Here is a 416,189-nt window from a genome sequence, read left to right as displayed (position 1 = left end):
CTGAGGGGGTTGAGCTGGAAGATATCAACCTAAATAGAACAACTGGCTGCTTCCAAAAACAAAGGTGTGTCTCTCACAGCTGGTCCCCTAAACCCACTACCCTCAAATCCAGCCCTTGGCTCATCCTCTTGAAAGCTGCCTAGTGGTGCAGAGGGGAAAGGACGTGGGTGGACGAGAATGCCCTCCCCCCGGGTCTAGACACACATGTGCTCCAAACCAGAAACCTGATCTCATCCTTCTCATTTTGTATGAGAAGCACCTTCTTGGAACCAAGTTCTCCAGCCCTCAGGATGCACTTCCCCTAGGTCCTGTCCTTCTGTCTCAGGGGTTATTTAATAGGTTGATTGCAAAACGTTTCTCATCCCAGCCTTACTGCCATCCAGTATAAAACCTCTGGTGTCAGTCAGATCACAAAATTCTACCTGAACCCTTTTAAAAAATGATTTTTCTGCTTCACCATTGGGTCTAGAAGGACAGAGGGAGGAAGGGAAGGAAGAGAAAGAGAGAAGTCCACAAACTTGTTCCATTTCAGTCTCTTATTTCAAAATCTATAAAATTAAGTATTAGTACACAGAAATATCATTTATTCAGCCAGCCCACCCACGTTTGTAGGATGAGCAAAAACACATTACTAGGCAAGTACACATCACAGGTAAGAGAGGGTTCAGGGATTGGAATGCAGATTTCATGACTTCCAGCCCCACCAGGCCTTTCTCCACAATGGAAGTCCCCCTCCCCCAGCAAGGGAAGCTGAAAGTTCAAAGTGTTCCTGGGTTTGTTCTTTGTGTGAGTCTCCATTGATCTGATTGGAATAAACTGGGATGTGCCCAGGTTCTTTTCTGCCATAAAGGTTCCTGCTGGTCTCCTTGGCCTTTGATGACAGCAAAGCTCCCACAATCCCTCATGCCCTTCCACCCCTCCTGTTGTTCCTCCAGCTAACTCTTGATTCCATGAGTTCATAAGTCACAAAGGCTTTCCCAAGAATTCTTTTAACCCCAAAACTAGGCTTGCCAGTGTCTTGGGAGATGAGTTTTCCTTCTACGAAATTCTGATCCTTCCCTTAATTCAAATTTCTCCTTCCTTTTTTCCAGTCTCCCACCCCAAATCTCTTGTCATAACCTCAAGTCTTTTATGCCAGTTCAGTCTTTCCTCCCTCTCATCTCCCTGGCCTTGCCCTCCTCCTCAAGTTACCTTTCTCTGTCCCTAATTTATTTTCCTTGGTCTTGCTATATTCTTCCAGTTGTAACACTTAGAGCTTTGAATGAAAACATTCAAAGAAAATGACATTCTTTAGGTCTTCTGTTTGCCTCATTGGTTTATCCTTCACCTCCTGCCCATAGGAGATGATATCAGAGTGGGGGACCACTCTGATCTCCTGGAGGGAAGAAAGAGAAGCTGCCCTGCCAGAGATATCACACTTCAAAGGTCAGCTTTGGTTCTTACAGCTGGCAATTCCCCAACCTCCTGCCCAGCCTGCCACTAGCCCAGAGGCTCCAACTCTGGCCAAAGATTCATATCATTGAGGGCTCTCGGCCACTGTTTGACCTCATACCTGTCCTGCTTGTGTGTGTCACAGATCTCCCTTTGTCCTAAAACACTGGATAGCCTCATGGCTCTCCAAGTGTGGAGAAATATCCATTCCAATAACCCTGCCACCAAACGATCCATTTTCTTCAGAGATACCTTGTCTGCCACCAGCCTTTCATCCTCAGATTCCACCCACAGGTAACTGTGGACTTGACCCAAGGAATTCTGAAAGGGCTGCTGATGACCTGGACCCTTGAAAGCACCTGCTCTGGGAAGCATTGACATGTTACCTCCCACATACATTCCTCCACCACATTCCCAAACCAGGAAAACATTGCTCTGAAGTATTTTCAAGGAAGCTTGTTGTGTTTTAATGAAGTATTTTTCAGGGTTCAAATGTTATTTTTTATAAATACAGCATTTTAATGACAGATTTGATGTGAAATATTGGTCTTCCTGAGCTCTAGATTTGGTTTCAGAAGGATGCACATGGAAGGAGGAAAAAGCAGAGGGTAAAGCTCTGAGATACACAAGTTTTGCCCTAGCTCTGTCTTCATCTCATCAGGGGACTGAGGATGAGTCACAGTCTCACTGAGTGCCTCCGTTTCCTGTAAAATGAGGGGCTTTGACTAGATGAGCTCTGAAGTATCATCTGGCTCTTACATGCTAGGGCTTTCATTAATCATTGGCCCCGCCTCCTTTCTTCACATTCCTTCCCCACTTTAACTGAGCTGCATGCCTCCCATTAAGGCTGCCCCATGGTAACATCCTTAGATGCCCTAGACAGCCACCAGACTCCTCGCCAGACCCCGGGATAGGCCCCATGGTCCTGGCCACCTAGGGATGCTCTTATATCTGAAGGTGTAAGAGCTTACTCATTACATAGGTTACCAACCACTCATCATGGAAGTCCTCACACACAGGCACACCTAAATCATTCAGGGTGTTGGGTCACTGGGAAATTCTGAATTTGAAGTTTTCATCTTATGTAGCCCTTAAAGCTAGAGGGAGGGAGTTCCGATTTCAGAGAGGGCATGGGCTGGAGGAGAAAGGTCCCGAGGTCAGCCTACGAAGGCATCAAGTTTGTATGTGAGAGCAGTTGGAAATACATTCCAAGCCACAGAGGAGAATTCATGGCAGAGGCTCTGTGGGGCAATGGATGTTGTATCCCACTCCAGAACCTGGGTCCTGAAGACTGAGTCTGGACACTGGGCTCCATTCCAGCTGGAGGAAGGGGAAGCATCACCCACTAAGCTGCCAGGAGTTGGGCCTTCACCCCATCCTAGTACATTTCTAGTCCCTCCCTGGGACACCATCGTCCTCCCAGTGAAAGCTTGTGAAGCAAGAAGTGAGAGTACAAGTCAGTATCATCAAACCCATCCTGTAAATCAGCAAACACATCAACCTGCATCAGTCAGAGAAATGACATTACATGTTTCCTTAATGCCCTCCTTGCTGAGGGAGAGGAAGACCCCCGCTCAACTGTGCTGCCCACTCATGCTGTGACTCTTGAATGCCACTCCATGGGAGGACTCATTCATTTGCTTCATAGTGGCAAATATTCCTCTAGTTCTATAACTCAACTAGAAATTTTGTAGTAAAGAATTCTCGAGATTCTCTAATAAAAAGCAATTCTTACTGTAATATTTTTAGTTGGGGGACACAATTTCCTAAGGGGGGGATCAATGAACATTTTTATGCATTAGCCCAATTTATGGATTCTGTGTTTATTATATGGTAGTACTGATGAGAAGTACCCTTCTATCTGTAACCTTTGCACAGTCTCTTCTCTCCCCACCAGTAAGCTTCATGATGGGCAGTGCTCTCATAACTGCTGCTTCTGTACAAATCTCATCATTCTACTTACCTGTCAAAGCACATTCTATATGTACTGTAAACAGATATCACTTTAGTAAGATTTAGTCTTAAGGACTTTTCCACTTTTGTCAGTAACATATATTTATGGATTAAAAAAATAAAGCTGTTTCAACATAATCTGTCTCTTTAAGTATCCGTGTGCTTAATTTTATAAACACAGAGCCAAAACTAAAGGGAATTAAAAATCGTGAAAGGACATAGAAGATCACTAGAGATGGGATTGATTGCAAATTGGAACATGGGAACTTTTCAAGTGACAGAAGAACTTTAACATTGGATCATGGTGGCGGCCACACAGTATAAATTTAGTAAAAAAATCATCAAACTGTATACTGACACGAATGAATTGTATAATATGCAAATTGGGCCTTAATAATGCTTTTAAAAGTGATGAACAGAAGATAGTTAGGAAGGTAGGTTTGAGGCAAGTGTTAATTAGTGAGGTATGCCAATTCAAAACATAATTAGAAGTTATAACTTTGTATCCATATGCATCTACACTAACACTATCATTTTTGAACAGTAGGTCTGAGTTTGGGTTTAGACATAATTCTTACAGTTGCCGTAGGTAATTAGAGTACAGGTGGTTAGAGTAAATATCAAGGCCATTTAAATGAAAGAATCAAGTTGCACTGTGAAACTTGGTTTAGATTTGGAGTCTTGCTCAAGACTATCTTTCTTTGGACTCATTTTTCACACTGTTTTCTTTGGCACATATTCATTCACTCATGCTGCTAAGATCATCTGCTACTCTGTGTTTCTGAGTTTTCACCACAACCTACATACTGGCAGGCTCAGGTTCAGCCAACAAAGTGTTGCCAAACAGGACATGCTCTTCAACCAGCTTCAGTGCCTCCATGGTTCCTAGAATCCGCAGTTGGTTATATATATCAGCTGCCCAACTTCATTTTAACTCAAACCCTTCTCATTGGATATATTGAGCTTCTGTTCAAAAATCCTTTTATTATCTCCTGCCAATGACATTCTTTACCTAGGACAAAGTTACAAGCTTATCTACTATTCTAATACATAAAACACATAACCACATATATTCTAAAGTGTGTCTTACTCACTACATCATTTGCTTACTAACAATCACTATTACAGTATGTTGCTTCTATATCATAGTGTCTCTCACCCATGATGACTCACAGTAAGTACACACACACACAGTACAAGTATAAAAAAGCTTCATTAATCTATGTTCATCATTAAAAGGAAAATCAAAGAGAAACAAAATTCTGAATTGGAGAAATCTTTTTTACAGAAGTGTAATTTAATTACAATGCTTACACAGATAAGGACTAAATTAGACTAGCAACATGTTCCCAAACAGAAAATCTCAGGAGACCTTCCTTAATGAACAGGTAAGAAAATGGGTAATTAATATAAAAATTGTTGAGCAGTATGGGTCAGAGTTCTGAATGTACTTTCAATAGTGTTTCAATAATACCTTCAAAGAGTGTTCTTACCTAAGCTAAATAGCCCCCTTTAAATAACTGCAACTCTGACAATTCGGTTATTTTTTTTCTTTGATTCTCAAAAGTAAACCTCAGTTTAACCCCCGTCACAGTTGTCACTAATTCCAAGTTGGTGTGCTGAATAAATGAGGTCTTAATAGACTGCCATTAATAAGCCAAAGCCAGCAAAACTCATGTTGGAAGCATCAAGGTGCAAGGAGTCTCAGACAGCTTTTTACCTTCAACTTCACTTTGGACACTGAACTTTTCCTCTCTGGTTGGGCATGATAAGGAAGCACAAAGCCTCTAGAAAGGAATAAAAAAATATTTTCTTTTACAATTTTAATAAGGAAACTAAAGACACTCAGTGTTTTGGCTCCAAATATGTCAGGGGTAGGGAAATCAGAGAGAGCAGAGGTTGAGAATGAGTGCTTTGGACGTTCCAAAATGAAGAAATCAGTAAGTCTTATACCAAGGATGTGTTAGTCAATTTCATCTCTGTTTTCCTCAGCTGTAAAAGCTGGGATGTTATATGCAAATGTTTTTCTCATGTCTGATATACATCATCCCTGAATTATCACAAACTATACTCAAATTATATCTGGGCTTCCAGGTAGGTGTATAAATTGTGGGCAACCTGCCCTGTTGTCTTCCTTGGTCCTGTCCACCTCACCTTTGCCATCCCATGAGAATAGGATGTCATCACAGAGAAATGGCCTGGCAGTCAGAAGACCTGTTCATTCTACTGGCTCTGCCAGCATTTTTCTGTAGAACATGGAAAGACTTTTCTTTTATTTAAATTATTTTATTGTTGTTCAATTACAGTTGTCTGTATTTTCTCCCCTCCCCTCCTCTCCACCTGCTCCAAGCCCACCTTCCTCCCTTGCTTCCACCCTCCCCCTTGGTTTTGTCCTTGTGTCCTTTAGAGTAGTTCCTGAAAACCCTTCTTCCTGCTGTCTCTTTCCCCCTCCCCTCTGGCTATTGTTAGATTGTTCTTAAATTCAATGACTCAACCTGGAAAGCCTTTTCTTCTTCAAATCTCAATTTTCTCATTTAAAACAAAAAGAATGGACCAGACCACTTGAAGTCTCTAAATCCATCTTCAGCTCCTTTAGTCTCTGCTCTGTGCTTTTGTCAAGATCTCACAGGGAGTTGGTGAGCTCAGCTGGTACCTCTGAAGGATAGAGTGATGGGAAGAAGCAGAAGAACCTTGGCTGGAGCCACTGCTTATGAGATAGCATCATCCCAGTTGCCAGCGTATCTACTCTGTATCAGTAAGATGGCTACAGAGGAAGAAAAGGTATTAAGCTAGAGGAAGAACAAAGTCCTTAGAAATTGCCTATTCTGTTTAACTTTTTGTGATTTCTCAAAGTCAACAACTTGTCTGTTTTTTAAAAAAATTTCCAAAGAATGCATTTTCACAGAAAGTTCTCAACAGTTCATTATTTTTAATGCTTTTGCCCATAAAAATAAAACTCAAATCTGTTTCAGGACCAGGGTTCTCTCTACAAAGAGAAGCTGTTTTGCTTCCAGCCTCATTCTCAATCCTAAATCCAAATTATAAAAATATGTGTCAAGTGTAGGATACCAGGACCATTGCCCTCATTCCCAATTTCATGCGCCTTAATGATTTTCTTGGACCCTTTATAAGACCTACTCCTGCTGGTTCATCAAAGCAACCATGGAGAAGACCCCCTCTGCCACCAAAGGGACATTGGTCCAGACATTAATCTTCACTTCAGACTTGGAGAAAACAAAAAACTGTCATCTAATCCAGTACTGTTCAATATGTGCCCACAGTGTAGCAACATCAGTGATCCCTGAGAGCTCACTGCAGTGCAGATTGTCAGTCTCCAACCTTGACTTACTCAGAATCTCTGGTGGTTGGATCCCCAAATCTATCTTTTGACGAGATACCTAGATGACTCTATGCATATTAAAGTTGGAATAGCACATCATTATGTTTTTTCTCTGTTTTGAAATTCTATAACTTTATGATAACAGTAAAGACTTGGAACTCAGGAATAGCTTTGATCCATATAGCCTAACAATTTTAAGCAACCAGCTTCAGTGAAGAGGTTACAACAAAAGTGAGTTTGCAGAGAATTAAGCATTTAGCAAATGAGGAGACAGTTCATTTACAGTATCTATAGGAAAGTTTAATAGAAGAGAATGTATGTGACTATGGGAAGGCATCACGAGGTTGAATCAGAACATTTAAAAACTGCACAAGCCTGAATGCATTAAAATTTGAAGAGAAAAGAGAATTGGGTAAGAACATGGACATGGAATGAGATCTCTTCCCTTGGGCACTGGAGCAGCACAGGAGGAGGAGCTTCTCCTTGGGAATTTTTTGGGAAGGCAAGATGGAAACTATCATGAGATCATCAAAAGGGGCTGCCAAGGGAGATTTTTCTGCAGGGTCTCAGTGTTCTCAGTAATGTATGATGCAGAGTCACTAAATCTGGCAGGACAGGCTGGATTATGCTATGGTGATAACCCCCAGGTCTCCTTAAAATAGCAAAGTAAACAACTACAATTATTTACTGTTGTAATCTCTCATGATTCAGAGGGTCGACTGGACTCAACCAGATTGTTCTCACTAAGTTCCCTCGTGTAGTTGCAGTCAGGTGGTAGCTGAAGCTGGAATCACCTCCAAGGCTTCCTCACTCACCCGTCTGGCTGCTAATGCTAGTAGGGATCTGACAGGGGCTATGAACTAGAACTCTCATGTGCATTCTCTCCATGTGGCCTGTGCTTCCTCAACACAAGGCAGCTGGGTTCCAAAAACAAGCATCTAGAGATCAGAAGAAAGAGAGGTAGTGGACAAAAAGGAAATATTAACAAGCAAGCCAGACAAAAGCCATATCATCTCATGTGATGTAGCCTCAGAAGTCACATAGTATACTCTCTGGGTCAGAGAGTTATGAAGTTCTGCCCAGGGTCAGGGGGAGAGGACACAGACTCCACTGTCTGAAGGGAGTAAACCAAGGTTATCTTGGAAGAAAAGGATGTTGATGGAAGATACTGCTATGGCTATCCTTGGAAAATGTAACCTGCCACACTTTGGGTCAAGTGTCCATCCCTGGTTCCATATGGTCAGGGAACCCTGAAACTCATAACTCCAAAATGGCTGCAATTGTCTACCCCAAAGTTATAGGCAGTTTTCAGACAACATTGAATAGGGTGAGCCCATACACTGACAGCCTTTGTATAGTGGGACATCCCCAAAGTGTTTGGAAAGCCTCCATGAACACAGCATGTGGACTCCAGGAATACAGTGAACAATACATGCTAACAATAATAGACTCTGTGAGATTTCACTAAAGTATTTCTCTAAAACAGGGTGATAGTCTTAAATTGTGGTTTCCTTTTACCCTTACTCTTTTCCCCACCAGTCCAAAAAAGCAACAGTAACCTCCATCTACCCCCTAGGGGAAAATGGCGGAAGCCAGAGGATGATATCTTTGTTACACTTTGAATTTCGAAATCAACTTTTGTCAAGCTCACAGTAGCAAAAATGCTCATATATTTGCAAGAGCCACATACTGGATTGTTAGGGACCGCATTGCCTGGTTTCAGGAATTGTAAACCGTCTCCCATGTCTAAGGCTGTGAGTGACCTCCAGAATGGGAGCCACTGAGGAGACAAGGCTTGTCTCTGGCAGCAGATACTGCCCCTGCTTCATCTCCCTGCCCCCAAAGTATGGTCGAATGGTCAGAGACAGGTGAGACCCCTCAGAGGAGGGGCAACCTAGGCCAGACACAATCACTTGGGAGGCCATTATGGAAGGACTCGGGGGACTGTGACAAAGAGGGAGTGATGGACCCTCTCCCCCTGGCTGTGACAAATCCCGAGTCCTCATGTCCTCTGGGAGAAGTACTTCCTGGCTCTAATCCACTTAAGCCTAAAAACCTATGATGGGGAAGGCAGTTCGAGCCTTGTGCTGGGAATGGCGGGCTCCCTGGTAATTAGGCCTGAGAAGGAATATGTGAAACCCTGTAAGACCTGCTTTGTTTAAGAATGCTTTTAGTTAGATGATAAGGGCCCAAGCAGAAAAAGAGTTTATGTTCTCAAAGTTCTGTAGCCTTTAGTTGACAGGCCCTGATTTAGAAGAAGCCCTAATGGTTCTTTGTATACTATTTACTATTTGCTGCTTGACAATGATTGATAAGCTGTACCTGAACTCCTGTGCAAAAATCCCAATAAAAGCCTGACTAGGCAAGGGTTAGCACACTGTCTCTCCCCTGGTGAGAGAGTTTCCCGGTGCTGAAGCACTCTCCCCTTGAGAGAGTTGCCGAGGCTGCTCCAAGCCACTCTCGGTGGCGAGGCTGTTCTGAGGCTCTCCCCCCTTGAGGGAGTAGCCTTGCTGGCCCTTTTCCTCCACAGGACTCAGTAGTCCGTGTGAATTTGTCTCATGTCTCATCCATGATGCCGCAGGCACTGCTTGTCAGTGCACATGTAACTGGATAGAGTGTCTTCACTGATAATGAAAGTGGATCTCTGGATATCAGTGAGCCAAGCTGGATAAGAAACCATAGAATGGATTGTATGTAGGATGCAGTGGAGGAGAACATCCCCACTATACTGGACAGAGAGAAATACCTTTCTCTACCAAGGGAAGAAATTCCAGGAGGATCAGAGAAGAGAGTATGATAGTAGTAAGTCTGTGTGCCTCTGAGAGAGCCTGGCCCAGATCACCACCATGGGGTGGGCCAGTGCAGACAGTGGAAGAGGGAGGTGGGCAACACAGTCCTCTAGATAGACCACACAGGCTTCCACTCAGCTTCCTGCCTAGAATTCTGAGAGGAAAATTCCTGATGAATGTTCCATGCCAATAGATGGCAGGTTTGGTAGCATGGAAAGAGTGGCAATACAGGTGTATATTAAGAAAGCACCCCCCCAACCTTGAACTCCAGGCCCTCACCCTCTAGGTGAGACTCACCAGAAGACAGTGAGTGTTCTGGCTAGGAATTTGAAAGATAGTTCTGAACATTGGGTTGTAGCATTTTATAGTAAAAGGTGTTGGCTATATAAAGGGTTATTGAGCAATATTAGCAGAGTATAATCTATGTAAACCTCTGACAAGGTTTACTTTGCTTACTTCTATGTGCCCTTCCTATAGGTCAGTGCAGCTTCTGAAGATGCTGAGCAGGACTGGTCTTGGTTTTCACTGTCACTCTGGGATGCCTGGGGAGCTGGGTCACCAAGAGAAAATCAGCATATCAGTAAATCAAAATCATGTCAAAATACAGCAGAAAGAGGAAGAGGAAATGTCAAATCCCAAACACCTAAATCTGTCCTTCAAACTGTCATTTCTCACCACAAAATCTTAGAAATATATGCAACAAGAAGCATTTAAGATTGCTGAGGGCCATGTAGAATATTGGTGAACCCAGCTAGAACTGATTAAAGGTTCCCTTTTCCTCTAGTCAACAGTTGGAGAAAGAATAGGAAGGAGGGAGAGACTCTACTGAAGTCCAGGGCACAGCTGGTTTAATTCAAGTGCCCAGGCTGCGTTAGACCTAGGCACGCTCCAGTTCAACTTACATTAACCATATGGGAGGAAGATCTCAAAGGACCAAGGGCTAATTAGAGAGGGAAAAAAAGAAAAAAGATGGCCTGCCTTTTAGGAAGAAAGCCCACCCCAGTGTTGCTCATCTAACTCTGTGAGTAAGCATGCCTCCCAGGTATGGATGTTGGGCAGCAGTGATGGAGGGAAGAGAGGACAATATATTGTAGACAGCCAAGAGGCTGTGGTTACCACTCTGCTCTGCCTGGCCCTTCTCTCCACTGAAGAAACACCCGCCCTGTAGACTTTGCTGGACGTGTGATGAAAGGGTTTCCCTGGGATTCACTTTGGACAGGAATTTAATCAATCCAGCTCAGAGGCCCTCCCCTTTGGATTTAGGGTGGGCAGAGTACAGAGAGGTAGTGTAGAGGCTTGCTGTGAGCTTCCACTCTCTTGGAGACCAGATATTCCCTTCTCTTCCCATAACTTAAGAGCTCATCTCAAGCCCATAGCCAACAAGGGGGCACTCATGTCCTTTTCCTGGGAGGGGAGCAATGAAGGGTTTGAGGATGCCCTCAGATTCTGTCCACGCATGTGTGGGCAGCATGGCCAGATCTTCTGATGCCCATGTGCACCAAAGACGGGAGCAGCTCACACCTCACAACAATGGAGAGTGTCTCTTTGATTTTGCTCTCAGAATCTGATGAAACAGGTCAAGCCAAGACAGTGAAAATTAGGTTTACCTCTGGGCCATACCAGGCCCATCAGCATTCTCTCTACTGTTCGCCACAGAAATTAAACTTAGCCCCTCCTCCAAATAAACTGATCCAGGCAGGGCCACACAATATCCACCAGATAATAATCTAGCCCAAATAAAGTAGCAACTTCAATTTGAAATGAACACATTTGTTGCTATCCTGTGAGGTTTCACATAATTAACCTTGTTGTTCCCACCAAAAAAGATAAAATCTTTCTGCTTTCACATTTCCCAGGGGCTGGTCCACGCGCATGGGTTACCTATGTGGTCTATCACTTTGAACATGAAAGAGCGGCAAGGGTATTAGCTCTGGAGCCAGGCCACTACTATCTAGACCTTCTATTTAAACTCTTCTAGACAGCTCATCTGTAAAATGAGGATTATACTTGTGCTTAAGTCATTGCATTTTCCTGAGGATGAAATACGTTAATACATGTAAAGCCCTTAAAATAGTGCTTAGCACAGACTAAGCTCTCAATAAACGTTAGAAGAGGTTGTGACTCACTTTCCATATACTGAGCATGTGTATGTGTTTGCAAGGGTGGGATTACTAAATATCTTCCTCTCAGAAAGTGGCTGACTCCCTTTTTGTAGCAAGTTCTGTATAAAGGGCCTCTGCTTTTTGCATTTGGATGGCCTTTGCTTATTTCCACGCAAGTCACTGAGACATGGGGTTTCTTTCAGCAGTTAGCATTATTTATTTAGAAAAATATAGTTCCCGAACCCATTGTGAGCTCAGAAAATTTGATTTCCTTTCTCCAAAGTAGAGGCCTGTGAAGAGTACAGCAGGGAGCATTTCTCCACAAAGCCTGGCTCTCGAATGTCAGCATGCATTGGAATTACCAGCAAGCCTTTTGAAAATACATATGCTGAGACCACTCCCAGAGTTTCTTTTGCAGTAGATCTTGTATTTCTAACTCATTCTCAGGTGCTAATGATGCTGCCTCCCCAGGATCACCCTTTGAGATCCACTGGCCAGCCCTACAGTGAAATGGGCCTATTCATTCCACTCCAGGCCTCCTATCTGGCTGGGTCAGCTTTCCACTGGGGAGCTATTGCACTTTCTCTTACTTCAATCATGACTCAGTATCTAAAGAGATGCTAAAGGAGCAAGAGGCAGTGGAAGTTTATTCTGTGCTTAAGGTCTCAGAGTTCTCCAGACTAATGTAAATAAGAATGTCTGAAGAACAATTGTAACAGCATAAACAATAAAATATAATTTAAAAATGCAAATAAAAAAGAATGTCTGAAAGAATAAAGAGAAAGTAGAAACAGAGAAACAGACGTGGATGGACGAAGTCTGAGAGAGAGAGAGAGAGAGAACAAAAGAAATGGAGATCGGAAAGAAAAATTATAAGGGGGAAAATAAAGTCAGCTCTCCCATTCCTTGGCCTTGTAGAAAGAAGAGCTTCCCAATAGCCCAGTGGTTCTTTACCCTGACAACACAATAGAATCATCTGCAGATATTTTACCATGTCCCAAGGCTTGAGCCCCACACCCAGATACTGCTTATGTTACAGGCCCCTGAGGTGGGCCAGGCTGTTGGTACCTTTAAGTATCCTTAGGTGATCAATGATCATAATGTGTGGTTGCAGCTGAGAACCCCAGGTACACTCATCTCTAACCCCTTGGACAGCTCCTCTTGGTGGACTATATGTCTACCATATCCTAGAAATGACTGGCCCACCTGGTTCTGTTTCTGATCAGAAAGAAGTCATGGCTAAAAGAAGAAAAAGAGAGTGAAAAGGAACTGAGATCTTTCTCTTTTCTGGAGGCAAACATGAAAAATCAGAAAGGTTATTTTTAAATATGAGAAAAAATAGCAAATAGAGAATTAAGGATTTTTCCTCTTTTCCATCCCAGGTACAATGTTCATCATTGCAACTCTTCTCTGCCCTAGCCCTCGCCCTACATTGACCCAAGTGACCAGCTCAAAGGTGGACATAACTATTCAGATTTTTTATAATACTTATATTACTTCATTCACTCATGCAACCATAACTGAATATACAGGGTCCAGCAGGAGTAACATCTGCTTGAGTGTGGTTAGTAGGGTAATAATATGGGTGTAACAATTTATGGTTTTAATTTGAACATTCCACCTAAAATGTCATATAGTGTGCTTGAGTGTGATATTGTTATGTTACAGAATTATATGCTTATGATTTTGTAATAAAAAAGGGTGTTATTTGTGACAGATGCTGTACATGTCACACACTTATAATCCCACTCTCACCAGAAGGCTTGGTCCGCCAGGCCTCTTAGATGAGTGATTTCCTCCTAAATCAAGAGAACCATACCTAAGAACTGAAGCTAACATCAAGCCCTAAGAATTCCCACAATCACACACACACACACACAAAAAAAAACAGCTATGAAGGTGTGTTGTCTGCAGGTTTCCTTGTTCTGCCCACCGGTATCCTGGGGTGGAAAATGTACAGTTATACCCCAAAGATTATTAAAATTAAGTAGTGTGCAGAATTCATTTTTCTAAAATAGCACCATTGACTCTTCACAGCATATTTTTATAAAACAAGTACACAGGAAAAGCAAGCGGGATTGGTATTATTTAGCACATTTAATTATTTCTTTCATCCTTCTGGGAATTAAACATTGAATGGTGAATAAGCACAAGGAAATATGCCAATATTAATTTCTGGTTTACTGCCTTACATCAAAAGCAGGATGAAAATCAAGAGCTAAGGCTGTGATCTGGAGTTGTTACATGATAAACAAAGTGACTGAAGGCTCATCCTTCACCTCTCCTACAGAAACTGCTGCAGGAAGTATCCCTTCTGAGTTTTCTCTCTCACCTGCTTCTTTGATGGGTTCCTTCCCTCTTACCAATAAACATCTTCACCTCTCCTTTTTCTTTACCTGCCACTTGCACCAGTGTGACTATTGTTTAACAGGGACAGAAAACACAGCTCTCACTGGCTCACTCAGGAGGGGGTATCTTTGCTCATGTAAAATAAATGAGAAGTCTGGTGTGAGGGCTGCACTCAAGCAGTTGGCAGGAACCATTTTCTTCCTCTCTTGACTCCACTTCCATCATCTCTACTCCATTTTCAGATAACCCTGCCCCTTTGTGGTGCCAAGGTGGCTGCATTAGCCCTTGAACCCCAGGTTCAAGTCCAAGAGAAAGTCAAAAGCCCTCATTTGCCCCAAACCAAACCAAAGCCTTGGGGCTGACTCTACTGTTCTGATGAGATCGGTTGCCCACTGCCACACTGGTGACTGCAGACAGGGGATGGATGATCTAGTCAGGTTAGGCCAAGTCACACAACTCAGTGCTAGCTTGGAACTTGAGCCTCACCTGAAGTGCCTGGACTGGGGGTAGGGTAGGAGGTGATTCAGGGGGTGGAAGTAGTTTCCCAAAGAAAAAGTTGTGAGCAATCACTACAAGGGTGAACAGATGCCAGAGTAAAAATACAAATAAACAAAATCAAGGGCTACCTTTCTGCTGATTTTTGAAAAACAGGGAAAGGACAGTATGGAAAGTGACTAGATGCAGAATGTAGACAGTGTTGGGTCTGATTCTAGCATTGTCCTTTTCCCATTTTATCATTGTTATTAATAACACATTTTGATTGTGAAGACATGGTTCCCTCTCACTAAGGACAGGGCTATATTCTATCCATCACTGCATCCCCAAGAAGTGATGGATGAGTGCATCCCTGCTCTCAGAAGTGGGAGATCATTACTTCTACAGCCCACAGGGCATGTTGGGTCATAAGGGAGAAAAGAAGGTAGTTAGTACCAGTAACAAACTATTAATGAGAAAGCACATTATGGCTCTGCTGTTTAAAATGATCTGGACTCAGGGACTCTCCCAACTTCTCATTAGAATAACTAAGAAAACACACAAAGGAATGTTCTTCACTTTCACAGATATGACTAATGGGTTATTTGACTTCAGAGTTTGCAAAGATGACCTTTTACCATAAAGAATATGGAAACCAAGATACATTCTGAATGCAACTTCATGAAACTGAGACTGCTTTATACTTCTGCTACCTTGAGTCCTTCACCAGCTAAAAGGTTTTATAGTATCTAATCTAAACTAGAAGTTGGCATATTTTTTTATGTAAAGAGAGAAATATTTCAGGCTTTGTGGATCATCCAGTCTCCGTATAGCTATGACTATTCAACTTTGCCCTTGTAGTGTGAAAAAAAGCCATAGACTTTAATAATTCATAATATAATTCGTAAATGAATACATACATAAATAGTCCATAAAATTTTATTTGCAAAAATAGGCGGTGGGTTGAATTTGGTCCACAGATTATAACTTGCTGGCCTATGATGTTAACCATAAAATGAGTATGTGAAATAATCAAAATCATATTCACCCATGCACACCCTCCACACTCTCCACTCTCATCATCTCTCTGCAGTCAGAAATAGAAACTCCCATAAAACAGTTCAGTGAGACTGGAAGTAGACTAATTCTGGGGGTGTGCAGTAGAGAGCAGTATTTGTATAAGATGAAGGTGCATTTTCCATGGTCATGAAACTATGACTTGCAAAATAGAGTTACATATTGAGACTGGGTATACAAATGGGAAATGGCCAACCATATATAAAAATGGAGCTCTGTTCCACAATCTGCAGCAACCTATCCAGAAAGCCAAACAATAATCCTAGTAGTAGTTGGCCCCAAATCTCCATGACCTGACTAATAACTGACAGCTTCCTTAGCTTTTATCCCCAGTTACAACATGGGAGCAAGCAGAGAAAGCCAAACACCTCTATCAATCACATAGGATGCACCACTTCTAGTTATCCTGCCTACAGCTTCTTCAGGACAGCAGCCTCCACTAGGCCATACCTGAGCCGTCTTCTATTGGGAGCTGCTCTGCCTGGTTTCAGGAGTTGTAACTGCCTCCCATGGCTAAGGCTGAGTGAGCAGCCTCAGGAATGTGAGCCACAAGGAGACAAAGCTTGTCTCTGGTAGCAAACACTGCCTCTGCTTCATTCCCCTCCTCCCAATGCATGGTCAGATAGTCAGAGACAGGTAAGACTCCTCAGAGGAGAGGCAACCTAAGCCAAACATGATCACTTGGGAGGCCATCGTGGAAGGACTCAGGGGGCTGCAACAAAGAGGGAGTGATGGACCCTTGCCCACCCCCCGGCTATTCTGACATAGCCAGAGTCCCCTGTCCTCTGGGAGAAGCGCTTCCTGGCTCTAATCCACTCAAGCCTGAAAACCTGTGATGGAGGAGGAGGTGCAGCCTCTTGCCAGCTAGAGCAGGATCCGGGGTGATCGGGCACAAGAAAGAGTTCCTAAAAGTCCTGTGAAGCTTGCTTTGCTAAGAGTGCTTTCATTCGTATGTTAAGGGTTCGAGCAGGAAATGAGTATGTCTCCCAAAGTTTTTGTAATCCCCTTTCCTGACAGACACTGACTCACTCCTCAGATTTCTTTGAAATGTTATCTACTGTTTGATCCTTACCGCCTGTATTCCTGTGTGTTACGACCCAATAAAAGCCCCTTGAGGAAGGGGCTCTGGGACCCTTTCCTCTGAGAAGTTGGCCACCTCTCCTCCCCAAGCAGATCATGTCTTAGTAGTGTTACTTTCAACTGTGGCAAATGGGGGGGCTTGCGGGCAAAGTCGCCCCCACAGTCTCCTTTTTCCATAATAAAGCTTTTCCACACCTATGCCTCTTTTTGTCTCTGTGAAAACACAAATGATGGTGGCCACTTCCCTTGCTATCAAAAGGTCTGAATAAATAGTCTCTCCTTGCTCTCACTTGAGTGGTCTTTCCAGTATGTTGTAGTTTTCCTATATCTAAATCAAAGTGGCCTCATGACATCCTATTCCATTTGTTACCAATCTGGCACCATCATCCCTTATAAGGGAGGAAATGCCATTTCTCAGAATCCCCTTTACTATAAGATTCTTTGTTAGCATTTGTAAAAGAGTGAAATACACATTATCTGGAAGGGGGAGGTGAAAGGGATGCTATTATTCACAGATTGAGTTACTAGATCTCACAAAAACAAGTACAGGACAACTAATTAAATTTTAATTTCATGTAAATAATGTTTTAGTATAGTACATCCCATCTTCCCATGTAGTCTTATGCACTATCTGGGACATCTTTATACTAAAAATATATTCTGAAATTCAGATTTAACTGACATCCTGTATTTTGTCTGGCCATCTCATTTATCCTGGAGGCCACGGCAGCAAGCCTGGGTGCCTCTGCAGATCTCACCAAGGACTCCTGCGTGCTTCTGCAGACATGTGCTTTTGGAGATCTCTCCTTGGGATCCTGCTTTATGGTCCTGATACAGGGATGCTATGGCTTCTCACCTCCTCCGTAGATTCAGTCTGTTTTACACACTCCAGGGCTGCAAGCTGATGCCAAGGACAATTTTTCTGATACTCTAGCTATAGCCTTTCATACTGTCCCTTCCCACCTCTTCCCATAGTCATGTGAGCTCTAATTTCTCTATTAAACCCCTTATTTCTATCATACTTGGAGTGGCTCTGATCAAGTCGAGCTTGATCACTCCTGTATCCAGTCACCAATAGAAATAGTCTTGCCAATTCAAGGTAATTCAAATACTTCTTTCTTTTAATCATTTTTTTATTTTTCAATGACAGTTGATATACATTATTATATTAGTTTCAGGTATGCACCCCAGTGATTAGACAGTATGTAAGTTACTGAGTGATCACCCTGATGAATCTCGTACCCATCTGACATCACACATAGATGTTAGGATATTATTGACTATATGCTCTAAAGAGCTTTCCAGACAAGAGGAAGCTCAAAGGAGTTCATTGCCACCAAACCAGTATTCCATGAAATATTAAAATGTTTTCCAGAAGAAGAAGAAGAAGGAGGAGGAGGAGGAGGAGGAGGAGGAGGAGGAGGAGGAGGAGGAGGAGGAGGAGGAAAAAGAAGACCAATCACTTCTGATGTCAGTGTAGGCTTCAAAATTCTTTCCTTTTCCTCTCTTTTCTGGAGAATTATCAAGTCCCTGGGGGCCTGTATATCTTCTTGTCATCAGGAGGAGGTCTACATCTGTACTTGTTCTCAGTGACATACAAACCACCTTGTAACCAAGCACTGTCATCCACCAATGCCTCTCAGCATTACAGGTGCCTATACTGTGTCTTTCTCAGCCTGGCACCAAACTGGCTCTCAAAGCCTTTCTCTTCTCCTCCTAATCATCCTACAAAGATCTTAAAAAGCATCAGCCTTATCTGGAACATGCCAGGGCAGATCAGCACTGAGAGGCTGCCTTCCTATTACTCTCCTTAAACCCCACCCTCGCCAGATGCTGCTCTGACACCAGGGACGAAGTTGGATAAGGGCTTTTCCACATGTTTGCAGTTTCCCGTGTTTTCCCTGGAAAGTCAGGCTCAAATGTCCCTTTCTCCTGGACACTCAAGCATTTCTGTAGTAGTTGTCATGCTGGCCCCTTCCATGGACTCTCCTAAAAGGATCAGGAATTCTACACCTATCCTCCAACAAGTCATCCTCCACTTTGCTTCTCAAGCCTCTCTTCCCATGCTAGAAAGAGTTGAGTCTCTTCCTAAGGAAATCTGCTTATCCTATAGCCGTGCACTCTTTCCTGGCTGCAGTTTAGCATATACATTCTGACCTCATGGTCCTCCAGACTGCCCTGCATATTCAAAGCCAAGCACTTGGAAATAAAATAAATGAGCAATACAACATAAACCCTTTCTCCTTTTGAAGTGTTTCACTCTTCCAATAAAAGAAAAGAAATAGCATGGCTTGCAAAACTATTGTCTCTGCTATGTGTTTAAAAACCATTCAGACATTCAATGGACTATTTTAGACTGCATCCACACTCCCCTAAGGCATTAAAATGTCACTAACTCACAGTGAAGAGCCACAGGACATCAAAACACATAGGAATAAAAAACCTCAATTAGTGTTCTAAAATGTATCCCCTACTTGTAATTGTTAGCACACTCTATCAGTTTGCATCACCAGAAACCCAGACCAGAGAGTGCAAATGGAAAGTAAGTAATAATCAAAGATTCCATAGAACAATCTTTCCTGCTGTGAAGAAATACATCGTTATGAGAACTGAAAGGGCTCTCATAATTTCAGGCAAAAATCAATTCAATGGGACTTTAGCTTTATTTTAAAACTTTTTTTGACTCTCAAAAAATAGAGAAAAAATTCTTAAACAATCATCTTGTTTTAAAATGTTACCTACAAAGGAACAAAAATCAAGCTGGCTTCAGACTTCTCTGCAACACTGTTTCAGAAAGCAGTGAGAAATTCCTATAGAGGTTTGAAGGGAAAACAGGTATTACCTGAAAATGTTATACCTGCCCAGTTCTGAGCTGGAGGTATGAATTTGGGGGCCATTAGCATAAAGGGAAGAATTGTTATCTTGAATGAGTAAGCTCATATAAGAAGAGATTTTAAAGTGAGAAGCCGGGGTGCTCTGAGAGATGTCTAAGCAATGCCAATACTGAAGGAACACACAGTCAAGAGAATGAGAGGGCGCTTGCCATGGAAGTCAAGAGAGTAGAGCAGGAGTGTTTCCCCACAAGGAACCTGAAATATCCTGGGTTGAACAGAGGCAAGAAGTAAAGTAAGACAGGGCTGAGCACTACCTGTCGAATGTGACGACAAGAAATCACCAGCAATAGACTTAATTATACAATTGGTAAAACTAGTCAATTAAAAATTTAAAGATATCTGATGTATAATTTTGTAAATCTAATAGATTATTACCATTTATTCCCAGTAACTGAAATGAATTGTCCCACAACATTCAGAGAACAAGAAATGCCACACACGTCCCTTTTATTTTTTTAAATTGTAACACTTTGTACATTGTACACACATACAATATTACGCATATAAAGAATAATATAATATGTATGTACAGTTTGAGAAAAATGATAAAGTTAAAACCCATAATCCAGGTTAAGAAAAACAAAACATTAACAAGAATATAAAAGTTCCCTGTGTGGATGGTACCATCCCATAGCCCTTTGTCCCCAGTAACCAAAATCTGAATTTTGAGCTACTTATTCCTTTTCTCTAGATTACTATATATGTGTGTGTATCCAGCAAAATATTGTTCATTTCACTTAATTTAAACCTCTAATAAATACACAGAATGTATTCAGCTGCAACTTGTCTCTTGTTTAACATTAGGCTTTGAGATTCTTTCACATTGATGCATAGAGTTACAGTGCATTCATTTTCAGTGCTGTATAGTATTGCATTCTATAAATGGTATACATCATAATTTATTTATCTGTTATATCATTGATGAACACTTGGTTCGTTTCTCATGACTGTGTTCTTGTGAACATTGTAACAAGCAATATCCTTACACATGTCTCCTGGATGGAGCCCCACACAGCCTAGACTCTCCTTCTGTACCTGTAGCCAATACATCTGCCCATTTGTGTCTGATGTCTCACTTACTGGCATCCAAGATGGCTGCTGGAAGACTACTATAACAATGCATGCAGATTCTTTAAATTAAAATTTCATCATTATTTTGAAATATTTTATATAAGATTGGCTTATATTCAATACCCATTAGCAGCATCACAGAAATTTCAACATAACATTTGTCAAGGGAGAAGAAGAGCTGTTAAATTCTATATATATACAATGTCAACTATTAATTTTTGAATGTTTGTAAAAGGTGTTAAGTTTTGCATTACTTGCTTGTGTGAATAAATTTCTTGTCAATGATGACCGTACATAATTTAAAGAGACCATTATTAAAAACTGTTGAATATAAAATATGCAAAGCCATTTCAAGCAAACAAAAGAATCTGATATGAAAAATGTTATGTTCTAGGAAATGAGTTAAAGTTCCTATTTTTTAAAAAGGAAATTTCATTTAACAATTGCAAAAATTCAGTATCTTCCTTAACACCTTTTGTAGTAAGTACCCAGCCTTTGAGGCGGCACCCAATGATTCTGGTTTCATGGTGCGCATGCCCTGGTGTAGTTTTCTTTCACAATGAAGAGGGTGGACCTCTGTAACTAACAGGATTATTATTAAATGACAGTGTGTGACTTCCAAAGCTAGGTCATAGAGATATTGTGGCTTCTGTCTTGCTCTCTGTTAAGTCGTTTGGTCTAGGGAAAGGAAGTCATAGTGTTATCTGAATGTTCAAGTAGCTGATGGAGAGCTCCACCTGCCGCCAATAGCCAGCACTGACTCATCCACCTTGGGAGCAAGCCATCCTGGAAGCACCTCCTCCAGCCTCAGTCAAGCCTTCAGATGATGTAGTCCCTGATGACACCCAGTCTGAAACATTATAAGAGATCCTGAGCCAGAATCACCTAGGTAAACTGCTCCTAAAGTTCTGACCCACTATAAACCATATGAGATGAATGTCTATTGCTATTTTAAGCTGCTAACTTTGGAAGTAATTTGTTACACAACAATAAATAACTAATACACATTTTTACTTTTGTTGCCATAATTATGCAATAATTATCATATAATAATTATTTATAATTATTATAAATAATTGTGTATAATAATTATTTGTAATGACTGTCAATTGTTTTCAATAAATCCCATATGGATGCCCCCATCCCACCCCTAGAAGTAGATTATGGTGTGATGTTGGAAGGAAAAATGCAAAAGGTAGGATTGGCAGTGTTCAGAAACTTTTACTCAGGCAGACATCTTTGTCATCTTCAAAGGCTCCGGTGCCTTTATTTTTATGTAAATTAGAGCAAAGGAACAAAGAAAATTAAGGGCAAAACAGGCCATTGTGCAGGTGGTAGAAACTTGATATGCAAGGTGTGCAGGAACTCAAAGGCCCTAAATTCACTCTATATATTGTCCAAAACATGAGTAGGGTCAATGTGTTTAGAGGTCCTAAGCATTAAAACAGCAACAATGCCTTCCCATGTGCAAAGAAAAAAATCACTTAAAAAGTGAATGTGTAAGAAGCAACCAACTTTTCTATTTTTCCAAGATGCTTTTGTTGATGTGCCAATGATCAAATCCCTTTTAAAAATTGTTTTAGTGCTTCTGCTTTGTTCCTTTACTTGTAGTTGATCTGCCTTCTGTTTAATCTAGCAATGATAAAGCAATTTACAAACATAAGAATTCATTTTCTAATGTGGACATTTTCATCATAGCCCCTCTCATTCCCCGGTTATTGTAAAATCAGTCATTTTTACATTCCAGCTACAAGTTTTTTTCTCAGTGGCTATTGTTAGCTGAGCTGCCTTTGACAAGTGCTTATGCTGTTAATATTGGTCTAAAGGCCATATTACATGTTATTTTTTACCCAGCAACTCTGAAGTCTCTGGTGGGTGACTAAAAGCCGGGTGATAGGGCAGAAGGGAGCTCCTTTCAGACCTGCAGCCCTCAGGCTGCTCAGGTTGTCCCTTTCCTTGTTCCATTCACACCTTACATGCATGTAAAGAAAGGGCCAAGCTATCTACACCCTCATCGTGGAGAAGGACTCGGTGGGTGACAAATGCTCATTTCTGAAGTCAGGAAAGGTGCTTCATTTTAGCCCTTTTTGAAGACAATGTCCAGACTTCTGGGCAGGATGGGAAGGCCCTGAATGTCCAACATGTTACTACTGCTTTGCTAAGAGCTGATGTGGCCATATTCATGGAACTCCAAGTGATCTCAGAGTTTGAATCCACACACTTGAGGCAAAGACAGAGGTAGAAACTAAGAATGTATTGTTTTTGTAATATATATTAAAATACTGAAGCGGAGCTGTTCAATATGATAGCTACTGATAGAAATTAAAATTAAATTTAAAGATCCAGTTCCTCAGTCATACCAGTACATTTCAAATGTTAAAAAGCCACATAAACATTGTTTTAGAGTATTTTTCATCAAGAAATAAAAACTTCGTCGTATTCCCTTATATCTATTATATGATTTCACATTGTTTTAAAGTTTGAATTACACATTTGGGAAATAGGTGGGAGAGCTATAATATTTTCAGTGCCTGGAAACCTCTAAAGAATGTAATCTGACCCTAGCCAAGAGGATCCTTAACAACATTTATATCCTTGACCTCCCTTCCATGCACCACATCAACAAACCATTGTCCAAGACAATAAACCTGAGTTTCTCCAGTCCTCAAGACCATTCACTAAACAGGCGCGTCCGCTGGTGCCTTAGCAACAGAGACGCTACACCACCCCTTCCCCTGCCGTCCCTCTCCTACCTTATTAGACCGCAAGGGGAGGGGCCAGGAGTCCTGTGCCCAATAGGAGGGGAGCACAGGAGGGAGTCCTGACCGCGTCCCCGTCGCTAGGGAAACCTCTGTAGCCAGAGTTTTCGCGGGATGCCGAGCGCTGAGGAACTGGTGGTGCTGGCGGGAGAGAACTTGGACCAGGAACCTGGTGGGGACTCGCGCCTGCGACTCCTGAGGGCCTACGTGACCCAGAGCCTGCAGCCGGCTGCGGGTGCCTGGGAGCGCTGCGCGGGCACAGCCGAAGCGGAGCAGCGGCTCCACGCCTTCTTGGGCCGGGATGCTGCGGAGGGGCCTCAGCCGCTGCTGGTGGTGTGGCCCGGGCCCGGGGGCCTGGCGTTGTGGCCTGGGCTGGACTGGGGTCCTGAGTTCAACCCCCCTCGCGCTAAGGGGCTTTTTTTCCTGCGCACCAGGTCCGAGGTGCCCGGGCCCAATAGCCTCCACGGTTCGGTGCTTTGCGGGGACGTGCCTGCAGCACCTCTGGAGCACCTGGCCACGCTGTTCTCTGAGGTGAGGGTGGGTAGGTGACCCTGCGCGGGCAGCCGTTCCGGAGGGGGAGGGGCGGGCCTACCAGGCGGAGACGGGGCCCTCGGGAAGGGGCGGAGCCATAGGAGAGCCCAGGCTCCTATCGGAGTTTGAAGCCGTAGGAAAAGGGGTAAGTGGAGGCGGAGCTGGACGGAGAACAGGACAGGAGTATGGACACCTGAGAGGCGAGCTGGGGAAATCTAACTAAGGGCCCGGTCAGAGTGGGACTGTGAGAGGTTTAGGACTTGGTAGGGTTCAAGCAAAAGTAAAGGGGAGGCCAGAGTCCTAAGAGTTCCTGGGGCCTGACCTCTTTTTAAGGCTATGTATCTCTTCCGAGCGGCACTAGGGAAGACCGGAAGTGGTGAGCAAAAGGGCATTTCTGTTGGGTCACTAAGGCTATAAACAGTGTTTGCTTCTGCGGAAGGGTTAAAAGGGGTAGATGATTTGGTTTTGATTTTCATCTCATTCATCCCACAACCATGAACCAAAGATCAGACCTGTGCCCATACCAAATTGAGGCATCCACTTGGAAATGTCCAACAGGCACTGGGAGGGGCCTGCTTGGCGCTCAGGGAGGAGGGTCTCCAGAGGTGTGGATTTTGGAATGCTTTGGTGGCCCCACAGCAGAGCCAAGAGAGCCAAGGGATTTCTGAGGGGGTACTCAGGAGGGATTGCTGAGATGTTTAGACCTTTCTGGAATGGGAGTACACTTCCCCGCAAATTGAATGTGTGTGCTTCTTGGAGCTTGGTGTCCTGGATCTTGCAGGTTATGCAATTTACAGAGTACTAGCTAAATGATGTTTCATGTGACAGGCGCTGTGGAGTATATCAAAGAAATAAATACAAGATCTCATCCATGAAATTAATCATAGACTTAAAAAACTTAAAACTAGTCTGACTGGCGTAGAGTCAAATTGGCCCCAGTGCTGGGCTTTGGTCCTGGAGGCTCTCCACTAAGTTGGGTGTTAGCCCCTTTGGTTGCTTTATTAGGAGGCAGGGGGAGGAGAAAATTTCTGGTAAGGGTCTGGAATGACACAAGGTCTCAGGGGGCCCATGAAAGCTTCTCAATAGATATGAAAGCAATCCAGTATTTTAACAACTGGAATGGTTTTGCTGCTCTGCACTGTCTGAACAACATCCCTGCAGAAGTCCAAGCTTGGATAAAATCCCCTTGTGAATGATGGGGAGATCACACAACTTGTGTGTTGTGAGATCCATGCTTATCCTCAAGTGTTGAACTTGAGAGTTTGGTGTCCTGAATCTCTGAAAAAAAAAAAAAAAGAGAAGAATTAGGAAAAATAGAGAGCAAGGTAACTTTCAGGAATGGGTAGCAGATGCAATACCTAACATTCAATTGTTAGGTATTGAATCTATACCTAACAATCTATTAGGTGTAGATTCTGAGATGGAACTATACCTAATGTATGTGGGAGACACCAGTTCCATCTCAGTTTTGTGTCATAGCCAAAGAAGTGTAGTCCAGCAAACAAGTAATTCTAAACTAATCCAAACCCTCAGATGTTCAAGAATTTTGACTGGTGCCTTAAAATCTCTCTTAAAAAGAGATTGGAAATAAACTAAACGTTCATCACTGGGCTTCTGGATGAATGAAGTAAGGTCCATCTATAATTAAAAGGAACGACTGATGTGAAACAGTCCTTAAGACAAACACATAAGAAAAAATTCGTTCTCCCAACATTTTCCAAGTGAAGAGTACAATACGAGGGAGGCCTCCCCAAAAGAGAATTATCTTCTGGAGGGCGAGCCCTTTGCAGTATAGGCTTCTCCTGCTAGACAAGTGTTCTAGGAACCCATCTGCATCAGTGCACCACCTGGCATTGTTGTGAGAGGCTGTTTGGCTTCAATGAATTTTTTTGAAAACTCAACGCATTTATCCATTTCACATGGGTGACTTATAAAGGCACCTGCTCACATTGGCCAAAAACAGCATGACCCCTGTGCCTCACCCTCCCTATTTACCTGATCTTGACCCAAGTGACTTTTTTTTTGTTTCCCTGTATGAAAAAAGTCTTCAATGTGAAATGTTTTGCCAATGTGGAAGAGGTGAAACAAAAAAATGGCAGAAACACTAAAAGGCATCACAATTGATGAGTTCAAAAACTGTTTTTTGAGCAGTGGAAAAAAATTTATTGATATGTATATTACAACAAATGGAGAGTACTTTGAATGTGACTGCAGTTTAAACATGTAAGAATAAGTACATGGTTTTTTATAAGTAAATTTCAGGTTTTGGGGGTTCCCTCCTCATATTGTCAATCCCATGCAGTAATTGTGCAACAGATCCTTGGACCCCACCCTCCTTTTGCATGAGTGAAACTCTATACCTACTAAACAACAATTATCTTGCCTCTTCCTCCCTCCTGCCCCTGGCAGCCACCATTGTAGTTTGTCTCATGAACTTGATCACTTCAGACATCTCATGTAATCAGAATCATGTAGTATTTGTCTTTCCGTGACCGGGTATTTTACTTCACATAATGTCCTCAAGGTTCATCCATATTGTAGCATATGACAGAATTTCCTCCCTTTTTAAGGCTGAAATATATACATGTGTATATATAAAGGTGGTATGTGTGTGTACCTACACACACACACCACATTTTCTTTTTCAATTCATACATGGGTGGACATTTAGGGTTTTTTTTTAACCTCTTGGCTATTGTGGATAATGCTGTAATTTAAGATAATTTTTTTAAGGTTCAGAATTTTGTGAATTGTATGTTACCATTTCTGATAAAAAGAAAGAAGAGAGGGAGATAAAAGAGTAGAAGAAGGAGAAGGGAGGTAAGGAGAATAAAGGAGAGAAGCAGGGGAGAAGGAGGAGGGAGGGAAGGAAGAAAGGAAGGGGGAAGGGAGGGAGGACATTCACTGATAGAGTGATCCACAAGGGGAGCTGGGTGTCTGAGGTACCAGGGTAGGAGTTCCCACTGTAAAAGCTTTTATTCTTCTAAAATTTACACCATGTCCTGGCTGGCATAGCTCAGTGGATTGAGCGCGGGCCTGCGAACCAGAGTATCACAGTTCGATTCCCAGTCAGGGCACATGCCTGGGTTGCAGGCCAGTTCCCAGCAGGGGACGCATGAAAGGCAACCATACATTGATATTTCTCTCCCACTCTTTCTCCTTCCCTTCCCCTCTCTCGAAAAATAAATAAATAAAATATTTTAAAAAATAAAATTTACACCATGTAAATGTGTTATCTATTGAAAAAACTAAATAAAATTATTTTTAAATATGTCCAGGCCTTTACTTTCATTTCCCAAAACCTCCAACAGTGATTCTTAAGCTCTTCAACCACCTTTCTCCCATCTTCTTTCATATACCCTGGAGGTGATTCAGTGCCCGCTGAGAACTCTGTTCATCTCCAGTGTCCAGATGCCCATCCCTCCCCTTCTGTCTTTTGTCCTCTCTGTACTGTGCAGATCAATCCCCTTGTCCTTCCACCTCTTCACTCAGCATCACTAAACCAAAAAATTCCCACCTGCCAGAGAAAAGTATTCTGCTTTATGTGGGGGTAGGTGGGGGAGGGTGCATAAAGTGTAATGTTCCTACCAAAGTAGGAAGTCCTCTCCCAGTCACTTTATTCACTGCCGCCAGCTTATCTGTCCTAGAGCTCTGAAACTTGAATGTTCTTTTGAAGTGCTGTGTTTTGTAGAGGGAGCCTGGGATTTGGGGTGTGATGGACCTGGGTTCAAACGTTGGTTCTGTCACAAGCAAAACTAAAACAGACTCATAGATACTGAGAACGGACTGATGGTTGCCAGAGGGGAGAAAAAGGTGAAGGGATTAAGAAGCACAAACTGGTGGTTACAAAACTGTGGTGGAGATGTACAGCATAGAGAATATAATCAGTAGTATTTTAATACTATGTATGGTGCCAAAGGGGGACCATAGATATCAGGGAAAATCACTTTGTAAAGTATAGGGTTGCCTAACCACTATGCCGTATGTACACCTGAAACTAATACAGTTATAGTGAATGTAAACTGTAAACTAAAAAAGAAGAGAGGACTAAGTTTACAAAATAGGGTAAATAGTATTGGGAATATGTTATAATAATATGCTCTATTATCCAGCTAAATGCTTTTTCTCTGAACATAATTTTCTGTTTGGGTGTTTCAGTCTGGAAGGATAAGCTAAATAGAAGGACTAAACATCAAAAATATTGATATATTAAAAAATAAACAACTGGTTCTATCAAATTCATCAGCATATTGTGAGCAAGTTAGCTCACCTCTGTCAGGGTCAAACTACCCAGTAGGGTTCTCACAAAACTGAGTAGTAATATGTTAGGAGAGCTGGAACGGAGTTACATTACAGGCAACCCATAAAGGACAGGAATTACTGTCACTCTTCATCCCACTTAAAAGCTTTCTCACTCTCCTAACCCATCCTTGTCTCCTTGCTCTGCCCAAATCCAGTTCTCCCTGGGGTGCTCAGCTGCATGGCCAAAATCTCTTCTCTCAACCTCACTCTGTGATGCTCTTGCTTCTTTCTTGGTTTAAAAAAAAACAGAGACAATGAAATTTCCACAAACTCTTATACCTACCCCATATGCCGCTATCTGTAGGCATGTCCACTACCATTCCTTCCATTGCTGAGATGGACTGTCTGCTGTCATCTGATGCCAACCTTAACACCAAAACTACTTGTGCTCTGAATCCTCTCATTCTCATCTTGAGGAGATAGGACTGGCAAGTCTCCCCTCTGTCTTACATGCTCATTTTTTCCCTCTCCACTAGATAAATCCCATCAAACAAAATTCTCATTCCTCCCACCATCTATCATCCCATCTCTACGGTCCCTTTACAGCAAAATGTCTAGCATATGTGTCTGTCCCTGCTAGGTCCCATTCTTTTCCTGTTTTATCTTATACTCATTTGTCAGGTGTTTACCCTCGTACTTCATGGGAGAGAACTTAGGGAACCTCTGCATGTCACTGCCCACCTTCACTTTCAGTGTTTTGCCTGCTTGACCTGTGAGTGAGCAGGATTTGGCCCAGCTCCTGACGAGCTTCTTCTTCTGGAAGAACTTTCTTCACTTGGGCTTCCAGGACACTAGTCTTCTGGTTTCCTCCTGTCCCCCTTGGCCATTCCTTCTTAGTTTTCATAGGAGATACCACCTATTCTTTCAGCTTCTTAAAATGGGAGGGCCCCAGAGCTCATTCCTTAGACATCTTTTCTGCTTTATTCCTTTGGGGTGCTCATTTAGAGTCTGTAAAACTCTAAAACCGTCTGTATCTAGCACCTCCCAACTTTGTCATCTCCAGCCTTCTCTGCTCCTCTGAACCCCTGATTGTCACAGGCAGCTGACTACTCAGTTTCCCTAGTTAGAAGTCCAATAGATATATAAAATTCTAATCTGTCTGAAAGCATACTCCTGAACATCCCTCGAGAATTGACTTCACTCTTATCTTCCCACATCAGTTAATGGCACCTCCATTCTTCCTGTCGCTCAAGTCTTGAAACTTGGAGTCATCCTGATGCCTGTTTTTCTTTTTCTCATAATCCCACAACTAATCATTAAGAAATCACATAAGCTGAGCCTTCCACATTTATGTAGAATCGGACCATTTCTTACTATCTCCCCTACTCCTTCCTGTGCCAAGCCACTGTCTTCTGTACAATAGTAATAACTTGCTATCTGATCTTTTTCCACTCCCCCCCCCATAGTCTGTGATCAATGCAGCAGCTGGAGTGATGCTACCATGTCACTTCCTTGCTCAAAACCCTTCAATGATTTCCATTTCTCTGAGAGTAAAAGTCAAAATTCTACAGGCAAGGCTGCATATAATTTGACCCCCTTTACTCACCCCTACTCTTGTTACTCACCCTGTTTCGGGTTTGCTGCCTTCTACACTGCTTCTTGCTCATACTAGGCATACTCCCACCTCAGGGCCTTTCCACTGTCTCTTCCTTCTAACCACAATGCATACACTTCCCTCAACAATATATACCAGTATATACAGCACTTTACCAGTGCTCCCCACTCTTTGTTCAAATGGTACCACAATGATGCCTGCACCAATAACTCCATTCATAATTGCAGCCCCTCCCCCCCACATTTCTGATTCTCCTCATCTGGTCTTCCCCCACCATGGCTCTTGTTCATTGACTCTTTCTCCACTAGAATATAAACTTTATGAGGTCATTAATCTGTATGTGTAGTTCACTGGTGTACCTTTCCAGCACCTAGAACAGTACTAGCACATAGTAGATGCTCCATAAATACCCACTGAATAAGGGAATGAGTGACTTTTAATTTCATAGAGTTCACATTAATTATGTTTCTATCACTGAAAGCCCTTCAAAGTCCAGCCCAAACCCATCTACCCTTTTTCTTCAGACAGCAAACAGTCTTCTATGAATGTCTACTGAGTTCTTCCAAATGCCAGATCCAAGGGAGGACTGCTCGTATGTAAACAACAATAAGATGCAGTACCTCCCTTTGAGATCTTAGCAAAATTATTTTTTATACTCTCTCCCCTCTCTTGTTTATCATTTCTGCCCTAGATCCAAAAGGCCCTTTCCTAACATGAATGTGAGTTGAGCTCAACTTGTGACATTTTATTTCTTGGAACTCTTGGTTCACCTGTAAGTCTAAGTTCTCAGTTCAGTGATTATTTTCAGACAGACCAGGCAGGGATCACCCTCTTGAATATCACATGTTAGATCTATTTTTTAGCCACATAGACTTATTAGTCATATATAGAGCTCAACAAACCATATAAGTGCATACTTCCTTTTCATTATTCATTTAACAGTCCCTTATCACATTACTGGATTTTCTCTTTTTCTTTATAGTGCTTCCTTTATGTTAGTTGTGAGCATTTAACAGGCAGTTTCCTAGTAAATTGTATTAATTACAACTTTTTAAGTTGCTAGTGATAAAAAACTCAATTTGAACTAGCTCAAAAAGTTCAAGAGCAAGAGCTCAAAGGATGTCATAGGCCTTGGCCTTGCCTCACCTGTAAGATCCCTCTTCTCTGTATTGGCTCCATGGGGGAGCAGGATAGCCACTAGTAGCTCCACACTCATAAGCAAGAGAATGCTTCTCCAGAAACTCAGATAAGAGACTTTGGTCTGACTCACTCATTCAGATTTATTCACAATGTTCACCTCTGGATCTGGAGATGGGTACTGAAGGAAGAGGAACTGTTAGGTGTCCAAAACTAACTAATGTTCACCCTACAGAGAGCTGCAAGATGCTCAAGTTTGCTTTACATTTTTTAGATGCTAGAGACAGAGGGTCATCTTCACCTTCACTTGTGCTGTGTTTTGTCTCTGGCCTTTGTGTATGTTTTAATCACCTCTTCTTACTCACCCTGTTGATTAGGGAGGGACTCCTGCCCTAGGGTTATGGAGATGGCTAACTATAGAACACAGGTCAAATGAGACTGACAGCAACTGAATAGTCACATACACTCACAGCCCAAAGGAGGGGGATACCATGCCACACAGGGCCACCTGGGGCTGCTGCCCTTGGGAACAGAGTGAAAAACTAGGGTCTGTGGGAGGTAAGCTTTGTAGTATCAAGTGTGTGTGGTCTTCACTGGATCTAGTGGGAGGATGAAATTGGCTTGTTTGAATAACTCCACTGGCTGTCAAGGACCTGAAGCCCACTCCTTTGGGATAAGCAGCAACTATGCCTGTTCTCCTTGATAAGGAGGATTGTTTGACCAATGGACCTTATGTGTAGGAGCTAAGAGGGACAGAAGCTTGTGATAGGCTCTCTGAGGCTCTCCTGATTCTATCAGATGTCAAGGCACAACGTAATGTTGCTTCACTGGGCCTTACAGCACAGTGACTTGCAAAAGGTTGTGCATAGTTTTCTGGGCCTTTCTCAGAGTAATCTTTCAGTAAGTTCTCAGAAGTAGAATGAATGTCTGCCTTTCTTTCCTGTGCACCTTTCTTCCAGGTTGTTATCCCCATCTTGGTCAATGAGAAGAATCACCTAGACTGGCCCCCTGTGGTATGTCAAGAGGTCCAGCAGCATGCCTACAGCCTCCACTGTGTCCTCATGGTTATCCTTGAGCACAGGAGGGGGAAGACTTTGTTGCCTCTTCCAGCAGGCTCAGAAAAAATGGCATTTTGGGATTCTGAAAGTGAGACCATGTAAGTACCATCAGCCTGGCCGTATGGGTCTCTGTGATATGGGAGACGTTGATTTAGCTGAATGTTTTCCTTATGACTTTTCTGTTCCTGACTTTGCATATGTCCTTGTGCTGCACACAAGCCCACTTCTGCTGTTTGCCAACATCCTCTGACTGTATGTTTTGTGCTGATTGCTACCCTTGTCCCAGTCCCCCTGCCTGAAGTCTTTTAAGGTTACCACGGCATCATGGCCTCTTTTCCACCCAGAATTATGTCAGGGCAGAGAGCAGCCACACTGATTTTAGTGTTTTGCTTATCAGGACAGTGTCTCATCGTTGGCAAAGGCCCAGGTCCAGTCTGGGAGACAGCCACGCCACTTCCCAGCATTTACCCAGCACATAATGCCACAGAACTCATTCTGGTGGCTCTTGTTACAGTTCCAGACCCTCCTCCCCCAGCAGCTGGAGATTTTTTTCAGGTCTTGGGGATTTTTTTCCAAATGGAAACAGATCTGGCTTTGTTAGAGCTTGAAGTCCACGCCTCCTGTGCCCAAGTAGGCATTAAAATCCGAGCCTCTTCTCCTTCAGGAATTATGTCTGCCATCAGCTTCTACTTACCATTCCAGCTACAAGCTATCTTTGTCTATGTCCCTCATGAAATGAGGTATTTTTATTTTCTTTCAAGCCAGGCTAAGTATCTAAATGATATAGTTTGTTGTATTCTACCCAGCATTTTTTTTGGAGCAGGGAGCTCCTAACAAGATGCTTAGGTATAGGGGATTACTCAAACACAGAAAAGAATTTTATCTGCTGGATCAACAAAATAAAAATACTGGCTTTATTTAAAACCATTGTTGGTAGCACTAAGAAAGCCATCTTTTTTGATGTTTTAGAGTCTAATATTAAAATGTTTTTTGGGGTCAACACAGCAACATGGATAGGTGGAGAACCATAGCAGAATCCACTATCTCTATCATTTCCTTGAGTGTCTGCAATAAAATGGAAAGGCTATGAGGCAAGATAACATAGAACCTAGCACAGAGCTCGGGATCCCAGCTTTTACTCCAGGCTCTGCCACGTGCTGACAGGTCATGTGTAAGCAGTCATTTAATCTCTCCCAGACTCTATTTTCTTCTTGCTTATAAAATGCAGGTGGCCTTAGCACCTGCCTCTCACTCAGGGTCCTTGCAAGATGGTATCTGCAAAGCTCTTAGGATAGCACATAGCATATGATGGTGCTTACTAAATGGTAGCTAACTATTATGACCAAGTTGGAGAGACTTGAGGTTGGGGATGGGCCAAAAGTCAAAATGCAAGGCCTGCTGATATCCAAGATGCACTAGACATGCACCTTTAAGAATAATCTGGGAGAAGGAGGTCAAAATGAAAGCTGAAGTGGCCGACTTCCAAATTGGATGACCTCCATTTGTGCATTTGCCCATGCTGGGGCAAATGCACAAATGCCAACTGGCCGCAGGTGCCTGAGACTACCCAGCATCTCTATGTGTTCGTAGCAACAGGCCATCTTCCTGCATGAGCTCAGACTGCCCTAATGCCAGGAGTTTCCCGATGCATTACTGTTATTGTATGTTCAGAGCCCATGATTTGATCTGAAGAATAAGTAATACGTGGGATGGCAATGTACTTTATAATGAATTTTTGCTACTGGAAGTAATTTGCTACATATATCAATATAATTTGAAGCAATTTCCCAGTTAAATGGAAAATTTATTTTAGTTTAATAAAATTTTTCAATTTCAAATAAATACAAATTACCATTTTCCTGTTCCTTTTATATTCTAACATAACATTCAGTGTCTGTGTATATAATCATTATTGAGTTTATCATCCTTTGTTTGAACTTGATAATTTCCCAAAAGGCTGGATCATATTTCAGGAAGGTGAGCATCTTCTCCCTTTAATACCTTCTGTAATTGCTTATGATTAAATTAAGCAAAGGTGGTTTCTTGGTATAAAAATGTGAATGATAAACTCCCTTTCTTTGTCATTTGTATCAAGTTCTTGGCATAAACAATTTTTATTTAGAACTTAATGAAAAGGCAAATCAAAATATATTTTTCATTTTCAAGTCCTTCTAAAATATTCCTGGTTTGTTTGTTTATTTAAAGGATAGATGAGGTAGAATGCTGGGGAATTCCATTCTTTCCCAGAAAAGCAAGGACAGAGTGAAGTTAACATTGGTGTTCAGACGGCTGATGATTTGTTTTGGGGAGAAGGAAGTAACCAATTTCCTCTTGATGCAGAGGCCAGAACTAAGACCAATGTGAGGAAATCACAGAAAGGTAGATGTGCCTCCATATAGAGATACATTTTCTCCCAGGGAGAGCCCATCTACTGAGGAATGCACTGCTTCGTCAAGCTGAGAGGCTACTGACATTATTGGGATTCGAGCAAGGTCTGGGTAGATGTGAAAATGTTTCCTGTCTAGTATATATCTGCATTGACAGAAAAACTTCACAGAATTTAAAATTCTTAAACTAGGCTTCAGAATATTGGTGAACACTGTCTTGAGTAATTGTGTATGCATTCATGCATAAGCATTTTGTCTGGGGAGGATCTATATTTTGAATTGACTACTCATCAGTCTACTGTCCAACAAAAGTTGGACAGGACTAGCTCTGTCCAACAAAAGAATGACAGGACTAGCTCTGGCCAGCATTGCTCAGTTGGTTGGAGTGTCATCCTATAACCAAAAGATTGTGGGTTCAGTTCCCAGTTAGGGAACATAGTTAGGTTATGGATTCAATCCCTGGTCCAGGTGTGTATGGGAAGAAACCAGTCAATGTTCCTCTCTCTTCCTTCCCCTCTCCCTTCCTCTCTCTCTAAACTAATGAAAAAATGCCCTCAGGTGGAGATTTAAAATCTTTTCTGCAAAGAATGCGTAGATTAGATGGAATTTCCCACCTATTTTTTTAAAATTTTGGGATTCAGTTTGGGGGCACCCAGATTTAAGTTATTTTCAATGTTTCAAGAGATTTGTTGGGCCTTTCACAGCTTGGATTCCACAGATAAGTCTCTCATCTATGCCATTGAGTCGGCAGTGATCCAGTGGAGCCACCAAGTACAGCTGGTCCTCAAGAAAGAATCTTCCCAGTCGCTTCTGCAAAGGGAAAATCCCACCCCTAAGGTGGAGTTGGAATTCTGGAAGAGCAGGTCAGTGCATGCTCATTCAGACCCTTGGCAGCTGTCTTACAGAGGGTCATGGCCTGGGGGAGCCAGCCATGAGTCTGGTCCCACCTCCAGGTGTTTCTCACATCCCCTAGAGCCCACAGCTCAGTGCCACTTGGGTCCATGCAGTTTTCCTACGCTCTGGGAGAGGCACCCTTTCCTAGGGTCCAGTGGTTGCCCCTCCTTCCTGGGCTACTACAGTCAGTATAACTTCTGACATTTCTTTAAAGGCTCTTTCAAGTACATGTAAAATTAATTAGTTCTCTTTTATATATTTTTATTACTTGCCTACTCCTTTCTCATTTGACAGTCAAGGCTACACACACACACACACACACACACACACACACACACACTTTTGGTAAGAAGCTGAAGAAAAAGAGTGTTCTGACAGCAGGCTGCAGAAAAGCCTCTCCTTGGTCCCAGCCAGTCATCAGCAGCACTTGAAAGCCCATCAGCCTCTGTCCCAGTGCCACAGACTTCCAGAAAGGCCTAATTATTGCTCCTGCTGATTCCACCTCTGGCTCCCCATTTCCTTGCTCCTGTTTATCATTTTGCTGATTAAGCTTTTACTCAAAAGGAGATAGATGTTTGAAGCAGATGTCCCTGTCCTTGCACTGAGTGGGGAGTGTCCATATCACATGACCAGGTGTTCCTGTAGGGTTTCATCACCCATTGGAGCTGTTATGCTTAGATGTCCCATCCTCTGCCTGGTTCTGACCATTCTGCTGACCTACTGCGGGGTGCTTCTCCAGCAGCCTCACTCCGACACCTCACTCGCCCACCCCAAACCTTCCTGCAAGAGCTAATGACCTCCAGCTGCCAAGCTTTTGAGCCACCAGATGTTCACAGTTTTCCTTCCTGTTACATCCTGGAGCTGCCCCTTTGAACCATGTCCCTGATGCAGGCTTTTGCCCTTCCTGTTCTGGGCACAGATGGCCTGGCTACTTGGGCTGGAGCCAGCCTGTATAGAAGACCCTGAGGCAGGCCTCCTCTCTGTCCATCTGAGAGGGGGTCATCGGCGTGTGACTGGTGTTCCCCAACGTTCACCTGGACTCACCTCCTCTGTGGTGTTACAGGTCTGAGGATCTGGAACACATTTACAATCAACTGAGAACAATAAAGGTGAGGGGCCTGGTGGGGCTCCTGGACAAGTTTCAGAGCAGCTACTTCCCAGCTTTCCAAGCCATGTTCAGAGATGTTGCAGCAGGTGAGGAGCAGCAGGTATTTTCATGAATACGTTTATCTCAAATTTGTAATTTAGGGTTGAATTATCTTCTCTCTCTGATTTCAGCAGCTCTAAGTCCTTATAACCCTCCGACCCCACACAATCTAGCATGACAAAAATACCAAATCTAGAAGCAGGAAGGCAGCTACTCTATGCTCTGTTTGCATTTCCACCACTTTGTGACCTAGGGAAAGTCCCCTAAGTCTCTGAGCTCCGGTGTATACCATGGTTATGATACACACACACTTCCCACCTACTTCCTTGGGCTGTTGTGATGTAATATAGGTGGAAGTGGTTTACTGACTGTACCACACCACACAAATGCATGTTTTTATCTCTCACTTCTGGAATTCAGGCCTCTTTGCCCCTGGCTCCTCCAGGTCTTTATTCCATTTCTAGCTCCATTCTGCTTTTTCCATTCCTACTGTAAGAAGGGACTACAATTTCCTGGCCATCTGAGCATCAGGCAAGATCAGCCTTGTCAAAATTGCAAAGCCAGCAGAGTCTATAATTAGAAGTAATTAAGTTATTCCAGGACTCCCTCTCCCCTCACCAGTGCACTTAGCTTCTTTCCTTTCTCTTTTCAGACCTCTTCTTACTCTTCAGGATTGTAGGTCAAAATGTGCTTTCAGAGGTATTTGTGATTTCATGTGATTTACACTCATCCCGGCAGTGATTTCCAAACATTTTTTTTGTCTATCAGTACTCTGTCTTCAAAGACAATTTCCTATGTCAGTCTCACTACTTGAAACTAATAACGATATATTTGTTCTGTCAAAGAGGGGAGTGTCCTGTGTCCCTAGCACATTGGTTGATTCTTTGTCCCACCTTTTTCTCCAAACGATTTGGGGCTTGAAAACCACTCAGCTACAGGAATGAAGTTGCAGTGGTGGAGTTTCTGACATGGGCTCCATAACAGCAAAGAACGTGCAAAAGTAGTTAGGCTTTGAGGTCCTTCTGGCCCTGAAGTCTTATCACAGAGTCTGCTCTACCAGCATAAAGCTGGCTTGGAACAAAGCATCCCTTGAGGCTTTGATTTATTGCTTCACTGAGAGATTTCATGTCCCAGAGGAATCGATTGTTGTTCCCAATTTGTAGTTCAATAAAAATGGTGGTATGTGTACCACTGTTGGTATGAGAGATTATTGTGGGGGATGTATAGACAAGCGTACTTAAAAATATGTGAAAGGGTAACCATTTTTGATAGAAGATGCCAGTTTTCCATTGATGTTAGTGATTTGAAGTTCTCATTTTATATGATTTTATTTGAGTTAAAATGAGGGTCAGTTCAGAGAAAATTTAATGATACTATAGGTTCTATGCAGACATGATAAATATCTTAAGGGAGGTATGCACATGACTAATTTGGGACTCTGAAATTAAAAAAATACATGTAGTAGAATTATATTTGTGAGTTGATTATTAATAAATAATAGACTATGATTATTTACACTATTACCTGTTTGGTTCCCTATGACAGCTTTAAAAAGCTATTTGTAGTGGAGTAGATAATGGCAATTATAAGAAATTTTTAAAAGCAGTTATAGTAATACCACATAAACACTACTGTAAAAATAAAAATCCTTGAAATATATAGCTCAATTTGGATAATAGAAGAAAATAATTTTGATTAGAGGAATTGAGTAGAGAACTTGTCAAAAATTTTGTTGGGATCTTTGAAAAGTAAAAATATTTTAGAGGCATTTTATGTGCATTACTCTTATTAGTCATAGGAGGGGTTTTCATTGGCTCGCTGATGGACTGAGGACAGGGAGAAGAAAATAAATATTTCTGGGTTAGTGGGCATGAATTGGAAAAGAGTGACAAATGAAGAAGGAGGTTTTAAAAAATGTAGTCAAATGTGTTGGAACAAGGTTGTCTGAAGTGGAATTGATTAGGAAATAAAGAACCTTGGAACAGGAAGCACAGTATCCTGGAGGGAGAGAACAGACTAATTAGGGAGTTCTCATCTCTGGCCACTAGGGGTAGGTTTGAAATAGTGCAGTGTAGTTGCTCGTCCAGGATTTTTGCAAGTGCAAGAGATGTCGAGGTCCAGTGGCGCTCTGGAACAGACTTGAACTGGCTTGCAGTTTCTCAGGAGAGCCCACTGTATGCAAATCTTTTCAAATCATCCCCCCCAACACTCACTAGAGTCAAGTTGGTAGCTTTAAACTAGACATGGTGGGGATGTTGGTAATAATTTATAGAACAGGAATTGGCAGATGCTGTGAATAAAGGATTTTGTCTCAGAAGAGCCTGTTGTTAAAGATTTCTCAGAAAACTACTGGGAAGCCTTGTGCAACTGGCCTTTTATATTTATAGTTGTTAAAAGTCGTGAGCCTAAGTCTGTTCATCCCTTTTTCTTTATTTGCCTTGAGAGCCAAGGTGATTGCACCCTGGACCAAATGAGGCAGTCCTCAAACATTGTGGTCTTAAAATCAGTAGAGTGATTACTTGATTATGATTAAAGAAAGATTTGCTTTAAAAAATACTATCATAAAGAGAAAGCTGCTCTGGCCTCTGGGCTCAGCTTCTTTTCTCACGACACCCATGAAAGCTAGAGCTCATGCTCATTAGAATGGCTGCTGAATTCTGATATGCCCCTGCCACACACGGTTTGCTGCTCCCACCTCTCTCATTTTAAGATTCACTGCTCTAATCAATTTATCATGACACTGACTTTCAAAAATTTGATTCACATTCCACTTTCCACAACTTCATTTGGGGTATAAAGTACAAATATTCACACCACAAACTCCTGCATATTGTGAGCCCCCAAATCACCAAGCCAGGGATTCAGCATAATAACTTGGGGTAATCTTGCTTTTGCTCAGCAAGGCAGAGCTGGCCAACAAACAGGAAGACCCTAGGCAAATTGCTTAGGTCTTAAGTTCCTCACTTAGAAAGTGGAAGTAATAAAGCTACTTTACAGGGTTTTCTATGAGAGGGTATATGTCTAATGGGTAGAACAATGCCTGGCATATTGAAACTGTTTTCTAAATAGTATATATTTTGAGCTTCCTTCAGGATGAACACAGAGCCTTATCCATATAATGTAATGAAGGCCATCTGCTCTCATATGATAGGGCCTGATGTTCTACCCGGGAAAGAACTCCTCTTTGTACACACTCCCTTGCTGTTTAGTTTACCAGTGGCCTTCTGCATTCCTTCTAATTTGCCCTGCAGAATTAGCACCCCATGCTACTGGTTTTTCTACTTTCCCCTCTCTGTCACCATAAGATGATCAGTGTAAGGCACTTCCCCTTCCTGGGCTGTGTCAAAGGAAATGGTAGATTTTCCTGGCTTTCCTCGTCATCCTCAGGCTGTGCTATTTCTCTGTTCTCTGTGACTTCTTCTCCATAAGAGCTCAATAAAATTTTTATTAGTAAATATTCATCAGAGACATTACTCTTTATGGAATGCCCACTTTGGTCCGGCACTGTTAGCTATGTATGAAGAGTCTATTTGTACTACCTTCAGACCTTCACAAGACTCCTTATTTTTAGAGAGAGGGGAAAGTAAGGAGAGAGGGAGTGAAACATCAATGTGTGGTTTTCTCACTAGTGCTTTTTACTGGGGGCCTGGCCCAAAACCCAGGCAATCAAACCAGCAACCCTTTGGTTCACAGGCCCTTGCTCAACCCACTGAGGTACTCCAGCCAGGGCAAGAACTCTTTAAATTAGTTACTGTCCAACCTATTTTTTGAAGTAAGTTCAGAGAGGTTAAATGTGCCCAAGGTCATACAACTGGTAAGTGTCTGGGTTGATGTTTAAAGACATCTTTTTTACTCTGAAATCTGTCCTCTGTCATCTATTTTGTGTTGCCTTGGAGATATCAGTGGCAAAAACATCAGCAAAAAATTACCAAGTATCTTCCCCACACAGAGCACCAGGCTGGAGCTGAGAGGGCCAAGAAGTTCAGATGTAGGAATGTTATAAGAAAGCCTCTTCAAACCATTATCTTAGCTGTCCAGGGCTCTTCAGATTTCAATATCTTATCTTAAGAGCTAAAAAGTTTGGGGGGACCAGCCTTCATTCTTCTCTCTCAGTTTGGGAAGTTCAGACTCATTATTTCCCAGGCCCCAGGGCTCCAACTTTGTGGGTCTGAGCTCCAGGCAGAGAAGGGTGACTGTCTTCAGTTTCTTCTAGCTCTGGTGGAAGCGAAGGACATCTACACACACCTGATGCCACTCTACCGCCACCTGGAAACCCTAGAGAGCATGGAGTTTCCAGAGGTGAAGTCACGGCTGCGACCTCTGCTCCATGTGGTCTGTCTGATTTGGGCCACGTGCAAGTCCTACTGCTCCCCAGGGCGGCTCACTGTGCTGCTGCAAGAGATCTGCAACCTTCTCATCCAGCAGGTTGGCCACCCCAGGACCCCTGGTGACCTCTCCCTTGGGGATGGTTGGCATTGAATCACAGAGGAGAATAAAGTGTAGGGCAGAGAAATAATTATAGTCCACAGAGTTCTCCTGCTTGCATTATTTTACTAATCAAGCCAATAACACACAAAGACATTTTCAGTAGTGCTGCAGTATAGTCTTCCTTTCCCCTCTACCCAAAACCTACGGTCTGATGAAGTATAGGAGTGGTGAATTTTAACCTCCTTAATGGTCTGTGCCTTCAGCCTGTTTTAAGTGAGCAGTGAAGCCTAATGGCTGAGAATGCTGTCTCTGGAGTCAGACATCTCTGTGCCAAATCCTGCATCACCACTTGTTAGCTGCGTGTGCCTGGTCAAGTTGCTTATCTGCTCTGTGTCTCACTTTCCTGTGTGCAGTGGTAAAAAGAAGAGGCCCATCTCAGAGGGCAGCGGGGTGATTGTGGGGCTCTGATGAAATCACACAGGGCAAGGCTCCATGTGCCCTGGACACACTGAGAACTCGGTGCCTGTCAGCTTCAGAAAAGCAGCCTCTTGGATCACATGCTTTATGCTCCCCCATCCTAAAGACTCTGGCAGCACCAACCAGGGCAGCATAAACCTCCAGGAGTGTGTCTGTGAATAGAACTGGAGGTCTTAAGAAGGTTTGGGTGGTCGCTACTTTTTTATCTAGGGAACTGAGATCCTGACTAAACAATGAACATGTTTAAAGAGGACCTAATCATAACTAACATCTATGAAGCACATTGCAGGCTCCAAATTGCTGTGACATTCATGATCCTGGACATTTTCAGATGAGCCCTATGAGGTAGGCAGGAGAGAGCCTTATGAAATTAGCATTACTATCTAAAGATGTGGACTAAGGCTCCAGGAGGCTAACAAAGTTGCCACAGGCACCCCCATCCATGACTGGAAGCCAGGTTGCTTGATTCGTAGACCATTGCCCTTCCATCACTCTATGTTTGTCAGCCAGGAATCTTTTGGTTGAGGGTGTAAGGAAACCCAACCAAAAAAGATAATTTATTGGCTCATGAACCTCAAAAGACCAAGGTCAGACTACCTTTAGCCATGGCTTACGTTAAGGCCTTAGATGGTGCCTTCGGGACCCAGTTTTTTCTGCCCCTCCCTGCGGTGGTGGAGGCAGCTGTCTAACAGATTCAGTTCCATGGGTTTCCAGGCTAAGTCTCTTAGAGGCAGGGAAATAATTATGGTTAGAGAATTCTTGCACCTAAATTATTTTACTACTGAAAGTCAGTAAGAACACCTAGGAAAGAACACTTGCCTCAGTCCCAGCTGGCCCAATAAAAGACTCATGATGTTTTCTTGTCTCTGATTGGCCATTTTCCCAGACCTAAGCCAATCACTGGCTATTTAGCCTAAACCCAGGTCCCAATCCACCTGTGGAACTGAGGATGGAGTTACATGTTTCTTTTATTATACTCCTAAAAATATTAACTTGGGCTATTATTCAGTTCAGAGCTGGAGTTGGCAAAGTTGTGGGATATCCTGCACTTGCAACCAGGCTTAGCGACATTAATGTGTTTGCATTTCAGGCCTCAGATTATCTCAGCCCAGAGGACCTCCTAAAAAGTGAGGTAGAAGAAAGTCAGAGAAAACTGCAAGTGGTCATGGACACCTTGAACTTCTTCAAGCAGGTGTTTCAGGACAGAAGGGAGAATCTGCACACTTACTTCAAAGAGAAACAAGAAGTTAGGGAGTGGGATTTCCAGTCTTCTTTGGTCTTTGTGCAATTGGACAGCTTCCTGAGACGACTGCATGTGGTGGAGGTGAGTGTGCTCCTGCACCCCAGACTCCCAGCTCCAGACAGGAGTGAACAATCCAGGGATCCAAAAAGCAAATAGGAAAATGGCCAGTGCAACATGGTGGCCAACCCTCCATTGGTTGGAAGAACCCACAGTAAGATTCAAATATTTGGATTTATCACTTGGATTGGTCATCATATAATGGTGATTCTATTAGAAGTTTTGGAAAGTCTGATTATAGACCTATTTAGGAAGAAGGCCCAAGGAATTGAAACTGGAAAAGATACTGGCATTCAGGATTTCTGAAACAAAAGCTTTAACATACACTTTACTTGCTAGATTTATAACTTTTACCATAAGCTAAAGTTTTCCAAGTCTTGAGTTCCCTATCAGAATCAGTCAACTAATTCAGTTGGTCTTCAAATTGCCCATAATCTTCAAACTTGGTTTCAAATACACCCTTGCTAAAAAGTTTGGTGTGCAAAATTCAAGTGAGCTGATCTGGATGCAGCTGCCCATACCCACAAAGCCACTACTTTGAACTTGTCCTCTTCCACTACCAGACCAGTGAATCCCAGTGCAAGATAAATGTGAGTTTTGTTTAAAGTTGTGTCTCTCTCCAATTATTTGAAAGTGAATGTGAATATTAGTTTAAGGACTAGGATGAGGAGACATGAAGCTTTTTCTTTTTATTGTTTTTTAGCCTCAGAATTTAATGTGGTTAACAGATCTTTTAACACTTCACCAATCAGTATTTGCTGATTGACCTTTGGGGGAAGGACAATGGACATAATAAAATGAATATGTACTTATTCTAAAATTTCTTTAGTATATTCAAGGTCAAGTTCAAGATTAAGACTATGGCCTAGAAAGACCAAGAAAGAATTGAAGTTACATCACTAGTTATGGTCACCAGAGACTGAGGGTGATAAGGAGGATATGTTGGGAAGAGGCTGGGATGAATGACACAAACTGTGAGATTATGAGGATAAGAATATGGGATTGAATCTGTTCATTTCCCTTCCCAAACTTTGATCCAGTGCTGCTATTCACCAGGCCTTGAGAAGGCACTAGGGATACAATGATGACTGAAATATAGTTTTACCTGTAAGAAGCCCTTGGACCAACAGCCATAGCACAGGACAACATAGACTAATGGAGGATATCTAAGGATGGAGAGACACAGAACCAGGAAACTTCAGTGAGTTGTATTAAATGACATGACATGAGGAAAAACCGATGTGTTATTAGGAGCAAGAAAGAGGAATCCCTAACTCACTGTGACTCTGAGAAAGTGGTAAGCACAAGAGGAAGTAAATTTTGAAAGTGAACTAGGAATTTGCTGGGGAAAGAAGATGAGGAAGATCATAGAGACAGAGAAAATGTATATGTGAGAAGCCTAAAGCTAGATTTTTTGAAAGGTGCACCTTAAATCCTGCGTCGGGATCATGGGAAGTATAAGTAATTGATATCCTAAATGCCTCTTCCCTGCTCCCCTCCCCCCCGCATCCTACCACATGTGCCCATGCAAGCAGTTCCATCTCAGCTTTTGATGTGCAGCCTTCCCCCCCTCCCCTTCCACTGTATTCCTTTCAACTCCTACATCAGTCCTTTTGCTGTTGTTTGGCTGAGGTAACCAGTTGGAGTGCCTGCTGTTATGGTACTCATCCTTGCAGGCTCTTCAGCCCTGCCTCGACCCTGGAGTGAAAGCGGAGCACAGCTGAGAAGTGACTGTGGGGCTGGGGCCCCAGTCCTATGCACAGGAGCTCCTGATGTGACTTTGCATATAGACAGCTACTCTAACACCAGGGCGCCTAATCTGCAGGGTATATCCAGTAAACACAGGAAGCCAGGGCCACCAGCCTCCCTGGAATCATTACCCTCACAAGAGTCTACTCTCAGGCTGCTTTTTCTTTCTGAATCAAGGGCACAGATGCAGGAAAAGCCGTTGCCTCTGTTTAATTAGAGGATAATTTGAATGTCACCATGTTCTCAGACTTCCTGCTTTGTCCAGTCTTTACATTTCTATCCTGTGCTCTGGTTTGCTTATTTGCTCTTAGGGCAAACTCTACTATTTCTTTTCTTTACTGCCTTTCCCTTTATTTTCTTTTTCCTCTTTTTTCTCTTCCTACTTGTCTCCCTTTCCCTTCTCTGTTTTCCAAGTTTTCTCTATTAGTTTCCCTTAGCTCTTTGTTCACCCTGAATTTCCATAATTTTCCTTTTTCCTGTGGCTTCTCCTTTACTCTGTCCTAGTATTTCCTCCCTCTTTCATTTTTCATCTTCAAATCATTTGCTCAGCCTCATACCCTTGGCCTCTAGTTCCCCCACCTCTTCCTACTCAGCTCAGTGCAGCGGGATGTGGGACTATCGATCACCTCCAAGCAGATTTCATGTAGCCCTTTAGTTAACATTCTGTGTATCTCTGTGATCAATGCCTGTTTAAGTGGGATTAATCTGCTTCTCTCCAGCAAGAATTAGCATGAACCTAGCCTTATTCATCTTGCTATTCTAATACAATATGTGGCCACTGAGACATGAGTAGCTGCAATTAGTAAATACACAAAGCTCAGTTAATAAAATGACATCAATGTGTCTACTACCCTAGTACATGCTCACATCCAGAGTTACACTGTGAAGAGCTGGTTTTTAATATCCATAGTTCTCTTTATTTCCCTCCCTCTGATTTGTGTTGCTTTCCTCTTCACAAGAAAGTTTCATTGTGTAGATCAACTCTTCCCCTCTGGATACCTGTTAAAATAAAGGTGGTGTGAGCTGGTGGCAGGGAGTAGAGGGTGTTGCACAGTATATTCCTGAGCAATTTTCAGCAGGTCTGCAGTATATGGAGTACCTGCATGCTCAGAAGGCCACTGTCCTCCTCCTCATCACAGTGACACAGCTTATCTCTTAGAGAGCTTAGCCTGAGCAGGGAAAAGAAGGAGACTAGAAAAGTTAAAAACTAACATGTTTCAAGAGCCCCCCCCCCAAGCCAGAGCTTGCAGCCTTTGAAGGGTCCCAAGAGCAAGGCTTTGAAACCAGAAAAGGCACCAGGGATTGTGCTGCCTGCCATGTGCCAAACCCAATAAGCAAAACAGGGATTCAATCTTTATGGACACTTTATTCAGATGGCTCGCTATCTAAGACAGCGGGTTCATACCCTAATGACCTTCTTATTACATTTTCTTTCCAAGTGAGACTTTTATAACAGGGAGTAAACAAGGTGTGGTGAGGGGTTTTAAAATTCAGGGAGGAAAGAAACTGCAGCATTCTCTTCCTGGGCCGTTAGCTGTTCCCAGGGGCTGGTGGTTATCTGTCTCTCCCTGGAACACGATGGCCCAGATGCCTCCACTTGTCCCCAGGAGATAATCCCTAGCTGTGCCCCAGGTTGGCTGTCTCTCCCAGGAGCTAGGATGGGCCTTATCTGTAGTTTCCGGAACAATAGCTTTAACATATGCATTAGTTATTAGGCTTATAACTATTTATCTTAAACTAAAATTTTCTAACTCTTGAGTCCGCTATCAGCTTGAATGCCCTTACTATAACCAATGAGCACAATGGAGCACAGCACATCTACTCCCTGGCCATTGTCATAGGGCTCAGGCAGGTTTAGCTGGGATTTGTACCCTGGGGGCATGTGGGTCCAAGCATCGTCTTTTCGTCAAACTTGGGTGTCTGCTAGGTGATTCTAAGAAGTCTGCTTTCTCCCCTCCCCCATTTTGAGGGCCCCAAAGTGGTTCTGTGTTTTTTTTCTGCCTTACACACTCCACTGCCTTTGCACATTGCTTTTACAACATGATTTCTAGGTCGTTTTTCTAAATAAGCCATTTGGGTAAAACTGTAATTCACATTCCACGAAAGGAGTGTATTAGACTTTACAACTTACTAAGGAAATACCAAACATGTATAAACTCTTTCCAATTTGAATAGTCAAGAATCTAAGGAGAATAGAGCCTTTCAGCTGCATCTTAATCCTTTCCCTCACCCTGTCTTTCTGCTGGATGCTACAGCTCCACACCACACACCACACCACACACATACAGTATGCACACTGAACACATGCCACACCAACATAATACACTGTGCACACAGCAAATACACATATCACACATGTATACACAGCACATACACATGACATATATGCACTGCACTCATACAGTATATGCACATCACAGATTCACACAGTTGACACTGCACAGATATAACACACATTGCACATACCACACACTGCACATGTATGCCCTGCACATAAACACCACATATGCACATACACAGTAAACACATTGCACAGGCACAATTCACACAAACACCACACATACAACACACACACACTACAAAACATACATACACTGCATATATTCATACTGCACACAAAATATAGTACACACAGTACAGGCATATACCATACACTGTACACACATATAGTATATACCGCACACACAGTACAGCCACTGTAAATATACTGCACAAATACCACACATGCAACATACACATATACACATCACAAAACATGTACACACTGTACATACACACACAACATTCACACACAATACAGATAACCCACACACCCCCTCACATCCCAAACAAACCATGTACCCCACATTCATACCCCACATCATACACATATGCACAAACCAGAGTTTTTTTTGTGCCATAATATTGTAGATGCTGCAGATCCCCCATTGATCTGTTGGCCTGCAGACTCTGCCCTTCAAACAATGCAGTATACAAGCAGCTTGGAGAGAGCCCTCACTGCTTTCATTATAAAATTTCTGTAAAGCTGTGACTCACTGGAGGCAGAATGATTTCCTGCTGAGGCTTTATGCAAGGTGATTAGCAGGAAGATAGGTAATAAGCTGACCTAATACAACTGTGTTTCCCTAGCTCTTTCTGCCACCTCCAGTCACTCTGCTGCCTCTTCTCATTCGGGCCTAATTGGGCTGGCGTCCCTTTCAGCCCTGCCTGAGTGTGTGGTCACGCAGGAGACCATTAGCAGCATAAGGTTGGCTGCTGTCCTAAGGTAAAGAAATAGTCTTTTTTCCCAATGACCTTTTGAGGTTTTCATCTATGAATGTCTGCTTTGTGCTCTTCCCTAATGAATTCCAAAGACATTTAAGACAGGCGGCATGACCTCCCCTTAAAGTATGGGCTGTGTTTGCAGGTCTTGCCATTATCCCTGAGTTTGATTCTCCACCTCGGGCCACAGTACGAATGGAAGCCTCTCCCACCACTCCGTTAAAAGTTGCACCAGTTTTCGTAAGAGTGGATCGCAATTGGCTCAGTCAGCTGTCTGGGACTCCATGCTCTTTGTGGTAACTGGAAAGGAGCACATGTATATCGGCCATTACCCATCTCTTATCCACCAGCCTTACCTAAGGACATCAGGGTGACAATAATTCATTACAGTGGCTCCTTTTTATTCAAGTACCACCATGGTATGTTCCACAGAATTCATTAACCCCCCAGCAGGTCAGGTATTAGCAAACTCACTTGCAGGTTAGGGAAGTGAGGCTTCAAAAATTTGTGTCTTGCTCTAAGCTACACAGCTAGTAAATGACAGGCCAGGGCTGTGTAAACCCAGGGTTTTCTGCTCTATCATAGGCTTTTCCTGTGGTGCTGCATAGCCTACCCTTCAAGTTGACATTTTCAGCCTGTATATGGCATAATGAATTTCACATGTTTACTACTATGATGAATAAAAATGGGCATTTAAAAGTATCATTTAAACCTCTTATTGGTTTAAATTGCCTTTCATCTGTTTTGTGGGACTTTTAAATAAGTGATAAAAGAGCTACATTAAGAATCAAAGATATAGTCACAGTCACTGTGATACATCTGCTTCTACTATTGCAAGACAATTTCCTATCAGATTCAGGAATCTTCTCTACCATACTTTTATTCTGCAGTCCACCCAGAAATGGAAAGCTCACCACCTCTCTTTGTGGCCCCACTGTAGCTGGACATTTCTAACATATGATGGTTTTGTTTTATTCAGTGGAACCATATAAAATTGCCATTTTTGTAGGTTAAATACAAGAAATTTTATAAGTTCCACCTATAAGATGAGGCCAAATCTGTTCTGTTTGCTCATTTGTCTTCACTCTGCCCTCAGAGAAAGGCCATGCAGGGTTCTGCATTGCACTTGACCAAGACCCTGCAAACATTTAAAGGCACAGTTCTGCCTTGCTTTGTAATTTTCCCCTTTTCTAATTTCTCAGTTCTTCCCGGACCCTTATTTTAGATTTTCTACCACCCTATCACCTTCTCCTGGATGTGCTGTAGATAAGTCAAAGGCCAAAGATCATATATTCATTAATTTAACAAATATTTCTCAGCATCTGGGCTTTTTCCAGAAACTGAAGATACAGTAGTACCTCTAGGGTATTTATAGTCTACTGAGAAAAATGCACAGAAATTTTAAAAATATAATATAATAACAAATAGAATATTATAATTCCAGAGGGGTAAAAGCACTGAAGAAAGCAGATAAGGGTAAGGGGAGAGAGAGTGCAGCAGAATGACAGAGTGGAAATTTGGGCCTTGTTAATAGAGAAGTAAGAATATGTCTAAGACTTTAAACTGAACCCCAAATAAATGTGTTGCCCATCCTGTGTTTTTTAATTAAATGAAGCAATGTATATATCCATTGTTTTTGGTGACCAGGTGTTTTCCAGAAAATAAAATGATTGAATAAATATTTATCTAATGCCTATGATTTACCTGTTAGATTGGAGATAAAACAACTTTGTGACTACCCAAGACCATGCTCCAAGTATTCTTGAGAAATAAAATAGTGTAACAAAATTATAATATAGTTTTCTAATGCAATCAAACACATCGAGATGCATCAGTCTCTCAAAATGGTTGGAGAGTATTTCCTAAGTATTGAAATTGACATCCGTGAAATTATGAAAAATAGGTACCCAGGTGACATTCCACAGCACAAATACATTTCTCCTTTAACATTGATTACAACTAAGCACTCTTTAAATGATTTGAATTACTACTTAAGTCCATTTCATTTAAGTTTAATTCATTCTGTTTTCCTCCCAGTTTATAAAGTTGAAGGTGTTTAAAATATAAACTGCCCCATTTTCCACCATCAGTGGCAAGACTTCCTGCTGCAGGTTTGTCTTTCTTTCCTTGGTTGGTCCTCTTCTCTTCCCTCCTCTCCCACTTCAGCTACTGGCTGACAGTCACACCTGAACATGGATGAACAAAGAAGGGCTGTTAGGTGGCTGCCATGGCTGCAACAGGTGTTGTCCTGGCAACGTGGAGACAGACGTCTTACCACTTCCCAATGCCTCTGTTAGTGCTGCTGGCCTTCCAAGGCCAGAGAAAGGAGTCAGGCAGCCTTCTGCTAGTCAGATGGGTTGATCTCTAGCAGTGGCCACTGGCAGAGGGAGTTGTCTAGAGTGGAACCAGGCAGGACCTGCTGGGTTTCCAGCATCATGACATCATGTTTCCTCTTCTTGCCTTTCAAACTTCCCCAGGGTAGAAGACCCCTCCCAGGGACTTGCACCAAATATTTGCCAACATCACACAAAGGTACTTCTCCCTCTTTCCTATTGAAGAGACATGCACATAGCCTGGAAGTTGTAATGGGAAGAAATATCTTGGTTTGGAGGTTTTGTGATTTCAGACCAGTTTTCATGAGAGATAAATGCTACCTCTGTCATGTTAGTTGTGTTCTGGAGACTCCTGTCCTATCAGAGGTAACATGGCTTCTATGGACTCAGGAGGGGCTCCTCCCCAAGGCTCTGGGTTGCGTTGTCCACCTGCCACTTAATTCTGAGCACAGTTGGGACACTGCCATACCAACAACAGTGACAATAATACGCACTTACTGTGTAGTCACTGTGTGCTGGCACTGGCCTAAATCCTAAGTCTGCATTCACTCACTTTCCTCTCACTATCATTATCCTGTCACAGATGAAGAAACCCACCACAGAGGTATCAAACAATTGCCCACTGACACCCAGCTGGCCGCATGGTGTGCTGTGTCACGTGTGCTTGGCAGAACTCTGCAGATTGGTTTTCTTGGCAGGAGTTGCTGAGGCTGTTGGTGTCCCCCACTGGGCTTGTCCTCAGGACTGTTTGGAGGACCTGCTCTCCTCTCAGTATCCCCATGAGATAGCTGTCATTCTAGAAGCGGATAGCATGGTCCATTTGAGATCTATTTTTTAAAAATTGGTAGTAAAACCACTAATTGTGTAAAAATGATATTATTATTGTATTATATTTTTTAATTAGAAAACACAGAAATGCTGAGGCATAAATGTGATCTTTGGTGTGAGTGTGAATTTTATTTTATTTGTAATTTCTCTTTGCTTTGTTATCAAGTTTAACCAAGAGTTATTTATACCACCCCAATCTATTAATTAGGTTACAACACAAATCAGGCTTCACATTTCCTAAGCAACCACCACCCCCATGTGGTTTCCAGTCCTTCTCATACTAATTTGAATATTAACTTGTTATCATTGTTGTCGTCGTCATCATCATCATCATCATTATTTTCACTCTTATGACTTGTCCCTATAGGATCTCCTGAAGACAACCTTGGATTTTCACAAACTGGAAAATCTCGAGTTCAGTGGCCTCAGAGGGAATGCCCTGAGTCAGCAGGTCCGGCAAATGTATGATGAATATCAAGAGCTGTGCAGGGTCTTCTCGGAGTCTTCTTATGACTGCCTGGACCCCCAGAGCATGGTAGGGCTTGCAGAGACTATCTCACAAGTTTGGTCTCTTTCTCAGATGTCTCCAGCCTGTAGGGTCTGGGTATTTACTTGCATTTCCCTGTTTCCTTTAGCTCTCTAGTCCTAGTGGTTTTATGAAGGAAGAAGGCCCATTCCTAATTACTCTTTATGTCAGAAGAAAGATCAGGGAAGGTCTTTCTGAACTGCTGACTGCTCCAGATTGATGATACCCAGGGTTTCAGAGATGTTGGTATGGATATGGGATGATGGTGGCAGCTATGGCCACCTGCAGATTCCAAAGCTCTAAGCTTTGAGCAGCAGCTGCTACATGAAAACCAGGCACATCTGGGAAGAATTTTATTCATCCCTTGGGATGAGGTGGGAAATAAATGAAGCCATAGCCTAGTTTTTCTGAACTGACTCTGGTTTCCAAAGGAGTACTCAGGAGTGAGGGAAAGGCCAGAGATGTACAAGTTCTGTACAGAAAAAGTCCAACTATTGTTAACATAATGAGAACAGTTTGTGAGGCACTGATGTAACCTGACAGCCAAGGAGAGTGGACTGGAGTGTGTATGTATGAACAATGACAACTTTACTATACTAGTCAGTGAGAGTGGTAGGTGCTGCTGACTGAGAATGTGTACTATGTGGCAGAAAATGACTAAGCAAGTAGAGCAATGAATCTGCATCAAATTTTGCATTAAGTTCGAATATTCTTTCTGGAAACTATTCAGATGATTCAGAAGGCTACAGCTACGGGCAACTGGTGATTGGCAGCTTCATCATGACAATGTGCCTGCTTATGTAACACATCTCGTGCAGAGTTTTTTGGCAAAACATCAAATTGCCCAGGTGACTCAGCCCCTCTACAGCCCGGATGTGGTGTCCTGTGACTTCTGCCTTTTCCCAAAACTTTGAATGGAAAATGATTTCAGACCATTGATGAGCTTCAGGAAAATATGACAGAGCAGCTACTGGTGACTGGGAGAATTATGTGAAATCCCAAGGTGCCTACTTTGAAGGAGATTGAGGCATCATTGTCCTATATACAGTGTTTTTTTATATCTTGTCCCTTCTTCAATAAATGTCTCTATTTTTCACATTACACGGCTGGATACCTCTGGACAGACCTTATATTTTTCATGACTGGAACATAAGAGCCCAGGAATGCTGAGAACTGTGAGTTCAAGCCCACAGGAGATAAAGAATAAGAAAGAAGAAGAAAGAGGAAGAGCCAGACAGAAATATGAAATGAAGTTCCCAAGAAGGAAATGGCTAATTATTAGAGAAGGAATTCTAAGAGTATATGAGGGAAAAAGAAAGAAATTGGAGCAGAAATCTTCTTTGAGCACCTTCAGATGTCTAAGGAGATCTTAGCAAACCCAGGGAGATATCACTTTATAAATATTCCATTAGTCAAAAGTAGGGGGAGAAATGTGTAATACAAAGCACAAAGTTGTTTTAACTCTTGTGAATTGTCTCTATAGAATATTCTGAAGACAACCATGTACTTTCTAAAACAAAATGAAACAAATGATAAAACAAAATTCTGTGCACAGGGAAACACTGTAATGTTAATATGGTTGGGTTTGGGGAGTAGAACTATACTATTTTGTCTTTTTATAAGAATATAAGTTACTATTGTACGGCAGTAATAACAAATAAAAATAATTCCATAAATTAGGGACTTAAGTTAACAAGTTTCTCTGTAAATTGCTACAGTCTAAGAGAAGAATGCACTTTGGGTTGCCAGATAAAATATAATAATTGGGACATATACTAAAAAGAAATTAATTTTATTTATCTGGCAGTTTATCTGAAGTTTAAATTATTTATTTATTTATTTATTTATTTATTTAAATTTCCAAAAATCTTTATTTTTTATTTTTTATTTTTTTAAATTATATTTAGTTATTTTTCAAGTACAGTTTTCTGTCTATTTCTCCCATCCCAGTTCAATCTGCCCTGTGCTCCCCAACTCCCTCCCATTTCCACCCCCTTAGTTCTTGTCCCTGTGTCCTTCATAGCCTATATTTTTATTTGCTAAATTTGGCAACCTTATGAAAAATGACTAGCTGTTTTCTTAACCAATTAAAGTATACCTAGAAGTAGTGTGTATTAGTTTGATTAGCTTACTTTTCTCCTAATGGCTAGATAGTTTGGTTACACTGAGAAAATAGGATTTAGATTTGGGAGCGGAAGGGAAGTAGGTGGTGTGTTGCAATAGTCCCATTGCTGGGACTGCTGCAGTTAAGGTGGCTTTGGTGGAGGGCATGAGCTGGCACTGTGGGTGATCCCCTGAGGAGGGACTTCAGAAGGTGGAGGGTGGCAGAGAGAGAGTAAAAGGGTGTCAACCTCACAGTTTGATTCACTCCATAATTTTGTCTAGGAAAGAGAATGCTGCAACAATGGGGTAACCATCTACATGGATAAAATCTAAGTCATGCCAAGGTGAATTTTGGAAAATGAAAATAAATACTTGGTATAACAGATTCAAGTGCAAAAATTAGTAAGAAAGAGTATCGGGGACTGGCTTTTGAAAAATTAGGTTTTTCTATGTCTCTCTGATGCCTCTTCAGGAATTTGAAAATGATGTCTCTAAGTTTAACCAGAGAGTAGAAGATCTTGATCGAAGACTGGGGACTATCTTTATTCAAGCCTTTGATGATACACATGATTTGGAGCATGCCTTTAAGGTTAGTACAAGTAGAGTAGGAGCTGACCCTGTGCTGATTGTGCCCCTGCTCTCACCAGAGGAGGGGAGGGATGCTCTTCCAACTGTTTTGTTCTTATGGCTATTAATCATTCTTATTAGTCTAATGGAGAGGTATTAAGAGTGTCCTAGAGCAAGAGAGTGTGAAGAATTGGGCTTTTCTGAAAACATGCTTACCTTGAATCTTATCAGTAGGGTACCTATTAAAAGTGAAGATGTCTACTGTGGTCACCATCCTAAATCCATGGTTCTGAAATACCATGGCTATTTGACCATGGTTATCAGGTTGGTTAAAGCTGAGGCAAACCACCTACCAGGTCATTGTTATAGCATTCAAGTACTAGTAACTAGAATAAGAAGATTCATGTCTTTTCCCTGTACTGCCCAGCTCAGAATGTGGAGAAGGTTTAGGATGATAAGGAACTACATGGCTTCACAACTGAGAATTCTAAGTTGTGAGACATGAAGACATAGTAGAACATGATATTTCTTCTACAAACTATGAAGAAACTTAATTTGTAAAGCCTTAAGGATTAGAACCAGAATTGATCAGTGGAAATTACAAGGAAGCAGATTTCAGAGGAAAGAGATTTCTGTCAAAGCTATTGAAAGACAGAATGGACTTTCTTGAGAAGTATTTAAGTTTCCAGCCACTGAAAACGTCTGAACATAGACTGGAAAACTGAGTGCTATTGTAGAAAACTGAGTAGCCCAAATTGCAGCCTTCCTCAGCCATTGAATATACACATATATAATATATGACCTCTGTTAAATACCTGGCCTTCCATAACTTGCAAAGGAGGATTATTGATTTCTCTCTCCAAGCATTCAAGCTAATTTCAGAAATTAATTCAAGAATTGGTTTTCTCTGAAACTTTTCTTTTGCTTCTACTCTCAGATTTTGGCCTTCCAAATTGTCCTTCACATCTATCCTACTTAGCTTATTTTTTTCTTTTCTATCTTACCCCTCCTCTCTGTCTTAGGTCTTTTTTATTAAAGGTCTTTTCAATATAGATCAGCTTAACCTTTCTAACAACTTTAAGTTTTCTCTTTGTTTTGTCCTTTATCCAGATTCTAATATCCCTTGAGGGTCTGAGAGGTAATTTAGCAGACAGGAATCCTCCCCCTTTAGAAGCAAAGGAGAGATGGGGCAGACTGTGAATAACCACTTATTAATAATTATTGATCCAGTTGCACATTAACAATTGTTTGACCTTCTTACATACATTGCTAGATACATAAAAGGAAAGCCAGGACACAAGATTTATGTAACCTTGGAAATATTGAATCTGTGACCTGTTCCTCTTATTTCTCTATCTCTTCTGCAGCTGCTGGACATAGCAGGCAATCTCCTAGAAAGACCACTGGTAGCACAAGATGCATCTGATAAGTACCTGATGCTCATTCAAATGTTCAACCAAGAGCTGGATACAGTGAGGATAATCTATGGTCAGCATGTCCAGGAGAAGGCAGAACTTGGTAGGCTGGTTTCCAGGGCATTTGGATGGGGGAGTTCTACTACTGGGAAGCCCAGCTAGGGGCAGTACTACACCACAGTGTTATACCTTTGTTTCTATTGCAATTCTCAGATGCCCTGTTTTATTTGTTTGAAAGTCAAACACAACTTCAATTCAGCATTACAAATATTTCTTGAGTCTTTACTTTATGCACAACACATTTCTGGGCATGATATGCAGAGACAGGCCAGGATCAGGGATACACTAATTAATACTACAAGGTGGTTCTTCAAGGAACACATCACCAGGTAGGAGCAGAGTTACACAGCAGAATGTATGTAGTCTCTGACTCAAGTTATAAGAACTGTAATAAAACAACATAAGCCATGGCTGGGATATTCTAGGGTTTGAGGAGAAGGTAGCCTTGAGCAGAACCCTAAAAGGTTGGGGAGATTGAAAGCTGGGGAGAAGAAGCAAAGACCTCCAAAGAAAAGAGAGCAGAGTGTGTGACCCACCAGTTGGGTCTGCCTGTAGCCAAACAAGGTGTGCATAAGGAGATCGGGTTAGCTACCCGACCATGAAGTGCTCTGAGTGCCATATTTTAAGGAATTTTGAATTCATTAGTCAGGTGATAGGAAATGTCCAAGATTTTGAAGTAACTGAACAGTGGGACCACCGTGTCTATAACCAGGTTTCATACTGAGGTCATTTAGGATTGTATCCACCTAGAAAGTGATTCCCAGAAAATCTGTTGGCCTCAACTTATGTGGGACCATCCTCATGACATCCAGTCAGGTACAGAATTTGAAAACTCAAATGTTTTCTGAGGCCCAGTTAGTTTTCCATTGCTGCATAGCAGATGGTTGCAGCCTTTACAGCTTCCACAGCACCCACCCTCCAGCTCCCAGATCGTAGGGCAGCAGCCCAGCATGGGGCACCTCAGTCCTCCATCCAGTGTCACAGGGCTGTAGGTGAAGCATCGGCTGGGCTGACTTCTCATCTGGAGGCACCAGGGGGGAAATCCACTTCTGAGCTCTTTTTTTGTTGGTAGAATGGTCTCTATTTCCTTGCTGGCTGTTAGCTGGGGGCCACTCCCATTCCCTGCCATATGGGAAGGCTATGCGGCTGCCCCCACCATCCAGCCAGAGATGATGGCACACTGAATCCTTCTACTTCTTCTACCACCCACCAGAGAAAATGCTCTGCTTTTACATGGCTTGCCTGATTAAGTCTGTCCCACCAAGGATTGTATCCTTGTTCCAGGTAACACAACATTATCACAGGAGTAACATGGTATTTTATTGCAGTTTCCCCCCAACTCTTACAGAGGACGGGATTATGCAAGAGTGCGGCTCATTTGGTGTTATCTTAGAATTCATTCACCATAGGGTGGGCCAAGTGGAAGCCATCAGAAAGCAGTAGAATCCATGACAAATTAAAGGAAGAGACCACAGTTCAGTTCCAGCTGCTGGTTAGAAGCGGTGGCTGATTTTTGCCACATAGTCCAATTTTACCAAGGAAGCTAGAAACTGATTTTTTCAAAATAAAATCACCTAATTGCTAAATCTTGACAACTCATTCTAAACAAACAAAAGTAGGAATATTCCGTCTTTGCTAAGTGTGGTCAAGCACTTTGTACTCTACATGGCCTGTCTCATTCATAAGCTTACTGAATTCTCACATAAACCATTTTCTAGATTAAAAAAAAACTGAGGCCCAGAGAAATGAAATTGTCTGTTAAGGCAGAGTTTCTCAACCCTGACTATGCAATTAGAATCCTCTTGAGAGCTTTCACAAAATACAAATGACTGAGCCCCCACCAGAACAATGAAATGAGATGAAGAAGACTGGGCCCAGGCATTAGCATTTTTAAAGAATCCCTCCTGCCCCACCCACCCACTAAGGGACATAGATGTGCAGCCAGGTTGAAAATCATGTGTGAAGTCAGAAAGCCAGTAAGCAGCAGAGCTGGGCTGGTACCCCTGTCCTCTGACCCTGTTTCATATTGTCCCCAAGATCACTCTATTTCTTAGCAGAACACGGTGGTTCCCCAGGAACTCCACAGCTCTGTGTGAGCAAGGGTGACTTTAGCACGTGAAGGCAGATAAGGCAAAAAATGGACTAGCTGGTGGCAGGTGATCCTGGGCAGAGTGGGGCTGGGAGTCTAGAACCTCACTTCATTCAGCCTGGCTGTGCTGTGCCTCCAGGGTTCTCCTCAGTGCACAAGAACATGCCCTCTGTGGCTGGGGGTCTTCGCTGGGCTCAGGAGCTGAGAGAGCGCATCCAGGGGCCCTTAGCCAGCTTCGGACGCATCACATATCCGTGAGTACCTTGTTCCTGAATGGCAGATTTGTTCTCAGCTCCTGATCTTGCTCTGGGTTTTGACTGTTGTAGAAATGCAACTCACTTACCAAAGGCATGAAAATCATCCTTATTTCTTTCCATTTTTGGCAACTGACTAGTGTCTTAGTCTACTTGGACTGCTATTATAGAATACCATAGACTAGATGACTCACAAACATTAAAATTTATTTCTCACAGTCTGGAGGCTGAGAAGTCCCAGATCAAGGTGCCGATAGATTCAGTGTCTAGTGAGAGTCCACCTCTTGCTCATAAATAGCCATCTTCTTGCTGTGTACCCCCTTGGCAGAGGGGATGAGGGAAGTAGTGTCTCTTCTTACAAGGGCACTAATCCCATTCATAAGGGCTGCACCCTCTCAACCTAATCACCCCAAGGTCAAACCTCCTAATACCACTACATTGGGGAATTAGGCTTCAACATAAGAATTTGGGGAAGGGAATGCAAACATTTGGTCCATAACAACCAGGCACCTATTGAGCTGATTATTGGGCCCCTTGGTGGTAAACAAAGCTTAATGGACAAGAGGCTGGTTGCTTTTGCTCCATAAGACTCCTTTCTGGAGGAAGATGAGTCAGAGTTTTCAAGCTATGTGGAGTTCTGCCACATGCCTCCCTCAGACACAAGGTCTCCTTGCTCCTGAGGCCACAGGAAAATAATGGAGTCCAGTGTTTTTTAGAGCATGGTGGGAGGGCCTCGTGTGTTAGAAGGCCCCAGGTGCTTGTTCAAATGCAGGTCCCTGGCCTCACCCCTCACCTACTGAATCTGAATCTTGGGACAGGGTAGTGTCTGTGGATCTGCTTCCTCTGCAAGCCCCTTCCCCTGTGATTCTGATAGTGATCAGCTTCGGGAACCACTGGCCTGCCTCACAGTTGATCCTGGAAGCTGAGCTAGTTGGAGGCATATTGGCTGCCAGAAGAGAGAGGGAAGAGCTGCTCATGAGACTGTATGCAGGCTGCTGCCTAGGGAAGGACGTTCTCCCTCTGGCCCCTCTTTCTCAAGACTGGGCTTGTTGAAAGCACTTGGCTTTGGCAAACACAACAGAAACAAAGGAATTGAAGTCTGGGCTCTGGCATCAGGTTTTTTTCAGCTATCAAGGGCTTGAGAGACCCTTGGCTTAGGTGGTAAGTTGGTTGCTTTCAGACCTGAAAAGGTGCTCAATGCCACTAATCCTCAGGGACATGCAAATCAAACCCCCCTGAGAAACCACCTCACGCCTGCCAGAACGGCTATCATCAGAAAGGCAAGAGACAGCAAGCGCTGGCGAGGACATGGACAACACGCAGCATCCTGTGCCTTGTTGGTAGGGTTACAACTTGGTGCAGCCACCATGGGAAACAGGGTGGCGTTCCTCAAAAGGTTAAAAATAAAACTACCATAGGATCTTAGCAATTCCGCTTCTGGGTATTTATCTAAAGGAAATAAAATCGTAATGTTGAAGAGATATCTACACCCCCACATTTATTGCAGTATTTTTTATAACAGCCAAGACATGGAAACAATCTAAGTGTTTTTTGGTGGAGGAACCAGTGAACAAAATGGGGCATATGTATATGTGTGTGTGTATGTGTGAGTGTGTATGTATATACATATTCAGCCATAAAGAAGGACATCCTGCCATTTGCAATGTGGATAAAACTTGGGGGCATTCTGCTAAGTGCAATAAGTCAGACAGAGAAAGACAAGTATTGGATGATCTCACTTGTAGTGGAATCTGAAAATAAAAAAGCCTCAGGACAAAGAGGTCATATTTGTGGTCATCTGGTTTTCTGAGGCAAGAGTGGAGTGTGGGAAAATGGACGAGGGTTTTCAAAAGGTATGAACTTGTAGGATAAACATATCTTGGGGATGTAACATACACCACGAAGGCTGCAGGTAACAGGGTTGTATGGAATATGTGAAAGTTGTTAGGGGTGTAGATGCTAAAAGTTCTCATTTTATTTGAGAATAAAAACAAATTTGGGGGGGTATCCATATAAGATGATAGACGTTAACTAAACCAATTGCAGTAACCACTTCACAATACATGTAAGTCATTATATGGTGCACTTTAGACTTGCACAGTGCTGTGTGTCAGCTGCATCTTAGTCAAACTGGGAGAAGTTTTAAAAGCCTAAACATTTTCAAAGGCAAAGATGATGCAAAACACCAGAGGCGAGACTGAAAGGTGCTTCCATGCCAACACCCAGTGTTGCCAAGCAGAAAATGTTAGAAATCTCTGACTGTTGTAGAGAAAACCTGAAAATGCAGGTTTTTATGTGAAACACCCAGCTTGAAATAAGCAGTACTCCAGTTTTCCTCAGACTCCTCACAGATCAAGCAGACATACCTGTGGTGTGGCCTGTCAGTGAGGTGGGCGATACCTGTGAGGCCTCTGCTCCCCTCTGAGAAGCTCTTTGTTTTGTAGATGAAAAAAACTGAGGCAAACAGAAGTGAGGTGACATGCCTGAAGCTCTACGGAGGCCTAAGGAAAGACCTGGAAGTCTGGGTCTCAGAGCTCCTAGCCCAGGCATTCCTCAGCCACAGGAGATTTGGCCTAGAGAACAGCCAAGCTCTCATCTTCTCGAGTGTGTTCCCCAAGGCAGGAGGGAGAAAACATGTAAATGGGGAGGGAAGGGGTTAGAAAGGCTGCTTCTAGGGCCATGGAATGTGGTGTCTGTCATAGGTCCTATTCCCTGGGAGCAAACTCGAGATGCACATGCAGGAACACACAGGGACACTCTTGGGAACAGCACCTTTGAGGGAGTGGAGGGATGACTGGGCAGAGGGAGAAGTGCACAGCAATATGGTTTCTAGGAGGCCTCCGCAGATCTCTGGGAACCCTGGCCCTGCAGTGTTACCCAGACTTTGTACCCCCATTTGAGCTAATTGGTAGATGGGGGCTGTCTGAGGGAGGTGCATGACCTTGGGCAAGATGGCTCTCATTGACTGAGGCCATTAACACAGAGAGGCAGCCTTGCTTTACCAGCAGCCAACACTCCTGGCCAGAAGCAGGTGAAGGAATGGGGTGGGTAGGCGTGCCTGCTCCTCAGAAGGGATCTCGGTAGCAACCCACCTATCCCCTGCAATTCCCATGGAGATTTACTTCCATTGTTCTAAAAATGAATTCAGAATTGCGCTGTGCCTGTAATATATGTTTATTGGTTATTAGAAATGTTTTGGATGCCTCCCCATGAAATGAAGTAGAATCTTCAGGGAGTTTCTTGGCACTTATTCCTATGACTTCTTGAACATTCCAGGCAACTGCCACAGGACCCAGTGCACAAAACTGCTCTCTCCTCTGTGTGTTACTTGCCCTTGAGTTGGATCTGACCCCGATGCCTGGCCACCCTATGGATTAGCAACACCCACAATGTCTGTTCTTACTAGTTCCACTTAGCTCCGTGAAACACTCTTTTTGTGGTGTCTGTCCATTTCATGTTTAGTATTCCCTTTTTCCTGCTGCCTTCTATTTTCCCCAGCATTATTGCCTTTTGCTCTTCCAGCCTCATTATTTTGCAGGTGTGAAACACAGGTCAGGGATTTGAGGCTTGCAGACACCCCACAGCTTCCTGAGGGGAAGGCTGAGCATGAGCCCACCCACCCGCCCTGAAGCTCTTTCCACTTCTCCTTGCTGTCTCCAAGAGGCAGCTGCTTATTCATCATGGAAGGGAACTAAGCAGCTGGAAACCTGAACTTTCTCTGCAGGCATGAGGGCTTACATTGAAAACTCAGGGTATCTTGCAAAGAAACTCTGTGTTGGTTTAAAGAGCAAATGAATTTTAAAGAATCTTTGCAAGATGCTACCTCATTTTGCTGGTAGAACAAACAAAAACATACCCACCAACACAATTAGTGTGAAGGTTTATGAAAATGACAGATACCTTGCCAATTTTCCCATCACCTGGACCCTCAGTTTGTGTCGCAGAAGAGAGTCAAACAGGAGCAAAGCCTTGGGCCAGACCCTGCTCATGTTCCTCTGTGGTCTTCACCACTCCTGTGGGGGCTTCTGGGAGGGTTCTGTGCATGTGAGCACGTTTGTATATGTGCATGTGTGGTACATGCATGTGTATTGTGTGTGTACACATTTAGGCGCTTGAGATATGGGAGGGGACCTCATGTAAACATGTCAATGGGTAGCAGAGCTTCTCATAACATGTCCTAGATGGATTTAAGAGAAGGCATAAAATATATATGTATGTATATTCATATGAAACAATGTCTATATGTGTATTTATATAAACATTGTTATGTAAATATATAAAACATTGTTTTATATATAATGTTGTATAATTTTTCTTATAATGTGTAATGTCATGTAGTTTTTCCCTTCTATACAGAAAACTATGGCCCCTAAATTTTTTTTCCAGGTCTCCATTCCCCTTTTATTGAGGTTTTCGAGGGACTGCATGACTAGCGGGGGCCAGGGTGAAGGGTTGGTGGAGCCACCAGGAAAAGGTGGGGCTGCCTGCTTTCAGGAAGTGCTGATGCCCTCTAGTGGCTCCTGGAGGATTTTCAGGAAGAATTCAGACTCCTTCAGGGACATTTAGAAGCCAGCCTAGGAAGCTAGCTATTCAATCTCTTCCTTAAAGACTGCAGTTTGTTAATCAGATCATTCTTTTTACTTCTTCTAATCTGATAGCACTTTTTTTCTCTTTTGTATGGATAGTTGCATGAAATCTGCCGAAGGAAAGCGAATGATTAAAAAATATGAAGCTATGCTTTCATTGCTGGAAAGGTAAGCATCATCTGGGATTGTACTGTTCTACAAGTTGCATAAGCCCCCCAGTGCCTCTTGCAGTTGTGTGTTTGAACAGATTCCTCAGTGGCTGGGAAGTGTTGCTGTGTATTCTGTTATAACCACATTATCTGTGAACACAGTGCTTCTGGGTTGCAAACACAGGTGTCTAGGGAATAAAAACAGACACTTCTCCCCAGTAGTTTTGTTGGGACCGGTTGAGCTGGAAGTGGAGCACTTCTTGTGGCTCTCCGAGATCAGTGTCAGGGAAAATCGCAGCAGCTGCTCACTAAGCAGAAAGCAACAGTTCATGCGGTACAAAGAAAAAAACAAGTTTTAAAAATATTTCCTGTATCTTTTCATGGACAAAGCATAAGAATGGAGATATTCAGTGGGTTCATAGTTGTTCCTGCTTTTAAGCTGAAGTAGATCTTGAGGGTACAGGGCCTAGTGCCCATACTGCCCACACTGTTACCAAAACCAACACTGTCACCACATCCCCTGGATGGGGAGCCTGTCTGTGCCTCCCATCATCCCCGGTTTCCTTAACGTGACATGAAAAGCCCTTCCTGGTCTTTTCTTCCCTCTCCAGTTTTGACCCTTGCCTCTTTAGCCTCACGTGTTTGCAGCACACAGTAATCTATTTCCCACCTCCACCCTTTGGCCATGCTGTTGTTTGCTGGGAGCACTTATTTTTCCATCACTGCCCAACCTCTACTCATCCTCTGAGACTCAGTCAAGCATCACTTCGGCCCCTCTTCCCCTTATCACCATCACCCCCGGCCCCTGACATTAAGTGCCCCACACCCTGTTCCTCTCTCTAGGACTGTGCTTGCTGCATTCTCTGTTTACCTGTGGTCCCACCATCAGCTGAACTCACCATGGGATGCTTAGTCATCCTTTTATCTCCTAAGCCCACCACATGGTAGGTACTCAGTCAGTGTGTGATGACTGATGACAGATTCTGTAAGTGATGTGAACAGTAGTATGGCCGCAAATCTTACCCAATAGCTTATTTCAGTGTTGACTGAGATAAGGGAAGTTGTCAACTTCCCTTATCAACCACAAAGATGACACAGAGCCTCTCTTTCTATTCTTCCCTGATTTAACCTACGCTGTTTTTATTTATTTTTTCAATATAGTTTATTGATTATGCTATTACAATGGTCCCATTTCCCCCCTTCACTCCCCTCCACCCTGTACACCCTCTCCCACCCATATTCCCCCACTTTAGTTCATGTCCATGTGTCATAATTATCAGTTCTTTAGCTTCTACATTTTCTATACTACTCTTACCCTCCCCCTGTCTATTTTCTACCTACCAATTATGCTTCTTATTCCCTGTATCTTTTTCCCCTCTCTCCCCCTTCCACTCCCCTGTTGATAACCCTTGATGTGATCTCCATTGCTGTGTTTCTGTTCCTGTTCTAGTTGTTTGCTTATTTGTTTTTGTTTTTGTTTTAGGTGTAGTTGTTAATAACTGTAAGTTTGCTGTCCTTTCACTGTTCATATTTTTTATCTTCTTTTTCTTAGATAAGTCCCTTTAACATTTCATATAAAAAGGGCTTGGTGATGATGAACTCCTTTAACTTGACCTTATCCGAGAAGCACTTTATCTGCCCTTCCATTCTAAGTGAAAGCTTTGCTGGATAGAGCAATCTTGGATGTAGGTCCTTGCCTTTCATGACTTGGAATACTTCTTCCCAGCCCTTTCTTGCCTGTAAGGTCCCTTTTGAGAAATCAGCTGACAGTCTATGGGAACTCCTTTGTAGGAAACTGTCTCCTTTTCTCTTGCTGCTTCTAGGATTCTCTTCATTTTAATCTTGGCTAATGTAATTATGATGTGCCTTGGTGTGTTCCTCTTTGGGTCCAACTTCTTTGGGACTCTCTGAGCTTCCTGGATTTCCTGGAACTCTATTTCCTTTGCCAGATTGGGGAAGTTTTCCGGTCAAATAACTTTTCCTCTTGATGCTCTTTCTCTTCTCCTTCTGATACCCCTATAATTCTGATGTTGGAGTGTTTGAAGATGTCCTGGAGGTTCCTAAGTCTCTCCTCATTTTTTTGAATTCTTGCTTCTTCATATTTTCCTGTTTGGTCATTTTTTTCCTTCCTTCTGGTCACTCCCTTGATTTGAGTCCCAGTTTCCTTTCCATTACTATTGGTTTCCTGTGCATTTCCATTCATTTCAATTAGCGTAGCCTTCATTTTTTCATCTAATTTGTGACCAAATTCAACTAATTCTGTGAGCATCCTGATTACCAGTGTTTTGAACTGTGCATCTGATAAGTTAGCTATCTGTTTGTCACTTAGCTGTATTTTTTCTGGAGCTTTCATCTGTTCTTTTGTTTGGGCCATTTTTTTTTGTCTTGACATGCCTGTTATACAGTGAGGGGCAGAGCCTTATGTGTTCACCAGGGCAGGGCAACCCAGTCCCTGGGTTGTGACGCTGTATGTTGGGGAGGGTTCCAAGAGGGAACAATGGCGCTTGCTCCACTCTCTGCTGGATTTCAATCACTTTCACGAACCCCCCCAAGCAAACTGGGCCCTTCTGGTGCTGATTCTCCTGTGAGCGGGTTTGTGTAAGTCCTGGGACCCTGTGGGTCTCACCAATGAACTCTCCTGTGAGACTGGGAGTCTCTCCCACTGCTTCAACCACCATAGGTGTTTTCAGCTGGTGTTTTGAGGCTTTATTTCCCTGCACTGGGACCCTGGGTTGCATGGTCTGACTTGCTCCCCAGTTTTGCCTGGTTTATCTGCATGTGAATGTGGGACCATCTGGTCCACCAGTCACCTTGTGAACCTTGCTGGGTCCGCCCACTGTCACCTTGGGAACCTGGGGTCTGCCAGCCTTTGCTTTCCCGAGAGTACTCTCCACCTGGCCACCCCACTTCGCCCCTCCTACCCGTCTGGATGAATGTTTCTTCTTTAACTCCTTGGTTGTCAGACTTCCATACAGTTCAATTTTCTGTCAGTCCTGGTTGTTTTATTTGTTTCTAAATTGTTGTTGTCCTTATTTTGGTTGTGCGAGGAGGCACAGTGTGTCTACCTACATCTCCATCTTGGCTGGAAGCCCTAACCTATGCTGGTTTTAAAAATAAGGGGTTACTTACAGGAGTTTCCATGCCTGCCTGTCAATGACTTTACCTTAAGTATGTATTCAGGTATTTTACTAGTAGTATCTTTAGTTCATAAAATAGATAGTTTAAATGAATAGATAAATAGGCTATGTAAACATGTATGTGTTTATATAGGTAAACATATCTTTATATGTAGAAATCTATGGTATCTGAATCTTTAGTTAATCATTGCTAGGTGTTGGGGTGCTGGTAGGTGCTTATGAAGTTGCTGTTGTTTCCCGTTCCCATAGGTATGAGACCAGGCTTTACAAGGACTGGTGTCAGACAGTATCAGAGAGGTCACAGTACAATCTCTCCCAGCCACTTCTGAAGCGTGACCCAGAGACGAAGCAGATTACTGTGAACTTTAACCCACAGGTAAGCCTGGCAACAGTAATTTCTTATTGGGTTCCTGAAGAGTTTCACTGAACTTTGCTGATTTCAAAGGCAAAAAGGCTTTTTTATCTGAATATGAGAAAGCTGCTCAAAAGAATTTGCACCCCAGATTTTCTTGTTGGGATAGATCCTGGGGTGTAGTGTTTTCTCAAGTTGCCCAAGGTTCACGTTTTCTCCAGGGTTAGCCAGCATATTTGTTTTGATTTTACACAACATAAAATATTGCAAAAATTTTTTTAACTTTTCATATAATAACAGCTTTATCATATACTTGACTTTACATACAAAGTTAGAATGGCAGTTACACTTAAGATTAACTTCAAAAAGTTTAACATGTTATAGAGATGCACTATCTGAAATTTCAGAAGGCATTAAACATTGCTGCCCATCTCTGGACAGACGGAATGATCACATTACCGACCCTTTAGTTCTGAACAGCTGACTGGCCTACCTTGAATGCCTGTTTCCCATGAAGGCTGTTGACTGACACTGGGAGGCCAAACAAGTGTAAGACCTGGTTCCTGTTCTCAAGGAGCCCATGAGCTAGTAGGGAGCTTTAATGCCAATAAGCAAAAATCTCTCTTAATTGGACAGCATATGATACATCTCGAAGGAGTATCTTCAGAAATAAGACTGTAGATGAGTGATTCTCAACTGAGGCAATTTTTTCCCCTGAAGACATTTTTGGTTGTCAAACATGCACTGAGTGCTGATAGCACCGAATGGATAGATACCAGGGTTACTGCTAAACTGTCTACAATGCATAGAACAAAGGGTTTTTGTCTAAAAATATTAATAGTTTCAAGGTTGAAAAACCCTGCTCTAGATGATGGGGAGGGTGGAAGACCAGTGTGGGTGTCACAGCCCTGGGATGCTTAATGTCAGAGAAGACAATCATCAAAATTAGCCCATGTCAGGAAGTACATCATTCAGGTACACAATAGAAGTAAAAAATGTTGGCCATGCTGAGGTGAAAGCAGTCACCTGCTTCTGTCTGGAAGGCAAGTTCTCCAGGAGTGTGGTATAGAGAGGGCTGAGCTGATGGTGTATTGGTGTCTTTGAGAAAACTGAAGGTTACGTAGAACATCCATTCTGACTGAAATAAAAGTCAACAAAGGAAGTAGGCAGGTCCATTTTTCACTTTGGTAAACTATGAGTTTGTTATTGAATTCATTTGAATAACTTTATCAGCATTTCTTGTCAACAGTATTGGATATTAAATGCCCAAAGAGATCGGTTTGTGGATTACCAACTATGCCAGAGTCTATATATGATGATTATAGTAATTATGTCCTCAGTATAAGACAGTATTAAGGATAAACCACTCCTTTATATACTCCAAAGGCAAGGGATCTATCTGCCCCAATGTACAACATATAGTAGGTGCTTTTTGGTGTCTATAGATGATAAAAGGGAAAGGAAGTAGGAGAAATACAGTGAGAGCAGAATTGGGGAGTGGAGATAAATATCTAAATTGTGATGTAAGTCAAGAGGAGACAAGTACAAACATAAGTCAGAGGAGAGCTGTGGTCCTTCCTTGACTTCCACTGGTACCGACGTGGCAATAGCTGTGGTGTCAAAAATGGTCAGCAGCACATACATCATTCTGGAGGGATGATCAGAGACTTGCCCCTTCAGGGCCAAGTATGGCCCCACTGTATGAGAGAAGTAATATATGTATGAAGTGTATTTAAATTATTTAAATGCCCTATTGTTAGGCATTTACATTATTTTCTAGTTTTAACAACTTGTATTTCATGGATCTAGGATGCGCTTTTTGAAAAAATTTTATCTTCAAAAATGGTATGTCTTTGTAGTTTTAAAAAACTACATTTTTTTCCCTTTCTTCCTTGGTTGTAAATAGAGTAATAGTGAATCTTACCACCATTGGCATCTAACAGTTGGATAAAATGTGGTAGAAATATTGCTACAATAAATATCTTTCATCATTGTTGCATCTATCCTTGATTATTTCCTTGGAATAAATGCCTAGAAATAGAACTGTGGGGTTAAATAAAGGGTGCTCACATTTTGAGACTTTTTTTGCATATTGTCAATTGGGTCTTCAGAGAGCTAGAATCCATCATAACCTGTCAGCAAGATATTTATGTCTCCCAATGACTTCCAGCTTGTTGGACTAGAAAAAATATAGTATCTCAGCACTGTTTTAAGATTGTTCATATGTTCATTTCTTCTATAAATTGCTTGTTCATGTCCTTCACCCACTTTTGAGTGAAAGTACCCTCTTTTCCTGTGAATTTGTTAGAATATCTGGTAAATACTTGTCAGACATTTAAAAATCTGCTGCAAGTATTTTTACCAGTTGAAGTATGTCATTTTATTGATTATACAATATTTTTATGCATATACATTTTATCTCTTGTGGTTGTGTGTTTGGAATGGCCTTCTCTACTTCATTGTTATATAAATAATAATTATATTAGCCAAGATTAAGGAGGAGAGAAAATGAAGGAGAGAATTCTAGAAGCAGCAAGAGATAAGAGGACAGTCACCTACAAAGGAGTTCCCATCAGACTGTCAGCTGATTTCTTAAAAGAGAGTTTACAGGCAAGAAGGGGCTGGAAAGAAGTATTCCAAGTCATGAAAGACAAGGACCTACATCCAAGATTGCTCTATCCAGCAAAGCTTTCATTTAGAATGGAAGGGCAGATAAAGTGCTTCTCAGATAAGGTCAAGTTAAAGGAATTCATCATCACTGAGCCCTTATTATATGAAATGTTAAAAGGATTTATCTAAGAAAAAGAAGATAAAAAGCACATACAGTAAAATGACAGCAAACTCACAATTATTAACAGCCACACCTTAAAAAAAAACAAAAAAACAAACTAAGCAAACAACTAGAACAGGAACAGAACCACAGAAATAGAGACCACATGGAGGATTATCAACAGGGGAGTGGGAGGAGGAGAAGGGGGGAGAAGGTACAGAGAATAAGTAGCATAGATGGTAGGTAGAAGATAGACAGGGGGAGGGCAAGAATAATATGGGAAATATAAAAGCTAAAGAACTTGCAACACATGGGCATGAACTAAAGGGGGGGATGAAGTGGAGGGGTGTGCAGGGTGGAGAGGAATAGAGAGGGGGAAATGGAACAACTGTAATGGCATAATCAATAAAATATATTTAAAAAATTAATAATCCCACATTTTATTCTGATTTTTGTTTTTATTTTTTAAACTTAAATGTGTAATACCTATTTTGAGCAAAATTAACTAGGAGGCCGAAGTTATTTCCCCACATTCTTGTTAGCATTTGCTGTAGCCCTAAGTAGGATTGGCTGATTGCCGATGAAAAGATGGTCCAGAGCCACTGGAAGCAGAGCCAGGAGCCCAGGTGTCTTGATATGGAAGTGGGGATTGGGAGTGGGGGGCAGGGAGAATCTGTAGCTTTGTCACACATTCCTGTGCACATTGGCTCTTGAAATAATAAGCAAGGAATGACAAGCTGTGCTCTTAGCAACCCTGCAGAGCCCTCCGTGTTTTCACTGGGCTACATCTGCTTGGTTTCTCACTTCTGCAGTTGCCTCTAAACTCAGCACCCCAGGGAAGTTCAGAGAGGCCTGGGTGACTTCTGTCCCCTGATCTCCAAGTACAGGAAGACACAAAGACATGCCAGCCCCAGGTTACAGAAGTTAAGGGCTATTTCAAATGATTATGTGTAACAACCTCCTCTTGTCCTGTCAGCATCTGTGGCCAAGGGTATGGCCTCATTTGCAGAGAATACTGAAAGTCTAAAGTTGAGGCTTCTCATGGATGTAGGTGGCCCTGACTTTCATACTTCCACCCCTTGATGGGAACTGGATCGTCATGCGCCTGTCATTTCATCAGCCACATGCCCCAAAGCATCCAGGCAAAGATCTCTCTCGGTGTCACAAGTGTCTCACTTCACAGGTTTTCCTCCTCTTGCTCTTCATGCTTTATAGATCCAGTGAACCCTGCTGCTTTCTGAATCCTTTTTCTTCTGAATAATACTCAGCTTCCTTCTCTAAAACTACATTAAAAGGACCAGAAATTAAGTGGGACCCTGAGGCTTCTGGGTCCCCTGGTGACCCAGTATGGGTCAATCTTTGACCCATATTGCTGTTATTCACTGCTGCTGAACCACAGCCATTTATGTGGACTCTTTCCTCCAGCTGATTTCTGTGCTGAAAGAAATGAGTTATCTTCAACTGAGGCAGATGAAGCACATCCCTGAGACAGCAGCAGCCATGTTCTCCTCCAGGGAGTTCTATCGGCAGCTCGTGGCACATTTGGAGTTGATGGCAAATTGGTACAACAAAGTGATGAAAACGCTGCTAGAGGTGGAATTTCCATTAGTGGAGAAGGAGCTGCAAAATATTGATCTTCGTCTGAGAGCCGCAGAGGAGACTCTGAACTGGAAAACAGACGGTAACTGGGCACCACCTGGGCTCTGGGGGAAAGGCTGAGAGTCAAGATTCCAATAAAAGTTGGCAGACATTCAAATGATTAGCTGGTAATCTGGGTTGTTTTTAAAATACAAATGTACCCTCTCAGACACAGGGCCAAGGTAGGGAAGGCAAGAAGTGTTGCTATTTTTCTTCTTCCTTTTCTTTGGATTTAATTAGTATATTTATAAACTTTGCTTCCACACAGTGGGGGAGGCTCAGAGGCTGCATGGGATCTCCCACAGTCTCCAGCACATACTGGGCACCCCATTAATAAGGACTTTCACTGTATTATCATTGTTACTTGGTTTTCTTAACTGAACTGTAAACATCTTATGAGGGAACTATGAATTTACTTCTTTTGTGTCCTCCAATTTGATTCAATGAACTTTCACTTGGCGGGAACTGTAGGGAGAATGTGACACATGAGGTATATGGGAATGGCCCCTTCCCAGAAGGAGCTCACATTTAGTAGGGACAACAGACATATATACAACATGAATTATACAAGACAAGCTATGATAAAAAGCCTTCAGAGAGGTAAAAATAGAGTGTAGTAAACCACAGAAAAGGGAGATTGATTTGCATTAGTGTCCTCAAAAGAGTTAAAGTTTGAAAAGAAGATCACAGTCAACTCACAGAAGTCTTGGAATGCCATATGAAAAAAAGTTAGAACTTTATTCCTTATAAAATAGGAAATGACATTTTCAACATTTAACACAGTGAAGGTGCTTAAACAGGAAGGTTCATTAATCTCTTTAAGGTCACCAAGTTGCACTGGCATGCACTAGCAAGTGTACCAACTTTTATGTGCTTGGTAGCTAAGGATCACCTGTTTATTTCTTTTCCTCCATAAGCAAGGTTTTGGTAAGAGTTGGCTTTTTAATACAACTAGAAAGAAAAAGGCTGATTATAATGAAGTAACCTGTGCATAAAAATCTTTTATAAAACCCATGAGTGTCGAATCCCTACCTTACACAGCAACTAGACATTCAGTTGTGCCACAGTCAGCTATTTCAATTAATTGTGTTTCTTTTGGGGAGCAGGCGTTTGGGATTATGTTGTTGAAATGACCGATAGTATTCATGATCTGGAACAAAGGATTCAGAAAACCAAAGGCAATGTGGAAGAGATCCAAAGCATCATGAAAACATGGGTGTCTCCAATGTTTAAGAGAAAAGATGGGAAAAAGGAATGCCTTCTTTCCGTGGATGACCAGCAAGATCGAATGGAAAAATACTACAGTTGCATCAGAGATTCTGGCATGAAGATCCACACTCTTGTTCAGGTAATAAAGAGCCTCCCAGACATGCCTAGCATGAACATCAGGCATCAAGAAGTGTGTTTGGGTGCCAGAAGTAATTTGGAAATTACAATAATAGGTACTGTGTCTTCTGCTGTCATGGATAGAAATTTATATGGATAGCATTGTGGTAGCAGGGTGTCAAAATTAATAATCCTCTCTTAATGGCAACACCACTTAGTCATCACATGGTTTAAGTCCCACACCAAACCCCAAGGGAACAAAAAGAGAATTCAGGGACAGAATTCTAAATTACCTATTGTACTAACTACCCCTAACTCACCATACAACTCAGTGTGGAACTCCAGCATCATCTTCATAACCTAGCTCTGTAGAGCTGAAAGAGATGGTATTTCTAACTGCATTTGATATAGAGAAACAAACAAATGCAGAGTGCAGCACTTAGTGCAGTAAGGCTTTGTCCTGTACTGTGACCAAGGCACCCTCCTATCCCATTCTCAGAGACTGAAGAGAACAGTGGAAGAAAGATGGAAGTGGTTGCCTGTGCTAACCCTGCTGAAGCAGCCACAGAGCAGTTCTGAGGGGCTGAGTTCAGGCACCAAGTCAGCGATGAATTACAGCTGCTCTTTTGGGTTATCGATGATTTGAAATACAATGGATCATGCTTTTGACTTTGTTAATTTTCTTGATTTTGTTTTCTGGTCATTAACTTCTGTTCTTCATTATTTCTTTCTAGTTAATTTGGGGGTAATTTACTGGTCTTGTTTTTCTAGCCTATGAGGGTAAATGTGTAGGACATTATTTTAAGGCTTTCTTTCTTTCTAATACAAGCATTCGATGACATAAATTTCCCTCTGAGCAGTGCTTTACTTGTATTCCACAAATTTGATCTGCCTCATTTTCATTTCATTCAGTTTTAATTTTTTTCTGGTGATTTCTTTAACTTAATGATCATTTAGAAGTATATTGTTTAATTCCTACATATTTGGGGCATCTCTGGTTATCTCAATGAAATTTACCTAATCTAGAATCTAATCTAATTCCCCTGTGTCTTAGAGAAAATACTGTGGAAGATTTCAATCAGTTGGAATTTAGTGAGACTTGTTCCATGACCTAGAATAGTGTTTATCTTATTGAATGTGCCTTGTGCACTTGACAACATGTTTATTCTTCTGTCGCTGGGTACAGCGTTCCATAATTATCAATTAGTTCAAAGTGGTTGGTATTATCATTCATATCTTCTGTATGATTTTTGATTTTTTGTCTACCAATTACTGAAGGTAGAGTGTTAAATCACGTATGATTTTTAATTTGTCTATTTAATTGCTTAGTTCTATCATATTTTCATCAAGTGTTTAAGCTCTATTAGTAGGTACAAATAAATCTGTAATTATAATTTCCTGGTAAATTGGTTGTTTTATCATGAAATTCCCTTTTTATTTCCAATAATACCCCCTTGCTTTGAAGTCTTTTTTTTTTTTTTTTTGGTAATACTGTACTCTTTCCTTCAGATTCACTATTTTTACTTTATTTTTACTTTTTGCATTGTCCATCTGTTTCTGCCCCTTTATATTCAAACTATGTGTTCTCTCAAGTTCAAATTCAGGTTCACACAGTAGAAAGTTACTCTTCTAAGTCTAATAACTCTGCCTATTAATTGGAGTGTTTAAACTTACACTTAACGTAGTTATTGGTATGGATGGATTTAGCTCTACCATTTGGCTATTTGTTTCCAAATTTGCTTCATCTCTTTTTTGTTTTTCTGCTATTTCTTACCCACCTTCTTGTTATCCATGATATATTTTTAGTACTCTATTTTAGTTTCTCAATTGGAATTTCAGATTTACCTTGTTGCATTACATTATCTAGGTTTCAGTATGTCTCTTGAACTAATCACAAGTGACTTAGAGTTTTTCCATGAAATATAGGAATGTGTGTGTATGTAAAACACACTTCACAAGAGAGTATTATAATTTTTGCTTTAAAACTCAGGAAAATAGATTTACCCACAAACTCACTATTTCCACACTTGTTTTTCCTTTTTTGTAGAATTGAGTTGCCATCTTGCTGTTTAGCTCTGCTAATGACGCATTCTCTCAGTTTCTGTTTATCTGAAAACGTTCTTATTTCATCTTTGTTTCTGAAGCATAGTTTCACTGGATATAGAATTCTGAGTAGACAATTTTGTTTTTCTTTCAGGAGTCATTGTATTATCTTCTCTTCCCCAATGTTTCTGATCAGAGGCCAGCTGTAATTTATATCTTTGTTCTTCTATATGTATTGTATTTTTTCCATCAGAAATTTTTCCTAGAGTCTTTTTAAATTTTTTAATTTTTCCCATTTGAATATGATGTGCCTAGATAGGTTTTTATATATTATATATTCATCTTACTTAGAGACTGTGAGCTTCTTGAATTTTTTACCAAATTTGGGGAGTTTTTAATTAAATTATGACATTGTTTGGTAATTCAAACATCTACTTTATTTTTCTGTTTTTCAAAAACTGCAACAGAAGTTTATTTTTCTTTCACATACAATAATTCTAAGAAGTAGGCATTCCAGGATAGGTGTGGCAGCTATTTTCTGAGTTTTCTCTTAGTGATTTTCTCTCTTGGTTAGATGTCACATTTTCCTGCTTTTGCATGTTTAGTAAATTTTTTATGTTCTAGTCATGTTGGGTACCACTTTAGAATCCAGGTGTTATTTCTCTTGAAGAGTCTGTTTCTCTTTGGGCAGGAAGTTAACTTACTGGTGGTTCATCTTGATCCTGCTGAAGCTCAAGTTTAAAGCTTTGTTAGGGAGGGTCTAAAGAAGACTTACTCTAGAACAGAGCAGCTCTAATCTTAAAGCACAGCATTTCTGAGGTCTTTTCATGATTTCTGATAGAATGCAAACATCTTCCAGTACTTTGTAACCAACACAATCTCCATTAAGCTTAGATCCCCAGTAACTGTTCTCTGCCAGGACTTGCAGAGTCTTGCCCTAAACATGCACAAGTTAATTCTCAAAGATTCAAGAGGACTTAGCAGTGTCAGTAGCCCCAAACCCCAGTTTATTTTTTCTGCCCAGCAGGAAGGACACTGTAGTTAAGATCCACGTTCCTCTGTCATGGGTTGGAAAGTACCTCTAGGTAAAGACAGGTGGGTTGTACAGCTTACCTTGCATATTTCCCTTTTCCCAAGGATCACATCCCTTTACTGCCTAATATCCACTTACCTAAAACAATTGTTTCTTGTATTGCATTCAGTTTGATAGCCGTTTGTAGCAGAAGGACAAGACCAATGTCATTTGTCTGTGTTGTCTACAATCAGAACTTGAGCTAGATCTTTTTAGTCTGTAGTAGATTCGAGATAGAGAGGTTAAAAGTACAGATAGCTATATTGATCGCATGACATGTGGAAGGAGAAAGAACAACTAAACAAAGCAGTCATAAAAACTAAACATTTGCTTCTATATTTAATGATATACACATCTTAATAATACCCAAAAGCAAAACTATATTGTCACTGTGTTATGATTTGTGTGCTGATGAACTTTAAGTCATTAGGAAAATCTTAAATGTACTTCGGAAGGAAAAGTGTAGGTAGTGCATGTTGGAAATTTTAGAGTTTTGTTACTTGAAGACAGGATCTTGAGTTTTTTTTTAATTCAGGGAGATTTACTACATGAAAATGTTTGTAAAGTGGTGTGAGTCAGCTAAAAAAATTATTTCTGCAAAGTAGTTGCAACTTTCATTGAAGATACAAGATAAATGGGAAGTTACTGTAAAAAGGCTTAATAATGAAAATGATGAAGAGCACTTGCCATACCAGCAGGAGAGAGAGAAAGAGAAAGAGGAGAGGACATGTGTATTTTTTTATGTGTAAGCATTTTCTAAATCACTCAGTATGAGGAAAGTTTTTAGTTGATATTAAATGCCAGTAGCATAACACTCCAGCTCATTTCTAAGGATTATCCGAGAAATGTTTCACTTGTTTGAACCCAAAATTTCTTATAATTCTTGAATCATAATGCTTTCTACCCTCAGTCTTCCAGCCTGACTTCTGCTTCGGTGTAGCTTTCTCCATAGCACATCAGTCAGCGTTTACAAAGCTCACACTGCATCCAGCAGCACACCTGCTGAGAAGGTGGCCTGAACCCACCCTCCTTCCCCAGAGACAGATGACACACCATCCTCCCTTTATGGGTTACCTTTCTGTTCTTTCCAATCAGTGGTGATTCCCATAAGATAGCATGGATTTGATAAGCATATAATAGCAATTCTTCACAGGAATGTTTTTTTCTCAACATGTTATTTATAGTGCCATTAATGATGATTAGAACTTCCTTATCATTAAACAGGGTTTACATCACTTCTTTATTTTTTAGGAAAACCTGGGTCTTTTTTCAGCAGATCCAGCCTCCAATATCTGGAAGACATACGTTAACTACATAGATGATATGCTGCTGGATGGATTCTTTCTTGCCATTGAGTGCTCCCTCCAGTACCTCCTGGAAAACACTGGTATTCACTGGCTTATGCATGTGGGTTATTAAAAGGATGATAACAGTAATGGCATCTGTTGAGTTACAGTGAAGTGCAATCTAGTGTTTGTGACTTTTCCCAAAAAAATGGTGAACATTTTGTGAATTATACACAATAATATAGTAAAGGTATCGAGTTTCTAAACTGTTCAAACAGAAGAGACTTGGGTTGTTCCAAAACTCAGATGATAGACCAGGCTCTAAGACAGTGAAGTTCAAAAGCAAAAACATAAAAGCTTATTCATTGTAAATCAAGCTTGAGTAAAGAGGAGTGACTAAGCTAGAATGCCCGGAAGCACAATTAGTAAAGGCAGCTTCAGCTGGACTTGACTTGTGGCGATGGGGGTGGGGCAGTCTCTGCCTTCAATCTCACTATACTCCATCTCTGTAGCTTTGAGAACTCAGAGAGGTTGTAGTAGCCAGGTTAACTGGAAGTTTTTCTCTGTGAAAAAGGATCAGAGAAGAGATCAGGAATGAGGTACCTTTCAGAATGAAAAGGAATGTTAAGAAAAAGGTAATGGCACTCTTTAAAGGTTAAATGATATCTAAGGGCTTTGGATTTATGGTAGCTACACTGGGTTAAGGTGCAGAGAATCAAATATATTACAGTAAGAGCTAACCTAAGCTAGTAAGGAGTGGGATAGAAAGGGCAGAAGAGGTCAGGAATACAGTTGAATTAAACCTCTCACATCTGGTAGATTCCGAGGAGCTCCTCAAAGATCATATGAAAGAATTCATCAATGGAAAGGCAGAGGTGAATATTTTGAAAGCAGAAGATGAAGGTGAGATGAGACTTTAAGATATCAAGTCCAACCCAAGGAAAGAAATCAAATGCAGAATTAAAATAGGCAGGCCAAGATCTGTGTCCAGGCATCCCACCCACGCAAAAGGGCACATGCAGACCCATAGGCTGAGCTGGAGAGGACTGAGGCTCAGTGCTGAGTGGAGCTCACACGGGCAACACCCCCATGGTGCAGACACTGAAGTCAAAGGCAAGGTGTTTGCTGGCAGGGTGCAGGGATTCCCCAAATCAACAAAGTGCAATAGCAGGAAACAGGGGCACCAGCACAGTCAGCCAGCAAGGTCACCTTCGAGCTCTTGGGGACAAGCCACTGTGAGGCAAAGGACACAGACACTGAGACTGGAGAGCTGGTTCCCAGGGGCCATGCCTCTCAACGCCCAACTAGATGAACAGACCAACCTCTTCTGATGTTGGAGGTTTGGAATTTCTGGTCTCTCATTCCTCCTTCAAGATCTAGGAAGATACCTCAGCCACACACATGTGCAGGCAGTGCTCAAGAGATGGTCCCTAAACACAGTGACTCACCTTTGACCAATCACATTCCTGACCTGCACTTTCTAATGTGGCAGGTTGTCTTCCTCTTGTGGGAAGGAGAGAGTGGTAATGAGAGGATGGAGAGAGGAGATGATAGTATTTTTCTGAGATCACTGAAGCTACCTTTTCTCCATGGAAATGTGAAGAAAGGGGTGCATGCTTCCTTCACACTGTAAGATGGGCAGGAGCTAGATTTAGCAGCTGCCTATACTGAGAAGCTACAGATAAAATGGAAAAGGCACTGGTGAAGGTGAAGGAGCCTAAAGAGAGTAGCCTCTAAAAAGAAGGAAATCATTGTGATCCTTTGCAGTAGCCAGCTGGGCAATTTTATTACTCTGATCCACCTTACCATTTCTATTTTCTTTAGTTTAGTCAAGCGAAAACCATTCCTATGCTTTGGTCTGGCCTCCCAGAAAATTCACTGAATGAGGCCAGATTCTACCCACTCTCCAGAAATCATCTTCCCCTTCTTAATTGCTAAAGTGATTTCCTTGCACCAAGGTTGTGGAGCCACCAGGACCACCTGGTTTGTGTGGTCATTATGCTGGCATTGCATCTAAGGTAGGGATTGGGTTCTCATGACAGTATATAGGGCAAAACCCTCATAGAGTCAAAATAGCCTTTAAAGTCTTGTAAATCCTTTAAATTATGTGCAACCTGGCCTACTAAATTAGAAGCATCTAATACATGCAGGAATACAGAATATATCATGAGTACATAGGCAAAGCATAATCTTAAAAGTTTTTTTTAAAACCACTGTCCTACAATAGTAGTATAGTTACTATGATATTGGTAAACTTACATTCCCTAAGTTAAATATGCATTTTATGGCACACTCCTGAGTCCAATCATGCAAATTTATTATTCTGAAGTTTTGAGGGCCAGAGTCTAGTTTTACTTATCTCTGAGGAGCCCTCAGGTTTTGTTGTTGTTGTTGTTAGAAAGAATGATAACAAAACTCCATCAATACTGCAGCTTGAAGCACAAACAAGTTTATGCCCCACGCACTGGCCCAAAGCAAGTGCTCCAGGTTAGTGGGCAGGTCCCTTCCATCCCATGGTTCTGCCACCCACCAGGGCTTGGTGTTTATTCTCTGCTTTTAGCTGGGTCACCAGCCCTGGGGAGGGGAGAGAAGGCTCACCTGCTGTCTCCAAGGCCCTGGCCCTGGAGTGGCACCATCACTTCTCCCCACAGCCTGCTGGTGAGGGAACCATGCAGCCACACCTTGCTGCAAGCTGGGAAATGTGGAGTGCACACTTACAGCTCTAGTTCTGGTAAAGGGGCCAATAAATTCCAATAAGTAGTCTCTGCCACCCACAGTATCCAGCACATAACAGTCTCCTAAATACAACTACCACCAAAAACATATAGTAAAATAAGTGATTATTGATAAAAGCTTTGGCATTTATCTTGTACTTGGAATATCTTACTCCATTTTATATTTTTATTTAAATTTAGCAAGACGAGTTGTCTAGCAAGTTATGAGGAATTTTTAAATTACTTATACTGTTTTAAAATTTTTTATCACTATGGGACTACAGAATTAAAATAAGTTCTGTTCTTATAGACAGGAAGTAGAATAGGCAGAACTGTAGTGTCTCTTTGCTTTTCATACCTGTGCAACCAGTGACAGAACCCCCCCGGCCCCCTAGTGGCTGCCAGTGGTATTGTCTAGTCTGTGCCTAGGAAGAAATGAGCTGCTTCCAAAAAATTGGCTTTGCAAAATCTACCCCTTCTCAACCAGTCTCTACTGCCTCCCAGGAGGCATTTGGGAACATGGAAGGAGACAGGCTTCGGTTGCTCAGTCACTGGATATGCTCTCTGAAGACAAGCAGAGGAATTGTTCTGCAGTGCCCAGGACAGCCCCGCATCAAATTTATACTTGGCAAGTTCAAAATGTCAGTACTTCCCCTGCTGATAAATACTGCAAGACTGAGACCCTCCCCTTTTCTGGGTGTTAGTAAAGTTTACCTTTCCATTTTCTATACTGTGCAGCTCATTTAAAGGAAAGAAATGCTCTGAGCATTTTTAAAATGGTACTTCTCTTTGCCCATTTTACCTATTTCCCTTTTTTTTTCTTGTTTTTCAGAATGTAAGCCAGGACTCAACCCAATATTTGAAGCACAGCTGAGTTTAGCAATCCCAGAATTAGTTTTCTCTCCATCTCTGGAGTCTGGAGTGGAGGGCAACTTCTATGACATGGTTGAGGGTCTTGTCACCAGCATTTTTAGAATAGCATCTTTGGTGCCACGGCTTTCCCCACAAAAGAGCGCTCCTCACTATCAGGTACTGGATCTGCAGCCACCTTGCCTTCCAGCCAGACCTGGGACTTGCTGCAGAGTACTGGTATGATCTTCCTGCTCTTGTCTTGCTCCCCAGGTTGACATGGAGGCTGTGGCCCACTTGGCAAGGATGCGGAACACCCTCATGGACAGAGTTCAGGGCATGATGGCCCTCTGCTGCAGCTACCGAAACACCTTCAGCCAGTACTCTTACCTCTATGTGGAGGACCGTAAGGAGATTTTGGCCCAGTTTCTATTGTATGGGCACATCCTCACACCTGAAGAGATTGAAGCCCATGCAGATGATGGCATCCCAGAGAACCCACCCCTCCTTCACCAGTTTAAAGCACAGATTGACTCCTACGAAAAGCTCTATGAAGATGTGTGTAGGCTGGAGCCCATGAAGGTGTTTGACCACTGGATGAGGATTGACGTGCGACCCTTTAAAGCATCTCTGCTGAATCTAATTAAGAGGTGGAGCCTCCTGTTCAAACAGCACCTTGTTGACTATGTCACCAACAGGTAATACAGGGGTTTCCTTGGCTTTCATCCAGCATCCCAGTCTGTCTGGAGTGTTATGTTTTTAACTTGCCTTCATGTATTTGCCCATGGGCTCATTGGTTAAGTGAATTGAAACAGCCAGTTGGAGGTTCTAGGCTTTTGGACACCCGTGGTAACGTTAATCCTGCCCTTTCCTTTGTTCACTAGATGTGGCCTGTTTTTGTTTTATTTTCCATTTGGTGCCCAGTGTGCGAAAGGCACTCCGTAAGTGGTAAATAATGTTCAGTACAACAATAGCAGGTCCAACCTTCCTTCCCAACTCTGGCTGTTAAATCTCTAAGTCCGAGAGGCAAAGGTGGAAGCGGGGAGTGTCTTTCAGATTCCTTTTCTACCACTTACTCCTGGGGTCACATCATCCAGCTGTGCAACATGGGTGCCACTGAACTGACACATTCTGGGTGTCTATCTGGGCCACTCTAGCCTTGTGACAGATTGGACCTGAAATTTTGTCTATTCCATCGGGACCCAGACCTCTCAGCCTGGTACCAGGCCCTGTATGTGAGTGATCACATTGGAGAGCAGTCTCCCAGTCACTTCGCAATAGCCTCATCCCCACAGATCCACCACAGTCAGGGTCTTGACTCCCACCCCCTTTTCATAGAATTCTGCTGGGTGCCACAATCCCCTTTTCAGCAGTCAGCCTTTGGGGCCAGCTGATGCTATTGAGCACCTGACCTGCCCCCTCCCTGAAGTTTGGTATTGGTCTTGCTGAGTGCTGCAGCTGGCCTGCTTGGTGACCTAGAATGGAAACAGCCAAGTTGAAGATGTGTCTGTCTACAAACAGATTCAGAGACTTTGCAAGGGTGATGGTCCACCCGTGAAAACCACAGGAAAGCAGTGTGGGATGTTTCATATAGGCCTTTGTAGGTGTTCTTTAAGAAGAGTCCAGTTTTCCATGTTCAGAGAGGCAAGAAGGGGAAGCTGTGGTGGGGGTGGAGGAGGGGATTCTGATGGCCCCGAAGGGATTAATGTTTGAGGGACAGATGCCCTGTGATCCATCTCCAGTAGTAAGTCTGGTGACCCAAGATCATAGGGACGTTTTTAAAAATTTGGGTTTTATAATTATTTAGGTATGGTAAGACCAACAGGTAGGGACATCAGCATTGAGAAGACAATTTGTTAGGCTCGTAGACCCCATAGACACCCAGGACAGGGGTGCCCCACACTGAGCGGGGCACACAGGAGCGCTCCCCATGCAGTCAGGAGGAACAGGGGCAAGGGGGTGCCATGGGGAAGAGCCCTTATTGAGGCTCCCGTGGAAAAGAATGGGTGATCCAGGGTAAGCAGGTTTAGGATTGGCTAGTTTGAGTAATTTCAACAGGCTCTGGTCTGTCCTTAACTGCCTGGCATCTGGCCCTGGGGTAGTCAGGGCAGGGTGGAGGGGACAGTGGCATGGCATGTGAGAGACAGTAAGAGGAAGTGGCTGAGGATATAGATCCTGGATTGATTGACTTGCACCTGCAAACCGTGATCAAAGATGAGTCCTTTACAATTTCCAAAAATTGTCTCACCTGGGAGGGGCAGTTCCTCCAGGGTCGGCCAGGACCCACCTGTCATACCATTAGGAACACATGGTTGATGCAGGGCATGGTGATAGCAGCTGCCACAAGTTTCATCAGGCCAGGCTTTGCAGCATCTAATGATTGGTTTCACAGGATAAACACATGGGGGAGCAGTTTGGAGACCTTACTTGATGTCCGTGAACCGCTCACCTCTGAAAGAAGATAGTATGGATTTCTGTAAGGCGCCTTCCAGTTTATTAGTTGATGATTTCATAAACTACTTTGCTGCACTTTAGGAGAGTGAGTTGTTGTATTCTCAAGGATTAGGTAAAATAGACATAATTGGAACAATAGAAACCATTCATCACTAAGTGTCTGCCATGTGCCATGTAACTTTGTGATTTCCCTGTTTCCCCGTAGTGGGTGTCAGATTCACCCAACCTTGCCTCACAGCTTATGTACACTTCATTTGCTGTCATAAGTCCAACCTGTTTTTATCATTTGCCTTCTTTAGCTGGGGCTGCTCTAATACTGTGATTTATAATAACAGGTATGTATTTGGTCATTGTCCTCTTTTCTGGCCCAGAGCTCTTAAGACCCTTCGAATTGCCAAAGTGATGAGACTGATAAAGGTGCTTTTTGTTCTGTTAATGAAGTGACTTTTGGACCCCACCTGAGGAAGGGGTCTGGTTGCCAGGAGAGCCAACTATGTGATTAGAGAGTTGGAACTTTCAGATGCACCCCCGACCTCTGAAGACGGGAAGGGGCTGGAGATCGAATCAATCACCAATGCCCAAAGATCGAATCAATTATGCCTCTATAACAAAACCTTCATCAAAACCAATGCAACAGGGATTGGAGAGCTTGCAAGTCGATGAACATGTAGTGATTTGGGGAAAGCGGTGGGCTGAGCAGGTGTGGAGCTCCATGTCCTTTCTTCATGCCTTGCCCTGTGCATCTCTTTTGTCTGTCTGTTCCTGAGTTACATTCTTCTATAATAAAACAGTAACCTAGTAAGCGCACAGGCTCTCTGAGTTTTGGGAACTGCTCTCACTTATTAATTGAACCCAAGGAGGAGGTTGTTAAAATTTCTGATCTATTACTGGTCAGTCAGAGGTACAAGTGGTAAGTAGAATTATGATTGGTGTTTGAAGGGAGTGGGGCAGTCGTATAGGACTGAGCCCTCCACCTGTGGAATCAATGCTGTCTCCAGGGACATAGTCTCAGAGTTGATTTGAATTATGGGACAAATGACTGGTGTCGGTGATATGAGAAACCTGCCCCCACCCTCACCCCGCACATATACATTGGAGTATTCTAATAGCTGCCATAAAAAGTAACATAACTGGCCTAAACTACAGAAATTTATTTCTCACAATTTTGAAGGCTAGGGAGTTCATAATCAATTTGTCAGCCCATATGATTCCTGGTGCAAGCCATCTTTCGGCTTGCAGGCAGCTGCCTTCTCACTGTGTCCTCACATGGCCCTTCTTCAGTGTCTGGGGGTGGGAAGGAGAGAGAGAGAGATACACACACACATACACACAGAGACAGAAAGAGAGAGAGAGAGAGTCTTCCTCCTTTTATAAGGCCTCTAGATCCTTATGAGGGCCCCATCTGCACTTCTTGGCCTCATTCAACCATAATTCCCTCCCAAAGGGCCCACCTCCAAATCTCATCACATTGGAGGCTGGGGCTTCAATGTACAAATGTGTGGGGGATACAAACATTCCATCCATAACATCATGTAAACTCAACTCTTATTTGTCCCTTCATGTCCTCATCTACCCCAACCCCACCCTGGCCCTTGCAGAGCTTTCCACTGTGTCCTTCCTATAGACCTCAGGATCTTCTATCAGCAAATTGCTCACTGTTCTCTTCACCTTCTCTTATCCTCTTTTTACACTAACTGAAGCCCAGCCCTCTCCTAAAGACACTGCTTCCTTTGTATCCCTCCCAGGTAGGGGCTGGCTTTTTCCCTATTCCCCTTACCACTGGTCTTGGACATAGGTAATATATTCTTGCTCTTCAGTATTTCTTCCAACTCATTTCACTATCTCTTCTTTCAAAACCCTCAGCTCCACTGGAGCAAATTCTGTCAGACAGTATGAACTGCCACTAGTCTGCATACAGTCATCCTGCCCCATCACTGCAGATCTTACCATCTGGCTCAGTCCCTTTTCCCACCCTTCAGCTGATAATCATCCTCAGTGATGCAACCTCCACATAGTCTCCATCACACCTTCCTTTTATTTTGTTGATTTCTCTCTCCAATGCACTTTCCCTCCATCATAATTCTGTTACCTAATTCCACCTTGCACTCTTGGTGGGGCAGGAGGAAAGATTTGGAAGTAATTGTTCTCCCTTCAAAATCTCAGGTTTGACCATTCCATTCTCTACCACCAGCTGGTATTGTTCCAGCTGACTTACTTGGCAATGCTGCCATGAAAAGTTCTTCAGACCCATCAGGATTTTCAACTCATTGGCCCCTATACTTTCTCAGTGTTTATTATCCTTGCTCACCATTCCCACTCCCACTTTATAAAACCCTTACTCTGTCTAAATTCAGGGTTACATACCTGCTGCACCTGGGTGATTCATACTTGATGAAAAAAATGAACAAATCATTCTTCTGCCAAGTCTCATATATAAACATAACATTCAAGTAGATCCTGCACATTTTCAGATATTTACCAATTCTCTCAGACTTCCTTTTTCTCTTTCTCCTTAAACCTCAAACATCCTCTTTGTCCTTATAACTTTGTCTCTCATTCACTGAAAAATTAGAAGCAATCATGAGAAAACTAATTCCCCTTTTCAACCCCCAATTAACCATCCTACTTGCATTTACAGCTTTACTTTCAATGACCTCAGCTATTCCAGTGGATAAACTCTCCCCACTTTTCTAAGTCCGACCTCTTCCGTCTCATCTACTCAAAGACCTACCTCATTAAACATTCCCTATCAATTCTCAACAGTGTGCAAATGTATTGTCAAGCTGCCACCTTTAAAAAGAAAGGGAGAAAGAACATCGCCCCACAAGTCTTTCTGGCTACAACACAATGTAGATACTCTATATTTGATTCTTTTACTTCTTCATCCATTGTCTCTGTGAACAGTTTTATCATGAACTATAGCATGCATACAATTTAGAAAAAAATATTATAATGAATACTTGTATTTGCCTTATCCAGCTAAGAAACAGAATATTGGCTGTATTTTTAAATTTCCTTATGTACTTCTCCTTGATCAAATCCCCTTCCTCCCTAATAGATGTTACCCCTACCCTAAATGAGAAATAATCCTTCTCATGCTTTTCTTCATGGCTTAAATATACATATTATATACACATACGTGTGTATATGTATATATATACAGGCATTTACACACAGATACTTATTCATTGCTTGTATATATCATTTACATATATGCACATACATATACACACATGTGGCTATATATACACATGTACATATTCATGGGTTGATATATATTATACACATGCATGTGTATATGCATATACGTGTATGTATGTGTGTAAATCTACGTTTATATATTTGCATTTACAATATGAAAATAAAACAATATCACGTTTTAAATTTTTCTGTTTTATTTCTTTTACTCAGCACTATATTTGAGATACATTCATGTTAGAAATGTAACAGTGGTTCATTCATTTTCACTGCTAAGTACTCCATCATAAGAGTATATCACTGCTTACATATCCTTTCTGTGGTTGGTGAACGTGGGAGCTGTTTGAACAGACTTTGCTAGTGTCAACAGTGTTACTATGAGTGCTTTCATACATATGTCATGGTGTGCATGGGCAAACATTCCTCTCAGGCATGTATATTAGAGCAGAATTGCCGACTTAATGAGAATACATATGATCCCAACTCCCTCCAAGGTAGAGCAGCCAGGTAAGAAAATTCCTGTAGCCTCACATCCTCAACACTTGTTGCTATTAACAGACTGTTTAATGCTGGGCTTTGTTTTAGCCCTATCTTATTGTGGTAAATATTCTGCATTATTCTGATTATGAGTAAAGCGGCTCACCTTTTTATGTTGAGTGAGTCATTATATTTCTTCTACTGTACCTGTTCATAACTCTTGCCCATTTCTTTTCTTTTTTTAATTGAATTTATTGTGGATGACATTGGTTCACAAAACCATACAGGTTTCTAGTGCACAGCTCAACAAAACATTTTCTGCACACTGCATTGTGCAAGCAAAGTCTCTCTTTGTCTCCACCCCCCTGCTTTTGCCTACCTCCACCTACCTCCCATCCCCCTTTGCCCATGGCTAACACCACACTGCTGTCTGTGTCTTTATATTTACCTCTGTTTTTTTTGCTTAATCCCTTCACATTCTTTTATCCATCACCCTCCCCTCCCCTCCTCTCTGATGGCTGTCAGTCTGTATCCATGTATCCATGTTTCTGTTTCTATTTTGTTCATCAATTTTGCTTTGTTGATTGGATTCCACATATAAGTAAGGTCATGTGGTATTTGTCTTTCTCTAACTGGCTTATTTCATTCAGCATAACAATATCCAGGTCCATCCATTCTGTTGCAAAAGATAAAAGTTTCTTCTTTTTTATGGCCAAGTAGTATTCCATTATGTAAATGCACCACATTTTTTTTTTTTTTATCCACTCATCTACTGATGGGCACTGGGGCTGTTTCTAGATCTCGGCTATTGTAAGTAACTTTGCAATGAATTTAGAGTTAGTATATATTCATTCCAATCAGTGTTTCAGGTTTCATTGAATATATTCCCAGAAATGGGATCACTGGGTCAAGAGGTAGTTCTATTTTTTATTTTTTTGAGGAAATTTCATACTGTTTTCCACATTGGTTGCACCAGTCTGCATTCCCACCAACAGTACACAGGCTTCCATTTTCTCCACATCCTTCACAGCACTTCTTATTGGTTGATTTATTAATGATGGCCTTTCTGACATGGGTGAGATGATATCTCATTGTGGTTTTAATTTGCATTTCTCTGATGCAAATTGAGCATCCTTTTGTATGTCTATTGGCTATTTGTATATTCTCTTTGGAGAAGTGTCTATTCAGGTCCTATACCCATTTTTTTTATATACCCATTTTTTTAAATTGGGTTATTTGTGTTCTAGGTGTTTAGTAATATAAATTCTTTACATATTTTAGAAATTAACCCCTTATGAGATGTATCATTGGCAAATATATTCTCCCACTCACTGGGTTCCCTTTTCATTTAGTTAATGGTTAGTTTTGCTGTACAAAAGTTTTTTTTAACTTTGACATAGTCCCATTTGTTCAGTTTTTTTTCCTGAGATGATATGTTTGCAAAAATATGAGAGATATCTGAAATTTTACTGGTTATATTTTACTCTAGAATTTTAATGGTTTTGTAACTTACATATAAGTCTTCAATTCATTTTGAGTTTATTCCCATGTAAGGTATAAGTTGGTAGTCTGGTTTCATTTTTTTTGCACATATCTGTGCAATTTTCTCAACACTATTTGTTGAATAGACTATCTTTATGTCATTGGATGTTCTTGCCTCCTTTGTCAAATATTAATTAACCATAAAGTCATGGGTTTATTTCTTGGCTTTCTATTCTGTTCCATTGATCTACATATCTGTTTTTATGCCAGTACCATGCTGTTTTGATTACTATGATCTTGTAGGATAGTTTGGTATCAGGTGGTATGATACTTCCAACTCGGTTCTTCTTTCTCAAGATTACTATTCAGCATCTTTTTTGGTTCCATGTAAAGTTTTAGAATATTTTTCTAGATCTGTGAGATATGCTATTGATATTTTAATAGGAATTGTGTTGAATCTATAGATTGCTTTGGGTAGTATGGACATTTTAATGATGTTAATTCTTCCTATCCATGAACACAGTATATGCTTCCACTTATTTGTATCTTTCTCAATTTCTTTCTTCGGTATTTTATAATTTTCTGAGTATAGGTCTATTACCTTCTTAGTTAAATTTATTCCTAGGTACCTCATTTTGTTATTGTTGTTGTGTGCCACAATAGTAAATGGGATATTTCTTTTATTTCTCTTTCTGATAGTTCTTTATTTGTCTATAAAAATGCCATATATTTCTGAGTATTGATTTTGTATCCCACTGCTTTGCCAAATTAATTTGCTAGATCCACTAGTTTTTTTGGTGGAAACTTGGGAATTTTTTTATATACAACATCATGTCATCTGCAAATAATAACCATTTTACATCCTCCTTTACAATTTGGATGCCTTTTATTTCTTCTTCTCTGATTGATGTGGCTAGTACTTCTAATACTATGTTGAATAAGAATGATAAAAGTCGACATTCCTGTCTTGTTCTTGATTTTAAGGGAAACACTTAGTTTTTGCCTATTCAGTATGATGTTGGCTGTGGGTTGTCATATGTGGCCTTTATTGGACTTTATTTTTTTTCCTCTTTGGTATTTAGAAGTTGTTTACATACATCATATCTAATTCTTTGCTCATTGTATAGTTTGCAAATATAGTCTCCCATTTTGTGGCTTGTCTTCCCACTGTATTTATGGTATGTTTTGACAAGCAGTTCTTAATTTTAACATAGCCAAATATGTCCATCTTTTCTTTTATGTTGTCCTCTTTTGCCTTGTGAAATAAATTCTTTTTTTTTCCTGAGAAGCTGAAGATACTCTCCTTTATTTTCTCCTAAAAGTTTTGTAATTTTATCTTTCACATTGAGTAGCCCCTTTTCTGCTGCTGCATTAATATCACACATCCTATACTACAGCTCTATAATAAATTTTTATATCTGGCCACACAAGTCCCCATTTTGCTCACTTTTATTAAGACTGTCTCAACAATTTTTTGTCCTTTACTATTTTATACAAATTTTAAAAGTAGTTGTAAAAGAAAAAAATCTATAAGGATTTTATTACACTTACAGTGACTATAGATCCACTTGAGAACTGTCATTTTTATAGTATTGAGTATTTGTGTTCAAGAGCACGTTCTCTCTCCTTTTACCTATGTCTTTTTAAACATTCCTCAGTGACACTTAGCAATCATTACTTTTCAAATATTTTTGCATGTTTGCCAACATTTATTCCTTGACACTTTTTTTCATTCCTAGTATAAAAAATACTTTAAAATAGTATTTTCTGTGGAACTGGAATTGATTTTTGTATATTGATTTTGTGTCAAACAAGTTTCCTAAATTAACTTGTAAATCCTCATAATTTATGCACCCATTTGGGTATGCTATATACTTAGTCATCTTCTATAAATTTACAACAATTTTATATATTCCTTTCCAGTTTTTTAAAAAATGTATTTTATCTCTATTTCTTATCTTAACACACTGGCTAGGACTTCCAGCCAAAGTTGCATAAAGTGGCGACAACAAGAACCCTTGCCTTATTCCTGATCTTAAAAGGGATACTTCCAACATTTCACCACTGAGCATAACATTTGCTGTGAGTTTTTGTGAATTTCCTTATCTGATCAAAGAAGTTCCCTTCTGTTGTCAATTTGTTAAGAGGATTTACATAAATAGATATAACATCTTATCAAGTACTATTTCTAATTTCAATAAGATAATTATATTTTTCCCTCAAAATGTTAAAGTGGTGAATATATTACTTGCTTTCTAATCTTAAACCAACTTAACATTACTGAGATAAGCCCAACCCAAAGTATTACCCTTTTCCAATATATTCACTGGTTGATTTTGTTTGCAAATATTTTGTTTAGCATTGATGCATCTATGTTTGCAATTGAGATTGGCCTTCAATTTTGCTTTCTTATACTGGCTTTGATCTTGCCCTATGGTTTTGCTAGCTTAATAAAATGAATGAGGAAGGAATCCTTGTTTATTCTCTGTAAGAGTTGGTGTAAGGTTGAGGTTCTCTGATCTTTGAAAGTTTGATTTAAATTTCCTCCTAAGCCATCTTAGCTTGGTATTTTCTTTCTGGCAAGATTTTTACCCATAGTATCTCTACTGGGTATAGGGATGGTAAGGAATACCAAGGAATATAGTAAGCTATATTTGTCTAGAAATGTATGTATTTAATGTAAATCTTCAATTTATTGTCATAAAATGTATATGTTCTTACCTACTTAATTGATATAGAATCTATGTTTATGTTCCTCTTCTCCTTTCTACTCAATTTCATTTGTGCTTTTTGGCTTCTTTCCTTGATTAACTTGCTACACATTTACAAAGAACTAAATTATGAACCCATTGATTCTCTTCATTATAATTTGATTTCTATTGCAATAATTTATTCTTCTATGTTTACTATTTCCTTCCATTTGGGGGATTTATTTTCTATTTCTTGAGCTGACTTAAGATGGATTCTTTGTTTATTCCTGTTGAACTTTCTTTTTTTTTTTTTTTTTAATGTAACACTTAAAGCTATAAATTCCATTCTCGGTGCAATTTTACTGGCATGTTACAAGTCTTATTATGCAATATTTCATTATAACTTACGTATTTTTCTTTTTGTTGAATTTATTGGGGTGACCTTGGTTAATAAAATTATACAAGTTTCAGGTATACAATTCTATAATACATCAGCTGTATGTTCACCACCCCCAGTCAAGTGTCCTTCTAAAACTTTTAATATCCATTACAATGTATTTACATATTTTTAACTTTCTGAACCTGGAGTTCTTCTAGTTATATTTCTGTCACTAATTTCTAATAATTGCACATAGTCAAAGACTATGATATATGTAATAATAAGCTTCTGAAATTTCTTGAAGCTTGTTGCACACACTACATTATGGTCAGTTTTTAAAAGTGTTCTCCATCCCTATTTGAAAAGAATGTGTATTCTGTTACTGCTGGGTGTGAAGTTCTGTACGTGCTTATTTGATCAAACTTATTCATTCTTTTACTGAAATCCACTGTGTCTTCACTCAGTGCCTTTTTTGTCTGCTTAATTTATCAATTACAGAGATAGTTGTGTCAAAAATCTTCCACTTTGATGGCAGATTATGAATTTCTCCTAGCAATTCTGTGACTTTTTTCATGTATTTTAATATTATGTTGCATGAGCATACAGTATCTCCCTGGAAAATTGAAACTTTTAGCGATATATTAAAGATCTTCTTTACCACCAGCTATATTTCTTGTGTAGCCCATTCTTTCTTACACTAATATAACTAAACTATTTTCCTTTTGGGGATATTTTCCTGGCACCACTCATTTTATCCTTTGTTTCTGAGTCTCTCGGTACCTTTATTTTAGGAGAGATTTTTATACTTGGCACAGAATTGTGTGTTTTATCTACCTTACTATTTATCTTATAAATGAAGAGTTTTGCTTGTTAACATCTGTTCTGTTACATTTGGAATAATTTCTACCATTTTGTAATGTACTTTCTATTTCTTTTCTGCTTTTGGGTTGAATGTGTTTTATTAATGTTTTATTTTCCTTTTTCTTATTCCATTTTTTCCCTTCTGCTAGTTTGAGTGTTGTACTAGCCAGGTCTGTGGTTCTAATGGATACCATATCTATTTTAATCATCATTCTTAAAAGGAATAAATGTATCATTTTTGTTACTCTCCTCAAAACCAATACAAAGACTTCAGAATAGTTGATCTCAACTGTTCATCAAATTACATTCTATCATTCCCAGTAATTTCAATTGTCCACTATTATTTATTTAAAGTCCACAAATTATAATTTATTTTTTATATTTAATGTTTGTTTAAATTTACCCATATATTTACTTATATCTTTACTCATTACATCTTTCTACATTACAGAGGTATATCATTAAAAGTTCCTTTAATGAGGGTCTATCTGTGGAGCTCTCTCATTCTTTCTTTGTCTGAAAATGCATGCGTTTTGCCCATGTTCCTGAAAAAAGGGTTTTGTGGAAGAGAGAATTCTGGGATGACAGGTATTTATCCGGTGTCTATTGAAAACATCATTCCCTGTATCCGGCCCCCCACCACTGCTACTGAGTCGTCAGCCATCATTTTAGTGCTTTTTGTCTGTTTCTTCATTTGTTTTTCAGTGGTGGTTTTGTTGTTGTTGTTGTTGTTTCTATACAGAAATCTGTCTTTGCTGTGAACCTACTTTTAAGATTTTTTTGTTTGTCCCTTTCAGTAATCTTCAGTTTCACATTGAAGTGCCTATGTGAGAGTTTCTTTATATATATATATATTTTTTTTCTTATACTCTGTAACTTTATTTTTAATTCAAGGTTATCCCTCCGGTATCAACATCAGCATCTAATTTATATATTTTTACAGTTAAATACTTTTTTCATGGTTTAACCATCATTATAAACATTTCAGTTATTTCTGTGACAAATGATGCTGCGGCGAACACCTTCACACAAAGAGCAGCACTGCTGGTTCAGAGGTGTGCATGCTCTGCATCGGAGCACATGCTCCCAGGCAGTTTCCTCTGCTGTGCAGCGACTCTCCTCGAACGGCAAGGTCTGACTGGGGCCTGTCCTCATCGGCTATGAATACTGCCTTTTAAACTTTGTATAACATTGTATTTCTTCTCTTAAAATATATATGATATAAAGTCTACCTTAAAAAACAAAAACTAAACATTAAGAAATAGTAGTGAATGCAAATTAAGGGGAAAATAATAACCTATTTTTTTTAGCTGTTAGATTATACAAAGTTTGAGAGTTTCTTTATATTAATTCCACCTGAGTTTTGTTGGGCTTTACATTTGGTGTCTTTCAACAATTAAGGAAAATTCTCAGCCAGGATCGCCTCCAAGATGGCTTCTTGCTCATTCTCTCTGTCTCCTGAAGCTCTTACAGCTACCTGAGGTCTTTTTCACTGCCCTCCATGTCTTTTAACAATGCCCATGTTTTTCAGTGTTTTTACTCATTGCACTGCAGTTTGGCTAACTTCTCTGTTATCATACAGTGGTTGATTCTCTTTCAGCTGTCTCTAAATTTCCTGTTTAACCCATTCAACAACCTTTAAATTTTAACTATACTCTCCATTTTGGGATCTTCTATTTGGCTATTTTATAATTTTGCTTGCTCATCTTTATACCTTCTTTTTCTTTGCTCAAGTTTTAAAGCTTCTCTTTTATTTAACCGTTTTTGTAAGTTTTATAATACATTTATTAGAGGATATTCTAAAGACAACATTTGATTTGTCAGCTTAAAAATGGCTGTTTCTTCATGCCATAGATTAATGTTAACATAAAGGCCCACAGAAAATTGCTAGCTTCTTTATCCTGGAATTGCCCATTATTGTAGCATAATATGATCATTTCTCACTGTGGTAAAACACATATTAAAAGCTTTTCCCGTGCTTCTCTTTACAAAATAATGCCACCACAGGCCATCAGTTTTATGTTATTTACATCAATAAATGTTGTCATTTCTTAGAATTCATCATTCAATATTAAAGTCCTTATACTATCACAGATTTGGGGCATATTTGAAGAACCTCTGAGATTGCCTCCATTTCTAACTGTGAAACAATGCTGAATTTATCCTTGAACTTAAAGCTGGGTCAGAGCAGGAGCTGTCACCTACTGAGACCATAGGAGGTTGCCTAGGCTTCTGGAAGGTGATTCCTAAGGAAGCATTTCTGTCTGGGCTGATACTTCACTCTTAAAGGGTGAAGTAAGTGACTCGTTTTGGTCTGTGCTGAACTGATGTCCAGAAACTGCAGAGAAGGCTCTTCCCCCTGCTATGTGGGGCAGGAACCATGAAGCAAGGTGCTTAAGCAAGAATTCTTTCTTTGTCCTTTAAATATACTGAATATTGTTATTTTATGTTCTACATCTGAATTCCCATATCTGAAATCTTAACAGGTTTAATTTTGCTTTTTCTGCTGGCTTCTACTCATGGTGACTTCCTTTCTTGTATATTTTGTGACTTTTGATTATAAAAATAATGTCTCTCAGAATCTTACCTGTGGAACTCCTCTGAGGATTGTATTCTACTTGCATTTCTCCAGAAAGGATGTGTATTTGTTTCTGCCAGTCACCATGGGACACTCCTAACCCCAGACCAATTATACTTTAACTTGCCCAGTAGTCCACCTAGTGCCCAGATGAAGGCAGGCAAGTTTCCAGACTGTCCCTTTTTGTGCAAGCACATTTATTTCTTGTTCACCTTATGGTGTTGCAACTTCATGTTCAGCTTTCTGTTAGCCTTCTCATCTCATGTGGGTACAAGGCTTAAACATACCTGTTCATCACATACCATAAAGCAATCAAAATAGAAGTTCAGGATCTCCAAAGTTCTGTAGATACTATTACATGAAAGCCAGCTTTGAGTGTTGCTTAGTTCTTGCCTTGAACACATCTTCAGTCTCTTGGGATTCCTTACTTTCATGCCACCTTAGTGAAGCATTATTAAATGATTTGGAAATATTTGCTTAAGGATTTTAGATGCTTTAGCAGAAGGTGTTTCTCATACCATCATGTATACCAGACAGCTAGATGCAGAAGCGGACGATTCTCTGCCTTACTCTGCAGTCAGGCATTTTACTAGACCATTCCACTGACATCACTCTTGTCAGGACCACTGACACCTTTCATGTAGCTGAGTCCTGTGGTGACTATCAGGCATCATCCTACCTGTACCTCTCTGCTGGATTTGGCACAACTGATCACTGCTTCCTTCCCAAACGAGTTCTTTCCCTGGCTCTCAAGATAACTTACCGTTCTGGTTTTCCTTCTAGCTCACTGGCTATGCCTTCCTGGTCAAATTCATCCCCTTTTCTAGACCTCAAGATATTAAAATTTCCAAAAACCCCAGACCTGAACTTTCTTCTTTATCTACATTCTATCCTAGGTGATATCCAACCCAATGTTTTAAATCCATCTGTGTGCTGATAACTACCAAATTTATATTTTCACCCTACCTCTTAGGAACTCTAGAATTATATTCAACTGCATAATAGGTATCTCCCTGAGGTGTCCAGTGTCTGTGAAGCATCTCAAGCCTACCATGTGTAAAACTTATCCCCTCCCTCCAAAAAACTAGTCTTCCCCAATTCTTCCCTATACCTTTAAATGGCATCAGCATTTACCCCACTGCCAGGAGTTTATTAATTTTTCTCATTCCCTCACACCTGTTCCCCAATTCATCAGTGGGTCCCCTTGACTCTCTATACAAAATTATCTTGACTCTGACTATTGACATCCACCCCAGGTCAAAATCAGCATCTCTTGTCATCTGGACACTGATTACAGTCCCTGAGAATGCCCCCTGTTCTTGTATTCCCCTCACCAAGGCCACTGTCACCATCACCACTATCACCTCCCCCCCATAAAACCTGTTCTCCTATAGCTACTCTTAGAAAATATAAACCAAGTCATATCACTCTCCTCCTCAGAATCTTCATGCTTAGATTGGTGTCCTTCCTCATGTGACCCCCTCTATCTGGAAAGTGCTTCCATCCCTTCTGTGGCTCACTCTGTCACCTCATTGACATTTTTGTTCAAATATCCCCTTACTTAGGGAAGAAGCCTTCACTGACCCTCGCATGGAAGGCAGTCCTATTCTTAGTTTCTACCTCCTTACCTCATAGCACTCATCAGTATGTGAACGTACACAATTTATTCTATCTAGGTTTCCTCTTTACTTTTCACCCTAGAATATAAACTTCATCAAGGCAAAGCCCTTGTTTATCTTATTTATTGTTCTACCCTCAGAACCTGGAAGCATGCCAGGGCTCATAATAAATGCTCACTAAACAGTTTTGAATTAAAGAATAAATTTGACTTAATTTTCACATAACCAATGAGATAGAAATGCTCTTTCCAATCTTATAGACGAGGAAACCGAGGCTCAGAATTGCTAAATGACTTGATCATCAGTTACACATCTTGTGCCAAAATCAAACCCAAATGTGTATGATTTTAGAGGTCACAGTATTTTTTTGTTTTCCATAATTTTAACTTTTCACTTGGAAATAATTTCAGAGTTACAAAAATAATACAAAGAGTGCTCTTTTACCTTCATTCAGCTTCCCCAAATGATAACATTTCATGTAACCAATGGTTTTAGTTACATAACCATTTGGATATCCAAACCAGGAAGTTACTATCCAAACCAGGAAGTTAATATTTATGTAGAATAGTAACCATTCACATTTCAGCAATTGTCCCATGAATGTGTCATGCCTCCCAAGTCTCCTCCAGCATGGAGGTCTCAGCTTTGTCTTTCATGACCGACACTTCAGGAGAGGGCTGTATTCCCATTGTCATGATATAGTCGGTACAGAATGCTGGACACAAGGAAAGTTTTCTACTTTATAGCAACAAAGCTATACTTGTCAGAGAAATAAATAAATATTCCTTTTGAGAAGTAGAAGGAAAATGTCTCCTGCTGTTCTGTTTTGCTTAGTTTGGCAGACCTTGAAGTGTTTATAAAAAACAGTGAGAGCGGCTTGCTCAAGAAAGTAAAAAAAGGAGACTTCAAAGGACTGGTTGAGATTATGGAACACCTTATGGCTCTTAGAGAACGGCAGAGCAGCACTGATGCGATGTTTGAGCCCTTGAAGCAGACCATTGAATTGCTGAAGACCTATGGACAAGAATTGCCGGAAACAGTGTTTAAGCACCTGGAGGTCAGTGAAAAGTTTGTTCTCTTAGTAAAAGAAGTAGTGGGAAAGTTTCACGCTTCCAGAGTGGAGCGAGGTGGGTTCAAGCAAGTGAAAAACAGGGTGTGGCGATGACCCGAGGGCCACGTTCTGGAACTGTATGTGTAGTGTACGTGTAGCAGCGAGCACGTGCTTGAAACACAATAAATATGAAACAGTGTAATGCTGGAGACACGTAGGAGAATTAATGTATATAAGATAAGGGTTTGGGGTGTTTTGCTTTTCAGAATTAGGGATGAGCCAACTTTTTGATGCAGAGATAACAAGCAGGTCTGAGAAATGTTAAGATATAGTAAGAGGAAACGTAGGACACGAAAAAATCCCAGCCCTCTTGAAAGAGCAGAAAAGGGCGAGGACCACTAACTGAGAGGTTAGGTCAAGGAGAATGGTACTGAGTGAGGAGCAGGAGATGGTCAGAAGAGCAGGCCACCAGGGAGGTAAATCAAGGCAGTGGAAGTGAGAGTGGCCCGATGACCCCAGGACATTGTCCCATGGCACCTTAGCAGGGACGAAGACACTAGGGTGCTGTCCAGCCTCAGGATGGTGGGGGTATGGGAACACAATTTGGGTCTGACCACAGTGAGTCTCCCTTGCAGGAGCTGCCTGAGAAATGGAGCAACATGAAAAAGTTGGCCATTACTGTGAGGCAGCATGTGGCCCCCCTGCAGGCGAACGAAGTGACCCTCCTCCGCCAGAGGTGCACAGCCTTTGAGGTGGAACAGCAGCAGTTCTGGGAGCGATTCCACACAGAGGCGCCCTTCAGGTAAGGACGCAAGTTCCTGCCGCTGCCTTTTTTCCTGTGCACTTGTCAATCTTTGAGTCACTGGCGCTCTCTCCAGGGTATGAGCACTATTCAACAGTCTTCCCTGCCATTTAGGTCCATAGGTTAGAACATGGTGTGGAAGTGGGCAGAGTCCTGTCACATCCTGTGTGAGTTGACCAAAGGCTAGACAGATACTATGCCTTGAAAAAGTCTGGAATCCTCTCTTCCTCCAGGTCTAGAAAGGGATTTAATGTGGTAAAATTACTAGAGGGTTTTTTTTTTTAATGAACTTGACATGTAACATTGGGTAAGTTTAGGGGCACAGTGCGTTACTTTGACACATTTATACATTGTAACATGATTGCTGAGGTAGTGATATTTATCACACTACATAATCATAGTGCAATATTGTCTATGTTCATTATACTGTGCATCAGCTTCAATGGCTTATTGACTACTCATTACGAGTGTGTTCCCTCAGACAGTCATCACTCTTGTCTCCACTCCCTCTGCCTGTAACCACAGTGCACTCTGTTTTTTACGAGTTTAACTTTTTAAGAATCCTCTTATAAGTGATATTACACAGTGCTTGTCTTTCTCTGACTTATCCCACTTGGTGTAATGTGTGAAAGGTCTACCCATGTAGTTGCAAATGGGAGGATATCCCTCTGTCTCATGGCTGAATAATATCTTGTTAAGTATGTGTTTCACATCTTGTTATTCTTTCCTTCACTGCTGGGCATTTGGGTTGTTCCCTTGTCTTGGCTGCTGTGAACAATGCTGCAACAAACAAGGGAGTGTGTGTACTGCGTGGAGTCCCATTTTCCTTTTTTCTGGTTGTGTTCCCAGAAGTGGAGCTGCTGGATTGCACGGTAGATCTACTTTGACTCTTTCTGAAGAAACTCCGTGTTGCTTTTTATAGTGCTTGGAACTAAAATTACTAAGTTTTTACTAAACCATTAGTATTCAAAGTGCTTACAGACTCCTTTTGGTTTAAATAAATGGCTGGCAGAATTTTAAATAATTTTGAATGGCATTTTGGTAACCTGAAAGAAGGATTTGAGGTGAAAGATATACTTCAGGGTGTGCTCTTTCTATTTGGCCAGGCCCAGACACCTCCCTACATGAAAGGGCTCTTTCCATAAACAGAACATTGGCAGGATGGGCAACCCCACCCCCATGCACACACAGGCTCCCTCCCTTGGAGAGGCAGTATACCTGGGGCCGCTCCACATCCACTGCACAGCACCAGGGGCTCCACCAGGAGAACACACTGGTTCTCACTGGTTCTGTGTCTGCTGAGAAAGCGGGTGCCTCTCCCCTCATTTGAGCTCCAGGATTTGCTTTCTGTTTTTCTCTGGCTGAGCTTCTTTCTGGCTCTCCTCTATAGGATTGGATAGAGAGATGACCTTGGAAGTTCCCAAACCTGAAAATGCCCTATGTAAGGAGGAAGGAACTTTTTACATTTGCAAGGGTTACTTACCCACAGAAATATAACATTGAGAGATTCAGGTTAGCATAACAAAGGAAACCAAAAACCCCACAACTTTATTGGAAGGAAATAGAGCACAGTGATTAAGTCCATGGACTTTGGATTCAGGCTGTTTAGTGTCTAATCTCAGCTCAGCAACTCACTGTGTATGTTAGGGAAATGACATCACATCTCTGTGCTTCAGTTTCCTCATCTGGTAAATGGGGTTAACAATAACACTCACCTCAGGAGGTTGCTGATAGGATTACAGAGACAATGTTTGCAAGTATTTGACACCTGATACTAGGGGGACCAATCCTCCTAGTTTTCCTGGGGCTCTGTTGGGTTGAGCACTGACAGCCACACATCTGGGAGAAGCCCCTCTCTTCCAGGACTGTTGATTACCCTGGCATGCAGTAAGGGCCTACCTATCCTTATCATTTATTCATCAAACATTTATTAGGCAACTACTACCTCCCAAACATTATACTTGCAGCTATGGAGAACAGGATGAGTACATTAAGAGTCAGGGAGGGACACACATGTAAACCATGCTTAAGATATGTACACAACCTTTGGACTCTAAGCAGCATGCTGACATTTTAGCTGCATGTTAGAATCAACCGGGGAGCACCGAAGACTTCCAGTGTCCGACCCTGGCCCGGTGGCTCAATTGTTTGGGGCATCATCCCGTACACCAGAAAGGTGGGTTTGACTCCCACGCAGAGCGTATTCCTGGGTTGTGGGTTGGATCCCCAGTGGGGGCATGTATAGGAGGCAACCGATGTTTGTCTCTCACATTGATGCTTCTTTCTCTCTCTCAAATCAATAGACATACCCTTGAGTGAGAATTTAAAAGAAAAAACTTCCAACATCCAGCCTTTCTATAACCCAACTAAATAAATCAGAGTTTCTGTAGGTGATGCCTGAGCATCAGTATTTTGTGAAGCCCCCCAAGTGATTCCCATGTGCAGCTGAATTGTAGACTGCTGCCTAGAGGGGAGTAACTGGTTTCTCTTTAGGCGATTATGCCAGGGCCTGTGACTCTGAATGAGTATGCAGCCTTTAGAGTAATTGCCTCAGGAGCCATGCCCCTGTTCCAAAGAAGGAGCAATTGCTCAAAACATCTGTGAAACTCCATCAGGGACTTTTCTTTCAGAGTCTGAGGCACATTCCTTCGGCTATCCTTTGGCATGCAATAGAACTTTCGAAATTCAGCACCGATTGTGCAGAGCTGAAGCTGATGCCAGAGCTGGGTTATCAAGCTGGGTATTTCTACCTACTTCGTGTTAACAACAATCACAGCCATAAAAATAAGGACGTTAATATTTTCGCATCAGCTGTCTCTTAAGAAAAGTTCAAGAAAGGAATTCCAAAGATGTTAGTGAAATATGTTTCCAAACAGGCTTCTGAGACCGCTTGAAAGGAAACAGCAACACATTTCCCGGTGTGTTTTTGTGTGTCTGTTGGAAATCTGGCGTCTCTCCCTCATTCGTAGTTACATCGTGTATGTGTATCGATCAGCTGGTGTTGTTTCTTCATTTGATAGCTGCATTGTGTTTTCTTTCTTAGCACTTGTATCTGCTGCCTATGAGGACACTCTACTCTTTGCTGGGTTTTACAAATTCACATCTGTTAATTTGACATGCAGATGAATCTTTGCAAAAGAATACTTTGAAAAGAACTGCTCACAGCAGTGTGGAAAACCAAACGTTGCTGCAATTTTTATGTATTTCTTTCTTGTCAAGAAAACCGTCAGGACTAGAGCAGAATTGGATATGCTGCTGGAGGGAATCTTCGTGGGTGTCAGCTCATGTTTTGCTTTGTTTCTTAGCTTGGTGTTTGTGAGAGTATGTGTTTAAAAGTTTTAGGCACTCTGTGTGGCAAATGAGTGTAATTCTGGTTCCTTCACTTTTCAAGCCTTTATGAATTTCTGAAATGCAGGCTGTAGTACATTCCTCTATGCATACCAGTTTCTGGTTTTGATTAGACAGAGGTTAAGCTCGCACCAATCTTGTCTTTGAGGAGAAAAAGGAAAGTGAGTGTCTCATTAGGCTCTTGCAGTCTGACAGTTTCTGGGTGAAGTCAGGTTGCTTAGGTCGAGGTTCTTCATGTCCAAGTCAAGTTTTCCTTCCTCCTTTAGTTCTTAACTCTAAGCTGTATCAGCATCTTCTTAGCTGAGCTCTCTCACTTCACAGCAGTTGGCTAAATCATCATGCTCAGATTCAAGAACTTTTCACAAATTTTAAAATTGGAGACTAACTCTTCCCTTTTAGGGAAAGGAATGCTTCATTTGTTCTTCTAGCTTCATTCTCTACCTCAGCCTTCCTGACCTTGAGCAAGGCCTCTCTGACCTTCAGGAATGATGCTGTGACATACAGTCTTCTTTCCACATCAACACCAAGGTAATCCAGGGGGTTCTGAGCCCAAGCACTTGATCCCTGTGAGCTCCACTCAGTGGAGGCCATTAGTATTCTCAGCTAGCTGCCTGGCAGTCAGATTCCATGAATGGTTGGGAGAGCATTCTTGGAGACATTCTCACATTGGGTGTTGTCCTGCATGATAACTAGAGAAAGTGAGGCTTTCCAAACTGCCCCATGCAGCAGGCAGAGGAAAAGGGGCTCTGTCTCACCTGCACAATGTCTGTTGTCTCTTTGATAGCTGGAAGAAAGAGCTATATTACTCATTAAATCTCCCAGGAAGGGACATGTTACCTCCTAAGACAGGCCATTAGTTCAGCTTGACCCTGTTCTTCCAGTGAATCTGACTCGGTCATCTGATTCAGGCTTCTGTGAAGCAGAAGAGGCTCCGGTCCTAATAGTGGGATTAGCCAAAAATGATGCAAGTGCTAGGATTTTAAAATAATACATATTCCCCAACCTCAAAGATTTATAGCCTTGGGGACAATTTAGAAAATGAGTAATTAGATGTGTTCATTGGGTGTCAGCTTTAACCTGCACAAAAGAGGCAATCCACACCTCCTGCTGAAGATGTTGCTTGATCCAACGGACAAATGAAAATTAGCCATTTTGAGAAAAGAGGTGTGGAAAGTGAGAATATTCTGGGTAAGGGAAGCAGAATATACAGAGGCACAGAAGAATGAAACTACTAGAAATAGCTGGAGACCTGCCTGCGTGCATGCTGGAATGCAGGAGGCAGGAGATGAGAATGGCAGAGGGGGAGGCGGTGCACTTGCCCAGGTTTGGTCCATGTGCCCAGGTCCATGAGGTCCATGAGGAGTCTAAATACCATGTGCTTGTGGCCATGGAGAACAGAATGGGAGGAAATGGACTTGTACTCAAGCCCATGTGCTCCATGGAAGAATGGATTTGAGAGATTTGGAAAGGACAATCAGCAGAATTGATGGAGTATGGGAAATGAATAGGGGGGAGAGTTAAGCATAATGACCATCTTCCATTCTGGGCAAGTAGGTGGAAGGTATTATTTCACTTCTCAATGGGGTTGGAGGCCACTGAATGAGAAGCACTAGAAGATCACAAGTGCAGATCAGACATGTTGTTTTATGGTGCTTGTGAGGTATCAAGTAGAGGTGTGTTATCATTCATTGTGGAGGCCGGCATGGCATACAAAGTAACATTTACCAGCTGCTAGCTTCCCAAGAATTAAGTCACTTATTCCACTCTCTCTCTCCCTGCTCTCACATCTAGGTGAGACCTGCGTCAATCATTTTTCTAAGATCGCATCACATAAATGAGCACCACATTTCCATTTCTCTTAATTATAGTTTTATTCATCCAGACTTTCCAGGCATTTCTCTTTTGGATTAAAATACTTTTGCATTATTATTTTAGTTTCAAAGACTTACTACACCCTTTTACCTTCTATTACTTTCTTGTTCTTATACTCTATTGCTCCCTCAGGGTTTGGAGAGCTGCTTCGTGTTTATTAGGTACATTAATCAGGACTGTGAATATCCTGACAATTTGCACTAGAGTTTTGAAATGGGAAGAGGTTACCTGCCCTCATGTCTAGAGGTTTCTTTCACTCCTTAAGCCAAGTGAACTTTTATGGGTGCTCAGCTATAGGAAATGACTGTCCACAAATTTAAACTATAAACAAAAATTATGCCACAGGATAGATAAAATTTTGAATAGGTTTGACAAATTATCACCTTTTACAGATCTTTGAGGAACCAGTATTGATTAAGAATGTTCATATGTACTGCAGAAGGCATGGTTAGAAAGATTATTCTTATCTTACCCAATTAATTATTCCTGAGTTATAGTCCATCAATAAATTAAACAAAATATGAGCTTTTAGAATTTTGTCTGATAGACTTTGCACTAACACCAAGAGGTTAAGTTCACTTTTCATGTTCACTCTAGTCAAGGTAAAAAGTAGAGTATACACATGCCAGCAATTAATTTTTGCAAATGAAGCATAAGCAGAAGGGCATTTATGCAGTAACCTTTCCTGCTGGACAGCTTGCCATGAGGATGTTACATTTCTTTCCTTCTAGATCTTTCCCCCCTGCTCTTACAGAGGAGAAAGCCCCTTGCCTACAATGACAGAGGGCCCTCTTCAGCTCTAGTAACTCCAGCCTCATGTTTTGTTCTGAAACAAAAATTAGCCATTTGGACAAAAGAGGCACGGGGAATAGCAAAGGTGTGCAATGATGTTTAATCTCATTCTTGTAAGATACAAACCCACGATCATAGCACATAGGCCAAAAACTATTTAGATTGAACAAGGGGCGATCAAACATAGCAAACAACAAAGCTAATCTGACACTAATTTAATGGTATGCATAACTGTTGTTTTGTTGCCTGGTAATTAGGCTTAAGTGGTGAGTCATTCAGGTAAATAGCTGTAATTAGGATTACTTTCCATCCAGTCAAATATTTCCAAAGAAAACTAAGAGAGGATGCAGTTTAAGAGGAAGAGTTTATATGTCATTTTCTTCCCGCCTACCTCCTCTCCATACTCCACCAGTTAACACATGTGTGCATGCATACATACACATGCACTTCCACATGTGTGCACTCACACATATTAGATCGGTGAAATGACCATCCTACAGTTACTCATTTCCTCTCATCTGTCACCTTGATGCTGTAACCTATGATGTCCTGTTCTGATTTTAGAGGGACATAGCATCCACCCTAAGTCATAGTCTCCTCGATATCTAGCCCTCCAAGCACACAGAAAAAAGAAAGCCTGAGATCATTGATGGAGAGAGAGGGTTTATCAGAGGTTAGGAGAGAAAAATGAAAGGCTCCATGAGCACACAGGTTCCAGGCTCTGCTGACCAAAGAGATGCTATTTGCCCATGTGGGTTCCTTTGCATGTGAATTTCTTATGTTTGAGTGGGGCCTACACAGGAGATGCTGGTCTGGAGGGGTAGCAGCAGGTTCACCCAGCTGAGGATTGGGAGTGGTGGGTATGTGCCACAAGCATTGGAGAAAAGAGGATGAGGAAACATGAACTAAAAGTGTAAAGCTAGGACATAGTTCTTATGGGAGTTACATGTGGAATTGGATTCTGCCCCTAAATGCAGGAGGGAACAGCCAGAGAAGGGTGAAGGAGCAGATCACAGGTAGCTCGGCAAGGGGACTGCAGAAGGTAAAAGCCTGCCTGAGGTGCAGAGTGACTGTCTGGGGCCTTGGCAAGGGCTCTGTTTTCAGTATTCAAGTGGTTCCCAAACTTGGAGACACCGCTGCCTGAAACTTGTCTGACGCAGGCTGTCAGACAAGGACACCAACCTGGTACATTGGAACCAGCAGGAAGTTCGAAAAATGCCCTTCCTCGAGACCCACCCCCAAAGATTCTGATGTAATTGCACTGTGGGCAGCCTGAGCATGGTGATCACCCACAGTTTCTAACGCACCTAGACTGGGAGCCACTGCCCTAGGGGAGCAGTGTCAGGTTGGGTCAGTGTTGAACTGAGCGCCAGCTCTCTCACTTAACAACTTCCTACCACTTGCAGCTCCTGGGAGGAGCTGGGCTTTACAGCATCTACAGAAACAAGATGATGCTCTTTGTGTCATGTGGTGTGGAAGCCGATGAGTGGGAAGTATGAAGGGGGCTTGAACAAAGGATGTTCCCTTCTATACCTGGGTGGGGAAGGTGGGGAACGTGAAGGGTGAGAGAATTTTTATTTTCTCACGTGTGAAGAACGGATCCAAGCATGATATTTCTCTAGCACTGCCTTTCATCCAACTGGTTATACGCACCCTATTCCAACCTACCCTGAATGTCTTTTTCTCCGAGGCATTGGTGGGAGTCACTGCTCTTTGCTGACATACTAAGCACTGAAAGATCTGAGCTGGTGTTACTTTGGTGATTCTAAGAAATGAGTGCTTGTCTGCTATACTAAAAATGAACACACTGTATTTTATAGGTTCAATAGCACTGACCCTCATCGAATGCTGGATGCCAGGCACAGTGAGATCCAGCAAATGGAATCCACCATGGCTTCCATCAATGACACCGCCAGCTTGTTTGAGGTCAACATTCCCGACTATAAGCAGCTGAGGCAGTGCAGGAGGGAGGTCTTCCAGCTGAAGGAGCTGTGGGACATAATTGGCATGGTAACCTCCACTATCCATGCCTGGGAGGCCACTCTGTGGAGGAATATCAATGTGGAGGCCATGGACTTGGAGTGCAAAAGATTTGCTAGGTATCTCCGGAACCTTGACAAGGAGGTCCGGGCCTGGGAGGCATTCACAGGCCTGGAAAGCACTGTGCTGAACACCCTGACCTCACTGAAGGCAGTGGCTGAGCTACAGAATCCGGCTATCCAGGAGCGGCACTGGAGACAGCTGGTGCAGGCTATGGGCGTGAGCTTCGTCATGGATGAGGGCACCACCCTAGCGCACCTGCTGCAGCTCCAGTTGCACTGCTTTGAGGATGAGGTCCGGGGCATTGTGGACAAAGCTGTGAAGGAGATGGGTATGGAGAAGATCTTAAAGGAGCTGCAGGCCACCTGGGCCAGCATGGAATTCCAGTATGAGCCCCACCCACGGACCCACATCCCTCTGCTGCATTTGGATGAGGACCTCATTGAGGTTTTAGAAGATAACCAAGTCCAGCTGCAGAACCTGATGACATCCAAGCACGTCACTTTTTTTCTGGAGGAAGTGTCAGGCTGGCAGAAGAAGCTGTCCACAGCAGATGTTGTTATTTCTATGTGGTTTGATGTGCAGCAGACATGGTCTCATCTGGAAAGTATATTCATTGGCTCTGAAGATATCCGGGCCCAGCTTCCCCAGGTACCTGCCAAGGAAATCCTGCTTCTCTGTTTCCTTACCTGAGTCAAGGGAAGAGCACCCAGTTGCTGCTCTGCCTGCTTGCCTTGGCCTCACGTAAGGCACCTCCAACAAACAGGACCTTACAAGCCACCAAAAGTCAGGCAGGGGAAAAGAGAATGTGAAATGCACACCAATCACTTTGTTCATAGATGGGTGGGGGGAAAAGGAGAAGCTGTTTTTAAAAAGTAAATATAAGAAAGGAGATGAAAGATATTACTAATGCCTTCGGGGATGAGCTTCTCATGGGTTGCTCTGCAGATAAATTATGGTGCAGGTTTAGGCTTGAAGGGAATATTCTTTTCAGGAAAATTCAAGTCCCTTTTCAGCAGTGAGCCTTTCTGTAAACCTCTGGCCTGTGCCAGATGCTAAATACCTGTCTTTAGCTAAATAGTGAACAATGAATTTCTCTAAAATACGTATTCTCATTACTTCCTTCCCTGTGGTTGATTGCCTCTTGTCCTAATTATTGTGCCATTAACTTGCCTCCCTCTCAGTGGACTCTAATTCATTTAAAAAACAATTTTTTGTAGGCTTTTCCTGTATCTCTTCAGCACAGCAAGTTCTTTGCTTACAAATCAGCTTGATTCCAAAATGTAACATGTTGTTCAGGCTTTGCTTAAAGGTTAAAGCACATTTCATTAAAACATTATATTTCCCAACTCATCTTACAAAAGCATATGTAATGTAATAATGCAGATTAAAGGTTGTAAATTTGGAATGAAAACAACAGAAAACAATTCTGTTTTATCTGTTGTAATTAAGCCAAACTGAAGAAGCCAGATTTTATTTATCTCCAATGGTAGTGAGTGAGGAAGAGCAGGTTTAATTAGAAGGAGGTGAGGAGCCAGGTGGAGACTTTTGTAGAAACTTTATGAGAAAGATTTGAGAACTTTCAATTAAACATAATAAAGAGTTAGTATCATTACCTTTTTGACACAGGCTTGTGTTAAAATATGTAAGTATACATTAATTCCCTTTGTATTAGCAAAGCAATAACAGAAACAAAACAATAAAATCAATCATAACCTTACATTCTAACTAGTAACTACTTACATTCATTATGAATATTTCCCAATTTTTGTTCATGTATATATATACATTTAGATAATTCTTAGTATAACTATAGTTTTTATCAGCTCTTTTTATTCAGACATGTGTGGTAGATATTTCTGATACTTCTATAACCTTGAATGTTTTCGTCTTTAATTGGAGGAAAATATCTCATTGAGGAACCATAGTTTACTTTAGCCTGTCCTCTTGTTTTTAAACCTTCTTATGAGAGAGGTATGGATTGCAGAGGCCTGGGCAGTCTGGGGCCATTGGTGGGCTTGAGTCCTAACTCTCCTACTTGCAGCTGTACAAGTTAACCTTGTGCAAGTTAACCTCTCTCTGGCCTGGTTTCCTCCTATCAGGACCAACACTAATACCCACTTCAGGAAGTTGATTAAAACAGCATGTGTAGCACACACCCTTATGATTGTTGCTATGTGGTAATAGTACCACAGTCTTTAGCAGGTGCCAGGCATTGGGCTAAAGTGCTCTGCAATCATATATTATTGTCTCAGACATTTGAACAGCACTGTGAGACTGTATGTGTTTGGGGGAAACAATGATACTTCATTCATTTTGGCATCACATTTGCTGGGGAGAAATGTACCTTGGTTACATTCTGCATGGCCCCAGGAAAAAATATTGGATCCAGTGTGTTTAATGCCAATCACTCTCAAAGTGTGGGCCGGTGACCCCTGAGTGACCCCTGAGACCTTTTCAGGGGATCCTCAAGAACAAGCCTATCTCAATAAAAATCTGAAATGTTACTTGCCTTTTCATGCTCATTCTTCCACGAGCACCCAGTGGAGTTGTCCAGAGGCTACATGACAGGTGATATCACAACAGACTGAACACAGAAGCAGAGAAGAGAAACTGGCCATCTTCTAAGTCAGACATGACATGACAAAGATTTGAAAACAAAAGTAAAACAATGCTACTTTTTTCTCTGAGTTATTTGGTTTTGAAAAATATAATTATTTTGGATAAATGCATACCACTCTCTTAATTAGCAAATGTTGTTACTTTTAAATGAATTAACAAATATTTTTATAATTTCTCAACTTTGAAGTTTTTATAGCTTCTAATGTAGGAGATATACTGACAGGTATAATATTACCTACTTACAAAAAGCTTTAGCTCTTTGTGCTCCAACAATTCTTTTTTATGTTAAGAGGGTTTTAAGACAAAAGTTTAAGAACTGCTGTTTTAAGCTAAAGATATTTCGTTTTTGGAGCCTTAGGACAACCTAAAAACAGGGTTTTGTTCTGACTTGCTATGCAAGGGGAACTTCTTAGAATTGAGGGGAGTGGTAGTTAATTTTTTTCCACATTTTTATTTCCAGGATTCTGAAAGATTTGAAGGAATTGACATTGACTTTAAGGAGCTAGCTTATGATGCTCAGAAAACTCCAAATGTAGTGGAAGCCACCAACAAGTCAGGTCTTTATGAAAAACTGGAAGATATTCAGAGCAGGTGATGCCCTGCTTGCCATTCCCGAGACCCTTCCTTTGTTTCACTGCCCAAGGGGGTGAGGGTGTGTGTCTGTGTGGTAATTTGCATGTTTGCAAATACCCCTGCTCTGATTTCTGCATGTAGTCTATATATTGCATGTTTTTGCATGCAGGTAATGCGTATGTACCTAGGAGTGTCGGCAAACTTAGGAAGTTCTGTGTTTGTGCTCTTAGGTTGCACCTGTGTGAGAAAGCCCTGGCGGAGTACCTGGATATCAAAAGGCTTGCCTTCCCTCGGTTTTACTTCCTCTCCTCTTCTGATCTGCTAGATATCCTTTCCAATGGCACAGCTCCACTACAGGTAAGCCAAGGGAAGGCTTGTAGAAACGTCCAGGAGGTGTGAGGAGCTCCCAGCAGGAGAGTTTTGACTCCCCGCTATGCTTCCTCGCTCAGGTAGTATGCACACTTCGGTCCTGTGTTCCCCCAGCATCATCCCTAGCCTCAAAGCTTCTTTGTTCTCACCATCACTGCTTCTCAGGATGCCCTCCAACCCATCAATACTGTCAGTGGCTCTTACTCCCTAGAGTAGAACTGGAGAAGCTTTGAAGATGGTGAAATGGAAGGGACTAGGCCTTTACAGGGGACAGCTGTGATCTGATTCTGAAGGGTGATGCAGTCAGTCAAAAGTTATAGCTAAAAACTTCCGTGGGTAGGAGCTCCTTCTTTCCTTCTGCTGTGTGGTATTCCATTGTGTAAATGTACCATAGTTTTTTGATCCACTCATTTACTAATGGGCACTTAAGTTGCTTCCAACAAAACAAATAAGCAAGCAAAATATAACCAGAGACATCAAAATAAAAAACAAACTGACACTAACCAGAGAGGAGAGGGTAGGGGATAACAGGGCCCGGTGTGTGTGTGTGGGGGGGGGGGGGGGATGGAGACAACTGTACTTGAACAACAATGAAAATTTTAAATTTAAAATAAAAACAAAAAAATGCCTGCAAAGGAACTTCCTTGGAGAAAGAAGACGGAAGTTGTATTTATTAACTCAACATTGGGGTGGTTTAGTGGAAAGGTTGCATATAAGAAGCCCAAACTTTGGCTTCTATTGCCTGTCCTAGCCCCTTATTAGCCATATAGTTTGTGCATATTGCTCCTTTGAAACAAACTTATCCATCTGTAAAATAGAAGAAGCCAACCATGTTACAAGATTTTTAAATATTAAAGTAACTAATTGAAGTACTGTTGGTATTCAGAGCTAATTCAGAGCCATAGTAAATGGGTCTCAGACTTGAGAGTGTCAAAATCGCCTGGGGGGCCTTCCTTTCCCAGGAAGCTAGGAAAATAGCTTCCTAGGTAGGCCTCACCCGCAGTGCATCTGGATCAGTAGGTTTAAATTTGCATTTCTAAGGATTTCCCAAATGAGGCTGCTGGTCGAGGACTGCACTTTGAGAACTACTGTTCTGGATCAGAGTCTGAGTCTAAGTGACTGAGAGGAGAGAGGGATGTTATCTCTATTGTGTGTTCCATTGGCTTTGCTCCCTTCTCTCCCAAGGGAGGGTTCAAGGTTTATAGCTGTTTTATTTTCCTTTAGACTGAGGATATATACAGTGAAATACTTTGTTCAGAAGTTACTCTGATGAGTTATCCTTCTCCTTCAGTGTGATTTTGTTCATTCAAAGTTTGGTTAGGTTCTATTTACTTTTAGTTTTCAGGTTCTCTCATTCTTGTTTATTTGACTTTTTGAACATGTCAAATTCTAAAAGTCAAACTACTGTACAAAGATGAGAGGTGTCACTCCTTCCCCTGTCCTTCCACGTCATCCCCACCTCCCCTTCACCCCCTTGACACAACTGTTACGGAACAAGAGGAGGTGGTCCGAGGGAGGGGCAATACAATATTTGGCCCACCTAGGGATGCCTAAAACTGCTATACAACAGGGGCCCCTCCCAAAAACAAAATACTGATATTTACTGGGCCCTTCTGTCCGCCGCCAATTGGAAAGACATCTCTTAATGCCAGAGATTTGTGAAAAGGAAACAAAATGTTTATTTAATGCTATTCAGGCCTAATGCCACCACTAAAATATCAAAGTCCTTTATGTATACACCTACACCCACCCAGCGCTCCCTTCTCCCACTGTCCCAACTCCGGGTACCGTAAATCAGGAAAAGAGCACACCTCTGTGTTGTAGACCGCTGGCACCATCAGCTGTGTCACTGTGCAGGATCTCGAGTTAATCCAAAGTACTGTGGTACCCTCTCATGGTCCACTGGCAAGAGTCCTTTGTACCCAGTTCCAGTCAAAGTCTCTCTTGCTTTTTCAGGCCCCGTGGCCAAAGGGGGCACCCCAAAGCCGCGTGGGCCTCTTCTACCAAAGCTGCAGGAGTCCACACTCCACCAAAAGCATGTGGCTTTCTTCTTCACCTGGCTGCAGGGATCTCCATTCTGGCAAAGCTGCATGGTTCTTCCCTTTCACCTGGGAAAGAGGGGGTCCGCACCCTGCCAAAACCATGTGGCTCCCTCTTTCACCTCACCAAGAGGGGGTCCTCACTCTGCTGAAACCACGTGGCTCTCTCCCCATCTGGCCAAGCGGGGACCCTTCATGTCCTGGAGCCAGTCTTTTCCAAGCTCTCATCTAGGCGCTCTCACTCCGGAGCGCAGCCCCTAGTTCCATCCTGAGTCCAAACCCTTCTCACTCAGGAGTGCAGCCCCTAGTTCCCATCCTGAGTCCTCTTGTTCCATCCTCAGTCCCTGCTAGTTCCATCTTGAGTCCCCTGCTCACTACCTTCTCCCTTCTCAGGAGCGCCGACCCTAGTTACATTCTCCTGAGTCCCAGTCTTTCTCACTCCGGAGAGCAGCCCCTAGTTCCCATCCTGAGTCCCCCTAGTTCCATTCTCCCTTCTTGGCCACTGCTATTTAACATATCTATGAAACCAGTTAAAGGTTATAGATATGTTAAATAACCATTCCTCCAGAGGTTAGCTCCAAAACTGTTGCTATGCAAAATAGCTCTCAATGGCCTGGCTCCATTCTTTCTTCCCCCTGGGGGGGGGGGGTGAGGACATCTTATATGTCTCTCCAATATTCCTATACACTTTGAATTCTGGACACCATTCCAAATCTTTTTTTGGGGGCCCCCCTGGCTGCACCCTGTATCACAACCAATTCCATTCATTTTGGGTTTATTTTCTATGTTTATATTTGCTAAAATAAGCAATGTAATTTACACTTGTACATGTACATTTTCTTATGTCCCTTTCTTTCCTACACCAAAGGTAGCATGCTTTAAAAAAAAACTTAGTTATATATCCTGGAAATCACTTCATATTTATTTAAAGATATCGTCCTCTCAATGTTTATATCTGCATCATACTCCATGGACCAATACACCATATTTTGGTTATAAGTTGTTTGTACTATTTTGCAATCACACATAATGCAGCATTGAGTAACTCTGGGCCTTGTATTATTAGACATTTATCTTCTAGGTAAATTCCTAGAAGATCACTGGGTCCAAAAGTAAATGATAAGTGGTCTTGGTAGGTTTGCTCCATTCTCCTTTGTAGCAGTCATATTCTTCCACATGCCCAGCAGAGTGGATGAGCAGAGCCAGAACATGGCGCCCATGCCTGGGTTTCTGTCTTTGTCACTGATTTACAACTTAGTGAAATTTGTTGATAAGAAGAGGTACTAAAGAAAGATTAATCCTGATAGTTATAGACCTTCTCTTCTTTTCCTATAGGTTAAAATACTTCCAAAGTGGCCCAGGGACAGTGGAGCTTAAATATTTAATCATATTAACATTCTGTTTTGTAACTATATGCTCATTAAATCTATGCATAGTAGGGAATCAAAAATCATTGCCAGAACTTTTGTAACTTTTATAAACAATATACTCATTATTAAATTTTTGGCTTGAGTAAACCTGTGTTTCTCCACACTTCCCACCCAAGAGATAAAGCATAATAGAACAATCCCCAATTCCTTCTACATCTGCGACTCAGTCTAGTTTTCACATGTGACTGATTGAATGGTTGGGTTGGAATTCATGAGCAACAGCAAATTCCCCCAAGACCCTGCAGGCTCAGCTCTGCTGTTTCTTTTTTTATTTTTATTTTTTATTTTTTATTTTTTTAAAATATTTTCTTTATTTATTTTTCGAGAGAGAGGAAGGAAAGGAGAAAGAGTGGGAGAGAAACATCAATGTGTGGTTGCCTCTCATGCGTCCCCTGCTGGGAACTGGCCTGCAACCCAGGCATGTGCCCTGACTGGGAATCGAACTGCGATACTCTGGTTCACAGGCCCGCGCTCAATCCACTGAGCTACGCCAGCCAGGGCTGCTGTTTCTTATTACAGCAAAATCATCTGAGGTCAGCCTGCCTGCTACTTTTTTTTAAAATCTCTTTTGGCAGCCATATTTCTTTCTATTGAATCTCTAAGAGATCAAAATTTAAATTACATTTTAACTTTAGAAAATGTGTATATGTTTAGATACTTTATCTTATTAATTTTCAACACATAATGAGGGGGTTTTTTTCTACCTTAAAACCAAGACGTTCATTATCTTGAAAAAGTTTTCTTTAGTATTTAATATTTCTATTGCATTTATCTGGATAAATTTTCCCCTTGGGTTCATCATACTTTTGTAGCTGAGATTCTCTTTTCTCTGTTCTATATACATTACCTTTACGTATTCATGCATATTTTCAAATATTTATACATTTCATACATATTTTTATCTCTTAGTCCTCTTCCTTGGCATTCTGCAATAGTTTCTCAAGTTTATCCACCCTATTTAATTAGCTTGTGTTAATCAGACCTTCAGTATTGCTAATGATGTTACAAACTGTGCTGTCATTTGTTGGTTGCCTTACTTTACTTTTCTACCTCTACCATCTCATCTTATCTTCCATCTCATATTTTGTAGAGCTCCTGTGTCTTTCATTTGACTGAAAACAGTACAAGGTAATTTTTTTATTTTAGAATATTTTCCTTTTCCTTTTTTATTTTTTTACATTTAAAAAATTTTTTATTTAGTTATTTTTCAAGCAGTTTTTTGTCTATTTCTCCCATCCGAGCCCCACCCCGCCCCTTGCCCCCCACCTCCCTCCCATTTCCTCCCCCCCCTAGTCCTCATTCCTGTGTCTTTCATACTTGTTCCTCAAAATCCCTCCCCTTTTTCCCCCTTAAATTCCCTTTCCTCTCCCCCCTGGTCACTGCCCACTTGTTCTCTATTTCAGTGTCTTTGTTTTTATTCTGCTTGCTTGTTTGTTTTGTTGTTTAGCTTCCTGTTAAAGGTGAGATCATATGGTATTTGTCCTTCAATGCCTGGACTATTTCACTCAGCATAATGCTTTCCAGTTCCATCCATGTTGTTGCAAAGGGTAGTAGCTCCTTCTTTCTCTCTGCAGCATAGAATTCCATTGTGTATATGTACCACAATTTTTTGATCCATTCATTTACTGATGGGCACCTAGGTTGCTTCCAACTGTTGGCTATTGTAAATTGTGCCCCTATGAACATTGTGGTGCATAGGTTCTTTGATATTGATGTTTTAGGATTCTTAGGATATAATCCTAGCAGTGGAATTGCTGGGTCAAACGGCAGGTCGATTTTTATTTTTCTGAGAAAATTCCATACTGTTTTCCATAATGGTTGTACCACTCTGCAATCCCACCAACAGTGAACTAAGGACCCCTTTTCCCCACACCCTCTCCAACATTTGTTGTTTGTTGCTTTGTTTATGATAGCCATCCTGACTGGTGTAAAGTGCTATCTCATTGTGGTTTTAATTTGCATCTCTCTGATAGCTAACGATATTGAACATTTCTTCCTGTGTCTCTGGATATTCTGTATGCCCTCTTTGGAGAAGTGTCTGTTCAAGTCCTTTTTCCATTTTTTAACTGGGTTAGATGTCTTCTTAGACTGGAGCTGTGTAAGTTCTTTGTATATTTTGGAGATTAAACCTTTGTCTGAGGTATCATTGGCAAATATGTTTTCCCATACAGTTGGTTGTCTTTTTAATTTAATACTGTTTTTTTAGCCACACAGAAGCTTTTTATTTTGATGAGATCCCATTTATTTATTCTTTCCTTGCTCTAGGAGACATATTGGTAAAAATGTTGCTGCGTGGAATATCTGAGATTTTCTTGCCAATGTTCTCCTCAAGGACTTTAATGGTGTCACGGCTTATACTTAAGTCTTTTATCCACCTTGAATTTATTTTGGTTTGTGGTGTAAGTTGGTGCTCAAGTTTCATTTTTTTGCACGTAGCTGTCCAGTTCTCCCAACACCATTTGTTGAAGAGGCTATCTTTACTCCATTTTATGTTACTGCCCCCTTTGTCGAATATTAATTGACTGTAGAGAGTTGGGTTGATTTCTGGGCTCTCTGTTCTGTTCCACTGGTCTATGTGCCTGTTTTTATGGCAGTACCAGGCTGTTTTGATTACAGTGGCTTTGTAATCAAAGTTTGATATCAGGTATTGTGATCCCTCCTACTTTGTTCTTCTTTCTCAAAAGAGCAGCTGCTATTCAGGGTCATTTATGGTTCCATATAAATTTTTGAAGTGTTTGTTCTATGTCTGTGAAATATGCTATTAGTACTTTAATAGGTATTGCATTGAATCTGTATATTGCTTTGGGTAGTATGGACATTTTGATGATGTTAATTCTTCCAATCCATGAACAAGGTATATGTTTTCATTTGTCTGTGTCTTCCTTGATTTCTTTCTTCAGTGCTGTGTAGTTTTCTGCATACAGGTCTTTTACCTCCTTGGTTAGGTTTATTCCCAGATATTTTATTTTTCTTTTTGCTATATCAAATGGGATTTTTTCCTTGATTTCTGCTTCTGCTGATTCATTATTAGTATACAAAAATGTCTTTGATTTCTGGATATTAACTCTGTATCCTGCTATTTTGCCAAATTCATTAATTAGTTTGAGCAGTTTTTTGGTAGAGTCTATAGGATTTTCCATGTATACTATCATGTCATCTACAAACACTGACAGTTTTGTTTCCTCCTTTCCTATTTGGATGCCATTTATTTCCTTTTCCTGCCTGATCGCTGTGGCCAAAACTTCCAAAATTATATTGAATAGAAGTGGTGAAAGTGGACATCCTTGTCTTGTTCCTGATCTTAGTGGAAAAGCTTTTAGTTTTTTCCCATTGAGTATGATATTGGCTGTAGGTCTCTCATATATGGCCTTTATTATATTGAGGAATGCTCCCTGTATTCCCACTTTACTGAGTGTTTTTATCATAAATGGGTGTTGTACCTTATCAAAAGCTTTTTCCGCATCTATTGATATGATCATGTGGTTTTTGTCTTTGCTTTTGTTTATGTGACGAATTACATTCACTGATTTGCGAATGTTGAACCATCCTTGCATCCCTGGGATGAATCCCACTTGGTCATGGTGTATAATCTTTTAAATATATTGTTGGATGCAATTTGCCAATATTTTGTTGAGGATTTTAGTGTCTATATTCATCAGTGATATTGGCCTGAAGTGTTCTTTCTTTGCTGTATCTGTATCTGGTTTTGGAATTAGGATGATGCTGGCTTCATAAAAGGAGTTTGGGAGTTTTCCATCCTTGTGGATTTTTTTGGAATAGTCTGTGAATAGGGGTTAGCTCTTCCTTAAATGCTTTGTAGAATTCTCCTGTGAACCCATCTGGTCCGGGGCTTTTGTGTGATGGGAGTTTTTTGATTACTGCTTCAATTTCATCTGCTGTTATTGGTCTATTCAGGTTTTCTACTTCTCTTTCATTGAGTTTTGGGAGATTATATTTTTCTAGAAATGTGTCCATTTCCCCTAGGTTCTCAAATTTCTTGGCATACAGTTCTTCATAGTAATTTCTTACAATCCTTTCTATTTCTGTGGTATCAGTTGTAATCTCTCCTCTTTCATTTCTGATTGTATTTATTTGTGTCCGTTCCCTTCTTTTCTTGATGAGCCTACTTAAAGGCTTGTCTATTTTATTTATCTTTTCAAAGAACCAACTCCTGGATTCATTGATCCTTAGAATTGTGCTTTTAGTCTCTATGTCATTTAGTTCTGCTCTGATCTTTGTTATTTCCTTCCTTCTACTTGCTTTGGGCTGTTTTTGTTGTTGTTCCTTGAGTTCTTGCAGGCGTAGAGTAAGGTTGTTTTTTTGAAATGTTTCTGTCTTCTTTAGGTAGGCCTGTATTGCTATAAACTTCCCTCTCAGGACTGCCTTCGCTGTGTCCCATAAGTTTTGGGTTGTTGTGAGATCGTTGTCATTTGTTTCCAGAAACTTTCTGATTTCTTCCCTAATTTCATTCTTGACCCATTCGTTGTTTAATAGCATACCATTCAGTCTCCATGATTTCGGGTGTTTGGGATTTTTTCCTTTGGGGTTGGTTTCCAGTTTCAGTCCCTTGTGGTCAGAGAAAATGCTTGGTATGATTTCAATATTCTTGAATTTGTTGAGGCTTGTTTTGTGTCCTCCTATCATGTGGTCTATCTTTGAGAATGTTCCATGTGCATTTGAAAAGAATGTGTATTTAGCTTCTTTGGGGTGAAGAGCTCTGTATATATCAGTTAGGTCCATTTCATCAAGGGTGTTGTTTAATGCCGCAATGTCTTTGTTGATATTTTGTTTGGAAGATCTGTCCATTTTTGACAGTGAGGTTTTAAAACCCCCTACTATAATTGTGTTGCTGTCAATATCTTTCTTCAAGTTCTCTAAGAGTTTATATATTTGGGTGCTCCTATGTTGGGTGCATATATATTTACGATGTTAATGTCTTCTTGGTGGATTGTTCCCTTGAGTATTATGAAGTGACCTTCTGGGTCTCTCTTTATGGCCCTTTTTTTGAAGTCTATTTTGTCTGATATGAGTATTGCTACCCTGGCTTTTTTTTTTTTGTCTATTTGCTTGGAAAATTTGTTTTCAGCTCTTCGCTTTTAGTCTGCGTAGGTCTTTGTCCTGAGGTGGGTCTCTTGTAGGCAGCATATGTGTGGGTCATGCTTTCTTATCCATTCGGCTAGTCTATGTCTTTTGATTGGAGCATTTAATTCATTTACATTTTATGTTATTATTGATAGGTACTTATTCATTGCCATTTTTGTACCTGTGTTCCTCTCTGTCTCTCTCTTTCCTTTCCTTAAAGCAGTCCTTTTAGCATCTCTTGCAGAGCTGGTTTGGTGGAAGCATATTCTGTTAGACTTATTTTGTCTTGGAAGCTCTTTATTTGGTCTTCTATCTTGATTGAGAGCCTTTCTGGGTAAAGTATTCTTGATTGCAGGCCTCTGGTTCTCATTACTTGGAATATTTCTTGCCATTCTCTTGTTGCTTGGAGTATTTCCATTGAGAAGTAAGCAGGTAAGTTTATTGGGGCTCCCTTGTGTATTTGTTTCTCCCTTGCTGCTTATAAGATTCTCTCTTTGTCTTGCAATTTTGCCATTTTAATAATGATGTGTCTTGAAGTGAGCCTCCTTAGGTTCCTCTTGAATGGGACTCTGTGTGATTCCTGGATTTGTGTGACTTTTTCTTTCATCAAATTAGGGAAATTTTCTCTCGTTATGCTTTCAAATCTGTTTGCTATCCCTTGTTCTTCTTCTTCTCCTTCTCGTGTTCCTATTATTCGTATATTATTACGTTTCATATTGTCTTGCATTTCTCTTAATCACTCTTCCTTCTTTCTGAGCCTCTTTTTCCTTTCCTGTTCTTTCTGTGAGATGCTTTCTACTTTGTCCTCCAACTCACTAATCTGATCTTCTGTCTCATCTACCCTATTTTTAATGCTTTCCACTGTGTTTTTCAATTCAGAAATTGTATTCTTCATTTCCTCTTGGCCCTTGCTAATAGTTTCCATTTCCTTTTTCATGTTGGTATAGTTCGTGGTGAGATTATTATAGCTCCCCTGTAGTTTCTGGTAGCTGATTGTGAGCTCTTTGAACTTCCTGATAACCAGTGCTATGATTCAGTATCTGATAGTTGACTTGCCTCTATTTCATCTAACATTCTTTCTGAGGGTTCCTCCTTTCCTTTCATTTGGGGATTGTTTCTTTGTCTTCTCATTGTTTGTGAGACTCTTCTTGTTAGCCTCAACTTCTTGGATTAATCTATTTTGACACCCTGGGTTTATGGTGTCAATTTCTGTGATGGAATGCCTGTGAATTTCAGTGGTGCAGTCTCTTTTGGTTATCCTGTCATTCTCTGCTTCCACCTACTCAAATATGCAGCAACTTTTGGCTTCTCTCCTACAGCAAAGTGCAATTTGTCTCTCTGATTGTACTATTGGGAGGACTCTTCTATGGGTTCAGCTCTGGTCTTTTCGTATTTTCAAGTTGATTGTGATTCGTCTCGTTCCTTCATGACTGTCAACGTTTCTGGTCCCTTATTTTCATATATGCTTGGCAACTGCTGGCTTGCTGGCTTCTCCTCCTCCGATCGGACACATTTCTCTTTAAGGTAATTTTTTTCACAATTATTTTTTCATTCATTAAATCTTCACACACACACACACACACACACACACACAACCTTAAACTCTGTATTTTGAGTTCTGTTTTCTCCTTCTAAGTTGCAAGTTAATTTGATAGGTCCTATGTTATTTGTTTGTTTGCTTGTTTAATCTGTTATTTATTCTTGGATTAAGAAACGTTTGTTTCATCAAGATATTTGTCCAAAGTCACTGTGATCTTGAAAACCTTCAGTTTACCTAAATACTTGGAAGTTTTAGTTTTTGTCTCATCTCATACACTAGAGAGCTGGGTATTGTAAATTTAAAACTATACTCAGGGTACCAGCAGCCTGAAGGACACTACCCTTCAAAAATCTCTATCAGAGAACAGTTTTCTGTTTATTGTTTCATCTTTAGCCTGCTGTTTCCTCCAGCACAGGACCACAGTGTGGCTCTTTCTAACATCCCTTCTGGAAAATAGGCCCGAGTCATTCTTTCGAAGGACCTTTGTATCATGAGATACATGCTAAGGAGAAGCCTGGCACAACCAGGCTTTCTGCTTGTAATGAGCATGCCTGCCCTGCTTTAAACCCTGCAGATGTTGGTCTGCTACACCAAAGCACTTCCAACAAGTGGGTGACTTCTTCCACAGCACCAGATTATCGCGAGTTAGCATTGTTCTGCAAACTAGGCTGGGCCTATGTCATGCTGCACAGAAATATTTTCTTAGGGAGAGGGTTTATGAATTAATCATCTTTTCTTCTCTAATCTGTTCTCATGTGTAGTAGCTCATGCAGAGATTAACCAAACTTTGGTGTCTTCACTGGTTTGTAGCTAATGTATACTTCCCACTAGTCTTATGTTCTTTTGACCGCTTCTACCCAATTTAGTATGTTCCTATCCTCACATCACCATTGTTCCCACAAGCTTCCTTCAAATGTTTGGTACCCAACACTCTAATAATCATCACATGCTAGACCTTTAACCATACTAATACTTACTCCAGCACACACTCAACAGTCTTTGGCATGGTTTCCCTTCCCAGGTTCAACGCCATCTTTCCAAACTCTTTGACAATATGGCGAAGATGCAGTTCCATCTAGATACCAGTGAGCAGCCAACCAAGATAAGTGTTGGCATGTACAGCAAGGAAAATGAGTATGTGGCCTTCAGCAAGCCCTGTGACTGCAGTGGCCAGGTAGTGTCGAGTCCTTTTTCCTCCTTATGCCTTTCTCTCTCAAGTATCCTTATTCAGGGAGTCTGCATTCAGAGAGTCAGCATCAGCCCTCAGGGTGGCCTTTTTGACCCTGGGCTAGAACTGCTATCTGTGCCCTGGGTCTCCCAGCTCCCATTGACTTCATCTGACTTTGGAACAGCTTCTAGTGCCTGCTTCCTTCTCTCTGGGAAGGACATTTGTCAATATTCATATACCTTCCTCAACTAAGGGCCTGTGCATAGAGGAATCAAATGCACACAAACAACTCCCTGAGTCAATTAGAGAAGGAGTTTAAGTGATTAGCAGTGTCAGGAAACTTAACATGGCAGCCCTGGAGAACCCCACAGGGGACTCAGGAACATCTTCTCCAGGAGAAAATACCCTTTAAAATCAACTATTTCCCTGAGATGTCACTTCTCTATACACACCTCCCCTGTGGAGTCATTTCTTCTCACAGCCCTACCCCTTGGTGAGCCAACTACCATCTGTTTCCAAGAACCACTCCCTTCAAATCTCCTGTGTATAATTCAACAAACACAAAACATAGACAACTCTCTCCTTCCCATTCTTCACCACTATCACTAAGATATAAGCCCTTTTTTGTACATTATCCTCAATGATCCAACAAAGCATTGTTCCTAGGGGTTCTCATCTAGTCCAAAGTAACACCAGGAGAAAATATCCTTTGTAAAGTCCCACCTTCATCCACATGTATCTTGGAAAGCAATTCTAGTACTGAAAAGAATCAGATATTCTCAGTTTCATGAGAAGAACCCAGGGTTTGGTTCAGACTGTGTTCTTTCTATAGACCTACAGAGCATGTAGTTGGAGAACATAATTCTGGCTTACATGTTCGTCCTCAGCATGGACAAGGTCATGAGAACCCACCGACTTACTTATACCTACCTCTCCCCAAATTAGGATTTCCTTTGATGAACTCTGGATGATAGCCCCCCTGCCACCACTGCCCAATCCCCTTAACCTGCTGCTCAGTCCTGTGTATTCCAAATGATGCACCTACCTGTTGGTAGTTAAGCCTGGTTCTCATCTATTACTATCCTGGGTTATACAAATAAAATGTCTCCTGTGACTCTGGCTGCCCTTTGGGCTGTACATCAAGCCTGGGCTCTACTTTATTATCTCCCTCATGGTGAGTAGAAGAAAGCATGTACTGCAGATCATATCTTCTTAGGAACCCAAGGTCTAATCAGGAGTTCTTTTTCTAGGTAGAAATATGGTTGAACCATGTGCTTGTCCATATGAAGGCCACCATAAGGTATGAGATGACAGAAGGTGTGACTGCCTATGAAGAAAAGCCAAGGGAACAATGGCTCTTTGACTACCCAGCTCAGGTAATTCTCCTATCCAGGACCTTTGCAGCCCCCATCCTTCACCAGGCTTTCTCAGGGACCCTATTCAGCCTTCATGGTTACCAGACATCAAACTCACTACTTGTTTCACAGTCAGGAGAAGTGAGTCTGCAAGGCATCAGCAAGAGGGAGTAAGAGAATTGTCAGCCATGACTTAATTCAACCAAAACCTTTGGAAATGAAGCATTGTATATTTTCACCCTCATTGGCTATAGTAGAGAGAAAATGTATTAACCAGTTCAACTCATTGACCCTGACTACTTTGTGCCAAGCTCTATGCTGAGTACAGGAGACACCAGAAGTGAACAAGACAGTAAACCTGCCCTGCTGAACTTTACAGACTGGTGTTTCTTACACCAGTGTGATAATAAAGGACTCAGGGTACTCTGGGGACACATGGCTAGATAGCGGGTATAGGGACCACCTCTCTGAGGATATGATATTTAAATTGAGATTTGAAATAGTTTACAAGTTAACCATGGAAGGAAAAAACAACCACATGTGAAGAAAAGCATGGACAAAGCCTCAGCAGCGAGGGAGAGCACTGAGAGCACTTAAGAAGTTGAGAGGAACTGAGTGTGGCTGAAGCTAGAGTAATGGGTGGAGGCAACAAAAGTCAGCACATGGATTCTTAAGAGGAAACTAGAAGCCAGTTCTTATAAAACATGTTAGGGAGTCTGACTTGATCCTAAGACATGTCTGAATCTGTTAGAGTGTCCTCAAGGGTGCAATAAGAGAGGAGAACCAATCTGAATGTTCAAAAATTACTCTGGCTGCAATATACCCCTCCTCCCTTCCCCTGTTGGTGGCATAGTACTAGTGGTATATTTGGGGGTTGCAGATGTTTGGTGCTAATTGCAGTTATAGGAGTAGGTAAGGTTGCTCTTGGAAGATATGTAGACTGGGATGAAAGTGTAGAACAAACTCTTGAGCATCATTCAGAGGCTGAGTAGGCAAGGAGGAGGCAGTGAAACAAAATGAGAAATGGTACCTTTTTAGATAGGAGGAAAGCCCAGAAACAGTATCATGGAAACCAAAATAGAAACTGCTGATAGCAGGTGAGAAGTTAATTATGTCATGCCCTTCTAAGAGATCAAGCAAAATAAAAAGGCTGAGGAATGTCCATGAACTTGGCAAGACCATTTCAGTGGAGTGGTAGGGAAGAGGCCACATTGCAGGAGGTTGGAAAGTGAGAAAAAGTTGGGAAAGTGTTGACAGCAATTAGAAGAGAGATAACTCAGCACAGCATGAAGGGAGTGGTATTTTTCCACAGTATCACATTCACATCCCATCAAGATCCCAGTGCAAATAACCATCTACATAATATTTTGACCAAAGGAAAAATAAAGCCTCCATATAATGAAAAAAAAATAGATCCCAGTGCAGGAAGAACTTTAACAAAATCCAGTATATCTAAATCCAAAGGCAAGAACAGATGACTCAGGGAATGGTACCTTTGACTGTAGCAGGATCTGCTATTTCACAAAGGGAACAATTCCCATCAGGATTCTTTATTTATCTGAATCAGAATTTTGAGGCAAGAAAATTGGTTTTCTCCTACTATTGTAACAGGTATTGTCTGGAGCAGTGTCTCTCAGACCAAATGACCCAATAAGTGATCAGTGAATCTAAATTCATCACAAATAACCAAACGTGCATTTTTTTCATTTAAGTTTCTGAGTAAATAGAAGAAATACTCTTTGGATTGATTTCCCCATTTGTTTATTTTGAATTTCTGAAAAATGCAAATCATACTACCACATTGAATTTTGGTATAATTCACTTTGACCTTTAAGAGTAGGCCTTTCAATGTTATAGGTTTTTAAAAATTTTTAAATGTAGTGAAAATATTAAGGATAAGCAAAAATAGGCCACAAATGACCAGCAGTAGCTCACTAAACAAGAATACTCAGACCACATGAGGTTCCAGAATAACAGAGCAGACTGAATGCACTTGAGATGTTCAATCAACATATTGTTATCCCCCCAAGCTCAGGGAAGATGCTACAAAATGGAATGGTCAGTGTAGCAATTTCTAGAAGCCACTGGCATTGAGCAGAGGAAGTCTTTCATTGTTCTCAACCAAATGTTACATTGATCAAAAGCAGAAAGTACTTTCTCCACTGTGCTGTCACCATGTTTCAGCTCCAAGGACTTATAGGTGGGTGATTGATTTAATCCATGCTGCTGGGAGAAGGCAGGACAGCAGCACAATTCCCTCCCACATTTCCGTTCTGAGTCCTTGCAGTGTGATGAGTGGACTGGCTTTGGAGACAGTCCTGGTAATAGCTTTCCTAAGTGACTCTTGGTGCCCCAGGTGGCCCTGACCTGCACTCAGATCTGGTGGACCACAGAGGTGGGCATGGCCTTCGCCAAGCTGGAGGAAGGCTATGAGAGTGCCATGAAAGATTATCACAAGAAGCAAGTGGCCCAGCTCAAAACCCTCATCGGCATGCTGATTGGCCCACTCTCCAAGGGGGACCGGCAGAAGATCATGACCATATGCACCATTGATGTGCATGCCCGGGATGTGGTGGCCAAGATTATTGCTCAGAAGGTGAGTCCCAACCACTCAGGAGTGTCCCTCTTTGTGGTTATACAGATATTGGGGTTAGGAAGAAGCTCATATATGGTCAAAACTGGCCAGAGAACTGGGAAAGGGTCATGGTACCTGCTCGAACCTTTTAAAATCCCCATAAAAGCAGTGCAATCCCAGTAGCTTGTGCTTTCTTGGGCTTAGGAAGGCACTGTGTGCTGTACTCTTAACTGGGAGGCAACACCCGTCATTCAGAACCCTGTATGTCATGGGGCTAGGAGCCACCTGCTACCTGTCGAACAGTGTTTTACCCACCTGTTCTGCCACTCTGTCTTTAGGTAGACAATGCCCAGGCCTTTCTCTGGCTGTCCCAGCTACGGCATCGTTGGGATGATGAGGCCAAACACTGCTTTGCCAACATCTGTGATGCCCAATTTCTGTATTCCTATGAGTACCTGGGAAATACACCTCGCCTTGTCATCACACCTCTGACAGACAGGTGAGTGCTGGCATCAGTCATTGACAGAAAGCTGCTGTCTGGCTCAGGTCATCTAGTGACCATCCAGGACCAAGACCACTGTCACTGAGTATTTGCTCACAGAGTTGCAAGGGGAGGGCTTGACTTAGCACAGGAGATGTAAAATAAAACTGAGAGAACAAACCACAGAGCAAATCAATGAGCTGTGATTTTTTGAGGCATTACTAAGCAGTCATACACATCCACATTCTAACACTAGTTCTAATGCATGCCAGCTGTTCAACCATGAAAAACTTGACCTTATTTTTGGTTTCCTCACCTGTGAAATGGAGGTAGAGACACACATCACCTGAGTTTTGAAAGGACAAAAACACAGCAATACTTATAAGAAGCTTAGTGTGTATAAGTGCTCCAGCCAGTGACCCTTATTACTATTTTCTTATCAACTAATTGGCACATTTATTCAGTACCTTCCACTCTGGGAATATGAAGATAAAAGCAATGTACTTCCTACAATTAGGAGCTTACAATTTTTTTAGGGAATATACTCTCTGCCATTCATATTAATTCATTTGTGAGTGAATTCATGTCAGACACTGAGTTAGTGACTGGAAATGACTAAAACATTTCTTGCTCTTAAATTCCAATTCTAGTGAGGGAAATAAGACATATGTAGATAACAATTTAAATAGCACAAGAGGGAAACACGCAAGTTCTTAGTATCAAATGGGCTGAAAGCTGTGTGCTACATATTTCCAAGCCAGTGACTTTCCAAACCAGCAGAAGCCATCTGAGTATAAAGGGTCTCACCCACCATGGGAAGAAGAGGACTGGTAGCTTCAGGACGAGCTGCTATCTGATATGGACCTTGAAGGATGTGGAGGATTTCAGTCAGATTTCAGTAGGTTGTAGAACGGCTGTTAGGGTATCGCAAAATTGTACAGAAGTGTGTGTGTGCCACTTTTTCTGTTGAGAGGATCTCAACAGCATTCCACAATTGTTCAAGTGGTCTGGGATCCCCCAAAGGTAAAAGCATTCTGGAACATAAAATTTTGTGGACAAAATCATGGAAATGGGAAAACTGTAGACATCTTCCTGGAAGAGAAAGCAGACTCTTGATAGTTGCTCATAAGGCTAGGGAAAAGGGTAAGAGTCAGACTATAAAGTGGAAGAACACATTTTTAATCCAGTAAGTAGTAATAAACTATTGAAAATTTTTCATGAGAGTGAAATGATGAAAACTGTATTTTATGAATATTTATTCAACAGTAAAACATGGCAAAGGAGAGAGAGGATAGGGGAATAAAGTCATGGCCCATGTGAAAAATGATACTTTAATTTTGCTGAGATATCTGTAAATTCTGCTAATAGCTAGGGCCCTTTCCACCTACAATTCCATTGAACATCAAATCTCTTCTCCAAAGAATTGTATGTCTAAATGACTGGTCACCCTGAGTAAGTGACTTGTAGGTATTGAAGAGATTGTCTGAAGTTTTGAAGGATAAAATGGCCAAATAGAATATGTGCCATCTTTTACTTTTCTCTCTGCCTATTTTGTCATAATTGCATGTATTCTGGTTAAGTTCTCAGGTGTAGTTCCAAATAATGTTTAGTTAAATTGTAATCACTGTGCTCATGCAGTGACTAAGATGTGGGAAATCCAGAGTAGTGGGAAATCCAAACATTATCTAAACAGTAGGACCTCGCGGTTTTTCTCTCTCCATGCTTTTCACTTTTTAAGTTAATTTTCCTACCTATTCTAGTAAGATCCCACCCAGAGTCCCACCAAAACCACACCCCATTTACTCTTTTGGGGAGAACCCTGTAGAGGTCATATCACTGTCTGTTATCACTCCCCTGTACACTGAGACTGAAGTCTGAATTCCTCATGGGACCTAGTAATTCCTTTCACCCACTCCAGCCATAGCAACCTCCCTTCTGTTCCTGATTTGTTTAAGTTCATTCCAACCTGGAGCCTTTTGCATGAGCCGTTCCCACTGCCTGGAATGTCCTTCTCCACACTCTCTGTTCCACTGTTACCCTTTCACCATTTAGATCTATGCTCAGTTCTGAGGAGACCTTCCCATGACCACTGTGTATAAAAGACAGTCTCTCACCCCTCCCACACAAACACACACATGCACACACAGCAGTCACCCCCACCTACCATTCTGCTAGCTTTTCGTCACATTCTGAGATGACCTTGCTCGCTCACTGGCTGCACTCCCTTCTGGAATGTAAACTCTGTCATCAGAGACCTTTGTGTGTTTTGTTTGTTGCTATGTCCCCAATACCTAGAAGATGTTGAATTAATATCTGTCAGATAAATGAATGGTGGTTGAATGCTGAAGACTAAGAACAGATAGAATCAAGGAGGGGAGGCTGACTCAGAAGAGCGATCTATGCAGGACCTGTCTATGCCTTGGCTCCCGAAGAAGGCGACAGGGCCAGAAAGTCATGTGACGAGGGATATTTCTCTGTCTTCTGCTCTTAGCTGGGGACCGCCCCTCCTCCCTACCCCTGCTTAGGGTCTGAGGCAGACTAGTCTGTGCCCAGGAGCGCAGATTCCTTTGTAGCAGCAGCAGCTCTGGGGCTCTTGGGCTCAAGGTTTGACTTGGGCTTGACATGGGCTCCATCAGAAGGAGGGAATTATTCAGTGAGGCTTCAAGGAAAAGTTTTCCCACTTCCAGCTTTATTCAGAGTGGGCCCTCTCATGTTTCTCCATCTTTATGGTGATCCTCAGCAAGACACCTACCCTCCACAGGGAGCAAGTCTGGTACAGTGTTCTCTTTTTCAGTGACATTTTTGCCTGCTCTGGAATATAATTTAACAGTTTAGGAATTTATATCACTTGAAACAGAATAATGAAGCTATTCTACACTTGAGCAATTTAATGAATGTCTGTCTTTCACTCTAGAGTATATATATGTTCTATGATAACATTGACTTTGATTTGCCCACTCCTCTACACCCAGGATCATCACTGTGTCTGGCAACTAACAGCGTTTAAGAAATTCTCCTTGACTGAATGCAGTGAGATGGTTTCTGAGACTTTGGATTTCCCTCCTTTCCATGACTTAGCAGGCATTGTCATTCCCAGTGATATAAAGTACATGACTTTTCCCTGGGGCTTCACACCTGCCAAGGAGTTAAAGAAGATAATTACCTCTTTTACACTTACAAGTCTCTAGCACGCTAAAGCTAAATGCCCTATAGAGGGAAACGGTGAGGCTTTGACAATGAATTATTTCTAAAATCGGCATTTATCACCTCTTCTATGAAATAATAAGGACTTGAAAGGAAGGTTTGCTGTAAATAATGGTGCATACTATATAGACCTTGACCTTGTTTTGCACATTAGATGCTTTCTGACAAAGTACGGTGTTGTGAATATTTATGTGGCAAATTCCATTTTCTCACTGACTTACATTATTATCTCAAGAAATGTTTTGCACAGAAAAAAACTGGCCTTACCACAGAAAATCACATTTTAAAGAGCATTCAGCTTTTGCTTGTGCATAGCTTAAGTACATTTAATTCTCTCCTGCCAGAGAAATTAACCAAATGGACAATTGATCCATACAACCTTTGCACATTCATTAAAAGCACACCTGCATTACAGTGCATCCTACTGATTATGTCTATCTCTTTGGAGTGTCCCACTGCCTGGATGGGACTTGAATATATAAGTGGGTACAATGGCTCAGCCATTGTCGCAGGACTTTGGCACAATGCTAAGTTGAAGAACTAAATGGAAATGCTTTTTCAGGCTGAACAAAGCAATTCTCCTAAGTTGTTGCTTCACCTTTGCATGGTCTCTCCTTTTATGACCCATCCTTCACCTTCACATACAAATGCCCCCTCCAGCCCCGTTAAGTAACATTTCAATCAACCACTTACTCATTTTGAGTACCTCCTAATTTCTCAGGAACTACTGCAGGTAAGGGAGGTGTAATTGATGCAAGAGCGTTTGAAGGTGATTTGCTGAAAAGGACACAACTAGCAAATATCTTACACTTTAAAAAAAGTTTTATCTGATATTTTTACTGAAACAGTCATCTGCACACAAAGAAAATAAGTCATCTAGGGATAATCATTGTTGATATGTGCTCTGTTTACTTCTACATGTAGATTTTGAAAAATTGAAATTGCAATCACAGGCTGTGTATAAATTATCATAGATTGCTTTTTTATATAACATTATGTTGTGAGCTTATTCTCTAAGTATTCTTCTAAAACATTCTAATAGCTGAATTACCTTCTATTTATAAGTATCTTATAATTTCTGTTACATAAAATGAAATTTTAATTGTATTTAAACTTTTACTATTAAAGCTGTCATGAACACTCTTATATATAAAATGTTTACTATATTTTTCATTATTTCCCCATGAAAGATTCCAAGAAAGCAGGATAATTAGATGACACAAACTTTTAAATTATTCTTGAAAAAAAAATCTCACTCTTGCTAGCAGTTTATGAGAGTGTTCCAGTTTATGAGAGTGTTTATTTCACAATATCCTCATCAGCATTAAGTATTATTGTTAAAATATTATTAATTTTATGTCAGAATGGTATCTCATTTTAATTTAGATGCCCTTGATTACTCACAGGCCTGACCATTCTTATGTATTTATTGGCTATTATATTTTTCTCTTGTGTGAATTATTTGTCACTGTCATTGCCCATTTTAGTACTTATATACTTAAAGTCCCTGTCCATTTCAAGATCAGTTTAATATTCACCTTATTTTATGGAAGTTATTTTATTTTACTTTTTTCATTAACCTTTTTCAATTCTTTGGTAAACCTTTTCACTGTTGGGTAAGGTGAGTATTTTTTTTTTTTAGATGTAAGTGATAGAAATCAAGCTTAAACTCATTTGAACAGAAAGAAGCCTTTTAGCTCACATGCCTGGGAAATGAGTCCTGCTTGCTGCCGCGAAACCTGCTCCTGGTCTCAACAGGGAGACACCAGGGTGTGAACTCTCAGATCTGCCTTCGCTTTTTACAGAGTCCTGACTTCTTCCTCCTGTAAATTTTCTTCATGTGGTTGAAAAGACTTTCTCCATGTCTACACCTTTATGACTTCTGATTCAGATCCTCTCTTTCCCAGCACTGTATATCTGATTCCTTAAAGGGACTCTGATTGGCTCTGTTTGGATCATGTGCTCACCTCTAAGCTAATCACTGTAACCAATGAAATCAGTATTTTATCCAACCTGAGCCTTGTGCCTCCCCCAGGGAGGGTAGGAAAGGCTTTGACTGACAGCCCCATCGGAATTCCCTGTGTGGAGGAGAGATGACTTTCCAAAGTGTGGAATTCTAGGCAAGGAAAACCCACCAAAACTGTCTCAGGGAGCATATAATTTGATTTTTTTAAATTTGTTTTTAAGTACCAGTGGGCCCAAAATTTTTTAAATGAGTAATGCGTCCTTTTCCTTTTTGGTTTGTGATGTTTCCTCTACCATATTCAAAGTTCTGAATCTATCAAACTACTTCAAAGTATCTGTTCTGATTCATCAGTATGTTAATTTACCTATAAGCCAGCCATATTACCTAAGGCTTGTAACTTACCATGAATTATAATATATTTTTAAAAGACTGCACTTATTTATTTCTAGAGAGAGTGGAAGGGAGGAAGAGAGGGACAGAAATATCAATGTGAGAAACATTAATCATTTGCCTCTTGTATGTGCCCAAGTGGACACCAAACCTGCAACCCAGGCATGTGCCCTGACCAGGAATTGAACCAGTGACCTTTCACTTTGCAGAACAATGCCCAACCCACTGAGCCACACTGGTTAGGGCATGAATTGTAATATATTTATAGTGAAGTTCTACATCATCTATCATCATTAACTATTTTTTGTTTATCTTTTTTGTTTCCTCTTTCAAATGACCTTCGATTATTTTACCAAGTTACAAAATATAAATGATTAGAGTTTTAATTAGTGAAACTTACCTTCCAGTTATTATTGAAAGAATAGCCATCTTTATAAAATGTGACTTGTTTCTGCTGATTTATATCTTCCATTATGTTTATCAAAAAAGTTTATAAGTATCTTTATATAGTTTTCGAGTATTTCTTATTCTTATATCTAGGCCTTTGAAATTTTTTGTTATTAAGATTGTTTCTATGTGGGCCTGTGAACCAAAAGATCACAGTTCGATTCCCCGTCAGGGCACATGACTGGGTTGCAGGCCAGTTCCCAGCAGGGACCAGTTCCCAGCAGGGGATGCACCAGAAGCAACCATACGTTGATATTTCTCTCCTTCTCTCCTTCCCTTCCCTTCTAAAGATAAATAAATAAAATAAAATAAAAGATTGTTTCTATATACATATATTTCTGAGCAACTTTATAGAGGGTTATTTTACATATCAAAAACTTCATCCATTCCAAGTGTACAACTCAATGACTTTTAGTCATTGCGGCCTCGGTAGTTACACCACTTTATCAAGTGGTGTAACCATCACCATGAATCAATTTCACAACATTTCCATCCCTCCCAGTAAGACCTCTCATGCCTGTTCACAGTTAATCCTCACTCCCAACACAGCCCCAGGCAACTACTACTATATTTTCTGTTCTCTATAGATTTGCCTATCCTGAACATGTTTTATAAATAGAACCATACAACATGTGATCCCTTGTGTCTGCCTTCTTTCATTTTGTACAATGTGTTGGGGGTTCATCTGTGATAGAGCATGTGTCAGTAGTTTGTTCCTTTTCACTTCTGAACAATAATGCATTTCAGAGATATGCCACACTTTGTCTATTTACTTACCAGTTTATGAACATGTAGGCCCGGGTCATCCAACCTTTAGGCATCTCTGGGCCACACTGGAAAAAGAAGAGTTGTCTTGGGCCAAACAGTAAATACATTGCAATGTGTAACCACAAAAAATCTCATAATGTTTTAAGTAAATTTAAGAGTTTGTGTTCGACTGCATTCACAGCCATCCTGGGCTGCATGGGTCATGGGTTGGACACCCTGGAGTCTTAGGCTACTCCAGTCTGAGGCTATTATAAATAATGCTACTGTGAAATTTGTGTGTCTTTCTGTGGATATATGTTTTCATTTCTAGTGGGTGGATACCTAGTAGGGGAATAGCTGCATAGAGTGGCAGTTTTATGGTTAAGTTTGTAAGAAACTGTTAAATTATTTTCTAAAGTGGCTGGATCATTTTACATCCCTACCAGCAATGTAAAAGAATTCCTGTTTCTCCACACCCTTAACATATTCTTATTGTCTGTCTGGTTTATTTTAGCTATTCTACTGAATGTGAAGTAGTATCTCATTTGAGTTTTAACTTGCACTTCCCTAATAAGGATATTGAGTATCCATTCATGTGCTTATTTGCATTACTATATCTTCTTTGTCATACTCTCATCATATATTTTGCCTATTGTTTAATTTGTCTGTCTTCTTATTGAGTTGTAAGAATTCTTTGATATTTTCTTAGCATATATTTTTGCATGTATTCTATTGTGTATATATTTGTAAATATTTTGTCCCAGTTTGTTGGTTATCTTTTCATTTTCTTTTTTTAAAATTATTGTCCAAGTACAGTTTTCTGTCTTTTACTTCCATCCCAGCCCACCCACCCAGTGCTCCCCACCTCCCTCCCATTTCCACCCCTGTTAGTTTTTGTCCATGTGTCCTCCATACTCGTTCCTGTGAATCCCTCCCCTTTTTCCCCTGAAATTCCCTCCCCTCTCCCCTCTGGTCACTGTCAGACTGTTCTCTATTTCAGTGTCTTTGGTTATATTTTGCTTGCTTGTTTGTTTTGTTTAGCTTCCTGTTAAAGGTGAGGTCATATGCTATTTGTCTTTCACCACCTGGCTTATTTCACTAAGCATAATGCTTTCCAGTTCCATCCATACTGTTGCAAAGGGTAGGAGTTCCTCCTTCTTTCTTTCTGCTGCATAGAATTCCATTGCGTAAATGTACCATACTTTTTTGATCCATTCATTCACTGACAGGCACCTAGGTTGCTTTCAACTCGTGGCTATTGTAAATTGCGCTGCTATGAACATTGGGGTGCATAGGTTATTTTGGATTGGTGTTTCAGGTTCTTAGGATATAATTCTAGCAGTGAAATTGCTGGGTCAAAAGGCATGTTCATTTTTAGTTTTCTTAGAAAATTCCATAATGTTTACCATAGTGGTTGTACCAGTCTGCAATCCCACCAACAGTGAACTAGGGTCCCCTTTTCTCCACAATCTCTCCAACATTTGTTGTTTGTTGCTTTGTTTATGATGGCCATTCTGACCAGTGTAAAGCCACAATGGTATCTCATTGTGTCTTTAATTTGCATCTCTCTGGTAGCTAGCAATATTGAGCATCTTTTCATGTGTCTCTGGATCCTCTGTATGTCCTCCTTGGAAAAGTATCTATTTAAGTCCTTTGCCCACTTTTTATTGGGTTGCTTGTCTTCTTAGAATGGAGTCATGTAAATTCTTTGTATATTTTGGAGATTAAACCTTTGTCTGAGGTATCATTGGCAAATATGTTTTCCCATACAGTTGGTTCTCTTTTTAATACTGTTTTCTTTAGCCATGCAGAAGCTTTTTATTTTGATGAAATCTCATTTGTTTATTCTTTCCTTTATGTCCCTTGCTCTAGGGGACATATCAGAAAAATGTTGCTGTGTGAAGTATCTGAGATTTTCCTGCCAATGTTCTTCTCTAGGACTTTAATGGTGTCATAGCTTATATTTAAGTCTTTTATCCACCTTGAATTTATTTTTGTGTATGGTATAAGTTGTTGCTTGAGTTTCATTTTTTGCACATAGCTGTCCAGTTCTCCCAACACCATTTGTTGAAGAGGCTATTTTTACTCCATTTTATGTTACTGCCCCCTTTGTCAAATATTAATTGCCTGTAGAGACTTGGGTTTATTTCTGGGTTCTCTGTTCTGTTTCATTGGTCTATGCACCTATTTTTATGCCAGTACCATGCTGTTTTGATTACAGTGGCCTTGTAATACAGTTTGGTATCAGGTATTGTGATTCCTCCTACTTTGTTCTTCCTCAAAATTGCAGCAGCTATTCGGGTTCATTTATGGTTCCATATAAATTTTTGAAGTGTTTGTTCTATGTCCGTGAAATATGCTATTGGTACTTTAATATGTATTGCGTTGAATCTGTAAATTGCTTTGGGTAATATGGACATTGTGATGATATTAATTCTTCCAATCCGTGAACATGGTATATGTTTCCATTTGTTTGTGTCTTCCTTGATTTCTTTCTTCAGTGTTGTGTAGTTTTCTGTATACAGGTCTTTTACCTCCTTGGTTAGGTTTATTCCCAGATATTTTATTTTTCTTTTTGCTATTTCAAATGGGATTTTTTTTCTTGATTTATGCTTCTACTGTTTTATTGTTAGTATACAAAAATGCTTTTGATTTCTGGGTATTGATTTCTGGATATTGACTTTGTATCCCACTGTTTTGCCAAATTCATTTGTTAGGTGGAACAGTTTTTTGGTAGAGTCTATAGGATTTTCCATGTACACTATCACGTCATCTGCAAACAGTGACAGTTTTATTTCCCCCTTTCCAATTTGGATGCCTTTTATTTCCTTCTTGTCTGATCTCTGTGGCTAAAACTTTCAATACTATATTAAATAGAAGTGGTGAAAGTGAACAATCTTTCTTGTTCCTCCTGATCTTAGTGGAAAAGCTTTTAGTTTTTGCCCATTGAGTAAGATTTTAGTTTTTGCCCATTGAGTATGATGTTGGCTGTAGGTCTCTCACATATGCTCTTTATTATATTGAGGAATGCTCCCTCTATTCCCACTTTGCTGAGTGTTTATCATAAATGGGTATTGTACCTTATCAAAAGCTTTTTCCGTATCTATTGATATAATCATGTGATTTTCATCTTTGCTTTTGTTTATGTGATGTATTACATTTACTGACTTGTGAATATTGAACCATCCTTGCATCCCTGGGATGAATACCACTTGGTCATTTTCTTAATAGTGCCTTTTGGTGAGGTCTAATTTCTCAGGTTTTTTTCTTTTATGGACTGTGCTTTTGGTGTTGGAGCTAAGAAATAATTGCTTAAGTTCATTAAAGCTTTAACTTTATTTTCACTGTGTATATGGGAGAAAATTGATTTTTTGTAAATGTATGTTTTATTCTGCTACCTACAGCCCTGTATTAATAATTCTAAGAATTTCATACTTGATTCTCTTGAGTTTGCTAAGTCACCTGTAGAATTTCTAATTATATTTGAGACATAGACAATATGAAGCACAACTATAGCTACTCAAGGTTAGTGACTAGTGTGGCATTACTTCTGCTAGGGAGACCATGTGTCAGCCCTTGTCCTCAGTTCTTTCTGTCATGTTTGGAGAAAGACATTTACCAACTGGGGTGGAAAAAGGGAAAGATGAGCACTTAATGACAAAGGATCTCACAACCAAATGGCATAAGGAATAGATTCTAGAACTGGGGCATTTATGCTGAGGATGGACAACTTTCAAAATTTTGAAATTAAAGTGTTATAATAGGGACAGATTTGTTTTAAATTGATGCTGAGGATGTTCTTTGGTGAATGCTGTTTCCCATGTTGAGCTTGAAACCTATTAAAAACCCTGTGTCTTTTTCCTGTGAACTGCCATCTAACCATATTTCCTCCTTCTGCATATATTCAAAGCTTGGAAGATTAATTTTCATTCATCTTTCTTAAATTTTACTTTGTTGGGTCCACCCCATCATTTTCGATTACTACAATTGTTTGGAATTTTGGTCTATCTTCCATCTAATCAATTATTTCTTAGTTCAAGTTATTGATAAAGAGTGAACATCAGGGCCCTGAGCCCTGCTGATGCCACTGGTGGCCTCTCTGTAGACATGCTGCCACATCCATGTCCTTCCTCAGCTGTGATTGTTGAACTGTGTGTTGGCTGTAGTTCTAACAATGATCCACAGTGGCCCTTTTCCTTGTATGATCTCCTCTCCTTTGACTATGGGTGAAAACTTTAAATATGATGATATCATTCTTGTGATTATGTTTTGCTTTATGGCAAAAGGAAAATTATTTAGGTGGACCCAAGATAATCATTCTGTCTGAGAGCAGAAGGGGAAGACAGAGAGGTGTGAAGAGAAGAATTTGACAGACAATGGCTGACTTTGAAGATGGAGGGAACCATATACAAGGATGGTAGAATGGCCTCTAGGAGCTGCCCATAGCAAGCAGTGAGGATCTCAGTCAACAACTGGTAGGGGCTTAAATGGACCAAAATCACAAATGAGCTTGGAAGTAGATTCTTTCCCAGAGTGTCCAGATAGGAGTTCCACCAAGTGGTACCTAGATTTTGGCCTCCTGACACCTTCAGTAGAGGCCACCTGGACTTTTGACCTACAGAGGTGAGAATATGAATGAGTGTTGTTTTAAGCCACCTAGTGTGTGGTAATTTTTTACACAGCAATAGAAAATGAATACAAACCAATTATGATTCCACCAACTCTACAATTAGCAAGACTTCTTCTTTGGGATAACCAGAAGCTATTCATAACTGAAATCAAGGTACAGTATCTTTGATATTTTCTTTAATCTATCAATTGAATAAATGTATCAAAAAAAGAAAAGCTATGTTTTATATATTTATTATCTTAAAAATTAATACCTTGAAAGTGAATCAGCTACTTTTCAAGAATTTTTCTTACCTCTTGTCTCATCTTTTTCTCACAAGAGCCTGGTAGAGCAGATAAGAACAAAGCCTATAGAAATCACTTGCCCAAAGAAAACAAAAGAGACTTCAGCTCAATATGTGTAAAGCTTTTCAAACAATAAAAAGTGGCCCACTGTGGAAGGGGCTGCCTTCAAAATGATAAACCACACATTGCTGGAAGAAAAGGCCACATGATCGTATTTGAAGGATTTGGGGGAGGGAGCCTGGTGTGGCGAAAGAGCCAGACCTCTGAGCTCCCTTTCCACACTTGAACAACTAAACTAAACTGATCCATGTCCACGTTAGGGTTAGCTGGCTAGACAAGTGCTCTTCTTAAAGGATTCCTCGATATTCTCACAATTGCTATTGTTTGTGTTACAGTGTATTTATCTAAATTCCTACATATGAAGAAAATACTGTGTAATTGTCCTCAATAACACACTTTTTAAAGATTTTCTTTATTTCTTTTAGACAGAGGGAAAGGGAGGGAGAGAAACATTAATGTGTGGTTGCCTCTTGAGCTCTTTCTACTGGTGACCTGGCCTGCAACCCAGGCATGTGTCCTGACTGGGAATCATACTGGCAACCCTTTGGTTGAGCAGGCATTGCTCATTCCACTGAGCCACACCAGCCAGGGCTCATTTTTAAAGCACTAAGTTTTAATAAGTGGGGCAGGCTTCACAGACACTTTAAGGTAGATGCAAGATTTGAATGTTGTCTGATTCCAGAGAGTCCTTGCCTTGAACAGGAGCACACTGAAGCAGTTGGCTTAGAGGATTGAAGAGGTGGACAAGCTAACACGACCACAGATGGAGTCTTATGGCAGGAGCGTGTGTTCCCAAGGAATAGGACATTATTCTGGCTCAGTGGCCTGAGCATAGTGGTGACCCATTATGCTGGAGGAAAATAGTTTCTTTTCTTGGTGTTTTTCTCATAGCCAAAGCTAAAGCCCCACCATCCCTGCCTTAGTTATTAGAACTCAAACAGCCCACTTTCTTTTCCTGAACCTCAGTCTACCTATCTGCAAAATAAAGGATTGAATTAGTTAATCTCAAAAATCACTTTCAGTTCTCAAGTTCTATTGTTGTGGGAAAAACAGATTTTAGTACCTTCACCCAAGGGCTTCTGGAGACCATCAGAAGCTTGGTAGATGCTCGAGACTGATCTCCAGTTCTGAGGACTTCTATGGAGAGATCCTTGAGTTTTCTATGAGAATTCAACCTTTGTGTAACCTTGACCTTCTGAACTCCCTGATTCCCTGAACTTGCAGAGAGAAGAGACCTGAGTGGCACAGCCCTCTGGGTGGCAGAGCAGGCAGCCTTGGGGCAGAGAGGGCAGTCAGGAAAGCTGCTGGGGGCCAGGATCCCAGAAGTCCAGGCAGCCGGCTCTCCTCCAGGAAGGTCCAGAGCTCTGGCAGTCCCCCCATCATTCTAGAAGAAACTGAGGCTGGAACAGGCAACAGGCTCAGAGGCCAATCTGAAGCCGGAACTCAGCTCAGGAGGGCAGGTGTGGTGAAGGCCACACACAGGACTTTGTGATGATCTAGTACAAATGTTTGAGACAGGAGAGAAGCATTGAAAGATGGTAGCAATTGCTGAGCAAGGTGAGATGAGATGCAGCTTTCACCTTAACCCTTACCTCACCTTGGGGCCCACATGACTGACCCACAACTCCAATGGGTGCTTAGTCACAGACAGAAAAATGAGGCTGCTGTTTGAGCCAAGTCATGAGGGGTTAAATGCAGCCCATGCCCCCAGACCAGCTGAGTCAACATATCCCATTAAACAGGAAAAGTTCAGGTAGAACAGTAACTCTGCACACCTCTCCTCCCTGCCTGAGGATACTGAATTCCTGGGTTTCACTTTCAAAAGCTGAAGTAATGTGGAAATTGTGCACTCAACCAAAGGAAAATACAGGAACTCCAAGTCTTTTCAAAATCACTTTGGTTCTAGTGGAGACCCAGTCACCACCTGGCATGAGAGAGTAACACAGCGTTTCTGGTCAACTCTAGGCATCAGATTCAGAAACAAGTAGAATAAATTTTAGAGACCCCCTGCTGGATAACTCCTGTCACCCAACCTGCAGGTTGGTAGCCTGTGTATTGATTTGCTAGATATAAAAATGTTAGGCCAATGGCACATTTTTAACAGCTTTATTGAAGTATCAGTCACATGCCCTAAAGTTTATCCTTCGGTGTATAATTCAATAACTTTTAATAAATTCATGGTCATACAATCATTATTACAGTCTCGTTTTAAAACATCGCCAACACCTTACTTGCAATTGGTCCTCATCTTCACCCCCACCTCCCTTTCAGGTAGCAACTGGCCTGATGTCTGTCTCTGCGTTTTCTGGACATTTCACAAATGAAATGACATAATATGGAATCTTTTGCATCTGACTTCTTTCATGTAGCAGAATGCTTTCAGAGTTCATCCATGTTGTAACATGTATCAATCAGTACTTCATTTCTTTATATTCTTTAAGGTTCGTCCACATTGCACCATGTATCAGTAATTCATTTCTCTATATTCCATTGTGTGGCTCTATCACATTTTGTTTTTAATTCACTACTGGTAAACAATTGGGTTGTTTTTAGTTTCTTAGTGTACAAATACTGCAGCTATGAACCTTCCCTGCCTAAGTTTGTTTGTATGCACACAAATTCTCCTTTCCCTTGGGTAAATTCCTAGGACAAGATGATAGTTTTTACTTTTTAGGAATCTGCCACATCTGTCTTCTGAAGTATTTGTACCACTTCACATTTCCACCAGTAATGTGTGAGGTTTCCAGTTTTTCCACATCCTTGACAACATTTGTTATGGTCTGTCTTTCTGATTATAGCCATCCTAGTGGGTGTGTTGTGGTATTTCATTGTGGATTTAATTTGCATTTTCTTAATGACCGATGATTTTGAGCATCTTTTCATGTGCTCATTACCCAAAGGCACATTTCAATCTAAATGGAAATATAAGTCCTTTTCCTTAAGTGTCAAAGACAAGCTTAAAGCTGGGCTTATTTTATTGTCAGTAGTAAAAATAGTCACGGGAGGATTAAAGAGATTGAATGATTGACCCATTCATTCATGAATATGTTTGTTTGCTCTGTCAATAGCTTTGATAAGTTATGAGGGTCTCTGTGTGCCTAGAGGTGTGCTATTTCCTGAAGGTGAAACAATAAGTAAGACATAACCCTACCTTTCTGTATCTTATTAAGATACATATAAAAGATGGGCATTAACTATATGCGATTTTATGTTTAAATGGTGTAGGAGCTCTGCTGAGGTATGTCTGCTCACCCACCCCAGTGTTGAGAGTTCTAAGAATATTCAGTGGGTGACGTAAAGGCAAATATGAGCTCCAAGGGGTGGGTAGCCATTAGTGAGGCAAAGACTGAGACCAGGTAGACTGGAAAGGTTGGGGATGGATGGCAGAAGGAGGGAGGGATGAGCACAGCCCTAGTGTGTCTGGGTATCTGAATCCACTCAGGCTGCTAGAGCAAAACCCCACAGACTGGGCACCTTATAAACACAGACAGTTCTGGAGGTTGGGAGGTCCAAGATCAGCATGCCAATGTGGTCACATTCTTGCGAGGGCTCTCTTGGCCTTGTAGGAGGTTCCTGCTAGCTTTGTCCTCACAGGGTGGTGGGGTGGGGGTCCCTCTACAGCCTCTTGGAGTCTCTGTATTCAGGAGGGCTCCCCCTTCATGACCTATTCTCACCTCCCAGTGGCCCACCTCCTAATATCATTGTCTTCAGGTGTTAGGATTTGAATTTGTGAGTTTGTGGGGGGGCACACAAACATTCAGACCATAGCACTGAGCAAGTGAAAGGAGCTCCACATGAACGGACTCTGGAGTACTGGGCTGGGGAGAAGGGAGCACTGAGAAGTGAGCTGAGAGGGAGGCAGAGCCATGATCAGGAAGGGCTAAGCAGACAGCCCCCAGCCCCCTTCAGGGAGGGACTGTCATCATCAGATGACCCTTTAGAAAGTTCTCCCACAGCACTGTGAGGACCAGAGGGTAGTGGGGTGGGGTGGGGTGGGGGGCTCTAGGATTTCCTTTACAGAAGTGGTGTCAGGTTTCCCAGGGCCTCCCAGAGCTGTCTCACAAGCCCCTGGCAGGGCCGGAGGTCATCGCTGGCCACCCGGCCACCTGGCCACCCGTGGCACTGACGGCCCCCTCTGCCCTCCCCAGGTGCTACATCACCCTGACCCAGTCTCTGCACCTGACCATGAGTGGTGCTCCCTCGGGGCCTGCAGGCACAGGCAAGACAGAGACCACCAAGGACCTGGGCCGAGCACTGGGCATCATGGTCTACGTGTTCAACTGTTCGGAGCAGATGGACTACAAGGTACTGGCCCAGCCCAAGGCGAGGCGGGGGCGGGGGGGGGGGGGACTTGGAACTTGGCAGTGGCCCTGACTAGGGACCAGGTTCATCCTTGCCACCCTGGCCTAGTGCAAAGGCCCAGGTGGGGAGATCCCAGCTTCTGCCTTCAGGGGAGACGCAGGACCCTTGATTCCTGGAGCTTATTCACCTCCTTGTAAACCTCAGCACTGTGGAATCTGCTTCCATGGATGAGATTTGCAGCCAGATACTGTTCTTTTTTGATTCACCTTTGGCATCTTCCTCTCATCATCTGTAAAATGAAGAAGCTGAATATATGTCCAAAGGTCTAAATTCCTTATTTGATCTAGAACCAAAGAAAGGCTTGGGAGTGGTTAATATAACATCTTATTAAAATAAAGATAACATGAAAATCATATTTGTGCTCTTCTGTAAAAATGGTCATTTCTCCCAGAATGTCCACAAGGGCAAAATGTCCCATAAGGGCAGGTGAGCCTTCTGAAGACCCCTACTCCTAGCAAGAGATGCCCATACAAGACAATGCAAGGCTCATGATCTTCATTCAGGCCGCTCCTCATCCCAGGTCTGTGTCACAGAGATAAGTGAAAGAAACAAGAGACCAGTAGTTAGCTAGCCACATCCCATTCAGGGCTCATCCTTATGTACATTCTTCTTTAAAAAGTGTAATAACAGGCTGCCTTGCTGACTCATTGCTTTTATTTTGTTTTACTGTATGTATTTTTGTAAACTGTCCTAAGTCCTTATGAAAACAGGATGGCATGTAAATAAATTTAGAGTAAAAAAATAAATAAAACAAATGCTTAAGATGGGTTAAATATTTATGTGTATAACTCATGTGTATTGATTGCAAAATAAATTTAATTTAAAAATAATTTTAGAGGCTGCACAGTAGCACTTGCTGTTAGCACTTTTAGAATGCTTTAAATGAGACTCACCTCCCATAACTTTAATTTCTCTTGTGTATAAAGTTTTTCTGTGCAGAGTGTTGCAGAATCTATAGCACCATGTTTTCTCATAGCAAGCAAACAAAATGAGGATTCAGACCTAAAATAACTGTCTTTCATTGGTCCACACACTCTAAATTTTAACATGGCTGCTTTTACTGATAAACACATTAAGATAATGTTGGGTTTTTTTTTTAAGTCAGGCTGAAGACAGATTTTTCCCCTTTATGAAATAATCCCAGCCTTAAAGATTATTTTAAGTTTCTAGATTCTTCCAAAGTTTAGCAATGACCAACACTGCTGATATAAATAGAGTTCCCTAAGAGGAATATTTTTGAGGGCATACTCATTTAGATGTAGAAGACCTGGCATGTCGACTGAAGAAAATCAGCCAATTTCCTTTCTTATGCCTGGCATAGGAAACAGGAAAAGCAAACTGGCCCCAAAGCCAGGGGTCACAAAGGCATTTTACCCAATTCTTTTAAAACTTTTTACTGATTCCCACTCCCTCCAATTCCTCTAAGAGTACAGGGTGAGAGGAGGAGTATCTCTTAGTTTGTCTGAATAATGACCAGAGCTCAGTCACATTAGTCTAGGCAAGCCCCAGATCAGAGTGCCAGTGGCAGGAATAGGCTTGGCAAGGCCCACCACAAGGAGAATGTCCCTGCCAGGACATTCAACATCCTTAATGACCAAACAGCCTCACTAGGCTGTTCTCAAAGCTCCTCTTGCCTTTTTTGTCCACTATTCAGAATTGTCTTTGGCACAAAGCATACTCCAGCAATCAAGTTAATCTGAATATCACTATTGCTCAGTTTGCATCAGCCATGATCAGAGTAGATAGATAGATAGATAGATAGATAGATAGACAAACAGATGAAGTATGACCTAGTCCATTTGGAGAGACGAAAAAGGTGTGTGAAATAATTAGGGTGATAACCAGACAACAGCATGCTGAGGGCTAACGTGTGTTCTGTAAACACTGAGCTCTGGAGTCCTGCAGAGCAGACAGAGAGCCACAGAGCACACCTGTCAGGAGAGCTATTGTGGAAGGTGTGAGACCTGAGGCTGCTTAAGGTTTGGTGAGTGCCACACAGCCATGTGACATTTTAACACAACCAAACCTATTAAAATGTCTGCTTTAAAAGCATGACCAAGTTCTCCATGCTTCCAATGTCCTTCCCCTGCCTCTCATCTGAGTTCCCCTGAACTCTTGTCCCCAGGCACAGCAAGGATGAGGAGAGGAAAGAGTGAGCATCAGGGAGAGTGGTCACACAATCACCAGGCATCACTCTGTTGTCATTCATGACACTCACAGCAACATATTCTGTTTCTGTATCTCTAGAGAACAAATTAGAAATAGACATGGGTCCATGGTCAAGTGCATTAGAATGGATTGGGACCAAGAGGAGACATAAGATGGGGTTGAATAAGGAGAGGAGGGACCCAAAGCCACTGGGATAATCTGACCTGTGGGCTACAGACAGGCCCCACAGGCTTCAGAACAGAAGCAGGAGCATGAAGAAAACAAGCAGTGTTGAAGGAAGACTTCTTGGGCAGCCAGATCAGTGAAGACAGGCAGAGATTGGGAGGAAAGAGCATTATAGTCATTCCAGACAGAGAGGGTGTCCTCACCAGATGGTTGGGTAGTAAAAATGGAAGAGGAAGAATGAGAGGCTTAAAAAAATTAAATAACACCTAGTGAACATGGGGAGGAATGGGCAGTGAAACAGGGAACAATTAGAGTGTGGGCCATAGCCAGGGCTCCTCACAATCCTCTTTGCCTCAGGAATTCCAGTAGGATGCATCAGCTAATGGAGTAGACACAGAAGAGTGCAAAGACCTGAGGAAAAGGAAATGTTATTGCTTTCCTCTATTAGTGCTTATTGAAAAACATATAAAACTAGCCACTTTCTCTGGAAATGGTTGCAGTTTTAGTGTTCATGTTGTCTTTATATTATAGCAGCAATACTTTCCCCTTGACCTCAATTTGGAGAGGCTATTGCTAAAAGATCAAATGGTTTTGAACCTACACTATCTGGATTCTTTTTGACCTCTCTGTAGCATCAACCCTATACAGTACCCAGTCTTGATTTCTGAAACATTCTACTTCCACAGTTCTTCTAATTCTGTTCTCTCCTCAACTTCATTGTCTGATTGATTCTCTTCCATGTTTTTCAGTTTCACATGGGCACCGATGGATGCACACCTAAGCTTCACCGAGGTTCTAGTCGTCTCTTTGCCTGGGCAGTAGGGCCTCCATTGAATGCCCTGCTCTCATACTTGGTTAGCACTCTTTCTCAAGTCATTTCTTCTGACTCCTGTCTTCTGCTCAGCCAGATTCCACATCCTATTAATATGAATCATCTCATTTTTCTTTGTGGTCCATTCTGATGGTTTCATGTCCTTCCTTTTGCAGTTCCAATCAGTCACTGATGTTGATTCTTCCTTCAGCAGTCCTCTGGCCTCCAGGGCTTCAACCCTATTCTTCTTGCTCTTATTCTAGCCCAGAAACTAGCCATTTTATAGGAAAGCAACACTATAGCTGAGCCATTGTACTATAGCAGTGGGATAAAAAATAGGGCAAGGTATGGTCCCAGCATGTCTGTTCCAGCTCTCAGGGGAAAAACTGGGAAGGGGACTAACAGGTATCCACGTATGGAAACTCTACTTTTCTTCTGTTTTTGTATTGTATATCCATTTGATGAAATGGATCCACAGCTTGAAAAAGTTTTTGAAACCTTTGCTAATGTGGAAGAGCATAGATTTTGAATCCTAAACTTCCACTTAAGTATTTGTGATATTTGACAGTTTGCTATTATCTCAAATATAATAGATATTACTATATATATCTCAGATATTATGTATATGTAGTCATGAATGTAACAATAGCAACATCCAGCAGTAGTGTTGTTTTGAGCACACAAGCACACTGCCTGAAACCTAGGTTGGCCCTCAGAGACTGCCTGTGACTACTCAATCTGAAATGACCTCATCACAGCCTCCTGGGGGACTTCTCCCTCTCCAACACTGTCTTATTTTTGTGTCGTTACCTTTTACATTAGGCTGTAAGCAACCCCCAACCCCAAATAGGGCTTTGTCTCCCTGTTCACTATTGATTCCTGATGATATAGGATAATTCCTGGCGCGTTGTACATACTCAATAAGTATTTGTTGCATGAACACAGGAATCATTTAATTTAAGGAGCTTAAAAAAGGTAGGGTTTATTCTTCTTGCTCTTTGCAAAGTCTGCCCACATCCAACTTAGCTTGTATAATGTTAGACTAGCTCTCCTAAAAATGTTGATTTAATGATGTTTTTCTCTGCTTCAAACCTCCAAAGATCCCTTATAACAATTCTAATATTTTCATAATCATGACCCCCTTTAGTAATTCAATTTTGTAGCTAAAATTCACCTTTATTTTGCCCTGGAAACATGATGCTTTTGCTCATCCTTTGTCCATAATCTTTCATCCTCCTACAAAACCCTTACCCCTCCATTCTGCCTACATGGATACTATTATCCCATTAATCCAGCATTCCCAATATATGTTTGGAAGATACCATAGAGTTCTATGCAATACCACTAATGTTGGCCAGAGTGCATTCTGAGAAAACCAGGGATTACATGAGTGGAAAAAATCTTAGCCATATTATATTACAACAGAGTTGAATGCACTAATTGTGCAGGACTTCTCAGGGCTCTTAAAAAGCTAATACGTGTTGTGAACTGGCAAAAGTAGGCTATAGAATGCAGCATTTCCCAAATTTGCTTGACCAAAGAAACTCGTCTGCCAGGAGTATCTTCCAGACTTGGCATTCTATGAAATAAGCTTTGGAAAGTGCTGCTGTAATACTATCTGAAATTCACCTCTGGCAAAACTGATCCTTCTAGAGCACTGTGACCCCCTCCTCTCTGAATTCTATCACATTTGTGGTTTACATTGACCATCAGAACCACTGCTTGTGTAGCAATTTACCTGTTTCATTTGTGTGCCTAACTAGACAGAAGTTCTTAAGGGAACTGAACATGGCACATGAACTATGCACAGAGCCAATGGTCAAGTAATGCCCTCTCAGGGAACAGATAGGACTTCACTACTATTTCCGTGTTTCTTGCACTTTAATGGTATCTCCTTGCCAGTGACCTTGAGAGCATCTCCCAGTAACCTCTCCTTTCATATTGCTCCATGGTTTACCATTTCATGTTGAGTGCTCAGAATGGCTTTTATTTTTAGGACAGAGATACCATCTTCCCTCTGAAATTCTCTCCTTGCTCTCTTTTGAAAGACTTGCCTGCAGTTTATTTTCTGTTGGTGTTATTACTTCCCACCCCATCACCAGCTTCCTATCACTTTGGGGAATCTGGGTATTTGGGCATGGGTTTAAAGATACAGACATAAACTTTTTCATCAGCACATGCCAAGGCTGAGTGGAAGGCTTTTTGTCTGTATTGCACAGGAAAAATAATATTTTATTCATTTCATGGGATTTTGAAAGCTACAGAATCCACAGTATTGCAAGCCGGATGACATTTTAAAGGGATTTCATTCTAAGTGTCTTGAAAAGGTTCTGTTTGATCCTGTGACTTACACTAGCACCCGCAGCCATCAAAATTTTAATTGTTCTTGAAATTTTAATACAAGTTTCTAACCAGTGGTCTGTAGGGGTCTGGAAGTATCGATAATATAGAGGGTAAAAATGACTCAGATGTGCATTTATAAGCCAGGCACTGATAGTAATTTAAGTTCTGTACATTTCATTGCAGTCTTGTGGCAACATCTACAAGGGCCTCGCTCAGACTGGTGCCTGGGGCTGTTTTGATGAATTCAATCGAATCTCCATGGAGGTCCTGTCAGTGGTGGCCATGCAGGTATGGGGCCAGAAGTTGGTGGGAGCCCTGTGGCCTTCTTGCCGAGCACTGCAGAAGTCTAGGTCCTCTTGTTTTCAACCTCTGCTCATCCATTTTCCCTTCTCCCTCCACCTTTGCATTTCATGCCCCTTTCTCCACCCTCTAAAATCAGGCCTGAGTGCAGGGCGTAGGTAACCTGCAGGTCCCTACCAAGGTGGATCCATTTACTGGCTGTGGGACTCCATTTTCTCCTCTGTAAAGTGGGACTGAAGAACAGCCAGCTGGCCTGTGTCACAGGGAAGGAATGGGTCAAACCAGATGGTGGAGCCCAGCTTTTTGGAAAGGGCATTGACTTTGGAAACTGTCAGACCAGGGCTTAAAATCTAGCTCTGCCATTTCCTCACTGAGAGCCTGGCAAGTTGCTCCACCTCTGTCAGCCCAATTCACTTCATTGTATATAAAGTGAGAATTACAGTATGAATATAATTAAACGAAGAAAGTCTGACCAAAGTTTTTTGGTCAGATATTATGTAAACATGCCACTTGTCTTTTAAGTCATCCAGAAAGTTCTTACTGAACACCTACAACATAGTAGGTACTGTGCTCAAGCCTAGGGTGCAGGGTCCCCAGTTGAATAGGACACAATCGCTAGCTGCAAGCACTTGAGTTCTTGACACAGATACGAGCACTCAGCAATGTTCAGAAATGATTTGAATCCTCACTCTCACTCTGGGGCAAGATGCTGGACATGTCATCTTAAAGTCAGGCCTGCCAAGTATGGAAAGGATTTAAATTTGGGAGCATTGGAGGAGAGAGGGGTAGCCAAAGTGAACAAACCTTTGTTGAAAGTTTGTTCTGTACTGGATACTTGTCCTATATCATCTCTTAATATCTCTTACATTCCCACAACAGCCCTATGAGTCACTATTATCCCCCATATATATATATATATATATATGTGTGTGTATATATACACATGTGTGTGCATATATGACTTAAGCTCACCTACACTGACCAGGGGCAGGTCCAGGCATAGATCTGGTGTATGGGAGGTAAAATAAGAAAATAAGTGTAGATAGGCAGGCTTGAACCAAGTAGTAAGCAGACTTTAATGGCATGATGTGTATTATACTTTCTTTAGTAGGCAGCCAGGAACCCTGAAGACTTCTGAAAGGGAAATTGCCCCTCTACTTGGCAGTGGTTTAGGGAGGGGCTGGGCAGGGGACAATCAGTGGCTACAGTCAGTCAGAGCTCTCTAATTGCAGCTGTAAAGGCCTAAGCTGGTCCCTGACAACTTCTAGAATGGCCTCCGGTCACCATGAACAGGTATATTCTTTGGCAACACCAATTCCCAGGCTCCTCCCTACAGCTGTGTCCCCCCATTGCCCACTAGGAGGAGTTGTGGGCCCCCCATTCCTATTGCTTCAACAAGACAAAGCAGATGTAGGGGTGCCCTGTGATGGTAGGGTCTCAGGAGCAACTGGATGACTGGTGCTTCTGTTTGTGCCCACACACCATGCTGTCAAAGATGATTTAATTTTCTTTTTATTGTTCATTTTTTTATCTCTAAAGCAATATGTATACATACAGCATGGAAATAGAAAATGGGGACTCTTTGGTTCCTTTTGTGTAATTTTTTCAGGTCCAGACAGAAAACAATGAAAAAAGTTTAGCTTCACTGACATTTTTCTTAGGTAGGCATGCAGGGTTGAGCAGCAAAAGAGGTGGTGGGGGGACTTCAGAGACAGGCAGCATCCTCCCCCTCCAACTGGCCTGTCTGCCCTGGCAGATGCATCTCCACCCACTTTCCCCCACATGCTGGCACCCTCTTGTCCAGACATGATGTCCGAGCTGCAGGTAGGCTATCTAGCCCCATGTGGGGGCAACTTTCCTTGCAAGATGAGAGTAATCATGACTGAGACATGATGTGATCTGCTTGGGGAGGAGAAGTGGCCAGTTTCTGAGGGAAAAAAGGCATTGAGCTCCTTCCTCCAGAGCCTTTTGCTGGATTGTAATACATAGAAATACAGGGTGGCAAGGATCAAACAGTAGATAACATTTCAAAGAAATCTGAGAGCTTAGTCTGAGTCAGAGTCTGTCAGGAACAGAGTTTTAGGGTTTCCTGCTTGAACCCTTAACATATGAATGAATGCACTCTTAGCCGAGCAGATTTCACAGGTTTATCAGGAAGTCTTTGTGGTGCCAGATTTTTCTCCAGGACACGCTCTAGCAAGGCAAGGAGCTGCACTTCTTCCCAACAGGTATTCAGGCTTAAGGGGATTAGAGCCAGGAAGCACTTCTCCCAGAGGACACGGGGACTCGGGCTTTGTCAAAGCCGAAAAGCGAGAGTCCATTGCTCCCTCTTTGTTGCAGCCCCTTGAGTCCTTCCATGAAGGCCTCCCAAGTGATCGAGTCTGGCTTAGTTTGCCCCCCACTGTGAGGGGTCTTACCCATCATTGACTTCTGACCAAGCTTGGGGGGCAAGGAGAGGAAACTGAGGCAGCATTTGCTACCAGAGACAAGCTTTGTCTCCTGCAGCTGGCATTCCAAAGGTTGTCTCTCGCCCTAAGCCACAAGGGGTCAAGATACAATTCCTAGAATCAGGCAGAGTGGTCTACAACAGATGCGGACCTATAGATAGGTATGGAAGATACCGCAGGCTGAATAGCAGCAGAACTCACACCACTAGCTAATTGCCTCAGCCACCCCCATCTTCAGTTGCCACTGGGAGCCACAGGTGGCCAGGGACCTCTGTAGGGCTCCTTCACTTCCCTCTCCTTGCCAAGTGGTTAGTCTCCCTACCTCTTGCATTTGGCAGCCAGTTGGTGATCCCATTCACTGATTCTTTCCAGATTGTTTCTTGGTGAAGTTCCTGAAAGGTAAAAAATGTTGGGCTCTTCCCTTATACCCAGTGGTGATATATGATTTTCCCTTTCCTTAGATTTGTTTAGTTCACTAGGGGTTAGTAAAAGAAGGAGGTCAAATCCCTGACCTGAACACTACACCTGAAAGCCCTTTAGTCTTCTGGTTTGCTGGCTGACTGTGCATTTCTGTGCTGTTAAGTCAGAACCTAAAACTGGCTCTGAGGGTACTATTTCCACTTTGGAAATTGGCAAATCCTCCAGTTCAGGGCATTTTTGCTTTCTTGGAGAGCAAGTTGTTAAATATTTACCATCACGCCTCTTCCTTGCAGGAATATAAGGTCAGTGTTGCCAGATCTTTTAAACTTTATATAGAAGCTAAATGTCTATATTTTTATTTTTTAATTAAAAAAGATTATTTTTATTTATTTTTAGAGATGGGAAGGGAGGGAGAAAGAGAGGGAGAGAAACATCAATGTGTGAGAGGTACATCACCCAGTTGCCACTCTCGCGCCCCCTACTGGGGACCTTGCCCATAACCCAGGCATATGTCCTGACTGGGAACCCAACAAATGCCCTTTCAGTTCTCAAGCCAGCATTCAACCCACTGAGCCACACCAGGCAGGGCATATATATATATATATTTTTTTTTAATTATAGATTTAAATAAGTTGGCAACTTACTTGTTTAAAACAAACAAAAAAAAAACCAGAAGAAAGTCCCTGAACCTGACAAACAAAACACATTAGCTGGCTGCATTCACCTCTGCATGGTGACTTCACAACTTAAAATGAGGAATGACACCCCCATAGGGTCTTTTTTTCTTGTATCTTTTTTTATAATGCATTTTATTGATTATGCCATTACAGTTGTCCCCTTCCCCCCTTCATTTCTCTCCATGCTGCACACCCCCTCCCGCCCACATTCCCCCCTCTTTAGTTCATGTCCATGTGTAATAAGTTCTTTAGTTTCTACATTCCCCACACTACTCTTGCCCTCGCCCTGTCTATTTTCTTCCCACCATCTATGCTATTTATTCTCTGCACCTTCTCCCCCTTCTCCTCCTCCCACTCCCGTTGATAACCCTCCTTGTGATCTCCATTTCTATGGTTCCACTCCTGATCTAGCTGTCTGCTTAGTCTGCTTTTGTCTTAGGTGTGGTTGTTAATAAGTGTGAGTTTGCTGTCCTTTCACTGTTCATATTTTTTATCTTCTTTTTCTTAGATAAGTCCCTTTAACATTGCATATAATAAGGGCTTGGTGATGATGAACTTCTTTAACTTGATCTTATCTGAAAAGCACTTTATCTGTCCTTCCATTTTAAATGAAAGCTTTGCTGGATAGAGCAATCTTGGATGTAGGTCCTTGCATTTCAGGACTTGTAATACTTCTTTCCAGCCCCTTCTTGCCTGTAAGGTCTCTTGAGAAATCAGCTCACAGTCTGATGGGAACTCCTTTGTTGGTGACTGTCCCTTTATCTCTTGCTGCTTCTAGAATTCTCTCCATTTTAATCTTGGGTAATGTAATGATGATGTGCCTTGGTGTGTTCCTCCTTGGGTCCACCTTCTTTGGGACTATCTGAGCTTCCTGGACTTCCTAGAAGTCTATTACCTTTGCTGGATTGGGGAAGTTCTTTATTATTTGTTCAAATAAGTTTTCCACTTGTTGCTCTTCCTTTTCCCCTTCTGGTACCCCTGTAATTTGGATGTTGGAAAATTTAAAGATGTCCTGGAGGTTCCTAAGCCTCTCCTCAGTTTTTCTTTTTTTTTAATTCTTGTTTCTTAATTCTTTTTTGTTTGGTTGTTTCTTTCTTCCTTCTGGTCCACTCCATTGATTTGAATCCCAGTTTTGTTTCTGTCGCTATTGGTTCCCTGTGCATTTTCCTTTATTTCACTTAGTTTAGCCTTCATTTTGTCATGTAATTTGTGACCAAATTTAACCAGTTCTATGAGCATCCTGATCAGCAGTGTTTTGACTGTGCATCTAATAGGTTGGCTATCTTTTGGTCATTAAAAGTATTGGCTCTGGGGTTTTGATTTGTTCTTCTGTTTGGGCCATAATTTTTTGGTCAGGTCACACCTGTTATGTATTAAGGAGCAGAACCTTAGGTGTTCACCAGGGCAGGGCAACCCCTGTGGCTGGGTTGTGATGCTGTATGTGGGGACTGGGTCAGAGAGGAAACAATGACACTTGTTCTGCTCTCTCTTGGATTTCAGTTCCCCCAAGCAAATTGGGCCCTTCTGATGCTGGTTCCCAGGTGTGTTGGCTTGTGTACATTCTAGGACCCTGTGGATCTCTTCAACGAATTCTCCTGTGAGGCTAGGAGTCTCTCCCGGCACCTTTTCAATAGGTGCTTTTAGTCTTTATTTCCCGGCCGGCACTGGAGCCCTGGGTTGTGGGGTCTGTCTCATTGCCTGTTTTTGCCTAGTTTATCTGCATGCAATTTTGTGACCGAGGTCAGCCCTGTGTTGCCTGCACTCCTGGGTCTGGCAGCCACTGCCTTTTCTTGCCGTGACCCCTCTCTACCAGCCGCCTACTCCACCCCTCTTACCAGTGTGGTTGAATGGTTGTTGGACTTTGGTACAGTTCAATTTTCTGTCTGTTCTGGTTGTGTTTTTGTTTCTAAATATTTGTTGTCCTTAATTTTGGTTGTGGGAGGAGGCACATTATTTCCACCTACACCTCTATCTTGGCCAGAAGTTAGGTCTTCTTTAATTTGGGGTATAGTCCTTTTAAGAGTATAAGTGGAGTAAAACGAGTAAAATAAATCTTCGTCAGACTACTAATTCTAGGCCCAGAATGGTTCTGAAAATCAGGAGATAAACAAACACTTTTCACTCCTGTGGATATTGGAATTGAGGACCCATAACTATACGTGTACCTGCAGTTTTTCTCCTTTCTTCCATTGTACTTCTCACGTGGCTGAGGTCTTACTCCATTCATTTATTCCTTTCCCACTCTCCTCTGCTGTTTCTGCCCACCTTTATGTGAACCTCTTTCCTTTTCGATTTTATGATGATCTGATCCCTCCCTCCTGTCAACTTGCTGCAGACTTCAGAAGGCCTTTTTTATTCTCATCTGCCAGGTCACACTGCTGTGACTGCCCTCATTAAATCTGGGATGATTCAGCAGTACATGCTGTCCCTGTGTGTCCCAGGGCAGCTCTCATGCTGGAAGGATGTATGCCAAAGGGCTATCTCAGGGTGTCCCTGCTGGGCAGGTGCTGTGAGTCAGTCCAGGATCAGCTTAGAGCCCATCTTGGGCTCCAGAGATTGTATAAGCAAGTTCTACATACAAATGGGACTTTAAGAAACAGCTTATTGCAGAGTCGGGTTAGCAAGGCAAGGGGGTGGGGAAGCGGACTGCCAGGGCTCAATTCTTGCTCTGCCACTTACTGTGTCACCTTAGGTAGGTACGTGCCTCAAGTTCCACATCTGCAAAGGGGTTAATAACTGCAGATATAATAATTATTATATCTTTGCACTTATAATAATTATTACATGATTTCTATGTGTAAAGCACTTAAAGCAGAGCACTACTGACAGTAGGCACTCAATAAATGTTAGTCTCCCTTATGATGATGAGGAGGAGGGGGAGGGGGAAGTTCTTGTTGGTGGTGATGGTGGTGGTGGTGATGTTAGTGGTGATGATGATGGTGGTGGTGCTGGTGGTGGTTGATAAAGATTATGTCATTATTACCTGAACTCTGTAGTAAATGGGTTGAAAGAAAGCAGAAGGCTGGGCCACATCAGCAAAGGGACAGAAGGTCCACACTCTGGTCCACCCTGTATTCCCTACACTTTTCATTCCTTATCAACTGTCCCAGCCTTGGCTATCTTACCAAACTTAACAATTCTCCAACTGGTGAGGCAATGAGGCCCAGCAATCATTGTCCCTAACGGATAATAGATACTGTGAATTTGCTTTATTTTGAAATTTTCCGACATGAGATCAATAATGGATTCTCCAAGATCCATTCCCTTTTGCTTCTGTAATTAAATGAAATAAGGTCAACCTGGAGTTGCATGATGCTCTCACATTCCAGTCTGGGAGCACACCCATAGGACACCCTCTCCAGAAAGTAGTCTGACAACAGCCCAGGAAAAATCGGAGGTGTTAACATTTAAAATCCCATGCCCCCCCAAAGGGAAAATTGCTTTTAATTATTCACCGTGATCCAGGCTGGCATATTGGTTCAGAAGCCGCACCAGCTGTGACATTTCTCCTTTGCCTTCCTTCTGCTTGTCTGCCTTTCTCCTCCCTGCTCCTCACCCATATAGGCTCCTTTACCCACTCACTCCTACAAACATGCGTGTGCTTCATTGTCCTTGTAGGCGGGTGTTTTCATGTGTCTGTCAGATTGGTCAAGCAGGACTGCATATCCAATTAGGACATGTGTGGCAATTCCAAGAGCAACTACTCTGCTATTTTTAAAATGTGTATAACATGTTATAGTACTTTCTTTCAGAGTTTTGCCATCACTGTTGCAATCAGCTCACTAGGCCTTACACTATCTGAGCCCCAGGGACACTCAGTGCCTCCAGCTCCTAGTCCATTCCACATTCTTTGGCAAGGCATCCCTGCCACCCTATCCCTTCCAAGGCAGGAAGTAGCTTGAAGCAGCAAATAACCACAGCAGTGCTCCAAGTACTCAAGGTGCTGAACAAACCCTACAGTCTCAGAACCAAGGGAGCTTCCCATGTAACACCCTTCACTGAGGAGCTTGAGGTCTAAGAGAAAAACACAGAAGTATAAAAAAAATACAAAAAGTGGCCCTGCCTGATGTGGCTTAGTAAATTGAGTACTGGCCTGTGAACCAAAGGGTCAATGGTTCGATTCCCAGTCAGGGCACATGCCTGTTTAGGGTGCCAGGTCTGCAGTAGGGGGTGTGAGAGAGGCAGCCACACGTTGATGTTTCTCTTCCTGTCTTTCTCCCTCCCTTACCCTCTCTCTAAAAATAAATAAATAAAATATGTCTAAAAATGTAAGAAGTGATGAGTGGGTTGCACTTCCTGAAGGCAGCAGACTCCAATCTGCCATCGGAGAGAGAAGTGTGGAGTGAGCCAAACAGGATTTTAATAACACATGACTTTTTAGAGGAAAGTCTGGAAAAGAGAATGACCATAGGGGATCACAGAATGGCTCATCTTCCTGGAACAAAAGGGGCAAAGTAGATGGGTGTGAAGGAAAAGCTGAGGGAATTCATAAAGCAGAGCTAGCTGATAGCCTTCTTAAAATGTATCACCTGCAGAGAGCTAGTGTGACTTTAATACTTTGTGAGCCTGTCTGATGCAAGCCTTCACCTGGGGCAAGGGGATATGGGGGTGGGACCCTTCAAGTCCCCAGACTCAGACAAGTACACACAGCTTGTACAAACAACAGGCCACTGAAATCAGAGCTGGCCTGCAATAGAGAGGAGTATGAACCTATTTATCTATTTAAAATATAAGGCAGAACACAAGGCCTACTAGAGAGGTGCAGTTAAAGGCCACAGAGACTGGAAAGAGAAAGTGAACCCATCTGGTTGAGGGGCAGTTATGGGTCATGAAATGGGTAGGGGCAATGTGGGAAGGACGGTTATTTGGCCACCAGATGTTCTCAGAGTAGACAGTCAAATGGCATCATCTAGCTCCATGCTACTGCAGCTGTGGACCAATAGTGTCAGCATCTCCTGGGAACTTGTTAGCAATGCACATTCTCAAAACCACTGGAGCTGCTGAAATAGAGCCTGCATTTTCACAAGGTCCCAGGGATTCATACACACAACAGAGTTGGGGACATGCTGCTTTGGCACAGCAATCTCAACCCTGGATGCACAGAGCTGCCTGGGTGCATCTGATAACCATGATGGCTAAACACAGTCTCAACCCACTGAGATCTGACTTTATTGGCCTGGAGCAGGGCCTGGGCATCCAATTTTATTTTTAAAAAGCTCCATACATGGTTCTCACATTTGGGAAACTTTGAGAACCAGAGTGGAGAGAGAGACTGGCAAGCAAGGAAAACACCCGGAGGATTGTGGGGCTGGGTTCACATCAAGGCCCACAGGATGGAGCCTTGGCTGGTCCAGATCAGGGGTGCAGGGACAGATCCTCTCTATGGCAGATGGGCAGAAGGGAATGGAAGAGTCAGTCTCATTGGTGGGGGGTGGTCAGTCTGCGGCTGTGAGTGGGAACAGCGAGAAGCAGAGACTGTGAGTAGAAATTCAAGAATTGACGGGGCTGCAGTGGTTCTTGAACTTCGCTTGGATCCAGATCACCTGGTGGGCTTGTTAAAACACGCCCTGTTGGATATCTCCCCCAAAATTTCTGATTTGGTCAGCCTTGGGTAGGGCCAAAAATTTCCACAGGAACTTGGCAGGACCTAGGGATACCAGCCGTGGAGTGGTGGACAAGCACCTGCATCGTCTTGGTCTCAGTTTCCCCTTTGTTACAATGTTTGGTGTAGATTGGGGTTTCTCAGCATGGGCACTGTTAATGTCTTGTGCCTAACAATTCTCTGCTGTGAGGATCTGTCCTGTGCTTTCTATGATGTTTACCAGCATCCCTAGTGTCTCCCCACTAGGTGTGACTACGAAAGTATCTTGAGACTTGGCCAAGTGTTCCCCAGGGTGGGCAGGTACAAAATCACCGCAGCTGAGAACACCAGTTTCTGCCCAGCTTCCCGTTTCTGTGTGTTTCTTTTCTTTCTTTCTTTTAAAATATATTTTATTGATTATGCTATTACAGTAGTCTCATTTTCCTCCCTTCACTCCCTTCCACCATGCACACCCTCTCCCATCCACATTCCCCCGCTTTAGGTCAAATGACCTAAAATCTTTTAGGTCATTTAGGTTATGTCTTTGGGTCATACATGTAAGTTCTTTGGCTTCTACATTTCCTATACTATTTTTACCCTCCCTCTGTCTATTTTCTACCACCAATTATGCTTCTTATGCCCTGTACATTTTTCCCCTCTCTCCCCCCTCACACTCCCCTGTTGATAACCCTCTTTGTGATCTCCATTGCTGTGTTTCTGTTCCTGTTTTAGTTGTTTGCTTAGTTTGTTTTTGGTTTTGTTTTAGATGTGGTGGTTAATGATTGTGAGTTTGCTGTCATTTTACTGTCCATATTTTTTCTTCTTTTTCTTAGATAAATCCCTTTAACATTTCATATAATAAGGGCTTGGTGATGATGAACTTCTTTAACTTGATCTTATCTGAGAAGCACTTTATCTGCCTTTCCATTCTAAATGAAAACTTTGCTGGATAGAGCAATCTTGAATGTATTGTAGGTCCTTGCATTTCATGACTTGGAATACTTCTTTCCAGCCCCTTCTTGCCTGTAAAGTCTCTTTTGAGAAATCAGCTGACAGTCTGATGGGAACTCCTTTGTTGGTGACTGTCCCCTTATCTCTTGCTGCTCCTAGAATTCTCTCCTTCATTTTAATCTTGGGTAATGTAATGATGGTGTGCCTTGGTGTGTTCCTCCTTGGGTCCAACTCCTTTGGGACTCTCTGAGCTTCCTGGGCTTTCTGGAAGTCTATTTCCTTTGCTCAAATAAGTTTTCTACTTGTTGCTCTTCCTCTTCCCCTTCTGGTACCCCCATAATTTGGATGATGGAAAATTTAAAGATGTGCTGGAGGTTCCTAAGCCTCTCCTTAGTTTTTTTTAATTCTTGTTTCTTCATTCTTTTCTGTTTGGTTGTTTCTTTCTTCCTTCTAGTCCACTCCATTGATTTGAGTCCCAGTTTTGTTTCCATCACTATTGTTTTCCTGTACATTTTCCTTTATTTCACTTAATTTAGACTTCATTTTGTCATGTAATTTGTGACCAAATTTAACCAGTTCTATGAGCATCCTGATCACCAGTGTTTTGAACTGTCCATCTGATAGGTTGGACAGTCTCCATCTGATAGGTTGACTATCTCTTCATCACTTAGTTGTACTTTTCACTTAGTTGTATTTTTTCTGAAGCTTTGATCTGTTCTTTTATTTAAGCACGCCTGTTATGTAGTAAGTGGCGGAGCCTTAGATATTCACCAGAGCAGGTAACCCACATTGCTGGATTGTGATGCTGTATGTGGGGGAGGGGTCCAAGAGGGAAAAGTGGTGCTTGCTCTACTCTCTGCCAGATTCCAGTCACTTCCCCTACTTCCCATAAGCCAATTGGGCCCTTCTGGTGCTGATTCCTGTGTGGGTGGGTTTGTGTACTTTCTAGGACCCTGTGAGGGTCCTCCAACAAACTCTCCTGTGAGGCTGGGAGTTTCTCCCACTGCTGCCTCAACCCCCACCATCGGGTATTTTCAATCAGTGGTTTCAGGCTTTATTTCCCTGCACTGGGGCCCTGGGTTGTGCAGTCCATCCTGTTTCCCAGTTGTTTCTCCCAGTTTATCTGTGCACAAATGTGGGACTGCCAAGTCTGCCAGCCACCTTGGGCTCCATGCCCCGTTCCACAATCTGCTGCCTCACTGGGTCTGACAGCCGCCCTGAGTCCTCTCTGCCCAATTGCCCAACTCCTCCCCTCCTATCAGTGTAGATGAGTGTTTCTTCTTTAACTCCTTGGTCGTCAGACTTCCATACCATTTGATTTTCTGTCAGTTCTGGTTGTTTTCTGTTTCTAAATTGTTGTTGTTCTTTTGGTTGTGCAAGGAGGCATAGTGTGTCTATCTACACCTCCATCTTGGCCAGAAGTCTCCCATTTCTGTGTGTTTCATTTCATGGGTGCCGAAAGTACCTCTTCTTACTTTGTGGAAGTTGACACCTCTAAATTTTAACAAACTCAATTATTTTCAGAGCAAAACAAATTCCTCTGAAAATGTACGTAGAGGGGTGGGCCAACACAGGTTCACAGTTGCTTGTATGGAAAAAGACATGCAGATTATGATTGGTGCAGTAGCTTTACTAACTCTGTGTTTAGAGTACTCACAACTGTATCCTCGGTTCTGCCCACCCCTGTGCCCCTTGTGGGGAAGGCATTGGGGGAAGTATCTGAAAATGGTGCTTTGGCACCAGATTGCTTTTTTTAAACTCAGGTCACCCTGCTTACCGACTGTGCAGATTTCTTTTAACTTTTTATTTTGAACAAATTTTAAAATTATTAAAAAGTTGCAAAAATAATAGAGTTTCTACATATCCTTCCCTTAGCCTTCTCTATGTCAACATCTTAGATAATATAATACAATTTCTTAACTGCCTTCTGCCTCAGTTTTCTCATCTATAAAACTAGGACCTGCCCACCTCCTATAGCTGTTAAGAGGACTGAATGGGATAATTCAGGTAAAATGCTCAAAATAGCACCTGGCGCATATCAAGTGCTCAGCAAATGTCAGTGATTTATTGTTATTCCCTGTGACTTTAAAATCTCCAAAAACAATGAGTGTTTAGTGGAAAAAGAGACCCTGTGAGTAAGGAGTATATTTTGCATCCTTACATATCAGTCAGTGCCTTCCTGTGTGTGCACCTCCACCTGGCTGAGCTCACAGTTTAACCCACACAATCCTGTCTACCTGCTTCTCCCCTGACATCCTGAAGGGCATCCTGGATCCCAACCACTTTTATTTTTCAGGGGCTTATTCCAGGGTCTCAGCTGCTGTGAATGCAGTGAAGAAATGCCAGGAGAGCCCTCCTGTTTTATAGCATCCAGGCTAGCAGAACCTATTATTAGTGCCAGTGCTTCAGCGTTACCTGCATCCTTGAGTCTGCTCAACACTCTCCCTCAGGGCCCCCTACAGAATTTACACAAAAGCACACATGTGGCCAATCGACAGTGCAGCATCAATTCTCACTGAGCTTGAGGTTTTTGGGCCCCGGTGTTGCCAGAGGGAATGTTGAATCAGAGGAAACAGCAAAAAATGTCCTGGGATCTTGCTTCTGCCTCTTCACAGAGGTGTCAGAGAAATTCGTAAATGGTGATTAAGCTCACACTCCCCACTCCATAACAAGGTGAGTGCTCAGTATATCATATAGACAGAAGGACTGGGGCCTAAGCAGAGAACCCGACCTTTACACTCCCACAGCTTGCAGGGTGGTGAGAGGCTACTTGGCAGCACTGTACGGTGAGTGCCTGAGAACCAGCAGAGCTTGATCTGTTCGCCTGCCTGCTGGGAGTTGGCGGTTCAGTCTAAACTAATTGCTGCGAGCTCAAATGCATTCAGTCATTAGAACTTCACTTTGGGAAAGGAGCTGAATCCTAATCGTAGAACTGTCATGCATTCTGGCAAACGCTGCCTTCCAGGCACTGGAGAGAGCCTTGACCAGTCTTCTCTCTCTCTCTCTCTCTCTCATACACATACACACACACACTTCTGCAGCCCCAGCTCCGCTGACACCTTCCTTGGCTATCTAAACTCCCTGAACATAGCTGTCATGCTTGGGGCTCATTCAGAAACCCTGGCACTGGGACTAGCTTTCAAGTGTGGCTTTCAAAACCCTGAGAGGCTGGGACTATTTACTCAGAGACATTCCAGGGCCTGAATGAACAAGTGTGCCCCTTTTGTCTTCCATCCTTTTGTTGCATGTCATGTTTGTACACTTTTTTTTCAAAGCACCAGGTATGAAAATAAATCACTGAATTTCATTTCTGTCTCTTCCACCTCTGCTAGTAAGAGTTTACAATGGAGACATGACCAGGCCAGGCTTCAGCTCAAATCCCCTGTGGCTCCATACCACAATTAAGAAAAAGTCCAATCTCTGTAGAAAGGCACCAATACCACATGGGGACTTGGGCATGGCCCAATTGTCCTGCTGTGGCTCTTTCCTCTCCTTATCAGACAGGACCCTCCATGCATGCAGGAGTTGCCCAGGTTTATTTAGTGCAGTCTGTTCTGGAGATGCAGGGTAGTGAGGGGCTCTGAGGAGTTAAAAGAAATGAGGAACACAGCCATGGTGGTGATAGGCATACTCGTATTAACCATTCCCGTGTCAGCTGCTGTTTGTGAGCATTTTCTGTATGCTAAACTCTGTATGACTCTTTTTAATTTAATCCTGAGAACAAGCCTGGGAGGTTGGTACTAGTGTTCTTTCCATCACACAGAGGCTAAGAGCCAGGCTCCAGACAGAGTTCAGTTGCCTGATTCAAGTCAAGATGTCACCACTGAGCCACTGTGTGAGGTTGGGCAAATGACTCCTCTTATCAATGCTTCCATTTCATCCCAGACAAATGAGGATGATGGCATTAAAGTGCATCCCTCGAAGGGTGGTGGTGAGGAGCAAATCAGTTAATATAGAAAAAGTGCTCAGAACAGTCTCCAGTGTGTGGTGAGTTCTATTACACTGGGTGACTGCAGAGGGAACCAATGCTCAGAGAGGAAACTCCTGTTTGTGGTCCCTCCCAGCCTCCTGCCACTGTGTTGTAAATATGCTTATGTGCGGCCAGGTTTCTCTTAGACACACACCCAGTGCCCATCAGTCAAGGGCCCAGGCCACAGCCATTGTGCCTGTCCCTCAGTGAAAGGGGCCACAGAGCAACCGTCTGTGTAGTGTGTGCTTTCCCAGCTCTCGCTATCACCAACACTGAAACTCAGCAGAGGCATTTTTCCAATGACTTGTTCACCAGGTAAAAAGCATTCAAGATGCAATTCGAGATAAGAAGCAGCAATTCAACTTCCTTGGGCAGGAGATTAGCCTGAATCCTTCTGTGGGCATCTTCATCACCATGAACCCTGGCTACGCTGGCCGCACGGAGCTGCCAGAGAACCTGAAGGCTCTCTTCAGGTAAGAATTGGCCCTGCCCCCATGTGAGTGCCCCAGAGGGAAGCTTCTTTTATTTTTTTTCTGCTGGAAAGGTGTGACCTATGAATTAGAGGAAATTTTGAACATATAGAAAAGTAGATTTTTTAAGAACCACTTTTAATGCCATCACCAGTAAGATGGTTTTTTGCTTAATTGTTGTCTGTTTTTCTTTATGTGCATGTTTTAAAGACATATATTTGTGATCTTCATTTGTTGTCTATACAGAGTTTGGTATTGTTTTGTTTTTCATTTCATGGTCTATCATAACCATATCACAGTTTCCTGTTAGATATTCTTAATAAATCTCATTTCATGACTGCATTTTATTCTGTCAAGTACATGGTCCATGTGAAATTCACTTCTCCCCATAGTTAAATATTAAGACTATTTCTATCATTTAAAATGTTTATGTATAATGTTATAATACACATCTTTGTAAATGTCTTTTTTTCTGTATGCATGATTATTTTCTTTGGCTAGCTTCCCAGAAGTGGAATCACTGAGTTAAGAGGGAGGAATATTTTTAAGGCTTTTGAGACACATTGCTAAACTGCTTTCTAAAAAGACATGCCAAGTTACATTCCTAATAGCAATGCATGAGAATGCTTATTTTTACCTTTGCCAGTGATGGATAGGAACATGTTTTAAAATCTTTATTTTGACAAGAAAACACAAATGCCTATCCTAGCAGGAGCTGGAATCTCTACTCTTTTTTCAGAGAAGAGCCCAACAAAGAACCTGAAAAATGTGTCATGGCATCTCACGGTCCTCCCACTGGATGGTTACCCAGGAGCAAGGCTGGGGGAGCTGTGATGAATTTGTCTGTCTTGGCTCTGGATGTGAGGGCCTAAGCAGCCACAGGGAAGCTCCCTGGGTATCCAAGACCCTCATGTCTAAACTGCTCCCAGGGTGGCAAATTCCTGTCTCATGAGAATAGGAGTGGGTGGCTATCTCCTTCTTCAGCCAGGTCTCCACTTCAGCCAAGAGCTTGTGAAAATTTCAGCAGGCTGTCTAAACTGGTGCCATCAAATGCCCTGCTGTTTCCTAGTTGTTCACACAGAGTACTTAATAAACAAGCTTGTGTCACAAATGATAATGGAGCTGGGTCATCCCCATGATAAGAATTAGTCCTCATATTTCCCCCTGTATTTAAACGGAACATATATCCATAGAAAACAGGAGAGGGGGGGAGACTAAAGAATATTGGTAAGAGCAATAAATACAAACATGATTTACATTTAATTCTCACAAAAAAAAACATGTGTGTGGGGAATATATTAGTACAATAAGAAAACAGATGGATTCAGCAAACTGCTCAGGGTAGTAACCCTAGTTACTAGGGTTAGGTAGTGACCCAGCTGGTAAGCAGCAGAACTGCAGTTTGAACCCAGGCCTTCTGGCTCCAGACTCTCTGCCCATCGCCAGAGCAGTCCTCCCATCCAGAGATAATCAGTGTAACCGCTTATCATTCTTCTTCCCAGTGTTTTTTGTGTGAATGTGTATTCTTTTTCAAACTTGGGATCAGACTTACATAGTTTAGTATCCTGCCTTTATTCGTTAATGTCTCCCCGGGTCGTTAACTAGTTTTTTCTTTTATACATTATTTACTACAGTCACATCACATTCCATAGTGTGGATATATATTTAACTTTATTTCATATTGCAAAATGGTTTTGAGTTTCTAAGCATTTTGTTGCTCCTTTGATTTTGAATGCCATGTACAATAATTTGAAGGAAAAATGTGCTTGAATGAAATGTTTTTGAAAATTTTGTATCAGTGTAGGAAAAATGCAGTTAAAGACTGTAACAACCCTAGGCTCCTATTACATGCCTAATAAATTAATATAAAAATAAGTAATTTTAAAATAAAATGTTTCTAGAGCCAGAGGGGGAAAAAAGCAAAGTAAATTCTCCTACAGAGACAAAAAGCACTTCTGCATTCTCATGTATGCCATTTTGGGACAAGGTGAGGTTAATAAGTACTTACTTTAACTCTCAGCATTAAGTACAAGCACTTATATTTCTATGCAGGTAAGTGCAAAATAAGCCCTTAGTGTCTAGGCTTAGAAGAGACATACGTGCTCAGGATGAGAAATAGAGAGATCCTCGGTTTCCTATAGACACCAAGAGGGACTCAGTTCCTCAACCTCAGCCCCTCACCTGTTCTACACAACTTGCTTTACTAATCTGTGTCTTGTGTAAAGGCACTAGACTCAAGTTACAAGACTTGAGTTGTAGCCTCAAACTCTGCCCGGGTCTACTAACATCATCTATCAACTTGGGGAAGAAGGTTCACTTCCTTTATCCTTAGTTCACCCAACTTTCAGTTAAAGGTCTTAGAGGAAACCACTGCAGGGGTCTAGGATTTTACATGCACAAGTGCCTCCATCTGTGATCTCAGCTGGTGCCTCCTGCCTTAGACACTCCTCTTTAACTGTGCAGTAAGGAACTGTCTCACCCTTTGTCTCCCTGGGCACAGGCCCTGCGCGATGGTGGTTCCAGACTTTGAATTGATCTGTGAGATCATGCTGGTGGCGGAAGGATTCATTGAAGCCCGATCATTAGCCAGGAAGTTCATCACCCTTTACCAATTGTGCAAAGAGCTTCTCTCCAAACAGGTACACTCAACTCCCTAGTTACACCAGAAATTCAGTCATGTGACTGCTGAAGTTCTAGACGTACTCCAGGGCCAGTGTGTTAGGGAAGTTATTAGAGACTTCTAGGGTCGCTGTGCCCATAAGCTTATTAAAAGTTCTGAAAACTTCTATAATTAAGATCTGTGTTAGTTTTCTTAGCCCAGCATTTTTTAAATTTGATCACAGAGCTCCCATTTTTTATTATGTGGTGACACCTCATAGATCAGCAGTGTCCTATGAGACACATGGTAGCAACTGAGAAAAACCTTAGAGGGAACTGTCTTCTGCTGAAGGGATTTGAGAGGGACAGGGTTGAGGAGAGAAAGCTGGGCACTAAGGAGCCCCTGGCTTCTCACTGATGTTTGGCCTTAAATGTGAGTCCTGCCTAGGGAAGATCCCTTCACAGAAATAACTCCTTAAAACAGGACCAAGAGCCTCCAAAGTTGGTGTCTTGGATAGAGAATTTCTTAGTGGCCATCAACGCTTCCATTTGGGGAATCTCTTACTTGGATCACCTTTGTTGACAAAACATGAGCTCTCTCAGCCCTGAGAAATTTGTCCAAGATGGGTTAAAAAGCCTCTCCTAATTTCCTCACCCTTCCTGGGCCCCTTGCTCATCACATTCTCTCTCCAGATTCTCTGCCTCCAGTGACTTCCAGCCAGTGACCTACTTTCATAACCACAACCCTAACCTCTCTTTTGCATGCTGAACCTGTATATTCAATGGTCTATACCAAGGTTCCCCTGAATGTCTAAAAAGCACCTCCAGGTCAGCATCTAAAGCTGATCTTCCTATCAGCCTCCCCCTACTTTGGCATTTCTCCCTTCAGTAGTCACCATTTACCCACTTGCTAATTCTGGAACCTTGGGAGTTATCCTTGATAACCTTCCTCTACCTCAGCCTTCTGGCTCATCATGAGTGAACTATTGCTCATTCTACCCTCTGCATCTCTGTCAAACATGTTATTTTCTTTGTAAGACTTTAGTTCCAATCACAGGTCTCTTGCTTAAACTTTTAGAACTAGTTTTTCCACCTCTATTCTAGTCCCTTGAGTTCATTCTTTAGCCAATAGCTAGAGTGATTCACTTAAAAATGCTCCTCAGTGTTAGAATGAAGACCAATATACTTATCACTCTCCCCAGGAGACTTGCATGGAGCTCTGTCTCTTGCTAACTTCCACAGCTTCACTCCATGGCCTTCTCCATATTGTACTTGCTGTACCTACACTGGTTTTTTTAAGTTTGGTGTGCAGTGAAGACAAAGAAGATAGTGGCAGAACTTTGGCTTAGGATCACACTGCCCTGAAGAAACAATAATAAAAAAGACCCAAGGAAGTAGAATTCAGTCAAGCACAGATGAGAGAGAAATACAGTCAAGGCCAGAAGGAACTCCTGTTCCACAGGCTCAAGGGAGGGAAGACAGACAGTTTCAAGTATAGTCACCATGTCCATTGTCTTCATGGCACACTGAATTGTCCTTCACAGCACATATCACAAAACAATCTGCTATGAAGCAAGTAGCAGAGCTGGGATTTGAACCTAGGTCTGTCTCAGTTCAGACTCTGTGCTGCACACCCACCACTCCCTGCCCAATACTGCTCTGAGGCCTGATGTCAGCAGTATGGTCCACTCTTCTCAGAATCCAGCATAGTGACCCGTGGGTTCCATGTTTGAGAAATATTTTTAACATTAAATTTTATATTAGTTTCAGGTGTACGGAATATTGTTGGACATTTATAACTTGGAGAATGACCTCCCAATAAATCTTACGCTCACCCTACACCATGTATGGTTATTACAATATAATTGACTATATTCCATAAGCTTTACTTTATATCCCCACAACTAATTTGTAATTGTAACTGTGGATTTGCACCTCTTAAGCCTTCTACCTTTTTAACCCAGCCCTTAATTCCTCTCGCCTCCCAATCTGGCAACCCTCAGTTTGTTCTCTGTATCTAGGAGGTTGTTTCTGTCTTGCTTGTTTATTTTGTTTTTTTGATTTCATGTATAAGTGAAATCATATGCTATTTGCCTTTCTCTGACTTATTTTACAAAGTATAATACTCTCTAGATCCATCTGTGTTGTTGCAAATGATAAGATTTAATTCTTTTTTATGGCTAGGGAATATTTCATTATATATACATACCACTTCTCTACACATCTGTCTCTTGATTGGATTATTTAATCCATTTACGTTTAAAATTATTTTGATAGGTATGTAGTTATTGCCATTTTATTAATTGCTTTCTGATTTTTTGTTCTGTTCTTTTCCTATTTTCTTACTCTCTTTTGTTCTATGTTGATGACTTTCTGTAGTGTTGTGTTTGGACTCCTTTCTCTTTATTTCTTGTGCATTTCTTGTAGATTTTTGTTATATAGTTACTATGTGCTTCACATATAGCAAGCTATGTGTATAAAAAGTCTATTTTAAGTTGATGGTCAATTAAGTTTCAATACATTCTAAAGTCGGTCATTATTACTCACCCACTCCACATTTGTGTTTTTGTTATTAATTTTTATGTATTTTATGTGTATGCTTATGTGTATCCTTTAGTTTACTGTTATCATTACACATGATCTTCCTACTTTTTTGTCTTTTAATCTTTGTACTACCTTTTAGTGTTGTTTGATCCACTGCTTTTATTATGTGTTTGCCTTTCTTGGTGAGATTTTTTTCTCTGTGATATTTTTTAATTCATGTTTTTTATTTCTTTTCTTAAAGAAAACATTTCTTATAATAATGATTTCAGGGGGTGAACTCCTTCAGCTTTTTCTTATCTGGGAAAACTCTTTACCTCTTCTTCAAATTTAAATGATGACCTTGCTGAGTACAGTAATTTTGGTTGTAAGTCTTATTTGTCATTACTTTGAATATTTCACACCAATCTGTCCTAGCCTGCAAAGCTTCTGTTGAGAAATCAACTGACAATCTATAGGAACTGCTTGTAGGTAGCTAACTGCTTTTCTCTTGCTGCTTTTAAGAGTCTGTCTTTGGCCCTGGCAAGGTGGCTCAGTTGGTTGTCCCATACACCAAAAAGTTGCAGGTTCAATTCTCAGTCAAGACACATACCTAGGTTGTAGGTTTGATCTCCTCTTGGAGTGGAGAGGCAACCAATCAATGCTTCTATCTCACATCAGTCTATTCATTAGATTCCACATGTGAGTGAAATCATATGGTAATTGTCTTTTTCTGACTGGCTTATTTCACTTAGTATAATGTTGTCCAGGTTCATCCATCCTGTCACAAATGGTAAAATTTTCTTCTGCTTCTTCTTTTTTATAGCCAAACGGTATCCATTATGTAAGTGTATTATAGCTTTTTTTTATCCATTTGTCTACTGATGGACACTTGGGCTGCTTCCATGGGTGTGGGACTAGTCCATTTCTCATCTCCATCCCTCCTATCTGTCAGGAACTGGCTTCTTTATACCCTTAGTTATGACATCTGTTCAGTGGTTAAAGTGGTTATTGAGGGTGTCTATTCTATAATTTAGTTGTAATTTTGATGTTGTCATGAGGGGAGGCAAGCACAGGGTTTACCTACTCTACCATCTTAACCAGAAGTGACCAAATTTTTAAGAAACTATTTTAACTCCTTTTCTCAAAGAGTTTGAAGGCCTCCCAGGTAGAGCATGTAAGGTCAGTCTCAGCAGTTTCTAAGAGCTACCATTGATGTAGAAGAGGTAGCTGGATAGGTTTGGAAGTGGTTCTGCTTAATCTCCCTGACACCAGTTCCCTATATGTTCTGTGTCTGCTGTTGTCATTACAACTAGAAAACTCACTGATGCCAGGCCAGAAACCAGGATCCTGAAATCACTATCTCCTACCTCATTCTTTGCAGTGCTTCTGCCTTGGCCTCAAAATGACCTAGTCCTGATGTACTCTATATAATTTTGCAGATGTTAGCCTGAGTATATGGTGCTCTGCTTCCCAGCTGCTCCAGTCTAACCCTTGCTGCCCTCCCTCAGGATCACTATGACTGGGGCCTGCGGGCCATCAAGTCTGTGCTGGTGGTGGCCGGATCTCTAAAGCGAGGAGACCCTGACAGGCCTGAGGATCAAGTCCTAATGCGCTCCCTGCGAGATTTCAACATCCCCAAGATAGTGACTGATGACATGCCAGTGTTCATGGGCCTGATTGGAGACCTCTTCCCCACCCTGGATGTTCCTCGGAGGAGAGACCTCAACTTCGAAGCTTTGGTTAGAAAGGCAGTGGTGGAGCTGAAGCTCCAGGCTGAGGACAACTTTGTGCTGAAGGTACATTTTCCTCGCAAAATTTGTCTCCTAATCCTTTATTTAGACAATGGGTTATACTTCCTCCTTAATCCAAAGGGTTGCTTTAGTGGTACAGATATTTGTCTACTTTGTAATAAGTAAACAAATATCTTCATTTCAACAATTCTTTACTGTGGCAGCCACTGCATGGAATGAATGATGAGGGATACAAAAGAGAGACAGGGCCCTGGCCACCAGGGAGTTCATGTTCAAATGGGAAAAATAAGACACAGTCTGCTCTGCCATGTGTTCCTTTCATGTGAATCACTTCAGACATGATTATAGAGGAATGTATTGGTATAATGTGGAAGCCATATGGGTTCACATACACTTTTTTGTTCTTGTGAATATCTTGATGTAATCAGGAGCAAGGTTTTTACAATGAAAGAAAAATATCTTGGAGTGGTAGGCAGAATAATTCTAATCCACAGAATTTGTGACTATGTTACATTATATGGCAAAGGGGGATTGAAGTTACAGGTAGAACTAGGTCACTAATCATCTGACCTTTAGATGGGGAGATGATCCTGATTTGTCGGGTGGCCCAATATAATCACAATGACCTTTATAAGTGAAATACTGAGGTAAGACCATGAGTTCCTGAGTGATGCCATGGAAGAAAGACTTAGCCAACCACTGAAGATGGAGGAGGGGACCATGAGCCAGGTGACCACGTGACCACCTCTAGAAGTTAGAAAAGGAGGGAAAATAGGTTCTACCCAGAGCTTTTGGAAGGAACCAGCCCAGTCAATGCCTTGATTTATTCCCACTGAGACTCACGTTGGACTTCTGACCACCAAACCAGTAAAATATTAAATTTGTGTTGTTTAAGTCCTCAGGTTTGCTGTATTTTGCTTTGGCAATAATAGAAAATGAATACATTTAGCCATAGATACAGACTTTAAGAAAAAGACCCTAAAACCTTAGTGCTAGTATAACTAGTTTTATGGCCATAGGAACTATGGTGGCTTGTACTATTTTCTAGGAAGGCTCCAGGCAGGTGAAGACATTTCCCCATCTGTGAAAGCAGTAGATTAATGAAGAGGGCTCCATCTATATCACATCCTTAGTTGATTAGAATGGTCTTATTAGAAGTGAATCCACTGGCTGGTGTGGCTCGTGGATTGAGTGCCAGACTGCAAACCAAAGGGTCACAGATTCAATTCCCAGTCAGGAGCACGTACCAGGGTTGTAGTCCAGGTTCCCCAGTGTGGGGCATACCAGAGGCAACCAAACGTTGATGTTTCTCTCTCCCTTTCTCTCCCTACCTTTCCCCTCTGTCTAAAAATAAATAAATAAAATCTATTTTAAAAAAAAGAAGTGAATCCAATTGCAAAAGAGCACAGGCCCCCAAATTTAAGGCTTCAGAGAATTAAGGGACATGAGATAGGATAAAAACTCTCTAGTAATTTAATTGTGCTAGCATTTACATTGGAATTAGGAGGCCCTGTTGAATTTTCAAGAATTGGAATACAAAATTCTGTACATTCTGAGTGGTGTCCCCTAATCCTGCTTTTCCATAAGCCCGTCATTTTTGCTGTGCTGTTTTACAGAAAGTAACATGTTCAGGATGCATAAATGTCATTATAGCAGAGTACCTGCACACAAATAACTATGCCTTGGAGCTGATATGACAAGTGCCACAAAAGAGGGTTCTGGGGTACAGATGCATGCATGGAAATTTTTCTTCCTGTACAATAACATGTTGAAGAATCACATGAATATCACTTTAGAGTTCACAGAGTTTTTATATTCTATAGTACATTAGGTTTCCCCAAACCCTCAAGGCAGGTGACCAATGAGAAATTTTACAGTAACCAGGATGGTGTTACTTTACCAGGATATTTCATTAGGCTGTTTCACAAGAGAGAAAGAAGAATGTAGGCTTGCAGGCAGGTCACTCCTGCTCCACTCCCAGAAGCACTTCTGGCATACAATACTTTCAACAGTAGAAATTAAGCCCTGGATATATATAAATAGAATTGCAAATTGGTGTTGGATTTCATTTCTGGGATTACATTTTACACAAGAAAGTATTACCTGATCCTTTGCAGCAGAAATTATTTGTGAGTTGGTCCCTTCCTACTACCGAACTCTCACTTTTTAAGTTAAAAAATTAAGTATCTGAACTTAATTTTTGATATTTTTTTTAAAATTTATTTATTTTTTGAATTGATTATGCTGTTACAGTTGTTCTATTCCCCCCTTCATTCCCCTCCACCCTGCCCCCCCCAACCCCACCATTACCCCCCTTTAGTTTATGTCCATGTGTCTCAAGTCCTTTAGGTTCTATATTTCCCATACTATTCTTGCCCCCCCCATCTATTTTCTATCTACTGTCTATGCTACTTGTTTTCTATACCTTCTCCCCCCATCTCCTCCTCCCACTCCCCTGTTGCTAACCCTCCTTGAGATCTTCATTTCTATGTTTACACTCCTGATCTAGCTGTCCTTTTAGTTTGCTTTCATTTTAGGTGTGGTTCTTAATAACTGTGAGTTTGTTGTCCTTTCACTGTTCATGTTTCTTTAACTTCTTTTTCTTAGATAAGTCCCTTTAACATTTCATATAATAAGGGCTTGGTGATGATGAACTCCTTGAATTTGGTCTTATCTGAGAAGCACCTTATCTGTCCTTCCGTTCTAAATGAGAGTTTTGCTGGGTAGAGCAATCTTGGTTGTAGGTCTTTAGATTTCATGACTTGGAATATTTCTTTCCAGCCCCTTCTTGCCTGTAAGGTCTCTTTTGAGAAATCTGCTGACAGCCTGATGGGGACTCCTTTGTAGGTGATTGTCCCCTTAGCTCTTGCTGCTTCCAGGATTCTTTCCTTCATTTTAATTTTGGCTAATGTAATTATGATATGCCTTGGTGTGTTTCTTCTTGAGTCCAACTTTTTTGGTACTCTCTTGGCTTCTTGGATTTCTTGGAAGTCTATTTCCTTTGCCAGATTGGGGAAATTTTCTTTTATTATTTGTTCAAATAGTTTTTCCACTGGTGGTGTGTCTTTCCCCCTTCTGGTACCCCTATAATTCGGATATTGGAGCGTTTAAAGATGTCCTGGAGGTTCCTAAGCTTCTCCTCATTTTTCTGAATTCTTATTTCTTCATTCCTTTCTGTTTGATCATTTTTTTCTTCTTTCTAGTCCACTTCATTGATTTGAGTCCCAGTTTCCTTTTCATCTCTATGGGTTTCCTGTGGAATTCCATTCATTTCCCTTAATTTAGCCTTCATATGTTTCTCTAATTTGTGGCTATAATCCACCAGATCTGTGAGGAAGGTGATGACCAGTGTTTTAAACTGTGCGTCTGAGAGTTTTGCTATTTCTTCGTCATTTAGATTTATCTCTGGGGCTTTGAGTTCTCCCTGCGACATTTTTGGTCTGTTCTGGCCCTTTAAGTGGGAAAAGCGGCGCCTTGGAGTCCCAGGTCGCTGGGTTGTGACCTGTATGTGGGGGCGTGGTCAGAGTGGGGAAATGGCACTCCGCAGCAGCCGCCGCCGGCCGGTCCAACCGCTCACTCCCTCACTCGCGCGCAACCAGGCAACCACAGTCAACTCGCTGCCACCGCCTCCCCACTGTGTCCTCTGTAGTCGCTCACCGGGTGGGCTGCTCAGTCGCTCACTAGGTCCAATCCTGGGTTTGGAACCCGCGCGACTGGATTCGCGCGTCTGGATTCCGCGCCCGGTCCGACCGAGCCCTCCTTTGTAAGTCCTCACCCAACGCCGGTTTCGCCCCTTACCGGTCGGGCTGAAGAATTTGTTGTTAGCGGACTTCCGAAAAGTTCAGTTTTCCGTGTTCTGGTTGTGTTTTCTGATGCTAATATTTAGTTGTCCCTAAACTTGGTTGTGTGAGGAGGCACGGCACATCCAGCTAAACCTCCATCTTGGCGGAAGTCCATTTTTGATATTTTTAAAATTATTGTTTATTCTATTACAGTTGTCCCAATTTTTCCCCTTTTGCCCTCCTCTGTCCACCCCACACCCCCTCTCCAGCTCCCACAGTCCATCCCCATACTGTGATCTATGTTGATGAATCATTCATACATGTGACTACTCGCTTCCCTTTTTTTACACCATCCCCCTTTTCCTCTGGTAGCTGTCAGTCATGTTCCATGTTTCCATGTCTCTCATTCGTTTTACTGGTTAGTTCATTTTGTTCATTAGATTCATCTTATAACTGAGATCATATGATATTTGTTTCACTAACTGGCTTATTTCACTTACCATAATAGTCTCCAGTTCCATCCATGCTATCACAAAGGGTAAAAGTAGAAATCAACAAAAAGGCCTTCCAGGTAGAGGGAAAAGTGTCAGCAAAGGGGTATATGGGGAAACAAAGATTGCACTAGCAAAGATTGCAGCAGCAAAAAGTCCAGTGTTGCTAGAGAAAAATGTATTGGAGGGGGTGGTGGTGGGGAGTAGGCAACAGGACTCCAAAGGTAATATGGAACCATGATACAAAGGGCTTGAATGCCAGGCTGAGGGTTTTCCTTTCAAAGGGTCTGATCCCAAGAGGCACCCTCACCCCAGAGATGAGTTAAATTTGAGGCAGTGCACTGGGGCTAGTGTCTTAAATTGGAAGAATTCACATCTTTCCAGACTCTGGCAGTCTGCTGAGGCACTGTGACCTTCCCTCCCCATTTTCTGCATTTTTTCCTACTCAGAGTCTTAGTCTTCCTTTCTCTTTATTTGCCAGTTGGCCCACATTCTGCGTCCTCCCCTTCTTTTTCATAACCACTTTCTGCTCCTTGGATAAGAGAGATGCTTTCTATTAAAGGCTCTTGGAAAATATTATGTTTTCTACCAAGTTTTTATTAGCACTGTCCACTGAAACTTCTGAAGGTTAACCCATCAAAACCCCTAGTGAGTCTTTGGTTTGAGATGACACCCTGTGATCCCTTAAAAGTGATCATATAAATACAGTGGGTTTTTTTTAAAGAAAGAGAAATAAGCCCATTAAAGTATGAAAACTAAAAAAGGGATAGTACAATAAATTTCTTGAAAAAATGGAAAAAGGACGAAAGCAGGGTGACAGATCAAGCAGACCAGGAAGGGAATGCAGAATACACTTGGAAAGGGCTTCAGAGGAAGAGGGGCAGGAAGTGGCCATAACCTAGGAGAAACTCCAAACTTAGAGTTGGTAGTGAAGGAGGAGGTCAGGGGTAAGAAAAAGAACTGAAAACAGCCAGAGGTGATCATTAAATCTGTTTACCCTATAATTTGCCACTTGGCTTCCCACACTTTTCTTCCAGCTCCCTGCACTAGTCCCTGCTTCCCAAGAACTCATACTATGTGCAGCCAGGCATTTAACTCACAGCCAAACAGAAAAGTCAGGGGGAATTTAATAGCTCTTTGGGGAAACCAAAGACTACTACTCTTGGGGTACTAGTGCCCTCTTTAAAGTACTTTTCTTTTGTTTGGAGGCCCTTGGCCTGAAAGCCAGCCACCTGCTCACTCACCAAGTGAAAGGACAAAGACAAAGCCCAAGATCTGACTTTGTGCACAGAGCTTCCTCTCAGACTTCCCACCCTGTTGAGAGACCTGTAAGTCAGCAGCAGACAACACCCCTCCCAGCTCCTAGGAAACACAGTACAGCTCTTCATTTAACCTTGAGGCTCATCAGATACTGGGGAAAACTAGTAACATGAGAAACTCAGACCAACAGACAGACAAGACAGGTAGATACACACCCAGTAACTGATCGCAGTGGAAATAAGGAAGAGCACATTTTGAAAGTTTTAATCCATGTCCTTGAAGAAAATTAAGAAAAATATACCCATAAAACCAGAATGGAATGCTATAGAAGAAAAAGAATTCTTGGAGAACTGTAAAGAGCTCCTTTGAAATGAATTGTATCACTGATGACACACGGAATTCAGTGGGAGGACTGAGTAAACAAGAAAATCTCATAGGATGAAACCATGTATGTATGTATGTATGTATGTATGTATGTATATGGGTATAATAAATATATATAATGAGTATATAATAAATATAACAAATTATGTACATATAATACATTATAACATATAATACACAAAAGGGACAGAAAGTACAAGAGGCAAGATAACATACAGAGCGTAAATCGAGGTTGAGCAATGTATTACCAATGGGAATTCCAGAAAAACAGCGAGAACTTGCTAAACCTGGAGAGACATGTACCCATACTTCATGGCCTCAGTCAGTAGTAAACAGAGTGGATGTAAATGGACTCACACAGAGGCATGCCCTAATGAAATTCAGAGGTCAAAGATCAAAAACAAAAGATAACTTTCCTTTTCAGTGAAGGAGTGGTAGCACAGGTGACTCAGGAAGGAGTGAGATTCAGAATGACAGCATAAACTCTCGTATCCTCAAGGAAAAGGATGCCATTCCTTCAAGGTGCTGAAGGGAAATTATCTCAAGACTGCCATTCAAGTTATTTTCAAAGAGTCATACATTTTACTTTTCACACACCTTTTTTGAATGGATTACTTGTGGACATACTACAGCAAAATAAGGATTAAAAACAGGAAAAAATGTCAGGGGACTTAAAAAACAAGATCAAAATAAATTTGGAATGATAACTATTAGAAGACTTAGAAAGCAGTAAATCAAGATGGGGCGGGGGGCTGGAATGGGAGAAATAGACAAAAAAATGTACTTGAAAAATAATTAAATAAAAAAAGAAAAGAATATAGAACTAAAAAAAAAAGGAAAGCAATAAATCAAAATTAGAGCAGGAAGACAGTGGTCTTCGAAAAAAATACCTCAAAAATGGATATAGTCAAACAAGGATAGACTAACAAGATGAATGTTCTTATATATTTTATTTAACTTCTAAGTCATGGGAAATAAGGCATGTGTCATTTTTTTTAACAAAGGGAAAAGAAAGCAATTAAAAACTCCAAGAGAAAAGTCATGGGCTAAATTTTATTTTTAAAAGTACCATATTTTGCCATGTATAATGCATACTTTTTGCCCCAATTTTTATACCATAATATGCTAAAAAGTAAATGATAAAATTTATTTATAATACAAAAAACAAGTATCTAAATATAAACAAATTAAAATTGAATTAAAAATTAAAACAAAAGATTTTTTTGAAAGTTTCAGCCAAAAGTGTAGGTGCACATTGTACATGGTAAAATATGATAAATGTGGAACTTTCAGTCCTGGTGCCAGAGGAGTTTATGCTGTGCTCACCTTCCACAACCACATCAAAATTATAACTAACTAAAGAACACCATCCTTGGAAATGCCTGAAGTCTAGCTAAACAGAAGTTTTATAACTAAGAATATACATAAGAAGCCACGTGGAGACTAACAGGAGGGGTATAGACACAGAACAAGCCATATATGGCAGTTAAGAAAAAGGAGGGATATCTCAGCAGTTCCCCCTGAGAGCAACAGATCCCATCCCTATAACCAGGCCCCCAGCCCAGGGTTCCAGAGTCAGGAAGAAAAGTCCCTGTAATTTCTAGCCATGGTAGCCAGTGGAGATTGTAGTTCAGTGCAATGGAAGATCTCTCCAGTCCCAGCTATTCCTCTTAAAGGGCTCATCATGGACTTACTTGTTGATGAATTCACTTTGAGCTCCAGCATTGAGACAGCAGCTTGAAAAGCACCATGAACATACCGAGAGGAACTGAATTGTCTGGCTTTAGGGTGAGGGCTGGTGGAGCAGCTTTGACTCAGAAAGTACTGCTGGCAGAAGCCATTGTTCCTTTTTTAAGCCCTCCCTCTACCTGGCCTGCAGGACAGGTGGGCTCCAAGTCTGAGTTTCCACCAACCTGGCCAACACTGTTTGCCCCATCCTAAATCACCCTGGTGATTCTCTGTGGCCCCCGCCCCACCCGACTTGCTAGCTGACTCAAGCCACTTCCAGTGGCTTTTACATACAAACAGCTTATCTTACCTCCTCCTGCAGACTTTCCTACAATCTCTCTAAGGTTCACAAAACCCAAACAAGCAGTGTCTGACCTTGGCATGCCCCATACATCTTGCTAAGTGGCCCAAGCCCAGCACTGGTGACATCTAGCCTTAGTTCACAGTTTAGTCTGTTTTAGACACCCCCAAGCCAAGCACAAATGGCAACCATTTGCAGATTACTTTGTAGCTCATACCAGGTGGCTTCAGAAGGGTACAGACAACAGCTGACCTTGGCTATTACAAGAACTTCCACCCAAAGGCCCCAGAACCAACACACCAGTGACATGCTTCAGATCATATCTTAGCACCACCATAACACAACCACATTCACAAATGACGCACCCAAAGGGCAGACTAGCAGGCACCAGAGCCTAACTAAAACAGTCCTGCTCTGTGGTGACAACCCCTGCACAATAGCTTCTAGCCAGCAGTCACAGCCAGTCCTCACAGTCAATCAGCCTGAAGGTCAGTCCTTCCCACTGATGTGCCAACAACAATCAAGGCTCAACTAAAATGAGAAGGTACACAACACCCACACAAGGGCTATTCATAGAGGACCCAGCTCAGGTGACCAAGCAGTCTGTGCCACTGGGCCCCACAGGACACCTACTGTGTAAGCCCACTCTCCCAAGATGGGGAGATGTAGCAGTTCTACCTGATACATAGAAACAAACACAGGGAGACACCAAAAATTAAAAGACAAAAAAATGTTCCAAATGAAAGAATGGGACAAAACTCCAGAATAAAAAAACTAAACAAAATGGGGATAAGTGCTCAATGAAATGCAGAGTTCAAAACACTGTTTATGCAGATGCTCAGCAATCGCAGGGGAAGACTAGATGGACTCAGTCAGAACTTTAACAAAGAGATAAGAAACATATAAAAGATAAACACCATTAAAACACTAGTCAGAAATGAAGAATACAATAACTCAAATAAGAATACATTAAAGAGAATCAACAGTAGATTAGATGAAGCAGAGAATCAAATTGGCAATTTGGAAGACAAGATACCATAAAACACCCAATTGGAACAGCAGGAAAAAAAAGAATAAAAAAAAATGAGAATTGTTTAATGGACTTCTGAGACAACACCAAGTGTAACAACACCCACATCACAGGGGTACCAGAAGAAGAGGGAGAGCAAGGGCGTGAAAACCTATTTCAAGAAATACTGACTGAAAACTTCCCTACCCTAGTGAAGGAAATAGACACACAGTGAGAAAGTTCAGAGAATCCCAAGCAACATGAACCTAAAGAGGCTCATATCAAGACACATCATAATTAAAAAGCCGCAGGTGAAAAACAAAGAGAGATCTTAAAAGCAGCAAGAGAAAAGTAGTCAGTTACCTACAAGGGAGCTCCCAAAGACTGTCAGCTGATTTCTCAACAGGAATTTTGCAGGCCAGAAGAGATTGGTGTAAAATATTCAAAATGATTAAAAATTAGAGTTACAACCAAGATTACTCTACCCAGCAAGGCTATCATTTACATTTGAAGGTGAGATAAAGAGCTTCCCATTGTCTTATCAACAAGCTGAAAGAGTTCATCCCATCAAACCAGTATTACAACTAGTGTTAGAGACTTTTTAAAAAGAAGCAATAAATATAAAAATATGAATAATAAAATTGCAATAACTATATACCTATCCTCAATTACTTTAAATGAACATAGATTAAATACTTTAGCAAATGATATAGAGTGATTGAATGGATAAGAAAACAAGACCCATACATATGCTGTCTACAAGAGACTTCAGATCAAAAGAGATACACAGTCTGAAAGTAAGGGGATGGAAAAAGATATTTTATTCTAATGGAAATAAAGAAAAAAGCTGGGGTAGCAATACCTATCTCTGACAAAATAGACATTAAAACAAAGACTATAGCAAGACTATAACAAAATAGACTTTAAAACAAAGACTAAACCAAAGACTATACCAATTCTACCTCTGGGTATTTATTTGAAAAAGTCCAGTGCTTGCTTCGGCAGCACATATACTAAAATTGGAACAATACAGAGAAGATTAGCATGGCCCCTGCGTAAGGATGACACACAAATTCATGAAGTGTTCCATATTTTTAATTTCAGGGGGAAAGGGGAAGGATTCACAGGAACAAATATAAAGAACACATGAACAAAAACTAACAGGTGTGGATAGGTGAGAGAGCTGGGGAGCACGGGGGGGGGGGGGGGGGCTGGGATAGGAGTAAAAGACAGAAAACTGTACTTGAAAATAAATTAAATAAAAAAAAATGCAAAAAAAGTCCAAAACACTAATTTAAAAAGAGAGGTGTTTAATTCCTCTTTTTTAAACAGAGGAGGTAATTTCTGCATTTATTGCAGTATTATCTACAATAGCCAAGATGCAGAAGCAACCTAAGTGCCTATCAATAGACAAGTGGATAAAAAAGTGGTGGTCCATATTTATACAATGGAGTATGACTCAGCCATGAAAAAATGAAATCTTGCCATCTGCAACAGCATGGATTAACCTAGAGAGTATTACACTGAGTGAAATAAGTGAGACACAGAAACACAAAGATATGATTTTACTTATATTAGAATCTGAAAAACAAAATAGAAACAAACACATAGATACAAAGAACAGTTTGAAGGTTGCCAGATGGGAAGGAGTTTGGAGGGTAGGTGAAAGGGGAAGGGATTAAGATGTACAAATTGCCAGTTATAAAAACAGTCACAGGGATGTAAAGTACAGCATAAGGAATATAGTCAATAATATAGTAACAACTATATAAGGTGTCAGGTGGGTATTAAATTCATTGGGATGACCACTTCATAAGTTATATTATATAAATATCTAATTGCTATGTCATTAGTGATTAGTACCCAAAACTAATATAATATTGTACATAAACTGTAATCAAATAATAAAACATTATTTAAATAAAATTTTAAAAACTTTAAAAAGTAAAAGTGACCTGATAGGGATCAATATATGTAATGTGAAGGAAGAGTATCCATTTGACCTTGGATTGATGCCTAGCATATCCTCTGGTAAGTTACGACACCAGTTCTACAGAGAATATAGTATATTTCTGGTAACTACTCTCTTCTGTAGTGAAAAATATCTATAATCATAAAAACATAAGTGACTGTCTTCAACTCTTAGAATTATGAAAAATATAAAGTGTCTAAATATAAGTACAGAATGTAATGTAAATATTATCACACATGGCAGTGTAAAAGTATAGTGTGTGTGAAAAAAGATAGGAGATAGAAGGAAAAATAGAAGGAAGTGCAGAGATATTTATGAATTTATCTACAGAAGATACTGTGCAAAGTTGATGGATTTGTAACAGTCGCAGAGGAGAAATAACCCATTTGTTAGCTGATAAACGAATAACAAAATGTGGCATGCTTACACAATGGGATGTTGTCCAGCTACCAAGAGGAGTGAAGTACAGGTACACGCTACAGTCTGGAGGAGCCTTGAAAGCACCACAAGTGAAATGAGTGGTTCACAAAATACCACACATTTTACAAATATGTTCACAGTAAATGTCCAAAATAGGCAAATCAATAGAGCCAAAATGTATATCAGAGGTTGCATAGGGTTGAGGTAGGGATGGGGGGATGGGGAGGGACTGCTAATGATAATTGGGACTGATAATGAAATGTCCCAAAATTAAATAGTAGCGATACTTGTACAATTCTGTGAATATGCTATCATTGGATTGTACACTTCAAAAATATTAATTTATAGCATGTAAATTATATTTCAATAAAGATGTTGAAAAGAACATAAAGAATTGATAGAACTAGAAAGTGATTTTAAGTCTTTCCAGTATCCAGGAATTAGTCGTTCATGAGAAAAACAAATCCAGGAATAAGTCTTCATTCAACAGCCAGAGCACCACCCCCACCACCTCTCTGACTCTCTCTCTCCCCTCCCCACCCCTCCTCCTCCAAATTTTTAATGCAATGACCTCAGGTTAGTTTCATGCTTAAAATTCTCTATTTGGGTCTGAATAAAATTTCAACTACTAATTCCTGCATACCTGGCCCCTGCATACCTCTTTTATTTCATTTGATACCCTTCTTTTTTTTCTTCTGGTATTTGAGCTCTCCAAGTTTGCTGCTGAACTTCAGGCCTTTGCACTTGCTGTCACTCTACCTGGAATGCTCTTCCCACTGGTCTTCAACCTGACTGTTTTCATCTATATATTAGATTAGATGTCTGCTCCTTAGAGACTCCTCCTGACCAGTCTCCTCATCCTTCCCTGGGAAGATCTTGCATTAAGTCCCTGAAGTATGAAAACCAGAGCCAAGATTGGGTCTTTCCTGGGGGTGCTTCAGGAAAGACCATTAGAATGGTCTTTCTAATGGGCCCTGAACCAGAGGAACAGTGATGGCTTCAGACAGAGAAAAGACAAATATTGATGACATGAGAAACATAACTCAAATTAATGTCTCAATAAATTATCCAACCACAAGCTAATCACCCCAAATAACCATTTATCTGCTATCTTCAAATTGAGCTTAGAAGTACCACTTTCCTTCTGATTCCCTGGTTGAATAATTTTGCAACTTTTAACACCTGTATCACTTACATTTAAAAAATAATAGCTATTGCTTATCATTTTTTTAAATATAGTATAAGTCAAATGTATGGGAAAATTTTTTTATTGTTCTGTTACCCTATCAGTATTTAGTACATTTCCATTTTAGTTTACTTCTCACTGCTATTAAGGATCTTATAGTGCAAATTCAAGAAACCTGATCTGCAATAAAGTTCAAATATTTTAGCTCATGACACACAAGACCTTTCATGATAGGCCCATCCAACATTTCCAGCTCTCCTTTATATTTTCAGCAAATATTTTTTCTTAGCACTTGGTATGTGCCAGATTCTCTGCTAGACATTGCAACAGAGAGATAAGAAGCCCAGTCCTGCCTGCTCTCTAGAAGCTGGTTCTCTAATAGGGAGGCAGAAAAGTAACCATTGCAATATTGACAAGTATTAAAATAAAGGATGTAGGTATGGGGCACCTACCCCAAACTAAGGGATGTGTAGGGTCTGGTCAGAGAAAGATGGTTAAAAGGATAACTTCTGAATGGAGGGCACCATATGTTAAGAGGCATAGACACAGGAAAGAGCATCAGTAAAGAACTGCAAAATGTATCTACCTGGAGTTTGCATGTTGGAGGATGAAACACAAAACTGAAGGCTGATTTGGTCAGACAGCAAAAAGGTCTTGTAAGTTGAGAATTTGGGATTTCATCACCAAAGCTATGGAGATCCACATAAAGAACAGAGTGATGGCAGTGATGTGATCAGATTTTCATTTCAGTAAGTGCGTGCAAAAGTGTGCACAAAAGAGCATGGAGGCAAGCGAGAATGAGAGCAAAGGCACCATCAGTGCTACCACTGTCTCCAGGAACTTGTGACTCCAGCTTCCTCAGGTGGTTTGGCCAGCCACAGCATGCTCTGTCACTCCACAAACCTTTGTGCCATTCCCTCTGCTTAGAGTATCCTCCCTGTTCATTGTTTTGGGAAACTCCTACTCACCCCCTGAAGGCTCAGTTCAAATGCCTGCTCCTCTGTGAAGACTGTTTTGTTCCCTTTATCCTTATGAAATCCATTGTCCCCTCCTCTCTGTCCCCATAGCATTTATAAACACCTCTACTGTACTGCTTGCACTATAATAATTTATCAACATGACTTGCTTCTCCATCACACTATGAGATCATAGAGGGCAGAAGGGTCATCTCTGAATCTCCTTTAACTGGTATACTCTCTAGTGCTTAGTTGCTGGCTAATAATTAAATAGCTGAATAGTAAATACATGAATAAATGAATCATGTTGCCCCTTCATTTAGAACCCCATGATATCTTGAGATGAATAACCCTTCCTCTGTTGATGTGAGGTGTCATTTCAGATGCCAGCCTGGTGTGCAGAAGAGCAGTTGGGACGTAGGGAAGAGATGAAGTGGTCTCTAGCTGAATTTCCTGTCTCTCCAGGTGGTCCAGCTTGAGGAGCTTCTGGCAGTTCGGCACTCTGTGTTTGTGGTGGGCAGTGCTGGTACTGGCAAGTCTCAGGTTCTGAGGTCTTTGCACAAGACCTATCAGATCATGAAACACCGCCCCGTCTGGACTGACCTCAATCCCAAAGCAGTCACAAACAATGAGCTCTTTGGCATCATCAACCCAGCCACACGAGAATGGAAGGATGGTAAGAGAGGGCTAGTCCTAAAAGTTCCTGCTGTCCTCAGAGACCCCTGTGCAGGCTTGGATCTATCTAGTGGGGTGAACCGCAGAGGAGAGAACATGGGACTGATCTGTTTGGGATGGGAGAAGGAGGTGAAATCATAGCCCTTCAGCTGTTCTCTCTCTTGGGAGACTCTCAGCTGTCCCTTGACGGAGGACACTGAGAGAGAATCAAGCAGGGCAGACGTTCAGCTGTAGTTGAGGCTGGAGCGTGAGTCATGGGGTCCCTACACAGCCTGGCAGTGGTTTAAGGCATGACTAATGTGGGAAGTGCATGCTCATTCCCAGATGAGCAGCACAGTCTAGCATCGCATGGAGGGCAACCTCCCTGTGAGCACTGCCCAGGACTGATGTGGGAGCTGCTGCAGAAGTCTGCCTGGGCCAGGGCCAGTGTTGTTCCCATCACTCATCCTGTGATGGGTTGAAGGGCCCTATAACCACGGTCCCTTCAACAGCCATTCTGAGGGTCCCAAACTCATGTTCACTTGGTGCTGACCTAGCATCATCTTCAAAGAAGTAAAAATCATAGGTACATCCCCGGCTAGTGTGGCTCAGTTGGTTGGAACATGGTTCCATAAATCAAAAGATCATGAGTTCAATTCCGAGTTGGGTCATAGGCCTGGGTTGCAGATTTGGTGCCCCATTGAGGTGCATATGAGAGGCAACGGATCGATGTTTCTCTCCCACATCAATGTTTCTCTCCATCTCTGTCCCTCTTCTCCTCTTTCTAAAATCAATAAGCATGTCCACTGTGAGTATTAAAAAAAAACAGGTAAATGTTGGAAAGGGTCTCCTGTCACTGGGAGAGAGCAGAAAAAAATGGAGAAAACTCCCTATGAACCAATAGGGACCTGGCCTCTTTTAAAAACTGATGTAGCTCTGGGAAAGAGGAAATCTCACCTCCTTCCATATTAGCTACACCAGGGTCAAACTGTCTGGATTCCTCTAATTTAGGACCTTCAATCAGAAGTCAAAAATAAGGTGATTTAATGAGCTGCCTCTCTAATTGTTATTTCACTGATTATTAATGAAATTTAGCTTCTTTTCCTTCTTATTGGTGTGAGCAATTAGCTCTTTTATTATTTTATTTCCCCTTGTTATTTTTTGCAAGAGTTCTTTATGCATCTGTTCTATGCATTGCTATTGGTTTTTCCCTGTCTACCATTTGTTTATAAACACCTCATGGCACATTTGCCACATGCTTTTTATTTTTATTTATTTTTAGCTTCAGGTACAGACAATTTCTCACAATTCTGGAAGCCACACCCAGAACTGATGTGTATGCAGAGCTGCACTCTCACTGAAGGCTCTCGAACCCTTCCTACCCGGACCCAGGCAGTACTTGACATTCTTTAACTTGTCAATGCCTCACTCCAATGTCTGCCTCCATGTGTACATGGCCTTTCCCCCTGGACTATGCACCTTTTAAAAAAGGAAATTATGTCGTTCTAGTCCTTTCAGCACCTGGGGTTCCTGTTTAGTTTATAACTTTCTAACTTTTACCTGTAGATATAGCATCATAAACTTGTTCCAAAAGATTTTTTACATTAATGGTTGTTATCCCTCTGGAATTGACTTTGGGACTTAGAATGAGGTAAGGTAGAGAATCAACTGTTATGTCCTCCTGGTTGGATAATGGAATGCACAGCACTGTTTATTAAGGAACCCATCCTTTCCCTCTCAATGTAAACCCCAGCTGTCATGTGTACTGAGGTCTGATTATCAGGTTTTGTTCTGTTCCACTCACCTATTTATCTAATTCTGTACTAATGTAATTCCATTTTGCTTACAATTATTTTATAATGTTTTAGTATCTATTGAGGGAGGTTCCTCCTCAATGTATTTTCATACTTTGCCTGGCCATTTTCAGGGATTTCTTATTCTATATTAAATCTGAGCTTACATAAAATAATTAAAATTTAAATGGTTTTGGAATTTTAATTAAAGTTTTATTAAACACATACATTGAATATGGAGCAATTGAGAAAGAAGACTTGTAATAATCACAATATGTGTTTAAATGGAATATATACCCTTTTAAATTTTTTAGAAACCTTGTTAAAAATAAAGTATGTTATATCAATACACTTAAAAAATTAGATTCAGTAAATGGAAAATTAGTATAAACATAGAAGAATTGGAAAATACACCATCAAACTCAATATAACACATAATTATAAAATTTTATATCTTATAGATAGAAAATATTCCTTTTTTGGTTGAGTAATAGAGCATTTTTAAAAATTAAAATTTAGATGGCCAAAGAAGAAGCCATAATGAATTCAAAAGTATCAATTTTCAGGCTACATTCTCTGATAATAATGTATTAGAACTGGAAAAAATAGCATGAGGGTTATTAAAAATAATTTTACTATTTTCAAATTACCAAATGCTCACTTAACCCTTGGACTAAATAGAAAATTAAATCACAATCCTTCTAGGAAGCACTAAAGAGAAGAACATGTCATAGCAGCCTCTGGGACACACCTGAGGTCCATGAGGTAAACCTCTAAGCACTGTTATCACAGAAGGTGGGCTGGAAATGAATTGGTATCCATGCCATTTCCACAATTCTTGAAATTGTTCCAAGAATGATAAACTAAACCTGAAGAAAACTGAGGACAAAAAATGAGTTGGTATCCATGAGTTGGTACCAACCAATGAGTTGGTATCCATGCCATTTCCACAATTCTTGAAATTGTTCCAAGAATGATAAACTAAACCTGAAGAAAACTGAGGACAAAAAAAATAATAAAGATAAAAGATGAAAATTAGTAGGAAGGAATCAAAACAATAAATCATAGTAAGGATAAATGATTATAAATATTTGTTCTTTGTAAAGACAAATAAGTCCATTGTAAGCATGATTAATGGGAAAAAAGAGTAAAATTATTAAGATTAGGAATTACATAGAAAGATATAACAGTAGATACAGAAAAGGTTAAAATAGAAGAGGACATTTAATTAAATGATGCATTTGAAAAACTAGAAGAAAAAGATTATCTCCTAGCAAAATACAAATTAAGAAAATTTACTTAATAAGAAGTAGACACAAGTAAACTGATAAAAAGAGAATTTAAAAATTCTAAATAATTTTTTAAATTATGTCTTAATTTATTCTATGGAGTCAGAAAATCTTGATATCAACCTTTCTGTAGAACCAAAAACAATAGCCCAATTTCACTTATTAATGTAGACTCAGAAATTCTTAATAAAATATCAGTAAATAAAATCCAGCAATATCTAAAAACAATAATACATTTTGACCAAGTAGAATCTACTCCAGGAATGTGAGGATAGATCAGTTAATTTTTAAGTATTAATATAAAGAATTGACAAATTAAAAGAGAAAATTATTCGATTAGTCAATAGATGCTAAAAATTCAGTAGCTATTCCTAATGTTTTAAATTCTAAGTAAAATAAGACTAAAAGGAAACACCTTAAATATTAATAATACTCTTTACCTAAAGTCAAAAGGAAAAAAAAGCATTCTTAGTGGTGAGAAATTAAAGCCATTTCTATTAAAATTAAGTGTAAGTCAGGAAGACCTATTATCAAAATTATTATTCAGCATTGCTTGGTGTATTTCTGGAAAATACAGCAGACAAGAAAATGAAATTCCTGGTATAAATTGGTGGAAAGGAGAAAAATTATCTTTTATTGGTTGCATAACTTTATACCTAAGAAACTCAAGAGGCATTACTGAAAAATCACTGAAATTAACAAGAAAATGTATTAAATGTAACTAATTATAAAATAAATACATGAAATTTGGTAATTTTTCTTTATACTAACTGTAGCCAGTTAAATATGGAAATATAGAAAAAAATCTCATGCCTAGTAGGAGTAACAACTCTATGCTTAGAAGTAGATTTGGCCAAAGAGATATATTGAAAACACTATAAAAATTTATTAGGGAACATAAAATAATATATGAACAAATGAAAAGACAAATTGTATTATTCATTGGGAAAGCTTAGTTTCATAAAAATCAGTTCTATCCACAAAGGAGATAAATCTCACATAATACTGATTAGAATTGCACTGAGCCTTCTCTCAACGCCTGTATTTGAAAGATTCTTCTGGAAAAGGGGAAGGATTTACAGGAACTGGTATAAAGGACACATGGACAACAAATAAGGGGGGTGGAAATGGGAGGGAGGTGGGGAGTACTGGGGGGTCGGCTGGGGTGAGAGTAAAAAACAGAAAACTGTACTTGAACAATAATTAAATAAATTTAAAAAATAAAAAATAAGAAAGATTCTTCTGGGCTGCAATTACAAAGCATGGAAACATACCTAAAACGGTGTTATGTAATTCCATCATGTTATAGTTGCCTGTTGAAATGACTGACTGGGTCCCTTATCCCTTAAAGAACCAGTTCCTTCTTATTATTTTGCACTTGTTTTTCTTACAAAAAGTCACCCTGGAACACAGAATAGCACCTTGGGCACTGTCAAAGGTTTGGTAGAACAGAATGCAAAACCAACTCTGATCTGTGTTGTTATTTACACCTCCTCTGAGTGTTATAGCCAATAGGGACAGGATGTGTCAAGGGAAAACAAAAGAGTTACAGTGACATGGAAAATAAGATGCCTGTGGTTCCTTCCAGGACTGTTCTCTTCCATCATGCGGGAGCTTGCCAACATCACCCATGATGGACCCAAGTGGATTTTACTGGATGGTGACATAGATCCGATGTGGATCGAGTCTCTGAACACTGTCATGGATGACAACAAGGTAGCAAAAGGGAGAAAGGGAATCCCTAGTTCATCCCTAATCATCTATGAACCCAGTCCACCCCCCCTCACCCCGGCACATTTGGAAGTCTTGATTCCACACAAGGGCTGATCCTGAGTAAGGACTTATTACTGCCATCTTTATTTTTTAAATTTCCCCAGCTTTATTGAGATGTAATTGACATATAATGTTGTATAAGTTTGAGGTGTACAACATGGTGATTTGAAATACCTGTGTACTGCAAAATAATTACCATAATAAGGTTAGTAAACACTTTCATCACCTCACCCAATTACCTGTGTATGTGGGTGTGTGTGTTGAGAGCTTTTAAGATCTACTCTCTTAGCAACTTCCAAGTATACAATACAATATTGTTAACAATAGTCACCATGCTATACATTACATCCTCAGGATTATTCATTTTACAACTAAGAGTTTGCACCCTTTGACCCCAACAACCATTTCCTCTACCTGCCCCACCCTACCCAACCATACAAGCACAAATCTATTTTCTTTCTATCAGTTCTTCTTCTTTTTTTAATATTAAATTTTATTTAGTTACTTTTCAAGTACTTTTTTTTTTCATCTATTTCTCCCATCCCACCCCCCCCGCCCGGTCTCCCCCCTCTCTCCCATTCCCCCCCCCACCCAGTCCTCATCTCTGTGTCTTTCATACTTGTTCCTCAAAATCCCTCCCCCTTTTTCCCCTTAAGTTCCCTTCCCTCTCCCCTCTGGTCGCTGCCCACTTGTTCTCTATTTCAGCGTCTTTGTTTTTATTCTGTTTGCTTGTTTGTTTTATTCTTTAGCTTCCTGTCAAAGGTGAGATCATATGGTATTTGTCCTTCAATGCCTGGCCTATTTCACTCAGCATAATGCTTTCCAGTTCTTCTTTATTCCACATATAAGTGAAGTCATATGGCATTTGCATTTCTCTGACTTATTTCACTTAACAAAATGCTCCCCAAGTCCATCCATGTTGACACAAATGGCAGGGTTTCATTCTTTTTATGGCTGAATACTAGTTCATTTTATATATATGCAGTCCACATCTTCTTACCATGTACCCATCAATGGACACTTGGGTCATTGCCATGACTTGGCTGTTGTAACTGATGACCCATGTGGACATGAAAGTGCAGACACCTCTGCAAGACCCTGATCTCATTTATTTGTGTCTTTAAAAGACATCTAAGAATGAATTCGTCCAAATGAGCAACTTTCACTTACTTAAATGGCACTGCCATTGCTCCCACCATTTTCATCATGGCTATCATTTCCTTCAGGGTCTTCTGCACATAGATTGTTAGAGTTTGAAGGAGTCTTAACTCATCTATTAAATCCTTTTTACTTTTCTCCTTTTTTTTAAATAAGGTACCTAAAGATCAGAAACTAAGCCTGTCAAACACCCTCAGCAGTGACAAATCTTGATTCATGAAGAATATATAAATAAATAAATACATTTGTAATAGGGAATCCAAATGTACATGAAACTAAAAATGTCTGCTCTTAAAAAAGAACGAAACTAACTGAATGCCAATAAAGTGGCTCTTAAGCTGGTAGCTGCTTCTAAACTTGTTCAGAAAGCACATCCAGATTATAAGTGTTATGATGGCTTCAATATTTACAGATTCATAAAAATAAATGTATACTCTCCAGAAGGACTACTTTAAAAACAACAGTAGTGATATAAGCCTAAGCTTTGTCCTTTAATAATATTATTCCAATATGGTTTAGTTCATTTCAATCATTGACATCAATTTAAACTCTTTAGATAACTGTTTTCCTGGTTCAATACACAGACACACCCACAGAGATGGGTGTAGAGGGGATACAGGAGAAGAGAAAGAGTATTATTGCAGAAAATAGTTATATACTTGATTCTTTTTTATTTTAATTGTTCAAGTACAGTTTTCTGTCTTTTACTCCCATCCCAGCCCACCCCTCCAGTGCTCCCCACCTCCCTCCCATTTCCATGCCCTGTACTTTTTGTCCATGTGTCCTCTATACTCGTTCCTGTAAACCCTTCCCCTTTACCCCTGAAATTCCCTCCCCTCTCCCCTCTGGTCACTGTCAGCCTGTTCTCTATTTAAGTGTCTTTGGTAATATTTTGCTTGCTTGCTTGTTTTGTTGTTTAGCTTCCTGTTAAACGTGAGATCATTTGGTATTTGTCTTTCACTGCCTGGCTTATTTCATTCAGCATAATGCTTTCCAGTTCCATCCATACTGTTGCAAAGGGTAGGAGCTCCTCCTTCTTTCTTTCTGCTGCATAGAATTCCCTTGTGTAAACATACCATAGCTTTTTGATTCATTCATTTACTGATGGGCACCTAGGTTGCTTCCAGCATTTGGCTATTGCAAATTGTGCTGCTATGAACATTGGAGTACACAGGTTCTTTTGGATTGGTGTTTCAGGTTTTGGGATATAATCCTAGCAGTGGAATTGCTGGGTCAAAAGGCAGATCCATTTTTATTCTCTTAGAAAATTTCATACTGTTTTCCATAGTGGTTGTACCAGTCTGCAAGCCCACCAACACCAACAGTGAACTAGGGTCCCCTTTTCTCCACAACCTCTCCAACATTTGTTGTTTGTTGCTTTGTTTATGATGGCCATTCTGACCGGTGTAAAGTGGTATCTCATTGTAGTTTTAACTTACATCTCTCTGACAGCTAGTGATATTGAGCATCTTTTCATGTGTCTCTAGATCCTCTGTATGTCCTCCTTGGAGAAGTATCTGTTCAAGTCTTTTGCCCACTTTTTAATTGGGTTGCTTGTCTTCTTAGAGTGGAGTCATATAAGTTCTTTGTATATTTTGGAGATTAAACCCTTGTCTGAGGTATCATTGGCAAATATGTTTTCCCATATAGTTGGTTCTCTTTTTAATACTGTTTTCTTTAGCCATGCAGAAGCTTTTTATTTTGATGAGATCCCATTTGTTTATTCTTTCCTTTATGTCCTTTGCTCTAGAAGACATATCAGAAAAATGTTGCTGTGTGAAGTATCTGAGATTTTCCTGCCAATATTCTTCTCCAGGACTTCAATGGTGTCATAGCTTATATTTAAGTCTCTTATCCACCTTGAATTTATTTTTGCGCATGGTATAAGTTGTTGCTTGAGTTTCATTTTGTGTACGTAGCTGTCCAGTTCTCCCAACACCATTTGTTGAAGAGGCTATTTTTACTTCATTTTATGTTACTGCCTCCTTTGTCAAATATTAATTGCCTGTAAAGACTTGGGTTTATTTTTGGGCTCTCTGTTCTGTTCCATTGGTCTATGCACCTGTTTGTATGGGTGTACCAGGCTGTTTTGATTACAGCGGCCTTGTAATACAGTTTGGTATCAGCTATTGTGATCCCTGCTACTTTGCTTTTCTTTCTCAAAATTGCAGCAGCTATTTGGGGTCATTTATGATTCCATATACATTTTTGAAGTGTTTGTTCTATTTCTGTGAAATATGCCATTGGTACTTTAATAGGTATTGCATTGAATCTGTAAATTGCTTTGGGTAGTATGGATATTTTGATGATGTTAATTCTTCCGATGCATGAAAACAGTATATGTTTCCACTTGTTTGTGTCTTCCTTGATTTCTTTCTTCAATGTTGTGTAGTTTTCTGCATACTACAGAGGTCTTTTATTTCTTCAGTTAGGTTTATTCCTAGGTATTTTATTTATTTATTTATTTATTTGGTATATCAAATAGAACATTTTTTCTTGATTTCTGCTTCTGATGTTTCATTGTTGGTATACAAAAATACCTTCGATTTCTGGATATTGACTTTGTATCGTGCTGTTTTGCCAAATTCATTTATTAGGTCGAGCAGTTTTTTGATGGAGTTTATAGGATTTTCTATGTACACTATCACGTCATCTGCAAACAGTGACAGTTTTGTTTCCTCTTTTCTGATTTGGATTTCTTTTATTTTCTATTCTTCTCTGATCATTGTGGCTAAAACTTCCAGTACTATATTGAATAGAAGTGGTGAAAGTGGACAATGTTGTCTTGTTCCTGATCTTATTGGAAAAGATTTTAGTTTTTGCCAATTGAGTATGACATTGGCTGTAGGTCTCATATATGGCCTTTATCATGTTGAGGAATATTCTCTCTATTCCCACTTTGCTGAGTGTTTTTTATCATAAATGAGTGCTGTACCTTATCAAGTGCTTTTTCCATAGCTATTGATATGATCCTATGATTTTTTTCTTTGCTTTTGTTTATGTGATGTATTACATTCACTGATTTGCAAATATTGAACCATCCTTGCATCCCTGGAATCAATCCTACTTGGTCATGGTGTATGATCTTTTTAATGTGTTGTTGGGTGTGATTTGCCAATATTTTGTTGAGGATTTTAGCATCTATGTTCATCAGCGATATTGGCCTGAAGTTTTTTTTCTTTGTTGTGTCTTTATCTGGTTTTGGCATTAGGATGATGCTGGCTTCATAAAAAGAGTTTGGGGGCCCTGGCTGGTGTAGCTCAGTGGATTGAGCGCGGGCCTGCGAACGAGACAATCGCGGTTCGATTCCCAGTCAGGGCACATACCAGGGTTGCAGGCCGGTTCCCTGCAGGCCAGTTCCCAGCAGGGGAAGCACAAAAGGCAACCATACATTGATGTTTCTCTCCCTCTCTCCTTCCCTTCCTCTCTAAAGATAAATAAATAAAATCTTTAAAAAAAAAGAGTTTGGGGGTCTTCCATCATTTTGGATTTTTGGAATAGTCTGTGAAGAATAGGGGTTAGCTCTTCCTTAAATGCTTTGTAGAATTCTCCTGTGAAACCATCTGGTCCAGGGCTTTTGTGTGTTGGGAGTTTTTTGATTACTGCTTCAATTTCATCAGCTGTTATTGGTCTATTCAGGCTTTCTGCTTCTTTTTCATTGAGTTTTGGAAGGTTATATTTTTCTAGAAATTTGTCCATTTCCCCTAGGTTCTCAAATTTCTTGGCATACAGTTCTTCATAGTAGTTTCTTACAATACTTCGTATTTCTGTGGTGTCAGTTGTAATCTCTCCTCTCTCATTTCTGATTGTGTTTATTTTGGTCCTCTCTCTTCTTTTCTTGATGAACCTGCTTAAAGGCTTGTTGATTTTGTTTATCTTTTCAAAAAAAAACCAGCTCCTTGATTCATTGATACTTAGAATTGTGCTTTTATTCTCTATGTCATTTAATTTTGCTCTGATCTATTTTTTTCCTTCTACTTACTCTTGGCTGTCTTTGTTGTTGTTGCTCAAGTTCTTATAGGTGTAGGGTTAGACTGGTTTTTTGAAATGTTTCTATCTTTTTTAAATAGGCCTGTATTGCTATGAACTTCCCTCTCAGGACTGCCTTTGCTGTGTCGCATAAGTTTTGGGTTGTTGTGAGTTCATTTTCGTTTGTTTCTAGAAACTTTTTGATTTCTCCCCTAATTTCATTCTTGACCCATTCATTGTTTAATAGCATGCTATTCGATCTCCATGATTTTGAGTGTTTGAGTTTTTTTTCCCTTGGGGCTGGTTTCTAGTTTCAGTCCCTTCTGGTCAGAGAAAATGCTTGGTATGAGTTCAGTTTTCTTGAATTTGTTGAGGCTCATTTTGTGTTGTATCATATGATCTATCTTTGAAAATGTTCCATGTGCACTAGAAAAGAATGTGTATTTAGCTTCTTTGGGATGAAGGGCTCTATAGATATCAGTTAAGCCCATTTTATCTAGGGCATTGTTCAATGCCACAATATCTTTGTTGATATTTTGTATGCCATTTTTGACAGTGGGATGTTAAAATCCCCTACTATAATTGTGTTGCTGTCAATACCTTCCTTGAAGTTTACTAAGACTTTCTTTGTATGTTTGGGTGCTCTTATGTTGGGTGTATAGCATATATATTTACAATGTTTATGTCTTCTTGGAGGATTCTTCCCTCGAGTATGATGAAGTGACCTTCTGGGTCTCCTTTTGTGGCCCTTTTTTTTTTTTTAAGTCTATTTTGTCTGATAAGTATTGCTACTCCGGCTTTTTTTTTTTCCCTGTTTGCTTGAAAAATTTATTTCCAGCCCTTCACTTTCAGTCTGTGTAGGTCTTTTGTCCTGAGGTGGGTCTCTTGTAGGCAGCATATGTGTGGGTCATGCTCTCTTATCTATTCAGCTATTCTATAAGTTTTGATTGGAGCATTTAATCCATTTACATTTAAGGTTATTATTGATAGATACTTATTCATTGTCATTTTTGTGCCTGTGTTAGTCTCTGTCTCTCTCTCTTTTTCTTCCTTTCCTTAGAGCAGTCCCTTTAGCATCTCTCGCAGAGCTGGTTTGGTGGAGGTATATTCTTTTTTACTTCTTTTGTCTTGGAAGCTCCTTGTTTGGCCTTCTATTGTGATTGAGAGCCTTGTTGGGTAAAGTAGCCTTGGTTGCAGGACTCTGGTGCTCATTTCTTGGAATATTTCTTGCCATTCTCTTCTTGCTTGGAGCGTTTCCATTGAGAATTCAGCAGCTTACCTTATTGGGGCTCCCTTGTATGTTACTTCCTTTTTTTCCCTTGCTGCCTTTAAGATTCTCTCTTTGTCTCGGAATTTCGCCATTTTAATTATGATGTGTCTTGAAGTGGGCCTCTTTGGGTTCCTCTTGATTCAGACTCTCTGTGATTCCTGGATTTGTGTGACTTTTTCTCTCATCAAATTAAGGAAGTTTTCCATCATTACCTTTTTAAATAGGTTTTCTATCCCTTGCTCTTTTTCTCTTTTTGGTATCCCTATCATATGGATATTATTACATTTCATATTGTCTTGTATTTCTCTTAATCCCTCTTCATTCTTTCTGAGCCTCTTTTCCTTTTTTTGCTTTTTCTGGGTGTTTTTTTTCTACTTTGTCCTCCAACTCACTGATTCAATCTTGTGCTTCATCTATCCTGCTTTTGATTCCTTCCACTATGTTTTTTAGTTCAGAAATTGTGTTCTTCATTTCCTCTTGGCCCTTGTGGATAGTTTCTATTTCTTTTTTCATGTTGATATAGTTTGCAGGGAGTTCATTGTAATTTCCCTGTCATTTCTGGTAGCTCATTTTAAGCTCATTGACCTTTCTGATAACCAGTGCTTTGAATTCAATATCTGATAGCTGACTTGCCTCTATTTCATCTAACATTCTTTCTGAGGCTTCCCCCTTTCCTTTCATTTGGGGATTGTTTCTTTGTCTTCCCATTGTTTGTGAGATTCTTCTTGTTATCTTCAGCTTCTTAAATTTATCTGTTCTGGTTCCCTGAGTTTATGGTGTGAACTACTGTGGTAGAATACCTGTGAGATTCAGTGGTGTAGTCTCCTTGATCTCTTGAGCTCACTGGTCTTGAGCTTTTGTTTAAGTTGGCTCTGTCTTTGTCTTTGGGTTTTGATTGTTGTTGGGTCTTTCTTTGGTGGGTTCTTCCCACTAGTTGGTTAGCTGAGGGTCACTCTGTCCACTACCTCTTGTATTTTGTTGTGCTGGTGAGGGCAGGTTGTGTTGAAGCTGCTTCTTTCATGTGTACAAGATTTTGATTATTCTCTTTTGCTCTTGTTCAGTTGTTTATACTGGGTAGTTTCTCCACTGTTTAGTTGTATTTTCATATAGGTTCTGGATTGAGGTTTGTGTGGTTTCCACTCCCTACTTCACCTTCTTCTGTTGTTATCTGTTGGTAGTTCCTTTGTTGTTGGGTTTCCTCTTCCAGTGGGTATGCTGGTGTTCGACACTTCTACTTTTGTTTGTTTCAAACTGGCCAAACTGGTTTTTCTGGTCTTTCTGGCTGCAGCAGGCTGAGGGGTGATTGTTATGGCTTTTCTCCCTTCCTGAAGTATACTCAGCCAGTCTTTCATACACTCTCTCTAGAGCTTGACTTGTACCTCTCCTCATCATCTCTGGTGTGGGATCCAGGTCTTTCTCAGAGGCTCTTTCCTCACAATTACCTCTGTGGGCAGGGGTGTGGGCACGCGCATGCACCCTTGGCCTGGCTGTCTCTATCCCTTCCCAGTGCTATGGGGGTACGCAGGGCCTTTCCCACAGCTTCCTGCAACCACCTGTGCACAATCTTCCTTGCAACCCTGGGGTTGCTGCCCCTACACTTGATTCTTAAACTTCAGGTTCAAACTGTAGTGGTCTATCTATATGTAGATTTTTCAATTGACCAGCTCAATTCAAACCCTCATTGTTCAAAGGTTTACTGGTGGTTAGGAATCTGCATCTATGGAATGCTGGCTTAAGTTATATGCAGATTTTCAGCACCCTTAACCACTATGTTGTTCAACAGTCAACTGTAATCACAAAGAGGAAAATAATCATACATAGTCCCCACCAGGAGAAGTCAGCCAAATCTCTAGCATGCGGCTATGCATCCTCCTTCCCCACCTGACATGGCCCTTCCTGTTGTCTCCAGGTGTTGACCCTGGCAAGCAATGAAAGGATCCCTCTGAATTCCACAATGAGGCTCCTCTTTGAGATCAGCCATCTACGCACAGCCACACCAGCCACTGTCTCTAGAGCAGGTATGGCCTAAGAGTAAAAAAACAAAAACAAAATTTTAAAAAAACTGAAAATAGGTACCTCTGTGTTACATATGACATTGCTGTCCCTGCAGGAGGCTCCAAGCAGGAGCCAGACATCCATCATCCAAAAGTCTGGCCTAATTTGCAGTCTTAGTGCACATCCACAAGGGTGTCAAGTGTCCCAAGGCCAGACCTATGTGACTTTCTTCATTCAGAAATGTCATGGGACTAGGAAGGAAAATGACCCGAGCTGGATACTGTCCTCTGATGTAAACACCTCAAATTAGACAACTTTTAGCTTCCATGTCGATGGAGATCCCCAAGCACTGTCATTCTCACTACATCCTAGTGAACAAGCAACTTCTACCTTAACCAAAATTTCAGCAGAGATCAGAGAATAAAGAGAGCTTGTTTTATCTAGCATAACATTAGATTCTCTTTCAAGGGCCTGTGCTGATGTGGGAAAACACAGGCCCAGAAAATTTTCTCTCATACTCTGCATTTGTCCCTTAGTGCTGCCTTAACAAATTATCATAAACCCAGTGGCTTTTGAAACAACAGAAATTTATTCTCTCACAGCTTAGAAAGTCAGACACTTTAAATCAAAGTGACAGCCTTCTAGGGAAGAACCCTCCTTGCATCCCCCAGCCTAGGGGGTTCCTTGGGTTACAGCCCCATGACTCCAACCCCCACCTCCATCTGCACAAGGCCTTCTCCTCTGTGTGTTCTTCCTCCTCCATCCTTGTAAGTGGCCCGCTCAGATAATCTGGGGTGATCTCATCTCAAGATCCTTAATTTAGTAACATCTGCAAAGGCCTTTTTTCCAAATAGTCACATTCACAAGTTCTAGGGATTAGAGTGTGGACACACCCTCTTGGACCATAATTCAATCCACTATACATGTCTACTCCATGACACCTATTTCCATCAGTCCCAGCCCTCTTGTCTCCTTTTCTTAGACTTGGCCTTAGGGTCCTTCCCAACACTTCTTTCCCTTACTTGATGCCAGCCCATCAGGGTTGATCCCAAGAGAAAACCGATTTGACTTCACAGACCTTGGCCAGGTCTCTGTTATTTTTAAGTCCAATCATTTGTATTTTTCTAAACAGATAAAATAAGTCTCTGGGATGGAGAATATACTGACACTTGTGGAAAATTCATTGAACAATATTCCTTGTGCTCCCAGGGATCCTGTACATCAATCCTGCAGACCTGGGATGGGGCCCTCCTGTCAGCAGCTGGATTGACAGGAGAGAAATTCAGACAGAGAGAGCCAACCTTGCCATTCTGTTTGACAAGTACCTTCCAACCTGCTTAGACACACTGCGAACCAGGTGGGCCAAGGGATGTGGAGGGTGGCAAGTTAAAGCAGCAATAAAATGGCTGTTGGCTCCCACCTTATGTCCCACCGATGTTCTTTCTGTCCTGTCCCTGAAGTCAGATGTCCCTAGAGCATCCCCCTCCCAGCATCATAGATGGCAAAGGGAAACACACATTAGATTGATCATGGATGCCCATCATTCATTCTGGCAGGAAGAGAGATGAGTGAGGAGGAAAAAGATATAAAGTGCCATTTGTGAGCACCACGTGGGTATATTTGAAGGAGGCTATAAGCTGCAATATTAGATAACAATTCTGAGATCCTTCCATTTTCAGGGTACACAGTTGGCCCCCCTTCAGGCCAGATCGACAAATGTAGAGGTGAAGATGACACCTGTCAGTGACTTGTGAGTCTCACTTCCTACTTCTGGCTGTATGTTCATGGCCCCAATAATGCAGAATCAGGTATAGTTCATCATTTGGCCAGTCCTGCTCCTCTGGACACTGAGTTCACTCTTCCCCTTATGGGTTTACAAAAATAAGAGACAAGCCCTGCCTACTTATCACCTAAACAAGAGATTAATTACTTTTAATCAGAAGGATATTTATGATAGCAAGAATATTAGGTGTCCACAGAGACAGGTCCCAATGTTTGAAACCTGTATTTGTCACACATTCTCTTTTCTTGGCAGTTGATGCATCATCCTATGAGTCAGGCACCCAACCCTGTAGTTCAGCCAACCTAAACCATCAGGGGCTGGCACTGTAAGGCAATATGACTCAGAGATCCATAGCTCCTCATCACTGAACAACTTAGGGTCAGGGTTATTTTTCCCAGAAATTAAGTCCATCGCTCAAAGTGAACCTTGGCTCCTTATTCATTGGTCTAGCAAACATAGGATGGAGAGTTGTTCATCAGTGTGGAGGAAGAACGTTCTGGTGTCAGGGCCTCAGGCACTCTCATTTCACGTGCCCTGTACCTCACCCTATCAAAGTCCACCACAATGACCATCAATTTTATGTAACTAAAGACTGTGTTGAAATTGAGTAGTTTACATAGTGGTATATTTTTAGGTGTTTAAACGTTTCTTAATTTTGGTTTTATAACTTTTATATTTTGGCATCAATAATTATTTTTCCAAACTTTAACATTTTCATAAATCTTTGAAAAGCCTTTACCCTCCTTGTGGCCTGTGGGCTTTATGGCCTTGGGATCTTAATTAGATAAAGCAGCCTTAGCATCAGGCAGTGTCTGGAAGGACAATAGTGGTGAGTGTCACAAATGGGTGGGGGCCACAAAGAGTTAAAATAGCACAGTAGAGGAAGTATTACACCCCTATTTCTTACCTTCTGCTGAGCCCCTTGTCCAATGTATCCTCCAACTAAAGGTTATGCTGTCTCCCATTCTGGGCATTCAGCAGAAGAAAAGCCAAACTTTTGTATATCTGTGTGTGAGTGTGTGAGTATACACATGTGTGCTCCTGAGCATGCACATGTCTCTGAAACAGGCTTTGAAGGCTCTATATTATATCTACACAGAAAGAACTCTTGCCTAATCTCTGAACCCTATGGTTATCAAGAAACATGCATAGCTGTCACTTACAGTACCTGCTCTGTGTGTTATTTCATTTAATTCTCACATTTCTAAGGGGACTAACTATCCTATAGATATGAGAGCTGAGGTGCCATGATGGTCTCCCAGTGTCACAACTAGTTAGTAACCAGCACTTAATTCCAAGTCTTCTATTTGACTCATCACAGTATTGTAAGACTAGTATTAGGTGGCCCTGGGACTAGAAACAATGTCAACACATTGTAATTTTTCTACTGAATGAACCATCCTCACAATGGGTCATTAGAAAGTGTTGACAAGGTTGGCACCAATTCAATGCCAAGAGGAATCCCCAATTTGAGGTACAGTGAAGGAAACTTTATTCAATGCAAACAGCTGATCTGTGAAACAGCACAACTGTGGAAACAGCATGGCTATGAGGCCCCTCTCTGGCTGGACAGCCCTGCTCCTCTCCTTGCCAGTCTGCTTTGCCTTGCCCTGGTCTGCACTGGTCTGCTCTGGCTTGTGCTGGTTTACTCTACTCTGGTGAAACATCCTTGGCATTTCATCTCAACTGGAGGAAAGTGAGCTCTCAGAGCCAGAGGGGAGTTGACATATAGATAGAAGTCAGATCCCTGGGTCCCTGATTGGTTTGTCCTCAAGCAAATGAGGACTCCAAATCCTTGCAGTTTTGTTGATCCAAAAGGTGCTGTCCTGATTGGCCAAATTGGGGCCACTGTAACTGGATGGTGAAAAAGCTGATAGAAATCTAGCTGTGCAGTTCTGATTGGACAAGGAAAGCCTCAGCCTATTGGTTGAAATAAGGTTCCAGGAAACCCTAATAAGGGCTGGTTCAGCAGGCAGGACACAATGCAGGCAGGTAGTTCAGTGAAGGTTTCTCCTTGAGGGACTGTTTGCATGAGAGGCCCCTGTATAGAAATGGCTTCTAGGCTCTGTTTTTAAAGTTTGAGGCCAGTTAACCACCAGGAGCCTTCCGTGGTAGGTATCCTCTTTCCTAGGATCCATAAAAACAACTTTATTTCCCACTGTTTCTTCAAAATTCTTTTATGTGGCTGGTGCTCCTCCTGGCCCTGGAAGAGATCTGGGTGACTTCTGGTCACTTTTCAGTAACAAAGGCATCTGATCCCTTCAAGTCACACAATGTCTCTCTCTCTCTCTCTCTCTCTCTCTCTCTCTGTCATACACACATACACACACACACATACATACATGCTAATTTTTTAAAATTCTACTTAAAACAAAAGCTTCTCCCAGGTCCCTGCAGCTCAGGCTGCTTCCAGTGTTCCACCTGCAATGGGAAAGGGGACTGTCCTGGACTCCTCTTCTTACTATAATGATTTCCCATCCCCAGCAGTAACTTCTGACCCCTCAGGATGGAAGAGGGAACAGAGAAGAGAGTAAGGGTCAGGAAAGGTCTCATTGAGTGAAGCTACTGTCAGGGCCTTAGTTCCCCTAGCTGTGGCAGATTTGAACACCTGACTCCTTCTCTTTAGAAGCTTTTGTAAGTTCCTTGGCCCTTTCTCATTATTGGGGAGCTCCCTTTCCTTAAAGCCATGCCTCTTCATCATCTCCTCACATCATCTCCCCACCCCGGGTGGTCCCCCTAGCCAGCATCTAACACAACCCCACATGCTATAGCCCACACTCAGATTGCAGGCAGTACTCACCTCTCCTTTGTCTTGACAAACTGGTACACACGCTGCCCCAGCAAGCAACCTCTCTACACCCAGCGGTGATGAGCAAGCCTCCTCTGAGTTTTCCAGGCTTGGGTCACCTCAGAGTAGTCCTGTCAAAGCCTCAATCTCCAGCTCCCACTTTGGGCAAGCCCTGCCTCCCTGTGGGAGAGGGATCACTCATTCCATGCCAAGAGCTCTCTCCAAAATCCTACATGCTAATTTCTAGCCCTCTGGTGTCTCCTACTCTGATCCTCGCTACCCTTGAGGAGATGAGAGGCGGGGCTGCAAATGGGTTGTCTGGAATCTCAGTTTGAAACATGAAAGTAGTTGGCCCGGTATTGCCTTGGTGCCTCATCCAAAACAGAGCCTGAGATGGCTCCACTTTGGCATTCTGTTAAAAATATGTGTCAAAGAAATGAAGGAAAGCCTATCAAGTGCTCAGTTCTCTCATTACTCCTGAAAGTAGTGCCTAGACTGGTCATTTCAACCCTTTTCATCTCACAGCACACATAAACTACTAAAATTCTGCAGCACACCAAAAATATATATATTTTTGCTGGTCTGACCAAAATATAGGTATAATTTTTATTTATTCACACCAGACAGCTATTGTTGTGTGGCTGTTGTCATTTTTTAACTTGGCAATCTAACAAAAAAAGAGGTCAGTGCCCCCTGATTAAATAACCAGGTACTGCATGTTTTAAAAATTCTTGTGGCACACTGGTTAAAAGTTGCTGGCCTAGACTATTAGACCACTTTGTAGCATTGTTGTAAAGGTTGCACCAGATGAAAAAACATCATAAACATAAAACACTAGAGAATGGAAGGCTGTGAAACTCTGGGACCCGGGAAATGACTTCTAAGATGTCAGTTGATGGCACTGCTCATCTTGTCATAGTGACCCCTGTGTCTGGCTGGCCCTAGGCGTGGCCAGGTGGGGGGGCACACGGAGGAGTTGAGGGTGTGAGTACTTGGTGCACTCTGTGTGAACATGAGGTGGGATTAACATCGGTGTGTGGATGTGTGTTTGTGCACACATGTGCTTCCACTCCCTTGGGCATAGATGCACCTTTGCACAACTCTTGAGAGCTGCTTTTCATTCAAGAGCTCTGAAGCCAAGATTAAAAGTACAAAGCCAGGCCAGGACGAAAGTCACAGAGGTACATTTTTGGAAGAGGCACTCTAACCAGTCAATCATGATTGTATAAAATAGCCATGGACCCTGGCCCACTCTGCCTGGCAGCTAAGACTTGGGCCCCAGAGAAAATGTTTCCAATGTATGTAACTGACAGAACTCCTCTGAGCTGAAGATGTGCAACCTCACAGTTATACCCACCTCGACTTTCCTGCTTTGACAATTGGAGAGACTGTAAAAGGGGGGAAGTTACTGAGATATTTAATCCTTTGGTTGCAGCTGCCTACATTCCCAAGGAGTAAGAAGAGATCATCAATGTTCAGAGAAAGGAGGAGGGGAGGGGATGGTATTGCAGGAATAGAAGCTTCCCAGGAGCACTCTAGGCCCTTATATCTTTCCAAAGGGCACTGACCCATAACAGCTGATGACAATAAATGTTTAAGTAGCACCATTGTCCTCTGGATTCCCAAAGAAATTGACAGATCCTGAGAGCATCAAACCCAGATGGGGCCCCCAGCTATCCAGCAGTGCCTCTAGGATGGAAACCCCAGTGTTTCATTACATGTCTGGTGTCTCTCAGCAGATTTAAGAGGATAATTCCAGTCCCAGAGCAGAGCATGGTTCAGACACTGTGCCACCTTCTCGAGTGTCTCCTGACCAAGAAGAACATCCCCGCAGACTGCCCCAAGGAAACCTATGAGCTTTATTTTGTGTTTGCTGCCATCTGGACTTTTGGCGGAGCGATGATCCAAGATCAGGTAAGAGGATATGTTGAGGTTAACACAACATTCAAGTCCATAGTGGCAAAAAGTGTTCTTTCAGCAAAGAGGTGAGAGGACAGCTAAATGGCAGAATTAACATGAAAGCCTCAAACTATAGATATCTACCCATTGCTCTGTTAAAAACATCAGTTCCCACAGAAGGGCCCTGTGATGTGAGACATGAGATTGGAATGTATTTGGAGCAGTTGCTTTTTGAGTTAGTGGCTGTGTTCCCAATTGCATGGAGAGCAGCAGTGTTTGAGTTTCAATAACTGCAGGTATATGTACAGTCCTTTTCACAGTGTGCTTTATAGGCAAAATGATATTGTGCTGTAGAAGTTCCAGTAGGAAGAATCTCTTTAGCCTTCTAAATATCACCTAGAACAAGCATGTACCAGTCTTCTTTACCAGGCCAGTTTAGCCACTTTGCCCCCATACCCTGAAAGGCAGAGCTGTTCCTAGAAGGCTGGACTGAACCAGGGCAGCATCTAACACACAGTATTGGCCTCTGTAGCTTCATGCTCTTTATTGGAAGGAATGTTGGCTTGGAGTATCTCGGCATCCTAGTCCCTAAAACTTCCTGCATTTCCAGCCTTGCTCTTTACTCAGTTTATTCCAAATAAAAGGTAGTTGATCTAGAAACAACATGTTAAAATTATGCAGATCACTTTTTTACAACTGACTGTAGCTGTCAGGAATGTCAGTGGAGGTTAAGAACACAGACTCTAAATTTGAACTGCAGCTCTGCTACTTCTTATCCAGAGGACACTGGAAAGTAGCTCAGCTCTCCCTATCTTATTCTGCCCATGTGTACAAAGGAGATGAGTGTGGCAATAGTGAGGATGGTTGTAAGAATTAAGTATTAATTGCCAACATAAATACGGGCAAAACACTTAGAATGGAGTTGGCCCACAGGTGTGCTTATTATTAATATTCTCCTAAATACTCAGATTTTGAATATTTAGAAACTGAATATAACTATTCAATTTCATTTTAAGTATCTAGTGCGTCTCTCACAACAGGGCATTAAACCAAGCTACGGATGCTACAGAGCTGTGATTTACTCTTTCTGATCTGAATTGATTGTGGGCTCTTCTGAGGAGAGAGGTAAAACATCTCAACCTCCCGGGCCAGAGCCATGTTCTAAGAATGCCAAATGGAGGTGACCTATAAGAATAAAGAATTAATTTACTTTCTGTTTTCACAGGCTCTGGTTGTAACGTCCACCCTACCTCTCAGCACCTCCTAACATGATCCTTAGTGCTCAAAATTCAGAAAGCAATTCTCACAAGCTGTGGACACTGTGCCTTTCTCCCTCTTCCTCTCCACAGCTCAGTGCGGATAGGAAAGGGGAGATGTCCGGGGGGGGGGAGGGGGGGGGAATGCCTAGACTGGGAGTTTGATGGGGAGAATTTTATCCTGTCTGATCCACAGCCCTTGTATCTTTGACATCTTGACATTTCCCCTTTGTGGCAAGGATGCAGTGAGCCCAGCAGGATGGATGAGACCTCTCTGGAATGCACAGAGACCCAGAATGTACAGGTTGCTGCTTTCCGTCAAATACTGTGCCCGTCCTGTGGCTGCTGAACTGTCAGGCAGCAGCCACTGCTGGGCTTCTCTCCCATGCTGGTGCAGAGAAGCAGTGGGACATCAAGAGAAAGATACCGGTCAATTTTTTCTTTCTCTCTATAGAAAAATTTAAATCTACTCAGCTCTTTAAAAGCCCAAGAGAAAGCCTCCATCCAAGCACTCAGGCTCCGGGCCGCTGGGAGCCACAGGCAGCCCTGCTGGCACATGGAGAAAGGACAAGGGAAAAAGCTTTTAGCAGCAGGGAACACCCAAACCCCTACCCCTGCATCCAAAAACGTGCTCCAAATGGAAAAGTAAGAAGTTGGCCAAGATACTGACATCACAAACACCAATGGGGACTACATTTAAAAAGCAAAGCAGAAACACAAAATACAGCCCATACAGAGTAGAAAGCCCAATAATGGCGTAGGGGACAGGAGGGAGTGCTGGTTAAATACTTCACAGAAATTGCAGGAAATGATCTCTCAGAAGCAACAATGTCTCCAAGAGCACTGGATTGGGAAACTAAAGTCCTGTATTGAACTCCTGCTTCTGCCATATGCCTCTAGCGCTTTTGTATAACCTTTTGAGCTTTTGTCTTTTCAGGTATAAAATAGGAATGATTTTCACCAGCCAGGATAAGCTAGAGCATTTTGAAGATTAAGTGAGGTGATGTTCTGTTCAAAACTCTGCTCCATGATGACAGTATAGCCTCAGTGTCCTCAAGTCCAAAGGGCAGGAAGGGGACCAGACAATTTTCAAAACTGGAAAGACATGGGGATTTTAGAAGGGGCCTCTTCACTGAGGCCACTGCTGAGGAGATGCCCACTTGTTAAATGGAACAAAGGCTGTGGGATGATTCAACAGAGGAAGCCTTGTCTTCACAGTGTCCAATTATAGGAGAAAGGGGCCTACCCCAAAGGCCACTTATAGCTTTCTCTCTGCTGCTCCCTGATTTTAAAATTTCAGAAGGTACCTTAGGAATTTTCTTCGCTAGGATCCTCATTTCACAGATGAGGAAATGAAAGCACAGAAAGCAGGAACTTCCCTGTGATTATGTACCTGACTCCCCTCTGAGTCTTCTCACTCAACCCTCCCCTGCCCACCGTGCTCCCAGGTGTCCCAGCCACACCACCTCATTCATTCAGTCACAGGTGGCCACCCTAGGCATGGTCAGTTTCGGGAATCAGTCTGTCTCTGCGAACACTCTTGGCCCATCTGTGGTCCTGTATTCGCTCCTCTGTGTTCTTGTACTTCCCTCCCTACCCTCTCCACCCGTGACAGCCCTGCAATGAGCCAGTGCCATGGTTAGAGGGGCATTTACACATGTTTAAGGGAGACCCTGCTAGCTGGTCTGCCGCAGACAGCATCTGTCCTTGAAGAGCTGGTCCCTCAGGCAAACCCGCACAAGCAGGAGCACTGTGTCTCCTGCCCCAACCTTCTGCCTGACACCAGGACAGCCTGTCCAGGCTTCTCAGCCTCTGAGAACCTTGACATCCCCCTGCTTTGTTTTGGCAGCTTATGGACCACCAGGCAGAGTTTAGCAAATGGTGGCTGACTGAGTTCAAGACAATCAAGTTTCCTTCCCAGGGAACCATCTTCGACTATTACATAGACCCAGAGACCAAGAAATTTGAGCCATGGTCCAAACTCATCCCCCAGTTTGAATTTGACCCTGAGATGCCTCTGCAGGTGAGTGTGGCTGAGTGATCAAGGAAGTATAGTCACCCCAAGGGTCTGCAGTGACTCCAGAAACAGCCCCTTCTCATTATCCAAGAGTTTTTACCTTGTTGGGAACTGGTCAGCTCCAGCTACTAGCATTTCCAGAGGAAACTGTAGGTGCATGAAGTCACGAGTTCCCCTGCAAAGGTCAGATACTTAATTACTGGACCCGTTGGCAACCTGGAGGGGGAGTGGGGGAGATGGCAGGGGCAGAAGGTTCTGAATATAATAGAGAGGCCCCAGAGAGGCAGCCAGAGCTGGTAGAGGAGGGAGGAGGTGCTCTCTACTCAGAGAATGTGCTGGTAGAGTGGTCTTACTGTAAATGTTAAGGAAGACCCTCCTGCCCATAAAAGCAACATCCACCATGGCAGCAGAATTCCCTCTTCTGAAATGCTCCAGAATATTCTGCGCTGCACCTGTTTCTCCCACAAGCTCCTGGAATGCTCACTGTGTTCCTGTTCCAGGCTTGTCTGGTGCACACGAGTGAGACCATCCGAGTGTGCTACTTCATGGAGCGGCTCATGGAGCAGCGGCGACCACTCATGTTGGTGGGGACTGCAGGCACAGGCAAGTCAGTGCTGGTGGGAGCCAAGCTAGCCAGCCTCGATGCAGAGGACTACCTGGTGAAGAACATACCACTCAACTACTACACCACATCAGCAATGCTGCAGGGTAAGGGGGTCAGAGGGCATGGCAGGGGGGGGGGGGGGGGGGGGCTGAGTAGCCCTGTCACCTGACACAGAGCTGGAGCAAAGTGGCAGGCACCTGCTTGGCTGGGCGATGCATTTCTTCTCACAATACCCTTCTCAGCCCTTCCCTCCTTTCTCTCCCATAACACCTCTGTCCCACTTCTCCTGCATACCTTAGTGCAGCCTCCCTCCACCAATCCTTTCTCTCCACACTCTTCCCTAACCCACTAAATTTCTCCAGGGCAGGAGTTCAGCATAGAGCAGTTCAGCACATTGGTGACAGAAAACAACAACAACAAAAAACCTGAAAACCCTTTGAGAGATTTGCATGGGTTTCTGTCACCTGACATGTCTCTCAAGATCATTTTATTTATCTCTCACATTTTATAGATGGGAAAACTGAGGCACAGGTAAAAATACATGATGGGAAGGCCAAGGTCACCACCAAGCAGCAAGGCTGTCATGGCACTTCAGTCTTTTGCCCACACTGAACCTGCTTTTCACTGGAAGGTTATACACTGGCCTTCCTAGGGACCCAGGGCCCTCCAGGGCATGGCTTCAGGCTCAGAGGGTTAGTAAGGCATTTCCCCTCACTGGAGTCACTTTCTCTCTGGCCCTCACTCACAGTAGGGTCTCCTGTTTTATAGAAATGTTCAATACACCAACCCTGGAAACAGCTTCCTTTTGAAGAACCACCCATGCCAGCCTCCCCAAAAGAGGAGGAAGTAGCAGGGTGAGGGACAAACCCTGCTCTTATGCCTTGTACAGTAACAGGCTTGCCCCACTCCTTGTATCCCAGCCCCACCACTAGAATGTAAAATCCACTGAAAGTGAGGAATTCAGTGTGCATGCTGCTTGCAGATTGGTAAATTATCTTAATATAAGCCATAGCTATAACATAAAAAATGAACATGGCATCATCAGGCCTTAGGCTGGCAGACTTGCAAAAGAGGCTTCACTTTGACCCCCACCTGCTCAGCCTGGACCATTTTTACTTATCTGGTCCTTCCGTGGCCCATGTCCAGTGTCAACCCCAGAGGCAACCCCAGTGTTGCCAGTGTTCTGCTCTTCCCAAGCCCATGTGAGATACCAGCTCACTTCCTGCCTTCTTTCTGCACCGTTTGCCACCTCTTTCAGGGTGAGGGTACAGCCAGCCCTGCATGCTGGTAGGGTTGGTGCTGTGTCTGCTCTCTACATGTCACAGCAGCTAAGTGGCTGCAGCTTATTGGTAGAAGTTCAAGTTGTCTCCTCTCTCCCCCTCAATAACAGAGAGACCTCTCCATGGGCTTCATCCACTGCCGGGGTAGTAAAGGTTTTACACCTTCAGCCCTAACCCAGGAATCCTCTGTGGTTCCTGCATTAGTGTTAACAAGTAAGGCAAATTGAAATGATGAAGGCTTATGTTGAAACTTCACTAGTTTATCCAAGATGTGAGCATCTTCTATTTGGCTACTGAAAGAATACTTCTGCAATTTTTTTGTGCTGTTTGCAATGTAAACAGCTACAAGCAAATACATTTTTAAGTTGAAGTTGCATGAACATTTTCCTTCCCTTTTTGCTAAATCTATAAATCAACAAAACAAATCAAGCCCTGGTATGCATGCTTGCCTATTTACTCAGTGTAAATGCTCCCACGATGACCAGTTTCCAGTGGAGAAGTGATGCACAGTAACACGCCACCTGCAGTACTTCTGTGTTACAGATAAAATCAACCAAAATAACTTCAAGAGTACAGATAATGGCAAAGTGTAGCAAAATTATTTGGATCTGATGAATTTTGAATATTTATTATCTTTGTTTTAATATAATTTACTTAATTGAAAACATCTAATTTTTTAAAATAATGGCTATGTTTAACCATTGCAAAATTCCCTCAGTCTTAATAGCTCCAGGGACCACTAGCTTCCGCTTCACCCGGAGAGAGCAGCTGCCAGCATGCTGTGCTGGGCCACAGCCTGTCTTGGGCCGGCACCACCTCATTAGCGCCCACCCGTGGTCATGAGCAGACTTCCCATGCCTGGCTGGTTCACGTCTTTTTTGTTCCCTTGAATTAAAAGAGGGAATTTGTTATTGAGAGCAAGAGAATACAAGCAATATAAAAATTAAAAGTTTATCTGACTTTGACGTTTTTCCTCTTGTCAAATGAGGGTGGAATTTCATTTGCATATTTTCTAAGGGTCTCAATCTGCTCATGAAATCCTCATATGGACCAAGCTTTGGGGCAGAGATTCCTTAAGTGACCACCGGGGTGGGAGTAACTGCTCAGTGCTACCCACTTCTTCCCTTCTGCCCCACGTGCACTACAAAATAGTCACACCTGTGATGGGGAGACCAGCAGCTAGTGAACGGAAACTCCGAAAGCCCACTCTGCCTTCTCGGCACTGGTCCAGGTAACTTCATTATTTTGTCCACAGCCACAGAGTCTTTTTGACTTTCCAAAAATCCAGGGAACTTCTTTTCCAGGAACACTCTCAGGTCTTCCCTTGCTAAGTAGCTTCATCCTCAGCAAGTTTGTGAAACATGAAAATTGTGGTGCTCACTGCGTGTTCCATTTGAGACAGCATTTTGGGGAGGTCTGGACCACAGGCATGGCAGGATTGCCTGGCTGGCCAGGATGTCTGGTTTGCATCTTAATACTGTTTGGTCCACCTAACATAATTTCTCTTCCTTGTTCCTGGAAAGATACACCTCTACACTCAGTGCAGGGCTTAAATCCAATGACTGATCAGATGACCAGCTCTGTCCATTTGCACCAATTCTTGCTATTACTTATAACTACACTGATGATGATGGTGATGATGATAATGATGATGATAACCAATTTATCAAACATCTGCCATGTATGTGTTAGGCATAATCTTAAGATTAGGCTTTTACACATTTACAAATCATTTAATCTTATACAGCCCTGTGAGGTATTCATATCCTTGTGTTACATGTGAGAAAACCAAGGCACAGAGAAGTTAAACAAGCTACCCTGAGCCACACAGCAGGTGGTGAGCCAGGGTTTATACCCAGGCAGTCAGATCTCTGTGTCTGTGCTCTAACCACTAGACTATACTGTATCCCTAGTAGAAAATACTTCAGAAACTGCAATAAATATTTGATATTATTACTATCATTCTTAGTAGGACTACTGGAATCTTCCAGAGGAGTATTCTAGAATCCTGTTATAATTTTATAATGTAAAAAAAAACACCTTAAATAGAGAGTAAATATTTATAGTCAGGAAAGAGGAGCTGAGCTTCTTGTACTGTCCAGATCCCTTGCTCCCTACTCTGGGTCTCTTGCCTAGGAGACCTACTTCTTCCCTTCTGTTGGAAAGCAGAGAATTATTTTAAAAGTCACAGCATGCTGTCCAATAGAGCCAGGCTGAACACTGGCTTCACTGCTGCTGAAATACACCAAAATGCAACACGTCTCCTGTTCACTCTCTGGTGGCCTCTGTCCTCATCCCTCCTTTTACACGAGGTGGTGGATGAAGTGCTTGCCCTGTCACCTCTCCTCTCTGGGAGTGACTAGGACCTGAGAGAAACCCCAAGCCCCAGAGCAGCCACATGTAGGCAACAAAGTCCATGCAACAAAGCTTATACCCCTGACCCTGAACAATGCTGATCTCCCTTTCCTGGGACCTCCTCCCTTTTTCCTTAGTCTCAATTCAAACAACTTTGATTATTTGACTTCTTAGCCTAAAACAATTTATAAAGAAGCAATAAAATGGCTCCTAAAATGAAGGAAGTATTAATATGCTACCAACATCTAGAAATGCGGGAGCCAGAATCCCAGTAGATATGCAAGAGGAAATAGGAAACTTACAAAAGGAAATACAGGGATTTAAAAGGTAGCTACTGCTTTAGACCAGAGGCACACTGCCACATCACCCTCAGCAGCCCATGACTTTTTGCAGGCCAGTGTTCCCATGGCTGTTGTACTGAAGCCCTGTGTAACTGAGAAATGCCTGGGTGTGATGTGGTATAGTCTGTACAGATGTACAAAATGTGTTGCTAGTGGCAAAATAGCCTAATTGTCTACATGATGGAATGCTAAATGCTATTACAAAGAATGAGGAAATTCTGTATGAATTGAGCTGCAACTATTTCCAAAGCTTTGTTAAGAAAAGAAAGATGCAAAACAGTATACACAGCATGCTCCAAATTCTGTTTAAAAAAAGATATATAAAAATTTACACATAAATGTTTTCTCATACATCTAGGCATGTATAAGTACACACACACACACACACACACACACACACACATACACATGCACACAAGAAACTGTAAGAATTGCCCCTGGCAAAGGAAACTGGTTGTTGAATATGGGATGGACTTTGAAAAAATTATGAAATATTTCAATCATGCAGAAATATACAGAAAATAATATAATGGATGGTCATGTGCCCACTACCTAGAGTTCACAGATGGTAGCATTTTGTCATTTTTCTCTGCATCTTACCATCGTAGATACAACCAACACACCACCCCCATCCTTTCCTCCTTCATGTCCCTCATTAACTGGGCCACTAAAGTTAATGGGCATCACTCCAAACTTACACTTTTGGTACATATGTGTACCCATAAACACCCACCATGTTGTATACATTTAAATGTTAAATATATAACATAATGGAATCTCCTTTGGCAATTTGCTTTTTACACCATTGTCTGTTTTAGATACATGGAGATCTATTTCACTGATTTTCACTACTGCATAGAATTCCATTGTGTAAATAAATCCAGCATATTATTCATTTTCCTACTAAAAAGCATTATAGTTTTCCAGCATGTTTCCTCTAAAAAGCATTTTTGAGTTTTAACTGACATGTAGTACATGGCACATATTAAAGTATACAATTCAGTAAGTTTTGAAAAATGTGCTCACAAAACTATCACTGCACTTAGAATAAGGAACATATCCATCACCTTTGAAAGTTCCTATGTCCCTCGGTAATCCCTCCTTCTCATGCAGCTCCCACCCTCCCATCCCAGTGCCTAGGCAACCACCCGTTTCTCTCACAAGATGTGAGGTTGCATTTTCTAGAATTTTACATAATGGAATCATTCAATGTGTACTTGTTTCTGTGTGGCTTCTTTTACTCAGCACAATTTTCAGACTTACTCATGTTGCTGAGTGTATCAATAGTTCATTCTTTCCAGTCCTAAATGGCAAGATAAAATATATAAAACACTCAGAATGATTCCTAGCATGCACTAAGTGCTTAGTAAATGAAAGCTGTTATAATAATATTAAAATTCTTTTCAAATTTAAGAACCTGTATATATCATAAAATAATTTTCTAAGTGCCAAGTGGGAAAACAAAAGGAATACAAGCAAACCCCATTTTTTGTTGAAAAAGTTTAACATAAACTATGCTAAAACAAAAACTGTTATTTTTGAAAGAAACGTTCCAACTTTCAAATGGGCAACGAGCAGATCAATTCATCAAGGTCTCCTGAGGGATATTCTGCAGCTCACTCAGTTTTCTCAAAATCAGATATTTTTCCAATAGAGAAGGCAGCTGCTTGACAATCCCTGTGTCTCTCCTCTCATTACATCCAGCTCCCGGGCCTCCGGTGAGTACTTTCCTAAGCACAGACTCAGAACTCCTTTAAATACAAATGGGGGTGGGTTTCCTGGCATTCCCACTGCTCACCACGTGGGCAGCACATGCTGTATTTAATGTTTATAATATGCCCAACCATGTGCAATCATTCATGTAATCCTCCCCACTCAATGACACACTGTATCCATAATGCTTTTGACTGCAAGCAGCAGGAAATCTGATGAGAGTGAAATAAACAAATTCTTTTCACACTACAAGAAGTATTGAGGCAGGCAGTTGCTAACGCTGAATCAGTGGTTTAGTGATATCAGGGCTGTAATATCTATTGTTCTTTTAGCTTCTCCCTCAGGGTAGCAGAATGGCTGCTACTTCAGCCTTCACATCTGCATTCTAAAATGGAAAGAAATAAAATGAAGGGGAGAGTTAGTGCCCATATCAGGAAATTAGATCTCTCCAAGAGCATAGACTCATGTCTGTGGCTTACTGTTCAGAACTGTGTCATATGGCCACCCAACTGGAAAGTGACTAATGAGAAGGAAGTTGTAGATGGTGTCCATCAGAATGATGACAGGCTCTGCTTTTATAAGATGAGCAAATGAAGCTTAGAAGTGTTAAGTGACTCCTCTCAAAGTCACACCATGAGTCTTATTTCAAGCTGTCTTATTTCATCAAGCTGTAATGGCCTTCCACATTGATAAAACTGAAAGTCATACATCTGGACCCGTAGAATGCCAACTTGCTTCAGCTTATCTGATATCTAGAGCACATGGACAGCTTCCCTTTGATAATAAGTAAAATAGGCCCTTCAGTCAGTTACTGGACACTCAAACTTCAAGTGATTCGTTGTAACAGCTGTACAAGGCACAGATTAATAACAGTGAGTAACGCGGCATCTCAGCTTGTGAGAGGCACAGATCTGCACTCATCCTCCGTGCCGCCCACCTCTCTAAACTCCACATACCCAGCTGCACTGCTGCCATTCCCTCCACTGAGGCACAATTTCAGGGGCCTTCCTTGGGTTTTGTGGAGGGTTAAGATGATAAAAGATTATTTTAAGCTATTTTTATATCATCTGTAAAATCTCAGTAGAAGGTAATACCTATTTTTTAGCCTGACAAACCTTTTATATGTATTCATGATATATATGGCTTTTGGAATTTAGTAGTTGATTTTTTTCATACAGGAAGAGAGATGGATTTGGCCAGGATGGTTACTGTAATTAAACACAGGTTTAGTTCTGAACTTACTGGGCAGCAGTTCATAGAGGGCAGTGTGAGACACATTTTTATTTGGTTGCAGTAATTCCACCATCTTTGATCACTGGTGCCATTTAGTATCATCTCCTACATTGTTTTAGAATCCATTTTACTCTTTATTTGAGTTGGTCTGTTTTATGTCTTTTAAAATACTTTCAACTCAGCCTCGTCTCACTCATTTTGAAAATACAATTGTTTAAAATAGAAGAATTTGCAATGACCCACAGACAGGATAGTTTGGAAAGAGAAAAGGAGACACAAAGAATTCAGTCAGGGCAACATGGGCTTGTGTCTGCAGTGTTGAGAGAATGGGCCAGAAATTATGCTCTCAACTGTTCCGGAATTCTCTCATCACCCAACTGCGGTTTGAATTATTAGTTCAACAAATATAGGAGTGCTTAATTATACTAATTAGAGAGGAGCTCAAGTGTCTGTGTCTTTGCATAAAACAAATATTTGTAACCTGTTCATTGAAAGTTCACTGTCGGAAAGGATCATAAAAGATATGATCAAACTCTAGACCTCCAAGGAGCACTGACTTACATTATCACAGATAGACAACACTTGTCTGCTTGCCCAATGTCTTCAAAGAAGATGATGTAAAATTAAATTTTTAAAGCTGTCTCTCCAGTGAGCAAGATGCTCTGCTTGGAAGAGGAGAAGGAAGTTTCAAATATAAGAAAATTGAAAACAATGTATTTTTAGATAATAGAGAAACCATTCCCTAAATTTTAGTACTTCTGAATTATGGAACACAATGCAACAATTAAAATCAGGCTTTGGGGCCTCTTTCCAGGCAGCTGCTCCCCAAGGAGAAGGCTATATTCAGTTGGAGTATGAAGATCATGAAGACCAGTGGTGAGAAGTCAGACAAGTTCATCTCCTAGGCCAAAGGATCTCCTTGAGCTGAAGATGAACTTGGACCTCAAGGTCTAGCTATGGGAGCAGAATATGACAGCAGCCAAACCCATCACTGAAACTTCAGAATATTTTTTGTTTAAAAAAAAATGTTCCGAAATCCAGGAAGCTCAGAGAGTCCCAAAGAAGTTGGACCCAAGAAGGAACACACCAAGGCACATCATAATTACATTAGCCAAAATTAAAATGAAGGAGAGAATCCTAGAAGCAGCAAGAGCTAAGGGGACAGTCACCTATAAAGGAGTCCCCATCAGACTGTCAGCGGATTTCTCAAAAGAGACCTTACAGGCAAGAAGGGGCTGGAAAGAGGTCATGAAATCTAAAGACCTACATCCAAGATTGCTCTATCCAGCAAAACTTTCATTTAAAATGGAAGGACAGATAAAGTGCTTCTCAGATAAGATCAAATTTAAGGAGTTCATCATCACCAAGCCCTTATTATATGAAATGTTAAAGGGACTTATCTAAGAAAAAGAAGTTAAAGAAACATGAACAGTGAAAGGACAACAAACTCACAGTTATTAACAACCACACCTAAAACGAAAGCAAACTAAAAGGACAGCTAGATCAGGAGTGGAAACATAGAAATGAAGATCTCAAGGAGGGTTAGCAACAGGGGAGTGGGAGGAGGAGAAGGGGGGAGAAGGTACAGAAAATAAGTAGCATAGACAGTAGATAGAAAATAGATGGGGGGGGCAAGAATAGCATGGGAAATATAGAATCTAAAGGACTTGAGACACATGGTCATAAACTAAAGGGGGGGTAATGGTGTGGATGGGGGGGTAGGGTGGAGGGGAATAAAGGGGGAATAGAAGAACTGTAACAGCATAATCAATAAAAAAGTTAAGAAAGAAAGAAAGAAAGAAAGAAAGAAAGAAAGAAAGAAAGAAAGAAAGAAAGAAAGAAAGAAAGAAAGAAAGAAGGAAAAAATTAATAACAAAAAAAATGTTCCCAACACCAACAGTTACTGGGGCCAAAGTCCCCCACAAAAACTCAGTTGGATCCACCCGCTCTGCCTGGTCACCATGGAGTTGTGGCTAGGGAGAGACCTACATTCCACATTCCACGTTCGGTGTGGTAAAAGAAAGAACAGTCTCCAATTGATTCTAACAGGCTGTAGAGGGGAGTCAAGAGATGCCTAAGCATCTTTTTGTGCCCACCTGGCCCAGGAGTTGACCTCAGTTGATGATGGGATGCTGGCCTGACTGCAAGCAGGGCTGCCCGTGGCCAGAGGAGAGCAAGCTCACTGTGGTGGAGACAGGCCTGGCAACACAGGGACTGCAGTTCCCAGAGGAGTCAGATGACTTTAAGAGATCTGGGGCCAGGTTCCTGCTGCTGTTCACTTTTTCTACTCCCACAGAGTGTAGACTAGGGAAGCCAGGGACCAGAGTGCCAGGGCTGTCCATTCTAGGACAATGGCACTGCTGAGGACTGGAGCACCATCCAGGACCATAGTGCCCCTCTGGGATCTGACCAGCAGGTGGACATTGGGGTGCTGCTCAAGGCTGCCCTGGTCAGGACCAGGCTGAGCTGTGATTTGCATCATTACAGGATGGTCTGGCCTCCTGCTGAGCTCAGATCCCAGAAATGAAGAGCACCTGCAGCAAGGGACTGCTGCCTGTGCACCTGGCAGGCCCTGACCCCACCTCCTGGTCATCTGTCCTCCGTCACTCACAGTGACCTGTGGAATGAAGGCTGGACTCTGGGAGCAAGTTTTCTGAGGCCTCCAGTATTTTTCCTACATTATATTTTCCTTTTACTATTAAGTTTTTGAAACCAGAGAGGCCAACAAAGGCCACCATAGAGCTTACAGAAAAGACAGTGGAGGTGATGAAGCTTGACCAGCAAATAAAAGAAGTTCAAATCTAGCAAAAGTGGTCACGAAGAAAACTAGGCTGCTTGCTAACGAGCAGTGCCTTGTCCAGACTGCCACTAAATCCATACTGGGAAAGCTAACCAACAAAACTAACGAGTATTGGGGAGAAACTGAAAGTCAATAGAACTATGCACAAGAAAGTGGTAAGATCCTGTGAATGAGAAAAGAATTAGCCTCCTAACATGCCAAAAGTACTTTGGAGCTCGAGATACATCTCTTGGTAAAGGAAAAGCTAGAATCTGATTTGAAGCAGCAGTGGCAGGCAGTGAGGGAGAAACAGTACAGAGAACCACAGACATTACAGGAGGAGCTCAAGGAAGCCCACGCCAAGGCAGCTGCAACGGCCCCACCCACTAACTCCAGGAAAAACCATCACTGCAGAAGCAACTGAGTGAGGTCCCTGTGATCATGCTGGGAAGGAGAGAAAGTGGGGAGCTGAAGAGGAAGACCCAGGCCTGGGAGGCAGTAGCAGGGAGGCATGTTTCTCAGTTGTGCCACGACCACCACACAGAGAACCAGTGGTCACACAAAGAGTTAGTGCAGCAGGCCCAGCAGAGCCAGTTGGTGCAGGCCACCCAAAGCCACTTGCACAATCAGAAACAGCAGCTGCAGCAGGAACAGTGGTCTACAGAGCACTTCATCTGAGGCAGGCAGCAATGCAGCAACAAGGTCATGCAGAGACCGAGAGACCCCTCCCCTTGGCACTATAGCAAGGATAAATCCATAGAAATTCCTAAACTGTCCTGGTTCAATTAGGACCGGAGCACGTATTCTTAGGTGCTGCACAACGCTGGTTAGGAAGGCTGTGGATCTCATTGCTCCTGTAAAATGCCCATCCTGAGGTGTTTGTGTGTAGTGTTGGGTGCTTTTCTCTAGCCCTAATGCTAGGTATTTGTGTGACCAGCTTCTCTTAATTAGGTTTTTCTTTAATTAGTTGTTGTTAATCAACAGGATGTCCCTCAAACCTCCAGATAACTTAACACCATTGGCCAAGCACTTACATAAAACCAGGTCCAGAAAACCACCTTGAGAAAGTGAAAGGGAAACAGTCATGTAACTTACTTCAGCTCCTTGCATCAGATTTCTTTAAAGAAAAAGCACCCATAAGAATAGCATCTCAGATTGACTTTACATAGCACTTTCTGCTCTGTAAACAACCAACATTAGTTTATCCTCATGCCTTTTGGCCAACTCAAGATAAAGCAAATGTTTTTCAGCCTTTTTTAAAGTCCCTGCCACTGACCAGGTAGCTCCCTCTATAGTTTTCTCAGGAGTGAGAAGGGGCTTTAATAACAGCAAAGCCAACAATCACTGGGCAGACTCTGATGCAGCCCTTACGGTTTCGGCTTTCGGTGAACTGAGCAGTGAAGGGATAATAAGGGGACATATATCATGTCAAATCTTTTAAAAACGTTGTGAAGAGATACCTCTAGAATTAGTGAGGTAGCTGAATACCTCTGTGAAAATGTATCAAAAATGTTTTTAAATATCTGGACAACTTTTTAAAGATTCTGTGCCTTCTATTTCTCTAGCAACACCCTAAATTCTAAGACGACAAGATTACTTAATGTTAAATATAATGAGTACTTCAGTTTTAGGTCCCTATTACATTTTCTTCCTGTGTGGGCACTTAATAGCACATGGAATGCCTTTTGTAATTAATATGTGCCCTGTATTTATGCCTTTTTAATGGAACTGGGAATAGTATTTTAAATTAGTAAAGACTTTTTAGACTTTTAGGGTATTTTTTTCCATTTATGACATACTAATGTCTAGAACAATGATTTATTTGAATGCTGAATCCTGGTACAGGAATATAACCTCATATTTTAACATTGCTCCTCCGTGGGGAAACTATAATGAACTTTACTTTCCAAAAATTGTCAGTAAAGAAAAACTTCAAAAAAATTTTCTTGAATTTTGTTTTAGTGATAAGTGAAATTAATCCCTTCCAATTGTATTTTAAAAAGCACTCTCAATGTGCCTTTAAGCTTTACCAATTTTTCTGTTAAATATATACTTTCTTTATTAAACAGACTTTTTATTATTAAAAAAATAAAAGCCTGCTTGGATTAATAAAAATAATCAAGTTTTAGGGAGATATGTATTTATCATATAAAGATGTTTATAATATGTGAATTTTTTAAAAGTAGAATATGCAGTATAATTCTGACCTTGTAGAGGGAAAATCTAGCAGAGCAAATTGACTAGGATGAAATACACCAAAATGCTGAAAGTAATGCTTATTGCTAGGTGAAGAACTATAGGTAATTTTCATTTTCATCCTTATGATTTGTTATGCTTTTTATCCCTATATAATGAATATGCTTTGTTTTTATAATCATGCAAAGCATAATATATTTGAAAGAATAAACACAAAGCCCTTACAATATATCTAAATCTTAATGTGAAAATTAGATAATGTGAAAAGAATAGTTCAAACACAGGTATACAAATCATGCTGATGCAAAGTAAGATGTGAACAATTACTAATGCTCCCTGTCCAAATGTGCTCAGGCAAGGAGTCAACTAAGCTGGGGATTCCTCGAGGGCAGAAGCCATGCTGCCATGATGTTTAAGAAGGAGTTTACAGAAGTGGTTACATGAGATAACCCAGGTTGGAATCCTGACGTTGTTCCCAGTAGCTGTATGACTGGATAAAGTCCCTTAATGTCTCTAAGCCTCAGTTTTCTCATTTGTTAAAAGACTTTTTAAAAACTGGTTATAATATATAATGGGGCAGCTCTTCAGGGTCAGTGATATAATGTATGTTAAATTCTCGGTATAAAGCAGGGTCCTGGTAATGTTCCATGGATGCATGAATGAACTGCTCTAGGTTCTGAGACTGGGGGACTCGGTGGGACTGGAATGGCCAGGGATGTCCCTAGAGATGGTTCGGAAGTGATGGCTTTCAAGGTCTTTCTCCCTAGGACATGAAAGAAGCAGTAACATCAGCATCCACAGACCAGAATTCTCATTCCAGCAAAGTGTTCAACCTGCCTTAGCCTCTATTACCTTAGTTACAAAGTGGGGATGACGGGTCTTTCTTTGGCTACTCATGAAGTTCCTTACAATAATAAGCTTCATTCATTTATTCCTTAATGTAATAAATGCTTTTCAAACATCCTGCTTTATGCTAGATAATATTCTATGTGCTGGGGCCACAACAATGAGAAAAACAGAGATTGCTGTCCCAGTGGTGTTCGGAATGCAGGGGGTGTGACAATAAACAAGATAAATAAAGGAAATATGCAGGATATTAAGTGATAATAAGTGTTACGGAGAACAGTGAAGCAGGGACAGGGACTAGGATAGGGTGGTAATTTTAGATAGAGTGCCAGGGAAGGGCTTACTGAGAAAGAGTCATTTGAGTGAGTACCTGAGGTAAGTAAGAAGCACTGTGTGAGCATTTCGGAGAAAGAGATTCCAGGCAGAGGAAAGTCCAGAGCAAAGGGCCTGAGGCAGAATGGAGGGAGTGAGGAGAGGAGCAGTAGCAGAGAAAAAGAGCTGCAAGGTCTGCAGATGGAACCAGACTGCCTTTTTGCCCCAAGTGAGATGGGCTGCCAGCCCAGAGCTTTAAGAGGGGACTGGCCATCCCGATTTATATCTTACAAGGCTACCTAGTATACTGTTTTGAGAATACGGTGAAGGGGACTAGGGTGAGAGTCGGAAGGCCATTTGGGAAGATTTTGTAGTTACTGAGAGCTGATAGAGAAGGATGGTAGCAGTGGAGACAGCAAAATGAGATAACAAATACGAACTCACTTTGAAGATTAAATGGCTCCTTAAACGTATGATCTGGTCAAACAGCGCTGGAGGGCAGCTGGTGCTGCTTCACAGGACCCCCTGCTAGATGCTGAGCACCCCACCCAGAGAAAGTCAGTAAGGTGATGCGGAGGAATTCCTGCCTAGGTGTGGATCGACCCTCAGCACTTGTTTATCACAATGCAGAGCCCATTTCTTTATATGTCTCATGTGTTTGGCACCTTCAACATCAATGTGTTTGCTGACACTTAATTCCACTCTGCTCCTCCAGTTCTGGCTGGAAACAGAATAACCTGCTACAGTTCTGACAGAGGGACTCAGAATGGGACTTGGCCAAGAAGGGACCAAAGTGTGCGTGCCTTTCCCTAGGGGGCTTCTCTTTCTCTGGGGCACTTAGCATGTCCTTTTGAGATAATCCGCTGCCTTCCAGGGCCACTTGTCACTAACTGACAGGCTTTTCTTGTCAACAATCTTTTAGAAGCACAAAGAGCTTAATCAACCCAAATTACGGGTTCTAATTATTTTCAGGGGTTGATTTGAATATCACTGCTTTGGGAGGAGGAGAAACAAGTCTAAGGGTAGAATTTCTTCTTGAAAGGACTGTTCTCAAAAATACATCCTTGGCAGCCCATTAATTATATTTCATTTTGACAGATCTCTTACATAGTTGTTATATCTTTAGGGGGAAAGAAGGTGTTGGGTGATTAATTGGTTGATAGTGTATGTTAATTGGATGCTAATTAAATTTAAATTTAATTCATATTTTAAACACTTAATTTAACTCAGGACCAGAAAATTAGAATATTCAAGCTTCTTGAAGGAACTTGTCTTTCTATCTGTCACCTTCTATGTCTATTGGCACTTTCTCCTTATTTACAAACTTGTTTTTCAAGAGAAAGAATCAGAGGGTTCTTAGAACTTCCAGCTATAATAGGAAATGTTGGTTCTTGCAATATATAAATATTTAGTTGCCTGATTGAAAAAAATACATATACCTCCACCCTATTACTTAAATTTGTTCTGAACAAGTCCTGTCAGGTAGGGAAATGATCCTGTTGGATTCTGTTCCCCTAGCTGGATAATTGAAGAGAGACCTCCTGCAGAGTTTGCTCTGAGCCTCCAGAAAGACCCTGAGATGCTGTGGGAGAAGCCAGACAGCCTGGAGGTGTTGGGGAGAAGGGGAGTTCATGATAATGGAAACTTCTCAGAAATTTTCTGAGACCTTGGAACAATCAAAGTATCTTTTGTTTCGGGTCTGGTCTACAAACAAAGAAAACTGTGACCACAAGTATGCTAGGAGGAGCAAGGGTTTCATCATTTGCCCTGCATTTGTATACTGTCTCCATCTTAGAAAAGTTGTTTTGTTCTTCTGAGCCTCAGTTCCCTCATCTCTAAAATGAGATAGTAGTGCTAGTCTTACAATGACATGATAAGGGTAAAGTAAGATCATTAGTGCTCTTGAAAGCCTAACACACTGCACAGAGTAAGAAGTTCAATGCCTGTAGGGAATTTTGGGGGGCACTGCCAGGCCGTTCCAATGTCACCTGGTCCTGTGGAACACTTGCATTTAGGACTGACTACTGCTGCTGTTAGCATGCATATATATGCTGTACCCCAGCCTGTCCTTGACCTCTGTTCTGTCTTGGTCCCGACACCTGAGGTTTGAATATCCTTTTCTCACTAACTGGCTTTCTTGTCAGCTTTCCTGGAGAAGCCTCTAGAAAAGAAGGCTGGGAGAAACTATGGCCCCCCAGGGAACAAGAAGCTCATCTATTTCATTGATGACATGAACATGCCCGAGGTGGATGCCTATGGGACTGTGCAGCCCCACACCATTATCAGGCAGCACCTGGACTATGGGCACTGGTAAGAGCCCACACTGGGCACAGGGGCTGGTGGGGAGAGGACCAAGGCAAGACTGTGGGCCCGTCGCCATTCCCTGGGGGCTGCACACCTCAGCCTGGCTCTGGTGCCAGAGGAGATTCCCCCTGAAACTCCATTCCTCATGGAGTCTCTGCTCTCTGGAGGGCGTTTTCAGGCAGTGGCTTTGCTCCCCAAGTGAAAAGAAGGTACTGGGCTCGCATCTAAGGGAAAAAGCCTACTTTTTATTCAATATTCTTCTCAAAAGTTACCTTCTCCAGATCCCCAGAGGAGAATGAACCACTCCCCTTCCCCTCCTAGTGGTCCCATAGCACCGAGTAGGCACCTCAATAACCACACCTAACATCCTGCATAGTGCTGAGTGTCTGCGGGTCTTAACGACCCTGGTCTCTTTATAGCAACTCATAGGTTCAATATTATCTCTTGTAACAGTATAGTTTTTAATGGCAAAAAGCCTGAACTTGCCAAAAAAAAAAAAAACAAGTCAGTGATTTGAGATCACTTGGCTCACCTTCATACCTCACATGGAATCAGTGGATGAAAAACAGTGGAGAGTATGAAGAGGGAATTCAGAGACAACTAGAGTTGGGGTGGTAACCTGAGTCACCTTTCATTCATTCCCAAGTCTCTGTTGAATGCCTGCCATCTACAACCACCCACAATCTCCACACCAGCATCTGAGCAGCAGAATTAAACTGGAAGGAATCAGAGTTAGACTTCCCAGTTTTACTTTGGATTCATTCATGGTCACAAGTCTTAAATGAGAAGCAGAAATTTCTTGGAAACTCTACCATATTGCTTCTGTATGTTTACATTTCCACGCTCAGAAATGTCCACAAGCTTCCCACCCAACTCAGCTGATAACCACGGGCCATCTGCCATCTTGCTTACACATCTATACAACTTAGTTGCACCCTCAAGTACTCTCTGTCCCTGCTCCTGTTACATCTTCCCTGAGGCATAACCACCCACCAGCATCTGGATTCTACTTTCTTCCACCTCCTAAAATCCTCATTTCATCAACTAGTCCCCTGTCTCCTTCATACATATATTTAAACTTGCATACATATCTATTGTTTTAAAAAATCATTCTCTATTTACTGCTCTTTCCCTGCATAATCAAGTTTCTCACTCTGTCTTCACTCCCTCATCTCCTGCTCATCTTCAGTCCAGTATTATTTAGTTTCTATTTCCCCCATTTTAGTAAACTGTTCTTGTTCAACTACTAACTATATCTTTATTATGAAATCCAACAGATCCAGCTGAGTCGCCATCTTTTTTCTTCTCTCGGCAGCACTTGATGTGGTTGACTATTTTCTCTTTTTGGAAATACTGACTTTCTTGGCCTTCTGGGATGCCATGCCCCCCTGATTTTCCTCCTACCTCTTAGTCAATCTGCATAGCTATTTCCATAAATATTGGATCCTTCAAGATTTTATCCTGGGCTCATGTCTTTTCTCAGTCTCTGTGAATGGATCTGGATATTTTTTAACCACCCAAACACGTGAACGATAGGGCCCATTGTACAAGGCACATATCTGTCTGGCCCCTCACACAATGCTTACCTGTGGTTTCTGACTGTTCCAGGTATGATCGGAACAAGCTGTCTCTAAAGGAGATCATGAATGTACAGTATGTTTCCTGTATGAACCCCACCTCAGGCAGCTTCACCATCAACCCACGTCTGCAGGTAAGGGAGGGGCTACGGCCCTGGGATCCTAAATGCTGCCTTACCAGGGCTGATGTCACTTGATCATAAGTAATTATTGTCCCTACCCCACTCCAGCCTTTAAAACTGGTAAATCATAACGGTTATTAACTTTCTAGGAAGAGAAACTCCTTGACCTAGGGTCATGTAGCTGTTTAGAAATGAAAGGGGTCATAGAGATGAAATGACTCTCTCAAGGTCATGTGGATATTTGGGGTCAAATTTAGATTTGGAATCCAGTTTCCTAAGTCCAAGTTCAATTCACTTCCTACTACCCCATATTGATATCTTTGACTCAAGATTCAAAGCTCATTCTTCCTCTAGTCATTTTAGGCTCAACCTAAATTTAGATTTAGTATTAAAAAATGTGACCAGAATATAGAACCCAAAGCCCTTAGGTGGATTCTTCACTGTTATATCTAAATTCAGAAAAGGTGATTTTTAATCTGTGATAACAGGTGTCTAACTCAGGCCTCCACACATGCCTCTGTTTCCTCACAGCGTCACTTCAGTGTTTTCGTCCTTTCCTTTCCGGGAGCAGATGCCCTGTCCTCCATCTATAGCACCATCCTGACTCAGCACCTGAAGCTTGGGAACTTCCCAGCATCTCTGCAGAAATCCACCCCCCAGCTAATCAATCTAGCCCTCACCTTCCATCAGAAAATTGCCACCACATTCCTACCCACAGCTGTCAAATTCCACTACATCTTCAATCTCAGAGACATGGCCAATATTTTCCAGGTAAGTCCCTCTACTCTGAGACATCAAAGAAGGCTCAGTGATGATTCAGTCCCTCACATTCTTAGTAAAATAATAGTTAACACCAAACTCTTGGCAGAGGCCCAGTTCCTATGGAGTCAAGAACATAAGCTGGTACTAGAGTCCCAGGGGCTCTGGGAGTGAGGACCTCAAAAAACAGAGTTCTGTTTGTCTGCCAGCTCAATTACTTCCCAATAAACAGAATTCATTTTTGAGTTGGTTCCTTTGGACTGGAGAAGGCTCAGCATCTTGGAGATAATGTTACATAATCATTTCAGCATGCCTGGGGAAAAAAACAGCACAGAATGAAAGAGAAAACTATTTTGCAGGCCCTGGTGATACATCCATTGTGCTTGGATGAAAATGAATGTCCTAACCATGCAGGATGGCTCTGCCTCCTGAAGAAGCCATGTCATAATATTCCTGAGCCACCACCTTCTGGCCTCTGGGATCCTCAGTTCCAAATATTCCAGGTTCTTCTCCAGGCCAAAGCCATTTCAGACCCCTTCAGCTGCTCATCTGAATTCTGATGGGCTATCTCTGCCCATGGCTTCCAGTTGCTTGACCCTTCACTCAGAGAGCACAGTACAGCAAACCTGGTGCTCTCTTCCCCTCAGTCCAGTGTAGCATCCTCACATGGTGACGTCCACAACTCTCCCATCCTAGACAAGAATCTGCACAGACTACAGTTCAGAGAGACCCCACCCTGAGATAGCCCTGGACCATTATTGGGAGAAAATGCCCTTCACACTAAGCAGAGGCCACACCTGTAAGGAAGTGTCAGCCAGGTCAGGCAGGACCCTCCATGGGCAGCACATGTGTTTGTAATTAATTACTCAGCACACTGCCTGTGTAGATCAGACTTTGGGGAACCCAAGACTAGCCAAGGGCCACATCCTGAGGGCATAGGGCACAGATGGCAAACACAAGGCCCATGGGCCAAATCCAGCCCTCCACTTTGTTTCATCTGGCCCAGCACTTTGTTTCTATCCAGTGGCAGCATCGAGCTCTTGCTTAACAGTTAAGGAGTACTTACTTTTATACAGTCCTAAAATTACATTCAGCCCTTTGAAGGCAACCATGAGGCTGATGTGGCCCCCAGTGAAAATGAGTTTGACACCCCTGACATAGGCCTGCATGTTCCACCCAGGACTCTTGGTTATAAAGAGCAGAAACCCACTAAACATTTGTTCAAATATCCAAGAGCTATGCCCCCAGAGGCTTAACCTGAAGGTGGCATCACTGAGCCCCGCAGCAAGGTCCAGTCTCTGAGAATATCTGTAAACTGGCACTGGAGAGCCCTCCTGGAAAGACCACAGACCTCCCAAGCATTACCTCCTTAAAAATGAGGGAACAGAGACATGCTAAGATCATATGGGTTTCCCCGAAAGCACACAGCCAGCCAATGAAGAAACTGGAACTAGAATCTTTGGGTCTTTGGGTTTCTGGCCTAGACCCCTTTCCATCACCACATCATTCAGTGCTTCTCATCTGTACTTCCAATGAGGCAAACAAGCCTAGGGGGATTAAGGTAGCAAGAAGGACTCAGCTCCAAGTCTGAGTCTTTAGGTCCATAGCCATCAGGCCTGGGTGATGGCCAGATTTGTGTGTACCCACGCTTATCATCCTTTTATTGAGTATTAATTTCAAAGGACATTTTTATCACATGATACCTCTCTTAAATCTCACTGCAGCATGATGAGGTGGGGATGTTACCATCTATATTTTCCAAGTTAATAAAAAAAGAAGTTTAAGTCATTTGATGAAATTCACATTGCTCATAGTGGCAGAACTCAAGAGAAAAGAGGCATGAAGTCTCTTCCAGAAGCACCCAGACCTAGCTCCTATCTGGATGGGCACTTTGTCACCTGTACAACCTAAACCTTATATTCATGACAACCCTTTGGGATACACATTCTTACCCCAGTTCAACAGAGACTCAGGGAAGTTACCTGTTAGGAGATGCCAGGATGAACAGTCTAAGAGGTAGAAAAGTGTAAAACAATGTTAGTGAAGTAACAAGCAGTCTGTTCTGGTGGGGACAGCAAGCAATAGGGAGGGGCTGGCAAGAGTGGAAAGATCATCTGAGCCTGGAGTGAGCCCTCATAAAAAGCCTTACTTTAATCTGTGACAGTAACTGATGGTTACTGAGCACAGTTCTAAGCCTGATGATTTAATACTCACAACAACCATACGAGGTAAAATACTGTTTCAGTTTAGAAATAACAAAGCTGTGCCACTGACAAATCGAGTACCATGAGCATGATCACAGAGCTGGTGAGCATCAGCAATGATGCTAGTCACCCAAAGCTAGAATATTCAGCTCCACCATGCATGTAATTGGGGCAAGTGAGGCTTACTGAGGAAAGTTCTACTGTAGCCTTGTTTTAGGGGTGAGAGTGGAGAGGGGGTGAGTCTCTTGTTCCCCAGTCTGTTTATTTGCCAGATGCAGGTGGCTTCAGTAGCCACCCCTGGGCTCTGTGTCCCAGCCAGGCCTGTCTGCAGCTTGCCAGCTGTCAGCCACTTGCTGTAAGGGTAGGAGAGTACAGCCCCCTTGAAGTGCCTGCCTCCCCCAAAGAACACAGCCCCAGGCTTTCCTCCAGAGGTGAGCTGCTAGCTCAAAGCTTGACCACATGCTTCCCCTACATCCTCCCACCTGCCTGCCTGTCTGGAGGCCTGCTGGACAACAACCCTGCATAGGGAGTCCAATGTTTTCCTCCATCCAGCTGGAGTGGAGGTCCTACCATTGATACCAGCTCTGCACTTCCTCCCTCTGTCCCATTCAGGACAGAATTTGATAGTTCTCTGAATAGCAGAAATAACTATCCTTTCCCATCTCAGTGTGACACATCACTATGTAGAAGGCTCCAAGTTTGCGCTTGCCATGCTCATGCTGACTCTGCACTTCACTGTCAGTCAGCCCAAGTGTTTGGCTATAATAGGGCTGAGAGTCCTCAACAGCAACCCTCACTGCCAAACACAGCCCTTGGAATTAGAATTCCTGGTGGGTGCTTCTTCCTGCCCTCCACAGTTCATGCATGGCTGTGGACCTAATGGAATGCCTTTTTTTTTTAAAGAAAAAAAGGCACTTTTTTTTTACTAAGTGTAGCATAAAAGTAGAAAAGCACATAAGTCCTAAGTATAGAGCTTGGTTAATTGTCATGAAGTTGTCACACCTGTGTAACCACAACTCAAAATCACAGCTCAAAGAGAACATTCCCTAGTTCCTGAAGTTCCCCTTCATCTGCCTTCAAGCACTCTTTCCTCCTCTGTGTTTGATATTATGATGGTACCAGTACATAGAATCAGGCTGTTGGTAAAAATAAGAACAATTTCTTTTTTCCAGTCTTTAAATCTTCTATTTCTTTTCCCTGTCCTATTGTTATGGCTACAACTGCTAGTACAATGGTGAAAAGAGGTGGTGAGTGTGGTCTTGTTGCATTCATAATTATAGGGGGAAAGCTTTCAGTAGTTGACCATGAAGTATGATGCTTACTTACTACAGGTTTATGTGGATGCTCTTTATCAGATTAAGATTAATTTCTTCTTTTTCATACTTTCACTAAGAGTTTTAATCATGAATCTGTGTTGAAACTTAAATTATTTCTCTGTATCTATTGAAATAATTATGTTTTTCTCCTTTTTACTGGAAATGTGATAAATCACATTATTTTTTAATGTAAGATTAATCTTGCACTTAGGTAATCAATCCAACTTAGTTGTTACATGTTAAGCTTTTAATATTTTGCTGGATTCCACTTACTATTTTTTGTATAATTTTTGCATCTATATTGAATGTCCTATAATTTGTCTGTTTTCTTTTATTCCAAGGTTATGAAGCTCTACTAAGAAATAGTGGGAAGTGTTTCATCTTTTTTTCCCTCTCTGGAAGATTTTGTAAAATGTGTTATGCCTTCCTTAAATGTCAGAAGAATTTACTGATGAAATCATTAGGAGTTTTCTTTGTAGAAGATTTTAAATTATAAATTTAATTTATTTAATACATATTAGACATTTCAGATTTTCTGTTTCTTGATGTATCAGTTCTGGCAAGGTGTTGATGTCAACAATTTGTAGTTGGTTGACATAACACTTTATTATCCTGTTATTATCTTTCAAATATCTGCTATAACAGACATCATGCCCTCTTTCTTATCCCGAAGATTGATTATGTATGCCTTTTCTCTTTTTTCTTTTTATTTTCTACTAGTCTTACTAGAGAGTTATCAATTCTGCTAGTGTTTTCAAAGAAACTAAAGTTAACAATATTATGCTTTTTACTTTATTGATTGTCTCTATTTGATATCTGTTTTTATTATTAATATTTACTCTTAGCATCTCTTTCTTCCTACTCACTTTGGGTTTGGGGTTAGTTTGTTCTTCTTATTTCTAACTTCTTGACAGAGCTCCCGAGGTCGTTATTTGTCAGCCTTCCTAGCTGACTGGCCCTTTTCTTATTACTGAGCACACTTTATATCTAACCATGGCTCTCGCTTTAAAGTCAACTTTGTATGATATTAGTATGGTTACTGCATATTCTTTTAGTATGTTTATGCTGTATTGTTTTCCAGCTTTTCATCCAGTTCTTTTGTACTTTTATACTCAAGATATATTTTCTGTAGGCAGCATACAGTTAGATTTTTTAAATCTAGTCTGATAATCATTGCCTTTTAATTAAAATGTTTAGTTCATTTATATTTGATGTTATAATAAATATTTAAGATCAAATCAGCTATATGCTATTTGTTTTCAGTATATCCTGTCTAGTCTATGTTTCCTTTTCTTTAATTTCTTGAACTTTATTGAACTAATTATATTTTTATTCTTTATGATTTTTCTTTTAGTGTGCTATTCATCCTTTTACTATTCATCTAATGATTACCAAATGCATTATTTTATCCTTTTTCCTTTATAAATAAGTACTTTTATCAATTACCATACAATGCAGGGACCTTACAACAATTTGCCTGTCTTCAATTTTTATGCTAGTTATTTATTTTAATTTAATGTGCATTGAAAACCCATAATACACTAATATTTTTGTCTTAGTAAATCAATATTTATTTAGATTTCCTCATGTTACCCTTTTCATTGATTTTATTCTTGCTGCATTTCAGTTTTATTAGATTAAAAATGCATTTATTTCTTATTTTTGAAGAATTTTGGAAGGGGATTTCCTTCCAACCAATTCTCAGTTAGCAGCAGTTTTTTCCCTCCAGCACTTGGAAGGTGTTATTCCATTGTCTTCTGGTTTCCATTGTTTCTATTGAGAAATTATCTCTGTCTTACTGTTCCTTTGAGAGTGTATGAGTCTATGGGGGAAAAAAAGTTTCTTTCTTCACTTGTCCACTTCTAAAATTTTTTTTCTGTCTTTGATTTTCAAAAAGTTCATGATTATGCCTAAGGTGTCCAGGAGGTATTTTTTATATTTATCCTGCTTAGTGTTTGTAGCATTTTTGAATCTGGTTTAGTGTCATTTTCTCAGTTTTGGAGATTTTAGAGCTACAATTTCTTTTTCTTTTTCTTTTTAATTCTTTACTCCATGGAAATTTAATTTTTTAAATTTTTTTATTGTTCGAGTACAATTTTCTGCCTTTTTCCCCACCCCTTCCGATCATCCCAGCCATCCCCACCTCCCTCCCCCATTTCTTTTTTTCTCAAATATATTTTATTGATTATGTTATTACAATTATCCCATTTCCCCCCTTCATTCCCCTCCACCCTGCACACCCTCTCCCTCCCACATTCCGCCCCTTTAGTTCATGTCCATATGTCTTAAGTTCTTTAGCTTTTACATTTCCCATACTATTCTTGCCCTCCCCCTGTCTATTTTCTGCCTGCCATCTATGCTACTTATTCTCTGTACCTTTACCCCCTCTCCCCCCACTCCCCTATTGCTAACCCTCCATGTGATCTCCATTTCTGTGGTTCTGTTCCTGTTCTAGTTGTTTCCTTAGTTGTTTTTGTTTTAGGTGTGGTTGTTAGTAATTGTAAGTTTGCTGTCATTTTACTGTACATGTTTTTTATCTTCTTTTTCTTAGATAAGTCCCTTTAACATTTCATATAATAAGGGCTTGGTGATGATGAACTCCTTAACTTGACCTTATCTGAGAAGCACTTTATTTGTCCTTCCATTCTAAATGAAAGCTTTGCTGGATAGAGCAATCTTGGATGGAGGTCCTTGCCTTTCATGACTTGGAATATGTCTTTCTAGCCCCTTCTTGCCTGCAAGGCCCCTTTTGAGAAATCAGCTGACAGTCTGATAGGAACTCCTTTGTAGGTTACTATCTCCTTATCTCTTGCTGCTTCTAGGATTCTCTCCTTCATTTTAATCTTGGCTAATGTAATTATAATGTGCCTTGGTGTGTTCCTCTTTGGGTCCACCTTCTTTGGGACTCTCTGAGCTTCCTGGACTTCCTGGAAGTCTATTTCCTTTGCCAGATTGGGGAATTTCTCCTTTATTATTTGTTCAGATAAGTTTTCCACTTGTTACCCTTCCTCTCCCCTTCTGGTTCCCCTATAATTCGGATGTTGGAACGTTTAAAGATGTCCTGGAGGTTCCTAAGCCTCTCCTCATTTTTTCGAATTCCTGTTTCTTCCTCCTTTTCTGTTTGGTTGTTTCTTTCTTCCTTCTGGTCCACTCCATTGATTTGAGACCCAGTTTCCTTCCCATCACTATTGGTTCCCTGTACATTCCCCTTCATTTCCCTTAGTTTAGCCTTCATTTGTTCCTCTAATTTGCGACCAAAATCAACCAGTTCTGTGAGCATCCTGATCACCAGTGTTTTGAACTGTGCATCTGATAGATTGGCTGTCTCTTGGTTGCTTAGAAGTATTGGCTCTGGGTATTTGAGCTGTTTTTCTGCTTGAACCATAATGTTTTGGTTTGTTCACACCTGTTACATATGAGGGGCGGAGCCTTAGATGTTCACCAGGGTGGGGCAAACCAAGTTGCTGGGTTTTGATGCTGTATGTGGGGGTGGGGTCAGAGAGGGAAAAAAATGGTGCTTTGCTCTGCTCTCAATTGCACCTCAGCCTCTTCCACCACTTCCCCCAAGCAAACCAGAATTTTCCGAGGCTGATTCCTGTGTGGGTGGGCTTGTGTGCATTCTAGGACCCTGTGGGTTTCTCCAACAAACTTTCCAAGAGGGTGGGAGTCTCTCCCTGAGGCTCAACCCCCACAAGTGTTTTCAACTGGTGTTTTGAGGCTTTATTTCCTGGCGCTAGGACCCTGGGTTGTACGATCTGTCTCGCTCCCCAGTTATCTGCGCAAATGTGGGGCCGCTGCACAGTCAGCCAGCCACTTTGCACACAGTGCCCCATTTCTCAATTGCCGCCTCACTGGGTCTGCCCGTTGCCACCCCATGCCCTGGGTCTGCCAGTCACCGCTTGGGTGCCCAGGGTCTGCCCATTGCTGCCTTGCATGCCTGGGGTTCCTTGCATGCCCAGTGTCACCGCTTCCTGTGCCACCACCCCTCTCTCTTAGGCCATCCAACTCGCCCTGCCTACTGGTCTGGATGAATGTGCCTATTTTAATTCCTTGGTTGTTAGACTTCCATACAGTTTAATTTTCTTTCAGTTTTGGTTGTTACTTTGTTTCTGAATTGTTGTTGTCCTTATTTTGGTTGTTTGAGGAGGCATAGTGTGTCTACCTATGCCTCCATCTTGGCCAGAAGTCGACCTTCCCCCATTTTCTTAAACATTGTTTCCGCTTCTCCCTTTCTTCTACTTTTGGTATTCCAGTGCATGTATAGACCTTTTCACTGTGTCTCATGTGCTTCATATGCTATGCATTTTGGGGGGGTAATTTTTCTTATTTTTCCCTGTTTGTGATTGAGTGTGAATATTTTGTGCTGATCTCTGTTCACCAATTCCCTTTTCAGCTGTGTCTTTTCCTTGTCAACCCCATTTGATAATCTCTCAATTTCTATAACTATAATATGGGGATAATTTTTGATTTGACAATTTCCGTTTGACTTATTTTTAAAGATTTCAGTACTATGCTGAGAGTCTTTACCTGGTAATCTAATTTCTTGGTCATATTAGTTATAGTTTTGATAAGGTTTGTGAATGGTAATTACAATACCTAGATCTTCTGTAGGTCAGTTTTTTCTTGGTTTTGGTCATACCTCCTGGTATTCCCAGTAATTTATTTGATTGCCAGACTTATAAGTTCTAAAGTGTGCAGATAATTTGAGGGTTTAGATGGTGTTATTTTCCTTCAGAAATTATATACTTATGCTTCTGGCAAGCAGTTACCAGGGATTGAGGAGGCTGAAGTTGGGCTTGAGTTTCTGTGAGGCCTGAATTACTTGTTCACACACACTCCTAGCATATAACCATTTGACAGAGTCCCTGGGAGCTTTTAGCTATAACCTCTTTCTTGATAATCCCTGACCTCCAGTTTCCATCCTTCCTACCCCATGAGATGAGAAAGCTTTTCAGCATCCTAACCTCTCTCTCTGTCTCCATAGTTTCTGAACCTATAAGTCATTGCTTGTGAAATGGCAAATGCCTGAAGGAGATAAATGGCACCAAAGTCAGGGTCAATCTCACTTCCTCCTCTTCTCTCTAGTGTCCAATCCCCTTAAGTCCTTGCTCACTTGATTACTTTCTGTGGTGGACTCCAGCCAGCAGAGTCTGCCTGTTGTGGCTGACAACGAGAATAAATGCACAGGTGACAGCAATACTGTGGAGAAAAAGGGAAGGGCCTGGCTACTCTCTCCAGGGGAGAGTGCCTATGGATGCGTCCGCCACTCCCTCAAGAGGGGAGAGCCCTTGTGACTATTAAATGCTCGACCTGTGCCCACGGGGGGCGGAGATCGCCAGAGAGAGCGAGCAAGGCTTCTGCTTACTAAAGAGAGTGTAGTTGCAAGAGAGGATGACCTTGGAAAGATGTCCTTTTCCCCTTAAATACAACACACCCTATGCCCTTTGAAAAGTGCTCCGGTTCATCGGCCTTTACCAGGGCTGTTGCGTGCATCCCACCCACGTTGGGAGTCAGCCACATCTGGTGCCCAGGAACAGGAATGCAAAGGCTGTCAGCCAAGGCTATCAGCCGTTGTGGTCAACACACCAACATGGATGGAATGTGCACAACAGCCCAGGTAAGAGATTATGACCCCGAGTGCTTTTCGAAGAGCGTAGGCTGTGTTGTATTTTAGGGAAAAGGGGTATCTTTCTAAGGTCATCCACTCTTGCAACTACACTCTCTTTAGTAAGCAGAAGCCTTGCTCACTCTCTCTGGTGATCTCCGCACCCCACGGGCACAGGTCGAGCATTTAACAGCCACAAGGGCTCTCCCCTCTTGAGGGAGTGGCCAAGGCATCCATAGGGGCTCTCCTCTTGAGGGAGTGGTCATGCTGTTCACTTTTTCTCCACAGGATTGTTGTCACCTGTTCATTTATTCTCGTCATCAGCCACAACAGGCAGACTCTGCTGGCGGGAGTCCTCCACAACTTTCTGATGCCTCTAAAAAGATAATCTTAAAAATAATTTTTCTATTTTTTGTAGTTGATCTCAGTAGGTTGGTCTGTGATCAGCTATTCTTCCATTACCAAAAGCAAAAATACTGATGGAGGTTCTTGCAATGTTCTAGTAATCAATGGATTCAATGATAGTTAATTCAGTCCTTCAACAAGCATCCACTGAGAATCTAGAATATGCCAGGCACTATGCTAGGTGCTAGTAATAAAATTATTAAAACAAACCATATCCAAAATGAAATCTCTCCATTTCTATTCCTTTGAGACACTTGCCATGACCTGGAAGAGGCAAACCTCTTAACAAAGAAAAATAATTTTAGAACCTAATAATTCTCTTATAAATAGATATTTATACATAAAAGGTTATGTGGGCCACATCAGGGAAGTGATGTTGGACAGGGAAGACAAGGATGCCAATTTATCTAGAGCTTGAAATATGAGCAGAGCAAACAAAGAAAAAGAAGTGAAGCACAGAAAGTAATCTGTGCTTTATGAAACTGAAATCTAGATTTTATGGGTTGTTTTGATCAGAATGATCTTGAGAAAGCAGAATGGTAATTATATTATAACCAGACCTTTATGCCATGCTATTGAATCTGAGCATTATCCTCCTGGGAATGACAAGCAATTAAATGACCGCTTTTTCTCTAAGACAAGAAGGAAAGCAATGAAGGCAAACACAGGAATGAATGAGTTTTAAGTTATAAGACTTATTGAAGTTGTTGAGGGGCTCCAGTCTTGGTGGTCTTTATTTTTCAGTGAAAAAGAAAGCTAAGACATTAGCTAATAGGAACAGAGATGTGACAGAAATTTGAAAAAAAACAGTAAACATGTGGAATAATCTCTGTGTTAGACAGGAAGGAGGACCTCCTAGAGATAAACAGATGTACTAGTGACCTGCAAAGTTTAGCTATGTGCATTCCAGCCCTTAGTCCTCATTTGGATTTCACATAAGCACTTGTAGCTTAGACTAGTTTTCAAAATGGCTCTTAAGGAGTTGGAATACAGCAGAGAAGCCACATCTTTTCTCAGTGTGGTGATTTGGAAAGTAACAGTTAAAATTCCAGGATCTAAGTAAGGTCAGGCAAACTGATCTGAATACCTTTTGGTTCAGAACTAAGGCCATGCACTATGTGATTGGGCATGCTTCCTGTCTTTCTGAATTCCAATTTCCAAATTATACAAAGTGGATATAATAAAAATGACTTTGTGGGATGGTCATGATGGTTAAATGAGCTTTGTCTGGCAAAACATCTAATCCAGTACCTGTCATATAACTGGCCTCAATACATGGTACCTGTCATAGTTTTAAGTTGTTATTCGTATTACTTTTTTATCTGTTCTCCTTGAAGGGCATTCTCTTCTCCTCAGTGGAATGTATAAAGTCCACACAGGACCTAGTAAAGCTCTATCTGCATGAAGCAAATCGTGTTTATCGGGATAAGCTGGTGGAAGAAAAGGACTTTGATCTTTTTGATAAAATCCAGATAGAAGTGGTCAAGAAAATTTTTGATGTGAGTATTGCCCTGAGAATTTTTTTTACATTTGAAAAATAGTGTTATGTGGATGATAACCAAAATGATCACTATCTAGCCCATAAATTGGAGAAAATCAGAGATTACATAAGGAAAGAAAACTCTATCATTATTTTGCCAAGGTAAAACATGCTGGGGCAAGAAGAGGCGAATCAATCACAGAATCTCAGTGTTGAAAAGAGCCGTAGACATCAGCCAATCCAAGTTTACACTGACTCCCCTCAGTGGCCTTTCCTGGGTCAGTCATCCCAGTTGAGTCACCAGCATCCTTGGAAAGGCCCAATCTCATCTTCCCCAAAGCAGTTTCAGTCTTACTGCAAATACAGGGTCACAATTATGAACAACCACTGTCACGGCATAAACTTGGTGAAGAAATCTTGCTCTGTTACCTAACAATGGAATTTTTGGAAGTTGAACTCTAATATTTGGCTTTACTGAAAAATATAGTGATTTCATTCTTGATTTTTATTACTGTAAAAGCAAAACTCTTGATCCTTTTCTTCTTCTAGGGAATGGGGATAGAATGACTCACTCTCATTACTGTACCATGGGTAAGACATCACTACCCCATCCACTGCTGGAGCCCCCATGCCTAGGAAGGCATGCCCTGAGGCTGCTCCTTGTCTGTGGCTGAGGCAGCTCTAAACAGAGCTCGTGCTGGGGGACAATAACATACAAACTTTTTGGCCTTGTCCAGCCATCCTGATTGTGTGAAACTTCTCTTACAACCATCTTTTTGGCAAAATATATATACGCATGTGTTGAGGGAAACCTGTACTGTGTGTGAGCAGTGTTGAGCCAAAATTAAAATTCCACAGGTATTCCTTTCAACCTTTCAACCAGTTATGTGAAAAGCACACATAAACTTATCACTAAAATTCTCTGGCACACCAAAAGTATATTATATTTTTTGCCAATCTGGCCATGAGGTATAATTTTGATGCATTCACACTGGATAGCTATGGTTGTATGCTGTCCAGTTTTTTATTTGACAATCTAAGGGAAAAGAGTCACTATTAAGAAATCTTTGATTCTGATCACAAAAGTGTGATCACAAAACCAGAGACGTGGTCTGTCCATCAAAGTGTCTTTGTATTCCAGGCTTTTCAGCCTGGATTTTGGCTGTTCCTCTGCTAGATTGTTTGTGTAAATTGACTGCCATCAGTACTCATCCCCAGCGTATTAGCTCATTTTCAAACTGGGCAAATGGATTCCTACCTCACTTTCCCACATGTTCTCCTCAAGTAGCAAGAATGGCTCTCCTGCCTTGCATTAAATCTTACCCAAACGTCTGGTCATTTATTGTTACAGTCTAGCAAAACCAGAATAGTTTAAGGGTTTTCTATGGCCCTGAAACTACCTTTGAAATATAATAAGTCTTTGCTATTTAACTCTTTCTACTCCTTTCTTCTTACAACCAGGCAACATTCTTGGCTTTTCTTTTTTTTTCTTTTTTTTATTGATTATGCCATTACATTTGTTCTATTCCCCCCTCCGTTCCCCTCCACCCTGCACACTCCCTCCCCCACCACTACCCCTCTTTAGTTCATGAACACATGTCTCAAGTTCTTTAGATTCTGTATTTCCCCTACTATTCTTACCCTCCCCCCATCTATTTTCTATCTTCTGTCTATGCTACTTATTTTCTGTACCTTCTCCCCCCTTCTCCTCCTCCCACTCCCCTGCTGCTAACCCTCCATGAGATCTTCATTTCTATGGATCACTCCTGATCTAGCTGTCCTCTTAATTTGCTTTTGTTTTAGGTGTGGTTGTTAATAACTGTGAGTTTACTGTTCTTTCACTGTCCATCTTTTTTATCTTCTTTTACTTAGGTAAGTCCCTTTAACATTTCATATAATAAGGGCTTGGTGATGATGAACTCCTTGAATTTGGTCTTATCTGAGAAGCACTTTATCTGTCCTTCCATTCTAAATGAAAACTTTGCTGGATAGAGCAATCTTGGTTGTAGGTCTTTGGTTTTCATGACTTGGAATACCTCTTTCCAGCCCCTTCTTGCCTGTAAGGTCTCTTTTGAGAAATCAGCTGACAATCTGATGGGAATTCCTTTGTAGGTGACTGTCCCCTTATCTCTTGCTGATTCTAGGATTCTCTCCTTCATTTTAATCTTGGCTAATGTAATTATAATGTGCCTTTTAAACATTGGCATAATGTGCCTTTGGTGTTCCTTCTTGGGTCCAACTTCTTTGGGACTCTGAGCTTCCTGGATTTCCTGGAAGTTTATTTCCTTTGTCAGATTGGGGAAATTCTCTTTTATTATTTGTTCAAATAAGGTTTCCACTCGTGGCTGTTCCTCTTCCCCTTCTGGTATCCCTATAATTCGGATGTTGGAACATTTAAAGATGTCCTGGAGGTTCCTAAGCCTCTCCTCATTTTTTTGAATTCTTGTTTCTTCATTCTTTTCTGTTTGGTCATTTTTTCCTTCCTTCTGGTTCACTCCCTTGATTTGAGTCCCAGTCTCCTTTCCATTACTATTGGTTTCCTGTGCATTTCCATTCATTTCAATTAGTTTAGCCTTCATATGTTCCTCTAATTTGTGACTAAAATCAACCAGTTCTGTGAGCATCCTGATCACCAGTGTTTTGAACTGTGCATCTGAAAGTTTGGCTATTTCTTGGTCACTTAGATTTATTGGCTCTGGGGCTCTGAGTTGTTCTTGAGCCATGTTTTTATCTGTTTGTGCCTGTTAGGTATGAGGAGCGGAGCCTTAGTTGTTTACCAGGGCAGGGCCACCCAGGTCACTGCTTTGTGATGCTGTATGTGGGGGTGGGGTCAGAGAGGGAGAAATGGCAGTCCTTTCTGCTCGCCCAGTCTGTCCCACCACTTGCCCCAGCCTGTTTATCTGAGCGGAAATGTGCGAGCCCACCGCCCTGGGCTGTGCGGTCTCAATGCTCGCCTCTTCACTGGTTTATCTGCACGCAAATGCTCAACCAACTGCAGACAGTCAGCCACGCCTCTTCCCTGTGTCCTCCCGCAGCTAGCCCACACCTGGGATCTGCACCTTCGACTGCTTGCGCACCTCCCTGGTCAGGGGTCTTTTTAGCCAAACCGCTCCACTGCTGGCTTCCCCCCTCTTACTGGTTTAGCTGAGCATTTCATTGTTTTCAGACTCCCTATTGTCGATTTTCTGTGTGGTTTGATTGCGTTTATTGTTGTTAAAACTTTGTTGTTTTTAGATTTGGTTGTGCGAGGACACAAGGTGTTTCCACCTACACACGCCTCCACCTTGGCGGAAGTTGTTGGCTTTTCTATTGATGTCACTGTCATCCTCACTTCCCCTCCATTAGGTTTAATGAATCTTGCCTCATGAGCTTATATGTGAGGTACCACATTGAAGGCTCACCCTACAGTGATTCTGTGTCCTGGGCAATGCCCTTGCTCATGACCAGAATGCTGGTTACCTGTTTTCCAGGTAGACCTCCCAGTCTGAACTTTAGGAGAAAAGAATGGCAGTTGGGGACTATTGCTTGTGCTGGTATAAATTTTACTTAAGTATTAGAAAACCTATTTTTTCTTGGACTTACTTCCTCTACAATTCTTCTTACTCTTAAAATATCAAGGATATTGTGGACTGCTCTGCCTGGTTTCAGGAATTGTAACTCTATTCCCTGTGGATAAGGATGAGTCTGGAATGTGAGCCACAGGAGACAAAGCTTGATTCTGGTAGCAAATGCTGCCTCAGTTTTTTCCCTGCCCCCAAAGCATGGTCAGAAGGTCCTTGTCGGATATGACCCCTCAGAGGAGGGGCAACCTAGGCCAGACTCAATCACGTGGGAGGCCATCATGGAAGGACTGGGGGCAGGGGGTGCTGAGATGAAGAGGGAGCAATGGACTCTTGCCCCGTTTTTGACAAAGCCCAAGTCCCCATGACCTCTGGGGGAAACACTTCCTGGCTCTAATGCCCTTAAGCCTGAATACCTGATGGGGAAGGGTGCAGCTCCTTGCCTTACTAGAGCGTGTCCTGGGGAAAAATCTGGCACCACAAACACTTCCTGATAAACCTGTGAAATCTGCTCTGCTAAGAGTGCTTTTATTCATATGTTAAGGGTTCAAACAGGAAACCCTAAAACTTTTCCTGACAGACTCTGACTCAGACTAAGCTCTCAGATTTCTTTGAAATGTTATCTACTATTTGATCCTTGCCACCCTGTATCCCTGTGTATTACAACCCAATAAAAGTCCTTGGACAATCCAAGGGATAAGAACAGAATGTAGCTTAAGTGTACTCAATATAGTCATGAGGAAGATTAGGAGGGGAAGTGAGGATGACATGGGAAGAAGGGGCTCAATGCCTTTTTCCCCTGAGAAACTGGCCACTGCTCAAGGCCTTTTTCCTCTGGGAAACTGGCCACCTCTCCTCCCCCAAGCAGATCACATCATGTCTCAGTCATGATTACTCTCATCCATGGCACACGGGGGGACTTGTGAGGAAAGTGCCCCCACAGTGTATTTTGATAAGTAAGTAATTCCTTTATGAATCAAAAAAATATTAGCCATGTCTTCAATACTTAGAGACTGGGTTGGCAGTGAAGAGACACAGACTCCATATCTTTTAAGCTGAGTTGTGCTAGGTAGTTATTAAACATGGTAAGGTTTGTCCTGGGGACAAGAGTTGACACACAAGAAGCCCAAATCTCTGTGGAAGTTTCATAAATAGGAGTTCTACTGCAAATGCTTTAGGATTATCAATGTCCTTTTAAACAAACAAGTCACCTAAGGATAGCTGGTGCTATATTCTTCAGAAACTAATCCCTCTGTGCTGAGCTTATGAAACTGTGGCTTGCTTCCTCTAGTGTGCATTATCACTGAAAATAGCAAGGATGTTTTATGACATTGCTGTGGATTGCAGAGCAAGGCACATCAGAACAAATGTTGGGGGGATGAGGCCACTGTCATGATCTCCTTCCCTCAACACTGGTGAAAGACACCGTACTTAGAAAAATGCCCACCATGTCCCCACCTACTCTGCTCAGAGATGGAACCCATTTTTGATGGTACTTGTGAGAAGGGTACCTGCCACCTTCCACTACCCATCCTCAACCCAAAATGAGTTAACAGACACCATCCGTGACTTGTACATACGATAAACAAGTGTTAAATGCTCACCTCAGTGGGCTTGTTAAGAGGGACAGTGTTGGAATCAGCACTGATTTCATTTTGGGGGAGTGTGTAGAGAGAAATGGGAACTCAGGTTTCTCTACTCTGTGTGGAACCAGAACTGAGATTCTATAAGGAGGGTGCTTGTCCCTGTATTTCCTCACCAGGATATTGAAGAGACTGTGGAGCAGACTCAAAGTCTGAACATGTATTGCCACTTTGCAAATGGCATCGGTGAGCCCAAGTACATGCCTGTGCAGTCATGGGAACTGTTGACCCAGACACTGGTGGATGCCTTGGAGAGTCACAATGAAGTCAATACAGTGATGGACCTGGTTCTCTTTGAGGATGCCATTCGGCATATGTAAGTACACTTCTCTTTTTTTTTTTTCTCAGCTGCCTCCTCTCCCCACTGTCTGGGGCCTCACTCAGGCATTTGAGGACATTTAAACAAAACTGGGAAACCAGCTACTGCTTCTTCTGTGGAGGTCAAGGTGATAGCTGGGAGAACAGAAGCTGCTGCTCCTGCCACTGGCCCTAAGAGGCACCATAGAGCTGAATGCAGGCAAGACAGGATTTATTTCCTTGTCTGTCACTTACTGTCCCTGGGCTGGACCACAGTGACACCATGGGAAGATGTGCGATAACAAATGGAGCACCAGACAGCTCCAAACCTGCATCCCCACCCCATACTAGTTCATGGCCAATTTTATAATAATGAGATTGGAGGTTTTTTGTTTAAGTGCAGATATATTTCCAAAGTTAAACATCCTCACAGTTGTCATTGCTATCAAATGAATTGCTGACATAGTCACCAAGCCTCCCAGATACTTTACACTCATGCTCCAATGCTACCCTATCCTGCTCTTTACATCCCTCATTCTGTGTCCCCTTCACCACCCCTCCCTGCCCACCCATGTTCTTCCTCCCTGTCTCCTAATACTCACAGTCTTCAGCAGGAAAATCTACTCCACTTTCAACTCATCTGAACTGTTCCTGCATTGACAAAGTCTTCCTGAAACCTGACTGGCCCCCTAGTTGAGGAAGGCTGCTTTTTCTTCCCCATTCTATGTACCTGGGGGCCTAGAGAGAAGTAGGTAACCCCCTTACCCCCACCTCATCCCGTATTTAAACCATTTCTCCTTTCATCCTTTACAAAGTCAGGGTTTTTTTTTTTAAGCACAGGTAATTGGACTTTCACTCTCATTTCCTCTTCTTGTTACTATCACCTGCTAGCATCCAGTTCCACCCATTTATCAGTGACCTTAGTGTGAGGACTGTCTTTCTGTCTTGGGTCATACCTTTCTTCTCTCCTGGCACCTGTGCAACACCTTGTTTTTTTTGTCCTCAGCCTCCATCGCTCCTGTGCTCTTCCCTGCATCCCACCTCAGCTAGTCATTCACATGTGCTGTCCTAGAACTTCCATCATCAGTAATGAGCCCACCTCCAAATCCTCCATGTCAAGCATTTCACTCTCTGACTAATACTTCCTCCCCTTTCATTCACCCATCTAGTTTTTATTCCAGATGTTCCTAAACTTTATCAAAACTTTATTCCATGAAGAGAAATGAACTGCTTTCTTGAACTCTTTTACCCCTTAGTCTTTTTTTCCTTAAAGATTTTATTTATTCATTTTTAGAGAGAAGGAAAGGGAGGCAGAAAGAGAGGGAGAGAAACATCAATGTCTGTTTGCCTCTCATGCATCCCCTACTGGGGACCTGGCCTGCAACCCAGGCATGTGCCCTAATTAGGAATCAAACTGGCGACCCTTTGGTTTGCAGGCCTATGCTCCACCAGCCTGGCTGAGCTACACCAGCCAGGGCTTTACACTTTAATCTTTGCACTTTAATCTTTACTTCCCTGAATCACCACAGACTCAATCATCCCAGTGCAAGCTCCTGAACTTTCCTGTCATTGATTGCACCCATGTGAAAAAACCCCACTGTCGTCATTAAATCACAGTGTCTTGTTGATCCACACCTGCCCCTAAGCATCTGAAGATTGTTGAAGAACAATCCCCCACCATGTTAATTTGGTTTGCTTCAGATTTTCAGACACAAATATCAAAGGGGCCGTCAACTTTGGTAGAAATCCTCCTCCACCACCCTTGCTGACTTCCCTACCCTCTAGTGGCTGCATCACAGTTTTCTTTTCCAGCTTTTAACACCCCTCCACTCTCTTCACTCACAGCTAATGAACACAGCTCTTACTTCACTGAGATAAGGAAAGCAACCAGAAGAGAATTTTCTCATCTCCTGGCCATCAAATTTAACAGCCTATCTGTATCCCACCTGCATCCCACACACAAATACTGACTTTCCTAACAGTTCAGTGACTGTTCATACCTAAGGTCAGTTCTTCCAGCTGTGCCCTAGATCCCATCTCCTCTCATTTTCTTGGTGACTCTGCTCCTCCCTGCAATTTCCTCTCCTCTCCCATTCTATCTCGTCCTCTCTCTCTCTTTCTCCCTTCTTACCTCATCATCATTAGTTCATTAATTTCCTGATCATATGCGTTAATGTAAACATGCCATATTATCATTCATCCAAAAAGAATAGGCTATTCTTTTTTTAATTTATTTATTTTTAGAGGGGAAAGGATGGAGAGAGGGAGAGAAATATTAATGTATGGTTGCCTCTTGTGCATCCCTTGCTGGGAATTGGCCTGCAACCCAGACATGTGCCCTGACTGGGAATCGAACTGAGATCCTCTAGTTTGCAGGCCCACGCTCAATCCACTGAGCTACACCAGCCAGGGCAAGAATAGGCTATTCTTAATTCTACCATCCCTTTTCATCCACTTCACCATTTCTCTCCTATTTACAACCAAACTCATTAAAAGAGTTTTCTTGTCACACCTTCCCATTTTTCATCCTCTTTTCCATCTACTTATTACCACTCAAACAAGGAAGCTCTCATGGATGCCACCAAAGACCTATACCTCCTGCTAAATTCAGTTGTCATTGGTGGGTCCTACCTTTATATTACATGACTGCTCTGCTGCATTTGCCATGATTAACCACTCTGTTTGTTTATTTCCATCCATTCATCTGATGGATGTCTTAGAATGAGTTCAGGGATCTTTGTTTTATTCACTGCTAGATCTCCAATACCTAGGACAGTTTCCAGAACATAGCAGGTACTCAACACAAATTCTTAGCACATCACGTGAGAATAAATGTTGAGGACAGAGTGCTGAGGGGTGGCTGTGACTTGAAATGAGGTGGTCAGAAAGGCCTCACTGAGAAAGCACCATGTGGGGTGGCATGTAAGGGCTCCACTCACTAGACAAGTCACTACAGGCCTGGTGCCTGTGCTTTGTGTACATCAGTTCATTTACTTTTCACCAAAACCCTGAAGAAAGCAAAGTTGAATGTCACACACCCCAGAAATAAGCAGCCAGAGTTAACACTCATGACACCAGGCTTTGGGGTGTTTGCTCTCAGCCAACACACTGTGGTGCTTCCTCCTGTTCTTTTTGTCTTTCCTCTGGTCCAGTGTAAGCTCCTTGAGCACAGATCTTGTCTCACTGGCCAGCAAATCCCTGGGACCTTGGACAGTGTCTGGTGCAGTTGGTAGTCAGTGAATAATGGTTTTAAGGTGTCTGTTTACTAATGTTTAAGAGCTACCTGAGCCTGTGTCAGTCAATATGATTTCCAAAATGGGTGATCAGAGGGCTGATGCTGTTTTAGCAATGGAAAAACAACAGAAATAACTGTCTGGAGGGACAGTTCTGAAGAATAAAGTGTATTTGGATGGAATACTTAAAAGTATCAGTGTCCCATGACTTCATTCTCACACCACCCTTCCCTCCCCTCCCTGAGCCCCCTCAACCCAAATCTTTGCAGCTTCTACCAGCCAGAAAGAGCAGAAAACAGAACACTGAACCATACAGTGAGAGATACAGATAACCTAATAATTTTGGAAGATTCCATGACCTCTCATCACGGCACCCAGTGCCCAAGGTAGAGGGGTTTGGACTCACTGCAAGGACCCCAGGTGGGACTAGGCAGGACAGAAAGGATGCCCCAGTATGCATTTCCCAGGAATTCACAGGGCCGGCCAGGGCCTGAGGGGCCAGCCAAGGTGAGGGCCTACGTTTATAGGTACAATAAGTAAGGCCCATGCTCATATTGATGAGCGTATTATCAAAATATTATCTGGATATTCTCACCACATGGGTCCTTAACATTTTTTGTTTAATTCTCCTACACCTTTCCTAAGCTTTGCTCCTTTTGCCCTGTACTTATTAATGGAGCTCTGTGAAGTAGTTAGTTACAGGTACTGTGGACTATTATAGAGCCAGACCCAGATTTCTGTCCTGATTCTGTCACTTTTGGGCTGTGCCCCTTTATGAAAAACACTGAACTTTCTCAAGCCCAAGTCCCAATTTCCTCCTCTGCAAAATAAGGATAATAACAATACTATGTTGTAGGGTCATTGCTCTGTGTGAAGTGCAATTAAGAAGCAGTCCATAAATGTTTGTCTTTTCTCTTTGTGCTGTTGTTTTCTTGCCTTCACAGTACTGTTTGGTTTCCTTTGGCCTTCCTTCACAACCTCCACACATTCTTGTTCTGCTCTTTGTCAAAGCCTCATGCTGGATCTTTCCCCCTGCTTTTGGCATATTCTTAATCTGTCTTTTTTTCTCTTCATTCCCATATATTCTTTCTGCCTCTTCTTCTTTTCTCTTAGAAAAAAATTCAGATGTATTGCTCTTGCTCTCCTTCTTTTGTGTTTCTTCCCAGTTCTCGCATGCACGTTCACTCTTCAATGTGCCAGCTTCCTCCAGCTGTGCTACGGTGCAACTTCAGCTTTTGTTTGTGATCACCCAAAAATTCAGTAATGAATTAACTTAGACTGCCTTGCTTTTCTGGCCCAGCAGCCCTCTAGAATATTGATCTTCTTTTTAAATTTTGTAATTTAAATGCAGAGTCCTTTGCCCTAGTCAGAGGTTGTTAATGAATCCCCAGCTGGAGTCCAATGCTGACAGTTGCAGACTGAACCATTCTTCTTTGGAAATGTCACCAACTAATTTTCCGTTTAGATATTCAATCACATGGACCATGCTAAGCTGAGTCGAGGCCTTCTAGAATGGAGCTGGTGTTAGGCAGCCCGGGGCACCCAGTTGGACTTCTCCTCTTCATCCTCCATGCTTGCCTCTCTCCTCTAGTAATCCATTTCTGCCCCCTCCTTTTTTAATTAGAAAAGAGGACTTGTATATCTTAGTACCATGGTTTCTCCTTTTTTCATTGTAGTCAGACACCATCCAATACAGACAGAAAGCACATGATTCCTTGCCCCTGGCATCATGAATGATTGTGTATATCACCCCAGATGTGATGCTGAGTATAAGATACATATTGTCCTCTTAAGAGAACTGTATGGAACACTTCTAGTGTGCTAGGACTATACAGAACACATGATGTCATAGACACTCTTCCAATGTCTAGAAAGTGTGGCTTAATAAGGGAGCAAGAGAACAGTAAATCTGACACAAGACAGAGTACTAATATTATAATAAAAATTATAAAGTAAAATCATAAAAGAACTAAATGTAGATCAATTAATAACTCCTAATTATTTGGGGGAATAAATTTAACTACATAAGTTTAGTGACATACAGTTTAAGTAAGTCCAAAAACCTAAAAATTTTTGTACATCTGAAACATTAAAACTAAAAAATGTAAGTGCCCAAGTGGGGGGATATTTTGAAACATGCATAAAAGGGCCTTACAAATTTAGAAGAATACTTCAATTGAGAAGTGGTCAATGGACAAGAAAAGAAAATTTATAAAAGAAGAAATAATAATAAGAAAAATATTCAATTCTCTAGAGAACATTTGAACCAAATGTTAAAATGTTAATTGAACCAAAAATTAAAGCCATAGTTGTTTCAACCATTAAATAGGCAAAGATTAAAAAATAAGACCCAGCCCTGGCAGGTGTGGCTCAGTGGACTGAGCGCCAGCCTGTAAACCAAAAGGTCACTGGTTTGATTCCCAGTCATGGTGCATGCTTGGGTTGCAGGCCAGGTCCCCAGTAGCAAGTACACAAGAGGCAACCACACACTGATGTTTCTCTTCTTCTCTTTCTCTCTCCTTTCCCTTCTTGGTAAAAATAAAAATAAATTTAAAATCTTTTTAAAAAGTATTGCTTCTCTTAAAAAAAAAATAAGACCCAATGTCAACAAGGGTGGAGGCAAATCTCTCCAATATGCTGGAGGTGCGAGTTGTTGACTAACACTTCTTCTAGCATCCCCTTTCAAAAAATAAATGTGTCTCATAGGAGAGATGAGGCAATAAGGATCCACAGACATTAAGTTTATTGATGCTAATTCTATGACTAAGTCTTCAGTATATGCAAGAAATTTGCAGTAAGGAAATTCAAACCACTGAAGCTTAACATGAGCCCTTTAACCTCACACATGCATTTTGCTGATGCATCAAACTCCACCCCCAAAACTTTCCTCAAGCCCTCCTCCAAATTAGGGTTAGCTACACCCTAAGCTGCTCTACCTCTAATTACTATTATTTAATTTGAATATGGAATTTTTCATTATAATATCATTAACACAAGACAGGAACACAGAACAGAAGCCTGTGCAATGCAGTCTCAGATTTACCCCCTGCTCTCTGTGGTTGGACTTGACCTGAGTTCTTGTTTTGCACATTCTTCTGACCCCAAGGCCACCAACACTGCTGTCTCTTTCTCTTTATCTTACCCACTTCTCCACAGTGGCTTTGCTACTGTGATATGTATCCCCAAATTCACTGACTTAATACATTTTCATTCAACTAGCCTAATCTTACATATTCTCAGCCTCCAATATAATGGATTCACCCTTTGATCAATCCTACTTAAAAAGTGTATAAATTGGTACCAACATTCTGGGGGTCAGTTTTTCAAAATAACATAAAATTGCTTTACTGTTTGATTTGGCAGCTTTACTACCAGGAACTTATCCCATGGACATAGACATATAAATGGAAAGTATTCACATGGCATTATTTAAAACTGGACAATGTTAAAAACAAACTAAAAATCCAACAGTAGGCTATTGTAGACAAGGGAGTTATTCTATACAATGGAATCTTGTTCCACAATCAAAGCATGGTTTAGCAGATTACTCAGTGGCACAGGGAAGTAATCACAGTATATTGCTAAATGAAAAAATGATCTCAAAACTCTATGTTTGGTATAAATGTAAACACAACTTTGGAAATATATAGAATAAAAATACTGAAATAGAGAACAAGCTGACAGTGACCAGAGGGGAGAGGGAATTTCAGTGGAAAAGGGGAAGGATTTACAGGAACTAGTATAAAGAACACATGGACAAAAACTAAGCTGGGGGTGGAAATGGGAGGGAGGTGGGAAGGATTGGGAGGGTGAGCTGAGATGGGAGTAAAAGGCAGAAAACTGTACTTGAACAACAATTAAAATAAAATAAAAAGAAACTATATGGAATAAAAATATATTGAGGTTTCAGATGTAATAAATATATATACACATAATATACTTATAAACATATAGACACTAGGGAAAATTTCAGAAGAACATATAATTAATGTTAGTAGTGTATATGAAATATAGAAGTGTATATGAAATATAGAATTGTAGTTTTTCTGTTTTATGCATTTTTACAACAAATAGTTATTGTTTTTAAGATGATAAAAGAAAAGGGCATAGAAGTTATTCTTATAAGAATGTAGATACCTTACAGAGGTATGTACATAGTGCCGAAGGGAATTTTTTTAAAGGCTACTGGTGTGTCCTGGAGGGCATGCTGTGAACAGCTCAGTGGAAGAGTAGCATTTGAGGAGGGGTAGGAGGAGTGGGCTCCTCGGGGGTGAGGGGTGGTCTAAGCCCAGGGCCTGGGAACATCGCCCCACTGCTGGGGTGAGTATACTCACTGACAGTGGTAAATATAGCTGCAAAGGAAAAAGTCCAGAAGCCAGGGAAGTGGTTCCTTGTATAAGCATTTATAAACACTTATTACAAGGGCATCGACATCCAGGAAAAATAGAAGAGAGAGCTAAGAGCCACGGCAGAGCTCTCTGTCATTAGCTGGCTTTAATTTTACTGCTTCTCTCTTAAGAGAAACAAACTGTTCTATGCTTGTCCTCCAGACTTCCCCTGATTTTTTTCTAGCTGTACACTTTCTACCTTTCTCTTTTTCCTGCCCCCTTCCTCTTTCCTAAAAAAGCACAGGTAGATGAAGCAAAATGAAGTGGGGAGGTGTGGCAGAGTCAGGTGTGGCTGGGAGGGGCTGGAGGGGAAGGCTTGGTCCACTCCCCTGACCATCACATCCCTGCCCCCTGCGCTCTACTCCTGCCTGGCAGCCCTGAGCTGTTCCTCCACTGCTCTAGTTCACCAGTGGAGACTTCATTCCACTTGGTCAAGAAGGCAAGGCCATGTCTGGGGACAACTGAACTCAAGTTTTCCACACTGGGCCATGCTCAGCTTCCAAGAAGGGTCCGGGTTCTCACTCTTCGCACATGCTCCTCACAGGGGAGAGTGACTGGAGCCATGTGCCCCTGCCTCCTTCCCTGCAGCTGCCGCATCAATCGCATCCTGGAGGCCCCTCGGGGAAATGCACTGCTGGTGGGCGTTGGGGGCAGTGGCAAGCAGAGTCTGACCAGGCTGGCGGCCTTCATCAGCTCCATGGATGTGTTCCAGATCACGCTGCGGAAAGGCTACCAGATTTCAGACTTCAAGGTGAGAAGGCCCGGCAGCTGCCAGGAGGATACTCAGCCTTCCTCCTGCTACTCACAGCTCCCTCTCATCAGCCCTTCACTTCCCTCGCCCAGAACCTCCACTTAATTGCCTGCCCATTTTCTTCTTAGACTCTGGGCTGATGACTGAGGCGCTTCTTCCTCATCAGTCTCAGCCTGAGGACACTGGCTTTCCCACAGCTGGGGTGTGAGGCCTCAGGGCTTTTGTCTGACCTGTGCAGCTTCAGCTCCTGCCCCAATCTGGAGCACATCTGTTGGGAGCACACCAAAGGCTTCAGCTGGTCTATCCTACTACAGAGTATCCTCCAGCTAGAAATCTCCAGCACAAAACTCCGAAAAGCACTTTTGACACATTCAGTCAGTCACAACACCTCCTCCATGCACTGCACAAAACTTTTTTAATGTTTCAGTTGTGTTTTTACCTTTCTTGAAATGATAAAGCATAATATGCTGAAAATGTTGCATATTTCTTGCATCTTCAGTATTAAAATGGCTACACAAAAAAATTCACAATTTTGATGTTTTTTAATGCACACTGATATGACAACTGTCACAATACAATCTAACAAAATTATTTTGGATGAACTTAAAGACAACTAAGCACCACTAAAGCCATCTTATGGGAAAAAAACAAACAAACTTTTTGGCCAACCTAATATATCAAATTCAGCACTCAACTCTCCAGCAGCTCTAGTAGACTTAGAAGGAACTCTAACAGTCTGTCCAAGTTTTATAAGAAATTTATTTTGAAAGATGTATTAGGTAACCCTCAGCTGCTGGGACCTTTAGTGACATTTCCTGGTTTCAGACATCAGGCACTTTAGGAGCCACAATGTACATGCTGGAAAGTGAAGAAAAGCTGTATATAAAGATTTCAAAGGTCACTTCATCCAGCCCCCCCCCTTTATTTCTGGCCACAATAGAGGCACAGTAGGGAGTCATGATGGGGTTTCCAGCAGGATGCTGCTCTCACTGACCCTGGGAGAATTCTAGCCAGCCCTGAGCCAGACCTACCCACCTTCACAGTCTCCAACCTAATGATGCTCACTGCAGCTGTGAAACAAAGCTGAGCCTCCCAGTGACTGGCTGAATCTAAGGTCTTTCACTCACCAGGGTCACATCAGGTCAATCTTTACTGCTTCCAAAAAAGAGGAGACAGCATAGTGCCTATGAGAACTATGCATTTATAGGATAACCTAAGACTGTGGTTCTCACCCTTGGCTATATACAGAAATACCCTTCAAATAATGCTGATGCCAGCATCCCACCCTCCAGAAATTCTGACTTAACTAGTCTGGGGAGTTGCCTGGGCACCAGGAATTTTCAAAGCATCACCCAGAGTATGCCAATGAAAGCCGAGAAACATTCATTGTCTTTGGTAATTCTGCAAATACATAAGGTTGAGAACCATTGATCTAAAAGGAAGTGTATTAACTTTAAAGGGGAATTTATTTGAACATGAAGGAAGGACTTCTCTACGGAAATGTATGAGGCTATTAGAGAAGGAGCTTAGAGTTGTGCAAGAGGCAGAAGACCAAGGTTAGGGAGTAATGGCTGAGATTTGTGAGAGAGATCAGCAAAGGAACTGAGACTGACTAAGCTGGAAAACTTCAGGGCTCAGCATCCTAGCCCCACACTCTATCTACCTGCAGTTTTGAATGGATGTAATTTGCTACCAGGTGAGTATGTGTGTGTGTGTCCCGATACGTTTTTTTCTAACACAAGTCCTTGGCTGAAGCTAGTCATAAGAAAACAAAATGTTGCTAGAATACAATATATTCATCCCCAGGCAAGTTCCCCAGGTACATGACTCTTCTCTCAAGACCAAGAGTAATCCCTTGCTTCCGGGACAGTTTACTTACTTGCATGATAAGTCTTCTCTGTTCTTTGGAAAGCTCTTACCTCTGTACAAAGCAGGCACTCTAGAAGATAATACAAAAGCCACAAAACTAGCCCTGGATGGTGTAGCTCAGTGGATTGAGTGTGGGCTGTGAACCAAGGTTTTGCTGGTTCAATTCTGTCATGGCATATGCCTGGGTTGCAGGCCAAGTCCCCACTTGGGGGCACATAAGAGGCAACCATACACTGATATTTCTCTCCTTCCCTTCTTCTCTCTCTAAATAAAAATAAAATTTACATTGTTTTTTTAAAAAGCCACAAAACTAAAGATCACCACTGCTTAATTTTACTTGCCCTTCACGATTGGGATCAAGGCCTGGGGATGAGCATATTTTCCAGACTGTCAGTACAACATAAAGCTCATCTCTTATTGCCATTTTGCTTTATTTCCCATGAAAGAAGACAAAGAAGTTACCCCATTCCTAAAGAGTAAACAGGGATCTCCTGCAAGAAATCCTTCTCAGATCTTCCTGATAGTGATTGTTTTTGCAGATGGACCTGGCCAGCCTGTGCCTGAAAGCCGGGGTAAAGAATCTCAATATGGTGTTTCTCATGACTGATGCCCAAGTGGCTCATGAGAAGTTCCTTGTGCTCATCAATGATCTCTTGGCATCTGGTAAGAGATTCTTTGCATTTGCATGTCTAATACATTTCCCCCTGGAGTTGGAGTCATTTGGTCCAAGGTCAGAAGAGCTGGGTTATAGATATGAGGGGAAAAACTGATACAGTGGAGAACGGCTTCATCAAGGTTGGTCTAGGGTTGGTGCTGGACCAGCTGTTATGGCTCTTTCATTTACCTTTTACTGCAAAACAGACAATAATTTGGAGATATCTTAGTGGGACTGCACCTGATCATCGGGAGATGAGCAGGTTAAAGGCCTGCTATTTGCTCCCCAAATCCAAGACAGAGAGAAACTAGAATTCAAGTAGGTTAGACATAAGTGGGAAGATACTCACACAGAGAACATGCACATAAAACACTTAGACAATAAAGTACGATTTGGTTGTCAGTTTAATCAGTCAAGGATTTGGGCCTTTTGGAAGCAAAGTGCAAGCAAGAACAGTATCTCTTCATGGTTTTTCTTGTTTTTCAATGAACTCGACAGGGGATGGCAACTGTTCTATGACACAATCAATGAAAGCTAGGACTTCAGCCAAAGTTCAGATCTTGACTCTTTGCTGTTCTTATTTATCCTTATTTATTTAGGAATTCAGGACTTATGACTATCATTCTAGAAAAATATATAGAAGAAAATTCATTCAATATATAAAAATATATATACCCAGACCTGGCTGGTATGGCTCAGTGGATTGAGTGCTAGCCTGTGAACCAAAGGGTAGTTGGTTTGATTCTTAATCAGGGCACATGCCTGGGCTGTGGAACAGGTCCCCATTATAGGAAGTGCAAGAGGCAACCACACATTGATGTTTCTCTCCCTCTCTTTCTCCCTTCATTCCCCTCTGTCTAAAAACAAATAAAGTCTTAAATATATACATATATACAAAGAAGACAATATAATACATAAATTATGCATTTTCAGAAATGCAAGGTATGTATATATTTTTAGTGACACTAACTTTTTATTTTTTAATTTATATTAATTAAAAGAAGAATAGAGCTTTTCTGGCTCTTAATCCAGAGTCAACATCTGCAAAACCACCTCTTCTTCTGGATTAAGAATATTTCTCTCTGTTACCGCATCTCTTTAATGGAATACTCTTTAGTTTATAAAGCCCAAGGACCATGATCACAATATACTTTCCTAAGTCTGTCTTCTGTCATGTGTTCAGGACAGCTCCTGCCATGCAGTCCCTGGGAACCTGACTGCTTCAGAACTGTTGTCTGCTTCAGAGCTTATGCCCTTGTACCTCAGGCCACTTCACTATTACATCCATGAAGAGCAAGGGGTCCCTGGCCCACATCACTCAGTAGCAGGCTCTGTGAGCACTGTGTGGCTTGTTCTGATACAGACCACAGCTCTGTGGTATGCTGGCTGTGAATGTCACACCGATCCCACACTCTGGTACCTTTTCCAACCTGCCCTGATTAAGTCAGTTTAGATCCAGGAGTTTGCCCACTAACTGTTACAACTTTTCTCCTCCAGTCCAATCCATTTTTCCTTTACTAAATACTATCTTTTTTAACATACCACTACCTCTACACCCATATATCACCTACAACAGTGCCTCACCTTTTATTATTTCATTAAATAATGAGAGAAGGCTCCAATTATCCTCCTTCCCTCAAGCTTTGCCCTAAAGTCTAATTTCTAAAATAATCCAAAAGGGTAGAGTTGTGCTTCCAAAGACTTACAGCTTTGGAGATGCCAGGCATGTTGCCAGCCTCACTCCACATCTCAATTGGCTTCAACCCAGCCAGGTCACCTTGTCCTAAAATAACATCTGAGACACAGAAGATGTTATACTTTTACCAAATTAAATTTAACTCCTCACTTAAATATTTTTAATTTTGTATGTAGGAAAAAACTTTTTTTCCAGATCAAATGAATTTCTGAAACCCCACCCAGTGAAAACAATGAGTTCAGACTGCTTCAAAGTCATGGAGTTTCAAGCTCATATTTTTTTAAGGCTTCCACATAGAAAAACAAAACTTATAAACACATGAAAATGGAGATAAAATGAAAAGTAACACTTTTCTAATCTCTCTTTCTTCTGAACTACTTTGACAAGGGGAGTATAGACCATATCTTTGTTCTAATTTTCCCTGTCAGATGAATAATTTCTGTCTAAAGATTAACTGACTGCCAATCCAAGCAGAGCTATAGATATTCTTCAGAACCTCCCCATCCCATTAGTTTGTTGGTGTCATGGTCTTATGCAATCATTTTATTCTTGTATAACACAGCAGAGACTAGGAAACTACACATTGGGCTACCTTGCCATTAACTCATCCCTCTCTAGTTATCTACAAGTCCTGTTATGCTGAAGATAAAGCTACAGGGAGTGAACTCCACTGATTCAACTCTCCTCCAAGAACATTTTCCTCAGTGACCCAATGATCTCACATTGTAGGCTCACTGGCTTCCTCCCATACTTCTTCAGATCACTGTTTCATCTGTTGACTTCCTAGCACCATCTCCAGAATCAAATACTGATGGTAATTCATCTGATTAATCCCACTTCTGACACCAACCAAACATTTCAGAACCCATCATGTCGGTTGCATCTCAGGTGAGTTACAGATAGACAGGAAGAAATCCTACAAAGTCATTAAACTTCTAGTTTAATTAGGAAAGGATACATAGTTGAGTATGAAGCAGGGTGACCAACCAGATCTGAGCAAATGAAGCATATCTTTGATCACTTCCCTTGGCTTACCAGAGTCCTTAATGGGGTCCATGCAGCTTCTGCTGAGACTAAGGATGAAATGTTCACCCTTGCTGAATCTGAAACATTTAATTCTTGCTCTGTCCTTATTATCCTATATAATAATCCCTGCAGAGTGTACTCTAGCCATCAAACCCAGGCATTTAAAAAATTCTTACAAAATTTGTTGTCTCTTGTTTCTTGAATCAAACTCAGCACCAGAAAGGCTCCTTTCTAATCTAGAGGGGGGAAATAGAATTATTTCCTGGCTTTCTGGGGCAGCACCTACACCTCCAGCTTTTCAGCATTTCTGGAAGCCCACTGTACTACAGTCCCAGCTAAGAAGATTAAGTCTGCTCTAGGTGTGGTATCTTTTCCTCTGCTAATTCTGCCAGATTTCATATTTCATTTCAGTTTGGGATTTTATGTTGGGACTTTCCTTTTGCTTTTCAAAATGCATAATTGTTCACTCCAAAATTAAGGTTTCTTTTCCCTGGCCCAATTAGACCACTTTCTATCTATTCATATATTCAAAACTGTTTACTAAGCTCCCATGGTCCAGTCAGGATAAATAAGTATCATCAGCCTCTTTGCAGTCTATTGGATTAGTTCATATCCAGTTGTGTCTCTTCTCTTATAAAGTCATATGTCTCTTTATCTCTGAACTAAACTGTTTTTAATATTTGGGCCAAATCTCCTTTTGGTATATAGAACATGAAAAGATCACCTCATCTTGAAGGTGCTTAAGATTAGATCCAAGATTGACAGGTTAGTAGTCCGCACACATCCCATGAAAATGTGGACTATGGAAGTACTTGTAACAGATGTGGGCAGATTGGATTGTTCTTCTCCCATGTGTACCTAGAAACTGGATTTCCTGATGGGCCATCTATGCTTTACATAAGCTAAATTCTGACCTGACCCAATGTCCCTAAAAGGAAAAAATACAAAGCATGGGGCAAAAGAGAAGCTGTCAAGCATGCAGCAGACCTCGGATACATGACTGTAGTCTCACTGGATCTGTTCACTAGAGTCATCCTCACACCACAGACAGTGAAAATTTACACCAGCACTTTCTTGGGTTTCCAGCTGCCAAACAGAAAATACTGAAGGGGTAATGCAAAAAAGATGCTTGAATGACCAGCCTTTTCTTTTCTTCATGTGATACTAAATTCTCATCCAAGTTATCTGAGACTATGTCTCTGTGCATTCTACTACATTGCTAACCTCTCCATCACCACCTACATCTGAGAGCAAATAAAATGCCACCAGTTTTACCCCTTTGCCATTTCTGAGTCCATATCTTTTCTATCATGGCTACCACTGATTACTTCATCTTTTGCTTCAACAAATGCTGGTACTTCTTAATTCATCTCCCTAACATCTATTTCCTCCAATTTATTCTCCTCACTACTTCCACAAGTGTCTATCTAAACTATAATTTGTTCATTAGTTGCTCTAAATGCAGGATAAAATTCTTTTGTACAGAAAAACAACTGCCTTTGACCTCTTTCTTCTGCCCTCACTAGCCTGACCTCCCCTATTTTGATGTAATAGCTTCTCACTTCTTGGGGTGTTATACTGGCTGTTCCCTGACATCCTTCCTTACTCGCAGGGCCTCCTCCTTCTTTGTCTGGATCAACTTCTTCCCATATTACAAGATAGATCTTGGGTGTTATCTCTGTAGGGAATCGTCACTGATCCACTGTCCCCCCAAAAACTGGGAAACCTCCCTCCATGTTTCTATAGCACTCAGGGGTTGCACACACCACCATTGTATGAAAACAGCATCATAAATTTATAACATACAGAGACCATATTGTCTGCTGTTGGTTAAATTTTTGTTATTAAATAATCCAGAGATATAAAATATGAAGATTAAATAACTACCATCGAGTTCAGGAAATTAAACAAGACTGATATAATTAAAACCCTCTGTAGAGACCATGTTGTTTTCATCATTTATGCTGTCAGCAGTCAGTGCATCTCCTGGCCCGTAATTAGTGCTCAGGAGGTGTTTGTTGAACCAGGGTGCACAGAGCATGAGAATGATGTGCTGTCTTACTATTAGGTATTGCTATTGGACCTGTGCTTTGAGAAGGTTTCCAGTCATTTGTAGAAAGGGGTACTAAGTCACTATACTCCCTTGCTTTTTCTCCCTTGAGATCAGGGAAATGTCTCTGAAAAATGTTAGGCCTAGAGGGAGTCAAAACCTTTAAGCCAGTGTGAACCTGATTCATAGATAACCTGACTTGTCTGTACCTTTGCCTTTTTTATCGCCAAGCTCCAATTAACTGAACCATTTTACACTCTCAGGATCTGCTCCCCCAAAGTAGTTGTAGCCTCTGAAAGCCCCAGACTAACACCGAGAATATGATGATTACTCTGACTTACCACATGGAGTCTGCAAGCATTTGGAAGCAGAAATAGGGCTTCCCAACTTCAGGTCTCAGGAGGAAACATTTCCAATATTTATTTATTTTTTTAAATATATTTTATTAATTATGCTATTACAGTGGTCCCATTTTCCCCCTTCACTCCTCTCTGCCCTGCACACCCCCTCCCACCCACATTCACCCCCTTTAGTTCATGTCCATGTGTCTTAAGTTCTTTAGCTTCTACATTTCCCACACTACTCTTACCCTCTCGCTATTTTCTGCCTACCATCTATGCTATGCTATTCTCTGTACCTTTTCCCCCTCTCTTTTACTCCCACTTCACTGTTGCTAATCCTCCATGTGATCTCCATTTCTATTTTTCTGTTCCTGTTCTATTGTTTGCTTAGTTTTTTTTAGGTGTGTTTGTTAATAATTGTGAGTTTGCTGTGATTTTACTGTTCATGTTTTTTATTTTATTTTTCTTAAATAAGTTCCTTTAACATTGCATATAATAAGGGCTTGGTGTTGATGAACTCCTTTAACTTGACCTTATCTGAGAAGCACTTTATCTGTCCTTCCATTCTAAATGAAAGCTATGCTGGATAGAGCAATCTTGGATGGAGGTCCTTGCCTTTCATGACTTGGAATACTTCTTTCCAGCCCCTTCTTGCCTGTAAGGTCTCTTTTGAGAAATCAGCTGACAGTCTGATGGGAACTTCTTTGTAGGTAACTATCTCCTTTTCTCTTGCTGCTTCTAGGATTCTCTTCATTTTAATCTTGGCTAATATAATTATGATGTGCCTTGGTGTATTCCTCTTTGGGTCCACCTTCTTTGGGACTCTCTGAGCTTCCTGGACTTCCTGAAAGTCTATTTCCTTTGCCAGATTGGGGAAGTTCTCCTTCATTATTTGTTCAAATAACTTTTCCTCTTGATGCTCTTTCTCTTCTCCTTCTGATACCCCTATAATTTGGATGTTGGAATGTTTAAAGATGTCCTGGAGGTTCTTAAGCCTCTCCTCATTTTTTTGAAATCTTGTTTCTTCATTCTTTTCTGGTTGGATGTTTCTTTCTTCCTTCTGGGCCACTCCATTTATTTGAGTCCCAGTTTCCTTCCCATCACTATTGTTTCCCTGTGCATTTTCCTTCATTTCATTTAGTGTAGCCTTCATTTTTTAATCTAATTTGTGACCAAATTCAACCAATTCTGTGAACATCCTGATTACCAGTGTTTTGAACTGTGCATCTGATAAGTTAGCCGTCTGTTTGTCACTTAGCTGTATTTTTTCTGGAGCTTTGATCTGTTCTTTTGTTTGGGCCATTTATTTTGTCTTGACATGCCTTGTTATACAGTGAGGGGCAGAGCCTTAGATGTTCACCAGGGTGGGGTAACTCATGTCACTGTGTTGTGTGGTGAAGGGGTCCAAGAGGGAACAATGGTGCTTGCTCTGCTATCCACCGGATTTCAGTCACTTCCCCCATTCCCACGAACAAATCAGGCTCTTCTGGTGCTGATTCCCAGGTGGGTTGGCCTGTGTATGTTCTAGGACCCTGCGGGTCTCTCCAACAATCTCTCCTGTTAAGCTGGAGCCTCTCCTGCTGCCTCAACCCCCACAGGTGTTTGCAATCAGTGGTTTGAGGTTTTATTTCCCCACGCTGGGGCCCTGGGTTGCATAGTCCATCCCACTCCCCAGCTGTTTCTCCCAGTTTGTCTGCACAGGGATGTGGCACTGCCCTGTCTGCAATCCACCTCCTCTCTGGTTCTGCCCACTGCTGTCTTGCCAGCCAGCTGCAGCCTTGCGCGCACTGCTCCACAATCCACGGCCTCATTGAGTCCGCCAGCTGCCTGGAGTCCTCTCCACCCTGGCTGCCTGTCTCCGCCCCTCCTACTGGTCTGGATGAGTGTGTCTTTAACTCCTTGGTTGTCAACTTCCATACAGTTCGACTTTCTGTCAGTCCTGGTTGTTTTTTGTTTTTAAATCGTTGCTGTCCTTCTGGTTGTGCGAAGAGGCACATTGTGTCTGCCTACACCTCCATCCTTGCTGGAAGTCATTTCCAATATTTAAATAGTCTCTGCCTGTGTCACCACAAAATCCTCTTCAGATTCTCGCTTCCAGCATGACTGCCTACATCACAGAATAAGTGACAGGAATATTATCAGGAGACATTGGGGAACAAATCTGAAAATACAAACTTGGCTCCCAATCCAGAGGTGTTTATCTCCAGATATTCCATCTGGCAGTCTTCATAAGGGTTCTTGGGATCCTGTACCAAACACCACCATTGTAAGAATGCAGAAAAAATTTCTAAATGGCCCGGAGGCTTCAACATCTCAGCACTGAGGGCTTCACATAGACCAGGTTAAGCAAACTTTTCCTGTAAAGGAGTGGAATGTAAATACTCTCAGCTTTGCAGACCAAACAATTTGTGCCATAATTACTTAACTCTGTAGCGAGAAACTAGCCAGATAATCCTTAAATGAATGAAGGTGGCTGTGGCCAATTAAATTATTTATGGACAATAAAATTTAAACTCTGTAATTTTCACATGCCATTGAATAGTATTTTTTCCCAACCATTAAAAATGGCAAAAACCATGCTTAGCTTGCAGGTTATACAAAAAGAGCAAGGCCAGATTGTCCTGTAGACTGTAGTTTTGCTTCCTCAACATCCATGATCTGATTCATAAAACACCAGAAAGACATAAAACCTACATATTTTAAATAAGAGGAAGGTGCAGAATGCAGACATATTATTACAGATGATAAGACCAAAGGGGGTCCAATTTCTCACTGGAGGGCTCAGAGATATTAACAGATAAGGAAATGCAAGTTATAAGAGAGGTGAAGGAAAAAAGAATACTGGTATAGACCAGCTCCTTAAGCTGGATGAGGCTGTCTCATGCCAGTTCTGTAGCAGGGTTTCTCTTTTTAAGGTTCCTTGCCCTAGCTGGTGTGGCTCAGTGGATTGAGCACCAGCCTGTGAACCAAAGGGTCACTGGTTCAATTCCCATCAGGGCACATGCCTGGGTTGCAGGCCAGGTCCCTAGTAGGGGCATGTAAGAGGCAACCATACATTAACGTTTCTCTCCCTCTCTTTCTCCCTCCCTTCCTCTCTGTCTAAATATAAATAAATAAAATCTTTGAAAACAAAAATGTTGCCTGGAACTTTCTGAATCCCAACACATGCTAAATATTATTTCCTTTCCTTAGCAGTTCTCTCTGACCTCTGTTTAGCAAATGAGTGTGACAAGGGTTATTCTATTAATATTTATTTTGACAAGTTATAGCACAGGTTGTTTTCTATTCATGCTATGAAATATTTTAATGAGTGGAAATTAAATCAAGTTCACCCAAGGAAAAAAAGTAAATGATTATTTCCGTGATAATCTTTTTTTTTAAATTTAGACCTTAATTTTAAGTGATTAAGTTTAGTTAGTATAAAGCTCATAGTAAATGCCTGGCTACACTGGTGTTGTCAAAGTATGTAGGCCAGATGTTGGAAAGTAAGCATGAGTTCCTTCCACATAGAGTTCAAGGGCGTGCAGCAGCCTCAGTGATGAATAGAATCATCATTCCTAATCACTTGGATACTGATCATTTGCCAAACCACCCAACTTAGAGGACCTCCCTCAAGTCCTCATATAAGGAAGCAGCATGGAGGACTTCCGCCAAGATGGAGGCGTAGGTGGAAGCACTGTGCCTCCTCCCACAACCAAATTTAAAAACAACAAAGTTTTAGCAACAAAAATACAGCCAAAAACACAGAAAATTGAACTTCACAGAAGTCTGACAACAACGAACCCTTCAGCCAAACTGGTAAGAGGGGCAGAGCCAGCAGCTGAGCGGGGTTGGGCAGGAAAGATCCACCGGACCAACCCGAGCATGCAACCCAGGTGCGCGGGCTGCTGTAGGTAGATCCCAGGTGTGGAAAAGTGGGCAGACCCACTGAGGACACAAGGCGGTGGACTCACTGAAGGCTGACGATAGTCACACATATGCACGCAGATAAACCAGTGAAGGAGGGAGCGGTGAGACCGACCGTGCAGGCCCCAGTGACAGGAAGCGTCAGAGGGGACCGCCATTGTCCCTCTCTGACCCGCCCCCACATACAGCATCACAAACCAGTGACCTGGGTGGCCCCGCCCTGGTGAACAACTGAGGCTCCGCTCCTCATATCTGATAGGCACAAACAAATAAAAACTTGGCTCAAGAACAACTCAGAGCCCCAGAGCCAAAAAATCTAAGTGACCAAGAAATAGCCAAACTTTCAGATGCACAGTTCAAAACACTGGTGATCAGGATGCTCACAGAACTGGTTGATTTTAGTCACAAATTAGAGGAACATATGAAGGCTAAATTAATTGAAATGAATGGAAATGCACAGGAAACCAATAGTAATGGAAAGGAAACTGGGACTCAAAGCAAGGGAGTGGACCAGAAAGAGGAAAAAAAATGACCAAACAGAAAAAGATGTAGAAACAAGAATTCAAAAAAATGAGGAGAGGCTTAGGAACCTCCAGGACATCTTTAAATGTTCCAACATCCGAATTATAGGGGTGCCAGAAGGGGTAGAGGAACAGCCATGAGTGGAAAACTTATTTGAATAAATAATAAAAGAGAATTTCCCTAATCTGGCAAAGGAAATAGACTTCCAGGAAATCCAGGAAGCTCAGAGAGTCCCAAAGAAGTTGGACCCAAGAAGGAACACACCAAGGCACATCCTAATTACATTAGCCGACATTAAAATGAAGGAGAGAATCCTAGAATCAGCAAGAGATAAGGGGACAGTCACCTACAAAGGAATTCCCATCAGATTGTCAGCTGATTTCTCAAAAGAGACCTTACAGGCAAGAAGGGGCTGGAATCCAAAGACCTACATCCAAGATTGATCTATCCAGCAAAGCTTTCATTTAGAATGGAAGGACAGATAAAGTGCTTCTCAGATAAGATCAAATTCAAGGAGTTCATCATCACCAAGCCCTTATTATATGAAATGTTAAGGGGACTTACCTAAGAAAAAGAAGATAAAAAAGATGAACAGTGAAAGGACAGCAAACTCACAGTTATTAACGACCACACCTAAAACAAAAGCAAACTAAGAGGATAGCTAGATCAGGAGCAGAACCATAGAAATGAACATCACATGGAGGGTTAGCAGCAGGGGAGTGGGAGGAGGAGAAGGGGGGAGAAGGTACAGAGAATAAATAGCATAGACGGTAGGTAGAAAATAGATAGGGGGAGGGCAAGAATAGTAGGGGAGATATAGAATCTAAAGAACTTGAAACACATGGTCATAAACTAAAGGGGGGAATGGTGGGGGAGGGGTGTGCAGGGTGGAGGGGAATGAAGGGGGGAATAGAACAACTGTAATGGCATAATCAATAAAATATATTTTTTAAAAAAGGAAGCAGCATAGGTAGCATGGCCCCAGAGGCTTCTGCTGTCCCTAATATCTCTGTGAGGCTAACATTTCTGTATTGGTTGTGGAGGAAGGAGGAAATATGTGAACATGAGAACTGTAAAGAGAAGCTTGTATGTGGTTCTAGGTCCACCTGAAGCCTTGTGCTGGAAACGTGAAAGGGCTTTTCTAATGCTCACAGAATAATTCATAGCAAACCCCATTCACCTTCCCAGCACAGCCAGGTTTCTCAGACCGCAGTGCTAGCACTCACACCTCCCTCAAGTTCATCTGCTCTAGAGCACTTATGCCATTTAGGATCAGCCATGAAGTATCTTTGTACCTCCCAGTCTGTGTCCATTTCTTCAGTTTTCACCTCTCCTCCCACATTACCATTCCTCCTTTCTGAGGCCAACTCTTCCTCCTGAGCTAGGAGACCAACCCCTGGATTCTAATTCAGAAATGTGTTGTGTTCTATCTTGTCTTTCAATTCCTGACTCTCCCTCACAGTTTTCACGTTCTCACCACCCACATTTATTTATGTTTTTCTATATTTCTTAACAAAATTATTTGAATATATACAAAGTAATAAATCAATCACCCATGCAATTTTTGAAAATGTTTCAAAGAAGAAACTTCTGGTATGCGTGTACAAGAGTTCCTTTACAATAAGTGCCCAAAACTTAGATTACTAAATTGTCTGGTTTGTGCATTTCAACTTGACTATGAAGTGCCAAGTTGCTATCCAGAGTAGTTGTACAAATTTACTCTCTGACCAATACCACCTGTTCTTCCTAACCTCCCTAATATTTCATTTATCTAACATTAATTTTTGCCAATTGGTGTGAAGTGAAATATTATTATTATCCTTTCCCTTATTATTTGTTACCTTGGAGCTTCTTCTCAAGTGTTTATTGGCCATCCTCTGATGTGGACTCCCACCAGTAGTGTCTGTGGAATTGTGGATGCAACAAACAAATTCACATGGATTACAGAAGTCCTGTGGAGAAAAAGGGATGGCATGGCCATTCTCTGAGTGAGAGAGAGCACCCCAACCCCTGCCTGGATAGGCTTTTATTGTTTTTCTGGGAGGACTACATCAAGGAAGGTCCTCATTCATTATGCACAGGTTTGCTTTAGGTGATTACGTTTTACAGATAACAAAGAAAAAGATGTTGCAAATTCAAGGGGAAAAGTGGTTGAACTGCTTCCCCTCTGTCCTTGGGAGGTTTAGCACAGACTTTAGGAAGTTACTTCAAGGATATGCATTAAATGTTTTCTGCCTTAACTCAGGGTGAGGGAGTTTTAGCAAAAGCAAGCCTCAAAGCAGCCTAGGTACAATGCAGGCCTGGTTCCCCATGGGAAAGCAGATCTGTGGTCCTGGCTCCTGTGTGCCACTTTGCACCTGTCAGTTTTCCAAACCAGAGCTGAGCTACACTCGTCACTGCTATGCAGACGGTTCCTTATATTCCTCCTCTATGAGTTGCCTTCTTCAATATTTTTTCTTTAGCTCTTGGGTTCTTTATTTTTTTTCTTATGGATTTGTAAGTATTCTTTATATATTCTGGATACTGACACTTTGTTCATTATACAGGTTGTAAATAACTTTTTGAAGTTCATATCTGACTTCTGTCATGCTGATTTAGTTTATATGCTGTCAAACTTGCTTTCATATGCTTTATGTGCTGTTTCAGAAAGCTTATCCTATCCAAAACCAAAAGATAATCTCATGTATTGTATTTTTAAATTATTACTGTTTTACTTTTTGTGTTACTGGTAATGTCTTTTAATTCACCTGGAATACATGTTTGTATGGTGTTCTAATTTTATTTTTTTAATAATAATATTGAATTAACCTTAACATCACTTATCAATTAGTATATCCCTTGTTTGCACACTGATTTTTAATATCAATTTTCTATTTGTATTTGGGTCTGTTTCTAGGGGTTTCACTCACTGTTCTATTTATTTACTCCAGGACCAGTATAACTAACATAGCACTACAAGGAGACTTGATTCCTGGAAGAGCAAATCCCTCCTGGTTCTTGTTCACAAATATCATAGCCATTTTTACCCTTTGCTCTTCCATATATGTTATAAAATAGGCTTGTCAGGATCAAAACAGAAACCTATTTGATCTTCTTATTGGAATTGTGCCTTCATCATACCGGTAATGCCAAATCATCCACACATGAACACAGCAATATTCCTCTCAGTTTGTTTAGGGTTTCACTTATTCCCCTCAACAGTCTCTTATACTTTTTCCATCAAGATCTTTGAACATTTTTTGTATATTTATGACTGCCTGCCTTATTTGTTTGGTTTTGTTTTTTTGGGTTTTTTTTTTTTTTGGTATTTTAAGTAATTTAAAAAAATTTTTTTTGGTTTAAGTACAGAATGCCATTTTATTTCCAATGTTAATTTTATATCCAGCAGGCTTGTTGTTGAACATGTTTAGGAGTTCTGATTATTTATGCGTATATTCTCTTAGATTTTCTATGTAGAAAAATAGAAAAATAGATTTTGAACAATAATACCTTCATTATTTTTAACTACCCTTATACATTTAATTTCTTTTTCTCAACATTTTGCATAGCCCAGGACTCCATATAATGTTGAATAGAAAACATATAACAGTCATGCTTTTCTTAGTTCCTGATTTTAGTTTTTCACTATTAGGTATGATGTTTGCTTTGGGTCTGGCTAGGATAAATATTTATTATGATAAATCTCACTTATTCCTGGTTTGCTAACAGTGTTTAGAAATTTTATGACATCTGTTTTAATTGTCATGTTGTTTTTTTTAAAATCTACTAATACAGTGAATTCTTTTTATATATTTTTTGGATATTTAACAATCCTGGGATTTCTAGGTTAAACCCTACTTGATCATCATGTATTTATTGTTATATATTTTGTTAAGATATTTACAAACTTCACCACATACTGCCTCATTTACACAGTATGTTATCTAACTTTTAAATTTCACCAATCTATAAAAAATAATAATTATGAGTAATTAAAAATATATTTTATTATTATGAGTGAAGTTAAATGTCTGTTCACTTGTTTGCCAATTTGATTTGTACAAATGAAAAGTAACTAAGCATAATTTCAGTGTGCATTTGTTATAACAAGTGAGGTAAAGCATTTGACATATGTTTAAAAAACATTTGTACTTTCTGTGCTGTAAACTCCCTTTTTGTATCCTTTACCCCATCTTTCTGTTGGATTATTGATCTTTCTCTTTATTTGTAAAGATATATGTGTGTGTATATATATATCTATATATATACACACACATATATAGACAGAGAGGGAGAGATGTGTGTGTGTATGTGTGTGTATAAAGAGAGAGTGTTTCTTCACATTTGAAGGTTAGCTATTTAATTGTAACTTTAATTAAACACATATTTTTTGTTTTTTCCTTTTTTGGTGAGAACGTTTTAGTTCTACTCTCTTAGCGAATTTCAATTATACTATATAGTGTGGTCAACTATAATCACCATGTTACACATTAGCTCTTCAAATCTTGCTCATCTTTTTTCTTCTCTACTGCATTTTTTATTTCTTTATTTTTTTAATTAAATTTGTTGGGATAGCATCAGTTAATAAAGTTATACAGGTTTTATGTGTATAATTCTATGATACATCATCTGTGTGCCCACCACACAAAGTCAAATCATCTTTCATCATTATATATCTTACCCCCTTTGCCCTTTACTACCCCCTTGCATCCTTCCCTCTGGTAACCACCCTGCTGTTGTCTGTGTCTATGAGTTTCTGTTGGTTTGCTTGTTTGCTCATTTGTTGCTTCAGTTTTATATCTCACATGGAATACTACTCAACCATAAGAAAAGATGAAATACTGCCATTTGCAACAACGTGGATGGATCTTGACAACATCATGCTGAGAAATCAGTCAGACAGGAAAAGTCAAAAATCATATGATTTCACTTACTCATCTTATAAAAGTTTGAATGCTTTTACTAACCTCTCCCTATTTTCCTCACCCTTCAGCTCCTGGTAACCACTTTTCTACTCTGTTTCGATGAGTTCAACCTTTTTATTTTTTAAGATTCCACATGTAAGTGATACCATGCAATATTGGTTTCTCTGTGTTGGGCTTAATTCACCTAACATAATATACTCTAGGTTCATTCATGTTGTTGCAAATAATAGGATTTTCTTCTCTCTTAAGGCTGAATACTATTCCTATGGATATATATACACAGCATATTTTCTTGATTCATTCATCCATTAATAGACAATTGGGCTGTTTGCAAACCTTGGCTACAGTGAATAGTACAGCAATGAACATAGAAGTACAGATACCTTTTCAAGATAATGGCTTAGTTTCCTTTGGGTAGGTACCCCTAAGTGGGATTGCTGGATCATATGGTAGTTCTATTTTCAATTTCTTGAGGAATCATGCTCTTTTCCATAGTGCCCACATCAGTTTACAATCTCACTAACAGTGTACAAGGGTTACCTTTTCTCTGCATTCTCACCAACACTTGTTATTTCTTGTTTTTTTTCTTATATATAACAGCCATTCTAACAGATGTCAGGTGATATCTTCTTATGGTTTTGACTTGCATTTTTCTGATGATTAGTGATGTTAAGGATCTTTTAATGTACCTGTTAGCCATTTGTATGTCTTCTTTGGAAAACATACGTTACCTTAATTGGTTTTAGGGGTTATGTTTTGTTGGTTTTACACTTTGCTTGCAGTGTTTCATTATGTAATTTTTATATTTATATAAAATTTATCAATTTATATGTGTCAAATTTATCTTCAATTCATAAAAATATCAATGTTGAGTTACCATTATCTTCCCCACTCAGAGATTATAAAATATTCCCTCACTTTTCTATCATTTTATGATTTTATATTTTATAGTTAAATCATTATTCTATTTGGAATTTATCCTAGTGTACAGTGTAATATAAAGTTCCAACCATAATTTTTTAAATACCATATTTCCTAATACTACATATTTGTTGTGGACCTCTCTGCCTGGTTTCAGGGGTTGTAACCCTAACCCTCTGCCCCCCCACCCCCCCCACTCCACCTCCACTACCACCCCCGTGGCTAAGGCTGTGAGTGACCTCTGGAATGCAAGTCACAGGAGACAAGCTTGTCTCTGGTAGCAAATGCTACCTATTTCCTCCCTGCCCCAAAGCTTGGTCAAAAGTCCTTGACAGGTAGGTCTCCTCACAGCAAGAAGCAACCTAAACTAGACTTGACTACTTGGGAGGCCATAATGGAAGGACTGGGGGCTGCAACAAAGAGTGAGCAATGGACTCATGCCTCCCAGCTATGTGAAATAACTTGAGTCCACATGTCCTCTGGGAGAAGCGCTTCCTGGCTCTAATCCCCTTAAGCCTGAATACCTGATCGGGAGGGGTGCAGCTCCTTGCCTTGCCAGAGGATGTCTGGGGAGAAAAATCTGGCATCACAAAGACTTCCTGATAAACCGGTGAAATCTGCTCTGCTAAGAGTGCTTTCATTCATATGTTAAGGGTCTGAGAGGAAATGAGTGTCTCTCAAAGTTTCTGTAACTCCCTTCCTGACAGACACTGACTCTAACTAAGCCCTCAGATTTCTTTGAAATTTATCTACTATTTGATCCTTGCCACCCTGTATTCCTGTGTATTACAATCCAATAAAAGCTCTTGGAGGAAGGGGCTCAATGCCTTTTCCCCCTGAGAAACTGGCCACTGCTCAAGGCCTTTTTCCTCTGGGAAACTGGCCACCTCTCCTCCCCAAACAGATCACATCATATCTCTATCATGTTTACTCTCATCTGTGGCAGACTGGGGGATGTGTGGGAAAAGTCGCCCCCACACATATTGAATGTTCATCATTTCCCCACTGAGTTAAGATGTCATACTTATACTAAATTTCATGAAGCTACCCCTGTTCTCTTCTCTTTTTCACTAAAAAAAAAAAAGGCAGCTAATTCTTTTATTTTTAATTACAGTTTATGGTCAATATTATTTTGTATTAGTTTCAGGTATACAGCATACTGTGATAGCTCATTCTTCTTAAATGTATGGATATATCTATATATTTCTCATGACCCTTTCACCAGGTCTTATGGCTACTTTACCATCTGTTTTATTTATCCTGCTAAATATTAAGCTGAGCACGGTTTCTAGAACAGTAGTTAGTAAATACATGCTTTAAGCAAAAGAGGAAAAGACTATTGAAATCTGTTGGGCTACCGGCTATTGACCCAGAACAAGAGGGTTCCATATACCCTCCCCCATCCTTTAATGTATTATTTTCCTGTCATGATTTGGAGTAGATAGGGTATCTGTCCAGTTTCACCAGCAAAAGTGGTGGAGCGTGACCTGAAATCCAAAGGACCTGTGTCCCAAGGTTGAATAACATTATGTACAGTTGCATCATGAAGACAAATGCCAAAGCTGTCCATCTGTGCTCCATTTCTTCCCAGGAGAGGTCCCAGATCTCTACTCTGATGATGAAGTTGAAAACATCACAAACAACATGAGGAATGAAGTTAAGAGCCAAGGTTTGGTTGACAACAGAGAGAACTGCTGGAAATTATTTATAGATCGGGTCCGACGACAACTGAAGGTATACAAGGATTTACTGCCCAGGGTATACGGACCAGAGACCATTCATAAAAGCCTCTACTAATGTTTTGGACACAGCTGTCCTAACCGATTATCTTGGGAGTGGGAGGTGAGAGTGCAGTGCCCTTCTCAGCCTCTGCAAGAGTACCCTTCTCATCTGCTTCATGGGCAGTGGCCTCCCTCTTGCCTCATAGTTTTAAGTTTTCCACTTTCTTGGCTAGAAAGGCTGGCTAGCAATTACAGATTTTTGTCTCTGTTGGATGTGTTTCTCAGTTTCCTGGGAAATTAAGAATCCAAGGTTGGCCCTGGCCAAGTGGCTAAGTTGGTTGGAGTATCATCCTATACTCCAAAAGTTTGCAGGTTAGATCCTTGGTCAGGCCACATACCTAAGTGACAGTGTTTATCCTCATTTTGGGCACATATGGGAGGCAACTGATCAGTGTTTCTCTCTCTCCCTTCCTCTCTCTCTGAAATAAATAAACATATCCTTGGGTGAGGATTAAAATTAAAAAATCCAAGGTTGTATCTGTCCATCTGTGAGTACTTCCTTGATATGTTTTTGGTTCTTCCACCCTTCTGACTTCTCAGGTGACTCTCTGTTTCTCCCCTGTGGGGAACAAGCTGAGGGTCCGCAGCAGGAAGTTCCCAGCTATTGTGAACTGCACAGCCATTGACTGGTTTCACGAGTGGCCTCAGCAGGCATTGGAGTCTGTCAGCCTCCGCTTCTTGCAGAACACTGAGAATATCGAGGTGAGAGGGAAAAGGAGATATGCCTCAAGATTCTTTCCACCTCAGGGTACAAGGAATTCCATGTCCAGAATTTCAGGGTTCAAGTTCAGGCTTGGATAGAGGTGTTGAAACAATTTCCATGTGATGAAGCAGCAGGGGTCAGGAGCAGTTACCTCCAGTCTTCATGGTGATACTATCTCTTTATTTCCTGCTCTTTGATTTTAGCCCACAGTCAAGCAGTCGATTAGCAAGTTCATGGCTTTTGTCCACACAAGTGTCAACCAAACATCCCAGTCCTATCTGAACAATGAGCAGCGCCACAACTACACAACCCCCAAATCATTTCTGGAGTTCATCAGACTCTACCAGAGCTTGCTGCGCAGAAATGGAAAAGAGCTCAAGTCCAAGATGGAGCGGCTTGAGAATGGGCTGCTGAAGCTCCACAGCACCTCTGCCCAGGTAGTGACATCCTTTTCCATCTCTCCTGCCTGGGGTGCAGAGAGGAGGTGGGAGCAGCCCCTTCTTAGAGAACTGGATGAGTCACACTAAAGGTCTAAAAATCATTTATGGTGTTCCAGAGGCACCAGGATTATCAGACACAGTGTTAAGAGTTAAGGCTGAACCCATCCTCAACTTCAGGTCTTGTCTGCTCACTCCCACTGATGCCGGAATCCCTGAGAGCACCTCTTCTCTCTTCCTCTTTATCATCTCCTCCTTTTGCATTACTTTCCTCTCCAGTCCACTTTCCCTCCATCTCATAAAACCCCACTTCCCTTCCATCTCATGAAACCCAAAAAGATAAATGGTTGAAAGAAATGGTTGCAGGGTTCTCCAATTTTCTTTTGTGTCTTACCATATTCTGTCAGCCATTGGAACCTAATTTCTTAAACAAATCTTGTCTCATTTCATGCATTTCCTCACACATTTCTATGGGTCAGCCATCAAAAGAAGGCCCCTGTTGTCCTGTCCTTGATCTAATTTTCTACTTACTTTTCCAAATGGTGCAAGTTTATTTCAGTCAACATACTATTCTTGCCTTGAGAACCAGGGACAACTCTAGTACCTTCTCTGCCCCTGCTCATGCCGATCAAACATTGCTGGTCCTTGCTGGCCTTTCTATGCTCTATTTACCCACAGCATAGCCAGCCTCTCACAAGGTGATGAAATTTCATTCATTTGTACACTACATGTTCCTGACAGGACAGGCCTTGCATGCCTCTACTGTCATTTTCTCAGAGCTTTGCTTTTGGATTGGTTGTATTGAACATCCTTCTTCTGATGTGTGCCTTCTCCCCACTCCAATGTTCTTGATTCACAGAAATATATCTAAAAAATTTCATCTCATTTAGTGGGATGCAGTGAGCCTTGCAATCCATATTCAGCTTCTTTCTTCTGCTTTAGGAAATTTTTATTCTATTATGTGGTTTTGTTTATCTGCTCTGGCCTCTCTTCCAAGAGCAATGATTAGCTGGATGGGTTCCCTGTGCCCCATTTCTATTATGTCCTCCCTCATTGTTTTCATCCCTTTGGCCTTTTACTCTACATTCTAGGGAAGCTTTTTGAGTTTATTCTCAACAATACTAACTTAATAATGTGTAATATTGCTTCTGCCTCCTATGCTTCCAGTGACAACTTTAATTATGCTGTTACATTTTTAATATCCTACCAGCCCTTCCTCACCTCATCCTTTTTCCTTCCCTATGGCTTTTTTAGCCTATTTTTCTGAAACTATATTGCAGAAACTGCTCTACTGATGATGCCAAACACCTGCCTCAAATGGTTTTTCTAGATCCAGTCATAGGTCATTTTAGAGTTGTGTTCTTCTTCCTAGTCTTTTAGATGCTATCTTTTTTCTTGTTTTGTATTTATATAAAAACCTTTTTTTAACTTATCTTCAGACATGGTGAGACCTCTGTTCAAACAGTGTTTGGCAACAAATGGCATGCAACAACAATCTATGACGCTAGTCTCTTTCCATTCGTGTCATGATCAAAACCCTTTTTTAGAGCTACTGTTTAGGGAAGGTTGAAATACACAAACCCCAGTCAAGGTCCAAGCAGTTTACCTGGGGTGCCCCTCTGTCATAGAATGGTGGCATCTTCTCTCCATGTCACCTTCTGCTTCTGTCCATCTCTAAATATGTAGAAAACAGCATGAGAAAGAATTGCAAAATGTAGTACAACCAGATTTTTTAAACATCTCCCACATTTTCTTCTTTCTATCTCTGCCCCCCCCACCTACCATACCCTTAGAACATTCTGCATCCCCACCAGCACCCTCCTACCTTCTACCCACTTATCCCCTGGGAACTGCTGATCAGTCTGCGTAGAGGATTTTGCTGAGGGTGAGGAGTAGCTAAGTTGCTCTCATACTCTCACAGAACAGCACCCAGTGTTCTATTTTATACCAACCCTGAGTCTTTGAGCACACAGTGAAGAAAGCATGAATTGCTGTCTTCCTGTTTCAGGTGCTCCCTATTTAACAAGGAGAAACCCGGTTATATTACTAAGTGTGTCCAGCTCTATCTATATACAGTTAGTGGAGAATCCTCCCAAGTCCTGGCACTGTTTCCAGTTTCTTCTCTTTCTGTCTTCTGTTCTTGAAATAATACTTCTGCCTACTCAGTTACCTAGGCCAGAAACTGGGGATTTTATTTTTGACTCCTCCCCCTCCCTCGATTCCCACATTTAAGCATTAACAAATTCCGTGGGTTTTGCAAATATCTGTCAAAAGTACCCCTCTTACTGTATTCACCATTTTCAAAGTCTTGATTTAAGACACTTTTTATCTGGATTTGTAATAAATCGAACTCTCAGCTCTCTCCCCAACCCAAACCTGCTTCACCCACAACCTCCTGCATCACCCGTTGGGCTGAAATCCTGGTAGCCATCTTCAACTCTTCTCACCCCTCTACCCCTCTGTCTACACCAGTGAAATCACTGTTGGCTGTAACCTCAACTATGCTCAGAGTTCCACCCCCTATCACCTCCTACATGGTTATTACCCAAATCTGAGCCACTATCATCCTACCTGGAGGCTACGATAACTTCTAACTCATTTGCCTGCTTCTACTTTTGTCCCTCTGAAGTCTATCACCAACAGAACAGCCAGAGTGATCAATTTAAAACAAATTGAATCATGCCACTTTTCTACTCAAAACCCCGACATAGGGGTGGACCTTAGTTCCCTTATTACAGTAGCTTCCAAAGCTCCTCCCCAACCCTGCCCTCTTACCTCCCAGACCTCATCTCCCACTACCCCATCCCAGTGATATTCTTTTCCAGTCACATGGCTTCTTTGCTTTCTCCTCAGACATACCGGGCCTTTACATTGTCTGTTCCCTCTACCTGAATGTTTTTCCCTCTCAAATCCCCATGGCTCATTTCCTCATCTCCTTCAAATGCTACCTTCCCAATGAATCTCACCCTGATGATCCCATTTTAAATCGTAACCCCATGCCTCTCCTGATTTCCTTACTTGACCTTTTCCCCACAGTCCTAACCCCTATCTAACATATTATATCATTTACTTATTGGTTATTTTTTGTTGCCTATCTCCATTTGTTGTATATAAGCTCTATAAGGACTGGAATCTTCTCTATTTTATTCACTGACATATTCCAAGTGCCTAAAGCTGCGCTTAGTCAGAGTGGACACTCATTAAATACTTATTGAATAAACAGATTAACTAATGAACAGCATTCTACTTTATCTCCCTGACTGTATTCTGGCAGCACTCCAGACCAGTACTACCCAATAGAACTATTCTGTAAATAATGTATGCAAATTTAAATTTTCTAGTAGCTATATCAAATAATGTAAAATGAGCCCTGGCTGGTGTGGCTCAGTTGGTTGGAGCATCGTACCATAAACTGAAAGGTTGCTGGTTCAATTCCCAGTTAGGCACATACCTAGGTTGCATATTTGGTTCCTGGTCAGGGCACATATAGGAGGCAACCAAAGGATATTTCTCTCTTCTTCCCTCCCTCCGTCTCTCTCTAAAATCAATAAATATATCCTTGGGTGAAGATTTTTTTTAATGTAAAGGAAAACAAGGAATTTTATTTTAATAGAATAATGATTATCTATAATTTTATAACATTCTTTAATAATATATTTTATTTAACCCAAAATATCAAAAACCTTTTAACATGTAATATTGTAAATAAGTTATTAATGAATTACTTTCCCTTTTTTTACATAATTTCAAAAACTAGTGTATATGATGATACTTACAGCACATCTTAAGTGGGACAAGGCACATTTTAAGTGCTCATTAACCACACATGGCTAGTGAGCACCAACTTAGATGGCACACCACTAGACCAGTCTCTGTTCTGCTCTTAGATTGACCTTTGCTCAAGCCATTAGCCTGAGTGTTCTCTCTTGTAGGTCTTAATGATGTAGATATTACAGTTCAGATTCTCTGATCCTTTTTAGAACTTTTAAAATTGTATCTTTGCATATTGCCCCACTATTTTCTTCCTCCATTCTACCACGTTGTACCTGAGCTACTACAGTACTGTTTGTAGTCTGCACAGTGTTCCACAAGTAGCTCACATTGCTGTGTCTTTCCATGGGCCCAAGCCTCATCAGTTTGTCACTGTTAAGACTGAAACAGTCTGCTATCCCACTGCCCAAAGCCCTTGCTAAGTTTTGAATAGTCACACACCATTCCCTTCTCTGTGGTTCCATTCTTGAATTATGTTTCTTCTCTTGCATGCTTTATGTTGTACTGTTATCATTCTTTTGGGGGCAGAAACCAAGACTCATTGGCACATACAAGGCATTCTATAAAGGCACAGATGGGTATATGATAGATATATAGGCAAATAACCATGAACAAGTTCTAAATCACCTACAAGCTCAGAGTGGGGATGGAGGATGGATCTTGGCAATGCTGTGTATATGGTATATATTTCATACTTACTGATCATTATAATGTTAATTCTTCATATATAAATGGGATCGAGGGTTTCTAACTCTGGTATAAATGCTTCATCTGGAATTGTTCCTTTGGAAGAAGGAACAAAATGCATTATCATAAACTGATATAAAGATATCAGCTCAAATTATATTGTGTCAGTATCCTCCTACTCAATTATGACTGTTTTTGGTGTTCATAATCTGGTGGAAGTAAACTGAATTAATCTCATAGCTCTAGCCGAGATAGACTCTAAATGTATTTGGCAATAATAGTTGTATTAGGAGTAGTAATAATAATGGTAATGATTACAATAATAATTACATAGTAATCTATAGTTTATAAACTTTAGATATAATTTCATGCTTAGCCTCAGCTGGTCATAAATATAACTTCATTTTTCTATAACTAAACTTAGCTCTGGATCCATCTTTGTTGTTTAAGAAGAGAAACCTCTCGATATTGCATTTCAGGCTGATTTGGTAACTTCAGGTTAAAAACTCGGTCTTTGGAGGGCAGCCACTCAGAGTTCTAACTCTACCCCTGGGCTGTTTTCCTCTGCAGGGTCTTTTCCTCCCCCTTTCTGTGTCAGGCTCCTGGAGGCAGCTGATGAAACACTTTGGTGTGGCTCTCCAGTTCTTGTTGGCTCTGATGATGGATGGCTGGGCCCTCTGGGTTTTCACTTGGCATCTCTGTCTCTGCTTCAGCTTCAGCTGAAGTCTTCACAGTTGATATAACTTGGTTTCTCTGTCTTGACACAGTCAGAGCCCCCAACCCTGATTTGGGTCTCAATTCACCCCTCACTGACATCCTCAGAACCTGCTCTCATCCTCAATTCTCTATTCAATGTGGGCATATTCATGAGGAAGTGAGGCTGTTGGAATCAAGAAATATTCACAAAAGGCCTACAGCTACTACATGTAGGATTTAATCCACAAGTCTGTCAATTTGAGAACATTTAAATTCAGTTTATCTATGGTTTCAAATTATCTCAGGCCACCTAATTTACCTGAAGTTGACAGTTAATAATTTACAATGATGTATTCTTCAGGACTCTTGTTGCAAGTGGGGAAAAAAAGCTAAGTTAAATTTACTTAGCAAACAGGAAAAAAATAAAAAGCATGAAATGACAGGAGAGGAAAGAAGGGCAGGAAGGAGAGTGAAGGGGGTGAGAGGAGAAGAGAGAGCAGAGGAAAGGAGGAGAGAAGGAGAGAGAAAACTTTTAGATCACATGATATATTTATTAGGGCCCTTTTGATGGCAGCTAACTAAAATTCAGCCAAATCTTGTTTAAGCAAGACTGACAGTAACCAGAAGGGAGGGGGAGAGGGATAATGGAGGGAGGGCCATCAAGGAACACATATAATGGACATATAGACAAAGTCAAAGGGAGTAGGTTCAAGGGTGGGAGGTGGGGATGGGTGAGAAGGCAGGATGTGGTGAGGTGAAAATGGAGACATCTTCTATACTTGAACAGCAATAAGAAAAATAAAAAAATAAAAAAGACATGCATTGATTCATATAACTGAGAAGTATGGAATAGAGCTTAATTTGGACAAGGCTAGAACTGGATACTCAGTGGATGTCCCTCTTCAGGCAGGCAATTCCCATGGCTTGTATTATGTCTGCTTTGTAGCCCAGTATAAAAAGGGAGGCCTCTTGCCTGATATTTTCAGCCAGGTTCCTGAGTTAATGATCAGTAGTTCCAATTGGCCTCCATGGGTCTTTGGTTTACCCCTGGTTGAACCAACCTCTGTGACTTGAATGCTTTCATTGGCCACCCCAGGATCAAATGACACCTCTCCTTAAGTCAATACCACCCAAATTGTAGGATTTGGGGAAGGGGAGTTCTGCAAAGAAAAATCAAACCATGTTATCAGAACAGGGATGAAAATTTTTTATTAGGCAGGTGAGTATAGCAAATATCTAGTATAGATGGAAACATCTATTTCTAAGAGGAAAACATGCTTGAAGTCTAAGTTCATATCAGCAAGTGTTGGGTAACTATATGAACTCAGAGCTTGGAAAAAAGACACCTTCTAGGCCTCCAACCCTCAGAGGAATGTTTACTACTGTTGATTATCCCGGGTTCCCTCTCCTTTGTTTAGAGTTCTGAGGAGAAGGTCCTGGGAAGCTGGACCTCTCCTTTTGGTGTAACATACCTGATCCTTGAAGAAGGGAGGGTTTCCAACCACGATCTTGTCATGACCCACTCAGACAACATTGTCACAAGCATACGTTCAGGATATAGTCTTCCCTATAAGTCAGCAGGCAACTGCTCAGCTTGCTGCCTGCTGAGCAGCCTGGCTCCAAGGAATAGAAAAGAGTCACACCCAGTAACTATGCTACTCATTCAGCTTTTATTGAATGCAGATTCACTCAAAGTAGAACGTCAGCATACATTAATATCCTACTCAACAATCTAACAATCTAAGAGAAATATAACACACACACACACAGCAATCAGTGGGGAATAATGAACCCCAGTCCCAGAGCCTCAGTCTGCAGGTCCAGGAGACAGCATGATGGGCAAGAAAGTTGTCAGCATCTTGCAAGGGAGGATCTCCAGAGCCATGTGGGCAGCAGGGTAGGCAAAGTCCTCAGTCCAGCAGGGCAGAGCCTCTGGCAACTGATGCTCAGGGAGATCAGTGTGATGTGGAGCAGCACTCTGCTGTGTAGAGCTTGGCTGTCACAGCAGTGGTTGGAACCTGCCTCAGATATACCTTGAAAGTGGTATACTCCACCCTTCTGGGTATTTTCAATAAATGTCTTGGCACCCTTGATGTCAAGTGTGGCATTTTCCCAGGAGCCAATGAGTGGTACATCGCTGTTCTGCTTGGCACCCCTGATGGCAGGTGTGAAAATTCCCCATGAGCCTATCCATGGGTGGTACCACTCTGCAGATACGGTTGTTATGATCATGTGTGCAGATATCTTGAGTGTGTCTCCTTGCCAGATGTGTCTAGCATGACTTAGGTAGTTTCCCTCTTAAACCAAAGTGTCATGGCTGACTTGCAGCCATCTTGGTTGACATGAGTAACTCCACTTGATTTTATATACTTTATGCTACTTGATTGGACCAAGGCCATTTTATTGGCTCTGCTCTCCACAGACATCCCCCACTTGCTGCACATGGTATTCATGGAGCTGGTAGGACTTAGAGAGAGGGTCTCTTCCATGTCTATGGCCCTCTTGCTACCCAGGGTAGGAGTGTCTAAATAACAAGAGATCCAGAGGAAGGCTCAAATGCTCTGAATAAGAAAGAAAAAATTTGAAGTAACCTATTTTAATGTCCTCATCTATTGCAGAAGAGCCATGAAATGCAGCTAAGTTACACCCTCTCTGCAGCCTTGTGGGGAATGGCCTCATTCTAACTGGCGGGACCTTCATGTCACTGGGTGCCACAGCTTAAGAGCTATAAAGCTCCCATTCACAGTGCAGGTCATTATTTACCTTGGGCCTGAGGTCATAAGCCATATCTGCAATCAATAAAACAAACAAAGAAGAAAACACTGCTTCAATTTTCTCAAGTCTCCCAAGATTTAAAAAGGAATGAAAAGTTACTGATGTGTTTGTTGACTGGAGTGATTATATGGTTCAATCATTTTGATTTACAATTGCATCTTTGTCCTTTTCGAAATAACTCTCTGCCACTGAACAAGGGGAGATGGAAATATATTAACCTTCCAACATGGGGATATAAGATGTGTTCTAGGGAGCAGGCCTCCATCTGAGGTTAATGCAAAGGCTCCAGTTTCCATGAATACACAAAATTAAAGGGCATTCTTTTTCTTCTGCTTTCTTTTCTTTTGATCTGCCATAAAGAAGGAATTATCAGCAGCTTCTAAGCCTCTGCTTTATACTTCCCCTTATGTATTTTGCATCATAAAGCATTTGAATCTGTTTGGCGTGCTCCAGGAGTGCTGAAGTAATCTCTGGTTGTTGCATGAAATAGACTGCAGAAAAATGAGAGACAAGAGGCCATTCTGGAATGTAAAGTTTGCGGGCCATATTGCAAATACAAATGGCTTTTTTTTACTTTCCAGAAATAAACAAATCTGAGTCTTCTATTTGCATGTGAAATGTCCACAACTCTAGGCCAGTGAGTCTCAAACCACCATGAGCCTCTGAATCACACAGAGGGTCTGTAAAAACACAGGTTGCCAGGCCCCACCTCCAGCCTTTCTGATTCAGTAGGTCTGGAGTGGGCCAGGGAATTTGTATTTCTAACCAGTACCCACACGATGCCGATGCTGGTGGTCTGGGGACCACACTCTGAGAACCACCACATTCCCCTGAACTGAACCTACATAGGAAGCCATTCATCTCTGTCCAGCTGATCAGAGAAATAGACAGTTCCCTAGATATGCCCACTCCTTCATTAGTGCCCCCAAAATGGATATAAATAGGAAGGCTGGATGGGGAACCTGGCTGATCAGGACCACTGAGATTCTAGCTGCCCTGTTTCAACTTGGTCAACCTGGATTATAGGAATAAATGAAGACCAACCAAAGGAGAAAAAGCAAAAGCTCTTTGTTCAGAGCTGATTCCATCAAGAGAGTCTGCCACCTGCACTTGCATTTTGGCTGAGACACAAAGGCAGGAGGAAGAGGAGGAGAGCTTTCTAGTGGGAAGAGGAAGGGCCTGAGCCATGCCCTGAGGGAGGCTTCTGGCCTGGGGAAGATGTAGGGGGGCTGACTAGATGATGGGGTGCCCTGTGTGATCAGTCAGGGGTGCATGTTTGACTTTTTCTGGTTGGTCCTAAATTGGAAACAGATAAAAATTAAGGAAGTTGTCAGTGATGAATCAAGTCTTGGCCATTTGGGCTCAATTGTTACAGAGGGTATTGTTTCTCCTTTTGGATTGTTACCCAGATGGTAATCTGCCTTTTACAAGTCTGACTGACAGCAGGCTGGTATCCTGAGCTGTTTAGTGTAGGTAGTGGGTTGGTTTCCTGGGCAGGTAGCTACAGTTGTGGGTCAGAGTTCTACTTGATATATGGTCTGGCCACTGTCCTTTCATGTGTTCAGTATCTCAGGATATACAATAGACACACTCTTTATTGCTTGCTAAATTCTTGTTATACTCCATTATGGCCAATTTCAACTAAAACAATAACATCTTTATTAAGGGCTTACTATTTGAAAAGTATTATGTTTGGCACATGGATTTTCATAAGACACAGGCACCAAGGTCAGTGAGAAGCTGCCTGAGTCATTTGGGCATCAAGGAGAAAGTCAGGTGAGGAGAGCATGTGTTGCTTAAAATCTTTCACCTGGCAGACTGTAGCAGGAGAGTCCAGAGTTCCTCTCCTTTCCCAGGCCAGGGAGCTCTGTCTCAGCTAAGAGCTCTGCTCTGCAGGGTCAGATCCCCAGGGCCATGTCTGAATTCCCTCCATTCCCAATAAGCCCAGTGTGTCTCTGCTGCAGGTGGATGACCTGAAAGCCAAGCTGGCCATCCAGGAGGTGGAACTGAAGCAGAAGAATGAAGATTCGGACAAGCTGATTCAGGAGGTGGGCATAGAGACTGACAAGGTGAGCAGAGAGAAGGCCCTGGCAGACAAGGAGGAGCAGAAGGTGGCTCTCATCATGCTGGAGGTGGAGCAGAAGCAGAAGGACTGTGAAGAAGACCTGGCCAAAGCAGAGCCAGCACTAGCGGCAGCACAGGCTGCTCTCAACACTCTGAATAAGGTAGGAGGTCTGTGGGCCTGCTCGCCCTCAGGGGCAGGGGCAGAGTCCTCCTCTGACCCGCAGATGGCTTCATATCCTGGAGTTCCAAATAGACAAGAGCAAAGTTGGGAGATCTTTGAGGGGAATCCAGCTGTCACTAGATTATTCACTAAGCAAACAAGCATTTATTTATTTTATTTTATTTTTAATTTCACTTGATTTTATTGATTATGCCATTATAGTTGTTCTATTCCCCCTTCATTCTCCTCCACCCTGCACACCCCCACCCCACCATTCCCCTCCTTTAGTTTATGACCACATGTCTCAAATTCTTTAGATTCTATATTTCCCCTACTATTCTTGACCCCCCTATCTATTTTCTACCTACCGTCTATGCTACTTATCCTCTGTACCTTGTCCCCCCTTCTCCTCCTCCCACTCTCCTGTTGCTAACCCTTCATGAGATCTTCATTTCTGTGTTTCCACTCCTGATCTAGCTGTCCTTTTAGTTTGCTTTTGTTTTAGGTGTGGTTGTTAATAACTGTGAGTTTGCTGTCCTTTCATTGTTCATCTTTTTATCTTCTTTTTCTTAGATAAGTCCCTTTAACGTTTCATATAAGAGCTTGGTGATGATGAACTCCTTGAATTTGATCTTATCTGAGAAGCACTTTATCTGTCCTTCCATTCTAAATGAATGTTTTGCTGGATAGAGTAATCTTGGATGTAGGTCTTTGGATTTCATGACTTGGGATACTTCTTTCCAGCCCCTTCTTGCCTGTAAGGTCTCTTTTGAGAAATCAGCTGACAATCTGATGGGAATTCCTTTGTAGGTGACTGTCCCCTTATCTCTTGCTGCTTCTAGGATTCTCTCCTTCATTTGAATCTTGGCTAATGTAATTATGATGTGCCTTGGTGTGTTCCTTCTTGGGTCCAACTTCTTTGGGACTCTCTGAGCTTCCTGGATTTCCTGGAAGTCTATTTCCTTTGCCAGATTGGGGAAATTCTTCCTTATTATTTGTTCAAATAAGTTTTCCACTTGTGACTGTTCCTCTTCCCCTTCTGGTACCCCTATAATTCTGATGTTGGAACGTTTATAGATGTCCCAGAGGTTCCTAAGTCTCTCCTCATTTTTTTGAATTCTTGTTTCTTCATATTTTCCTGTTTGGTCATTTTTTCCTTTCTTCTGGTCACTCCCTTGCTTTGAGTCCCAGTTTCCTTTCCATTACTATTGGTTTCCTGTGCATTTCCTTTTATTTCAATTAGTTTAGCCTTCATATGTTCCTCTAATTTGTGACTAAAATCAACCAGTTCTGTGAGCATCCTGATCACCAGTGTTTTGAACTGTGCATCTGAAAGTTTTGCTATTTCTTCGTCACTTAGAGTTATGGGCTCTGGGGCTTTGAGATCTTCTTGAGCCATTTTTGGTCTGTTTGCGCCCGTTAAGTATGAGGAGCGGAGCCTTAGGTATTCACCAGGGTGGGGCTGCCAAGTCGCTGGTTTGTGACACTATGTGTGGGGGTGGGGTCAGAGCAGGGAAATGGCGGCCCTCTCTGCTGCTTCTTGCTGCTGGGTGAGGAGCAAAGCCTTAGGTGTTCACTAGGGCAGGGCCTTTCAGGTAACTAGATTGTGATGCAGTATGTGGAGGTGGGGTCAGAGCGGGGAAATGGCGGCCCCCTGTACTGCTTCCTGCTGCTGGGGCCTGCTCAGTCCCCTTTCACCGCTCACTCCTTTGCCGGTCTCTTGGTCAGGCTGAAAGAGTTCGTTGTTATCAGACTTCTGAAAAGTTCAATTTTCTGTGTTCTGGCTGTGTTTTCTGTTGTTAATATTTTGTTGTCTCTAAACTTGGTTGTGTGAGAAAGCACGGCGTCTCCACCTATGCCTCCATCTTGGTGGAAGTCCAAACAAGCATTTATTTAAATGAACTATATGTTAGGCTCCACAAGATACCAATGAAATCCTAGAGATGTGAGTCTTAGAGCCAATCAGGACAGGAGGAACCAACTGGTGCAGGGCTCAGAGACAAGAACTGATTTGCCTGGAGTCACAAACCTCAATGTTAGATCCACACCTTTGAATCTAAGCCCAGAGATCTTCCAGCCATTTTACCCAGTATGTGCTATAGGATACACAAGACTTCTAAGACCATATGAAAATGTTTAAAGCATGAGAGTAAAATAAGGTGCCATCTCCACAATGTTAAAGAAAATCTATACAATCAAAATTAGCAAGTATTCCCTTGTCAACAACATATAACTAGGTGTCAACTAACTAACTCATATGCATAGCCATTTGGTAGGACAAGCATGATTCTTGAGATCTATTCATAAGGCAGTTTTATTCTGGATCCTTTGAAATGTATTGCATGTATTGGGGAAGCATGTGGTTAGCTACTTCCTTTTATCACTTTCACAATTAAGCTTCTTTCCCCCTTGGATAACCATGGCAGAGGGGCAAAGGGAGCCAAGATAAAAAGGGCAGACAGGTTCATATCATTGGGAGTTGGCACCAGAGTTGGCATCTGGAGTCAGACATTCTCAGTTCAGATGTCTTTCTCCTGCAGATTGCTTTCTCCTTATCCTGAGAGTCTAGCAGTTCACTTGACCCTTCATATGACTGCGTGGTCAAAGTCTAAGACAGCTCTGCCAGGTGTGCCATGCACACATCTTGCCTTGGTTCATGGGAGACAGCTGTGCCTTCCTCCTCTAACCACACTCTGAGGGCACTGCCCCCCCCCCCGCCCCTGTGCAGCTTACTGTCTCCATTCCACTGTCCAGAGTCAAGCCAACTATTGTGCACCCTAGATTTCTGGGGAGTCCATTAGATGCCAGGCCACTGTGTTGCTCAGACTATGGGGAAAACAATTAAGCTTTCCGAGTGGTCTTCTTAAAGCACCCCACTCTAGACCTGAGGTGAAAGGAAGGGGCAGATGCCCCACATCTTCCCTTAAAGGCAGAATGGGTGGGACTCACCAACAGTTCTTACTAAAAAACTCCTTTATTCTTAAAATTCCTGACTCAGTTGTACCCTTGGTGTGAGTGAAGGGTTAAAGAGTCAAAACACTAGTTCTCTGAAACCTTCTTTGATTAGTTCTGCACAGCCTCCCCTCACTTTGGAAGGTAGTTTCTATTGCCTTAGGGTCTCAGGAAATCTGAGACTAAACATGGCACATTGTAAAATCCTGTTGAGTATAGTCATATTTAAACTGTACTTAATTTGAGACATGAGTGCATTTTAGTATTTTTATGTGGGGTGGGGCTCTCTCTCTTAAAGTAAGTGTATGTAGGGGCCCATAATGGCCTTAAGTTGACCTCTACCCTACTTCAACAGAAAACACAGGATCTCTCCACTAGGAACTTCTGGGCATCATTGGGTAGACCAGGAAATGGAGTAGTAGGCCAATTATGCTACCACTTCTCAGCCGGAAATTTTCAATACAGCCAGGCCAGGCTTCTCCTTGGCCCTTGACTGTGGCACTCATATCCGGCTCTAGGCTTTCAAGGAGGCTCTGGTACTCTTCCCGTCCCTGGCACTTAGGGCTCCCTCCTCCTTTCATCTCATTCTGAATCTGACTCACAGTTCAAAATCAAACACATTCTGGATTTAGAGCACAAAAGATGGACCACTTCATTGATGCACTCTTGTGTAGTGTCCACCAGTCAGAGCATAAGCTTTTTTGATACTGGCATTATATGTTCTAAAATAAGCTGAGTTTAATTACTGGCTGAACTATTTGCCATGTGTGGCCCTGGGAATGATTCCATCTTCTCTGAGCCTTCATTTCCTTCTCTGTAAAGTGGAGGTGATAGTAATATGGTTCCAAACAGGTGTTATGAGGCTTAACTGAGATAACATGTGAAGAGTAGCTGAGAGATGGCAGCCGCTCAGTAAATATTTGTTGTGGATGATGTCATAACCAGCATTAGTTTTGCTGTTTCCACAAAACTGGAAACAAATGGAATGCCCATAAACAGTTTTGGTCAATTTTTTGGCTGGTTAGTTAGTTGACTGATTATAAGTAAACATAAGTGTCTACTATGTGTCAGGCCATGTGATGGGTACTGTCTTCTAATCAGCTGTGTAATCTGGCACAAGTCACTGAAGTCCTTGATCCCTCAGTTTCTTCTCTTTACCACAGAAAAAGGGGCAAATAGGAATTAATGGGCTTTTATCTCACATTCCCATCCAATCTATTAGCAAATTCTACCAATTCTACCTCCAAAATATACCCAGAATTCAAATGATCTATCCTACTGCTACCGGTCTGGTCCATTCCACCATCACCTCTCCCCTGGACTAGGGAAGTGGCCTCTCTGTTGGCCTCTCTGCTACACTTCTATTACAATGATGCCTTGGCCCACCACAGCAGTCTGTGTGATCTTTATAAGACAGCAGTTTGTTCATGTCATCCCTGTGTTCAGAATCTTCCACTGGCTTCCCATCATATTCAGAATAAAATCCAAGGTTATCACCATGGCCTTCAGTGGCCCTAGGGATTTTGCTTGGTCCACGATTTCCGCTGCATCAGTTCCAACACTTCCTCTTATCACTGGACTCCACCCACGCTGGCCTTGGGCTGTGTCTCAAACACTCCCAGCACATCCGCACTCAGGGCCTTTGTGCAAGAAATTGACTGTATGGAATGCTCTTCTCCAAAGTATCCCCTTGGGTCCCTCCTCTTCTTCTTTCTGGCATTTGCCTAAAAGATACCTTGTCTGAAAACAAGTAATAAAGGTATTTATTAATTTCAGAAAGAATTTAAGGCACACAAGAATAAAATATTACACAAGGTAAACAATATTAATCATCATAATCATGTACATACTGAATGTTACTTTAACTAAAAAAAATGTATGTAAACATAATGGGGAGAGGACCTACGACGGGGAAAGAAATTCAGTAAAAATAGCTAAATATTCACCCTCCACCATAGGAACTCACTTGATAGCATATAAAATACAGAAAACATACAACATAAGTATGTCTTTTGTGGACAAGGGGTAAAATGTGGAGGTAACGATGGAAGGAATTCTAAGTAGTGGCTTTGAGAAAGCTGGAGTTGGAGTATGTTACATCCCGTCGTCGCGAGCAAGAAGAGTCGGAGACTACCGGGGTGGTTAGAGAAGTTTTATTGGCCAAAGCTTCAAAGTTTTACCTGCGCAGGGGCGAACTCTCGGGGTGCCTCCAGAGACACACGAGTGCCAAAATGGCTGCAAATGAGAGTCGCGCCTAATGCTTACAGGCTAGGGTTCTTATAGAGGCAAGCAAGCAAGCAACTTCCAGAAGCAGAAGGTGGCAGTTAGCTATTGGCTCAGGGGCTATACTAAGGTGCGTGATCTGAGTTACTAGAGCTTGTGGACAGCTCATGATAGTATGGCTGATTGGCTCTTAAACCTCATGCTGTGGTTGTGGTCTTTTTACCCACCCCCCTGCTTGGCGTTCCAGGAGCTGACTTTATACAATCAGCTCTGTACCTCCTTTAAGTGCACCCTGTCCTTATGGTCGAGCAAGCAGCTAAAATTGAGAACAATCACTTCCTCATTTCCCTGGCTCCTTCATTCCCCCCTTCTGTTTGGAGCAGATCAAACCCTTGATTCTGTTTCATCAGAAGGGAGAATAGTATAGGGTTGTGATAAGACCATTAATTTCACTTATAACAACAGGTCCTATAGTTAATGCTAATAGAAGAATCAAAACAGGGCCAGCTATAGCGGCTATTAGGGTAGTTAGCCAAGGGGAGGTTTGGAATATAGAAGCATACCAGCTGGAGTTCTCTTCTTCTAATTTCCTATCTTTTAATCATTTGGCGAGAACTTTGATGTTCTCTCGAATTACTCCAGAGTGGTTGGCATAAAAACAACACTCCTCTCCTAGGGCTGCACACAGTCCGCCCTGCTGCAGAAGCAAAAGGTCAAGTCCTCTTCTATTCTGTAGTGCTACCTCTGCCAGAGAGTCTATCTGGCGTTCAAGATAGATTACTTGATCTTGCAATAGGGCAATGTCCTTCGAAAAGGATTGTGACAATTGCTTCAGACTCCATTCCCCATGGACTATGGCCCCGGCCCCTACTGCTGCAGACCCCAAGACCCTGATAGTGGCCAGTATAGGTATTAATAATGGTGCTCTCTTGGTTCGCCCCCAGGGCTGTACTAGTGAGGTAGGGTCGCCTCCATATAGGTACACTTGGGGAACAATATATGCACTGATACACAGTTCTGGGCAGCGGGTTGGCACCAAACACTTGAATATTCCTTGAGTGCAAATAAACCATAACCCCTCAGCAGCTCGGGTCACTTGTGGTGTATTGATGGTTTCAGGGACCCTCCTTTGGTTCAGGCAATAATCGCTATAATCTGGAAAGGATAAATTATAGTCACCAAGGAGGTAGCAGGTTCCATTCCCATGGAATTCCGCAAGAGTTAATGCACTGTCGGTCAGACAGTCTCCTATCTCCTGGTGGTTCGTTAGGCCTTTGGGAGCGTTTATGCTGCCTGCAGAGGTGTTGGCCCCTATCCCTATATAGAATGGTGGCCTTGGGCTTAAGCATAACCAACATGATTCAGTGAGGCCCGGCTGGGTACTGTTGAAAAAAGGGAAAATCTTATCTAATAAGTTTAGGGCACCAGTCATCTGATGATGGGGCTGTCCTTCTAGGTGTGGGCCTTTTTCATTTATGAAATCTGGACGAGCCACCTCTGGTGTATCCTGTGGAGGCGGTTCCTTTGGCCTGCTGGGAGTGTCGTGCGGACTTATGAGAGGGCGCACCGCCTTGGGTGGCAGCCCATTTCCTAATCCCTTCATGGCTGGCCCTTCTACTTGGGGAACCTGCCTGATGGTAAACAGGACCCCTGGGTCATAACCTATTGCATAGAGGTGTAGACCCCAGGTGCATCCTGTATCCCATGTAGGGTCCTTTGGGTCTAAGATAGTTATAGTTATAGGGTTACACTTATCTTGGGCACAACGGGGATTTTCTCTGTTAGTTGGTGGTTGGGACTTATTTCTTGCAATACTAATGTAGGCATCCCTCATTGATGGTTCCCATGATGGGGGTGATACAATTGTCTCGCATCCCCAACTTTTACGGTAATAATCCTTTACCCCTCCACAGAGGTCTTGAAAATATTTCATGTCATTCCCGACCCAATGCGGACACACATAAAGGTCGGTATGGAAAAGGTCTCAGTTCAGATTTTCATTTCTGTTATAGTCAGATCCTTCTATCCCTGGAGTTCCTCTTAAGGTCAATGCCCTATTTGGGTTAATAGAGGTGAGTCCATTCCCTTCACATAGCCTATGTCCGAACTATTGAGAGAGGTCAGCTTGCAGGGTTACTCTGTTGTCCTTCCCTATGCCGCTGCTGGCAATTACTTCACTATCAGCGAACCTAATTATAACCTACTGGTGGGCCAGTCCTCCCATGGGGGTGGCCCAACAGGCAAGCCATATTCCTATGAGCGGGAGAAAGTAAGCTTTAGGGGTCTGTCTGGATCCTTTCGAACCCGCCATTCTCGAGAGTCTTCTCCTGGTGCTTGGGCTACCTTGGTGTGGGAGAGGTGTATCCAATATGGCTTCTCAGCTACTCAAACTGCAGTGGGGGTACTTAGCAGTACCTGGAAGGGCCCAGTCCTTCGAGGCTCTAAGTTCCCCTTTCTGTGGTTGAGGATCCACACCCACTGTCCAGGCTCCAACGGCTCAAGCGCTGTGCCTCCTCCCTCCAGGTGGCGGGCTTGCTGCAGGGCGTGCACCTCGCTCCGGATCTTCTGCAGCGTCTGCAATGGCCTAAGGAAGTTGTGATTAGAGACTTCTATCTCTTCCTTAGTTAGGCGGGGAACCAGGGGTATAGGTTGACCAAATAGTATTTCAAAAGGGGCCCAAGTCTTAATATATGGGGTACATCTCACACGGAAAAGGGCGAAAGGGAGTAGCGCCACCCAATTTTCGCCGGTCTCTTTCTTTAGCTTTACTAGAGTTTCTTTGAGGGTTCTATTCATCCTCTCTACCTGCCCTGAACTCTGGGGTCTATAAATGCAATGAAGTTTCCAATTAATCCCTAGCCTGGCCGCTAATTCTTGTGAAACCTTGGAAACAAATGCAGGTCCGTTATCAGATCCTATGGCTAGGGGTACCCTATATCTAGGTATAATTTCTCTTATTAGAATCTTACAGACTATGGAGGCCGTCTCTCCTCTTGTGGGGAAAGCCTCGACCCACCCTGAATAAGTGTCAACTAGGACTAGTAAATACTTGTAGCCCGACTTCCCTCTAGCCATTTCAGTGAAGTCAGCTTCCCAGAGTTCTCCTGGGGTATTCCCTCGATATCTCACGCAGCAGGGCAACTTCCTGTTTTGTGCATTTACCTGAGCACATGCCCTACACCGTGAGGTGATGGAGTGAATTACTGCTCTGAGGTGTGGCCCTAGGTAGTACTTTCTAATCAGTTGCTCTAACTTATTCTGACCTAAATGGGTGCTGGTATGGATATCTTGCACTACTTGCCTTACTACTCCTTGGGGCAAGTAAATCCTAGTATCGGGGAGTACTATCTATCTATACTTATCTTTTCTTCTACCTAATTTGGTTCCCTCTTGCTCCTCCTCGGTGGCGTATTTGGGATCCGGAGGCAATTCTGGCTGGGGAACTAGGGAGAGCAAATTGTCACCTTGGCTTGTTGCAGTCTCCTTGGCGGCAGTATCAGCTAAAGTATTTCCTCTTATAACTGGGGAATCTCCCTTCTGGTGGCCCCTGCAATGTATGATAGCAACTTTCTTGGGTAGCCATATGGCCTCTAGGAGGGTGAGGATCTCCTTACGATTTTTAATGTCCTTGCCTCCTGCGGTCAGGAGGCCCCTTTCCTTGTAGATAGCTCCATGGACGTGGGCGGTGGCGAAGGCATAGCGGCTATCAGTATAGATATTGACGACCTTTCCTTCGGCTAGCCTTAGGGCCTGGGTCAGTCCTATTAACTCCGCTCTTTGTGCAGATGTTCCTTTGGGCAATGCCTTTTGCCATAGCACCTTATCCTCTGTGGTCACTGCTGCTCCTGCATACCGCTGTCCATTTTTGATAAAGCTACTCCCATAAGTAAATAGAGTCAGATCTGCCTTTTCATAGGCTTGGTCTCGCAAGTCTGGGCGGGCCCCGGTCACTGTGTCCAGGACCTGGGTGCAGTTATGAACAATCTCAGCATCTGGAATCGGTAGCAAGGTGGCTGGATTCAAGGCAGTTGTCTTAAGGAACTGCACTGCTGGAAGATTCAATAGTTGGGCCTGATACTGCGTCAGCCACGCATTTGACAACCACCTGTCTGGGGGTGACCACAGGACTTGTTCTATATAATGTTCACCAATAACTTGTATATCCTGTCCCAGAGTTAGCTTGCTCACTTCCTTGACTAACAATGAGGTGGCTTCAATGGCCCTCAGGCAGGCCGGCCACCCGGAAGCAACCGGGTCAAATTTCTTGGATAAATAGGCTACGGGTCTCTTCCATGGCCCTAGTGTCTGACTCAATACACCTAGGGCTACTCCTTCTTTTTCTGCTACAAACAATTGGAAAGGCTTAGCCAAATCTGGCAGGGCCAGAGCTGGGGCAGCTACTAATGCTTCTTTCAAGGCCTGAAAGGCTTGTCTCTCTTTTTCAGTCCATGCGAATAAGTCCTCTTTGCCCCTGGTTAGCTCATGCAAGGGCCTCGCTAGTTCTGCAAAGCCTAATATCCACAGCCTGCAGTATCCTATGGCCCCCAGAAATTCACGTACCTGCCTTTTGGTGGCCGGCTCTGGAATTTGCAGAACCGCCTGGATCCATTGACTGGACAGAGTCCTCTGTCCCCCCTGCAAGTTGTACCCCAGGTAACTTACAGCTTGAGTCACGATTTGGGCTTTCTTGGCAGAGACCCGGTATCCCATCCTCTCAAGGTCCCGCAGCAGGTCTAGGGTGGCCATTTCACATTCCTCTTGTTCTTGAGCTGCTATTAGAATGTCATCTACATACTGGAGGAGAACTATGGTGGGGTGAGATTTCCGAAACTCCTGGAGGTCTTTGCTGAGGGCCTCATTAAAAATTGTAGGTGAGTTTTTATACCCCTGGGGCAGTCTGGTCCATGTGAACTGCCCTACTAGTCCATTTTCGGGGTCGTTCCATTCAAAGGCAAAAATCTCCTGGCTCTGAGGAGCCAGGGGTATACAAAAGAAGGCATCCTTCAAATCTAAAACAGAGTAATAAGTATGCGTTGGGGGCAACGAGCTTAACAGCGTATACGGATTGGGGACAGTGGGGTGTATTGTCTCGACTCGGGCATTCACCTCCTGAAAGTCCTGCACCGGACAGTAATCCTGGGTTCCAGGTTTCTGGACAGGCAACAAAGGGGTATTCCATGCGGACCGACACTCTCTTAGAATGCCTGCCTCTAGCAGGCGCCGCAAGTGTCTCGCAATCCCTTGCCTGGCCCGCGCTGGTACAGGGTACTGTCTTATTCTGACTGGGCTTGCTGTACTGGACAGCTGAACCAGCACTGGTGGCTGGTGGACGGCCAGCCCAGGCGGGTTAGTTTCTGCCCACACCCCTGGTACCTTTGACTGCAGCGCTTCGGAGACTCTAGCGTCCCCTCACCTCTCTTCCTGGAGTGCAGCCAGCAAGTACTCCTCAGAGAGGGGAACTGTTACCTCCACGCTGGCTCCTGCCGCGGGGTCTTCTTGTTGCTTGAAGGTTATAGTAGCTTGGAGCTTCTGCAACAGGTCCCTCCCCAGCAGCGGGTATGGACAGTCTGGGATAACTAAGAAGGAATGAGTGATCGTGCCCCGACCCAAGTCCGTAATTCTGGCAGTTGTCCATGGGTAAGCTTCTGCTTCACCCGTTGCCCCTACCTGAATTTGCCCTCGGGGCTGCTTTAGGACGGAATAAGTGGCTCCCGTGTCGACCAGGAAGTCTATTTGCTTGCCCTCGACAGTTAAGGTGACCATGGGCTCCTGGGAGCCAACAGGTATGGAGCCCTGGCCCCGTCAATCCAGAGTCTGGAGGAGGACGTCCGGGCCATGCTTCGGGCCCTTACTTGCGCCTCCTATCTTTGGGCAATCCCGTTTCCAGTGTCCTTTCTCCTTACAGTGGGCACACTGGTCTTTGTCTAAACGCTGTCTCTGACCTTTCTGCTGCTTTCCACTTCCTTTTCCTTTCAGAGGTGCCTTCTGTGCCACGAGCAGGATTTTGGCCACTTCTTTCGCTCTCCCTACTTCTAGGTCATTCCTGTTTATATATACTTTCTGTGCTATTTCTAGGAGCTTGCTTATATTTTCTCCCTCAAACCCTTCGAGCTTCTGTAACTTCTTTCTGGTATCTGAGGCTGCCTGCGTCACAAAGGCTATATTGACTAATCTCTTATTTTCAGGTGCCTCTGGATCTAGTGGGGTATACACTCTGTAAGCCTCCCTCAAGCGCTCTAAGAAAGCCCCGGGCGACTCATCTCGTCCTTGCACAACTTCACTGACTTTACTAAAATTAGTGGGCTTCCTAGCTGCTGCCTTGAGACCCCGCAACAGAGCCCGGCGATATTGGAGGAGCGCTTCCCTCCCACCACTTGAATTTGGGTCCCAGTTAGGAGGTTGGGAGGGCAGGATATCCTCTAGCTCTAGCCTTCCTCCCACAGTGGCCCCCTCCTCCCCCATAATGGCTTTTGCGGCTTCTCCCATAATTCTATCCCTTTCCTCTGAGGTGAACAAGGTGTGCAGAATCTGTTGGCAGTCATCCCAAGTGGCTGGTGTGTCCTAAAAATAGTTTCTAAAAGGGAAATTAACCCCTGTGGCTTCTCTGAGAAAGGGGGGGTCTGGTGCTTCCAGTTGTATAAATCACTGGTGGAGAAGGGTACATAGATCAAGAGCGGGGGAGCCCGCGGCGCATCTGGCGCTGTGGGGGCCTCTCGCAAGGGTAAAATGGCCCCTCCTGCCTGAGGAGGTAAAACAGTGGTCACTGTATCTGCCCTGTCCAGGGGGCCCATACCTTTACTATACTGAGTGCCGCCGCGAGTATGAGGCGGGCTCTGGACCCTTCTACCCTCCTCGGAGGAGTCTGGCAGGTGCTGGGTTAGATACGGGGGTGGAGCAAGGGCTGGATCCAGAGGATCCTCAGGCTGACCGGGCAGTATGGGGTATAGCCTGGGTCGGGCTGTAATTACAGTACATGACCCCCCCGCATCTGGTTCTTCTTTCACCCCTGTGTCACCTTTCTGCCCTGTGGTTACACAGATTGCCCTCTTCCCCCCCTTATTAGCCTGTATACATTTCCGAATGTATCCAGGACGTTCAGTGGCTATATCTACCCAGACATCAATATAGACAAACTGATCAGGATGGGGCACCCGATATACTGTGGCCCGGACAGCAAACAAGAGGGGGAGATCAAAAGTCCCTTCGGTGGGCCACCCCACATCAAAAGTTGGCCACTCAATCTGGCTGAGGGTTCACAGGAACTCCGGGTCGGGTGGAGGCCCACCGTATCCACTAGCCCGCCTCTGAAAATCAGAAAAGTTGTTCAATAGACAATCGAGGGGCGATCTAGGCACTGATCCATTCTGGCCCATCCTGAAGTAGGAGGCACAAATAGACTTCCAAACCAAATGTAAAAAAAGGATCCTTGTTACTTACGTTCGCTCGAGCAGCTCACCCAGTCTCCGAATTTAGATTTTATATCTTGCTGGGGCCTCCAAATGTTACATCCCGTCGTCTCAAGCAAGAAGAGTCGGAGACTGCCGGGGTGGTTAGAGAAGTTTTATTGGCCAAAGCTTCAAAGTTTTACCTGCGCAGGGGCGAACTCTCGGGGTGCCTCTGGAGACACACGGGTGCCAAAATGGCTGCAAATGAGAGTCGTGCCAAACGCTTACAGGCTAGGATTCTTATAGAGGCAAGCAAGCAAGCAACTTCCAGAAGCAGAAGGTGGCAGTTAGCTATTGGCTCAGGGGCTATACTAAGGTGCATGATCTGACCAAGGACTGGTTACTAGAGCTTGTGGACAGCTCGTGATAGTATGGCTGATTAGCTCTTAAACCTCATGCTGTGGTTGTGGTCTTTTTACCCCGCCCCCCCTTGGCGTTCCAGGAGCTGACTTTACACAATCAGCTCTGTACCTCCTTTAAGTGCACCCTGTCCTTATGGTTGAGCAAGCAGCTAAAATTGAGAACAATCACTTCCTCATTTCCCTGGCTCCTTCAGAGTACAGTGGGCATGTGTTCTGTCTGAAACCTGTAGCTGCATTAGTTTGTAAACCCTGTGCATGTATTACATTAACAACAATAAAACTGTTTAATAGTCAATGGCTAGAGAGCCAGAGGAGAGCACAGCTACCTACCTGGCCAGGTAGAACTAGGGAAGAGAAAGCCCTTCCTGGACTACAGAGTGATTATTTCACTTGACAGAGAAGGAAGTAGAAAAGACTAGCCAGAGAGGAGTCATGTTGCAAAGACATGGGCACATGAAAGGTGTGGCGTGTCTGAGCCAGGGGGATGCAATGGGCACCTCAGAAGCTGAGGTAGAGATGAGTCTCCACAGGTGGGCTGAGAAAGATCACTAACTGCCCCACACATCACTGAGAAGCTCAACTGTGGGCCAGAGTTTACAATCCATAGGTTGCAACCCATGTTTTAAGTTGAGGTATAATTGACATATAATATAATATTAGTTTCAGCTGTACAACATAATAATTCAATATTTGTATATATTACATAATAATCACTGTGGTAAGGCTAGCTAACTCATCCACCACACAATTTTTTTTCTTGCAATAAGAAGTTTTAAGATCTGCTCTCTTAGCAACTTTCAAAATACGACATATTATTGTTAACTGTAGTCATCATGCTGCAAATTACATCCCAAGACTTATATTATAACTGCAAGTTTATACCTTCTGACCCCTTCACCCATTTTGCCCACTCCCCACCTCCTCCTGATGAGGCCAACTGAACCAATGGTACCACGAGTAATAAGGGGAGTGTTACTTCATGAACCTGAGGACCTCTGGATACCCTCAAACCCTCTGCATTCATAGGACTCTGGTAGTTCAGAACCCCTTCCATGCCCTGGCTGCTGTGGTTCAGTGGACTCAGTGCCATTCTACAAACCAGAGGGTCACAAGCTCAATTCCCAGTCAGGGCACATGCCTGGGTTTCTGGCCAGTCCCCCAGTAGGAGGCATGTGAGAGGCAACCACACATTAATGTTTCTCTCCCTCTCTTTCTCCCTCCCTTCCCCCTCTCTAAAAATAAATAAATAAATAATATATTTTTAAAAGAACCACTTGCCTGTTTTCTCTTCATTTTCAAAGTTAACAATGAATCTTTAGTTCATACAAAAAAAAAAAAACCCTGTAAATCAGAGCTTGGTAGTAAATCTTATACATTTTAAATTTCCAGCTCTGGCAGCTTCATTTCACTTTTATAGCTAAACTGAAATAAAGCCAATAAAACTTTTTCTACCTTGTTGAGGAATGGTTTTGCCTGCAATTTTGGGGTCCCTTTTCTTTCCTACAAGGTTATTAAGAATTTTCTACTTATTTCCTTTCTACTTTTTACAGTGAACTTATTTTTATTTTATAAATAACATAATGGCATTTACATTGTTAAAAATAATTCAAACAGTATAAAATATATAGGGTAAAATATAAAGTTACCCTCCTTCTCTCTCCAGTTCCAGTTCTCTCCAAAGAAAGGACTCCTGCCCTGCATATTTATACCTGTACAAATGCATATATATATGTGTATATATATATTATCATATTTTAAGTATAAATGTACAGGGTGAGGCAAAAGTAGGTTTACAGTTGTTTGTATGAAAAAATACAATAATTGATCAATAATAATATAAGAGTAAACTCTGTTTCACATATTCACAGGTGTAAACCTACTCTACCCCACCCTGCATAATTCGACCTGACTTTTCCCCATGAAACAAGACTACTTCATACCAGTACATACATTGAAACATTACTGAATGCTTCACACTACTCTATGCTATAATTGTACTCTGTTATTTAGCTATTGTTGAGAGTTTAATTAGTTTCCTTGTCTCTCCAGTACAAATATCCTGGTGCATACACCTTCACTGCATACATTCAAATATTTCTCTTAGCCAAAAAGAAGTTTGCTTGTTTGGCAGGCTGAATAAAGCCTCCTCCTCCCTCAGAGATATTCACACCCTGACCTCTGGAACCTGAGAACTTTAACTCATATGGCAAAAGTGACTTTGTAAGTGTGATGACATTAAGGATCTTGAGGAGATTGTCCTGGATTATCCAGATGGACCCCACTGCATCAGGAGGAGCCTTGGAAGAGGGAGACAAGGTCAGAGGGAGAAGGTAACTCGCTGACTGAAGCACGAAGGCGGGCAGAGGGGAAGCTGATCCTGCTGATCTTACATATTTACAATTACTTTGTTCTCAATAAGAGCAAAAGAATTTTCATTTTAAAAATATGTAAATTTTCTCATTTTAATAAGGCTCAGCATCTTTTCAAATATTTAGATTTCTTTTGTTCATTATTTGTTCAGGTTCTTTGTCCATCTTCTTATAAGATAGTTTACTATTTCTTATTGATTTACTTTTTTTCCATTATAAATTCTTACTGTTAATCCCCTGGTGTATATGTTATAAATATATTCTCCTATCATTTGACTCTTTACTTAATATCTACAAGTAATATAAAAACAGATTTTATAATCAAATAATTTTGAAAATTCTAGGATTACAGAATTGAACAGATTTTTTTCCTACAGGACTTCTTAAGGCTTTTCTTATGTGATAAGCTTGGTCCTAAAAGTTATAGAGAAAATAAAACCTCAAGTTAATCTACTTATGAATAGTGATGTAAGACATTTCTATAAAATACCAGTAAATCAAATTACCAAGCCACCAACTGATAAGTTTTGTGCATATAAGAGATTCCTATAGTAATAATATGTCACCAACTAATAAGTTTTCTATATTTGAGAATAGTCATATAACCATACCCAACCACAGACCAAAGAAAAAACCTCGACCACCATTTTGAGAGATGTCAAAATGATACCTAAGACAAGTTAACATCCATTCTTTATTAAACTCTTAGGAAAGTAGGATTAAATGGATATTTGGGTCTTTCACTCAAGATGGCAACCAATTGCCATGTGAGAGCACAGCATTCTGTCCCATGGAGGAGGCACTGCCACTAACAAAAGCACAGGCATGATTGCTGCTGCCCTACAAGAGTATCCTGGGGTTTCCTGCCTATGCACTGATCGATGAAAAGCAGCATTCTTTCCATGTTACAAAACACCAGACAAATATATCATTATTCATAGATGCTATAAAAATATAATAAGACAACTAAAAGGGAAGTGCTAAGTGCCCATCAGAAAGCAATTTACAAAATTTAATAGCTTTCTCAATATCAGCAGTACCCAGTTAGAAATATATTTTGAAAATAACAAACCAAAACATAAGGTACAAATAAGCATGGATAAATTTGTTGAAACCATCTGAAATAAACTATACATCTTTGTTGAGAGATATAAAACAAGAGAGGAATAGAAATATATATATATAGGGTTTAACACAAATAATGCCTCTTTTTAATTACAAAATTATAAGCATGTAATTCTGTAATATAACAATATCACACTCAAGCATACCACATTTAGGTGAAATGTTCAAATTAAAACTATAAATTACTACACCCATATTTTTACCCGACCAGCCACACTCAGGGAGGCCTTACTTCTGCTGGACCCTGTATGTACCAAGTTTGTATATGGGAATATTCAATATTATGAGGATGTCACTATTCCTCAAATAATTTAAAAGTTAATTGTAAATCTAATATAACTCCAATTCGATTTTATTTAGTTGTTTCTAATGTCATTAAAAATTCATGTCATTTAGCCCTGGCTGGTGTAGCTCAGTGGACTGAGTGCAGGCCTGCTGACCAAACAACTGCGGTTCGATTCCCAGTCAGGGCACATGCCTGGGTTGCAGGCCAGTTCCCAGCGAGGGACACACAAGAGGCAACCATACATTGATATTTCCCTCCCCCTCTCTTTCCCTTCCCCTCTAAAGATAAATAAATAAAATTTTAAAAATTCATGTCATCATTTAGACAGCTATTAGAGATTTAACATAAATGTTCAAAAATAGACTTCCAGCCAAGATGGAGGCATAGGTAGACACGCTGCCTCCTAGCACAACCAAAATAAGTACAACAACAATTTAGAAACAAAAAATAACCAGTACTGACAGAAAATTTAACTCTATGGAAATCCTACAACCAAGAAGTTAAAGTAGACACATTCATCCAGACCTGTAGGAGGGGCAGAGTTGAGGAGCCAGGCAGAGAGGGGTTGCGACAAAGCGGCAGCTGGCAGACCCCAGGCACACAAGGCAACAGTGGGTGGATCCAGCCAGGCTGTGGATTGTGGAGGGGAATGGTGCACAAGGTGGCTGGCGGACCAGGCAGTCCCACATTCATGCACAGATAAACCAGCCGAAACTGGGGAGCGAGACAGACTGTGCAATCCAGGGTCTCAGCACAGGGAAATAAAGCCTCAAAACACCAATTTAAAACGCCCGTGGGGGTTAACATGCCAGGAGAAACTCCCAGCCTCACAAGAGAGTTTTTTGGAGAGACCCACAGGGTCCTAGAATGTACACAAACCCACCCTCACAGGAATCAGCACCAGGAGAGCCCAGTTTGCTTGTGGGAAGTGGGGGAAGTGACTGAAATCTGGCAGAGAGTGAAGCAAGCACAGTTGTTCCCTCTTGAGGCCCCTCCCCCCATACAGCTTCACAACCCAGAGACTGGGTTTCCCCAGCCAGGTGAACACCTAAGGCTCTGCCCCTCACTACGTAACAGGCGTGTCTAGACAAAAAATATGACCCAAATGAAAGAACAGATCAAAGCTCAAAAAAAAAAATACAGCTAAATGACAAACAGATAGCCAATTTATCAGATGCATAGTTCAAAACACTGGTAGACAGGATGCTCAAAGAATTGGTTGAATTTGGTCACAAATTAGGTAAAGAAAATGAAGGCTACACTAAGTGAAATAAAGTAAAATGTACAGGGAACCAATAGTGAAGGGAAGGAAGCTGGGACTCAAATCAATGGAGTGGACCAGAAGGAAGGAAGAAAGAAAACATCCAATCAGAAAAGAATGAAGAAACAAGAATTCGAAAGAATAAGGAGAGCCTTAGAAACCCCCAGGACATCTTTAAACATTCCAATGTCCAAATAATAGGGGTACCGAATTATAAGGAAAAGAGGAAGAGCAACAAAAGGAAAAATTATTTGAACAAATAATGAAGGAGAACTTCCCCAATCTGGCAAAGGAAATAGACTTCCAGGAAGTCCAGGAAGCTCAGAGAGCCCCAAAGAAGTTCAACCCAAGGAGGAACACACCAAGGCACATCATAATTACATTACCCAAGATTCAAATGAAGGAGCAGCAAGAGATAAGGAGGCAGTTACCTACAAAGGAGTTCCCATCATACCGTCAGCTGATTTCTTAAAAGGGACCTTACCGGCACAGAGGGGCTGGAAAGAAGAATTCCAAGTCATGAAAACCAAAGACCTACATCCAAGATTACTCTATCCAGCAAAGCTTTCATTAGAATGGAAGGACAGATAAAGTTCTACTCGGATAAGGTCAAGTTAAAGGTGTTCATTATCACCAAGCCCTTATTATATGCAATGTTAAATGGACTTGTCTAAGAAAAAGAAAATAAAAAACATGAACATTAAAATGACAGCAAACTCACAATTATTAACAAACACACCTAAAACAAAAAAAACTAAGCAAACAATAGAACAGGAACAGAACCACAGAGATCACATGGAGGGTTATCAACAGGGGAATGAGAGGGAGAAAAGGTACAGAGAATAAGTAGCATAGATGGTAGAAAACAGACAGGGGGAGGGTAAGAATAGTATGGGAAATGTAAAGCTAAAGGACTTACAAGTGTGACACATGGACATGAACTAAAGGTGGGAATGTGGGTGGGAGGGACTGTGCTGGGTGGAGGGAGTAAAGTGGGAGGAAATGGAACAATAAAATATATATATATTTGTAAATGGCCAAAAATATGGAGTTGGCTAAATAAAGTGTGGCTCATCGAAATGAGAGAAAACATTGAAAATCTTGTTTTATAAAAATAATATTTAAAAGTCTAAGATATAATTTTCAGTGAAAATGAGGTTCAAAAATATTACAAATAGAAATTGAGGTATATGTATATATATATGTGTATATATATATATATATACACACACATACATATGTACTATATGTAGAATAAGCCAGATATATGTTTGTTCACATATATTTATATTTGTATATATTCATTCATTACTTTGTTTTGACGCACATACTGTTTTTTTCTATACATACATACTTATGAAACAGTTCACTTTGTAAATTAGGCATAGGAAGAGATTTATAACAGTAACTAATAAGAAATTAGAATGGTTAGAACAATACACTGTAATAAAATTTATGTCAACATAGGCTCTCTCAAAATATCTTACAGCACTCACCTCTCTTCTTGCAATAACATAAGATAATAAAATTCCTTATTAAGTTCAGACTCACCTTTTCACTTAAAACAAGCACTTTGTGACTTCTCACTGGCACATCCCAATGGCCCACATCACTGGTCTTGCACTTCGGGCCCTTCACTAAGTAAAATGAGGGTGACTGGAACACAAACACTGTGACACTGTGACAGCCAATCTGACAACTGAGAGAGCTAAGGGAGTAATGGTTGTTAGTTTCTACAGCATGAAGATGCTAGACAGAGGATGATTCACGTCCCCAGAGGATGGGGTGGCACCAGCTTTTGTCATGCTACTCAGATCCATGCACAACTTACAAGCTGTGAATTGTTTACTTCAGGGATTTTTCACTAATATTTCATACAGCTGTTGACATTGTGTAACTGGAAGCAAAACCACAGATAAGGGGGGCTACTGTTATTGTTTCCTTGGCCCAATCAGTCCTCCACCAAAGATTACAGCTTCTGTCAGTTTGCTTCTCCAAAGGGCTTACTCTTGCTCTCTCTCTCTCTCTGTCTCCCCCCCCTCTCTCTCTCCACACCCCCTACTCCAAGTTCTGCTAGCCATGACTTCCCCTGTGCCCTCGGGTTCAGGGATGGAAATGGAGCCACTCCAGCTCCACCCAAACCTAATTACTAGCCCAGGGTAACCACTATCTCTTAGGTTTCTTCAATCTACACTTTCATAAATAGTTTCTTTAGTTAGCTCTCCTCAAATTAGCCAGTGTGTTGGATCATCTTTTTGCCTGCAATCACCTTGATTAAAACAGCAGTCAAAAAGAAAAAAACAGCCCAGTAGAAATGCAAAGGTACAATACCAAATAATTCATAAAACAGAAAATTCAAAGTTTAAAAACATGAAAAGAAGTTTAGCATTACTAGTAAATATATATATGTGAACATATATGAATTAAACCAATATTATTATACCATTTTCAACTTATCAAATTGATTTAAAAGTTAAATAATGTTACAAGGGGTTGAAGAGGATGAGATTATACAGAGACTTTCTCAAACACTCATGAATGAAGTTGGAATATCTGGGAAATAATCTAATAATATATACAAAGAACACTAAATATGTTACCACCCTTGAACCCAGCAAATCCACTTCTGGGAATAGTATCCTAAAGAACTAACCTAAGATTTTCACAAAGATTTATATAGAAGAATGCCTAGTGAAGCATTATCCATGTGGTAAATTTATGGAAATGACCTAGGTTTCCAGTAATTGAGTATGTTCTATATATCATATTTTGCCTTGTATAATATGCATTTTCTGTCCAAATTTTTTAGGGAAAAATAAGGTTGCACATCATACATGCGAATCAGCACTAAAGTATGGATGCACGTTATACTTGGCAAAACAGACATTGTGGTCCATCCATCTGATGGGATACCAACTTTAAAAATTCTGTTGGAGAAAAATAACTAATGGCTTTCTCTTATACCTCTTTTTAAAATGATCAGTAAGTTTTGCCTGTACTATCTCCAAAATATGTCCCAAATCCAACTACTTCTTACAATGCCCGCTTCAAGAGTGGCCTGAGTCTCCACCTGGACAACTGACTACACAGCCTCTCTGATTTGTCCTCCTCGCCCCCTCCTGCCCTCTACAGCAAGCCTGCACTGCCACAGCCCCTCAAAGCAAACCTGGACCATCTCACTCCTTGCCTAAAGCCCTCCAATGGCTTCCCATGGAAATTAGAATGAAATCTAACTCCTCCCACTGCCCTGGGTCCACTCACGGTCTGGCCTGTCTGCCTCTCCTCTCTCATCTCCAAGGACCTGGTGACCTCCAAGCTTATGCTTGGAGCAGCCCCTTGCTGACCTCTACAGCTGCCATTTTCCCAACATTTGCATCCCAGCTGAAATGTCAGGTTCTTAAAGTGACCTTCCCAGACCTCCCTTCCTAGCTAAAGTGCAATCATCACTCCTCAAGAATCCTCTAGGCTGTTAGCCATTTTTTTTCCAAATCACTCATTAGCTTCCAAAATATCAAAGGTTGGCCTCTTTGTTGCCTATTACCCCACCTGAATAAGCAAAAGGACTTTGTTGTTCTGTGTACCACTGTATCCCTACTTGCTAATGAATGACTGCATGCACATTTATTTACTCAGCAAAGGCTACTGACTGCCCTCTCTGTGCCAGACACTGTTCTGGGTGCACACGATGCATCTCTGCTTCTACAAACTTCAATTTTAACACAGATGAGGGGTGAGAGACAAGCATATTGAAAAGGTAATTTATTCAGTGCATGAGAACATGACAAATGCTATGGGGAAAAGAACCACGTAGAGCAGAGGAAGGAGGAGAGCTGAGACAGCTAGGGAGCAGGATGGTAGTAGACTGTGGTACTAAAGAAGGTGATAAGAGTGAGCCTCCTGGAGAAGAAGAAGTCTGAGTAAAAAACCTGGAAAAGAGCAAATTCATCAGGCGTGTGCCTGGGGCAGGTAGTCAAGGCCAAGGCAGCAGCTAGACCAAGAGCCTGAAGGCAGGTGTGGAGTGGAGAGAGGGGAGTGTGACTGATGTTGCACTGGCAACATCACATCTTCCTTCTCCTGAGAAGTGTTTTTGAACCCCTGTGTTCCTGTTGGAAGTACTATATCCCCTGCTCCATGGTGACTGGCTACAGGGCCCCACCTAACTCAACAAGATCACTTCCCAGGACCTTTGAATTTTGAGCTACATTGAAGAAAATATCTTCTTTCCTTCTGGTTGCAAATTGAATGGTATGAGCCTGGAGCTGCCGGCACCCATTCACTCCATGTATCGTACAGCACACATGCTGTGTGTCAGTTTCTGTTCTAGGCACTGAGGATACAGAGGTTCACAAGAGAGATGGGATTCCTATGCTCATGAAGAAGAGGAAATAATAACTCGACAAGGGAAAAGTGGTAACTCTCTGATTGCTGTGAGCTCTATAAAGATCAATCACCAAGGTGTTCATATAGGAAATGTCTAGAAAGGGGAAGTTGACAGTGAGATCTTGATGGATGAGGAGGGTCAGACATGTGTATGGCTTGGGAAGAAGTGCTCCAGGCAGAGGTCCTGAGGTGGGAATGAGTGTGGCAGTCAGTACCCTGGGGGAGGCGACTTTGTCGAGAGCTTAGGGAGAGGTGGAGAATGTGACCCACATTGAGATTAGAGACGCAGGTCACATGCCTTAGAATCTGACAAAACTGGTATGCAAAGAGGACACCCACACACACAGAGATGCAGAAACAAGAAAAGATTCAGGGAGCCCCATAAACATTCAAAACATAGTTTTACTCGGCCTTACAGTTAGCTCCAAGCCTGTTCTCTCCCGATACATGAGCAAGAAAATCCCCCTTTGTGTTGTACTTCAGCTAGGTTTTCTGTCACTAAAACCAAAAGACTTGTGATTGATTTATAGATACGTATGAATATAAAAAGTTTTGGAAGGGATTACTTTGAAATATTAACAATGATGTATCAATAATTTTACATTTCCTTAAATTAGTACATTAAACATAGTTAACCTAAAGTCTTTCAAAATGGTAGATTTTTTGTTTCTGGTTGGATCTTCTCACTTTGCCCTCTGTCATCCAGTGGAGGCCACTACAATCCGTGTGCCGGCACACCCCCGACATCTGTGCTGTCCTTCCCTCCTGCCCCTGACAAGTTCGTCATGACCAAATGTGAAAAAGCCTTTGCAAAAGCAAAAGGAATGTCTTCCCAGGCATTTCCCTTAAGCACTAGGAAAAAAACTGCCCCCGCTTATAGATTCCCAGGCTCAGGAGCACCCCCAGTCCCTGTGGCACAAGGATCTAATCTCTGAATCAAATTTTACCTCCACTCACAAAAAAATCAGCCCCCAAAAAAGTGCTTTTGAGTTTGTGCTTCTCCCTGAGGGTCACAAGCAACCTTAAATCTACTTGATATGCATTGATGGCACAATTTCACTTACTGATTAATGGTGCCCTGTTCCCAATTTACAGATGAAAACATTGAGGCCCGGGAAGTTGAAGTGACTTGCTAAGATCAATGCTTTCTGTCATTTCCTTCCCAAGCAAGTGAAACTTAGCAAAGGACAAACCCCCATCAAGGCAGAAGCAGCAACTGCATAGGCCAGGCCTAACCTCTGTCTATATTATCTTGGCAGAAAATTCCACTTTGCTATTGGGACAGTTGGTGTAGTTAGAGCAAGCTCATGGAACATAGCAGCTTAATTAAAGAAAAAGTAATAATTGGGTTGCAGTGCTATTCTCTTCAATCCAGGATTGAAATTAATTTGAAATAACCTTATCTCTTATTCACGGCAAGCTACATATTTCAGTGTGTTAGCATCCTTACATTTTCCAGTTGAGTGTGAAATAACTGTGTCCCCTTAATGGGCGGGTGGCGAATCAGTTGAAATGCTGAAAGAATGTAGCTGAGTCTCTGCTAACCATTCAGAGGAGCTTGAGGCAGCTGGGGACAAGCTTTGGTTTCCTTCTGATGAGTCATGATGTTTAAAATTCAGAGGGCTGCTGCAGGCTTCAAAGCAGCCCTTTCAGACTGATCACCATAGGGCCTAAATCCCTTAGCTGCTAGGACAGAGAAGACCCATTCAGCCCATTCGTTTTCCTCTAACAACCCCCTTCTTTTTTCTCAGACCAACCTGACAGAGCTGAAGTCTTTTGGGTCCCCACCTCAGGCTGTGAGCAATGTCAGTGCTGCTGTGATGGCCCTTGTGGCCCCTGAGGGAAAGGTGCCCAAGGACAGGAGCTGGAAGGCTGCTAAAGTCGCCATGGCCAGAGTGGATGCCTTCCTGGACTCCCTGATCAACTTCGACAAAGAAAACATTCACAAGAACTGCCTCAAAGCCATCAGACCATATCTGCAGGACCCTGAGTTCAATCCTGAGTTTGTGGCCACCAAGTCTTACGCAGCTGCAGGCCTCTGTTCTTGGGTCATAAACATTGTGAAGTTCTATGAGGTATTCTGTGATGTGGAGCCCAAGCGCCAAGCTTTGAGCCGAGCCACCTTGGACCTCACAGCCGCCCAGGAGAAGCTGGCAGCCATTAAAGCCAAGATCTCTGTAAGTGAGCTGGGCCCTGTGGCCCTGCTGGGCAGCCTCTGGTGCAAATAGCACTCTCTGCCCTTCCCCAGGGCCTATAGGCAGGGAAAACCAGCTTGTTAGGCAAAGTCTCCTGATTTTTCAGTAAAGGCAACTTTTTAAATTCTTTTCTCAAACATGTATAGTCCAAACAAGACAAATTCACTGGACTATTGGTTTACACTTTGCCCCTGAATTATTTTCCTTTTCTTTTGAAGAGAGAAAAATGGCATAGATATGTACAAGTGGCAGTGGGGCAGGTCACAAAAAACCCAAAATTGTCTCCTGGACAGCAGGCCTCTAATAGGCTTCCCTCACTAGGTGAGTGTTCTAGGAACCCATCTGTATCAGTGTACCAGTTGGTGGTGTTGTGAGAAGCTGCGTACAGCCTCAGTGAATTTTTTTTCAAGACTCTCAACACACTTGATCATTTTATGAAGGATGATTTATGAGCACATGAGCTGAGTGTTCAGCAGTTTTGACCAAAGATGTCATGCCCACCCTCCCTATTCACTCCATCTTGCCCTGAGCCATTTTTTGTTTCCCCCACTGAAAAAAGTCCTCAAAGGGAAATGTTTTGCCCATGTGGAAGAAGTGAAACAAAAACCAGCAGAAGTACTAAAAGGCATCAAAATCCATGAGTTCAAAAACTGTCTTGAGCAGTGGGAAAAACATCTTGATGGGTATATTGCATCAAATAGAAAATACTTTGGAGGAGACTGAAATTTAAACATGTAAGAATAAATACACAATTTTACAAGTATTTTAATAATTTTTTAGAAGGGAGGGAGAAAGAGAGGGAGAGAAATATCCATGTGTTGTTGCCTCTCATGTGCCCGCTACTAGGGACCTGGCCTGCAACTCAGGCATGTGCCCTGACTGGGAATTGAAATGGCGACCCTTTGGTTTACAAGTTGGCACTCAATCCACTGAGCCACACCAGCTAGGGCTAAATACACAATTTTTAAATAAATTCTGTGGGTTTTCTGGCCCCTCCATTCATATTTGATTATATCTGCCTCACCCAGGACTGAAGTTAGGGGCCAATCTTGAATTCACACCTTCTCACACCAAAGTGAGAAGTAGAAGTCAGAGTCCTGTATGACCACTGCACAGCTAAAAACCCATCAACAGATCTCACTACAAATGTCTTTAAAATGCCCACCATTAGGGCCCCACACTGTCCTCCTGCTCCTGCTCCTCCTTCCTGGTCTCCATGTGCTCTCAGGTGCCTGTGACAGCCTAGTAATCAGGCATGACTGTGACCAAGCCCAACCCAAAACATTTCCTGGGTCTTTCATTTCCACAAGTGCATGCCAGGCAAATAAGAGTCTTGCTGCAAATTTCTCATGCTGATAAAAAAGGGTTTTTACAAATTGTGAAAGTAAGATTGAAGACAAGCTGCACACTTCATGTCATGGGCTTATTGACTGTTAGATTAAATTCTATAGCTAGAGGCTAGTTCAAAGATCATCACAGCTGATCTCTCCATAAAGAAAAGTTACTTTTTAAACAACTAATCCCCTCAACATGTTTGCTTTCTAAATCCAGATGTTCATAGGCCAGTTTACTTAAAACAGGTTTCTATTGCCAAAACAATGGCTCTCTTCAAAGAATTCCAGATGCAGAATACTGCAACATCCCCAGGAATGCTTCTGGAGGGAAAATACCTCTCAATGACTTTCATATCCCTCAGTCTCTCCCAGAACAGTGTTATAAGAACTACATTTTTGAAGATCTCTTTACTTAAATATTTAAAAGAACATTTGGTGCAAAAGGAATGTTTTCTAAATGTTTATCCCTTTTCAGTAGCCAACGTTCACACTATAGGCCTACTCAGCCTGTGAAAGCAATAAGAATAATTTAAAATACTTGGCTACCTCATGAAGACACTTCTTTTCTGCCAAATTATTTTTTGATTTGTATTTTCACTTTTAACAACCTCCTCTCCATCCTTTGCTTATCCACATGCCTATCAACATCCCAAGAGTTTGAACGCTTCCTGCATTAGTAACAGAGGAGATTCGAGGAAACAACCTGTGATAGGAGGCCCCTCCCTACCCCGTGCCCGAGGCCACCACCAGCCGCCTCCACGTGCATTCCACCCCAAGTTTTATTTTTAGAATTTTCGAGTAATTCCAAGTAAATTTTATGTTTAAGATGCTTAAAGTGAAAAAAAGTGTATTTCAAAAAAATTATACAATATAATTATACATATAACTATAATACATAAAAATGCAAATAGTGGTGGCTAGCTCTGAGTGGTAGATTTTAGATGGTGTTTGTTTATCTATATTTTCTTTTCTCTATAATGAGCACACTGTATATTATTACAATTTATAAAAGTAATGGTAATAAAAACAAGGCATTTTCATGGAGATTATAGTCACCATAAGTCAAATATCAAACAGTAGAGAAGGGCTTCTAATGAGACAAAACAGTCTTCTGCCTGTTAATTATTTTTGTCTGTTTCAACTAATTGTTCATATCACTCAGAGCTTGCTATCTAGAGGCTTACATGTGTTGTATTTGGCCCACATATAGTGTCTGGAATGATTTAATTCATTGCTAACATTTACAACAATGGGAGCTTCTTGTAGAAATCTGACTCTTGGCTCCTCTTAAAATAATAAGATTCCCAAATATCATTAGCTGACCCTGGAGTTAAGCAGTGGCTTCCATTCAAGTAGACCGTTTTGCCATAAGCCCCACATTCCTATTTTTCTCAGCACCAGATTCATCTGACCAGTTTACATGGTCTTCCTCACCTCTGCTCATTGGAATTTCTGACTTCTGTCCATGTACTGTGCTGGCATCCTTATTTCTTGCTGCATCTTATTCAGGTACTTAACTTTCTGCTAGATGAGACTCTAAGATACTCATCTCCATGTCTTCCCAGTATCGTCATAGCAACCGTTTTAAGTGGATATAAACTTTATTTCTTTTTTTTTAATAATTTTTTTTAGATTTTATTTATTTATCTTTAGAGGGGAAGGAGAGAGGGAGAGAAACATCAATGTATGGTTGCCTCTAGTGCATCCCCTGCAGGGAACTGGCCTGCAGGGAACCTGCCTGCAACCCAGGCATGTGCCCTGACTGGGAATCGAACTGTGATCCTCTGGTTCACAGGCCCGTGCTCAATCCACTGAGCTACACCAGCCAGGGCTTAAACTTTATTTCTTGTTCCATCACATAGAAGTAGCTTCCTTGGAGCCCTCAGCTTTAAAGATGAAGTTACTACTCTTTCTTTCAGCTTCCTCCCTACCTTCCAGCTTCCAACTTCTATTATCATTACTTACCATCACTATTGCTTTTTAGTCACGAAGATTGAAAATAACTGCATTCCATTTTATAACCAAAATTAAGTGACCCATGCTCTGTCCCCTGACCGACTCAAAAAGGTAGAAAATCAGTAAATCTCATCCATATTCTGTGAACATGTTTATATTGTTCATATAAGAGATAAGTGGTATAACATCATTATACTGCCTTTCTTATACAACCATTTTTTCTAGCCCGGAGTTCCTACTTTCCTTTATCTTTTCTTTCTCTTCCAGTAGTTCCTTTTGCATAGCCTCAATGACTTTTAAACTCTCCATCTAATCCAGTCTTCTCTCCATCTAATTCGGTCTCCACCTTGGCCTCCAAGACTTTTCTCCCTTATGCCCAACTGAGAGCTCCAGTGTTAACACATTTCACTCCTTTCTTGGGTTGGTTCCAATGGCTCCTGGACCCCATGCCTTCTCCTCTCTATTTCTTCTCTTGTTTTGCTATGACCCTTAAGTAACTTTCGCAGAAATGTGAAGTAAGCAGTAAATTCTTGTCTGGAAATGTCTTTATTTTTAAACTGAACTATTTTGCTGAGTATTACATTCTGATTTGCTATTTTTTTCCTCTTCCACACTGAATGCTTTATCCTCTTCTGGTGAGAAGTCTGATGAACAGCAAGGGTCCCACTCCCTTATTGATGCACTGTGTTTCTCTCTTGCTGGAAGTTTTTCAATTTTTTCTTTATTCTTGGTGTCTTAAGCTTTACATTGACATTCTTAGCTACCATCCTTTTTTTATTCATTGCGCATGGCATGTGGAGACTTTTCTTCAGCTCTAAAAAATTATTTTGTATTATTTCTTGGATAATAGCCCTTCGGTTTTCTTTTAAATTTTATTTTCTGAAACACATATTGGTTGGATGTTAGACCTGATGGGTTCTCTACTCTCTCTAATCTTTTTGTTACTGTATGTTTTCTTATACTTTCTAGATTTCCTCCAATTCACCTTTAGCACTTGCTTTAAATTCACTACTTTCTACATTAGTAATAATAATTTCCACAACAGTGTTGAGTTTGCTATTCCTTTTACTAGCACTCTTTTCTTGTTTTATGAGTAAACATTGTGAATCTCTCTGATAAACTAATTATTAAGAGTTTTATATTTTGTTGTTGTTTTCATGCTTGAAATTATCTCCATTTCCCAGGTCACAGGTTTGTTTGTTTGTTTGTTTGTTTGTTTAACTTAATCTAGGTTTTCATCAAATACCTTCTTGTTCTTTCTTTTATAAGAGCAATGATCAAAAGCTGATTATAACTGTGCAGGCAAAGGCAGAGCTGGCTGACTGACAGAATTTGCTTTCAAGATCAGATGAGTTAGGCTGGATGCATCTTAAACACCAGAATATGTTGCCTTTTCCCTGCCACTATTGACTTTCCTGCCTGGTGACATAGATCCCTGGTGGCATTGCATGATGAACATGGAAACAGAGATATGGAGTGAGAAATTAATAGGCTTATAACTAACCCTCGTATTTTCAGCATTCCTTTGACACGGCCCTGACATTTCCAAGTCCCCAGGGGCATGGGGCTCTGCAGGGCTGATGAGCTTCCCCTTTGGTGGACTGAGGCCATCTCTAGGTTGCAGCTTCCTCTGTCCTGCTCTGGCAGTTTCCAATCCTCTGCCAGTGTGGTCTTCCATAAATCTACTGCAATCCCTCACCCTTCAATGGCCCTTGACATTTGCTTGGTGTTATGGGCTTATGATGTTTTTAATTGCTTCAAAACCATTTTAGAAAAGCAGTCTGGGCTGGTTTGGCTCCTTGTAGCATTATCCCATAACTGCAAAGGGCATATACCTGGGTTATGGGTTCTATCCCCAGTCTGGGCATGTATGGGAAGCAACCAATTGATGCTTATCATTAACATTGATGTTTCTCTCTCTCCCTCCCCCTCTTCCTTCCTCCTTCTCTAAAAGCAATGAAAAAATGTCCTTGGGCAAGGCTAAAAAAAATTTTTAAATCATTTTAGAGAAGTCTCAGGAAGAAGAAAAAAATTAATGAGCATGGCCAGTCTGCCATCATTAATTGGATGCCTTGCCACCTGCTTTTCAAACTGCTTGGCCTTTAATTTATTTCTCTTGTAAGTTGGCAATGACCAACATGGCAGCCTAAACCATGCCAGTGAACAGACATAAGACACATTTAGAGGTATATCTGCCATGTGACCATGTGTCTTTGTGCATGAACATACATATATGCTCTGGGGGCAACAAAAGCTATGTGCTTCAAGTCTAAGTTTTACATAAATTTAGAAAAAAATGAAAACCATGGATTTTTAAATGCCTCCATAATAGAAGATAATGGATGAGGTTAATGCAAGGGGAAGACTTAGGTTGTTGATATCCCCACCCCAAACTAAGGACCTGCCAGAGCAGGCACAGTATGGGGCCCCCCAGGCCTCCCTGGGGTCTTTCTGACCACCTGAGGGCCTCTGGCCTTCAGCAGGCTGTGCTTCTAAAGCAGCACCTGCAGCTTGGGGCGGGCTATCAGAACCCATTTTTCCCCAAACACCAGGAGAAACAGAATACACACACCCTCCTCCATGCCCAGCACCCTGTCACTGTCCTGGCCCTGAGCCCTCAAATGAGGTCCTAGAGGAAAACTCAGCTCTCTCACTTGGGTGAAATGCTCTGGACTTCCACTCCAACCTCCTCCCTCTGGGGTCTGACTGAAGTCCTCACTGGGACTCTGCCTGACAGCGTCCCTAATTTGCCTTCCTTTTCTTCCCTGCCCTCCTGCCTCCTCCATGTCCCTACAGCTCCCCCCAGGGGGAGAATTGCCTACACATGAATCCTAGCTCGGAGGCACTGAAATGACTGGGGCCAGAATTACTGACAGACTTGTGTTCCTTTCTGAATAGCACCTTAATGACAACCTGGCCAAACTCACTGCCAAGTTTGAGAAAGCCACAGCAGACAAACTCAAATGTCAGCAAGAAGCTGAAATGACCGCCGGCACCATCTCCCTTGCAAATCGCCTGGTGAGTGTGAGGCTCTGCAGCCGCAGCTTTAATTATATTAGCAGAGCTTGTCAAGTGCCTCTGAGATGCAAAATGGATGAGCACAGCTCAGCACTGCTTTGGCTTGCGGGGAAATATTAAAATGTTCTGGGATGCAGGGACGAATCTGAAAAATGTGTGAACGCACACCCTGGTCTGGTCAAAGTTGTCCTACTGAGATGATTGGGAGGATGAGAATGCTGCATGTATCAGGCAGCCCATGTGGTATGCGACATGCTTACATATGTGTGTATCACCCAGAGGAAGCAGAGAAGAACAAAGCTGGCATTTGACAGACAAACTCTGAATCTCTTACCTGTGGGATGTTTGATGATACAGGTGTGGCCAGGATCAGGAGCTGAGGCAGAAGCAGAAAGAGACGTTTTGGCCTTCAGCATTTCTGAGCATGACCTGATCTGTATGCACATCTCACACACACACACACAAACATAGCTCTGGCCACCCTGAAAAACATTACCCGGAGGGTCAGAGCAGGGTACTTGTGCTATGGGTGCCTGTTGCTTTCTACCAAGGCACTCCAAAACTTAGAGATTTGACAAAAGAGCATTTCGTTAAATCTCAGGAGTTTGTGAGTTAGGAGTTTGGGCGGGACTCAGCTAGCAGGTTATGCTTCTCCAGTGGTGCCAGCTGGGGCCACTTGGTATTACTGAGCTGGTGGCCAAGCTGGTTTGGAGGGTATAAAATGACTTCTGTCACACATGTCTTGAGGGACACGTTGTAGGAATGACTTCAAGAGTGGGCTCTGCAGGGCCCCTCTCCCTTCCCCATGCAGTTTCAGGTCTCTCCAACCTGGGTAATCAGACATCTCACATGGTTACCCAGGGCTCCAAGAGACAGGAAGTGGAAGGTCTCCAGCCCTAAGGCCAGAAGCCAGCACAGTGGCATGTCCACTGGGTTCTACTGGTCAAAGCAGTCTGGGGTTCAAGGACAGAGCAGAGACACCAGCCCTTAAAGAGAGGACAGTCAAAGAATGCATGGGCTTTTAAAATTCATAGCCTTATGACTTATATTTTTCACCATAAATCAGTTCACATCTTTCAAAGCAATGTCCACTGGTTGTGATTTCTCTTTAATCAAGAGCCTTTACAGAATCTTTCTCACCAATGAGAGGAGGCGGAATCCATACATTTTCATATTTATTGCAGCCAGTCTATACACACAAGAAAGCCAAGTCATCTAGTTCAGGGAGAAATGAATCATAAGAATCACTGAACTGAGCAGTGTGTTAGTGAAGAGAGGCTATACCACAAGCATGTGTCTGTACAGTTGTTTGCTGACCCACTGCTGCAGAGCTTTGGATGAACCTGTTCCATTCAGAGACCGCTCCTCTGCAAACATGGAAGAAGGGGTCTCGCCCTCCTAGCCAGCCTGTATTTTCTCTAGTTCCAGCCTTCATTGCCCAGCTGGAGCATTTTCTGGTCTGGGCCTCGAGGTGGTGTGCTACTCTCCTCCAGGAGCATGCCTCTACCAACCAAGAGGTTCTGCCAAGTTACTTCATCTTTCTGGTCTTTATCTATATAATTTAAAAATGACCATGGCAGTAGTTGGGCTGGAAAATCCCTAAGATCACCCCCAGCTCTGGCATTCTCTGATGCCCTCTTTCAAGGAAGAAAAAAGAATAAACTTAACACAGAAGCTAAGCTCCGCCATCCACCTAAGGGTTCTCTGTAGAAAGGATGTCTCTACTCCCCAGAGAAGTTGTGCCCCCAGAACAGGATGCTATGCCAAAGTGGGTCAGGCAACATCAGGACAAGTACAACAATCTTGCTACTTTGTACACACCCATGTGTACATGAATGTGTACACACCCATGGCTCTGTGTCTTAATTACCATGTTTACCTCCCTGCCCATTGTGAATTATTTATAGTGCATGAAATTAATTTTATGCACTATATTTATTTATTTGGAGGGAAATTATTTATTTTCATCTCCTAGCACTTGGAGGGATGGGAGAGGAACATAATTTTCTAATATGTTTTGTGGACCAGGCACTGTACTAAGTGGTTAACATATATGGTCATATGTAATCCTTTCAACTGCCCTTTGAGGTGGGTAGTATCCATCTCAGTACCTATAACAAGCAGAGCCTGGAAGCCTGCATCCACAACCTTTCATCTGTCCACAGCCCACATATACATAACACCAAACAGGGGCTCACTAACCAAAATGTTCACTGCAGCCAGCACAGATCCTCAGTGATCAGAGGGACCACACAAGGACATTCTGAGTCTTCTGCTGTTACACATGTGCTGTGTGCTCTCAGTGACTGAATCCATGTCTCTTCATAGCCAGCAGTATAACAAGTTTCCTTTCCCTTTTGGTCTTTGAAATGGCAGGTGGGAGGACTTGCTTCTGAAAACGTGAGGTGGGCAGAAGCCGTGCAGAACTTCAAGCAACAGGAGAGGAAATTATGTGGAGACATTTTACTTACTACAGCTTTCATTTCGTACCTCGGTTTCTTCACAAAGAAATACCGGCAGAGCCTTGTGGATGGCACCTGGAGGCCCTACCTGAGCCAATTGCAAGTATGTACCACCAGAATTTTTCCTGCCCACATCAGCCGTGGGTACCAATGAGCTCATATGCCAAGAATAACCCAAAACTCCCCATCCCTTCTTGCATATGTTCTCCTACCACCTCCTGCACATCCTCTAAGGATCTCTGGGATACAAGAGTGAGACACAGGCACCCATGTTCTTCCGCATTGCCCTGCATTATCACCCGCCGCCATGAGGCAGGGTTCCACTAGCAGGTCATTCTGGGCACCTCTCTTCTCATGGGCCTCCGCAGGAACTCTGACCCACTGCCCAGCCACCCGTCTCCTGGCACTCCTCAAAATGATAAACCTGAGCAGTGCCAAGCCCCCCTGTGTTTCCCTCTAATCTCACTGCTCTTGAGCCAAACATCACAGTAGCAGCTAAGACAAGGTCCCTTTCCCAGACTCTGCACTGCACATTGTTACCAAGCCCCAAAGCTGCATGGCCTGTGACCATGGCCCCCCAGACCCTGTGTGAGAACAGCTTTCACTACTCCTGTCACATGCACTCAGCTTGTCCTTTTAGCATAAGTTGATAGACTTTACACCCACCTCCTCCCTCCACACCTAGATGGTGAAGTAGGAAATGCCAGTTCCTGGCAGGCGGGCCAGGGTGTTGTCTGGAGCCATCAGTTGGAATAATACCCAATATTGCCTGACACTTCCAGGTCACTCGATCCACAAATCCTCCCTGAGTATTCAGCGTGTCCACCGGGCAGGGGATGCAGGAGACGTCCCAGCAGGCAGCTTGCCATCCAGTGCAGGAGATTAGGGTCATGGCAAGCAGCTGCATCAAGAGTCAGCTCAGACAGTTCTTGACCTACGGGAAGGACAGTACGCAGAGCTCATCTGCAGGGTCTCCTCTGAACACAGAACCCATGCTGGCTAGTGATGATTGGCTTCACAGATCAGTACATAAAACCTTACTCACCTGAGAATTTGTTGAATAGGGAAATAAACAAAAAAAAAAAAAAAAAAAAAAAAAAAAAGAAAGGGGGGGAGGGGGGGGGGGGGGGGGGGGAAAAATGTAAAGCTACTTATTTATCTTGAACACCTGCAGAAAAGGAAACTAGAGAAAGGATGATAATTGAGTGAATCAAGATGGCAGCAGCTTAGTAAGGGTTTTTCTGGTTTTGTTTGGGGTTCTTAGGCACTTTTGCACCATGGACCCTTTTTAGCAGTCTGGTGAAATCTACAGGTTCCTCCTCACAGTAATAGTTTTTAGTGCATAAAATAGAATGCATAAGGCTACCAAGGAAACCAATTCTATGTAAATGCATTTCTGATCCCAGGATAAGAACCTCCACTGGCAGGCTTCCCTTTTGAGATTTGCTTGGTGGTTCAGCACTAGCCATTCACGAACTTAGCAGGTATGATTAAAGAAACAGGAGATGGTTTGGAGAGGTCTTCCTGAGGTAACCGAGAAAACAAATTGCAGAGAAGAGTGAGATGGGGCAGTTGAAAGGGTATCTGTGTGAACCTTGAAAACATTCTGCTAAGGAGAGTAGCCAGACACAAAAGATCACATATTGTATGATTCCTTTTAAGTGAAATACCCAGACTAGGTAAACCCTTAGAGACAAAAAGCAGACTAGCAGTTGCTAAGAGCTGGGAGTAGGAGAGAATGGGAATGGCTACTAATGGGTATGGGGCTTCCTCTAGGGTGATGGAAATGTTCCAGAACTAGATAGAGCTGATGGTTGCACAATGCTATGAATATTACTTCAATTTTTTAAGTATATATTCCCAATGGAACCTATTACTTGTACAGAATTAAACAAGCTAAGAGAGGTCAGCAGAGACCTGAGAGGAGGGCCTGGTGCACACATGGACTGTTAAGGGAAACAGGCTGTGCAGAGCACTCACAGGCTGGAGGCTTGCTCCCCAGTTTCCAGGGGGTGATGGCAAGGAGTTTGCAGGGAAGTCACACAGTCAGCCCAGGTGTGCGGTGTTCCAAGCAGGGAGAAGGGAAATATCTCCAGCTCTTTGCAAGCTGGGCCTCTGGCAGAAAGTGGTGAAGTGGCTAAGAGGAGAGAGTGTTCAGTACAGGCTGGCACTGACAGAAGAGAGAATGGTAGGTGTGGGCACATGCACATAAATGCAGAAATGTAGTGGAGGGGTGACCCTGTTAACATGTGGTAGGGTGTAGAGGAGACTACTGATCAAGATATGAATAATCTATGGTAGAAATCTGACTTCGATGAATATTTTGAAGAGTAAAGGGTCACACGGGCTGAATTCCTGCTGTTGTCCATCAGAGAAAAATTACTACCAGGAGTTTTTTTTTTTAATCTGCTTCCCAAAATAATTAATTAATTAGTTAAAGACCTGCTTCCAGAAATAATTATACATCCAGGAAAGCACTCTTGGGTGGGATTCTGATATTGTTTCTCAAAGACCTTGTCATTTTAGGAACTACCATGCATTCCACCGCCAGCTGAGAAAGCACTCTTCCATTCTGAGTGTGTGGCATTTTCTCATCATCAGGTTCCCATCCCAGTCACTCCCTCCCTGGACCCCCTGAAGATGCTGACTGACGATGCGGACCTAGCTGCCTGGCAAAATGAGGGCCTCCCAGCAGACCGCATGTCCGCAGAGAACGCGGCCATCCTTGTCAACTGTGAACGCTGGCCGCTCATGGTTGACCCTCAGTTACAAGGCATCAAATGGGTCAAGAACAAATATGGTGAAGACCTCCAGGTCACCCAGATTGGTCGGAAGGGGTAAGTGGCAGAGCACAAAAGGTCCCACCTCGTGGAGAGAAAAGCATACCTTAAGCCCCTGTGAATTATTTCTACTCTCCTGGTCCCTCCATGAGGTCTCTCCTGCTCCTCTTCCCGTTTCAGGAAACATCCTAATGCAAGATGTTTAGGGACCGAGTCTCTGATTTTCTTTCTTGTTAGAAACCATGCGTGTCAGCCTCTCAGCCCATTCAGGAGCCCTTGATCCCCTGTCCCTGCCATTCATTCCCACCTCCCTGTGAACACTTCCTGACTCCCCAAACATCACATTTCATCGTCAGGTTCTGTTTTACAAAGCCCTCCTCACATCGAGCCAAAACCTGCCTACCCTAGGCCTCATCTACCCACCTACTTACCTCTGCCCCTGAGCCACATTGAACAAACCTAAACTTTTTTCCCCAAGAAACAATTATACATTTGCAGTTGGATGCATAGCAGCCATGTTAGTTATGAAAACTTCAGAGCCATTTGTACCTGCCATACAGCTTTGAACATATGAGATTGGGGAGTTACTACACAAAAGGGTATGAGTACCAAAGAGAATGTCTGTCCAGTACTCCCCACACTTCACAGACCTGAGCATCCCTCACCCCATTGCTTTGTTAACCCTGTTATATCTTAGCCCTGTAGTCTCAGTATTCAACTCCTATTCTGTGCATTAGGATACATGAGAAAGATAGGATGGGGCAATGAGGGAGAGGGACAGAGCATCTACTAGGTGGTTGATATACAGTTTTAAAAGTGATGGATATTTGTACATTCAGGGTCATAACAGGATTACTTACAAGAGCCAAAAGGTGGAAGCAATCTATGTGTCCATCAACAGATAAATGGATAAACAAAGTACAATTATATGCATACAGTGGAATATCATCCAGCCTTCAAAAGGAAGAAAATTCTAACACATGCTACAACATAGATGAATCTTGAGGACATCATGTTAAGTGAAATAAGCCAGTCACAAAAGAACAAATACTGCATAATTCCACTTATATTTAGAGTGGTCTGATCCATAGAGACGCAGTCTGTCCCCCAGAGGATGGGGGAGGGGGAGATGAGGATTATTGTTTAAAGGGGTGCAGGGATTCAGTTTTGCAAGAAGAGTTTGAAGTAGAATGATGGTGATGGGAACAATAATGTGAATTGACTTAATGCCACTGGAATTCACACTTGAAAATGGTTAATATGGTAGATTTTATGTATATTTTACCACAATTAAAAGTTAATTTTGTAATTTTTAAAAAAAATGGATGGAGGCAGTATTTGAACTAAGGTGATCCTCACCTAGAAATCCAAGGTTTATGCCCTCGAACCCACAGCCACCAAAAGAAGGTTTGCTGCCCTGGTCACATGTCCCAAAGTTGCCTGTCTGGGGGTCCAGCTCACCCACAGTGGTTTAATCACACATGCAATGTAACAAAGATAGCTAAACAAAGCAAATACTGAATACCAGAATGGATCCTTTCTTATAGAACACACTTTGGTGAGAAAAGATAAGATGCATTTAATTAAAGTATTCTTTCTTATCTAACCAACAACTGCATTTTAAGAAAAAGTGTTCATTCTTGCTGCTCATCCTATATTTCTAATACCAAAACAGCACTTGACATGTAGGAGGCCCTCAGCAAATTTCTGTTCAGTTACATCTTGGTTCACATCCATTGACTACTTTTCTGTTACATGGTCTTCTAGATTTGGTATCTACTACTTAAAAACAAATATTACATCATATATAATATGTGCTAAGACTATTCAGTGCAGTCCCCCTTCATCCAAGTGAAAATTTGTTTGAGTGTCATTTTTCTCTTAATTTCATTTGCAGTGTTTGACATCCTACAGTTTACTCACATTGTCACTCATTTCTTCTGTAGACCTCGCTTAGAAAAGTCATCTTCTGTCCAGAAATTATGTAAATATTCATGTAGGTTTTTTTAGATTTCTAAAGATGTTCTTTTTACAATGAAATGCAATCATCTGAAAAATAGTTTAGGGTATTCTAAAAAGTACAGACCTAATTTTAATTCTTTAATTCGTTAGCCATCTTCCAATACCATTTATTAAATTATCCATCCTTTCCCCAATTAATTACTGGTAATTTTTTAACTCTACATTAAATTATCTTATTAAATAGAGTCTTTAATCCTTTGTACTTATATATTATACCAGTCTTTAACTATGTAGTTTTATATTTAGTAACATTTATTGTGGTATTTCTCATCACAAAAATAATATAGCATTATAGAAAAAAAGAAAAAAATCACCAAAAAAAGTTTTAACTCTTATAATTTATTATTTATGGAAAAAGAATGCTAATGTTTTGGTTATGACATCCTTTAAGACTTTTTTCTATACATATGTATTGTTGTAACTATGTAAAATATTTTAGTGTTATATGAGTTTTCTTCATTATCACTTTTTATTATCTTATTTATTTTTTTAGGTTAACTTTAAAACTTTGGTCAAGATCTATAAAATTATTTTTAGTTACTGTTGGAATGGAATTATATCAAACTCATAAATCTATTTACAGAAAATCAAACCTTTAATATGCCCATTATACTCTACATAACATTAAATATTTTTAAATAATGTAGATTTTGGTAATTGGTTACAAATAAATTAAGATGTAGCAACACAATCTAACATCCAGTTGTATAAAAATTGTTATAGAAGACTATCTAATGACACGGGAAAATGTTCATGATGCATTTTATGTACAAAAACTGGGTTATGAAACAAATATGCTGTGTAAATCCAATACTAAATAAATATAAATGCAAATATAAATTATTATATAAATATTATAATATAAAATACAGTCATACCTCAGTACTCATCAGCTTCAGAACTTGTCAAACCCTGTACTCATTGCATTTTGATGAAGAAAACATGCTGCAGCTCTCAGTGCCTGATTGGGACTTGCTGCATTTGCTAGAACTTGTATGAGCCACGACACTGCCGGGAAAGGGCAAATGCTTCCTCATTCAGTGCTCGTTGGTTTCAGCACTCATCATGAGTTCCAGAACAAATTAACAAGTATCAGCATACCACTGTAAATAGAAATATTGATAATAAACTGGAAAATATGCTACATCCAAACATATAGACACCAAATGTAAATGATAGATGGAAAGATTACAGTTAATTTTTATTTTTTGTAATTTTTCCCTATTTCTAAAACTACATAAGATTGTGTAGTCAATGTCATTTTAATAGACAATAAAAATGTGGCCACTGAAACCATCCCAGGTAAGTGTGCCTCCAAGCATATCACTGTGCTTTGGAGGTCTTGTTAAATTGCCTTGGCATCCACACGTGGCCACAGGCTTACACTGCTTGCCTTTCCCCAGCTACCTTCAAACCATAGAGCGTGCCTTGGAAGCGGGGGGTATGGTGCTCATTGAAAACCTGGAAGAGTTCATTGATCCTATTCTGGGACCACTGCTTGGGAGAGAAGTCATTAAAAAAGGACGGTAAGGTCCAGCTGCGTTGTCTACCCTTTGTGAAGAGTTGGTTCACCACCCTAGTGGAACTGTGGACAGATCTGCTCTTCTCAAAACATCCTCCCCTCGAGTCATGTCAAGAGTCCACCCATGGCAGACACTCTTCTCTTTCTTCCAGGAGAGGCATGATTTAGCTGCCCTCACAGCCTGGAGAAAGTTGCCTAAAATAACTTTGCTTCCATCAGTCAATGTCCTCTGTGACTCCCTTCTAAATGGCCAAAGGGCATTAGTTTGGAGGAACTTTAGAAGGCAAGTGGCCAAAGAACAGGCTGACTTTTAAGCTTGAGCATTTTATTCAAGCCAGACTCCTGAGAATTCATCTCCTTGTCAATCTGATGAGTCATACCTATGGCTTTGGGTGCTGGTAAGTGATCAGTGTATGGCAGAAGGAGGAAGAAAGGGGGGAAGAGAAGGGCAACAGGTGCACAGAAGAGGGAGGGATGATCATCATGAAGGCCTGCGGGACTCAGAAGCCTCTCCCAGTGCTCAGGCCATAACTCACCTTTACGTGTCCTCAGGATGTGCTCCTTTACTTAATTAACCATTTTTACCCATAGAAGTCATTTATTTCACCATCAGCCATGAAAAATTTGAGCCCTACTGCCAGGCTGTGAGACACATTTTTGCCAACTAAAAAAGTGCCCCTTCCTGCACATACTTTATTGCCATCTGTTGGAAATGCTTTCTAATGTGTAAATGGCTCTCCAAACAGCTGTGCCTGAAAAATCAAACATGGTGGCCAAGGGAAAAAGTCCCTCACCCTCCACCCCTGTGCCCCACATTAATGCAAACCAAGGTCCTAGCACTTATACTAGACATACTTAGGAGGAATCCACCTGAAATGGCAATATAATTTACTATGATCTTGGAAAAATAACTCTAGAATTCTGTCTGACTGGATCTCATGGAAAGGTACCCCAGTTCACATGAGCCTCTACGTTCTAGGTTCATTAAAATCGGAGACAAAGAGTGTGAATACAACCCCAAGTTCCGGCTCATACTCCACACCAAGCTGGCCAATCCTCACTACCAGCCCGAGCTGCAGGCTCAGGCTACCCTGATCAACTTCACCGTGACCAGGGATGGCCTGGAGGATCAGCTGCTGGCCTCTGTGGTCAGCATGGAGAGACCAGATCTGGAGAAGCTGAAGGTGCGTCCAATTCCCAGCAATCCCACAGTGCTCCCTACTCTGGGAGAGGTATGGGAGGTATTCTCTCTGGAGCTGAGCTGTAGGGGCTCTGCTAGACTTTGGAAGAGCACCAACACCATCTAGCCACCTGGAACACCAAGTTGGGAAAACAGAGGATAAAGGGAACTAAAGAACAGACAGTCAGAGAAAGAGGCTAATTGCCAAGAGCAGAGCCTCATAGAGGCTGTGAACATGCTGGGGCCAGTACAAGAGGGCCTCCTCTCACACATGGTCACATGCCTTGGACAGGACTAAGTAGGATTCAGCTTTGCAAGGGCACTGAAAACAGACTCAGCCACCTTAGGATAGTGTCTTGGCTCAGGCTGCTATAATGGAACACCATAGACTGAGTGGCTTAAACACAGAAGTTTATTTTCTCTCAGTTAAGTCCAAGACAGGGGACCAGCATGTTTGGTTTCTGTGAGACTGTCCTTCCTGGCTGGTAGATGACCATGTCACTGTGTACTCACAGACCTCTTCTGTGTGTGCAGAGAAAGAAAGCAACTACTCCTGTGTCTCTGTTTATAAGGACACTACTCCCATCAGACCCCAGCCCCACTACATTGACCTCATTTAACCATATTCAACCCCTTAAAGGCCCATTTCCAACACAGTCACATGGGAGTGAAGGCTTCAACCTACAACTTGGTGGGGACACAATTCAGTCCAGAGCAAGTAATCCCTGTTGTACTCTCTTTAGCCCTGATTAGATTGGAAAATACAAGTCCAGAATTACAATTTATGTGAGACTGACATTAGGGATTCCTGGACCTTGCTTCCTGCAAGTATCCCATTATCCAACAGCTACCTTTGGAGCACCAACTCTGTAGCAGGTGCTAAGGAGTCAGCAGCCTCCAAGGAAAACCATGTCTCTGCCTTCACAGGCTTACCATCTCTTGGAGGGACACAAAATAAAAATGTAAACAAACAAATGAAATATATCATTCAGGTGGTGATAAGAATTTTGAAAAAAATAAGAAGGGTGATATTAGAGAGCTCAGGGACTAGTTTAAACTGGGAAAGTCAGGAAAAGATTCTGTGAAAGGTTGGCATTTGAGCTAATTCCTGAATAATTTCAAAGCCCCTGCACAGCTTTCCCAGCAAACAGCAGCAAACCCTGGCCATGAAGCAGGATTCAAGAATGCATCATTAAAAAAAAGAAAATGACTGGGGCAGCCATGGCTGGAGCCTCTAACAGAAAGATTGTTCTTTAGTGGATGCAAAAGCAATCACCCCATGTTGTACAAGGACAAAGAAATGGCAGCTGCCTGCCTTTCTGCCCCTGCCCCAACAAGGAGTGTGCCAGTGCCTCAGGGTATGTATGCACTCTAATCCTCAGAGAGGAAGGCCAGGTGAGCTCAGCTTGGCCACCAGTACCTACTCCAGCCCAGAGCAGAGTCCTGCAAGGATCTTGTCTAAACTGTATGAGACAGTTTGGATTGCTTTTGTTTAATAACAAAACAAAACAAAAAACCTCTTTTCCATCGGAGAGCTATTTGTCTGTGAAGAGTAAAGTGGTGATACAGAGGACCCTCTGGAGAACTCACACTTGACCCTACCCTCTAACTTTTCACAAAAAGTAGGTTCCATTTAATGAACGGACTATATATCATCGTTGTGTGAAGCTTTGCACAGCACTCCTAGAGGTGGGGACTGAGATGAACCCAGCTGAGGTTACAAAGGTCCAAAGATAGTAAATTAGCCTAAGGTCACATAATCTGGAAATGGTGCAGTAGGGATTAAACTCATTTGCATCTTATCTGCTTATGGACTTGATCATTCTACTATTTTGTCTTCAGTTTGCTATCTCTAAGAGGAGGGAGTATGGGCCTATAAAGCTTTATTTATCCAGACCTATCTTGAGAGTAGGATGCTCTGGGCTTCTATATGTGACTCCCCCTTACTTGATGTTTGCAGTCAGAGCTCACGAAGCAGCAGAATGGGTTCAAAATCACCCTGAAAACATTGGAAGACAACCTGCTCTCTCACCTCTCCTCAGCATCCAGGAACTTCCTGGGAGACATGACCCTGGTGGAGAACCTTGAGGTCACCAAGCAGACTGCTGCAGAAGTTGAGAAAAAGGTAAAACTGTTCTGGCAGCCTAAGCTTGGAGGCAATGGCCCTCCTGCTAAACCCTGAGTTCAACTTTCAGAAAAAAGAAAAAAAAAGAAGCCAGAGTAACAGATGGTTTCTGTTACTCAGTTTCTTCTAGAAAATCAAGCTAAGAGAGATTCATGAAATGACTGCCTCACACTCTGGGTTGTGGAGTTTTCACCTTCAGGGGAATGCTTTTGACAATGCAACTCCACAAAATTTTGATGGGCCCTTCAGTCTGTGAGGGCCTTGTATTCTGTGCAGGGTATGGAAGCTCCAACTTCATTCTTCACTGAGTTGGTGTTATGGCCTTGAAGCTCAGGGATCACATTGTTGTAAGAGTCAGCTGGTTCAAGCATGACTGCACCCTGAGAAAACCTCAGCCTGCAAACCTATTACACAACTGATTTTAATGAGAGAGCTTTGATGACTTCCCAGGAAATTTGGCTCTCAAAAACAGTGCCATCCTGTAAACAATTTCATACATAACTTTATTTCACAACATGTGGAAGGCTTTTGTTTTCTTTTATGGGGGACTGAAAGACACAACTTCCTATGGCAAACCCCCTCACCCCTTCCCAGCAGGGTGCTGAACCTGCACAGGGCTTTTCTCTTTTTCAGCCCTATTCTTGGATCAGAAGAGTATTTAAGGTACTGGCTCTATGTAGGTGTATGTCTGAGAACAATACAACTTTGAGGGAATACATTTATTGTCAGATTACTGGGATTTCTCCAAATATAAAAGACTCTATTCTGGGCAGGGACAAGGTAGAAAAAGTGAAGAATAGTGATGGTCAGGGCCAATAAACCAGTTCGTATCCACTCTGGGATAACAGATACCTGAGGGTGGAGCAAGAGATTGAGAGCAGGAAGGGCCAGCCTCGCAGTCTCTGTGGCTGTGGTGTGACCACAGTCTCACCAGTGGTTCTCTGTGGACTCCACATCTATAGGTAGGAGCATGCAAAGTTTGTAAAATTATTTCAGCAGTAGTTCCACCCTTCCACCCCTTGGGCAGAAGAGATGGGGGACACAACCCAATCCACTAAGGGCAAAGGTAGAACTGACCATGTTGATCTCTTCTTCCCCACTGCCTCTTTCCTACTCTCTCAAACCTTCTCTTTAAAGCCAGTGATCATTTACTGAATGCCTGGCATGCACCAAGTGTTTTCTAGAACTCTTTTTTCTCTTGCTGTTTCATTTCATTTTGTCTTCTGTCTCTTTCTCATTTGTTCATCCAATAAATACTTACTTGAAGGCTGTTATATTTCAAGTTCCATGACAGAAGTTGAGGGTACAGCAATGAAATGCCAGAATCTCAGGTTCCCAAGACCTGGTTCTCCAAAGGAGAAAGATGATAAGCAGGCAGCAACAAAGTGGTGGTGAGGGTTGTTTTAGAGGCAGCACGAGAAGCCATGAGCACACCAAGGAAAAGCACTCAGCCAGAGGGAGAGGGACATTTCTCTTCAGTGTAACTAGAACATCAAGAGACTGTATATGAGGGTGGAAATGTTCACTGCAGATGAGGCATGAAGTGGAAATGGTCACTGCAGATGTAGGAATACATCTGCAAGGGACTTAGTAGACCATGCTAAGAGGTTTGCACTTCAGATGGGAGTCAGGTCTCACAAAAGAGTTGTTTCCCTTTTAAAATAAGAGAAATATAATCAACATTGTGCTTTAGAGAAAGATCCCTCTGGCTACAATCCAGACCACAGCTTGGGGATGTGGAAGCAGAGAAAATAGTAGAGGGTACAGTAATTCTGATGAGAGGGGATGTTACCCTGAATTAAGGTTGGCAGTTATGGTGCAAAGAAGTGGGCAAATTCAAAAGCTATGTGCAAATTCAAAGAGATGGAGTTGGAAAACTTGCTAGTTGATTGAATATGATTATACAGGGTGGGCAAAAGAAGGTTTACATTTGTTTATATGGAAAATAGTACAATAATTAATAAATAATCCAAGAATATACTCTGTTTCACTTACTCACAACTATAAACCTACTTTTGCTCACCCCTGTATGTGGATGAAGATGTAGTCAAGGAAATGGCTCAGGTTCCAAGAATAAACATCTGGAAAAGTATTGCTGTCAACAACTGAAAGAAGAGATTAGAAGTGGAATAGGGAATAAGAAAAAATGATGGTTTTAGTTTGTGTTGTGTTGAGTTTGAAATGCCTTTGGGCTATTCACATGGCAATGTGCCATGGGTTTTTGGATATGTGATTCTGAGCTACTGATAGAATGCTGAGAATCATCATTGAAATAGTACTTGATCATTGAAATTTTAGAAGTGGATGAAGTTACCTAGAAGATGTGTGTGCTACTGAAATAGGCAGGCTACTCCTACAGGCCAGCGGGCAGGAAGTAAAAATCTCATTAACCTTCCCTTATATCTTCCCTTCACCTTACAACCAATTAGCAGCTAGACTGAAGGACACTGCTGTCTGCAAGCTTTGCTCCAATGGGTTTATATTGCGTTCCCTCCACTCACGCATGTGTACTAGCGAGAAAGACTGCCCTTTCAGCAACCCACTCATTTAAATGCTTAAAAAAACCCACCCCTCCATTAAGATTTAACATGCTAATGAGACATATGACACATGAAGAAGAATGCTCCACTGCACAGGCACCAGGTTCCCACATCTACATATTTAGGCATCACCCCAACTCCTTCTCCTTTAAAACTGTTCCCTGGCTTTTGTTTGGGAAGCAACAACATTTTTCTTTTCCCCTTTAATTGCTGTTTCCCTCAGTACGCAAGTTTTTTATGAACCTCTTGCCTGAGAACTACTCTTGTGGTGAATTCTTGATTTCCGTCTCAGGATTTCCCAAGAACCCAGGAGGGTTCAGTGGTAAACTTCTTGCCTGCTATGTGGAAGACCTGGGTTTGGCTCCAGGCCAATGCACCAGGGTCTCTAGAGGTTTTTGGTGATCCCTCTTGACTTCTATCCTGGGAGATCACAAGAACCCAGGGGACCGGTAACACAATAAGATTGGGAGTAGAGCATTGAAGAATACTAATACATTTTAAGAGAAGTAAAGATGTGAAGAATGGAATAGAGCAGAGAGATGGAAGGAAAAGCAAGTAAATAAGGTATTACGAAAAAAAGTATTTCAAGAGGAAAGGATGTCAACAGTGTTGTGTGATGCTGAGAATTCAAAATATGGCTGAAATGTGTCCACTGCATTTTGCAAAATGGAATTACGAGTGATCTTGGAAAGAATAGTTTCAGTGAAGCAGGAGAAACAGAGCCTGCATTAGTCTGCATTAGCCTGGGAGATGGGAAAGGAGAAGTGAGTAGAGGCAACTCTTTAAAGTAGCCAAACTTGTAATAATAAAGACAGAAATGACAGCCACTTAGAGTACACCAATTCTTCAAGGCTCTTCCCCCTCAGATGGATGAGGCTGAGCATTTAAGGTCTCACTTAGCTGGGGGTGGGAGGGTTGCATGGATTGTAAGGCAAAAGGAACAGTTGCCAAGAAGAGTTGAATTTTACTTCCGCCAAGATGGAGGCATAGGTGGAGACATCTTGCTTTCTCACACAACCAGGTTTAGAGACAACAAAATATTAGCAACAGAAAACACAGCCAGAACACAGAAAATTGAACTTTTTGGAAGTCTGATAACAACAAATTCTTCAGCCTGACCAGTAAGAGGGGTGAAGCCAGCAGCTGGGGGAGGTGGGTTGCATGTGGAAACTCCGTCAGACAGACTCAGGAGTGCAGATCCCAGGTATGGGGTTGCAATGGGCGGACCCAGTGAGCGACCCAGTGAGCAACCCAGTGACCGACCAGCAGACCCAGTGAGGGTGGGTTGACTGTGGTGGCGCATTCCTGCGCAGATAGACTGGCGAGGGAGTGGGCAGTGAGATAGGACCGAATGGGCCCCAGCAGCAAGAGGCAGCAGAGGGGGCCGCCATTTCCCTGCTCTGACCCCGCCCCCACATACAGTGTCACAACCTAGTGACCTGGGTGGCCCCTCCCTGGTGAACACTTAAGGCTCCGCTCCTCATAGTTAATGGGCAAGAACAGACCCAAAATGGCTCAAGAAGATCTCAAAGCCCCAGAGCCCATAACTCTAAGCAATGAAAAAATAGCAAAACTTTCAGATGCGCAGTTCAAAACACTGGTGATCAGGATGCTCACAGAACTTGTTGATTTTAGTCACAAATTAGAGGAACAAATGAAGGCTAAACTAATTGAAATGAAGGGAATTGCACAGGAAACCAATAGTGATGAAAAGGAAACTGGGACTCAAATCAAGGGAGTGAACCAGAAGGTATAAAAAAATGGCCAAACAGAAAAATATGAAGAAACAAGAATTCAAAAAAAGGAGGAGAGGCTTAGGAACCTCCAGGACATCTTTAAACATACCAACATCTGAATTATAGGGGTACCAGAAGGGGAAGAGGAACAGTCACAAGTGGAAAACTTATTTGAACAAATAATAAGGAAGAATTTCCCCAATCTGGCAAAGGAAATAGACTTCCAGGAAATCCAGGAAGCTCAGAGAGTCCCAAAGAAGTTGGACCCAAGAAGGAACACACCAAGGCACATCATCATTACATTAGCCAAGATTCAAATGAAGGAGAGAATCCTAGAAGCAGCAAGAGATAAGGGGACAGTCACCTACAAAGAAGTTCCCATCAGACTGTCAGCTGATTTCTCAAAAGACACCTTACAGGCAAGAAGGAGCTGGAAAGAGGTATTCCAAGTCATGAAATCCAAAGACCTACAACCAAGATTACTCTATCCAGCAAAACTTTCATTTAGAATGGAAGGACAGATAAAGTGCTTCTCAGATAAGATCAAATTCAAGGAGTTCATCATCACCAAGCCCTTATTATATGAAATGTTAAAGGGACTTATCTAAGAAAAAGAAGATAAAAATACAAACAGTGAAAGGACAGCAAACTCACAGTTATTAACAACCACACCTAAAAACAAAAGCAAACTAAAAGGACAGCTACATCAAGAGCAGAAACATAGAAATGAAGATCTCATAGAGGGTTAACAACAGTAGAGTGGGAGGAGGAGAAGGGGGGAGAAGGTAAAAAAAGTAAGTAGCACAGACGGTAGGTAGAAAATAGAAAATAGATAGGGGGAGGGCACAAATAGTATGGGAAATATAGAATCTAAAGAACTTGAGACACATGGTCATAAACTAAAGGGGGGAATGGTGAGGGTGGGGGGTGCAGGGTGGAGGGGAATGAAGGGGGAAATAGAACAACTGTAATGGCATAATCAAGAAAAAAAGAGTTGAATTTATAGGAATGACAAGGAATGGTTAATACAGTGGGGTAGGTAAGAAACTCAGGAGAAATATAATTCAGGTCATCACTAAAGAGCTTATCTTTATTTTTAATTTATGAATAATTTGTATACAGTCTTATATCACTTACATTAGTTTCATGTGTATATGCAGTAATTCAACATTTTCATACCTTACAATATGATCACTTCACTAACTCTAGTAGTCATCAATCATTGTACAAGAACTTTTTTTCTTTGATTTTAAAGAGAGAGGGGCAGAAAGAAAGAGGTAAAAATCAGTTTGCTGTTCCACTTATTTATGCATTCATCAGTAGATTCCTATATGTGCCCTGACCAAGGAGCAAACCTGCAATTCTAGCATATTGGGGTGATGCTCTAACCAACTGAGCACCTGGCCAAGACACAGAGCTGATCTTTAGAAAGATGGAGAGTTTGTTCCAATGTGATAGGGTAGGGGGAAAACATGAATCTAGAAATGGTTCGTGGGCATATGAACAACTCAGGTAGGGGGACAGAAAATCAAGAAAAGAGAAGGGAAGGCAAAAATTAAGGAAATCTCTTCCTTATGGCCTTTATATAATCTGTGAAAGCATGGGTGAAGTTATCTGCCAATAGAGGGAATGATGCTGAAATAGAAGGCTTGGGGAGAAGAGTGAAGGTTTACAATAGTTGTTGCAAGAAATGGAAATGAAAGTTGACAGAGATGCAGAGATTAATGGACAGCATTATGGACCCACATGAGAATATGGGACTTAAGGAATATGGGATTGTGATAATACCAATATGCACAATTGTGTGATTCCTGTTCATGTCCACTCCCTTCTGAGCACCTTTGTCTTTTAACTACTGAATATAACCAATTTACATTTATTAACATTACAGATGTAGTTAAATTCCTTTCTACTATATTAACTTGTGTTTTCTACTAACCATGACTTTCATTTTTTTCTCCTTTCTTGATTTTTCTTTATCCTCCTCTTTTATCCTTTGCTGATTTTAAAGTTATTCATTCTATTTTGATTAATTGCATTTCGTGTATATAATAAAAATATATTTCATTTAATATGTGACTTAACAGTAGAGACATTAATTTGACAGTCTAAAACTCAGCAATATATCTAGCCCCTTCCAGAATAATGTAAGGATTTCAGAACGCTTTGATCATGCTCTTTCATCTGCTGTTACTGTTTTATATTTTAGTTCAACCTTGCTTTTACCTACTACTTCCAAACTGGTTGTGGTTTTTAGAAAAGTCTTTGCTATTTACACTAGCCTTATATTTAAGAAATTCTTCATTTCTTTCTTTGGGTTCAGTTTTCTTCTAATTGAAGCAAATAATTATTTCTTCAATGGCCTGTGGAGAGTAGCCTTTCTTTAACCTTTCTGTTTTAAAGAAAGAGCTCTGGTCTTTCATCACTTTTGGAAAAGTCTTCACTATCGTAGTTTCAAATGTTGCCTCTCCCTCATTCTCTATTCTCTACTTATTTCTGTTAGATGTATTTTGAATCTTCATATTCTATCTGCCAAGTCTCATTGCCTCTTTTACATATTTCCCATCTTCATTTCTCTCTGCATTGCTTTTGTAAGAATTTCCTCATGGACAGAAATAAGAATTTCCTCATGGACAGAAATAATTTCCTCATATCTATCTTCTAGTTTGCTTATTCTCTTCACAACTTGAGTGAATTATTTAATCTATGTGATGAGTTTTTCATTTAAATAGCTGTATTTTTATTTTTAGGAGTTCTATTTAGTGCTTTTTCAGATAATGCCTGTGTTTTTTTTATATGTAGTTCTGATTTTATACTTTATTTACCTCTACTGCTTTTAAGGTTAATTAGTTACTGATGAGCTTTAGATTGTTTGATCATCTTCAGCTCTTGGGATGGTAGTCCTGGGATTTTGAGTTGTGTGGCAGGGTCTTCCAATTGCCCCCTTTGGTAACACTTTCTCCTGAAGTTTTAATTCCTTACCGCAAGCTCATCTTCCATAAAAATCATTGGGGTTTTTTGTTGTTGTTTTTTTTCCTGTGAGGCTTTCATGAATTAACAGCAGTTTCACTCTATTCTGGAGCATGAGGCAGGTCAGACTGAGGTTTGTATTTAGTGGTGTGTTTTTACAGAATCCCTCTTTATGATGCTTAGTTCTCTTATTTTTACCTCTAATAAGTTATTTGCTAAGAATAGAATATTCCATTGAGAGACATTTTCTTTGTGAATTAGTATATTAACTTTTTCATAAAAATTAAGAAAAGAGAAAATTAGATTTTGCTTCTTTTACTGGATTTCCCCCACCTAGAATTCTGGTTGACTTTCAATATATATATTTGTGATTCTATGAACTCTTTCTTGTTAGACCTGGAGCATGGAGGCATGTGTAGCCCATGTTACCCTACTGGAAGAGCTGACACCCCACTCTTGGGGAAGACTGAAGTGTATCATCTTTTTCATCCAAGCTCTGTTGCAGAATGCCACAGTGGCTTTCTTAACCCTCCAGCCACGACCGCCATCCCAATCTATCCCTTCCCACACACAGATGCATATGTACTTACGCAGAGAGACCAAGTTGACTCTCAGGTTGGTTTGAACACTGGACCACTATTGCTTTTTCTGACAGTTCCAGGAGGCCAATGTGACTGAAGCGAAAATCAACGAGGCCCGAGAGCACTATCGACCAGCTGCTGCCCGAGCCTCTCTGCTCTACTTCATCATGAATGACCTCAGCAAGATCCACCCCATGTACCAGTTTTCTCTCAAGGTGACTCCCACCTGGGGCTTTTTGCATAATCATCATAAAGCAGTATCATAGAGCCAGCGCAAGTCTCCATGGGAGATTATCCATGTGCTTTCATTAGCTATGGCAGCTCTTTAAGCTCAAATGCAGAAGAGCAGCTTCAAACCTGTATTACCTTCCTCATCTCTTTAACTGGGGCTCTCACAACTCATTGGTTATCTGGATGGAACAGAGGAGATGCTATACCACATCTCAACCTCACTCATTCAGTAAGCACCATAATGTGGCCGGTGCTGTGTTCACTGAGTGTGTGGAAGAGGGTGCCTAGAAATATTAGAAGTAATCCCTGCCCCCAAAGAGCTTAAAATATATAGCGACAATCAAATGTGTGTGTCATTTATATCCATTAAAACCAAAGCAGGCAATGATGATAGGCCAACTTCAAATTATTTATACTTTTCTTATTACTTTCATATCCCCAAACTACTGTTTTATAGTTGTTAAAATATTTCTAAAACCAAAGACATCAGCAACTAACTAAAGTGCTAACTTAGTAGCACTAAGTGCTAACTAAAATTATCTTACTCACAAAAAAGACATAAATTTTAAGTGCATTCCTGCAAATATTATATATCTTTCTCCCCTAGAGCACCAAAAAAACAACAATTGAAGAGGCATTAGTGGGTGGTAGAGCACTTCTGAACAACATATTTGGTTTAACCCAACAAATAGAGGACACACAGACACACTCCAGAGCTTCACACCTCCCTCTGTGAAACTCAACTGCCACATGGAGACCAAGGTGTGCAGCTGAGTAATCAGGGACCCTAGAACCTGGACTCATTTAGCTGGAGATGCCATGTCACCATTTCCCAGCCCCTGTCCCTCAGCTCACAGTTGCTATAGATTCACTGAATTGTGTTGGTAATATTTTATGTTTTTAAAAGAAATTCAACAGTTGGTTTTATATTCAAATCAAAATCTCATGTAAAAGAATTATAAATTATTTAAAAACTGTATAGAAGTTAGCATGATAAGCCTCGCAACTACAGGATCACTGCCCAGTTCCAAGAGTAGTTACAGCTGAGCTCCATGACTTCCTAGGAAAAAGAAGTTAGACAAAGCCCATGAAAACGTGTGTTCAAAAACACATTATGAGCTGTTTTTCAGCAACAGCACCATGACATATACTTGTTTTGTCACTGAAAGCTCTAATTATAAGGAAGTAGGATTTGGGGTCCCCATATTGTTATTAAGAATGGGAAAAAACTGCTCACTGATCAGCTTGATCTTTGAAAGTAGGTTTAAATGCTTAATGATAAGGGACTAAAGTAAGTGTCTTCAGAAAATACCAAAACAACAATAACTCAGAAGCTCTCTGTGATTTGAAGCAAAAATAGTCTTGGCTTTAGCCTGAGGTTGGGTTTTACAGTTCCTATTCCTGGCAGAGAAGAGAGAGGCTTTCTCAAAGTGTAAGAACCACAGATAGGCCACAGTCTCACATCCAGGTTTTCCAAAGTGTTTGGAGAAGGAGTATATTAAAATGTACATATTTGCTTATAGACATGCAAAAACTCTTCAAAAGTCAGATTTAGTATGAACTTGGAAGCTCATGACATGGTTAAGGTGGAACTTAATTATAGAGTCATTTTTCTTCAAAACTTGGCCAAACTCTAGAAGAGGGTAAATGGGATGTACTTGCAGGGTGCCAGGGTGTCCCCAGTGAGCAGATACCTCCCCAGGCTTTCCTGCAGATGGACAGATGTATGGATGTATGGATGTATGGATATATGGATGGGTGGATGGATGGATGAATGGATGGATGGATGGATGGAAGCTCCCTTGCTTCCCTTGCAGCTCCCTTGCTGCTCCACAGCAGCTCCCTTGCTGTGTGACTGGGGGGTAGGGGTGTGGGCAGGGGCACAGCCAGAGGGCTAATCTTTCTGGAAGAACTTGGAAAAGGAAGAATCTGATAGGCAGAAGCAAATAGAACACAGGGCACAGGAGGCCCAGGGGTCTGCTAACCTGTTTTCCTTGGCCCTCAGAGGACTTCTGCAATACTTTCATTGGTTACAAAGATTTTAAAAGAAGGAGATGCATACAAATCTTAATTTCTGGCTTCTCATGAAAGTCTGGGAGATTTGGCAGTCTGAGCACACACTCCACATGGCATAAAGCCACTAGAGCTAATGGGTGGCTGCTTCCTAGGCAGGCATGTTCCTCCCTCTAGGTTGCCATAGTCCCTACCCCCACTGGACCTTCACACCTGGCCCCTGAGGGCATTTGAGTTTCAGACCCTTGGTCCAGGGCAGCCTCACACTTTACCTAAGCTTTTTAGGGTACCATCAGGACAGTTATTCCTGTAACGAATCTTTTCAGTGCCTTTTATATGCGAAGAGCTGGGCTGGATTCTGGGAATGACAAGAGTCAGTAAGGCCTGGCCCCCACCTCGGTATGCTCACAATCTGGTATAAATGAAAAAAAAAAATCTAACATACAAAGGTAATGGATAAGGGCCCTAAGAGAGCAACAAGTGTAGTTAGAGCCAAAATAAGATCTTGTGGGCAGGAGAGACCTTCTGGTGGAAGCCACAGAAGGCAAGATCAGGCCCAGCACCTGGTTTCAAAAGCCAGAAACAAGAGGAAAAGGGGGCTTCTTTTTAGAATAGAAAGGAAAAGAGAGGCAAAAGTACTCTAGTGGAAAGAAGAGGCTAAATGTACCTACGTTTTTAAAATGTATTTAGATCTTCTCCAGAATTGCGAATCACCTTGTTGAAACTTAGTAACTAGAGATTCTTTACTGGTTACTGTCATTCTGACTTTTAGAGAAAAGCCATAGTAACCACCTGAGGAAAACTATCTACTCAGTCTTTGTGGACTAAGAAGCTTCCCAAACTGTCTCTGTGGTGCTGGGTAACATTATCCGCTTGCAACAAGCTGTTACTCCAATTGGAAGCCTACCAAATGAGGGTGAATATCATAATGGATTGGGCTGAAGGTAGGCAGAAGATTTTGCTCAGCTCATCAAAACTGAACGAAGAAAATTTGCAAGGGCTTCATTAATAAGAAGCACCATGGCACTATGGACTAGACAAAGGAATTCATGTTTTCCCCCATTTTGCAAATGAGGATAGACTGAGGCACAAATCTTTTATGTTTTCCACTGTGTTTCAAGGCCTGGTGTTAGAAAGCCCCAAGATTATTTTTCTTCTTAAAGCAATGAAATACGCCCTGGCTGGTGTAGCTCACTGTATTGAGCACAGGCCTGCAAATCAAAAGATTGCAGCTTTGATTCCCAGTCAGGGCACATGCCTGGGTTGTGGACCAGGTCCCCAGTAGGAGGCATGCAAGAGGTAACTACACATTGATGTTTCTCTCCCTCTCTCCTTCCCTTCCCCTCTCTCTTAAAATAAATAAATAAAATCTTTTGTTAAAAAAAGCAACAAAACAAAAATAGAAAAGAAAAATCTGCATAGCCAAAAATGTAAAAGACCCAATTATATTTTGATCTTTTAATGATTCATTCTAATCATATAACATTCAAAATGCAGCATTCTTAAATGTATTGTTAAAGCCTGTATCTAAGTCTAAAACAATGAAAAGTTGACTCATATGAGTTTTATTTATATTATGCCTATAACAGCTAGTTCAGAGGAAGCCCCCAAAGCAACCTGTGTTCCCAGGTTTGCAGGGAGGGTCCATGAGGAAAAGAGACATGTACAGGGACCCATCAAATGACTGCAGAGTGAACAGAGAGAAAATAGCGCCTAGTATTCTGATTGTTACCGCAGGAAAAGTAACCAATTAAAAATATTCCGAGGGCCTGTCAGGTACAAGGGTCTCTTTAAGACAACAAAGTTGTACAAAACATTGGTTCTGCCATCAAGAGTTTTATAATCTGGCCCTGGCTGGTGTGGCTCAGTGTATTGAGCACTGACTGGATTGTGGATTGTGGATTGTGAAGCAAGAGGTCGCTGGTTTGATTCCCAGTCAGGGCAGATGCCTGGGTTATGGACCAGGTCCCCAGTAGGAGGCATGTGAGAGGCAACCACACATTGATGTTTCTCTCCCTTTCTCCTTCCATTCCCCTCTCTCTAAGAATAAATAAATAAAATCCTTAAAGAAATATTTTTTTAAAGTTTAAAATCTAATGGGTGGAATAATAGTCCCCTCTGGTTATTGTTGACTGTATTTACTTTTTATTTGGTTAGTTATGCAACAAAACTTATTTGATTTAATTATTTTGGCCACTGGAGATTTATTTTTCACTGATCAAAACATAGGCTCTTCTCTTCATGTCTTGTAGCTTTTCCTGCATTGTGACAACATAATAATTCATATGAGCGAACTAAGAAAACAATAAACAAAGACAAAAGTTTTCTTGTTGCCACTGTCCCTTCTTAGCAGGATATGCTGGGAAAATGTTTCTGTGACTCAGAAATTATAATGTTTTCACAGGTAGGGCTACTCACTGTAAACAAAGACAGCTGTGTAAATCACCTATGTCCTGCCTGCCCCCCCGACCCTCAGGCCTTCAGCACCGTCTTCCAGAAGGCTGTACAGAAGGCTAGCCCTGCTGAGAGCCTCCAGGAGCGAGTGACCAACCTGATAGACAGCATCACCTTCTCCGTATACCAGTACACCACCCGTGGGCTCTTTGAGTGTGACAAGCTGACCTACCTTGCCCAGCTCACCTTTCAGGTAAAAATGAGTTGAGGAAATTTCCAGAAAAAAAGTCACTTTCTAGTGCCCAATCAACAAGTGTAAAAAATAAATAAGTAACTTCTTTTAACATCAATTCCTATAGCATGTGAAGACTATTGGAGCTCTAAGCAGAGAGGTCAGACAAGAAGGTCCTGTTAGGTATATGCATGCTCCCCATACTGTCCCACTCATGGCAGAGCTGCTTAATCAGTCACTGCATGTTTTCTTGCTGATCCTGGATAATCTAAGATCCTCCTCAACATACCCCTCCAGCAGCCACTACCAATCTATCCAAGCCAGCCCCGAGATAAAATTGGTTGGCCATAGTATAAACTAGGCACTTTCTGAGATGCAGTAAGAACTTTCTTAGAGACTCCTTCATTAATCATTTAATTTTAGGGTTGCAAGTTTAATGTCCCAACATCCCCCTGGAAAATGAATTTGCAAATGTCTTTCTGCAGTTATAGTAGTCTTGACCTTAAAAATATCTTTTACAACTATGATGCTCAAGGGTTTAGGAGTGCTAGAGTCTTCCAATGTTAATTAGAAATGCTTGTCTTTTATTTCTGTTAACATAAAAAAACACAAAAATTTATCCCCTCGTACTTATCCTTTTGCATTGGAATTTTTTTCCATATATAAATTAGGAGCACAAACCAGACTATCTGAGGCCTCTTCCAATTCTCAAAGTCAGATATTCCCAGGTCAATTCTGTGCTGACTCCATGTTTCCAGGGCCGGATTCCTGGGGAGTGTTAGTGTGGCTTGTCTCTACCCTGCATGTTCCCCACACTGACAGAGATGGCAACTTAGCCCTCACAGAAGGAACTGGAGCCCCAGGATAGACTCATTTCCCTCCTGCTGCTTATTTCCCAGGCCCCAAGGAGCTCCCCACCCACTCCCACTTCCCCACCCCTGCTCAACCCAGCTTGTACTCTTCCCCTTGTGAATATTTCAACCTCATCTTACAAGGGCTTCTCCACCTCATCTATCATTTCTAGCCAATTATCTCCTTAGAGACTTTTTATCAAACTGACAAAATTATTTTTACTTTGTGAACATTTCTGTCTGTTACTCCTCAGCAGAGAATAACATGTGAAGAGGGGAAAGCAATTTCCTAGGCACCTCTTAGCATGAGTTAGTGCAAACAAGATGATGCCTTACCTGCACACACCTGACTGATTCCCTCTGTCTCTGCACTTCCCATCACCTCCTCCCTGGAGAGCCTCCCCTTCCTGTCTAAACAGTCCCGTTTCTTAGCATCTCCAAGACCCAATTCAAAACCATTACAGAAAGTTCAGTCAAATGAATTCCCCTACCCCTGCTCACTGGCGACTCCCTTATTCTAGAAACTCTTTAGCATTGTTGATTCATATATGCACTTGTACTTCGCATATATTCATATATTACTTTGACATTGTCCTCAAATCATGTCATTTGTGTGTGTCATCTTCTCAATGGATGGAAGAAATGTATTCCATAGCATTTATGATTGACACATAAACCATAAACCATTTACGCAGTCATTCACTATGTGCAATTATGCCACACTGATATGAAAACAGAAGCATGCAGAAGTGATACGCAGAGATATATCCTTCCTTTTTAAAAAATTGTTTATTTCTTTTTTTTAGAAAGAGGGGAAGGGAAGGAGAAAGGGAGAGAGAGAGATCAATGTGTGATTGCCTCTCATACACCCCACACTGGGGACCTGGCCCTCAACCCAGTCATGTGCCTTGACTGGGAATCAAACTGTCTACCCTTTGGTTCACAGTCTGCCCTCGGTCCACTGAGCTATACCAGCCAGGGCAGATTTACCCTTTATTCACTCCACCTTTTATCAATCAAAATCGATGGACAAGTTCTATTGCTAGAGTAACAGTGGTCACACTGAGTGGCAACCTCGTGACTACCACCAGCTAAGGAAGTGTGGTATCTCTCAACAACTTACAGGTTCTCCTCCTGAACCAGGAGGCAGGTGCCGCAGAGCTGGATTTCCTGCTTCGAGCTCCAGTGCAGACCAGCTCCCCCAGTCCAGTGGACTTCCTCTCCCACCAGGCCTGGGGTGCCATCAAGGTCAGTACCAGTCTCTGGAAAGGTGAAGTTCTCATCTCCTGGGGTTTCTCTGATACTTGTCCCCAGGAATTCAGCAGAGCTCTCTTTTGGGGTTTATCATGGAGCTATTAGAACACAGGTGAGGTGCACCCACAGCAAAGCTGGGAAGGTTGAGGGGAGGACCGAGGACAGGGGACAGAGGACTGGCAGGTACTGGCTGGTGTGAGATCCTGTGCACTGTTCTGCCACATCTAGGCTGCCTTTTATCCTCCAGTGTCTAAGGCTGCAACAGGCTTGGGCTCCTCTGTGAGGTCCTCGGGCTGGGGTGGAGACAGCACTTCCATGAAACAGAAGCCGGACTCTGTTCTTCCTGTGAATCCTAACTCAGCCTCAAAGCAGCCTGGGATTTTCCATGGTCAATCATAGTTCACAATTATTGAGCACCTTAGAAATGTATTACTTTATTTTAGTTTCACATTCACCTGGGCAATAGGGATTGTCTGTTCCATTGAAAGTATGAAAAAAGCAAGGTCCTACATATTATAAGTAGCAAATCCAGGACTCAAATTCTGGTTTTCCTGAGGGCAAATCCCATTTTCTGTCCGTGTTACTCTGCTTGGTGGAGATGGGATTCTATGAACACTGAAAAGATCAGTAGGAACAGTGCCTGTACTCACAGGTCCCCCATGATGATGAGCAGTAACGATTGACTGAATTATCCAGGCTCAGCCCACCCAGGCCTGCCCTCCTTGGGGGTAGCCAACTCGTCCCACCTAACTGAGCAGCGAGGCTGGAACCAGTGCTGTGGGGTGACTGGCCCCTGCACACAGAGCGGACTGGGCTATGATCTTCCACATTTGTTGCATTTTTTATGTTTCACAGCACAAAGAGGTATGAGTCTGAAGGAATGTGATTGGCTCTTTCTCTTTATATATTCTACTCAACTTTGAAGACAACATAGATTCACATGCCAATTATAAGAAATAATAGGTATATTCCTTGTACCCTATTTCCGCTAATGGTAACATCCTGCATTTCTGTAGTACGGTGTCACAACCAGGAAGCTGATGTTGATATAATCCACTCAACCTGTTTTGATTTCATCAGTTTCTTGTGCACTTTTGTATGTGTGTGTGTCACATGTGAAGATTCATGTAATCACCATCACAGTCAAGATATAGAAAATTTCATTACTACTGAAATCCCTCATGTCACCCTTTAGCATCATATCGGCCTCCTCCCTCCCCCATCCCTAATACCTGGCTGCCACTTAATCTGTTCCCCATTTGTCTAATTTTGTCATCTCAAGAATGTCATGTAAGTGGAAATATTCAGTATGTAATCTTTTCAGATTGTCTGGGTTACTCAGCATCATCCCCTTGAGATCCATCTGAGTTTCATTTACTTTATTACTGAGCCCCACACTTAATCACTTATATTGCATGCTTTCCCTTCAAAGGGTTCATGTTTGGAGATTCAAGGCTCATTCTGCTCATGTTCCTACTGCCCAAAATATTTCTTTAACTTTTTTTAATGAGTGTGTGGCTACTTTTAAAATATTCTTGGGGCTGCCTGGAAATTAGGGGTCACCAAAATTTTTCTGTACAGGGCCACATCATCAATATTTAGACTTTAAGGGTCAGACCCTGTCATAACTACTCAACCCTGCCAAAGTAACACACAATAGGTAAGCAAGTGGGAATAGCTGAGTTCCAATAAAACTTTATTTACATACATGGATGGTGAGCCAGATTGGCCCTGCAGGTTGCAGTTTGCTGATCCCTGATCTAAATAATAAAGGTGTGATTGATTTTTATTTATTAACTTAATTTTTCATGCTGGACCCAATCTGGCAAATAAGAAGGGGAATAATATATGAGAAAGAAACAGGGGAGAACTCCATTTCCAACAGAAACAAAATCAAATGTCACAAAATGCCTAAGAATAATTATAATAAATGCAGAACATATGTGTGGAAAACCATCAACTCTTCTAGGCTACATAAGTTATGAATGAATGGACACTGCAAGGTAGCACTGTCCAAAAAACATATAATGTATGTCACACATGTAATTTAAAATATTCTAGTAGCCATATATTAAAAAAGTAATAAGAAATCAGTGAGGACCTGGCTGGGTAGCTCCGTTGATTGGAGCATCAGCCCAATGCACCTGGGCTGTGGGTTTGATCCTCTGTCAGGGAACAATCAAGAGTCAACCAGTGGATGTATGCGTGGGTGGAACAACAAATCCATAATTCTTTCTCATTCCTCTCTCTCTCTAAAAAAAAGTGATTTTAAAAAATTTGTAAAAATAAATGAAATTAATTTTAATAATATATTTTCTTTAACCCAATAAGCCCAAGTATTATCGTTTTAATATATAATTGTTATAAATGTCACTAATAAAATATTAAATGTTTTATATTTTTGTGTTAAGTCAGAATTCAGCTGTGCATTTTTTACACTTATAGTACTTCTCAATTAGATGCTGTTTGTCAAAAATATTTGATTTGAATTTATCTTTCATAAAATTTTAGGATTAAAATGGTTGATTCATATACCCAAGTTGTTCCAAACATACTTAAAAGCTTTGCAATTACTAAAGCAAGTTCCAATTTCTAAACTTAAATTTAAATAATTAAAATCAAATACAATTAGGGACTTCCGCCAAGATGGAGGTGTAGGTGGAAACACTGTGCCTTCCTACACAACCAAGTTTAAAGACAACAAAGTTTTAGTAACAAAAAATGCAGCCAAAACACAGAAAATTAACCTATATGGAAGTCCAACAACAACGAACCCTTCAGCTAGACCAGTAAGAGGGGCGAAGCGAGCAGCAGAGTGGGGTCGGGCAAGAAAGATCCCCCCAACCCAGGTACGCAGGCAGCCGTGGGTGGATCCCAGGTGTGGAGCTGCAACATGCAGACCCAGTAAGGGCACAAGGCGGCAGGCTGACCGCGGTCACACATTCGCGCGCAGATAAACCAGGGAAGGAGCAAGCAGTGAGACAGACCACGCAGGCCCCAGCAGCAGGAAGCAGCAGAGGGGACTGCTATTGCACCTCTTTGACTCCACTCCCACATACAGCATCACAAACCAGTGACCTGGGTTGCCCCACCCTGGTGAACACCTAAGGCTCTGCTCCTCATATATAACAGGCACAAACAGAGCAAAACATGGCTCAAGAACTCAAAGCCCCAGAACCCATAATTCTAAGTGACCAAGAAATAGCCAAACTTTCAGATGCACAGTTCAAAGCACTGGTGATTAGGATGCTCACAGAACTGGTTGATTTTAGTCACAAATTAGAGGAACAAATGAAGGCTAACCTAATTGAAATGAAGGGAAATGCACAGGAAACCAATAGTGATGAAGAGGAAACTGGGACTCAAATCAAGAGAGTGGACCAGAAGGTATAAAAAAATGACCAAACAGAAAAATATGAAGAAACAAGAATTCAAAAAAAGGAGGACAGGCTTAGGAACCTCCAGGACATCTTTAAACGCTCCAACATCTAAATTATAGGGGTACCAGAAGGGGAAGAGGAGCAGCCACGAGTGGAAAACTTATTTGAAAATAATAAAAGAGAACTTCCCCAATCTGGCAAAGGAAATAGACTTCCAGGAAATCCAGGAAGGTCAGAGAGTCCCAAAGAAGTTGGACCCAAGAAGGAACACACCAAGTCACATCATCATATTAGCCAAGATTCAAATGAAGGAGAGAATCCTAGAAGCAGCAAGAGATAAGGGGACAGTCACCTACGAAGGAGTTCCCATCACACTGTCAGCTGATTTCTCAAAAGAGACCTTACAGGCAAGAAGGAGCTGGAAAGAAGTATCCCAAGTCATGAAATCCAAAGACCTACAATCAAGATTGCTCTATGCAGCAAAGCTTTCATTTAGAATGGAAGGACAGATAAAGTGCTTCTCAGATAAGATCAAATTCAAGGAGTTCATCATCACCGAGCCCTTATTATATGAAATGTTAAAGGGACTTACCTAAGAAAAAGAAGATAAAAAAGATGAACAGTGAAAGGACAGCCAACTCACAGTTATTAACAACCACACCTAAAACAAAAGCAAACTAAGAGGACAGCTAGACCAGGAGCAGAACCACAGAAATGAAGATCTCATAGAGGGTTAGCAACAGGGGAGTAGGAGAGGGAGAAGGAGAAGGGGGGAGAAGGTACAGAAAATAAGCAGCATAGACGGTAGGTAGAAAATAGATAGGGGGAGGGCAAGAATAGTATGGGAAATATAGAATCTAAAGAACTTGAGACACGTGTTCATAAACTAAAGGGGGGAATAGTGAGGGAGGGGAGTGGAGGGTGGAAGGAAATGAAGGGGGGAGTAGAACAACTGTAATGGCATAATTAATCAAATATATTTTTAAAATTTAAAAAAATAAAATGTAATTAAAATGTGTTTCTTTAGTCACCCTGGCCACATTGTATGTGCTTTATACTCACATATGGCCAGTGGCTCCCTTGCTAAACAGCACTGCCCCAGACCTTGAGAACAATGACATAGTTTGATGCCCTTGTGGAAGATAAATCTTGGAAAGCAGTTCTGAATGAGTTTCTCTGCAGAATGGGATCAGTGATGGGGATCAACCAGATAACACAGGCTCTGGGGTCAGACATTTCTGGGTTCAAGTTCAAGTTCCAGTGTGTATGACCTCTGACATGTTTCTTATCTCCAAGACTTTCTTTTCTTGTCTTCAAAGTGATCATTATAATACCTACCTCAAAGGATTATGTCAGACATATAAATGTTCAGTAAATAGAAGCTGGTTATGGTTATAGCTACTATATTTTATTCCCAGGGCTGCCATAACAAAGTACCACAAGCTAGGTGGCTCAAAACAACAGAGAGTGATCATCTCAGACTTCTGGAACCTGGAAGTCTGAAATCAAAGTTCTGGCAAGCCATGATCCCTCCAAAAGGACTCCAGGGGAAGATACTTCCTTGCTTCTTCTGGTGCCTGGTCACCCCAAGTGTTCCTTGGTTTGTTGCAACATCACTTCTATCTCTGCCTCCATCCTCTGTGTGTCTTTGGGTCTCTTCTCTTGTGAGAACATCAATCATACTAGATTATGGCCCACCCTACTGACCTCATTCTAACTTGGTTACACCTTCAAAGACCCTATTTTAAAATAAGGTCTCACTTACAAATCTGGGAGGTTAGTTTTTCAACATACCTTTTGGGGAAACACAATTAACTGCATTGCAGTTACAATTATTAATTACCCATCTTTAAGGTGCATACATGCTGTGGTTGATATGGATTGTGCCTTATAAAATTTGCCCATAGAAGGAAAAACTTTGAGGAATTGCAAGTTGCCCAATTGGACTAAGTCCAGTAGCCTTTCCCTCTATTATCCCACAAAGCCCTCTACAGCAGAAATCACAAAGAATGAATGATTCAAAAGCACTCTTCACAACTCTAAAGCTACTGTGCAATTTAGTTTCATCCTCTTTTAACAAAAAGCGTTGTTTAGTTTCTGTTCTTCCCTTCACTTTTTTTGTTTGGTTTTGTGGGCTAAGCTCATTTTGCTGTTCAAACGCTTTTTTGCAAGTGAGTGAAGTTTTATCTCTGTCTATGTGTGTGTGTGCATCTGAGTTTGTTTTGTGGAGCAGCCAAGTTCAGCCCCATCAAACTGAATCACAGTACAGGATGTGAGCAGGTGAAAATACAATGCAATGTGTATGCCCATCATTGAAGCCTTTGATAAATGCTCTTTTTAAGTGTTCAGTTGGATTTTAGCCTAAGGAAACAAAATAATTGAATAGGACATGATAAAAACAAAATTCTTTAACTGTTCTATCTTATGAGGAAGATGGTTTGCCTTGTTTCCCAGCAGAACTCATAGGTGGGTAATGAATGAAATCTTTGTGATGAACTATTGCTTTTATTAGTATCCTTGGTAAGAATTTAAGTTTCATCAATGCTGAACCCTAAGGTACCAGGCATGTTCTGCTCTTCATTAGAAAATCTCATCTGTAATACATGCCTTTGTTAGCCTTTGAAAGGCCCCTCACTACCACTCTGGATGCCCATTTAGCACAGTGGTATTTTGCTGCACAGTCCAATGTAATTAAGTTAATTAGTCATTTCCATTTAACTTATTAGAAATGCCTTTACCTCATTTGGAAGATTAAATGTTGCAATTGTGCTCCATCCAGAGCTCTGAGAAAGCATGTTTCCACCCCACCAAAGCAGCTGGGAGCACTAAAGACAGTGTCATTTGCTCAGTGTCATGGTGATGCCAGAGGGGGCAATGGGACCAAAGATGGGGTAATGGTGATACAAGCTGGGAAGAGGGCTGATGTGCTGCCTGAGTGAAGATGAACATGAGTTCCACCGTGCAGAGAGAAATAATTACAGCAGCTGCAGCTTTCCTCAGCCTGTCAAGAGCCTTCCTGATGGCCGCCCAGATGTCAAACTGCATTCATTGAGTGCTTCCTAAGTTCCAGGCAGCCTCCTGTGCCCAAGGCATACAAAGATAGCTAAGAAAGTTCTTGCCCACAGGCAACTCACCATCTTGTGGGAGAAACAGACAAGCAAATCAGCGATCACCATTCAATAACTATAGAAGCCCCAAGAAAGCACAAGAACAGACTTTAGAGTTTTCAGAGCACTGCATCTATATTAGAGTATGAGTTGTGCAAGCAATTACTTAACTTCATTTTCCAAATGAGAAAAATCAAACCTACAAAAGTTAAAAGCCAGTCCAAGTCATAAAAGGCTCATAAGAGATGTCCCTGGGACCAGAACTCTTGTTTCCTGGCACTTCCTCCAGCATCCCACACATAACTCCACACCACTTCCTAGGACACATGAAGATGTGTTCCCTGCTCTCAGTGGTTGCAATGAAGCTGAGAAACCCAGAGCCCATGGGAAATGGCACAAAAGACAGGACAGGGAGGGGTTCACCAAAATGGGCAAAGAGCTAGGCAAGCCCAGGTCAAATGTGTCTGTCCCTCTACAGCCTTACCTTCCTCTTGTCACCTATAAGACTCACAGTCACATTTCTTGCTGTCATGCCCCACACTTCCCTCTGCAGATTTTGGCTCTAGTTGATCCTTCTCCATATAATGCCCTTCCCTTCTCTCTGCCTCTCTTTCTGCTCAATGGGATTTTACATACTTCCTAAGGCCTCCCTCATATTCTCTTATTCTTGAGCTGAGTATTGCAAGCTCCTTTGGAAGGCATGTGTCTTTTATTTCCCTTTGTATTCCCAAGTACCTGGCATGTAGTAGGCATTCAATAAATAACAGATGAATGAGTGAATAATTCAAATAACAGGGATGCGTGGGTTCCCTAAAATTCATGGCATTGTGGTGGGTGCTTTGGACAAAGTCTACTTTTTGCTCTCATTGGGGGGAACCAAACGTACAAGCAGAGTTGAGTGATAGCAGAAAGGCTGCAGGTAACTTGGTGTCTAAGTGAGTGTGTGGGGTGTATGTAGGCACTCTGGAAAAACGGGTTGGACCCACCCTCAAATTTGGTTCCAGCATCAACAGATGATGGCCACACACATACATGAGAAGGTATGGGAAAGTTTATTACTCATATGATAAGACTTTGGGGGGAAATAAGGGCACCCCCAGCAGTCTATAAGTGGATTGAGAGAGTTGGGAAAGGAGGCTGCCTTAGGGTTCTTAAGGAAATTATGAGGTGAGACTCCTAGGCACAGGCAGGTGCTTGTGGGGTGTGCCTTTCATCCAGCACCAGAAGGGGTGCCCAGGCCTATGTATCAGCTTGCCTAGATGTGGAGCCAAAGAGGAAGAGAGAGGGGTAAGGCTGAAAAGCTATCAGCGGTCAAATATCCAAAAACTAAGTCTGTCTCCTTATAAAAGCTATGACCTCTGTGGTCACAAAAGATGGGTGGGGGAGTATGTGTTCTAAGTTAGAGGGAGGGTGGTGGCTGACTTTGAACTGTACTTTAACAACTTGTAGAACATTAAAAACTAATAATCAGTCATGACCGTCACAAGATAGGAGAGAAGACCAGGACCTCTGGTGTGGTAGAAGCAGTGTGACCAAGAAATGGAGGTGGGGATGGGTCTGGCAGGGGTTCAAGGTTGGGGTCAGACATGACTGGACAGTGTAGGAAAGCAGGAGACCCCCTGGTTAACTGGGTGAATTGGTACAAAGAACTAAAGGAAGAGGTTTGATTGACAAGTTTTTTATTTGGACTCAATTTCTATGGAAGCAGGCAATTCATGGAAGTTTTCAAGTCGACGTTGATACATAATCAATGATTCTAAAGACATTTTGAGAGAGGAATTGATGGGAGTGGCTGGTGTAGTGAATAGGGGTTTGAAAGGGAGGAATCGGACATGTAATGTCCAGACTCTATGACATCCCTTCCTGTCCCTTTTTCCATGTAATACCCTGCAGGCAGGTGCTACTTAGTCTCTGCTGCTAATATTCCAAATGCTTCGTTTGCTAACCCTTGTGTATTATTGGGGCAGTTTGCTAAAGGTGAGCTGATCAAAATCCTTCCTCTTCCTTGAGTTTACCTGGAGGAAGATTCAGGGGTCCAGAATGTAGTATAAATGAGACAGAAATATGTCTATAATACCACCTTGCTCCTTAACCTCCAACACAGTGCAAATTATAGCTCTGAGAAACTGCATTTTAGAGCAAGATTCTCTAAAATTTCCTAGGCACTTTCATCCATGGAGGAATTCTATAATCTGGATCGGGACATTGAGGGGTCGGCCAAGAGCTGGAAGAAGTTTGTGGAATCAGAATGTCCTGAGAAGGAGAAGTTCCCACAGGAGTGGAAGAACAAAACTGCCCTGCAGCAGCTCTGCATGATGAGAGCCATGCGGCCCGACCGGCTAACTTACGCCATGCGGTAGGGGACAGGGGGTTGTGGAGGGGAGGCATGGGCAGTCTCACTATGGGCAAACTAACAGGGATGAGCACAAAAGCTAGGTGTTTATAGTAATGGGAGGCTTTGTACCAACATCCAAAGTCTCCCAAGGCCTGTGTTTGCCATGTATTTTCCTGATATGTGGGTGGACAGTGTAGAAAGAGGTACTCATCAGTATCAGCACTGAGAAGGATGCTTGTCATAGAGAATGAATGTGGCAGGAGATGATGGGATCCAGAGCACAAATGGAAGGGCCATCCTTAGCAGGAATAATATCTCTTTTATCACAGAGAGAAAGAGATGGATGTGGATGTTGTTAAGCTGGTAGAAGGATGGTAGAAACTTGAGAATGGTTTTATATGATGACTTCTGTTTTCTCTGAAAAGCAGGGAGCAAGATCTTCAACTGAGTTTGTGTGAAAGGGGAGGTAACAGGGCTGTAGATTTGAGGAGAGTACAGAAGGTTTAAACAGGGTCTGTGGGGAAAAAATGAAATAAGGCTGACCTGGGAAATGCAATGAGTTTCAAATAGCACTGAGGGTCTACCTAGTGAAAGTATGCGTCATGGCTCCATTACTCACAATTAGATTACTTTGCATGCATACAACAGCAAGGCGTAGATTCCAAATTAAGTTGATCCAGAGCACCAGCCATTCTAAGTTGGTGTGCTGGAATAAGAGTTAGACAGGGGAAGTGAGTTTTTGGCAAGAGAGTGATTAGATGTCATAGGCCAAGCACTCTATAGAGACAGAAAGCAAATTAGTAATTGAAGAAGGGAATAGCAATTATTGAAATAGGCATGAAAGCCTTATTGGCAGGATGAAATGTTCTAAAACTGGTATATGGTGAGATTGTACCATTTAGTGATTTATTAAAAATTATTGAATAATATGCTTAAAATGGGTGAACTTTCTTATATGTCAGTTATACCTCAAGAAAGTTGTTTTAAAAGAAAAAAGTTATAGGTCATGGACTCTTCACTGGATAAGAAAGAAGTAAAGAGAATGAGGGGATGATTAGGAAAAAAAAAAAACACTAAGGCCCTGGCTGGTATAGCTCACTGGATTGAGCGTGGGCCTGTGAAGCAAAGGGTTGTTGGTTTGATTCCCAGTCAGGGCACATGGCCTGAATTGTAGGCCAGGTCTCCAGTAGGGGAAGCATGAGAGGTAAACACACATTGATGTTTCTCTCCCACTCTTTCTCCTTCCCTTCCCCTCTGTCTAAAAATAAATAAATAAAATATTTTTTAAAAACCACTAAGGAGGCCCAGATACAGCATTTGTAGTGGCACCAACAAGGGCAAAGAAGAAGTGAAGGAAGGTAAATCACTAAGAGAAGTGTAAGGAAGAGAAGTCTGGTCAGAGAGCGAGGTGTTTCCATTTGTGGTTTCCAACATAGAAGTTCCCTGGTAATAATGAGGATGAGGGTGTGGCCATGGGCTTGGATGGCTGAATTGGGGAGGAAATGAAGATGGTTGAGAATTTGGAGGATTGTCCACATGGATGGTGATGTTATTCCAGCTGGTGCAAGTCCTTGAACCAAGTGTCCAAGTGTTCCATGAATGGGTACAGTGACCAGAGGATGAGCAGGTGTGGTGGTAACACAGTCAGGGGAAATGAGCTGCAATGGAGCCACATGAGTAGAGAAATAATGGCTTACAAACAATAGTCATCAGTTAGCAGGGTCATGGTCCCACCTCCCAATCCTGAGATAGAACAGATGTAGGCGAATGAGCCCAGCTGAAAGACTACAGGAAAAATTGTGTCCTCAGGGGAGAGCTAATGCCAGGAGCTGGACCAGATGGTCAGGAAGTGGTTGCAGCTTCAAAGTTTTATTTAGTATACAATTGGACAGTTTGGAAAGGAACATTGGTAAGTGGAGTAGGATGAAAGAAAACACAGATAATGGCAGAACATGAGGGAATAGAGGGCATTAAACTATAAGTGGAAGATCACAGGATAAGAAGTATGGAGGATTTAGTTGCCTGGAAGCTTTCAGAAGGTGTTGGTTCTAGTGGTCTTCTGGTAGATGGTGGTAATATGACAGGACACCAGGCTTCACAGAGGAGTAGTGGCCTGGGTAGATAGAAATTTAGAAGGAGCCTTGATCTAGGTGAGCAGACTGGCAACCAGCAACACAGGTTTTAAGTGTTAACCTAATAAGTAGTTCTTGGAGTTGGTCCTAGCTCTATAAGTACCAACCCCATAACCTTGAGCACATCCTTCCATTGCTATAGACTTGTTTCTCAAGTGTTATTATTTGGGACTGATAAACATATATGTGCTTTTTTTTCCTTGGAAGACATTTTGTTGAAGAGACTTTAGGAAGCAAATATGTGGTGGTAAGAGCATTAGATTTTGCAGCCTCCTTTGAAGAATCAGGACCAGCCACTCCCATATTTTTCATCCTGTCTCCAGGGGTGGACCCACTAAAAGATGTGGAAAATCAAGGTGAGAAAACTTTGCCTGGGAGCCAAGGCTGCACCATCCCATGCACTTTTACTCTTGGCATATGTCAGTTTCTCTATTCCAGATGTAAGGCTCATTACACAATACTCAGTATTTACTAATCATACAGAAATCAGGATCATTGCCAAACCCACACCAGGGAACTGTTGCTCTGGGCTCTGTCAGGTAGAATCCACAGTGGCAGGTTTCTGAGGAGACTTTGTCCCACCCATTACCCTTACTGTGGCTGGAGCAACCATTCTGAAGATACAAGCACACTGCTTGCACAGGCACACCCTCAGGATGCAGTCCAGGCTCCTTAAGGGGCTTACAGGAGCTTTATCCCCAAGCTCCTCTCTATTTATCCAGCCTATTTTATATCATTAGTTTCCTAATGCTGCTGTAACAAATTACCATAAACTTAGAGGCTTAAAATAACACTAATTTATTATTTTACAGTTCTAGAGGTTGGAAGCATAAACAGGGCTCCCTCTTTTCCTCTTAGGGACCATGACGACTATATTGGGACTACTCAGATCATCAAGATTATCTCCCCAACTCAAAGTCTTTGATTTAATCACACCCACAGGGTCCCTATATACAGGTTCTGGGGACCAGGACATGGACACCTTTGGGGGCTCATTATCCTGCCTACATTTCCCTGACCAACACACAAAATCTCATTCACACTCATCCTGGGACATGGCAGACAGAGGAAAGCTCAAAGCAGACTAGGGTTGTGCGAGAAGAGTGTGGGTTCTGTGGCTCTGGAGGGAGAGCTGTAGAGACAGCCTCCAGGGTCACTGTGCAGAGTCCCTCTCCCACCCTGCCCACAGACACCATCTTTCTTGGGTAGAGCACTCCCTTCCATATGGCATCAGGCTAGGATAATGCAATAGCCCCACCCTCCTGACCTTCTGTCACCCTGCTCTGCTGAGCTCGTACCCTGTGGGTGAGTCACCCTGGACCAGGGTGTAGAGGTCCAGATGGACTCGGGATGTCAGAGACTGAGTTGTGTTGCTCTGGATAGGGGCCATTTACCCCACCTTTTTGTGAGCCTGACCAGTGCAACCCCCACCCCCAGGAGATCCATTAGCCCCAAGTTCCCAACTCCTGGCAGCCCCACCTGCCAAGCTCAGGCTCTCCAGGGGGGTTGGGCAGAATCTGGGACAGACTAAGTTGTGTGGCTCTAAAACAGGACCATTTTTCCCTCTCACACCTGATCAGTACAGAGCCTTCCCTTTGCACCACCAAATCTTGGTTTCTTTTGGCCTAATAAACTCTGCTGGCCTCCCCCTCGTGAGTCCCTAAGATCCTGCCCCACCACAAAGGTCTGCAGACACCTGGCAGGTGGCAGCTGGCATTAGTGTACCTTGGGACTTCTGCTGAGTAGCCTAAAACACTACACTGGCACCAAGGTTGATCTGTATCAGTCTAGTAAACACTACTCCCTTCTACCTAGCACCTCATTGAGAGCCTACCTTATGCAACTCACACACCACCAGATGCTCTTTCAGTGACTGAACTTAACAAGCAACCAGCAGGCAGAGGCCCACAGAGGCCTATCTCAAGCTGCCTTAGGCCTTTTACTGACATGCCCCCAGGCTCAGTACTGGTGAAAGCAGGCTTAGGTGTGCAATTTGGCCCTTCTCATGCACACCCAGGCCTAAAAGGGCAACCACAAACTATGGATCACTTTATAGCTCCAAACAAGTTGCCAAGGGCCAAGAACAGGCAGAGTCTCACACCGACCTGCATTGGAGTCCCTCCCAAGAGGCCCATACCAACAAACACAGTTGTGGACTTCAGACAACATCAGAGCAGGAACCAATTAGTTCCACAAGTGGCATATCCAAAAGAAGATCTTGGCAGGCATTAGACCCTGCTGAGGAGAATTCTGCTTTATGTGGTCAGTACCCACATACCAGCTCATACGCTGTGGTCAGGGTCAATCCTCACAGTCAAGCAGCCTGAAAGTCAACCCCGCACACGGACAGAGCAATAGCATTCAGGACTCACCTACAATAGGAGGGCTCAATGACCCATGCGGGAGACATTACTGGGACACTCAGCTAAGATGATCAGGTAGACTGCACCACTGGGTCCTACAGGACACCTACTACACAAGACCACTGTACCAAGACTGAGAGACAACATATCTGCCTAATACACAGAAACAAATACAGAGAGGCAGCCAAAATGAGGAGACAAATAAACATACCTCAAATAAAAGAACAGGAGAAATCTCCAGAAAAAAACTAAATGAAATGGACACAAGCAATCTACCAGATACAGAGTTCAAAACAGCGGTTATAAGGATGTTCAAGGAAGTAAGTGAGAACTTCAAGAGCATAAAAAGGGGACTTCCAGCCAAGATGGAGGTGTAGATAGACACACTGTGCCTCCTTGCACAATCAAAATAAGGACAACAACAATTTAAAAACATAAAACAACCAGTACTGACAGAAAATTGAACTGTATGGAAGTCTGACAACCAAGAGGTTAAAGTAGACACATTCATCCAGACTGGTAGGAGGGGCAGAGTTGTGTAGCCAGGACGGAAAGGGCCATGACAAAGCAGCAGGTGGTGGACCCCAGGCGCAAAAGGCAGCAGCTGGCAGACCCAGCAAGGCAGCGGGTTGTGGAGGGGCACGGCACACAAGGCAGCTGGCAGACCAGGCAGTCCCACATTCATGCACAGATAAATTAAATGAAACTTGGGAGCAAAACGGACTTCGAGACCGAGGGTCTTAGTGCAGGAAAATAAAGCCTTAAACCACTGATTGAAAATACTTGTGGGGGCTGAGGTGCCAGGAGAAACTCCCAGCCCCACAGGAGAGTTCATTGGAGAGACCCACAGGGTCCTAAAATGTACACAAACCCACCCACTCAGGAATCAGCACCAGAAGGGCCCAATTTGCTTGTGGGAAGTGGGGGAAGTGACTGAAATCTGGAGCAAGCACCATTGTTCCCTCTTGGACCCCTACCCCACATACTGCATCACAACCCAGCGACCAGGTTGCCCCACACATGGGAATACTTAAGGCTCTGCCCCTCATATGTAACAGGAATGTCAAGACAAAAAAATGGCCCAAACCAAAGAACAGATCAAAGCTCCAGAAAAAAATACAACTAAATGATGAAGAGATAGCTAACCTATCAGATGCACAGTTCGAAACACTGGTAATTCAGCATGTTCACAGAATTGGTTGAATTTGTTCGCAAATTAGATTTAAAAAATGAAGGCTACGCTAAGTGAAATAAAGGAAAATGAACAGGGAACCAACAGTGACAGGAAGGAAACCAGTACTCAAATCAATGATTTGGAACAAAAGGAAGGAAGAAACATTCAACCACAACCGAATGAAGAAACAAGAATTCAGAAAAATGAAGAGAGGCTTAGGAACCTCTGGGACATTTTTAAACATTCCAACATCCAAATAATAGGGCTACCAGAAGGAGAAGAGGATGAGCAAGAAATTGAAAACTTATTTGAAGAAATAATGAAGGAGAACTCCCCAATATGGCAAAGGAAATAGACTTTCAGAAAGTCTAGGAAGCTCAGAGACTCCCAAACAAATTGGACCCAAGGAGGAACACATCAAGGCACATCACAATTACACTAGTCAAGATTACAGGTAAGGAGAGGATCTTAAAAGCAGCAGAAAAAGAGACAGTTACCTACAAAGGAGGGTCCATAAGACTGTCAGCTGATTTCTCAAAAGAAACTTTGCAGGCCAGAGGGGCTGAAAAGAAGTATTCCGAGTCATAAAAGGCAAGAACCTACATCCCAGATACTCTATCCAGCAAAGCTATCACTTAGAATGGAAGGGCAGATAAATTGCTTCCCAGATAAGGTCAAGGAGTTCATCATCGCCAAGCTCTTATTATATGAAATGTTAAAGGGACTTATCTAAGAAAAAGAAGATAAAAATATGAACAGTAAAATGCAATAAACTCACAGTTATTAACAACCAAACCTAAAACAAAAACAAACTAAGCAAACAACTAGAACAGGAACAGAATCACAGAAATGGAGATCACATGGAAGGTTATCAGTGGGGGAGTGGGAGGGAAAGGAGGGGAGAAGCTACAGAGAATAAGTAGCATAAATAATAGGTAGAAGATAGACAGGGGTAGGTTAAGAATAGTATAGGAAATGTAGAAGCCAAAGAACTTATACGTATGACCTATGGACACAAACTAAAGGGGGGGAAAGTGGATGGGAAGGGTGTGCAGGGCAAAGGGGAATAAAGGGGGGAAATGGGTTATTGTAATAACATAATAAGATATATTTTAAAATAAAATAAAATAAAGAAAAAATTAAAAGGAGAGGGGCTCTGAAAAAAAATCACATGATCACGTCACTAGATTCGGAAAAAGCATTTGACAAAATCCAGTACCCGTTTATGATAAAGAAAACTCTCAGAAAAGTGAAGATAGCAGAAACATTATCTAAACATAATAAAGGCTATACATAACAAACCCACAGCTAACATCATACTCAAAGGGGGAAAACTAAAAGCATTTTCCTTAAGCCTGGGTACAAGAAAGGGTTGTCGCCTTTCACCGCTCGTATTCAACATAGCACAGAACTAGAACAAATAATTCAAAAATGTATATGGAACCATAAATGATCCCAAATACCCACAGCAATATTGAGAAAGAAGAATGAAGTTGGGGGTATCATGCTATCTGATATCAAACTATACTACAAGGCAATAGTAATCAAAACAGTAATATACTGGCATAAAAACAAACATAGATCAAAAGCACAGAATGGAGATCCTAGATATAAACCCACACCTATAGAGTCAATTAATATGTGACAAAGGAGTTAAGAACATACATGGGGTAAAGATAGTTTATTCAATAAATGGTATGAGGAAAATTGAACTGATACATCCAAAAATTTAAAACTAAACCACCTTCTTACACCATACACAAGAAAAAAATTCAAAATAGATTAAAGACTTAATGTAAGACTCAAAACCATAAAACTCCTAAAAGAAAATGTAGGCAGTAAAATCTCTGACATTTCTCTTAGTAATATTTTTTGCATATATCTTTTCAGGTAAGGGAAACAAAAGAAAAAATAAACAAATTGGACTTCATCAAACTAAAAAGTTTTTTGCACAGCAAAGAAAACCATCAATGAAAGGAAAAGACAACCCATGGAATGGGAGAAAATATTTACAATGATACTTCTGATAAGGAATTAATATGCAAAATTTATAAAGAACTCTTACAACTTAACACCAAAACAAAATTTCAATTTAAAAATAGGCAAAGGAACTAAATAAGGCCTTCTTCAAAGATGATATACATATGATCAACAGACCTATGAAAAGAGGCTTTACATCATTAATCATTACAGAAATGCAAATTAAAATTACAATGAGATATTACCTCATACATGTCAGAATGGCTGTCATCACTAAATCAACAAACAACAAGCACTAGCGAGGATGTGGAGAAAAGGGAACCCTACTGCATTGTTGATGGGAATGCAGACTGGTGCAGCCACTGTGGAAAACAGTGTGGAGGGTCCTCAAAAAAATTAAAAATGTATCTGCTTTATGACCCAGTGATATCTCTTCTAGGTATATATCCAAAGAACTGCAAAACACTAATTCAGAGGAATATATGCACCCCTATGTTTGTTGCAGCATTATTCACAATAACCAGAACATGGAAGCAACCCAAGTGCCCATCAATAGATGGCTGAATTAAAAAGCTGTAGTACATATATCCAATGGAATATTACTTGGTCATAAAAAATAACAAAATCTTACTATTTGCTACAGCATGGATGGACCTAGTGTGTCATATGCTAAGTGAAAAAAAGATAAATACCATATAGTTTTACTTACATGTGGAATCTAAACAACAAAACAAACAAACAAGCACAACAGAAACAGACTCATATAGACAACAAACTGACAGTCCCCAGAGGGGAAGAAAGTTGGGGGACTGGGTGAAAAAGGCGAAGGAACTGAGAAGTATAGATCAATAATTACCAAATAATCATGGGGTTATAAAGTACAGCATAGGAATCATCGTTAATAATATTGTAAGTGTGTCTGGCACCAGGTGGGTGCTGGAAATATCGAGGGGAATACCTTTTAAAGTGTATGATGATCTTACCAAAAACAAAAAGAGAGAGAGAGAGAGAAAGGGAAAAATAAGTTAAAAGCAGTGAAGGTCTGGTCATGGATTTCATAGCATAAAATAACATAAAGGTGAAACCCCAAGAGAACATAACTGGCGAGGGGGGGCTTTCTGATGACCCAGAAAGGCATTCTAAAAGCCTCCAAGTTGCAGATGGAAGGACCCTGCAAAGTTGCTTTGGCACATCACAATGCTCGAGTGTGATGCAGTCAAATTTAGCTGAATGCTCAGCTAAGGCAAATGCTATCAAATCTCCCCTCTTCTCATCACCTGCAAGATCCATTTCTTTCTCTTCAGACCCATCGTCATGCCTGCAGCTTGGGTTAATGCAAACTGATCCTCGCTGGCCTCTGCAGTGCTAGACCTTGTCCCCAGCAGTCCTTCCGGCTGTAGTTTTCAAACTAATCTTTTGTAAGCCCCTCTTTTCCCTTATCCATCTGTCTCTCAGAAAGAAAAGAAACAGGTTCTTTTGTAAATAGAAATGTCACCAAGGCTATCTAATAATCCAGGCACCTTTTATCCTGGTATTTTCTCTGAAATAAGTTGTTTATATCCCTGGTTCTAAAGCTGACATCAAATGTATTGCCAGCTAGGATTTATGGAGTTTAATAAGGGTGTTTCCTGGGTTTATCTCAGTTGAATCTATAATAGCTATTCTTTACTACAAAAAGTCATCATTTTGCTTTGTGTCATCCAGTTAAAGGGTAGTCTATATCTTTTAGTATTTAAAAGAAATGTCCAATATTGACAGTTAATATACCAAGAAAAATTGCTCAATGATTTTCTCATGGTATCATAGATTTTTATTATCCTTTTTTTAAAAAAAGAATATTATGTAATTTCTCTAAACTTTGTTTATTGGGTTAATAGCTGATGTTCAAGTAAAATTGGTCCACTATATTAGGTCATTTCTTTGTGTAAACTTTTTCTTGGGCTGGAAAACAGCTCACAAGCATTGTCTTGCTTCAGTGATGTGGCTGTGAATTTGTGTTGGTGCAGCTATTCCCTTACTCCATTCCTAACACCAGCAACACCCAACAGATGTTATCGAGCCATATCCAACAGAACGTCTCCACCTATGTAACGAAGCTCCTCCATGTCTTGCCTCTTTACTCTAATTCATGCAAAATGATGAATTAAAACTTTGCTATGTCTTGGGATTAATAGAGGAGGCAGTTAATATGGTATTAAATATAGTAAGCTAGACTACCTGAATTCTACCCCTGCTGGTCACATGTCCCAGTAAAATTCCAGGGGAAACATATATTCAGGGGACAAAGCAAGTTAGACAGGGCTACATGCACATGCTTGCTACCCTTCGAGCCTTTTCAAAGCAGCACTCTCTAGGATGGAGGACCAAGGCCTGGCCTTCACATGGAAGCTGTACGGAAGAGCATCAACACTTCCATCCATTCTTGGGGATTAAGTGAGGAAGTGGAGTGAAGCAATTTTGGTCTAGACAATGCTTCCTTCTATTTGGGGAGGGAAAGCTGGAAGATGTAGCCCCTCCACACCCCACCCCCAGCAAAGGAAAAATGTCAGCATATGAGGCTCGGGATATGGGTTCAGACACACCTGTGTTTGAGGAGTGGTTTCCTTCTGAACATTAAGCAACACAGATCATCCAACACAGAGATGGTACTGACAACTCCGTCCTCCTTTTAGGTAAAAAACTTGGATATACCTTCAACAATCGGAATTTTCACAACGTATCTTTGGGGCAAGGACAGGAAGTAGTGGCTGAGGCTGCGCTGAATCTAGCTGCCCAGAAAGGTCACTGGGTGATTTTGCAGGTACTCATCCCTCTGCCCTGATCAGGGTCATCCCGGACCCTGTCCATACCTGTCTGAACCTCACACCTCATGGTCTCTGGGCATCTCTCTCCTCTCTTCACCTCATACTTGCCCTTCCTTCCACACCCTCTCCATTTTTACTCACTTCTTAATAATCTCTTCCATTGCTCCCCTTCACGTGTTCTCTCCTCGCTGCACCCCCAATCATTTTCTCCCTGCTTTCACCTGCTGTGGCTGCACTGTCTGGTTTAGATAACTCTGCTTACAACAGAAACCGAGTCCTCACCTGAAGCATGCTCGGGGGGTTAGCACTAAGTTCAAGGCCATAGCAGCTGGGCTTTTCTGGCTGCTGATTGCCTCCCATGCATTTCATGGAACTTTTTTGGTGTACTTTTCTATTGTGTTATAAAGAACATCACATGTGTAACTCTAGTTCTAACTTAGCCTCTTTGTTGAGAATTCATGTTAACTCTCAGGTTTGGAAATCTGGACCTGCTCCTACTGGTAATTTTATTGAACACTTACAAGAAATAAAGGCCACCCCCCTTCTATCATGGCCTCCCCTTTTTTATGCTACTTGTATGGATGCTGGGTCTGGGTTGCCAAGCACCTTACTCCCCTTTTTCTCCTATAAAAACCTATAACCACCTCTATTAGAGTATCCATGCCTATATGGAGATAATGTGATATATGGGTGTGTCTTTCACTACATTTCCTTAGGAAAAGGTGTTTCTTTGAATGCCCAGCACATTGCTGTGAATGTAGCAGACACTCCTCAAAAGCACTCAATGAAAAAAAATCAATGAAAGAAAAAACAAATGAGACAGCCAGTCAACCCCATTCCAGTTTTCCTTACCAAGAACTTCCCCTGTCTCCTTACTGTTCACTGTGCTGCACATTGCTTGTTGGGTCTTCATCCTTAATCATCCTGTTATTTATCCAGAACCTAGCAACTGAGGGAGCTGCCATTCCCTGAGACTCTGTTTCTCTAGAAACAGCAGGTGTTTCAGGAGAAGAAATGAACACAACTGGAGGTTCCTGCTCCCTCCCACATGGATTGGCTTGGTGTTGGGAAGGTGTGGTCTCCCAGCATTTCGGGCTCATCTGCCAAAAAGATGCCCTTCTGGGCACTAGAGCCGTTGGGAATCCAACCCTCAGTTAATGGACAGGGAGTGTTTCCTTCCTGAGAACCCACTTGTGTCCAGACCCCTGCATCTTGTGCTGACCTGGTTTCTGAGAGCTCTCAAGTATTAAACTCAGAAGATAGAATTCCTGAAGCAGTCACCCAGTTACTCACTGGTGGGTTGCTGGCACTCCCTGGCTAACAGAACCCTGGCTCTCTGGACAGCCCATTGAAGTTTCTACTCCAAAAGAGTGATTATAAATGAATTTCTAATTTAACATATTGTCATTTCAACAACTTTTCAAAACTATTACCTTTGGTTATTGCAGCAACTCTGTGAAATAACTATGGCAAATATTTTTTCTTTCTTTCTTTCTTTCTTTCTTTCTTTCTTTCTTTCTTTCTTTTTTCTTTTTTTTTTTTTTTTTTTTGGAAGAGAAAGCAAAAGACCAGATTGCTGTGGCTCAAGTGCTGTGCCCAGTGCCAGTCAGTGTATTTAAGGCTTTGTGAGCAGGCTTCCTCAAATATTTGCTGAGGAGCTTTTATCCATCCATTATAATGAAACATTTTGCACTGAGGCAAAGTGACTATTTCTACTGAAGTGAAAGGTGCATTCTGTAGAGTAGTATTAAGAAATAAATGTAGGTTTAGATAGCTAAACAGACAGACAGCTAGGAATCACAATGAAGGAGGGCTTGAAGATGTTGCAGAGGAGCCTGGGCTTAGAGAAGAGAGCATCTGTGAGCAGTGTTGGCTGTAGGAAGGAAAGTTTGCCAACAGTTAGCAGAATGGTTTAGAGAGAGAGAAAGGAGTCAGGAAAGCTAGCTAGGAGGGGTTTAAATCAGTGCTTTTCACATTTCATTGTACATGCACATTGCTGGAAGATCTTATTAAAATGCACTGATTCAGACCTGGCTGGGGTGGCTCAATTGCTTGGAACATCATCCCATAAACCCAAGGGTTACCGGTCAGATCCCCAGTCAGGGCACATGCCTGGGTTACAGGTTTGGTCCCCTGTCGGGGTGTCTGCTGGGAGCAGCCAGTTGGTGTTTCTCTCTCACACTGACCATATTTTCTCTCTCCCTCTCTCTCTCTCAAAGCAATGAAAAAAATGTCTTTGGGTGAGGATTAAAAGGGAAGAAGTAAGTCTGGGTCGGGCCCAGGAGTCTGCATTTCTCACTAGCTTTAGGTAATGTCAACATTGTTGGTCCACAGCCTCACTTTTGAGCATCAAGTGTTGAATAATCCAGGTGTCAGTTAGCAGGGATCTGGACTCTTAAAATTCAGTGTTAGACTCTTAAAATTCCCCAGACCACCAGTGTGGGCATCACCTGGGAACTTAGAAATGCAGATTTGAAGGCCCCACCCTAGACCTGCTGAATCAGGAACTCTGGGGTGGGGGTCCAGTAATCTTTGTTTCAACAATCCCTGCAGGGGATTATTTTGCGCAGTCAAGTTTGAGAATACTGTGCTAAAGAGACAGGATATCAAGGGAAAGGGTTCGATTGCAGGATACTAGGAGGCCCCTATTGCTGGCAATCCCAAGACTCAGACTACAATGTAATCTATTTGAAGCTAAGACTAGGTCCCTCCTCTAGCTGCCCTCCTGATAACTGTTTGCTGCTAACAGAACTAAGCAAATGCCTGTATTGTGGTGTCTATCCTTCCCACCAGAACATCCACTTGGTTGCCAAATGGCTCAGCACCCTGGAGAAGAAGCTGGAGGAGCTCAGTGAAAACAGCCACCCAGAGTTCAGGGTCTTCATCAGTGCAGAGCCTGCACCCTCCCCTGAGGGCCACATCATCCCCCAGGGCATCCTGGAGAACTCCATTAAAATCACCAATGAGCCCCCCATGGGCATGCATGCCAACCTGCACAAGGCCCTGGACAACTTCACTCAGGTATGGCCCTGGGAGGGAGGGAAGGAGAGCACCCCACCTCAAAAAGAGCCAACTCAACTGGGTGGGAGAAAAGCACGCAGCTGTGGGTGGGGTGGAGGACCCACTGGGTTGTGGTGTGATGCCAGTGTGGGCACGATGTGTTCCCTTTGAGACTGACCTCCACCCTGATTGACCTACTCAGCACAAGCCTGCTCTCAAGTCCCAGACCTGGGCCCGCAACCCAGGCATGTGCCCTGACTGAGAATCGAACCAGCAACTTTTTGGTTCGCAAGCCAGGGTTCAGTCCACTGAGCCACACCAGCCAGGGCCATGTGCTAGACTCTCAAAGTGTGACCTGCAAAATAGCAGCATCAGCACTGACTTGTTAAAATGCAAATTCTCAGATCCCCACCCAGACCACTGAGCCAGAAACTCTGGGGTGGGGCCAGGAATCTGTATTCTAACAAGCTCTCCAGGGGATTTCGTTGCACAAATTTGAGAACACTATGCTACAAGGAGATTGAGAATATCAAGGGAAAGTTTCAGATTCAGGCCACTACATTATGGGAATTTTCATGAATGGGAATTCTAAGACTCATGTTGTGGATTGTTTATTAAAAGTCAAAGCCAGCTCCATGGGTGGCTCACTCCACATATAATGTATCTTAATGAATCACTTGCAAACTCTGCTGTGGGATCCCTTTCATCTTTCCAGGAAGATGTCATTTCTTGCTGTTTCTGCCTTGGAGAACCCCACCTCTATGGGGAGGGGAGTACACAAAGGTGTGAATACTGAGCAGGGGGTACACAGAAGCCACCCTAACGTCCATCCACTACACTGGGCCTTAGTGGAGCCCAAAGGGATGAATCTTGGACCTGTTGGGAAAGCTTTCTTCCCTAACATTGTAATAGCATCAGTGAGTGTCTAGCTTCCTGGAACCCAAGGTAAAACTCACTGCAAGTCCCAGCTGGGTCACCTAGGCAACTTGAAACAGACCCTCCAAGAGGACAACTGTTCTAGTTAGTCCAATGTAAGCCATCAGGACCAGGGGCCCTTTGGGGTCTGGTTTAACTCAAAATAAAATGAAGACCATTTGGCAGAATGTCAGATTTTACTGTGGGGATGATGTCCCTCATGCTGTCAGAACAAAGCAGTCCAATTTGGGGAGGAAGCTGCCACAAAGACTTAAGAAATGAAACTTGTCCAGCCTCCTTTCTCATTCATCTTGACAACTTGACCCCAAAAGCCACACATAATCTGCAGCAGGAGATTCAGGATGTCCTAGCTTGCTGTTTTTGTCAACAAATGTGCACCCATTACAATGGGGGGCTGAGGGTAGTTTGCTCTCTTGTCCAGGAGCACTTTTTTCTTTCATTTTTATTTTTCCTCAACAGGCCTTGACTGCACTTGTAGGCTCCCTGTGTCAGTGGTCAAGCTTCTATATGGGTGGCTGCAGCTGGTTCCAAGCAAGCACACTGCTGCCCAGGGAAGGAAGGCATTGTGTTGTACAACAATGGCAATGTCCATGAGGCCACTGAACTGTATGTTTCAAGGCAGATAAGATGGTGAATTTTATGTTAAGAATATTTCATCACGATTTTTTAGATTAAAAGTTGAAAAAAACAGCACTAGGACAGCATTAGCTGGCTATGGGGCCTAATACAGTGGCAGACCATGCCCAGTGCATCTGCCTCGAGGGCCTTGGACAGAGCCAGGGAGGAGCAGGCATGGAATGGGCTCCACCTCCTAATGACTGATATTCATATTATGCCTCCGTCAGGTTTTTGTCACCTGTAGCCATTCCTGGCTTCCTCTTGGGTCCTTGTCCTGGGGTTTACCTCCCTGCAAGACCCATATTCAGTTTGGTAATCAAGCAACTGGGAAATCGCCTCAAGAGATGCTGGCCTTTCCTGGTTATTCAGTTGCTGCCACAGTTGGCTTTTTGGCCACTTATAGCATCTTCAATACCATGTTCTAAGAGAGAGGGGTGGATTTAGGATTATATTTATCATTTAAAAGAGTTTTAATTGTCCCAGGATGCTTTCGCAGTGCCCCGGACAGAGACCTGGCTCATGCCCTACCATTTACTCTGTTTCTTCAGAGCCCTGGATTAACCACTTAAGGGACACATGGCAGAACTGAGCTCTTTTTACTCCTGCTTTTTCCTGAGGGCTGTGCTGCTTGGGGATGATCATTTTATTCTGGCTTTTGAGTGTGCCACTGTCAATTTTAATATGTGATTTCTTGTTTTGGGGCTCACAGGAATTTTTCAGCAAGCCCTAGTTTTTTTCAAATGTGCCCAAAGTAATGAAGGAAGCACTGTGTCTGTAGAGAACATCCCTGTCAGGGGAGCAGTGAAGAATTTTTGTTTGCAAAACAGAACACAGTAATGAAGCAGTTAGTATGTCCTCCTCACCACCTCTGACCATTCACACTACCTCTTCATGGAAACATGGTACCCAACGAAGGCTCCAGGTGACCCCCACATAGCCAAAGAGAAATTGAGATTGTATCACGGGTTTTCCATAGACAAATCAGACCCACCAAAAGCTTAATCTCTCCCCTCTGCTCCCCCCACTCTTGTTAGCAGAGTCCTGTGACCAATTCTTAGAAGAAACTCCATCCAGGACACAACCCAACCCAATGTGTGTGAGCTTTGGACATGCCTCTGTTCGGTTCCAAATGCAATATCTCGCTCCTTCCTGAACAGAGAGGGTCTCCCTCAGAAGGAATTTGTAATTATAAAGACTCCAGGAGTTCTAGTCTTACCATCCTTTCAAAATACAGGTTTCTGCCTCCCCACTATTGCACCATCCTCCTTAAAATGTACCAACCACAACCCCATTGCCACTCCCTCCAGACAATCTCCTGCTTCTCTTTTCTTCTGTCTGTCCCTGTCTTCATCCTCTTCAGGAGCCACATCTTCTCTGCCCATGATAGGTCTCAGCCAGGACCCCTCCACTCTCTTGTCTGCAGCTGAATGCCCATCAACCCTGCCCAGGTGTGGCAGAGCAGTCAGGGCATGCCTTCTCTGTCTCTATGGCTGGGGTTCCCACCCTCCCTCCACACAGCAGCCCCCACAGCCATGAGCCGGGATCCCCAAGCCACACAGGCAGTAATTACACCTACGAAGTTTCCGTTATGGGTAAGAAAGGCATGACAGGAAGGGAAGAAATAAGAGATGATGCTGTGGGAGTTCCCACCCACACTCCGTGTCACAAAGTGACATGAATATGACAAACGGGACACTCCCACTTCCCTGGGGCCACTACCCTGTTTTCCATTAGCTGTGCTTGAGAACTTAATTAGCTCATCCATATGTGCAAACATTAACCTGAGTGTAAACCTTCACTCGGATTCTAAATGCAAGCCCAGCCCTCGGCAGGGCCCCTCAAAGGCTGGGCCCAGGTGTGTCCACAGTGCAGTCCAGTCCCTGCTGAATGAAGCTCATACCCTAACAAGTCAAAGGGCAACTTTATCCAGAGCAACCCAGCCACCCTAGCCCCACCCTGCCCCATAGAACACAGCTCTGTGCTGACGGCTGACATCACAAGTGGCCCTCTTTTTTCAGGACACCCTGGAGATGTGTTCACGGGAGACTGAGTTTAAGAGCATCCTCTTTGCTCTCTGTTACTTTCACGCGGTGGTGGCAGAAAGACGGAAGTTTGGGCCCCAGGGATGGAATCGCCCCTACCCCTTCAACACTGGGGATCTCACCATCTCTGTGAACGTGCTCTACAACTTCCTGGAGGCCAACACAAAGGTAAAGCCCCCTCCCCCCACCAGCTCAGGCAGGACATCAGCTCAGGGAAGTAGGAATTCGCTCACATCCGAAGAAGAAGTGAGGGAGTGTGAGTTAACCACGTGGCCAACCCCAGTACGAGGCTGAGAAAAGTACTGTAAAGCTTGGGAACCTAAACCTGCATCTCATGGCTGGTGTGAGTCAGTCCCCAGGCAAGTCAGTCTCTTGAGTGTTTGTTCCTGGGCCCTGACCACCCCAGTGTGCTCACAGCTTTGCAGGGGACTGTGGATTGGTAAGAAGAGTCCCCACACTCACCTGATACAAACTCCCAATTAGCTGAGGATACAGAACTTCTCTTGGGGAACTCAGCTCCTCACATAGGTATGGCCTCCTAAGTTGAAAAGGAAGCCAAAGCCTTGCTATACCTTATCTCCTTCATTTTTGTCTGACATTCCTTTTCAAAGATGGCTTTCACTAACCATCCATCCTCTTCCATTTAAGGGAACATTCACACCATCGAGGCTGTTCTGGTTCTCAGGCCGAGCTCAGCGTCTCCAAGGCCTCCTCCTTCCCGGCGGGGAAAGGAATCAGGCACAGATGCCCTGAGCAGTCCCTCTGCCTCCAGCTGCAGGGACCAGGAAGCCCACCCCCATGACCCCACCCCTTCATTTGCTGCACTTGGACAAGGCTGGGGTGGGGGAAGGCTTATTTCACTTCAACATCAGTGAACTTTCCTGCTGCAGTTCATCCACTAATATGCTAATTCGTGGCAGGAAATTAAGAAAAGTACCCTGGTCCTCATTTTATTCCATTTGACATCTGCCTGTTTAAAGGACTTGTTGATAGGGCCACTTCGTTGCCACAGTTAATGACGTGAAAGAGGGAAGGTATACACACAAGGGGTTGCACCCTACCTCTTCTCACCCTGTGGTGTAATTTTTCCAGCATTTCATGAGCTCCCACATGTGCCTGACTATGCTGGGCCCTGGGGTACACAGGGGAATGAAACGCTGCTGCTTATGAAGCTCCCCGTCCTGGGACCCTGCTATGCCCCAGGCCTGACCAACCCCTTGTCTGTGTGGAGATCTTTCTGTCCTTCCCTTGTCTCTCAGGTCCCCTATGATGATTTGCGTTACCTCTTTGGAGAGATCATGTATGGAGGCCATATCACTGATGACTGGGACAGGAGGCTCTGCAGGACTTACCTGGAGGAATTCATTAAACCAGAAATGCTTGAAGGAGAGCTGTCTCTGGCCCCAGGGTTCCCACTCCCAGGCAACATGGACTACAATGGCTACCATCAGGTCAGGCTCTGCTCTTTGCTCTCAACGGCATAACGGAGCCCACAGGGACCTGGGTACTGCCCTGCGTGGCTGAGGAAGGCCCACACAGGGCCAGGGGAGAATGGCAGACAGAGCAGCGCTCATATGAAGTGTGGCTCTCAGCCCCAAGTCTGCCCTGGCAAATTGGAGAGCTACAGGATTTCTAGCATCAAATTCATGATGCAGCAGAGCCTTTGGAGATCTTTAGATTCTTATTGTTTGATTCAGTAACTCTTTGTTGCTCTTTTCTACAAATAATATCTGCGCCATTCATTTAATTATTTTCATTCAGGATATTGACAAAGCCATTAGGAGCAAAATTTCTGGTAAGAACTTAGCTAACTTTTGCTAAAGTGTATATTAGTGATTCTAAATATCTTTAAGGGGACAAGACCTTTAAAGGGACATTTAAAGTCTCGTGGGCAGGTCCCTCACCCTTGTGGGTTGCTATGTACGAGGTACACACACCCACATACACATACCTAGAAAAGCATTCAAATGAAGCTTTTTTATACAATTTCTTTGGGGTTTTATTTACAATTACCACAGCTATTTTTAAAGTGCTTATCTTTGCCTATTTAGCCTATCATGGAAAATATATTAAAATGTAATTTCTTAAAAGATTTTATTTATTCATCTTTAGAGGGGGGAGGGAAGGAAAAGAGAGAGGGAGAGAAATATCAATGTATGGTTGCCTCTCGTGTGTCCTCTGCTGGGAACTGGCCCACAACCCAGGCATGTGCCCTGACTGGGTAAAATGTAATTTTTTAAAAAACCTATTTTTATTTTGTGACTTTTGAAGATGCCTAAATAAACTTAAAATACTAAACTTAAGGGAAACACTAGTCATAGAAACATTAACTACAAGCTTTAAAATTTGCTTAATTCACAAAATTTTAGTAGGTAACTCATAAAAGTTATTTGATCCAGGAAAAAATGAATCTATGAGAAGAAATTAAAAACAATAAGACTCTAAAAAAATAAAACTTTTTTCAAAACTACTTGACCAAAAGATATCAAGGCTTTAGCCAAGAAAATTATGCAATTGTGCCCCCTAGTGTCTATGAGACGATTTGACAAGAGACTGGAGTAGGTATTGGGCAATAACAAAGTGTACATTTCTAAATAGCTGAGGTAGATTTTCCCTTTTTTTCATCCCTCCTTTTAATCCGTTTTTCTTCTTTTTTTAAATATATTTTTTATTTTATTGATTATGCCATTACATTTGTTCTATTTCCCCCCCTCCGTTCTCCTCCACCCTGCACACCCCTCCCCCACCATTCCCCCCCTTTAGTTCATGAACACGTGTCTCAAGTTCTTTAGATTCTGTATTTCCCATACTATTCTTACCCTCCCCCCATCTATTTTTTATCTCCTGTCTATGCTACTTATTTTCTGTACCTTCTCCCCCCTTCTCCTCCTCCCACTCCCCTGTTGCTAACCCTTCATTTGATCTTCATTTCTATGGTTCTGCTCCTGATCTAGCTGTCCTCTTAATTTGCTTTTGTTTTAGGTGTGGTTGTTGATAACTGTGAGTTTGCTGTCTTTTCACTGTTCATCTTTTTTATCTTCTTTTTCTTAGGTAAGTCCCTTTAACATTCCATATAATAAGGGCTTGGTGATGATGAACTCCTTGAATTTGATCTTATCTGAGAAGCACTTTATCTGTCCTTCCATTCTAAATGAAAGCTTTGCTGGGTAGAGCAATCTTGGATGTAGGTCTTTGGATTCCAGCCCCTTCTTGCCTGTAAGGTCTCTTTTGAGAAATCAGCTGACAGTCTGATGGGAACTCCTTTGTAGGTGACTGTCTCCTTATCTCTTGCTGCTTCTAGGATTTTCTCCTTCATTTTAATCTCAGCTAATGTAATTAGGATGTGCCTTGGTGTGTTCCTTCTTGGGTCCAACTTCTTTGGGACTCTCTGAGCTTCCTGGATTTCCTGGCAGTCTATTTCCTTTGCCAGATTGGGGAAGTTCTCTTTTATTATTTGTTCACATAAGGTTTCTACTCATGACTGTTCTTCTTCCCCTTCTGGTACCCCTATAATTCGGATGTTGGAACATTTAAAGATGTCCTGGAGGTTCCTAAGCATCTCCTCAATTTTTTGAATTCTTGTTTCTTCATATTTTTCTATTTGGTCATTTTTCCCTTCTTTCTGGTTTACTCCCTTGATTTGAGTTCCAGTTTCCTTTCCATTACTATTGGTTTCCTGTGCATTTCCATTCATTTCTATTAGTTTCGCCTTCATATGTTCCTCTAATTTGTGACTAAAATCAACTAGTTCTGTGAGCATCCTGATCACCAGTGTTTTGAACTGTGCCTCTGAAAGTTTGGCTATTTCCTCATAGCTTAGATTTATCAGCTCTGGGGCTCTGAGTTGTTCTTGAGCCATGTTTTGATCTATTCATGCCTATTATGCAGAAGAGGTGTTCACTAGGGCAGGGCCACCCAGGTCGCTGGTTTGTGACGCTGTCTGTGGGGGCGGGGTCAGAAAAGGACAATGGCGGTCCCCTCTGCCACTTTCCGCCACTGGGGCCTGCACAGTCTGTCTCACCGCTTCGCTCCTTCACCAGTTTATCTGCGCTCGACTGTGTGACTTTGGTCAGCCCTCAGTGAGTGCACCGCCTTGCGCCCTCAGTGGATCCACCCACTACTCCACACCTGGGATCCGCCTACAGCTGCCGGGGTGCCTGGGTTGCACACCCCAGTCAGTCCGGTGGACCTTTCCTGCCCGACCCTGCTCTTCTGCTGGCTCTTCCCCTCTTAATGTTTTGGCTGAAGGGTTTGTTATTGTCAGACTTCCATGTAGTTCAATTTTCTGTGGTTTGGCTGCTTTTTTGTTGCTAAAACTTTATTGTTTTTAAACTTGGTTGTGTGAAAAGGAGCAGTGCTTTCACCTACGCCTCCATCTTGGCGGAAGTCCCTAATCTTTTTTATATTTTATTGATTATCCCATTACAGTTGTCCCATTTCCCCCCCCTTCATTCCCCTCCACCCTGCACACCCACTCCCACCCACCTTCCCCCGTTAGTTCATGTCCATGTGTCATAAGTTCTTTAGCTTCTGCATTTCCCACACTATTCTTGCCCTCCCCCGTCTATTTTCTCCCCACCGTCTATGCTACTTATTCTCTGTACCTTCTCCCACACTCCTCCTCCCACTCCCCTGTTGCTAACCCTCCATGTGATCTCCATTTCTGTGGCTCTGCTCCTGATTTAGCTGTTCTCTTAGTTTGCTTTTGTTTTAGGTGTGGTTCTTAATAACTGTGAGTTTGCTGTCCTTTCACTGTTCATGTTTTTTATCTTCTTTTTCTTAGATAAGTTCCTTTAACATTTCATATAATAAGGGCTTGGTGATAATGAACTTCTTTAACTTGACCTTATCTGAAAAGCACTTTATCTGTCCTTCCATTCTAAATGAAAGCTTTGCTGGATAGAGTAATCTTGGTTGTAGGTCTTTGGATTCATGACTTGGAATACTTCTTTCCAGCCCCTTCTTGCCTGTAAGGTCTCTTGAGAAATCAGCTGACAGTCTGATGGGAGCTCCTTTGTAGGTAACTATCTCCTTTTCTCTTGCTGCTTCTAGGATTCTCTTCATTTTAATCTTGGATAATGTAATGATGATGTGCCTTGGTGTATTCCTCTTTGGGTCCAACTTGTTTGGGACTCTCTGAGCTTCCTGGACTTCTTGGAACTCTATTTCCTTTGCCAGATTGGGGAAGTTCTCCTTCATTATTTGTTCATATAACTTTTCCTCTTGATGCTTTTTCTCTTCTCCTTCTGATACCCCTATAATTCAGATGTTGGAATGTTTAAAAATGTCCTGGAGGTTCCTAAGCCTCCCCTCATTTTTTTTGAATTCTTGTTTCTTCATTCTTTTCTGTTTGGTTGTTTCTTTCTTCCTTCTGGCTCACTCCATTGATTTTAGTCCCAGATTTGTTTCCATCACTATTGGTTCCCTGTGCATTTTCCTTCATTTCACTCAGCATAGCCTTCATTTTTTCATCTAATTTGTGTCCAAATTTAACCAATTCTGTGAGCATCCTGATCACCAGTGTTTTGAACTCTACATCTGATGGGTTGGCTATCTCTTGGTCACTTAAAAGTATTGGCACCAGGGCTTTGATTTGTTCTTCTGATTGAGCCATTTTTGGTCAGGTAGCTCCTGTTACATATGAGGGGCAGAGCCTTAAGTGTTCACCAGAGCAGGTCAACCCAGTGGCTGGGTTGTGATGCTGTATGTGGGGGAAGGGTCCGAGAGGGAGCAATGGCGCTTGTTCCACTCTCTCAGATTGCTATCCCCTTTGCCACTTCCCACAAGCAAATTGGGCTCTTCTGGCACTGGTTCCCGTGTGGGTGGGCTTGTGTACATTTTAGGAGCCTGTGGGTCTCTCCAACAAACTCTTCTGTGAGGCTGGAAGCCTCTCCCAGCACCTCAACCCCTGAAATTTCTTTCAATCAGTGCTTTAGGCTTTATTTCCCAGTGCTGGGGCCCTGGGTTGTGGGGTCTGTCTCACTGCCCCTTTTTTGCCTGGTTTATCTGTGCTCGAATGTGTGTCTGCAGTCAGCCAACCACCTTGTGCGCCTCACTGGGTCTACTAACCACCACCTCTTCCTGCCAGACCATCTCCGCCACCGACTTCACCTCTCTTACCAGTCTGAATGAATGGTTCATTGTTGTCAGACTTCAGTATAGTTCAATTTTCTGTCTGTTGTGGATGTGTTTTGTTGTTTTTAAATTTGGTTGTGCAAGGAGGCACAGTGTGTCTACCTATGCTTCTATCTTGGCTGGAAGTCTAATCTTTAAGTTAATAGATTATTACAGAGAAGCTACCAAGAAGCTCAACAGTGTGCTGGCCGCTAGAAGAAATACCAAAATAAACACACAAATTGCCTATTTACTTAGACTAGATATTGCTAAGACCAAGAAATCATTAAAGTCAAATTAGGAGTTAAACTGGAGGAATATTTTCTCGCTGTAACAGAAAGAATTGTGCTCAGAGAATATTCAGAGATGAAGGGAGCCTTAAAAGCTGAGGAAGGTTTTTTTAGGGACAGCAGGCTGTGGCCCACCATAGCTGACCACTGAGATGCACTATTTGGGTGACACTCGGTTTTAAAGTTTTACAATAAGAATACTTTTCCCCAGAGGCAGGGTGCTCCAGTTCACCGCAAAGCTCACTTAGTTCTGTGGCCCGAGTCTCACATTTATTTTGCAAGTATTGTCCTGTGCTCACATGTAGGTTTGTCCTCCCTGACTCAACAAAGAGAAGGGAGAGAAAAGTAACTCAAGGGGAAAAGGTCTGAGGTCAAAGGAGAGCTTGACAAAAGATACCAGGTAGGGTTTAGTGTTTCCAAATGCCTCTGTGTGGAAGGACAGTTCAGAGAGCAGGGGGCAGGGATGAGATTAGATGTGAAGAAAATCCTCTAAACTTCTCCAGCAAGAGAATGATCCCATGAATGTAGGAGTTTTGGAAACCAGCCCAGCTACAAAAACCAGCCATGTGGAGGGAAGGCTTGGTGGGAGCCAGCAGACATCAGTCTGGTGTAGAATGATGATGAGCCATGCTCATGTGGTGGGGACAGGGTGGGGGGCTGAAGGGACAGTGGGGCCAGGGACACCTGTTGTGGCCCACTGACTCCCCTTTGGACTACGAATGAGAGTGAAAGATGGGAGAAGTCTTGGTTTGTTTTTAAGTGAGCTTGCCCTTGACTTCCAGTACATTGACACCAAGCTGCCCCCTGAGTCGCCGTATCTCTATGGCCTCCACCCCAACACCGAGATCGGCTTTCTGACACAGAGCTCAGAAAAGCTCTTTCGCACAGTGCTGGAGCTGCAACCCCGGGACAGCTACGCCAGAGATGGAGATGGGGCCAGCAGAGAAGAAAAGGTATGTGTGGGGGCGGGGGGTACTGCCTGAGGTCACTCTGGTGAGCTGAAGACTGCAGAGGGAGGCCCTGCCCCTGCTGGCCCCATCAGCAGGACACAGCACACCTGCCCACTGTGCACACCTGCCCTTCACACGCTCACCTACCTGTCCAGCCTTGATCTGCTTGACCTTCAATCCAAGATCCCTGTCCCCTCCTCCATCAGTTCACCACACTGGCCATCTGGTGACATCATAGGAAGCCCCTACCATTGGGTTTAGAAGTTTGCTCTGCTACTCCATCCAAAGGCCATTTTAATGCAGTCTGTCTACCAAAGCGAAGGACCTGAGCAATGGTTGTCTGGGAAACTTGAAACGGACTTCACCATTGCTTGCCAAACTAAGTGAGGGTGGGTTGGGAGATGTTCCCAAAAACCTCCACCAGCATTCCACCAACCAGATGCTCATTGGGATTCTCTCATCCTCTTTGAGGCAGACTCCTTCTCTTTGTGTGAGTGACATTTAACCAGAGAGCCCTGACACAGTTAAGTGCTACTAAGCACAGGACTTCCTGAAATTTCAGAAGGACAGAGGAGAATGATGGAATAGAAAGGCAGCTTAGGGTGAGGTGTGGGTCCGGGGATGACCAGAGGCAATGTGAGGGCCCTGATCCTGATGTGGGTGTAGCAGAGGGCGGGAAAGGAATGGGGCACTGAAAGGAAATTTCTCTGTGAAGTTTTTTCTACAACAAGCTAATTCATCCTGAGAGATGTACCCCTTTCACCTCCCTCCACCCCACAGTACCACTCAGATTCCCTTAATTAGAGATTCCACTGGGTTTACAAGGAAACACACTTGGAAGATGAAGAATTAAGAAACCTGGGGAGTTACCAAACTTCTAGGCTCCAGATATTCAGGCACCCTAGCAAGTCTGTTGCTGGTGAGCACACTTGGAGTAGGCTGCTCTAACTCACACTGCTTAGGCTATTCTGCCATCAGAGGCATAGTATATAATTTGAGAACAAAAAAAAAAAGAGAGAGAGAGAGAGAAGTTTCCCATTACCCAGAAACCAAACCAAGTAGAACAGAAAACATTCCTAGCTCCAAGAAAGGTAGAAGGCTGGGACAATGTAAGTAATGCACTTAGAATTCAGGCAACATTCAAAGAAGAGTCTAGTTCTTATCATTTTCTTAACTCCTTCTTCCAACTAATTCAAGGAATAATGTGTGTGTATGTGTTTCAGAAATGGATAAACTATGATCACTTGCTAAACCAGGAAAACCTATTAGCACCACAGATACCAGGAAGTGGGCCCATTTTGCTGATATGCCAAGAGTTCCTCCTACATATGGGAAAAGAAGGAAAGAGAAGAAAAGAAAGGGGAAAGAGGACACAACATTAATTCATAATGATTGGCTGTTCCACAAATGGCTAACAAATATATTCTCAGTGTCACTCATAATGAAATGAAGTTAAGGGGAATACCATTTTCCACCTAATGGTAAAGATTTTCAAGTGTGATACTGTCCGGTAATGAGGGCCTGGGAAAGCAAGCCCTCTCATTTCTGCCAGTTTAAATTACAGAACAATTTGTAACTACTAAAATTTAAAGTGTTCATATTTTTTACTCATAGTGCTATATGTAGGAATTTAACCAATGAGGACACTCAAAAGTGCACAGATTTTATGATATATTTATATTTATTTATTACAGGATTTCTTACAGTAGTAAAAATACTAGACTGAATATCCAATAGGGGAATAACAAAACAAACTATTGTCTGCCAAAACAATAAAATAATATATACTGTTTTTTTAAAAAAGGCAAATCCATATGTACTAATAAGGGGATGCGTCCAAGATTGATTATAAGGTGAAAACAGTAAGCTGGCAAAGCTGTGGGTAGTACGATTCCATTTGTGATGGATAGAAGAAAGGAAGAAAGGGTAGGAGGTGGACAGTGGGGGAGGAAGGGGCAAAGGAGGCAGGAAGGAAGACATGACACAAGACAAATATGTGGAGGGATGGTTAGATGAGTTGACAGATAGACGGTGGGTGAGTGGGTGGATAGATGGATGGTGGGTGGGTGGATGGATAGATGGATGGATTAATGTATGGAGTTATATGCATCGAAAAATGCCTGCAGGAATTATAAACCCCAAAATTAGCAGTTAGTGGTTTTTTCCCCTTTGAGGGATGAGGTAAAATTATGGAAGCATTTGCTTCTAATATATGAAACTGTAGTGTTTAGGTACTTATGGAAAGCATTTATTTATTAATTTCCCCAAAAGAAAAATAGCAGAGGTGTTTGCTTGTGTAAATAAAGTAGACTACATCCCTTGGGACCACTGCTCCCACCTGAAGAGCCTTGAAGCTTCCCTGAGCACAGTAGGGGCTTCCCTGTAGGCGCTGGCAGCCCCTCCCTCTCGGCCCTCTCCAGCCTCAGGTACCACACTCGATGTGTTCAGGAACAAAGCCTCCAGACTATCTTTTTCATCTCTTTGTGAGTAATGTTCAAATGGCAGCTCACTGTTACACAACTTTCTTCAAATTTCACTCCAGAGACAGAAATACGATATAATTTTAGCCATTTGTCTCCTACCCTCGTGGCAGCTTTCAGGTGCCATTAAAATGCCATTCCAGATTTTGCTATGATAGCACCAGAGACCCATTGGTGACAGGGTGATGAGTTTTACTTTCTTTTTTTTTTAACATCAGGTTTTTTCCTGGAGAGTGTACTGTATGTTAACAATGCAAGGCAAAGTGAATATTAATAATCCTTCACATTTATGTTGTTTTCCATTGCTTTCAGATGCTGCCATATTCATCAACTCAGTTGATTTGATCTTTGCATCAGCCCTGAGAGTGAGGGGCGAGGGGGCAGGTAGAAAAAAATGCTCTTTCGTAGATGCAGAAAATTGAGACCTAAATGAGGTGCTAAATTCACATGGGTGATGCATAACAGAGCTCTATTAACTCAGCCAGGGTCCTTTGGTGACAAGCAACAGGGACCAATAGGCAAGAAATGGCTCACTGTATTGAGGGAATCCTAAGAAAGGCCAGAAAACACAGTGGCTCTGGGCCCAGGGAGAAGACGGGTGGGCAGTCCTCGAAGGGCATTTTCCTCCCAGCAGTGGCTCAGCCACTTTCTGTCCCTGAATCCATGTCTTGACATTCACATTTTCATGCTCCTGGAAAAGATCACCTGATTGATCTGCTTGGGTCATGGGAGGGTGGGGCTCCAAGAACTCTACCCCAAAAACAGTGGGGAAGAGGTCATTTCACAAAGGAGATGGGGCCTGTTAAGAAGAAGGGGAGAGAGATGATGAACAGATAAAAACAGTAGACTTCCACCACCTGCATCTCAGGACCCAGGAAGGCTGGCTCCCTCCCTTCTCTGAGGGCTCTAAGTTCGGCTATGTCTGTACTTCATTTTTCTTTCTCTGCTGACAAGCCTTCTGGGCTTACTTATTTGCCTCAGAATGGCAGACTCAGTCCTGCCTGGTGTGGCTCCATTGGTTGGAGCATCAGCCCGTAATTGAAAGGTCATGGGTTTGCTGCCCAGTCAGGGCATGTACAGGAGGCAACCAGTAGATGTTTCTCTCACATTGATCTTTCTCTCTCTCTCTCTCTCAACACCCCCATCTCTCTATCTACCCTCATCCCCTCTCTCTAAAAGCTATGAAAAAATGTCCTCAGGTGAGGAAAAAATAATTAATTAATTTAAAATGGCAGACTCAGCCTCCAATGCTTGTCCCCAAATACTCAGTATCTCAGTGTCTCACTTCCAATTATCCAGGAGAGCGACCCTGGCTGTTCTAGCTCCCTGGTCTAATTAGCTGGTAGTTTGTGTGGCAAAAGGAATCATGGGGCAGGGGAGGAGGTTTGCATGACAGATGGAGGTACTTCTTTCAGGACACGAGGGCAGAAACCATGGTGCAGCCTCCTGGGAGCTCAGAATGAAATAGATAGATGATGATAGATATAGGTAGGTAGAGAGAGAGTAGAGATAGATAGATAGATCTATATAAATATATATAGAGAGATGCTTTGGGCCCAAAATGACCACCCTGGGCCCAAGTCTGCCCTATGCCTTTCCAGTTTGACTCTCAAGGCTGACTATTCCAGTTTCTGGGTTTCTCCAACTCCCAATTTCTGGAAAGCATCTGTGTTCATATGTTTGAGCTGGTCACACAAGCCACAGCCTAGGGAGAGGCCATCCTGTGGTTGGTCCTCCACCCTTGACCTGGCTGATGTAAGCCAGCAGGCAAGAGGATTACAGCCTCTTCATAACCCTGTGTTTCCTGTTGGAGGCAGGTCAAGGTTCTCCTGGAAGAAATCCTAGAGCAGGTAACTGATGAGTTCAACCTCTCAGAGCTGATGGCCAAGGTGGAGGAGCACACCCCATATACAGCAGTTGTCTTCCAGGAGTGCGAACGTATGAACATCCTCACCAGGGAGATCCAGCGCTCACTGAAGGAACTGCACCTTGGCCTGAAGGTGGGTGAGGTCTTGGGTGGGAAGGGCCCAGCCAGCAGGACTCCCTTGAGCACAAAGTAGCGCCAGGAACCTGGGATCTGGAAGCCAATTCTCCCACAGCTATCTATACACCCAAGAAGCTGTCACTCTGAGAACCCAGAGGCTTTTCACACTGAAGAGAAGGTAAGACACAAGGTCTAGGGCCTGAAGCTGTGCTGAGATTAGAATGAGCTATGAGTGCTCAGTCAGCACACGGGAGCTGCCCAGGGGACCATACTCTGAATGACAACAAGAGAGAAGATGTGACCCCCCAGTGTCTTCTGTTGACATGGGCAAAATTGCTCCCTTGTGAGGCGCAAATGTGTGCTGGATAAAAGCACAAGTTCTAGACTGCTCAGGACCAACCCCCAACTCTTCCGATTCCTCACTACGTGTCTTGAAAGTGACATAAATCTCACTGTCAGTTTCTTCATCTGTAGCCGGGACAACGGTCCTATTTTATAGGACTTTTGGAAGAATTAAATAAATTCAATTACATCTAGTATTGAGAACAATGCTTAGCATGTGGTAAATACCTAAAAGTATTAGCGGATAGTCTTATCACCCTATTGGGGAAAGGAAGAATTTTAATCTTTTACAACCTCAAGGCTGTTGAAAGATCCAAGGATCTGAAAGATCCATGTTTGCACAAGCTAATGTTTCTTATGAGCAATGAAAGAGTACTATAATATTTCTACAATCGATTATGTCAAAAAGGCTACTTTATTTACCATAAGTAGCGTAGAGCCTAATAGACGTGCACTGTTTCAACCACTCACCTGGATGACAGGGCTTGCTGCCTTTTAGGAGCTGAGAAAGGTAATTGTTGTCGGTTTTCATCAGCACATTTATTAAAAGAATGTGGCCCCACACAGAGGGCAAATGAGATCCCAGTTTTGTAGCCAACAGTACGCACTCAGCCCAGCCCAGGATGCTGGGGCGGTGGTGTGCTGCCACCTTCACATCTGGATCCTGGAATCGTGCAACCGTGGTCACGTATGCATAGGAAAAACTGTGAGTTTCTTCACATGTGGTCGCAGAAACCACGAAATAAACTGCAGTACCTACGTTAGTGGCTTTTTATGGATCTGTTCATTTTCCTTCTTCCCACAGTCTGGGAAGGGATATGAGGAGAGCAGTGAAACAGGAAGGGATGCTGAAGACTGACAATTTCTGATAATGTTTCCAGACTGTGCACCAGCTTGTGATGAAATGAAATGTGAAATTTTGTAGAACAGTCTCTAATGTAAATAAGGACTTTGCCTGTTACATTATTCAGCCCCATTACTGTAGTACCCAGGTATATATTAGTAATTATCTTGAGTAGATTTGATGCAGTCTTACCTTATTGAATCCATGCAATTTGGTGCAGCCTATTTACCCTTTCAAATTCCAATTCATTCATTCATTTTTCTTCCAAGAGCCTTTGCTGACATTCGGTGTCACAAATTACAGAGCATGCCTGGGAGAAGGTGAAGGGGTTCAGTCTATGCAGGCAGGGCTGAAGGATGAGTTCTTTGGGCGGGTCTTGCTCAGCCCTCCATGCTGGAGGTGAACCTTCATCTCCAGAATGATAGCCTTGGAAACATGAACACACAGCTGATTATAATATAAGGCAGAATTAATTCAATGTCACATGGAGAAATGTGGGGAGAGAGAGGGAGAAATAAGGATGTGGCATCAAGGGGGCTTTGGAGGGATGCGAGGGTTGTGACATGGGGTGACAGGAAAAGTCTCTTAGCTAAGGAACCCTAACCCTGCCCTAAGATTTAACCTGCTTTGACCGGAGCAAAGGGCCACTCAGGTGCATAATAGAAGCATGGTGAGCTTCAGAACATGACTGGTGTTGACAGAACAATGGCCCAGAAGCATTAAGGACAACTGTATATTGCCTTTTTCTTTTTGTTCCTCTGTAAACTAGAGGACAGACAGAGCAATCTCCACATTAAAATGCTGTCATGAAAAACAAGTCTCATTAGAGTAGGTCCCCAAATCGGTCTGGTCATCAGGCTCCCCAGTGGTTTTATCACAACACACATTCCCCTCTCCACCCTCCGGTCCTACCAACCTCTAGAGCCAGGTTCTGGAAACTTACCTTTCTAACCAGCAGCTGGGCAATTCTTGTGATGAGTCAAGTTTGTGAAGCACAGTGTTAAGGCAGGTAGGTAGGAGAAAAAGAGTGAACAAATGTCTCAATGGAAAAGTGAAGGTGCAAGGGGATGTTAGCATTGCTCAAAGCAGGGAAAGTTTTTAAGTCTGTGGAAGAGACAGAGCTGAGCTTGCCAGAAATGAGAGCTGGAGAAGAAACAGCAGGAGGGCTGGTGGACTTGGACAGACAGGGTTCCCGGAATGGCCTGGCATGCATGGGAGACTCGAGGGCCCCACTGGACAGTCTGCTCAATGAAGACATGAGAAACTGCTTGGCTCCAAGCTTCCTACGGGAACACTGGCCACTTGCTTGGCAGGAGGCAGGGAGGAAATTCTGACTGAGGCTCTCCTTTCCCTGTCCTTTCTTCCCCTTCAACAGTCACTTTAAAATTCTAGGAGGATTTTAGGTGGAGCATAGTAGGGACATGGGACAACTTATGCTACCTGGCACCTTAAACCTGGGTACCCAAACACTCTGCTCAGGCTGAGCACCGAAGTTAGAAAATGTCTCACTTTTTAAATTAGTAAGTCAATACTCTTAACATTTACAATAAAGAATTTTTTTTATTAGTAATCATTCACAATTGGCCAGATAAGACACCATAATGCTACCCAAAAAGTGTTAGGTGAACTGAGAGGCCCAGCACCTTCAGCCCCTGATGACTGGGAGACCTCCAAGCACTCAGCACACAGTGTGAGGGAAGTGGCTGGGGAAGGCAGGGAGGTCCTCTAGGAGAGGGCAGCTAGCCACAACCATGTTCCCACAGAGAGGCATTCCCTGAGAATTTACCACACTTGGAAATCTGGCTCTTGGCCTTAAACAGTGAAGAACCATATCTTGCAAGTATCTCAGAGCTGACTGGTCAAAAGTATTGACTTCCACTGACCAAATGCACTAGAGCGTGATTTATAAAATCCCTAAAGGCCAACAGCAACCAGGCATACATTTCAAAGGGCCGTATACATATGGCAGCCTACCTAGAAAATTTTCTGCCTGTATTAGAAAAGTACATGAGACTCCAAATTCTTAGGCCTCCACTATACAATTTAGTAGCTGCTACTGACAGGTTGGCACTTGAAATGTGGCTACTCCAGAATGAGATGTGCCATAATGTAAATTAAACATAAGATTTCAAAGATATTTAACATTAAATATCCTATTAACAATTTTATACTGATTACATATTGAAATATTTGAAATTTGAGATATACTGATATGAATAAAATATATAACAAAATTAAGTTCATTATTACTTTTTTTTATTGTGGCTACCAGAAAATTTGAAGGTGCACACATAGCTCACCTTTGCATCTTGCATTATACTGTATTTGGGAAGTGCAAAGTTAGATGGAGCCATGGCCAGCCCAGCATCTGGGCAGGGCTGAGGACTGTTTTTCATTCTATTATTCAGATGTTTGATGGCATCAGACACTTCCCCTGTGCTTCAGTGGCTGATTACCCCTTCTGATTGACGTAGTTTGTTTCTAAGTTTGTGAATGGTGTTCGAACTTGAAGTCCAAATTGCTGATTTGGAGAATTCCTCCAGCTCTTTATTCTGAGCCATAGTGTGTTGACTTAACAGTGCAGGTCTGAGAGAGCTGCCTTGCTTTGGCCCTTTAATGATGGACAGTCACCAGCCACCCGGCCACTGCTTCAGCCCAAATGCCTTCACTGCAGCACTGGTCAGAATACCCAGCTGGGTGGGCCGCTGTCACCCTCAGCCTGGAAGCCAGACTGGAAGGGGTGGAAGCCGTATCGTTCCCACCTCCCTCCTTATCTCCACACCTGCTGTGTTGTATGCACATGAAAGCAGGTTGCAAAGACCATAGGGAAGAAAAGGCAAACAGGAGCTATCCCTCAGGTCAGGGGGCCGCTGGCAGCCTCTGGAGAAGGAGGCATGTGGGCACTGCTGACCCCTATGGACTGAGGCTGGCTGCGTGCCCACCAGCCCGGAGCACAGCCGCTTCAGACACACCAGCGGTGCCCTTTCCAAGTGATGGACCAGGCCGCTTCAGACACACCAGTGGTGCCCTTTCCAAGTGATGGACCAGGCCCCTAGGTTTGCACTGGAGCCTAAGAATCTGAGAATTTCACAAAACTTAAAGCAATGAAGGCCTACCAGGAAAAAAATGTTTTTATTCTATGTCATATCAAAGAAAGTTTACGAGAGCACTTGTTTATATCAGTGCTCCCCAACCATTTTGGCACCAGAGACTGGTTTCATGGAAGCCAATTTTTCCAGGGACTGGGGTGGGTAAGGCAGAGACAGGAGGCAGAGCTCAGGCAGTGGTGCAAGCAAGCTAGCAGCATCCACAGACTAGGAGAAGGGAGGTTGGGCACCCCTGATTTATAGGGGTAAATAAAATGGTTAAGGTCACAGCCAGATGGTCCTCACATCTACCATTAGGTGCCCCCTGCCTTTAGTTCTTCCTAATTTTCCTGCAGTGCTGACATGTAGCAAGCGAGTCAGAGAGCCCTGGACTGGGTCGTTTTCTTAAGGGGAGGATTCAGTGTTTTCTCTCTGAGTTTTCTTTTGGTAGCAGGTTTTCCCAGGGGAGTACAGCTTGAGTCTTGAAGAAGGGCCTCATTACGCAGAGTTTGGCCACAGAAACATACTGTCTGCCCACTCCAGCCTCCACCAATCTGACAGCATCTTAGCAACCTAATTTTTCCTGGACACCTTTCAGGAAATGCTGTCCTAGAGTCTATAGATATATCTTCTCCTAAGAGAGGGACACCAGTTACACTTAGTGAATATAGAGCTGTGTTCACTCACTTTGTATCTGCCCCTCCTCTGAAGATGAGTCACCGCTACTTCTGCTCAAGGTCATGGGAATATGTGAGCTCAGAAACCTAACTACAAGTCTAACGACTTCTTCTTTTCCTAAATCCTTTCTGCTTCACTCTCAAACTGACAAAACCTAAAAGATAGTACATCCTCTAAGGTTCTTTCACTTGCACGTTCAATTAGTAAATGCAAAATCATTGCCCCAATAAATTATAATCACATTACAAGCAGATGTGAGAAATTAAAGTAACACATTTTATGTTCCTCTGCTATGAAATGATTTCTGATTTCTGAAGGGTGTTAAAATTTAACTATTGCATATATTTTTATTTCCTTATTTTATTTTTTTAGAGCTTTTTCAGGTTTACAGCAAAATTGTGTGGAAGGCAGATACAGTTCCCATGTACCCCTGCCTCTCTCAGTGCACAACTGCCTGCGCTATCAACACCCCCTTTGGAGTGGTCCAGCTGTTACAATGATAAACTTACTTTGACTTATTGTAGTGGCCCAAGCAAGGTCCATAGTTTACATTAGGGTTTACTCTTGATGTTGTACATCCTGCGGCTTTGGACAAATGTGTAATGACATGTATCCCCCATTATAGTATCTTACAGAACAGTTTGAATGTCCTAAAGATCCTTCCAATTACATACTAGTATATCCTCACATTGAGCACATGATTCATTATCACATCAAAACTCAGAGAAGTGGTTGCTCCCGTGACTTCACTGTTTTCAGAAGCAGCTCTTGGCTGTCTGAGCCATGACACCACCAACTAAGGGGTGGACTCAGCTCAGGGAGATGGTCAGGAATCAAGGGGCTTTGCTGAACAAGCCAGTGGCAACAGCTGGCAGAGCCAAGTCCCACCGAGCTCATCTCTGTCTGACTCATGCTGCCACAGCCCTCAGGAGAGGGTTCAAAGGACCAGGACATTTTCATCCCCCTTTTTCCAGTACTGCTGGCCCAGTTCTGCTACTTCATGTTACAGGGTAATTCTGGGATGGGGGACATTTACTCCCAGTCAACCCGTGCTGCAGATGACATCCCATGTGCAATACGGTTCCATAGACAAACCCGGATTTAACAAAGCCCCATAGTTCTGTGGAGGATCAAACTTATTTTGGTGTATTGTTTATAAAAAAAAAAAAAGCATTGTATGATCTTGAAAATAAAATGGCCATTGAAAACTTCTAAAATTTTTATTAAAAAAATGAATATGGCCTATATTTTTAAGTATATTGGACTTTATTTCTTTGTAATGGCTCTTGATTTGCCTATATGCCATTTTTTATTGTTGACACTATTACAGAAGTACCCCATTTCCTCCCTTTTATCCCCCCCGACCCAGCCACACCCCTCAGCCTTCATCACATTGCCGTCTGTGTCCATAGGCTACTCATATATGCACATCTGTTCTTGGACTAATCATGCTGTTACATGACAGGGTCCTGGCCCTGAGTAGGCCTGCTGAGGGCCAACTGTGCATAGGAAAGATTTCACAGCCCAAATCCAGATGACTATGAGGTATGTTTATTAAAGCTTAGCACAGTGAAACAAAGAAGGGCTTAGTGTAGAAGAAGCAACAGGAGAGCCTAGGCTGGGCTGCCTGAGCTCACTGGAAAGTTGGAGAAGAGGGGTCTTGGGGATACGGGCAGGGGATTAGCCTGGGATAAGCTGCCAGCTGCCTTAGAGTTTAGAAGACAGATGCCTGTGGGGAAAGAAGCAGGAGAAGAAGGAAAAGGGAGTAAGTAGCACAGGCTGCTCCCCAGAGGGGGAGTCTATGCCAGGTCCTTTATCTTGAGGCTTTTATGTGTGTCTTGCAGGCAGGAACCTTAAGGGCTATCTCACAGGAGGGTCTCGGCAAAACATTCATCAGTTCTCCAGGTAGAACCTTTCAGGGTCCTGGTCTCCACTGGCTGGTCAGTGCCAGGGCAGGCAGTCTTTAGTCATTGTAGTGAGTCCCGGCATCACCCACCCAGCTCTGCTGCTTTTCTGGGCCTGGAGCTAAAACAGGACTGAGGTCTAGATGTTATCTAGAGGCTACCCTCTTCTCCCTCACCCAGGGAGTGAGGTCCTGTTTTCCCAGTTTTGCCCCCTGCCAAGCACTCTGCCTTCCCCCAGGGTGACTGTCTCCATCTGGCTGTGAATTGCTCAGCCACTGTGTTCAGCTGTCTGTTTTCCTAGTTCACTTGGAAGGAATTTCCTAGCTTCTCACTATCTTGTCTCAGTATGAACCCAGTGGTTCTACCAGCCACCCACCCACACCCGTCCTGTGCTTCTCAGGCTTCATGGCACCCCAATACATTACATCAATGGCCTTGCCTGGCTTTTGCCCCTTTAGCACTTATACACACCTGATCCTGATTCAGATTCTCTTTAATGAATGAGCAAAGTAAGGCGACATCAAATCTACTGGGCATTGGAACCGTGTCCTGTTGTTGGGCATAATCCATCATGGTTATTAGAAAAGGAGTTTTGAGAACCACTGGCTCAGGCCTCCCAGCTCCCCTGCTTCCCTAGAAGACAGTGTGCTCAGCCACTGCCTTCCCTGCATGACACGGGCCCCCAGCTCGGTCATGGCAGGTGTCTGGAACAGCCATCCCCTAGCCTCCCGGCCCATCCAGGGCCCGTCCCGACTTAAACACACACCAGGTCTTATTTGTAAGCCTTTCTCTGACCATACCACCTGATTGTGCTCACTTTGCACAATCTCCACGGTACAGAGATCTGGTGTGGTTCCTGGGTTAATATACACTTATGCCCGCATCTCTTTGAAACTGCTCTTAAGTCATCACTTAAGCCTTTCCACAATTATAAACCCTGCTTCCTCAGTTCAACTATAAACTCGTTAGGCAAAGACTCTTTTTTTAATCTCCATCCAAGGACATTTTTTTCATTACTTGTAGAGAAAGAGGAAGGGAGGGAAAGAGAGGGAAAGAAACACCAATATGAGAGAGAAGCATCAATTGGCTGGTTTGGCATACATGCCCCAACTGGGGATCGAATCCAGAAACTGGGCATGTGCCCTGGTCTGGAATCAAAACCATGACCTTTCAGACTATGGAACGACTCTCCAACCAACTGAGCCACACCACCCAGGACAGGACTCTTCTAATTGGTCTATATTCCTAGGAGAAAAAAATTAGTACAGCCCTCATTGTGTTGCTCTGGGTCTGAGTACGAAGGTGATGCAAGAAGGAACAAGGGCAGTCAGCTGCTCACCTGCACCCATCACTCCTCAGTATGAGTCATTCTGTTTAATTTGTTTGTTCACCATGGCAAATACTGCATAGCCTATGAAGAATTCAATGTGCTTGTCTTTATAAGTCAGGGATTTAAAAAATCATACACATGCACAATAATCCATTTAAAGACCTTGGCTTGCATTATTCTTGATGACTTTAAGTTTTTCAATAATTCCTTTTCTACATTTAGAGTTCTTTGTTAGTTCAAACAGAAACAGACTCTGATTACAAAAGGAAATTTTACAGTTATTTTTTAAAATTTTTATTTATATCTTTAGAGGGGAAGGGAAGGAGAGAAGGAGAGAAATATCAATGTATGGTTGCCTCTCATGGGTCCCCTGCTGGGAATTGGCCTGCAACCCAGGCATATACCCTGACTGGGAACTGAACTGCGATCCTTTGGTTTGCAGGCCCGTGCTCAATCCACTGAGCTACACCAGCCAGGGCAATTTTACAGTTATGATAGCATCCTCTGTAAAGTGTTGAAATGATGCTTAAAAGTGACTCCTCTGGTTTGCTTTTTATGGCCAACAAACCAGATTGACCTTAACTAGAAAGCCAGACAATATGTGAAAAACATCAGTCCTGTCAGTCCTACATGACTGTGATACTTGAAAAAAAGAAACAAGAAAGGTTTGCCTCCTTTGAATGAGCCCCTCACTGCAAAAACTAACTGTGTGGAGGAAGTTTCAGGAAAATCCCCACAGTTCTGCTGAATCAAAGGGACCACAGTGCTCAGGTCACCAAGGCAGAGTGTGTAGATCGAATACCTGAGGTGCGAGCTGTACACACAGAGAGCAAGCTCCAGGGATCTGCAGACACATCCCTTGAGACTTGGGCTGGCTACTGCTCTGTACATGAGAGACAAAACTACCCAAAGCTGGAAAAAAAACACAAAAAACAAAAGCAAAAAAAAAAAAACAGAAAAGGGCAGTGAGGACAATTATCAGAGCTCACACAAAGCAGAGAATAGATTATGTTCCAACTCAGCAAAGTAGAAAAAACTCACAAAACAGATGGTATCAGAGAGAATTCTCGGTAGTGAGACTAAATTGGACCTAGACTGGTTTAGAACCTCCCCTCCAGCCACCCCCACTACACATAAAGCTAAAATGCAAGCTTCTGACATATCCATTGATTTCAAGTAAATTAATTACAGGCTAAATAAATAAATAAATAAATTTCAGTACCCTCTAAAAGAATGCAACAAAATCCGCCACTCACTTATGTAAAATTCACAGCATTTGACATAAAATAAATAAACTATAGGCATGTAGTGAAGTAGGACTATATGGTCTACAGCCAGGAGGAGAGCTGATCAATCAAAATAGAGCCAGAAATGACAGGGATAGTGGAATTAGTAGACAAGGATGATAAGACAACTATTATAAGTTTGTGCTATACATTCTACCAAAGAAAATAACATTATGAAATGAAAAAGGAAGATATTTTAAAAAAAGACCCAGTGAAATATATGGAGATGAGAAATAAATTACGTGAAATGAAAAAAAAACCCACTTTGGATGGTTAACAATTAATTAGATACTGCAGAAGAAAAGATCAGTAACCATAAAAATAGAGCAATGAAACTACCCAAATGAGGGAGGGTCTAAGATTAAAATTAAGAACACTGAGCTTCAGTGGCCTGTGGAATGATGTCAGGTCATCTAACATATGTGCAGTTGGAGTCCTAGGAAGAAAGAACTGGGAAAGGGGTAGGGTGGACAGAAAAAAAGTATTTGAAGAATTAAGGGCCACATTTCTGCAAATTTAATAAAAACTATAAACTCATAAGCACAATAAGCCTAATGAAATCTATGTAAAGGTACCTCATAATTAGATTTTTGAAACCTAAGAATAAAAAAAAATCTTAAAGGCAGCCAGAGGGAAAAATTAAAAGTGTATAAAAAAAGAGCAAAAAAAAAAAAATGACAGCTGACATTTTCTAGAAAGCTATGCAAGCAGAAGACAGTGGAGAAATATCATTAAAGCACTAAAAGAAAGGTCACAGGATACAAGCTAAACACACAAAAAATAACATTTTTATATACAAGCAATAAAAACATGGACACCAAAACTTAAAATACCATTTAACCACTTAAAAATTGAAATAATTATATGTAAATCTAACAAATACAGCACTTACATGCTAAAAACTACAACCAGTGGTAAAAGGAAGCACAGCATTTGACATAAAATAAATAAACTACAGGCCTGTAGTGAAGTAGGACTATATGGTCTACAGCCAGGAGAAGAGCTGATCAATCAAAATAGAGCCAGAAATGACAGGGATAGTGGAATTAGTAGACAAAGATGATAAGACAACTATTGTAAGTTTGTGCTATACATTCTACCAGAGAAAATGGTAAAAGGAAGCAAAGAATGCATACATAAATGGAGGGCCATACACTGTTCATGGGTTGGAAGACAACACAGTAAAATTGTCAATTCTACTCAAATTAATATGCAGGTATAATATATTTTCTACTAAAAACCCAGTAAGAACCTTTTCTAGATCCTGAGGCAATTGTTCTAAAATTTATGTATTAAAAAAAGGAACTAAAAGAATGAAAACAACTTTGAAAAAGAATAAAGTGGGAAATAGTAGTTTACCTAATTTCAAGATTTATTATATAGGTACAGTAATTAAGACTTAGTGGTACTGGTGGAGGGATATACACCCAAAACAGGATAAAGAAGCTGGAAGGGGCTGTCATTCTGCCTACTGCACATACCATTGGGCACTACTCAGTAATAAAAAGGAACGCACTATTTGGTACATGCAAAAACCTGGATGGACTTTCAGAGAATTTTGCTGAGTGAAAAAAGGCAATCCCAAAAGGTTGCAAACTCTGTGATTCCATTTATATAGATTCCCTAAAATGACAAAATTACAGAAATAGACTAGATCAGTGATTACTAAACTAGGGGTTACAAAAAGGATGGGACAGGAGAAAAGCTGGAGTGACTGTACAAGGAATCTTTGTGGCGATGTAAATGGTTTGTATCTTGATTGTATTGATATCATCCTGTTTGTTATATTTTACTGCAAGTTTTGCAAGATGTAGCTATTGGGGGAAACTATATTTCTTACAACTGCATGTATCCCTACAACTATCTCAAAATAAAAAGTTTAATTAAAATAAAAAGCAGAGGGAACACTTCCCAGCAAAATTATATCTAGCCAGAATAAGCCCAATGCCAAAGACATTATGAGAAAAGAGAATGAGAAACAAGTATTCCACATAAACACAAGAAGCCAAAGCCCAGAGGACCTATATTCCCCCAAATCAAGGATTTCTTTCAGAAACCAAAGCATTAGACAACATTAAGGAACCCGCTTCTAATGGCTATATGAAATTGTACAGAAAGATTTTCATTGAAAACCATCTTTAAACTGAACTTTGTAAGCTTGTGTTTCTAAGCTACATGCAAAAGCCTGCAAGGTCACTGCCAAGACCAGAAGAGTCATGGAGTTCAAGTTCTAGGGCAGGGCTGAATCAGTGTGGTACCCCCAGAGGGTCTGCGGTCCATAGTGGACCAGTCCACTACCACCAGTAGAATGGGATAGACTCTGATATCACCGAAGCAGGGGGAGTGTTAAAGGACCAGCATCTCTGAGACAAACCTTGCTAATCAAGGACTAGACAGGACAGTCACATATTTACCCCTAGAGTCATCCCCTCTTCTCCTGAGGACCAGGAGCAAGAAATCCCTGAGGTTGGTTTTTTGCAGGGACTTGCTGTCCCCTCACTTTCTCCTCTCCTTCTTTGTCTTCAGGGGGAGCTGACCATGACTGGGGACATGGAGAACCTACAGAACAACCTATACCTTGATGCAGTGCCAGAGCCCTGGGCCAGGCGAGCCTACCCTTCCACAGCAGGCCTGGCTATCTGGTTTCTGGACCTCCTCAGCCGAATTAAGGAGCTGGAGGCTTGGACAGGTGACTTCACAATGCCCTCCACTGTGTGGCTGACGGGCTTCTTCAACCCCCAGTCCTTCCTGACTGCCATAATGCAGTCCATGGCCCGCAAGAACAAGTGGCCACTAGACCAGATGGCCCTGCAGTGTGATGTGACAAAGAAGAACAGAGAGGAGTTCAGAAGCCCTCCTCGGGAAGGGGCCTACATCCATGGCCTCTTCATGGAAGGTGCCCGCTGGGATGCACAGGTAAATCTGTCTGTGGGCTGACTAAATACAACCCGCCTTCCATAATGTGATTACTAAAAGGGATGCCTCCAAACCTTTTGACTGAGGTTGTCTTTCCTGGAGGCTGACAAGCCATTTTTATGTAACTAGGGATAGTGCCAAGAATCCAGGCTTGGCAGAGTGAGCAGAATGGTTAAAACAACAGCTCTGGAACCAGACTCACTGGATCTGACTTCAAGCAGCATCACTTATTAACTCTGTGAACCTGGGATATCATTCTGTTTCTCCAAATCTTAGTTCACTCAACTGTTGTAAAAGTGCAGTTCCTGTGAAAAATAAACTAAGCCACTATGCACAACTAACTTAGAACAGCGTCTGGCACCCAGGGAGTACTCAGAAAGTGCGAGTCAGCCACCCCTGGGTGTGTGACCTGGGGATGTCATTCCACCTCCCTGGGCCACACTTCCCTCACTCATGACTGCAGGAGGACAGGAATCCCTTCAGCTGAGGGAAGCCAATAGATGTCATTTAAAGTGACATTTTTTGAGAGGTTTTCTTACCAAACACTAAATAAAAATTCGAGCCAATAAGATTTGAGATATTTATAATGGATAGAAAACTGGCAAACAAGCACAGATGGCTGGGATAAATGACATGAACAAAAATGAATAACACTAGAACAAATTTACCTTTGCTAAACATATGATCTAGAAGTTCTTAGTGAAATGACCCATGTGGCAAGTGACACTAAACTATTCCTAGCACTCGGTATCAAGCGATGGGGAACAACCATTAGAAGATCCTGGAAGGCCATGTAAATATACATATTCAACTGTATTGGGTTGAATCATGTCCTTCCCAAATTCACGTCTACCCAGAACCTCAGGTGACTGTATTTGGAAACAGGATCCTGTGAGAGTAGGACCTAAATCCTTCTTATAATAAGGCCATGCTGGATACACAGAAGAGAATGCCCCAGACAAATGGAGGCAGAGTTTGGAGTGGTGCACCTGCCACCCGGTGAATGCCAAGGATTGCCAGCAGCCACCAGAAGCTAGGAGGAGGCACAGGACAGCTTCTGCCTCAGAGACACCAGAAGGAACCAACCCTGCCCTGCCTTAATTTTAAAATTCTGGCCTCAGAAACTGAGAAAATACATTTCTGTTGTACAAAGCCACCAAGTTTGTTCTGGTAGCCCCAGGAAATCAACAAAGAGCCAAGAGAAAGGACAGTAAAGTGGGACTTGTTTTTAAGCAGCCTGAACCTTGAGAGGGAAGCTGACTCTCCTCCCTCTGCCGGGATTCTTATGTAAGTCCTCCATGGGAGAACACGCATGGAGTGCATCGTGGGTAGAGCGACGCAGGGAAGGCCAGGGCTAGGGTACCTAAAACACTAAAACAGGAGAATTACAGAAAGGTAGGAAAGGAGCTCAAAAGAAAGAGCAGCGCCACTGTGTCAGGTTGGAGGATATGACTCCAATCACCTACCTCCAACTTTTCATTACCTTGTTTATAAGTACTCTAATACAAAAAACTTCTAAAAAAGCAATACCTGCCTACCAAAAGATCTTGTTCTTACAGTGTCTATTCCAGAAAGATTTCAGCAAAAATGTAAGAGTAAAGATGTCCCAAAATTCTCTCACCCATAAACCATTGAGAACATTAGTGAAAAACACTGTTAAAACCAACATTTTCAGAACAATAGAACTTAACCAAAGGTTTTTGGAAATCCAAGGAGTGCTTACTGAAGGAAAATAGCTGAATCTCAGTAAGAATAGCAAGGTTTGTGGCCTTCTAAATTGCCCTATTCCCATCCCCACTCCCCCAAACTCTGGTAGCCTTGACAACCAACAGACCACCATCACTGTTAAAAGATAAAGGCAAACGGAGAATTTTGAAAGCAGCAAGACAAAAGCAATCCATCATTTAAGAGAGCTGATTTCTCTTAAGAAACCATGAAGGCTAGAAGGTGGCAGAATTATGTGGTCATAGTGCTGAAAGAAAAAGACCATCAGCCAAGAACTCTACATCCAGCAAACCTATCTCTCATAAGTGAAGAAGAAATTAAGACAGTCCTAGATTTTTTGAAGTAACAGAGATGATTCATTACTAGCAGACCAACCCTATCAGAAATACAAAAGGGAGCCTCCAGGATGAAGTTAATAGACCCTAGATAGTAACTCCACTCACAGGAAGAAATAGAGTACCAGTAAAGGTAATTGCATATGTAAATATAAAAGACAATATAAATGAACTTTTGCTTGCATCTTTTTTCTTGTATCTGATTTAAAGGATAACTGCACAAAGCAATACTTACATATCTGTGTTGATCAGCATAAAATGTATAAAGGTGTAATTTGTATAATAAAAAAAGTGCAAGTCCCTAAGCACAGGAAGGGAAGCACTGGAACTGTACAGGAGTAAAGTTTTCTGTGTAACACTGAAATCAAGCTGCTATTCATCTGGAACAAAGCTTTATAAATTAAGATGTTAATTCATACCACTAAGAAAATAATTTTAAAACATAATAAAAGAAATAACAAGGGAATTAAAATACTACACCACTATGTATCTATTTAATACAAAAGAAGGCAATAATGGAGGAACAAAAAGACATGACATATAGAAAACAGAGAGTGAAATGTCAGATGTAAGTCTTACCTTGTCAGTAATTACATTGATGCAAATAGATTAAACACTAAAAGGCAAAGAATGGTAGAATGGATTTTTTAAATGACCCAACTGTATGCTCTCTACAAGACATGCACTATATATGTGTGTGTGTGTGTGTGTGTGTGTGTGTGTGTGTGTGTGTATATATATATATATATATATATATATATATATATATTTATTTTTAGAGAAAGGGGAAGGGGGGAGAAAGAGAGGGAGAGAATTAGTAAGGTGTGGTTACCTCTCACACGCCCCTTACTGGGCACTTGGCTTGCAACCCAGGCAGGTGCCTTAACTGGGAATGAAACCTGTGATCATTTGGTTTGCAGGCCAGCGCTCAATCCACTGAGCCACACCAGCCAGGTCAAGACACACACTTTAGATTCAAAGATACAAATAGGCTGAAAATAAATGGACAGAACAAACATACCATTGAAATACAGATTTCAACCATAATAACTAGAGATGTCACACCCCATGACTAATGGGGACTGCTAATGATTACAGTTTCTCTCGAGTGAAGGATAATGTTCTGGAATGACAAAGTGATGATTACACATTAAAAATATTGAATTGTACATTTTAAAAGGGTTGGTTTTATGGTCTGTGGAGAAAAAGAGTTCTACTCCTGCCCCTACTTTCTGCCATAAACACTCAGTTGTGTGGGGAGGAAAGAGGGGTTTCCCTTAGTTCTGTTACTCAAAACTGAAGAGGTGCATCCTCACCTTTAAATACATTTTACAGAAAGTAAATCAACCTCTATTCAAAGCAGAAGGGGCTGAGTCACCTGGACAAGGCAAGGAATTTGCAAGTCACTCGGGGTCAGTGTTTCCCCAGATACATTCCATAAAGTGCTTGTGCATCAGGAATGGAGTAGATGGCAAAGAAAGTGTCCTGTTGTCAGCTAAGCTTGGGCAACACCAGGTTAGAAGTTAAACTGTTCTCTTTACTGCTAGGGCTTCTGCTTGTCTTCAGTGTGCTAGTATGCACTATAAAGCTTCAAGTCCAAAATGTGAGAGCACCATTCCCCTAGCTTGTTTGGTAAGAATCAGAACATTCTCGGGACCTGTTAGAAAAACTGCCCTAGACCACTCTACTGACACATCTGAGAAAACCATAGGAGGCCCCAGCTGGAAAGCTACAGAAAGGCCAGGTCCCTATTCTATGAGTAAAGAGGGAACATAGCTTCCTCTGTTCTAGAGGGCACATGAGATCAAATAAGAAACTGGAGCAGGACGTAACCCAAGTCCAAAGCATTTGCTGATAGCTGTGTCTTATTCATCTTTAAATCCCCATCACCAAGCACATGGGGCAAATAATTACATTCGATATGCTTATGAAATTAATGAATCCAAAAATAAAACTAGGAGACTCATTTCAAAGGGATTAATTTGTATATGAAAAGTGGCTTTTGGTCCTCTCATTCAAACAGTGACTTAAGCCAGAAAACAGTATGTGTCCTGCCATTGGTTGTTGAAAAGCCAGCAAGGGGCTAGGCATAAGGGCAGACAGCCCTCCCCAGTCTCGTCTCCAGGATCTTCTGCCTGGAGAAGGCTGTCAGGCTGAGTTCCAGGTCTGATCTAACATGGCTCTTCTCGTGTTCTCATCCTCAGGCTGGGGTCATTACAGAGGCAAAGCTAAAGGACCTGACACCCCCCATGCCTGTGATGTTCATCAAGGCACTCCCTGCAGAGAAGCAAGATTGCTGCAGTGTCTATCCCTGTCCCGTGTACAAGACTGGTCAGCGGGGACCCACCTACGTGTGGACTTTCAACCTGAAGACCAAGGAGAACCCATCTAAGTGGGTTCTAGCTGGAGTAGCTTTACTTCTCCAGATCTAGCTTCCTGCTGAGCCACTGAGAGAATGGAGCTGAGGGACACGTAGAAAGATTCATAAGCTCTCATGATTCTGTAAAATTCTTTTAGAGAACTTGAAGAGCCTAAAGTGGGGCTGAGCTGGAAGAGTGTGGACCTAGGAGTGAGGGGAGAGGAACTTCATAACTCTGAACCTTTCCTAATAAAGTGCTTCATTCTTAACTATGTCTGGTCCGGGCTCTGAGAGTCATAGTCATAAATGATCCTGAGGAGCCAAAGAGAAACAAGCCACAAACACTTGAGCCCTGGTGCTGTTATATGACACCACATGTAATGTCTCTCAAATCCAGGAATAACTAGCAGTTTCTTGCCTTATAGGGTAATCTTTTTCAGTTCAGTCCTCCTCATTAGCACCATCCTCCTCCCCTCACCAAGAACAACGGTCAAGTAACTGTGGGCAGGGAGGTGGAGTCTCAGTTTAGGAGGGCAGGACACTTTGGGGCATGTAACTTTTGAAGACAAGGATGAGTGCACAGGTTAGATATATGTGTTAATAAACCTCTAGATTAGTACTATAAATTAGCTCAATGCTATTTATTTCTTCTTAACACCTACAAACAAAATAATAATTTTAAAGCACAGAACACTTTGGCAAAAATTATACCCTACGTGGGATACCAGGATAAAGGGCAGCTTGAGGTGTGCTAGAAGTGGCAGGTGGGCTCGGGAAGTGGACACCAGAGACAGATTTACCTGAGGCCAAGAATGCCCAGCGCTGGCCAAACTCGACAGGTTTGTGAGGAATGATCTAGGAGCTCAACTACCATTTAGGGTCTTCTAGGAGTAAATGTACTTTGAGTTACAATCAATACTCTGTGGATACTTAAGACACACATAAGACAGGAGTGACTCCAGTTTATTTAAAACAGGGGACATGACATTAACTTTGCAGCAGCATGACAAAGAACGCACGTGAGCTCGCTGGCCCTCTGTTTCCCCTTCTGTGGCAGGCCTGCTCTAGAACCCGGGTGTGAGAGGACTGATCCGAGTCTTCCCACGAGCAGCGGGTGTGGCTAACCCAGTAACACTCTTCCCAGCAGCACTCCTGGAACAGGATCTCTAAGCAATAGTTTTCTCCCATCGCTCCCTCAAAATGAGATAAAGTGAAAGACAAAGACTATTCTTTCTCCTACAAGAAATTAAACCAGCATGAAATCCAATCCACAGGCCAATATATCTATCCTCCTGAGTCCAAAACAATGTTTGGGTACTCTCTTCTCCAATTCACGCAAAAGAGGTCCCCAACCTTTCTGGCACCAGGGACTGGCTTCATGGGAGAAGAGACTGGGTGGGGAGCTGGAGTTCAGCTGCTGGCTCTCTCACCCACTGCTCACTCCCTGCTGTTGGGGGGGTGGGAGGGGCAGAGACAGGAGGCAGAACTCAGGTATTTCACTGGTAGCGGGGTTCCTGAGAGGCCACAGACCAGAACCTGTCTGTGGCCTGGGGGTTGGGGACCCCTGCTCTACAAGATGTAATTTGTCCTGATGGAGCTGAGTGTTTTTAAATGAACAAGATGGCTGAGAGGGCGTGGCTACTGCAAGGGCTTCTTTCCCAAGTGGGACCTTTGATGTTTATCGAGGCTTGAGCTCCAGCTGAAGCTTTTCCCACAGCAGGAACATTTGTAAGGCTTCTCTCCTGTGTGAACCCTCTGATGTCTATTAAAGTTTGATCTTTGAATAAAACTCTTTCCACAGGTGGGGCATTTGTAGGGCTTCTCTCCTGTGTGTATTTTCTCATGGTGGCGCAGCCCTGAGAAGTCACTGAAGCCCTTCCCACAGTAATCACATTTACAGGGCTTCTCTCCCATGTGGATTCGCTGATGTTTCACAAAGTCGGAACTCCGCAGAAAGGCCTTTGTGCAGGTGGGGCACTGGAAGTAGGTCTCTCCAGTGTGAGTTCTGCGGTGGAAAACCAGCTGGGAATTCCTATAAGAGGTTTTCCCACACTCCCTGCAGGTGGGGAGTTTCTGGGCCATGGGGGCCCTCAGCTGCCCTTTGGGGGAGGCTGCTCTCTTCAGCTCAAGCCCCAGCATGGACCGCTGTCCCAGAGGAGGGCTGGGCAGACAGTGACCCAGCTGTTTTCCAGAAGTCCTTTCTGGAGGAAAGAGCTGTCCCCCTACCCCCTCACCCTGGAGGATTTCCTGAGCCTCAGGGACATCCTCTCCTTCTCCAAAACATCGCAGCTCATCCTCAGGGAAGTGGCCACTGAAGGGAGCCTGAGAAGATGCCTCTTCTGAGGCATGACAGGAGGCATCTGGAGGTTCCTGGTCCCTATGATTTTCCAAGTTCAGGTTCTCTTTGTCGTTTTCCTGTCTATCTCCTGAAGGAAGAAAGATTTAAAACAGTTCAATAAATGGTATGCTGTATTTTCTAACTCCCATGCCAAAGAAAGGGTCATCATAAGACATTAACTCTTTTACCAAGAGGGTATCAGTGAGGGTAGTAGAAGGATAAAAACATCATCCCCTGTGAGCGCCTGGCACTCGAGTCACTTGGTACTGAGGGAGGGGCAGAGTACTCAGCTCCGACAAAGGAGAATAAGAAGGATGTCTGATGTGGAGGGAGTTCACAGAGGGCACTGCTGACTGTCCCTCCCCCATATAAGCAGCATGCATTTTTTAAAAAATCACAGTTGACATACTGTATTATACTAGTTTTAGGTGTACAACATAGCAATTCAACAGTTATACAAAGTGGTCACCACAGTAAGTTTAGTACACAGTTACTGCAATATTAATGATTATTCCCTATGCTGTACATTACACCCCTGGGATTTAATTCCAAGTTTGTACTTCTTAAGCCCCTTCCCCCTTTCCCATTTCCCCAAATTCCTTCACCTTTAGCAACCATTAGTTTGTTTTCCATATCCATGTTTGTTTTATTTTGTTTTGTTTTAGATTCTGCATGTAAAATCATATGGTATTTGTCTTTCTGACTTACATTAGTTAGCATGATACTCTCTAGATCCATCCATGTTGCTGCAAATGGCAAGAGCTCATTCCTTGTCATGTCTGAGTCATACCCCACGGTATGTGTGTGTGTGTGTGTGTCCACCTCTTCTTATCCCTATACCTGCAGATGGAAACCAAGGCTGCCTCCACATCTTGGCTGTGGTAAACAATGCTGAAATGAATGTGGGGGTGCATATAGCTATCATTTTCTTCAGATAGATACCAAGAAATGGAATTGTTGGGTCATAGGGTAGCTCTATTTTTATAAGTAATTATTAAGACCCAGGAAAAACAAGTGTATTATATCAGAGTGCTACTTCAAAAAATGACTGGCTTTTATTTCGTTATTTATAAAAATATAATCACTAAATATAGTTTGAAAACTATATATAACATAACCAAATCAATCTCAATCATACACCCAGAGTTAACAACTATGAGTATACATTTGCCTCCAGCATTTATTTAACCATTACATATGTACGTATGTACTTCTGCCTGACATACGTGATATATTGTGTATCTGGCTTTGTAGCACTTAAATTGTACAGGTGGTCTTTGTCAATTTCACATGGCTTCTCCCCTTCAGAAGTAACCCAGAAATTCATGCACTACATTGATGCATCATTTTACTAGTTTTAATGTATAGTGAAGCTGCAGCATAAAAGTAAATCTGTGCTTGAATCCAGCATTCGCTTGTGCTTCATTAACTCATGTAACATTTAACATTTTATTTTTCTCATCATAACAGGTTTTTGGTCATTACAAGGTAATGACACATATAGTAAAAATTTTATTTTGGTAATGAGATTTTCAGCTTTTATAAATTACTCTATTTTTGTAGATCTAATGAAGCTATTTACCTTTCTCTTTCCTATGCTAGTGTCTTTCAAATTACCTGCTAGAGACCCAGGAATGTGCTTGAGAAGTAGACCTGAACTTATTAACTCACAAAGCCTTAGGGCTTAGGACATATTCTTCTCAAATGACAAAGGTACTTTCCTTTGTCTTTAAAGAAGCCTTATAAATATTATTTTTAAAAGGTGAATAATGATTCATTGTGGAGATGTCACAATAAATACATAATAATATCATTTATTTAAGAATTTTCCTATTATGGAAATCTGTTGTTTGTTGTGTTTTTGCTACTATAAATAATGCTGTGGTGAGCATTTTTCTTAAATTTTCACCCACAGTGCTCATCAATACCTGAAAGTTTCCTTGAAGTGGAATTACTATGTTAACAGGCTTAAATGTTATCCTGAGGATTCCTGCCATCAGACAAAGTGACTCCTAGAATGGCTTTGCCATCTCTGCTGTGAGAAGCTGGGCAGAGCAAAGAACAGTGTCCAATACTTAAGTTTTGAGTATTTTAAAAATATTTCCCATTTAGACCACATTTTTCATTGTTATAAGTTTTAATTTTTAAAGGATTAATTTTTTCACATTTATGAGCTATTTTCCATATGTCCATTAATTGGGAAAGTCATTTTTTTCTTATCAATTTACATTAACCCTACACTAAGAAAAATAATCATTTTTATCTGTCAGGTTCATGAAAATGTTTTTTTACCATTTTAGTTATCTACATTTTGTTTGGGGTTACTTTCATGTATAGAAGTTGTAGGGTTTTTTCTTTTTAAGTATACCGAAGTCTATTAATTTTTTCCTTAATGATTCTTTCCATTGCTTATAAAAACCTTCCTCATCCAGACATGAGTCAAATATTCACCCATTTTCTTATTATTTTCATATTTTATGACTTTTTCATCCATTTCCAACTTATTCTGGTATTTCATATACATCAAACTTACACCAATCCCTCTTCCCGAGAGCCTTTACTCCTGACACTGTCCACCGAAGAACAGCTGGCCCCATGAGCTTCTGCGACTCTTCCTTCATCGTGTGTGAGATTCCTATGCAGACCAGCTTCTCCCCCTAGGCCTCCCTTTCTGATCCATTAGTCTGTGCATGTATTTGTACATCACAATCCCATTATTTTAATGATTTTACCTATTTTAAATGACAGACTCTTAACATTTACACATCTAATATTGATGACACATTCTTATTTCAACACTTTTTACTATTCTTGCAGTATTATTCCAAGTAACCACTTAAGAATAATTTTTCCATACAATTTCTTCAATTCCTTGGGATTTTGATTAGAGATAGGAGTATGTGAGTTTTTTGAGGATTATTCCTCCTCCTCTGGTCTGTTCTAACTAGGAGCTGTGCTTCATGTGGTCAAATACAATAGCATATACATGCTCCCTGCCCTCTGACTTTTGTATCCTGGTCTGAGTCCAGAACTGTTGTATCTTTTAGACTGAACCAGTCCTGTTCCATCTTTTCATTGTTGCTTCCCATGAGTCCAGGGTATCATCTCTGCACCTCTGGACTCCTACATCAACTTCCCACAGGGCTCCTCTCCTCTAGCAGTTCCCTCCCAGACCTCCCTGCACATTGCTCCTTCCTCAGCCTCTTTCCACACATCCTTCCTCCAGACCTGCAATAGCATGAGCTTCCCTTATCAAGGTCAGCTGGCTTGGTAGATTCTGTAGTCTGGTTCAAGGTAAGCTGTAGTGGGCCATGTCAGCAGATGAATGAAGGTAGAAGAAAAAAGAATGAGTGGGGGGTATAGTGAGCTATCTATCACGAACAGAATCCTACTGCAAGGGGCACATGGAAAAATCTCTGTACCTTCCACTCAATTTTGCTGTGAACATAAAACTGCTCTAAAAAATAAAGTATTTAAAACAAAATTCCTACCATAACAACTTTTGAAGTCCTACCATATCTTCAAACTTTTTTGCCTGCTACCCCATAGTAAGAAATATGTTTGTACTGAAATACAGTATATACACATATATTTGGAACAAAAATTTCCTGAAACATTACCTACCTACCCTGACATCTGATATTTTCTATTTGCATCCTGATATTTTCTATTTAATCTTATCATTTCATTTTTTTACATGATGGTTGTAATCTATAAAATGATTTCACAATACACTAATTGATCATGAAATGCAGTCTGAAAAGTATTGCTCCAAAGAAATCCTTGTGAAATAGTGTTATAATTATATTGCATAAAGTAAAAATCACATGTCTCATTCGATGCTTGCTCTCTGTAGTATATTAGGAAATGGAAATAACTGAACCCCACTGGGGAGAAAGAATGATTTGTCACACACTTTACATCCTTCATCCTTTTCTTCTTCCAAGATTCTAGGATCTTTTGTAAATGTAAACATGTGTGTCCAAGGAAGTTTGACAGAAAAGTTTCACATAACCATGGTATTTTAGAAGAATGTAGAAGGCAAAGAGCGATTGCTATGTTACAACAGAACAAGTTTGTATTTCTTCTTCCCCAGTCCTAAATACATGATTTTCATGAAGTATCATATTTTGCCATGTATAATGCACACTTTTTGCCTAGATTTTTGAGGAAAAAATAAGGATGTGCCTTATACATGGGTATAATGATTGATCACACACCCTGGGTATAATAATCCCATGTAACGTGGGTGCACATTATGTATGGGAGTGCATTGTATGTGGCAAAATGTGGTATTTGTTGTTCCTGCTATTTAATGAAAGTTAGGTGCATCAAGATTAGCTAAACCATGTTTTATTTTGTTTTATTTTATTTTGTTAAGGGTGAGTTGGTTACTATTCACTATAACCAGAATAAGGAAAGTCTAATTACCCTGAACCCTCAAATGAGAGGAAGGATAGTATTGGCTGTTACATGATCTTTTTTTGTAATGGAATCTACCCCCATCTGTATTGGTCTCAATCTGTACTCACCTGAACTCTGAGAAAGATTCCTGTCACAACAGATAAGACTGAAGGCAGCAGATTTGAGGTGCAGTCTTTCTTCCATGATCGACTACATGCGTCAACAGCCCTATAGCCAAGTCCCAAGTCCTAATATGTCCCTCACCCCCGGCAATGTAATGATAAGAGACCAGAAATGGCTCTGACCAATGGAAGATTACTCACCCATGCAGGTGGGTTTTGGGAGCTTCTCACTGACATAAAGGTGCAATCCTGCCATTTCCTCCCCATACTCTGTTGAATTAGTCAGGTCGGGCTTGGAATTGGAAATGCCTGGTACAGAGAGAGAGATAACATGTGGGCCTTGATGAACTGGAAGGACTGGAGACCCAGCTGTTTTTCAAAGGAGTGCCCTGAGTGTGACAGGAAATGGAAGGCTCTGGAGACCACTTAAGGTAATTCAACTTAGAAAGGTGTGTGGAGCTTCTAAGATACCAGGGCTCCCAAGATAACCAGGATATACGGTGAAGACCACAAAAAAGAAGAATCTGGGCAGGTAGAGTCAGACCACCTGGCAGGCTGGTGTAAAAACCTCCAATAGTTTGTTGAGACTGTGGTTTAGTATTAAACAGCGTGGACTCAAAGCCAGCCACACCTGAGATCCACTGTAACTCAGCTATGTAACAATGAGCAAGTGACTTGATCTGACACTCACTTTCATCATCTTAAAAATGGGAATACCATGACCTATTTCCCAGATTAAAGGAATCACTGCATATAATGCACCCATGATAGTTCCTGGTGCAGAGAATACTTCTTCTGCCATCAGGAAGTTCTTACTGAGACTCTGTTATCTTTGACTCACTCCATTCCCAACGGTGTCGATGACGACTATCTTCACCCAGAGAACCTCAAGTAGAGCAATATCTCTAAAAGCACACAGAAAATGCTTCACATTCCTTCCACCTCTGTCCATCAGGCGAGCCTGTGCCCTCACCTCCTGAGACCATCTTCCCATAGGTCTCCAGCAGGAGATCCCAGTATTGCTCCTTTTGAGTGGAATCCAGGTGCCGCCACGGCTCCTAGAAAATACACCATGCTGTGAAGTCAGGGAAGGTTTTTGCACCCTGCTCTCCCTGCCTACAGGAGGCTAAGAAAGAAATGTGCCTTGGAAGTCTGGCATCAAAATATTTAAGGACACGTGGGAGGTGGTTCAAGGGAAAAGACCAAAGGGAAAACCACAGTCTCTCCCACCATTATCTATTGCCTTGGGTAGAAAACATTCAGGTTTTAAGTTCTGCATTATTTTTCAGTTGCATGTACTTAAGAGTGGAGAACAGAGAGAAAGCAGGAGACCTCTCTGCACTGTCTCTTCTTTCACTCTTTCAGTGCCTAAGTAGAGGACTTTGAAGAGAAGGACAGTCCCAATATTTCATTACAGTCTGGAAACTGAAGAGGGAAAAGAAAAAAATTACAAAGGTATTTGTTGAAAAAGCAACTGTAAATCATTGAGAAAGTGAGAAGAATTAACATGAAGTCAAATAGGCTGTAAGTCTCACTGTGAAACAGGCAGGTGGATTCAGAGCAGAAAGGGCAGCTGCCATATATCCTTGGCATCTCCCAACAGTTCTGAGTTTAGGGTCTAATATTAAATTAGTTTTCCTTCCAGCAAGTGGGAAATTGATGAGTTGTCTAGAGCAAGGTGCCCTTCAATTATCCCCCAAATATGCCTTTCTTATTCTATGGAACTGGAGACTAGAGACTCAAAACTGGAAATGTCATCTAAGTAGGGTCTACTTTCATTAATTCAAATTTTAATCTCCCCACCAAGAAAAAAACTGTCAGACACTCAGATCGTATAGCACGGGGATTAAGACCACCATCTTTGGAGTCAAACACTGGATTTCAAGTGGGTTTCTACCACTTCCTGGCTGTGTGACCTTAAGCAAATTACTTAACCTTGCTGGTCCTCAGTCTTCATCTAATGATAGTACCGAACCTACCCTGGCTGGTAAGGGTCAGTGGATTAAGTGCTGGCCTGTGAATCAAAAAGTCACTGATTTGATTCCAGGTCAGGGCACATGCCTGGGTTGGGCCAGGACCCCAGTTGGGGGAGTGGGAGAGGCAACCACACATTGATGTTTCACTCCCCGCTCCTTCTCCTTCTCTCCCTCTCTCTAAAAGTAAATTTAAAAAACCTTAAAAAAAGTAATGATAGTACTGAACTCAAAAATTGTTGGGAGGTAACAGAAATAATGTGTCATGTATTTTCAGAGTATACTGTCCTCTTCATTCATAGCACTCATCAGTTTATTAAGTTTTTATATATGTGCATTATGTGTACAACAGAATACCCAATCTTTTTTATACACACACATATAAAAATACGTAATCAACAGTGGCCTCCACTAGTTCATAGCACCAAGAAAAAAGGACTCTCCACTGGCCCCAAGTCCCTGTCCAACTCTTAGCAAGTAAGTCCTCAGTAAATGATATAAATTATTACTGCCATCCTCCACCTCCCAGACTAACCACAGGGTTTCCAGAGAGAATTAAAGGATTTTGTATACTTTCAGGAACCCCAAAGTTGAGACCATGAATTATTGTCATGGATAGCCAGCTAGGCTATAGGGAGTAGAAAAGAGAACATGAAGTCATCTTCCTACTATTAATACAAATAATATACTGCTCAGAGAAGCCATTCACTGTCCTAGCACTGCCAAGGGAAGTGGGAATAGTTGAAAGATAATGGGGACACCAGAAAATCTTTTAACTCCCAGCCACTATGCCAAAAGAAGGGAGAGAGGAGAGGAGGTTAGGAAGGAGTGGGTGGGGAAGGAGAAGAAGGGAGGAAGGAGTTGAAATTTTTATGGCGAAAAAAGTAAAAAGTGAAGTGACCTTAATATATTTAATTATGTATTTGACTATTAACTATAACCACATTTTTAATATAAGTTTTAACTTAAAGTTTTTATCTTTAGAAATTGTTAGCAGTTTATTCTGTTAGTCTTCTGTGAACAAAGCTACCTTAACAACCTCCTGAAAGTACCGACTTGAGCAAATACTGCTGAATAAGAGTTTGCAGTCCTCACAGTCAGAACACAGATCCTAGCTTCAACACTGGAAGAGCGAAAGGTGGGGATTCCAGGTGCTGCAATGTCTACTTGGCTGCCTGGCTTGCTGGGTAAAGAGCCTATTCTATAGTCCGCAAAACAGAAGCTACCAAGTACAGCACAAGATACAAAAGAAAACAGCCACCAAAATCCCCAAGGGTGACAGAAGTCACCAAAATCAAGAAGCAGAAGTTGCTTCAGGAGTCTCTAAACAGTTTATCCCCACTAAAAGGCACAAACTTATCAAGAAGTGCCAACCAGCTCAAGATGCTTGAATAAAAGCCCTTAACTCAAGAGCCAAGACACCAACTTCAGCCACCTTGCTTTTTCTCATTTTTAAAAGAGGAGGAAAAATCTAAATTCCTATTCTGGAAAGAAGGGCTGAAGTACATTGGATGAAAAATCATCTTGCTTTTATGTGAAAACAGTACCATCTTGTGGACTTATAAGACACTGCCACAACTGACTTGCACAGAGTTCTCAGTACTGTGTTCCTTTCCTGAAGTGTGAAAACACAGAAAAGGGAAGTCACTGTATCCTCCAGTGTGTGTGAGGTTCTCACTCTATCAAGATGTCTAAAAACCAAGTGCCACTGTGTAGGGACACTGCTCCATTATTCTGGCATTATGCACCAAATTCCTAACTTATGAAAGAGATTAGGGAAAGCAATTACTTATATATTAAAAATTCTGTCACTTACAAAGGATTTCATTAAATATCAAGATCCTTCTAATGCAAATAGTTGTTAACTTGGGGGAAGGATATTAGGATTGGTTACAAATGATGTTTTATTTGTTTAGGTTCAGTGGCTGTCAATCAGTCTTCTGCTAAACACAAGGAATTTAACACACACACAGTGTTGCTGGTGAGCATTTTAAATCTTTTGCCTTTAAGCTATCCAGGAGAGGTCATGGTTAATGTTGTTACGTTATATAGTTAATGCTTAATTCTACTAGTTAAAGTATGTTAATAAGTTATATATACTTTTCATACAGATATACTGTACTTACTATAGAATAAACAATAATCCTCTGAGTGTGCTCAAAATATTTGAGAGAATACCCAATATTTTTCACCAAGCAATCTCCTGCCTAACAATTTGGTTTCTCGGTACCCTGAAAGCAAGAAGGCACCCTGAGTCACTAAAACATGTATCCTTCCCCCACCCCTTTACCCACAGTGTTACAAAGGTGGTGTTCTGCCTTTTCAATCTTGGAGCCTAGAAATCTGAAGCTCAGGCCTGCTCCTCACCCCTACCTTCAGCGCCTCCTACTGGCTTCCCTATCTTCCCCTAAACTCTGTTACCTCGCCAGGTAAATCCCAAGGAGAGTTCCCCAAAGGTTCAAAACAATGTTTTCATTAAGGTGTATAGGTTCTTGGAAATTTTTATTTTTTATCAAATGCAGGTTTTTAGAATTTTTAATGAGATAATCAAAATGAACCTGCCCCAGACACTTCTGCTTATGGCTAGGATGAAGTAATAGAGACTGTGTTTATCTTTGTGTCTGAAGCCTCTGAGAAAAGGGACCAACTATCCGAACAATGGCTTTCAGATGTTGCATGTTAGGCAGAGCAGAGCAGAGCAGAGCAGAGATCCTTGCTTGTGGAGAAACGAAGTATGTGAGCCCTACAGTTGCCCAGGCTTACTGCCTATAGAGAACATTGAGATTATCTCAAAAGGGGGTCTCTGGCAGAGCCAGGCAGCCCTCCAAAGTGAGCAGAAGGAGCTCTGAGGGGGATATAGGGTTACCAGAAAAGAAGGCCAGAGTGGGAAGCCACACTAAGCGAGAGCTCCGGAGACCTGCAGAGGCCACCTGTCGAGCCCAGGACAGCACCACTCAGCAAAAGCAGAAGAAAACAACCCTCAGGGTTTGCACAGTGCAGGAAGTGCCTCCCCTGTCCAGCATCCACAGTGCACACACCCTCGTGCACCAAGGGGCATCAGGTACAGCTCTCAGAGGGGTACTGTCTCAGCAGTGGGGAAGAGGTAGCCTGACCCTAAAAGCGCCTCCAATGCCATATAACAAACTGCAAGTCAGCTAACAGTATCCCAGCACTGGCCCCAAAACATTTATAGGAATACAGAAATACCCAGCCCCAGCAAGGTAGAAGTCCCAACATTTGATATGTGATCAAAGATTACTGGGCCTACAAAGCAGTAGGAAAACACAACTCATAATGAGATCAATCCATCCACCAAAACTGACACAGCTGATAAATTAGTGGACAAGGACATTAATGCAGATGTTGCAATCGTATTCCATGTTTTCAAGAAGGTGAAGGAAAGTCTGAACACAGTAAAGATATAATAAAGCCCTAATTCAAACTTCAAGACATTAAAAATACATCTGAGATGAAAAATACATTGGATGGGATTAACAGCATAGTAGACACAGAAGATTAATGAACTTTAAGACAGAATGGAAATTATCCAAAACAAAACACAGAAGTTAGAAAAAGAGAGGAGAGCATCGGTAGCTGAAGGATAGCGTAAGCAGATCTAATACACACACACACACATTATCATTATATACATCCCATATGTGTGTCACTCTCGGAGTCCTCAGAGAAGAAAATGAGGAAAAAAGAGAAAGAAAAACAGAGAAATAATGGCTAAAAGTTTTCCAGACTTGATAAAAACTATAAACACACAGACCCAAAAAGTTTAATGAATCCAAGCACAAGAAACATAAAGAAAATTCCAAGGTATATCATAGTCAACTTGTTCAAACCCAGTGAGAAAATATTAAAAGCAGCAAGCCAAGAAAGATACATTATATGCAGAACAAGGATAAGAAGACATATGGCATGATTATATTTCACAGAAAATGCTAGAAAATGCAAACAAATGTAGGGTAATAGAAATCAGAGCAGTGGCTGCCTCTGAATTTGTGGGGGGGATGGAGGGTAGAGGGGTGGAGGAGAGGGAAAGGAACCTTTGGCAGGGACCGAGATGTTTATTGCCTTGTTTGTGGTCATGGTTTTGTGTGTGTCTACATGTGTCAAAACACTTGACAAACCGAATGCTTTCAACACGTGCAGCTTGTTGTGTCGATTATGCCTCTATGGAGTGGGGAGGAGAAGAGAAGCTTGTCCCACATTAGATATAACCACTGAAGTCTCAAACTGACTTCTACATGAGAAGCTCAGATGACAAAATGAGTCTTTTCTCAGCATAACTTTTCTCGGATGACAATTAGGAAACGTTCTGTTGGGTTTCATGCCACAGGTATTATTCTTGTTATCTGTGCTAGGCCTTCCTTTCTGCCGAATTTCTGCAAATTCTCCCTGCTCCGGGATCGGGGGGCAGAGCAGCCTGGCTCACCTGAGGTGCTGTTTGGAGAAGGGAGGCTCCGAAGGGCTGGTCTCTGAGGAGTCTTTCCTCAGGTTGGGCAGGGAGCAGGGGGGCAGCCACTGCTGAAGTGAGAAAGAGGCAGTTTGCAGAACTAGATTCCTCCTCAACCAGTCTCCAGAGGCACCAATAAAAATCCTCACAAATTAGAACTGGTACCTGTTTTACCATCTATGATTTTAAGAACCGCATTTACCGCCCTAAAAAACTGCAACTCCCCTCAACCTTCCCAACAGTCCCGCCCGTATTTTCTACCCTCCTTCCTCAAAACCAAAATCCAAAAGCTATGGGCTAGTGATCATGTGGTTAAATTACAGGCTCTGGATATCCACATCAGAGCAATTCATACAGAATACCCTGTTTCTGAACCTCCTACAGATAACCCCACTCTGGGCAGCATTATTGTTTCCAACTCACTCTTAGCCCCACCAACCACAGCCCCCAGGAGTGCACCACACGCCACCGTGCTAACTGCCCCACCTAATTTCTGTTCCGTGTGAGACTCCTCTTTCACCATGTGGCTCAGTGGCTCCCCAGGCCCAGAGGGTAAATTCTGGAGTCCCAGCTCCTGAGGTGTCACTTCAAGATGAGACTCCACTTCCCCAACTTGGCAGCTCACCGATTCCACCTTCTGGGACCAGACGTCCTGTCCTAGAATGTGGATGCTGATCTAGAGACCACACATAACACTCATTACTGAAAGTGCCAGAGGAAGGGTTTCTGAAAGCTTCTATCACAGACCATAAGACAGTCCTTAGGAACATGGACTAAGGAAAGAGAAAAACAGCATTTCTTTCTAGTACAGCAGGAACCAGTGAGAGAGGCCAAAAGCCGAGGCCTGAACCAGGGCTGGGTGACCTTGGAGACGTACCACTAATACTACGTTTCTACTGGGTAGTCTGCCCCAGTAAAATTCAGATGTCTTTTGAACTTCTCAAATACTCTAGTCAAAAGATGGAATGGGATGAGAGATTTTATCTTCAATCCCTAATGGCTAAAAAGTGTTACAATTCCCAGGGAATCTTAGAACTCAGTGTGTTATGGGGATATACCAATGTGGTGTGATAATATATATTTGGTCTTTGCCCCTGGCATAGTACGCCTGCAACCCTTAGAATTACCTGAAGGAGTGACAAGAGCAACTTTTGTCAGAATGACAAAAAGTTGAGTTGAGTAAAAGTCAACTTTTGTTGAGGTGACAAAAAGTTGACTATCCCTGAGTCTATGCTACGGAGGTAATTCTTGGTGGACCTTTAGGTAGCTTCAGGAGTGGGGCTGGTTGCCAGAGGAACCGACAAGGTAATTAGAGGGTTGGAGCTTTCAGCCCCACCCCTCAAGCTCTGGAGAAGGGATAGGGGCTAGAAATGTTCTATCACCAGTGGCCAATGATAAGTCAATCATGCCTGAGTAATGAAGCCTCCATAGAAACACCTTAGCTTGGGGGTTCAGGGAGCTTCTGAGCTGGTGACCACACCAAAGTGGATGGCCTGAAAAAGGCAGGGAAGCTCTGTGTGACCCCATCTCCTTCATTTGCCTATTCCTGAGTTACACAGCCTTCATCACAAACTGGAAAATGTAAGTAATGTGTTTTCTCGAGTTCTATAGGTCATTCTAGGCAATTATGTAAGGACAAGACTTTGGGAACCTCCAAATTTAGAGCCAGTTCGTCCTAAGTATAGGTGGCCCTTGACACTTGTGACAGGCATCTGAAATGGGGGCGGTATTTGAGACTAACCCTTGCCCTGTAGGATACCCCTACAGTGTCAGAACTGAACTGAACTGTAGGACACCCAGCTGGTAGCAGAGAATCAGAGAATGGTTGTTGGTGTAAAAAACACCACATATTTGGTGTCAGAAAAAAAAGGCAATATATCTGATAAGACCCCAAAGCAGCCCTGTGCTTCGCTAACATGTCATATTAGCCTCAGCTTACCCACTGCCACAGCCTCTGGGGGTCTCCCTTCAAGCTTTCCACAAGGGTCACTACCTCCTCCCCACTGCCTGGACACTGCTTCCGCACCCACATCTGAATCTCCCCAGGCAGGATGGTCAGGAACTGCTCCAGCATGAGGATCTCTAGGATCTGCTCCTTGGTGTGCACCTCTGGCTGCAGCCACTGAAAACAGAGCTTCCGCAGTTGTCTCAGGGTTTCCTGGGGCCCAGACATTGCCTGGTAACGAAACTGCCTGAAGAGCTGACGTGCTGTCTCGGGGTTGGAGGGCTCCCCTCGAGGGACAGCATCTGGCCCGGAGAATAGAAAGTCCTCGGCCTTCGGCAGTGGTGGCGGCAGGACCAGGGCCTGCCCCAGCTCAGTGGGCATCATCTGGCCTGGCAAGTCCTTTCAGGTAGAGTTCTTCTGGGATGAAGCTGTCTCTGGGGAGCACCAGGCCTTCACAGAGCCTCTCACAGGGACAGAAGAGGGAGTGCGATCGTGTGTTCTATAGAGAAAAGGGACACATCAGAAAGAACAACGAGGAGTCAGTCAACCACGGATTTTTCCAAATCAATGGATACAATCTTTTATTTTGCGAGAATGTAAACTTGAAGCCACAGAGTGAACCACTCATTCTTATCTGACCTGTGACCATCACCCTGACCATTTTATAACATCCCTACTTGGTCTTCAAATGTCCAGCCCGTAGGAAAATGAAATGCACGAAATGAAGCATTTTCACTCTGGGTCTCCAAGTAAACGGCTCTTCTGCAAAACACTTCTATATCTGCATCCTTATGTCTGCATACTAAAAAATAAAGCTGAACAAAAAACAACAGTGCCCTATAAATAAAGGCTAATGTTGAAATGATCAGATGTTTCCATAATAAATATGAGGTTGAACAGAACAAATTAATCCTTCCCCAAAAAGTGCAATGAAATTTCGAAGTGACCTCTTTTGAGTAGGATGTTGAAAATTGGGAATTTATATAAAAAACCTGTCACACCTGAGATTTTCAACCCTGTCCTTAAAGAAGGTTTAGAATAAATACTAACTATCTTGAAAACATTCCTACAGATTGATTTGATAATAGTATTAAAGTTTAGTTAGTAATTAAGGTAGTAAAAGGAGAAATAGTAAGTGGCAAAGTTAATGCTATATGTAGTTAGCTTTTTTGCATATAATCCAGTACTGGATTAATTGTTGGGTCAATGCTCAAATGTTATAAAGGACCTAAAGGTCAACATTCTCTGTAACACTAACCACGACAACCAAAAGACACCCAGTCAGTTGGGAATCTGGCTTAATTAGAGATCAGTGCAACACTCTGGCTTTTAATAGTTGCTCTTTCCTTCAGTTATAATAACCAATGTCCTTGCCCTGGCTGGTGTGGCCCAGTGGACTGAGCGCTGGCCTGTGAACCAAAAGGTTGCCAGTTCCATTCCCGGACAGGGCACATGCCTGGGTTGTAGGCCAGGTCCCCGGTTGGGAATATGCTGTAAGTAACTCATGATGTTTCTCTCCCTTTCTTTCTCCCTCCCTCCCCCTCTCTCTAAAAGATAAATTTTTAAAAACTTAAAAAAAAAAAAAACAATATCTTCATCCTTACCACTTCACCAAACAATTCATCCTATATCACAAAATCATCTAAAAAGCTAAATAAATAAATAAGAACAAATTTCTCCAGGGAACGAAAAAGGAAAGAGTGAAATAAATATATTTCACTCATATATTTAGGCAGCAACCAGTTTACCAGTGACATACATCATATATTATGTGCTCAATAAATACATGTTTCAGAAATTTAATTCTGGTCATGACACAGTAACTGGTAGTATACAGACTAGCCCGCTCACTGTAAACAACTCCAAAACTGGAGAAAAACTTACAAGGCAACTGTTTTCAAGCACCTGACAACAAGCAGGCAAGAATAAGTTTCCTGAGAGAAGAAAAGTTCATGAGGTGAATCCCATGAACACCCTGGCTGTCTGCATGGAGACAACTTCCCATGGAAAGGAAGCTGGGGCTCAAGCAGAGATCAACAGTCTCATCTTAAAAAAACAAAAGCGGTAAGGAGGCAGAGGTCAGAGGTTGGAGCCACTGAAGTGGATGGAATCTAAAGAACAGGGCAGCAGAAAGGAGGGAGCTATGGGGGTAGAGGTAGAAGTCTGGGTGGGGTTTCCCCATGAGCCTTTGGCCAAGGGTTAGAGTGCTCATTAGCAGAGTAAAACTATGCAAGGTTTAATTAACAGACAGTAGTTGCTACCACATTAAGAGCAAAAGAGAAATATAAAAGACCAACCAGTGATGAGCAACATGGGAGTGTTTGACCACTGAGAGTGGAGAAAACTCTGCCTTCATTAACCTAAAGGCATTGTGGGATACCAGAAAGGCCGCATGTTCAAAGTAAAGACCACATCCTAGAGTAAGACCTACTCTAAACCTGCCCTAAAAAGCCTAAAGCCAACCCCCAGCAAGATCCACAGAGTCTACTGGTCTAGTCTGATCTAGTTAGAACTTGGAAAATACCTTGGACTTTCCAAAGATCTGACCTAACAAGGCTTAAAACCAAGGCAACACAAGTCAAAGGTCAGTAAGTGAGCTGCGTGCTAGAACAAAAGTCAACGCTCTTCGGAGGAAGATAACAGACTCCTTAGCATCAACCATGTGTTGTTATCCACAGTATCTAGGGTGCAATCCAAAATTACTAGACATAAAAAAAAGAGGGAGGCATAGGTAGATATACTTTGCCTCCTTGTACAACCAAAAGAAGGACAAGACCATTTTAAAAACAAAAAATAACCAGAACTGCCAGAAAATCAAACTGTATGGAAGTCCGACAGCCAAGGAGTTAAAGACATTCATCCAGACTGGGAGGAGGGGTGGAGATGGGCAGCTGGGGCAAAGAGGACTCACAGCAAAGCGGTGGCTGGCAGAGCAGGCGGTCCCATATTCCCATGTGGATTAAACTGGGAAAAACATGTGGGGAGCGAGACAGAATGAGCAACCCAGGGTTCTGGTGCGGGGAAATAAAGCCTCAGAACCTCTAACTGAAAATACCTGTTGGGGTTGAGACAACAGGAGATACTCCCAGCCTCACAGGACAGTTCCTTGGAGAGACCCACAGGGTCCTAGAACATACACAAAATCACCCACCCAGGAATCAGTCCCAGAAGGGCCCAACTTGCTTGTGGGTAGTGGAGGAAGTGACTGAAAGCCTGTGAAGAGCTGAACAAGCAGCACTGCTCCCTCTCACACTCCTCCCCCATATACAGCACCACAACGCAGCCACATGGGTTACCCCGCCCTGGTGAATATCTAGGGCTCTGCCCCTTACTACCTAACAGGCATCCCAAGTTGAAAAAATATGGCCCAAATGAAAGAAAAGATCAAAGCTCCAGAAAAAATACAACTAGGCAGTGAAGAGATAGCCAACCTACCAGTTGCAGAGTTAAAAACACTGGTAATCAGGATGCTCAGAGAAATGGTTGAGTATGGTCAAAAAACAAAGGAAAAAGTAACTATGAAAAGTGAAATAAAAGAAAATGTACAGGGAACCAACAGCAAACAGAAGGAAACTGGGACTCAAATCAACAGTTTGGAGCAGAAGAAAGAAACAAATATTCAGCCAGAACAGAATGAAGAAACAAGAATTCAAAAAAAATGGCTTAGAAACCTCCAGGACAACTTTAAACATTCCAACATCTGAATCATAGAGGTGCTAGAAGGAGAAGAGGATGAGCAAGAAATCTAAAACTTATATTTGAAAAGATAATGAATAATATTTCCCCAATATGGCAAAGGAAATAGACTTCCAGGAAGTCCAGGAAGCTGAGAGTCCCAAACAAGCTGGACCCAAGGAAGCACACACCAAGGCACATCATCATTACATTACCCAAGATTAAAAGATAAGGAGAGAATCTTAAAAGCAGCAAGAGAAAAGGAGACAGTTACCTACAAAGGAGTTCTGGTAAGATCTTCAGCTGATTTCTCAAAAGAAACCATGTAGGCAAGAAGGGGCTAGAAAGACCTATTCCAGGTCATGAAAGACAAGAACCTACATCCCAGATTACTCTACCCAGCAAAGCCTTCACTTAGAATGGAAGGGCAGATAAAGTGCTTCCCAGATAAGGTGAAGTTAAAGGAGTTCATCATCAAGCCCTTATTATATAAAATGTTAAAGGGAACTATGTAAGAAAAAGAAGATAAAAAATACAAATAGTAAAATGACAGCAACTCACAACTATCAACAACTGAACCCTAAAAAACAAAAACAAAAATGAACTAAGCAAACAACTAGAACAGGAACAGATTTGCAGAAGTGGAGATCACATGGAGGATTATCAGTGGGGAGGGAGAGGGCAGAGAATGGGGGGAAAGGTACAGAGAATAAGAAGCATAAATGGTTAAGTACAAAATAGACAGGGGAATGTTAAGAATAGTTGGGAAAGAGAAAAGCCAAAGAACTTATATGTATGACCCATGGACACAAACTAAGGTACGGGAATGATGGTAGGAGGGGGAGTACAGGGCAGAGGGGGAAAAAGGGGACAAAAAAATGGGACAACTGTAATAGCATAATCAATGAAATATATATTTTTTAAAAAGTCAAGGAAAAGAGCAGTCAGGGGAAACCCACCCCAAGATGACCAGAGCACTTAGAGAAAAACATAATCTTAATGAAAGAGATAAAGACTTTCCACAGGGAAATAAAAATTACTCAAAAAAGAACCAAATGCGAACTCTAGAAGAAGAGTCATCAATCCAGAATTCCACATCCCCCCAAATTTTTTCAACAACAAAAATTAAAAGCATTTTTTCAGATAACCACGGTAGGAGAATTTCCCCCCAGTGACTTATACTACAAGTGATGCTAAAGGACACTGCTCTAGTTAAAGGGAAACTCAAATCTACAAAAAGGAAGGAAAATCTCAGAAACAGTATATATATGGTAAATACATAAAATAACATGCTTTTATTTCTTCTCACTTCCTTAAAAGGCAGCTGACTGTTAAAAGCCGAAGTAACAACAATGTAAGTAGAACACAAGTAAAAGATATTACAATAGTACAAAGGAGGGGTAAGTGGAATCAATCTGTTGTTAGGTTATTACATTTATGAACTGCTAATTGAGAAATAAAAAGTAGAAACTGAGCAGTGGTGTCAGGTGAAAATGGTAAGTGTAAAAGTTTGAAATGAAAGGCAGAAAATGAGAAATGTGAACTGTGAAGTGTAAAGTGGTACAATATTAAAGTGGACTGACAAGTTAAACCTAAGATATACACTTGTAAATTTAAGATACATATTGTTAGCTGTAAAAATATAAATAAGATATAATTAAAAACCAAAAAGGAATACCAAAAATCATAATGTGATAGGAATGGTTCAAGAGAAGAATAAAAACCAGAAACATCAAATGGAAAAAAGAAAATATGGTAAACTAACATACAACCATGTCAACAACTACATTAAATGTAAATGGACTATACACTTGAATTACACAGTAGAGATGGTCAGATTTTAAAAAAGCAAGACACAACCATACTGTCTACAAGAGATATTTTACATATAAAGATACAACTTGTAACATGTGAAAGCTGGTATGGCTATATTGGTATCTGACCATGAGGCCTCAAGACAAAGAGAATAAGAGGGACATTTCATTATGATAAATGGATTAAATCATCTAGAACACAAAAGAACTCTAAATGTGTATGCACTTCATATCAGGTCTAAAGGGACAAATCCTCAATCATACTTGGAGATTTTAACATCCTTTTGTCAGTAATTTATACCACGAGTAGACCACCCCCCTAAAAAATCTATAATGATATAGGAATCTGAACAATACTATCAAACAATTTTATCTTATTGACATTTAGACCCCACAACTATCAAATACACATTCATTTCAAGTGAATGTATAACATTCACCCAAACAGACAATACACATACTTAATGTCGGAATCTTGAAGTATATATTCTCTGGAATCTTTTTTTTTTTTTTTGAAGATTTTATTTATTTATCTTTAGAGGGGAAGGGAAAGAGAGAGGGAGAGAAATATCAGTGTATGGTTGCCTCTCGTAGGTCCCCTGCTGGGAACTGGCCTGCAACCCAGGCATGTGCCCTGACTGGGAATCAAACCTCAATCCTCTGGTTTGCAGGCCTGTGTTCAATCCACTAAGCTATACCAGCCAGGGGTATTCTCTGGAATCTTAAAGTGTATATTCTCTCAACACAGTGCAATTAAATTTGAAATCATTATCAATAAGACATTTAAAAAACCCTACTATATGAAAGTTGTTCAATAACAATCTTAAATAACCTATGTTCAAAGAAAATTAAAATTATTAAAAAACCTATAATAATCACAAAGATTATTAAAATACTTCTGGCAGGAGTAATGCCTGCTTGAGTATGGTTGGTAGGGGAATAGTATGTGTGTAGTAATTTATAGTTTTAATTTGAACATTTCACCTAAAATGTCATATGGTGTGCTTCAGTGTGATATTGTTATGTTACAGAATTACATGCTTATGGTTTTGTAATAAAAGATTTTGTAATAAAAAAGGGGTATTATTTGTGCTAGACCCTGTATATTATCATACTGAATGATAATGAAAACACAACATATCAAAAATTGTAGAAAACAGCAAAAGCACTGTCTAGAGAGAATTGTACAGCTTTAAATAAATGTTTAAAAACTGAATAAATATCATGTATCCTTCATTAATCTATTTGGTTCTTGAATGTCAAATAACAAGAAGCAAGATTTCAGACACAAGAGACTGATCAGTAGACTTATTCAAATTCAGTTGGTTCCTGAATCAAGATAGCAGTTTAGATAACATTTAGGAAAAATGACATTTAAGGAAATCTACAGAGCTTATAAAATATTTAAGTCTGACTTTAGTAATTATATTCTCACATAATGCTAAAAAGTGCCTCAATTATTCAAAACTAAATTAGTTTATAGAGTGTCTGGGTTTATATCGGAACGACTTCATAAGAATCTACTTGTAACAACAACAAAAAAGGTTATTCCAAATGCAGAGTTGTTATATTTATTAAAGCTATAACAAATTAGAATAAAATTTTAACTGTACATCTAGGTAAATATATTTACTAGATGTACATATGTAAGAAACCTTTTCTCAGCACCTACTATTGACAAACACTCTGTTTAACCAAACTTGAGTCAGCTCCTGAATCCTCTTTTTGACTAGGCTGACCCTGCACTCTGCCCTTTGGCATTCTAGTCCAGTTTATCAAGAATCTTGCTGGATCCAGGTTAGGGAAAGTCCTCCAGCTTCGCTATCTGATTGCTGTCTATATTCCCCCACCCTTGGTAGCTGACCACCCTTGATAAATGATCAAATTCCTTATGTCAGGATGGGTGAGGTAGGACAAAATGGCGGCTGAACTACAACCCAGAAAAGACTGCTCACGTGGGCATATATTGCCCGCTTTGTTCAAAGGGGACCAATCCCCAGCTCCCACGAAGAGAGCCAACCAAAATAAAACCCCACCACATTGCCTGCTTGGGGGCAACTTCCCTGGCCCCACTCTGTGGGTTGGGGAACCTGCCGGGGTGTACAAACCCCAACAAAGCTCTATACTGCCTAACTTTGTGGCTCATTGGCATTTCTTCCTGGGAGGAGCCTAAGAAAACCTTTCACCTTATTCACCCTAGCCTGCCTTCAGCAAATCTGTCCAGTAGGCTTAGCCAGAATCTCCCCTTAACCCACATTTCCTCCAGTAGTTTCACATGCACCGATCCCCACACTACTACTTGACTATAAATTCAATGTCTTTATTGTATTCTAGCTCTCTGTTACTGCAAAACCCAGTTTAGTAGTTCCCCTGAATAAAGTCAGCCTTACCGTCTTCAACAAGCGTCTTGAGTAATGTTTTCTTTAACAAGTGTCCTGGGTAATGTATCAGCTCTGTATTAGGCCCTGTTCATGTCACTTCTTATCCTCACAATTACCCTGCAAGGTAAGTATCAAACTTTATAGATCAAGAACCTCCGAGGTTCCCAGTGGTAGCCAAATTTAAACCCGGGAAGTTCTAATACCTCTGCTTTGGGGAGATCTGCCAACCTTTGGTGGGGCGGGTTTGAGGGCTGCCACAAACAGCCCGAGGCAGCTCCCAGGGCCGCTCAAGCCCAAAAGGTTCCGGGCAGCGCTACCCACCAATGAGTGCTCCACCCTTCGGACCCCAACTCCCACAGCATCCAGTTAACGACTGTGGACAACAGCCCTTCAGGGTTCCCTCTTCCCGATATTCATTTCCAGCCTTTGGGAGAGACAGGCGGCAGGGTCCCGTCTTAGGTCCCAATCCAGACACGTGGCTGGCGAGTCCAGAAGGGACCAACTGGCTCCAGAACTGAGAGCCTGGTCAGGGTACAGGCATCCCTACAACCCCAGAGTCCACTCACAGCCCTGCCACCTCTCCGCAGGCACTCCCAGGCGCACGGCGGCGTCCACTGACCCTGCCGCTGTTCTCTAGCACGGCCAAGTCCAGCAGGGACGCGCGTGGCTCCAGAACCGACCCCAAGAGGCCCGGGAATGGCCCACCCAGGCCCGCCCAGGCCCACCCAGGCTGCGCGCACTCACCTAGGCCCGCAGCGCGGAGTCTGGGCGCACTTCCGGGAGACGAGCAACGCGCCCGCCTCTGCCAGTGAGAAGGAGGGAGTAGTGGCAGGGCGGGGAGGGGCGGGGTAGGGCAAGGGGAGGGGCCAGGACTGAGGGTCGGGTTCCTATTGGCCACCCGCGCTGTCTAGCCTCGCGTAGCCCCCTCTACGCTAAGGCTGCTCTACCAAGTCCGCAGCCGGCCCTTCAGTTACTCATTCAGGAATCCTGGGTTGTTTTGGTCCTCAGCAAACACTCATTTATTAAGGCCCTAGTTTGTTCAAGGCACTGGATCCAACACTGCGAGGGTTGGTCCACAAAGATAATTCCCTTGTCTGTTGCAGATGCTTCGGCCAGTTCCACGCCCAGAGCTGAAAATCTGTGCCATTATCCCCCGTTCATGACCCAGGTCTCGCAGCTCATTGCCTTTCTTACCTCACTTGGCCTTCCGGAGGCGTTTGGTTTGCCCCGACCTCGCTCTGTCTTGCTTCTCCAACTCTCACCAACGCTGCATTTCCTGGGCGTTCTGCTTACACTTCTCCCTTTCGGGGTTGGAGTTCAGTGGTACGATAACCTCTTTCTACCTTCGTCTCTCCTCCTCTGTCTGCTTCCTTCCCTCTTCACTCCCATCAGACCCCTCCACCCCTTACACGCACTCATTCCACTGGAATGCCATTCTTGCCTCCTCCCTCCACGCTCCTGCTCTTTCCCGCAGGCTACGATTCCAACCCCCTCCCCCCGACCCCCGTACCTCTTAGACACCTCTTCCTTTCTCCAGTCTCTACCTCTCTACTTCCTTTGTATATCGTTTCTAACCCAGGCAGCAGCCGCAGCCTTG

The 416,189-nt window shown here is 42.0% G+C and overlaps 2 protein-coding genes, 1 non-coding gene and 1 pseudogene across 11 annotated transcripts; 2 read left to right on the top strand and 2 right to left on the bottom strand.

The window, feature by feature from the left end:
• The first annotated feature begins 23,433 nt into the window (after positions 1-23,433).
• DNAH9 (dynein axonemal heavy chain 9) lies at positions 23,434-391,690 on the top strand. Of its 2 annotated transcripts, none has more exons than XM_053672723.1 (69): positions 23,434-23,850; positions 31,804-32,000; positions 34,994-35,152; positions 36,247-36,377; positions 40,544-40,755; positions 42,326-42,559; positions 51,074-51,241; positions 53,808-53,924; positions 55,270-55,420; positions 57,606-57,720; positions 62,406-62,474; positions 65,842-65,968; positions 70,140-70,393; positions 71,451-71,700; positions 76,045-76,180; positions 79,626-79,822; positions 79,916-80,340; positions 96,215-96,437; positions 97,067-97,233; positions 105,066-105,936; positions 108,368-108,498; positions 108,711-108,837; positions 119,962-120,114; positions 121,359-121,484; positions 123,820-124,059; positions 124,377-124,537; positions 140,396-140,552; positions 146,281-146,385; positions 160,759-160,916; positions 163,414-163,552; positions 167,543-167,830; positions 181,740-181,950; positions 186,599-186,726; positions 195,090-195,198; positions 196,385-196,532; positions 201,486-201,660; positions 204,751-204,924; positions 205,419-205,626; positions 220,722-220,887; positions 222,490-222,592; positions 223,112-223,351; positions 234,207-234,368; positions 239,672-239,868; positions 248,059-248,221; positions 250,630-250,753; positions 267,703-267,845; positions 268,433-268,594; positions 268,799-269,032; positions 278,926-279,186; positions 303,340-303,765; positions 309,972-310,091; positions 312,468-312,656; positions 315,155-315,390; positions 318,759-318,881; positions 319,857-320,061; positions 322,018-322,182; positions 330,084-330,224; positions 334,730-334,900; positions 336,856-336,978; positions 345,634-345,827; positions 348,146-348,294; positions 356,128-356,255; positions 359,053-359,280; positions 362,832-363,023; positions 364,115-364,306; positions 370,042-370,212; positions 374,507-374,689; positions 386,670-387,059; positions 391,324-391,690. In XM_053672723.1, the coding sequence occupies exons 1-69, from the start codon at positions 23,434-23,436 to the stop codon at positions 391,549-391,551; spliced, it is 13,467 nt and encodes a 4,488-aa protein (XP_053528698.1). In that variant the 3' UTR covers positions 391,552-391,690. The 2 variants fall into 2 exon arrangements, with proteins under 2 accessions (XP_053528698.1, XP_053528697.1); XM_053672722.1 differs by having other exon boundaries at positions 70,140-70,395; positions 71,459-71,700.
• LOC119047855 (U6 spliceosomal RNA) lies at positions 177,730-177,836 on the top strand. The gene has a single exon (XR_005082211.1). It is a non-coding gene; the product is annotated as a U6 spliceosomal RNA (small nuclear RNA).
• On the bottom strand, positions 207,912-208,207 carry LOC119047852 (protein S100-A10-like; annotated as a pseudogene).
• A 730-nt stretch (positions 391,691-392,420) lies between the features above and the next one.
• Positions 392,421-415,806, bottom strand: ZNF18 (zinc finger protein 18). Of its 8 annotated transcripts, none has more exons than XM_037155860.2 (8): positions 415,787-415,806; positions 414,602-414,709; positions 406,717-407,221; positions 405,264-405,453; positions 404,757-404,848; positions 399,316-399,400; positions 398,544-398,651; positions 392,421-393,904 (listed from the first exon to the last, which is right to left on the bottom strand). In XM_037155860.2, the coding sequence occupies exons 3-8, from the start codon at positions 407,104-407,106 to the stop codon at positions 393,117-393,119; spliced, it is 1,653 nt and encodes a 550-aa protein (XP_037011755.2). In that variant the 5' UTR covers positions 407,107-407,221; positions 414,602-414,709; positions 415,787-415,806; the 3' UTR covers positions 392,421-393,116. The 8 variants fall into 8 exon arrangements, with proteins under 8 accessions (XP_037011755.2, XP_037011738.2, XP_037011741.2 ...); XM_037155843.2 differs by lacking the exon at positions 415,787-415,806 and adding an exon at positions 415,337-415,401; XM_037155846.2 differs by lacking the exon at positions 415,787-415,806 and adding an exon at positions 415,212-415,313.
• Positions 415,807-416,189: the final 383 nt, after the last annotated feature.

The sequence above is a fragment of the Artibeus jamaicensis genome, unplaced genomic scaffold (assembly GCF_021234435.1).
Source record: "Artibeus jamaicensis isolate MK-2021 breed Jamaican fruit bat unplaced genomic scaffold, CSHL_Jam_final contig_781, whole genome shotgun sequence".
NCBI classification, from domain to species: Eukaryota; Metazoa; Chordata; class Mammalia; order Chiroptera; family Phyllostomidae; genus Artibeus; species Artibeus jamaicensis.
The sequence above is the reverse complement of the archived record's forward strand: the minus strand, read 5'-3'. Positions and strand labels throughout refer to the sequence as shown.

What these genes read in the sequence shown, in the direction of transcription:
- DNAH9 (XM_053672723.1), top strand. Translation starts at nt 23,434, where the DNA reads ATGCCGAGCGCTGAGGAACTGGTGGTGCTGGCGGGAGAGAACTTGGAC. An exon ending in ACCCTGAGATGCCTCTGCAG is followed by an intron (nt 204,925 to 205,418) that starts GTGAGTGTGGCT and finishes TTCCTGTTCCAG; the next exon opens with GCTTGTCTGGTGCACACGAG. An exon ending in CGGCTAACTTACGCCATGCG is followed by an intron (nt 345,828 to 348,145) that starts GTAGGGGACAGG and finishes TTTCCTTGGAAG; the next exon opens with ACATTTTGTTGAAGAGACTT.
- ZNF18 (XM_037155860.2), bottom strand. Translation starts at nt 407,106, where the DNA reads ATGATGCCCACTGAGCTGGGGCAGGCCCTGGTCCTGCCGCCACCACTG. An exon ending in TCACACGGAACAGAAATTAG is followed by an intron (nt 404,849 to 405,263) that starts GTGGGGCAGTTA and finishes TTCTCACTTCAG; the next exon opens with CAGTGGCTGCCCCCCTGCTC. An exon ending in TGGGAAGATGGTCTCAGGAG is followed by an intron (nt 398,652 to 399,315) that starts GTGAGGGCACAG and finishes TCTCTGTACCAG; the next exon opens with GCATTTCCAATTCCAAGCCC.